Raw genomic sequence first — 571,394 nt, 5'->3', positions numbered from 1 at the left:
AATTAGGTCGCTTGCATGACTAAAGTGAATGAGACTGTACCTATGCTCACAGGCCGGCTCTGTGCCGCGTAGGACTGAAGCGAAGCAATGACAAATAATACCTATCTATCTACTCAGCCTATATCCACCCACTGCTGGGTATAGGCTTCCTCTCTTTCACGCCATCCTTTCCGGTCCTATGCAAGTTTAAATCAAAGCGAAAGACCTTGTCGTTAACTCTCGCCTCGTTCACCGTCAAGCTAGCAAGTGCAATAAAACATGGCTATAAATCCAGAACCGTGATGGTACTAATTTTTTTACAACAGGTACTATTTTTTTCAATAAGAGTACTAATTTTTGGTATGGTCAAATTATTTTTTCGTGCCCATTTTTTTTTGAGGCTGCTAGCTTGACGCACACTCATCCATTGCTTTCCGGCGTACCTCACAATGTCATCCGACCACCGGGCTGGTGGTCTGCTTCGATATCGCATACCATCCCTTCAGCCACCATTCAGTAACAGCCTTAGTCCATCTGTTGTCTTCCCGTCTTGCCAAGTATCCTATCCATCTCCACTTAAGCCTAGCGATTCGTAGATCTACATCTTCGACTTTAGTGCGTTGCCGAATTTCGACGTTTGGTATACCTACCTAATATTACCAAAATAGGTACCTAGGTACTCATTTCTCATTGTCATTTCAATACACTTTTGACTAGTGATACATACCTACTTGTCATAAAAATACTGGGTCCTAATACGTGTAATATGATTATATTGATTATAGATAGACCTACCACTGCATAATTTACGTAACGTCTCGCCCGAGAATGTCACACAGGCAGAATATGTATTTGCATAACTTAATCCTTCCTTGGGCCTCACGGTCCCCTGAGGGAATCGGGGGCCTTAATGTAGGGATGACAGTGACAGTCCATCTGGTGATAGCCTTCACAGGGAGATTGGATCCAGGAAATGTAAAGTAGGGAGCTACCTACCTACCTCATACGTTACTATGTTATGTTTGGATGAAATGTTACAGTGCGATAGTGATAAAATCTCGATAAAATAATATTTTGTAAGTGATAGGTAGGTATCTACATGATAATGAACGAGCATTAGGTACGAGCAAACCAATACACCGGGTAGGTAAATTAATAATAAAAAATATAAAATTAGGTTTTTTTTAGTAGGTAGGTACCTAGCTACCTACTAAGCTCATACAAGCTAGCTATAAGCTTATACTCGTACTAAGCCTAGGTAAGTACCTACCTACATAACAGAAAACTGGTCATTCATTTTTGAACTAGGTACCTAGGTAGCTACCTATTCCAGGCAAAAAAAATGCTTTTGCTTATGTGATTGAGTTCGGATTATTGAAATAAAGTAGTAAAATAGTAGTAAAATTATCCAGAAGTGCACTATCTGTTAAAAAAACTTTAACTCATAGGTACGGTACGCAACGGAGGTCCGTGTTACTCTATGGTACCTAGATAAATCACCCGGGGTGAGAGGACTGTTTTTAAAAAGACAATTTAATTGAATTTAAAACTATTTATTTAGAATAAGACACACGTATTCTCTAAAAGAAGTTCAGCTTAAGACTACTTTAAAAACTAATGGGAAGGGACCAAGCGTCTGATCTCATCACGGCTTATCTTATGCAACGTAGCGCATTCTCTAGGCAGTCTAGACGCTTCATGAGCTTATCTTGGTGAATGTGCAACGTGGCGCATTCTCCAGGCAGTCTGGACGCTTAACTCCTCCCTCCATAACTTCGAAATTCTCAGGGGATGATTTTTGAGACTGAGAATTTCGACGTCTTCTTAAAGTTATGAAGATACCGATAAAAATTGTTAAAACTAAGATTATATATAAAAATAGAGTTCCTATACTAATGCTATTTATATTTACCGCACTTACACTTTTATCACTTTCACTTAGCACAACACTGTCAGCTTTTTTTAGGGCGTACGACAACACTTGGAGATGTCGCAGGTCGACCTCATCCAAGTTGATAGGCTTCCAGGGCGATGCTGCTGCTGAAGTTGGGATTTCCGGAAAATTTATAAGAGGTAACTTGGGATATAGTATTGGAGATGCTTCGGAACTATGATGCCTCAGTGTGACGTCATCGATTTTTAGTTCGCAGTTATCATCGATCACAGCCAGGTAAGTACCTCTGATGTAGATTCTGCTCATCTCACTTCCACAGCGTGTCTCCAAAAGGATGTTGGCTTTAGAGTAGAGAATCCATCGATTAGGTTGTATGGGCTCTACTTTAATTGTCTTCACTTCCACCAGGATAGGATAACAGGTGGTAATATTCATAGTAAACTTCATTAAGTCCGCCACACAGGTATCCTCCATGGATCTTGGGGGAATGTGTTCTTCGTAGCAAATAAAGAAGCCTCTCTCCAACTCTTTGCAGCGTTTGGTGAGTGAGAATGTGTTCGAACCATTCGCAATAAGGTAAGGTTGTTTTGGGATAATTAGGACGGATTGATTTAGGTTGTTCGTAATAGGTAGAGGAAAGACGTGATAATAATCGTATATTCCCTTTTTGACCAAGGGAACTTCGATGATAAAGACTATCTGATTTTCTTTGATATATGCCTTAATCTCTACACACTGCTCTATTTTAATTAAATTTACATAATTTACGGGATATGCAAGGCTCTCTTTACGTTCAATTTTTCCTAAAACAGTTACAAATTCGTCAGTGTCTAATATTGACTGGTGGAGAGTTCCCATTTTGCTAAATGCTATTGCTGTTTCTATTTCATCCAATCTGATATACAACATTTGGAAGTTATGTAAAAATAAATTGTAAATATGAATTAATCTATTGTTTGTAAAATTTGTCATTGACTCATTCAGTATTTTTCTAATGTCCCAAATTTCCCTATCCAATTGGATGAAATTATTTTTTGTTACATTGCTGTTATTCGTAAATGTCCCCAACATTTCAGTGACCAGACTCATTTTCTTTAATTCTGAAATTTGTCGAGTTTTGAGTTCATTTAACATTTTATCATACTTCACAGCATCCTCATTGTCCAAGTTGCCAGTTATTACTTTTATAAGTGACCCTAAAGGGTTTAGTAGTCCACGTTTTATTCTTTTTGATGGATTTAATTGTCTGAGTTTAGTGAAAGTTATGTGTTTTAGGTGATCAGTTTGACTTTTGACATTCGCGAGTTCGAAATTAAAAACATTCTTGCCAAAATGGTTTAGGACGTGTTTGTTGAGGTTCGCATAGCGGTTGAAATTAAACTCTATATCATCGTATACTAAACTTAAATCTAGATTCTTAATTATTATCCACTTATCGTAACTTATAATAGCAGTTCCCTCTTTTACAGGAAGTATCCCGGGATTGTGTTCAATCCGTTGTAGCTTGGCCTCCTCCTGGCTCTGGCTCAACTGGACCACCAGCAGGAGCACGACCCTGTGGAGGACGACGAATGTCCTTAATAGGTACATTGGTATTACGGTTCCTAACATCGACAGGTACTACATTCCTACTTATCTCTCCAACCACTTCTGCTTTTTGAAACCGGGGCTTATCTTTACCGCGTCTTGTGTTTACCCCTTTTATAAATATCGTGTCTCCTTCTGCTAGATTAAACCCTGTCTCTCCTCCCCGTCTTTCTTTAACCTTTTCCTTTTTTTTTAGCATTTCCTCCGTCATATATTTATACAGATATTTGGTTCGTCTCGCGTGTTCGGCTACCAGTTTTTGCGTGTAATATTTGTCAAACTCGACGTTAAAAGCATTAGTACAGTCGGTATGTCCAAATACGACTTCAAAAGGTGTAAGTCCTGTTGTCGAATGTATGGTGTGATTGTACGCCATTATTGCGTATGTCATGATCGAAGTTGCGTCCGTAATTTTCTGCTCATATTTCGCAAGGCGATAAATTTCTAGGATGGTAGAGTGAAATCTTTCGATCATGCCCATAGAATTCGGGTTATGAGGTGTCCCTATGTGTAAGTTTATTTTATAAAATTTTAACGTTTCTTTCATTAATGTATTATTGAACTCTGATCCGGGATCAGCGCTTATCTTCTCAGGGACACCGTAGAATGAAAAGTATTTTATCAGAGCTCTTACTACTTCCGGTGTAGAGCGATTAGGAATTTCGAAAGCCTGTCCTAGTTTACTAAACGCATCAATGATGGTCAGGAAGTATTTCCCTTCTATTGAGAACAAATCCATAAACAATTCTTGGAAAGGTTTTGTCTGCGTCTGTGTCAACTGCAATTCAGGTTTGTATGGTTTGCGGTCGTACTTCATTGCTTTACAAATTTCACACGCGTTTATCACGCTACTGACTGTTATGTTCATATTGTTCCAGTAGTATACGCGTTTCAGCTTCATGAGAGTTTCGTTGATTCCTCGATGACATGTCTTACTCTCGTGGTATTTTAAAACAATTTGTCGTTGCTCTTCTTCGTCCTCTACATGTATAACTCTTTTAGTGCATTCAAATAGTTTGACTGTCCCTTTTCTAAAAAGTTTTATAGCCGCTTGTGTAAACTGTTTACGGTGAATTTCATTTTCAAAATATATGAAATGCTTAGTTTTCGGTTTTACATATTCTTTTAGGAATTGAGTGACCAAATCTGGCCTATTTGTTGGTAAATGTGCTTCTAATATCTTTTGATTGTTACTAGAGATATTCTTTACAGCCGTTTCGTTTCTGTTCCATGTATAAATTAACATCTGATTAGGTTTAGAGTCTATGGCTTCGTTTAGAATAGGTATGCCATTTGTGTCCATGTCTGGTGCCGAATGAACAGTTTGTGATAGAGACATGTTACTCATCGTTTCTTCTGGTATTGTAATGGTGCTTTCAGAAGGCGATAATATAGGGTACTCAGTTTCTAACTCATGCTTTGTTGTTTCTTCTTTCTCTCCACTGCTTATTGATATTACTTCGTCTTCCCGATTTGGTTGCGCGTTACTTAACCTTTCAATTTCAGAAACCACATCATCCAAGTAAGAATGTAATCGTCTTTCAGATTCGTCTACATTCACCTGCATGGATTCAGTATCGTCTTTACCTAAAGCATTTAGCCTTATACGGGATAACGCGTCCGCGTTGCTATTTTGTTTGCCATTTTTGTATATAATGTCAAAATCGAATTCTGAAAGTCGCAACTTCCATCTTGTTAATTTGGAATTTGGGTCCTTCATGGAATTCAACCATGCGAGGGGTCGGTGGTCTGTGTATATTGTAAACTTTCTGCCGTACAGATACGGACGAAAGTGTTTTACGGCCCATACAATGGCCAAAAGCTCTTTTTCGATGGTGCTATATTTAGTTTCTGCGTCATTGAGAGTTCTGCTCGCGTATGCAATGGGTTTGTCGCTTCCTATTGGTCCCTGTGAAAGTACTGCACCGATGGCAAAGTTGGAAGCATCGGTGGTTAACACAAATGGTTTCGAAAAATCCGGAAACTGAAGTAGAGGGGCGCTTACGAGGAGCTCTTTGCATCTTTCAAAAGCTGCTTTGAACTCATCGGTGATTTCAACCTTGTTTTTCTTTTTCAGACAGACTGTTAGGGGTCGTGTAATTTTGGCGAAATCTTTCAGGAATTTCCTGTAATATCCCACGAGGCCAAGGAAACTCTTAATTTCGGTAGGTGTTTTAGGCAATGGGAAATTGAGAACAGCCTCTATCTTATCGTTGTTTGGTTGTAGTCCATCCTTTGTAATGACATGGCCAAGGTAGAGAACTTCCTTCCTGAGGAACTCGGATTTATCCAGGGTTATTTTAAGGTTAGTTGCTCTGAGCCGTTCGAAAACTTTCCTGAGCTTTTCTATGTGTTCCTGAAGACTACATGAGTATACAATGATATCGTCAAGATATACCATACAGTGTATACCCTGCAATCCTCTTAAAATGCTATCCATGGCCCTCTGGAACGTGGCCGGAGCTGTTTTGAGTCCAAACGGCATGCGAGTGAACTCGTAATGTCCCGATTGTGTAGAAAAGGCTGTTTTCGGTCTGTCCTGCTCTGCAACTTCTATTTGATGATATCCACTTGCTAAGTCTATTGTGCTGAAATATGTAGACTTTCCCAGCTTATCGAATAGATCGGTAATGTTGGGCAGTGGATATTTATCATCGGTGGTGACGTCATTCAGGCGACGGTAATCTATTACCATTCGGTATTTGACCTCGCCTGAGGCATCCATTTTTTTTGGGACGAGGTGGACTGGGGCACTCCATGGTGAATGGGATTCTTGTATAACATTGTCCTTGAGGAGTTTTTGCACTTGCTTTTCTATTTCCAGATTTTGAGCTGGTGGTTGTCTAAATGGTTTAATATAGATGGGATCTTCATTTTTTGTACGAATGTTATGCTTTACTTCGTTGGTAAAAGTTAGCGGTAGTTGTTCACAATAAAAGATGTCGCGAAATTCATGGCATAATTTAAATATTTTATCCTTTTCTTCTTTGTTCATGTGATCAAGCCGGAGTCGTTTTAAATTGTCTTTCAGTAATTCGTCAATCTCGATATTAGTCGTGGTAAAGTTGATGTTGCATTCATTTCGTTCGAATTTTTCGACGTGCAACGGTTTAGAAAAAGTTAATGTGACGATATCTCTAGAGGCGTTTTGTATTACAGTTGTCGCGAAATAATTTTTGCATGTCACTATTGCGCTCGGCATACGCACGTCTTTACCGAAATCTACGAAATTAATAATCGCCTCTCCATCTTTCAGGTCCGCAGGAATCGTCACGCGTGTTTCAGTACGTGGTTGAAGCTGCACTTCGTATGGTGGGTTATATATTATTGGTATTTCTACATTTTTCGTTCGGAGAACTTGATTCTGCATATCGATTGTGGCGCCTAGTTGTTTTAGAAGGTCGGAACCGATCAAGCCATCGTAGCGATTATCGACGTCATAAACATAAAACTTATGTTGTAACATGCTCTTAAAAGTTTTCAGAAGGGGTATGACGATGACTTCGTCGTGTCTGCTACGAGCGTGAGTGCTTACAACCTCGAAGGGTTCGAAGAACTTATAGTTGGCGAAGAACTCGTCAACTTTCCTTGGGCTGATAAACGATCGAGTGCTTCCCGTGTCTATCATAAAACGAGCATTTATCTCAGGTAAGTTAATGTGTGGTAATTTTAATAAGCTATCACAATTAAGATTTACTATATCGGGTTGTTGGGTGCGGCCGGCTCGTGAAAATCCGGGGTAGTTTCGGTTGTTTCCGAGCTGGTCGGCTCTTCATACAGATCGTAATATGCTTCATAATCTCCTTCATTTGGATGACAGTAAGTTTCCGCAAGTTCGTAGTTATAGAAAAGGTTATTATTACCTTCAGGTTCATCTAACATGTACTGTCTTGTTGCTGTTCGCATAGAGACATCAGTGTCCAATGGTTTGGAGTTGTTTACAGGGGGTCTGTATCCCTGAGGCTGGGGTGGAATCCCGAACCGATACTGATTGGGAATCCCGAATTTGAAACCCTGTGTGTTTTGATTGAAGTTGGGTCTAAAACCTTGAGGTTGGGGAATACCGAATTTAAATTGAGGGTTTGGTTTAAAATTATTTTGGTTTTGGGTCAGGTTTGGCTTATAGCCCATCTGCTGTGGAATCCCAAATTTAAATTGAGGATTTCCAGGTAATGGCATCCGGAACTGTTGTAAAGCACTTGGTCGAAAGACAGGTGTATTTTGTGGAATATTAAATTTAAAATTCTGGGGTTGAACATTTTGAGAATTTTGTGGTTGTACATTATGTGTTGAAGTTAACTGTTTGTGTTTAGAGTTATATTGGTGCTGGAAATTCACCTCTTCAGTTACGATGCCTAACGCATTTTCGAGAGTGGAGCAACCTTTTAGGCGAACAATACGTATTAGGTTTTCCGGAAGGTTATATAGAAAAACATTGAGCGCGCTGTTATTGTAAATGATCATTTTGGCTGCTTTTACGCCTTCGTCGGTCAACCGGTTTACTTTAGCAAATAAGGCGCTGCGAACATGTTGAATGCGGTTACAGAACTCATTGTAGGACTCCCCCGACTTTATTTTCATGCTCTCGAGTTCAATACTAATGCACTCCTCTGAGCGTGGGTCACCGAAATGCTGAAGTAACACAGATTTCAATGCATCCCAGGACGTTATGTCTTGTCTCTCACTGATAAGGGTAGCTGCTCTATCTACAAGCCTACTACTTATACAATGGAAAAGGTATGTGCTCTGAGCAAGGTTACCCTGTATCGTGTAACTATCTAGTACATATTGAGCTTTAGATAAGAATAAATTAAGCTGTTCAGGTTGACCACTAAACTTCGGTATCAAACACAGCATTTCTTTGGGAACTAACGTTACTTGAGCCATATTTAGTTTTATAACGAAACACACACAAAATAAAATAAATGTAACAAACAAAAGTAATAAAAATACTTAAAAGTTCACTTATCACCTATTTTAGTGCGATATGTGAAAATCAGATATTCTTTATCTCAGTGAAGTTAACCGAAACAAACTATATAGAGCTATAGAGTTCACTTATTAATAATTGAGCCCGCAACTAACAGGAATAGATAAGCATAAGAAGTGGAATGCGAATTAGTCACTCACAATCTGCTCACTGCCATATCCTCCACGATAAAGCTGCACTGAACTTCGTAGAATTATGTGTCTCTCGTATTATGTGAAAACGATTTTCACTCTGTCCGCTCACTCACTTGTGTTTAACTTATTTATTTGGTTCGTGGATATCTGCGACTTTTTGACCCGACGACCGATTTTCTAGTCCTCAGGTGCAGCCTTAATGCAAATATCCTACCGGCTGCGCCAGATAAATCACCCGGGGTGAGAGGACTGTTTTTAAAAAGACAATTTAATTGAATTTAAAACTATTTATTTAGAATAAGACACACGTATTCTCTAAAAGAAGTTCAGCTTAAGACTACTTTAAAAACTAATGGGAAGGGACCAAGCGTCTGATCTCATCACGGCTTATCTTATGCAACGTAGCGCATTCTCTAGGCAGTCTAGACGCTTCATGAGCTTATCTTGGTGAATGTGCAACGTGGCGCATTCTCCAGGCAGTCTGGACGCTTAACTACCTACCTACTAGCGTTTTTCTCATTCGTCATTTGAGTTATTTTTATAAACAAAGCACTAAGTACTTACCTAGTGAAACAAATATAAAGCAGTCCATCACTAAGGTACTATTTCAATAGGTTTCCGTGGATTTGAACTCCGACATTTGCAAGCGAAGACGCCATGGGTACCAAGGGAAGCCTTCCATGAAGTCCTTGAGAAGTGTAGATTTCCGCTACATTTCACAAAACTAATCATTGTATAACCACAACGCACACGTCATATTCAAAACACTTTTAGCACAAGCATAGAATAAGGAATAATACAAGTCACAATAATTTATGCACACCTTTAAAAGCGAAAAATAATACGGATTTCCACAAATTTACCGACTCCCGCGCCACACGCTGACGCGCTTCGAAGCATACTAACTTTTTTTTTGTTAACAATGTTTTCACTACCGAAATGCGAATGAGATGGACTGAAGAATAAGTTAAGAAAGCCATATTATTAGAAAGAGACAGAAATCGGAAGCAGTTTTTTTTTTTTAATTATTAAAAAAATACGAGTCACTCACTTCACTTTCTTTATCCCTTCTGTAGTTACACGGATTATTTTATGGGATTCTGGCTTTTCGGCGGGAAACGGGAACGGGACAGTTGCTTTCTTCATTGAGTAATCTAAATAATTGATACGAAGTGGTGTTTTGTGGTTAATGATCGCATTAAGTTAGTCGGAAGACATTCGCGAGTGTTATTATATTGGAGTATTCAATGAACAAAGTGTATCTGCCTATTTTCGCTTCGTGCCGGGAAGCCGCTTCATAACTCAAAAGTTTATGCGGACTTTTGAGTTAATTCGTTTGGGGTTCGGAGTAGGAGTCTACTCCGAGGGTGGGGGCTTAGGTTTCATCATCATCACCTTTCATCATTTCATTAACACGTTCACAGTCCCCATACAAAGTTTTTTTTCGACCCGGTAAGTCCAACTTAGATAATGTCGAATTCGTATGTTATTATATGTAACTACAACGTATAAGAAGTTTCATTTCCGAAAAATCATTTTTCCTTTCAGTTTTCAGCAGTTTTTCCCGTGACCCACATGTGGGGGCACGGACTTATGAGGAGGAAATAATGTGACCCCACGGACTTGGGAGTAAATTTTTTATTTTACTTTGCGAGTAGTTCAACAATTATTATAATTCCCACACTTATCTGAGACTCGAAACAGTTGTTGTTTTGATTCCGATATAGTACGTTAACTTTTGCGCATAAAATGTCTATTTTACCGGATAGGGATATCCAGAGGATTCTGGAAGATAGTGACGCTGAAAGCATCATATCAGATATTGAAACTGTTGTATAAAAATGAAGATATTGAAGACAAATTATAAAGTCGCGGAATTTTGATATAAATAAATATATTTTTTAAATAAAATAACGTTTTTGTTTTACTCTGTAGAAAATAATTCATATTTCCCGCACGAAAAACAAAATGTGGATTGTTTTTTTTTCATCCTATGACTTCATCCTTTGCTGATAAGTCCAGTAAATTACATAAACGTACTCCTAAGTCCAAGCCCGAAAACGTAGTTCGAAGTTATATGAACCCCGTGACCCACACGTGGGGGCACGGACTTGCCATCATATTTTGTGGTGCCCCCACGTTGGGGGCACTGGACTGGCAACGTGTTAATCATCAAGAAAAAAAATACGTCAGACATGGCTGTATGGGCATAGTTCCCTTTGCCTTACCCTTCGGGGACAACCAAAACAAAAAAAATTATGGGATTCTCAAAGTGGGATTCTGTATTCAAAATGCAAATGGTGAGTTTTCCAGTTAGTTCCATCATTATACACAGAGATGGCGTTGGCACCACTTTAGGAAAATTTTGTAACGTTCCCATATTCAAGGGAAGTAATCTGATAATTATTCGCAAGACCGAATGCAGTTTTAGTTAGGTACCTGTATTCTTGTTGTCTTTGTGACTTCACGTCTCTAGTGATGTGACGAATATAAATTTTTATGTATGAATTTGCGAATACGAAGGCTAATAAAAATACCCCTGCCGCGGATTTTCACGATTGCAAATATGCAGTTTATACATCTGCGGGCTCCATAGGTACCTATATTATGCTAACAACAAACTAAACATCAGCACGTTGCATTTTTTGCTAAAATACTATATACTCCAATACAAAAGCAGTTATTTCCATTTAGGTAAATGGCGCCCGATGATTTTCACACAATTTCATATTCGCATATTTTTTTACAAATGTCAAGAATTATGCGTTCGTTACATCAATAATCTCTACCTCATAGATTATTATACCCATCTAAATCTAGTCATAGATTTTTTTGCGCTTATTCGCTTGCGCTGCAGCCCAGACACAAACTGTATGACATTTTTATTACAACTGACCGAGTGTCTGGTCAGCCAACAGCGCAAACAACAAATATGTTAAGAGTACAATCAGCGTTTTTTGACATGTTCCTATTGGGAGTCGAACCCAGGACCTCCGCTACGGAGTGGACCCACGATGGCAGCTCCACTTGATGCAAACAAATGAATCTAATTCTACTACAGCTTTCACTGCAATAAACGACGCCAATGACATTTTAGAACCTTTATTGTTGCATAAAACATGACAGCAGTAAGCTTAAAATAAAATCAATTCTCAACTAAAACTATTTGTTCACTATTTTATCGTGTAATCTATTTTATTTCATGATTATATTTATTATATAGTGCAGGAGAAATACAATAGTTTTTCTAGTGACGCGAACTCATTCATTCGTGGATACTTCTAGACCGGTTACGCCACAGCACTGTCACTAAAAAAACCACTGCATTTTTAGTAATACAAAGAAAGAAAAATACAATTCCATTTATGACTAAATATGATCTAACATTAAGAACACCTAACTATGTAAAGAAAAATATAATTGTAATTTTATATTAATTCCCTGAAATAAGAGATTTACTTGTCAAGTTGTTGATCAATTTTAAACCATTATTTTGTAAAACATTTAAAACTGTTCAACCACTTTACGGTGACGATATAAGTTAGAGAAACTAATAGATCATCAAGTCCGATTATTTATTTAAATACCTAAATGTTGAGAATTTAAACGACTATTATATAATATTAAGAGTTATAGTAACCTTACAGTCATCCTATTATAATAATAATTCGACAATACGATTAGAACTAACATTATGTGTATATGAAATGCATGAAACTTTGGTACCATTTGCAAAAATACTGTACTTAAAAATATAATATATTACGAAGCCAAAAATATCACAAAAAGAATCTCGCACTAACTTCCTGATATATGAGCATCAGGTGAAAAACCTAGTAAAAGCCAAGTCTGACCAAAAATGACGTTAGCAAGGTCGACTTGACTTTACTCTTATCACCTGCTAACCAAACATCACAAGTTTAGAGCGACTGGTGTAATATGCCAGGACAATTATCCTGCGTGTAGATCGTTTATAACACGCGCTTTTGTGTCACAAGAGGACGCTGTGTCGAATAAATATGACTTTGATTTTCCTGTATATCATTGCGACTTGTTGGGAGTGTCAAATCAAGATTGAAGGCTGCAGACCTCAATAATCATCAATCATAACACCCACAAAGTCTCCAGAATCCGACGTCCGAGAACGACAGGCGAATCATGTGGCAAAATCAAGGCATGTCAGGACAATGGAGAAAGTTAGACATGACTTTAGTTTGTGCATTCGCCTTAAGTTCTGATAGGTCGAGAAGTTACGTGCGACTGGTAGGATATTCCCAAGCGAGGCACAAAACGTTGCAATAGAAAAGTCAAACGTGGTATTAGGCTGGACTTTGCTTTGCACTCGCAGGCGCTTCACAGTGGAAACATTCTACATTAGCGTGGTAGGCACATTGCTATTAATATCTCTTGCAGTCGAAGCGAATGCCTTCGCTATAGAAAAACTAAGCAGTCGCGGTCGCTTCGATAACAAAAAATACAGAAATTCAACGCGATGGGCACATTATACTGTTCAAGGTCTCTGAAGTCGAAAAACGTTGTAAAGAAAAGTCAAGTCAGGTTACAGTTACGGTGGTACACAAGGCTTTACTTATCACTTACCAGCGCCTCGATTTCAGAAATCTATAACGGGATGCGAACAATATCTCCCTAACTTTCTGAAAACAAAGACAGTGACGTCGCGATGGCGTATATCAGGTCTGAGCGGCGATGGTAGTATATACAGACAAGACATTACCATACGCTTGCTTTCACCTTGTAATCAGACACGTCAGTTTAGAGTTATGCCCATAGCGGGATTTCATACTCTTGGAATGCGAGGTCAGTGCGCGTGGCGCTAGAAAGAACAAGCCTAACTAGCTAGTGGCATAGGCCCTATCTTACTACGGGCTCACTTTCCCCGTATTCAGCAGCTTCCGTCACGTCCCTGCACTGGAGGCAAGTCACTTGGCAATGGAAAAGGAAAGCATAAGGAGAGGTGTCTATACTTTACTTCACATGCGGTCACTTTGGCCTCGAGTGCAGACATTTCTAGAAGTCTTCAATGTGTACAACGTAATATCTTAAAAATGGAGCGATACACAATAGCAGACTTGTCTGTATCGGGGGGTCTTGATGGTGAATTTAACCGATACTTGTCTCGATTATGCTCGCCTCATAAAGAGAGTATGATGTACACATCACTTGCTTGTGAACAAAGTGCCCGTTAAACAGCTGTGTGTGTAGTTCACGTGCATCTTGTAAACACAAGAGGGCGCCGTCATACGAGGTAACATAATTCTGAAATGAAATGCTAAACTGTCGTTGACGACAAAATGAAATGCTTCATTACGGCACTAAATTTAAATGATAAACACCATTGCATTGATATAAATACATTACGTGCAAAATACAGCAAAATTACTTTGCATACACAATTATATTACTAGTCGATTAAAATATTTTTATATATTGTGACATATGCTAAGTCAAAATCTATGGACACTTAACATTTATGATCAAAGACGAATGCAATATATGTCATATCCTAGTTTAACTAATATAGATGGCTAATAATAATGTTTTATATCACACTTGACATGTGGACACAAGAATGTACCAACTTTACGTCACTTTTCCACAATTTGCTTAATTAAAAAAATAAGAAACCAAATTGATATTTATAAAAAAATGATAAACGATTTGATTCATAATTCAAAAAATATGAGATCTAAAATTTAAAAAATATTTATTTTTGTTTAGGAATGTATGTGTACTTAGTAGTTAGAAATACTTTTACGTACTTTTATATATTCTTTTTTTTTGGCAAATTTGCTTTTTCGGGTAATAATAGGTAGCCCTTTGAGCTATAGCCAATTAAGTGATTTTTGTAAATCGCTTATTGTCTAGAAATATATTAAAAACAAGAAACAAAGAGATTCTTCTTAGGCAAAATATCACCTTAAACAGCCTCAACTCGCTGTCTGCCATTCCGAAGTCTGCTTGCCCGAATCCTGTGTATATAACATTGAACTTTGACTTATAAAGAAAAATATTACAGTTTAGTATCCTGAGGCGATGACCATACCAGACCAGAACTTACGTGGAAAAAATAAAGAGAAGGTGAACGTCGTGTCTTATACTGAAGTGAAAGAATTGACAGATTGCTACTTAGCAATAAGGCCGCCTATTTTACTCATTCCATTTCTCTTTTATTTTGTATTTTGTTTTTTCCTGTTTGTGCAATAAAGTATTTGTTATGTTATGTTAAGAATTGGTCCTTGATAGACTGGAATGGAAAATGCTAAACCGACAAGAGTGTGGCTCTTAAATTAATTAGTGATGTGATCCTGCTACAAAGATGGTTGTGGTGCATGCTGCCAATGTCATAGGCACCATTCCATCGGGCTTTTGATTAGGTTTGTTTTTTTTTGTATATTCTATGAAAGTATCCTGATTTGGATTATTGTGCCACTTTTGTATCCCTTAGATTACAGTTATGGACCAATTTAATTCCAAACTCAGTAAATCGTTCCCTTGTCTTGGAACGAGATGGGATCAAAAAATGCGACGTAATGTTATCATCATCAATTTAAAAGCCACGCTCTTGTCGGTGTAGCATTTTCCATTCCAGTCTATCAAAGGCCAATTCCTTGACTTCCCTATAAGAAACGACGTTAACCTTTTCTTTTTTTACGTATTGTTGTACGTGTTAAACAGCCTCCGTGGTCTAGTGGTTAGAGCGTTAGGCTCACGATCTGGAGGTCCGGGTTCGATTCCCGATGGGGACATTGTCGAAATCACTTTGTGAGACTGTCCTTTTTTTGGTAAAGACTTTTCAGGCTTGAATCACCTGATTGTCCGAAAAAGTAAGATGATTCCGTGCTTCGGAGGGCACGTTAAGCCGTTGGTCCCGGCTATTAGCCGTAGAAATCACCTCCACCAACCCGCAGTGGAGCAGCGTGGTGGAGTATGCTCCATACCCCCTCCGGTTGATTGAGGGGAGACCTGTGCCCAGCAGTGGGACGTTATATAGGCTGTTTAGGTTATACGTGTATGAAAATAATGGGTACTCTTGTCTTGCCTGTATCCACAGTTCAAGTAGTGGGCATATAGCGGGCAGCAGATCTACTGCGCAGCCGCCTTCTCCTGCTCGTACTCCAGCAGGTCAGCCAGGTTGGAGATCTCTATCTCTTGGATGTGCTTCCCGGCGAAGTGGATGTAGTCGTGAGGCAGCCCGTCGATTGAGCGCTTGCGGACTGGAACGTACAATAAAAACGGTTTGAAACAATGTTCTGCTACAATCTTATCTGCTTTTCCAAACATTTTCACATAACATATAAGCTCACGTCTAACCAACCACGACCAATTGGGGTAGGCAAAGATACACCCATCGTTAGAAGAACTTATATCTCACATAATTCACCAAATTTTCTGTTAGAGTAAGTGTCTAGATGTTTAGAAGCTAATTTGAATCCCTTTAATTTTATACGGACCACTTCCTAAAACGTATATTTCCCAAAAGGACAGCATTTTAAACTGTTTAGTCTAAAACCGTCCACTTCTCAATTTGACGACTTTTAACTGTTACAAGGACCACAAAACCACAACTTCCCAAATTGACTACTTTACCAACTGCACTGGGCGATGGTTGGATTGGAGTGGATCTCGGCGGAAGGTTGGTGTATGTGTCCTGTATCTTATAACCTGGGGTCCTTTAAATCACGGGTGAATAGGCATTTTCTGGGTAAGCTCGTTCCAACGTCGATGTCTTCTTCTCCTCGTGGAAGAATGATGTCAAAAGCAAACCCATCTTAATTAAAAAAAAATGTAGACAGGAGGCACTTACTGACGCTGGCGGGCTCCTTCTGCAGGCGGTACGTGGGTTTGCCGTAGCAGCGCTCCACCAGCATGCGCGCCTGGCGGGCCAGCTCCTCCAGCGCGGGCAGCACGGCTCGCACCGTGGAGTGCACGCGCGACACGTCGAACTCGTCGCCGTGCTCGATGCCGAACACCAGCATGTCCGGTGTCAACACCAGCATCGGGTCCAGGTCCATTACGAAGCAACGGTCGTTGTCTATAATACCTGCAGGAAAACACGTTTTGATATGTGATCGGAGTGGAGCTCATTCACTACCAGTCATTCAAAATTCGCCTTATGGGAACCCTATCACACGATTGGATCTATATGTAATGTGAAAGTGAAAGGTCACTGCACCGACTCCCTCCTCACGAAATCTCAGGAACTTAAATTTTGCACGAAGGTCCCATTTAAGACGTAGTAGGTGCCTAAGGGGGTAAAAAGAAGATGGCAAAGTTTGTATGAAATAGTTTTAATAGTAGGGTTTCAAATTCACTAGAAAATACTCATTAATTAAAGACATTAAACATTAAAACGTGTTTATTTTTTAACAGGGGTTCTAAGGTTTTATGGCTATCGACTCCAAACTCACATAATAGGTACACTACCCGTGCAGGGGCGGGACGCCAGTAATAAAATATTAATTCAGTTCAATAAAGTGAATGAGTACACTAAGACATTTTTTACAACAGTGTTGTTTATGCAACTTCCTGGTGGCTTGTCTTGGCGTTTCTAATCTTTCGATTGAAGTTCACCGAAGTTGGCTTGAGAAATCTTTCAGACGAGCATCATTTCAACTGGCTGGTGCCCTACGAGGGTGGGGCGTACAGTTGAAATGCTGCTCGTCTGGAAGAGCCCTTAGCTGTAGTCTTCTTGTATCTTGACCACCCTTGTCTTGAAGGAGACACTAAATGACATCAAAATGTTGATGATAATGTGATCCAGCCGGTTTCGGCTATGACAACTGCGTCATCTCCGACGTTCATGTGGCTTACATATCCAACCATTAAAATGTGGATTCAGTTCTGCCGACAGCAAAAAAGTGGTCACATCGCTGGCCCGGAACCGACATCTGCTGAATGTGAATGTTCCTTCTTATTCTTCTATCAACTATACAACCCAGACGGGTTGTAATGTGGATTACCAACCTCAGCAACCCTGGTGTCAGGGTTATTATTGACCCGCCTAAGGCCCCTGATATGGCTCATGTAACGATTACTCACATCAGTAAGTAGTAACCGGAACCAACCGTTTAACGTGCCTTCCGAAGTACGAATCATCTTACTTCGGACAATCAGATGATCAGCCTGTAATGTCCTAACCAAAGTAGGGATCACAAAGTGATTTTTGTGATATGTCCCCACCGGGATTCGAACTTGGGACCTCCGGATCGTGAGCCCAACGCTCAACCACTGGACGACAGAGGCCGTTAATGTTCCTTCAATCGCCGTTAAATCAACGACTTACCAGTAACGTTGTCATCAAAGTCATGCATGAAGCTGATGGTGCGTCCGTTGTCGTAAACGCGGATGGTCTCAACGCGCGCGTTCACGTCGAACTCCTCGCGTAGCGCGCCGGCCACGTCAGCCGCGTTGGCGCCGTTGTCCACGCTGAAGATCTGCACGTCCGGCTCCGATGACCACTGCAGCGGCATCACAGCGTGCTCGCGGTATCGTGGCTCGATCAGTTGCCCGCTTTGTATCTAAAACAAGAAAATTGTTTTTCATCATTCCCCTCGCCATGTCGACGCCCGAACGACATAATGTACGATCCTGACGACCCGATCACTCTAGCCGTAGAGGCATTTGCGCATATAAAAGTAAGTGCGCAATGCAATCAAAAATTTCAAATAGCAATATTGCTTTCTTAGATGAATTGCTTCGATGTGGCCATTTTAACCCCCCTTGATGTCCATTGATATCTTGCAGGTGTATCCACGCTACGGGAAGTAATGTGTTAAACGTTACAATAGTCATTATTATCATCTACATTTATCATTATATGTATCGGTGGTGCGTGGCTGTCATGTTTTGTATAGCTGGCAACAATCCGCCAGCGTGTATACAATAGCGAGTAGTACCGTGCAACCACGTATCAATACAAACAGTAACGTAACTGGAAATAGAACTGCCAAGAGAGAAATTAGAGATAATTCAAGTCCTTTCCGAAAATCTTCCCCGCAACCTATATGAAAGATTTATCCAAGTGTTAGGAGGTTTATGCCCTATGCACTTTACTTAGGCACCAAGAAGACGAGGATTATGATAATTATAAGCTAATGACCAGATGACTTTGTCCGTGAGTAATATCGAAATATTCGAAATACAAACTTTCAAGTATAAATGGTTCAGAACCCAACAAAATAATGTCTTTAGTATATTTGATAGTGAATGATTCTGTTTCCCCGCACTTAATACATTGCTAGAAGGCCGCGATAATGTGATACAAAATAAACAGAGCAGCAACTAATTGGTACGCTGTTTGCACACCGAACACAGTTTTCTGATGAATGATACAGTCCCTTGAGAGCTCTAGAGCTCTAGATTTCCCTCATACAGCGCTTATCGCTATCGACCCACTAGGGTTGATTAATTCTTTCAAATATTTTTCCTCTCAGACGACGCCCTGAGCCGAGGTTCTCGCCCAACTGGGCACCCTCAGGCTGTTGTCTTAAACGTTGTACCGGGTGAGAGCCTTCAGCGCTCCCCCTTTGTCCGGCCAAGTAGTTAATGCCATCTGCGGCAAATCTACAATAAGTCACGTCAAAAAAAAATTATAATTGAGAGCTCTAGTTATCGACTGTACAGACCCGTAGCTATGTCGCTACGATAAGATACAGAAGTCCATGTCTTTATCAATGTAATAGGTATCGTCGCGTTATCGTGAAAACCACGTAAACACTTTAATGAAAAATTATATTTGGATTTGATTTTTGGTAAAAAAAACCTCGCAAGAGACAAGCTATTCAATCCAGATCAAAATTTGTGGTCCCAATTTGTGGGTACAAATTAGAATGAAATTAATTGAAACAAATCGAGTATTTGTTGGAGAAAATCATATCCTAAAGGCACTTACGAGGTTTTGAGTAACTTTAATTATAACTTCTGTTTCTACAGGGATAAGTACTTGCTGTTTTTATTTTATTGACTTATCACACTGCTAATGTGTATATACGGTAACCATACGCAGTAAATTAAACGCAGAGGGGATTGGTTGGATGTCACTAGAGCAGAGTCAATTGTAAGGTCAAACTCAGCTGGTAGATAGTATCTACCAACCTACTCATAATCTGCGATTATTTCCGTGGCAACATTACTCCACATTTCCGTCACATACCGGAAAGATCCTTGTACGTAACAAACACCATTTTAGGTGCATGTAAGTAACCTGAAAGTTTCGCAACAACTGATGAAATAAAAAGTACCATATCGCACAGACTGACGGAATACATAGGTGAATCACTGTTATAATAGGTATAATTTATTAATAGTAAACAGGAAAATGTGGTAGGTCCTTCTTTGCCTTCTATGACTCTCAAAGGCTCATAATATTTTCAACTACAATATGTACCTACATCCCCATGTGGTGGGACCCCCAAGACTATAGGGCGCTGGATAGTTTATGAAAGCTCCTCTAACCTAAATATTTCTAAATGAAGCGGGTCAGACCAGATCATTCGCATTACTCTACTCGTACGCAACGGTGCGATTCACAAATGTTGAATAAGGAAAACCGCGTATTTATGTTATCTGAATTTTTGTTTTAATTACAGAACATAATGTAATGTATGTATATAATGTTTTAAAGAATGGCCTGTTCAAAAGTACTCTAAACCGGCGAGCATGCATAAAGACGTTCAGTCAGGAACAATATAATTTACCCACTTTAGGACTCTGTGGCACTATCATATTTGACATTTAGTGAGACTTACAGTTCAATTTGTCAAAAAAGTTAATGTGTGACATGGTACCAAAGTGTATACATATTAATGCTCGTGACCGTTCATGAGAGCGGAGGAAGCGAAAGCGGTGTGTCAGGATGCAGTAAGTGGAATTGCGTGGTTTCTGCCTACCCATCTTATACGTATATGTATGTGTACACAAATGTAACAAAACACAAGGACGATGACCGCAACTGTATGAAACCCGTCCCCCTCTTCCAACAGGTAATTTATTGTATTTCAATAGTATATTTAAAAAGATTACCAATTAGTTCTAATTTCAAATTCCACGGGGTGTATAAATAAAATAAAAAGGTACCTATGTCGAAAATAGAAATCGGTTGAAACGATGTTGTACGAGGCGGTACCCAAAATCGTAATTAAAAACCAGAATTCTGGCTAAACCCCGCGTATTTCGAGAAGGTCGCGATAGAACAAAAATATCAACTCAGTAAGACGCTTCAAATGAGATATGTCTGGAATCTGTAGTGATATTATTGATATCAGATTATTGATGTTGATATTAAAGTGTCCAATGAAATAAATTTACCTACCAAGTCAGGTTGAATGGGTATGGAGCAGAACCCCTGGTAGCGGCGCATGGTGGCGGTGCGCAGGTACTGGCGGTAGAGCATGAGGCCGCAGGTGACGCCGGCCACCGCCACCGACACCGCCAGCAGCGACATGCAGAGCAGCGCGCTGGCGGACCGGTGGCGGTGGTACTCCGGCGCCGACGCCTCCGGGTAGATATCTACTTTCTCCTGCAAAGAAGCATTCATTCAATTTTCACAACTTATAACACATAATATATGGTTGTCTGGAAGAACAATAAGGGCGCCATTTGCCATATAAGCTGCAAAATCCAATCAGTTCCTTTCAAAGTAATAAGTTAACTGGTTGCACTTAAGACCTCCTGGTTACATGTCGTTTCTGTAATAGACCAACAAGACCTACAAAAACGAATTTTATAATTATGACAACTAATTGTCGATAATTTCACCACTGTTTACAATTCGCTGGGCTCAGTGATTGCACTTTTGCTCTCTGATTGTATCTCTCTGTCTGCCGTGTAAGTCTCATTTGTAACAATTTTATTTTGGTGCAATAAACTACATTTGAATTTGAACACTATCATCATCATTGGCTACAACATCTTGACAGATGATGGTAACAGTGGCTGTGCAGCTCACGTTTCGTTGCAGGATCTCCTGTGCCAATAGCAGCACGGCATCTTTGGTCGCATTTGTCACAAGTAAATCGTGAGTTGAGGGGAAGAACAGTGGTGTCAAAGCGAAGTATTTTCTGCTTCAATTAACATTAGACGCTTTAATCTCGCTACAGGCTTGTTGCTGTTTAAACATCATAGAAGTCAAGCTACAAGGAAAGACAGGAAGGGGAAGACCAAGAAGAACTTACATGGAATGAATTAAAGAGAAGGTGAACGTCGTGTCTTATAAGGAAGTGAACGAATTGGCCTTTGATTTACATGAATGCAGAATGATACACCCACAAGAGTAGGGCTCTTAAATGTAACGAGTCTCACTGCAGTACGACAGCCGTGCATCAAAAGCGACCGTGTAGAACTAGTGTTTCACGCTCTTTCCGATCCAAAACTTGCAGTAGTTTAGCAGATGATGTTTGGGATATTCCTAACATAGGTACCTATCTTATATACCTCATCATCATCATCACCAGCCCATTAACGGCCCCACTGCTGGGGCACGGGCCTTCCCTATGGATGGATAGGGAGATGGGGCCTTAAACCACCACGCGGGCCCAGTGCGGATTGGTGGTTATTAACGACTGCTAATGCAGCCGGGACCAACGGCTTAACGTGCCTTCCGAAGCACGGAGGAGCTCGAGATGAAAACTTTTTTTTGTGGTCACCCATCCTATGACCGGCCTTTGCGAAAGTTGCTTAACCGAAAAGCTTCAACAATCGCAGACCGAGCGCGTTTACCGCTGCGCCACCGAGCTCCTCTTACCGCACCGAGATCTTATATACCTACTTATTTGTAATCGATACAATATTTCTAACGTAATATATTTCTGTCAGCTTGCAAACGGCTTGCAATTCATCTGCACTTTCGATGGGTATTCCAAAATCGGCTGCTGCTTTCGTAATTTTCGTTTACTCATTGGCGCGTGCAGCTTCTGCGTCGCGATGCGCGTTCGCCATTATACAATGAGATACCTACTACATATTTAATGTTAGGTTTTGAACTGATTAATTGTTACAAATATAGGTGTGTATCCTACCTTACTACTAAGAACTGAACTTTAAAACTGCAATTAACGATGCGCGACGTCGCTCATGCAACTGCTGAAATAAAATGGGATGGGGCGCTCGCTCACGACTGTCACGTTACAAACTATCTACGGACCAAAATTATCACGAATGGTCTGCAAATACAGAAAGTAGACCTGACCTGATAAAATCGATACTTTTAGCACAGCTCGAAGGATGCACAGCCCTTGCAGCATGGCAACCGCGGCGCGATTATATATCAAGGGCTTCGACTAATAGACACAGCGAATACAATCTACATAGATAGACGTGGTACGGTTATTGGTGGAAACCCTCGATATACCTACCTAATACGCTCCGGCGCGGTAGCCATGCGTCGGGCCGGACAAAGGAAGGAATAACGTATGATAAAAGATGAACGGGCGGCCCTCACCCGCCAATGACACAGCAGGCCAAATAAGATTAGTAAGGCAAGCCCAAAATAATTCGAGGATACTGTACTGCTGGATGTTACGACGACAACGGTGGAGCAGTGATGTTACCAAAAAAGGCAAAGAATAAACTGTATTGTCGACTACGTTATCTTAAATAGGTACCTAGGTACCTACTTCTGCCTTCATTAATTATCTGTTAGTCAAACTACCTACCTATTATCCATAACATAGTTTTCAGGGGTAGTTATTTAACTAGAAAGGGTAGAATGCATTGCCTAGGTACCTAGGTAGTCTGCATCCAAAGCACTCTCATAGGTACCTATCATAAAATGTCGGCAGACGCTTAGGGTACCTACCCCGCGTCCTACCCTTTGTCTACCTACACAAAGTTGTAGATACATTAAATTTTAGTAAAAAGCTATTAGATATATTGTAATAGGTACCTGTGCCATGCTATATAAAACATTTAGTGCTGTAGGTTCCAAATAGGGTCTATTCGCCGGTTGATAAACGCACAGAGATAGTGAAAATTTTGGAAAATGTAAGTTGCTACGCACCTGTGACAAATGAACTTTGAATAGTCTTATTAGATAGGTACACAGAGTATTTTGGAAAAGTATAAGGAGACTGTATTGCAACCAAAGCTTATAATAGAGCTTTTAAACTCTTTATTACTACGAACGTACATACCTGTGCTCACTCCTGTGCTGAATTCGTCGAACTGATAAAATCAATGTTTTACTTTTTTTTTTTTACTGAGGTGCGCAGTAAAGCTTCAGGACATTTCAGATTCCCTTTTACTTTATTTAGGCATCAAAGAATGCCATTAAAAGACTTTAACGTAAGTTTTGTTAAAATTTATAACTACTGAGGATAAATTCAAATACATTTTAAGTTTAATAAAAAAACCATTAATATACACTCACCTCATCGCAAGTCGAGTCTTCGACCACTAGTGGAGATTTTGTGCCGTCTGGCTTTTTGATGATAATACTTGGTTTTGTTAGAACGGTCATAATAGTAGATCGCGACCTAAATAAATAAAAAATCGGTACTCAAATTCACTGCGCGAAATGAGAGGCCGCTATCGACCGATAACATGACATAAATAAATAAATAAAAATACCTATCAGCCAGCCCGCGCTCATATACGTTCCATTTACATTATGTGACAACAGGACAGCATGATTCTACTTGTTATATGTGCAAGCAGGATGTCAGATTTCTAGCTGTGTTCCTTTGCTGTGTTCTGTTCTGAACAAGTTCTGAAACTGAAGTGGAACACATCCAGTACGGTACGATAATCCAAAGTAAACTCACTCTGTTCTCACCAAGTTCTCACAGATATATTTTAAAACTTATGTCTCTTTTTATCTTAGCACATATTTTAGAGATAGATATACAATTACTTCGAGAAACGAGTGAAGACAAAATGAGAATACATCATAGACATTTTTTTTGTGCGTCTGTCTTTTACTGTAGGCTTATTCTGTAACTCGATAGACAACTGGGTTCTGGTAAAAATCAAAAATAAACTCGTCCAAGATAAAGTTTACAATAAAATCAAAGTAAAATTCACTTTCTACACATCCTGGTTTCAATTTAATTATGATCTCTCTTCGATCTCAGTTGTCCACTGAGTTCAGAATAGGCTACTGAACCTGATCATCATAGACAATAGTAAGTTGTCTATGCGCGGCTGTTCAGAAAAAAAAGAAAGAAAAGAAAAAGATTTTTTCAAAGGGAAATGGTCGACAGTTTCGTGTTGTAGAATATTCTGTGATTGTGAGGTTAATGAATCAGCAACGTATATTGTGCCGTTAAAACATGTTTGATTAGTTTTCAATCAATTTATTTTAAGTTGATTCTTTGTTTCATTGTGTATACAAGTTTTGTGAAACGAGCGCAAGACAAGTTCATCTAAAATGGCGACGGATCAAATGAAAAACCGCATGCAAGTTTTCAAGAACACAGGCAAAGATGTCGATGTAAGCATAAATTCTTCCATAAATTGTATCATAACAACGTTATATTCCTAAGTTTGAAATATGATGGACGTGCTAATGTATTTACGTTAAATTTTTAGGAAATGCGCAGACGGAGAAATGAAGTGACAGTTGAACTTAGGAAGAATAAACGGGAAGAGACACTACAAAAGCGTCGTAATGTGCCTATCAGCGACTCCACAGATGAGGATGAGATCGAGAGGACGCTCGCATCTACCGATCTGAAGGAACTGGTGATGAATGCGGCGAATGCAGAAAACCCCGAAATACAATTAGCTGCTGTGCAACAATGCAGAAAGCTGTTATCCTCGGACAAGAATCCTCCGATCGATGACTTGATAGGCACCGGCATTCTTCCCGTACTAGTTCAATGTCTATCAAGAGCTGATCACCCGACATTACAGTTCGAAGCAGCATGGGCCTTGACAAATATAGCCTCAGGAACATCGGCGCAGACAAACAAAGTAGTCCACGCTGGTGCAGTCCCCCTGTTCCTTCAGCTCCTCATGTCGCCACATGAGAATGTGTGTGAGCAGTCTGTTTGGGCCCTGGGTAACATCATTGGTGATGGACCGGTGCTGAGGGATTTTGTCATAGAACTAGGTGTGGTGGAGCCACTGCTGAGCTTTATTAAGCCAGACATCCCTATTACCTTCCTGCGCAATGTTACATGGGTCATTGTAAACCTGTGCAGGAGTAAGGATCCCCCTCCACCTGTCAAGACCATTAAGGAAATCCTCCCAGCTCTCAATGTACTCATCATGCACACAGATATCAATGTAAGTATTCTATATTGACTCATGTGTCATCTAAATGACTCATTCAATTACAAGATCACAATGAAGAGTTACCAAAACAAAATAGTTCTTATGTCTTTCTTTCTTACAATGTGTTTGAAGATTTAGGATTTTCAACATTCCTATTTAGAAACTAAAATGGCTAGTGCCTAATCAACTGATAATTGGTTAATGGATGTTTTATACCAAATAAAAAATATGTAGTATCCTTCCAATTTTAAAATAGAAACTTGGAAATATCAAGAATTGTAAACATTTCAAATGTTTTTGAACAACAAACCACACACGTCTTTATGTTTACTTTGATGATTGCCAAATGCATGCCTAAAAGTAAACAAAATCATTTACATATTAATAAAACAAAAGACAAAATAAATAAACAAAAAAAAATATATTTTTAATAACTATGGAGAAGCAGATCATAGATATCCTTTCTTCTGTTGAAGGTGTATGCCAGTCAATGGAATAAGTCTCTATGAATAACAAGAATATGTCTGCAAATATTGTTAATAACATGTACTAATTTTTTTTTTCAGATCTTAGTAGACACAGTATGGGCAATCAGTTACCTAACAGACGGAGGCAATGAACAGATTCAGATGGTGATTGAATCTGGTATCGTACCGAAGTTGATCCCACTGCTCTCACACAAAGAGGTAAAGGTGCAGACGGCTGCTCTCCGGGCAGTTGGAAACATCGTCACTGGCACCGACGAGCAGACACAAGTTGTACTCAATTGTGACGCCCTCTCACACTTCCCTGCCTTATTGTCACATTCGGTATGTTGATGTGGATTTTACTTACTTTTGTCCACAGGGATTGCAAATGATTTTATTTTTCTTGAGGATTTTCTTGTAATGTAAGATACAGATGAGATATAATAATAATACATCTACAGAATATGATATAGTAATATTTATTTGTTATATGTACGAGTGTGCTATATGTGTAGTGAGCTTAAACTACAAATATAGCAAGTAATTATAGCAGTCAGTAATTTAAAAGAAATTCAATATTTTATTTCTAAGGTGCTATCATCAGATAGTATAGTCTAATATTTCACATTGCCAACCATGTTTATATGGTTAAAAATAAAACATACCAAGCTACTTCATTGTCGCCTTGTTTAATAACAGAAAATAATTTGTCCTACAGAAAGAAAAGATCTGCAAAGAAGCCGTGTGGTTCTTGTCAAACATCACAGCTGGTAACAAGCATCAGGTTCAAGCTGTGATTGATGCGGGCCTATTGCCCAAGATTGTGGAGAACCTTAGCCGCGGCGAGTTCCAGACGCAGAAGGAGGCGGCGTGGGCAGTGTCCAACCTGAGCATCAGTGGGACTAAGGAGCAGGTGGCCGCACTCATCAACTGCGGCGTCATCCCGCCATTCTGCAACCTGCTTAGCTGCAAGGACACCCAGGTTATCAATGTGAGTATCATGTTTACATTGGAATTTAGACTGATGTTTTTTTTGACGCTAAACAAGTTTCAAAACATCATAAAAGGAAAGAGAGAAAGGGGAAGACCAAGAACAGCTTACATGGAACAGATTAAATAGAAGACGAATGTGGTGTCTTATAAGGAAGTGAAAGAATTTGCCTTTGATAGACAAGAATGAAAAATACTACACTGACAAGAGCATGGCTCTTAAATTAGTAATGATGATAATATATAAACAACCAGTTTTCCGCTTGCAACTTCAACTTACGGTGTAGGCTTAAACAGGTATCAGAGAGACAAAAACGGATACAAGTCGGCCGCGTTCGAGTCGCACTTTCGTCTATGTATGGGCGAATGTTTTCTCCAGCTTGCCCACATAAATAATAATGGTACCTTGTGCCTTGTGTCCTCTAGGTTGTGTTGGACGGTCTAAGCAACATGTTGAAGATGGCGGGCGAGAACGCAGAGCAGGTGGCCAGCATGATCGAGGAGTGCGGCGGCATCGACAAGATAGAGGCGCTGCAGAGCCACGAGAAGATAGAAATATACAAGATGGCTTACGACATCATCGAACAATACTTTGCTGGAGAGGTAATATGATATCCCTTTGTATTTAGTTTAGTGGTTTCGATCCTATTTATCGAATTAGTTTAATAACTTAACATAAGCTTACGACTCATTTACGATACGACACGATTCATTTATAACAAACATCATAGAAGGAAAAATTGAAGGGAAGAGAGGAAGGGGTAGACCTAGGATGATAACATTTATGAAACAAATAAAAGAGAAGATGCAGGTCGTGTTGTATCAGGAGGTGAAGGTTTAGGCGGGAAGAAGAGAGGAATGGCGATTACTCCACTGACAAGAACGCAGCTCTTAAATAAAGAGAGAGAAGCTCACGACTATATCCCGATTGTGGTAGTCAAAGCTACATCCATCTTAAGATGAACTAAGTACCCACACCTCATCAAGCTGTCTGTTAGACCGACGTGATAGGTGATAAGCCGTATCGCCGTCTATAATGGTCGACCCAACTGAGTTAGTGAAAAATGCATTTAAGATAAATGTATAACTCAATGGTGCAAATCCGGTACCATGATGGTTTAATAGACTGTTTAATATTGAACATAGTTATTAGGATTAGTTAGAAAATGTGTTTTGTGTATCAGGAGGAGGACGAGACGCTGGCGCCGGCGGCGCAAGACGCGGTGTTCCAGTTCGAGTCCGCGGGCGGCGCGCCGCACGACGGCTTCCGCTTCTAAGCCTCCCGGCCGCCGCCGCCCCCCAGCCGCCCGCTAGCCCCCAACGTTTCGTCGAGGAACTTCCGCCGTATCTTACTCCGCCACTTACACTAAGTAACTATTTAGTTTAAGTTAACTCTAAGTGTAGTTTTGGTGAAACCGAACGCGTGTAGTGTCGGTTTCACCGAAATCTTAGTGACCGTTTAAGTTAAACGCTTTAATATATTTCTGTCAACCTTGATGAAACGTGTGGGCTCAGTCGGGATCGTACGTTCCGATCGCCGTTCGAGGCCTTGGCAGCTTGAGGAATCGAAGCTTAGGGAGGCTCGTGTATAGCTCTGCAGGCGAGAAATGTTCGAGTAGGTTATCTATCATGTCAATAAGTGTAGGTAATTAACGTTAGATATCATTGGATAATATTGTTGATACGGCGTGCGCATTCTCGCGTGCGGAGCGGCGCCGCATAATGCTCATAGCGGACCTGATGAATTCACGAACGAACATGAAGTTTAAATGTATATTTAGGCGTGTGATTTTGACGCAGACTTTTTTAATTATTCGACTAATTGTTATGATTAACTCGTTCGTCGATTCAGCAGGCGGACTCGTTACAAAAAGGCCTTAGCACCGTACTACCTCGTTGTAAAATTCGCGTTTGTAAAGAAATCGGTTGAAGTTTATATCGGTGCTGCGGCTTCGTTGTGATACAACTCTATTGTGATGTTTCAAATATTTTCATCTTGTTTTGGATTTCTTATTAAATAATGGACGACGGACACCACAGTTAGCTTTAACGATATCTGCGTACATCAGTACGCGCCTAGTGTATTCTGCTTACCGATTGAATGCTTTTATAACATAGTATTTATGTTTCAATTTTAACTCAGAGATTGTAATTGTCAATCGGAACGAACGCCATTTTTATTATCGTTATGAATTTATGTTCTGACATTCAGTCCATTTGTATCTATACCAATAAATAAATTCTGTCCAATATAAGTTGAGTATTTATTTCATAAAAATCAGTTCACACAATAAGAACACACACACACACACGATAAAACTTTTCAGTTCAGTTTGAATATATCGAGGGCAGTGAGTCCTGAAATGCTCCCGTCTTGTATATGTGACGTATTTCTCCTGATTTCTGAAAATTAAAATTAATTTCAAATTATCCACTGGTTGGGAATGGGAACAAATATTCCGTCATCGTTACTGGTGCGTCACGACAAATAAACGGTGACGTCACTGAGGGACATGATGACGTCACTGAGGGACATGATGACGTCACTGAGGGACATGATGACGTCACTGAGGGACATGATGACGTCACTGAGGGACATGATGACGTCACTGAGGGACATGATGACGTCACTGAGGGACATGATGACGTCACTGAGGGACATGATGACGTCACATGTGACTAAAAATAAATTGGCTACTGAGTGTTACCTTGCGTATTTCACAAGCGTAGCACTTGGCGTTGGCATAGGAGTAGTCGGTGGTGTCGTCCGCCAGCGAGCGCGCCGTCAGCCGCGACTGCAGCGACTCCGCGTCGTAGAACACACCCACCTTCTGCTGGAAGCTGGAACACAGACGCACAACAGGACAACACTTACTAACACGTATACAGACAAAGGGACAAGAACGAAAGTACGAGACGCTAGTGTTTTTCGACCGTCGTCATCGCAACGTCAACGTCGGCGGTGCGTAAACCCGCGTTCGGTAGACGGTCAGCGCCGACGTCGCGTCGCCGCGACGGCAACGACCCTCGTTAAACGTTTTTCGCTAGTGTGGGGGGACTCTAAAAAACAATTTACGGTTTGATGCGTGTTAGTTGTTTTTTCGCCCGTTTAAAATACGTTTTAGTCTATAGAATTCTCATATATGACGCACCCAGTCTTTTCAACATCAACAACACTCCAGTCGTCAGCAGGCATACACAATACTTACTTCGGCAGCGGTCGCGGCCAGTAGTTGTCAAGGCGGTTCACCTTCATAATTGCATTCAGCCGCTGCAGCAAACTGAAGTTATCCTGCTGGATCTTGGTCTTGCGATCGAGTTCTCGTTGACACTTCTTGAGCTTCACCGCTACGTGCGGCCGCGCCGGCGGCGGCCTGTCGTCGATAGCGGGCAACGCTGACCTCACCTGCGTAACAAAAACATATCAATAACCTAACCTGTGAAGTACCTACAACAGCAATTTGGCAGAAGAAAAACAAAGGCTAATGAACTAAAATGTAATGAATGGAATGTTGACCGTTAGTGGTTCCAAATTCAATTCAAATTGGTAATCAGTGAAAATACCCACACCAGTAACCCTGACACCAGGGTTGATGAGGTTGGTAATTCACCTCACAACCCACACGTTAGAAGAAGAAGTGAAAATACCTACTTGGTCCTTGTATTTTGCACTGCCCACATATCGAGACATAACAGTACTTACTTTAGATCTATGGTCCCTGAATCGTCTGTCTTCCCATGGCTGGATCAGTAGCTTATCTCGTCTAGATAACATATTTAAAGAAGGGATTATCTCTTAAAAATAATACAAATAAATGTTCTAGAAAGGAACACGGTAAGTGTACTGTATAATCAATGCAACAGCTGTTGCTATGAAACTTGTTTGCTTTAGAAATGGGTCCTGTCGGTATAGAAATGGAAATTAAGTTGGTTCAAGAGCGTGTTAGGGTCGAATATCGTAGGGTGCCGACGCTATTGCCTCGTTCTGCTGCATGCAGTCGCTCTCTCGCTCGAGCAAATGACAGTTCTGAGTAACAGAAAAGGATAGATAGAAGTTTAGAAAAGTGTGATGCGATATTTACAATTTTTTAGAAAGAAAGATACGTTTATTATAAAGGGACACCACAGTAACAAATATAAAATAAATAACAAATATATAATATAAAACACGGAGTAACACATAACTTACAATCAAACACATAATAAAAAAAAATAATTAAAAGACAACATACACGAGAAATACAAATAATTGTGTGTATGGACTGGTCAACGATGGTGGTGGTGTCCTTTATAAATTTTTTATGGTTATAAGTAACTTCTCTATTATAAAATATTATACATCAATGAAATAACTTCCACGTTTAGGCATCGTATAGTGTTGTTTATCACGTCGGATTTTCTTGTGTCTGAAAAGGGTAAAATAATTAAAACAGCTTTGCAAATTAATAAATAAATTATAATGTTAAATATTATACACTGCACTTACAATGGTATCATATCATGCTCGTTACATCAGATAATATACACGAAAACGTACAAACACATGGTTACAATAATTAAAAAAAAATATACTTTGAGCAATATAAAAATAAAAAACCGAATCACTCTATGACCTAAAACTAAGTATTAACTGATACATGTTTCCAACTGTGGATAGGGTACTTTGGTACCGCACATTTCTATGGCCATGGTATAAAAAGCATAGGAATGTATGTACCTCTGCGTTATTTCCATTATAATTTTGGCAATGTTTCGTTATAAAGCTTTTCGTTAATTTTTAACGATTAGAAATTAGTCAAATGCCGATATAGGCAAACACAATTATACACTCCAACACAATGCTGCTAATTCCAGCATACACCACCAATTTTAAGGTACGCTTGTCATTTTCCTACCTGACGAAAAGGAAAGGGACGGATGATTTACAGTCGTTAATTTTAAAACGAATGAGTGAATGAAACAACAACCCATTATAACCCATACGAATCAAATAACCATCTCACAGGTATGCAACCGGCTTGACGTGTGCAGTCAACTTAATTCTGTCGGGTTATACGCTGGTTTCTGCCGAAAATCATTTTATTTTCTTCGGGTAATTTACAGCATTAATAATATATTAATAGAAACTAATTGCCGTTACTCATTATTAATTTTTAGCCTATCGATTACCCGTCCCTTTCCTTTTCGGCGTGTAAGAAGATGACAGATATAACTTATTAGGTGTCTGCTGTAACCAGCGCCAATAGACATTTAAATCTTGTTAATATTGTTTTACATTCCGAATATCTTGCCATTTTGTGCTTGCTTACGTTTTTATTGAACATAATACGCAATACGATAACTAGCGTGGATGGAGCCTCCATTCGTATTAAATATCCAAATACTCACAGGCAAACTGACCTCATACAAACCGGAAGACAGGAAACATTAGTCTCCATAATTTAATTTCATAAGTGAGCTACGATGACTGATACATTTTGCCATGACAGAACATAACAATTATAAACAATATTGTGTTCTAATTTAAATTATTTTTTCCTAATAAAATTCTACAATACCGTTGAGTTTGCCTCGCATTAAATCCTAATTACATTTACTGAGTATAAAACGTATTAAATACATCAAAAAGATCTAGTAACTTACATCCCAGCTTGAGATACCACTTAGCTTTAATCTGCGTCCTCATAGAACAATGTTCATTTTGCTTCCATTCCGTTTCTAGAACTTTCCCTCCTTCACTTCCCACTCCCACTGTCATCTCTACTAATGCTGAATGTTCTAGAACAAAACGAAGCTTATACAATTGTTCACCTACACACATCCCACTCTACTGGTACAAAATTGGTGTAAGGAATTACTATTGCGGCAAAACCTAAGTCATATCTCAACGTATCACATGTAATTAACATTAGTGTGCCGTTCGCAGACTTACTGATTTGACTGTTGACTGGTTTTCGAGGATGTTTTCCATAAATAAATACATCAAAATCCAATCTCTACTTTAGTATATTAAATTAAATGCAATACCATTTCATTTGTTGAAGGAAATGCTGGGAAAACACCCGTACCAAGTCATGCAGTGTGGAGCTGTCCATGTGTCGCGATACAAACAAACAGCTCCTGGTAATATCTACGCGACGCTCCGCCCGGCGCCCTCCTGACCGCTCACACTGTCAGTTACATCATCACGAATCATCTAACTGACAGTTGAAGCGCGCTAATTCCGTCACGTAAACATATGGTCTGCTATCTTAAACTCTATTGCGCATACAAAATTCTACACTTGGTGCGTAAAATGACTCAAATGCGTATAAAACAAAAAGTTCTTAGAAAAATAAACGATTAGCTATATATTTTAATACTTTCCTTATGGAGTGTCTTTATTTTACGAATGTGGACGAAATAAATGTGCAGGAACATTATAATACATATAGGCTTTGGGATGTATAAAACGTTACAAAGATGGGAAAAACTAACTGTGATTCAAGGTTAAGAGACTAGAAGTAATAATCTAGTGAATTGTATGTAGTTGTATGACCCACCCTTATTTATATCAAATTAATTTATTACGTGCAAATTCTAGTATAAAGATTGGCAGCTAACTGGAAGATTTCCGTCTAACATACAAGTTGCTGCACACACATACAAACACACACACACAACCGGTAAGGGAGGGAGAAACAATCGAAATTATACCTAACACTTGCACGAGAGTCGATGTGATTCGCATTTCATTTGTTATATTGGTAGTAACATCTAAAATAAACTAACATATAAATACAATAGAACAACAAGGATAGCTGCCCTGTTTATAATTTCACAACTATTATTTATTTGTCTAATCGGATACATTGATATATTGCAAGAGATTGGCAAGTTAACACAGAGTAGTCACTATCATATATTTTTGACATGTTATAACCAGCGATCGCATATACGGGCGCTTATTTGTTTAATCTTCATAAAGGATATGAAGCGGCTTCTTAAAACGATTCATTTTTATAATGAAAAAAGTGGCTGTGAGATACGGACGGACAGACAGACATGACGAATCCATAAGGGTTCCGTTTTTGCCATTTGTCTACAGAACCCTAAAAAGTCCTGGGATTGAATAAAACGTTATGATGGGTTAAAAAATTGTGGATATCCTTAAAACAGATCCTTTGTCAATGCAATTTTATTTAATACAAAAGTGCTATCCGTATTAGTCAATCAGCGCAACTTTAGACAAAAAAGCGCCCAAATCTCCAATGGCTGGACACTGCTAATAAGGGCTGTAATAAACATATAAAACCGACCAAGTGAGTAGCGTATTATCCTGTATCCCAAACACACATTTTATTATATTTATACGGTGAGTTTTCGGCTGATAAAGTTTGAAGTAAACAGTTTCTGTGTTAACTTTCCAATAGTAAAAATAATGTTATTTCGCGTATGAATAGTACAAGCGAAAGCGAGTGATGTCGGCGTATTGACTAGCGACAGTCACATCAGCGGAAACCACAGACTGAGATTCCAACCCGCGACGCAAGTCTACAGCACATCCTTCACCTGACGATATAATATTTATCTATATCAGAGACGTGTTTTTTTTTAAATATCGCTGTAGACTCCCGCCGATCACAACATACACACAATGGGATATTTCAAAATTCGTTGTCGAAATGACTAAAATTTTGTAGATACAGTTATCAGACTATTCGGTCTCAAACTAGTCAGACTTTATTTACTTGGTAGCTACAATTACCTAAAATGTGCACGACACTCATTTGTATATTTTTACGTAGTATCGTAAATTTATCTTTTTTGTTGACATCAAAAAGGTGGAGGTTCTCAATTCGACGCGTGTGTCCCGAACCTCCCGGGTTCTCAAGTATCGTTCAAATTACAGTTCTGTAAAATAAAACTTCACTATACTACGTACAAACATCATAAAACAGTGCGACACACATCAATATCACGTCGTGATATAGCGAGTAAACCTCGCGTTGTCTTTAATTTTGAGCTACATATAATACTCAAAAATATAGGCCTGCACGCGTGTTCATATTCCTATTGATCAAATACATGATATTTTTAAACATATTCATCTGTTATTTATTTAATTGCGCATAGGCCTGACAGAACATTTACTATGGGAATATATGAAAGAAAAATAAGGTATTTTATCACACATGCAGAACTATACTTTGAGCGTATTCAATACAAAATCCCTCCTCGCCATCCGCCCCTCAGTTCCCCTGATCATGACCACATATAACTTACGTAGCCAAACATCACAACGTCGTGTATAAACACCTACATAATAATCATCACATCCTCACATTGCTTGCAGGAAAACCCACCAAAAATATCATTAGTAAAGTAATAAGTACCTAAAAAGTTAAATAAACAAAAATAATGATTGAGGGGAAGCCTGTGCCCAGTAGGACGACTATTATTATAAGAATAATATATTAATAAAATATATTAAAATAAGAATGTCTAAGAAATTATTATAAGAATTAAATCAAGGCAATGCTTTGCCTGTTCCAACAATGGAATAAAATAAATTGCCCGTATATAACAATCTTGTAAACGATATTCTCAAGAAATTTAAAATACATATACCTGGCCACCTCCATTACTTATACTGGTCAGGTTTCCCGCAAGCATGTATATATCCGAAGACGACCATAAAAAACCTTAAAAGTTGGATTACCTATCGAGAAATTAATTTGTGACATTCCTCGATACACACCTTTATACAAAACGCTGTAACTATAAACTCATTTAGAAATTATCCTACATTACTAACGGGACTTACCTAAATAATATGATATAGAAAACGCTCTTATATTACTAATAGAGATGCGGTAAAAAGCCGATTTTTGGTTTATTATCGTTACATTTATTATTTTTGCGTTGTTTCAACGCCGCGTTATTATACTACACATAAAAGAGTATATTATTATGGGTCATTTTACCTAAACAGATTCCCTTGTTCAATAGATTAGTTTTAGGGATGTATTTTAAACAGGTTTAGCTCGTTATCTCTCAAGCCGCCAGAGCAATTTGCAGCCTCAGGCGTAACCCCGGTATAACTAGTGCTGTAACTGTGAACTCCGAGCCTATTCAGGCCTACACACCTACCAAAATACATCCATAATGATAAAGGGACCCGTCCCTCTCTCCTCCTATGGCCTATAAAATTCTACCGACACCGCTATACTTCGTCTATGTCTCCGACTAGACCACAGGAGTCCTTCGAGACTCGTGCAATCCTTCAATACAGGGTGTTAGTGACATCGTAACGAAAACTGAGGGATAATTGAGACCATGATTCTGAGTTGACATCAAGTGGAATTTTCCGTCGCAAAAGTATGGAATACAAAATCTGTAAAAAAAATCCGACAGGAAATTCTACTTGATATAAAATATAAACTCAGAATCATGGTCTGAATCAACCCCCTCAGTATTTGTTACGATGTCACTAACACCCTGTATGAAGAATAATTATGAATTTACATTGAACTGGATTGGATGATAATTTTAAATTGACAATGTGATTTGAAAATGAGTGATTTGGCAAGGAATTTGAAACATACAAGGAACGGCAACATGTTTGGTGTTATACTAAAGTCTAATAGAATTTTGCGAACAATTAAAAAATGACAAGGGATATGGCCTTAGAATACAAGAGGGACAATTTGTGAACTAATATTTTCAGTCTACGGTCAAGTTAATGATGTAGATTTGTTTAAACATTTGGGAAATTCAATTAGATCAAGCGGTACATCGGAGTAAGTAGAACTCAGTAACTAAACGTCACGGGTCATAGGCCGAAATATAAATACTTTTCCCTCGACAACCTTCACGGGTATTCCGAAGTCCGACCTTTATAAATGCACACATTCACATCACGTCAAGGAGAGTGGCCGTGGAGGGTCATCGAAGGAGTACTCAGCAGCCGGCCCTGGCGCCGCCGCTAGCACCACGCGGGTGTCCGCCGCGGGCTCAGCACGGGGCGCCCGCGCGCGGCAGCGGCCTCACCAGGTACAGCTTCTCGCCCTGGACACAATACACATCTTTACCCTTTAACCAGCAAGCTCCTGCGGCGAGTCAAGTTATTCTGCGATCGCAATAACCTAATACACACCTAATGATTGGTCACTTTAGGAAACACATACATAACTTCACGCCTATTTCCCACCGAGGTGAGCAGAGACTATGGAATTCCATTTGCTTTTATTTTGACACACTTCTCTTACTTCTTCTTGGAATTCTATAGTCTCTGCTTACCCCGGTGGGAAATAGGCGTGAGTTTATGTATGTATGTATGTTCTCTTACTTCTTCCACATTCATCAATCATATCCTTAGGGGTATTTTTGTGTTATTTTCTTTTGTTAAGTGCATACATAGGTGCTGAATCGGGCAACAGAGTTGTCCCCGGCGTGTGCGCCGCGTACCTGCTTGTTGGTGTAGATGGGCGCGCGCTGGTAGTGCTGCACGAGCTGGTCGAGGGCGGGGAACTTGCGCTGCCCGATGCAGTACATGTTGCCCTCCACGTGCACGCGGAAGTGCTTGTTGCGCCCCGGCGCCTTCAGGGACACGCTGAAGTCGCCCACCTAAACATACCAAGATCATTGGAGACTTTATCACGCAGCCGATAGTGAGAGTCGTTTAATGTTTTAAATAAAAATAATAAAACAGAAGGAACTTCTTCTATCGTGTGGGTTGTGAGGTGGATTACCAACCCCATCAACCCTGGTTTCAGGGTTATTATTGAGCCGTCATAAGACTACTACTACTAGTACTTACTGATGTAAGTACGTAGTTGTTAAGTACGTAGTTGGTAAGTAAGTAGTAACCGGGACCAAAGGCTTAACGTGCCTTCCGAAGTATGGATCATCTTACTTTTGGACGATCAGGTGATCAGCCTGCAATGTCCTAACCAAACTAGGGATCACAAAGTGATTTGTCCCCACCGGAAATCGAACCCGGGACCTCTGGATCGTGACCACATCGCTCAACCACTGGACCACAGAGGCCGTCAGAAGGAACATAAAGTTGATACAACTCAAACAACATAAGAAAATAAATGATAATTTTACTTTGTTAAAGAAGGAATAACTATTCCTTCAAAGCATGGTGAAGTATGCTCCATACCCCTCCGCTTGGTTGAGGGGAGGACTGAGCCCAGCAGGGCGCCGTATATAGGCTGTTTATGTTATAGCATGTGTATAGTGTCTACTGACGTTGGTCTCGGAGTCGCGGATGAGGAAGTCCCCGTCGTGGCCGTGCTGGTTGAGCAGCGCGTCGCAGTGGCCGCGCGTGATGGCGCCGTAGTACCAGGCGCGCCCCGCGCAGCCCCCGCCGCCCCCCGCGCCGCCCGCCTCGCCCGGCTCGCTGCGGGACACCGGCGTACCATTCAAATGACTACGAAACACTCGCATAGGCTTGTTATGTGGGGCAGTGGGACAAATTTACAACGTGCATTCATATCACAAAAAAAATGTATCAGAGCTCTTACTGGTACACCACCACTTGAGAGTTGCAAGCCGCTCTTCCTGAAACTTGGTTTGCTGCCACTACCGGCCTTATATATTTATGACTCATGTGTGTTTGTAAAACAACATCCTGATCTTTTTACAAAAGCCTTTGAAGTACATTCAAACTCTCGGAGTGTTAGAAACCCCTTCAGACTAGTTTTCGAAGAAACGCCGCGGACACGAAAATATAATCTTGGTAGTACGTGTATGTGCGTGCGATTATTCAACAAATTACCTTTTGACATTCAGAAACTGTCGACGAATGATTTTCAGAAGGAATTGTATAAATGGATTTTGGCAAAAAACATTTACAAAATTAAAGATTTTATTGAATTTTGATAACTTTTGACATGAATGTACTTAATATAACCATCATTTTTGACATGTACCTAACTATTAGAGTATTTTTTTTTTATTTATTTTTTTATTGTTTGTTTTCATTGTATTTTGACTATTTTAATATTATTCTTTGACTTGTTAGTACACTAACAAATTTGCATGCCTATGTTATGGCCAAATATGTTGTTCTTAAATATTATTTATTGTTACCACCTTAAATACCATATTTGTGCAATAAATGATTTGATTGATTGATTGATTGATTGATTGACATATACATAAACGTCAGATTAGCTCCATCAAAAAACCCGACTATGACAGTTCTAACCATATTCTATATTGTTTCCTGTGGCATGGCAATTGCTTCAATTTGGCCTTTTTAACTCTGCTGCTACAAGAAACAACATGGTATATGGCTCGAAGTGGTCTAATAAGCAGGGGGGGGTCTACAATTGCTACATTGAAGCAATTCATCTTAAAAATCAATAATGCTATTTGACATCTGTTGACATTGCTCACCTACTTGCATATGCGCAAATGTCAATATTGCTTTTTTAGATGAATTAAAGGAATTGCATTGTAGCGGCATATCTTACGTTATCTGACTGCGCAACAGAAAAGGATGATAATGTTTTTTTTGTTGCGTACTAATTTATATAAAGGATTTATAAATAGTTTATGACAGCTAAACTTTTGTGCATGTGATGTGATGAGGACAAGCCATTTAGTTCTATCGAACACTTATTTGTTTTTATTTAGGCGCAAATTATGTTTGTAACATAATGGAAATCTGTAAGTTACAAACGAAGAGTCTAGAGAGAGACGGAAGAGACGTACTGTTGAGATTATTGATTGCGATTTAATAAATAATAGTAAAGTATAGAGCCGTCCCAGAATGGTGGCCACGGGAAGGAAAAGGTCAGTGGGTAGTCAACGGCCTGTCAGACGACACCGTTGCAACGGCGGGAAGGTCTACTTCTTATCGTGTGGATTGTGAGGTGGAATACCAGCCTCATCAACCCTGGTGTCAGGTTTATTATTGATCTGCCAAAGGCCCCTGACATAAGTAATAACCGGGACCAACGGCTTAACGTGCCTTCCGAAGCACGGATCATCTTACTTTCGGTTGCGGGAAGGTTGTGGATGAGGTTGGCGCGGGACCGGAAAGGGTGGTGTAAAATGGAGGAGGCCGATACCTAGCAGTGGGATGCGGGCTGATGATGATGAATAAAGTATAAGATTACCTGTAGGGCTGCGTGAGGTAGTCGGCGAGCTCCTGCAGGTAGTTCCGGGGCACCAGCCCCAGCTGGCCGCGGGAGTCGCGCGCGCGGTACCACTCGGGGTCCGAGGGTGGCCGCTCGATGATCTCCAGCCGGTCGCCCTTCTCGAACGACAGCTCCTGCTCGTTGTTGGACGTGAACGAGTACAGCGCCACCTGCCGGAACAACAAGCCACGTTAATCGCATGTACTACTCACCCAAGTACATTATTGTCACATGAGCCATGTCGGGGACCTTAGCCTTTGGCTCAAAGTAACCCTAATACCAGGATTTATATAGTTTTAGGCCTTACCCATTGTGTCCATTGTGCTCAATCAGCGGGTTTAGCACCGTAAGCGCGCGACTCTTTCTCGCCTCGACATACGTCACTCTCTCACAGTACTGCACAGAACGAGACAGATGATCTCTGTCGCGGCGAGAAAGAGTCGCGTGCTTACGGTGCTAAGCCCGCAGCTCAATAAAAAATTGTATCTATCTATATCTTACCCAGCTCTTTACTACCGTTATTTGCTCTTTAAATAATGTTAATTACTTTGTTAAGCTACGTACAATATAATTTGCAAAAATTAAGGTCATCTAAAACTGTTCTCAAAGTATAATTGGAGTAAGGTCGCAAGAAGAGACCCATACAACTTTAGCTGTTATGAAGTAGTTTTAGTGATAAGTAAACATTTTTTTATTTATTTTTATTATGTGCAATAAAATCCACATAAGATCCCTTGCAATAAGGCAGCCCATTTGTACTGTTACTAAATATTTGTTTGTTCTGTTTGTGTGCAATAAATTATAATAATATTTGATTTGTTTTGTAGACACCATCTAATTTAATTTTAAGTAATACCTGTCACTTTCTTACCCATCGAAAAGAAAGGGACGGGTAATCGTTAGGCTTAAAATTTATGGATCACGTCAATTTTAGGCAGAAATAAAACAACCCTCCCAAATTCTTATATTGGCCAATAACCCGACAGAATTAAGTTGACAGCAGACGTCAAACGGGTTGCATATCAGCGAGATTCCTATTTTATTCGCCCGTGTTATTCATTTTAAAATTAACAGTTGTCAATCATCCGTCCCTTTCCTTTTCAACGGATAAGAAAATAACAGGTATAACTTGAAATAAAATTAGGATGTGTCTGCAGGGATCGGGGCCAATATAATATATTGTTTTGTATAGAGCATTTCCTTCCTCTCGCTAGACGGGTCAGAAGTATTTTTTTATTGTACCATCATCATCATCATCATTATCATCAGCCCATTAACGTCCCCACTGCTGGGGCACGGGCCTTCCCTATGGATGGATAGGGAGATCGGGCTTTAAACCATCACGCGGGCCCAGTGCGGATTGATGGTTATTAACGACTGCTAATGCAGCCGGGACCAACGGCTTAACGTGCCTTCCGAAGCACGGAGGAGCTCGAGATGAAAACTATTTTTTTTTGTGGTCTCCCATCCTATGACCTGCCTTTGCGAAAGTTGCTTTACTTCAACAATCGCAGACCGAGCGTGTTAACCGCTGCGCCACCGAGCTCCTCAATTGTACCATACAGTAAATTCATTCAATAAATTTAATATAATATAATGTGACAATATTTGTTGCAATAAATCATGCTATTATTTGTCTTTATCAATTGGATGACTAATAAAATAAATGTCACAAGGAATTCCCTTTGAAACAACTACACAATAACTTTACAGGTCAAAAGATGATGAATGACTAACATATAGGTACAACATAACCCATTATACTCTCTGTCTACCCCACAATCTTGAATAGTATGATGATATTCATCGACATTATGTTACATACATACATACATACATACATAAACTCACGCCCGTAATCCCTAATGGGGTGGGCAGAGCCACAAGTAATCAAAAGACAACTTGCAGCCACTGTTGATACGAATTCCAAAGATGGATATGATGAACCTTATGGTGATAAGGGATCAGCCTATCGCCCATAACATTAGTCCATCATGTTAGAGGACACAATCCCTCTGTCGGTTTTTACGACATGCCCGGGAAGAGAAGCAAAAATGTTCTTCGTTTGTAATGTTACAAAAAGCACATAATTACAAAGAGTGCTGAGTGAGTGAAGCAGGCGGCAACTGGACAGACATTCAAATCAATTAACTGTTAATTGGCCAGATGTCACCAACCCACTTGTACTACATTACACATAATAACCTATCTGACTATTCTTTTACCTTATGTGTAACATTTTAATTTATAAATGTACCCATTAAGTTACGAATTCCTTTCCTCATTTTTTTGCAAAAATTACGTGTGATCAAGCATCTAACTATAGCGTTAAATGTATGTAAAATACCACCTGATTTTCGGGAAGTAATATGGATCCATGCTTCGGAGGGCACGTTAAGCAGTCGATCCTAGCTACTATTTACCGTAGTAAGTATGTAGTCGTTACATGAGCCATGTTAGGAAATCTTTGGTGTATCAATAGTAACCCTGACTCTAGGGTTGATGACTGGGGTCATTGACCTTACAATCAATAGAGGATAAAAAGACCACCTATATATACAAGTATTATATGTTTAGTGCCTAAATCAGTTTAAAATAAGCTAAGAGTGAATAGGCATTTGCTAAGTAAGAGTGATCCACCCTAGACCATGTCATCACATACCATTATTTAAAAAAATAAAAATAAAATAAGGCATGGAGCTTATCACTACATAGCATAAAACAAAGTCGCTTTTTCTGTTCCTATATCCCTATGTACGCTTAAATCTTTAAAACTACGCAACGGATTTTGATGCGGTTTTTTTAATAGATAGAGTGATTCAAGAGGTAGGTTTATGTGTATAATAACTTCCAATAAATAGTAGAGAAATACTGTTATTTTTGAGGTTTTTTAATGTGATGTCGTAAATTATTTCATTTTTTCCTCAGCATTGCACCCGAGCGAAGCTGGGGCGGGTCGCTAGTATTCTATACAGTAGATCTAAGTAATACAAAAGCTGATTAATAATACGCATTTTTTTCCTAGTATTTAAGGATATCATCATCATTGGCCACAGCATCTATCGTAGATGATTGTTGCAGTACTTGTGAGTCTACGGGTTCCCGCAGCGCCGCCGATGGCTATAGAGCCCTATAGCAGCGCGGCATTTCTTGCCACATCGTAGTATTTAAGGATAAGCTTACCACAATATCAAGGACGTTTTCGGCCATGGCATACGTGTGCACGGGGTCCTCAGCATCGCCCTCCTCACTCGTGTAGTTCGACGGGAACCTACGGGGAAACATGTTCGATGATTACTCAATGTTATTGTGACCATTGAGTAATGCCATTGTGGTTTTATGTTATTGTGACTATATCACCTATGAGGCGAGTAAATAATGCTCAAATTCTAAGGACTCCAATTGCATTACTAACAGTGTACAAATAACACACAGTCACTGAAATATCCTCTGAATATTCAGGAAAAAACTAACGAAAAATATAGAATGGAATTTGAATTAAACTTAGCTGACGAGAAGCGGGCGTGGTGATGTTAGGTTAATTTGAATTTTAAAATGGAATAGGATTTCTTGATGAAACAGAATCTATATTGTTAGCATGTGTTTGAAAATATAAATGCTCCTCTTTCGTCATTTTCTTTTTTTTTACAAATGAGCATTGACAATTTAGACTACAGCTTTTTGGAATTAAGGCGAAATTTACTATCATTTAGTGGTTGAATAATATAAGGGTGTAAATAAAGGTGTCAACTGTGAACTGACCATCCAGTGTGCGCCTGGTACTGCCCTCTCCACCAGCCATCATTGCTTTTCTCCAATATGAGTATGCGCGTGCCCTTGGTGAGCGAGAGCTCGTCGGGCTGCTGCGCCTGGTAGTTGTACTTGACGACGGCGGTGCCCAGCGCCTCCGTGGGTTCGACGCGGCGCGCGCCCGGCGAGTCCGGCCCGCCGCCACCGCCGCCGCGCACCGGAGAGCTGTTCGACGGCAACGTCTTCGAGCCCGACCCTTTCTTCACTTTCTTTTTAATACTGAAATGACATGTTGGCATGAAAATTCTTCAGTTAAATAACCTCTTGTCAAAATGATTGAATAGTTTTCAACAGTCTCATGCATTTTAGGTATGTATCTCATACAAGATTTTGAAGAAAATGTTCAACTGTCGCGCCACGGCATGCACCTTCCACAAAATTCGGTGCGCGCGACGCGGTTTCTGAGCAGAGCCTGCATAAGTTGTTAATGTTTGGTCAAATCCCACATAAAAAAATATACACACAATATCACCATGTAAAATGCTAATAATATTAATTTATAAAATTGAATAAATTGTTATGTGACTGAAGTAATGATAATTCAAAACTATGCTACTAGACTAATATTACTTGCGGCTCTGCCCACCCCATTAAGAATTAAGGTCATGATTTTACGTATGTACATATTTATAAAAAATAATATAAGATTGTTCACTAAATGTGTTCTATTATACCTGTCAAATAATGAGGGTTTCTCCTTTTTAACATAGTTACTGGGTACATATCCTGACTGGCTGCGGGCATTCTGCACCCGCCACCAGTGTTTAGAGTCGTCCAGCAATAGATATCTCTCATTCTTACGCAGATCCAGTTCCTGAGCCCCTTGCGCTGCATAGTCATACTTTGCTACCACATAGCAAACATCATCCTGAAATTTTTATAAATAATATTTTAACATATTCTATACTTATAGGAAGTTCATATTTACATTCGACTGGAATGAGGTTACTTAATCAATTAAAATGTTATTTAATGTATTTTATCTAAATTATGGATCTAAACATTGAAGGTCTTTAACACAAGTAAATTAGGTACTTAGACATTCTTTCTAAAATAATATACTGTACAGAGTGCAGTAGTAGTATCTTTTGTATAAAAGAATTAACTTGTTGTTGAATAGTATAATGACAATGAGCACCCTAATTTGGTATAACTTTTGCCTCAGGCAAGCAGTATTTTTGGCCTTGACATAGCTGTGATTGTAAGTTATAGAAAAAGTAGGAGTAGGTACACCTGGCCACTTTTTCAAGTAGGGATCTTATTAATGAAACAATGTTGTTATAGATGGGAAAGAAGTGTTAACATGAAGGTGGCATCTTTCTGTCTATACCACGATGGTTTCTTCAGCGGGTATATTGCATATTTTAAAGTAGTATAGTAGCTTAGAAGTGGGGGTATACCTGAGCGTTCTTCCCATGCCTGGTGTTAGCCATGGCGGGTGCCGGCAGCGGTTTGCTGGCCCACACCGAGTCTGCGGCGCGTACCGACCGCGTTTCCAACATGACACCCTCGCCGGACACCAGGGACTGCGCCCTCACTGACACATCGCCGCCGCACTGCACCACTCCGACAACCACCACAACACTTACTATCGATTACCCAATAACACACCAAAAAACTTCCTTTTGTTTATCGAGTCTTGCGGAAACCAATGGAAAGCCACCGATCAACTAAAGAAGTCCTTCTATATGATGAATTTTAACGTCAAATACAAAAAGAATTTTCGTTATAAAACTTGTCCCTAACTATTTCCTTATCCTAAGTATATATTTTTGGTGGAATTTTATCACTGTATATTTTAAAACTGGATTTTTTACAAGAAATTCACATAATCTCGGTGGGGCTGCTACGAATCAATAGACAAGCGACATTTTTTTTTGCAGAAATTCATCAATTTCACCTGTCATAGACAACTTATGAACAACTACTCCGTTTAGTTTAGAGCAAAGAAATACCTACTTCATTTTCATTTGTGAAAATATTTATTACACTACAGTTGATTAAATTATAATAATTAACTGAAAAATCTAAACTCTGTTTTGCAGATTTTCTGAAAACAAAATGGATAATTTGCATAATTATGATAAAAAAATATTACCTTTTCTTTTTTATCTGTGACGTGACGTTTGCTGTGCTGTGCTGTGTGCTTCGTGTTGGATTATTGATGAATTTTACCGAATTGTCGTTTTAAATGGCTTAGAACCACGAATTTGAATAAAGAAGTGAAAATGTCCGATTCAGAAGGCAGTAATTATTCGGGAAGTGGATCGGATGCAGGGAGCGTTGGATCTCGGAGGTCAAGACGGAGCGCCGCGTCTAACCGCTCGGCGCGGTCGCGGTCGGTGTCGCGGTCGCGCTCGAGGTCTCGCTCCGGGAGCCGCAGCCCGTCTCGGAGCCCCTCCAGATCGCGGTCCAGGTCTAAATCAAAGTCCCGTTCCCATTCTCGCTCAAGGTAAGACCTACATTATTATCAGCGAAAACAAATATTTTACCAGATAGCAGTTACATTGCTAGGGTTGTATTACTGCCATTAGAAAAAAGGAAAATCTAGCTATTAGGTTTGTAACTATTGCAACATTTGATTGTGTTACACAAGTGACAAAATTGCACTTATTTAGGCCTAGTTCTTGCCCTTTTCCATATTTGCTACATAGTGTTAAAACCTTAATTGAACTATAAAGTTTACTGTGTGGTTTGGGTTGCAGTATTCCTAGTTCTGTAGTCAGTTTTGGTGTATTCTTCCAGGAGTCGTTCAGCAGGGTCAGATGCCAGCCGAAACAGAGATGATGAGGCAAGGGAGGCTTCCGGCGATGAAGATGTAGAGGTAATGTACAAATTACTTGTGGAACTGTTTAATTGGAACAATTAAACTTACAAGGCTACAGCAACATTGCTTGCTTAACCTCTCATCTGCCGAGATACCAGACACAATAAATTTGTGTTTGGTCGAGATCTGTGTTCCGGCATTCGAAAGGTTAAGCAGCAGAGTATTATACTAAACATACTGATACCTTTTAATTGTACTTTTAGGATGAACAGGAGCCAGAAGGAGAGGACCTGGTAGACTCGGAGGAGTATGATGAGGATGAAGATGAAGCACGCCACAGGAAGAAGCGCAAAAAGGACAGCCGCTATGGAGGCTTTATTATTGACGAAGCTGAGGTAAAATCCACATAACATCGTATATTTTTTATAATCAGTGTTTGTTTTCTTTCTAATATGCTCTGACTTTGAATGTGATGAGATACCACTGTTTTGAAATTATAGTTTAGGCAAATACAGTGTCTGCTATTGTCAGTACCATTTATATGAAGTTATTATTATAGTAGTAATTGTTATGTTGTGATTATGACTGATATGAAATAAATAATATCAGATGTGATTGTATTGACATATTTTAAACTTACCCTGTTATTATAGGTCGACGATGAAGTGGATGAAGATGATGAATGGGAAGAAGGTGCACAGGAAATGGGCATCGTTGGTAATGAGGTTGATGAAATCGGACCTACAGCACGAGAAATTGAAGGTAGAAGACGAGGCACTAACCTTTGGGACTCACAAAAGGAAGAAGAAATTGAAGAATACCTTAGAAACAAGTATGCTGATGAGTCTGCTGCCCTCAGACACTTTGGAGAAGGTGGTGAGGAGATGTCTGATGAAATCACTCAACAGACTCTCCTTCCTGGAATCAAAGATCCCAACTTATGGATGGTGAAGTGCCGCATAGGTGAGGAGAAGGCTACAGTCCTTCTTCTCATGAGAAAGTTTATTGCTTACCAGTTTTCTGAAGAGCCCTTCCAGATAAAGTCTGTAGTGGCCCCTGAGGGTGTCAAGGGATATATTTACATTGAAGCATACAAACAGACTCACGTTAAGGCCATCATCAACAATGTTGGTACACTCAGGATGGGTATCTGGAAACAAGACATGGTGCCCATTAAGGAAATGACAGATGTCTTGAGAGTTGTCAAGGAACAGTCAGGTTTGAAGCCAAAGCAGTGGGTGAGGTTGAAGAGAGGCTTGTACAAAGATGACATAGCTCAGGTGGACTATGTAGATTTAGCCCAAAACCAAGTCCATTTGAAATTACTTCCTAGAATAGATTATACAAGACTGAGAGGAGCGTTGAGAACAGTACAGAGCGAGAGTGAAGCAGCGAAGCGGAAGAAGAAACGACGACCCGCCGCTAAGCCATTTGACCCTGAGGCTATCAGAGCTATTGGTGGTGAAGTCACTTCTGATGGTGATTTCCTTATATTTGAGGGCAACAGATATTCAAGGAAAGGTTTCTTGTATAAAAACTTTACAATGTCAGCTATTCTGGCAGAAGGTGTGAAACCAACTTTGACAGAATTGGAAAGATTTGAGGAGCAACCAGAAGGGATCGACATTGAATTAGCTGCCCCAGCTAAAGATGACCCTACTAGCCTTCACTCATTCTCAATGGGTGATAATGTGGAAGTATGCTCTGGAGATTTGGCGAATCTCCAAGCTAGAATCATTGCCATAGATGGGTCTATGATAACTGTCATGCCCAAACATGATGCTTTAAAAGATCCTTTAGTCTTCAAACCTAATGAATTGAGGAAGTACTTCAAACAAGGTGATCATGTAAAGGTTTTGGCTGGTCGATACGAAGGCGACACTGGATTAATAGTCAGAGTTGAACCACACAGAGTTGTTCTGGTATCTGACTTGACTATGCACGAGTTGGAAGTACTGCCTAGAGACCTTCAGCTCTGTTCAGATATGGCCACGGGTGTAGACTCCTTGGGTCAATTCCAATGGGGTGACATGGTTCAATTAGATCCACAAACCGTCGGTGTCATCGTAAGGTTAGAGAAAGAGAATTTCCACGTCCTCGGTATGCAAGGCAAAGTGATAGAATGTAAACCTCAGGCCCTGCAAAAAAGACGTGAGAATCGCTTCACAATGGCTCTCGATTCTGAACAGAATACGATTCAGAAGAAAGATATAGTAAAAGTCATAGACGGCCCACACGCCGGACGCAACGGTGAAATCAAACACTTGTACAGAAACTTCGCATTTTTACAGTCGAGAATGTATCTAGATAACGGTGGCATATTTGTCTGCAAGACGCGTCATTTGCAACTAGCCGGTGGAAATAAAAATCCTTCGACAAATAACAACCTGTCGCTCGGTTTTATGTCCCCGCGCATCCAATCTCCGATGCACCCGTCGGGGCGCGGCGGCGCCACCCCGCGCGGTGGAGGACGCGGCGCCGGTCGCGGCGGCGCCACGCGCGACCGCGAGCTCATCGGGAACACCATCAAGATCACTGGTGGACCCTACAAGGGCAACGTCGGCATCGTCAAGGACGCCACCGGAAGCACCGCTCGCGTCGAACTGCACTCGACGTGTCAGACTATCTCCGTGGATCGCAGCCATATCGCCGGAGTCGGAGCCCCGACGAAGGACGGATCGACCTCCTTCTACAGCCGTACTCCCGGTCGAACGCCGACTCTCGGGGCCCAGACGCCCACGTACAGGGACACGGGTATCAAGACTCCGATGCACGGATCTCAGACTCCGATCTACGACATCGGCAACCGCACCCCCCACTACGGCTCGGCCACGCCGTCCCACGACGGCAGCCGCACGCCGGCGCACGGGGCCTGGGACCCCACCGCCGCCAACACGCCGGCGCGACCGAACGACTTCGAATACAACCTCGACGAAGGCTCTCCCAGCCCCGGATACAATCCTACCACTCCATATGGCCAAAGTGGACCGTTCACTCCGCAAACTCCCGGTACTATGTACGGTTCGGATCACACTTACAGTCCGTATCAACCCAGCCCGAGTCCTTCCGGATATCCCTCTGGATACTTGGGTACGCCCAGTCCGGTCGGTTACTCTCCTCGGTCGCCTTATAATCCTTCTACTCCAGGCAGCGCGGCCGACACGATGCCCGCTGCCGATTGGCACACGACCGAAGTCGAGGTCAGGATACGATCCTCGCACGAAGACGACTCCTTGACCGGGCAGATTGGGGTTATCAGGAGTATATCTGGGGGTATGTGCGCCGTGTACCTACCGTCGGAAGATAGAGTCGTAAACGTGATGGGCGAGGTGCTGGAGCCTGTGGTGCCGCAAAGTAGCGACAAGGTGAAGGTGATCGCCGGCGAAGACAGGGAAGCCGTGGGCCAGTTGATATCCATTGAGAACCAAGAAGGGGTCGTTAAGTTCGGCACCGACGACATTAAGATCATGCAGCTCCGACATCTCTGCAAGATGAGTACTGCTTAGACTAAGGTAGACATAATTGACTAGGCTAAGGCAACATTTAGGACATTATCTAAGATTGACTATTGATGAGTTTAAAATCTTTCTTCTCTTGATTTGTATCACTTGGAAATATTTTCTTTATTTGCTTCTCTTCACTTCTTTTTTCATTCCGACTTTCATTTCATACATCAAACCAAAATATACAGTGAGTATGCGAATCTAACCATTAGATATAAAACTTATTATATTTTTGAATGTTATTCTGAGAAATAAACACATGAATATTACTTGCTTAATTATTTCTTCTGCCTTATCATTAAAAAAAATCAAAATTATTTACATACATACATAAACTCACGCCCGTAATCCCTAATGGGGTGGGCAGAACCACAAGTAATCAAAGACAACTTGCAGCCACTGCAACAACTTGCAATCAAAATTATTTGTTTGCTCATAATACATAAACTAAACTAATTAAACTTTAAATTTGATTAGAGATGGATTGTCTAGTTTGTATAATTTTCGCCAAAAGAAAAAATATTCTATATATAGATTATATAGATTGAGATAGCTCAATGAACGAAAATAAACATCGCCTATTTAGATGTATTTTGTATCAAAGTAAAAGTTCAAAGTGTCAAAACTCTGAATCATGCCCCTCAGTATTCGTTACGATGTCACTAACTAACATCCTGTAGATTAGTAAACGGCCGAATTGTACGACGTTATAACTTTTTCAGCTTCTACCACGGATATACGATTTTTCGCGCCAACGGCCAAAACCACGGCTTGCAATGAGAAAATCAGTTTTGATTTTCGTCGCTGTCGATGACCATGCATGGATGGCAGGCATAGAGCGACACGGACCTCCGGTTTTATTATGTTAAAGGACGCAATACACGAATAAAACATTATTATAATGATTTTATTAACATTTATTGAATAAATAATACAAAATTTCTTCAGTTTTAAGAATCTGAAACAAAATACAGTCACAAACTGAGCAAAACTCCTACTGACTGACATCATAGGATGTTCTTACAATTTGTAATAATTTCAATATCATTATGATTACACATCGAAAAATATGTTGCTACCTTATACAGTAACATACACAAGTATTTCACATTAATACATCAATGGAATTAATTTTAATCAGGAATTTACCTAAGGTAAATAGGTATCGATATCAAATGCTGATAAAATGTATGATTCAAGTGTTGCGGACAATACAGGTAATGCAAAGAGTGTAAATGCTCAGCGAAATGCGTTCCAATCAGAACAAATGCTGCAAGGTTCTTGTGGAAATCAATCTGGAGTACCAAGTGGTCATGATTTACGTAAAACTAATCAACAAATTTATAACCGCGCTAAAACGTATATTGACTTCAACTCCTCGAGCTGTATCAACATATTTTTAAGCTTTGTATTAAAAACAATACAAAATTAACCATTTGGCAAATCGATTATGCACTGACTACACGCAACACAACTCGCATCCCGGAAATATTCACAAACTAAAAACGAATTATTGCAAAATTATTATTAATAAAACAGCGGCAAACGTTATCCCCACCCCTAAGTACTATTATAATTAGCTTAACTAACGAGTTTAAATTTCAGTGCGCCCGCGCCGCCGAGCGAGCGGTTCCTGTTGCATGGCTTGCGGAGCGGGAGACGACCTATCACGGCTATACATTTCAAATGCTAGGCCCATATCTACACTCGAATCTACAATATCGACATGAATTGCACCACCCAAACATACATGTTTAAAATTACATCTGCCTCAATTCAGATCTATAAATTAATAATTTCGTTTCTACAAGAATCTCATAGACTGTACTCGGTTGTTTACATTGTGACCCAGGTTGCACTTGTATACACAGCTTCCATCCATCCCCACACATACAATTTGCACGAACACTACAATATTTAGAAAGAAATATTTACAAACTTACAAATATAGAAACTTAGAACCGATTGAAGTTTCATATGTGTTCCAATTTATTATGATTAATATTTAAGTATTACAGTGTAATTTGATTGAAATATTCTTCTGGTATTTATTATGTTTAAACATTTTTGGCATACGAAACAATTTTATTTTACAGTCGCTATATAAATAGTTTACCATGTGATGTGCTCGATATACAAATATTTCTATAAAAAAATTGAGGCCTAATCTCTTCCATAAATAATTTACAAGATCAAAGTCTACATACTACGCGTATCTGTACACCGTTTGAAATAATGCAGCCAAGTAAGCGTAAAGTAAACGAAGACGTGTAGTATGGCGCCGCGGCTCTGTACAACTCGGTGGACACCGAACTATCCACGCACAATTTACCTAACATGATCCCTAGAAAAGGTGTAATTCATACGCAACGAAACCATTACCAGAATTTGTGGACACGACCGGCGTGCTGCTCACGAGCTGTCGTTACGTATCAATAGACCTCTCGTGGCCGCGGCTGGTGGGCGGGGGCGGCGGGGCCGGCGGGGGGGTCTCACGAGGCGTACATGCGCTTGATGTCCTCCTTGTAGCGCTCCTGGATGTCTTTCCGCTTGATCTTGAACGCGGCCGTCACCAGCCCCATGTCCGGCGACCACACCTCCGTGCACAGCTTCACCGCCGCCGGCACCTCGAACTTCTCCAGTCCACCTGCAATGATACATTACATTACTTTAAATGTTAATGAATATTAAATTTCCATATGCTATAGATAACCATTATAACCTGTAATTGATCCGAATGAGCCTTTGAAATTAGTTATTATACCTGCAGCCGTAACTTGGCAACCGTACAACACGTGAAGCGATAAATGGCCAATAGAATTGATTTAGTTATCGCGTAGCTAATAGGGTTGGTACTTATATCGCGTCACGCGCGATATGCGACATGTAACGGGGGCTGGTATTTATAGAAATCTTAAGGTACTCCGAAACACAACCAGTGTACTTACATTTCTTAGCATGATCGGCGATCTCCTTGACAACGGCCTTCTCGACAGCGCCGTTCTGGCAAAGCTGGTCGAAGTCCATCTCGGGCAGGCCCAGCTTGGCCGCCAGCTCGGCCAAGTGGTGTGGGTTGGGCACCAACAGCGCCACCGTGTACGTCTTGCTGCTGTCGCCGTAAACGCAGATGTTCTCCACGATGGGGCACGTCTTTAGTTCAGCTTCAACCTTGCCGAGGGACACGTACTCGCCCGCTTGCAGTTTCACCAGGTCCTTCTTGCGGTCTGGAATTTAATTTTACTTTTCTTAGAGGAGCTTACGGCATTACACGATATACATCACAATAACAAGGGCAATTAATTAAGCTACCACAAATAAAAATACTTATGTTGTTAGAAAAGTTTGTTGAAATGATAATGTGATAAATAACTGGTTACTGGGAAAGGTGCATTTGTCCTTCATGTACACGACGAAGATTAGTTTTTAACCTATTTATAAGAGATGATGATTGTTCTTGGATTACACCATATGTCTTGATGACAATAAAAGTTCGCGACTATATCCTAATTGGGTTAGTCAGAGGTGCATAAACACCTCATCGAGCCGAATTGTGTCGCCGTCTATAATAGTCGAGCCAACTGCGTTAGTGAAAACTAACACCGTTAGGTAGTCTTGATGAGACTGATGAAATACTAACCGTAGAACCTGGCTTTAACAGTTTCAAATTTGTCGACACAGTCACGTTGTAATATATACATAATGTATTGTTTACCAATGATCTTGATGCAGCCGTCGTGGTGCAGCTCGGCGATGTCCCCGGAGCGGAACCAGCGGCGGCCGTTCAACTCCACGAACTCCTCGCGCGTCTTCTCCGGGTTCTTGTAGTAGCCCTCCGCCACGCTCTCGCCACCGATCACTATCTCACCCTGCACACACACACAGACACGCGTTTATAAATATCATCCGTCATAATATGCTCTGATACGTCTGCTAAACACTGTTCAAGCATACTACATGTATAATTATTATTTTTATTGCAATGATGTTAATTCGATTACCCACCCCTTTTCTTTTCTGCGGATAAGACAATGACAGGTATAACTTAAAATAGAATTAGATGGTGTCTACCATCAGCACCATTATATTACTAAACACATCCTATTATGTTGTTTATCTTGGTTTCCTTTTTAATATTACTCTATGTGACTACTTTGTCTATGGTGTCAACACACCCTGTGAGGCCAATGACCGATGTTAACCTGATACACATAATATACCACTCATATAATAATAATATTGACTAGACATAAAAATATGTTAGTGTGATTCTATTATGAAGTACCTGTGGGAATGGTTTGTTGTTGACGCGGTAGTTGCCTTCCTCCCAGTTGACCAGCTTGATGTCCGTGCCGGTGCAGGGCGCGCCCACGCGGCCTGTCGATCTGTGAACATATATTTTAGTTCATAAGTACACGTAGGTGGGGTCATTCTTCACCAGTATCTTTTTATAGGTCAGATTTTATTTAACTAACACAGAGATTCAATTTGGGATAAAAAAGAGCCGTTGGTGCGACACTATAAAACTTTAAATAATGTAAATAACAGTGCCGATTCTTGCAGACACAAACTTATAGCACTCGTCGTAGGTAACAGTCTCGGTCAGTAACGTTTAGGTTGCTTTTACACCTAAGATGTGCGAGACTGCGTCGCGTGGGAAGTGTTTGCTAAGAACCAAGAGAATCGCTTCCCTGTCCTAACCGTCCATCCTCGCTCATCTTTGGTTAAAACGCGGCTTTAGAGCTGTCAGATTATAGTAAAAATGGAGCTTGCTCCGGCAGTGGTGAATGAATAGAGCACGCCAGTACGTTACCTGTCGTGCGGGTCCATGACGGTGGCGGTGGAGGTGGTCTCGGTGAGCCCGTAGCCGGCCACCACGTCGCAGCACAGGCACACGCGCACCTGCGTGTGCGTGTCGGGCGACAGCGGCGCGCCGCCCGAGATCATGAGCCGCACGCGCCCGCCCAGCAGCGCGCGCACCCGCGTGAACATCTGCCGGCACCCACACTCAATTACACTGCGTACACAACGGTCACCCGACCAATACCTATCGGCCCCAGCTAGGTTTAAGTAGGGAACGCACGCGGACTGTCTGACTCGCTCGCACTTACGTGGATGGGCGCAGTACATGGTAAAAACCCCCTTACGGTATTGAAGTTTGCGACCTTTCCAAAGCCTTCCATTACGTTTCTCATGATAACTTGCTCGTGAAACTTCGTCACTGTGGCATATTTGCTGATGCCATCACTCGTTTAAATTCGTATTTAGTGGCCGCATTCAGAAGGTTGATGTGCACGGTTCCAGATCCTCAAGATCTGAACGTTAGTATAGGCGTTCCGCAGGGCTCAATTCTAGGTCCTTTTCCTAGTTTTCATAAATCAGCTACCTAGTCTTGTAAAACATGAAGTGGTGCTATTTGCAATTGAAAGTAAAGAGATCCTTCAAAGTTTGGTTAATAACCCACGTAGACACCGCGCGATTAATTTATTTTGCCTACTTCTACAGCCAAAAGTCATACGGTATCTAGCTGTGGGATTATACTATAGATTTCAACAGCATTTTTGTTCTGCCAAAGCGAGTCATTCTGGCGATTTACGAATTGAGACCCTTACCCTTAGAAATTTTATAGAAATTATTATTTTAACTTTGGCATCACAATATAAAAACTTGATATATCGGCACATTATTAATACCCGGAATAAAAATAAACTTCTTTTACGTGTCAGTGGACTGCATAAGATCACTAAAACTTTTAAGGGGCAATGTATACGTTTTTACAATAAGTTAATACTCACAATCTTGTTGAGTATGGGCGTGTCATAGCCGCGTCGCATCCAGGTTTCCTTGTAGGAGTACGCCCAGCGGAAGAAGGCGCTGGCAAACTCGCCGCTGCGCGACACCTTGTCTGTGATGCCCTTGCTTATGCGGTCCATTATCAACTGCAACACCACGAACACATTAATGAGACCTGAATAAGAATCCTGGAGGCGCAGTGTTAGTTTTTTTTTAAATCCGCCTATTTATTGGGGAAGGTTTTTATTTTTCTCATTAGCGGGGTCTGCACGGGTTACGCGACGCGTAGGACGCGACGAATATTGCGAGCTTCACTCAATAGGCAGTTTCTGTCTTTTGGTCGAAACCTGCGTTATTTTATTAATCGCGTCCGCGCGACAGAGTAATCCGTGTAGACCCTGCAGGCATCGTGAAGTTATTTTTAACATGCATACCACCAAAGTGGTGAGTTAATTCCAATTTATAGCTTTAACAGTAAAAAATAAGACATATTACATACCGGTACGGCGGTGATGCAAGTAGGTCTGAGCACGGTGGCGTCACCCTTGCTGCCCTTCATGATCTTGGAGGAGGAGTCGAGCATGGTAAGCGGCGTGGAGTAGCCGATGGGCACGCCGCCGATGATGCACAGCGACTCTGCCAGCAGCTCGAACACGTGCGCCAGCGGCAGGAATCCCATCAGCACGTCACCCGAGAAGATCGGCATAGCGTCCGCAAACGCCTGCGGAATTATAATAGTAATGTAAATATCGGATGTTCGCAAACGCCTGACGTTATTACCATTGCAATTGCATGTCACTGCGTTTTAAGATTCAAGTTATGTAAGGCGATAGACGGTGAACTGTGTTTTTCTAGTTACCGTCTTCACGTCCCACTGCTGGACTAAAGGCCGCCGAAATCGATAGGACATAAAATACGTATACTACTACTACTACTCCGTTGCGGAGATTCCAAACTAATAAAATGTAATAAATAAGTAACTAAAAAGTTCAAAATAAAGCTAAGTTCACACCGTCCCAGAAGCCTTATCGATCGGCATCGCGTCAGCGAACGCCTGCAAAACGAACGACGGTTATTGTCAAATATCTGTTCCAAAATCTAGAATTACTATTAAACTATATGAGACTACACACTGCTACATCTTATAGATAAGACATTATGTTGTGGGTACATTGGAAAGTGAAACTCAACATATCAAAAACACATTAACTGTGAAGTCTGATAAAAGTAGTACACTTTTACGGTGCTAATATGTGTGTGTCTCTTACCCATTACTCCATTTTAGTACTTAGTACAGTCATGAGCTATATAATGTACCCACTTTAGGACTCTGTCGCACTAACATATTTGACATTTAGTGACACTTACAGTTCAATTTGTCAAAAAAGTTAATGTGACATGGTACCAAAGTGTATACATATTAATGCTCGTGACCGTACAGGGTACAGGGGCTACAAGTATACCGTGACATATTAGATTGCCATTATGACAAATATTACCTAAACACACAGGCTACGGGTAATTGACCTTCCATTCATAATAATATGACACTTGGAATCGGGACATCGCCTGTAGCTTTGTCCGTGTACGTGTTAACATTCTCTCATACGTGGCACTCACTAGTGAGGATGTTCAACGATGGTGCGCGTGTTACCTTGAGCGTGGCGACCATGTTGCGGTGTGAGAGGATGACGCCCTTGGGCACGCCAGTGGAGCCGCTGGTGTACATGATGATGGCCGTGTCCGACGGCGACGGCGGCACTGGCTCTGTAACACATACGTCACATGTTGTAGTGTAGTAGTATGTGTATTTATAACTTATGTATGATGACTAAGATATGTTCCATTAATAAATGAGTCTTGAGATGATACTCGGCTGTTTCACTCGACCCTGCCATGTCTGGCATCAGCCGCTCGCGACGCGTTTAATATTATAAAAAATAATACAAAAATAAATTACGACAACTCTACGACAACCACGGAGTTATAACAAAGATGAGGTATGTGGTGGAAGTGGGGGAAACACAGGATTGTTGGAACGGGGCTAAATTCAACTGTAGCTCCACGTTTACAAACAGGGGTAAAAATTCCCACATCAAAGCAACACATCTAAAAATATTACTTTTTAGATGATTGCTTCTATGATCTTTTAACATTTAAATCGATTAATAGTGAAATCCACGTATGTTAATTTCAATCCGGGCAAAAATTGAAACCACCAATTTCTACCTGGACTTAAACCAGTTTGTTTAGGTGTTGTTAACAATGTAATTTGAAAAATGTAATTTTTCAAAAGGCGCTTACGTGGTTTTATATATAATGCTACGTTATGTATTCGTCCTGCTACAGAAGTTGGCTTCTCCTGCTTTAACTGAAGGCGATATCGCGATATGTAAAATACTCTATCTCGCTGCTTCATATTTCCCTAAGCACCGGTTCATAAATGCAAAATGCCGTCCTCACCAATCTTCGAGGTGGAGCCCCTCTTGAGCACGTCCTTGAAGCCGACGATCCTGATGCCCTCCTTGTAGCCGGTCACGTCGGTAGTCTTCAGCTGGTCCTCCATGAAGATGATCGTGTCGACCTGACCACGGAAACATAATTAAACCACCATCCCGTGCTCCATTGCATAAACTTCTTTCACCCTAAGGTTGCCTGGCAGAAGTTGCTGTTTAGCAATAAGGCCGCCTATTGTGCTTATTTTTATTCGTATGTTCATGTCCTTTGTATATGTCGTTGTGCAATAAAGAATTATTGATTGATTGATTGAACTTACACGAAAAACAATGATGCCTATTTGAGCGCATACAAGCCTAAACTAGTGCCGTCTTTCACTTACAATAAGTGCTAGAAAGAGATAAAGCTAGTTCTGGTCTTGACAAACTAAGTTAAAATCGGCACCGTGTTGTAACTAGTGTGAACTACACACACCGCTTGTGGTTTGTTTTTTTTCTGGCATTTGCAACCCCACTGGCGCGAGGTGTGTGGTTAATTCGCACGGGTTACATTGCGTCTGGAATCGTAGATTAAGGGTTCTTCGAAATATATACGAAGAGAAGAAAATTCTGGGGATATTTACTTATAAAGAGAGAGAAGCGGTTGATTTAATGGCTAGTATTCTAGTTGCTCAGGAAGCGGTAGGTACTATTTGGACGCATTTGAGACGTAATGGTGACAGATCACTCAAGACAGATAAAAGTGGAAGCTAAAAGAGTATTCTTTTGCCCAGTAGTGGGACAATCCAGACATGGACAGCCTATATGCGTCTCACTGCTTGGCACAGGCCACCCCTCAGTCAACCGGAGGGGGTATGGAGCATACTTCACCAAGCTGCTCTACTACGAGTTGGTGGAGACAAGAAGTGTACCTTGGGCGTCTTGGCGAGTATCTTGCGGAACTTGGGCAGCAGGTCGTGTGTGGTGATGACGGTGGACACCTCTGTCTCGTTGATGCCGTGTGCGATGGCGTCGTCACCCAGGGTCGCATAGATTGTTACCACTGGAATAGTACGTTGCGGGTTAGTTCTACTGTTAAGACATCATACAACATAAACAGATTATATACGTCCCACTGCTGGGCACAGGCCTCCCCGCAAACAACCGGAGGGGTATGGACGGCTAATAGCCGGGACCAACGGCTTAACGTGCCCTCCGAAGCACGGAATCATCTTACTTTTTCGAACAATCAGGTGATTTAAGCCTGAAAAGTCCTTACCAAACAAAGGACAGTCTCACAAAGTGATTTCGACAATGTCCCCATCGGGAATCGAACTGTAAAGACAACGAAACGAATATGAACGCAGATATACGCGGTGTTAGTGAAAGTATTGAATACTGAGGGGGTGATATAGCTCTGTAAGTGGAATTTTCCGTCGCATAACCAGAACATGTGGACGACTTTTTTCCATTATACGCAGAAATACTGCGTCTATTCTATCGCGACTAAGGTCAAGTTCCAATAGTATCTTGGGTAATATGTTTGCTGAAAGGTTGGATTCTCCCATGGTGACTATTTTTTTAAACGTGTTAAAGTATGATTGGCAGGATATCAACTAAAATTTGTTCAGTGTTAGTTTCGTATGGAGCATACTCCACCGCGCTGCTCCACTGCGGGTTGCCTTATTTGTTACGTATGCCATGAGCAATATAATGTACCCACTTTAGGACTCTGTCGCACTAACATATTTGACATTTAGTGAGTGACTTGCAGGGCAATTTGTCAATGTGACATAGTACCAAAGTGTATGCATATTGATGCTCGTGACCATGCGTGAACGTACCGGGTATGGTCTGCTTGAAGCAGCCGTGCGCGGCGACCATCCACTCTGCGCGCGTCTCGGCGAACATGGCGACGCTGCGGCCGGCGCGGCAGCCCAGCTCGCGCAGCCCGGCCGCGAACGTGCGCGCCTGCTGCTCCACCTCCACGTACGACACCCACTGGTACTCGCCCATCTTGAACTGCGCACGGGACACGTTCGTTATACACACGTTATACTATACACTCACCGTTTTAGCTACAGGCCATAGTTAAACTTGAACAGTTAGCAGCCGTCGCCGCACAGCAAGCGCAAAATATACCGAGGGCTTCGACCAAAAGCCATACAATGTCTATGTACGAGTACACTCTTCACATATATAACCGTATAAATGCTTGCAAACGTCTGCATATCGACATTATTACATGAAATATACAATTTATTTTACTGTGTGAATAAACGCCACTCGGCAGCTACGTTGAATTTTCTTTCTATCAGCTGATCACATTTAAGTAACATTTAATCTACTACAATAATAACAATATACATACTTAATAAAAACCTTTACATTAATTACATTACAATATAAATGTTGGGACACACCTTAAGGAAATAATAGCATTCGCCGGGTCTATTGTTCGAAACCCTCGATATGATCATTAACCATGATAAGTACGTAAGCGCGGTCAGCAATGGCGTGCGCGAGTACGTATGTATGAGGTTACCTTCTTAAAGACGCGCCCGTTGGGCTGCGGCTCGTCCTCCTCGGACAGCACCTGGCGGGTGCCGAGGCACTGGCGCTGCCCCCAGCGCGCGGCGGCGGCGCGCAGCATGGCCTCCATGGTGGCCACGCCGTCGCGCACCAGCCGCACGTGCAGCTCGCACGGCGCCGACACCGACCGCACTGTGATGCTGTCCGCTGTTGACTCGATTATGCGCGCCTGCGTACAACCAACACACACATATACATGTGTTTGAACACAATAGAACAATCCCTATATCATATCCCTATTTCAAACGCGGTAAGAACCTGTTATTATGTGTTTTAGTTATTATGTGTTTCAATTACAATAGAACAATGTAACGTAACATAGTATCACGCCTGTATCCCCAAGGGAGTAGGCAGAGGTGTAATGTAAACACACCCACACCTCGCCAGCTATATCTTCTACGTCCAACAATGAAATAAGGGGCGTGCCATGAATACAAAAAATACGATGGAACAGGTATTCTAATTTCTAACACGGAGGTTTATTCCAGCTGCCCCAAGTGATAGAAAATACAGAGAAAATAAGATAGATTAGGAAAAAAAAACGTAGAAAAGTTCTCTTTTATTCAAAACTATACGTAGATTTATTTATTCTACCAATTAAATACTAAGTACTACTTTGAACATTTTAACATAACGCCTGTGTCCCTTGAAGGGGTACCTACATGGCAGCGGAGGTGTATAGTATATACTTCCACTTCTCGCCATCTATGTTGAAGTACCATGTGGGGCCATTAACCAGGCACAAATCCACGTGATATCAATAATCTATGTTCCAAATATGAATTTAAATTCATAAAGCCGATTTAAGAGGTTTAGAGCTCGAGCAGAGATCGATCACGGGTTCATGACATTATTTTTCCAAATTGTAAATGAAAAATATAGTACTAGTATATGGTCTTCTTCTATCGTGTAAATTGTGAGGTGAATTACCAACCCCATCAACCCTGGTGTCAGGGTTATTATATGTATTACTGAGCCACCATAGGCCCCTGACATGACTCATGTAACGACTACGTACTTACATCAGTAAGTAATAACCGGGACCAACGGCTTAACGTGCCTTCCCAAGCACGGATCTTTTTACTTTTTGGACAATCAGGTGATCAGCCTGTAATATCCTAACCAAACTGGGATCACAAAGTGATTATTGTGATTTGTCCCCATCGGGATTCGAACCCGGGACCTCCGGATCGTGAGCACAACGCTCAACCACCGGACCACGGAGGCCGTATGTAATGTATGGTATGGTAATGTTGTGTAAGAGAAGGAGAACGCTGTGTTTCATAAGGAAGTCAAAGGATTGGCCTTTGATAGACATGAATGAAGTATGCTTCACCGACAGATGTTGAGATGGTAGCGTTACCTTGATTCTCCTGGAGAGCGCGCGCTTCCGCCAGGGCCGCTGGATGACGAGGTGCACGGGGAAGGAGATGATGTCGAACACCAGCGTCACCGCGCGGATCGCCTTCAGCGCCAACGACACCCACCATGACGCCGGCCTGCAACACACGCACCACCACGTGAAAACCAGTTACATTGACAACGGAAATATAGGAAAAAATATCGCCAAGGCCGCCGCGGTAGATTGTAAACACAAACAAACAAATGTACCTATCTATCGAATAGTAAAAATAATACAACATCATCTTCTTCTATCGTGTGGGTTGTGAGGTGAATTACCAACCTCATCAACCCTGGTGTCAGGGTTATTATTGAGCCGCCAAAGGCTCCTGACATAACTCATATATTATAACGACTACGTACTTACATCAGTAAGTAGTAAGTAAGTAGTAACCGGGACCAACGGCTTAACGTGCCTTCCGAAGCACGGATCGTCTTACTTTCGGACAATCAGGTGATCACCAAATTAGGGACCACAAAGTAATTTTTGTGATATGTCCCCACCGGGAATCGAACCCAAGACCTCCGGATCGTGAGCCCAACGCTCAACCACTGGACCACGGAGGCCGCTACTGCAACAACATAATAATGCATAACATATAGCGTAAGCTCACGACTATACCCCAATATACATCACAAGATGAACTAAGTACCCACGCCTCACCGAGCTTTCTGTTAGACCAACGTGATAGGTGGTGACGTGGTCGTCTATAATGGTCGAGACAACTATGTTAGTGAAACTGCACTTAAGATAAATTAGTAACTCATTGGTACGGTCACGAGCATTAATATGTATACACTTTGGTACCATGTCACATTAACTTTTTTGACAAATTGAACTGTAAGTCTCACTAAATGTCAAATATGTTAGTGCGACAGAGTCCTAAAGTGGGTACATTATATTGCTCATGACTGTACAAGTCCGATACGGGGGTTAGAACCGCCGCTCTCCATTTGAGAAGCAAACCGGTGTACCACAGGACAACAGAGACTTTTGAGGATATGACACCATACACTATTACTTATAAATAACATATTAAAAAAAAAATGTTTAGTATTTAAGTTATTTTTGTTATAGGTATCTTATTTGGCTTATTTGTGTACAACTTGCTTTTATGGAAGAGCGGAGGCTCTTGACACAGGCACTACGCTTAAAAGGAGATTCCAATCACCTTTATTACTGTAAATAGTTTCTAACTAATAAAGTATTTCGTATTTTTTTTTGTATTTGAAATCTTGAACTTCTACATTAATGCATAATCACCTGAACCACTGTATGGTTGATGATGAAAAGTAAGATGATCCGTGCTTCGGAAGGCACGATAAGCTGTTGGTCCCAGTTACTATTTACTAAAGTGAGTAATCGTTACATGAGCCATGTCATGGGCCTTTGGCGGCTCAATCATAACCCTGACACCAGGGTTGATGAGGCTGGTATTCCACCTCACAACCCACACGATAAGAAGAAGAAGAAGAACGCATAATGACTTAAAAGAGAAGAAGGGCGCACTACATTGTTCAAAAAATATTCAACAACATTCAGAAAACACGTTCAACATCCATCTGCTAATAAAACAAATTATTTTCTTCTTCTAAACCTATTTCCCGCTGCTTCACCTAAAGGGATCCCTCAAGGTCAACCTCTATCTATCTTAGTCACGCTTCCTGGCTAACGAAATGCGTGTGGAATACCATACGAGGCGCGGTCAATGACTTTGTTTTCATGTTATTTGCACAAGAATACTCCCACATGTTGTCTTGGAGGTGATTCAACTTGTTCTTTAAATAGTGCTTAAGATTAAGTTATACTTAGCGTGATATAAGATTTGGTTTGAATGGCATGAGAAAGTTGACGTACTTGAGAGATGACTCTCTCCAAATATTGATTGATGTTTGAAATAGAGTAAGGTTTAAATCGATATTCTATATTTATATATTCCTCGTCTGCTCACAAAGAGGATAACGGACTTTTGAAAGGTGATATTTTTATTTAAGTGATATTTTTACTATAATCAGTAAAACAAGAATACTTCACGCTTCAAAAACTGCGATTTTGTCTGACTCCATTGGCAGCCGTTATTGAATCGTGTCCATGTAGGTCAATGTTATCAGCAGGCTTGCTGTTGCTAACTGTTCCTTTGTTTTACCCATCGTCCATACGACTATTGTAAAATAAAATATAATAAACGATCTACTATTAATTGTCAGTAGCTCAACTTTATAGATCACACATAATTTATCGTTCAACTCTTACTAAACTATACACGCTTTTGTAGGGCCACATACTTAGGACCCAGTCATATTGAAATATTTGAAAAAGTGATATATTGCATTCAGTTTGTCAAATAAGTTAAAACTACATAGTTCTACAATGGATAACTTCACCTTATACTGAAAATAACGCAAGCGCCTTTTGAAAAAACATTTTTGTTAATAAAATCTCGCAATTAATTCGCTAGTTTCAATCCAGGTAAAAAATTGTGATCTCAACTTTTATGTTTTACCCGGATTGAAATTAATTGAAAGTAACCAAGGTTTTGTTGAATGTGATTTCACATTTTTGTCAAATTAGAATGTGATTTTTCTAAAAGGCGCTTAAACGTGGTTTACATAAGACTACGATAACAGGGGTAACACTCGGGAACTAGTATTTTGTCTGTCGCGCATGCGTAAGTTTGTACAGTTTCGGGAAACATCAATGGTCTAATCAAAGAGCAGGTTTAATGATGGCAACTATACCCTAGCTCATGACTAGCGATGACGGGAATGGAAACTTGGCGAATTGGGAAAGTGGTCCAATTGAACCGGAAGGGTTCGTCCCTTCCTCGTATCTATCTATCCATAACTTCGAACGACACTACGTTACGTCTACTTTCGACACAGTCACACAAGAAGATTGCAAATCCTCAGTAGGTACGACGCAGGAGCCAGGACTAACGGAACGACTAGCATGACTGTGTCTATGTATAGTTAATCAGGCGTTTACTCCACGCTCTGACAACGATGCCGCACGAATAGTAATAGCGCCGTGCATTCAACATTCTGTTTGACATTCGTTATTAGGTAATGATGTGGCTATATTCGTCGTCTGATAGCAAAGTAAGCAAATGTAATAACTAGGTATAGGTACATCGTATTCGCGTAAGAGATTTATTGATTGCAGTTAAAATTCTGCTTTGACAAGCTTTTATTAAGCGCTGATACCGGTATAATTATAGGTGGCCTACGATAAACATTCCATAGGTTTTCGTTCCTTGGAAAGTAGGTCCTCTGAAATGTACCGGTCAGTATGGTTACAGTCAGGTAGCAGGCAATTACACGCTTTAAGAAAAGTGGCTAAGGAAAACGTAGCTCCTCGTTAGAGGGCCCAAGGCTGACGTGTTTGATAATCCAACGGATTAATTGCACCGCACTGTCGCCCACCTTGTACTGAATACTGCATCGAGACTACTCTTATAAGGGGCTGAGGAAGGAAGTCGGAATTACCACTATGTATCGATTGAAAGGTCTGCGTAGAAGGCAGACATGTACGAAGGTTAAGAAAATACTTCTTAGTTTCAGAACTAAAATACCTACAACACGGTTTTAACTTTGGATATAAAATAACTTTCTACAATTACTAACAAGATTAAACTTTATTATAAGACTAGTAAATGAATAGTTTCTCAACCATATTGTTTTCATAAACAATACTAGACTTTTGGAGTGAAAACAATACCTTTCAGGTGTTAGTGAAACTATGCCAATCATTATTTTCAAATGATGCTAATGTAGCTATTACATAATCTGTGTAAGAATCTCTTCATATAGTGCAATCTGTCCGAATGTCCCGGATATGAACTGTGGAGAGACAGATAGGTCAGTGTCGCAGCGATGGACCGCGGGGCGACAGGAGGCGGGGGGGGTTGCATGTGTTGATAGTCGGGCGATCGTGGCCATGACCCGCCGCCCTCCGCCGCCCCCGCCGCGCACGCGTGCTGCACCATTGACACAAGGAGGCAGTCGACACACACCAGTGTTTATGTTATTCTTGGATATGCACTGGGAAAGGTAATGAAGATTGCGGGTATACAACAGCTGCTCCAGAGTTGCATGTCATTGTACTATTTCCGAAGATAATTTATGTCCTGGGTTGCGGTTGTATGTATGAAGGCAGACTATTTTATTTTATTTTATGATTTAGAACTTTAAATAGCATAGGATTAGATAAGATTGAAGTATCAGCTATATACTAGGTTTTAGGGTAAGTCAAGGGTGAATCACAAATTGAAACGCAGTTTTATTGGAAGTTATCAAGTCGTATGAGCTCTTGGTAATTACACGATGGAAGCTAATAAAGTAATCCATTCTACAGCAGCTCAGCGTGAAAGTATTGTTACAGTGTTAAGCAGTGTTATAAGATTCAAAAGTAGGTATTTGACGAAAACAATGAGGGGCCTCGACGACTGAAGATAATCATGTATTCTTGAATGTAACTTAGAAATCCTGAATTCAATTCCTTAAGGATTTTCTCCACACTTTTCGACTCTGCGCAATATCCGACATAACTCTCCTATAAGCGTTAAGATCATCACACCATCTTTCTTTTTGAGTTTAGGAATGAACGGGAGGCCTTTGCCCAGCAGTGGGGTCAAGTAGGCTAGATAAGATAAGATAAAGGTCTTAGAAGAACAAGTACTGACAGTATCAGGCAATAGACATAGATCTATCTCGCAACCCCCAAAGCTGATGCTCTTAATACATCATTCTCGATAACAATTGACAGAGCTGATAGGTCACGGGAGAGTACGATAAGTGTCAATCATAATCAGAGCTTCCTCCAAGGACTTGCAGTCAGTTTCCTTCTAAAATTTAGTTCTTAGTATCTCAGGTGAATTCTAAATAATGAACGCCGATAAGACTAAATTTGATGAAATATTTTAGTACCTCAGTCGGGTATATAGAAATGATCGAATACCTACCGATGATAAGAGAAAATGTTAACTTATTCCTTTATTCATATTATCCATTTTGCACCTACATTATAATACATTTCTGAATATTATTAACAGAATTAGTCAATTTGAAAACAGTTCTTTATTAGAGTAGATGAAGGTAATAAATCGTAAAAGCAGTGACTATTGTTTCCTTTCAAACATTAGTCACCTTTCAATAATATTCACTATGAGATCGTTATCTTGCAAGCCGCAAAATATTGTATTACGTGGTTTCGGTCAACCTGTGAGTGAATCACCTTCTGGTTAGCGGTTTGTAATTCTACAAAAATAAGTACATGTATTGTGTTCCCAGAAAAATGCAACAGACATGAAATGCTAAGATTTGAAATGTTGTTGGAGAGACGCTTTCCCACGAGACTACCTAAACATAAAGTCTAACATTAAAAGCTCAGTCATGATTAAACTGATTAGCGGGATTAGAATGAAATAAAAATAATTTCAATAATAAACATTAGTGATAACACTACCTACTTTATTGTACAACACCTTTACTTCAGAAGTAGGTTACTTTACTACGCGAGTGGCAAGTAACAAAATAATGGCACAATGTAGAGAAGGTGGTTGCATGCGAAATAATCAAATACCCCTACTTAAGGTACGTCTGCAGATCGTGATCCTAATGCTCTAATCACTAGACGACTGACGCTGTCAATTAACAACAGCCATTCATATAAAACACTAGCTTTTCCCTTGCGACTCTTGAATCTTATGTATGTATGTTGGTGTGATGTTCGAGTGTAGTATGCAATATTTAAACACGGTATACTTTCGAAATGGTATCAATTAAAAGTTTCTCATATTATAACTACACACGACGTACATTGACCAAATTGGAGATGTGCTTAGAAAAGTTTCAGTACGATCTGCTCTAAATCGGCATGCGTGTATGAAAATATTGATGAATGTGGAGGAAGCAAGAGAAGTGTGTCAGGATCGAAGCAAGTTTACCCCGTTTAATGCGTGTCATACTATAATGATATGATGGACGTAGTTATGAGGTTCTTAACTAAACTGAAGTTGTTATACAGGGTGTTAGTGACGTCGTAACGAAAACTTTGAGGGATGATTGAGACCATGATTCTGAGATGATATGAAGTGGAATGTTCCGTCGCAAAAGTATGGAACAGAAAATAATAAAAAGAAAAACAAAAATTTTCATGAATTTTCCGACTGAAAATTCCACTTGATATTAACTCAGAATCATGGTCTGAATCATCCCCCTTAGTATTCGTAACGGTGTCACTAACACCCATACCTACTTGTATGGGTACAGTATGTACTTGTGCGGGGTGTAAGTGACATCGTAACGAATACTGAGGGGGATGAAACAGCTGATTATTCTGAGTTAATATCAAGTGGAATTTTTCATCGCAAAAGTATAGAATTGAAAATAATTTTAAAACACTAAAAAAAAAATCATGAATTTTGCGACGGGAAATTCCACTTGATATCAACTCAGAATCATGGTCTGAATCATCCCCCTCAGTATTCGTTACGATGTCACTAACACCCTGTATATTACAGTAAGTAGATACGTAACATACGATTAGACAATGATAAGCAGACTTAATATATCATTAGACGACTGCCTGGTGGATCGTACGTGTTTTGTATTTACACGAATACTCGTATTAGATTACGAGGAAAATAATAGCTGCATCAATATTGGACATGTAAATGTATGTTTCTTTATAAAAACAGACATTACATTGCACTCTATGGAAATGAAACGTGGACTATGACACAGAGAGACAGAGAGAGGTTGGAAGCGTTTGAGATGTGGTGTTGGCGAACGATGGAGGGTAAAAGCTAGAACTCTTCGACGCTACAGGCGTGATGCTGTTTGTTTATGTATGTTTAGATGTAGGGTAAAGTCGTTACGAACTCGCGACTGTTATGATGTCCTCCAAAGAAATGTATAACGTGTTCGGGTTCGTTGTTTATTTAATTATTTCATTATTATTAGATTAAATAACTCAGACGGAATAAAGTCGTGAAATTGCGTCACGACACTCACAACTTTATTATTTTTAATTTGATCCTGACCGTTAATTTCTTTAGTTTCTACTTTTGATTTCTTCTTTTTCGAACTTCGAACGGGAACGTTATCCCGCCTTTTTTAAAGTGATAATTTTATTCGGTTGCAGTAATCTGTTATGAAGATTTGGAGAGTTTGACAACTTATGAAAATATAACATTATTCAAGAGAAATATATCAATGTTGAATTGTTTTATAGCGACGAGCACCTCCCCAACAGAGAGCAGTAATCTTATCACAAACGTTACATTGAACTGTGTTTACTTGTACTATTTCAAACACATCCACACTTTTCTATACTCAGTAAACATAAATTATACTTAAGTTTATCTTTTTACTCGTATTGCGTTTTAAAGTTATAGGGAATATAAAGGTGAACGCGCAACTAGACGCGCCGCAAGTGACAGACGCGCCGAAATCGCATTTTGTGGCAATATGCGGGTCGTGCGGATAGGTACAGTCATGAGCAATATAATGTACCCACTTTAGAACTCTGTCGCACTAACATATTTGACATTTAGTGAGACTTACAATTCAATTTGTCGAAAAAGTTAATGTGACATGTTACCAAAATGTGTACATATTAATGTTCGTGACCGATACTTCGATTTCATACAAAGATTTATAAATTGACTTCGACCCTTGCGGCTCCTGAGGCGCATCTATTTGCGCGTTCACCTTAAGTAGCCCTTGTTGTCTTACATTATACTTCATGTCAAGTGGAAGGCCTTTAGTTAGGAAAATATAGTGCGCTGGATATAATTGATAAGGCTGCCTTGAAGCGCGGACTTTGACCGACTATTTCTGAAGACAACGAACACGTGCAGTTTTTCTACGTCTTTTTATACTGCCGCAAGCTGACATGATAAATATACAACAAATATTATGTGCGCTGTTTAGTTTTTTATTATATAGTCAAACATTGGCATAGATTATACCAGTTACTGCTAAACTAAAATATACTTAGAAAGCATTCGGATTGGCCTTTACCTGTCTATGGATTTTTGTAGCCAACAACAACAAAATAACATTTATCCAATAGAACTATCTATTATGGTATGGTATATATGGTATGGTTTTGCAGGGCATTGATAATTGTATTTTTAGTATTAAGATTTAATAAAAAAAAATAAAAAAAATAAAAAAAATAAAAAAAAAAATATCTATTATACTACCCACTCCGCTCCCAAAGGGATTACGAGTTTCTTCATTTTTGATGTCGGTTAAAAATATGTAAATAGTCAAAACCATTACCAGGACAACGTAGGTAACGAGTGCTGTACCTACGAATGAACGACGCCGGCCGGCGACAGGTGAAAGTGTGCAATACTACGAGCAGTTTCGCTTTGTTGCGCGTGCGCATCGCGATCGTTGCAACAGCAACGTCTGCACTTCTATGCATATTATAATTCCAAGCTCATATTTTGTAAGAATATTGTTAAAAACATGTGGATTAGTTTGAATTTGTTTAAGTAAATGAAGCCTAAGATCTAGTACTTTAATTATATCTAGTCTAGCCTGTTAGACCACCCGCCTACAAGTGCTACTAATGTGTGAAGGCCGCCAACTTCCAGCTACGTTAGGTCGGGTTTAAAAAAATAAGGCTATCCGAATTAAATGTTTTTTTTTTTACTACTAATCTATTATTCATAAATGCAATACATGAGCCGCATAATTTGATTTTTTTAATATGTGCATAATGTTTAAACGGCGTATAATCGAAATTATATCATTTACTGTAGCTATTTTTTATTAACGCTAAGCACAATCAGCTAACATAAGCACACGACTATAACCCAACCCAATGATATAGTCAGAGGTACAGCCATCGCAAGATGATCCAAGTACCCACACCTCCACCGAGCTTTCTGTTAAACCAACGTGATAGGTGGAGAGCTGTATTGCCGTCTATAATGGTCGAACTGTGTTGGTTAGAATTAATAACTCATTGGTGCCAGTCCGGTATAGGACTTCGAACCGGCGAACCCATTTGAGAAGCAAGTCGGTGTACCACAGGACCATAATGGCCCCAATTCCTGCAGACACCTCCTAATTTTATTTTAAGTTACACCCGTCATTTTCTTATCCACCGAAAAGGAAAGGGACGGATGATTGTCAACAACTTAATTTTAAAACGAATGAATGACCCGGGCGAATAAAATAGGCATCTCGCTGGTATGCAATCTGTTTGACGTGCTGTCTATTTAACTCTGTCGGGTTATTGGAAGATGTTAAATTTTTAGACGGTTGTTTTGGATTTCTGCTTAAAATTGACGTGTGTTCCATAAATTTTATGCCTATCGATTACCCGTCCCTTTCTTTTTCAGCGGATAAGAAAATGACAGGTATAACTTAAAATAAAATTAGATGGGGTCTGCAGGAATTAGCACCAATGACTATCTAAACTATACTAGAAAGATGAAAAAGCTTTCATTGTTAAATTAAAACTCACAAAGCTAATATCTAGTAGCCACGTCGTCCTCACTCAGTCTGTAATCACCAATTACCATTAATAAGATGGTGGCATAAGAAGCTGATTCCAATAACAAGTTGGTTATCTATCGAAGGTCACCGATAAGGTAGGTACCTACTGCTAATAAGGTGTTGGAAAATTACTTTAAAAAAAAAATAAAAAAATAAAAATCATTTATTTCGGGTGTTTTCCCATAGCAATTGCATTACGCCTTGGAAAATGCTTTCGGATTACTTTGTATGGGCAAGGTCTTTACTTATAAGCTGCCAAACTCCAATCAGTTTCTTGCAAAGTATTAAATTAACTGGTTGCACTTAAAACCTCCTGGTTACATGTCGTTTCTGTGATAGACCAAAAACACCTACAAAAACAGAAATTTTATAATTATGTCAATTTATGGTTCATAATTTCACCACTGTTTACAAATAATTCGCTGGGCTCAGTGACTGAACTTTTGCTCTTTGATTGTACATATCCGTTATACAGGTAGGTACTTCTGCAAGGTTGCTTGATAACCCAGTTCATAGAAAACACCTGTAGTCATGTGTCTGTGATGACAAGGGCACGTGACGATGCCCCACAATAATATTGACATTACATAACAGTATACCTTCCACAGTTAGTCCCTACATCGTATATTAATAACAGAACTAGGTAATAATGGACAATCTTTTTAATTGCACCTACTTCAAATCGTCGCTAACTGACGAATCTGAAATTTTGGCGAAACAGATTTGCACCTTTTGCTATTGTCAATAAGACACAAACTATTTTAGCAAAAATTTCAGATACGTCAGTTTGCAGTCATCCACGAAATTATAGCTTGTTATCTTCAAATTGGGATATTAGCATTAAATTAAATAGAAGGGTTTGCATTTGTGAGTGTCATGATTTTAGTATGTTTCTATTATTTCCCTAGCAGTATCGATGAGTTTGAGTTGATTGATGAGTGATGAGTTACGAGTTTGATGCCAAAAAGATCAGTAACCAACATAGGCTCTCTATCATAGGGTAAGATGATCCCTGCTTCGGAAGGCACGTTAAGCCGTTGGTCCCAGTTACTACTTACTGATTTAAGTGTGTAGTCGTTACATGAGCCATGTTAGGGGTCTTTGGCGGCTTAGTAGTAATAAACCCTGGTAGGTATTTCACCTCACAACGCACACGATAAGAAGAAATAGGCTTTCTATAAAATGTATTTAATAAGCTATGCTAAAATTAGTGAAAATACGTACTACGTATACTAATAACAAATACCTACATCTGATTATGAAATTGTAAAATATTTTTCCTTGAAAGATAGTATTTTCACAACGATCAGATTAATTCATTTTATAATAATTTTTTTTTCAACCGCACAGAATCAACATTTTCACAATATCTATCAAATCTCAAATATCAATGCACATTTCAATGCAACGCTATTAATTAACTTGTTACATAACTCACCTATCAAATCCCATGTTGACTCTTCGCAACACAAATCACGAAGTAATAATCCTCTAGGCGCTGCGAGCCAGACTAAGTCACATATTTACAAGATTAACTATATAAATCGCGGTTATCGCATATCAGTGTCCTGAACGATACCGGCTATCAGTCATGATAGGTTATCACGGCGATTAGTGCCGCGCCGGACACCAATACGGAATAACTTGCCTAATGATATAAACAAGTCGCTATATCCGGTGACTTTACTTGTTGTATTGGGCCTTTGGCGGCTCAACTCCCTCATTCAGCGCTTATCGCTATCGACCCACTAGGGTCGATTAATTCTTTCAAATATTTTTCCTCTCAGACGACGTCCTGAGCCGAGGTTCGCGCCCAACTGGGCACCCTCAGGCCTGTTGTCTTAAACGTTGTACCGGGTGAGAGCCTTCAGCGCTCCCCATTTGTCCGGCCAAGTAGTTAATGCCATCTGCGGCAAATCTACAATAAGTCACGTCAAAAAAAAATATTCCACCTCACGATAAGAAGACTTGTTGCATTCATTTGTTATACATACATTAAATAACGCCAGTTTCCCTTTGGGGTAGGCAGAGACCACGGAATTCCACTTACTACGATCCTGATACAACACTTTCACTTCGTCCACCTTCATCAGTCTTCATGCATGCTCGCCGGTTTAGAGTACTCTTAACCTGGCGCTTCTTTAAAACATCCTAGATATGATCGCGGTAGTACACCTAGGCCTTCTTGATCCAACTCTACGACTTCCACCCGCATCATGAATCTTTTTCGCAAGTCTACTTTCACCCAATCTCTATACAAGTTCGAACCACCTAAACATCCCTTTCTCAGTTCTCGTCACATATCACACATTTTTTATTAATTTCTTATATGTGTAATTGTACGTAAATAGAGAATAGTTATTTGTATGTAGCTTAGGAAGGATAGTTCGGAACGGAAAAGCGCAAAGCCGTGCTTCAACTTCTGAAGTGAGCTTCTGTTTATGAACACAAGGAGGAAAATATCAGGTAAGTCAATTTTACAGTAAACAATTTAATTTAATTCAACTATGTACTCCAACTGTGTGCGGTACAGGACGGGAGGCGCAAGTCACAGGGACTATGACCTGGAACCTGATAGAGGACAGCAGTAACTGTCAGTATTATTCAGAGGCGGATGAGACCTAATACGACTTTAAAATAGACTACTCTGGGCGCTATCCCACTCGCGTCAGACAGAGTACTGCGGGGCGGAAGGCAAGAGGGTAACCACTGCCCTATTTTTTTTCGTAAAAAGTAGCATGTAGAGGAATGCTACACCGACAAGAGCGTGGCTCTTAAATTAGCGATGATATACTACAAAACACTAAGACTTGAATAACAAGGGTTCACTTCATACCTCACACAATGAGATGATAACATCTGTACGTGGTGACAAATAACGATTTAAATACACACACGGAAATCATACGATGCTCCACTGAGATTACCATTATCATTTTATCATAAGAATAAAGTTTCATACACAACTATGCGAATACACTGTCATTGTCCGATAAATTTGAAGGCAAATGCATTCGATTGCAAATAAAAATTCTGCGCGATTTACGTGAAGCAGAAGCCTATTATTTAAATGTATAATTTAATTTTCATTAAGGAATGGAGTTCCATAGTCTCCGATTACCCCGGTGGGAAATAGGCGTGAGTTTATATATCTATGTATGTGTCAGTTTTCAGTATTAGATGAGCCTGGATATTTCATTAGATACTGAGAATAGCGCTTGACCTGGATAACATAATCTACACAATAATACGGGAAAATAGGAATCACAATACCAAGAAATCCAATAAGGAGCAAGATGTATCGTAAGTACACAATATTATATGTGCTTCTGGGGATAGTACCTAATATTGTCTTATCAACAGACAAAATATAAAATAATTATTTTGTTGAAACCATTGATAAGTTATGTAGATTAAATATAAAATCGTCTTTATCTTGTTGCTAGCAAAACAAAAAGTCATTTATCAAACTGGTTTCAACGGTGTTTCCAAAATCAAACCACACCTTGATCTTTGGACACCCTCACACTGTACAAGTAGGTTCCTCGTCATGGTATTTCATAAACAACACTAAAATGATGACAGTAAGCTTGATTGTTTTATAATAATACATCGCGTGAGGAAACTTCGTAATACTGTAAATTACGTTTTGAAATACATAATAGTTACAAATTTGACATCGTTTTGCAACGTATAAGATAGAGTTACTGCTCACTCGCATTGTGCTAATGCTAAAATTGCAAACGACTTGATTCATAATTCGGAATACCGGACTTACCAATAAAAATAATGTTTAAATATGATAGATAACGCATGGTATCAGCATTAGTAATAAATAGTATATTCTGATAAGTCCATGTATATTTGTCCCTCCTTGATCTTTACTCGATACCTACACGTGACACGGTCATGCATCACGCCATGTTATCGCTATTTGTAATCCATTATGTTTCGTAAATAAATCAAAACATGCATGAAATAAAAATGATTATAATTATTTTATGAATAGGTACAATAATAATCGATCGATCCGGTTTGATTTCACTGTTATCGTTCAAAGGTTAATTTTATTTTTGAATTAATTAATTTATCCATTAAAAGTAACGTCAATTTATTTCAATAAATCTTCGTAACTTTAATCATTTGACATTAATTATTTTAGAAGACGACACGGCAATACGGCCACGTTTGTCCTCTAGGTACAGGATCTTAATAAAACACATCCGTAATGGAAATCCATTAGCAAACTTGCTTAGCAAAGTAATACAACCTTCGTTAGAAGTATATACGTTTTCCTGTAAACAATCTTGTTTGTTTGTGGAAAATTAAAAACGAAATCGTGTCAAAATGTGAATGGGTACTTTATAAGTACCTATAACGTCATAAGGACAGTCATTGCAAGTTTTAGATTAATATTACATAATATAAACAGCCTATACATAATATATTATTATGCTCCATTGCTGGCAACATAAAAAGATCGAAATATTTTGCACTTCAGACCCTTGCATTAGTCTTCCATTTTTAAAACGATATTTCTAACATTTAATGTCGCCTTTTAAAATTTTAATTTAGTACAAATCACAAAGGCCATTGACCTGTTGATTTATTTTGAATAACATCGACATCTAGAGACGTGACTATTTATTTATCACGGTTGGCTGGTAGACCGTGCACACCATGGCCCTCGGAATTTAAGCTTACTTATCATCTACTGTAGTAAATAAGTGTTACGACTAGGTTTAGAACTGACACAGTGTTGTAAGTAAAGACTACACATTGTGTGATCATGATATTCATGATGAGCGAGAATCTTGCAATTATTCTTCCTTTTCCAAGTCTTTTCTTAAGTGACATTATTTATTACTAAGATGTCTAAAACTAGAAACTTCTATAGTCTCAAGACTGCCTTCTGGCCGAGCAAAAGCGCACTATCTTGAGCCTTGAAAATAGCACATAATTACATACATAGGTAAAATCACGCCTATTTCTCACTATTGGGGTAAGCAAAGACTATGGAACTCCATCTACTTCGATCCTGACACACTTGCTTCCTGCATATTCATCAATCGTTTCATACACACGCGCCGGTTCAGAGTAGATCGTACTAAACCTTCTTAAGGACATCTCCAATTTGGTCAATGTACGTTCTTCTAGATCAAGATAGTATGATTAATTTTAAGTCTACTATACATCTTACTAAAATGTAGACACATTTAGCGTAATCTATGTTAGCGTCGATAGTAATTAATTATGGTCACTAATGGCAACACTGTCCTATCTCGGCGGCAGACATTGTCCTTGACCGATAGTAAGCAAACTCAGACAGATTGCCCAGATCCCCGGAGAAAGCTCAGATACATCTTACTGTGTAAATAATTACTGGGGGGTTAAAATGGCCACATTGAAGCACTGGCAAACGACCTCCGTGGTCCAGTGGTTGAGCGTTGGGCTCACGATCCGGAGGTTCTGGGTTCGATTCCCGGTGGGGACATATCACAAAAAAAAAATACTTTGTGGTCCATAGTTTGGTTAGGACATTACAGGCTGATCACCTGCTTGTCCGAAAGTAAGATGATCCGTGCTTCGGAAGGCACGTTAAGCCGTTGGTCCCGGTTACTACTTACTGATGTAAGAAAGTAGTCGTTACATGAGCCATGTCAGGGGCCTTTGGCGGCTCAATAGTAACCCTGACACCAGGGTTGACGAGGTTGATACTCCACCTCCCAAACCCACACGATAGAAGAAGATTGAAGCATTTGTTTGCATTGCGCACTTACTTTTACATGCGCAAATGTCAATATACAATATTGCTTTCTTAGATGAATTGCTTCGATGTGGGCATTTTAACCTCACTGGTCTAATTAGGTCACTGTGGTGCTGTGGTACACCGGCTTGCTTCTCAATCGGGTATCGTCGGTTCGAACCCCGGTACCGGACTTGCAACAATCATCATCATTGGCCTTATACGTCTGTTTCAGACGATTTATGACGTCATTGCCACAAAGAAATGCACTTTCTTTCATGGCTGTGCAAGCCAATCCTAGAGCGGCAAACTCTACCGCACACTCTGCAGGAGAAGTCTCCAACGACAACAACAATGAGTTATTAGTATTACTTTATTTTAAATGCCGTTTTCGCTAACACGTCGGTTAGACCATTATAGACGGCGATACGGCTCACCACCTGTCACGTTGGTGTAACAGAAACCTCGGTGAGGCGTGGGTACTTAGTTCGTCTTCTTATGGATGTACCTCTAACTGTTTCAATAGCTATGTAAATAATAATTATAAGCAGTCAACAGTAACTGTTTTCTTATGATCTAATGGTAACTCTTTCACTGGTTATAGCCATCGCGAGTTGATTTATCAGAAACGAACATTACACTTGATTAAAGAGTTTAAGATGTGTTTAGGAGCAATCATTGCGATGAGTGATGTGTTTAGGAACTTAATAGGGTCTTAAGAGATTATTAACTCTTTTAAGATATGTCATTCATTATTACATCTACACAGGTATTGGAGTTAGAAAACTAACGACTATGATAGCCATACTAACGGTCATCAATAACATAACATCATTTCACGTCTATTTCCCAATTGGGGTAGTCAGAGGCACATCCATCACAAGACGAAGTAAGTACCCACGCCTCACCGAGCTTTCTGTAAGGCCATCGTGATAGGTGGTGAACCGTATAGCCGTCTATAATGCTCCAGCCAACTGTGTTAGTGAAAACTGCACTTAAGATAAATTGATAACTCATTAGTGCAAGTCCGGGGATTCGAACCGGCGATGCCCGATTGAGAAACAAGCACAGCACTTTACTATTCATATAATAATATAATAATAATAAAAATATTTCTTTCCTTCACAACATAACATGATACAAAGTGTACATAAACATCTTAGACAATAGGGTTAAACATAACGGGTGATCATGTGTAAAGGCTGGAACCTAGACTAGGATACCCTGTATTATAGGATTCCAGGCCTCCACCTCCAGATCAGCAGTCTTAATGGGTAGCCATAATTACAACTTAGAAAGAAACAAACGACTACAAAAATAAAAGGTTCAAATTCATCATCAATAACTATAGAAAACATGTGTTTACATCATCGCGGCGGCCGTGGATACACCCGTGACATTGATTTGAAGGTACTAGTACTTTTATTGGTGAGAACAAACGGTTGTAAATAACAAGTAGGAATACTCACGTCTCATTCTCGTCTATAAACATTTCTGTACTCTTTAACCTGCAACAAAACACATGCACTTTAATATAAATAAACATGGCATCACCATCGTTTAAGAGTACACTTTTGAATACAGAACTACAAAGTAATAATGACTATGATGAAAATGCTCAGATGGGCGGGAGGAGTGACTCGACTGGATAGAGTGCGAAACGAATATGTCAGGGGTTTGTTTAGGGTTGCATCGATTGTGGAAAAGGTGAAAGAAAGCCGGTTGCGATGGTACGGCCATATCCTGACACGCGAAGACGACCACTCCGTCAAGAACACCTTAAACATACCTGATCGACCGCGTGGAAGACGCCGACCGCCTTCTACCTGGTGGTCAAATATGCAGAAAGAGATTCTATTGGAAAATCTGAGTACAGAGACAAGCCAGAACAGAGCTCTCTGGCGCAGACGTGTAAGGAGACCCGACCCAGCTAAACTGGGAACAGAGGTGGACAAAGTAATACTGACTATGGAATAAAAGAAGAAAGTTTTGTTTTTCTTCTTTCTTTGAAGAAAGAGGTTTCTTTCTTCTATTCCATGATAACGATTTTGTTGAAATTCACTAGTTTTTTTAGTTACTAGTCGATGTTATATTCGTCCACAATATATTTTTTTTAAAACAAATGATTTTATTAAGCTACGATATGTGTTGCGTATGTATGTATGTGTTACATTCGTCCATAATATAATCATTTTTCTTAAAAAAATTCGATTAATATAACAGATCGACTAGTACCTAAAAAAACTAGTGAATTTCAACAAAATCAGCAAAACTTCCAAGAAAACATTTACATGCATAAATAATACGAGAATTGGTTGAATCATTGAATGTGGTGGAATAATACAAGGTACATATTTGCAAAAGGCAAGGGACGGCACGTGTATTCACCGGACACGTGTCATGTAAGCGTGAAGTTGTAACATTACGGTTACAAGAGTAAACCTGTGGGGCATACAAATACAAACACGTCTCTAAGGTGAAAAGGTGCTTATTTCCAAACATTTATAAATTGAAAAAAAAAAAAAAAAAACTAAATTGTATGAATAAGGTAAAGCTGCCACTTGGAAACAGCAACTTTATGTAGAGAACAAAAAGTACGTGGATAAATTAGATTGATTGCTCAGAGTTCACGGACAACTTACAGAAAAGAGGCGACATAAAAACCTATCAGCGTTACATTCAAGTGGAAAACTGTTGATACCGTTCTAAATAGTAAATTATGTAGTGACAGACGATCTAAATGTAGACAATAATAAAACGATTGACATATAAAGTCGACATAAAGTTACTGATAATAATGTTAATATATTTTTTAAATATTAACACATATGAGCTCACGATCGTAATTCGCGCAACTGAAATAACTACCACAACGCTCATATAGATATAGCTGATAGTGCATGTCAGGTTAGATGCCTATTGACAAAAATAAAACAACAGAGTGGAAGACGACGTGCAGAACACGATACACGTTACGTCATGAGATAAATGAGCGTGGTGCTCGAGTAATTTAAAGTCAAGTGTAGTGTTTCCCGTGCGTGTGTACTGGATCAGTTAAGAATAAACACAACATTAGCAAGAGATGATAAAAACGATGAGGAGCTCGGTGGCGCAGCGGTAAACGCGCTCGGTCTGCGATTGTTGAAGTTAAGCAACTTTCGCAAAGGTCGGTCATAGAATGGGTGACCACAAAAAAAAGTTTTCATTTCGAGCTCCTCCGTGCTTCGGAAGGCACGTTAAGCCGTTGGTCCCGGCTGCATTAGCAGTCGTTAATAACCATCAATCCGCACTGGGCCCGCGTGATGGTTTAAGGCCCGATCTCCCTATCCATCCATAGGGAAGGCCCGTGCCCCAGCAGTGGGGACGTTAATAGGCTGATGATGACGATGCTAAAAACGAATGTGGTAAAATAAAAGTAGAGCAAACCACAAAAAACACCTGGCACATATTAAAGTGTGCAGAACTGATCTCGCATATTTTAGACGCGGACATAACACAAAACAGCTTTGTTTCTGTTCGCCGCGAGACACGCCAACGACGCGGCGGCGAGCCCCCGCGCTAAATATAGAAGACTGCGAAACGTGTTGCGTATGTATGTATGTGCATCGGCTGACCTAAGCTAGGAATCTAGGTCTTTCACTCGCTGACTGGCGCGGTACTGCCTTGTAAGACAAGATTGCTGATAAAAATATTGTCCACATCGTATTGTTCATATTCAAAAAGTCTGACGAAAACAATATCTGGACGGCAGTTGGTAGCATAATAGCATTATAAGAATTTTATAATGATTGAGTGTGCCGAGTACTTTGTGGTCAAGCGATCAATTTTAAATGGTTTAATAGGTAATCAAAATCTCATTGCGCCAAAAACATAAAAAAGTAGCACAAGTTAAATCACCAGTCATTTTAAAATCGTTTTAGATTTGTATGGACACAGCATGAAATACAAGCAGGGAGGTGATCTCAATCGGCTTATTGAACAAATTGAATTATTAACGCGTGCGCGCCAGCGACGCACTACGCATCTACGTATAGAAATGTTTCATACACACTTACATTCCCATCAATGGTTATAATAAGTTTACTGGCGTATGAAGTTAAAGATGATAATTATGAACATATTGATAATAACAGTAAATTTGACGCGTGATGCATGATGACCTGTTTTACAGAAAACGTTTATTGGGGTGATCAATCAAAAGTCTGGCCGTTTATGTAACCATTTACTACCCTTAGTCTTCAGAAGGTCAAGTGCGAATTCCCAATTATTCTCTCGAGTCTTATAACTTTGCACAAGTACACCAGACATACAATTATTAAGCCAATTATTCACATCAGGCGGGAATATGAAGTCTGGTACGGGTGTTAATGAGTCGGTAGTAGGCACTGTCAACGTAATAGACGTGACACGGGCAAACGTGTTAAATATTTCGCATACTATCCAAATGCCGCAGTCCGCAATTTCAGTGAAAATTTGCTTTTATGTGCGTTATTAATTTTGGTCCGGTTTGTAATTGCGGTTTCTGTGTCATATAAATGAACAAGATTACCTAAAAATGAATGTTGTTGCTACCTCGATGGATATCATGACCCTACATAACAATTAAAAAATCATTTTACAAACAACTAAATTGAAATCCAATTAGTATTTCAGTATCAATTTTGAACAGTTAGTCATCCATACGGAATGCGGCACAAAGTAATTGGGTCTAGCCTAGTTTGGAGAGTGCAATTTTAATACAAAAAGATTCACGAGGAAAAAGATAACTAAACTTACCCCATTTATGATTCTAGTACACAGAATCATAAAGTTTGAAATAAAATAATACTCGAGGACAAAATGACAAATATAGTGAGTGATCCTATTTGCGCGGGTCTACGCAGGGGACTGAATTACTGGCACGTGATTGCCGAGGTCTCTGTTGTAAGACCAGGAGCACATTGTCAGAATGTAGTAGGAATATATAATTTTATCAATTTAATACTATGTCTGTTGACTACAAAAGTTTGTCACGATTCCACTGTTTCCTTCGGGCAATTCTGGGGCCAAGAGCAAACCCATCAAAGGTAAAAAAACGATTCTAAGTTTAGACACGACCTGTTCAACAAATGGTAGCAATAGTTATGTTAAAACAATTTAGGGACGTCCATCTTTTGCGAAAAGAGAACTTCCATTGTGTGTTATCGTTTATGCAAAGAAATTCTCAAACAAAATGGGATGACAATAACATACACTCAATTTATATACTAAGTTGTGTCAATGAAGGTCAGTGGTAGAGTTCGAAGGAAAATATTTTTTTAAACAACATCAGGATGTTTAACAGCCAGTCGCAACAAAGAGTTACGCAGCGGACGTAGGTAGCATAAGTCGCAAGAAGATCGTTTCTACTGAAATGTCAGTTTCAACAAATACTAAGAAAGACCGTGAGTGTGTCTCACACCGGGAAACAACGGCACAATGCGGGGCGAAGTTCATTGAAGCGATTGTTGTTGGTGACGCCGCCGACGGGAATTGGACTCGCGACCACAACATGGACTTTAACTTGCGCATGCGTGAAGTGTGTGCCAAACGAACATACGCAGAAAGTTTAAAGAACGTCTAGGGCCCCATGTCGAGGTTTTTCTTGCAGCTTCTTTTCCCCTGCTATACAGGTTGTGACAAGCTGTAGGTAGTAGTTTTAGGCGGATAAGATGTTATGAAAAAATTACGGTTCAAAGTGTAACTATGTTACCTACTGAATAAAGATATTTATGAATTTGAATTTGTAGGATTTTAAGAAGAAAATCAAGTATAATTGACGAGTGACAATCTGGGAATATAAATGGGCTACATACATACCTACTTGGTCAACAATTGAATACTAAACAGATAAGTTTTATAAAAAAAGCTCTGCTGAACTAGCTGTAAAGTGTAGTTTATGCTGCAGGATAATGCCATTGTAATCTGTCAGCCTGTTTTAAACGTTTTTAAGCACTCTAACACAAAGTCTGTCATGTCTCCTGCCGACTGGCTCTGTTAGATAGCGGGCGTGCGATAATTTAGTAAAAATGATACAATAATCTACACATTTCAAACTAGACGAACGTTCGCGATTTTATGAATAGCAGACACAATAGATTGTTGAATGGTCTCAATGACACATATGTTAAATTGGTAATTCAATTAATTGCTGATATAGAAACATGGACTATGATACATTAATGATTTGTGGAATTCGGACATTAAACACGAAGAGAAATAGTGATACCTGTAATAAAACAAAGCTTAAGTCAAACAAATGACTGGTGAATTTGTTGCAGTTAAATACTGTTTCATGTGTTGTTGATAAAGTTGTATTTTTTTATTTTTAACTCACTGACCAAAATGGTTAAAAAGTGTATAGATTATCAACAAAAGAATATTTTAAAATCTTTGATAGAAAATGTTTTTCTTATTTTCGGTGATCGACGATTTCAACGCTTATTCACATCACCTACAACACGGTAACAATCATAACTGTAATTAATGAATATCACTATCAACCTAAATTAAGGCAATTAATGAAGCAATCTTGGTAGGTGACGGAGCAGAACCGATCTTGACATGGCAATGTTGGACTTTACCCCTCAGAGCACCGAGCACGCTGTAGTCACGAGCGTATTGATAAAATATTCCAAACAATGGCCTTTCGTGTATTGTTGTGTAGTGACATAGTAGCCGGTAACGCAGGTGAATGAGACCTGGAGCTGTTTATACATTTCACACACAATGCATGCAAAATACGGTTACGTTTACATTAAAGAAAAGACAAGAATGCATCAAATATTATAAGAAGAATGCGCAGTGAAATGATGGCTCAAGCCAAAGCAGAACAATCAAAAATAGATTACTGTTAATATAACGAAAATGTCTGAAGATGAGACACTAAACCGGAATATCCACAGAGATTTCTTTCTTTATGTTTCATTGTAGACAGAATATAAATTATTGCCGTTTTAGATGATTTCAACTTGCAAATATGCTTTCTTGTGTTATTAATTTATTATATTACAAAAGCACAAAAAAATATCTACGTTTGTACGAACACAACTATCCGTGATTATCATTGCAAATAAGATTTAATTTGTATTCTACGGAAACTACTATTCGCTTCATTCATTGTTTTGTTTTTGTAGACTTCGATCAGATAATTGATGAATGAAAATCAACTAATACCTAATTAAATTCTAACACTTAGAATAAATGTTAATTACGAAATAAATTAAGTTTAATCAATACGTAGGACAAAGACTGGGAATAGACGTACCATCGTACGTACCCGTACGAACCAGCAAAGATAAAAAGGCTTATAAAGAAACCACGCAGTACAAAGCATCGTGATGAATGACGTCACGCACGACAAAGGCGCCTTACACCAATCTGCTCAGTTTAGTTTTTTGCACCTGAGACGGACTCAATAACCTTGTTATCGATAAACTCAAGGCTTTTGCGTTTGCGGATGGAATCGAACAAAATATTACTAAATAATAGAAATCACGACGTGTAGTGTCGAGTGTTTACACGAATTATATTTGACAACACGATATCAGTTAATCATCTTATGTAGTTATCTGTAATTATTATACAAAAAGAAAATTATAAATTACATTCTGTTTAAAAAGCTGTTAGGAAATAGGCCAGAACATACATGTACAAGGAAAGGAAGAGAGATCGTGGCCTATAGGGTATAGTTGGGTAAGGTAAGATATTTATTGCATTCCTGATGTTTTACAGAGGTTTTAAAAGTAGAGGAAAGTACAATAAAGTAAAGAAAGTAAAATGTTAATTTACTAGCAGATGTAAACTGCAGATGAGGACGGTCATCGATCTCACAACCTACACAAGAGAAGAACAGAAGGCCATCACTACCTATCCTGTCAGTGGCATGTAGAATTTTATTATAACAAAGGGCACAAAGGAAACAGGTGTCATATTATTTTGTTGCACCACGAAATGTCAAACAGAGCAGATGGTGAAATTGTGTCAACAGTGCAAAATATAAAAGACGTTGCATTTTTGTAGCAATAAGAATTTTTGGAATTATTTTATTGTTATACAAGTAATAAGTAGTATTTTTGTGCATTTTTGCCCGCATAAGGTCAAGGTATAGCCAAGGTAAGGTTACAGGATTTTGCATAAAAAATAGCTTGTGGATGCGTATTTAACAAGGTTGAGTTAATAATTAAGCATTTGCACCATGCGGAAATTGAATTATTCACACGGGTTTATAGGAAGCAGCGGAAACTAGGTGCGCATAAATTATTACAGAAGAAGATAATAGTTTAATTTTGCTTTGGACTGTATGCTGAAAACGATTACATTATAAAGTTAAGTTGAAATTTTCAACAAAGAATTTCTGAAAACGAACTTTTAGAGTGGTTTAAAATTCTCATTAGTAGTTGTAAATAATGCATTCACGCCTCCCACCAGAATATTACGAACACGTTAGTTTTAATTAAATAGGGTAAATGTTTATTTAATTGGATATATCGGTGCATTACACGGACAGAACGATTATTGCAGGTGTATTACACAAAGATGTAATTAAGGCCTTGACTCCTGAGACCCACCGCACACGGAAGACAACGCGCGTTCGATTGCAGCCAATTGTCGAAGCACATGTCAGCGTTTCCCACGTGACAAGCCCACGGAGGTTCCACCGAGTCATTGCCAAGGCTAGTGGCTAAACACCGGCCGATTCAGACACACTACATACATCACTCAGACATGAAGCCTCGTATTTGTCGGAATTAGTTATAACTATGTATTCTCCTATGGTTACAAATCAAAACGTTGACAGCAAACGCACAAATTAGGATTATTAATTTTTTTTTGTAGCATTTTCATTAAATGTATAAAATGCATATAACAAACAATTGTGCAATGAAAATTTTAATTGGACGGATGCCGGATGTTAAAAAGATAATGCTGATGAATTAATACTATACTTTACATTTGTTTCTTTATCGATCGATAGGTTGCACTGTACAATTTATTGCCAAGACATATTTAGATAAGCTATTATTAATATTTAGTAGTGAATGACCTGAATTTTTGCGACCTTCGTGCTGCATTGAATTAGGTATGTAAGGTATTTTTGAACGTATTTTTTTAATATTTTTAAATGAAACGTTCGTTATGCTATTATAATAAACTAATTTGAATATTTTCGCTTTTATGTTATTTTTTAAAAGTTTTTAAAATGTATCTCCTAAGGTAGGTTGAATGACGTTCATACCTTTGCCTTTGGTTAGTTTGTATAAAAATTTTAATATTGACATTTTGTTAGGGTAATGTGCCCAAACTGTGAGCGGTCCCGAAGAGTACTCAGGCCTAATAAGATAGATGCAAATAACATTTTGTTAATGTTTCATTTCTTTAAATAAGTTTGTATATTTTATGCATCTAATAAACATGATAGGGGTTAGTGATTCTAATTAATATTGAAGTTATTTCATTTACTTTGTTAAACGCACACTCGTAGGACACCTTACCCTAATGATGACAACAGGTCATATTAAATTTTATATATTATATTGTAAACGGCATTTGCCAATGACAACCAAAAACAAATTTAGACAAATTTTGTTTAATTTGGGTAAAGATAGTCCTTTAGAGGTCACATGAAGGCAATTTGAGAACTAAAGATAGAGAAATAAATCTAATTATGACGAAGCCTCGAAATGGTTTTAGAATTAGCGTTACTTTTTTCCCTTACAAACCAAATTGGGGCTTAATTCGTGACGGATATGCGGATCCGGGATGCTTACATATATTTAGTTCACTCAAAACTACATGAAGAGGATCACCAGATCCTTTTACCACCCTATAGATTTTTTTAACAAATCAAGACAATATATCTTTCAAGAATTCTACTATAATTTTCATCTTCTCTACTATATCAGTCTTGTCATTATCTCCAAACATAAAAACAAGATCATTCAATATTATGAATCTGAATAGCATCCGTCAAGCCATAACAAATTATATTTATGACAGTGATGTAGTTATCGAGTTTATCACGAATGACAAATTGACCTTTTACCACAGTCACAACAACGTGTGAATGAAGACCAAAGTCCTGTCCTATCGCCGTTAGAACAACATGTTTGTCTGTACCATCTCCGTATCCTGCCAAGGTTATCGCTGGGTTAACGATGTGCTGCTAAACTCAACCGACTAAGGTTACAGATACCCAAAGGTTATCGATTGAACTTTCAGGGTTTATCTGCAGCATCCGATGCTATCGTTGCGTATGGAGGAATTGTTTTTTAGTTATTATTAGATATAGCAGTAATGTCTGGTCATTTTCACTTGCCGATCACGTGGATTTGTCAGTTACCATGGTGATGAAATGACAGGATTCATAAAGATGCGTCAAATACTCTGTCGTCTTGGAAAATCTGATGATTGAACTACACGAGAGATATAGTATTGCAGGAGCAAACTCCTGCGATGCACTTACGACTTAACTTACTTGTTCTAGTTAATGAGCTTAGCAAAGTTATCCTTCGAGACAAAATTTTTGGTACATATAATGTTCCAAGACTACGGCTGTGGTAGCTCTGTCGGTAGGACGCTTGACTCTCAATTTGAGGTCGCAGGTTCGAATCCCAGCATAGGCCTAACCCAATGATTTTAGAATTTGTTTTCGAAATCATATTTAGATTATACTTAAATGATTATCACGTGCTCAGCGGTGAAGGAAAACATCGTGAGAAAATCCACATTCCCGAGAAATGCATTTCGGAGGTATGTGATCTAACCTATATTGGGTTGGTTTTCCCTTCGCGGGTTGGAAGGTCAGACGGGCAGTCGCTTTTGTAAAAAACCGTACCTGTCAAATCTTCAGGTTAGGTATGCGGACCCTGTGAAAAACGGGATGACGCTAGGGAGATGATGATAATATTCCAAGACTCCAAAAGTTCTAACACAATTTGAGTTACTGCTAACAAAGTTATCTACGATTGACAATGACACATGCCCTTCAACATCACAAAATATTTTCAGTTAAATTCATAATATCTCTTCAGAGGTTATCAAGGGAGCGAACTTGATAAAACTTATTTTTATCCTTGGGAAAGCGTGTAATGTACTGAACATTTTTTATTTGTCATTTTGGCAATAAACTTTTTCATTTGAAATTTATTATCAATTTACGAATACGTTTAAATATGTAATCCATATTTTTTAATGCTAAAGGATATAAACATTGATAAAGTAAACATAGCGAAGGCAGGTTATAACACATTTAAGCACCTAATTGCAGTAGCTGTGGGAAATTGCGTCAAAATCCCGGTACTCACAGCTCCTATATAAGTAACTTGTCCTTTTCCATAAAAACACTCGGGATTTCATCTTGTAGTTCTCTGGGATCATGTCTTGTAGTTCTTAAAGTAGTTCGGATATTAACGAGTTAAAACACATTACAAAATCTCATTACATTTGTCATTTAGTAAATTGAAGAAATAATATAAAAATCTCAACAACATTGCACTACGTTAGGACTCCTCGATTCAGAATCGCAGACAGTTCGTCGCCCATATCGCAATTAAGGCGACATCAACTTATCCAGAACTAAATTCAAAACTTTTTTATTTTGATGAGCGATAGACAATGTCATTGCTAGTTAATAAAATTATTGTTCACTTTTAGAAACAAAAAGACTTAACAAATTTTGTACGATGTCGAGCCGAATACAATAGACTTCTAATCGTTGGTGAATTTACCATCATTAAATATGTCCCCGTAACAGACTTATAACAAGAACATTACGAGCAAACACAACATTGGGTTAGTCAGAGGTGCATCCATCGCAAGATGAAGTAAGTACCTACTTTGGGTAGATTATTTATTTGATGTGCAATTTTCACTAACACGGACAGCGATACGTCTAACAGAAAGCTCGGTGAGGTGTGGGTACTTATTACAAGCAAGTTCAAAGTTAACTCAATTTATTTAAATGAAAATTCTTTGCGAACTATTTTGTATTTAAAGCATTATCTGTGAAACGTTGCGAAACGTGTTCATAATTGAAGGTATTTAATGAAAGACGAGCGAAGCGTGGAAAGGAATGCTGACGTTAACTGAGTAGATGACAATAAATGACATCTGGGCAACAGTCTTGAAGTGTATTATTAATTTTTAAACTAATTATAACTCAATAAATAAAACAAATAATAACTAAAGTCAATCTTGACAAAACGTTTAGTGAACACACAGAACCTACAAAGTTTTTAGAATTAAAAAAAGAAATATAGTCATAAGAGATCAAGTAATTATTAAACAAATAAGCCGAGTGTATTAAGGATACTATTAACCTCCGTTATCGGTAAAACAAGCCAATGATTCACTATTGGAGGTACGTTTGTTTTTAATTAACTTTCATCACTTTTAGATACCGCCCGTACAGAACAACGCGCCAACAAGTGAAAGTGTTCTATATATTCCACTTGAGTAACACAGATTTGCTCAAATATAGGCTATCACTCTCAGTAAAAAACTAAGTAAAAGTAAAAACTGTTCTTAAATAATAAACGCGCCAACACGTAACTATATTAAACTTTGTACCAGCACGTGGTTACGTTAACATACACCGGTGTATAAGGAAACAAACTCACCAGATAAATCTTCCGATAACTATTTAACTAATATCACTAATAGTGTATCACAGCCACTTTTATGTAGGGAAATAAAATAAAAAAGTTAAAAAAATAGAACGCACGTGCGAGCCCGCGCGCGTTTGGAAGCTGACTGAATTAAAATCGCGCAGTGACGCGAACCGAGAGTTTATAATACGATTGAAACTAGTAAATCGTGCGTTAGTTCAAAATTTATACTTTCCGGGTTCTTAAAAAAATCTTCAAAAATAATATGTATTAGGTTTTGGTTTTGGCTACTTCCATTGTAAACGACTAAGCGGTATAGCCTTTTATGGAAGCAACTTGTATAGTTTCGAAAGTGCCATATCATGTGTGATAGTTTGTGGATTATGATTACGTTGGTGCTATCGATTCGCCCCTGATCTTTGTCTTACCTCTGATGCAGGGCTACCACATGGTCCGTCTTTTGGGACAACTTGTTTAAGAATGAGGCGGTGTAAAGTACAAAGTTAAAATAAACAGGAGTTTTGAACTTTGTACCGTTACAAATAATTATGTATACTGTTGCCATCTTAAGTAATTAATTAAGGAAAATAACTGAGTATTGAAATAGATCTGTGAGCTATGCCTTGGAGTTTAGACTTAACATCGTACAATATTAACGACAGTGTACTAGTTGGTTAAAGAATTAATCATAGCAAGCCGTGATACTAAGTTTTAACGCAGATCAAAGACAGATATTACCGTTCCGAACTCAGAAGAAACCATCGTTTTTAGCGTCTCGGTATTCCAGCATTTCTTTCTCCTTGATCTCATTTGGTAGCCCTGTGGGATGCGCCGGCGCAAAAATAGCGCTGACGGTCACACACACAAGCATGTCGTACATAAATAATCACACTGGCAATTGGAACAAGTTGAATTCTGAACGTATTATGCTTATGCAGGATAGCTGGATGAATTGACGTGTTGAGGAAGGTCGCGAGTACAAGGTAAGAGGGCGTGGCTTACCATGGCGCTTTTATCATTCGTTTTATCAGACTACATGTTATAGTACCAGTTATGTTACTTCCTTCTCTAGCTTAAGGATACTCAACAAATAAAATGATAAATTGTTTGCAGAGTTTGAAGTCCACAAAACATTTTAGTAACCTCAAGGTTGGCGATAGCCTTTTTGCCTTTGTGAGGTGATGTGTGAGTAAATAAAGTCAAGTAAATATTTGCCTTGCATGTGGCATGATTGTGTCTTTAGGCTGCGTGTACCTGGCGCGGGTCACCCCGCCCGTTGGGTGTTATTGTGTCCAGTTTTATGTTTCAGATATGAAGGACTGATAGTGGAAATAATGCTGACAAAAGTTTGTTCTACAAACTTTCTATAACGTACAAAACTAACCCAATATTGAAGTTTAAATCATATTGTGTTGAAGTTTAAATTGCAATGGATTTAAGTGCTGTTGATTTAAAACATGATGTTGTGATGTTTATGTTACCAGTTTGATCTACTGTATGTTGTCGTGTTTATCGAGACCGAGTGAGTGCTGGTGTTATTTTACAAACTTCATTCATTAAAGTCACTGCTGCTTTAATACTTCTCAGTTTAACATTAGCAGAGTAGTTGGTTAGACTTGTTGCATACCTTTTAAATTTTGCGAGGTATTACTTATGCCTGGTCTCTATTGTGCACAGGGGGCTCAATGGAACCACACCGAGTAAGTTGTCGCACTAACAAGCTTAGAACTTGGGACTCTGCTAAAACTCTTTCCGCACAATACACAATGCAGAACCCCTGTGTCGCGGACAAACTACACACACATAATTACAATGGAAATGTTAGCCAATTTAGACCAATTTAGCTAGTTCGTAATCATTATATTTTCCATAACACACATACTATAGGAGAATGCGTTTTTGGCAAAAATCGCCTTTGTATGCTTTATGAATTTTGCTCTAAAGTTAATAAATGATCGATTCACATAATACTAGGTACTTATTTTCGATACTTATTTTTTCAGTAAGTATATGTCTTCGTTTGTTAGTCGTATAGTTTTTCGGTTGTGATCACTACTAGAATGGACGGAGCCGAGGCGTCAAAGGGCAACACCCTCTTGGCATTGTGGCGTCCTGTCCTGACGTGATAAAGACGTATTTTTTTTAATGGGCTTTTTTTGGTAATTTAGAAGAGAGCTCGGTGAAGCGTAGGTACTCAGCGTAGGTTCTCGCGACTATCTTAATTGGGAATTTAGTCGTAACATTATAATATGTGATAAAATACATTCACAGTTGCAGATTTAGGTTATGTGAAATATTCCAGGGTAATTCCAGGCTACACTGCGTAGCAGTCGCAAGATAGACGAACTGCACAAATTGATATTGGACGCGCTTGACCTGTCGCATTTCGCAACCAATCGTATATAAGATATAGTTAGCTTCCGCTTTTGCTATAGAATAAAAGATTGAAAATAAGTTAAAACGACTATACATATGTGAAATCAGAATCAAACACGTTGGATTTTATTTGAATATCTTTTTATTTGATGTAACTTTATCACTGAAAACACAAGTTATTCGTACAACAGCTAAACACCGACTGCCCGCTCTTCGTCGAATGTGCCGAGTCTCGTTTTGCTAACTTGACATTTTAAAAGATATGATATTTCAGTGTTGCCAATAAAACAATATTATACTTAGTAGTTATTTTAGTAACTATTATCGAATACTAGTTACCACTATTTAGCAATAACGTTACAGTCGGCCATCCGACGGAGAACGAGTCCCCTCGTTCATTACTGGTACAAAATAAGAGAAACAAAAAAAAAAAATTAAAAAAAAAAAAATCACTACTTAACAGTTTTTGATTATGAGCGAAATATTTTGTATTAACGTTGCCTACGGTTATAGTTTCTATTTTGTCTTTACTTTACACACTTATAATTAACGTACTAGATCTCGTACATAGAAACGTTTATCCTACCCTTTAGGTAGTTAACGACCATTTCCTTATTTGTCATTTTCTAGATTTGACTATTTCCGGATTTGACAACATTTTGCTGTGACCAGGTGGTAAGAGGCCCATTTCCTGTTATGACCACTTTTTTATCCGTCCACTCTTAGTACAGTATACAAACTAGGTAATTCTAAAAAAATATTAATTGTTAATTATTGAATAGCATATGCTACTAGTGGTTAAAAAAAGCATAGTAGGTAGCACTAGTAGCATAGTAGGTAAGCCACTTGCGAAGTAAATTTAACTTTAAACTTATTTAAATAATTAACAATTAATATTTTTTTAGAATTACCTAGTTTGTATACTGTACTAAGAGTGGACGGATAAAAAAGTGGTCATAACAGGAAATGGGCCTCTTACCAACTGGTCACAGCAAAATGTTGTCAAATCCGGAAATAGTCAAATCTAGAAAATGACAAATAAGGAAATGGTCGTTAACTACCTAAAGGTATCCTACATATCACATAATCAACGAAACTTTACACAACATTACTCAAATTTAACAAATTAACTAAGTTAATATTTATTTATTTAGCAAATTCGAATCAATCAATGTTATATAATATTATAATACTTATTTTTATGTATTTTAACAGCCTTTTTACAGACTAATCGAGACTTTAAGGCAATTACTTAACTATGAATAACAAAACTTTCATTTTCAAAGTATTATCTGTTCAAATTAATGTAAACTGAAGCACATTACAACAAATATCTTTAGTATTCTTTTATTATCTAAATCGAATATTATACAATAAATCTAGTAATCTAATACATCAAGTATCGAAAATCGTCAGGGCGGCACTCTATGTGCGTCCTACCCTTAAGGAAATAATTTATGTCAGGGATAGCACTCCATGTGCTTCTGTCCCTGCTTAACTTTCATTCGAACGGCACTCAATGTGCTCCTGTTCGTATGCACTCAAGTAATACTTCTATGATATAGACCAATATCAGTTCACCTTTACAGCGTAAGTAGGTACTTTTAATATTAACTAGACTAGAGAATGGGTCGGAAAAATGGGTTCCAAGAGATCGACGACTATCAACTATTCATTTGCCTCATCACTTGAACTACAACTGGGAGCATCGTAACTAAGCCAAGGAAATATTTTGTCGATGGCAATTATTCCTTCGTAACGCCTGCCTTTACGAGTAAGTGGGGTATCTTCAACCAAGAACCGATCATTAGGTAATATCTTTTTGATCTTAAATGGCCCTTGGCATTTTGGTTCCAACTTCTTAGATTGACCAGTACCCGATCCAATTGCTTTAATTATCCTCACTAAATCACCTTCTTTATACTTAGTACATTGTTTACGTTTTTTATCAAATCTTTCTTTGTTCAACTCTTGATTTTTCTGTATTAACCTACTAGCTTCACTCCTAATTTCATCAAGGGGTTTATTTACCATACCGTTTCCTACATCTTCTATAACGTCGCTAAGCGTACCTTGGGTCGGGTTAGTAACTTTTCGACCAAACAGCATTTCTGTCGGAGTCTTTTGGGTGACTTCGTGAATGGAGGTGTTAATGCCAAGTTGCACATCATTTACGTATTCGTCCCATGTATTAGGATCTTTCCCGTGGGACATTGTACCAAGAGCTGATAAAATCGTGCGATTATATCGCTCAACTTGGCCGTTGGCACGAGGTGTGGCGACTGAATTCAGGATGTGCTTAATGCCCCGTGAATTTACAAATGTTTTAAATTTCTTACTAGTGAAACTCGTGCCTCTGTCAGTAATGAGGCGCGAGGGGGTACCAAACAGACTAAATAAAGTATTAAAAGCCTTTATACTGGCCTTGGTTTTCGTGCTACGTACAGGAGTCAGGTGTATATATTTTGTGAATGAGTCCACTATCACTAATAAGTAAGCGTTCTTGTGTTTACTGCGGATGAAAGGACCAAGGTGATCAGCATGTATTGTGTGGAAGGGGATCTCTACCTTCGGTATCGGGTGCAAGGAACCTTCTTTAGCACCGGACGGTACTTTATGATGAGCACATTTAAGGCATGCTGACACATATTTCTTTACAAATTTCCTCATTTTCGGGAACCAAAAATATGTGCGTATTCGTTGCAACGTTTTTTCGAATCCGAAATGTCCAACATCGTCATGGTTGAACTTTAGAACCTGCCACCGAACTCCTTTTGGAACAACCCACCGCATAGTGTTTTCATCTATGAAACGATAAACACGACCATTTTGTACTTTGTATTCTTTTCGTATTTCCGCGATTTTTGCCATTTCAGGGTCTTCTAACACTTCTTTTATGCGTTTGACTTCAGAGTCTGCCATTTGAACGGTGGATATCCAGTCGTCTAATTTAATAGACAACACATCTAATGTGAGTATGTCCGGTTCATTATTGTTTGTCACAGGGCTCCTACTTAGTGCATCGACATGGGCCATTCTTTCACCAGGCCGATACTCTACTTCGCAATCGAATTCTAAAAACTGGATCCACCATCTTGATATTCGTGGAATTAAGTCACGCTTGGTGAAAGTACTGCGCAAAGCGTTGCAATCTGTCACAATAGTGAATTTAATTCCCAAAAGGTAAGTTCGGAATTTATTGAGTGCACTGACGACAGCCAGTGTCTCTAACTCAAACGAGTGTAGCTTTTGTTCATCTGCTGTTGTTTGGCGGCTGAAATATGCCACCGGCCGCCATTTCTCCGTGCCAGTTTTTTGTAGTAAAATTCCTCCCAAACCCAGTTTACAAGCATCCGTGTGTAACTGTGTTTCCGCTGTATGATCATACAAAGCTAACACAGGCCGCTCCACTAGACAACGTTTCAAGGAATTAAACGATTCTGTTTCAGTCTTACTCCATTTCCAAGGAACGTCCTTTTTCAGGAGTGTGGTTAAGGGTCTAGCTATCAAGGCAAAATCCTTAACAAAACGTCGAAAGAAGCTCGCTAGACCGATAAATCTCCGAACGTCATGTTGGTTTAAAGGAGTAGGAAACTTTGTGACCGCATTTGTTTTCAGTTCCCCTGGTTTAACACCTTTCCCATCTATTTCAAACCCGAGAAAATCGATCTTTTCCTGGAAAAAATGACATTTTTCCATTTTTAGAGTGAGTCCGCTTTCTTTTAGAACAGAAAAGACTTCCTCTAATCGCATCAATCCTTCATCGATCGATTTAGCCGGAATTAAAATATCGTCCATGTAGACCACGACATATTTTAATTTGGCCTTATTTAAAATCTTGTGGATGGTCCTTTGAAAGACGGCAGGCGCGTTTGCTAACCCAAAGGGCATACGAGTGTACTCGTATTGCCCATCGGGCGTTACGAACGACGTCTTTTCAATGGAATCCTCGGCGATAGGAATTTGATAGTAGCCCGAGGCTAGATCGAGAGTAGTGAATATGCTATGTCCCGTCAATTGGTCTAAGAGATCATCAATCCGAGGAAGTGGATAATGATCTCTTTTAGTCTTTCTGTTGATAGCCCGGTAATCTACGCACAGTCGTTTTTCGCCCGATTTCTTTTGCACCAATACAATAGGGCTTGCATAAGGGGAGTGCGATTCACGAATTATCCCGTTCTCGACCATGTCGTTGATCATGCCCTGTACCAGTTTCCTCTCCGGAAATGACAACCTGTAAGGTCTGTAGACAACTGGCTCAGTGTCTTTAAGTTGTATAACCATTTCAGATACTGTCGTGAAGCCTAAATCGTGCAATCCACTTGAAAAACAACACTCGTACTTCTTAACCAGCTTCTTTAATTTTTCTTTGTCGGAGTCAGCAAGCCCTTCAGCGCAGTTTAATGTAAGGAGCTGATCTTGTGAACTCGAAACTGTGACATTCATTATACTTTTGCTTAAAGAAGCAAACCTCGCTCGCGTAATCAGGAAGTCTTTAACCAGGCTGACTGGTTCCGTACAAACGTTTTGTATGAGAACTGAAGTTTCACCCGATTTAATTACGTATTCCCCTGGGAATAGGTAGTATTCGCTACCGGTATCTCCTCGCACAGACCCCCTAACATATATATTACCGTTATGTAATGAGTCTGCTTTAACCGGAACAGCTTTTATTTGTCCGGGTTCAATCGAAACATCATTACGATTTCGCAATAATAGTTTAATATCGTTATCGGGTTCAACACTTTCGAACTGTAAATCTGCGGCGGTTTTTGTGATTCGAATGCAAGGCCTTTCTGTGAAACTATGCCCCAATAACACTGGATAATTAATCAAGTGATCATCAACAATATACGCTTCGACTTTTTCTTCGGTCACGTCGTGAATTCGTATTGTAACGAAAGTTTTTCCCTTTGGCAAATACGGCACATTTCCAAGCCCACGTAATAGTGGACTATTTACTGGCTGCCACCCGAGTCCCATTCTTTTCGCGGCACACTCCCTGATCAAGGTTGCCTCGCTACCTAAATCTACTTGACATAGCACTGACTGGCCCTCTACAGTTATCAGGATCTTGTACTTGCTATTCAGATCATCACTGTAAGGAATATCTGTCACTTTGTTCGGGTTTGGACCAGATTCAATCGCCAGATCATTTTCATCAATAGAGACTTTTAGAACATGTTTCTCTTTTGGATCAGATTTTTGACCAGCCTTTATAGGACATTGTGTAATGTTATGACCAATAAGTTTACAAAAGTTACATCTGGTAATTGGTTTTGGACATCTAAAACTAACGTGACCGACTTCCCTGCAGTTATAACAAGTAACGCTATCAGATCCTTGACGAGGTTTTGAAGAGTCTTTAGTGCTGGTTTCGGTGCCCCTATTTGTTGCTCGAGAATAGCCCGGTCTAGAGTACTGTTTATCTTTCCTAATTTCAGAACTATCTTTTGTGTGAGGTCGAACGGTTTTAAGGAATTCTAATACTTCCTCTGGCCTGTAAAATTTTGCGGCCTGCGCACCCAACCTCACACTCCTGTCATCTATCCCGTGTACAACACAATCTACCGCTTGTTTACCGTATATTTTACAGCGATTTAATAGATTTATTTTTGCATAATAGTACAGTTCCAGTGGTTCTCCAAAGCGCGCCCTTTTGTTAAGCATTTCGGTTAATAGTTCCGCGTAATTTTCTATTGATGGGAATGATTCAGTTAATAGCACTTTCCATTCGGACCATGTTCGCTTAAGAGAAGGGAGGCCTTGGTACCACAACCTTGCTTGGCCTACCAGCTTAGGTAACGCATAGTGTATTGTTTGCTTGTCATTCCACCCATATATATCTGCACATTCATCGACCTTGCTTATCCAGATGCTAACAGTCTGCTCCTTACAAAGCGGGTCAAATTCAGGAAGTACGTTATTCAGAGCTGGTAAACTATCACGTTCTCCAGACCGATTCTTAAAAAGATTCAGTAATTCTTCAAAAAAAACTGATGCTGGTTCATACCTAGATCCTCTGTCACGCGAAGTGCTCCTCCGCTCTCGCTGAAGAGACTCTCTTTTCTGTCGGCGCTCCGATGACTGGCCTTGGCCCCGCTCTCGCTCTAACTGGCTCTGTAGAACTTCTACTCTTTGTTTTTCTATCTCTAGCTGTTCTTCCATATCTCTTACATATGTAGCTCTGTCATTCCGGCAGTCGCGTAAACGACTGCGACTACGATCACGTGAATGATAGCTTGAACTGGGACTGCGCAATATGCGAGTCCCACTGCGTTGAAATCTATCATTAGGCCTTCCTAGTTCTCGTCTCCGACTTTGGTAGTGGTCTTCTTGTATGTCTGGACTTTCATTTCTATCCAAACCACCAATACGACAACGGTTTTGGGTGGCAGTTTGCAGTAACGGGCTCTTGGATGGTGTTGCTCGATTTCCTCTCAACTCCTCATCAATATCCATTGTCTGAAACTTGAAATATCACTGCGTCAAACCAATTTGAAGTAGTAATATTGTACGTTTGTGGTTAACTCGTTTCAACACGATTATATTGATAAAAGTTAGTAGATATCAGCTATTTTCCGTCTACACAAATATACAAAAATACTATGTACTCGTACTTGTATTCTGAAACTGTGACTCTGTATAACACGTGTCCCCCATACACAATCAAAGGGGAGCCCTGGTAGGGGTTGCATTAGGTTCATTTAACACAATGGTAACATGTTACAATGTAGCCCCCGCACGACCAGAGAGTAGCCCCGGCCACGTGCATCAGGTTACACAATGATTGCACTGCTTTCGAACTAACTTAACGCGGTGTAACATGTATGTAGCCCTTGCACGACCAGAGGGTAGCCCTGGCCACGTGCACTAGGTTACACAATGATTACACTGCTTTCGAACTAACTTAACGCGGTGTAACATGTATGTAGCCCTTGCACGACCAGAGGGTAGCCCTGGCCACGTGCACTAGGTCACACAATGATTACACTGCTTTCGAACTAACTTAACGCGGTGTAACATGTATGTAGCCCTTGCACGACCAGAGGGTAGCCCTGGCCACGTGCACTAGGTTACACAATGATTACACTGCTTTCGACCTAAATTAACAATGTCATAACATCCTATACTCTACTGTTCATAAGGAAACGAGAAAATAAAGAAAAAGAAAAAAATAAATAATTACGTACCTTTTAATTTCATGTAGGCGTGTACACAAACTGAATTTGTGTCGATCCCAATTCTGATATGTGAAATCAGAATCAAACACGTTGGATTTTATTTGAATATCTTTTTATTTGATGTAACTTTATCACTGAAAACACAAGTTATTCGTACAACAGCTAAACACCGACTGCCCGCTCTTCGTCGAATGTGCCGAGTCTCGTTTTGCTAACTTGACATTTTAAAAGATATGATATTTCAGTGTTGCCAATAAAACAATATTATACTTAGTAGTTATTTTAGTAACTATTATCGAATACTAGTTACCACTATTTAGCAATAACGTTACACATATATTTGTGACTTGACATTTCCGTTCCTTAATATCAATGCGGTATTTCCAGAGAGATGTTCAAAGTAGAGTATGTATAAAAGTAAGCTTATTGAAATATACCTAAAAGTATATACCTAAGCTTTGTGGGAGGTTTATTATTAATTTATTAGGTTTGCCAACAGACAAAAACACTTTTACACGTAACTTAACCAAAAATACTGGACTAGTACTGGTCCAATTATAGGCAAACACATGCTAATTTATTTACGCTACAAAGGACGAAAATTTACATAAAATAAAGAGTTTGCGGAGGGTGTCTCGTTTACTGGTTTAAAAAATCTAGAATTCTTGTGACGGTCTTTCGACCAGCGGATAGAACACGAGACTGAAACTAATAAGGCTAATCCTGCTGATTGTGATCGCAAATAGAATAATACGTAAATGGTAAGCGTCCTGCGCAGACAACGTCTTATTCTGGCGTAATAAGGTGCAATGTGAGGTGACGGCAGACAACTTGGACTCCCACGTGAGACAATCAGGAGCGGGCTGCTAAATGATATGAATGCGCATCTTATAGGGTGACCACGCGGGGCTTGTGTGGAACCAATATGTCCATAAACTTGCCTTTGTTCAGTTTTCACGGGGTCCGCTTACCTAAAGCAAGGTTACCGGATCTGTTGACAGGTCTGGTTTCCTACAGAAGTGACTCTCAGCTGACTTTTCAACTTGAAGGGGAAATGAGCCCAATGTAAAAATAAAAACATAATAATCAAAGTTCACGACAACTCGAAATCCGATTTTACAGAATAATGAATCACGTGAGTTATATCAAGTATAAATGGAAACATTTATTGATAACAATAATTCAAATTCAAAAATATCTTTATTCAGTAGGTAACATAGTTACACTTTGAATCGTCAATTTTTACATAACGAACGTCTCATCCGCCTAAAACTACTGCAGCTTCTCACAACCTGTATAGCCGGGGAAAAGAAGCTGCAAGAAAAACCTCGGCACAGGGCACTAGACGTTCTTTAAAAAAATAAAAATAAACATAAAATATTGTTATACAATTGAGTAATTTAGCTGCCTAATATCAATTAAAACTTTTCAGTTTGAGAAATTCTTGTTTTGTTCATATTAAAAGTATTTACTAAGTGAAGATAAGTTATGAACTAGTAATACTTAGGACATATTTCCTGTATTTTGCAAAGAAAGGAATTGGCTAGTGTTTTCATCATTATAAATTGTATGAGTTACGACAAATGGCAGGATGTGAAGTAATTTCAGGTTTTTGCAATGGTAAGGGCCTAACTTTTAAGGTATCATTCAGGTCCGAGGAAAAGGCTGACAGGCTGACATAATAATTAATAAGTGCTGAGAAGATAAATAAAATATAAACCATTAATGGACTTGCACCAAAGAGTTATAAATTTATCTCAAGTGCAGTTTTCACTAACATATCCTCGGATTTGCCTCAGATCGGCAGAATTACACGCTTGAAACGAGAATCTGTGTAATTAATTATTTAATTATTAACTGCGTTCAGGTTGGGTGCAGTTGTTGAAGATGTTTTTGGAATCTGATCTGTTTCTGAAAATTGTTAGAAAGTGGAAGCGTGGAAAGGTGGATTTGAACCTTTGTTTCCTGTTTTTAAGCTTTGTAATTAAGTAGACCTATAAGTATATTGTTGTTTAGAATCATATTGAACTTTAGGCTCAACCGTTATACATAGACGGCGATACGGCTCACCACCTACCACGGTGGACTAACAAAAAAGTTTGGTGAGGTTTAGGTTCTTAGATCATCTGGCGATGGTTGTACGGTCACGAGCATTAATATGTATACACTTTGGTACCATGTCACATTAACTTTTTTGACAAATTGAATTTTAAGTCTCACTAATTGTCAAATATTTTAGTGCGACAGAGTCCTAAAGTGGGTACGTTATATTGCTCATGACTGTACCTCTGACTACCATTGGGATATAGTTGTGAGCTTATGTTATGTGTAAGATGAACCATTTTAGCAATTTCCGTGGACTTATCCCCATTTCCTACATAACGATGGTGTCAGTATCAAAAAAACGGATGGTACTATCCGAACGAACAGGAAAGCGACAGTCGGCAGACGCGATGGGATAATGGCGGGCGATACGCGGGGCGAAGTCCACGAGCCCAGAATAGCGCGCCATGCGGCCGGCTGCTGCGGCAATAAGCGCTGGTGGTGCTTTGATGATGATTGACGACTCCGGTAATGCGGGCATCGGGATGCAATTTTTGGCAGAAATTGGTGCTTGGACAAACCTTAAATTTGCCAGCTCAAACTACTGCCACCCTCCAGTTACTTACACGTATAAGAGAGAGATGGAGCTAGTTTTAGTCCTGTCAAATTAGGTAGGTGTCCGAATCAGTATCACTCTCTACCTGTACCGAAGTTTTGCAGCTTCTTTTCCCCGGCTATACAGGTTGTGAGAAGCTGCAGTAGTTTTAGGCGAATGAGACGTTCAAAGTGTAACTACGTTATCACTGAACAAAGATATTTTTGAATTTGAATTTACAACATCTAAGTAATTTATAGTTGACGAGACATCATTTTTGTTGGATTGCGCAATGCGTGGCTATTAAGTATGACAATTGACAAAGCTGCTAGCGTTTTAGGCACCTTTGAGCCAGAGATCTAAGGTGGTCTGTTCGATTAGACAGCATTTTTTCTTAAATATAATATATTTTTTTATTATCTTTTTAACTTTTTTATGTTTGTATTTCTGTCTGTCTTTTGTGAAATAAATACCTACTCGTAATAATAATACATGTATAATGGAGCTACTTATTAAAACGAGAAACATTGTCTGTCATTAATAATTCTACACACACATACATAAACTCCCGCCTATTTCCCACCGGGGTAAGCAGAGACTACGGAATACTACTACTTGCTTCGATCCTGACAGTGTGTCAATGAGAGAAGTGTCTCTTGCTGCCTCCACATTCATCAATCGTTTCGTACACTGTATGTATGTGTAATAATTCAATGTCCCTTCAAAATAAACATCACAAAGAGAATGTGAGTCAAAGCTGTATGAGCTGTATGACTTTCCAGACAAAATATGTACAGCGCCGATTATGTTGTTTTTTGGAATAATTATGGACCCGAGTAAGGAGAAAATAGGCAATTACCACATTCAAGCTGTACAGTCATGAGCAATATCATGTACCCACTTTAGAACCCTGTCGCACTATCATATTTGACATTTAATGAGGCTTAAGGTTTAATTTGTCAGAAAAGTTAATGTGATATGGTTGCAAAGTGTATACACATTAGTACTCGTGACCGTACAGCGCCATCTATATTGTTTTTGGTGAACGTAACCTGGAAAATGCCTCATTGGAATCACTCCAAGGCTAAGGCTCTTCAGCCCGAGGACTGTCTCGTCCTAGAGGCTGAGACACTATTTCAGGACGATATTTAAACACGTCTATTTTATTACTATTTGATATTGAGATATCGAGACATCTCGCACAAAATATTATATTGATATTGACATGGCAATCGATCGATAGATTCAGACAGACAGCCATATTGAATACCTATCTTCATCGTCAATCATTACAGACGGCGATTCGGCTCACCACCTCACATTGCTCTAACAGAAATCTCGGTGAGGTGTGGGTACTTAGTTCATCTTGTAATGGATATACCTCCTACCCCAATTGGGATATGGTCGTGGGCTTAACATAAACATCCTATATACGTCCTACTGCTGGACACAGGTCTCCCCTCAATTAACCGGAGGGGGTATGGAGCATACTCCACCACGCTGCTCCAATGCGGGTAGGTGGAGGTGTTTTTACGGCTAATAGCCGGGACCAACGGATTAACGTGCCCTCCGAAGCACGGAATCATCTTACTTTTTCGAACAATCAGGTGATTCAAGCCTGAAAAGTCCTTACCAAACAAAGGACAGTCTCACGTGGGTTTATGTTATGTTAATATTAATCACTGAAGCTTTGATTCGGTAACGAACAGGGTGGTTAATAAGGCCACATCGAAGTAATTCATATTAAAAAGAAATATTTGCTCACATAAAAGTAAGTGCCTAATGCAAACAAATGTCAAATAGCAGTATTGCTGTCTTAGATAAATTGCAACAATGTGACCTATTTAGACCCCCAGGTTTCTGTAATAATATTTTTCCTGCTGTAATCAATGACGTCAATATGTACATGTATGGTGTATAGGGTGACAATAGAGAAACCGCAATTACGTAATTTGTCGTGATTTAATGATAATTACGTACACGTGTCCAGTAGAAAACGCAAAAACGGTCAATGATAATCTTTTGAAACATATACGACAAAAATAGATCCCCTACCATCATCTAGATGGAACGACGAACGATAGGACAGCCTTCGTGGTACAGTGGTTGAGGGTTGTGCTCACGATCCGGAGGTCCCGGGTTCGAATCCCGGTGTCACAAATCACAAAAATCACTTTGTGATCCCAAGTTTGGTTAGGACATTACAGACTGATCACCTGATTGTCCGTGCTTCGGAAGGCACGTTAAGCCGTTGCTCCCGGTTACTACTTACTGATGTAAGTATGTAGTCGTTACATGAGACGTGTCAGGGGCCTTTGGCGGCTCAATAATAACCCTGACACCAGGGTTGATGAGGTTGATAATCCACCTCACAACCCACACGATAAGATCTAGATTATCAGGTGAGATAGAACACATCGTAAATATATTCAGTTCATCAGACAGCTGTGAAGACACTAACGGCTAGACAGTTCCGGCTATACAATGGAGGCAATCACAATTGAGTCAAATTGCTAATTGGTCGGTGTAATCTGAGCTCGAATGCACTTTACCCCGACGATAGCAGCTTTAGTCTTCAATTGTGACCTTGTTTAGGCGAATGTAGGGTCCCTATTAATACACAAAATTGAAGATTTTGATGAAGAACAATTGAGGTAGTCAGAAGTACATCCATCGCAAATACTATGTACCCACACCTCAGCGAGCTTTCTGTTACCAACGTGATAGGTGGTGAGCCGTATCACCGTCTGTAATGGTCGGGCCAACTGTGTAGTACACTGTGTGCACTACAATAAAAAGAAGACCTCCAGATTATGTGGCTAATGTTACAGCCAATCTAAACATACCAGGGCTTAGACCAAGAGGACGACCAAAAACAAGATGGACGGATGTGGTCAAAAAGGACCTGTGTATGTGCAATGTCTCCGAGAACAACACGTCTGATAGAGTGAAGTGGAAGAGAAGTACGTAGAAGGCAGACCCCACCATCAGATGGGAATAATAAATGCCAAGGAGAGAGAGAGAGAGACTGTGTCCACTACAAAAAGATTACGACGACTGGTTGGTAATGGAAGAGGTTTGTGTCAAGACTAGTGATTTATCCATTTCAGTAACGCTTAGAGGGATGTCAAATATTTTTTAATATTTTCTAATTATGATAGCAAAGCTAGTCTTAGGGTGGTATTAATAAACGAATCTCAGCTGAGACTGCCCTCAAGATCATGCTCATGTCTCTGTTTTTATATGAGAACTGTCACATTGACATGATCTTGAGGGCAGTCTCGAAGCTGAGATTAGTTTAATAAATACCACCCTTATACTTGAATTTCCAAACCGACTATCATTACTCTGTGTACGTATTTCTCATGAGAAATAAATTTGAAAGTCTTTACGTTTCATCTTTAAAATAAATAATCATAACACAGCATCACGCGTGTGCCCCCCAAGTGGTAGGCAGAGGTGTAAATACACCCACTCCGCGCCAGCTGTGTTTAAAACTCATGTAATAGGAGGCAAGCATATAGCCGTTAACCGGGCAGAAATCCTGGAAATCAAGTGATATCCGCATATTTCCCAATAGCGCATCATTTTCCTGATGGGATAACAAGGCCTTAATATGAAAGACGAAAAATTATTAGAATAGAATAGAAATTGTTTATTATAAAAGGACGCCACACACAAAGACAAGACAATAACATCACTTATAATTTTTCACAAAACAATTACAAAAAGCATAGGAGGATGTTCATTACAATGATCATAAGGTGGTGGTGGACGTCCTGAGATAAAAGAGCCTCACTCAGCACAAGTCGCGGCGTGAACCACGACGCTGTTATTATGTGGACCCTGTTGGGTGAGGCACGAACTTTATTACTTTGAATCACTAACTTTACCCAAATCACAGACACATTCCCAGAAAGGACTATGCGCCAGACGTCATTATGAGTCATGTGAGAGTTGTTCTAGAGTTGTTCTACTTAACAACTCTCTTGAGCTTGTATTTTTGAATCGCTCGCTTTCAAGTCACGTGCGAAAATATACATATGTCTGTCTCATCTATATGTGCGAACGTGATTTGGAGGCGTGCGATTCACATATACTAATCCTGGGAAGGATATTTAGTTTCAAATGGTCACCCTACAAGGATCGCGTGGTGTGTGACGGGCGGTTGGACTTCGCACGGAGTCATTACAGATACATTATTTACTAACATAGTGTGACACTTTACTCATTATAAATAGCTTTATTATATCTGAGGTTAATGGGAAGGCCAGAGATCAGTCGTACATTGATGGATGTGTGACGTGTGGCGATGCTAAAGTACGTACATTGTAACTTATATTTGTGGACGTAACAACAAGGATATAAGAGTTATTTCTATGTGCTGACAAATTTTGCTCGTCCTTAGGAATTCGAAGTAGCACTTTCGCCACTAATAGCCTTTATACTTTTACGACAGATAATAAAGCTGCTATGGGACCTAAATCCTAAAGTACCGTACTCAACACAAGTTGGTACTCGTTACTCTATTACTTTTTAAAATCTTCTGACGTATCAGCAGAGAAACTTAAGACTTCTTGTTTCTACGTGCCAGTTATATCTGATTCTACTTTATTAAGAACTGTAGAGACATTCTACATTGTGTCAATGGAAGGCAGCTGCTATTTATAGCACAGGTTTTACCTATTGTAATTACCAGCAGTGCTTTATAAGTGTTGATTATGTTAGTGTCATAACTGAACCCATAATTGTTAAGTTGATTGGTCCTATAAACACATTTAATTATTAATTATCCTTTAGCCACGCGCAACACGTCGATGACGTTTTTTTTTATTAACTTTTCTATTTTCTCGTTGTTATGTAACTTCTACCGAACAAGTGCCAAGTCTGCAAGTAAACTGGCGCACTAACACAAGTCCAAAGTGAACTAAACATTACATCTGAATGTAGTTTCAGAACTTATTACCTCGCGTCCGCTTCGAAGGCGTCACCTGTACTGTGGAACCGAGGTAGGCTCTGTTTCTGAGACTAATGTATTCAGAAATATGGTATTAATTAAGAATTTTCATACGCGTACCTACACAAAACATGCCCGAGATTCCTAAAGATCTTTTTGTGTTTCGCCCAAAAAGAGTCACTTTTATGATATGAAATTCTAAGATGGATAATATACGAAGAACCGTGTGGTTGTAGGACTAGCAAGCAGGTGATTAGCCTATCGCCCATATGACTACGGTCTATCATGTTGCAGTAGACTTTATACCGTCACTGAAACGACAAAATCACGTAATTTGTCGAATTGCACGACGTGTCGGGAATGTCGGGATGACAAGCAGCCAAACGCATTTTTTGTTTTTACTTTGCCCAAAAAGAAGTATACAAGCATTTGTAAGATCTACTCGAACACATTAGTGGATTTTAAACAAGTAGAAAAGGAGATTTAAACAGATACAAGACGAGAAGTCGAGAAGATATTTCAGGATTCCCTTTCGGGAAAAGGCTTCCGGGCATCAAGAATTAATTCTAGTAAAAATAACTACATTTCATGAACTTAATAGAGAAATGAACGGGGAACAGATAAAAAATCCTTGGAAGTTTGTTTAATTAATACACAGAAGTGAGAGGAGGATCAAAGCGCTTGGAATCGTTGACAATAATAGTCAAAGGAATACCTATTTGATCTTTTAAAGATCGAATTACAATTCTGTCACTCTGTTTTCTTTACTACACTACAGTAACAGCTTGTCTAAAGTACTTACAGGTATTTCTGTGAGGTATTTAGTACTAATCACATTATCCAGAAGAAAATGTATATAAAGACAAAAATGTTGCTTAGTTCAGATATGGGCTTGATCAGATCTGGGGGTTAAAATGGCCACATCGAAGCAATTCATCTAAGAAAGCAATATTGTATTTGACATTTGTTTGCATTGCGCAATTACTTTTATATGCGCAAATGTCAAATAGCAATATTGCTTTCTTAGATGAATTGCTTTGATGCGGCCGTTTTAATTCCCGCTGATCTTATTTATATTTATCTTCTTTTGAAAAGTGGGTTTTTTTCCGAAAGTTATTGAACAATTTCTAAGTAAAATATAATATCGCCTACGTGAATATTCGATATGGGGGAATATAACACGGGACCTCTGTCTATTGAAAGACGGGTAATGTCAGAGTTCACGGTGCCACAGAACTAGGGCTGCAGCTGGTGCTCGTGCATGTCACGAATTTTAAACTCCGCGATAGGGGTGCGTCGATAAGAACTATCTTCTTGGGTATTGAGTTTTAAATGAAGGTGAGTTGGACAGAGAACTTAATTGGTGGAGATATCATTATTAATTTAAGAACCACGCTCCTGACGGTGTAGCATTCTCCATTCTTGTCTATTAAGGGTCAACGCTTTGACTTCCTACACGACGTTCGCCTTCTCTTTAATTGGTTCCATGTTAGATCTTCTTGGACTTCTCCTTCCTCTCTTTCCTTCTACTTTCCCTTCTATAATAAATTTGTCGTAGAGATATGTATAAAGCTGAAAAATGTTGAACACTATTACGTGAAGCGACGAGCTACGAAGGTGGGATAACTATCGTATCGGCTAAAACTGGTTGAGTAGAGCCGATATTCAATTTGTATAACCGGACAATCGAATTACAAACACTAAACATATTGACTTTTAACAATATAGGTACTTCAGGAAGTAACAACTATTCCTGGTCCTTATGTCCTGAGTTCGTTTATTTGCAAATGGGAACCCTAAGCGGGCCGGGCAAACGGGCAAGGCCGTGTACTTTGCTCTTCCTCTCAATTATGCCCCCCCGACTGTAAGACGAAGCACGCACGTGAACACTCCGATATAAAGCAGCGTTCAAATTGCAATAACATGGAGTGCATTAACCTACTTCGATACAATCCAACTTTCCAATCAAAAAAGTTGCAAACGTTTGTGTTTTTGTGATGTGTATCCATAGGTCTTAAAATAATGTCAGGACATAACCAAGCAGTCCATACAGCTAACTATTCAAAACATACACGAAAGCTTATCACAAAGGCGTTATTAACTCAGTAAAGGTCCCTAGATACACAAGAATTACAGAAAGTAAACTTTGTTCCTTGTTCATCAAATCAAAATCATAAGATTGCTTAAGAGTGCTTCGTTTAAAAACGTCAATAACAAGTGTGGGTGCAAATAGTCTTCAGTAACTTCTGCTCGCCTACTGTTCATTAAAGATCAAGAGACTTATTTCTTTTTGCTAATTATTCTTGTCTGTGAAACTACATTATACTACACTATAGTCTTGAGTACTGCTTTTTTTTACTTCGGTTCAGCCTTTCAGCATAGGCCTCCCCCAACCTCCTCTACACTTCTTGTTGGACCAAGACGGCGTAGTCACGTTGTTGGAACTACATAATACAACATATTTTCTTCAACAAAACATCACGCAGTCACACCAAGCCTAACCCTACTAGCAAGTTCCGATAATTTGGACCAGCTCCGTCATCCATCGAACGTCCACTCACGTGTTGCCGACATCACGCGAGGTTCACAGGACCCAGTGGTTTGGACAAATTTTATAATGATGTCTTACGGATTACGCCTGTATCCCGGAAGGGGTAGGCAGACATGTATAGATATACCTAAAATACACCCACACCCCGCCAGCTATGTTTTAGTCCAATAGCTGTTGCCATTAGAAGTTTAGTCAAAATTAGTGGTAACACAACACAAAACAAAACTGTGAAAACTGTGATTCAGGCCGGCAAGCTACAGCATGGTAATTTATTATCGTAAAATTATAAAATTGGATTCAAGGCTAATAACTCTGAAGGGGCCAGGTGTGACCGTGTGACTATGACTGAGTCACAAAAGCACTTTAGCCAGCAATTTTTAATTGAATCGATCATTTATTATTCAAGACTTGTTCTAGGTAAGTTAGCTCTATTGAAGAGACAGAAGTCTCCGGATTTAGGGAATTCAATAATAAGAAATTCACCAATTATAACAATTTGGAATACTCTAATGAATAAGAATATGAGCTAAATATAAAGAGCTATTAAGAACAGACGTTCTGTTGAATAAGGAAGACTGAGTTAAGATTTGGTTCTTCATGTTAGTGTAACAGAGAGCTTGGTGGCGTGTGGTTACTTAGTTCATCTTGTGATGGATGTAGTCTGATTGGGGATATACACATAAGCTTATGCTATGTTAAAGATTCCTTACAGAATAAAATCAACTAAACATTCAAACTTAATAAATACTTGTACTGTAGTAACAATTAATTGACAATGTCAGTAACAAGTACCACCAAATACCTACTAAAATCATTGTAAATAGAAAGAAAGAAAATATTTAATATTAGAGGACGCTCCGGCTAAAATAAAATAACTCAAAAATAATACACCACTTTTGTTACTAGATATTGTATATTGTGTAAGTTACACAATATCTAGGTACAAAAGAGGTGTTGGTCAAGATAATCAAATAAATATAACTTCCATAACAATAAAATAAGTCATTTGCTTTTACAACAAAATACACACACTGAAGCATTTAAGCAAATAAGAGTATTGATAATGTACCTATGTGACTTATCAGTTATCACCCTCTTACTTATGTAAAAGATTAATATTATTGTTAACAGACTTAAGTAATTAAGACCATTCAATGAACTAGCCCTAGGTCAGCTGTTTGCATAGTTAAGAAAATAATTTTAAAGTTATTTGATAGTTGGGCATACTTTTGTTCATCTTCATGTGTTCTCACAACTTCAAGTTTAAAAAAATATAGTAAGTATGGGATATTATGTGGGCTGCTTGTATCTAGTATTAAAAGTCGCCGCAGGGTGTCTGATTAGTTGTGGCACCTCATTAGGGATTGCAGGCGTGAGTTATATATTTCTAGTTTTGAGCAGTAAAAATATAAAGACATCACAGTTCACATTGCATCAAAAAATTATAGCTAAGCACAGATCCCTAATTAATCAAAAAGTAACTGAATTTCAGTCTACCTACATATCAAATAAGTACTTATTTTCAAAAGAATTCGACTAAAAGTACATTATGAACATACTGCCAACTGTGTTAGGTATGTACATAATTTATAAGTTGAGTAGTTAAGATAATTGTTAGCAAGGTGACAGACGAATCGTCTCATTCATCGAAGGTTATCAAAGAGGTGGCAACTTGGGTATGCTAATTAAATAAATGATAGCTTTAACACCACAGTTCATTATACTTCACAGCTTCACACAGTATCTCATTAATTAATGTTTAAAGTTTTTATAAGACAATGAAATACAAGTTTATTTTTGTGAAACCAATAAAGTTCTCATTGGATTCTACTCAAAATTTGAATTAAATTATATTAATTAAATAGTTCACCATAGCAAAGTATATTGAATATTATGGAATAATTATTGAAAGGAAAGTTAGAATCAATGTGATGACGTTATAAATGAAAATCGATGTACCTACCGTAGAGTTTATTTAATAGATTAGGTTGCAACCCACTTCCATGCATGCATTTGTTATGAACATCATGTGTACAGTTAAATAAAGTTTATTTTCATAAACCTTTACAATTTGAGATCCGGATTACTGTTAAATGAAACCTCACCACTTTAACCATATTTTATACAATGCAGGTTTGAATATACATACATTTCTTTTTTTTCTACATTTTTTTTTTGTTCAATAAAAAGATCACCCTTGGTCAGCCGAAAAAGATGTACAGATGTTTCTCATAGGAATCGCGCGCCGATCAGCCGCATACACAAGTTATTAAACAAAAAAACCTGAGTTCCACCGAAACGATCCGCAATTATATTCTTTAGGAAATGTTACATTTTTTACGCTAGATGTTTACTACATGCGGAAGAAATAGACCAGAAAATTCAATCTGTTTCTTTTAGGTTATAGAAACGTATGAGTACAAGATCAAATGTAATGTCCTAAATCACGATTTTTTTATAAATACACTTACCTTGGATTTATCTGGGTCCGCTGCGAATATTACACTTGTAAATTATCACTGAATTTTCAAATAAACTCTATATAAACACTTTTAAGAAACAGCCCCGCACTAACGTCCAGCGAAACCAAATTAGTAGTGTTGCAAAAATGTTTATTTGATGATTTGACATTAGTAGCGAGTCCGATTAAATCGATACTATTTTCTTCCAAATACAAAATTTCTATTTGATCATAATAAATATTAAATAAATCACAAATAGCTATTTCAGATAAAATAATCCTACAAATTCGTTGATAGTATTGATAAAAGTTCTCTGCTTTCATTACAAGTGACTTTTTTTAATTTAATCGAGAAGAAAAACGAGACCTCGAATCGATATAAATACAACACTAGACGTGTTGAATGTGTCGCTTTTTCTGTGGGGTGGGGAAACCTCGACCAATCAGAACCCTCAGATCAGTCTCGGAAGGTGGCGTGATCGCTACGTCACGTTGTACATAGGCATATATAACTGCGCTATACATATTTTGATCAATAGCAAAATTGTTTTTTTTTTCAATAGTGGTAGAATCATACACCCATGATTTCCATATGGAATACGTATTGTCGGCTACATATAGCAACTGCTGGATTTTATTCTTTGAATGCGATTTATGGATCATCTAAGAAGTTCATTCATACAAAGAATTTATTCTTGCAGCGTCATCTATGTACCGTAGCATGAACTAGTATGACTCGTTCTCATATTGTCTTCACGCTGTAACTCATGTCGGAGGTCGATAGAAAGAATGGTGTGTCACTTTTTGGATATCTGCGAGAAGTTATAGTTAGAGAGTTTATGAGTTGAGTATGTTTGCTGCTAAACGCAATATGCTTTCGGGCTTAGATTACAGACAGTACGTACTACTTTCATGATTCACGTAAAAATACGAACGATGCCACCATATTATATAACTACGAAAAAGAGGATCGGTGGTACATGAAATTTCAGATATTCAACCTCTCAAATATCAAACAGCCAAAGAAAATGTCAATGTTTGGTTACATTTGTCAAAAACAGTCATAATTCATAATTGGTCATCTCATCATCATATCGAATTCATATTTTAATTTATTAGTTTATAATTTTAGGTAAAAACTGTTCTTAATGTTCAAACATTATAAGGACCTAAGTGATGTGGTGTCGTTGCTCGTGTACTGCCCGACCGAGCACTCGTTCCTCCTCTCGAAGGAGACCAGCGGGGAGTACTGGATACCGTCCAGCAGAGTCGATGGTGACTGCTGGAAGTTAACTGCTAGTAAAATATATTACGATGTAAGTCATCATCCAAACCTAACAGCCTCCGTTTTCTAGTGTCTGGAGTATTGGGTTCGATGCCCGATGGGACACTGTCGAAAGTCACATGTCATCAGGCCATGTCACCAACCACAGACCAGCGAAATGTCACTTTCTGCAGATCTTGCTTTCGGCAATTTTGAAACTAACAACCTTACGTAAACAAACAACTACAACATATACATACTAAATACAAAAACTCACGCCTATTTCCTTCCGGGGTAAGCAGAGGCTATTAAATTCCATCTGCTTCGATCATGAACTTTTTCTCGCGTCCTCCACATTCATCAACACAACTACAAAATTTCATTCGTCATCAAAATTGAATCGTCAATTTTTAAATAATGAACATCCTCCGAAAACTCCTGCACCTTCTCAATATTGGAAGAATAATTCATGGTCATTCAGTAATATCTATAATTTATATCATTTTTAGTTATTCGGCGTTGAAACAGTCAATCCGTGCGTTCCCCTTAGAATATACAAAGTGTGGTTGCCGAACCACCCGCTGTCGGCCGTGTACCATGCAATTTACAAGACTTGTATCAAGCCTGATCTGAAGAAAAAATTAAAAATAAAGGTGATTTATTTAATTATTTGTAACTTGCTTCTCAAACGGGGAGCGCCGCCGGTTCGAACTTCAAACTTCATAAGTTTGGCGGGGATGATTTGTAAATCTACCGTTTAAGTTTTTCATTTAAATAAATTAAAAAAAAAAGAAAAAATAAACCCTGGCGCTGGACTTGAGCCAGTGAGTTGTTCGTGCAGTTTTCACTGACACTGTTGGCTCGACCATTACGTAAGTATATAAACGGTAATACTTACGGATATTGCGGCGTTGGTTTAATAGAAAGCTCGGTGAGGAATGGGTACTTAGTTCATCTTGCGATGGATGTACGTCTGTCAATTGGGATATAGTCGTGAGCTTACGAGTATGTTATGTTAGAACACACAAAACGTTTCAAAAAAGGATCACTGTGTTGCGATGCTGCTTGCCGAGAGTTTTATTAATTCACATATACGTAAATATGAGGATAAGAGGAAGATAGCTTTTAACGTACCCTCATTAGTAACACACAACATCTAGCTCACGGCTTACCTCAATTGGGGTAGTCACACGTACATCCATCGCAAGATAAACTAAATACGCACCTCACCGACCATTGTGTTAGACCAACGTGATAGGTGGTGAGCCGTATCACTGTCTTTTATAGTCAAGCCAACTGTAATAAGAGTAATAACTAATTAATAATTACCGTATCTTAATGAGTAGTATATCCAGTTTGTCGATGTAATTTGGTTGGGTTGTTTAGTGTCCCACAATAACATAAGGTATTATGTTATGTCGGTTTGTGACTATTGTGGGTCCAAAGGGCGGCAAATAATAGATGCGTGTGTAGATACGTATATTTGTATAAGATAGGTACGCTACACCACTTTGTTTCCCTGTCAGCAAAACCTGCGCTCGCGGCTGTCATGGTTCAACCACGTGGAGCTGGACCGGCAGCGCGCGCACGCCATGCTGCGCAGCCCCGAGCTCGCCATCTTCACGCAAATGGCCATGGGGGAACAAATCAAGGAGTTCGATGTGGTAACATCATCAACTAATTAATTGCCTGAGTAAATGCTGGCAAACCTTCCCTCTGGCACACCCCGGACGCTTCATATAAGAAACCTCGTTTTACACAGACACCACACATTGATGATATCGTACATGCGCGTCTGTGTGTGTGACGTCTGACGCCATACGACTCAAGTCCAAACTGTATTCGAGGGGGAGTGAGGTAAACATACCTCAGCCGCTGGTGGGGAGCGGAGAGTTGCCGTTTTATACGTAGTATCATTCCTTATTCTATGCCTCTGGGAAGGGGTGGAGTATTGGAAATCCACAATACTGGAGAAATACCCACAGCCCAGGGTCTACTGGAGGTGTGCTGGAAAGCAGTGGATGAGACTTGCAGAGGACCGAAAGGGTGGTGTGCAAGAGAGGAGGCATACCCAGCAGTGCGTGGATACAGACTGAGTAGATAGATATACGTAGTTTATGAGCATGTACCTACTTAGGTACTATATGACGTTGCAGGAGTACGACACGGGGATCCTGATAGAGATATGTGAGAGCAACCTCATCCTGTCTCCGGACGTGGGCGCCGGAGCCGCCGCTCTGTCCTCGCCCAATTATCATCTCCTTATAGCTGCCAAGTATACTAAAGAAGGTTATTTGTTAAATCTATTCATGTTCTTATGTAGCAATAGGCTAGCGCCTTATTACATGGTACTAAAACATAGCTGGCTTAGTATATACTGTTTTTATGCCTATATAGCTATCATGCCTATATCCCCGAAGGAATAAGCAGAGATATCTACTGTACCTCTACCTAAACACCCACTCATCACCAGCTATGTTTAAGTCCCTTAATCAGGCACAAATCTTGGAAATAATATGATGTCAACTATCTATCATACAAACATGAATTCAAACTTATAAAGTTCTCCGATGGGCTATCGCGGATATACTGTAGGTACTCGTAGTCGTTACATGAGTCATGTCAGTCAGAGGCCTTTGGCGGCTCAATAGATGAGGTTGGTAATCCACCTCAAAACCCACACGATAGAAGAAGACTGTACTTGCTATATTTCAGATCAAATACGCCTGTACCGGGAGTTCGTGGTGCTGTCGTTCCCAGCAGTGTACATGAGTCCGCACATGTTCACCACCTTCATGGTGGATCTGGGCTGGCAACGACCACAGTGCCATAATCTTTTCAGGTGAGCCGAATTACTAAGCGTAAGGTTAAATAAGTATCTATACCTATCATAAGAGCTATTATATTTCTTTATACCCCGACAGACGTAACGATGGTTTAGCCTATGGATCGGAACGGCCTCTGTGGTCCAGTGGTTGAGCTTTGATTTCACGATCCGGAGGTCCCGGGTTGAAATCCCGGTGGGGACACATCACAAATGTCGCTTTGTGATCCCTAGTTTGATTAGAACATTACAGGCTGAACACTTGATTGTCCGAAGGTAAGGTGATCCGTACTTTGGAAGGCACTTTAGGCCGTTGGTCCCGGTTACTACTTAGGTACTGACGTAAGTGAGTAATCGTTACATATGAGCCATGTCAGGGGTCTTTGGCGGCTCAATAATAACCCTGACACCAGGGTTGATGAGGTTGGTAATTCACCTCACAACCCACACAACAGAAGAAGAAGTCTGTGGATGCATGTGATTTAGATGACAAATATACAGCCTAAACGTGTTCGGCACAAATCTTTCTTCATTGTTTGGTAGGAGTCCTCTGACATCAGCCTCAGCACACTTCACCAGATTGCTTCATTGCATCTTAGAAAAACACTCCCGGTCGCCCAACTGGGATACCCATACTACTAGGGATTTCATGGTGGTCAGCGGGTCTAGCATAGAAGTCGTGTAACCTGGTCTAATGAAGAAGTATGTGAACAGGGCAGCAGACATAACGGGGCGCGGAGGCCTGTCGTTCCTGGAGCTGATGCTGTGGTGCGCCGCCATGGAGCCTGCCACACAGCACAGCGGCGTGCCGGCAGAGATACGCTGCCGGTACATTTTCAGGTAGTTCTCAAAGAGAAAAGTACGAAAAATTCTGATTCGGACGGCTGGATAGACCTGAGGGTCAATTCCCATCCGAGTCCGGATTTTTCAATCTTTCTTTTTTGTAATTTTTCCCTCAACACGTATAAGTGATATTGCTTTACTAATAAATCTCTTAAAATCTTGCGTCACGTTCGAATCGAAGCAAATGGAATTCCATAGTCTCTGCTAAACCCCGGTGGGAAATAGGCGTGAGTTTATGTATGTATGTATGCATCACGTTTGGAGGATCTCTTTGGAGGATATATCTATCTATCCTTGTAATGTAGGTAGAAACAGATTCGTTAGGCCTCTCACAGTAACAGTCAGTGTTACATTGAGATTAAATTTTAGAAAAAATATTAACTAAAGTTGCTGAAGGAGCCAGTTTACGCATGAGTGATGCTGATTCTTGTCCATTAAGTACTGATAATTTAGGGGAACACTTGCGGGTATCATATCTAACGATTTCAATCATAAGTGTGTGTGAGCTTCTGATAACTTCAGGTTCAACTTTCAGATTCTTCGACAGCAATCGGGACATGAAGTTGGAGTACGTAGAGTTTAAAGAGCTGGTGGCGGCGGCGCGGGTGGCGCGCCAGCTGCCCGTGGACGCGCTCAGTGTAGCCAAGGACGCTGACGTCTGCCTCAGGTGTGACATAATCATGTTTCAGGGATGTCATTTCGGTTATCGCGATAAGTACGCAAGCCGTCCCTAGGTTACGTTCTATTTATGTCTCTATTTTCATCCAAATCTGTACAATTGTATAGAAATGTGTATTTGTATAGAAATTTCAATATTTTAGGGATTTCACTCATACATGATCCAGATTGTTAGGCATATGGGCTTTAAAATATGTTCATGTTTAGCACCTGATGTCACCATGAATTTGTAGGTATGCATAGATAGTGTTGTAGGTAGTCAGACCACGATACTGTGTAAAACGTATTAAGATTTTCTAGGCAACTGGGTATCCAACCAAACTCGCAGATCCCCCTGACGGAGTTCCTGCGCGGCGTGGGTGAGCTGCGACTGCGTGGGACCAGCTCCATGCTGCGCGCGCCACGAAGTGTCTCCGGGTATCTCGTCGACTTGCAGTGAGCATTATATAACATATAAACAGCGTACATATCTCGTAGCTGGACACTTGCTTTCTCTCAATCTACCGAAGGGGATATGACATACTTCACTACACTGCTCCACTGTGTTTAGAGCCAACCTATCGCCACAGTTTTCTAGCCGCCTAAAAGTGCCCATGTCTCAAGTCAGAGCCAACGACTTTACGTGCCCTCAGAAGCACGGTCTCTTCAGTTCCAATGTATTGATCTGATCGCTTCTTTCAGAGAACGCGAACGCGAGATAAGCCCCAATACTTCGCCGGAAACTTCTAAATTACACTTAGGTATGTATTTTGTTTTTGATACTTATTTGGGAATTTCGTATCAATAACATTACGATGAAGTGCACTGAGTTTATACTTAGATACTTATAAATAATAAATCTAGGTAGCTCCAGGATTGTTTTTGTGAGTTATTGTAGATTTGCCGCAGATGGAATTAACTACTTGGCCGGACAAATGGGGAGCGCTGAAGGCTCTCACCCGGTACAACGTTTAAGACAACAGGCCTGAGGGTGCCCAGTTGGGCGCGAACCTCGGCTCAGGGCGTCGTCTGAGAGGAAAAATATTTGAAAGAATTAATCGATCCTAGTGGGTCGATAGCGATAAGCGCTGATTGAGGGAAATCGTCGACCATGCCGGCGCGGCGGGGTCGGTATCGGGGTCCTGAAATGTTTGGTGTCGCGAGCTGATTGGCTGCCTCTAAGGCTAGAGTAATCGGGTCGTCGGGAAGTAGCTCCAGGAATTGTTCATAGATTGTATTAGATCCAAAATCTGATTCGGACATACTTTATACTCAGGGCAAACGTGCACGATGGGCAATATGTCCCACGTGGGCGACACGTCGCAGATGTCGCCGGGCGGCACGCCGCTGCGGCGCCCGGGCCAGCGGCCCGACTACAACGTCGCCGTCTACACGGTGCGCCTGCGCAGAGATGTCCCCAATGAGATGCTCGAGCTCACTACCTTTAACGGTAAGCTTTCCTTCTTTCAGCCGGTATTAGTGGCACGGACAAGGTCTACCTGGTGCCAATAATTGCAATGGATGGGTTTTATCTTCCTCTTGTAACCAAGTATCGTGGTGTATTTTGAGCTCTCTTTCTATGACAAAATGACAACTAATACTTTAGTTGTCATTTCATAAATGCCGACGCTCCCTCCGCTCAAGAAGATGCATAGTTAGATGGATGATGGTGACATTATTTGGGGGCCTACAGAAGATGCGGTGACAGCATCAACGGCGCGGCTGGTGACGCTGAATGTGACTTGTGTCAACTCTACCCACGTGCTCGGGCCGCGCACCTGCCCCGTGGAGGCGATGGCCGCCGTTCACTACTTCGCCACTCAAGTCGACAAGGGATCCGGAGTAAATAACTTTATCTTTACCTACTGCTGTATATACAGACTGTTAGTGACACCGTAACGAATACTGATGAGGATGATTCAGACCATGATTCTGAGTTGATATTATAAAGTATAATTTCCTGTCGGAAAATTCATGTTTTTTGTGTTTTTTTTTAAATTATATTCCGTTCCATATTTTTGCGACGGACAATTCTACTTGATATCAACTCAGAATCATCTCTCAAAGTTTTCGTTACGATGTCACTAACACCCTGTATTTTGGTATAACACCAAGGTGTTTTTCCATCCGCGCCATCTAGCGAGAACGCAAACCTCGGCAGCTCGTGTTCAATACATATTCGAACACACGTAAAAATATAAATGTATAAATAAATAATAATGTATGTATCCGAATGTCTCGGAGACTAGCTCCACGAAGGCGGCAAGCTAGATCCACTACCAACTGAGTTTTTCTTCTGTAACGCACGCAGTACTTTGCCATTTTATTGCAAATCTATAGCTATCTATGGCTATAGAGGTGGTGTCGCTAACGATACCTATTCCGAATAATTCGTCGCTGATGTCGCTAAGTGACGTATCTGAAAGCTTTGGCAAATCTGATTTGCACTTTTTGCCATTGTCAATAAGGCATAAATTATTTTAGCAAGAAAATGCAGATACGTCAGTTTGCAAAGTCAGCCACGAATTATTGTAACCGTCTGAATTTACATACTCGTAATTATACCAATTCCAGGTGGGTTAATAATGCCACATCCAAGCAATTCACCTAAAAAAACAATAATTGCTATTGCATTTACTTTTATATGCGCAAATGTCAAACTGCAATATTGCTTTTTAAATGAATTGCTTCTCAATCCTCCTAATCAAACAAATGACAGTCTCGCAGTGGTTTGTGACATGTTCCCTTGACGGAAATCGAACTCAGAATCTTGGGATCGACAGCTGAACGCACTAACCGCAAGAACACGGATGCTGTTATCAACGTCTTCTTTAATCATTGATTGATTTAAAATGACGTGAAACAATGTGCAGAGACGCATGTCAGTGGCGACGAACAACTCGACGGTGGTGACCAAGTGCGCGTGGGCATGGGCCACGCCGTCGGAGGAGGCAGCCATGGGCGCGCTGCTGCTGCGCCTGGCCGACGCCGTGCGACCTATCTGCGCAGAGGAACCACGGCTGCTGCGGATTAATTCTCCGGTGTATGTTATAGGTGACTATTTCTTTTGATACTAAATGTAAAGTTGCTCCGATGGTTCGGAAATGTACAGATTTATGATGCGGATGAAGGTAAGTGTTAGAGTTGAAACAGAAAGACCTACTTAGTCCCAAAGGGAAATATGCGTGATCATAGGTAAGTATATACATAATGTACTAAATGTAGCACAACAACATCACGCTTGTATCCCCAAAGGGGTAGGTAGAGATGTATAGGTGTGTGGGGTGTGGGTGTAGGGAGGGAAGTAACGTTTATTTAATAACTGCAGGTGACCTCCACGGCAATTTGAACGCGCTTCTAACCCTGGAGACAGCACTGTGGCCCTCCGGAGCTGCGCTGGCGCCCGCGAAGATGCTCTTCCTCGGGGACTTCGTGGACCGAGGGCCGCACGGTACCGAGCTCATGGCATACCTGCTAGCGGCCAAGCTGCAACGACCGCACGGCGTCTTGCTCATCCGAGGGAATCATGAGACAAGAGACATACAGAAAATGTTCACCTTTTACACGTAAGTTTAGGCATTGAGGGCAGAGAAGTTCAAACGTCGAGGAAGCGTAGTCAAAAGGGATTTCATCATCATCAATTTAAGAGCCACGCTTTTGTCGGTGCAGCATTTTCCATGCTACTTTTTTAGGGAAAAATAGGGCAGTGATTTCCCTCTTGCCTTCCGCCCCAAAAGGGACAAACGACTCGTAATTTTTCGGTCATATACCTATACAAAGAAAAGCCCTGGGCTATGACTAGCAGTATAGTGGTCGTTGATAACAAGCTAGTGTGTGTCCTTGCAGAGAATGTATGAACAAATACGGAGAAGTAGAAGGTGCAAAGATATGGAATGCGATAAATCAAGTGTTCGATGTGCTGCCTCTTGCTGCCGTTGTAGATGAGAAGGTACCTACCGTAATTTTATAAATATATTTTGGGTCGGTAGAGCTGTACATAGTTTATACATCCACTCCTCGCCAGCTATGTTTAAGTCCCATGTATTAAGAGGCGAGCCTATAGCCATTAAACCCTGTTTTAAGTAAATAAAGTTTATTAACCGGGCACAAATCCTGGAAACCTCGTGATATCAATTATCTATTTTTTTAGTTTTATAAATTAACTTAGAATTGTTAACATATATGTATAGAATACGAAGGGAACTCTCTATAAAAGGCACATCGGAACGCGACGTCATTCAGCAAAGGCCCGGAGGAGTTGTTCTGCTACTACTACAAATAAAATCTAAAGAAAGATAAAAAAAATGAGTCTTTCTAAGACTTAAATTGCAGACAATGTTGAGCCAAGTTGAAGTGGGATTGGGCGGATCATGTCTTTCGGATGCCTAACGACCTGTGGACTAAGGTCAGAGATGTAGAGACAGACGCAGGCATGGCAGACCTAGGCGGATATGACGCGACATATTTAGACTCTTTCCTGCAAGCCTGGCACTGGAGAGAGAATCCTGCAAGAAATGGACAGAGGCCTTTACCCAGCAGTAGATCACGTTAGGTTAGAGAAGACAAAACCCCTATTTTAACTGTTGTAGTAAGGCCTCTTCCCTTCCTTTCGCAAAAGCATCCAGATCATCTCTGCAACGCGTCTTAGTTCATTTAAGAAAGTTTGTGGAACTCCCAGGTGTTCTGTTGCCACGGCGGTATCCCCCCGCCCTGGGTGTGCCCGCTGGTGTCGGCTATCGACAAGGTTCCTCTACCATTGCCGCGCCCGGCCGAGCAGAGTACCATCGCCTGGGAACTGCTGTGGAACGATCCAATCAAGTTAGACTCTTTAATTAGTTTTTTTTATGGTTTTGTGTCGTTATCAAAAGATATGGTAATCAGGGATACATGTTGTGCCGACCCCACTAAGGGCAGGAGGATCTGGTAATCTATGGTGTGGCGGACCAAACTAGTTGGCCAGCTAGTTCCGCCCACATGCAACAGATGGCGTCACATTCTATAATGCAGTCTTCAAGCAGTCGTGAAACGCGATATCGAAGTTTACACAGCAAGACGCATATATACAACATCCAACATAACACCGTTCGATCGTCGATCCCTAGTCACACTACCAACTTGTAGTTGTCGTATAAACGTACCAATTGAGCTACAACTTGTTTTTTGTATCGAAAGGCTATAGGTATGTTGGCTTCTAATCCCTGGTTCTTAGTCCTGAGTACGGGCGTCACTGGCGTCTGTATATCTTAGGGTGGTATTAATAAACGAATCTCAGCTGAGACTGCCCTCAAGATTCTGCTCAAGTCTCTGTTTTTATATGAGAACTGTCATATTGACATGATCTTGAGGGCAGTCTCGAAGCTGAGAATAGTTTATTAATACCACCCTTATAAGTTTTGTAAGTTCCTCACCAAGTAGATATGACATGATCCGTTGGTCCCGGCTATTAGTCCAAAAATACCTCCACAACCCACAGTGTGATGTATGTGTTATCCCTGTTAGACCGAATAAGATGACGACATCTCTGGCGCTGGAGCTGACTGCGAACGAAGGGTTCGCGGCCAACTCGAAACGCGGCACGGGCCACGTGTTCGACCAGACCGCCATCGACCGGTTCTTGCTCTCTAACCAGCTCTCGCACGTCGTACGAGCACATGAGCTGCACCAGAACGGATTTATGGTAAGAGCACACCCTGGACACTTCATACAAAATACCTCGTTTTACAGACACTACATTGACGTAATCGACGGTGTCACAAGTAGACGTCAGTTACGCAATCTAGTTGTAAAGATAAAGATTTTTATTGTGCATAAATTTAGGTACAGTTATAGATAATAGTTGCAGTTATAGTTGCAAATTACGTCTCACTAAATTTTGCCTTTGCAGGCATATACACATTTTACACAGGCAATGATATTTCATTTCACACCATATTTCATTATAACATAAGAGAAAGAAAACAATAATAATAATAACAATAAAAAATCAAAAAAATATTAAAGAATATATACAATGAATAAGTAGGTCTAATTTGTTACAATTTTACTGTTTCCTCACGTTATTGTTGAGAAGGAAATTAAAGCCGCCAATTGCAATAAGCCTTTTTACTTCTGTAACTGTTTCTTTTTTGGTGCAACAAACGATTTGTATGTATGTTTCAAATAATTATCTTCAATGGTGTGTGGAGCTGCTCTATTAACTTGTAGCGCGGTGGAGTGTACAACTATTTAAGTTAATTGCGGGCGAACTTGCGTCTTGCAGCGGATGCAAGTAGTTTGTGTTGTATCGTGGACGCATGAGTTGTTGGTAATGGTAGACCGATTTCCGAAATGGCACATCCACGTGCCTATTTTGTGTCATTCTTAGTTATCACCCCAACGAATCCAACTCCCCAAGAAAGTCTAGCAAGCTTCTATGATGCTGATGCAACGTGTTATGTAAATATCTACGTACTATAATAGCTGATTGAATTGCAGTATTATTAGTGTAGAATTGTGGATATATGTCCCTTAGTGCCAGCTGCGCGGGCGCCTGGTGTCGATATTCTCGTCGTCGCACTACTGCGGTGGCACCAACGACTCCGGCGCCGTGCTGCTTGAAGGCGGGAAACTAAGGCTCATACGCGTTGGCATCGGAACGACTTACTAAGTTTACACTCGACTTGTGACGTTGACAATATTATCGTTAATGTCCTAAGCTTGTGGCGGCAACAAAATTCAGAACGCCTAAATTCAGTGGTAGCGAAGACTCGAGATCAACTGAAATACCTCAGAATCGGTTCTACGGCGTTCAACGAAATATGAGTTGATTCTCGAAATTGTCAAATTAAAGAAATTGGACATTCATATTCTTTCATTTATTATTCCATCGCTTATAAAACTGATCATAGTGGAAACAAAACAATATCGTGTGATTCATATAAATTAGTGAAGCTTATCATTAGTGGAACTTACTATTATTTTTACAATATAGTTAATGCTAATCTGGCCTTGACAACAAGATGAAGACAAGTAATTTATGCTTTGTCATTATTTTTTACTAATATAGATTAAAGATCTTTCTTTTCTTCCGTAGTGTAGCTTTTTTACAATTTATTACTTCCTAGGGGGTCCTGAACCAATGATAGGCCTGCATCTTTCTTTATATTTTGGATTTATTAGGCTGATGGCAGGCCAACCTATGCTACATAAGCTTCGTCCCCACTAGGGGACATTTATTTATCGAGACATGCCTCCGGAGATATCGCCCGGCTTAAGGCCGGTCCTAAGGCCCAAAGTTCTTCAAATAATCCAAACCCCATTGTTTAACAATCCGGTATGTAAGGTATTTCTTTTTATTTTTAAATGAAAGATTATGCTATTAAAAAACGAACTTGAATATTTTTGCTTTTCTGCATGAAATTATTAGTAAATAGTATACTTTGCACTTTTTTTTAAAGTCTCCTAAAGTAAGCTGAATGACGTATATTAGACTTTAGTCTTTGCTTAGTTTGTATCGATATTTTAATATCCTTTATTCTGAGTAGTCCTTCTGATTAGTCCCACTGTAGGTTATGTTAGGGTGTGCCCAAACTGTGGGTGGTTCGTAAGTGTACTCAGACCCAGTAAGTTAGATCATTACGTTTGTTAACAGCACACTCTAAAAACACTTTACCCTAGTGATGAACACAGATAATATTAAATTTTATTTAAATATATTTACGACTTTTGCTAAAGTAAACACCATCCGACGGATTTAAGAGGTAAAACTAGAGAAATAAGGCTAATAAGGACGAAATTTCGAAATGGTTTTAGAATTAGCGTAATTTTCCTTACAATACCGAATTGTGTCCGGAAATGTGTTCTACAGGAGGTTAAGGGAAAGTCGTGAGATAAGATGTCGTGCGATGCGGGGCGATATCGCTCGGAGCCTCTGGGGACACATGTCGCTCGACAAATGCATTTATATAATTACATACTCTAGTCACACTCTTCTGTACCAAGAACACAAACTTTAGCACTTCGATTCCGCCTAAAAAAGACTCAAACATTCAATTTATTAAATTATCACAAACAAACACCTATAAATAACTTATTTTGTTCACAAGAATGTCACTTTACGTTATGTCAAGGCCAGTGAAATACCTAACGAACAGAAAATTTTGATAGCATTATGTAAGAATGATGCTAAACTCTGAATATCTTCAAATGTGTTTTCACAACTAGGATTTTTTGAATCTTTTGTAATAAATACATTTATGTTTTTTGGTTTAACATTTATAAGAAATATTTTAATTCCTTATTGTATCTTCTTATTTAAACTTGGCATAGTTTGGGCAATGAAGGTCGTAGTACCAGCTAAGTGTTCATTGCATTAGTGAACAACGACATCTTTTGTTGGAATGAAATTGCGACGAAGATAATGACCACTTAGAATTCAGATTATTCCTATAATGTATTAGATTCATTTCAAATAACGGGGCCAAGTCTATCTGAAAATCAGTTAATGAGAAACAGCAATCTATGTTTTGTTTGGAAGAACATTTTCTGTTCTAATGATATCAATATATTTATTACTATTTACACATTTTACTAAACATAAGTTGACAAGTCAAATACATCTAATATCATAGTTACCGCTATAGAACAGGAATTGAGAGTTAACCAACAATATTTGAATGCGTAAAGGAGTTCCAAACTTATCGAAGCAATATTGGTTCGGTTGTTTATAAATGTTTCATAATGTTGCACAACATGACGCAAATTGCGATAACATTTCCCGCAATGTTGTGTCGTCGATTAGTTTGACGTCTCCCCAATATTGTGCCCGACATCCAGTGTTAAACACTCTAGTATATTACAGAAAGATCTGGATCACATTGACAATTCAAATACTGTGTATAAATATTTCAATTTGTTTAACTTAAGCACAACATGTAGAAAGATCCTTACACAAAACATATCAGACTTTCACAGACTTGTTTCAGTCCACTCCACGTGTACTCTGGTCATCTGTCCATGTCTCCTCTTACATCCTCGGTTCTGTACTACAGTTGTATACAGCTCACTTTGTGCTGATAACATTCATATAATTTTATGGAATTATTCGCGTACAGATTGTAAATATTGATACATATCAATAGCAAGATAGAAAAAATTCAAACACAGTTAGCTACTGACTATTACAGATGTTGATATAGATATCATTGGTCTAATAAAACCCGGTGAAACGCGGATATTTAGTTACCGCATTTGGGAATATAGTAGTGAACTTATCATTTTATGGTAAGAAATACGCTGAACAATTGACGTTATACAAAAGGAACTGTCAAGTCAGGTCTCCTTTACCATGAGATGTAATCAGCTGTAGCACTGAGCGTCGGTTGTACCTGCATCCCTGTAGCGTCCTATAGCAGCAGCCGGCCCTGCAGGATCTCGAGCGCGGCCTTCCTCCGCAGGTAGGGCATGTGCGTCTGCGAGAAGGTGTAGGGCGCGTTGCGGGCAGAGAACTCCGCGAACGTGCACGCGAACATGCCGCAGTCGCTGCCGTTCATCTGCTGCGGGATGTCCTGAAATATACACGTTACATTTGTTAGGTATGGAGTAATGGACTGCTACTCGTATTTCTTAGACTCCCCATAGAGACCTCGTATTACAAATAGACAACTGATTTTCGATTGTCTGTCGGGTTGACTTAATTTCATTAATTTATATATTTATAAGAGCAAGAGGGTAACCAAACCACTGCCCTATTTTTCCGTAAAAAGTAGCATGGAGAGGATTGCTACACCGACAAGATTGTGGCTCTTAAATTAGTGATGAGTGAAATAAAGCAGATTGAAAAAACATGTCATGGAAAAATTAAATACCTTTAGACACTCAGCCTTCCACCCGCTCTCATCGAAGGGCTGCCCCTTCTTGTCCTTGTGTTCGTCTCGGAGGTATTGCATCAGTAGGTCTAAGCACTCCTGGTTGCGCGCGCCCATGCTGTCCATGTAGTTGATCTTCTTGGCGCGGAAGTCCACGATGCTCACGCACCAGTGCACGCCCAGGTGCACAGGGACCACCATTAGGTCGTGCGCGAATATGTCTACCTGTATAGATATGGAAAAATGATCTTAGAAGCTATAACTATCTGAAAAGCTTAACCCATGCAACGAATCCCGCCGTGGACAGTTTAAAGTCGTAAAACCGAATGTCCTTTTAAAATACAATCCCAATTGTTTATCTATTGTGTCTGTCTGGAAATCTAGACCTTACGAGGTTAAGTGATATTTCTTATCTTGGCTGATCACTGGCGATTAGTGTTAATATCAAGTCAATCATGATTAGCAAAGATAACAACATATTCAAGCCTCCATTGGTCAAAGGGTTAAAATAAATAACTTGTACACTTATAGTTCCTCTTTGTAAATTCCATTCTTTCTTTCATCATCAAGCAAGAGATATGTGTTGGGATTGAAGCAAATGGAATTCCATTGTCTGTGCTTACCCCAGTGGGAAATAGGCGTAGGTTTATGTATGTTCATCATCAGAAAGTAAGATGTTACTCACCTTCCTGGTCCAGCGGCGCAGGCCTGCCTGACCACTCTGTTTGAGTTTAGGGTAGAAGAATGTGTTGGTGGCGTACACCTTGGGCAGGTCGGAGCGCTCCTCACTGCGCTGCATTAGCAGGTTCATGTAGAAGTTGATTACCTCATCATTCAGCCAGTTGAGCCCAGCTAACGTTTGGAGGTCACGTCTGAAAAGTTCTCATTTTTAGTGTAACACAATAACAACCAATTTTACAATGACAGAAAAACCTGTTCAATTTGTGAGATGTGTATCTCCTAGATAGGAATTGATTGGATCAATCGAAGATTTTTGTACAGAGATAAATGATTGACTTATGTTGCAAGGTTCTAAGTGTCAGCGTAAAGTCATACACCATGTCCACCTGCCCAACAGTTATTACTGCAAAGAAAACTATGCTTACCTATGTATTCTTAAATTAAATTTCTCTACTAGCAGCTGATTAGGTGGTCCTGGACCCAGTGCTCTGCTAATCAACTTCTCCTGCTCGGGTGTAAGTTTGGGCAGCTCTACGGTCGGCTGTGGCTCCTCAATGAGGCTCTCTGGTATGCTGAGCTCATACTTCAATTTGTGCTCTAAATGTGCTAGTTTCTGTTCATAATTAACTTTAGATATGATGTCGGACTCTCGCCGTGCATCTTTCAATTTCTCTTGAACTTCATTCTTCTTCTTTCTATACCTAGAATTCAAATCTGACAGCCAATCTTCTGATGTAACTGGCTTATCTTTTAATGATTCTTTAAATGAGTTCACTGGATCAATCCTGACTGAAGAAGTAGATGATTCAGAAGGAACTATCTCAACCTCAGAGTCAGAGGAGTTTATAGAAGCTACTGTTATAGGGTCATACTCCTTTGTTGTTTCATTTTCTTTGTCAGCAATTATGCCTTTTTCTAATAATTTTATTTCATTTAAAGCACTCCTCTGTGACCTTTGTGTCATGCGGAATGATGCAGCGTCATCAGCTATGTTGATAATTTCCATAGGCTTTGATATTGTTATGGGTTTCACAGTTCCTGCCACTCTCCTAATTAGTTCTTGGTAATTTCTTTTCTCATCTAGATTAAATACTTCAGATAGGGTTGTTCTGCCATTTCCATTAAGATTTAGATATCTATTCCTGATGTTTTGTGAGAGGTTTGTAGGCTTCTGTGATTGCATCCACCTTGGGACTGGTGTGGGAGCTTTCTTGTAAGTCTTGGTTATTCCTGGAGGTGCTTTAAATTTACTGTAGAGTTTTGGAGACAGGTTCGAGCTTCTTTCATTTGTTTTACGACTTAACTTGTAGTATTGTACTGAGTCATCATTTGAATCAGTCACATTGTTGGTATTAGCAATGAAGAATTTATATGGTTTCACAGGAGGTGGAGTTGTGACTTTCTTCACAAAAATGACATCATCACCTTGATCAACTTCATTGTCCTCATCATCAAGATTGATGTATACTTTGGATGGTTTCTTTTTCTCTGGTTTACTTTCTATCCAAGTCACCTAGAAATAAAAATAAAATGTTATATCTCTTTTTTATAATAAACAACATCAAAAAACAAATATTAAAATATGAAAGACTGTCTGTCACCAATAATCACTGTGTCAAAAATCTATGCACTAATTTCTTAAATCATAGATAACTTTACACATTTTTAAATAAATATACAAATTACCTCTGGTTCGTCATCATCGTCATCAAGGACTGCATGGACCACTGGTCTCACGGGGGTATGCATCCTTGGTTTCCTTGCTGGTGTGCCCGAACCATTCTCCGATACTCCAACAAGTTGGATAGGCACTGTTCGTACTCTACTGCCATACCTGGCTGATTCATTTGGGGTTGATGTACTAGGTCCACCTTCAAGTTGAATCGGCACATATCTTACTGTTTTGCCCTGTTTTTCATCTTTATCCCAAATATCTACAAGAAAGTAATGTTGACAATTTGAAAATTCCAAATAACTGCTGTAGGGTTATGTTTATTATCAGATAGTTACCGTTCGAGGCCATAACTTCAGGGAAACTTGTCCTTTTTAAGTGTTTGAGCCTTTTGAGCGCTGGCGAGTCATCGTCAGACGAACATTCGTCGTCAGCCCTGGAAAACAAGAATATCATGTACACGTTGGCGACATACAAACTTTACAATTACATTCAATCATTGCTCACTTCCAGAACCTCGAGGCGACTTTTAGTGGTACTTTGATCATGTTCCAGTGCTTATTGAAAGCCTAATACGTGATTTTTAGCGGTATTTGCCGCCATAACTAACCGAAATATTGTAAACAAGTAATGTCATACCTGTCGCGTTTGAAGCTTGTTCTGATCGCTGGATTATCGTCAGCCCAACCGAGTAGACTTCGCACGTAAGCCACTACGGACTTCATCTTCAACAAATTATGAGTCCATAACCTTCTTATTTAGTATTATTGCTGGAAAAAGGAAAAAATTAAGCAAGCACAAACGTGCGATGCCATTTACTAGTGAAGTGACATCGAAAACTAAAAAACCGTAAATAACCGTAAACCGTAAATCTGTAATTCACTGTTGTCGTTGACAGCTTATGTAGATTAGAAAGCATCAATGTTTGAAGCTTTTTAATTGAAAATAATGGTAAACGTTTGTTCAAATAAGTAATTATTTCGGAATAATGAATCACGGAGAGGAAAGTCCGAGTCCCGATTCCGATTTTAATATTAAAAGCTTCTAAATCCAAGGACCAAAAATCGTTCTAGCTCAACTCTAGCTAATCATTTCATTTCTTTGTTTCATTCCATTTCATTCGCTTTTTGTATTCATTCATTCAAGTTCAAGATTAATTTTCATTTTGTACTTATTTATACCTATGATTTATACTTACACTTTAAAAGACGGTAAAAAATAAGTAAGAAAAAAATAATGAGATGATAGGACGAGAGATGGAAAAGATAAAAAAGCACGTGCCATCTAAAATAAATTGTGCACGTTTATAATGTCAGCTCTTTACTCAATGACTCTTTACTCTCTACCTTAGAAAAATTATAAAAATAAAAAATGAGCCGAAACCAAGACCGAAACAGTGACATAAGAAAAAAGGGCGGGAACCTTCGAACAAGTTAGGCGGGATTTTTTAAGCTCTCGATTTTAATTTCAATTTTATTTCCAAATTTTGTAGATATTTGTATAATTTGTACATAATTATTTAGTTTAAGTTATTGTATAAATAGTTGTTTCATATCTGAATGTAAATATTTATCGTTTGGTAAGTTTTTATAAAAAACCGTAGCAGATGCGGTCCGCTAAGGACCCGCGCGGCGGGCAAGATGCCTGGCCAGCCGGCAAAGCGGAAGTATTCGGCAACAAAAGGAGGCAAGCAGCAGCCCCAGTCTCGGGATGAACCAGGTGAGGTTGTTGAGCCCGAGTCTTCTGACTCGGACGTTACCGACCCGCCAAGGATCATGGACACGGAGATTGAAGAAGACAAATATGCTCCATACCGAGTGACTGATTACAGTCGCCGGTATCCAGAAGATAGCGCAGCAGGTTATGAATTTGTTGTATTTATCGAAAGTAGCACTGAACAACCGATTGGGACACGAGATATGATGAATTTAAGCACTTGTTTCACCAGAGTAGTCAAAGGCATTAAATATCTCAAAAAAATAAATAAATTTAAAATTGGCGTAGTCTTTGATCGCCCAAATTTAGCAAATGCTTTTTTGGATAACTCTACATTCTTGAGAGACCAAAATTTAAAAGCGACGATACCTGCTGGTACCACTGAAATGACTGGCGTTATCAACTCAGTGCCTACCAGTATGACAAACAAAAAAATATTTAACGAACTGGGTCTAGGTACAAATTGTAAAAAAGTAATCTGTGTACGACGAATTATGAGAAGGGAGAAAGTTGGTGAGTCGTTTCAACTACAACCCACCCAATCGGTCGCAATTACATTTTCAGCGTCGACTTCTTTGCCAGACTATATTTTTATTAAAATGTGGAGGTTCCCTGTTTTACCCTACATCCCCCCGGTAAAACAGTGTTTCAGATGTTTAAGATATGGTCATTTGGGAAAATTCTGTAAAAACTCTGAAAGATGTTCAATTTGTGGTGACTAGCACAATTTTAAATCGTGCACCTCTTCATCAGACAAAGCTATCTGTGTCCACTGTCAGGGAAATCACTTGTCTATTTCGGGGCAATGTCCTATAAAGAAACAAAAAATAATTGAAAATAAAAATAAAGTTATGCCGACACCTTTTTCAGATTTATTCAGCAATAAAAATAAACACTTTCCATCACTCAGCAAAACAGAAAATAGTCAGGAATTAATAAATTTAATTCTATCTAATAAAAACGCATTAACTTTGCTCACAGAATCTATAATAAAAGTTATTACATTAAACAAAGTAAACAACACAAGTATTAGCTCTCAAATGATAACAGACACAATAAAAGAAACTATTCAGCATAAAAATAAAAATTCTTCAAATTCTCAGCCCAAACAATAAATATAATGCAGTGGAACGTACAGAGTTTGTTAAGTAATAGACATGAATTTGAAAAATTTCTCTTTGATAATAAAATACATATATCTATTATTAGTGAAACTTGGTTTAAATCTTGTACAATTTTTAATATTAAAGGGTACTCCACTGTCCGTAATGATTGCGGCAATGACCACAATGGAGTAGCCATTCTAATTCATAAATGTCTAGTATTTCGTAAATTAGACACTTTCTTTGATGACTCACTACAAAACGTTGTAGTTCAGGTTCAAATTGATCAAAAATACATATCTATCGCTAGTTTTTACAGTCCAGGTAATTGTAACCCTACCTTTAATAAAGGTAGATTTGACAATTTGATTCGTAGTATTCCAAAACCGTTGATTATAGCAGGCGATTTCAATGCACATCACACCATTTGGGGGTGTGGTAGTATTGATACACGAGGCAGAAGCGTCTTGGACTCCATGGATGAGAATGACTTGGTTCTCTTGAATGACGGACGTGCAACGACAACAGGTACCCTTAGTTAGCGGCCAAATGGCCTTGATTTAACATTGGTTTCCTCATCACTGGCCTTGTCATGTGAATGGCAGGTCATGTCAGATCCCTTAGGTGGTAGCTATCATCTACCCACTTTGACGAAGTATTGTTTTACATCTTCTCCTTCAGTTGCTACAGACTCTTCGGCGAACATCCCGCCTCACGCCAACCTGAAAATGGTAGATTGGGAGCTATATGAGAAACGTGTAAATGAGTTGTTATCCGAATTTAAAATTGATGTTTGTAATTTAATTGAGAGCTATAACAATTTCTGCAATATCATCATTTCTACTATAAATGAATGTGTAGTATGTTCAAGGTCTGGCAGTACTACCAAAGTTATTTCACCCTCAACTTCTCATAATAATAAACATAGAATTAAAAATCGAATCCCTCTAATCTGGTGGAACGAAAAATGTACTAAAACTGTAAATAATTGTAAACAAGCATATTTAGAATTTAAATTAAATCCTTGTGTCGATACTTTTATCAACTTCAAGCGAGCGCAAGCCCTTAAAAAACGCACATTAAAGCAGGAACGTAAATCGTCATGGGAAAATTTTTGTATATCTATTTCCAGACTAACACCAATGAAACTAATTTGGTCTAAAACTAGGAAATTTAATAAAACCTTTTCAACACACAGTGAGTTTTCTAGTCAAGCCTGGGTATTTCAGTTTTTGCGCAAGTATACTCCTGACACAGCTGAAAAATTGTCTGACAACAATCACTTTAATATATTATTAAGTTCCACGAATTCTTTTCTGGCAACAGTCTTTTCTATTGAAGAATTAAAATCAGCCTTAAGATCTCGTAAGGATACAGCATGTGGCCTGGATTGGGTGTCATACAAAATGCTTAAATTACTAAATCCATCCAGTATGTTATTATTCTTAAATTTACTAAATTATCTGTGGCAAAACGGCTTAATCCCTGAACAATGGAAGACAGATTGTATAGTGCCTATTTTAAAACCAGGCAAGGATAGTAGCCATACTGATTCATATCGTCCTATAACACTAAGTTCTTGTGTTGGTAAAATAGCTGAACAACTGATTAAACAGCGTTTGGAATTCTTCATTGAAAGCAATAGTATCTTACCAGCTAATCAATTTGGCTTTCGTCGAGGGCGGTCGGCGCGGGAAAGCCTGAGTCACTTTTGTCTGGATGTCCGTGATGCTCTGTCTCGTGATCAGATTTTGGGTTGTATTTTCTTCGATGTTGTTGGCGCTTTTAATAATGTTAATTTGGATATTTTAACAATTGTTCTGTCTTCATTGCAGCTGCCTGGAAAAATAATTTATTGGATATTTAATTTCTTGCATGGTCGAAAAATCTTTATTAAACATGATAATCAGTTAATTGGTCCTAGAAATTCCTTCAAAGGAGTTTCTCAAGGTGGGATTTTAAGCCCATTGTTGTTCATACTGTATATTCATAAATTAAATTTAGTTTTAGGCAGTGAAACTCAAAATGTACAATTTGCTGATGACTTGGCTGTGTATTGTTCTGGTACTGAGTTGCCTGATATTCTAGGGAAACTTAATGCTGCTCTCTTAAACTTGCAGACTTATTTTGAAAGTCTTGGTTTAGAGATCAGCACTGACAAAAGTAAAGTAGTTATCTTTTCTAAAAAAATGGTTAAAACGTCAAGTGTTAAACTTTATTATAATAATAGATTGCTGCCTGTTGATAATACAGTTAAGTTTTTGGGTGTTTTATTTCAGCATAATTTTAAGTTTGAAAAATATGTCGATTGCTTAACAACTCGTGCATCCAAATCCTGTAATATATTAAAATCTTTAACTGGTACCTATTGGGGTGCAGATCCCAAAATTTTATTGATTCTTTATAAATCTATTGTAAGGAGTCATTTTGAATATGCTTTTTTTTGCTTTTCTAGTGTAAATAAATGTGTTGAAAAATTGGAAAAGATTCAGAATCGTTGTTTACGAATTATTCTTGGTGCAATGTGCTCCACCCCCATCATATCGATGCAGGTGGAATGTAATGTACCTCCTTTGTTAAGCAGGTTCAAATATCTCATCTTTAAATTTCTATTGAAAATTTCTTCTATTAAAAATCATCCTTTGCTTCTGAAGTTGCAGTCTTCTTCCTCAAGAATTAGTAGCTCATATTTTGGTTCCCTTGGGCAGCTTCTGCCTGAAATTATAAATTTACAAAAAGATTTTAATTTGTATTCAAGTTCTTTATGGCCTTGCTATGAGAACTCTTTTGATTCTAAATTCTTTCCAATGAAAATTGATATAAATTCATCTTTGAAATGTAAGGAAGAGGTATATTCTTTTTTGAATGGTTGGTCTGATCATCATCAGGTTTATACTGACGGTGCCAAAAATAGCAAATCTGTTTCTGCTACAATTTATGATGCCCATGCTAAGGGGGGACATGGGTATAAACTGCCTTCATTTGTCAGTAGCTCTACAGCTGAATGTTTGGCTATTCTAATAGCTTTAGATTATATTGAGTCTCAGGATGGCAACAAGTGGCTAATAGTTTCAGATTGTATGAGTGTTCTTCAAGCTCTTAATAATCCCAACCTTACTAGTAATACCAACTACATAATCTATGACATAAGGGAAAAATATAAAAATCTGTCAATAAACAATAAAAATATAATATTGACTTGGACACCGTCACACATTGGTGTGGTTGGTAATGAGCAAGCAGACTTTCTTGCCAGATCCATAACAAATAGTTCCCAGTCTCACCCCATTAAAAATGTTTTAGTTCCTGATTCTGACATCGTAGCTATTGTCAGGACAAAGTTGAAAAATGAATTTAATGAAACATGGCAGGAAATTATTCAAACTAAAGGCAAATGGTGTCGTGACGATGAGTCACGATTTTAAATATGGAATGTCACAAGTAGCAACACCGAAACGGAAGCCCGCTAATTTTTCTATCAGTAAGTGAATCTTGTCTATGTCTTAAATCTTGTCTTGACAAGCTAGTTTTCTAAGAAAGTAGTTAAAGTGAGTTTAACTTTTATATGAGTGAAAAAGTGCAGAAAGTCCCGCTGATGCTGTTACTAAAGCTACGTAGTGGTGATATAACTCCCTTTTATTATTCTGACTATAATTTTACTAACGATGATGCCAAATTCTGTTTAATAACTTGTGTTTAAAATGGCCGGCCGGCAATGCGACTTGTAAAGATAGATGAGTACTCTTTAGGGGGCATCAATAAGTAATGCCCACAATTGAAGACGTTGTCTGTATGCATAGCTTGCAATTGTAGAAGCCTTCCTTGGCTACCGTTGTCCAAATGAGTAGCCCGCAATCGTAGAAGTATTTCCTGGCCAGGTTGCATCTAAGAGTATGGTGCACCAAATGTAGAGGCTTTCTTGGCCATGTAAGTGCTGGCGTGCACACTGTTATGAGAGGCTTTCTTGGCCATGTAAGTGCTGGCGTGCACACTGTTATGAGAGGCTTTCTTGGCCATGTAAGTGCTGGCGTGCACACTGTTATGAGAGGCTTTCTTGGCCATGTAAGTGCTGGCGTGCACACTGTTATGAGAGGCTTTCTTGGCCATGTAAGTGCTGGCGTGCACACTGTTATAAGAGGCTTTCTTGGCCACCTAAGTGCTGGCGTGCACAACGTTGAAGAGGTCTTCCTTGACCACCTAAGTGCTGGCGTGCACACTGTTATAAGAGGCTTTCTTGGCCACCTAAGTGCTGGCGTGCACACCGTTGAAGAGGTCTTCCTTGACCACCTAAGTGCTGGCGTGCACACTGTTATAAGAGGCTTTCTTGGCCACCCAAGTGCTGGCGGGCACACTGATGAATAGGGCCTTCTTGGCCACCCAAGTGCTGGCATGCACACTAATGAATAAGTCTTACTCGGCTAACTAAGTGCTGATAGGCACACCATTGAAAGGGTCATGTATAAGAGGGCAATTAACTGACATAAAGTAATACCTAAGAGTAACTAATAAGATCACATACGCTGGTGTTCAGCCAGAGTCATTAAGAGAGATAAACTTACATTCTGCAGGGTGATGTGTCACCAAGTAGGTGGTAGTTGTATCACCAATCAGTAGTTCATTTATGTTTCTTAAACTTACAGATGGAGAAGTAATCCGTATCCATGAGGTGAAAGGAAAGGTGTAAGGAAAGCCATATTGAGGATCTGATCACTGACATAGGAACCTATGAGTGAGTAAGAGTTACATCCTATCTACACATACTGACTGGTATTCGCGACGTCAGTCTAGTATGTGTGCATTCACATCCCTACAATAGATTCATAATTCTTTGATTATATACATAATTATAGATAGATATTTATAAGTGTAAAAGAGTCGTCGCGACATGGAGATGCTGGGATATTAATGTCAGTCAGATCTAAGAGTGGTAAATGTGGCTTTCCTTCTCCTTTATTTATTCTGATATGATGATGTTTTACAATTCATATGTGATAGCATTATAATTGGCATTTGCTTGGTTATAAATAAGAATATCCATGTGTAAATGAGGCTGTAAGCTACCTAAATAAAATGAGTAGAAAATAATATACATGACAAGAGTTGTAAAGGCATATAAGACAAGTTTTATGATGAAAATGAATAAATGTTCAAAATTGGTCATCTGATAGTAATACTGTAAAAGGGCACTAGATGGCGGCACTGGTCTATATTCGTGGTTATTACGAACGAAAATTAAAAGAAATCTGAGGTGAATCCATAATTCTAGACACGATGACATTCTAGAATGATTACGAAGATTCATATTTTGGTTAAATATGTGCTGTCTGACAGAAAAGGTACGTAAAAGAGTTCTGTTGTAGAAAAATGATACGAAAATTTGATGAATGAAACGACGCCATTGTGGTAGAAAGCAGCGAAACGAGTTATGATCAAATGATGTTTTATTTACGAGATATTGTGTTTGTTTGTGTTGAAATACATTATAGAAAATGATTTTATGATTTATAATGTTGTTTACATTTATTTGTGTTCCCAAATGACGTGAATTTATGAATATTGGTGTGTAAAGATAATACACCGGAAATACTATTTCTGTTTCGCGAGAACGAGAGAGAAAGAACCTTAGTGTTGCTGTTTAATAAAATGATCCCGATTGTGGGTAAAATATTTACGAGTGGGTAAATAATATTAAGTTGAAGTTCATAATTTTGTATGAAATTCTTGGTTGTTGTAAATTGAATTACGTATAAATAAGAAGAAAAAATTGTGTGTATTATTTAATGGTATACGCTATTAATGGAGAGTTGAGAAATCATCATAATATTTTTTAAGGTATATTCACGAGAGAGGAATATTTTAACGTGATGTTGGCAACATTACTTTGCTCGTTTTCTTCAGAAAAGTTTGACATACAGAGATTGAAAAGTTCTTATTTTAAATAAAATACCTTGTGATAAGAGTTAAATAGTGAATAGTTTCATAGTTTGTGATTGGATTTACTTGGTGAGTAAAAGAATTTGTTGAGATATCGTTATATTTCGAGATTTTCGTAAGATAAACTGTGAGATTGTAATCATGGCTGATGCAGTAAGTTTGTGTATCTAAATATCGTATAATCAGTTTTCATGAGTGATACTGAAGTTGTTTTACATTGTAAACGCAAGTAATGAGCTTGTTTTATGATGGAATATGGTCGGTACATACATACGTACTTACGATAATTATTTTTGTCAAGTTTTCTCTGTTGTGGACAGACGCCATTATATTTTGAATTTTCTAGCTAAAAAGAATTATAAGTTTATGAATGTACTTGTCGTAAAGAGCAATAATAGAATACTTACCTGATTACGATTAGAGAAAATCTAAATGTTTGACGTTTGAATACTTACTGTGTGTAAATATTTTCAGCTAAGAATCTTGTTGGCATATACCGGTCTACTTACGAATGATGGAGTCATTGATAATTTCTAGACTCCAAGATATAATAAATCATATCGAGATTGTGACGAAACAGTGCGAAACATTCTTACAAAAGGAAATAAGTGATATTGACAAACAGCAAGCAGAAATTGCTACCAAGAAATTGGAAAATCTTCATTCTCGTTTTTCAACTGAATTAAACAATTATTTTCGATTGAGTATCGAACCATCTGCTGATGACATCTCAATGTTTAGTGCTATTCAATTAAATTCCGAGGAAATTCTCATAGAGTTGACCATAAAGTTAAAAGGTTTACGTGAAGACCGAAGTGAACGGTCAAATAAAGCTACTTATAGTGAATTACCAAAATTGAACTTACCTGAATTTAGTGGTGATGTGTTGCAATGGCAACAGTTCTGGGACCATTTCACATCAAATATTGATAGTAGACACTTACCGGACGTGGACAAATTATTGTACTTGAAGGCTTCATTATCTGGAGATGCGAAGAGAGCTGTTGAAGGATTAGAAACAACAAATAAAAACTATCAGATTGCTGTATCGATTCTTAAGGAACGATATGGTAAGGAACATTACATAATTGATGCTCACTATGCTGCCTTATATAAAATTAAGGCTGCGGACAAGACTGCTGAAGATTGTCGGAGAACTCTTAATGAAGTAGAGCGGCATCTACGAGTTTTAAGTTCACTTGGTGAGAATACTAACCATAACCATCTGCGGTTTATTATTATTGAAAAGTTTCCTGAAGAGATAGTGTATGAGTTAAAGATGTTGTTAAAGACAGATTCTATTGAAGATATGAGAAAACAATTAGAGATTATTATTTCAGCAAGAGAGGATGCTAATAGAATTGCTCAAGAGAAGAGTCAAAAGGAAATTAGACATTACACGGTTGAGACATTCCACGGTAAAGATAGTGTGAACCAACATAAACTGTCAAGCGGTTCAAGAAGGTTTAAGATCCAAGAACGTTTTAAGAATTTGAAGGATAAACATCAGGATTGGAAAATGAAAATGAGGTTTGCTCCTAACTACAAGAATAATAATTACAATAATAATAGAATGCTTCCTAATAAAAGAAAATTTGAAAATTCATATGAGAAAGATATAAACATGAAAAAACCAAGATTAAATTGTATTTTCTGCTCAGGAGCACATTACAATGATCAATGTAAGACTGTAAGAACTGTTAAGGACAGACAAATTAAATTAAAGGGCCGATGCTTTTATTGCTTTGTTCAAGGTCACTGGAGTAAGTCATGTAAAATAAATAAAAAATGTATACATTGTGGAGGGAGGCATAACAGAGCTTTATGTCCAAAAGTTTGTGATTCTGTGAAAGTGAAAACATTGCATACAAATACTTCAGTCAAATCTGGAAATTCTACAACGGTGTTACAGACAGCAGTAGTTACTGTATTAAATGAAAATAAATGTGACAAAGTGAATTGTCGGATCCTTATGGACTCTGGCAGTCAGCGTTCATATGTAACAAGGAGGATTGCTACTGAATTGAATTTAGCTGTAATAGAAGAACACCATCTTTCCGTCTTCACCTTCGGAACTGATAAACCATTGGAATATGATAGTCCATTAGTGAAATTAAATATACTTACCAGAACTAACGAAGAAGTCGTACTGTACGCCAATGTTGTACCAACCATTGCACAGCATGTTAGTTATCCTGGAGAAGAACTTTATCATTGGAAGAATGAATGTATCTTGGCAGACGATGGTTCACTTGGTGACCAAGTGGACATCCTCATCGGCAATGACTATTATTTCACGGTTATAGACACAACAAAGAAACTGATAAGTGAGAACTTATTTTTAGTGGATTCTAAATTTGGATGGATGTTGACAGGGAAAACAGAAAAGAAAAATATAGATAATTTATCAGTTATTACTTACTTTCAGTCGAATAAAGAAACAAAATTGAATAAACCGGACTTACCTTTAGACAACATGCACCTGAAGAACTTATGGGACCTTGAATGTATTGGAATTACTGACTCTCCCAACACTACTAAAGAGGAAGAAGCTATGAAGAACTTTAATGATAACACAAAATACAAGGACAAGAGATATTTTGTATGCTGGCCATGGAATAATAATGTTTCTACTCTACCTACTAATCTTGGACTAGTGACAGGAAGATTAATCAATTTATTAAGACGAATGGATAAAGACACATTGAAGTTATATGATGAGACAATTAGAAACCAACTTAAAGATGGAATCATTGAAGCTGTTCCCTCTGATGAAATAGATCACAGTATACAGGGTGTAACGGAACGGGGGTATCAACCCGAAGTGTGCCTACTCTGTCACTATCTACAAATCACATGCGAGAGTATTGGCCGCCTAAATTCATATTTGCATTAGTTATGAGCAATTGAATTCCAGGTCTTCATGTAATAAATTCAAATTTGCACAACACTACGTAGCAATCAGCTGTTCAAGGTATTTAACTTTTGAGTGAACAGCTACCACCTCTTTTATTTATGCCTGCCCTAGTAAAGGGTAAACGTGCCAGTGATGGCCATATTAATCAATATTTTTTAAATTGTTTTGTTTCATCCTTGTGAGGCCAAGATTTCCAGACACAATAGTTAAAAAAACAATGGGCATTGGTCCCGGTTACTGCTTACTGATGTAATAAGTAGTCGTTACATGAGCCATGTCAGGGGCATTTGGCGGCTCAATAATAACCCTCGCACCAGGATTGACGAGGTTGGTTATCCACCTCACAACCAATAGGATAGAACAAGATGTGAACATACATAAATCACGGCTTTATCCCTAATGGACCAGACAGAGCTACAAGTAATTACACATATCTAATATCACACTTACTGCGCTACTGAGATGGGCAGAGTCACTTTGTTGTACAAGTTTTGTCCAAAAATGTAGTCGATTACCTACATTAATAGTTGATAAAGAAATGTACTTTACAATGCATCTCGTCTCCTTGTGTAGTATGCTTTATTTTATGATTACGTAATATCAGGCTCCCTTAACACCGTCATCCAGGTCAAATGGGCATCACACTAGCGGCGAATGCGTTCATGGCTAGCTAGGTACGGGACAGTTTCATTAGAATACTTTCAGAGTTTTGCAGGCCCTAAACAACTACTACTACTCATACACAGTTACCACCAATCACTGACTAAGGTGTGCAAATACTAACACCTCACCTTACAATGGATCAAAGGACACAGTGATTCAAGAGGTAACGACGCGGCGGACGAGTTGGCCAGAAGGGGAACGGGAGGTAACAGCCATCGGTCCGGAACCGATATTGCCGATCTCATTCGGACAGGTCCGCTCGCTGCTACGAACGAGAGCAGCCAACAAACACACCTTTTTTTGACGTGACTTATCGAAGTTTTGCCGCAAATGACATTAACTACTTGGCCGGACAAATGGGGAGCGCTGAAGGCTCTCACCCGGTACAACGTTTAAGACAACAGGCCTGAGGGTGCCCAGTTGGGCGCGAACCTCGGCTCAGGGCGTCGTCTGAGAGGAAAAATATTTGAAAGAATTAAACGACCCTAGTAAGTCGATAGCGATAAGCGCTGATTGAGGGAAGTCGTCGACCACGCCGGCGGTGTCGGTATCGGGGTCCTGAAATGTTTGTTGTCGCGAGCTGATTGGCTGATTCTATGGCTAGAGTAATCGGGTCGTCGGGATCGTATTACATACTTTGGACGCCGATGCTATTCAGTACCGTTCCTAAGCGGGATGTATTCGGAAGCCGCAACTACCAGGGGATTTGGTTGGTGCGGAGCAGAATCAAAAAAACTAATTTGAGCCATTGGGCAATGGTTGGCAGACTTAGGTCAATGTGCAGATTTTCATTGCGATGGAACCACGAACGATTTTGTATTTCCTGTAGACGGTGGATTTGAGAGAGACTCGCGTGAGCGAAAACTACCCCTGCATAGGTCATGATCGGACGGATGCAAGTCGTGTAGATTCCAAAGGGATAATTTACTACGCTTGTTAAGGAGACAATGAACACGGCCCATTACAAACGTGGCGCGATCGCGCACACGTTTGATATGGGCCTTGAAAGTAAGACGTCTATCTAAGACTACGCCGAGATATTTGACTTGCTCCTCCCAAGGGATCGGCTTGCCAGACATCTTGATGACTTAAGTTGACAGCGTGACCGTGACGTATTATAATAGCCCTTTGAAAAGTACACCGCTGCACTTTTCTCCGGGTTTACCTTGATTCTCCATTTGCGAAACTACTTGCCCAAGGCATTGGCGCGTTGGAGAATTCCGGTCATCATAACTCGACCACGGCACGAAGAATAGATGGCTGTATCATCCGCAAATAAAGCTAGTTCGGTATTAGGGTATTTGGGAATGAACAAACACACCAGACTATGAACCACCGTAAATAAATGCAGGCAGGCTAAGTTGGCACTACCCAACATCAATAGTTGTCTCTCCAAAAGAATTCTAAATGTGAAGAGGTCTCCACTAATACAGGTAACAGCTGCAGGTAGCAGGTGTAGCTGTGTGGTCACGGTGATATCAACAAACATCTGTTTACACTAGGTGTCACCGACAAGCCCCTGTGCAGAACCTGCATGGACGAGACAGCGGCCCATGTGCTACTGGAGTGTGAAGGAGCCGCCAACTACCGGGTCCGGCACCTTGGCCAGACGGGGTGCCTCCCTGAGGCGACCGGCAACGTCAGAGGCTTCTTAGAATTCCTTGGGGATTTACAACATAGTAAAAGCAAAATAAATTTCTCAAGTACCGTTGTGACTGCCTACCCCTTAGTGATACGGGCGTGATATTATGTTAGTATGTTCTGATTACTTATGGCTCTGCCCACCCCATTAGGGATACGAGCAGCTGCAAGTGATTGTGTATCTTATTAACGAGACATTAATGTTACGTTTACAACATAGTAAAGACAAAATCAATTTCTCAAGTAAAGTACCTACCTAACATAACTTTACTTTTACTATGACATGGTAAAAGTAATCTTAAAATAAGTACTTTCGTACAATACAATAATACTTTATTGCGTACAAGGAATTAAAAACACATAACAGTATTTTTTTAAATCTTTCTATCGTGTGGGTTGTGAGGTGGATTACCAACCTCATCAACCCTGGTGTCAGGGTAACTATTGAGCCGCCAGAGGCCCCTGACATGACTCATGTAATAACTACTTTCTTACATGAGTAAGTAGTCACCGGGACCAACCGTGCCTTCCGAAGCACGGAATTGCAAATTGCATTGGGACAGTTAATGGGATTTATACCCTGTACCAGGATGCCAGGGCTCGCGAATAGAAAAAGGCACGCTAGTGTTTCAAACTATCGATAGTTCAGTATCGATTATCGATCATAATCATTTTCAACTACGATTTTGATTGGTAGAAATAAAAAAATAGCTTTTCAAAAAATCTAAATCCATGGACTTTTGAGTTATTGAAATTCAGTTTAGACAATCAGCCCACTCAAAATAACCATACTATCGGAGTGTAGCAATACTACTGACTGAGGGCAAAATTATCGATAGTTTGTTATTAATCCGCAACGATACTATCGATTGTATTGCACTTAGGTAATAAAATCGAAAATGTTCCCACTTTCCGAGTTATCAATAGTCTTGCTATCGATCGACTCTCGGTCGGGATAGATTATCGATAGACATTTTTTGATCGGCAAGCCCTAGTGCACCCGAAATTCAAAATGGCGGTGCTGTTAAGGGGAAGTTATCATTAACCATGATAAAAAATATTTTTTTTTTTTTGTATTTTTTTTCCTTCCTAAATTGTAGTCGTGTATTATCCAACAGTGAACAATAACATCACGCCTTTTTCCCATTGGAGTAGGCAGAGACTGCGGAATTTCACTTACCACTACACGCTCGTATCGCTACATGCCCGTACCAAACATACATACATAATATCACGCCTTTATCTCTTATGGGGCAGACAGAGCCACAAGTAATCATAACATAGGTACATAAATAATTATCATGCTCGTACCGCTAATGGGATGTTCTTGTGACTCTGCCCACCCCATTAGGGATACGGGCAGAGTGATAGTATGTCTTATTATTGACAGATTAATTTCGCCTTCTGCTATTGCGCGGGATATTTGCGAAGAAACGTGGCAATTCTGTGTTAGTGCCAGAGTGTGAGCGCGGGTGATCCTTATTAGATAAACGACTTTTTTACTTTTCTAGGTTCAAAGTAAAATACGTACCTACTTTCATAAAATACAATACATTCATTCATTCATTCAAACAATACCATAAAAATATTTTATTGCGCACAAAGAAATAACACACCCTTAAGTACCAGGATACTAGCATTCCAAAAGAGATAGAAACATGCACACGAAAGTAAACTGTCAAATTATTTGTCAGTGCTTGTTTACTATCTGTGGAGTGAAGTTCGAAATTTGGATTTGTTGTGATAACTGTGATCAGTGATAGTTCGAGGTGTCTTTGAGTAATGTAGGTTATTATGAAATGATGATGTGTGTGGGTGCCGGCGATGGCAACTTAAGTGAAGCACGGAACTTGTATCAGCGATTCATAGAAGGTAGACCAGCTGATGAAGCCAGGCAACTGCCTTCACTGCATTGCTTCAGGAAAATGGTCAATCGCCTACTGCATTTAACGGGCTCTTTCCACGCGTCATCCGAGACTGGCCGCTCGGCGACCCGTGATCCGGAGTTTGAAGAAGCCGTACTAGCCGTGCAGCCAACCCAAGGACTACCACGCGAACCTTACCACATGCAACGTACGCCCGAGCTAATTCCTGCTGATTATTTACCTCGTGTGGCATTCTGAGAATGGTACCGAGTTCAAGTGGAAAGCTCACCAGACTTTGCTTCGAAAGTGTTGTGGACAGATGAAGCGGCAGGTCTGTGCATCGAACGGGGATGACGACATTTCGAACCTTTCTTGTAAAACGTAAGTCTAATTATTAATTACCTACCTACTTACCCACACTTTCACACTTTTTTTCCTATTTACTATTAAATTAAATACCTTACCTAAACAAGTAGGTAATTTTAACTTATTTTACACGTCATAAAATAATGTGAGAATAGTTGTCAAAGCAAAATGACTCCAATTATTAGATGCTTTAGTGTCATTCTTGTTTGTTACAGTCGCCGACGTGCCGCCGACTCGGATTGTTCCAATCGGCCGCCGACTCCTTTTGACGTTGCCGCCAAAGCCGCCGCCCGCTCGAATTTCGTACCTATCGCGGCCGTGCGAGCGCTACGAGTACCAGGCGACCAGGACGCGCTAGGAGATTTGTGTAGTGCCAATATTTGAGTGGATTAAGAACAGTGACCTCAATAGTGCTGTGCCGTGTTTTTTACATGCTGGAAATATTAAAATATTTTTTTAACTGAAATTGAAAAAAATATCAAAAGTGTTTTTTTTTAATTGAAATTTTGCAGATAAGATCTACATAAGGTATAGTTTTGTCCCCTTTCGGCTTGATACCCCCCTTCCGTTACACCCTGTATATACCATACATTACCTGCCACATCATGGAGTAAAGACACCTGGAAAAGCTGTTCGTATTGTATATGATGCGTCAGCAAAACTGAAACAAGGAGTTAGTCTCAATGAATGTCTTCGAGCTGGACCAGTATTACTAGAAGATTTAACAGGATTATTGATAAGATTCAGATCTCATAAAACAGCAATAACAGCAGACGTTGAAAAGGCATTTTTACAAATTGGACTTCAAGATGACAGTAAAGATGTTACTAGATTTCTATGGCTCAAAGATATAACGAAAGCAGCTACTGATGACAATATTATACACCTTCGCTTTTGTCGAGTACCGTTTGGGGTCATATCTAGTCCATTCTTGTTAAACGCAACTATCAAATACCATTTAATGCAGTCGGCTAATAAGGCTGTACAACAAGTTTCTGGTGACATATATGTAGACAATTTGGTTACTGGGACGAAGACGACATTACAAGCGATTACATTATACAACAATTTAAAAAGAGAATTTGAGAAGATATCTATGAATCTAAGAGAGTGGAGTTCCAACTCGAAAGAATTTAAAGAGAAGATACCAGATGTACTTGACAAAGAAGTTGTCAAGGTTCTCGGCTTAGACTGGAATACAAACAAAGATACAATTCAATTGAGACCAAACAATGTTGACTTACAAACAACTAAACGAGGAGTCTTAAGGACAATTGCTTCTACTTACGATCCATGTGGATTTGTTGCACCATCGTTGTTATCACCAAAATTGTTCATGCAAGATCTGTGGAAAAGCAAAATTAAATGGGATTCAAAGTTACCCAAAGAATTATTTGAAGAATGGAGAAACATATATAATAATTTAGAAACTGAACAGGAAGAAATACCAAGATATTATACAAAGGACTTTGAAAGTAAAGAAAGTCAGTTACATTGTTTCACGGATGCATCAACGAAGGCTTATGCAGCTGTAGTATATATAGTAAATGAAAATGGCAAAGGATTTGTAATAGGTAAATCACGGTTAACACCTATCAAGGACCAAGATAATTTGAAAATACCTCGTCTAGAATTATTAGGCGTGCTGATTGGCAGTAGACTATTGAAGTATGTTGAGAAATCTTTGCAAATTAAAATAAGAAAACAATTCTTATGGACAGACAGTCAGATTGTCATCGATTGGTATAATTCAAACAAGTTATTAACACCTTTTGTCTCTAGAAGAATTGGAGAGATTAAACAGAACAAGAATGTTATCGTACGATATGTTCCAACAGAGTTGAATCCTGCAGATGTTGCAACACGCCCTAATAAAACTAAACAAGAGAAGACATACTGGCTTAAGGGTCCAGATTTCCTTCTACAGAATGCAAATACATGGCCTACTAACTTATTAAAAGAACTTTCACTTCTGACATCAGAAGAGCCTTTGAAGATGGGTGAACATTTGGAGAATGTTCATGAAGCTACAAAGCCATTAAATAATAAAGAAGAAAGTAAAAGTAGTAAACACGATAGTAAGTCAAAAGAAATAGAAGAAATGAAAAGAATACAAGAAACTTATTTTCCTGATGAGGTTAATATGAAAGAAACTGCTTTAAGTCGAAATCTACGATTATTTAAAGATGATGATGGTTTGTTAAGAAGCAAAGGAAGATTTGAAAATACTGAATGGTCGTTTGACATGAAATACCCAATTTTATTGCCCAAGAACTGTGACTTCACAAATAGTTTAATAAAGAGAATACATGAAGACAACTACCATGTTGGAGCCAATCATACATTGAGTTTAATTCGGAAGTTGTACTGGATACCACAGGGTAAAGCTCAAGTTCAAAAGATTATAAGACAGTGTTCGAGCTGTATCAAGCATGGAGGCGGTCCATTCAAACTTCCGCCTACTCCTGCACTTCCTGCTGAGAGAGTGAACTATAGTTCACCTTTTACATTTACTGGACTTGATTATTTAGGACCAATATTAGTAAAGACTGAAAATGGAGTTTCCAAGAGGTGGATTTGTTTATTCACTTGTTTAGCTGTAAGAGCTATACATCTAGAAATGGTACAAGACTTATCTGCTAAAGAAGGGCTACTTGCTCTAAGACGAATGATTTCTACAAGAGGGACTCCTGGTTTGATAGTTTCAGACAATGCTTCACAATTCAAACTTATATCAGAGCTTCTAACCAATCCATACTGTAAAGAGAATAAAATTACATGGAAATTTATACCACAGTTATCACCATGGTTTGGTGGTTTTTATGAGAGACTAGTGAGTCTAGTAAAGCATTGTATGAAGAGAACATTGCATAAACATTTGTTAAATGACAGTGAAATCAATACAGTTATTAAAGAAATTGAAGCTATTTTAAATACAAGACCACTTACCTGTGTCGATTCAGAAATGGTGCATATACTGAAACCAGCTGATTTTTTGATGATGGGTAAATGTATCAGGACAGAGACAACAAATAATAAAGACATTCTTATTGAAGGCACAACAACGAAACAAGATTTGATTCAAGGCTGGAAAAGAGCTTTAGTAATTCTAGATGAGTTTAAAGACATGTTTATGAACCGATATCTTTCTAGTCTTCGGGAAAGATTTCAAAATTCATTAAAAGAGCCAAGAATTAAGTCTCAGTTAATACCTAAAGAAGGACAGGTAGTACAGATAAAAGGAGATACAAAAAATAGAGAAGATTGGAAAGTGGGTAGAATAGTCTCACTTACTACAAACAAAGATGGATTTTGTAGAGTAGCTAATGTTAAAGTTGGAAACAAGATATATACGAGATCAATCACTCAGTTGTATCCGCTTGAAGTTGAGGATTTTGATAATGAAAATATTGAGAATAGTTCTGAAAATATTGGTCAAACTCTAAAGAGAACAAGAATAGTTGGTTCTGTGAATGATTCAAGGCCTATAGATATTCCTGAAGAGGTAATTACTAATATACAAAATAAAGATAATGATATAGAAATGGAAACTGTAAGAGACAGCACTAAACGAATGATTGATGGGGTTACTGAAGTTGTCAGTGAACCAGATAATGATATTACTGAAGTTGTTAATGAATCAGAAAATGATGTTAATGAACAAGAGAATGATAATGAGTCTAGACCGGTGCGTGCCGCTGCCACGAGAGCCCTGGAAAAGATAAGGGAATGGACGGCCAACTTGGTCGCCCTACTATGACAAGTTCTTCGTTCGTCGGGAGTGTCGTGACGAAGGCTGGTTGACGCCGTCACGATGTCCCTAAAATTCTTCGTTCGTCGGGAGTGTCGTGACGAAGGCTGGTTGACGCCGTCACGATGTCCCTAAAATTCTTCGTTCGTCGGGAGTGTCGTGACGAAGGCTGGTTGACGCCGTCACGATGTCCCTAAAATTCTTCGTTCGTCGGGAGTGTCGTGACGATGAGTCACGATTTTAAATATGGAATGTCACAAGTAGCAACACCGAAACGGAAGCCCGCTAATTTTTCTATCAGTAAGTGAATCTTGTCTATGTCTTAAATCTTGTCTTGACAAGCTAGTTTTCTAAGAAAGTAGTTAAAGTGAGTTTAACTTTTATATGAGTGAAAAAGTGCAGAAAGTCCCGCTGATGCTGTTACTAAAGCTACGTAGTGGTGATATAACTCCCTTTTATTATTCTGACTATAATTTTACTAACGATGATGCCAAATTCTGTTTAATAACTTGTGTTTAAAATGGCCGGCCGGCAATGCGACTTGTAAAGATAGATGAGTACTCTTTAGGGGGCATCAATAAGTAATGCCCACAATTGAAGACGTTGTCTGTATGCATAGCTTGCAATTGTAGAAGCCTTCCTTGGCTACCGTTGTCCAAATGAGTAGCCCGCAATCGTAGAAGTATTTCCTGGCCAGGTTGCATCTAAGAGTATGGTGCACCAAATGTAGAGGCTTTCTTGGCCATGTAAGTGCTGGCGTGCACACTGTTATGAGAGGCTTTCTTGGCCATGTAAGTGCTGGCGTGCACACTGTTATGAGAGGCTTTCTTGGCCATGTAAGTGCTGGCGTGCACACTGTTATGAGAGGCTTTCTTGGCCATGTAAGTGCTGGCGTGCACACTGTTATGAGAGGCTTTCTTGGCCATGTAAGTGCTGGCGTGCACACTGTTATAAGAGGCTTTCTTGGCCACCTAAGTGCTGGCGTGCACAACGTTGAAGAGGTCTTCCTTGACCACCTAAGTGCTGGCGTGCACACTGTTATAAGAGGCTTTCTTGGCCACCTAAGTGCTGGCGTGCACACCGTTGAAGAGGTCTTCCTTGACCACCTAAGTGCTGGCGTGCACACTGTTATAAGAGGCTTTCTTGGCCACCCAAGTGCTGGCGGGCACACTGATGAATAGGGCCTTCTTGGCCACCCAAGTGCTGGCATGCACACTAATGAATAAGTCTTACTCGGCTAACTAAGTGCTGATAGGCACACCATTGAAAGGGTCATGTATAAGAGGGCAATTAACTGACATAAAGTAATACCTAAGAGTAACTAATAAGATCACATACGCTGGTGTTCAGCCAGAGTCATTAAGAGAGATAAACTTACATTCTGCAGGGTGATGTGTCACCAAGTAGGTGGTAGTTGTATCACCAATCAGTAGTTCATTTATGTTTCTTAAACTTACAGATGGAGAAGTAATCCGTATCCATGAGGTGAAAGGAAAGGTGTAAGGAAAGCCATATTGAGGATCTGATCACTGACATAGGAACCTATGAGTGAGTAAGAGTTACATCCTATCTACACATACTGACTGGTATTCGCGACGTCAGTCTAGTATGTGTGCATTCACATCCCTACAATAGATTCATAATTCTTTGATTATATACATAATTATAGATAGATATTTATAAGTGTAAAAGAGTCGTCGCGACAAATGGTATGCCGAAATTAATAATAGTTTATCAACACCATGGTTTACAAAAGGTACTCTGTACCCCGGTAGAAAATTTTATTCAATTATATGTCGTCTTAGACTAGGACATTGCCGTTTTAATGCCCACTTAAATAGAATCAAAATTCTCACATCACCTACTTGTGATTTCTGTAACTCTGCTGATCAGACTTTGCAACATCTTTTCTTTGATTGCAGTAGTTTCACTCTTCCCAGATTGCTTCTCATAGACCGCCTCCTGAACATATATCGTACAGCTGAAGAAATCCCGCTCTCCCTTCAGCAACTTCTCAAAAACAGGGACTGTTATAAGCCCCTCTATGAATTTGTTTTAGCAACTTTTGGAGATATTTGATTGTCTAAACATTCTTTCTTCCTTTTTGATTATTGCTTTGAAATACCTTGAATTTGAATATATTAGTGTTCTTTTTTACGTTTTGACTTTCTTTTCTTTTGTGTATCTTTTGTTTTTGTTTCAATGTTGTGTTGACAGATGTCAACCGACATACGTTTTGTTTTGTTTTAGTGTTTTAGTCTTGGATTTTACCCTTCGCCTTTCTCGATTACTTGTAGTTGTTATTGACTTGTGACTTTGTGACTTGGCTTCGGCCTTAATTTTGAAAACAAACTAAGACTTGGCTTCGGCCTTAATTTGGAAAACAATATAAGACATGGTTTCGGCCTTAATTTTGAAAACAAACTAAGACTTGGCTTCGGCCTTAACTTTGAAAACAATAAGACTTGGCTTCGGCCTTAATTTTAAAACAATATAAGACTTGGCTTCGGCCTTAATTTTGAAAACAATAAAAGACTTGGCTTCGGCCTTAATTTGAAAACAATATAAGACTTGGCTTCGGCCTTTATTTGAAAATAATATAAGACTTGGCTTCGGCCTTAATTTTTAAAACAAACTAAGACATGGCTTCGGCCTTAATTCTGAAATCAAACTAAGAATTGGCTTCGGCCTTAATTTTGTAAAAATACGCCAGACTTGGTTTATTTCTATTGAATTTTATAACTAAAAATATATAAATAAATATAACACATGACTTGGCTGTATGGACTATGATCCCTTTGCCTGTCCTACGGACAAAATAACCAAAAAAAAAAAAAACAGTGACATTAGGGATGGCGATGCATTCCAAAAAAGATCGATTTTTGAATCGATTCGAATCGTGACCTGATGAATCGATCCCCAAAAAAATCGAAATCTAAAATATCGATTTCCAAAAAATCGATCTTTTTTCCAATTTTCTATTACAATATAAGTATTAATCAATTTTATTCAAAATAAGACGAATGTTATAATTAACGATCTTTAATTAGTAAAGTCAGGGACTTCGATAATAACAATTATTTTTATTACCATATCAAAGTATCAGATCCGATAGAACGAGACGTTTATTTTCAAAATTGACAAGTTTTAGGTTACAAAGCAAATAGATAATTTAGCTTATAGTTCCCAATGCTTAATACTTAAACTTTTTAAAAACAACAGTCTGTCAAGTCTACTGGGACCCAAGCGGTTCCGCTCATCACTTGCGATGTTTCCGGCAATTGAAAAAAGGCGCTCACAAGGAACAGATGATCCCACAATACTCATATACATCATTGCTTTGAGTGAACGTGGTGATAAATAGAGTTTTTTTGTTCTTGCCAGTAAAGTATAGGGTCATACTTCAAGTGCACAACTGCTTGCGATAAATATTGTTTGAATTCTTCATTTAAGCCTTGACTTTCCTGTGCAAGTGCATTGTACATAGAAAGTTGCTTTTTTACAAGCAACTTATGAAAATCCCAAATTCCTTTTTTCATATCATTATCTGTCCCTTCTATTGCGTCGACTTCCTCAATATTATTTTGTGGAAGTTGTTGCCGAGTAATATCTAAAATTGAAGTGTTGATTCTATTTATTGCTCGTGAACAAGCTACAATTTGTTGTCAACAAACAAATTAATCGAATGATGTGATGACGCAATCACAGAACAGATAAAAAAGTCACAGATTATAAACGTAACTTTTTTCTATTGAAGAGAAGTGAGGCGAAGGAAACTAAACACACAGCCATCTCGTAAGTGTTTGAGTAATTAACCGGCAGCACTCTTGTAATACGGGCACCTACAACTAATTGTATGGTTAATACAAAAACAAAAAAAATCGAATGTCGATTTTAAAGGGTGATGTATCGATCCAATGAATCGATCCAGTACTACATATCGATTTAAAAAATCGATTTTCTTGGCTCGAAAAATCGATTAATCGATCTCAGATCGCCATCTCTAAGTGACATAAAAAAAACATTCATTCAGTTACCTGAAAGCGCGGCGGATTTTTAAAGCGATTATTACAATTATTTTTAAATTACGTAGTTACGTATTAGTATGTGAATTAGAAGATCAGAATACATAGCTTGATTTGTATATTCTGGTTAAGTTAAATCATTTTTTACAACTGTAATTAATTTTAACTACTTACTTAGTTCAACGTCTCAAACAAATACAATACACAATTGCAAAATGCTGCAACCAGTGATGCATGTTTTGAAACATAAAAACATTGTTTTAGCTAGTAGCTCTCCGAGAAGGAAAGAACTTATTGAGAACATTGTAAGTAATTTAAAGGGGTCCGCTTCTAACGACGATAACTTTGTTCATCGGTATAATTATCATACTTATGCTCTTGAAAAGATAGGTTATCATCATGTTATCATTTATTTAAATTTCAGGGCCTTAAGGTTAGTCAGTGCGCTTCATTGTTTGAAGAAGATTTGGACCCTAAGAATTTTAATGATTTCTCGTCCTTTGTGGAGGAGACTGCTCTGCAAAAGGTCCTTGAGGTAGAGAGCAGATTGAAGACACAGGGAGAAGCCCCTGATATTGTCATAGGTGCTGACACTATGGTCACTCTTGGGAAACTGACTTTTGGGAAGCCTAGCTCAGAAGCTGAAGCTTATGAAATGCTTTCTAGGTAAAGCTTAATAGTGATCACATTTTAAGTTGTAATTTTAAACAATAACAATATAATATAGAGACTACATAAATTCTCAATTTGACTAAATAAGTGCACAAACACAACACTTTGTAGCAATAACCAGTGCCACTTTTCATAAAACATTAATGAAATATTTTAATTACTAATAAATGTATTTTTAGTCTTTCAGGGAGAGGGCACGTAGTATACACCAGTGTGGTGGTGAAGGCAGCAGAGAAAATTGTCAAGTTCACAGAGCAAACAAATGTTATATTTGGTAACATTGATGAGGAGCAGATTAAGGGATATATTGCTACAGGAGAACCTATGTGAGTTCTTGAACTGGTTATATGAAGATTCTACAGTGATTTTAGAGTCAGGCATTACAAAAATGCTGTTAATATATGATGTTGAATATTTGTATAACACACAAGGTTGTCTAACTCCGCACATCCATCATGCTGCACCACTGCAGGTTGGTGGAGGTGATTTTATGGCTAATGGCCGGAACCAATTGCTTAACGTGCCCTCCAAGACACGGAACCATCTTGCTTTTTCAGACAAACAGGTGATTCACGTTTGCAATGTTCTTGCAAAGGATCAAATTGTACCTGAAGCATGATCATATTCAGAAAACGTCTGAGGTGAAATAGTTATTATGTTTTAGCTATTTGACCTCAGATGTTTTCTGATATATGGTAGACGTTTTCTAAGACAGCTAACTAGCTGTCTGTCCCTTTGACGTGTTTCTATGTGGTGGTATCACTAGTATATATGTATGTGATATTTAATATATTGCATAGGAATTTGTTACATTCTCCAGTATCTAGGCAATAATATTGAAATCATTTTTTCTGTCTAGAGTGGTAAATACAGATGTAATTAAATGATATATTGCATTGCACAATAAAAGTCCTTCACTAAACCATGTAGAGTATGAATATTAAATAATTGAATAACTAATAAAATGTAACCTGAAATCAACAATATAAATCTTATAAATACACAATAACCAATAAGTACAAACATTCTATTGAAATGTTGTGTACATTCTACAGTATTTATCCAGAGAGTAAAATCGATGGTGAATATAATGTTCTTTTGTATTTTAGGGATAAAGCGGGAGGATACGGTATTCAAGGCGTTGGAGGTACGTTCGTAGAACGTATTGAAGGAGACTACTTTACTGTGGTGGGGCTACCACTGTTTAGACTTAGTCAAGTGCTGTATAACATGTTCAAAGACAAGAACAAAGAAGTTGCATAGTTTAATTTAGAATTCAGTTAAAAACATATTTCTGTTAAGTTATACTTTCTATTTTATAATTTTATTATTTGTTAAACACAGAAGTAGCTGAATAAATAGTACAAAAAAATATATTTTATTCCGACTAACGCCATCTCCTGACAACTATAGGAACTCTCAAACGGTAAGCTTGTGAAGTGAAGCGTGACCAATGGCAATGAAGTGAGACCTACATAGATATGCCTTGGATCATCGACAGATGGCGTTACGGCGTTAAATGCAACCATGTTTGGTAAGCAAGCAATTTGTTGCGTTTCATACTGTTTATACTTTATGCCTTTGTTTCAAAAAGGTAATAATTTTCTTAGAAATTACTCATTCCATGATTCATGTATCTATTGTCAATACTAACTGACTTGTAATGTAAACTAGAACAGTGTCATATGAGTATGAGTTGGGTATACCTAGAGGGAGATGGACTTGTATCACTTACGCTGTTGCGTTGGGCTGTTAGTTTTCGCCCCTATCACTTTCCACAAATGAATAACAATGCAGCAGATCTGATTAAAGTTTTGCGACTGATTACAGATAAATAGAACAGAAAAAAAAAGTGTTTGAATGAGTTAATTCGCGTAGGTACCTATTACTCTTACACTAATTATTGCGCAGTTTCAAAGAAAGCAGGCAGGATTCTAAGCTGTCTTGTCCTGAGTAACTCGAGCGCGTGGTATCGTATTGCTTCAATGAACAATCGACAATGATCGCTGTTACTGATTCATTCAACCCAAGTAGCAACCGATTGTCTTAAATGAGAATTGTAGATATCTTGAAGGCAAGTAGACTAAATCAAGCCCTTGTCTTGGATAAGTCTTATATGTCTCCAAGATATCCCTCAAGATGTCTTGAAGATACAGTTTAGTAAAAGTGGGCACATACTTTAACTCTTATACAAGACAGACTTAAGACAACGTTAAGTCAGACTTAAACCCTACTTTAGACAATGTTCTTGCGTATTCTAAACTTAGAATTCTTGTAGTATCACTTAATACCAAAAATGTATACTTGAAGATATCTACAATACTTAGTTAAGACTATAGGATTGAATTGCACTGAGTCAATTGTAACTTAACGAAGTAAAACTTCAGGTCATACTAAAACGATTTTTACTTCACGCGTCTTTATTTTAGAATATAATGGCGAACATTTACATTAACACAAGAAATGAAGTCTGTAAGAAAATGGCGTCTAAAATATTTGTTAAGTTGTTTTAACAAAAGGTTATTCTGCCGTTTCACATACAGGAAATTATAAACGCATGATTGTTTCTCGTGTAAAATCGATAGAAAGTGTTAAAAAACAGAAGGGCCTTTAATATACCAGAAAAATAATAATAAAATTTGGATTGATTATTCAGCAAATAAAAAAAATGGTGACATATAGTATAGAGAAATTCATTTTGTATTAATATGTGACAGCTGAACGCAGTAATTGTTACTACAACAGAGATATATATTAATTTACTTCAGTTTTTGACGATAATATTGTCAAAAAAATATTACATGTTTTCTTCCTGTAAGTGCAAAATGGCGTTAAGTAATATTTTTCTAAATGAAGTAAGACTTTAGAAACAATTGATTTCGTAAGAATCAGTTTAGAAAAGTAAAGTCAAGTTGCACTTCATCAAGTACTAGTTAAGATAAATTTTACTTCAATTGTCTAGGAGTATACCAACTTAAGACAAAAAGTATTTAGTGAATTCCTACTTAAAACTCTTATGTCTAAAGTGATCCTCTATTTTGATTTAGTAAAGTAATGTCGTAAAATCATGTTTGTTTATTTTGTGCCAGAATCATCTATGTAACAAGTAACAATTAAAATCGAACAAGCTTTTAAAACCTATGGAAAGTATGTTTGTTTGAGAGGTAAGTTTTTCGACTCGTGGAAGATAAAAAATATTGTTATGCTGAGTTCTTACTTGGATAGGAATGTGATTTACTTAATTATTTAATATTTATCGCAATTGGAACTAACAAACATAAACTCAATTTGCTAATGAGTCTCCGCGCATACATTCTCATAGGTACCTACATGGTTCGCTGACGCAAAGTAGGTACGATCACCGCGCTTCTAATTGCCAACGGAAACAATGTGATTATTGTAAAAATTTACGAGTATCCGTTGAATATTGTATATACGAAGAACCCTTGCAATTTGATTAACGTCGTGTGTGTGCGCGGTAGTTTCTAAGCCCACCAAAAACATTATTGTTAAAAAAGGCCAGAATCATCTATGTAACTCCCGATGACTTTATCAAGCTAAAAAAATAAAGGAATCGAATCTAATGCCCACTTTAAATGCATTTAACCATACACAAAACTTAAAATAGATATGTTTTGTTTATGATTGTGAATAAAGCTTAGTTAAAAATAGGTACATTTTTAAAATTATTAAAAGAAAGAATGAAAGAAGAAAGAAAAGTATCTAGACACGCGGTAGCGTATCAAGCCAAGTTCAAGAAATAGAACTGGCGAGCCGCACCGTGTGTAATATTACACGAACCATTTGCAGCCACTTTTGACCCCCTCATAAATCAAAAACTATTTTACATAAACGTATCAAATCGTATCGTATCGTATCGTAAATTTGGCTCATATATTGAGAATTGTGAGATACATATAAGTGTTCTAAATTTCATAAGCTTATCTCAAACGGTTATTTAGATATTTATGTACAAAAATCCTCATTTTTATCATTGACTGACTGACTGACCTATAAATCAAAAGTCTAACCCAGTTCCAGATGATCCTAGAGAGTTAAAATTTGGTATTTGGTAAGATAGGTAATTAGATGAATATAAAGGAAAAAATAATAAACTGGCAAATTTTTAATTATTAGATTCTATTATGAACGCTTAACATAATTACCTAATTAGTGCCTGTACCTAACTATAGATGTAAGAATCAGTAAGTAATCAAAACTCATGACAGCCGGTCTTTTTGTGGTAGGTATGTGGATTAACTTAACATAACATACAATTACGCCTATATCGGGGTAGGCAGAGCACTAAGTGATCATAAAACCACTTGATGCCATATTCGACAAGTACTTTAAGGGTAGGTAAGCAAGTTGGAACATGTGTTTAGCGGTGATAGGTTGTCAGCTTTTCGCCCACGATACAACACAACTCACATCCATTTTACTGGCTTTTTATTTTTTTTAACTTAACGTGAATCTTAAACGAGTTTAATAGGTATTCAAATGTATTATATCTATAAAGTCGACTTTTAGTTTTGAATTTGTCCTTTTAAAAGGACCCACGCGTTACGAGGATATGTACTTACCTACAATAAGACAGACCTTAGGCTACAATATATTTATGTTATAAGAAGATATGATATGTTATACTGTTACTTATAAATAAATTTCAGGACTGACCATTGAACTTGGCACCCATTTAGATCTCACTTCTTTTGTCGTTGAAGTCAACAACCAAAGCATTGCATAATATTGAACTTGGCTCTCTTGTATTTCACATTTATGTTTTTGATTGGATTTATTTATTATTAGACTAATAGGTACCTAATTTTATATTTGAACTTAGCAGGTTTTACTATAAAACTCGATTTTTCATGGTGTAGTGTTGCCGTGCGCTTAGATTAGGTTAGACTAGCTTAGTCATTTTTGAGAAGATTTGTGCGAGACGTAGGTACCTGGGCCGCCACACGCTGGATCGGATTTGAAAAACAGGAACTTACGATTTTTTTGCCAAAATTAAATGATTGTGTTATACCAATCGATATAAAAAAATTATGGCAATGAAGAAGATATCGCATCGCTAACAAAAACAGTGGGATGTGCATTATCACAGGTTAATTTTCTGTAAGTATTTAATATTCTGCCTTCGAAAATCACCAGATCATTTTATTATTTGGACTTCATCCATCTTTCTGCTTGCTTCTATTTCGATTTTATCGTCCATTGAATAGACTTTTCTTATGTTTTACTTATTGTAGTCAAAAACGAATAAAACAGTCTTGTTTAAGAGCAACAAATAATAAAAATTGCCTTAAGTATATCTAGGCAATCAATTTTTACTTTACAAGACTAAACTGATACTTCACTAAATCAATTTAGTGTTAAGTGAGCCTTCAAATAATCTGAGTAAAGTAAAAGAATACTTGTAGACTTAACAGTAGGCTGAGATAAGACTAAATAGTTTTGTGAATACTTAACTTGGTTTTGTGTATTCTAAATTATCTAAAGTAGGATTTGTTGAAAACTATATAGAATTAAAGAAGGAAATGAATTTATGAAGTCCTAATAAGTCCTATTTGATTTGGATAAATCTCACTTTAGCTAAAGTTTAGACATATATGACTTAATCACAATTCTTGATTGCTACTTGGGAAGTGAACTCCGAACTCCACATACAAAGCAACAGTGACTACAATGTTTGGTATTCTGCATATTTTGTGCAGTAAGTATTATAGGTAAGTCAATTTTCTTTGTCTGCGTCGATTTTTATCGCGCGCAGCATCCGTTCCCTTCGATTTCGAAAAAACTATCATAAGTATGCCCTTCCCTAGGTCTCGAAACTATCTTCATACCAAATTTAATCGAAATCGGTTCAGCGGTTAAGCATGAAAGTGGAATAAACAGACAAAGTAACTTACGCATATGTGAACTCCAGGGACCAAACCTTGCTAAATGACTTAATCAGATGTTATACGAGTAAATTACAGTATGTATACATGATCTGATCATACCTATTTCCCATTGGGATATCTAGATGCCATGGAATTCACGGATCTTGACACAGCAGTCCAAATTCAAGGGCCCAAGAAGGGTAGGGTCGTGACCCCCCACCCTTCTTGGGCTATAGGTTGGGTCATGGGTGGCCACTGCTCATGCAATTTTATCTAATTCTCTACGGGGATAGGTTGTCTGCGACCTGGTGACCCCCCCTAACATAAAAGCTGGATCCGCTCCTGCACCAGTCACTACTTTAGCTTCTTCACTGTCATCCATCAGTTTTTTATGCTCGCCGGTTTGGAGTACTCTTGACCTGACCTTTTGTGAAAACATCGTAGATTTTTAGTTATAAATCTCTACCAAACTGGAGCAGCGTAATGGTGTACGTTCCATAGCCCCTCCGGTTGATTAAGGGGAGGACTGTGCCCTGCAGCGGACGTATATACAACGAATGGATACAGTGCATTACGTGCTTTTGTTACATTGTAACCTAACTACCTATATGGTTCCTGTCTGAACTATCCCAAAGGAAGTACAGAATGTCTCCATTCGTGCTGAGAACGCGGACACATTGATAGATAACCCATAACTAAACAGTACTAATTAGATGATCTCTTACATAATACCTTGTCAACGTATCTCATGTTCCTAGGTACATGGTTCCTATACTATTAGCCGTGTACTCTAGTACTGTGGAGTTATAACACGGCACTTTTCCGCGCATTGTATGGTCCTCCATACAGTTATCGCAGTAATGCATGGGAGTGCGGAAGACTGATTTACGTGTCGTAGTTCTACTAGTGATGGGATGGGGACTTTCGAGACCTCATCGTTGTCTTAGTGAAAACCACGCCGCAGCCGTTTTGAAAAATTACAATTTGATGTGATTTTTGAAACAAAACCTCTATAACAGCCAAGCTAGTTTCAGTCCAGGTAAAATTGTGGTTTCAATTATTATCCAGATTGAAATTAATTGAAAGGAATCGATGTTTTGTTGAAGAAAGTCACATCAAAAAGACGCTTACTAGTTTTTACTATCAGACGGCGATATAGGCGTGTACTTAATTTGGTTGACATACACCTCGTTGTCGCATAACATCATATCAATACCGAGTAGGTATGCGATTTCATTAGGCGCTAGTAGAATCCATAGCTGTTGCTGCTAGCTAAATTATTGATCTAAGCACTCGGAAACAAAGAAGAGACATTTTTTTGTAGGTAGAGAAGATTAATTTTTATCTCCTCTTCTCAAAGGTACCTATAAAAAGGAAAGGAGAGATCAAAAATAACGCTAATCAATGTTTATAAACCAGTGCCAACATAACGTCGATAAAATCAGAACACATCCCATCGCTTACCTTATTATTTTTTTTCGACATGCCTGTGAGAGATGCCACTTGTGCATGTTCTAAAGGGAAAAAAAATGTATTGTGTGTGTGGGAACTAGAGGTTCGCCACCTGTCGTGCGGTTGCGCCTATTTCTCCGAACAGAGCATCACGCCTACCGAGATTCTGTGGTTTTGCCAAGGCGAAAAATAATTCGCTTATAATGTGTTGCAGTTTGATTTCATTTGGTTTGTGCAATAGGTCACACTGTTTTTGTTATTTTAAGAGTTGTAGTAGCGTTTTGATTTTGCACAAGTTAAGCGTTCTGATTTTGCAATTTTAGATGTCTGCTGTTGCTCCTAAATCATACCTAGTAGTAAGTTAATAATAAAAGTAACGGTCTCTGCGGTACAATGGGTGAGCTTTGAGCTCACGATCCGAAATCCCGGTGGGGACATATACCTATCATAAAAATGACTTTGTGATCCTTAGTTTGGTTAGGACATTTCAGGGTGATCACCTGATTGTCCGAAAGTAAGATGATCCGTGCATCGGAAGGCACGTTAAGCTGTTGGTCCCGGTTACTACTTACTGTTGTAAGTCAGTAGTCGTTACATAAGCCTTGTAAGGAGCCTATGGCGGCTCAATAATAACCCTGACACCTGGAAGAAGTAAAACGAAATCCATGTAACTCTGTCTTGTTTACCTATACTGAACATCGTTGGTTTGTAAGTACATCAGTATAGTATCTGTACCTAACTGTTATCGACAATTCTTCCCTCGCATCACAAACGAAAAGCCAAACCCCACACGGAAGTAATCACGGCGCAACACTCCAAAAAAAACCCTACTCCTCTACTCTTAATAAAACAATAAATCTGAAAAAATCTTATATCCGATTTATAAAAAATCGCAGCGCGGGGGTGTGGGAATCGCGGACAGATGCGTGCGCGCAACACTCGATGCGCCGGATCTCCGGCATGTGTTCCCGACCGTGGAAATATCCTGGAGGATAATAGAAAGCTATTACTTATGATGTAGGATAATGACGATCATCTGGTGTTTCGAGGAGATGGTATAGAAGTTATTACACTTTTCGGAAGAGTAAATGCGTTGTTTCGACTGAAATATTTTATAATAGGTACTTATCTACTTAACTCGGTTAGGAGCTCGGTGGCGCAGCGGTTAACGCGCTCAATCTGCGATTGTTGAAGTAAAGCAACTTTCGCAAAGGCCGGTCATAGGATGGGTGACCACAAAAAAAAAGTTTTCATCTCGAGTTCCTCCGTGCTTCGGAAGGCACGTTAAGCCGTTGGTCCCGGCTGCATAGCAGTCGTTAATAACCATCAATCCGCACTGGGCCCGCGTGATGGTTTAAGGCCCGATCTCCCTATCCATCCATAGGGAAGGCCCGTGCCCCAGCAGTGGGGATGTTAATGGGCTGATGACGATGACGATCTACTTAACAGTTTTAGGATTTCAATACTTAAGTGTGGTTGGTGCCGGACTGTGTTAGGGTGCAACACAGTTGGCTCGACTAGTATAGACGGCGGTACGGCTCACCACCTATCACGATGGTCTAACAGAAAGCTCGGTGAGGTGTAGGTACTTAGTTCATTTTGCGATAGATGTACCTCTGACTACCCCAATGGGAAATAGGCTCTGGATCTGATCTGGAGGATCTGATGTAAGTAAGTAGACAACGGAATTCCACTTGTCTACTACGATCCTTATACACTTTAGCTTAATCTACTGTCATCAACTTTGTTTATGCTCGCCGGTTTTTACAGTACTCTTGACCTGACCTTTCTTTAACCTCGTAAGGCACAGATTTCCAGACACAATATAAACAATCGGATTTTAAACGGTACGTTGTTCTTCTTCTTATCGTGTAGGTTGTGAGGTGAATACGAACCTCATCAACCCTGGTGTCAGGGTTATTACTGAGCCGCCAATGGGCAGACATGGCTCATGTAACGACTACATACTTACATCAGTAAGTAGTAACCGGGACCAACGGCTTAACATGTCTTCCGAAACACGGATCATATTGCTTTCGGATAATAGGGTGATCAGTCTGTAATGTCCTAACCAAACTAGGGATCACAAAGTGATTTTTGTGATGTGTCCCCACCGGGATTCGAACCCTGAGCCTCCGGATCGTGAGCCCTACGCTGAACCACTGGACCACGGAGGCCATTGTACGTTGTTGATGTACGATCACGAGTACTAATATGTATACACTCTGCAACCATGTCACATTAACTTTTTTGTCAATTTAAACCGTAAGCGTCATTAAATGCCAAATATGATAGTGCGACAGGGTTCTAAAGTGGGTACATGATATTGCTCATGTCTGTACCTATATGTTAGTAGGTACATTTAGTTTATTGTTGAACCTTTTACACGTTTGTCGCAGTACAAAGGAAGCCGCGTCAAAACAATCCCAAGCTCAGCAACAAACAGTCTTAAATTAGTTATCGTTTACAGTGTTTGTCGCGTCGCGCGCGTCCTTCCCCGAAACATTGTACCCCTTCAGTCGTATCCGGCGCAGCTTCCGGCGCGAGCGCAACAATGTCAAGTTCGCGTGCGCACATGTACGCACTAAATGTAAAGGAGTAAATAAATAAACAGGGATACACTGTCGGTCACTGCTAGAGCAGCATTATGGTCTTCAGGAACTGATTTCAAACCAAAAGTCAATTTGTGAAACAGTCTTGCAATGATCGATGTGATTATCTTACTAGTATAACTTTAGAGCTCTTAGAATTTCTCGATTGTTCACCTCAATCGTATGAAACAATATTGGAGTAAGTATTCCAATCTTGTTTAACTGCCAACCTAATCTGTGTACCAATGTATCTACTGGTTCGTTTGAATCTGTGGTTTGAATCAACCGTAAGAGGATTAGCGGCTAGTGTGATAAGGTAAAGTTCATAAAATTTAGCGTACTTACCCATCTATATTCCAAATAAATTGGAACGCAAACTTTTAGTGCACTGATTTGCACGTGCCCTGATTTCCCTTGCCGACATCCGAATGCAATAACCATCAAACTGCAGGACGTTTTAGAATTCAGTGTAAAATATTCACTTCACAGGAATACCTACAGATGCTCTACCGTGGAAACCGCGACCGCTTTATTCAGGTGGAATCCATTAAGGTCATTATGGAGTGCTGTGGATGCTAGACACTGTGACGTGATCGTTAAAATAGACGATTGGTTTCACAGACTGAATGCTTCTGTTCAGAACGTGGGTGGTCGTGGCAGTAGTAAAATACTGTTCCAACTTAGACTAATAGGGAAATTTTATTGCTTGGTGTTGGCGTTAGAAGTGTTTGTTATAACTTCGTTTCGTTCTTGTCGGGGGAAACGTGGGTTTTGGACGAGGACGTGTTAGTCCAGCACTTAAGAAAGGTTTATAATATATTATTTCATAATTATTTTCAGTTCCGTTCAATTTTTATTACGTCATTGTATTTGACCTTTCACCACGATTTCATGTTGGCAATATCTAATCAAATCAAAACAATAAAGTAAATGTTGGTCGGTACCACCCCGCCCACGGTCCGTAGGCGGGCGGAAGGCTTTCGTTTCGTAAGGCCATATGTGGCCCTGTGTCGACCTAAGGGCCGGCTCAATCAATGTCGATTTGGCATCATGCAATGTCGATATTGATAGCTCCCACGCTGAAAAAGTACACAACGACTATTAACAGCCATGAAGTCGATTTCGAAATGTTAACATCTGTTTAAATTGGTATCTGGTTGCATATATTTTATTGTTTTTATACTTATTACAAACCAAAATGGTTTCTATACTTGACACAAGTGGCGTTCTATTAAAGTGATGTCTAGTCCATTAAATGACAAAGAGAAAATAATATGGAGCGCACTCCACCATGGTGGCGCATTGTGGTTTGTTTATAAGTGTTCAGGTAAGTACGTTTTCAGTTTTGATGCCAAAGATAGGACACCCATATCGACCGATTGCAAAAGGTACATTTTATCTCTACGCCCTGTTTAGATAATACGTACATTGGTATAGTTGGGTCCACCATTATAGGCGGCGATTCGGCTCACCACCTATTTACGCTACGTTGGTCTAACAGAAAGCTCGATGAGGTGTTGGTGCGCAGTTCATCTTGCGATGGATGTACCTCTGACTACGCTGATTGGAATATACCTAGTCTTGAGCTTATGTTATGTTGTTACACTGGTCTCAGGCAGACGTGAAGATTTGCAATTTTACCTTTGGTATTAGATAAAATGTACTACTTAGAGACCGTATATAAAACCATAGCTATATACTAGTAGTATTAAGAGTATTGCATCATTAATCTAACGATGATTTATCTAGGGTGTTGTCTAAAGGTACTAATATCAATGCGCATGATTAAGCAAGACAGATTATCACCTTTCCCTCTGACCGTGGGGTGTGGGCGCGCCCACTTGCGTCCCAGAAAGGAAAAATTACCTCAAACGTTATAACCAACCCATCTGGCGTTTTGCTGCCTAATCAATGTTGGTACGTGGGAGCTAGGGACATTATAGAATGCAAATTATGTTAAAATGAAGCAGTTTATTAGGTTCTGATGGTGTATTCGGACATTGACCTAAATTGAGCTGCCGTTACATTATTAATTTTATTTTACTTGAGAATTTGTTACTCGGCTTGCTATGTCACATTGTCATTTTGACTTCAGGTGAGTAGGACTATTCTCATTGTACAGGTGGTACAGAATAATCATCACCATTATGACCCATCATCTATTCAGGCTTGCGCCCTCTGCATCAAATCGTGGCCTGCATATCTTCGGTTGTCATTGACCCATCGTCTTGGAGGTCTGCCTCTTCCACGCGTGTGCGCTCGGGGTCACTAGTCTACAGTTTTCCTGGCCGAGGGACCTAATCACAGTTACAGTAACACTAAAAACAATTGCACAGAATTTTTTGGTCGTTTTGCATCACGTCAGTCATCAATGGCAACAGACACTGGTCAAAGACCTCCATCGTAAGACACTGCGGTAAGGGCTTATTACACCTACCTCTGGCTAGATGCGTCAAGGTCACGGGTGGTTACCATGGTTACTACCCACCAACTCGCTCGAGATCGTGGTTTCCATGGTTACGACCCGCCGATTTGCTTTTAGACTACACGATCTGATCGGGAAACGGGAGTTGGTGGGGAGTAACCATGGCAACCACGCTGACCTTGACGTATCTAGCCTGCCGGACAGGTAGTGTTTAATAAGCCCTGTATTTGGCACAAGAAGATGTGCCTAAGCTTTCCGAACGCTGCTCAGCCGAGTTGGATTCGTGGATTGAACTCTTTATCGAAGTTGGACTTACATAACCGGACTATGACTAAGGTACCCATACCATACTCCTCGACAACTTCGAGTGCAGTGCGAGAGTCGTTTTGCGCCTCGGTTAATAAGATAAGTGTAAGAGGATGGTTCGTATTGCCGTTAAGAAGTTACTGGTACTGACCTACTCATACCGGCGAATCTGTGTCCAATCAGCAGTGTGAAACACTTTCATTATCCATAAAAAAACATGACAACATAACTGTAATATATATGTTAAGCCAATATGATAAAGGGCACGCGCTGTGAAGGCCGACGTATCAACGGGGGCGGGCAGCTCGACATGGGTACAACATGTACTACCATATATGGGCTTGTTTATCTACCAATACGAGTGATTAATGCACGAAGGGACACCTTAATGTTGTGATTAATCAGCTGTTGCTGAACACGTAAGCTTTCGAGTGTCTTGTTACTTTTGATTTAAACACTGGGTTCGTGTATAATTATTCAATGAGTAATTACATTACCTACCTACTCCTTGCTGACTGTAATACGCAGGCTCAAATCCCCATTCTTGCAATGCGTTTTGGAGGCAAGTATGTGCCTAACTTGTATTGGGCTGGATTTCCTTCGCGGGTAGGAAGGTCAGACAGGCAATCGCTTTTGTAAACAAACTGGACCTGTCAAATTATCAGGTTAGGTAAGCGGATCCCGTGAAAAACGGGTTAACCCTAGGGAGATGATAATGACGAATTACTTACATGTTCTTTGTACACCAGCTCTATTTATTAATGAGTGATTTTGTTTATACCGATGTATCTAAGTACCACGACTCCTAAATATCCATCCTGGGTCGTTGTTGTGGTGGGCTCTGATGTGGCCGACGAAACCGTCCAAACAGTCCAAGTTGGACTTGAAGATCCGATCACACGGCACACAATAAAGGGTCGAGTCTTCCGTATTTGGCGCTTTGTGTAGTTATATAGTATCAGTAGCCCAGTCTACTCACTGTTCTATCAACCGCCAGGATAGCTATTCTGACCATACATTAACTTGTCACAATTGCAATCACATCAAACCAATATAACTTAACAGAGGTTGGCGAATAGGTCACAATTGTGTAGAAATAAAACTTAAAACATGGACAAAGCAGACGCTTTCATTATGTAAACGTATCTTCTTAAATAATTAACTCATCAAGACGTCCTTGCATCACACTTAGCGGCTCTTTGCAGTATCGGTCAGCGTCAGATAGCTGTCAGGTGTGAGATATCCAGGTATTGTGGAGGCCGTCACTCTCGGCTGGCTCGCGTGAGAATGCTTCCGACATGAGGATGTCTCCGCTTTGCCCGATTGTTCTGATGTAACGCGCAATTCGTTTTGCCAGCTTTATGTTGTTTTAATGTCTCAATTTATTTGGAATGTAGCTTATGTCATTTATGTCAAATTACATTCTGAAAAAATAGTAGTTTGGGCTTGATTATTAACAAAAAACGTGTATAATATAATGTGGAAATTATTAAAATAAATTCAGAGTACTTACTTACCTAGGTGTAATTTGGACAGCATTAAATTTTCTCATAATAATTTTTGGATCATATGTAATTGACGTCACGTAGTTCCAGGATTTATGGTTGGTCCTCTGTTACATGGGACTTAAACATATCTGATGAGAACTCTGTGTCCTGTACATGCTATTTTATATATTGTGTTGTTATATTTTATTTTTTATTTCTGTAAATTAAAATCAGAAGCCATAACATTCAATACATATTTTCACTACAGGCTTTAGAAGAGTCGCAGCCAAATTATAGTTTTTGTTAGTTAACCAACTTGGGCGCTAAGTAGGGTAATGTTATCGGTGATGACTTTGTCCCAATTCTTGTTAGATTTAAAATTACGGCGGAAATAACACCATCAGCGTAATGGACAAAAAATTGGGTGTCAACAAGATTTGCGCGATTTGAGCACTAATTTGCTACTTCGAGTAAAAAAACTTTGGTGCAAAATAGAGTCGTTACAGTACGTGACTGTATGTAATATAGGGGAATTACAGATGATGCTTGGTGAGTACCTAATTGGTCACCAGTTTAGGACACTTTTAAAGTTTTTCATTCAGATTTGGTTTAAATGGTAGGTAGAAACCCGTGAAAAACATTGATTTCCAAAGATATAACAGGTACGTTGATATGACAACATAGCCCGCATCGAAGCTCAACATTAAAACCTTATTAGCTAGGGTATCTCTGTCAACGTTGATAAAGTAAACAAGTGTCCATTCTCCGATGGCTCTGGGCGAGTAGCTGGAAGCGCGTGGGAGAGTCTCGGGTTCCACTCCCGCGCAGTTAGCGTCAATGGGTGTAACGCTACACTTGCGGTTATAAACCTTACGGGTGGCTAATTACGTTGGGGCGATAAGGTGGAGGGAGTTATGTTGCTAGTGCTTAAATTGCTGCGTAGTTGTTGGGTTATTGTTGACGACTAGGTACCTACTTTTGTTATCCTGTGTCATAAAGGCAGTTTTCAGTGTCTTAAAAGTTCCGTCACGTAACGTGGGCTGTAGCGAACCGGAGAGGAAATATGATTGGCCACCTAATACGACACGATTCATTTATGACAAACATCATAGAAGGAAAAATTGTAGGGAAGAGAGGAAGGGGTAGACCTAGGAGAACATTTATGAAACAAATAAAAGAGAAGGTGCAGGTCGTGTCGTATCAGGAAGTGAAGGATTTGGAAGGAAGAAGAGAGGAATGGTGATTACTCCACCGACAAGAGCGCAGCTCTTAAATATATACTTAGAGAGAGAAACGTTCCGTAATTCTCTTTAAAAAAAGAGTCATTTGCTGATTCTTCTTTCTCGACAAATTATCTTGTGCACTATTATGTAGAGAGAGAGCCGAGGTTCGCGCCCAACTGGCACCCTCAGGCCTGTTGTCTTTCATTTTGTACCGGGTAAGAGCCCTCGGCGCTCCCCATTTGTCCGGCCAAGTAGTTAATGCCATCTGTAGTTAACAAAAAAGATAATAATATGTAGAGTTTAGTAAGCGTTCTTATTAAGTAACTGTTATATAAATGTCATAATTAAACCTCTCAAGTCTGTGATAAGGTGTAGAAATATACAATTTCCCTTTACTAACCAGACACTAGGTCGTCGGTAGCGCAATACAAGACTAAATTTGACATCTAGAGCGGATATTACCGCCGCAGTTACACATCTTGTTGTTAAAATACGTACTTTGATAGGTTGAGATAAGATCCATTTGATACTGGGTTACAGATTACCAAACTTAGTATAATTGGAAGACAAGATTTAATGTCTAGGATTTTGACAGTGTTATTATGCGCTGCGCTTGCGATGATAAACTAGATAGCAATTTTGTTTCAATTAATAAGTAGTTGGGCAAGCTTCCTCTGTTTTTTGGCCGACATACATACTATAACCACTGGGTAAGTGGCATTAGTTAGAGGCTATAATTAAAATATTATTATTTATTATGTCACTAAAGTCGAAGATGTAGGTATACGAATCGCTAGGCTTATATGGAGATGGGCAGGACACTTGGCAAGACGAAAAGACAACAGATGGACTAAGGCTGTTACTGAATGGTGGCCAAGGGATGGTATGCGATATCGAGGCAGACTACCAGCCCGGTGGTCGGGTGTCATTGTGAGATATGCCGGAAAGCAATGGACGAGACTTACACAGGACCGGGAAGGATGCCTATACCCAGCAGTGGGTGGATATAGGCTGAGTAGATAGATTTTATTATGTCTACCTTCCTTCTTTTCTTCTTTTTTTTGTGTTTGTTTTGTTGATCTGGTGAAGGTCGCGGGAAGCCGCTGGATGTGGGCAGTGCAGGACCGATCGTCGTGGAGATCCTCGGGTGACGTATGGTACGGGTGGCCTATGCCCAGCAGTGGGCGTCGTACGGCTGATGATGATGATGTCTACCTTTCCGAATCGTACCCCCCTAAAACTTCTTTACAATCTTACATAAGTATACATAACATAACCCGCCCGTATATGTCCCACTGCTGGACATCGGCATCCCCTCATTCAACCGAAGGAAGAAGGTGTATGGAACATACTCCATCACGTTGCTCCACTGCGGGTTGGTGGAGGTATTTAACTATACTGTGCCTGAAGCAGACTGTGCAATACTACACGAGTAGAAGGACCCCAGTGTATGCATGCTACCTTGATTTGTCGAAAGCATTCGACCTCGTGTCATACGTTATTCTATGGAGTAAATTAAGGGATGAAACTGAATTACCTGGGGAGATTGTACAATTGTTTATGTATTGGTACAAAAATCAGAGAAACTTTGTAAGATGGGCAGGTTCTCTCTCGGAGGGGTACGTTTTGGAGTGTGGGGTGAGGCAGGGGGGGCTAACCTCTCCCACACTTTTCAGCCTGTATGTCAACCGACTGATCGATGAACTCAGTAGTACCGGCATAGGGTGTCATATAGACGGAGTATGCGTGAATAATATCAGCTACGCTGACGATATGGTGCTGCTGAGCCCATCGATTGGTGCCCTCCGTAGACTCCTGAAAATTTGCGAGTCCTACGCGGTGGCTCATGGGCTCAAATACAATGCAAAAAAGAGCGAGGTAATGATTTTCAGACCGGATAACAATCGTTACACTTTGAGTCCGAATTTCGTTTTATGTGGTACAGCTCTAAATCATGTTGAGCAATTTAAGTATTTGGGCCACTGGGTCACCCAGGATCTTAAGGATAGGGTGGATATAGAGAGAGAGCGCAGGGCGCTGTCTGTCCGATGCAACATGTTGGCCCGCAGGTTTGCGCGGTGTACGGGGACTGTCAAAACTGCGCTATTTAAAGCGTACTGTCAGTCCTTTTACACCTGTAGCCTGTGGGTTAACTATACGCAGCGGACATACAGCGACCTGCGCGTGCAGTATAATAACGCGTTCCGGGTGCTGATGGGACTGCCGCGCTACTGCAGTGCCTCCGCGATGTTCGCTGCGGCTAACACGGACGGATTTGCAGCCATCATGCGAAAGCGGTGCGCTTCCATCCTGCGCCGCACGCGCGACAGTCCCAACACCATCCTGCGCGCGCTAGTTGACCGGTGGGACTCTCCGATGCTGGCTCGCTGGATTCGGCTGCACGCAGTCGTATGATTGGCCGCCAGCGTCGGGGAGTCCATCCGGACTTGCCATTTTAATATATTTGTATGTTACTAACACTAGTTTTGTAAGCTTGCAATTTTACTAACAAATATGGATGTAATCAATGTGGATGAGTCCGAAATAAATGATTATTATTATTATTATTATTATTATTATTAACGGCTAATATCTAGATCGACAATATCCACCAAATCAAACAAGCCAATCACCAAATCTTTACCAAACAAAGGACAGTCTCACAAGGCGATTTCGACAATGTCCCCATCGGGAATCAAACCCGGACCTCCAGATTGTGTGCCCAAGGCTCTAACCACTAGACTACGGAAGCAATTAAATAAGTATATAATAGTAATTTTGGAGACTACTGAAGGAAGCTGTAAAAATCTATTATGAAAGCTGAAGAGAAGAAGATTACACAATTTTTCCAACACTATTTTTTTTACCGCGGCGTTACCAAAAAGTGCACTCAAAAAATACAACAATTCAAATTTTTATCGATCGTTCTACCCATCTTTGTTTCCTGTTTTTAATACTCGTAATATCCAGAAAATGATACATTCCTATGGTAATAGGAGCGTGTCGATCGTCGTCGACCGCGAGTTACGATGGGACATCACTATTCTATCGCCATCTGAAGCTCATTATGAATATTAATTTATTTTCTCTTTCGAATATAGATCGCTTTAATCGCCAATTTGAATTAGTTTGAACGCTTAATAGCATTAAAAATCACGGTAAAATTAAAATAGTTTTTTGGTTGTAATAAATTCATCTTACCACTTGAAATAAATATACCAAAGGGTCTCTGTGGTGGAGAATACATTGAACATCAAACCTGAGGCTCCGACTTCTATCCCGGTAAGATCAATTTAGGAGATGAATTTCTGGTTTTTAACCGCATAAAAGGAGCTCTTTCCGGAAGTGACCGTGTGAAAAGACCCCACTCCAAATAAATGTTACCGTTTAGAACACAAAGAGAAGTTCAAAGAACTGTCACTTACTCAATTTCTTATAATCATTGTTTGTATACAAAACCAGTTTGCAATTTGAGCGGTAATAACGATCTACGGAATGCAGTACCATAATTTTATGGCGGTATCGACACGGTATCGTTACGGTGTTTGCACTCGATCCGATGAACGGTAAACGCCATGGCTTAGATTGAACCTACGTACCTGCTATGGCTGGGCTGGTAGTGGCTATTATGCACGGTATTGCGCAAGAGTCTGCGTGATGTTAACAGTTGCAGTAAAGCGACCGGTCTGAATGCGTGCGCGCAGGTAGCGCTCACACCGATATGAATGTGCTGTGTGGTTTTTTTATGATGTTGATAACATAGGATCACACACAACTAACATAGATAACATAGGAAAACATCGTGAGGAAAGCCACATTCCCGAGAAATGTATTTTCGGAGGTATGTGACCTAACTTGTATTGGGCTGGTTTTCCCTTCGCGGGTTGGAAGGGCAGACAGGCAGTCGCTTCTGTAAAAAACCGGTGGAAACCGGGATAATACTAAGGAGATATATGTGATAATACAGGATCACACCAATATCCTCAAAGGGGTAGGCAGAGGTGTATAGTATAGGTTTATAATGTTATTTTTTGTAAATATTTTTTTGTTTAATTTCCCATAGTGACCTTTGGAAAGTTTAATAAGTGTATTAAAAGTGGACTAAGGTAGTTTATTACAAGATAAACTGTTGTTACTAAGTAAACACTTGATCATGAATAATCGATTCACGGACTTCGTACTAAGAGTCTGAAAGATAAGTTCTGATCACTTGATTACCCATCCGTGTGAATCATTATATACTTAGCTTTTACAACAACATAAACAGTTTATCCGCGTCCCACTGCTGGGCACAGGCCTCCCCTCAATCAACTGGAGAGGGTATGGAGCATACTCCTCCACGCTGCTCCATTGCAGGCTTGAATCACCTGATTGTCCGAAAAAGAAAGATGATTCTTTGCTTCGGAAGGCACGCTAAGCCGTTGGTCCCGGGCTACTAGCCCAATCACCTCCACTTAGCTATTATAATAAAATAATTAAAACACTTGTATTTAACAAACAAAAACAATTGTAAACAATTGTATTTGTTTGTACTCTGTCGAGATTCACGGTTGTCACTTTAGAGTACTTAAGTAGGTAAATGGAATTTAAGATCTAGGAACTAGGTATTCATTGACTAATTTAAAATATCAATTGATTGTAAATTTGACTAATTGTTAATTTTTGACATAATAATTTAATAATCTTCTAATTTCTTGACGTTTATTGTTTTTATTTATGGGAATTAGTGATGATGTATTTGATTATTATTTTTGTTATCTATTGATTTATGTTTTAAAAGATTTATTGGTATTTAATTGATGCATGTTGTGTGTTTATATGAATTTCTATGATTGTAATTGGATTGTATTAAGCATTATCGAATTGGGCCTGGCTTGTTATGATAATGTGTTTGAATATGTAAATAAATAAATAAACTTGAATAAATAAACATAATACCGGGTTCGTACCGCGTTTAAAGTAGGGATATGAGACTCCCGATATTTCGACACTGTTGTAAGTGCCATGATCAATCATCCCGTTATTATGTGTTTTAATTATGATGATAACCGCGTAAACTTAAAACAATGTACTTATAATAAAATAATGTAATCTATTTTCTAGTATTTACATTAGCCATTCGCTACCGAGTGTCGGTGTGACAGCGGCGCGAGCGACCTCGGCAAGGCCGCGTCCGTCCTTCCAATAAGGCTGGTTGCTCACCGCTCACTGCCACCGCTCTGCCTGTGATAACTCGCCTCTTTCCACTTTTTGTTCCACTTTTTGCTGTCACATTCCTCAACGTAGCGGTAGCCTTTTTTGTCGCGTTAATTTATATTCGCTTCATTACGATTCGATCTCGGAATCGGATTGTTGTTTTGTTATTGAATTGATGAATGAAGGAGATGAATACGTTGGAGCAATAGTAGGTACTTACGTGTTGGAGTAATAAGTACCTAAGTACACAGCTTGCATATTATGACGTAATGTTTTTGATGAATGAATTAATTTTATTTTATTCACGGGTTTGATTGGGCAAGTTTCATCAGCGTTCTTTCTTACGTGACATATCCAGTTTTTTTACAGAAGCGACTGCCTGTCTGATGTTCCAACCCGAAAGGAAAACTAGCCCACTACAGGTTAGGTCATACACCTCCGAAACGCATTTCTCGGGAATGCATTCAAATTGTTCGTGCATTCGAATATTCCACAATATTCAATGTACTTAATTAAGTAAGTAATTAGTTTTCAAACAAAAGTTGAGGTGTAATAACATTGCCATTCAATAATAAATGCATTCATTGGTTGACTTGGTTGACAACGTCTTTCCATTGTGCTCAGAGTGTGCCTATTTGCATTCTGTTACTTTATTAACCTACCTACAAACAAAACGTAACTTTTTCAATAGTTTTAAACGTCAATTGAGCAATGTGGTTTCGTCATGATATTCTCCCATGGCGTTGTGTTTCAGAGGAAATCGCGGGCGTTCGGTGCAGGGTGTTTGCAATACAACTAATTTTAGTCCGGGTTCGATTCCGGCCGCATCCGGACTGCGAGGTAGAGTTCCCGGAAACCAAAACGTTGTGGCTATATGGTACATCCAGCTTTCAGTCATTGTATGGTAATATTTTTGTGACGTAGGTACAAATACTATCTATACTCCGATTTCTATCACAGTTATTGGAATGAGTAGATTGTGCGGGAAGTCGGTATCGCGAATATTTAATATGAGTACTTACTTGAAGCAATAAATCATCTCTAAACACCAGTACTTATACAATAGTGCTATGCAATTTGCCCTAATCTGCTGCGAGGGAGCATTTGCAACATATAACAACAATGTAGGTAATTTAAATTTTAATCATCGTTAATTAGTCTTTTATCTGCAACGTAAATCATGTTCTATCCAAACAATAAGACTACAATTTGTTCACCGAGGACAGAGGTCGTGGTCGGGTGTGCTGGTGTAGGAGCATTGTCGATTCTCCACTCCATTCTACATTAGCTGTGGCCTTGCGGCTTCGCCACCATTGTCTTACTTCCATCACCCTGAGAACTCACATACTTACCAGATTAGAAGATTAAACATTTTAGACGCGAATTAAACGTAATTAAAAGCGACAAAGCTACTTTCCAATTTCTTTTCTTGGTGAAATTTCGCAGCATTCAATGTCATGCCACTAGTCATGGTCGCTGAAAGTTAGTTATAAATTGCAAGTAAGTTAGAGAAGTCTATCGTCAGACTATTGTTGCTGGGAATTCAAATGTAACATTCCGTATGTACGTACTTACTACTTACATAATAAAAGATCGCAAGACATGTTTCCTTTTATCAATCCAGCTTTGAAGCTGAACGTAGGGCGTCTGTAGTTAGAATAACAATAAAATAAATTAATTGCCAGTAACAATTTACATTTTGCTATAAGAACTAGGTCATCATCATCAGCCCATTAACGTCCCCACTGCTGGGGCACGGGCCTTCCCTATGGATGGATAGGGAGATCGGGCCTTAAACCATCACGCGGGCCCAGTGCGGATTGATGGTTATTAACGACTGCTAATGCAGCCGGGACCAACGGCTTAACGTGCCTTCCGAAGCACGGAGGAGCTCGAAATGAAAACTTTTTTTGTGGTCACCCATCCTATGACCGGCCTTTGCGAAAGTTGTTTTAAGAACTAGGTAATTATGCATATTACAAATACGGGCAAAAGCAAATGGCTCAGCTTGTGCTGTGATGGAGCCATGCTATGGCGCCATCCAGCGCTGGTTTTCAGTCATTTCCGACCCCATGACTCTCACCCAGATTAGTACAAAGCATCATCGGATACGCGTCACAATTTTATTAATATGATTAGTAGTTGGTATTGATGGTGTTAGGTGTCAGATGGCGGTCACAGCCTCATTGCCCTGTGTAAGGCTGCAGGGCGGAGGCTCCCACCGGTGTGAGGTGAGGCTGCCCAGTCGACCGCGACTGAACTCATGGGGACTGGCGGGTTGACCCCGTTGGCTTGAATTTCTTACGTTTGATAGTTTGTTATGCGTTTGTTAGCCATGGTAGTTCAGTTGGAAGAACGTTTGACTCTCACTGTGAAGTATCAGGTTCGTATCTCAGCACGGGCCTAAACAATGATTTTCGAATTAATATTTGGATCATAAATGATAATCACGTTCTCAGCGGTCAAGGAAAACATCATGAGGAAACCCACATACTTATCTAAGAATGTATTACAGAGGTATGTGACCTATAGGGCTGGTTTTCCCCTTCACGGGTTTGAAGGACAGACAGTAGTCGTTTCTGTAAAAAAACCGGACCTACCAAATGTTCAGGGTAGGTAAGCGGTCTCTGTGAAAACGGGATAACGCTAGGGAGATGACGTGAGTTCGTAAATGTATTTATCACGTACCTATGTAGTGTTACATTTACTTATGATATGTATATCAATGAGTTGAAATCAAGGTAATGCTTCTTTCTAGAGAAAATTAATTAGTGTCAATGCAGTGTGCAGAAACGGTGACTCCATCACCTTAAATACTAACAGATAAAATGTCCGGTCGACAGAATATTCAAACAGGAGAAATTATTAGAAATAGCTCGTATTTTTCTCAATTTTGATAATTGAAAGTTCTCATAAGAGTGTATTTTCTCATGTGTCGGGATGAATGTTGGGGATACAAGTGGCCTGCACCACTCGCGTCACGGGAACAGCTTGCTTGCGGTCGGCGCGGGCGCCGGTGGTACTTGTCGCTCCCACGACAATCCCTACCCAAGGATTTGTAGTGGCTAATCACATTTTGATTGTTGGATACAAAACATAACATAGCATCACGCCTGTATCCTCGAAGGAATAGGCAGAGGTGTATAATACACCCACGCCTCGCCGTACACATCATCGTAACTGTAACGAAAATCAAATTCAAAAATATATTTATTCAGTACACAACGTAGTTACACTTTCAACCGTAATTTTTTACATAACGAACGTCACATCCGCCTAAAACTACTGCAGCTTCTCACAACCTGTATAGCCGGGGAAAAGAAGCTGCAAGAAAAACCTCGGCACAGGGCCCTAAACGTTCTTTTTTTTATAAAAAAAACATAAAATATTGTTATAGAATTGAGTAATTTAGCTGCCTAATATCAGTACTTAATCAATATATTGACTAAGAGAAGGTATAATCAACCGGCGAGCATGCACTTATGATGAATTTGTGTACAGTCGAGGAATCGAACCGGGCAGTATCAGGGTGTAAATTTATTGCAATAAGTTGGTAGAATTCCGTAGTGTGTAGACACCTAAAGTAAAAGAAAATAGGGTGATATAGATATAGTATAAGTATATTTACTGCTTGATTTGGCATTATACATAGACGGAGGTTGTTTATTATTAGTTAATTATATATAGTTTCTACCTATAGATACAAAATAGTAGTAGTAAATAAATAAATAGTAGTTTTTTTACTAGAAAATATCCAAAGATACTTTATAGCATACCTATCGCATGTTCACGTTTATTTCACTTTTGCACAAGACATCTGAGTTTGTCAATAATTCACGTGTTAACAACCACATTATGTATTTTATAAAATATTCTTCTTTTTATGGAAACTCATTGTTCTTTTCCTTGGAATATAATTAACGAGAAAGCTGAAATACTCGTGAGAAGCAACGAAGCTGTACCGTTGTGTTCTAGATAGTGTTTTCAAATAACAATATCTGGTCTAATACAATCTATGGAGGTGCACATATTAAGAAAGAAAGAAAGAAACATTTATTACTCCCGGACACCACAGACACAGACAGACAGGTACATTACATTCAACACAGGACAGAAACCACACGAAAAGCAATACACAGAAAAAAAAAACAAAACCAAGATCAAAAATTATTAACAAAAATGTCGTCGTATGCCAATCTGTCCTAAGAGTTTGCTTACCATTGCATGGTAAAGCCACACCACACCACGGCTATCTCCTAAACATCATTATTGGGAAGAATTACAGTAAAATAGCCGTAAAATATCTTCTTGTTTCATACGTTTTAGAGCGAGATTTTTACGTTCCCGGGTTTTATTTTTTTCGGACAATCAGGTGGGGTTATAAAAATAGTATTGCTGGGTTAAACTAGGCTGAATGTAGCTTCGGAAAATATATTTTTGGAATGAATTTGTTCCATTACTATAACAGTAAGTGCCTATCTTAAAATACCTACCTACTTATACCCACTTACTTATGTGTATTCGTCATGGATTTCTTGTTAATTTACTATGAAGAATTTTATCAGATTAGGTATAGTTTCGATTTCGAGTCTACTACTTGGCTATTTAATTTACACAATTCTTTATTGCACAAAAGAATATAGTTTTATATAGATGTATTATAGTTTTAAGTAGATGAGACGATCGTTACTCGTAATGTAAAAAAATACAATTCAAAGACAAGTGTATGTAACTATGTCATCTACTGAATAAAGATATTTTTGAATTTGAATTTGGAATACAAATTAAACAAAGTACACAAGCGGAGGCCGTATTGGCTAAGGTAGGTAATTTTCCAGACTATTTTGATTATTAACTATTTAGTGAAAAATACTTGGATATCGCAAGAAAGCGAAATCATTACATTTCAGAACAAAATTTAAGCTATTGACCCAGTAACAGGCTTTTCGGTCATAAAATAGGTACCAAAATTAACTCACAAGTAACTAACCCTAACCGCAACTATGAAGCCATATCCAGTGCAAGCGGTTCCCACACTTGTCCATTGTCAAGCAGCGCCCGCGCACGTGGTGTGTGGAATCGATTGAACGGTTCTCGAAAATGCGCATTCGATATACTTGCGTGAAACCTGGTATTCATCATTTATTTGAGTACCTATGTATTAAATTACTTAGGTAAAAATAATTATTGTATGGGCCAGTAGCCAGAGTAGTTTATTATCATTATCATCAAAAGACTTATATAAGACGTAATGTTTATTGTTTAGTATTATTTTTAATTTTCTTAAACAAAAACTAGCTTGTCAATTGCGAGGATTTTTTATAATAAATTTAACATCCGAATGTGATTTTTTAAAAAAAAAAAGGAGCTTACGGTGTTTTTTTTTATAACGCGACAGCTCAGAGTAAGTTGAGTATACTTACCTCTAAGTTCCACACACTTTTACAAAAGTTCCCGCTTAGGGACGGTACTGAAAAGTATCGGTGTCCGAAGGACGTATACGATCTCGACGACCCGATTACCCTAGCCATAGAGGCAGCCAATCAGCTCGCGACACCAAACACTTCAGGACCCCGATACCGAACCCGCCGGCGTGGTCGACGATTGTCCTCAATCAGCGCTTATCGCTATCGACTCACTAGAGTCGATTAATTCTCTCAAATATTTATCCTCTCAGACGACGCCCTGAGCCGAGGTTCGCGCCCAACTGGGCACCTTCAGGCCTGTTGTCTTAAACGCTGTACCGGCCGAGAGCCTTCAGCGCTCCCCATTGTCCGACCAAGTAGTTTATGCCATCTGCGGCAAATCTACAATAAGTCACGTCAAAAAAAAAAACACTTTTACAAATACAGTTACACCGAAAGGGTACGTGCTATCCGTTGTTTTATTAAGTTATTTCGTATTTGGATTTTTAATCCCTTAAACGACTGTGACTGACATAATCTGTCTTTTAAAACCAAATCGAATTGATAGTCTAAAGTGGTATTCAAGGGCAATAAAACAATACATAAAGCTATGATATAGTGTGCGCCTGTGACCATATCCGACGTGGGTTTACGGCTGGGAACTATGTTGCTTTCACCCTTACTAATTGACTTATTATATTTGTGTAGTGTATAATATAATTGTCGTATTTAATCATTAATGTTTCCTTTTAATAGACTTACGAGTAGAATAGGTATGTCTTTTGATAATGGTAAGGAGTGTCACGGGTTCGAAGGCTCAGGATCTAAACTACTGAATTCGACTTTGTGAGTTTGAATCATGTTTAATATTCCATAATCAGCCTATATACGTCCTAGTGATGGACACAAGTCTTCCCTCAATCAACCGGAGGGGGTATGGAGCACACTCCACCACGCTGCTCCACTGCGGATAGCTGGATGTGTTTTTACGGCCAATAGCCGGGACCAACGGGCTTAACGTGCCCTCTGAAGCACGGAATCATCTTACTTTTTCGAACGATCTGGTGATTCAAGCCTGCAAAGTCCTTACCCAACAAAGGACAGTCTCACAAAGTGATTTCGACAATGTCGGGGTGAGTTTAACGTTCCTACCGCATGATCATAGATAATATAATAATATTAAATAACATTTTTATGTGGCATGAGTTTTTTCTGCAGAGCTTCTAATTTCAGATACTTTATGACGTTAGTTAGGGTTGCAACCCTACCTGGGGTAACACGAGAGGGCTGTCAAAATCAAATAAAATATCGGCATACATGTCAATTACCGTTAAATATGTCTCGTCAGTTGGTTTACTGCCATAAATAGAGCTAATGTAACGAGAGTATTAAGCGGTACAGTTCAGCGAGAAGCTCTAGTACGTGACTGCAATGTAGGGGTGCGTGTGCGCATGTGAAGCGACGGTTTATTGTTTCCTCAACTTCCGGTGACGGTGACAATGACTTCAGTATATTGTTTGCTGAATATGTGTAAATGATTATAGGAATGGATGAAAATTTAGTAGACATTTTTTAGTTTTGAATAGTTCAGTCTCCTTGGTTACCAGTTCGATTTTATATTTCGTAGTAAGTAAGTAGTCCGACGTTGAGAATGAGACAAGAGTGCTATTTAACAATATTTAAACCCAAGCGTTAGCGTTTAAAGATAACATGCGGTACTTTTGATTGTTTACTTACAAATTCTCCTAAAACGTCTGGTAAAGTTGGTCACCGCAGCCAGGTGACGCGTTCCGCGCATGCTCGTCTATTTTCAGAGCAATTAGGAAAACGCGCGGATTCCGATTTCAAACAACCCGCGACGCCCGCGCTGCATTTAAGAATCGAACACGTTTATTGGCATCGACATTTATTTACGCTTTGTTCTAGTTTCTTTTTCTAATGTTGGTTTGTTTTTTCAGCTGTCATGTATCTTGTTCTAAGTATATTTTATTGAGTAAACCAGTTCTTTTTCTTCGAAACGAAAGGAGAAGAACTAAACCAGTGAAGATGGATCTTTTGGCTGTTGCCATTCAGGGGTAGTCTGCCTAAGTAGATTTTTTGTCGCTTAACACATAACGTAAGTTCACGACTGTATCAAAATTGGGGTAGTCAGAGGTACGCCCATCGCAAGATGAGCAAAGTACCCACGCCTCACAGAACTTTCTGTTAGAGCAACGCAATAGTAACCGTAGTGCTTACATTATTATTTCGTGCAAGTCCAGTACCGGGGTTTGACCCGGTGCTTCCCGATTGAGAAGGAAACCGGTGTACCCCAGAACCACAGTTAGTGATTCTTCGTCAGTTGAGGATTATCAGCCTTAACATCAATACATTGTTTGAAATTCCTGTCATAATAAAGTCGCAGACGGATCATAATAAAACATTTTACAAGCATAACTTTGCCAAACAAGACGTGTCGCTTATTAAAAGTCCGTCAACTAATTTATGGCGCAGTAAAATGCGCACACGCATGTTTACGGGAACCAAGCGGACGGGAGAAAATGTGCGGCGCAGTATTCCGGAGGAGTAAGAACTCAGTAAAGCAGGTAGATATTTTCGAAAATGCTTCTACGCTGTTCTGAGAGCAAATGAAAACATACAACACGTTCAGCTGCTTGTCTTCCCGGGCATGTCGTAAAAACCGACAGAGGGATTGTGTCCTCTAACATGATGGACTAATGTTATGGGCGATAGGCTGATCCCTTATCACCACTTTATCATATGCAGCTTATGACATCGTATCAACAGTGGCTGCAAGTTGTCTTTGATTACTTGTGGCTCTGCCCACCCCATTAGGGATTACGGGCGTGCTCTTATGTATGTATGTATGTATTTTCGAAAAGGATTTTCATAAAATTTGACAATTTAATTCAGGACAATCAGAGTTCTGATGATTGTCCCGAGTATGAAAGTTATGTATTATCTACTTTTGTAATTATTTTCGGATGTAGGTAAGTATTAGATAATGTGTTAGGCACCCTGTCTATTAAATGGGAATTAAACATAGCTGGCGAGGAATAGGTGTATATACAGTCATGAGCAATATAATGTACCCACTTTAGGACTCTGTCGCACTAACATATTTGACATTTAGTGAGACTTACAGTTCAATTTGTCAAATAAGTTAATGTGACATGGTACCAAAGTGTATACATTAATATGTATACACTTTGGTACCATTTCACATTAACTTTTTTAACGGTTATGAGCATTAATATGCTCATAACCGTACATACAACCTACCCCTTCGGAGATACAGGCATAAAGCTGTTGTTATGTGATATTACGTAACCTACGAATGAAGCAGCGTAGTTTTAGCGATGTCGATGTAATGGAGGCCGGCGCGGAGCCTACTAATGAGTATAAGTATATCCAGGGGCCTGTTTTAAAACTTACAATTGTAAATTACAATGACAATTTGATGTACATTGCGGAGTGTGTGATCACGCATATTTTGCAGTTTCATATTAGCTACGTAATGAACATCAAATTGTCGTTGTAATTTACAATTGTAAGTTTTATTAAACAGGCCCCTGGTTGTTTTTCTTTGCTTACAAAGCTATGTTACTTGATGTATATTTGTGTACTAAAAGAGTAACAGTTTTGTTGTCCCCGGTTCCCCTAGCCTTGACATGGGCAACGCAAATAGCTTTCAGCGAAATATTGTTAATAGACTCGAAAACACGACGTCTGGTGCAGGGAGATAATTTGAGAACACTCCACGAATGTGATGGATTGGATGAGACACGTCACGTTAAGTCGTTGATTTTGAATGCTAGTTTTAGATAGAACGTAATCGATCGTTATAACCTCGTCTGATACATCACTATTCCAACGTCACAACACTGACTGAAGACGTTATTTACCGGATTCTGCAAAGAAGAAATAGACAAGACCAAAGACCATGCTGTATGAGCTAAGTGCCCTTTGCCTGGCCGAATCGGCAAATCTTAAAAAAAAAAAACGCCACAAACTGGCTTCTGCACTTTGACAAATCTAACTCATACTGTGTATTAAAGCTATTGTAAAACATTAAATTGCTGCTTAGCAATAAGGCCGCCAGATTGTACTGTATCTTTCGTCCATGTGTGTAAAACTTCTTTTGTATGTTGTGTGCAATAAAGTATATTTGTATTGTATTGTAAAACATTGTCTCTCTCTCTCTTTAAGAGCTGCGCCTACATTTTCATTACTCCATAGATAGGGCGTGTAGAACGGTGGTTGCCCCAATCGCCTTCCGTTTTGCAGTACACCGACCAATTTCTCAATCGGTGATGTCTTCGGCCTCCAACCAGTACTGATACCGCTGCTGCCCAGCATCAGGGCCTACATTGTCTATACCTATTGAAATATAATCACATTAATCACTAATAATTGTACTGAACTTGACGTATTTAATAGTAAGTAACTATAACGTTATCTGTGGTGGGACTAAGACATCAAGATAAACCTCTCACGCATCAGAGAAAACCCACTTACCCGTAGTGGAGCAGCGTGGTGGAGTTTCCTTCGTACTACTTTCGATCGCATCCTGTCTACCCCGCCGTTGTTATATTCGGATGGATTTTTTTAATCACCTGTTTGAGCAAATTTCGTACGCAATACAAAATAATGGTGTTCATAAGTTTGTACAGTAAAAAACGTAACCGTATTTAGTTTACATTTGCCAGGTTTATAATAACTTAGAGCCAGTATCTGTAGACTATAAATCAAGAGGTTGCTTCTGGTAAATCTCGTCGACCACCAGACGTAAACTTTGCGAATTTGGGCTCGTGTAAATATTATTATGCTCCATATCTATACTGTGGTACATTGCTCACTATCTTGCGCATCTATAATACCTTGCGATGTCGTTTTTTCGGCTATACTTATTTGCATTCAGTTTTCTTCTTCGTGTGGGTTGGGATGCGGATTACGGCCCCTATCATGGCTCATGTAACGACTACTAACTTGCATCAGTAAGTTGTACCGGGACCAACGGCTTAACGTGCCTTCCGAAGCACGGATCATCTTACTTTCGGTCAATCTGGTGATCAGCCTGTAATATCCTAACCAAACTTGGGATCACAAAGTGATTTTTGTGATGTCCCGACCGGGCTTTGAACCCTGGACCACCGGATCGTGAGCCGAACACTCAAACCACTGGACCACGGAGACCGTTGCATTCAGTGATTAAGTAGCTTGTCTTTAACAGTGTTTATTTTAATTTGCATTAATCCATTTGGTTCAAAGTAAACCAGATTGATTTAAATATCAGGTGCTATTACTTCAAAGTTAAAATCTACAGTCGGGAAGTGCTATATATGCGATTTATAGTCTGTTTCCATTATGAAGATTTCCACCATCGACTAGAAATAGCAAGTATAAACACGGGCTTACCAGGAAACTTGGGTACATCCTAGAAATAGCCTTTCATACCTGGAAAAGAGGAAGTTTTGTCCCACTAACAATTGCGAGTAAAGCTAAAGTTTTGATTTGCTCACATTTCCCGTCGATTTGTTTATTTTGGTGGGCGCTTTGATCGGCCGGCGGTTCTGTTTACGTAATATCATATTGTTTATTTTAATTATTATTCTATTCAGAGCTTAGGGTTTCATACTGCGATTTTGTTATTGTCTGTTTAAATACGAGATCATGTTTATGATTTCGTTTGTCATTTAGTTGGCAGGCGTATTCTATGACCATAGGCTGTAGTTCGTATCATGTTACAGACTGAACGAAACGAATATGAACAATTGACCACAGAAGAAGAATGATAAGCTCGCCTATAGATGCTTTATATAAGGTTAAATTTTATGTGTAAATCTCCTTTGTATTTTAAAACAATAAAGAGTATACAAACAAGAAGGAAGTATTTTGAAAAGCCGTCCGTTTTCAAAAGGGTTATCAAAATCTACTTTTTCAGTATGACCATTTAAAAAGTGATGCAGAGTTATTGTGGGACGATTCTACTTGCTTTTACATGAGCTAAAGTGTGTGCCATTTGTTGCTGGAGAGATTCTTCTATTGTAATCATGGAACTACATCAGAAATATATCTATCCTTACACCAACTTAAAGGTGTCACAAGTGTAGGCACTGAAACGACAGCGCAAACAATGACTAATTTCATAGCTCATTGTATGCGGATTCCCGTTGCTAACTGTACACACAGTTTATGAGTATGAGCAATTAAGTAAGTACGTGAATTTGGATAATTATATTCTAATGCTAATATAATGCTAACATATTCTAATGCTTCAAGATTGTGACGTCCTAGGTTAAGGGCGCCTTCAATTTAGTGGCGTTGCTGCAAATTTCGTACGCGTATGGGAAGACTAAAATAATAATTAATGTCGTATTATATTAATAGAAAAGATTCTTGAAAGTTCGTTCGTGTCCTATTATTGAAACCCTTCATAACAAATAATGCGAGTAAAACAAAATGTATTCTGTTATCAGACACTAATCCAGCAGATAAGCTACCAGGCAGTTTTTAAGCAAGTGATGAAACGGGCGTTTACTTTGTTTAGAGATAGAGGTAATTAGGACAAAATGTACACAATCTGAATAGTATCTATTAATTTAGATATGAGCCGGTATTCTGCTTGTTTTTAACACGTAGAACGTAGGCGATAGTGGCGCCGTATACACAATTAAACTGAGCGTGGGTGTGACCCTAACCGCAGTCTTTCTTCCATTGAGGTTTCACATTTGTAGACCTCATTATGCCTTAGAATTAAAGCAGTAATGTAAGCTATATTCTGCTAGAGTTTCGAAATCCTGTAGGCGGTAGAAAGCCCTTAAGATACGACTGATTGATAAATGCTAAATTTAAATTATTTTTTTGACTCAGAGTTATCGCTGCAAAACAAAACAGTAGGCTTAACTCGAACTTTGTTTAGGTAATAATAGTGAAATTGATTGACGTCGAGAACGTAAAATATTAATTGAATCAAGTAACGAGTGCGTCATGAGTCATGAATACACGTGAAATGTTGAAATACGGAATGGAAAGAAAGAAAAGATTTTTCTTAGTAAGTTTTATTAGTAGGTAGTTTATTGGACACAAGTGTATTTAGCTATTCACATTTGTCTACGTTCTACAGTCACTCAAGTCAGTAAATACCTATGTACAATCAAAGAGCAAAAGTTCAGTCACTGAGCCCAGCGAATTATTTGTAAATTGGTGAAATTTGGGTGAAATTATGAACCATTAGTTGTCATAATTATGAAATTTATGTTTTTGTAAGTGTTTTTCGTCTATTACAGAAACGACATGTAACCAGGAAGTCTTAATTGCAACCAGTTAATTTATTACTTTGCAAGAAACTGATTCAACTTTTGCAGCGTATCGTTCGTGTATTTTTAATGTGATTCAAGTGCAATAAAGAGTTTTTGTATTGTATTGTATTGTACATGGCATGACCTTCGAATTAACAGTGATAATAGACGATAATAAATCCTATATCTCATACAACGTAAATTCATAAATCATCTTGGGAAAATTTGAATAAAAAACCAATTAACTGGGCATTAAATTCATAATCCGAAATGCCGGCAATTTTCCGAGCAACCATTGTCCGCCATCTTGGATAATGACACTGATAGCGATCTAGAGACGTGCGCCAGCGCGAGTAATGGTGACGATTCGTTTGTTTAAATTATGAGTATTCTTTTTACTAGACCTAGCGAGAAATTGCATTCTTGTCTTGTCTCTAATTGGACTTCCTAAGCGACATGGTTCTTTTCTAGTTCATGGATCGTAAAGGTATATTTTTTTAAATGGGAGTGAAGGTTGTTTTGTTAATTTTCTTGTTTTTCAGTCGCAATTGTGCCAGTTAGTGAACCCATGAGACAGGATGTCTCAAATTGACCAATTTTCCAATTTACTTGCCAAAAATGTCTCTGATTACATGACATAGGTCTCATTTGTAAACATCATGTGATGTTTGTTGCTGTCGCCTTTGATAGCTTTGTTGCAGGTCTCTGAACTGTCTGAATTGGATAATACGGTTATTAAGGAATGCACATAACTGGCTCCAATAAATGTGCGATAGTAGTACAGCGGTGGTGGTGGTCAAAGACGTGGGCCTTTGAGGTGACTTATTGTAGACTTCCCGCGTATGGCATTCACTACGTCGCTAGAGAGCCGTGGCAAAGTTTTTAAAAACTCATTTATGCTGTATGGATGGATATCATAAATGGTAATATGCTTCGTGTCGTCACAGCAGAGCGGGTGTGGAGCCACTCCTTCGTTCCAGGGTGTGCACACGGTAACACGGCTGCACTATTGTTTCGACTTTTATTCAACCATTGTTCTTAAATCCTGAAGATTCTGTACAAGTAATATTAAAACCTTATGAATATTCGAGTATATTTATGGTTTGGTACATAATAGGGGTGTTGGTGCTGGAGGCGTTATGAGGGTGGGATTCTTTGTGATACATTGTTTTAAGTTTACGCGGTTATTATCATAATTAAAACACATAATAACGGGTTCTTACCGCGTTTAAATCGGGAGTCTCATATCCCCATTTAAACGCGGTAAGAACCCGTTATTATGTGTTTTAATTATTCTTTGTGATGTTTAAGTTTGTTTAATAGTGTGTGGTACATGTGGAAATAAGGACGCGACGCGACACGACAAACTCCCTCTTCAAACCCAAGAACACTCTTGGTAAGTACTGTGATGAATGTGGTAATCCACCTTACAACCCACACGATAAAAGAATATAATGTAGTGTGTTAGAATTTTACGTGTAAGTACCTAAGAATTTACTATAATTGGGCTTCTCAGATGGAAGGAAGCTCAGGTGCGAATTACGTTGCAATCTCTGTTTCATGAAGAACATAATATGTTAAAATATAAAGCTTCTTCTGGAGGTCTGACGGCCTCCGAAGACGAGACGACCCACTAGGATCGATTAATTCTATCAAATATTTTTCCTCTCAGACAACGCCCTGAGACAAGGTTCGCGCCCACCTGGGCACCCTCAGGCCTGTTGTCTTAAACGTTTTACCGGGTGAGAGCCTTCAGCGCTCCCCTTTTGTCCGACCAAGTAGATAATGCCATCTGCGGCAAATCTACAATAAGTCACGTAAAAAAAAACACTATGTCATAATGTGCTTCCAGTTATAAAGGAACATTTTCTATACTTCCTAGCACAAGTACAGACCAACACGTTCCGTGTCGTGATGAAGTGGATAATCACCATCATCTTCAAATTGCTGATGGTATCGCTCGCGGCTACTGCGCAGTTGTAGCTTCGTGAGGTACATACGTGGCGGATAATTCAATGGCACACGTTTTTGCTCATAATTCCTATTCAAATTATCTGCAACTTGTGTGAAGTGTAGAAGAGGTTCCAAAGTCAAAGTATTTATTGCACACCATATGGTAAACAGTTGTTATACATATTATAGTACCACATATGGACCCGGGAGGGTATAGCAAAAACAAGAAAAGATAATAAGAAACTAAATTAAACCAGAAATACAAAAAAATAATAATAATAAGTACTTAACATTACATACATACATAAACAGCCTATATACGTCCCACTGCTGGACACAGGCCCTCCCCTCAATCAACCGGAGGGGGTACACTTAATATTAATCAAAATTAATCAAAAAATAACTATGAAAATCTTAAAAACTATATATAACAAAATCTACAACACTTACAGTCTATTTATCTTATAAGAAAAACTCTTGCAGTGTGTAAAAACTTTTCTCAATTACGAATTTTCTTAAGTTAATTTTAATTGTTGGTTTTTTTTTGATTATGTTTCTTTATTTAATAAATAATTTTAGTTAATTTTAAACTTTTTATATAAACCAACGACAGTTATTTTGTCTTCATCTAATTTATGGAATCTCTAATATGCCAGTCTACGTTTATTCGTCTATCTATATTTAAGATTATAAGCAAAAAAAGTACCGTAACTAACAACCCGTAGCGCTGTTTGTTTAGATTATTATGCAAAGCTAAGAAAATAAATAGTTTATGATTGCATCTGTCGTATTTTAGTCTCAACCGTAAAAGTCCACATCGAAGCAGCAATATTGCAATTTGACATTTGCGCATAAAAAAGAAAGTGCGCAATGCAAACAAACATCAAATAAATTGCTTTGATGTGGCCTGCTCTGTTTTTCGCTTCAAGCACATAATATAATAACTACGTCCTCAGTGGTTCAGTGGTCTGAGCGTTGGGCTCTCGATCCGGAGGTCCCGGGTTCAAATCCCGGTGGCGACATATCATCAAAATCACTTTGTAATCCCTAGTTTGGTTAGGACATTACAGGCCGATCACCTGATTGTCCGAAAGTAAGATACTCCGTGCTTCGGAAGGCACGTTAAGCTGTTGGTCCCGGTTACTACTTACTGATGTAAGTAAGTAGTCGTTACATGAGCCATGTCAGGGGCCTTTGGCGGCTTTGGGTTTGACACCAGGGTTGATGGGGTTGGTAATCCACCTCACAACCACACGATAGAAGAAGAAGAATAACTACTTACGTACCTACTACTTAATAGTTGTTTTCGAAGCGTACTTACGTTTTCATGTAACTGGTTAATTTTGTTTATTACAGTAACGTGACATCATGGATTGATGGGCACACGTCTATTATTGTGTAGCTTATACATAATATATTTATTAACAATAATGTGTATTTTCTGCTTAATGTTCATAAAAATATGACATTTGTATTTTGCGGAAGTCTTTTTCGCAAGTTTAATTGCTGCTCGTATTATAAACGGAGAGTTTACCGCTTTCACAGTAGGGGTGACATTAATAAACTAATCTCAGCTGAGACTGTCCCCAAGACAATCTTCAAGTCTTCACATGGACATGATCTTGAGAGCAGTCTCGCAGCTGAGATTAGTTTATTAATACCACCCTAAGTAGCACACAAGGGAAGCACGTGGAGGTCGTTCTTAACTCTACAAGAATTTACAAAATGTTTTGTTAAATTATTGCGATATGTCATTGAGGGAATGACCTCGCTATCTTATATTTTGTTCGTTGGCTTCTTCTTCTGTCATCACATTTTTTATTCATCACTATTTTTTAAGGCTGAAAAATTATAAGTAAAATGTATACAATGTTCGCGTAGAGGTTACTAGGAGTGTTCACAGAAACACCGCTTCCGGATATAAAGTTATTCGTTCAATCAGAACGTACTGGTTGCTAATCGACAGTTATAAAGTGAGCTTTGACACATTTAAAGTAAGTATGAATTTGTTATAAGTATACATAATAATTATACATGACACAACGAGTCTAAATATAGAGAAGTTTTTTGCGTCAGGGGTAATCCCATCGTGACGACGGCGATCATAATAATTCGTATTTATAAGTTTGTTTCGAATATGTCAATGTTGCTAAAGCAACTGCAAGAAACAGATCAAAATATTTCCACATCTTAGATACACGTTGTCAGAATGTTCAGTAATATGTGTAAATAAAATATATTTCCGAACAGATAAAATCGATTTAAAAAGATGTGGTGACGTCATTAGAAGATTTAGGCGCGTGATTATAATTTCATATAAAAACTGAACAATTTGACAGCGCGTACGATGCGGAATAATTATTGATCTACTTTCAGCATCAGTTACAGACGAGAGCAAAAAATACAAGATGCTGCTTCATATTTTTGTTACTTACTTTATAATTCATGTTTTTGTGTCACGGGTCCGCTGCAGCTGGTGGTTCCAGCATTCCCTCAAACGCGGCGATTCGGCTCGCTGTCCACGTTCGTACGGGCATTTCCCCTTCCGAGCCGCGGCCGGAGCCCCGGGGCTCCAACACGGGATGTCGGCATAGACACTATACTACGCCGAAGGCTTATTAATAAGGTGTTTACGTTTTTGATATATGAGTGTACGAGTGCCGGGCAAGTGTGAAATAAAATGCGTTTCAAATCTGTGATAGCTCTGTTCGGAGAACGCGGGACTTACATCGTAATGTCTTTAGTTCGAATCCTGGTTCGGGCTATAAAAACCGCTTAATAAATGGATTACAACTCAATGCGACCTACAAACCGCAGTACCGCCAACCGCGCCGGTGCGCGGTGTCTCCATAAGTACCTAGTATCATTTCAATGTCGTACCCACCACGTGCACAGGTACGCTGGGTTACACACAAACACATATGCAAACGTATCTATAGGTATTAGAAGTGTATTATAATGTATACAACATTTCAATCGTATTTCAGTTTCAGCTTAATGAACCGTGCGCCGGCGGAACTGCGCAGGAAGTTACCGCTCACCAGCGCCCGCGCAGCGTAACGTGAACTTGTATATTTCGGCTATCATGGTACTGAACTGGTGGATAATTTTGAAAGTTATTAGCAGCATCATTTTAACATCTTCAGAAAATGCGGGTTTTCAGGAAAAGAAAACACCAGTGAGGTGGCCCGCCTGCCGTCCATGTTTCATAAAAAAAGTAAGCAGCTCGCGTGTTCATGTTTTGACATTTTATGCTGAAACATTTATAAACAATCAAATAAAAGTCTCTACCGAATAGATCCGGTTATACTCAATTTATTGATAAGGATATGAACAGACAATTTAAATCATTCATTTTTTTTATACACAGACTTGCTAACAATAGCACGCGTTAAGAAAATGAACGAATACGAATTAGAAGACCTTGCACAAGGCAGCGTGTGCGCTTTGTCCGGCGACTGAAGTGCGCGGGAGTGAGTCAGCGGTCACGCTCCGTGCTCGCGGTGACACAGTCCATTGTGCACTCGTGGGCATGGCCATGTGTGACGGTGATAGGTACTGCAGCACGAGACTAAAGTCTCTAGCGACGTCATGTACTGGTCGGGTAAAAAGCTGAAATATCAAATCTTAAGCTGGACCTACGCGGCTCCACAAGGGGTAGAGTTCACCAAATTATTTAGTCTTTGTAAATTTTCGGATGCCTTTTAGCTAAGTTACTGTACCTATAAGCACAGGTCCTGGTCCTGTCTGATAAATGTACAATATGGACATCCATCTAAAAAGATGGTTCATTTTGGACTTTTTTGGTACCGAAACCCCATAACATAAAAGTAGTCACAAATTTTATTATTTTCGAAAGAAGTTAGCATGTCGAGTTTACCGTTTTATAGGAAGTGATAAAAGTGCGTTTAGTTTTTACTCAAACTGTCAAGATGGTTGCAGGTAGGTAATAAAAATTACGACAAAAAATTACTTACGTTTAATAGCGATAGGAATTTTATCATAAGATTTGCAAAAAAATATATTTATGAATCTGGGTTATTCTGGAACGGTTCTTCGAAGTAAGTTTTTCTTTCTGGTAAAAATTGTAATTTGTTGTCGAACATAATAGGTACAAAATTTTTCTATTATGATTGTTATCGTTTATTCGCCTCGTCGTGGTTCGTGAGTAAGTACAAGATTGAGATATTTTTTGTCACGTGAACGGTGGATCTATTATAGATGTTACTGTATTCTTTGTACAGCTGTCAAGAGCTCTGAGATTACTTGAATCATCTTTTATTTTACTTGTGTTTATGGTCGCGTTTTATAACATAAACAGTCTATATACGTCCCACTACAAGCCTCCCCTCAATCAACCTGCTCCACTGCGGGTTGGTGGAGGTATATTTTTACGGCTAGTAACCGGGACCAAAGGCTTTTCGTGTTTGATAATCTCACTATCTTACGCTACGCGTTACGCGTTGTTTTTGCGCTTGATGCCAAACGAGATGAATTGAAAGCCCGACCAGGTGGTGATCATCATCATCATCACCAGCCCATTAACGTCCCCACTGCTGGGGCACGGGCCTTCCCTATGGATGGATAGGGAGAGCGGGCCTTAAACCATCACGCGGGCCCAGTGCGGATTGATGGTTATTAACGACTGCTAATGCAGCCGGGACCAACGGCTTAACGTGCCTTCCGAAGCACGGAGGAGCTGGAGATGAAAACTTTTTTTTAGTGGTCACCCATCCTATGACCGGCCTTTGCGAAAGTTGCTTAACTTCAACAATCGCAGACCGAGCGCGTTTACCGCTGCGCCACCGAGCTCCTTAAGTCCTCAGGTGGGGATCAATTACTCGTATTTAAATGGTCTGTTCAAATGCCCGCTATGTGCGAGGATCTTATCCAACAAGATTGGCTATGTAGCGAGCACATAAACGTCGGAGTTGAAGCAGTCGCCGTAGCCGAAAGCGGCTGGATCACATCATCAATCTCACTATATTATTTAGCGGACTCTACCTTCCACGGATCAACGTGAAACCGAAAAAAAAATTGCAAGTTATTTTTAATGTAATTTGATTTGATAAAGTTATTTTATCCTATTTTGTGTATCCCAATTAGGATAGTCAGAGGTGCATCCAACGGGATGAACTGAGTACCCACACCCACACCTCATCGAGCTTTCTGTTAGTCCCACGTGGTGAGCCGTATAATGTCTGTTAGATTACGAGTTTCAATTGACATGGCAAATGTGTCTCAATACACTATGAAGAATCATCAGTAGTCACTATCCTACCACAATAATTACCATGGCGATTGTAAAACAATGAATAACAAATCAGTGCAACTTCCGGGATACCAGCTTCCTTGCGCGGGCGCATTCTACGCTGCAAATAAATCAGACGCCATTGCTCGATGTCCATCCTTGAATGTTTGGTCACGGTTGTGGCCACTCACATTTATTATTAACATGCTATTTACAGCAACGTGCTAGTCATTATTTAATAAAGTAATTTCGGTAGATTTCGTACACTTTTTTTTTTGTATTTCCGTCATAGTTAAAATTGTTCTGAATTTTATTTCCACTGGCAAAACACATTAATTTGTAGAATATTCTGGTAGGTAGCTAAAGAAACATCGAACCGTCACCGTATCTGGTCCAGATGTTGTTGACTTACAAAGCCCCAAGGATGCCCCTAAGAACGGAATACCTCCTACAATTTTAGCCTAGCTATGATAAGAGAAGCCTCATGTACGCAGTCTAAAGCCAAATTCACGTTTCTCCAAGACACACAGTGTACCTAAGACAAAAACAGAGGTGCGTCTATAAGGAACAGCTTTTATTGATACTTACTTATATAAATTGAGGCAGTTCCGCTCGTGCCCGCGCGCCGGGCCGCGTCGCAGGCGCATTGTTTTATGTACGCGTGCAGTCGACCGCGTCGCGGAACCTCTGAACATAGGAAACGCTGATTACAGCCATATTTCACGACCACTACTTAGTGGTGCTTAGGTTCCTATCTTCACAGTATTTCACGTTATTGTTTCAATTTTTAGTATTTCCTTGTTTCTTGTCATCCCTAGCGTTATCGCGCTTTCACAGGGTCCTCTTACCTAACTTGAAGATTTGACAGGTCTGGATTTTTACAGAAGCGACTTTCTGTCTGACCTTCCAACCTGAAGGGAAACCTAATTTCAAGCCCAATACATGTTAGGTCATATACCTCCGAAACCCATTTCTCGGGTATGTGGGTTCCTTCATGATGTTTTCCTTCACCACTGATCACGTAATAATCATTTATGATCCAAACATGAATTCGAAAACAAGTTCGTAAATCATGGGTTTAGGCCTGTGGTGGGTTTCGAACCTTGGACCTCAAAGTGAGAGTCAAACGTTCTCCAACTGGGCTACCACGGTTCTTCTTCCTTGTTTTTTATATCATCAGCTAAAAGTTTGAAGCTGAGTGGTCTTCTGCTGGTAGCCAAACCATCATCATAATATGATAAAAATATTATTTTTATAGTAATTTTGTGCCTGTATAATGAATATCTACCGACTTGAAGGTCGGAATATTTCAAGCTCCATTGGGTGGGCTATGATGAAATGAGATCGTGTTTATTGTGATTGATGATGGGTGAAGTCAATTGTGTTGTCAACGTCTCCCGTCTTTAACTTATAGAACGGTTAATATAGCGATCGTGTAAGGAAGGAAGATATTTTCAATACGACTGTCATATCTTCTCAGATTTAAGACCGAGGTTCGCGCCCAACTGGGCACCCTCAGGCCTGTTGTCTTAAACGTTGTACCGGGTGAGAGCCTTCAGCGCTCCCCATTTGTCCGGCCAAGTAGTTAATGCCATCTGCGGCAAATCTACAATAAGTCACGTCAAAAAAAAAAAAAAAAAATCAGATTTAAGTAAAACTCTTGTCATGTGAGTAGTTAAAGACATTGATCAGATAAACGGGCTCGAATTCCGTGTAAGGGTCAAACCTACTGAATCCTAATTTCTTTTGGAATTCATATTTGGATCATACATAATTGTAACACGCAAAAATCACGAGGTAACTCAAAATATTATCGGAGACACGTGATGTGACCTAAGTTGTAATTGGGCTGGTCTTCACTTTGGGTTTTCACAAATTCCAAACTTGGAATTAGCAGTCGATTCTGTAAAAACAGCCTGATCAATAACTTCAGGTATGGCAAGCGCTATGTAAATATGGAATAAACCGTCACCATGCGTCATGCTGCATGTGTGAACTGCCATAAAGTTGCATTCGTCTACTTTACACGTGTCAGTCAAAGTCAAAGTGAAGCAATTCCCCGCACGAGCCTGTTTTAGTTGTAGGTGTTTCAGATAAGCGTGCTCCTTCCGATACCACGAGACCCGAATAGTCATAACAAACTGCACGTGAGGTTTTTTACATGTGCCATGATTACAGTATTATAAAATATTGGTACATCATAAGTTTATCAGTAAGAACACTATAACAAACAAGAAGTTGGTTTTGCTTGATCTGAAAAATATACGATCTCTTCTTATGTGTGAGTTGTGAGATCAATAACCCTCCTCATCAACCCTGAGGGTTACGTTTGAGACAACTGCTTAATATCAATATGTCCAGATCATCTTACTTTCGGACAATCGGGTGATCAGCCTGCAATGCCTTAACAAACGGGACCTCCGAATAGTGAGTCCAATGCTCAACCACTCGATTGAAAATAGGAACAGGTACTTATATAGTGTACTATAAAAGCGTAAAATAATCGCTCCAGACAATCTATGAAGGAATTAAAACCCGATTTACTCCGGCGTTTAAACATTACAAAACGACCACGTGATGAACACATTCAGGATCAAGAGACAGGTGGAGTACGATGCGTAATCGATGTGACATTATGGTTACCAAGTAAAACCTACCGAGATCTACCTATGTAGATCATGATCGAAAACCTGTCAAACTAGAGAAACTAATGATACAGCGGCATGTTAATAAACTTGTCAAAGTAATGCTTGTAGTAGATTACGAACACGTTTGAATAGAGAGGTAGGTACCTACCATAGAGAAATAGGCCGAGGAAATAGAGATGGATGACCTCTATGTACTGCTGAAGACTCCCGATAAGAAAGTGCTGGATCAAGCAATGTCGTATCACTAGAGACCGATTGAAAGCATTAAGATTATCAGACAAGAATGATAAAATTCTCCATTCAAATTAGCTTACATTTTTAATGTGAGTCATATCATAGATGATAATCGAGATGAATAAATGACTTAGCCAAGTGAAGATAGCGTGCTAAACGAGAGTTAAATAAAAACCAGTTTGAGCATGTGTAAAAACGACTTTTGTAGAAGTTTGTAAATATCAATATGCAATACAAAACAAATACCGGCAAGTTGCGCGGGCGGCGCAGCATCTGTATGCAGCGCGAGCCTTCCCGCGTCTCGCTGCGTGTGCGCCACTCCGCGCCGAACCTCCGCGCGCGACTCACGTGTCGCGACGCTTGCAGTACCGAGCGCGAACGACCCGCGCCTGTGCGATCTCACTTACGGATTACTGTGTGATGTGCTATGGAAATTGTTTTGTGATTGCCCTCAAGGGCTTGAATTGAATTTTCAGTGTCAAGTAAATTCATTTCGTCGCTTGGATCTGTCTCTACAGGTAAGCTTTAATTTTAAGCTCTATCAACCCACGGACAATATAAAATTGCGCCAAGTTTATAGTCTATTGTGAACGATTTCATAGTACTTATAACTTGTGAGGCCACACGCATTTTTATATCGCTACCGTTGCTTACTGTTTCTTTTATACCAATCTCGTAAAAGTATTTGTTTTAGAACACTTCAATATTTAGGCTAGAGGCAATAAAATTTTAATTACAACTTAAGTGTCTAAAGCTTTGGGCTAAGATGTGGTGGTGTCTTGGCCTTCTGAGGCCTCTATAAATAGGTCAGTAAAGTGTTTCTGGTCGACGTCATTGTAATTACAAAAAACTGAACGCATGCCTGAAGGGTGCCCTCGTTTTGCTGTCATGACCTCACAATTGTGTCTGTTAAATACAATTCACATCTTATTATAACTATTTAATAGAACATGATGTAACGGTGTCAAAAGTTTACAAACAGTAGTAAGTTGTACAACAGCCAAATCATAGCTCCGTAACTTTTGCGGGGGTGGGCACACGCAGCTTTGATCTTCCACTAATTTGTTGTTTTTAATTTAATTGCTTCAGGTTTTCTTAGAAGTAAATCAGTAACATCTTTATTATTGTCGTCTGTAAATACATCTTTATTTAATAAATTATCTGCATTGAGTCTACTTTTGAAGTCAAATACCTGGCAAAAATCACTATGTTTATTATTTTAATGGCCCAGATTATGTAATGTAGATAATCTAAGAAAAATTCTGAAGTTCTCGCCTCATGAATCAGAGTTAGGTACTTTCTTCAAGATTGATAAAGTTGTAAACACCAATTTGTATACAAAACACTTTACCCAGGAACACGGTTAAAGGTGTTGAAATATTATTTTTAATTCTTTTTCGGTTGGTGTTAAATACCATAGCGGTACAAAATTACAAAACGTTTACAGTCCCTTTGTCGGGCCCAATAGAACGTTTATGAGAAACTCAAATAAATATACAATTATCTGTCGAGGCAATAATAACAGTGGAGCTGTCGTGAATGTACCGAGTGAGCAGGCTGTGGGATACATAATTTATCCCTTAGCACGTCGGCCTTTTGTGTTTTTTTTTATCCAGCAGCTTATCTTTAAAGGCGTTTTATAAATTGTTGATTATTAAATAAAATTAACTTTTAGAGTTAATCTCTCGACACCTGTTTTCTAACTTTTAGTAGGTACTTCAATCGGTATTGACTGCTTCAGCAACATGTAAAAATAAATTATCTCATCTAAATACGAATTGCATACGTCATTAATACTTTTTATGTATGTTGCAATAGGATTCGTGCTTACCGACAAAGGAAGCAATTTCTCAAGAATAATCTAGATGTCGTAAAATGGATCACATCACCTTACAGGTGCTCTAGTACCTAATTGATTGCACGTATTTATGTGCTTTTGGAGGAAAGTGCTTAATTGTTGAGTTCTATACTTCGACGAAAGCGTGTAATTGAATGTTTACTACAGGATTCAAGTACCGGGTGTTGAAACGTTTAATTTAAATTCTTGCTACTCTACAAAGTTCTAAGCATTTCCATCTTTGGTGGTATTTAGATTAAACCACATTTACTCATGGAACCTGTAAAGCCCACCGTTTTAACTTCGTCTCTTTTAAAATTTCGTAGCTCTCTTAGAAGTCACCTTAGGATCCCTAGAAAAAATATATGTTGTGATATGCCTATCATAGAAATAAATAATCCAATATGATTTTTAGGCTAATCAGATGATTGATGATGATGATCGCTGTAGTATGTATAAATAAGATCTTGTACTCGCTAAAAATATAATAATTGTTGTCCTCATTAAAATAAAAATGTAAATTACTGTTTAATTAACTGTACTAGAATGGAGTTGATCAGACGGTGAGCAAAAACTATCTGCGAGACAATGATAAGATCGTCGATCCATTTTCTATACAATAATTGCCTGCAAAAACTCTTGTTTCACTAGAGTCGTGAGACTTTCAATACACTACGTGAAAATAGATTAATTATAATAATCAACGCTATTGCTTTAACAAACAAGCACAAGTTAAATTCCATCACGATGTCGTATTTGTTTAGGATCACTACCTAAAAAAACTTTGGCTATTTTTTAAAATTCAGTTTGTATATAGTGTTAGGATCCCCTAACCCCATGTTTGCTTAGGTAAATCCAAATACGTCTTAAATTCTTTGGAATTCTTGGAATTCTGGTGAACTGTCTCGTTTTAAAAGAAGTAATCTTGAAATCGACTATATTGCAATTAACAGATATTTTGTATTTATCATTATCTAATTATTTGCAGCGCCTTACATTACTCCTGCTATTGTATCTTTCTCAAGGATTTACCTTTCAACTTCAATATTATCTGAATCTAGTTAGTCTTCTATAAGTATGGTATCATTGTACAAAGGCGAACACTTCTCGCGGTTTCTGCTGGCCCACTATTACAGATGGCTCTTGCATACATTTTTATGTGAGAACGGGTTGGGACACAATACTCCCTGGCTCACACGCTCTCAGTGGGTGGTTCTTGCAACATTCGGTTCGCGACTAGCGAATGCATTGTCCTCAACTGGATTGAAATCGAGCTCTAGACTGGAGGTTGATGTATCAATCATGAGATAATTTAAATGGTATCTGCTGGTGGCAATACTCCAGTTGTGACCAAATTGAGTAATTTGTTCTGTTGAACGTGTCTAATCGTCTAATGCTGGCCTACTACTACGAATACATTTGATAATAAAAGTTGACCAACAATCGTGCGTAAGGCCCGCTTAGGTTAAGATTAGTCATTCATCGGTTTTGCCATCAGACACATCACGTCCATCGCTAAGATTTGGGACCAAATTAAACGCCATGGGGTCATTATAACTCTGCGGTGGCGGCGTGCTTTTGTCACCTACTTATCAATCACTTTTATACCTTAACGACCACTTTGTGACCACAGACATCGATTTTACACACTACTTAAAATTTTCGGCGAAATTCACCACCATCAATCTCCACCAATATTTCTGAATCAAATATGACTCATCATCGTGTAACGCATTATATTCATCGTGTAAATCGCTAATTGTATAAAATAATCGTTAATGGAAATTTTCTTAAGAAATTTGTTGTTAAGCACGAATGAACCTACTTTCAGCTAACACAATACACCACTTACAGTTGGCAAAAACTGTATGTTTGACAAGCGAAAGTATAGTTGGTAATCCTGAGCTGTGTTTAGCCGCTAATGGCATTCTTCACGCCTCACGCAAAGTGGCGTGTTGGTTGCTTCTGCATATATTCTGGAATGCAAAAAATTGCAATATATGCGTTAGTTCGACGCTCTTAAGTTGTCAATGATATATTGCCTTTTCATGCAAAAACTCGGTCAAATTCCGTTCTAGTTAGAATTCCTTACATTTTAACATTCGACAATGCGACATACGATTACTTACCTTTACTTATTAAACGTACGTTTCGTGTGCTGGTTATTCTTCTACATATGTAAAAATGCTATAAGATCCTACTATTGTATCAATAATACATTTACCGTTGTTCTTAAAGACGATTTATCTTTTAGGTGTTAGTAGTTTAACCTTTATGTATATTATTTGCATTAGCTTTCATGTTTTTATCGTAGTCCGTATCCTGCACAATAACTTTAAAAACTCCATTCAATTCCAAGGCAGATGAGAAAATATCATCACATAATATAACGTTAAAGAAAAATAAATGTTGCTTAATATTTTAGTCAATATCAAAGTGCACATTCCTGGGCGTAACGCCTATTGGATTAATCTTTCGTATATTAAATAGTACAATGACGGGGAGCATTTTTTATACAATTTTCATTGAGAGCGGCGCCAACTGCATTCCGATCTTTTGTCAAGAATACTCTGGCTGGACGTTGCCCTTACGGGAACTCTTAAAAAAAGAAATGGTCGTTCGTTTGTCGTTCGACTTTTGAAATATCAGGATTGATTATCCATGAGAACGTGTTTATCCTAATTACGCAGGCTACAGTTAGCATCTGACAAAGGTTAAAGATACAGTACCTTGAGATATTCTTGCGCTTTACGGCCAATTGTTTGATTCGTGGAATTTAGTCGATTTGAAATCTATTCCATTGTCTTCATCAGTTTTAAAGTTTTTATTTTTATGAGTGCAGTTTTTAAGTCATATTGTTCAATATATTCTAAGAGAATTAGTTTCATTTTGCTTATTGTCACGTATGGATAATTGATATGTTTATATAGACACCTAGTTCACACAACCGCCTGGTTCAAATGCAATAACTTAAGTTACTGCAATATTATAATTCACATTATTTCCATTTCAACAAATTCCTTTCAATCCATATATCTTTGAACATGGGTTTAAAAAGGTTGTATCTAAAATCTTTAAACTTGTTATCGGAGGTGGCAACAAAAAGTTCGTCCTTGATAAGCTTGGTGTTGGATAAGGCGACAAATCGGTTGTTTGCCGAGCTATCGTCCACCAGCATCCGCTGCCAGTCAAGGTTGAGCAAACTGACGATAGCATGGGGGACGAGAGTAGCAACTTTACTTGAACTTCGGCTAAATGTGTTGTAGATTTAATTTAAGATGCTTTTAAAACGTTACTTGACGCTTTAGTCTTTAAAACTAGAAATCCATTTCTGCTTAACGAAGGGTTTTCTTAGATTTTCAAATGTGACTGCGTTTTATCACCTTTTAGAAATGGAAATCAAAAAGTCATAAATATTCAATTTGAAGTAACCCTAGTTGTGCTCACGTGTTGTTATTAGTTAAGCTCGATAACCGCGCCGGCCAAAGAGCTAACTAGGTTAAATCCTTCGTTAGTTTAACAGTTGATATCGCCGTACACTCTGATAACAGTCCTATTTATTTTAACAGTTTTTGTTGAGGAATTCAGTTTGTACAGCAGCTTTTTCATGGGCGTTTCTGATTACTGTTAGCTCTGTGTCAATGAGGCTATGTTTGAGTAGAGTTTTGTTTACTTACATGTTACCTTTATTTTTTTGCCAATCCTTCGTTGGCGTTTGAATAACTTTTATTTGTTTTTTTATAAATCCTTTAATTACTGTTTGTTTTCTTAACAGAATTACTTAGGAGTTTAATTACGATTGACTTATTTGGTAAGTTACTTTTTTTCAACCGTCACTAAGTTCAGTGGTTAAAGTAGTTAGTTGATAGCATAGTGGCGCCTCGCTCGTTTATCTCAATTGACGGCAGCTGCGCGCGCGCCGCTCCTCCCGCAGGAGGGTCTTAGCGGTCGGCACTCAAGAGGAAGGATATATTGTCCCCTCCGTTATTGACCGCTCGACGCTCAGTTCCTTCGTCCTGACGTCATAGAACGGTAGTCATTGAGATGGAGTGACTGTTGTTTTATAAGCTCTAGTTGTTATTATTTTATTTATTTTATTTATGACGTGACTTTATTGTAGATTTTCCACAATGGCATGAACTACTTGGCCGGATAGTTCTACTAGCCTAACTCTACTCACTACTCCTATTATAGAATTCATCAGCTGTGAAATCTTAGTTAGTTTCTGTTTGGTATTGTAATGTCAATTTCTTTCACCTCACCAAGATACGCAGTTGTGTATTAACAAAGTTTACCTACGTTTATATAATTTACAAAGTTATTATTAACAGACAAGCGTATCCAAATATAAGTAACATGTGTGTCTAATGTTACACACACGAGCTCCAAATACTTTTTAATAGTTTTCTAATCGAGTAGGTACTTTTTAGTTACGCATTCTCTGTGTTTATCGTAATATTATCGCCAGTTGTCTGTCATAACGCAAACAAAGTTATCGGTGCACCCTTGCGGTGTTGCATCAGTTTTTATAATGATTTATTATATTTTTGTAAACTACTGTCCAATGCACTTTACTATTAGGATTTTTTGAAGTTAGTAGATAAAATAACATTAATGAATCAAAAATCGCCATTAGGCACTCGCTATATGATAGCTAACCTTGAAAACTATAATTTACGAATAGAAGAACAGTAAATTAGCAAAGATTAGAAACGCAATTATAAAATATACCGATGGACACATGACGGAAACCATGACACTCATTAAGTTGTAAAATACATGTTTATTTTTATTGGCTGCGAAATTGATGATGAAATGGGATGTGATAATGATCGTCTTAAGAGTAATTTATTTACCAATGAGGTACATACGATGATACTGATGAACGTTGATTTTGGAATTACTTAAGAAGATTTGCAAGGAAGAAGTCCTTCACACAGTTGACTTAGTTTCTCTACATTCACGTCCAATGCGTTCTCACTCACAACTGTAATTATTTCGACAATGTTATTGTATCTATTCCACGCTAAGCCCTTATTTGCTTCTTTTGAATATTAGGCCAGATTCCCAGCTATGTTTGTATATGGGCAGTGACCTCAAGGCTCGGCACGAGGCGTTATCAGCCCGTATACTATCGCTAGCACAATGCATTTCGATTCCACATAATTAGATTGATTGTTGGTAACTTTTGAAATCGTTTCGTTATCATCCAAATCTCTGACTACGACTTGATTGCTTAAAATTATTTCCGATACTTAAGTACTCACATATTATTTTTCGTAAAATAAGAGCTTTTTAAAAATATTTATGAATTCATTACTGGGTCGGCAATGTCGACATTAAAGCTAATTTAAGCTGTTCGCAGGTTTCGAAAAGAAGTATTCTTGCCACAGATTTCTGTCCTCAAACTTGTTTTTAAACTTACTTCCCTCTTTTAGCATCGTAATGCCCGTAATAAGTTGTTCGATAAGAACCGATCAGAAGCAGAACTGAGCTGTGCAAGGACAAACGCTAATTGGCGATTATTGGTTGGAATTGCCAGTAATCTCGCTAACAACTGATTTGCGTCAGTGATAATGGTCTACTGGGCTTTATTGCAGTTTTATGAGATCGCAAATATCTTAGTACCAGTTTGTAGTATGAAAAGCGCTTCCAAGATTCAAGAATTTATCAAACAACTTATTATAATTACTTTTAAATCTGTCATGATTCCGATTGACAGATAAATTTCACTAATACAAATACAAAAATGTGTTTCGCAGGAAATCCTTTCATCAAGTTAGGGCGGGCTGAAACCATTAAGGGATCCGTTTCCTTCACAAAGGAAGAAAAAGAAACAACCTACCTTAACTACGTCGATGACAATCTTCTGGAATCTTATTTTGTTTTGATCTGAATTATTGTAGTACTTACCTAGATGGTTTTGTCTTTGAACGGTATATAATGAATTATTTTTTAATACGCACGTTCAAATGTCGCGTGATGAGCATGACTGCGCTGTGGTCATGCGCCTGCGCATAGAAAGTTAATCGTTCAAATTACTACGATTTGGGTGACCATTCTAGTGTGGTCGTAGCATCGTGTTCCTATGAGTTATTATATGCCGCCGTGGAAAAAAAACACGTGCATTTGGATAAAAGTGGTTCCGTACAGCAGTTTTCCGGTAGAACTACGTATTACGCTGTTTTAACAACAACAACGTAGTCTCACGATTATATTCCCAATTAGGGTAATCAGAGGTACATCCATGAACTAAGTACCTAAACACGCTTCAACGAGCTTTCTGTTAGACGAACGTGAAAGCGTGGCGTTTATATTTTATCCTAGCTATTCATTACTGAATTTAAATTTACTAACACTCCTTAAATTTTAAACAAGAATCGAATACTGTTATCTTGAATTAAAATCACACTAGAGTTTCGAATTTTTGATAGTCAAGCTTCAATACTTTGCAAGTAAATCACAATAACAGTAACGTTGATGTTTTTCAATGAAATGCGTTTAGGTACAAACGAAACCCTAGGAATATAATTTGACTGAAGTGGATACTTTGTTTGAAATTGCAACGAATTATAGTAGTGAGTGTACTCAAGCAAAAGATTATGACGCAACGGACTCTAGAAAATAACGCGAACATAATAAGGATTGGACGTCAACGTTCTGTAATTACTAAATAATTTAGCTGTTACAATCACAATTAGATTACCTAAAGCACACAAACATATTAAAGTCAAGGATACAGCGACGTAGCTGTATTTTGTCCGAAATGAGCACCATTGTTTACAAATTCAATCTGACGAAACTTTGCAATTTTCTACAGTTAGCCACATGAAATAAATATAAAATAACTGGATAAAGTAACTGGACTCGTCCAAACGTAGAAATTATGGTACTTGATGATACACTTGAAAACTCCAGTAAAATACGATAGAGGCTTAAAAAGTTCTTGATAGATAGAAAATCAAAAATAAAAATTACTGGCATTGCAAAGTTCTTTTACATTGAAGGCGTATTATAAATTTCATGAATATCATAAAAGCTTAGACGGGCGTTATATTAAATCGTATCATAACTTATTGCAGAAGTAAGTAATAATATTTTTGGTGCGAAAGTCATTCCGATGTCTTGTCTATGTTTGTTAAAGTTGTTTTTGTTCAGTTTCCTTTACTGACTGCGTAGAGTCCTTTCGATTTCACATGGCTTTCCATTTTATATGGCTATGATTTTTTTGGTGGTGTTTTATAGTTGGTCACTTTCTACTACGCGCCTATCCTTGGTGTGTCATATTTGTTTCATATTATCATGTTACAGGTATGTTATTGTTCCTTATCAGGATTTCATGAACGTTCGTTTGTATTCTGATTTGTTTTCGCCGGAGTTCTAAGAATCTTGTTTTCGTGCAGAAAATTGATGTTACTTTGATACCGATCATTGTTCCACTTGCAGGTGCATTCCCATTGTAAACAATAGCTTCTTAAAATTGCTTCAAAGCTACCTAAAATGCAATCTATTTTCTACCTGAAATGGTTGAGATTTCTTTAAAATACCATTCAGAGAGATCGAAGATAGTTGCACGCGAGTTGAATAAAGTCAGCGAATATCTCCGATATGTCACGCGTGTTGCGTCTTTTATGAGCGTTATGACACATTGTTGTGTAGAAAAGATACGATGGACGGGAAATTAGTGATAGAATCGGTATTAGGTAGCATTGATCGAGCCTATCACGTCGTAAGGCCGGCGTGGAGTAATTGTCCGACTGTTCTATGTGCGGCGAATGTGTAATGTTTCTCGGGGATTCCGATCGTTTTATATGATATCATGTATTGGTGTAACTTCGTCACAGACTTATATTTTATCGCCAGTTTATTTTGATTATCTTTAAGGAGCTTCGTCATTGCATTCTACAATTTCGATTTAGTCTTATCCAGTTTTAAAACGTTTTCCTTATGTTTCTTGTTTATTAAGGTTATCGAGATAATCGTACTTTACATTAGTTAGTTTGCCTTTCTCTAAATGTGTTTTCATTTTAACTACAGTTACTTCTCCAACACCATTGTTTAATTATCTGATGTTTTAGTTCTATCAAGTACTCAGTATCTATTATTCACGCGCAGTGGTCTAATTTGTTCGCCTGTCAATTCCGCCACGGTTATTTGACATTCACCTTTTATTGAGCGCTTCCGTTTTTGTAAACTAGCATCAACATAAAGCCTTTTGTACATTAGAAAATATGATAACTTTTTATCAATAAGGCGGTACTACGATTATGTTTTGTTTTGCAATGGATCTGAATTTGTCGAGTAGAATAATATGATAATCGTAACGTCTTTTCTAACAATGTTGTGTAAGTAATGCTGACATCACAGGATATAGTCAACTTGAAGCAAAACTGAGGTAACTTAATATTCTAGATACCAGACAGTGCCTTGCTAGGTTCTCCCTTAGAACACTATCAAGTGATATTGCATTACAAGTAATTCGTTGCCGTGGGCGGACGTGTCGCATGTTGTCATATCGGTTCTTTAATTTTGAATTTTAAATTACTAGACCCTCTTGTTTGTAAACTCGGTCCCTCTCTTATCATCTTGTGGGATTATCCATTTGCGGCCGCGGACATATTGGATTTTTTCTATCTGTTTCCGTCGCACCTGTGTTGTCTTGGTGACTAAAGTGTTGTGGTACTGAAAGAAATTCTGCTCGAAAAAGTGCTAACTTGCCGGTGGGATTCGATCCGGGGTGCGCTGTGTGGTGATCTGATGCAGGTTCCGCTGCGCTACAACTGAGCGGACGTTACGCGCGAATTATACGAGTCGGTATCTGTCGACCGCTACCACGATACCCAAACGATACTAAGCGATACTATCGTCTGAGCCTTTGACTGGTACCACGGTATTGGCGTTTGCATATCATGATGTTTACAACCCAGTGTGCAACTTGCTCAGAATCGGTTGGTCAGGGGCCCGAGTGCTCTTGTTGTAATAAGAAGTACCATTTTCACTGTGGTGGTATCACGGAACGTGGCTTTAACCGTCTCGGAACAGGAAGAAGCAGTTGGAGATGTGCAGCATGTCGTGATGAAAATTCACTTTTAAACATGACAGCGGACTCGCCCCGAACTATGCCTGCTCCTGCTCGCATCTCGGCGGCTTCCCTTGAAGACCCCAATCTGTCGTCAGTAGGCAAGGTCTCCGGTTCGGGAACTAACACTGTTGCTGTGCCCGAGGAAAGTGCTATATTGCAGACTCCAAGCTGCGCTCCCAAAGCAAGCCCTCCTAAGGACGAAGTTTTAAACACCATTCTGAATAAGCTTTCAGACATGCAGAATCAGCTTTCGGCGATCCAATCGATACAGTCCGATTTGGTCCAGGTTAGAAACGACTTGACAGCATTGAAAACTTCGCTTGATTCCAGATTAGAAAATCTTGATGGACGAGTTAGTGATGTTGAGAAACGTGTGGACGTTCTGGAGGCTTGTGTATCTGAGATCACGGTTCTGAAAGAACAGCTGCGGAATGTAAAGGATGAGCAAAGAAAAGGCGAACAATGGGTGCGTCGCTCTAACGTCCAAATCAATGGAGTGCCCGAAGTCAATGGTGAAAACCTACTCAAGGTTGTTTCTTCGCTGGGTAAGGTCTGTGGGTACGCACTGGACCCCAGCAGAGACATTGATTTTGTTACTCGTGTGGCTGTCAAAAATGACACAGACAGTAATATAGTAAAACCTATCATATTGAAGTTTCAATCTGGATACAAAAAAGATGACTTTATATCGGCTTTGCGAAAAATTAAAAACCTAACTGCATCGCAAATAGGTTTCAGCGGCAACCTGAACAGAATCCACATCAACGATCACCTCTCCGCTTATAATAAGATGCTATTTAAGAAAGCGAGATCTTTGTCAAGGGAGAAAGGATACCAGTACTGCTGGGTGCGTAACTGTACTGTCATGGTTCGTCGTAGTGACAAATCAAAAATATTGTATATCACGTCAGAAGATTGTTTAAACAAAATCTTATAAGTATTTTTTTTGTCTTTAGTTTTTAGTTTATTGATGGCTGCATTCACGGTATTGTAATAATAATGAGAAGGATAAATAATCTTTACTATATATTAAGGCAAATAGGTATTATTGTAAACTACTATTTACGTGTATTCATAAAATCTGTTAAAATAACACTATGTTGTAATTTGATTAGGCGTTTAGCAAACAATAAAAATTTGATTAAACAAAATTGCTTAACTGGCATACCGATTGTTATAATTATAATGTTATATAAAAATGGTTATGGCATCATTATAATTCGTCTTCAATATTTGAAACGTTTAATTCCACCATGACCTTAAACATTTATTATCAGAATGCTCGTGGTCTGCGTGGTAAAACTAATTTATTTTTGAGAAATGTATTAAATGAAAATTACGACGTGATTTGTATCTCGGAAACATGGCTACTGCCCGGTATCTTTGACTCGGAGTTGTTCGATAGTAGGTACAGCGTATATAGGACAGACCGCGATTACGAGCGAATGGGGGTTTCAAGGGGGGGTGGAACTATGATAGCGGTCCGCCGTGGGCTTGCAGTAGATGTGAGACCTAAACGTGTTTTCCCGGACACTGTGGATGTTGATGTATCTTATGTTTGTATCAATCTGAACTCGCAAATGGGTCGTACGGCCACCAATTTATTTATATTTTGCTGTTATTTCCTACAAAGCAAGAACCAGGCAGTATATCAATCTTATTGGTTAGACTATGTCTCGGATCTTTTCCTAGAATATCCAAATAATATGTTTTTATTTGTGGGTGACTTTAATATTACTCATGGATTATGGGATGTTGACCGTAATAACTCTAATATATTTATTCTACAGAACCCTACTTTCGATATTTTGACATCTCAATTGCACTCATTTTTAATGCTGACAAGTTGGTCTCAATTTAATGGTATTCCTAATGGGAACGATAGACTGCTCGACTTGGTCCTATCAAACTGCAGTAATTGTATTGTTAAGCGTACGAAACCTTTAGCCTTGCCAGAGGATGCTCATCACCCGTCCCTGGATATAAGTATAAATCTAGTATTTTTAGTGGATAATCTACGTCCTGCCCCTCGGATCACTCGTAGATTTCATGCTGCTGACTATGATGTGATCAGGTCTGAACTAAACAAAGTAGATTGGAACACGCATCTAGTTATGAATGACATTAACTTAGCAGTTAAAAAATTCTATAAATTATTAAATGATATTATTGATAAGCACGTACCCACTAGAATTGTGACGACGGATCAGAGATATCCCGTTTGGTACTCTGGATCTTTAATCAAACTTATAAATAAGAAGCTTAGGGTTCACAGAAAATGGAAGATTTATGGACGACAGTCTGACTACAATCATTTTTCTAAACTTCGCAAACTAACTAAATTATTAGAATCAGAGTGTTATGATACTTATAACTGTAGAGCAGAAGACAATATATGCATTAGTCCAAAATATTTTTGGTCATTTGTGAACTCGAGGAAGCAGAGTGGCGGTATACCTGATGTACTGTATCTTGATGATGTTCAGGCATCGGATGGTAGCACAATAGCCACAATGTTTAACACTTATTTTCAGTCTGTGTTCGAGCCGGATTCTTCCATCCTCTCAAATATGCAAGATGTGGTTTCTAGTGACTTATTGTTGAGCTCAATTTCATTAACAGTTCCAATTGTGAAAAAATATTTATCACGTCTCGATGTGACTAAAGGTAGTGGGCCTGACGGGATACATCCTATGTTCCTTAAGCAGTGCAGTAAGGAACTGTCCGTGCCGGTTAGTAATCTCTTTAATTTATCTTTACATCTAGGAGTGATGCCAACTGAATGGAAACGGTCACTAGTTGTACCTATATTTAAAAGTGGTAACAAACATGATGTTAGAAACTACCGTGGAATTTCAAAATTATCAGTTATCCCTAAACTTTTTGAGCGTATAGTATATGATACTATGTTTCCTTCGGTAAGACAGTATCTTTTGAATCAACAGCACGGCTTTGTTAACATGCGTTCTGCAGAGTCCAATCTAATAGAGTTTACTGATATGGTACTCGAGGCTATGGATAAAGGTTGCCAGGTGGATGCTGTGTATACCGATTACTCAAAGGCATTTGATAAAATATCCCACACGTTACTAATACAAAAACTTAGTTATATCGGTATTCATGGCGATCTGCTGCGGTGGCTGGAGTCCTATCTTAGAGATCGTACTCAGGCTGTAGCTGTTAAAGGATTTATATCTAGCTTTATCCCGATTACTTCTGGTGTGCCACAGGGCTCTCACCTTGGACCCCTACTATTTAATATTTTCATAAACGATATTGCTGAGTGTTTTAATCACGCCAATATACTTTTATATGCAGATGATACAAAAATATTTTCTATTATAAAATCGGAGAAAGACTGTTACAATTTGCAAGCAGATCTCGATAGATTATACATATACTGCTCAAATAATAAACTACATCTAAATCAAGATAAATGTCACATAATAACATATACAAGAAAGAAAAAACCAGTTTCCTTTACCTACAATTTTGATGGTAAAGCTCTGAGTAGAGTATCCGAGATGAGAGATTTGGGTGTAAATTTGGATAGCCAGCTGTTGTTTGATTCACACGTTAACAAAATTACTTCTAAAGCCTACAGAATGTTGGGTTTTATGTTTCGTCAAGGCAAAAATTTCAAAAAGGCCAAGACGCTGATTTTATTGTATAATTCACTTGTTCGATCGCAGCTAGAATATGCATCAACCGTTTGGAGTCCACAATACGCCAAGTATATTGACGCTGTAGAGAGAATTCAAAATAAATTTATTAGATGGTTAAAATTTAAATTTAAGAACCATAAATTTGAAAATATTGTATCTCTGGCAAAGCGAAGGGAACATAGAGATCAAATTTATTTATACAAAATTATTAATAATTTAATAGATTCCCCATACCTGGTTAGTCAGATTGCGTTTAGGTGCCCAGTTGCAAGATTGCGTTCAAATAGAATTTTTTCTATTCCCAATGCAGCCACCAATTACGCCAGAAATAGATTTATTGTACGAGCATGTTTAAACTATGATGGATTTTATGGTGATATAGATATATTTTCTAGTAAGGTAAATGCCTTTATCAATGCTGTAAAACAATGTAGCTGAAATGATTAAAACATGTAATAGATAGATATATAATGAATGCTTAGATATAGAGGGATTGTTTACAGACGTTTCTTTTTGTACCTATTAATTTAATTCTTGGGCCTAACAGTATAACTTAATATAATTTATAGACTAGTTCACCGCAATTTGCAACGAAATATAATATATGTTAGATACATCGGTGGAAACTGCTTTGGCTTAATGTGTTTAATTATAAGTTTATATCTTTAAGTATCTATTGTGTAAGCTGTTTGTTTCCTTAATAAAGAAAAATAAAAAAAAAATAAAAAAAAAATTACACGCGGTTTAGCCTGTCTGTTTATTCACCCTGGAATACTATCAATAGATATTACGTTTCGTTTGTCCGTCTGTCTGTGTAAGGCTTTAGGCTCGTGTTTCGGGACGATGACCCAAACCCTCGGGCTATTTATATCCGTTGTCTTGTGGTTTTGATGTCGCGAATTTTGATTTTGTGGTTACCATATTTGGGTTTACATTTGACATGATGAAATATTATCATTTTACATGTTTAAGATGTCGGATTTTTTTTGTGGTTGTGTGAATTTAGATTGATTGTATTTTTTTTATTTAAGCTGTGGTGTTTGATTAAGTTGTTAGGTTTTGAGTTAGTATGGTTGAAAATTGTGTTATACTATATGCAAAGAAATCTGGAAATGCCATATCTATTGATTGTTATACTTTTAGTTAACACAGAGTGTTTGGTTAATCCAGCGATCAAAATTAATACTTTTACGACTCATTAGACTGGCCTTCATGGAACCCACAAGTTAACATTTTGTTGATAGAAATAAATTACTATTTGACAATAAATCAGTATTAGGACAGCCGTGCGACTGGGGGTCCAACGTTTTAATTCAAATTGCCTTCGTGGATTTAAATGATTGTTTTCTTAATCCGGAACATGTTAAGCAAGTCGCGGGCAATATGTCATAGTTTATGGGTCATTATAATCAGCGTAGAGATGATGGAAACACGATATTGATATTTAGCTGCAGGCGTAAATTATTTGTCATACTTAATATCAATACAGTTCTTGATTTAATTTTTTAAAATTATTGCGTGATCTCTGATTTTTGGCACATCGGAATTTTCCAATGCAACCAAAAAAATAAAATCCAAGAAATACTTAGGTTCTGTGTTACTATTATTACTATATGTCATTAAATGAGAAATTAATCGATAAATAATGCTTACGTCAGATTGCGAGATACGTATCGCGTGAGATCGGCGGTAATGAAGACTTAATATAAGCATCGCATCTTTACTCCTATTACTGTAAGAATTGGACATATTCGAAGGATTGTTCCATTTTTCTTGTTTGCATATCGGTGTCAGTAGTGCTCATATCTTCGATATTTAAGCCTCTAATTACTAACATGTATAGATTTTATTTTACAATAGGTACTTCATATTACCTTAATAGCGAATATTTATGTTGTTGTGAATAAATGATTTCACTCAACCGACGGTGTTACTAGAACACTAAACAGTGTTGCTAATGGATTTACTTACATTAGAAACTATTATCAAATCTATTACAGATTATAGCGTACAAAGTAATTAAGTTAGCTAACAAATTGAAATCATGTTTTAACCGTTATCAAGATTAATATGTCTCACAAGTCAATGTCACCTAAGTGAAAATTGTATGTTACTACTTACTTAGTTGTTACAGATTCAAAAACTAATGAAAATTAACTTTTGTCCAAAAAACATTAATTTTCCAGATAAGTAAAAAACATGCGACATGACATTCATGATTTCAGTTGGCTTTATGTACATTTACTAAAAGCAGGTACAGATTCTTTGGAATCTACGTGCTGTCAGCTTTTTCAGTGTTGTGTGGAATTATAATCACTGTTACAGAAAGGATAAGGTCAACAAAACTGCAAATCCTGACAGCGCGTATGATTCGGAAGAATCCTGGTGTGCTTAACCTCGATGTCTTCAATGAGATTCAAAAAGCAACTGAAGAAAATAAACACGTAGTAGCTTGTATCCCGGAAATGGATTTGTTGGTTTCACGTCAACAGACAGCCATCAGGAACGAGGTGAATACTAACGAGCACCAAATCTAATGCTATCGACCTAACATTGCCAAGGTTGGAACACTTTTGTATTCTATGCAAATTGTTAGGCGTTTTTTGGAAAAATATATGTCGCTGCGAAAAAAATATTGAAGGCTTAGACGACGTTCATTGTATGAAACTTGATAAATGCGACAGCGTTAAATCTTCAACATAGTTTCTAGACTTGATGATACGGGGGGTTCTGAAGCGTACCAAGTGTGATGTCATTCGGGTAAACTGGAGTAAGCCAGTTATCGACCAAGTATTTCATCAACTACAGACAATTATTAGTAATTTTATCTCTTCTATCCGTGATTGGAACATACCGTCGTCCACATCCCGTGCATTAACAGCTTCCTACAGATTAAGGTTTTTAATTAATCCCATATTTAGCGCAGCTTCGGACGTCCATAAAATTTTTAGTTGTCGGATGCGGTACCGTTTCCTAATCATCGTGCTTTCAACTGTATGTCGTATGTGAAGATAGTGAACGAGTAAAATGTTGGGCTATAAAATATTTAAACATGAAGTCTTTCGTAAGATATGATTTATTGCAGTTTGCTACTTAGTGACTATCAACGGTTATGCAAATTGTGCCCGCGGTGCGTGGTAACCTAAGACCTATTGAAATCATATTTCGGACTGTCAACTAGTGCATTTGAACTCAGTTTTTCCCCCAGCGGCTGCGTTAGCCAATCCTCCGATATGACAGGCCGTCAGTTCCACTCTGATTTATGCTTGCATCAACATGTGAGTCAATCCGCAGGCGATGGAGCGTACTCGATACTTTGTTGGTACTAATAGGTTCTTAGAATTACGCGATCAGAACCAGAACATATCAAATGAAACACCTGTTATCCACCCGCAACGAGGGAAACGCGTGTGCATAAGCTATGATTACGTCCATTAAAATAGTTGAATTTAATTGCTAATACTATTTGCGTAAGTTTGTACTGACAAACTTCCCCTCCCTTGCAACAATAACATCCGATCTTGCGTTGACATTGATTCCCGATTTAACAGGAGCTTGTAAACTAACATAACGTCTGTGAAGGAAGTCGTTGTCATTAGCTGATTTATTTTGAGCCACGGCCTGTTTGTATTTACTTACGTAGGTGTTTAAATACATGATTAGATCATTAAATAGATTACTTATCTATTCGGGGTAGTAACATTGTTTATTACCTTGACACTAATATTGCACATCTTAGTGCATTTCATTTAATTGCATTTTTTTCCAGAAATAATTTTATTAGTTTATACCGTTTATAGGAAGGTGATCCACAGGCTACAGTGGTGTGTTTATTTCCTTACATTAGCTCACATTCCATGGCTTATTCGGATCGCCCTTTGTTCTGTGTTTGGAAACACGTCAGATGTGAATTTATCCGACATGTTTACTGTATACGGCTGCTGATTTGCGGTCTTGCATTTCAGTCCATTACCTGCTTCAATTATAGTTGGTACAACCATTGCAAGATGCAACTGCGATTTATGTCATTGTTATCATGTATGTCATTAGTAGTTTCTTTGTTTTGCACAACTTGGCATTTAAAACTTATGTCATGATGTCACACTTGTGCGTATTTGAAATATTTAATAGTTAATTCTAATTTGGATTCCAATATTTCATTATATAATATCAAGGTGTCTCGCCATATAAGTTTAACTACATTGTTTATAAATATTGTTGTAATATCGGTTCACGTTTGGCGTTCAGCTGTGAAGCCATATTTGGTGGAGACCTAAACGAGTGTAATAACTTCCCACATAGTTTGATATAAACGGCCTATACGAGATTTCAAAACTAAAATTTTGTTTTGGATAATGGTAATTTTGAAGTCTCGTCTCTGGATAGCAAATCATTAGTTTTATCAATTTCTAGAGTATTTTAACTGCTACAAATAATATTTTTTTACATTGACACGTTTAATTTTAATTAACTGAACCGGAGTGAGTAAAAACATAATAGCAGGTTGTTGTAATTGAAACACGAACAATAATCGAATTAATCATTACTACCGTTAACCGCACTTCCTTCTAGCTTTCCATCTATAGTAACGTGGAATTCACCAAGTCGAACGATTCAGCTATCTTTGTTGTGTTTCTATAACAGCTGTTGATGACGTAATGTACTTAATCTATTCATGTGATACGAAGTGTCCTACATATTTAAGTAATTACTCCTATTTTATTAGTAATTGTCTCTAGATTTATGCGATATCAACATATGGCTTTAAACGACGTTTAATGAGCATGTTCTTTGGAGGGTTATATTCGCGGAAGTCCGTGATGCTCTATGGGTTATAATATTACATTTTAAGGCCAAGAATCTTTTTTATATGGATAAGTGCTCCATCTTCATGTATGTCAAATAGTGTATTAACATTGATTCGAGTAGGTGTTTCCATTGTATGCTGGTCAGACGCCTCGCCAAAGCACTCGTAAATGTTAACAAGCCGTTTGAATTGTAATAACTGTCACTCAATTGATTTACTACGCATAGAGGTACAATGTTGTTTCAATATAATGTACGTATTTTGTTAAGATGTGTGCAGTTCTATTTTGTTATCTAATTTATCAAATATGACTCTGATTGATTTATGTTCATCATACTACTTAATATTTGCTTTAATATTTTACATGCATCGGTAAGATTTCCGAATAAAAACTATCGTAGATTTGTATATAGGTACTCTATTGTAACTTAGGACCGTAATATTTTCACATGTTGTTCAGTTAGTAGTAGACATTAGACTAATAATTCACTGGTTCAAAAGTATAAGCCTACTCATTATTGTTGGAGATGAGATTGAGAGTGACCATGATTTTAAGAGCCAGTTGAAATTGTATAATTGATCCACATTCCGTGTATGTGAATGCTCGTCCACGCTGGTTTCCACGTCCGGTAGTATTATTACCATCGATTTTGGTTTTAGTACCAAATCGCTATACATGTAATGTGATATTGTATTTGTGTTTATGGCATCACCGGTAATGTCCGTGGGATTCTTCTCCTCCGACAAAGTAATTTAAATATAAACTTAGTTTCAACGTGCGATATGCGAAAGTAATGACGCGTTTTTATTGCAATGTCTGAATATTTATTGATTTGCGTTTAGTTGGATTTGCATTTGTAATTAGTTTGCGTTTTATGTCATCAGAAGAACGTGGGAATTTGGTATCAGCTACTCTTGCTTTACCTTTGATAGTGTAAATTAGAAAACAGAGATAATAGGTAACGGTATAGGTAGGTAATAGGTAAACGTTGAGGTTTATAACTATGCATTTGTAATTACAAAAGTGTTATGAAATTGATGAGTCAAATTCCAAGGAAATAAATGTTCAGCGTATCAGTATCTAGCAGATACTCGCCACGGCGTATCAGTATTTGAAGCGTAGTGCTCGTAATTTTGATAGATTACAGAAGTAATTTGTAATTATAATTTGTACTGCAACCGTCGGTCGAAAGCTACAATTAAATCATTTACCTACGCATGCGTATGTAGTTATTTATCATCTATTTTGAATAATTTATTTGTAATTTATGTTGATGATGTTCTAATATCGTTTTGGTTCCGGAACAAATTATACGTAATTAGTAATTATTTGGATTATTATTGGAAAGTTAAATAACTCGCGCTTATCAAGTATTCGAAAAGGAAGTGTTAATATTATTAGTATATTAATGACGCGAAAGTTTCTTTTAAAAGTAATAATATACGACGTACTTAAGAGTCATTAGGTTACAATTACTGAGAAAAGAATCACGACAGGAACTTCCAGCAGTGTTTGTGATCGTCACAAAAACGAGCAGACAATAAAATTTAAGCAAAAACGTCTTAAATTGTTCAGCAGATGCGATCCCGGATGCGCGTGCAGCCCCGCCCTTTGCGCCCGCGCATCAACGTCGCTTTATATCGACCTTTACTTCTTCATTAATTACTTAAAACATTTAAAGTCATTATGACACTCATAATTCTAGTTTACTCTTGTAGGTAGCTATAACTATTATGCAAATTGGTCTTATTAAAACGCTATCAATCATTATCAACATCAGTCACAGGCTGTTGAATGTGTTCAAGTTTAGTATTTACTATAATTCATTCCACCATTAATCTTAATTTGTTTACTTTTACAGAACTATTTTTGTTTAAGTTCATTCAAATACACCCTGTAATTTGATCAAATGCCAACCTATGAAATTACAATAATCTGGATTCAAACTTAAGGATGTTTCCTACTAACAATAGGAATAAAAGCAGGTACTTATAGACTCTGAACATCCGGCGCTCTAACAAAACAAGGGTGGTGCATGTGGGCTCCGAGCTGTCAATTTCGACAGATTCGACCACAAATGAACATGTGTTGAGCTTGCAATTTTGTTGTATTCATTTGTTAGATGATTTCAAATTAACAAAACAAAAATCGACTTAGTAATGTTCTGTAATAGTGATTTTAATTTCATATTAAACTGAAAATTACGATATCTGTTGCGTTGATGGGGCTGCCGCGCTACTGTAGCGCCTCCGCAATGTTCGCGGAGGCTCGCACGGATGGGTTTGCCGCTGTCATGCGTAAGCGCTGCGCCTCCATGTTGCGCCGCACGCGCGACAGCCCCAACACCATACTGCGCGCGCTGGCGGACCGGTGGGACTCACGGTTGCTGGCCCGATGGATACGACTGCACGCAGTCAAACAAGTATAGTCTGCCGCCATCGGGGGTCCAACCGGCCTCGATTACTTATTTGTTACTAATACTAGATTTAAGTTTGTAATGTTACTAACAAATATGGATGTTTTTTTTATAAGTCCGAAATAAACTTTTATTATTATTATTATTATTATTATTAGAACACTAAGAAGTCGAAATATTTTTATTTATACGCCTTAAGAAGAAGAGGCAAATAATGATTACGCGCAAGTTGCATGTGACGATGCTATGGGAATTCCACTTGTTAAGCTCCTTGCGTTCGATTACATTACGTCGGTATTCCACAACGGATAGTTCAAGGTTCCAGTGAATCCGGATTCAGTGATGCGCCATGCCTTTTATGATTACATTTACGATTACTTGTGTGTAATAATAATATTGGCAACTAGCGACTTTGTGTTGATGTACCATTAAATACTCGTAGTATGTGGTATAGTATATATTACGTACGCCCTTATGTTTACTAAATAAAAGTTATTAAGGGTTGTTGTTTCTTCGTATTACGCCATTTGTATTTTGGGTACAAGCTTGAGTATTTTTTGAATCTTTATTATTGTTGTATTAAAATATACGTTGGTCTGATAGAAAGCTCCGTCAGGTGCGAATACTTAGTTCATCTAGTTAGTTCAACGATGGATGTACCTTTGACTATCCCAATTGGGATATAGTTGTGAGCTTATGTTAAATATATCTTCTGTTGTTCCAGCATGTTGAAGCACGTGGCGGTGTCCCCGCACCGACAGCGCGCGGACTCCGTCAGCCTGGCGTCGTCGGCCTCCTGCTGCAGCCTCGGCAGCCTCGAGCACCGCCACGACTCCGTCACCGACCTCTCGCACCGCACGGTCAGTACCATCAACATATTACATCTAAGGATTAACACGAGGACTTCGTGATGTATCATTAAATTTTGTTCTGAATTTGCTAATAAATTAATTAGGTGGAACCATCAACTTTCGATTCCAATACGACTGTGATAGGTTATTTAAGTACGGCGGCATAAAACCTTACTGATTTTTATCAAGAAGAAAGAAAAGACAAGCATATATTGTTTCCAAGAAATTCAGTTTTTTTAGTCATTACTTAACATTGTTCTTGCATCACTATTAAGTAATTTCAGTTGGCTTGTAAAATGTTTGTGGTGTGTGGTATGATTGATTTGCTGATGAATTCAACGTGGTAACTGTTTTGACACCTAAGTATGTAGGTAATTTTCGTTTGTTATGTACGTTTCGAGTCTTACCAAATTCTTTGGTTTCAATTTTGTTCCAAGTGAATGTTATGCAACAGAGAATGTTACGTACTGAGTCATGCATGAGACCAACATATGTATTATTTATCAGTGATTACTCTAAATCATGACCTTTTGCCTTTGCTGTTACCGATCACACGACCTTCATTTTCCTTGTTTGTTTTGCTCATCTACAGTACATCATTACATGTAAGTATGTAACACAATTGATTTGGCAAGCAACGCGTAATGTTGTTAGAGATGATCGCTTCAGATAATAAGTCCGCTTGCATCACGGAGATGTGCCATTTGATTGCCTACATGGTTATTCAATCAGCTTGTCGTGAGACCACTGGACCCTTTCTTAAATTGTATTTTTCATTTAGATTTATAATGGTACTTAGTTATGTTACCTCAGCCACTACTATGTTTAGCTAATCAAGTGAAATGGGTTAATTCTGTTCAAAGTCGTTTAGATTGTCCGTATTTACAATAATATATCTCATATTTACAATAATATACCACGTTGCGAGTAACGCGTTAACGAGATGGAGCATCGTTATTTACCATTTCACTTTCACACGTTTAATAGTCAAGTTTCCTCAATATCACGTCGACCATAATGTTGATGAGAAAAGAACGATTGATCAGTACAGCTCGACAGGAAGCAACTGTTGACTTACTGTTGATAACTTATCTAAGCATGTATTTTTAAACAACATTTTTACATTACTCGTGTTAATATATTTCCTACTGTATCCGCTCGGGGATTCCGTGACTTATCAGGAATTTGGAACTTTTTTACAAATTTGAATATCTCTGTGCATTAAGGAAATGCCAGCATTTGATTTGGTATCATTATTTTCTTCAACTAATTGATTCTCTTCATTTAACTTGATGATTATCTCTAGCATCCTGTCACAGTTCATTAAGCACGCAACTATAGGTATTATCTCTGAAATATATCTCATAGTATAATGCTTCCCATATAGTTCTAATGAGACAGTTTTTGTGTTATTTCTCAGTACTTTACTTGTAGTGGTATATTGTCTTCCTCGATATTAATTCATATTAATTCGTCTAATCTTGTGAGAAGTGGTGACAATGAGGCGATTTCGACATTGTTCGGCAGTGTGCTTACCAGTGGCTTACTAATTAAGGTGACACTGACATTTGATGGCCGAGTCAGATAGGGTATCATTGTTGGCCACAAAGATGAGAACGACGCTATGGTTTAACAGATAGTGAACATTGTGCGCGCAATGGAAAGTGCCAGGTCGTGGGAGAGTTTCAAAATTTTCGGTTTTCGAGATCGTTAGACAGACAAATTATGCTGATGTTAAAGTGAACAGGTGCACTGGCGATATGAGAATTATCTTTTGTTGCTGATCTTAGTAGGTTTCTACATACTTAAACAATTGCAATTTTTAAATAGAAAACTATGATAAATATATAAATGATGAAATCATGACGTAGGCTACTGAATATACCTTCTTAGATGAATCGTAAGAAAGTTTCCTAAAAGAGAAGTGAGTACTTTTTACAATTTTAGCAAAATGAACAAAGTGATTAGTGTTTACACACGGAAGCAAGGGCGACAATTGACGAGCGCGGATTAGTGCGTATGCTTGTTGTAGCTATGAATAATGACTGGTTGCGTACGCGCAGAGTAGGCGTCAACATTGAGATATGTAGTGTGAATACGTTCAAATACGACACATGTGTTTGGGTGAAATTAGAAGATAAAATAAAACGAGGAGCACAAATATAGAAATTCGGAATGATTAACAAGTATAATGAAACTCATAATTTTGGTAATGATGAATATGAAATAACTTGCTAATTACTTACTTAATTCTATTTTACAGTGTTAATAAAATCAGTAGTAATCTTGATATGTATGTGCATTGAGGAGCCATGTCAGAACTTTGAGGTTCTGAGCGTATCAGGAGCTGGTAAAAGTTCTCAAATTTAAAATCTTATAATTCATAAAAGTAGACAACAAAAGTTAGACTCAATATAAGGGTGGTCCCTCAAACGAGCATGGCATAGACATCTCATAATCCAATGAACGATGACAAGAACTTTTTTATTAGGAGTAAACGGGATCTAGGTGTTATCACGGATCTAAATTACTTATTAAAATTGTTATGTGAAGATTCAAAGAAGCGTTTTCTCATGTAGCAGTGCCTGAAGGCTGGGGACTTTTTCACTAGCTGCAGCTCGATCGGGTGTGAGAGCACGGTTGCATGCGCGCCTCCGAGTCGTTTTTTCCTTGACACCGGAGTCTGTTTCTCCATCAGACAATGGGGATCCGCCCCCGATTCCAAGCTCTCTCATATCGGCTAATTGTTAAACCTTGCGATCTTATAACGGTACCAGCAAATTATGCGTTAAATTGGTCAGGGTTGCTACGGATTGGTATTTAAGTTTTATAGGACAATAAAGATGTTAATTTATGAGACGAGCTGATAACCCTGAGCTTGGGTAGGTATACTTACATATTTCAGAATTGTACTGACAAGTTACAAATGTGTAGTGGTGACATTGATGCTGCCAGCCGAGGTTCGCGCCCAAATGGGCACCCTCAGGACTGCTGTCTTAATTTTTTTACCGGGTCAGAGTCCTCAGCGCTCCCCACTTGTCTGGCTAAGTAGTTGCCACGTGGCAAATGTACAATAAAGAACTTAGGATAAAGCCCGACTATTATATTGCTTATACCTATATGCCAGACAGCATAGTATACTATAGTTGTAAGAATTGTTTGTATTCACGAAAGTGTTGCAAACGAAAAACAATATTGTAATAAAATAAACAAATTGCAAGACCACAATGTGATAAAACTGCTCCGCTAACAATGGACAGATTAATTAAAACAAACTAACAAACATTTCGATCCACTTGTTTGATACGTGCTCCTCTTAAAGCTTTATCTGTTGGTGATAGAGTGCAAATTGATTCATGCGTGGTAAGAGAGGTTAAAGCCACAATATGTGATGTGTTCCCACGCTGCGGCCGCGCCGACATGTGCGCAGGCGCAAGTAGCGTGCATTGTCGCTGGGAGCCGCTGCAAGCAATTTTTTTGACGCGGAAAAAGGTGCTTAGTTCGTAGGTAGGTACTTAGAAAAGCGGTACAATACAATTACATATTTCTGTACGTTTGTACGTGTTATGACAAGGTACGCAATGGTGTCAATGAATGCTGTCAGTTACGCAAACCGCTGCTGTACCGTAGTTTTAATCAATAGATACACCAATAAAGCGACATGCTTTTTATTATACTTGTGTATATTAGATTTCTGATGGTAATAATTTTCAAGATATCATTTAATGTTTATAACCTTTGAGGAAACAACATCGTGAGGAAACCCACATTTCTGAGAAATGCGTTTCGGAGGTGTGTGACCTAACCTGTATTGGGCTGGCTTTTCATTCGCTAGTTGGAAGGTCAGACAGACCGTCGCTTCTGTAAAAAAAATACCTGTCAAATCTTCAGGTTAGGTAAGCAGACCATGTGAAACTGGGATAAGGCTATGGAGATGATGAATCTTTGAGAATACTTTGAAAGCTTATCGTTAAAACAAGAAACCGTTTTGATAAAAGCACTTGACTTTTGTTTTCTTTTCACTTTTAGGTTATTTCTCCAAAGTGAAATGAAATAGTAAAGAATGTTGCTAGGCACCTAATAGCAAGATTTCTGCAGATAATTGCATGTCATTTACTGCGGCAGTCACACGGCGGGTGAGTGAACTGTACCGGGCGATGGAGGAAGCTTCTCACCGCATGATCGCTCTAATATTGTCATTTGCTGGGCATGTAAATTGTGCCTTAATTGGAAGTAATTAGTGGAGGGCGGAGGCTATTTGCGCGGTTTATGAAGTTATTTAATGCGTGTATCCCTTGTGCGTAGCGATGTTTACAATTTCCGTGAAACGTCATGTCGTCGCTATATAGTGAAAACAACCTTTAAGAAAAATCACATTCTCATGTGATTTCTTTCAATTAATTTTAATCCACGTAAAGATTGAGATCATATTTTTTTACCTGGATTGAAACTAGCGAGTCTATTGCGAGGTTTTATTAACAAAAAAAAGACATCCGAATGTGATTTTTCAAAAGGGCTTTTGTACGTAGTTTTCGCTATAAGGCGACTATATGTGGTTGAGATTCCGTGGGTCTGGGTTGAAAAGACATAACATAGCATGACGCCTGTACTCCGAAAGGGTAGGCAGAGGTGTATACAGAGTGTTAGTGACACCAAAAACTTTGGGGGATGATTCTCAGTTGATATTAAGTGAAATTTCCCGTTGGAATTGTGCGATGAAAAACTCCACTTGATATTAACTGAGAATCATGAGCTGAATCTGAATCATGAGTGACGCCTTAACGAGAACTTTGGGGATGGTTCAAACCGTGATTCTGAGTTGATATCAAGCGAAATTTCGGAAAAATTATGAAAATTTAATCTTTTTTAATTATTGTCAGTTCCACACTTTATTTTTCAAGTCAGAATCATGGTCTGAATCAACCCTCAGAATTTTCTATATTGTGTCACTAACACCCTGTATAGTGTATTCACCCACTGCTTGCCAGATATGTTTAAATCCCATGTAATAGAGGCGAGTCTATTGCCATTATCCAGGTACAAATCTTGGGAATCACGTGAATCACGTCGATCTCTTCTTCTCCTCGTGGAAGAACGAAGTCAAGGGCAAACCCATTTTAATTAAAAATATATATATATCAATTATCTATAATTTAAACATTAGTTCAAACTAAAGTCGAATTCATGGTTCATGGTGGTGGGCGCTCAATAAATAAAAACTAATGTTAGTATTTGTGATCGATGGTGGATTACATAAACAATTCTGCCACTCAGGTCACGTGTCCAGCGGAAATGAGATGTCACTTCCGCTCATTATTGCGCTATATGCGGCTTTCTCGTGCGCGGGCGCAGGCGGGAGGAACGTGGACTACGATAGTACTAGACCCTCCGCGTTCAGGCATTTCCTTAGTTATACATCTACCATATTTGGATGTTGCTGGTAATTATAGCTTTGCGTATCTTTGCAACATACTGGAATGCTACGCGGTACAGACAGAGAGAGGATGTGTCAGCATATCAATGACTAATTAGCTCTGGTAGTTCGTATGGTGCTTGTGTGTTAGGTTCGATTCCCGATAAAATAAATATTTTTGTTCTAGACCGGGCTGGTGGTATCAGTTGTGTCGTGTCAAAAATTATGAATAGATGAAATTTGCCGAGATTTTTACACTCATCTATTTCCCACCGCAGTATGCAGATATTATGGAATTCCATCGTTTCATACACGCACGCGGGTTCAGAGTAGATCGTACTAAACGTTTTCTAAAAAGGTGCCCAATTTGGTCAATGTGCGTCCTTCTAGGTCTTCTTCTGCCAGCCCTACCACCAACCTTCTGTACCCACATACCGTTATTATGAGTGCGGCACCGTGTTGCTGAGTGTACCACATTTGGAGGCCTCCAGTTGATAATGATGTTTTCTTAAGAAAATTGCCCCTGTTATACAATGTGTGTCATTATTGAAATAATTAGACGGTGTCTCAGTTAGATATGGACCGGAAGACAGCCTCCAAGTAACCATGATTAACTTTCTATATGAATACCGTACCTACTTGACTTAATATCGGATAAGGCAATATAGCCCCGTGTATGAAGGCTGTTTTTGTTTAGGAGTATTCATACATCGTCGTGGAGATCCTTGGGGGAGGCCTATGCCCAGCAGTGGGCGTCGTACGGCTGATGATGATGATGCGCTTACCTAACCTGACGATTTGACAGGTACAGTTTTTACAGAAGCGACTGCCTGTCTGACTTTCAAACCATGTTCAAACCCGCAAAAGGAAAACCAGCCCAATACAAACTAAGTCACATACCTCCGAAACGCATTTCTCGGGAATATGGATTTCCAATCAATCAATCAATCAATAATACTTTATTGCACAAGAACATATATAAAGGACATAAACATACGAATAAAACATAAGCACAATAGGCGGCCTTATTGCTAAACAGCAATTTCTGCCAGGCAACCTTAGGGTGAAAATTTGTTTTCCTCGCGGTGTTTTCCTTCACCGCTGAGCACGTGATAATCATTTATAATCCAAACATAAATTCTAAAACAAATTCTAAAAATCATTGGTTAAAATCAACCGGGATTCGAACCTGCGAACTCATTATGAGAGTCAAGCGTTCTTCCAACTGGGCTACCACGACTCAAGACACGCCACGGTTTAGGTATTACGTATGAAAACCTATTTTATTGGACCAAAAACAAAAAAAAACAAAACAGAAGTTAGGACGTTATGACATTATTATCTCTAGGCTACAAACTTATAATCACGTCAAAAAACAGGAACAGTAAGATTGGCTTACCTACTACATGAAGTTTACGAAATAAGTGTAGAGTTGTTTAGACTAGCTTATGTTCACTGTTCAGTCAAGTTTACTGTAAGCTAAAGGGATATAATGGGACCCTCATAAAGGAATCGCGAAATACCATTTTCACACGGTAAAGCCCACCTTTTGACATAACGCTACTCTTACAAACTTCGGTGGCTCCAGTCAAAGGTTAATTCGAACAGATTTTTATGTATGTAATCGTTTGTATTTCTATGTAATCATAGACATTATAGAAAAAGCTGTGGTGGTAATAATACTTATTATATAGAAAAAAAAGTAAAATTATGAAAGTCAAATAACAGAGTATCGTGTGATAGAGGCGCATACGCAGGTCGGGTTACGTTGATCATTGTAGTTAGTACCTACCTATGTGTATTTGTGATATGTTTGCTATCCGATAGTGTTTTGCTCCGTTTTGTTTACATAACTGTTATCTTAAGGTACTTTCTACTCGGATGATGATCTGGCAGTGTGAACTTCGAGAATAGTTTGAATATGTTTACAGTATCTTATGTCTTGTTGGGAGTAAATCGTCTGAAACAGGCGTATAAGGCCAATGGTGATGATGATGTCTTGTTATAACAAGTCTTTATACGGTACCTATCGTTTGGACCGAAATTGTATCTTTTTTAATAAAATAATTTTAAAATATCACTATTTAACTATGATAAAAATATACAGGTATTACGTCATATGACTTGCGAGAGATTGAAACATAACAAAGCTAGGAATTTCATTTATTTATTTTTAAATTTGTATTAAAAATGAATACAGTTCACCAGAATAAACAATTAACTGTTTCTTTCTAAATAAATATATACATACATACATACATACATAAACAGCCTATATACGTCCCACTGCTGGGCACAGGCCTCCCCTCAATCAACCGGAGGGGGTATGGAGCATACTACACCACGCTGCTCCAAATGTGGGTTGATGGAGGTGTTTTTACGGCTAATAGCCGGGACCAACGGCTTAACGTGCCCTCCGAAACACGGAATCATCTACTTTTTCGGACAATCAGGTGATTCAAACCTGAAAGTCCTTATCAAACAAAGGACAGTCTCACAAAGTGATATCGACAATGTCCCCATCGGGAATCGAACCCGGACCTCCAGATCGTGAGCCTAACGCTCTAACCACTAGACCACGGAGGCTGTTCTAATAAATATATAAATAACTTTAATTTAATACAGCATGACTTTTAAAACAATTTTAAGGTGCAAATTAGTGATGCGACATTAGAGTGTCTGACTGAATAGGGTCGTGTACTAGGTTCAAGATAAATTATGAAATACTGATTACTAAATAAAGACAGATATAAAACTAAAGAAAATCATTTTCTTTTTCTATTTAACTTATTTATGAATTTTGATCAAGAAAAACGTAATAAATAGTCCGACATTTTATCACGTTTTTCTATGACGTCACAGTGTGCTTCTTCATACAAATTCCACAGTAATTTCGTGTTTTGATGTTTAGTAAAAAGTAACTGATTTGACTATTTGGAAACTAACCTATTAATGATGTCCTACGTCGATTGGTATGATATGTATGGGCAATCGCCGCGCGTGAAGTATATTGATATGTTCATGAAATATAGCTTGGTATAAGTTTTTTTGTATTGTTTAGTACTAACTAGTTATCGCCCGCATGCCTGCGCACGCCCATCCAGCCCATCCGTGTATTAATTCCGCGCATGCGCTGCACAAATCCGTGTCACGTGCAATACACCTTTGGGTGACTAGTTTCATTGAAGGCATGACTCAGCGCGGTGGAAGAAATCGGTGTAACAACTTATACTATATTGAATACATTTCATTTTTAACTTTATTATTTAGCTAGATTTCTAACTTTGAAATGAGTATATTTCAAATTGTGGAATAGAGACGTAATATGTGCATATAACTGTTGCGAAATATTCAGTTTTTAAAATATAAATGTCCTGAGAAATACGCACATAACAACATAACAAAGAGGTTATAATTAGTAACATAACAACCATAAGAGGAGTATAGGTTTAATAGGCCGGCTTACTGCAGTTTATGGTACATGACACTACTCCTATATTACGAGATGAGGTGTGTAATCGCATCATGACATCATACCCTACTGTAGGGCGCATGCGTCACTTATTTGTATGGCTGTTGTAGGTATCACAATTATGTGTATTTCTGCAATTATATGCGTTTATTAAATACTGTTTATTTAGGTACTTACGTAATTTATTATTGTTCTATTTGATACTCCATGTTTACGTAAATAGAATCATACGCACAAATGGGTTACAATGTTAAAATTATGTCGTCGATATATTCGTAGAAGGAAAAATTGAAGGGAAGAGAGGAAGGGGTAGACCTAGGAGAACATTTATGAAACAAATAAAAGAGAAGGTGCAGGTCGTGTCGTATCGGGAGGTGAAGGTTTTGGCGGAAAGAAAAGAGGAATGGCGATTACTCCACCGACAAGAGCGCAGCTCTGAAATAGAGAGAGAGATATATTCGTCGCTGACGTCGCTAAGTGACGTATCTAAAACTTTTGGCGAATCTGATTTGCACCTTTTGTCATTGTCAATAATACACAAATTATTTTGGCAAAAAATTGCAGATACGTCAGTTTGCATAGTTAGCCACGAATTGATGCATTTGAAAAATATTTAATTAGGTATCCTTGTAAAAAAAAAAAATCTATAAGAGTTTAATGGAAACCATGTAGACACTCTTTAACCCTTTAGAGGGTTAAAAAGGCATCGAAGCAATTCATCTAAAAAAGTCATATATTAAAAGTAAGTGCGCAATGCAAACACATTATGTCAAATTGCAATATTGCTTTCTTAGATGAATTGCTTCGAATGGGCCATTTTAACCCCATATTTTGCCTGTATGTAATTTAAGCTTCATATTGTGTATCGATTCGCAATTACTAAGTGTGTACTCCTTATCACACACGATGAGACACAAGGCCACTACGAAGGGTTACAACCTTTATTGCACCGCGGCGGCGCCTGTGATCGCTTCAAACATCAAACTAACGATGTTATTGTACAATATGACTGTTACAATATTAGTTAGCTCATTGATACTGAGAAACAAGCCGAATATGTTCGATAAGAGTTTATCTGAGTTACGAAATGTGTTAGTGCGGGCGCGCGTGCCGGTCGGTGTAGGGGAGTGAGTGGTACGAACCATGAAGTAAAGGTAATCATCATGTTTATTTCTTTTGAATTACTTATTACCTTTGATTTCGTAATCAATCCAGAAGTCGCGAGGTTGTGTAAAATATCGGGGCACAATTAATTAATATTGGGCTAGTTTCCCTTCGCGGGTTGGAAGGTCAGACAGGCAGTCGCTTCGGTAAAAAACCGGACCTGTCAAATCTTCAGGTCAGTTAAGCGTACCCTACCCGTTCTTACCCTGTAAAAAACGCTATAATGCGGCCTTCCGGTTGATTGGGGGAGGTCTGTACCCAGCAGTGTATATAAGAGGTAATTATATAAGCTATTTATGTTATGAGGGTAGCGATGTGTAGCTTTTAATCGTTAATATAATCGAACCCGGGACCTCTAGATCGTGAGCCCAACGCTCAACCACTGGATCATCGCCTCTTCCCCCCGGACCACGAAAGTGTATTGACGTGTCCCCGTATTTGTTGCTAAATTAAATATTTTCTTCAATATTTAATTCACGATAATAGTATTGAAAAAATAGGGCATCATAAAGTGATAGAAGTGCATTGTCGAGTGCGCCGTGGAGTGACGTATAGTGTGTGTACCTACTAACGCAAGATCAACAGTGCGACGCATACCTACTGCGCCGCGCTGGTGCCCTGGTACCGGAAGACTACAGGTCTATGCGTCGCCGAGAGTAAGCAACCAGTTCCCGCTCACACACACTTACCGCCCGTAGCAGTCCGCTCGTCTCTGCGTACCTACTGCGCGCGCGCATGCAGCGCTGTGTTCAAACCGGTCACTGTAGCGTCATCGGTAGTGTGACGTAGGAACAAAACCTGCTCTAGCGTATGCCTACTCCGTCGAGTCCATCGGGCAGCGTCTATCACTTGTATAACTGCTACTAAGTGCTGATACCCTGGTAACTGAGAAGCTGTTTGTTGCGCATTGTCATGTGCGAGCGTGCGTAGTTTCAAAGTACATACTTACATACTCGCCGTCTATAACCTACCATCGCAGTCTTATGAGATCCTGGTGACTGAAGATTGACTTCAATTTTGTGGTTTATTGTTATTATTACCTTATTGTTGCAATACTGTACTCACTATTATCGTAACTGTCTGAGGATTCCTGTCAGCCTGGTACGGGCGAATTAAATTCTAAAAAAAAAAAAAAATACCCCCGAAAGCAAGAATGCCGAAAGTGCACCGCTCCCCTCCTCCTATATCCCCGAAAGTGCAGAGCTCCCCCCCTCCTTTATCCCCGAGGGATTCTGCGAATGTCACCCTCAAACGTGGCAGCCAAGCCACTATACCAGAGAGTCCAGAAAGTAGCGGGAAGAAAGATGAAAAATGGTACAAAGCAGAAGACGCAGATATTAAATACAACGAGATATTAAAACGTATGGAAGAAATTGTTAAACAAAACGCTGAAATCAAGCAACAAAACAATGATATTCGCAGATCCATCGATTTTCTATCTAAGAAGTATGATGACATGACGGGAAAGATAAACCAAATGGAGGAGAATATTAAGAAAAATGTAAAATACATCGGTATTTTAGAGGCTAAAGTTGAAACATTGGAGAGGAACATGAGGGGTAATACAATTGAAGTCAATAATATACCAATGAAACAGAAAGAAACAAAAAACGATCTAATTGATATTATAAAAACAACTGGAAAAATACTCACGCTACCTATTGAAGAAGCTGACATAAATGACATTTATCGAGTGAACACCAAGAAAGAAGATTATAAACCTATTATTGTTGATTTTCTCAGAAAACAACTAAAAGGGGATATACTGTTGAAGCACAGAGAATACAATAATTTACATGCTGACTCTAAACTCAGCACCATAACCCTTAGATTGGATGGACCCAAGAAACCAGTTTACATATCCGAGAGTCTTACTGCAAGAGCTAGAAGGCTCTTAGCGCTTACCAAGGAGTTCGCAAATTCTAACAACTATAAATTCTTCTGGGCTAAAAACGGAAAAATCTTCCTAAGAAAAAAAGAAGGCGATTCTGTCATAAGGATTGATAGTGAAGAAGATCTTCAAAGTATTGCTAGGAAATGACTAGTGCAGGTTCCTGTATTCCTATGTTGTTTCACTCGCACTCGTTCCTTTGTATTATACAACTCATTTAGTTTTTTACTAAATTACACACACACTCATTTCATTGCATCAACAATCACCCACAAATATACCACATATACACGATTTTCACTTTGCCTCACTCAAACGCATTATTTATATCCTCGCAGTCTTAATCTATATACCTTCGAAGGCATGACAGAAGTCGCACACTTAAGGGAGCAGCATGTTTTGATGTATCAGAAAAAGTTGCAGCATATTATTGACATACGGCTTAAAATTCAATCCTATTGAAGATTACATTGAAACTGAAATTGATAATACCTTTCAAGTACCATGTAACCTCGTAACAGATCCCGCATTAAGTTCCAAAGTTTTGGTTACTACTACTAATACAACGAGAGAGTCTTTTTGTATACTTAATCAAAACATTTGTAGTATTAATAGAAATTTTGACAATTTGATCATGTTTGCATCATATATAGACTTGCAAATTGATGTTTTTGTTCTAACAGAATGTTTCACAAATGAAAATTACAATCCACCATCTCTGACACATTATAATATGTTTTATACTCGGAACAGTTTCAATAAAAATGACGGAGTTGTAGTTTATGTGAGCGATAGGTTTAATGTGATTGAACAATCTTGGCACAGACGAAGCTACGCTTGCTGCATCTACGAGGTCTAGCTCTGCCCCCCGCGACTCCATGCTCTTGACACCAACTAACGTGTATGAGGTGGTTAAAGTAATTGATAAATTGAAAACAAAATGTGCTCACGGTTGGGACGATGTTTCAACCGGTTTTATTAAAACTTTGAAACATGTTTTGATGGAACCCATAAGCCATTTATGTAACTTAAGCTTCGAAATGGGAATTTTTCCTACCTCTTTTAAACAAGCAATTGTTTCCCCAATCCATAAAGCTGGAGATAAAGAACAACCGACAAATTATAGGCCAATATCACTTCTGACCACCTTATCTAAAGTGATAGAAAAATTGGCTAATAAGCGGCTTGTCAATTACTTGGAGTCCAATAACATTATCTCAGATAATCAATATGGTTTTCGGGCGAACAAATCGACGGAGGACGCAGTATTACAGTTGACTTCTTCAATAGTTAACCACTTAGACTCTGGAAGAAAGTGTGTTGGTATTTTCCTGGACCTGCAAAAGGCATTCGACACCGTTTCAATTCCAATCCTACTATCTCGCCTTGAAAACGCTGGGATTAGGGGAGTTGTGTTGAATTGGTTTCATGACTACCTATCCGGCAGAACCCAAAAAGTGCGTCTTGAGAAGCATATGAGTGAAAGCAGTTATTGTACTTATGGCGTTCCACAGGGGAGTACTCTCGGCCCCTCGCTTTTCCTCGTTTACATCAATGAACTGTGCAAGTTGGACTTGATGAATGGGGAATCGCTTATGTTTGCGGACGATACTGTACTGGTCTTTTATGGTTTTTCATGGGAGGAAGTGCAGCAGAAAGCTGAAATGGGACTTTGCAAAGTTACCAGTTGGTTGGAAACTAACCTACTATCCCTCAACATTAGCAAAACAAAATACATGTGTTTTAGTAAAACTGCTGCATCAACCCCGTTAGAGAGATTTAAACTCATTACTCATATGTTTCCTTGTAATAGGAGTTTTCAGCATCATGACTGCAACTGTTCAACGTTGGAGAGGGTTTCAGAGTATAGGTATTTGGGAATCATAGTAGATCATAATTTAAATTGGAATAAGCACATGGATATCTTAAGAGGACGAGTTAGAAAATTAATCTACATATTTAAAAACCTTAGAATAGTGGCAGATTTAGGATTACTTATACAAACGTATAAAGCTTTATGTGAGTCGATATTGACATATTGCATAACTGCATGGGGTGGCGCTGCTCAATCTTACTTTATAAAACTTGAGCGTGCGCAACGCGCTGTTCTTAAAGTGATAATGTCGCTACCAATGCGTCACCCTACTGTCTCAGTTTATGAAACAGCAAAAGTGTTAAATGTACGTAAACTTTATGTTTTAAGATGTATTTGTAAGTACCACCGAATATCAGGATCAAATTTACCAATCCAAAATAAACGAATTTTTAGTTGCCCGAGGAATTTTTTTAAATCACGTTTTGCTAGACGTTTCTATGAGTATACAGCCCCTCGCTTGTACACTTTCATAATTAAAAAACTCAATATACATTCCCTCACATATTCCCGGATGAAAAAATCTGTAACTGAAATTTTATTAACTGTGCAAGAAAGTGAAATAAATGGTATTCTCACTCCAATTTGCTAGCTTTAGATGTATTATGTAAATAAATAAATAAATAAATAAATAAATAAATTATATATTGTCATTATGCATTATATAGTATATAGATATTTATGTTATCTTAATATTGTTGAGGCCCATAAATATAGTTTTAAATGCGTGATCACTCACTCACTCACACACACACACACACACACACACACACAGACACACACACACACATACACACACACACTCCACACATGTTACTTTCACACCATTCCACATTATTATTGTTTTACTTACTTATTTTTATTTTTTGTGTAAATTGTCAAAGTAATCTTTAAGTTGTTAAAGTTGTAAATTCCGGGGGAAGGCCTGATGTCCTATAATACAAGTTTACTTAGTTTAGGCATCAGCCATCCACAAAAAAATAGCTTGTACCTATTAGATAAGTTAAGTTTCTTTGTAATTTATTTTTTGTGGTTTGGAAATAAATTTATTTATTATTTATTATTATTATTATCACGGAGGCTATTAAAATACAATCATTTTCCTTTGAAGTCAGTAACAACTATATTGAGATAAAGAGTACAGTAAAAGTAGTACTTTCCCATGTTTACTGCAAATGAGTGCGGCAATGAGTAGAGAATGGGTTGATTCGATAATGACTGGTATAAGCTATTAGTGTCGAGTCAATTAATTGCTGCGATGCGTCCCAGCTCGCTGCGCCCGCGCTGCGTCGCGATAACATCGCGATGCGTCCGTCTGTAGAGTCTGTACTACCCTGAAAATTATATGCTAATTTATTGTAGGTACTATGATATTGTGACCTTGCGGGACATGAGTAGCTTCGGTATTCGGACCGATGTTTGGGAGAAGCGCGCCGAAATGGTACCTGAATGGCGCCATGATATTAAAGTCGGGACTTCAAGACTTGACGATGAGAGGGGAATTTGAAACATTTCGTCGTGGTTTACCACCTCCTGAGCAGTCACGTTTTGTATGCGATCTATGTGGCAAGAAATGCCGCGCTGCTATAGGGCTCTATAGTCATCGGCGGCGCTGCGGGAACCCGTAGACTCACAAGTGCTGCAACAATCATCTACTATAGATGTTGCGGCCAATGATGATGATATTGTGAACTTAATAGTTTCAGTACAGTTACATTACAGTAAGTTAATCAGGTGTCGATGGCACTCAATCATTTCATTGGTACCTATTACATTTACATCTCAAAAGAAGGGTCTTTTGAGATGAGCAGCATTATAGGGATAATGCTTTTTTTAGACCTTTGATGGGTTGCTCTTGGCTCCAGACTTGTCCGAAGGCATTGACGAGGCCTAATATGGAGCGAGCCCGCCCAGAAGGTGCCTGTTAACTCTGGCCTTGAAAGCACCTGGGTTATATTTATTTGAAAATACAGAAGACGGCAAAGAATTCCACTCCTTAGCAGTGCGCATAATGAAGGGCGATGCGAACTGCTTTGTGCGAATAGTTGGGATATCCAACAAATAGGGTTGCTTTGTAGCTCAGCAAGGCATAAAATAAACGTGTCAACTTTCTGTTTATCTATTCGATAAAGATTACTCGGCTATGCAGAATTTTGAATTAATTAAATAAGTACCTACAGGTACTTATAACCATGACGTGTGACAGTGCCATTATCAAGCGCAACGACTGGAAAAAGAATTCCCTATGGTCTCCCCTATTGGATGTTTTTCCCATCTGTATCCCGGACGCCGGACGAAGGGCTGAGCCCTCAATTGCTGCCAATGAGCCCCATCGCCAGCAGGAAGTGACTCCGGAAATGCACTTGCCATGCGCACGCGACGACCGTGACTCTTTGCCCGAGTTCGGACTATTCTCCTTCCGTTTCGGGGATTTTGCTTTTGTTAGCATATCATTTTCGGCTTCTATTCACTGACCATTAAGTCGATATTTTAATTTCATTGTTATGCTCCTACTTTTGACCACTTTCGTCAGCATTTAATGTCTATTACGATTTAAGTAGGTATGTCTGTTTAAATAGTTCCGTTTTGTTGTTCTGATTGAGCGTTTGTGCATTTGTTATTAACAGTGATGGATTGCTTTACAATTGGTTAGTTGTGGAATTTTGTGTTTTCTGCGTCAGTTTGCTTTACAATGTATGCTACGTTAGGTAGATGTTCCCACGGTTTTGTTCGTTGCTATAAATACAGAGAGTCAGATATGAGTTGAAAAAAATGTTTGGCTGCTATGGGCGTATACAGACCAACAACGACAACCTACCGCTCAGTTATGACGTGTGTGGTAGTTGTCAAATAGTCTCGGAGATTAGACGTGTTCTTGGTCTTGTTGAACAGTTACTGGGTACCTCTCTCTTTCTCTATTTAAGAGCTGCGCTCTTGTCGGTGGAGTAAATACCATTCCTCTCTTCTTCCTGCCAAATCTTTCACCTCCTGATACGATACGACCTGCACCTTCTCTTTTATTTGTTTCATTAATGTTCTCCTAGGGGTAGACCCCTTCTTCTCTTTCCTTCAATTTTTTCTTCTATGATGTTTTTTTTTTTATAAACGAATCGTGTCGTATCAGGTGGCCAATCATATTTCCTCTCCGGTTCTCTATAGTCTTTATTATGGTTTTACTAGTGTACCTATTCGTATTTTATTATGAAGAATTGTTGCTTTTGTTGTTGGCAACAGGTTTTCAACTGCAACAAAATATGTGATAATTACATTAATATTTTATAAGCGCATTAAGATCCTCAGTTCATGATGGTTCACTTCATCATCGGCAGTGTCACTCAGCGAGGTAGTTATATATTCTGATCTAGTGACACGTTAAAACGGAGCTGTGGCGCGTGCTCGACCTCGCTGTTCTAGGAACCTAGCGAGAGACATTACAACATTGCACAATACTCACTTTAGCCAAGACTCTACCGTTAGGACACTTGCCTAGGGAATTTGTGAAATTCCCATTTTAACGAATCATTGCATCACGGACTACTACAAAATTTGAATAGAAGCGTAGTACCCGTGTTCGAGGAACGTAGAGTATTGACTAATCATTTTTGTATTATTGTTGGTTGTGAAATGTAAGTTTTACGGTTGGCTTCCCTATGTTTGATAGTCACGGTTTTCTCTCAATAGCGATGCCGGATGCAGTCCAATAGGGGTGATAGTAAGCTGTGATAATGTGATTTAAAATGTTTTACGCACATTGACAATGTAATTATGTAACAGCGGTTTATCAAATAGTAGGTAAACTACATAGACATTTCCAGCTTTGAATGCATTTTAACAATCGTCGCCAACAAACCTTCAGAGGAATGATTATTAATTCACTTAGACTACCTCTGTAATAGAGCCTTCCATTTCTATAGTAAACAAAGGTACCTACCTATTAATAGAACTGGCGTCTGCGCATATACCACGCCGGCGCCCGCGCCGCCGCCGCCACGCCGGCCGTCGTCATGTAAATCCCGCAATTAGACGCAATCAAACCGCAGTTCTTTATGTGCACTTTTACACATGTAAACCCCCTTTAATGGACTTGAAAACAACTAAGTAACTGACCATTTGAAATATTTAACGAGAGTTCTTGTATAATAATAGTAAGAGGGGTTAATTGGAGGTTGTATGGTCATAAAGAACGAGAATATCCTTGATAAAATGATATAAGTATGTAAGAAATTTATGGGAGCAAATAAAAAACAGAACACGTTCAGCTGCTTGTCTTCCCGGGCATGTCATAAACACCGACAGAGGGATTGTGTCCTCTAACATGATGGACTAATGTTATGGGCGATAGGCTGATCCCTTATCACCATAAGGTTCATCATATTCAGCTTACGACATCGTATCAACAGTGGCTGCAAGTTGTCTTTGATTACTTGTGGCTCTGCCCCCCCATTAGGGATTACGGGCGTGAGTTTATGTATGTATGTATGTAAGAAATTAAGTCACTTGAGATGTAATTGAGAGTCAAATAAGTATAAACAGGGAGCAGTGCAATGTCATACACAAAAGACCAGTTTACAGAAATCGTGACTAAGTTGATGGCGATACTTGTCTTAAAGTTATTGAGTATTGAGTATAACGTTTCTCAAGGTAGTACAGACGAGGCATGAAAAGCGTAAAAAGCGAGCAATGACTCGTTTACAGGCTGCGGTATGTGTGTGGGAGCTAATGCTCCACATTGCGACATACAAGTGACAACAGTTTAGCAGCTATCACTTAATCACTTAACAAGATCTTCACTTCCTGGTGTAGCTTTCTCAATAGGAACTATCATCATTACAACCCATTGACAGGCTCACCCGACAAGATTGTAACGCTAATAAACCTTTTCTATATCACCTTGTAGCTTATACGTCAATTAATAAATAACTTAGTCGACCTTGTAGTATTCCGCTTGTATGTCCGCTTAGCACTGCTGCACGAGTGTAAGCGAGGAGCGAGCAACGTGTCTGTACAGTGAAATCGAATGCAAACAATTATAATGACATCTATCAAAAAAATTATAAACAAATATACTTTATTGTACCAAAATAAAAGAGAAATAATGACTAAAGACTCTTAACTAGGTACATGGCAAACGATAATAACGATAATAATAAATAATTTATTTAATAATTAATTTATAATAATCAATTTTATACATTTATTTTTTTATATAAAAAAATAACCACCATCGTGGCTTTTTTTTTTAAATTGTTTTGAATTGAATTGAATAAATATTAAAATTAAACAAAGTATCATTAAAATTAAAATATAAATATGAAACAAAGCAACGTCCACAAAGTAGTAATAACTCAATTTTATTCAATTATTATTTTTTATTTTCGTTATGAGGGTTTCGATATCTGAGAAATGAGAAGTAAGGACGTTCGATTTGGTAGGTTTGAGTGAACGTGATGGGCACATTGTAAGCTTTCGAGCGCATTTATTTTAAAAAGGAGGCCACATTGGCTGTTGCCTGTGTCTTTATATTAAACACGTACCCTACATATATCAGAGTTTATTGTACCTGTCCATAAAACTAAGTAAATACCATTTTTTGTGCAAAAATATTTCACCCCCGTCGCGTTGTCGCCGGCGTTAGGATGCCCCATAATGTAGCTAAACAAGAAAAGTTGGTCGTCTTTTAAATCCTATTGTAAAGTGACAAGGTTTAAAACTGGATTAACTTACGTATTTACGATTGGTTTGAAGTCGTGTACCGGACGCGATGTAAACACGGCGCGCGTACGCAAGCGTGAAGTAAAACCGGTAGTAGTTACCAATCTTTTGTATGACGTGTCTTATAGTTTTTGCAGACTTGCTTAAGTATATTAATTAGACGATTTAGACGCAATAAGTTACTATTTTTTCAGAGGTTTATTTTTAAGTAACTTTTTTCCAATACGCTTGACAGTGCCTTCCTTGAGTTTGCCGGTTATTAAATTGCATTTACGGTGATTTGAGATCAGCAGGTCTAAACAAGCCACATATTGATATTTATATGCTTATGAAATTAAGTGCACAATTTCAAGAAATGTCACATTGCAATATTGTTTTTTAGATGAATTGCATTGATGTGGGTTTTTTTAACCCACCGAGAGATTACATTGTTACGATATGCGTAAGGCGCATTAAATAGCAAATAAAAGTAGTTTAAAACAAGTAGCAGTAAATGAGATGTTGGTTATTGACCGAATGAGCAATAAGTTCACGGTAGCGGATAGTGCCGTGATTGGATTGCGGTGCGTCAGCGTGCTGCACAGACTAGCGCCGGTGAGTCATCGAGTCATCTCCATTTGTTACGTCGACACGTTATCAGAGTTCATCCTCTAAGATGCTAATGATGTGCAAATGACAAACTGGCAGTAGTATTATGACGACCTCCATGGTCCAGTGGTTGAGCGTCGGGCTTACGATCCGGAGGTCCTGGGTTCATATGGGGACATATCACAAAAATTACTTCGTGGTCCCTAGTTTGGTTAGGACATTACAGGCTGATCACTTGATTGTCTGAAAGTAAGATGATCCGTGCTTCGAAAGGCACGTTAAGCGGTTGGTCCTGCTTACTACATACTGATGTATGTAAGTAGTCGTTACAAGAGCCATGTCAGGGGTCTTTGGCGGCTCAATAGTAACCCTGACAGCAGGGTTGATGAGGTTGGTACTCCACCTCACAACCCACACGATAGAAGAAGAAGTATTACGCTGTCAACCCAACAACATTCCACCCGTCATGGAGGTTTCTCCTGCAGAATGTACGGTAGATTTTGCCGCTCCATAATTGACTTGTACGATCTTGAAAAATGTGCTTCAATTTTTCGAATGATAGTCATAAATTGGCTGAAACAGACGTATGATAATGCCAGAAGCATGCGAGTTTAAATATTGTTCCTTATTTGAAAAGGATAGGTGGTGGTTACCCCCTCCGGTTGATAGAGGGCAGGCCTGAGCCCAGCAGTGGGACGTACGTATATGGGCTATTTATGTTATGAGATGGTGGTTACTTCTTTGCGGAATCTTTCCTCATTAAGTTACTTTTGAGTATAGTTTTCCTAGCAGGAAGTGCAATATTTTCGGGTTTTATTTTGCCTCAACTTAATGAAACCAAAACGTCGCGAATTTTGTTCCATATACGGGAAAAAATATTTTTTTCCTTGTAATCAGTAGTTATTAAGTCACCGTTGAATAAACTTGGACCTTGATTATGAGACATCGCGACATTCAATAATTCATTGGAATATTTTGTACATATCGATATTTCTAAGAATTTGCTCCTCGTTAATATTTACTTGCTCACGTCTAAGCAGGTAAGGCTTAGCATGCTTGAAAACTGAATTATACCGTAAATATGTTTTTGAGGTGTCACTGATATTTTTTTCTTGTTATTGTACTCGTAGCTAACTTATAATTTATCATAAACATAGCATAAACTGACGACTAAGTATATCCCAATTGAGGTCGTCAGAGGTACATCCATCGCATGATGAACTAAGTACCCACACCTCACCGAGCTTTCTATTAGACCAACGTGATAGGTGGTGAACAGTATCGCCACCTCTATAATGGTCGAGCTAACTGTGTTAGTGAAAATGTGTGTGTAAAGTCACTTAGGTAATTTGTCAAATATTAATAAATTTGTAATATCCCCCAAAAACTAGGCAGTTTCGGTTGACATTTCTTTAAAGTTCTCTTCAAAAACGCATGTCTCTCTCTCATCGTCTATTTCGCAAGCCCATCTGCGTCTCACATTGTCCTCATGTGGGCTAATCTGTCCAGCACAGCGTGACGTCACGAGTTCTGATTTAGCTAATGGCGGCATAAGGGCCTGCGCGTGCGCTGATTCACCTCGTTACGCTAGTTACGTCGGTTCCCGGCACCGATTGTCTCGAACGGTATACTGGACTTTAGACTTGCAGATTGTTAGTACCTAGCTGAGATGATTTAAGCTGTTGAGTGTTGTAGAGATTTCATTTTTGAGCGCCGCGGTTAGATTTGCTAATAGTAGATTAGTTGACACCTCTTTGCTAAAGTACGTGATCTTAAAATGTGCCATTCCAACATGACCTTCAAATCTAGTGCTCTATTCTTATAGTTCTTTAGATTCCATTTTAAGCTTTTATCTGATATTTATTTATAAACTAATTTACACAGTAAGAAACATCACCCTTACAGGATATTATCCTATCTCGGTGATGTTATTTATTATTATTTATTTATCTAATAATTACAACTACAAGTATACAGGCATATGCCCAAGGCGGTAACTTAGACACATAACTTAATATAAACTTAAATTATTACTTACTTCAATATTTACAGTATTATACTTACATACCTATATACTAAACTTATCAAATATGTTATCTATTATCACATAAAATTTTAATTAAAGCCTCTGCCAATTTTTTGTTATCTTACTTCTCAATGTTTCTTAATCAAATTATCTTTAATTTTTTAGGTTAATTTTATCATTGGTTTATTATATTTATAGTAAGTACATCTAATGTTGCCAGACACTCGCACAATATCCATATTTCACTTGTAAATTCATTCACGCTTTAACAATTAACAAATTAACCGTTTGCATGGTCGGACATCACTGAAATCGTATTTAAATCGTTTGCAATACCCTCCAATTAATTTACGATTATGCTAATGTTACACATGTTGACTAATTAATCATCAGCACGATTGGTAATGACTGTGTAGTGTTAATAAGACCAGAAGCGCGTGCGCACGACTCACGAATCAAACCAGTCTGTACCAAATGGTTGTATATGATAACAGGAATTGAGGCAATGGTGAAAGGTAGAGCTTAATAAGTGTAGAATAAGTGTCATAATAATAGATTTTATTTATTTATCAGATAATAAGATCCATTAGTTGTTAGTAATGCAAATGTATTTCAATGTAGATACGGTAGACGGTAAATACATCAGTTTGCGACTTTCCTCGTGACCTTAAGTGGTGTCAAAATTCCAAGAATGTTGGTGCAATAGCCTTCGACTGCAAAGCAATATGTTCTCGGAATTGACAAGAATTTACTGACGTAAGCAAGTTGACCAAAACCTTATTCCGGAAAATAATGTTACTTTATATCTTACCGACCGATATAAAATTAAATTAAATATAGGCACCGCCCTAATGTTGTTATGGTATAACTTATTGAATAGTCCTTGTGTTGTAATGTTTTTTATATTAATAACTAACTATTGTAACTTTCACTTCGCCCGCAACATTTTAGTGAAAATCGTAAATCGTTATGAAATTGAAACGAAAAAGGTCCATAACTTGCTTACGCAATTGGCACCCCGGGGTTTGAGATTGAAAATGAAATGTTGCTATAATATAAAAGATATGAAATCATCTAGAACGGAAAGTGTTGGACAATTATTGAACCTAAAGTATAGAACGTCGTGTCGAAAAAAGCAATTTTTGTAACCTAGTAATCCGATGTAGATTCATTATGATTTTTCAAGCGGTAAAATGTAATCCTATGTTACAAGTATAATTCAAGCCCTTAACAAGGAAGACATATAATATTAAAACTTATATAAATGTGCAACTGACACCCAGCAGCTAGTTATTATAAACCTTATTACACAATACACTAGTCAGAATTACAAGTCAAGTTACACGCAATAATTCCACCAAACGTTGCTCAATTATTGCTTTATATTAATTAGAAAAATATTGCTTTCACCATAAACTCAACTCTAGAAGAAATTAACCCAGTTAAGGTTTACTGGATAAGCATTACCGAGGAAGTGCGACATTCTACGACCAGAATTTACCCAATATTCTTGTTTTTACAAGAAATATTAACCTTTATATTACCTGTTTTTAGTGTTAATTGATGATAGCTTCAATTTCCTCCTTAGATCTAATAATGTTTGGTTTAAAACTGGATTTTATTTGGCGCCGCGTGGAGCCGACTTGACTCTGCCTGCGGCAATCTCATCGTTAACATTCTTACGTGGAGTTACTATGGGAAAAAGGGAAATTAATTTGGTACATCACACTTTAAGCGATATCGCGATGTTAAACTTTTGAAAGCAACTTTACGATGCAGGAAATGCCTCTTTGAAATCGTGGTTAATTGGTTGTCATGTCATCAGTTAAAGTTGGCTTGTTTGTACAAGATTAACTATTCTTACCCTTCCATGATTATTCTGTAAATTTTGGAGGCAGATAAATTATGCTATTCGTCAATTAGCTTCTAAAAAAGAACACCATTCTTTAAAATACACTTCTGTTATCATTTATATAAATTACGGCCTTACTTATGTATCGACTAAATTAAAAAAATAAGTGGAAGTTGTGAAAGCCTTTGTAACAAACTCAAACTCAGTAATTATAGGTTTTGTCTAAGCTATTTATCAGTGTAACAATCAGTAATAGCAATTACCCAGAAGCACCAGCTCCGGGGGATGTCATTAAGTTGATTAGCGATGGACGTCAACGGATAATTGAACGAATGAAGACGTCAGACGTGTAATACGGACAGACAGACGTAGTGTTGAATGCAGTGCTTACTGCCACTATATTTTATCGGAATGTATTGGTTAGAAAGAAAATCTTTGAGTCCTAGTGGTGAAGACCATTCCATACGTTCCTTAAAGGAACTGTCTTTATAACAGAAATAAATTTTAAACTTTAGAAGACTGAACTTTTTTATCTTAAGTGCAGTTTCACAGTTGGTTCGTATTATTTATTATTTTTCCGACGTGATTTATCGTAGATTTGCCGCAGATGGCATTAACTACTTGGGCGGACAATGGGGAGCGCTGAAGGCTCTCACCCGGTACAACGTTTAAGACAACAGGCCTGACGGTGCCTAGTTGGGCGCGAACCTCGGCTCAGGGCGTCGTCTGAGAGGAAAAATATTTGAAAGAATTAATCGACTCCAGCGGGTTGATAGCGATAAGCGCTAATTGAGGAAGAACAGTCATACAGTAATACGGCTCACAGCCTATCACGTTCGTAACAGAAAGCTCGTGTGGGTACTTAGTTCATTTTGCGATGGATATACTTTTGTTATGTTGAACTTTTTTGTGCGAAATCAACTGTTATTTAAATAATACAAGAGCAATAAGGTAGTTAACCAGTTATTCGTATAAATTAAATGAGTATGTCAACGGGCTTCCTTACACAGCCACCCGTGCAGTCAGCCTTGCCGCGAGCTGTGTTACGTAGGCGGTGGTGTAGGCGCGTGCTGTTGTTATGCGTACGCGCCGCTCTCGCAAGGAGTACTTAATTGAAATATTATCTCTGATGGAACTTTTACAGCTGAGGGAACGAGATGTGATGAACTGGTACCTCTTTGAAACGACGCATTGTTGTTGCTTTTTGATGTGTGAGAGACAGTTTTATTTAGCTGCTTATATAGTAGTTGATGAGATGAGGTCGGTTACTGAACACGACTCACATGGTAGAAGATTGCAATTCGAGTTGCATAAAGTTGTGTTTGTACCGTCTGTGTCATAGCTCTACATTTTCTTGGGCTATTGGATGTGTATTTTTAGATGAAATAAACAATTACGTAACTACTTAATTTATATATTTAACTAATAAATTATAATGGCACTATGTCAGTGTTGGTAGTTGAAAACAAGATGTTCAGAGGTCTAAAAAGGACATATTGTTGCGTTTTTAGAAAAACGCAATATTGCAATTTGTCACTTGCTCATATGAAAGTAAGTGCGCAATGTCAGCAAATGTCAAATAGCAATATTGCTGTTAAGAGAAATTGCTTGAATGTGGCCATTTTAGGTCCCCAGTAATGTTATCATTATTTTAAGCAGTACAGCAGATTTTTGTCCACTGAACTGTATAATTAGATTACTGATGGCAAAAACTGCCAAATCTTCCGTTGAGTGAAACAATGTGGCAATTTTGAGCGGAACGAGGCTGAAGATGCTCGGATCCCATTAGGCAGGGTGCACGGTCCACTGAGCGGGGCGTCGGCGCGGGCGCAGGCCAATGTATAAGGTTGTCTACCGCTGGTAAAAGAAAAAACTATTATTGAGGATGAACTATAATATAAGCTCACTACTATATACCAATTGGGGTAATTAGAGGTAAGTACCTTCATCGCAAGATAAAAGCGGGTATTTTAACAATTTCATTAATCTAAACTCTATTGTGGATACGTGTAATAATATCTTTTGTAAATTTTAACACCACAGTCACGCCACCAGCGAGAAATTATTCCGGATTCGTCTTGACGGCAAGATTGAAAGAATTATTAAATAAGGGTGGAACCTGATCAATTTTTACAACAAAACTGTAATAGGCATCAAATTATTTTAAATTATTATTCTTAAATTACCACCAATTAAAAGGTTCGTTTTCATTACGTATTCTAAGGATGTCTCTTAACTCTGTGTAGGCAGCCCTGTTCGGGTTTACATTCCAACCACGACGCGAACCATGACCGTGAATGTTTGTCGAGGACTGTTTGAACTGAAAGCTTTCCTACTATTCTACGATTACAAGTTGAAGATTTTTAAGCTTAAAGTCACCAGCTAAGTACGTAGTGTAAAGCAACCCTAGTAACTACAGAACATTGAAGCAAAGCCTCTTTACCTTGATTGCCATGGAACTTTGCTCATACAGCTCACCAAATAAGACAGTAATTTACTGACTCCTCGCCATATGTTGCACATTACGGCTGGCCTTTCGCACAGGTTACCGCAGCTTGCGCCCGCGCATACGCGCCGCCGCCGCTACGCAGACAGATCTTAACTTTCCACTAAATTGCTTATGCGCATAAGGGGCTGTTATTAAAGACGTGATTCAGATAAGCTTCTCGTTACAAGTAATTACTGTTGATGTTTTATCGTACTTGATGGAAAACGCAGCGGTAAGGTGGAGAATTTTATGCTTTATAAAAATACCTAATTGAAAAAGTTATATTCAATATTAAATAAAGGCAACTGAAAAGCATATAAACGTGTTTTACGTTTTTCATTTCCCGTTTGTGAAACGTATAACTCAACAATCACGACAAAACATAAAATAATACATTAACAAAGTTAACAGTAAAACTACAATATACCTAACTTGTATTAAAGTTGTCATAAAAGGAATGTGAAATGAAATGGCCTCGATTCTCCTCGATTCAATAACTTTTTAATTTGCAAAACATACAAAGGTTCCAAAATGGTGGCGGCTGTAAATAAACAAAGCGAAAAAGGCGCGAAAGGTCGTCGCCATGTTGATTTGGAGCGTCGCGTCGTGGCGAGTCAACTGTACATGTGTTCAACTTAGCTCGAAGAATAGTGTTACCTATTTTTTCAGTAACTTTTATTAGTTTAGAATCCTCCTTCGTAAAATAGTACTAAATTGTTTGAAAGTCGTGGCTCAAATGTCGTGTCGTCGTCTCGTGTCGTGTTATTCCAGTCTAACAGATTTTATAAACAGTTCAAATTATCAACACGCATCATAATTTTACTAGAATAGGGAATGTAAAGTAACCTTGTCCCGTTTATAATTGATAAACGCCTGCCGTTAACAGTGTGGAACAGCTTAATTTGATACGTATGTCGGCAAAAATAAACGTCAGAAAGCGATGCGGAATGCAACGTTAATTATCACTCTTCAGAGGTCATGTAAAGAGGCCTTCTGTAACTTGAGAGCTGGATTAAGTCATCGCTAAGAGACTCGTTGTTTTGAATGTATTGAGGGTTGCATATCAACTGATTCTCATTTTTCATTTCATGCGATGATGGACAGCATACAAGATCTTTAAACTCGCTCTTATGTTTTCTAATAAAGACGTATGGAACTAATCAGTGTTTATTTATCAGCAGCATTCGCGGTCAAAAAAATTCGTTTAATAACCGATGTAGAAACCGCGCGATTAGTTTATTTTGCCTACTTCCACAGTCTAATGTCGTACGGCATCTTGCTGTGGGGTCATGCTGCAGATATGAACAGCATTTTTGTTCTGCAAAAGCGAGCCATTCGGGCGATTTACAAATTGGGACCCAAGATGTCACTTAGAAATAAATTTAAAGAAATTAATATTTTAACTTTGGCATCACAATATATCTTTGAAAACTTAATATATGTAAAAAAACATATAGGATTATTTGCAAAAAATAGCGATCGGCACATTGTTAATACCAGAAACAAAAATAAACTTGCTTTACAAGTCAGTCGATTACATAAGATTACTAAATCTTTTAAGGGGCAATGTATACGTTTTTACAATAAGATTCCCATTGACATTCAGAATTTGCCTTTCAACTGTTTTAAGACAGTAGTTAAACAAAAACTTTACAAAAAAGGTTATTATAAAGTTAGTGATTATTTAGAAGATATGAATGCATGGGATTAACTGTCTGAGAACTGATATTAGGCAGCTAAATTACTCAATTGTATACCAATATTTTATGTTTTTTTTTTTTTAAAGAACGTCTAGGGCCCTGTGCCGAGGTTTTTCTTGCAGCTTCTTTTCCCCGGCTATACAGGTTGTGAGAAGCTGCAGTAGTTTTAGGCGGATGAGACGTTCGTTATGTAAAATTGACGATTCAAAGTGTAACTATGTTACCTACTGAATAAAGATATTTTTGAATTTGAATTTGAATTTGAATTGAAAATTAATAACTTTCAACCTGACTGAGAGGTTAGAGTGCATAAATGCGCTCTACCTACGCGCACTTAATTTATGCATATTACCTTGTCATAGTAAACGTCACTCCGTGCGTAGCGTGGTCGTATGTTTTGATGGCTAATCATTCCTCCATTTGCATGAAAGTTAAAAGCAGCATCTCGAGGTGGTGAAGGCTCCCGTTTCGCCCAAATCCCCTTTTCTGAGAAACTACAACACTAATTGCTTGTTTGCATTTGATTTATGACAGAGCTTAAAAGGATTTTAAGACTTTGCTTAAGATTGCGAATATGTGTCATAAAATTTGAGGGAAGGATTTCGTTAAATAGATGCGTTAAATTGGTATTCCGAAAATGAGTTTTATGTTCATAACTTATTCTTTATTGATGCAGTTTCATTGATTTAAGTTAGTTCAGAGATCCATCCGGTTACAGTTTATTGATGTAAGTGAGTACTCGCTACGTGAGCCATGTCAGGGGCCTTTGGCTGCTAAATAGTAACCCTGACAATAGGGTTGATGAGGTTGGTAATCCACCTCAAAACCCACACGATAGAAGAAGGGAGATCTATTGCCTTGTCTTTAGATGTCTGATCAACAAGGGGTCTGTAACTCCCGCTACCGCCAAAGTCCTGGTTCTGGGTAGCAGGACAATGGGACTTTATGGCCGGGTCAAATGTCACTACCACACAGTTAAGGTCGCTAGATAGTGGCGGAACATCCGCTCATACATATGGTACAAGTCATAAAACAGTTGATGATCCTTTCAATAGTTACTTAATTGAAAGTTTTCAATGCCAAACTAGTAGTAATTCGGTGGCATATGTAGGTACTTTAACTTGACGGTAATCATTTTATTTTTAATTTTATTCTCAAATGTCTGTAAAGGCTATGATTACATACAAACGAAATCATTATAGGTATACTCGTACGTAGAGTTGATATTACTTCTGTTGAAGTGAGTAAAAAGTAATATTTTTTATACATGTACTAACATTTTTACCCTTGAGAAGAGCGCGCTCCGCGGTGTTGTTTCTAGTTATAGATGGACGAAGGGCGTAGCCGCGGATATATTTAGTTTATAGTTTAAAAAAAAAAGAATTTTAACTAATAAAAATTTGTTAGATAATATTTGTTGTTGTATGTTGCATAACATTGGAATCTAAAAGAGTATAATCTTATATTCAAGTAATAAATTATTTTAAAAAATATTAGCATCGCTAACTCCTATCAAATGAACCACTACTCAAAAGGATGAACTTTATCACGCCAGTTAAAAATAGTTGAAACACATCAAACGCGTTCCTAAAAACCTTCTCAAAGGAAACGGGGCGAGCCCCGTAACACTCACTGACCGTTTAGCAAGCGTTTAGTTTGATGGGCTGATGAATGGCAATGTAGCCAATATTTAGTTGCTTTTAAATAAAGAATAGCAGAAATAAATAACAGTTAAAAAAATAAACTCATAAAATGACATATAAAATGTTACGGCGTAGTGCAGTAAACAATAAGTATGTGATGGTGCCTAAAGTAATAATAATAATATTGGAAATAAACCAAACGATGCGGCTACTTTAAGTTGCCGTGTGGGCAGCACGGGTGGAGGCAAATGCAATCGAGTGTTCACGACAACAGAGACTTCTTTCTACAATCCCTCTTCAAAGAAACATGATATTTTAGTAAGAGAATCAATGGTCTGCGCTAAAAAAGTGATCACTTTTTAGGAAACATTCGATGCTTTATTTTATTTGATTGCTTGTTGTGTAATTTGCTGTCAATACCCAATTGGTTAGATTGGAGTAGAGAGTCATCTGTCTCTGTCTGGGGAAAGCGCGGCGAATGTTACCAGGTATTTTGGGTTAGTTGGGTAATTACGACCTCTACACTAAGTAGTGTCGGTTGATTAATTAATTTGTTTCTAGTTTCGTGCGTAAAACAATTACTCTGTTTGTTTTGATTAGTGTTTGGGAAACTTCGATTGGTGTTTGAGGTCGTTCGTATCCTGGTGTCAATTTGCATTTTAAGTTTTCATTTCATTATTGACGTGACAAATTTAATTTATAAATGGCGTATCTAATTTAGTGTCAATGACAAAAATAAAAAGTAAAACGTCTAAAATCCTCATGCTTGTCACGTTCAAGGCATCAGTTATATCTAGTTTAAGGGCGTCATTCATGTTGAAGGCAGAAACAAACCGGTTGATATTTTACACCCGGGGTCCTGAGCTTTCATTGATGAATGGATGGTCGCAGCTGCGGTGGTGCCCAGCAATTTAACAGCTGAACGCTAATGGATGCTGTAACCGCTAATGTCAACTTCAAATACACGAGCGCAGCTAAAGTACCTACGTGCAAGTGCTGTAATTGAAGGGATGGTGGGACCGGCTTCACCGTGACCACTTGATTATTCCCGATGCAACGTGAAGCAATGCTGAATTTTTTGAAGTTAGTCGCCACGTGCTAATGTGTTGATGGTGATTGTTTAATACTCTCTGGTTTTAAAATTAAACTTACTTAGAGCACTCCATGAACATATTTTCTTCGTCGTGTTAGGTCTCGAAATTGCAACATTCTTTGCCATGTAACTAAAATTTTTAAGTGTATCGTATGAAAGCAATACCATGTCTAAATTGTGTATATGTGTATACAAATAATCAAACATTTAATGATGTGGGTACGAAATTGCTGGTACCCATAACAATAAATTGGGAATTCTTACATTTTAGTAAGTATAATAGCTTAATTAGTTTAAAGTGATTTTATGTTTTGTTTTTAGGTCACCGTGAAGATTTTTTTATTTTAGTAGTTGAAAATATTACTTTTATATATAAGTAGCTTATTCATTAAACCTTGTATTCACTCAGTCACAATACAATTACTGTCCGGCTGTGCGCTCGTATATTTCTCCTAACAATGTTTCATCACGAGCAGTGAGCAGCTGTCAAATAAATTTTATTAAAAGTCAATAAATATACTCAATGGGCCGCCCGCCGACCATTGCATCAATTTGTATTATATTATGATTGATAGCGAAATTTTCAATTTACTGTATTCATTCTCTATCACACAGATGGTCTTCAGTAAGATAATCTTTTGTAGTTGCATTCGATTTTGGGATAACAGTAAAAAAAACAGAAGTAGTAAGTCAGATCGAATTTCTTTCACATTCAAGTCTAAAAATACGATTTCCAAATAATCATCGGCACAGTAGCCCAAATAATGATAAAACCGTCGAATCTAAATCTGGGCTGAACCAAAAAACCAGTGCCGGATACTTCCTGCGCACCTGGCCGCGCAGCACGTGCGCGCGCAGCCTGCGCTGGAGTTTTTACCAACTCTTTACGTCCGCCATCTTTGACGCCGCATATGGTGCGTAATAATGGGTTGCTGGAGTTGCGCAGGTGACGCAGATGGTAAAGGGGTACTTATTTGTTTTAATGTTGAATGGATTTTTCTTTTTGGTTTGACTATGTAAGATCTTAGATGAATGGAATACGTCTGTCGTTGTACCTTGTTGTACATAAGTTGATCTCCAATCTCATTTTTTTTCTCATTTCAAGGTTTGCTTTGTAATTGATCCTGTTTAAACTAAAATAATTTGATAAGTATTTTTACACTCTATTCTCTTAATGTCCATAACTAAGTAAGTTAATCTTAAAATCCTCTTTACCAAGTAGCATAATCTCAATTCTGACGTTCAGCAGAGCACCTTCATCCTCTTCTGTATCTATTACAACATGACCCTACTCGTGATTCCCCGTTGTGCTCCCACTTGAGACTGGTCCAATCTGAACTGACAGACAAACGTCTATTATTAGTGATTTCATTACACAACTGACAGACAACTGGATCAACAGTGAGGTGTTCCAACGATGCCGCGGTGGGCTTTTGAGAAATCGTTAAAATCTTTCTTTTCTTTAGTGTTTTCCTAACACTAATTTCCCTTTTGTCAGCTCTAAGTGCTTTTCTTGGGGCGATTTTTAGTGAAGAATGAAGGTAAATAGAAGCGGTCTGCTTAGGTTTGTTATTACAAGGAGCCGAATGAGTCTTTTCTATTGTATTTAAGGCTAGTTGTTACTATAGTAGTAGCGGCCTCCGTCGTCCAGTGGTTGAGCGTTGTCCTCACGATCTGGAGGTCCCGGGTTCGAATCCCGGTGGGGAAAAATCACAAAACACTTTGTGATCCCTAGTTTAGTTAGGACGTTACAGGCTGATCACCTAGTTCTCGGAGAAGTAAGATGATCCATGCTTCGGAAGGCACGTTAAGCCGTTGGTCCCGGTTACTACTTACTGATGTAAGTACGTAGTCGTTACATGAGTCATGTTAGGGGCCTATGGCGGCTACTGAGCCGCCATAGGCATAGGCAGGGTTATTACTGAATAACCCTGACTCCAGGGTTGATGTGGTTGGTATTCCACCTCACAAGCCACATGATAGAAGAATAAGATTATTGATATTGAAGCAAAAAAGTTTGTGTTCCCGCCAACATCAATATAAATGGCAGCAGCCACAATATTCCCAATACCAACATATCCAAATATTGTTATTTTAAGGGTTATTTTATTCATACCTACCGAAAGTGTTGATACAACGACCGGGCTTGGCCAACATCCGTCGATTATTGGTTCGGTCAACACGCCGCGCTGCCGCGCCGGCGCAGGCAGCTGTGTCTCTATTAGCTGTGGGGGATGCACTCAAATATTTCTGATCTGCACAAATATCGAAATTAACCTGTAAGTATACGTGTGAGAATTTAATTCAACAACCAATTTGCTTTGGAGCTCCAGAGCTAATTGTTGACGGAGGATTGAATAATTTTGTGCTTTCTACTTTATTTGAGGAAAATTTTATAATGTTATTCATTGTTATTATGTTGCTACTATTCGTCAACACGTCGGAAATAAAATAGTAAAATTAATTTTAATGTGCCATTTCAATGTGAAAATGATATCATAATTTTAATTTTGATTATTTACTACTTGGGTTGTATCCAAACCGTGGACAGTGGCAGGACGCCTCTAAATTGGGTGAATGAGGTGTGACGTGGCGCGAGCGCAGCAGGAAATTAGGAAATGGGAAGCACGGACTATCGGGAGTTTTTGTCACTCCAGCTTATTATAGATCTGTGGTCGCGTACAAGAGTTGCTCTTAATTTGTGCATCCGGCGGGGTTCCGATTTGTAGCTAATTATTTCTGATTAGGAAGATTAGTAATGCGTTTATGGGACACACTTGAAGCACTATCCGAACCATTCTGAATTCAAAGAAATGAAACCACATATTAAAATGGCATATGTTTTGAATGCTATAAAGTTCACGGCATCCTGCAACCACTTAATAATACACATTATAATTGATATCATTGAAATAATTACAAAGCTAGCACATGAAAATGAGAACCCTACTCGACAGGTGATGATGCCCAGGTGGTTGTATCTCTGTAATCTTAAACTTGAAACAAACGTAAACAAAACTTGATTCCGACTAACGGTTCTCTAGCGAATATAATTTCTAATTTTACTAATTATATAAATCAATCAAAATTTTTAGTTTTAATGCTGATCATCATAACAATGATACTGGTAATGAAAAGTCAAGTTAAAAACTGTTTGACGTGTAACATGGGGCGGAAATTGACAAGGTTACACCAATTAAGTGCATATTACACCGGAATATGTATTTGACGGTACGGAAACACAAATTACCGTTTTTCCATACCACTACCTCCATACAAAGTGCACATAATAACATGGAATAATAAGGCTCACGAACAATACGTAATCATCACTTGAATCATAGAATGGTTACAGTTTCATAATTGTTCCGTAATTTGTCCAAGGACTTTACAGACCTTTGTGTAAGTGCGTTAGCTATTCTGCTGGACACTTGTAATTGGCAGGATTCGCCACAAATTAACCTTAATCTTTGAGAACCCTTTGTCTAATTGAGCCCGCACTCCCGCAGGCCTTTTCAAACTAAATTCTTGTTACACGGTAGCTAACTGCTAACATCCGACACTTAACCCCATACCATTCTTGACTAACTCTGCATTTCCACCACCGTGAGATGAACTCTGGTGATTTGTAGTCACAGTTTTGGAACGCATCAAGTTTATTTGGTTGGCTTCAGTTTCGTTGCGCGAGCGTGTCGACCGCTGCAGATCGTGATTGTGATTATAATCGATCTAACATGCTGTCTTGACCCCTGGTTAGTCTAATCTATTAAGGTCGAAAACAGGTCAGTTGTTGAAGTATACGTACAATATAGATGATGATGAATTGACATGGTTTGGAAAATTAAGTAATCTATTTATGACATACTCAATTGAATCATTTCACTGAAGAACTATAAATTGGATACGGTCTTTCAAGATATAGATTGAGAATATATTTGAAAGCGTGTTCTTAGTTGTCCAAAATCGAGTAGAAGAGTAATCTTTTTGACAATAATATTTCAATGTTAGCGTGTTAAAATTGAAGTCTCATAATCAAGAAGTCTACAAAAACCCGGAGAAGCTTATTAAAAGTCACCAGACTCAGACTCAATGAACATGATTAGAGTGCATAAGAAAATATTTATTATAACTTTTAGTCTAACTTATAGCGCCCTCTGTGCGTTATGCTGCGAACTCCGACCAAAACAAGCCGGCTGGTTGCGTAAGAGTTGCGTCGGCGTCGTCGTCTGCGCACGTGCGCGTGCAGTCGATACAACTTCAAGCTGTCATACCTTTGTTACCGGCGTCTTTGTGGTCTTGTTATGAACCTTCTGCGGAATGGTTCTGATTGTGTCATTTGATTAGATTTTCAACAGTATTGTAGAGTCGGTTCTTTTGAAGTTTCGTTGTTGTTGTCAATATTTGTTCCATTATTATATACACAACGACTAAATAAATGGTTTTTATATTAAAAACTAATCAATCGCGTTAATTATAACAAAATCTTAATGTATCCAATCACTATTAATATCGATGTGTTTGTTGTTAATCATTGTGCTCAGGAAATAATTCATTACTTGTACAGAAAATTATAGTATAATATCACCATCCAACATGGTGTCCGGGATATTCTTCTCAATCACAACATTACTGCGACACTTTTTGTATTCAGTTTTCTAACCAATGATTGTGGCCTTTACCAATTTATATTTACCAGCGAGGAAGCTATAAGTACTCCTTTTGCTATAAGGTTCACTATTGGAATCAGAAGGGACGTTGTTAGTTGATGGTTCAGTCGTCAGCAAAGCAAAGTTGGTCAGGTGGACGCCGCATTCCAGTGGCGTCCGGTGATGTTTTTGCGTTTCCTCCGCGACGCTTCGCTCAGGTTCAATCCTCAAGATGACCACTTTTACCGGCATTTTCTTTCGATGCGCGAGAGAATTGTCATGAATTTATGTAGCAATGCATGGCTTTTATAAAGTTTCTCACGGATTCGATGCTGCATTTACTATGTTTTCTACAATTCGTTCTACATGTATCGTTTCCATTAATAGCTGGATAGATTTATCGATTTATTCTTCGTTACAAATTTTATCACCAGCAACTTACTACTGACAAAAGACCTTTCAAATCGTGACTTCATAAAATATCATATCCTCTTCCTGTTTACGACAAAAAACCCATTCAAATGGCTCTTGCGAATCGAAACGCGATATGTCACCTACAACAAAAGGTTCGCTTGTGGGCATTTGTGGGCGAATTCCCGACAGTTGCACGTGAGCTTCCTGTGGGGTGGGGCTCTATGCAGACAGGTGGTGTGTACTACCAGTATCGATTTACCCTTTGCAAGGAGCACTTCAGATCATCATACTTGGTGTGAAGAGTAGTTCGGTCGTCGATTAAATTCTGTATTTTTGTTATCTTTTAGGGTGAATGTCCCATTAACGGTTAGATATCGATAGTTTGGAGTACGTCTGATAAGATACAAACGGTTTTATTGGTAGGCAGTAGCGTCTAAATCGACCTTGTCTGTTCTGCGGCAGCTACTAACACTGAGTTTGTGTACCTGACTGAGTAGTTCTTGTTTAAAGATTTCATAAGCTTCGTGTTAACTTCTATACTGACCAATAGGGTTGTTATATATCTGCTTTGCTTGAGGTGCTGAAGTTGTAGTGTCGAACCAAGTTGAATAGTGTATGCAGTAAGTAAGGGCCGCAGCCGCAGGGCTGAGTGGCGGTTTCCGGCCCTTTCCACAGTAGCGCTGAGTGTCGGTAGTGTCAGTAGCGATCGCGTTGCACGCGCACGTGTCATGGCGGCGCCAGTGCCCGCACCGCGCATGCGTCTAGCTCTCCACCCGCATAACATACATGTGAGTTCTCAATTTAAAGTTTTGTGTGTTTTAAAATATTGTGTTTTCGTTTTTTAAGGTTTTATTTGAGGGATACTTTGTTTCATAATTTTATTATTTTACTGGCCGTTATTTATCGCGTCTTATGGTATTGCAATGTACGCGTGAGAACCTGATTATCCGCAATCCTTTTAGTTCCGTTACGTTAGAATGTTGGTTTATTGTGACATTTCAGTGTGTTTAAATAAATCAAATGCTTGACTCGTGAATAACTTCTTAAGTAAATCCGGTTGGATGGAGAATGTGGTTTGCGGTCTCAGTGCTCGTGGGACATTTCTGGATACGAACATACATGGTTGAAACATTGCAGTGCAATGTGCATATTTATGTTAATTTGGCTGCATTTCTATTAATCATTAATTATTTATTTGACATATAACATATAGGGTAGTAGTAGGAAGTTTTTTTTCACCAACATAGTCAAGTATGTATTAAGAAATAAATATTTAAATTTTCTAACTTATCCAGTCTCAGCAGCGTACGCCATCTGCTTGGGTTTACAGTATCGCCATAAAAAAAAGAAAAAGTAGTAAACCACACGTTTCCTTGTCCACAGACCACAATAAAAGTGTTCGCGCGGTGTCTCCGTCCGGACATCGAGTACAAGACGCTATCCGTCACGTGGGGGACGCGAGCCCGTGAAGTTGTGTCTACCCTGCTGGGCAAGTTCCGTATGCGACACCGGGACCCGCGACTGTTCTACCTGAGCATGGAGGTGCGCGTGCGCGCCGCTGGCTTGCGCACGACTCTTGTGCTTGATGATGACGCGCGCCCCGCCGCGCTGCAGGCCTGCCATCCTAAAGGGTACTCTAAGTAAGTTGTCTTTTAGTACTTTCTAAATGTCTGTATATGGTGTAGATAAGGAGTTGAGTAGGAAGATAATTACAACGTTAGAACATAGACAAGTTTGACTAAATACCTACTAAGGATGTACAGCGTTAGGCGGCTTTGCGGGAAGCGATACGATTTTGCAGTTGCTCCCGACGATACACATCCTTATGAGGGCTTCGGTAAGAAACAGTTTTGTTAAAGCAACGAAAGTATTATATAGGTACCTAAGTGTATATTTTATATCACTGGTCTTTCGACTTGTCTCCATGTACAGTTTATATCTCTTAGCAAAAGATGTTGTAACCCGATAGGTAATCATGAGGTATTGTGCGAGACAATCGAAAGTGAATGTTTAGTTAACGCTACATACATATACATAGCTAGGAACTGTTGTTACAGCCTGCATGTGTTATAGACTGGAGGCTAGACAAAGGACACTAAGCCTAGACCAATGCCACATCTAGACACAGTACAATCAATCTTTACATTTACTAAGTGATAATATGGTATTTGAGTGCGTCAAAGATAAATTATAAAATGCTAATCTAGAAATAGAAACCAGTCGAAGATTATCAAAAATCAATCTCATTTTACTTTTCGACTTATTTTCGAATTTCATTTATGAATTAAGCAACTATGAGTACGACGTTTGACAGCTTTTATTAAGGACGTCACAGGACAGTATTTTCATACAAACTCCAAAGAAAACTTTACAGAAGCATTGTTCGAAATACAGGATTACTTTTTATGCATTTTTTAATTTTCTTGATTTATTTGATCAGATTTTTGAACAATGTACTTAAATAGCAGATGCAGTTTAAGTAGCAATAGCATTTATGTTATGTTCGTTGATTACTACGTCTGTTTCAATCAGCTATCATTATGCAGGTGTCTGCAACCACGGTATTTACCTCATCGACTGTGGATGTCAGTGCATCTGTCTTACGAATTACATCGCTATATACCTAGATCATAGTTTTTGTGCAATATTTTATCCTAGTTGGTCAAGTTCACTTGGAGTTTATAATGTACTTAAGTGAATTAGATAGAGTCGTTTATCACTGTTAACCGTGTAATGAGTGTGACATTAGTAAGTACGAGGCAATTTTTCAATTTTTTTAAACCTATCTTAGTGACATCGTAACAAATACTGAGGGGGATGATTATGAAATTGTTGTTTTTGTAAATTGGTAAATTAATGTCAATTCCATACTTTTTGATGATGATGATGAATGTGTATATGCCTGCAAAGGCAAAATTTAGTGAGACGTAATTTGCAACTATAACTGCAACTATTATCTATAAGAGTACCTAAATTTCTGCACAATAAAAATCTTTATCTTTTAAAGTTTCTACTTGATATTAACTGAGAATCATGCCTCAAAGTTTTCGTTACGATGTCACTAACACCCTGTATAGCCGCTGACACTGAAGGCTCGTATCTAAATTATTGTGTAGAACAAAAAGGTAATGGCGTACTATGGTATTTATGCATCTGTAGGTTATAAATCCAATTGTACTTATTTCTTGAAAAAGACATTCGGTTTTACAACTTTAAGGTCAAGATAATTCTAGAAATGGACATCTTTAGAAGACTATCATTTGCTGATCGAATCTTTAACGGTTAAATCTTCAAATTTGGAAAATACCTACACATGATTTACAAGCGTCAGCCTTTTTGTAAAGCCTTTCCACGCGTTCTCACCACCAGCTCCATAAATAATCTTCACAGGCTACTTTAGGAAAATCTCTCAGCTCGTTAGTAAACAAAAATTTTCGTCGCCAAAATGTCTCTGTTGTCCAAAAACGCATCATTACTGTCGCACCTCGCTCGGACCACCGGCGCGCGCGCACCGATCTAAAAAGATCGCGTCTTCGCTCCTTCCGGCGCTATTCCCGTCCCAAAACAAACTAGAAGCAATAAAAACGCTAAAAAGCTCTTAGACATTGCTTTATTGACCATATGGATCATGTTACCCCATGTGTTGACAGTTAGAGTTGTGTTGGAGCAACAAGGGGTGGGATCCGTTTATGAACGCGCTTCTAATAGTTTACGTGGGTACTTCTATGTTAATAGATTTATGAACAGGGTTTATTTCGATATACTTTGTTGTTAGCTGAGATCCCTCTATCGTTACCATAACAGTAAATATTTCTATTTATTGATTATTGAATTTAAACAGCTGGGATTTAGTACCGTCTTCCCCTGTCTATGTTTATTGGAAGTATTATAAACGCCTTATAATACTTTCATAGCAATGACACTTCATCACTTTGCTATAAACAATCTTGCAGGCGTTAAAAACTTTCCCCATACATTTATATTTGACAAAATCTAACGTACATTTCTGTTATTTTCCAGGTTTTCCCTCCAAATGCGTCCAGGGGGTTTGGTGAAGATCTACGACTCGGCGCTGATGTCGTCGTCGCAGTACAAGTGCCTGTTGACCAGCGAGCGCACGACCGCGGACGAGCTACTCGCAATACTGTTGCATTGCTATGACTCCAACGAAGGCGTTGAGAGGTTCTCGCTCTATGAGGTCAGTTGATAAACGCTCTTATAATTCATACTTTATTGGAGATTTGTGTAAATTCGAAAATGTTTTTATGCTTTGGATTACTATCTTGTGAACTTATCGAGGTGAAGCTGTTTAGCGTGTAGACTTTAATTATTTGGTTATTTGAATAATTCAACAGTTATTTATCTCGATTAGGGTAGGTAACGCCAATGCTTGGGCTTGAGCTTCATCCATCGCATGATGAATTATGTACCCACGCATCACCGAGCTTTCTGTCAATTGAATGACTGAGTTTAACAGTATCCTGTGTTATTTTCCAGGTTTGTCCATCTCAAGAGTACGAGCGCAAGTTGCACCCGGACGACCTGCCGCTGCTGGTGCAGCGCTCCTGGCCGCAGGACACCGACTGCCACTTCCGCGTGCGCCGCAACCCCCGCGCGCCCCCGCTGCCCCCTCGCGCCCTCCCCGCCCCCCTGCAGGAGGAAGACGAGCCCTCCCGCGCCCTCTCCGCGCTCTCCCTCGAGTCCGACCCTGACAACCGCCGGTACAGCCCCGTCTACAAGTTCCCCAGCATCAGCTATTGTCGCGAAACGAAAAACGACTACCTCTACATCTGACTAGCACTCCGTCTGGCCAGGTTCGGCACCAAGTGGTGGACTCTCGAGGCACGCAAGCGCAGGCGGACCCGCAGACGACTCATGTGAAGTGACAGTGTATATACTAGTGTATAAAGTGTACATACGGACCTGTTGGGAGTAAACTCTTAAGAAGTGTGAAACCAAAGAGATGTTGCAATACGACGCCTTCTTAGGATGAGAAAACTATTGTAGCGATAAGATATATTCGGCAGTCTACTATGTTGTTAGGTTTCATTATTGTCTAGTCTTACCAGTGTCTCAGATTCAGCCGACTCCGGTCGACACCAAATTGCAACTGTTTGTAACTAAATCTGGATGTGAAAATGTATATATTATAGTTATATTGCTAGCTAGTAGAACCAAAGAGGCAGGCGAGGAAAGTATATGAGAAGAGTTATTTATCTGTTACGCGTTGTAATGTTTAATTTATTTATAAAGGCGAGGATGCCCCGAATGTTACACGTCATCGAATTTACTGAAATATGCCCTCAATAAACTGCAATGTTTTTCATAACAAATTTCATTTTTATTTTTTCCCCCTATCTGCGGAATCTTTTGTTCAGACAAAAAGGAGTAAAGAAAATTCCACAATCGATATAAAGTATTTTATTTACAAATGATTGCAACAATGAAGTACAGACGATGCAATATAATTACAGAGTATGTATGTTCAAAAAATGGGAAACGGATAATATCTAACGGTACTAAAATTATCTTTATGTAAAATTTATACATTCGACGCGAGCTCCAAACCTTCGAGTGCGAAAGTGGTTTACGCTAGCCTAAACTACTTCTCTCTCCGAGTATCATCACGAAGCGCTCTCCGTCCACTCACCCACGTACAAAAGGAAAGGAACACCGACACAACAGTTCGGTCGTCGTGCGTCGCGCTCAAGCGTGTCACTAAAGCTTAGCGAATCGAAACAGCGTCCAGCGCGAGGGAGCATCTCGTGCCCCGAAGGAATGCGCGACAACGAAAACATTAAGAATACGCGAAACCGCAAAACAACCGGTCTCTGAAGCACCAGGCGGCGGCCGGCGCGCGCTCACACCGCGTTGAGCGCGCGGCGCGAGGGCGCGTACTCGTCGGGCGGCTCGCGCTCGCGGCTGCGCGGCGGCCGCTCGTCACGCGCGTAGCCCTCACGCCCGTACTCCCGCCCGTACTCCTCGCGCGTGTACGCGTCGCGCGTGTAGTCGTGGCCGTACGCCTCCCGCTCGTACGGCTCGCCGCGCGAGTACTCGTGCGCGTACTCGTCGTGGTAGTGGTCGCGCGCCGGGTACTCGCGCGCATACCGCGGGTAGCGCTCGCGCCCGTAGAACTCCTCCTCCAGCCGCTCCGGCCGCGGCGCGCGTCCCCGGCCCCCTGGAAAGTACACACATAGTATAGCTACTCGTTACACACTAGACGTTTTAGGGAAGCGGCTGTGATATCCTCATTTTATGAATGTATACAGAGTATTAAAAATTACACGATGGACGAATTAAAATGAAGACATCAGAACCAAAAATCAAGTAGAGGATCGAAAAAGAGCACACGCAAACATCACACTAGGCGAGCGAGTCAATGGGCCGCCTGCGGGGTGGGGGGCACCCACACTTACTGCCCTACGAGACCAAATTGAGCGACATTTGCATGAGCAGCTGGCCGCTGGTGCGCACGCGGCCCGGGCACGGCAGCACCACCTCCTCCGCGGACGGCGTCGGCGACGCCGGCGGCGCTGCCAACAACACCACATCACACACTCCGCTTGCCATCGGGGCGACACTGACGGATCCGACAGGAATGGTGTCCAAATGAATTATTCAGACGAGAGGTAGGCTCAACAAACACATTGAACCCATTCCTGATGATTCTGACTTGCAAGCTCCTTAGGGTCCAAACGCAAACATAGCGTGTGATCACTTGACAGAAGCGTCAAGCAGATATATGGAAGCGGGCACGAGCCAGTTAGCATTCGGTAAATCCACTCGAGTATAGTTGCTGGAAGACTGACAGTTAGTAAAGCGACACCCTCAATGAGCAGACAAGCAGAGGTGCGAGAAAGTTGTTCTTTTCCAAATCGATGGACATAAGACACGGACGTGTCATCGTTGTCCATGCTGCCAACTTTGACGTATCCACGCGTTGTCATAAGTCGAAGTGGAAAAGAGCAAGCATCTTTCGGGCCTCGATTGTAAGTGGCGGTCTTCAGCCGCTAGAAAGTACTCGGAACCTGGGCGGGGCGTCGATGCAGTTCTGCTAAAAGGCTACACTGGAATATATGGTCTTCGCTCGACGGTTAGTGGGCTTGTCCTGAGGCTTGTACTGAAATGAACAGGGAAGTCAGTAGGGCCAACATTCAGGATCGTCTGATGATCGCTTGGGAACTACAACATCAAATTATCCACAACAGTTGACAGAGGTGCTACAACATAGAGTTCTAAACTACATCAGTAAATTATGTCGGTAGTGTGTTACAAGTGGATGAGAAAATGATAATGATAGAATCTAAAACATAGAGGAAGGTATAGATAGACACATGCTAAGGGTATGACGTTCGTTATTATTAATGATAGCATGTTATAGGAAGCGTTAGTTACCTCTGTCCCTCTCGTAGGTGTAGGAGTCTGCGCGCTCGCGTTGTCCTCCGGAGTGAGCAGAGGGGGGATCAATACGAACACACACGGTTACACACCAGTTTAGGTACTCACAAGATGAAATTTTGGGAGATTGGTTATAAAAACATCGACATAATACTAAAACGACGGTAGATTCTGAGCTGCTAGATATAGAACAAAATATCAGCACCCGTGTCGGTTTTTAAAGGTCACGATGACATGTCAATCAGCGCATAATTTTACAAAATTTCACCTCAATTTCATTAGTTTATAGTGTAAGAGGACAGTAAGTAGACTTTGGTTAGATTGGATTATTGAATGGAAGATTATAATGAAATTGCTTAAAATGTTAAAAACTTGTAAATAAAGTAAGACTATAAATAAGTGCTGTGAAAAAGAAGAGCAGAAATTATAAATATGAAATAAATACAGAAAAGTAAACAATAATTAAGTATACATTAAGAAATACTTATAAATAAACATAATAATATTTATCTTGCAATACTTTTAAAAGCTAAATAAAGTTTACTAGACATCGAATACTTTCTACACAAGTAATTTACCTAATATGAAACAAGTATTGTTAAGTCAGTACTAGGATGACTGCAATCATGGACCGTTGATATCGTCCCAATATTCTTCTAAGGTAGATTTTCGGCCTTATAACCTGACATCAAAGTGAAGACGTTGAACATCTTGTTGGTATTAAAGTTTATGACTAATATCTCAACCCTACTGTTCCTCGTCAAAATTAAATAAAGCCATCAGGAGAAGGGGATGTTGATGTTGTCAATGCAACTCACCAGGTTGCGCGTGATGGTGCGCGTGGTGCGGCGCGTGCGGCGCGGCGTGCGGCAGCGGCCGGGACAGCGCCGCCGCCGCCGGCGGGTGCGTCGCGCGCCAGTATGCCTGCAACATCATTGAGCATTCTTCTTGTATCGTGTGGGTTATGAGGAGGATTACCAACTGGTGTCAGGGTTGTTATTGAGCTGCCAAAGGCCCCTGACATCATTCTGTGCATTGATCGTAACGGTTTCCGTGGTCTCGCAGTGAGTCCTTTCGTGGCACGCCACTATCTAGCTCGTAGATGTGATTAATTACTTTGGAAATAACGTTAAGGCCTTGGTATCGGCTACCGTACCTAATAACTTAAGGACATAATTGTTACTTGGGCTGTTTCAGACTGTTTTAGTGTCTCAAAAAAATCTCCAAAACTAGGATTGGTGAAGTCGGTCATCTTACAATCTGCTGATTCTGCATCTCTTGTCTCTTTATTTTTCTCTGGATAAACTATTTTTGCATATTAGAAGGTAGTTTACTTTTATGTTGAATAACCCAGTTGCTTCGCCGCTCACATATATAAAAACTATAATATATTTGGTTCATAACTCGGTATAGACGGCCATACGGCTCCACTACTTATCACGTAGGTCCAACAGCGAGTTTGGTGAAGAATGAGTAATTAAGTAACTGCTTAAGACAAACTCATCTTGCGATGGATGTGTCTCTGAACAGTGTTATTGCGAATATAGTCGTGACCTTTGTTTAGGTAATGGCACAAAATAGCAAGGCAAGGTACTAAATCCTTGGTTTTACCTCGAGATACTCTGCGATGTGCTCGCAGGCATCTTCGAGCTGGTTCTCATCTAGAATGACGTCGAACATCTCCGGCGGGCACTGCGACAGCTTTTCCGCTGCCACCATTTGCACCGATAGGTTCTTGCTCTGCCCCTTGCCGCGCGACTTGATCAGCCGCTGTAGTACCTGCGAATATTACATGTTTTTAGTACCTACTTTTATCTTCATTATAATACCTACATTGTTTTTTTTCTCAAATCTGTCTACATGGATTAGTTTTAATACGTCTTACTAAATATGTTGAATTAAAATGATTGATACAATGAATCCGAAAACGAATTCAAATTAGAATGCAAGTATTCTAACGCTGGTTTAAGGGACGGGATGGGAGTCTTTTTTGAGTTGTTGAAATCTTGAAGGATTATACTTAGATATCAATTACCAGCTTACCTTTGGACTGGAGATTTTGAGGTACACGATGGTGGGCGCGAGCGAGGTCTTGGCGAGTTGTGAGGGATGGTTGATGGTATCGCAGTCTAGTACCACCAGCTGCAGCGTCCGTGCCAGCTCGAATATCCTCTCGATCTCCGCCTATAATCGGCACATGCCATCAGAGTAAAGTCGCTAATAATCATGTAAGAGTCAAATTAGTCTGCATGCGTCTTGTCCAGGGTCATTTAAAACTGGTTGGAGGATTTAGTGATGCTAACAGTGTTGTTACAGTTTATGGGAATCTGGAATTGATAAGTGTAACTTTCGGGTTGTTAGTGAACTTCTAGCACCATCTCAACACGATAATGTGATATTGAAATTTATGTACTTAACGAATAAATTTTACGAGGTGTGTTAGTTGAAATACTAGTAGCTTTCTTTTCAGGAGTCATACATTGTGTCATTAAGATTTGATGGAGGTGAACAGTCAATGTTGGAACATGAACAAGTAATACCACAAAATATGAGCTACCTACTGCACTTGATGATGTAGCAAGCAAATGAGTTATATTACGCGTACAATGCAAGATGCGAGCGTCAACCAACAGTCGAGCATCAACCAAGCTGGTTCCGGTACAGAAACTTATGTTATGGGTTACTGCGGTGAAGCGTTTAGCGAGAAACGTCCGCGCACCTGCACCTCGGCTATGCAATTCGTTTTGGAATTGGATCTGTCCATGATTGGTTTCTTGGGCGCGTTATTGAGGAGGCTGCGCTTCGCCAGTGAGATGTCTGCCGTGACGCGGGTGATGATGATCCTGGAACAGGCGCAGCAGTGTGAGTGTTGTTACCTGCACCTCCGCAAGGCACGTGGAGCGCGAGTTGGATCGCTCCATGATGGCGCGCTTCGACGGGTTGTTCATCAGCGACCGCTTCGCCAACGATATGTCCGCCATCACGCGAGTTATTATAATCCTGGAATTTCAATTTCGCTTTGTCAAACTATCCAGTCAGATCGATTTGTGCTACGAAGTCGTCGATGTTTTCAGTGATGTATTGCTTGCTTGCTGCTAAAAATCTAGCTCTTCTCTTCTTATAGTGTCGATGGCAAACTAAACAGTATCGGCCCAAAACTTGTTAATATTAATTGTTTATCTAGCCAATATTAATTGTGTTAGTGATGTTATATAATATATAACACAACACAACAAAATTAGGTATCTAACTGGTACAAATCGCTTTGCTTACACTTCTGAACCTATTTCAGATTACCTAAAATTAGCAACAATTAAACAGAAACGTACCTTTTATTTCTATTTAGTGATAACTTCAAACGCTGTTAGTTTGTATCAAATTTAAAAGTAGCGATAGAACAGTCTCGTCACTTACCTGCCCTCGAACCGTCTCTTCAAGAAGTCAAAGAGGGCTTTTTGCATCATGTCCGTGACCTCATAACCCTTGAGCGAGGGTCCTACAAGGACCACGGGCCTCATGGAAGGCACTACATCGTATGGTGTGCAGGCTTCTTGCTTCTTGAAGAAGGGCTTGCGTTTCTCCTTGCCGGCGGGGAGCGCGCCGGCGCCGCGCCCACGACCAGCGCCATCCGACTCCTCGCCTGAAAGCCAGGAACGATGTCGTGCCTGTAGTTGACTATGCCAAGTGTAACGTAGCATGTTCAGTTGAAATTGTTGCAGTGAACTTAGAAATTGGCACTTACGAGACACGAGAGTTGAAGAGGAATAAGTACGCTTCAAATAGAAATCTGTCATTGCATCAATTTCATTTATTTCCTTGTTTTGTTTTAAAGAATTATATCACGTTCATCATTGTACTTATATGCGTAAGATTCGAACTTACAGGATTGAGTTATGTAAATATTACATACAAATTGTTACTGGGGTTCGATATTATTAAGTAAAATATAAGTAGGTAACTGACATGCTGGGCTGCTGGACCTACTATTTTTCATGCTGTACTTCTATAACGTTTTAAGGGCAGAATTTATATGATTTTATTTATAGCTCAAAAGACTCCTACGACACCTCTTAAGTACGTCAGAGTAAAACCAAAATCACCATTGATATAAGATTTAATTTGATTCAACGTAAGCGGGTGCTTACTGTGAAAATTAAATGTTAGTTGTACTCTAGTACGTAACAAAAAATAAATGAATAATAATATCAATATATCATTATAATAAATAATTTAGTATTATTGGTGGCACTTGACAACATCCACGTATGCAATGCAAAGCATATTGAGAGTTTGGGGTTCTGCAAACTGTCTGCTGAAAAGTTGCAAAATAAATATAAATATAGGTACGTAAAATAAAATAAATAGAGAAACGAGGAAAAACTAAAATAAGAGTTAATATTGGAATATTAATAAATGTTATAATTATGGTCATTATAAGTAGGTAACAAGTATTAAGATAGACACCTATTTAGTTTTTCCTCATGAGAATAGTTTGTTAAAAATAACTACTAATTAATAAGAAGAAGGGAATTTAATGGGTTGTAATGGGATGGCATGACAACGATAAGGTATAGAAGTAAATTATTTGGAAATAATATAAGTAACTTAAACTTATGATATCCATTATACAAAGAAATATATACCGTTTTACTTATTATAAACCTAAGTAAATAAATAGAGGTGGTGAAAATTGAGGACATTTCCTGGTAATACTGAAATGAGTGAAATGAGCTTACCTCGATCGAAAGAAGTCACATCTGAAAAAATGTCAAGAGTGAGTGCGACTTCAACCAGGAAATCCCAACAAATCCCACCAAAGTAGCAGTAGTGATGTATTGTATGAGGGATGCAATGAGATGTAATGGTAGTACAAAGCAGTTATACATTCCATACATAATTAAATGTAAGTGTATATATAAAACGCAAATTTTAAACGGCTGCTTGTTGCTACATAATCACAAGTGACATATATCAAAGGTCTTGTGCAATAGAAAAGACGAAAATTTGTTTTCTGTTATTTACTTTCACTATTTGGTTTTTGCAGAAAAACAAAACCTTTATGAAGTAAATAAAAAGTAGGGCCCAGATAACTTCCTTGGGGTACAATAAATGTGTAGCAAGCAACATACTACATTTTGTCAATGTAGTAGTGTGTTGGATTTCTTTCTCTACTTCTAGGAATGTAGTACTAATTAAAGTTATAAAAATATTGTCTACTTCGTTAAAAAAAAATTGTGTATACAGTATCAAAAACCGCACTTTCGTCCAAAACAATCAGAATGTTGTCTTTCAAAAAGTCTGGTCATCATTTTCTGTGCATTACTTAAATTATTTTCTTCCTAACAAATAAAATTGGATACAGGTTTTCAAATCCATAGGAAGAGCTCAAAGGGAAGAGGTAGGATGCCACTTGTAATTACAGAATACTTAAATACATATAAGTAAATCTGGATACTTGTATATACAAGACATAACCAATAACATCGACCACGGAGCACTACACGACACAGATCGATCGTCTCGCTATTCCAGCAGTTGCAACGTCCTTGTTACTCGCTCGAGTTAAACATACTTAGTTGAGTTAAATAGAATATTAAGTCGAAAGGCATTAGAAAGAGCAAGACGATCTAATAGTTGACAACTGCGTTGTACTGGGTACGTCAAGTGAAACACTACATTGAAATACATAAACTTAGTGCGACTGTTTGAAGATGTTTAATATCCGTTTCAACATCTCCTCTGAAGTTGAAAGCAGTCTCAAAGTCGATACAACAGTGTGGTGTTTCACCTGTCGTAAGAACGAAGCATATGAACGGCCCACGGCTTCAAAAGTTTGATCAACATTCACGGATTTTCTGTTACAATTATTTTTAGACTTGTTGCCTTCATGTCTCTTATCATTTTTAATTTAATTATTGTCTTTAATTTTAAGGTTCTTTTGAAAATAAGTAAATAACTCCAATCGTTAGGTATTAAATATTCTTACTGTGAGTTTTTTGATCTTTGAGCATTTGAAATTGAACTAGTAGATGCGTGAGAGTTGAGTAAACTTCGTGAAGGTGGCGCTCGCGGGGCGCGTGTGCGCGCGGGTGCAGGTGACGTACCGGGCGTGGGGGGGGTGCTACCTCGGCTGGGTCCGGGCGGCGGCGGCGGGCCGGCCGGCGCCGCCAGGTTGGCCGCCGACGCCGGCCGCGCGTACCGCCCCCGCGCCACCAACCCCGCGCGTACTGTCTCTAGCTTCACGGGCGACGGGATGAACCCGATGTCGCAGCCCTCCTTCACGAGCCGCCCGATCCACCAGTTGTTGTCGTACTTCTCCTGGAATTGTAGTTTCACGTTTTACTGAATGTTCTTCTATTAACAAATTTCTTTATTTTAAAATTTCGAATCATAAGCCATACCAATTTCAATGACTGAAAAATAACTGAAGAAAGAAGATCATTAGAAAACACAATGGAGATAATATTAATCGCATATTTAGGCTGAGTAGATGAATTTGAAATATCAATTGCAAAGCAATTAGACAAAACACTCATTTATCAGGCTGTAGCTTTAAACGATGTTAATAGAAAAAGTAGTTTTCCATCTGCGATAGTCATTACAGTTAAAATAAAAGAAGATAACCGAAAAGAGTGTTACCTTGATGTGCAGGAAGTCCCGCACCTCGAAGGAGATGGCGCTGCCGTGCACGGGCGAGTCGTCGTCGAGCGCGCCATCGTACGACACATTGGTGCGCACTGCGAACGCCACCGGCTTTGACTGCGCAGACACACGGACAATTACTATTTCAAACAATATACTTAGTGACTGTTGTAGGAATTTAAAATTTTACATCGTACAAGAAAATTTAAATATCATAAGTGATATAAAAGTAGATAACTTCGAATCAGTTAGGTATGCGGACTCTGTGGAAACGGGTTAACGCTAGGGAGGTGATAATAATGAATTTCTTCTTGAAACACAAATTGTTTTCATAATCTTAAGATTTTAAAATTATTAGAATTGTCACTACTGAAAGTCACATATGAATTGCGACATCGGTTTGTTATCCTACTTCACGAGTAAGTCGATAAATATTCCGGAAAAACTTTCCAGTCGAATATCTATATCTACCACATCCGGGAAAACCAAACGGTTGAAACTTTTCAGATTTCTAAAAGTTGAGTAGAGAATTGAAATTATACAAACCCCGGAATAAAAACGGTATACTCGCTACGATCATGATGATGATGAGTAAAGAATTGATATTGATCTTCTTACCCGTGCCTTGTCCAGCTGTGTGAGTGCCTGCGCTTCCTTCTCGCGGCGCAGCGCCTCTTTGTCTTCGTCCAGCGACAGTTCCGACGATGGCTGCGAGTAGTTCGAATCTGCTGAGCCCTGCAAAACACACAAACAGACAACATTCACTAAAATGAATCTGTTGACGACACACAAACGGGACACAGTTCTCTAAGTGCTCAAAATTCACCTATATTTCAAACACAAAGTCAATCGGGAAATTCGGGAAGTCTTCGTTGTCTGGTTCTGTTTCACCACATATTGATAAACTGTCTAATCGTTTATATCCCGGATAATTGTCTTATCGGAGTACTCCTTGCTGGAGTCGTTTTGGACAGGCTATTGGACAGTTTCCAGTAAGCGAAGAAACAGTATTAACTTTGAAATCTCTTAACTAGCAAAATACAAAATTAATTCTTTACGGCACTGATACGGTGCACGCGATTCGTGTTTCTGATGTACGGCAATAAATCGAGCGGCAAGTTTTACGGTCTTCAATGTACGTGATTTTTCGAGTCTTACGTTTTCAGGTTTACATTTTTAGAATAATAATTGTTATAAATGATGTTTACCTTAGATAAGAATTAATTTTTAACCTTTGTAGTCTACCATCAATTTGTTTCATAAATCGAAACGCTCTATTCTGTACTATTTTTTTTAATTGCTGTTTTTAAATATTTGGTGTCGTGGATGGTACGAATAAGCAACACATTTTAATCTCAGTTTAGGACTCAAAGTAGTTTTACAAAGAGAAAATACATCGAAAGACACGACTCGCACGGGATTCGAAGGGATTTAAAGAGGATTGCAAAAAGTGTTGATGGTTAGCCTAGTGCAAGAAATACAATGACCAGGAATTCGTGAAAGTGGCGTGGAATATCGTTTGTTTTGGCAGCGGGAGGTGCGCGCGCAGCGCCGCATGCGGAAACTGCACCAGCGATGCAGCCCGAGTGCACGTGCTACTACGTCACTAGATGCAGCCCAATGAGCTATGTTGCATAATGTTATGGCACTTGAATGCGGAATCTGCGACCAGGTTACTTATTACTACTATTACTAGGTTACTTATAATGACGAAGAATATGTTCGTGAAGAAAAATGGGTGAATAATGTAAAATGATGACTCTTCGCAGGAAGTCAGAAAAAGGCAATTTATTGTTGAAGTGTTTTGGAGTTGCAGAAACTTCACTTCGAATTATGGTAAAGTGCAATAGCAATAATTAAAATAAAAAAATGTGAGCAAACTGATCGACTCGAAACTATAAATAACACATTAACAGAAACACTTCAGCGATGATGAGCGAATCACTATTCATACCGAATTATGTTTCACCATAGTTTGGTAACCTCATTACTACTATTGTTGCTAATGAAAAAAATTAGATATGATTGTATAACTGAGATGGAAAAGACGAAATAATGGGTTCACCTTCTATAAAAGTTGCACATTCTCGTATGTTGATGTATTACGAGAAGGCAAGTAATAGACGCTGTGTGTAGGTAAGCACACTGATGGTTTGGTTAAAATATATCTATCACTTTTAAAAAGAGTGATGTAAAGCAACGTAAGTTTGACAAGAACAGTAATATTATTAATGTGACTGGATAATGGGTGCTGCAATGGGTGAATGGGTTTATGTTTAAGGAATAAAGAGAATGGAACAATGATGTAGGAGGTATTCAACATTTCTTCGTAGCCAATGTAGTAGGGTATAATTTAAAATTTAGTAGTGACCTTACCAAGGGCTTGTAGTTGGTCATTGGTCGGTGTGGCGAGGCGAGGCGACTGCATGCAACGCAAACACACACATACACACAGTCAGAACGTGCTAGGAATAACTCATAATAAAATATATCGAGAAATGGGCACTGGCGGCTAAAGTTGTCAGTCTCAAATGTCAGTTTAAGCATCATTTTTCTTCGAAGTATAATTTATCATGAATTTCAACAGAATGAATTAAAATATTGTAAATAAAGTCACTCATTAAGTCATTACCAAAAGGTGAATTTGAAGAAAATCGCTAGTCATACTGTTGAACGATTATGAAATTTAAGGAAAAAACTACTTTTAAAGTTTTCCAAAGTAGTCGTAGCAGACAGAACATACTTTGAATTTAAAATTCACCTGTGAATGTGATACTTTAGACGACAATGCCGAAAAATTATAATAATATCACATACATTTTAAATGACATTATTTAGACACAGAGATAAATAATGACGAAGAATGATAGAATGCATAATTAAAATGTTGAATTAAATTATGAAGTATTATTATTATTCATACTTAAAGTAAATTACAACTATATCTAGTGTGATTATTATGAATAACAAATACGTAGTAATTTTTGGTGCAACTAAACATCTATTACAGGTAAACATATTTTAATTAAAAGGGAATTTATACTAAGGGAGACTAAGTGAGGACGCTATAACGTGACTTAACTATGAACTAACTACTTATTGGTAACTACGCTACTAAAATTTTGCAAAATCCAAGCACTACTTGACTCAAGCTCACCTCAGCCACAGCTTACAAAAGTACAAAAATAGAAAAAACAAAACTTCCAACTGGAATTCATAATTCCGAGAAACTAAATTTAAATTCGCGAAATTCTAAAATTAAACTATGAGGAGTTTTAAGGCCTTAAACTTTATGAATATCTAATATCATGTGCGGTTTCAGCCGGTGAGAGCGTTCCTCGGGCGTTTGAGCTAAAGGCCTGAATCGCACTGAAGCCTAGACTGGAGGCTCCGGCGGCAGACAGGCGGCGGCGGGTCGAAGCGTGACGTCATCGTCCGCCCCCACCCCCACCCCACGCCCCCCTGCATATTTTACGCCCTTGTTTTTGGGACAGCGCAAGTTTTGGATGCGGTTTTTTATATGATTCGGGGTTGACTTTAATACGCTTTCGATGTACGTTCTTGCATAATGAAACTGGGGGATTGAAACAGCAAGGGTTTATAAAAGCTATTTCCAGTTGTCGAATCCGTTTAGGTGTATTTGTATTAGAAGATATAATACATAAGGACAGATTTAAGTCTTCTATACTTAACACATTCATTATATTATGGATGCCATCATAATAGTAGAACAACAAAAAGATAACATCCATAAAAAATGTTAGCAATTGAGTACCGGTAGTAAAAGGGCGATTAAACATAATCTTTTAAACGAGAATCTACTACCCACCTATCGAGCGAGTCGCCAAAATATCAGTGGAAAGTTTGAAGAAGTTAGAAATCAAAAAATAATTACAGTAAGTAATTAGACAACTTTAAAAATGACATTTTTCTGTTCACCTAAAATATGAACAGCAGGGTACACTTCCCCATCGCCGGGATACTTTACCAATATGAAATAATAGGTATCGAATGTCGTATTCTAAGCACAGGATTCATAAGTACGGGAGAGTAGGTGTCACGACTCGTGGCGTCAGAGAGGCGCCTCCCAAGGCTGCGACCTTGCGGGGAGCGCAGAGCTGGGCAGCTTCCAAGTTCCGGGGCCTATGTCGCGCCACCTCCACCTCCGGTTATGGGTTGTTAGTTCCACCAAGCCAAGATTTATTACACCCTTAACCAATTAGAGGGCTAGTAGACTTGTTGTTTGCCTTCTGTAAGTTTATAACCTTCGCCTTATATCCTATGGAAATGTTTCGTACTCAATACTTACATTGTAGAATTAATAGCTTTAAGATGAAATGTGTTTCGTTTCGCAGTAGATAAATTTGGTTTAATTTACATAGAATCACGCCTGTATCCCCGAAGGGGTAGGCAGAGGTGTGTAATAGTAGTTAAGTCCCACAAGGTTTAATTTACTTATTAAATAAGAATCCTTCGTTTGATTTCATTGATTACCTACCTAGTACCTACTAGTAATGGAACGGAGCATAAATTATTATTATTATTATTATTAGCCTATATGATCCCTGTCTACGCCTGAAGCTGCGACAGCGTTAGTTTTAAGTTATTTTTATTTGTTAGGCGCAGCATAATAGTTTTGTGTAATTCTTTAATTTTATATTTTGAACGCCTCTTGTACTGATTGGCCATGCCTAGAGATATCGTCATGTAGCGTCAATTCCATAGTAGCCAATCAGCTGATTATGTTTGAATAGTGTTAGGTGGGGACCTTAGGTATCTATGCTATTGTGTGCTTTATATTGTTAAGCGTAAGGTCCTCTCTAAATTCATATGCGTTTCAAATGGTTCGTTAGACTTTGAAGTCAAAAAACGGTCACTTGGCAAATTCTCTTCTTATACATCGCTGTCGCCTAACTTACTTGTCTCCAAAAATTGTATATTTAAAAGTCCAGGAAATTATAACTGTTTAATCCAGTTCTCCTCTTTTATTCCCTTGTTCCGTAACGAACAAAGTTTTTGGCGACCGTGACAGGACAAGTGCCTAATAATCGAAGCGATAGTCTAGAATTTTGCAGACCCTTTGTTCTCGAGCAAGGACGAGCAGAGGGCATCTCCACGTACTTCCACATCGGGCTTCTGCGAGAGCTTCGGGGGTCTTCCCGGCCTCACCCCGTGCTGTGTGAGCAGACGTGGAGAGCGCGCCGTTACGTTACGTGTGCGTCGCCGCCTGATCCCGAGCATCCCGTCCCGTGGATCTCGTCCCGAGCGACAACGGACGTGCTACCAACCGACGTGCTACCAACTAACGAGAGCTTCACCTACCCGCAGCGAGTCTATCTGGACGTGGGCACCAACCACGTACCCCTTCATCTCCTGCCTAAATCATCAAGTGAGCCCGTTCCTATTATTTGCCTTTGTTCCTCCTCCCCCTAGATTTGTGAATACCGGGAGTGTGCTTCCTCAAGTAAAATAGTGTTACTTCCATAATTAGCTGATTTTAGCGTGCCACTAAGCTTCTATGTGACTATTTCCTATTATTAGCTGTACTAGCTTGATACCTATCATTTCACGTAGGCCTATTTGCTTGCGCGCGCGCCGTCGGCTATCTTAACGGAGCAAATTCCTACCCAAGTAACAAGCTTTATCCTATTTACTTACATGCTTTGCATAGCAATCCAATTTAATCTCACTTCACTAATCTCACTATATTGCCCATTTAAATAAATCCACATCTCACAGCACATCTAATATAATATAATAGCTCACGCAATACTTTCGCATCTTATTCTAACCCGATCGAAAGCGAGACTGGATAGATTGATTGCAGTAAACAAGTTATATAATCATTGTCTCCATCTGTTGCTACGCATCGCCCGTGCTTCATAGGTAATTGTTGCATTCACGCATCGCTCAGCCGCTTTATTTCTCAATTCCAGCGATCGAGCGCCCCGTCCGGGAGTGCCTACCTGCGCCTTTGTTTACTGGAGCTGCGGGCTGCCTTACTGAAGCGCTTACTTGTGCTGCGCACCCGATACCAGCTGATTGACTCCGAGCTACGTCTACAAAACGAGGAGCGTATTGTATGCCATTTTTTACCATTTATTCCTATCTGTGCGAATAAACATTGATTTATAAGTATGTTCGAAGCTGATGCTTTGAGGTCCGAAATGAGTATTAAGGATTTAAATTCTAAGCGCAGTTCTATTAAAGGCCGCATTACAAAGTTTAAAAATTATCTAGAAACGATAGGCACATTCGATACGATTTCTCCTTTGGAGATTATGAAGCTTAGGGAAAAATTAACTAAATTCCAAGCATTATTTAACGAGTTTGATACGGTGCAAGGTCAAATAGAGGTGATTAACATTACTACCCAGGATGTGGAAATAGATTTAAGGGATGTATTAGAGCAGGAGTTCTATAATTGCATAGCTAAGGCCCAGCAGTTGTTACTCGATAATTCTCCTAAGCATGAGGATGATCCTTCTGTTTCCTCGCACAAGTCTGGCTCCCATTGTCATCATGATGATTTTGAGCCTCTCGGTTTCAAGTTGCCAGTTATAAAAATTCCCAACTTCGACGGTTCTTATTTTAAGTGGCTGGAGTTTCGGGACACCTTTGTATCGCTTGTTCACGAGAATGATAGAATAAAAAATATACATAAGTTCTATTATTTAAACTCCTATCTCGAAGGCGAGGCGGCGCGGGTGATTAGTAATTTAGAGGTGACTGATAAAAACTACGGGGAGGCTTGGAATATTTTATGCGATCGATATAATAATAAGCGGCAATTGATCAGTAATCATTTAAAGTCACTGCTTAGCATCGAGTCAGTTAGGGATAGCGAGAAGGCGTTAAGGTTCATTGTTGACCATATTACAAAAAATCTTCGCGCTCTTAGCACGTTAGGGTTGCCTACAAATAAGTGGGACATGCTAATTATTCATATTGTTGCCGAAAAATTAGATTCCAAAACATATTTTAAATGGGAAGAAAGTCGTAACTCATTAAACGATATACCTACTCTCGACGATTTTTTTACGTTTTTGAGGAGTCGCGCTGATGTACTTGAAACCGTTAACCGCAGTAAGCAACCATCTAAGAACGCCTTTTCCTCGGATAATACAAACAGGAACAAGGCACAAAATAAGGTTATGGTGGGAGTTGTAGCTAAGGACGAATCTTCTTCGTCTTCTTCCCTCTCTTGCTCCGTGTGCCGTGGTCCGCATCGTATTTACGAATGTTCTGCCTTTAGGAATAAGCCTGTTGACGATAGGTTGTCCATTGTCACGTCATTGAAATTGTGTCACAACTGTTTAAGGACAGGACACAAACCCCAGCGATGCAGGCTGCCTGGTGGATGCAGAATTTGTAAACAGCGCCACAATTCCTTGCTACACGAGCGACTATTTAAAGTCGACGTACCGGCGACGTCCGAGACTGCCGCCATGTCAGCGCTATCCTCCTCGGAGGTGCTATTATGTACGGCTGAAGTGAATATAACCAACCCTAATAATAATAGAACCATGACAGTGAGAGCGCTGCTCGATAGCGGGAGTCAATCTTCATTTATCACTGAACGAGTGAGACAAGCCCTGCAGTTGACCCCTCAGCCTTCCAACACTAACATAGTTGGTATCGGCACCACTTCACTAACCATAAGGCCTGAACGCTGTTCTATAGACCTACAGTCTAAACAGAGCTCCTTTAGAGCTACCCTGTCTTGTCTCATCCTACCTGTAATCTCTGGCAGGCTCCCGAAAATGTATTTCGGCGCCGAGAATTTTAATTTGACCGGATTCCAATTAGCCGATCCCCATTTCAATAAGCCGGCCAACATCGACATGCTGATTGGGGCGGATGTGTTTTGGACTGTGGTAGGATCACAACAAAAACCTATAGGTGGTTCAGGGCTGATACTACGCAGTTCTGAGCTCGGTTGGCTTGTGGCCGGTCACATGTCGTCAGGCTTGGATGCTGACAAGGATGTTCGTTGCAATTTAGCACAAACTAGCGACTTGTCCGAGTTAAGTAAAGGTTTATCAAGATTTTGGGACCTGGAAGGCGTGCCTAACGAGGTGACTCGGTCCGAAGAAGAGGAGCTATGCGAGCAGCATTTTGTGGCTAATACCACTCGCGATAACAATGGACGTTTCATCGTCAAGCTACCGCTACGTGAGGACAGGGAGTGTTTGGGCAAGTCGTTTGGGTTGGCGGAGAAGAGATATTTTAATTTGGAATCGCGATTTAGAAGACAACCGCTGCTGAGAGAGCCATATGCAGACTTTATACGTGAATACGCCGACTTAGGTCATTTGTCAGATCATTATAAACCACGGCAGCAAGTAACTGAATATTACCTGCCCCATCATCCTGTCTTGAAGACTAATAGCGAGTCGACAAAACTTCGCGTTGTGTTTGACGCTTCGGCTCGCACCTCTTCAGGGTTTTCTATGAATGATGTACAAATGACTGGACCTACTATTCAGGATTCTTTATTCAATATTTTAGCTCGTTTCCGCACGCACAAATACGTCATTTCCGGGGACATTGAGAAAATGTACCGGCAAATTATGGTCCACCCTGATGATCGTAGCCTACAGCTTATTTTGTGGCGCGACAGCGATGCTCAGCCATTGCGCACCCTAATGTTAAACACTGTCACGTACGGATTTTCAAGTGCAAGCTTCCTAAGCACTCGCTGTCTGTGGCAATTGGGCGAAGAAGTTGTCGATCCCACTATAAAGGAAATCATCCAACGGGATTTCTACGTCGATGACCTTCTGACTGGGGCTCAATCGGAGAGGGAGCTGCTTTATATTCAGCAATCTGTGGCTGCATCTTTGGAGAAGGGAGGTTTTCATCTACGAAAATATAGGTCTAACCTACCTACATTGCTTGATCAAAATTTGCAAGATACGACAGGTGATCTAATGATTAGCAACGCTACAAGCACTTTAGGTGTTGGATGGATACCTAAATCCGATGAACTTTATTTCCCAATCGACCCCCCTTCACCGTCAAAGGTTATCTCTAAGAGGTCAATATTGTCTTCCACTTTCAAGATTTTCGATCCACTCGGCTTGTTGTCATCCTGCACCATAAAACCAAAGATGCTACTCCAAGAGCTCTGGGCTGAACATAAGGTTGGCTGGGACGATCCCGTGCCAGAGAAAATTAAGTCTGCCTGGCTCAGTTTTGTTCAGGGAATCAGCAGCCTTGGGGAATTAAGGATGTCCAGGCATGTTTTAGTTGATGAACCAGCGCACGTCGAAATGCACTGTTTTTGCGACGCTTCGCAAAGAGCCTATGGCGCTTGCATTTATCTCAAATCATGCAATGACCAGGGTGATAGTAAAGTGAGCCTACTATGCGCTAAGTCGCGCGTTTCACCTATCGCGCCTACTACGATTCCACGTTTGGAACTATGTGCTGCTGTGCTCGGGGCGCAATTGGCAGCAGCTACTACCCAGGCCTTGCGGATTAAAATCGATCGTCACGTTTATTGGAGCGACTCAAAAATAGTCCTATGCTGGTTACGAACCACAAGGAGAACGAAAACGTTTGTTGCCAATAGGGTGGGAACCATAAAGGAACTTACGGATCCATACTCCTGGCGATATGTGCCCACTTCTCAAAATCCTGCCGATCTTGTATCGCGGGGCGTCGACCCTAGGGAAATTGCTAACTCAGTGATGTGGTGGCAGGGTCCCTCCTTCCTGCAACAGGAAGAGTCCTTGTGGCCCGAGGCAAACCTTGAGGAAGAATCGGAGTTGCCAGAGGTCAAGGTCCTTGCTACTGTGGTGGGGGAAGCCCCTCTCGATCTTACAAGGATCTCAAGGCTATCAGTTGCTCAGCGTGCCTATGCACGCGTTCTTAGATGGTTTCACAATGCTAAACGGTCAAATGCAAATAATCAACTTACCGGGTCATTATCGGCTTTAGAACTTAACAATTCATTAAATGTGCTAATTAAAGCTTCACAAAGGGACTCATTTAATGCAGATATAAGTCTTGTTTTAAAAAATAAACCGCTTAAGTCCAAATCGGATCTGATTTCACTAAATCCTTTCATCGACACAGATGGAATTTTGCGTGTTGGTGGTCGTATTTCTGCGTCTGCATACAGTGTTGATAAGAAGCATCCCATATTGTTGCACGCTCGTCATCAATTCACCAAGCTGCTTTTCCTCCAAGAGCATGCAAGGCTTCTACATGCCGGCCCTCAGCTACTACTTGCGTCTGTAAGAGACCGCTACTGGCCCGTGGGCGGACGCAATTTGGCGCGGCAAGTAGCCAAGAAGTGCCTTGTGTGCCGTCGATTCAAAGGGCAACATATGACGAACATTATGGGCAATCTACCGTCGGAGCGACTTAACCCAGATTTTCCCTTCACCAACGTAGGCACTGATTTTGCAGGTCCATTTCTGATCACTGATCGCAAAGGTAGGGGATGTAAAATAACGAAATGTTATCTCTGCATTTTCATATGCCTCAATTATAAGTGCATACATTTGGAAGCTGTCAGTGAGCTCTCTAAAGACGCCTTTATGTTGTCACTGAAAAGATTTATTGCCCGCAGAGGTCTGCCTAAGAAAATTTTCTGTGACAACGGAACAAACTTTGTTGCCGCGGCTCGCGAAATCAATGATTTTTTTAAGTCCAAGGACAATGTAAACTCCATTTTTGATTTCACAGCTCAGCAGGGCATCGATTTTAAATTTTCCCCGGCATACGCTCCTCATTTTGGAGGCTTGTTTGAGGCCGGGGTCAAGTCAGCAAAATTTCACTTGCATAGAATAATGAGTAATGCACACTTGACATTTGAGGAACTGTGCTCCTTGTTTTCACAAATCGAGGCCATCCTCAATAGCCGGCCCCTTTGTCCTCTCAGTCCCTCGCCCACAGACCTACAGCCCCTCACTCCGGGACACTTTTTGATTGGCAGGCCTCTTACCGCACTGCCAGCCGCTCAACTGTTGGACTGCAACACCAATCGTCTCGACCGCTATCAGCGCCTGGAGCAGATTCGTCAGCATTTCTGGAGACGGTGGTCAAGTGAATACGTCTCGGAGCTTCAGCAGCGCACGAAATGGAAGGTCCGGTCCAAGGCTCTGCGGCTTAATGACCTTGTCTTACTGAAGGATGACAGCGTTCCTCCACTGTGTTGGCGCCTCGGCAGGGTCCACAAGATGTTTCCCGGCTCAGATGGTGTACCTCACGTTGCTGACGTCATGACTTCGCGGGGACTTGTCCGTCGCGCCATCAACCGCATTTGTCTACTACCCACGGAAGACGACCACTTGTCTTGAGGAGCTTTGTCAGCGCCTTCAACGCCCCGGAGGATGTCTACGCCTGAAGCTGCGACAGCGTTAGTTTTAAGTTATTTTTATTTGTTAGGCGCAGCATAATAGTTTTGTGTAATTCTTTAATTTTATATTTTGAACGCCTCTTGTACTGATTGGCCATGCCTAGAGATATCGTCATGTAGCGTCAATTCCATAGTAGCCAATCAGCTGATTATGTTTGAATAGTGTTAGGTGGGGACCTTAGGTATCTATGCTATTGTGTGCTTTATATTGTTAAGCGTAAGGTCCTCTCTAAATTCATATGCGTTTCAAATGGTTCGTTAGACTTTGAAGTCAAAAAACGGTCACTTGGCAAATTCTCTTCTTATACATCGCTGTCGCCTAACTTACTTGTCTCCAAAAATTGTATATTTAAAAGTCCAGGAAATTATAACTGTTTAATCCAGTTCTCCTCTTTTATTCCCTTGTTCCGTAACGAACAATCCCACTGCTGAGCAAAGGCCTCCCCCATATTCTTCCAAGTATCCCGGTTCTGTGCGAGCTCCATCCAGTCTTTTCGATAACCGTCGAGATCATCGCGCCATCGTTTCCGGGGTCTACCACGTCTACAAAGAGCATAAATAAAAGTCTAAAATGGAAAAGCAAATAATAACAAGGTACCTACCTATAAACACACGGAAACAACTAACGAAAACAACTGTGAGTTCTCTTGTCGAGACTGCGATAGAGAACGGTTTCAGATCCATTGGCATTAAGGTTCTTACCATACCAATCGATCGATCGTCTATCGACAGCATCGATTGATGGTAGAATGGATTAGACGTCCAACGATAGTTTCTACCATCAATTAAAGCTACCAGACCTATCGTCACTATCTAAGAAACCTTTTGTTGGATAGGGAGCTATATTCTGTTGACCATTTTATGAAAAATTGACATTGTTTTTAATTGTAATTACTTGATGATGATTAGCCATGACATTGTATTGGTTTATTATCTTTTGACATTTTAATTTATTATCTTCTCTGTTGACATTCTTTTGTTATCATTTTCCACGATCATATTTATGTTGTTACCGTTTTATATTGTGTCTAATTGTATAACTAAATATATGAAATAAATGAATCTAATCTAATCTATCGATCAACGTCGACCGATGGAATCGATCGATTGGTTCGGCCAACGGTATCCGTCGACGAATTTAAGCTATCAGGCCAATCGATCAACTTCGATCGACGTTGATCGATCCCGTCGATCGATCGACTGGTCTGGTAACACCTTTATACACACATGAAGCTCGCCTGGAGGTATTATTGGATCATTTTAACTAGTTCATGCGCGTTTGTTGACGCATGAAATTCCTCAGGTAATAATAATACAATGTGTTTTGTATATTCCAAAACAAATAGCGAGCAGTAAAGTAAGGCTTATTATACATTTTTGAACGATGATATTTGGTTTGGTTTCTAAAGTAATATTAGTACAAACATAAACTGCCTATATACGTCCCACTGCTGGGCACAGGCCTCCCCTCATCAAATGGAATCATCTTACTTTTTCGGACAATCAGGTGATTCAAGCCTAAAAAGTCCTTACCAAACAAAGGACAGTCTCACAAAGTGATTTCGACAATGTCCCCATCGGGAATCGAACCCGGACCTCCAGATCGTGAGCCTAACGCTCTAATCACTAGACCACGGAGTAATATTAGTACTCAATATTAATAATAAAATAATAATAAAAAAAGTTTATTTAGGTATATTCAAGATAAATGGCGTCGGCTTAATGACGATTATAGATCGAAAGAATTTCGCATGGACAGGAGGAGGACCCGGTGGTGTAATGGTTAACACGCTCGTCCCAGCTTGACAAGAGCTGCGGGTTCAAGTCCCGTCCGAGCCAGGTTTTTTCTATTTAAATTTTCTCTTTGATGATATTTGGTCCTGTAGCTTTTTCTAGGACGTATCAAATGGACCCGTAGACTCACAAGTGCTGCAACAATCATCTACGATAGATGCTGTGGCCAATGTATGTATGTATCAAATGGAAAAAGTCGCCACTCTGACGCTTCGCCCTTCAATCCTGTACAGACGGATTAATATCCATCGTTGGCGGATTACCTGTAGAAAGAATATGTACGGTAATTCTCCGCCCCGCACCAATTCGTATCAGGCGCTGACCTCATCTCCTCTGAGTCTTACTTTAGTTTTAATAAAGTTTAAAAACTAATATTTTAATAAACGAATATTTTTATTTATATATCATTTTGGGGTTTTGTTTAATAAGATGACGTGCATTCGATACGTGTAATATGCAAGATTTGGAGAAAAAAACCTATCCGAAACATGTTTGAGCTTGTAAAAATTAAAATCTTTGTAATGTGCAAATTGAGCTCTTTTATCTGATACCCTAGATATTTTACAGTCACATTGTCGTGACGTCACATATCCTATAACCACCGGACAATCAAGACGCTTTGTTGTTAAATTCTGACAGGTGGTTTAGAAGTTATATACATATATGTATACATACATATATACATAGTGTATAGTAAATACACCCATTCCGGCGATTCAACTTCGGGACCTCCGGATTGTGAACTTAACGCTCAAGAAGGTAGTAATGGATATGATGAGATGCCAGCGGGTAGGAGCAGCACTATTGAATGTCTCTTAGATTGGATATTGCAACCTGCCTGACCATGGTGAGCTGATTGTACGAGTGACGCCAACCGCAATAGAAATAATGTTTGTATTGGCTATTTCTGTCGGAACACGCCATGAATCCAGATCAATAATATGATGATGGAAATGTCTGCAAATAGCGACTTATCATCATTAGTATTATATAATGCGTATTTATCCTCCTAGCATTATCCCGGTTTTCACAAGGTCCGCTTACCTAACCTGACGAATTGACAGGTCCGGTTTTTTACAGAAGCGATTGCCTATCTGACCTTCCAACTCGCTAAGGAAAACCAGCCTAATACAGGTTAAGTCACATACCTCCAAAAATGCATTTTTCGGGAATGTGGGTCTCATTACGATGTTTTCTTCCACCGCTGAACACGTGATGATCATTCATGATCCTAACATGAATTCGAAAACGAATTCGATGATCATAGGTTTTGGCGCGTGCTGGGAATCGAACTTGCGACTTTACAGTGAGAGCCAAGTGTTCTTCGTACTGGGCCACCACGGCTAACTATTAATCTATATTATATGCAATAAAGTGTGGAGCTCGGTGGCGCAGCGGTAAACGCGCTCGGTCTGCGATTGTTGAAGTAAAGCAACTTTCGCAAAGGCCGGTAATAGGATGGGTGACCACAAAAAAAGTTTTCATCTCGAGCTCCTCCGTGCTTCGGAAGGCACGTTAAGCCGTTGGTCCCGGCTACATTAGCAGTCGTTAATAACCATCAATCCGCACTGGGCCCGCGTGATGGTTTAAGGCCCGATCTCCCTATCTATCCATAGGGAAGGCCCGTGCTCCAGCAGCGGGAACGTTAATGGGGTGATGATGATGATGGTGATGCAATAAATAAATACTCGAACAAATAGTACCCCTCGCCGTCTAATTGCCGGTCTTTTTGATTTGTTGCGGATTTGAATCAGCTCCATGGAGCTGTCCTGGTTATCACATTTTCGAAACGTGATCTTGATTGCGTGGAATTGAGGACTGTTGTCCTCATCATATGATCTTCTTCTTCTCTCGTGTGGTTGTGAGACCAATGTAATCCATCAGCTATAACACCTTGAGACATGCCGTAAATTCAAAAATGTTACATTGACCTTCAACAAGTTTATTCCATGATAATTACGTTCAATAAATAAATGATTCTGATTTCTGATTACTGAATGATCGAACTTTTGAGTTTGAGTTTGTTCAAAGCACGGGAATGGCTAGAGTGAGATGAAGTAGTAGAAGAGAAGAAATAGAGAATTTTTTAAAATGGAAACACTTCAGTATGACTTCACTATAGGAATTTCGCGGTAAGAAAGGAAGTGAGGAAAAGACTGAAGGACTAGTTTATAGGAGGTATTTATAGGAGGTATAAAACCAGGTAGCAACCTGTCGTTGAGCATTTATGACTGGCCGGGTTCACGCCCCCTGCGTCCTGCAGCCCTCCACGCTGGCAGGGTAATGTGTACGATCGATGTGCAACCAGGGATTTCTGCGAATTCGTCCCACACGCGGTCGACTGCGTGACCTGACCCGGCTGCTGTTAGACGCTGTTTAGACAACCTATAGTACCTACTTTGGTAATGTTGAAAATATTGTTTTATGAAGACAAAAGTGATTTTTAACCGACTCCAAAAAGACGGTTATTGGATTAAGTATCGTCCAACTTAGGGAGTAATGCAAGTTTCATCAAAATTGGCTTATTGATTTTATGGTTAAAGAAAATACATAACATACATAACATAAACAGCCTATATACGAAAAGAAAATAACGGAACAAAAAAAATTAGCTCGTTGAAATCTTTTGTATGAAGGGATCCTTTATCAATGTTATAAATCATTTATTAATTAAGTAACTTTAAAAATTGAGGTTACCAATTGGACACGTATGCATGTAATATTATTAGAATTGCTTAATATTGTTACTCTATAGACGGGCTTCTAAAGACGAGTGCCCATATTGCTCAAAACTAGTAAGTAAATCGTAATGAAATATTTATTTTTTCATTTATTTAGAGACCTACATGCTCGCTACTTTGCACGCTTGACCTGTCCTTTCTATAAACTATCAACCTGCAGGGTGTTCATTTAGGTTTTATTTTTGGATGTTACCATGTTAATATTCGCCTCAAAAATCGAATTTCACTACATATCCGAACCGTCAAAGCACATATTTCTCAATTCTAGTTCTAACAGATCGTCTGACACACCATAACGCTTCAATATTTCATTCTTAGCCTTAGTGAATTTACTAAATGTAGTGATATAGGCTTTGATGGAACCTATACTACATGTATGTATATCCTGCGAGCTGTTCTTACACGAATACGAGCTCAGGTTACTAGGGTTTTGCGACTGGGTATCGATAGCTTATTTTAAAAGTATTAACTGTTTTGTATTACCTTCAGGTCCATCAGTGTTGTGTTTCCTGGCTTAGGTACGTAGACGCGTATGCCTTATGTTAAAATTAGCTATTTGTACGTGTAACGTAAAATAACACGACTTAATTAAAAAAACCCTTGTAGGTATAATATAGGCCTTGCGTGTTAAGTTACCTCTTTTTCATTTCCACGAGGAAGTATAAAGCTAATGAAGCATAATGTTTTGATTCCTTGATGTTATCGTTGTTGGTAAACAAATAACCTTTAGTGAACTCGTCAACAAATTCTGACCCGTCACATCACGACTGAAGACCACATAGACATGAAAACGGCAAACCAAACCCGTGACATGAAGATTATCGAAGCACACAGTATAACACGAACCACGCACTTAACACAAGAACCGATGGGTCCCGACACGTCACGTCACGTGGGTCACTAGTTAGTAGATGCGCGCGCACCTGCGTGAACAACTTGTTGTACCCCATGTTCATGTTACGACATGGCGTGAGGTGGTGGCCGCTGCGGACCACCAGGGGCAGCGCGTCGTGCTCGTCCGTGGTGGCAGCGCGCGGCGCCGGCGGCCCGCGCCCAACAGACACGAGTGCCGCACGCGCCCCGCCCGCGCTCCCTCTGTTTACCCCCCTGCCCCTTAGTTCACTCCCCTCCCCCGCCAGCCAGTGTGAATGGGCTGCGCGCGCACGTTGCACTCGCCGCCTCGCCGGCCGACCGCCGAGATTAGCGATTACCAACAACTGGGTCAGGAGAGGTGATCGCGCCACGTCGCCGGAGTCACTGATAACGCGCAACTTGCGTTTACGACATTTTTTATATATATAACTCTATTTCAAATAACGTCTTCTGTTAAACTGTAGTTCAATTGGAGACCGATGACTAGTTAAAAGTATTTGACTTTTTGACTTGACTACTAAATTCAAGAAACCAGTTATTCCTAAACTTGGGTTTGCAATTCCTGTAAATTATTTGTATTTCTCGTGTATGTTGTTTTTATTATGTGTTTTGTTTGATTGTAAGTTGTGTGTTACTCCGTGTTTTAAATTATATATTTGTTTTATATTTGTAACTGTGGTGTCCCTTTATAATAAACGTTTCTTTCTTTCTTTCTTAAAAACCAAATTGCTTATGAAACAACAATTCCAAGGCATACATCTAAACAGGAAAAGGCACAACTTTTCGCAATCAAATCGAAACAGTCTCCTCCACATAAGGACAAGTAGGCGTCATCAAGACATATGGCGTCCTGAAGTCATACGTTTGTGCACAACCGAACATTGGGGGGGGTACATTATCATTAATGGGCAGTAATATCTGCAATAAACATCCACGGCTGAGCAATATGTGTGGGAATCGCCGGTTGTAGTCGAGGTCGCAGTATATGCGAGTTGTGATGTGCTGTGACTCACATACCACACTCGCGTGACGTGTGCCCGACGGACGAACATCAAGGGAACGGGAGTTTTTAATTGATATTTTGATTTGGTCACTTGCCTCGTCAGTCTATTGAAGACGATTTAAGCAGTGTCTGTGAGGCATTTTCGTTCGTGACTGATAGGAGAGCAATACATACATAAACTCACGCCCGTAATCCATAAAGGGTGGGCAGAGCCGCAGGTAATAAAGACATCTTGCAGCTACTGTTGATATAAAGTAACGTCCCAAGATGGATAAAATGAACTTTATGGAGAGACAGAATTAGATTATCACCTTTAACAATTGTCCATCATAAATATTACTAAATAAAACTAACAGTGATAAAACATTTTCTAGTATTTGTAATGTAAAATACCGACGTAACCAAATAGATAGTTGACGAAGTATATTTTATTCATTCCACGCAATTCGAGACATATTTTTTTGTACTATGCCTTCAGGCTGCTACGCGGTCGTAGCACCCACGTAGCGCCGTAGCGTCGTAGCACCGCAGTGCCGTGCCCACGCAATCTGAAGCCCGCCCACTGGCCCCTACCGAATGTACATAAATGTACAGTTACATGTTACAGTTTCACCGTTATCGCTACATCGCGACCTTTCATGTATTAGACGGTAAAATAAAAAGGTAATTCTGCAGTTGGTACATTTCACAGAAGCAAATTACGAAAAGGTCACTCGGTACAGCGATTATATGATAGCATCTGCATTATTAACTACTAGCTAGTCGCTCGCAACTTCGTCCACATGGCCTTAGGTTAACTCCATCCCTGGAAAGTTTAATATCTACTCTACGTACTTTCCTTTCAGCGGTTCATGCGTGAAAAGGTATGACAGTCAGAGACTGAGTGTATATTTGTTAGATACGTATGAAAAAATGCTTGCTATTTGGTATTTTACGAGTACCTAGATATTGGTACAGTTTCCGAAAACTTACGTAGTTAAATGTTATTATGTAGAATGTGGATGATTTTATGTAGTACTTATGTGAAGAGACTTTACTCGCGATTTTTTCGTGTCCATCGCCGAATAGGAGCATCTACTAAGATGCACGTTTTTATCTCGTAACTTTTTAAAATATTTGCCCAAATTACGTTGTGTTAAATATCTACTAAATTTATCTAATTTTAATATCGGAGGCGATAAAAGTATTTATTTTTATAAGTATTCTATATGTATAGTTTTCGACCGATCGTCGTGGAGATCCTTGGGGGAGGCCTATGCCCAGCAGTGGGCGTCATACGGCTGAAGATGATGATGTATAGTTTTCGAAATATAGTATCAAATTGTATTGTTGGTTCATTATTTTGGAAATAATGGTTTATACACTAAAAGTATAGTGTTATGATATGTTGTCGTAGAGTTTTTTTGTAGAAGTAATTAAGAGAAACGTTTCCACCATACATTACGTTCGTGCAACTTTTTCAGTTTTTACAACGCAAGCCAAAACAGCCTGCAAATGGCAGGGCTTTTCTAAGTTCCTTAACAGTTTCACACAAAATCTTCGAAAATTATAGTCTATGTGTCATTCTGATGTATAAGCTAGGTATATAATTGTAAATACTAAAATCCATTCGGTCTTTTTTGCGTTAATTAGTAACAACATGCAGACAGTCATACAACCATATAAACTTTCGCGTTGGCTACTTTCCATGCAATAATGAAATTTTCAGTAGGACCGTCTGTAATGACATGTATGAAATCTTCATGAGGTGTTCAAAGAAAAGTTGAGGTAACATTGTCAACTCAATAATGTAGTCGTCAAACATACGTGCTGCCATGCTTCATGATCGGCTTTGACGCGACCGAATAAGGTTCAAGTGACTCGAAAGTTCACTTGAACCCGACTCAAAGGAAAATGAACTTTGTCACGTCAAAGTAAGAGCGACAAACGCATTTGTCTTGTAGCTGTCTGCGGTAAGAATATGTTCACGTAGTGCAAAGGAAGAAGTGCTTTATTTAGAAGAATATAAGGTTAATAATAGTTTGTGAGGGATGCGCAGGCGCGAGGTCTCGATCGATGCGATGACCCAGTTGCGAAGGAAGACTCTCATTCACACTTTTTCACTTCCAAGAAACAAATTACTAAACATGACAGAAACTATAATGCGCCAAATAAAAGTTAATTCGCTCGCCAAATATTATAATAATATTATTGACTATTATTATTATATTATAATTACATAATTATTAATATATAATTATATTATTATTTTTATAATTATATTATAATTATTTAATTATATTATATATAATTATATTATTATATTAAATATTATAATTATATTATTGACTCTAAAACCAACGGCGATTAATTCGCTTTCTGATGAGTTGTAAGTCTGTCTTCTCCTATTGGGATAATGCATCAATGCATGTTTCTCTGGATATTATCACTGTTGTAGACTCGTCAATCTTCAAACAATGAAGCATTTTATGTTATATCGTTAATTACGATGTCAACACAAGACCCCTTACCAAAATCAACCAAGACCCCACCATGACACTTGCCAAGACTCTTGCGTGGTCTTCAAATGAAACTGAAGATAATCTTCTACTCTTGTGATCATTTTATTTATGTTACAGGCTCCGTCCCGTATAGTAATAAGCTTTATAGTTACTAGTAGTAATGGAGACAGTTGGTCATAACGCGAGTGTGCCGATGCGGCGTGAGCTGGTCGTTCACCGCTGCTGACAACCATACTACGTGGCTCTCACTACCGACTTCTAGATAAACAACATTACATAATCCCTTTCAGGGTAGGTTGAACAATTAGTCGTCAGGAGACAACTTGTGGCCAAGCCTCAAGTTTTGTCTAGTCTTGACTCGTGTCCATTAGGCGATTTTATCGGGCGACATGTGTCATACGTGTCCCGCGATGTATCCCCGATACCGGACGATATCGGCAGACATTGTCCGACATCTAATTATCATATAGTTGAGAGGTTTGTCATATATGCCGGGAATAACAAGCAGCTAAACTCAGTTTCTATACTTACTTCCAGTCTAGCCGACAAGTAAAAAAAAACCATAACAACACGCTTGTATCCCAGAAGGGCTAGGCAGAAGTGTATAGTATGTCGCCAGCTTTGTCTAAGTTTCATGTAATAGGGGACGAGCCTATTGCCATTAAATGGGCATAAATCTTGGAAACCACGTGGTATCAAATATCTACGATCCAAACATGAATTCAAACTTATAAAGTCGAATTCAGTGGTTTAGAACCCGACCCGGGATTCAAACCCGTAACATTGCGATGTAAGCCACACGTTCTCCGCACAGGGCCATCACGTTATTTCTTTACCATAAACATACTACAATGTATTTCAATCGGCGTATTTCAATTTGCCAAAACCCTTTCCCTTGACATAATAAAAAGGGTCATCATTTATATACAAAAACAAAGATGAAACATGCAGTTTTTTGGAACATGAAACATCCCTCATAGAGTGGCATCTATTATTATTGGATTTGCCAAATTTTCTCCGCGGAACATACTTGCAATTTTGTGGAAGTATTATAAGGTTAGTCTAATTATAAAGCGGCGACCCTCTATTTCGTTATGTGCGAATGTATAGTCATGAGCAATATCATGTACCCACTTTAGAACCCTGTCGCCGGTTTAATTTGACAAAAAAGTTAATGTGACATGGTTGCAAAGTATATTAGTACTCGTGACCGAACAAGTAAGTGCGCATTGCATACAAATCTCAAGTAGCAATATTGATTTTTAGATGCATTGTTTTGATGTGGCCTTTTTAACGCCCCTGTAATCTTTGATACAAAAGGGGTTGACTGAGGGGGGAGGGACTTAGAAAGGAATACTATATTTATCTTTTATCTTCTTATATATATCTCGAAATAGATGTTATTTTTAGTAGTAAATTCGTAGTATTGTTTTAATACACGCAAGAAGAGCTTAGTACATGTATGATATTAAAAAAGAGGGGGATGAGGATTATAAAGAAGTCAAAAGATTAATACATGCATTTAGAAAACAGAAACATCATTAAGTACAGCTTCACCTTACATTTGCCATTCTCGTAAAAGAACAATATAAAGGTGAGGAAGTAAGCGCGAATAGATATGAAAAGTGTACATAAATAAATAAATGAATATCGTTACTCGTGTGTAAAACAAACTATTGTAAAAACTTTCCAAAAACTTGAGAAATCCGGTTCGGAATGTGTTTAAATATTCGAAGTTCAAAGAACATTCATTCATATATCAAAATACATATACATAGCGCATTATACCTCTACATCAACTCCCGCGCAACTTGCTCGATAGCACGCGGTATTCCGCCGTGACTCAGCTCATTCATGAGACGGAACTTTCCTGAAAACGTACTGATGTACTTGTTTGAGTTTTGATTGAGGAAAAATTCTTTTTTCTTAAAATCTATAATTATGTGCGGTTCAGTTGAGTGACAAGACAAGCTCACGCCCGCATTTCCTAATGAGGTGAGCAGAGTCATACATAGGTATACCAGGGGATGACCTGCAGCCACTTTCGGTACAACATGCTGGGTTAGATATGATGGACCACATAGTGACAGGTGATAAGCCAATCGCTCGTGTATTGGGTCATCTTATCTTGACAAGACATTTAGTCAAAGGTTTAGTCCATACACAAAATTACAATTTGCCTTAATCTTTCTTGTCTATTTATTTGTACTCTCTTGTGTATGTTGCTTTTGTTACGTGATTTGACTGTCCATTTATTTATTTATTTACTACAGTAAACGTTTCTTTCATTCTTTCTTTATATCTGTCTATTTTGCTATAAATTAAATGACGATTTATAAAACAACATGGCAAGTAAATCTTTTTCTGTCATGTGGGTAGTGCGTCAATGACTTACCTCATCAACCCTCAAAGAAAGAAAATAATCGAAAAGCCTGGGATTTGACCCCGCAACTCTTGGCAATCCAGGAGGACGGGTAACGTAATGGTAAATACGCTTGTCCTGCCCAACGAGAAATCAAGCCCAGGACCTCCGAATCGGGAGTCTAATGCACAAACTCTGGACCACGAAGGCCAACAAGTAATAAGTAGTTTCCTCAACAGTGTTTGACACTTACTTTATTGTTATTTATTTATCTGCTTATTTCTTATTTCTATTAAGACTCTGTTCGATCTTTTATTCACTTAAATTGCAGCATTTTGTTTACCTATGGTCTGTGTAAAGTTTAAGACGTATAAATTTCTTTGTTATTTGACTTTTATACGTGGAAGCTTGTAATTGGCCTTCTGCTAACTACCTTTGTATTTATTTGTAATTGAAGCTCGCTGAAGAAAATAAAATAATAAATAAATAGTAAAAAAAAAGTAATAAAGTTCATTCAATTATAAATAAATAAAACCAGACATTTAAAGTTGCGGTTATAGGCGAAGATAGCTACTTGTAGGTAAGTTCAACCTTTACGAGCAAGATTGTTTATACCAAATCAACACAGATACAAAATGATATTGAAAAGCCAAAATCTTCCTCTGTGTCTTGGCTAAAAATATTTGAGTTAAAGTATATTTATCTTGGATCTCAATACCGGGATGACCGTAGTAGGTATAATGTATTGAACTAGATCTTTCAATAGGACAAATTGGTGTAGATTATCTTATTGATGTACGAGGTGTGAGACAGGATGCCAAATACAATTGTCAGACTTTAGAAAGTAAATGGACTTATGAATGAGGATTTTAAAGATTGTCTTTTAATTGTAAAACAAGCACTAACTAAGCCTTAGTTGTCACACTAGTCACTCACTCAATCACTTTAGGTTTGTATAACATCTATGGTTTAGTGCTTTGAAAGGAATATCTTTATTAGTAATGTTTTAATTATAATAAGCTCGTAATTATAAAGTTCGCCCAATAGCAACAGCTGTAGATGTATCAGCGCTGCCATCTGCTGGCAACTGTATACCGCACGTCGCGTCGTCCGTCTGCTGTTGTGTTGCAAATTATCCATGATCCTCGCATTTTGATCTCCTTACAAACAATATTGCCACCTGACCCTCACTCTAGAAGGTACTTTTACAACTTAGATTTAGATCTAAAAGAGATATTAGGGCCTATATATGTCAAAATAACCTAACAATCGCGACCCAATTCGAAAGGTTCGGTGTGTACGTACCCGTCGGCGGCCGAGCTTATACCGCTGTCGTCTGAGGCGATCCATGGCGACACAGCCTTCGTCATAAGATGCACATTTCACTGTTTATTGCACTGTTCACTAGTATTGATACAGGCGGTGCATTACGGGCGGAGGGAGCGCGTACGGCGCGCGCGGGCGATCGCTGTGCGCTAAAAATACTGCGCGCACGCCGCGCGCGCAGACGCGGCGCGGGAGTCGCGGGACTCCACTATTGCTGGGTTCATATTCAGAGAAGAATCAAAACTAAATCGTTGACGTTTTGAAAAAAATCTGAGGAAGGAGGGAGGATACAACATATTTATGGAGCACCGCAGCTAAGTTGAAGGAATCATTATTTGTAAAAATAATCAACTCTTGCTTCTATAAAATGTTTTATGGATGCTGAACTTGCCAGCGTTTAAGGAACATAGATAAATTCCAAAGAAGAAACATTGGTGCTAATTCCTGCAGACGCTATCTAATTTTATTTTAAGTTATACCTGTCATTTTCTTATCCACCAAAAAGGAAAGGGACGGATGATTGACAGCTCTTAATTTTAGAAAGAATGAGTAAATGAATGGATAACCCGGGCGAATCAAAAAGGTATCTCGCTGGCATGCAAACCGTTTGACGTGTGCTGTCAACATAATTCTGTCGGGTTATTGGCCAATGTAAAATTTTTAGACGGTTGTTTTAGATTTGTGCTTAAAATTGACGTGTGTTCCATAAATTTCACGCTTGTCGATAACCCGTCCCTTTTCTTTTCGACGAATAAGAAAATGACAGGTATAACTTAAAATTAGATGGCGTCTGCAGGAATTAGCACCATTAGGTACTTAAATCTGTCAAATAAAAAGATTGTGCATGGAAACGAACTGTAGCGAGGTATAAAATAGAGTAAGTAGGCAGACAAAATAGGTACATACGTAATTCTTCCGTTGTTGATGCCGTCATATTGTTATTTACAAAATATTTTATTGCAAAAGAACTCGATGCTCTTAAAATGAAGTACGTAGGTATATAATTTAAAAACCGCAATGTAATATAAAATCAGCGATAGCTACTTATAATATTTACTCAGACCTAGGTACAGGCATAGAGTTCAACCTCATTACATCTGCGTTTATCGTAACTCCTATGTCAAGGTAGGAGGGTATATTTGCCCATGACTAGATGGTAATATGCGGGTAGTTTGGTAGGCAGTGGTTCCGGCTAGCCGACATTGATCTGTCAGCTGCTGGCACGCCGTGTATTGTCTCATTATTTCATTACCGACCTCCTCTGCTGCATGGCGCGATGATGCCTCCCATATGGTGAATACTAAGGATCAAAATAAAGTTGCAAAAGTGGCAAAGGTTCTCAGTTGTTACCTTAATATAAATAATGAGTGTATTATAGATTTTAGATTCGTTATTGTATTTATACTTGCATGTTAAAAAGTATGGCGCATGACCGTAACATAAGGGCAATCTTCTATCGAGTGGGTTGTGAGGTGGAGTACCAACCTCATCACCTTTGGTGTCAGGGTTACTATTGAGCAGCCTTTAAGCCCCTGACATGGCTCTTGTAACGACTACTTACTTACACCAGTAACTAGTAACTGGGATCAATGGGTTAACGTGCCTTCTGAAACACTGTGATCCAGATGATTCTTACTTTTTGGACAATCAGGTGATCAGCCTGTAATGTCCTAACCAAACTAGGGATCACAAAGTGATTTTTGTGATATGTCCCCACCGGGATTCGAACCCGGGACTTCTGGAACGTGAGCCCAACGCTCAACCAGTGGACCACGGAGGCCGTTAAGGGCAATGAATTAATTGGGTACTATAATTAATTGGGTAGTTTCCCAGGTCAAAGATGAAGAGAAGACAGACCTATAGATGACAAAACGTTTTCTTTTTTCTATTTAACTTCTCTATGAATTTGAATAAAAAAGAATGTAATAATAAGTGGGACATTTTGTCACGTTTTTCTATGACGTCCCAGGATCGTTTTTCATACAAATTCCATAGTAGGTAATTTCGTGTTTTGTCGTTAAGTAAAAAGTAACTGATTTGACTAGTAATAATGACTGGTAATTTTATCTTTCCGCGATCAAATCAAAGATGTTTTAAAGAAAGGCCAGCTCAAGAGTACGTACTCTAAACCGGCGAGCAAGCATGAAGACTTTGATGAGAATGAAAGAAGCAAAAGTGGTGTGTCAGGATCGTAGTACCTACCTAGGTAGGTAAGTGTAATTCCGTGGTATCTGTCTAACCCAACGGGAAATAGGCGTGATTATTATGGGCTGTGATATTACTCGTAAAATTCGTAATATCCATGTCCTACCCGAATAAAAACAATATTTTAAACGAAAGCCCATAACGCCATCTACCGAAAACAAAGCAAACTACTGCTTTCGTTAGTTTAGTACAGACTTGTGCTGTGTGCCACGATCAGCAACCACTAACCAAACCGCGGTACAAGTTAATTTGCTCACACGGCTTACAGATGGCGCTGCCTGTATGAATTTACTTCTCAAAGTAGCTTTCGTAGATGACGCTACGGTTGCGAAGTTTGTAGCTGAAAGCTTTTGGTTTTTCACGACACGAACGTAGGTATAAACACAATATTTATCCGGTTATGTTTAATACAGAAAGATAACTTCTGATCTTCATGTGGAAGACAAAAACATAATTAAATACAGATAGTCGATAAGTTCTTAAATCAGCAAATATCTTCTAACATAGCGTAGTAAAGAGATTACTACGATCCATGTATCGCCAAAAATGATAAGGATTTAGAATGTTAATTACGCTTAATGCGACTGCTTATTACGATGCTAACAATTTTCTTTCTTTTAATCTTCCTATCATGCCAAGCAATATTTACTACAATAACAAAAATGTCTAATTATGGAATTGCTACTTTGTGACCAAGCAACTAAATGAGTAAACTCGTAAGCATCTAAAACTGAACACCGATTCGGCTGTTTTGATGACTGAAAACATTGAAAAAAATTAAATCTTATGTGGAAAGTGGAGCAATTTATTAATTTATTTAATAGCTTATCTACAAATATCGCGGCATGCGTCTCAGTCATGAATGAAATCAGGCTGGCGACTACGCCACGTGTAAACCTAACTATATTCTGTAACACAACACACGCCCAGCCACCCGAGTTAGATAACGAATGACATACATTACCAACTCGATAGGAAATTAAAGGCTGAACTTTTTAATAAATAAGGCAATGTACATTCGAACAGGTATAATGTAAATGAGAGGTAGGATTGTATTAATAGTAGAATTAGTAAATAATCCGATTGGCCGTAATCCAAGAAATTCAGAAAAATAGTAATCAGGTAGGTACTTGTAACATTATTATTGTGAGATTGTGCGCGACCGGCGACTCGTTTGCGCAACCAACTACGAATTATGTATTATTTTTATTTTTATTACATCGGCCTCACGTGGGCCGAAGTGATTCTTTTTCTAGTTATTCGGTTGATTTACACAATATTATTAGAACGGTACTGGACGTTAGACTTGTTTACGAGCGAGGTGTCTTGTGGCACAGGTAGGTACACTGCATGACGCATGTAACTGCGTGTATTTGGTTTGGGTACATTTATCGCAAGTATTACTCAAATATCCTTAGTCCATGTAGTAAACATATTAACGCAAATTCTCCTTTTCTAACTTCTCTATCGGTTAGGTTAGGTAAGTGAAGTAATCTGAAAGAAAAAATACACATAACAGTTACTTAACGTCAGTCAACAATACTCAAACACTTAAACATTCCATCATTCATCATTCTGCTTCCATCGGAGTCGCTAACTCTCTTCAGAGTTTCAAAAACCAGTTGCGAGCTCATTTTGAATCCTTATGCGGATATTCTTAGGATGTTACTATTATGTATTTTATTTGTTTCAATACTTGTTTTGTATGTGTGTGCATGTATTATATTATATTGAGTATTTATTTATTAATATATGTACGTTTAGTATAGAGTATTTATTATAGTAACTTTAGTTTCACTTTTAGGTATTTATTTTTTGTTGCACCATCCCGCATCCAAGTTGTTTGTAAATGTTTGTGTCCTTTAGGTGGTTGCCTGGAAGAAATTGCTCTAGAGCAATAAGGCCGCCCAGGTTGTACTGTATTCATGTGTTATGTCTGATTGTTGAAATTTAGTTCTCTGCAATAAGGTATATTTGATTTGATTTGATTAAAGTGTGGAGGGCATCCTAATCTAGCTTACGAGATCCCTGGACAAAAGGAAGGGGAGGCCTTCCGTTTCCACATGGGCGAGGTCTACCACAACGCCTTTATCCGTCATGAACTCATGAGGCACCCAATGCGTGACGATCCGCGCCCACCGCTCAGGGTACATGCGACAAACGCGTCCGACCCAATACCATTTAAGTCTGGCAGTTTTACGGCCCACATCGACGATCGCAGTTCGTTTGACACCTAAAATACCTAATTACCTAAAAACGGTGTAAATTAATAACTCATTAGTGCAAATCCGGAATTGAACCAGCGCTCATCTGAGATGCAAGCCGGGGACACAAAGGACCACACCAAACAGGGTGTGACTTTTTTAAAGTCGGCATAAAAAGTAGCTAAGTAAGTACTGAAGGTTTTACTTGTTCAAGTTTCAATCGTAAAAAGCGGTCGCATTCCCGTCGGGTAGGAAGAAGCCTTTCACTTATCGACTCGTAAGTAATAAGCAGGACAAGTGTACGTTCACATTTTATGTAGTAACTGTTGTGACTTGTGATTCATGGTTTACAGCGGCTGGTGACCGAGTTCCCTCGGATTCCGTGATAATAACGCGATTTTGGGGAAGGGCTGATCGACTTCGATTTGGAGGTAGATTACCCATATCGCTTACTATGACGTGGCCGCTTACTATGGGTCTCATGAGGAGGCTCGGTGTCGCTCAGCGGGCAATGGAGAGAGCTATGCTCGGTATTTCCCTGCTCGATCGAATCAGAAATGAGGAGATCCGCAGGAGAACTAAAGTCACCGACATAGCTCGGAGAATTGCAAAGTTGAAGTGGCAGTGGGCAGGACACATAGCGAGGAGAACCGATGGCCGATTGGGCGGAAAGGTTCTAGAATGGCGACCACGTGTCGGACGACGCTCAGTGGGTAGGCCCGCTACAAGGTGGACCGACGATCTGGTGAAGGTCGCGGGAAGCCGCTGGATGCGGGCAGCGCAGGACCGATCGTCGTGGAGATCCTTGGGGGCCCAGCAGTGGGCGTCGTACGGCTGATGATGATGATGATACCCATATCGGTCACATACCTCCAAACACATTTTGCAGTAAGTAAGTCAAGAGTAGGTACTCTAAACCAGCGAGCATGCACGAAGTCTTTGATGAGAGTAGAAGAAATGAAGGTGGTGTGTCACGGTCGTAGTATAGTGTAATTCCGTGGTCTCTGCTTACCCCAACAAGACATAGGCGTGATTTTATGTATTATACACAGGGTATTAGTGGCATCGTAACGAATACTGAGGGGGATGATTCAGACCACGATTCTGAGTTAATATCAAGTGGAATTTTCCGACCTAAAATTCATAAAAATTTAAGTATTTTTGTTTTAATTATTTTCAGTTCCATACTTTTGAGACGGAAAATTCCACTCAATATTAACTCAGAATCATAGTCTAAATCTAAATCACCTCTTAAAGTTTTCGTTACGATGTCACTAACACCATGTATGTAAGTACAAAGTGTTAATTTGGACACAAGTGTCGCCCTATAACTTAACGCCCGCCCTCCGGTGCAGTAACTGTGGGGCGACAAGTTGCGATCGTATTGGTATCACTCAGAATAGCCGCAGTCGTTCACCCTGCGCACGAGCACGCGACACCCATGCTAACTTTAGATCAAGTACCTACTTCGATTTGTCCTGTTTGTGCCGTCTGTGAAGGAAGTACCTATAAGTGTACTTATAGAGAGCGATACTGTCTTTCAATATTTTTAAATTTGGAAATGCGGTATTTTCAATATTTTTAAATTTGAAAATGCGGTATAAAGGTTGCCTGGAAGAAATTGTTGCAAGAGCAATAAGGCCGTCTGTTGTGTTTTTTTGTATTATGTTGTCCTTATTTCTGTATTTTGTGTCCATTGTGCTCAATAAAGTATTTTATCTATCCATCTATTTTTACCGTTAAGTTTATAAAAAGCCACAAGAGATAAATCCAACATATTATATAACCATATTCTAGCAAATAAATATCTTTATCTGTATAACATAACATGACTATATCCCAATTATCCTCAGAGGTACACCCATCGTAAGATGAACTTAGTAAGTACCATCTCACCAAGCTTTGTGTTAGACCGACGTGATTCTAAGCTTTATCTATACTTATCTTTGATAAAAAAATCCTGTAATTATGTTACTTCTTGACACCTAAATCGCTGGACTGATTAAGATGAAAATTAGCACACATTTAGACACAAGACAAAATACAGATATTAGGGTACTTTTTGGGTGTATTGTTTTTAATATAGTTTATCTAGTTATAATTACTTATATTTTTCAACTTTTATTTTTTCATTTTGCACTGTCTATCCCGCTACACTACTTTTTATTAAATTCATATCCTATACCTAAAGGTTGCCTGGAAGAAATTGCTACCTTAGCACATTTTGCAGGCCGCCTATTGCTACCAATCTAATTATAATACCTAATGTATTTTTAATATGATTTAAGTGCAATGAAGAGTTTTTGAATTGTAGTATAGTTCCCCGTGACACGCTTGGACAGACTGCTTACTTGTAAGTGACTGATATTCACACAGCGAAGTGTCATACACAAAGCCAGTGTATAATCAGTCAATGCAAAGGAAATTGATAGTGTATAAAGAGCCCGTTGGCACGTGTAAGTGTCCCTATTATTGTGTAAGTAATAAAACTATAGTTAGTCCAAACCCATGGTTACTGTGACCACTATTTAGCTGTTATTGTCAACAACGATTTACCTATCGCCGACTGTGATCTTAATGTTTGATTTATATTTTTTTGATTTATATTTTGTAGCTATACTTAAATTTAATAATACCCAGTGGAGGTTTATATTAGAAAATTGTGATCGACGGTAATTACTTATGTTACACGTGCTGCTACTCAACGATTCTTGGTAGAATAGTGGATAATATCATGGCGCCATCACAGGAGCCATGGCTGCCCAGATGGAAGAACGCTTGACTCTCACTGTGAGGTCGCTGGTTTGAATCTAGCAAGGGCCTAAAGCGGTGTTATTGCTCTATATCAATTTCTTCCAGATGAGTATTGTCGATAATGTCAGTCGGATAACAAAAATCTAAAAAGAAAATAAGTAATAGTAATAATAGTAGTGTAGTGGTAATAGTAGTAAGTAGTCTCTTCCCTTCAACGTTGCTGTGTCCTATAACATGGGCCCTGTAGGGCACATGTTACATGCCTATGTAACATCCCATTATACTACATGGAATGCAATAACATACATACATAAACTCACGCCCGTAATCCCTAATGGGGTGGGCAGAGCCACAAGTAATCAAAGACAACTTGCAGCCACTGTTGATACTAAGTCCAAAGATGGATATGATGAACCTTATGGTGATAAGGGATCAGCCTATCGCCTTTCTCTGTCGGTTTTTACGACATGCCCGGGAAGAGAAGCAGCTGAACGTGTTCTATGTTTTTTATTTGCTCCCAGAACAGCATAGAAGAACTGACAAGCAAGAAGACTATAATAAAAATAATAAATAATAATGAATGGCAAGAGGCTCACCCAAGCCAGTAAGTAAAACGCTTGCCTCTCACTTTGAGGTCGCAGATTCGAATCCAGCACAGGCCTAAAACAATGATTTTCGAATTTGTTTTCGAATTCATGTTTGGATCATAAATGATTATCACGTACTCTGCGGTGAAGGAAGACATCGTGAGGAAACCCACATTGCCAATAAATGCGTTTCAGAGGTATTTATTTATTTTATTTTATTAAAAAGTACATAATGTATGAAGAGCCCGTTGGCACATGTATGTGTCCCTATTATTGTGTAAGTAATAAAACTATGTGACCTAACCTGTAATGGAATGGTATTCCCTTCGCGAGTTAAAAATTGATTGATTTGGGAAAAAACCGGACCTGTCAAATCTTCAGGTTTAGTTAGCGGACCCTGTGAAAACGGGATAACGCTAGGGAGATGATGTTAGCGTCATCGAAGGCTTCTGTCATGGCTCACATAAATACGCATCCGAACCGACTTTTTAACGTCTCCTCCGAAGCTCGATCATCTTACCTTCGTACCATCGGGTGGTCAGTGTGCAATGCCCTAAGCTAACAAGGAATTAGAAAGTGATTTTTGTGATATATCCGGGTTTCGACCTCGGGTCCTCCGGATCATGAGCCCAACGTTCAACCACTGCACCACAGAGCCCGTTAAAATCGTACGGTGACTGGTCACTAGTATATCGGCAATACGACTTCTAGGACAAGCTCAGAACGACATGCCAGCCCTGCATTCGCATTAAAGTACATAAATCAATAGTTTTATGTTTTTTTTATGTTTAATACAATGTTTACAGTACTTTAGATATATATACTCGATCTTCAATATTACTAATTGAAGAATAAATACTATAAAACAATGTTATTTCTGGGTTTTAACCGTGCAGTAGGCGGGCGGGACGGCAGGTTGGATTATACGTACTCGGGGGCAGCGGCGCGCGCGCAGGGCGGGCATCACAGTTGATGGGCGTATAATATCACACCAGGTTATGACTAAATATTATGCGTGAATGTTGAACCATTTATAATTTCTGAAATGAATTGTATTTGAGTGCTTTATTCGTTTGTGAACGGTTTAGGTATATTTCTAATTCCCAAATGAGAATGTAATTAATTACAATGATAATTATTAGAAAGTAAAGAATATAAAATCATAAATAATAAAAAAATATTTTAAGTAACCAAAGTTTCGTATATACTTGGCTGCAATTTTAATTTCCTATTAGTTTACCAAGTTGAGCATTTTATAAAGTTGAGATTATTGCTCAGCTATAATACTAAACAAAAGTACTTAGTGAAACATGATTCCCCATTCACATCCTATTAAGTAAGTAAGTAATATTAAATGCCTATTTCATTAGCCGTTGGCTGCCAAACCTTTTGTTAACTCCATTTGTCACAAACATTCGAGACGTCGGCTCTTACAACACACTAAGAGCAATTACATAAACTTTCCATCTTTACAATAGTAAAGATAAGTTACCATCAAGTAGAGTCCAATTTGAGGCATATATTATGTTTATAGCGTGGTATGAATGGCGCAAGAGAGTGTCCATTACCGCGGCGCGCGCGCACGACACCGTCTATTTCCAGACACGCTGCAATAACAGTACCAATGGTATTTTTATTACGACGCCCGTTTTATTTCAGTTACAATTTGACAAAATAAAAATAAGGGCCGCGCGCCTCGTAATGTGACACTCGTCGCGGACTGATGTACTTTGCTCATCCATTGCGGTGTTCGTAGTCAACTAGAAGTTTATGTTCGGAAGAGAAGAGGTAATGGATAGTGTGGGTGTTTAAAATCGGAAGCCCTTTAATGAGAGTGCGTTCACCCCGCGTGTAAATGTATGCGTTTCGGGAAACGGATCGCGTCACGTTTCCGTGTTCTCCGGAGTACCCGCGACGGGCGGCGTAAGTGGCCGACGTCGGCGTACGACACGGGTGTGCTGGGCGAGACACTCGCGCACTGCCAGCGTGTACGGAGCTTTAGAAAGTTTAATTAATGAGGTTGGAGGCTTATCCGCTCACTACGTTACGTAGGGAATACTTGTAGATACTTACAACCGGTACTTTGGAGAGGAGTTGGGAATTTTATTATTTTACGATTTCCAAATCATTATAAGATTCCATCTCGGAGCTAGCGTAGCTTTATTTATATACGTAATGCTTGATTTCAATATTTACTAAGGTAATATGTTGTTCTGGGAGCGAATAAAAACATAGAACACGTTTGCCTGCTTGTCTTCCCGGGCATGTCGTAAAACTTGATAGAGGGATTCTGTCCTTTTTAGCATGATGGACAATTGTTATGGGCGTGCTGATCCCTTGTCACCATAACGTCATCATACCCATCTTAGGGCTTCATATCAACTGTGCAAGTTATCTTCAGATTACTTGTAGTTCTGCCCACTTCTTTAGGTGATACTTATCAAAATTATTTTTGTATCCTGAGTTTTATCATTATTTTGTAACTGCCAATGTTATTGGCCATTAACGTTTACGGGCAACGAATAAAGCTGGCACTAAAGCCCCTAATTCCTAAAGAATGTAACCACACTCCCAAGTTGCGCCACATCGCACAACTTCACGTTACCCGTCCAACTTTCACCAACTTTTCTTTCAGCCGAAACAAAAACTGTAAAGTTAACGTTTCAATATTTCATAAAATTAACATTTACGAGGTCGTAAACGATGGCTGGGGAAGCGCGGGTGATATTCAACAAGATATAATCGCTGAGATACATAAACACGCCACGGTTGCTTCGTCGAATAAATTTAACACCTGTCCTACTGTCAAAACTAACCTTTATTTTGTTGTTGCGATAAGGTCGGTTGTTTTCGAGGGTGTGTTACATTGCTTCTTTTATGAGTGATATTTTTGAACAGTGTGTCTAGAATGCGTAGTGTACTATCAGCTATGGGTTGTGACCGGCGCGGGTGCGTGCGCGCGGGCACGCGACGGTCCCGCTTTCCCTACAAGTTATTTCCGCTAAATAATTGCCAGCCATAAGCGTTACGGCGCCGTTGCTGCGATCCTGTCATACACGTCCGCTGTCTACCTGTAACGGCCTGAAAGTTTTTCAGTTCCAAGTGTCATTGACTTTGTTTCGATTAGTTAGGGAAGAAGACCCTTCATTCTGTATACATTTCGCGATGTAATACACTACAATCAAGTAAGTAATAACACGACGTGAAACTTCTAACAATCTCTCAGACAGCATACAAAACTATACTGCGACGGTATCACTACAACAACCCTCGAAATCTAGTACCTCCAAAGACAAAGCGCTGAAACAAATGGTGGCATCAGCTTTATAAATCACAACGCAGTGTCAATGAGTACTGGAATAGTTCCACCGCGATCTAATCACCGCACTTTCAATTTCCCGCCCCCAGATATGTCAGGCGAGGAGGGGGCCGGCGGGGAGGACGGGGCGCCTCTATTTCTCACAGCCTAGACAATTTTATACCACGACTTAGGTGTGTAAGTACCTAAAGCACGCACTTCCTTCCAGGGCGCGTTTGCATTTGCGGATTGTGGAAGATTTTCATTTGTAAGTTTATTTAATTCACTTTTGTTGCTTCAATTGAATGAAGTTTTAATATTCTCAAGAGCAATATAGTAAGGCAGCCAAGTTTCAATTTCAGTTGTTGGAAAAACGTGTAAATTAAGCTCGCTTTCCCGGACGGTCGTAATTTGTTTCCAACAACTGTTAAACGATTTCTGTGTAATGAGCATTGTAGATGCTTTAGTCGCTTCGGTCTTCAGCCATTATCATTATAACGGCATTGGTGCATTGCACCTAAGCAATCATGGAACGCAGACAAGCGTTAATTACAAGCGAATTATCTTTTCACTTCCTAATTTCATAAAAACGGAATCAAGAAACCCAAGTGCTTAAAGCGAGTAGAGTCGACAGGCGAGTGACTCGCGCGTGTGAAGAGGGCAGCACGCGCAAAACACGGCGGTACCAAGTCGAGCAATTAACCGCCGCACGCGAGGCGCCGACGTCGCCGACGCCCGAACTCGCCCGAAATAAGTGTCAGAAACACAGTCGATCCCAATCACCCGCTAATATTTTATATTACACTCGCAGGGAGGGACCGATGATTAAGGCGCATTTCGTGTCGAGCGAATTTAGTGAAGAGCGGAACGTGGGCTCGACGAGCACTTACTGTCAATAGGGCAGTAAAAAAGTTTTGAGTAATTTTTATGCGTTACCATTGCGTTGATTGGAAACAAAGAATTGAGTTTCATAAAACGTGGTAGCCCCGTCGAAAGTAGGTACGCTTTACTTTCTCACTGTGAGGTCACACTCACAGGTTCGATTCTCAGCGCGGACCTAAACTAAAGATTTTCGAATTTGTTTTCGTATTCATGTTTGATTCATGATTACCAGTATCACGTGCTAGGCGGGAACATCATGAGAAAACCCACATTCCCGAAAAATGCGTTTCGGAGGTAAATGTCGTAAACTGTGTAAGGTTGGTTTTTCTTGGTGACTTGGAAGGTCAGACAGGCAGTCGCTTCTATACAAAACAGGATCTGTCAAATCTTCATGTGAGGCAAGCGAGCGGACATGGCTCATGTAACAACTACTTACTTACACCATTATGTAGTTACCGGGACCAACGGCCTAACGTGTGTGCTGTATTAGCACGGATCATCTTACTTTCAGACAATCAGGCGATCAGTCTAATGTCCTAAACAAACTAGGGATCACAAAGTGAGTTTTGTAATATCCCCACCGGGATTTGAATCCGGGACCTCCGGATCGGGAGCCCAATACGCTCAACCACTCGACCAGAGAGGCCGTTAAAAAACCTTTATAGAGAAGAAACCTTTATAAATATAATTTCATGTCATAATAATCATACATAATTGTGTATATATTATAGGTATATTGCATGTAATGGTATATTATATCTACAGCATTATGTTGTGTATATATCCTATTACTGTATTTTATTACGCAATTAATGGAAGTCTTGATGAACTATAAATATTTCTGAAGTTTATCAATTCAATCTACGTGGAGTTTTACGAGGACATTGCTCTAAGATGAGATCTATAGAAATCGGAACGTAAAATTATATTAAGAACCTGTTATTATAACAGATTGTAAAAAATAATAGAAAGAAATTGTGTTTGCAAAACGTGCATTTGGTTTCTACAAGTCTGCAGACAAGTCACCTGATTATGACACTAGTAATCTGTAATACACAAAACAAAACAAACCAATCAATCAAAACCAAACGCAATCGATCGACCTGCAATCTGGTAAATGTCCGTTAGGGTTGGAAAGATTTTTGACGTGACTTCTAGCAGATTTAACGCAAGTGGCATTAACTACTTGGCCGGACAGATGGGAACGCAGAGGGCTCTTGGTGAATTGAAAAGTAAGATGGCAGCCGCTTTTGGACGCGTTACCTGTTCAGGTTACGTGAGCGGACTTCATGAAGACGGGCTACATCCTAGGGAAAAAAGATTGCTGTATATACCAGACGCCCTTTGAAAATGCATTATTTATATTACGTGGCGCCGTGGTGGGCGGGCGCAGGCGGGTCGGATTCACTCCACACGTGTAATGCGCGAACAATACCTAACAGATGATAATATTGCAAGCACTAACACACGGTGCATTAGCACTAATGTGCGTGAAAGTAGCGTCAGTTCATGTCACGTTTTACAGCTCTGTTTTATTATAAGTACAACTTTTGCAACAAGTTCCGTGCATGCCACGTTGGAGACAGGAAATTCCAAGCTAGGATATATATCGGATATGTCATAGAAGTCGATAGAAGTCCATGTACTAATTTGTGGGTGACGATGACGCATTGATAACCGGTCATTCTACATATACTCAGACGAATACGTAATAATGTTGTTCAGTTCAGTTCTCATTATAAGAGCGACAATGTCTGAGACTTCTGACGACTTATGGACCCGCTGTCTTCCCGATACTACCAAATTACCGGCGTGAGTTTATGTTAGTGTACACACGTACATTTAACAATGCGAAAAGGTATCTACATGTATCCTACTCGGATAAGTAAGTCTTTTTTTTCTCCACGGTGATTAATAAGTAAGTCGTCAGAAGATACGATACGCCATTGCACGGAAAATATAAAAAATATCTCTAACATAAATCGTATTCTTTAAAATTATAGTGTTCACCGTACCTCGACGAGTACATACTTAGTGCTATAAATACGATACTGCGCACATTTCTTGTAATTCTCGTTTGCGACATTTTTGAGCGCCGGACGCGCCGCACGCGCATGTGACTGTAATGTCTTTATGATTAACACTAGCTTATGATCATGCCGTGACGTGTCTTCGTTTTATTCTGGACGTATTTAAGCCCTTTAAGAGGGGAAGCATATGTTTGGAATGACGGGGAATGTCGTAAAGTAACTTCACTATTATGAACAATATCGTAGATTATTTGCAGATGGATACCTACTTGAATAAAGTTCGAGATGTAGGATAGGAACCTTTGCAATAAACTGAAAATTATGGCCCATTGTGAAAGTGATACAAATTCGTTGGTAAAAGCTACGCTGGCTACATGATTTGTAAATATTTTAAAAGAAAACATTTCTGTGACGTAATTGTTGAGCAAAGTGCCAACAAACTAGAGGTCTTGGGCGTTTCGTAGTCGAGTTAATTGAGGATACAAACATGTCTAGAATAAGTTTACTAACACATATGAGACATGTTTCGTGAAATAAATAAATAATAATAATTATTATTAACCCAAGAAGGGTTAGGGTGTGTTTCCAACCCCAACCAACCCCCAGTCCACCATTGAACTAAACTGGACTGGTTGCATGATCATAAATACCATTTCCTACCTAAATGATTAATTAAGCTTACAACGACAATGAATAATTAAAGTTATCTCGAGGAAAGACTATGTAAACAAATGATCAAATATCCAAGCGTCATTGCGTTAAAACCATTTTACATTGTGAATCATATTGAATGAATAACATATTGAATGAAAAACATATAAATATTTCGGCGCGAGTTGATTACTGTCACCGTGGTGTCCCATGTCGTGTACGGTCCCATGGCGCATGGCGTCTGAAAATACCCGCGCGTGATTCACCGCGCCGCCGCCAGCTTACGCGGTTTAATCGCACCTTGTTGTGTAGTGGCGCGCGCGCAAGTCTCGTGTACAAATAACGCCGGATCCGCGGTGCTTGTTGATTAGAAGTGGATGATGGCGGGATGATGTTGATAAGCCTCCGCCTTTTTGGCAAGGCCATGATGCTGTTTGAGGAAACGTATTTGCTTTGTAAAGACAGGTACCTACCTAAATGTTAATAGGATAACAGCTACGTTCCTATTTTAAATTATATTGTATATTTGTATGACTGCAGTCATTCTGTAAATATATTTGGTCATTGATTACATTACGAGAGAATATTTGTAAAATATAAGGAGAAGTTCAGGAGAGTTCCTCGTATCCAACATTCAGAAAGAGAGTTAAAGAGCACTTTTTATCTAAAGAATATTCACAGTCTAAATATATATCTATGTATAATAGGTATGTATGTAGGTATAGTATATATATTTGTGTTTCTACAGTAAATTTATTTATATAGATTTTATTACTTTATTTAGATATAATTATAATTAATAAGTACATACGTATTTTGTATATTGCACCTTTATTGTGCTCCCGCAACTATTGGCTGGAAGAGATCTCTCTTGGAGATAAGTCCTCACTTTTTAACGTCCATTTCATGTTTGTAGTGTAATTAGTTGTTAAGTGCAATGAAGAATAATATAAAGATTTTCAAATGAAGTCTCGGAATATAAAGTAGAAGTAAAATTAAAAGAAACCAAAATACTAAACTCAGATGCGAAATCCAGATCCTATTTGTAAATCGTTACAAATATTCGATATGCGAGATGTGAACCTAAACACGCGATACATATTATTATATTATTTTGATTTAGTCTCTATAACGAGAGATAGCTACTTAGGTACAATACGTAGTAACGAGCATCGCATGCTGCCAACGGCGGCTCAGAATGTTTATGTTACAATATTTGTTGTGATCCAATATAAAAACGTTTATTTATACGTAATGATGTAATTTTCCATCAAAGTGGCCCATAATTTTGGTGGACTTCTTTAATCCAGCAAATAGTGTTGAATAAATCTGTGCGGAGTGTGGAGCGGGTATAAAGTGTAGATATATCTGTCAGCGTGCGCATGAGTATTCCGAGACACAGTTCCAACAGTTCACAGAGAGATATAACCACGAGGAGGTGGGAACGTGAAGGGCGGGAATGGATGCGGTACTTCAACTCATTCATGCTTTTTTTTTAAAGTTAAAATCTAATGAAATTTTAACAATATAAAATGAAAGAACATAAAACGTAAATAATGAAGCAACTTTACCGCTATTTTCACTTTGTGCGTCAGACATTGTGGCTACGCCCTATGGCGATCATGAATATTAAACATTTATTGTATTTTAGACGTAAGTCTTGAACTTTAAGGAAATGAATAAAATAATAAAATATATTTAACAAATAATTTATAGTCATGGGTTGGACTCGCGGTGCCAGAACTTTCTTTATTTCTATGCCTATTTATATTTGCCTACCCATGCATAATGTTCTCGGAAATACCCAACTAAATAAATAAAAGGTATAACTCACCGACTGATTGGCATATTAAAGCACAGCTAGCAAGCCGGTTTACATTTAGAAACTGGGAAGAATAAGATTGATTGAAACTTTTTTCTGTATAAACACACCTTTAGAACTTAACGAAATGAGTTTCCATCGTAAGGTTTACACAACTGTGCAAATACCTTCTCCACCCCTGATACCGACCCCGCCGGCCCCGATACCGACCCCGCCGGCGTGGGCGAAGATTTCCCTCATTCAGCGCTTATCGCTATCGATCCACTAGGGTCGATTAATCCTTTCAAATATACTTCCTCACAGACGACGCCCTGAGCCGAGGTTCGCGCCCAACTGGGCACCCTCAGGCCTGTTGTCTTAAACGTTGTACCGGGTGAGAGCCTTCAGCGCTCCGCATTTTTCCGGCCAAGTAGTTAATGCCATCTGCGGCAAATCTACAATAAGTCACGTCAAAAAAAACCTTCTCCACTAGGTGTATTGACTAGTCGCTCCGCAATGATTAGCGTGTCGTGGAGTGCATCTCCCGCTCGCTGCCCACACCCGCCGTATTATTTCTGTGACGATTGCCTCACTCCGTGAGATATGTCGCCTTACCGGACTAGGCCGCAGTTATGTACGCGCAGAGCGATGAGCGGCGCAGGAAACGTTTTTCATCATGCATTAATCTGCTGCCTACATAGTAAGCCTCCATCCATATACACCGTCATATGCTGGGCTCGCTCATAATTTTAAAGTAAAATCAATATAAGTTATTAACTATCTAAATAGTACATAGTATAATATTATTGAAATCAATAACAAGTGTTCGGAATGGTAGCCATAAACATATAATAAAGAATTATACTACAAGCAGTATGGTTACTTTCCGCCCCGCAACCAATTCGTATCGGGTACTTTACGGATACTTTAGGTCTTTAATGGTCATAAGCTGCTTAGCGCTAAAGCCCATAGCACACAGTGTGTTTTAAGACCTTGTTCAGAAGGCGCGATTTACTCGCGTTTTCATACCACAGAGTAATTTGTATACTTTACAGATTCCTGCATGCTTGGAGATGTGCGTTTGTATCCGTAAAATGTTAAGTACTCTGTGGTATGATAACGCGCGTAAAACGCCCCATCTGGACAGGGTCTTAGATTACAAGGCTGCGATCGAATCGCGTTTGAATCGCGTATGCGCGCGTAATCTGCGCGTTTTAAATAAGCTGTGTGCTATGGGCCTAAGGAGTAAGGGGGAGAGCGCGCGGACAGTCTCGCTCGTACTTACGCGTTAGGCAGCATGCATTAAGAATTAGATTTTTGTATGAAGTGTCCGAGGCCCGAGGTGTACCGTAACGAAAACACTAAGTAGTTAGTGTTTGTACGAGCGAACTTGCACATTGCCGCGTTAGCGTTTAATTATTTGACCCAATTTTGCATTATATTGTATTAGTCAGTTCGCAATTAGAAATCAAGCAAGCTACGCGTTCTCATTCATATCACCTTTCATCGGCCCATCTTAGAAACAGTATTATATCAATATACAGTGTTAATTACCTCTTATAAATTTTTCTTTTCTATCAGAACTATCAGTCTATGGTCAGGACAACCGTGCCCTGAACAGTGTTAGTACTAATAATGCACAGATTGCACGTCTCATGTTCATTGCACGGATCGTCAACAGTAATGCGATTTCAGCCATCAACCTGTACTATCCACGCTCGGTATCGTCCGCCGCGCTTATGTCGTATTGTTGCCTTAAAGCTCAAGTCTCGCTCGAATTTACAAAGATTACGGATACTGATACCGACACCATCGCATTGCCCAACTAGTACCGCTAGTTGTAACGATTTGATCGCCAGTTGGGTAACTCTGTGACATCTTGATTACACCTTTAGTACCTTTATGTACTACAAGTTTCTTATGCATATAAAGTACTTATATGCATTTTATAAGTGCAAACGTATGTGATTTGTTGCCTGTGTCTGCAATAAAGTATTTTTATGTTATGTTGTCTGATGTGATGCGTCTCGTAATATTATTTGCTTCTGTAAAAAATTGGACCTGTTAAAGGTACAGGTTAGGTTAGCGAAACTGTGATACCAATAACGCTAGGGAGGTGATAATGGTGAGACAAGAAATTATGAGATCAGTGTTTTGAAGGACTTAAACCGGCAGACCCATAGTTAAGTATATTTGATTTGATTTTGATTTGATAGTTGGCCTATAAATATGTTTGGATAACCCACGCTAGCAACTTGTCATGTTCCCGATCATGTATGGAATACAATGTATGAACTTTATACCTAAAGTTTTGTCATAATTGAAGAAGGAAAACTGGACACTGTTCCGCGAAACAATCATTGTACTCTGCAATCAATATCGGGATCGACACAGCCCGCCATTAAAATACAGTCCTTATTTTTACTTCTTATTGCAGCAATTCTATCTGACTCAGTCGCTTCGACGAACTCAACCCCGCAGCGGCTTTAAATTGTTAGCGAATTACTTGAAATACGCGAATAAACTTTCTTAGATACGAACACGTCATGTGCGAGGAAGAAATTACTCATAAGTTGAAGGAAATCCTTAGAATAAAAGATACGTTCGCCACGTGCTACGGCGACGGAAGCGAGTACGTGCCTCCCCCCTGCACCCCCTGGAGCCCCCCACTTGTCCACTATGGCTATTTCCAGTAGCGGAGACACTTCACTTGTACTTCAATGTGTGGATGAGACTTTCCTATACGCAGAGTTACAAACGGGCATAGTTGTAGACGTGACACACATTATGCAACATTGGACACAAAAATATTTGACAATTATCTTATTCAGGTGTATAATACGATAAAGATATTTATTGTGTGTAAATTTAGGTACAGTTATAGATAATAGTTGCAGTTACAATTGCAAATTACGTCTCACTAAATTTTGCCTTTGCAGGCACGAAATCATTTTAGCCACGACAAAGTTAATACAAGAGTTCTTTAAGAATTTGTTTTAGGTAAGTAAGTAAATCCGAATTCAATAAATTCGCTCCTTAAAAACTTTTTATACTGCTTATAAAAGTCATAATCGCACAAAAATAATTCATTGTGTATAGCAATTTCGTGTAATTATAGATATACATAATATGTATTTATCTTTTGAAGACATTTTAATTGCAATTCAAATGATTTTGTCCCCTCCTACACTTTCCTAAGCTTCCCCGGCGGCACGCGGCATGCGCGCGAGTCGTCGCATCCGGCGTCGCGACGCGCGTGCGCCCGCCCCCCTCCCCGCCCCCTACCCTGTAAGCTCTGCGACTGCCACGTACCGTAACATAAACACTTGCCAAAATTATTATGTTTCATTATGCATTGTTAAACATAAGTCATGTCTGATGGACGGTCTGCTCTGATAGCAATAAAGTATAGAATATAAGTATCATTATGATCCTAAGTGCATCCCCAGTAGGGGTAGTGGTAGTGTAGATGATTATTTCAGCCAATTCATTAGTCTCTATCATCACTTCTCATCATTATCGTCATTAATGAGAGATGTTGATAAACAAAAATATGTATGCAAGTCTCCTTCTTCTATCTTGTAGGTTAAGAGGTATTACCAACCTCAGCAACCCTGGTGTCAGGGTTATTATTGAGCCGCCAAAGGCCCCTGACATGGCTCATGTAACAACCACGTACTTACATTAGTAAATAGTAACCGGGAACAACGGCTTAACGTACCTTCCGAAGCCCGGATCATTTTACTTTCGGACAATCAGGTGATCAGTCTGTAATGTCCTAACCAAACTAGGGATCACAAGGTGAATTTTGTCATATGTCCCCACCGGGATTCGAACACGGGACCTCCGGATCGTGAGCCTAACGCTCAGCTACTGGACCACAGAGGCCGTTACAAATTGTATACATAATAATGAAAGTAAAGAAAAGGTACATAAGTATTTTATTTTTGCTATAGTTTGTGCTCTTGACCACCTTATAGGGATTAAGAGCGGTGTTTAATGTAAGCATGTGTATCACTTTCATTGCAAACTATGTATTTACAATCTCTTTTAGTGGTATTTCCAGTTGAATTGCATTTTATGCGCGATTTCATACTGCATGTTTAAGAAGAAATGCGACCGACATGCGACAGGGCAAATCGCACTTGATCTTGTTTTAAAATTGGAACGTGAGTGCTTGATACTTGAAAGTTCCATCGATAATGTCGCTACCATATTACGCCCAATGTATAATTAAACAATATTTAAAACTAAGTTTTTAAAGTATTTCAGATATTTTAATTTTGTAATTGACAGTTTCAGTTAAGGCTTTTATCACTCAACAAGCGAGTAATTTAAGAACATAATGACAAAAAAATATTTTAGTATAACTTTTATTCTGCCTACCCTGGTGGGAAACGAGTTGCATAGTAATGCTCCTATTATACGCATTATTTACGCAAAAACAACAAAAAACGTAACATACTCATTGTTTAATACAATGTATATGTATAACAATTTTAACGCCTGTATATTAGGTTGGTGTGTACTTAAAATCACAATGGTATCCTCAAACCGCGTATACATCACATCATCTGAGAGCTGATAAACAATTTTAGTCTTTTTTTTTAGAAATCCGTTTGTTAAATTACCCAATAAATTAAGTAGTCATACCAAAACCCGGCAAGTAGAGGAAAGGTCAAGAGACAACGTAACCACAGCTTATGTTTATGACTCACACGTACCGATGTTACATTCAGATAATTACTTATGGTAATAGATCGTCTACGCACTTATACTTAGCCTTGGGGTCTACACAATATAGCTTGTATGCAACAACTGATAATTGGTATCGGAAAGTGAAATATCTATACGAGAATTAAAATATATCTTCTCATTGTTTTGGAAAGTTACGAATAAAATCATTTTTTTTAGTTTAAGGTGAAGCATTAGCTTAACAGACACAAGGTACCTTAAAAATTCGGTGTTTTTAAGTTTTTGGTACATATTTTTTATAAAAAATTTTAGTGGGGTTAAAATAGCCACATCGAAGCAATTCATCTAAAAGAAAGCAATATTGTAATTTGACATTTGCGCATATAAAAGTAAGTGCGCAATGTAAACAAATGTCAAATAGCAATATCGCTTTCTTAGATGAATTGCTTCGATGTGGCCATTTCACCCCCCTGTTCACCTAAACTAATTGTGACTTTTACCTACTAAATAGTTGTCATTTCATGACATAACTCGTTAGACGAATTCTGATCGTATAGGTATCAAAAAATATTTTATCCTTGTGTCATCAAACCAGGAAAATTGAAAAATTGCACGTAATAAGTAGATACAAAGGTAAAAGTAAGGTTGTAGAATTCGACATACAAAACATAAAATTCTAAATTCTAAAATATTTATTGGCTTACATAGTTAGCGCTTATTGAACGTCATAAATTAAATTACTTACATTAAATTATATTACTTAATGTCGGAATCTGTGTCGCTGAGGGAAACACGTGGCCAAAAAACCTCCCAGCACAGGGCCCTACTCCTACTGTTTCATGTTTTCCTTTCTTTTTTTAAGTCCAGTTTGTATTACGTACTTATTAACATTGTACAATAATAATTTCTCTTACCAATGTATGTCACTATCGCAAGACGACATCCTAGCAGTGATTACTCATTACGAGTGACGCACTCGGAATCTACGATTTCTCCACTCGATTATATGGACATACATTATACATAAACTCACGCCCGTAACCTCTAAAGAGGTGGGCAGAGACATAAGTAATCAAAGACAACAAAGTCCTAAGATCATGATGATTTTTATCGTGATAAGGGATCAGCCATCACCCATAACAATTGTCCATCATGTTGTTATTATGATCGCTGGGAGTATATGAAAAATAGAGAAAATTCTATCATATGCTTATCTTTTACTACTTATCTGTAATTTTGACGGGTTGGTAACCTGTCATCATGTATATCATACAGTTCACCATGTCCATTATAAAACCATGTAAATATTTAAAGTGACTTATCTCTTATGTGTTGATAGATGGATGACCAACCACCCTCAGGGTTATTATTGACCCGCCAATAGTCAGAGACATGGCTCTTTCTTTTTCAGTCCTTAACGTCTTAACTTGTTGTTAACGACTGAGAAGTCGAAACCGGATTGAGAACCTAACACTGAATCACTAGACTACGCAGGCCGTTAAAAGTGGCGTAAAGTTATTTTCAAGTTAGTTATGGATCTGCCAACCACATTTGATTACGGCTGATGGGTGTTACTGTAACTACATGTCTTAAGACTCCTCAACGCGTGTCCCTACCAGTGATGTGATGTGTTTTTTTTGACGTGACTTATTGTAGATTTGCCGCATTAACTACTTGGCCGGACAAATGGGGAGCGCTGAAGGCTCTCACCCGGTACAACGTTTAAGACAACAGGCCTGAGGGTGCTCAGTTGCGCGCGAACCTCGGCTCAGGGCGTCGTCTGAGAGGAAAAATATTTGAAAGAATGAATCGACTCTAATGGGTCAATAGCGATAAGCGCTGATTGAGGGAAGTCGTCGACGCCGGCGGGGTCGGTATCGGGGTCCTGAAGTGTTTGGCGTGGCGAGCTGGTGTGCGTCAAGCTAGCGGCCTCAAAAAAAAATGGGCACGAAAAAATAATTTGACCATACCAAAAAATAGTACTCTTATTGAAAAAAATAGTACCTGTTGTAAAAAAATTAGTACCATCACGGTTCTGGATTTATAGCCATGTTTTATTGCACTTGCTAGCTTGACGGTGAGCGAAATTTGGCGAGAGTTAACGACAAGGTCTTTCGCTTTGATTTAAACGCCAAAAAATAGTACCGAAATAGTACTCACCCCCTGCAAAATACCGAAAGTAGTACTTCACCGGTTCCAAAGTTATAAAGGCAGTTCTTTGATCCCGCTAGCTTGACGTTTTGAAAATACCTATTATCTGGGGAATGCTTGCATACTTCAGTTTGTAACTAATGTCAATAAACTCGTATGAAATAGTACTCCCTACCATCATAATTTGGACCTGATTCTCTTTGTAGAAATATGTCAAAAAGTCATTATAACCTATGTCATACATTTATCAAGACAAGTACAGTCGCGAACAAAATTATTACACATGGTCAAGAATGTTGTCATATGAAAGTAATATCATTGTTGAAACTCTTTGAGTTATTCTACAAATACTGCAAATTGTTTATTAACAAACACTTCGATCCGTAAGAAATTCAACATGAAGGTATAAATTATAAAATAAAACAGCAGATTAAAAATGTATTATGATGTATTAAAATCACAGATTGTTTTCGATAAGAACTAGACCCATGCAGCCATTTTCTATTAAAATTAGTGCATATGGGTGTATGCAATAGGAATTTTTTGTAATAGCAGCACTCTGAAGTGCAAAGAAATGGTAGGGTAGACCTCCAAAATGGCAATACTTACGAATAAATTGTGAGGTTATGTAATTGTCTACGTGACTGTATCAACAACAAATGTATGGCATAGGTTATGATGATTTTTTAACATTTCTACAAAGAGAATCGGATCAAAATTGTGATGGTAGGGAGTACTATTTCATACGAGTTTATTGACATTAGTTACATACTGAAGTATGCAAGCGTTCCCCAGATAATAGGTATTTTCAAAACGTCAAGCTAGCGGGATCAAAGAACTGCCTTTATAACTTTGGAACCGTTGAAGTACTACTTTCGGTATTTTGCAGGGGGTGAGTACTATTTCGGTACTATTTTTTGGCGTTTAAATCAAAGCGAAAGACCTTGTCGTTAACTCTCGCCAAATTTCGCTCACCGTCAAGCTAGCAAGTGCAATAAAACATGGCTATAAATCCAGAACCGTGATGGTACTAATTTTTTTACAACAGGTACTATTTTTTTCAATAAGAGTACTATTTTTTGGTATGGTCAAATTATTTTTTCGTGCCCATTTTTTTTTTGAGGCCGCTAGCTTGACGCACACGCGAGCTGATTGGCTGCCTCTATGGCTAGACTAATCATTCGGCAGTAAAAAGGCACGAACCTTACATTGCTGTGCCCTTGCAAGGCGTCTTATGTACCTAATACCATGTAACACTTTAACTCCTTGTAACTTTGCAGTGAATAAATAAATATGAATACGAAAGAGCTTTATTACCTAACCTTTAGGCAGTTGAGTCCAGAGTACAAGAAAGAACAATTTTAAAAAGAAAAGCAGCCTTTTTCCTTCCTATCCTTAATATTAAAGAGTTTTTACAACGGGAACATTACCGGGGACGTCACATCACTGGTCGCTACCTGTCGTTTTGTGGTAATTGGGTGTCTCTGTCCATCCCGATAGAGGTCGCGGGCGTGAGTGCCAGATAGTTGTCGCAACCGGAGCTCCTGGCAGCCATTACTCATGCCTCAGTGAGGCAGCATCCGCGTACGGCCGCGTACTTAGCCCGTGAGTAATTGTAAACACTGATGATGTCATACATACCGAATTACTTTGATGAGATGTTGAGATCACTTATTGATATTTCATATCGTAATATTTTAAGTGGCGCCGGACTTACAGTCATGAGCAATATAATGAACCCACTTTAGGACTCTGTCGCACTAACATATTTGACATTTAGTGAGGCTTACAGTTCAATTTGTCAAAAAAGTTAATGTGACATGGTACCAAAGTACATACATATTAATAGGTAGGTAGGTAGGTAAGGTAATATTATTAGGTACATATTAATGCTCGTGACAGTACACCAATGAGTTATAAAAGTGAAAACTGCACTTTTTCACTAACACAGTTGGATCGACCATTATAGACGGCGATACGGCACACCACCTATCACGCTGGTCTAACAGAAAGCTCGGTGAGGTGTGGGGACTTAGTTCATTTTGCGATAGATGTACCTCTGACTACCCCATTGGGATATAGTCGTGGACTTATGTTATCGATGGTAATATTATAGCACGATTACTCAAATTTCAGTGGGATTGTTTCATGTGCTTATTAGTGACTTTATGACAGTTCGGAGGTTACTTTTTTGCACCATTGTGAAAAGGATTGTAGACTATCCATTTACTTAATGATTATTGCTGTTGCGTCACTCGAGCTTTACGTTGGATTTATGTAAACAACAAAGCTATTACTTAAAACGATTACATTAATGTGTATTTATAAATAATTGTATAAATGAGGACAATCAGAAACGACATAAAGTGTCTTCATCGTAATTTTAGCCTCGGATTAAGCTCTGTTCCCGTTAGCTAGCATGTCGAATGAATTTAAATCACATGCGAACACAGCCTAATGATGACACTACTCTCACATATGACCAGTATTTTAATTAAAACAATATTGTCCCAATACTCAGCCATAAACACGCACACACACATTCAATCTCCCGCCCCGCGCCCCGCGCCCCGCGCCCCTCACCCAGCACAGATGAAGACACAACAGAATTGCACCGAAATAGACAAGACGCACAGCATTTGAGCATTCTTGTACCAACTGTATTAGAAGACGGAAATATTCCACACTTTATTATTGTTTTTATTTTCGAGCGACACAGGAAAGTCGAGTGAGAAACGTGTTTGGTGCCGCCATGGATTGAGAATGTAGTAGAGGCGGCGCGGGCGCAGTACGCGCATTTAGATTACCGCTGTACGAGGTTTGCTTTAACTAATCAGTCTTGATAGGTTTACGTGGGATGTCCAAGCCCTAGGTAGGTTTATATTCAAATGGAGAAATTAATCTTGCTTTTGAGACGGCGTGTTGGCTGTGTGTATACCTTTTTATCAAACTTCACTTAAAATAAGACCTATGTGCATTTTCAAATCTTAGCATTCATTGGCAAGGGCTTAGGAATTAAATTTCTATTTTTTACTATAGTATAATTTCAGTATTACGTATATTGTGACGACAATACTTGAAGTTTCAATTCAATATAAAATCAGAAACGACATAAAGCAATTACGAAATATAAATAAATCTATTTCTAGAAAAGACATTGAATCGCTTTCAGCGTGTTCGTTTCAATTTAAGTGAGCTAATTGAAGTTTTATTTTAATTTTGTCGCATGCCCCGGTGTCATAAAGTGTAGGATCGAAATAAATTGGTATAATCCCGGAGTGTGATTTGTCACAATTATTGGCATAGAATGAAAATAACGATAGGTACAATCCTTAAAACTTTAAACTTAACAAAGTAGATCCTCTATTCAGCCGCATCGCGAGGATATACAACAGTCTAATATAGTTGTGCTTTCATGTAGCGTACGCGTGTGTTCATGCTCTTCCCAAGTTTATGGAGTGTGCCTACTGTTATCTTTATAGTATGCTATTAGGTTACACGTGCAAACAATGATGACACTGGTTTTAATATATTTTAATGCAATCACTTGACTGTACTAATATGCAAATATGCCACATTCACTAAACGTTCCAACTTTGACGTTGACGATATGGCTCCCCACGCATCACGTTGGTTTTTTTTAGTAAATATGGATTATATTATATTTTAGTATTTATTAATATATGTACGTTTAGTATAGAGTATTTATTATATTAGCTTTAGTTTTACTTTTAGGTATTTATTTTTTGTTGTGGTTGATTGAGGGGAGGCCTGTGCCCAGCAGTGGGACGTATATAGGCTGTTTATGTTATGTAATTTTTGTTGCACCATCCCGCATCCAAGTTGTTTGTAAATGTTTGTTTCCTTTTGGTGGTTGCCTGGAAGAAATTGCTCCAAAGCAATTAGGCCGCCCAAATTGTGCTGTATTCATGTTTTATGTCTGACTGTTGAAATTTAGCTCTGTGCAATAAAGTATATTTGATTTGATTGATATGGTTTAACAGAAAGTTCGGTGAAGCTCGAGTACCTATCTCGCGACCTCTTGTTCTGCGATGTACCTCTGACTACCCCAATAGCGAGTATAGTCGTGAGTTATAATATGTGTTGTTATGTCACATTGACATATTGATTGTAGAAATTCTTCGTCAATGATTAACATTTTATTGAGGTTTTTATATGTCATATAAATAGCGACAACGACTTCAGTCAGCCTACTTTACCTTTAGTGGTTATTTCGAAAGTAACGTCGCTACAATATTGAATATTGAATTGAATTGTTCCTAATGTTACAGACATGCAAAATACGCGATTTTATGATTGAAAGGCAGAGGAATTGTTATTTCTGAAAGTATAATCCTTATTTTACTACATAAAGTTCAATTCATAATCTAAATTTAAAAAGCTTTTACCGTCACATGTCTCTTCATTAGCTCTAATTTGAAGCGACAATCACTTCGGTCAACAGATCCAAATGTAGGTAAGGCATAGGTAATTTATTGGTACGTATGTATATTGTTCTGCTAAATTATTTGATCTCCGTGTATCATGTATATGTGAGAGTACAGCCTGCCTACAGTATCTCCATACGAGCGTGCTAAGTGTAGTGGGCGGGGCGACTGCCGGCGCGCGCGCGCCATGCCGCACGCGCAGGATATTGTCAACCGTTATTATAGCGCCTGCGAGTGGGCGACAGAACACCTCCGTGTAACAGATCGGTTATTAATGTATTATTACAACTTACGACTCTATTTTCACAATATGTTTTTTTTTTCATTGGTAAAATATAGTAGTATTGTGATTATAATTTACTACACGGCATTAGCATAGCATAAAGATAGCTTAAATTGAAAGCTTTGTATGTGTTGGTTTATCATTTAACTTAACAGGTCTATCTGTGACTCACACACATTATAACCATTTTATTTACTGCCCAAATTTCTACTGTACCTTCTAGACCAGTTATTCCCTGAATTACGGAAATACAGTGATACTGCGGATACTTTATTCATCTTGTGATGGAGGTACCCTAATTTTATTTTAGTTTTTAATTTTCATTGAGATATACCTAGCTTATATAAAATTGTTTATATAACTTAATTAGATAATTTATTTATCCAATTTTATATAAGTTCTAAATATAAATATATATTCGCACAATACCATTAGTGTTGAAAATATTTATAAGTATTTTAAAATAACCATAGCATACATAATCTCTAAGCACACCATCAAACATACAGACATAGCGATGATAAGATGAAGGCATCTAACATGCACAAGTCAAATACCTACACAGTCCAACTGTTGCGTACCAAACCAACAAATAAATAACAAAAAAATAATAAATAACTAGCGCAGGGGATGTTCGTTTCACCGCTTTACTGTAAGCATGGCATACCCCCGCAACATGAGTTACATTATCCACTCAACCGCGACAAACAACGCGGACTTCGAACAATAATTACAGCTTCGTACGTCGAAACCCGCGACACTTATCGCGTCGCGTGTGATATGTAACTAATGCGCTGGGGATGAGGTGATCAGCCAGGACTTACCTTAGACGATAATAGCGTCAATGTTGGCGAGGACTCCTGCGAAACAAACAACTCTCCTGCTTTAATAGTCCTTAGGAAGTAAAAAATAACAAAAAGAAAATAAAAATGAAAAAAATAACCAGTTGGATTGCGTATTTAAAATCTTACAACTATGTTTATTATAAAATTATTTCTTATCATTTAAGATTATAATTACGTGGCAATGGACTAATACAACTACTAAACTCTGTTATATATTATGTATTAAAATAGACAGGGCACTTTGAACTTATCTTTCCATAGTTATATTCTACATAATAAATACATATAAACAGTGACTATAGACTTTCGCGAGTTGGCCACTGCAAGAACATGTTATGAATCAGTAACATAATTACATATTTCTACGAAGAAAGTGTGCGAAACGAAGCGAGCAGGAAAATCTTACCGCTCGCGTCACCACAGCACTTCCCGGGAACGAAGCTGTCTTTTTGCACACACGGTAGCGACTCCTCCACCAACAATGAGAAATATTTAAAAAAGAGCACCAGAAATATCTCTAGACTAACAGCTTATCGAATGAGACATCTACTCGGAAGAATTTGCACGAAACGCAATACCGATAAACAAGTAGAGTTTTTTACCAACAAAAAGTTTAGGATAAAACCCGCCGGCGTGCATAATTATACCAGAAACGAGTCTTAAATACTCAGGTTTATTGCTCCTCAATACACGTTCAAGTATCAAAGCAATTACTTCAAAAACAAAGCGGCGCAAAAACCGCCAGGAATAACAATAACAGACACTTTGGATCGCATGCGCAACCGCACAAAAAACTGAACAAAAACCATCCCAACTCTTCCTTTCCTAAATTATCCTGTCACGCTCACCTATAAAATGCAATTGGTTTTTGAAAATTCGAACTTGAAATTGGAACTCGTTAGAATAACGTATTCGGGTACCTGTACCAATATTTTTCATTGTAAATTCAGGGTAAATTGGTGCTTATTGTGTGGTAGATAGTCGCTACGATGTAGGTAAGGGTAGGGTGGTGAGGTTGCGAGGTATCGGGTTGCGCACACAATAGACGCACGCGCGGCGCGGGCGGCGGCGGTACCTGCGCGCGCGCAAGGTGACCCGCGTGAAGGGCACGGGCCCTCCCCGCCGCCCGCCGCCCGCCGCCGGCTATCTCCCGCATTCGCATGCATTGTCCGACACGCCTAGTGATGGGCAGGGAAAGAAAAAATTGGGTGGGAAAGAAAAAATATCGGGAAAATATGGGAAAATAAAATAAACACCCGAAAAATTCCCGAATTATGGGAAAATATTTTTTATTTAATTATTTTTAATCTTATTATTATTTGTATGTCGTTTCCATGTCTCGGGTCGGGTCTGTCATGGAGTCCCGGACTTTTGGAAGGCGTGCGTGGGGCCGAAGCCAACACGTAGAGGCCCCTTAAGACAATTTACTCTAAATGTGTTGTGACACCAACCGGCGATTATCCCTGTACGCACTATGGGAGTGCACCCAAAGACAATCCCTGGTTCGTGTAGGACTATTGCAGATTATGGGAAAAAAAGGAACTGGGCTATTGGGTTGGGGGTTAGTGAACCGGGATACTGGGGCTATGGGGGACTATGGCGCCTGCTCGACCAATGTTAATAACAGAGATACATTGGGCAGGAGGTGACTCGTCATTCACTGGTTGGGCCACCTATCTAGCCGACGCGACTGGACGGCAAGGCAGCAACATGGTTGTGAGCATCTCAGGGTGTCAAGAGGTGTACACCGCTTTCTGCGAGGCGGTTTACCCGCATTACCAACTCGCGACTTATGCATCTTTCACTTCCACCCTGCGAGCGTATAGCTCTAACGCCCCACTCTGGCTGGCCAATGAAGGCAAGCCAGAGGTGAGAGTCCTGCGGCCCCCGCTAAGGTCCACTCCGGCCAGCCAGTACTGTCACCATCTTTGTTGCTCTTCTTTGGACTCTCTCTAGTAGTGCAATGTCCTTCCGATAGTAAAGTCTCCATATTTGAAACCCATGTTCTAACAGCGGTCTGACGTAAGTAAGTTTTGTAAAGCCTAAGAAACAATTCCGTATCTATATATTATGATAAAAAGCTTTTCTAATTATGTATAAGAGGGAGTTATCCTTCTTAGTGATTCCAATAATGTGTTCGTCCCACTTTACGTAAGATTATGTGTTATCGTTATGCCAAGGTCCTTTTGTTTTTTAACACACTCGAGAGGTTTTGAGTCAATGGTGTAACTCAACGTGGGGTGGTTACTGCCAACATGCAACACAGTGCATTTGTCTACGTTTAATGTGATTAGCCAATCTTGGGTCCAAGCAATTACTCTATCAAGATCATCTTGGATTATATTATGGCTAATAAGTGGATTCCCCGTTATTTTCGTGTCATCTGCAAAGAGTGATATATCAGACATGATACCATGTTTAAGATCTGTAAGGTAGATACTGAATAAAATAGGTCCTAACACCGATCCCTGCGGCACACCGCTGAGGACTTTTCTGGGAACAGAGTATGATTCTCCGATGCGCACAGAGAATGTGCGATTTAACAGGAAGTCGTCAATCCACTTCACGACATTGCCTCTGATTCCAAAGGGCTCTAATTAGCAATCAATCGTGTGACAGGAACTCGATCAAAAGCTTTTTCATAGTCTAAGTAAATAATATCTGTAGGTATTCGTGCCTCCCAATTTCTTGCACAAAACCATGTTGCTCCTCGATGATGACATTCTCTCGTGCCAAAAGCATCCTATATATCCTATAATATGTAGATATCTTTGCATGGAATTATTAAAATCGAACATTCCATTCAAAATATATTACAAAGGAGATCATCGGCTTTCCATACTTTGGCCGGCCCAAATTTGAAAGTGCCGGTCAGAGAAAAAAAATGTGTCAAACCTTTCGAGTATATTGTTCTGAACATTTTTTACTATGACACCAGACGTGTATGACCATTAGTTTGGCTTTAATGGGATTTTAAAAATCGAGATTTTTCATACATTTTGTAAAAAATAATATTATGTCCGTTGGGAATAAAAGGGATACAGGCGTATTACAAAGGACCGTTAGAACATTTATTAGTATGGCGCCAAACTTCTATGACCATTATTTTGACTTTTATTGGACTTTCAGTTTTGGTTAATATGTTAAAATGCCGGCCATCGAAAAAAATACGTCGAATCTGTCTAATACTTGCTTCTCAATATTTTTTAATAACACCAAACATCTATGACCATTATTTTGACTTTTATTGGAACTTACATTTTAGTTCAAATGTGAAAAATGCCGACCAGCAAAATATCATGTTGAGAGTATCGAGTAGATGCCTGTTAACATTTTTTTCTATAGCGCCAAACTTGTATGACCATTAGTTTGGCTTTTAGTGTATTTTAAAAATCTTGATTTCTTATTTATTTTGTATGAAAATAAAGTGCTTTGGGTAAAAAATGCGGTACGGCGGATTACAAAGGACCTTCAGAACATTTAATAATCTGGCGTAAAACATTTTTGACCGTTATCTTGACTTTTTATTCGTCTCTCTTTCCGTTTTGGTTCAAAAGGGAAAATGTCAGCCAGTGAAACAAAATAAGTCAAATCTTTTGGTAAACGACTTGAAACGTATTTTTACTATACTACCAAATGTCGACTTTGGCTTTTATTGATCTTTTTAAAAAAACTTTTTTTTATACATTTTAACAATGACAACAAGCAGAGCTTTCTCAATGACTATTTATTAGTCAGATAAATACTTTGTGTTTTTGTTTTGTGTGTTGTTAGGTGAACTTCTATATTAATACTATCTGATTTTAGATATGACGTTGGCTGTAGTTTTTGCATTCCACTCAACGTTACGGCCCAAGTTTAGGTTGAATTATGGTATTGATTCACCTTGACCGTAAATGGTTACCATCCTCCAAAGATAAGCTTGCCATCTAGTGACGAAACTCGTATTTTGGCATGACGTCTGAAGTATCTGTTAGGGAAAACAGGAGTCGGGTAGTTGTACTTTGCAAGTATGCCTATCACAATGTCCTGGTGCTACTCGGCCGATAACATCCTCTATCACCCCACTGTTTATTCCTTGTATACACTTTTCTTTAAAAAAGTAGCTTCTTAAGTGTGTATCACCATCAGGTAAGGTAGTGGTCAAACGCAAACCTATTTTTCAAAAGACGACCACCATATTACGCCTTTAGCAAGATAGTTCCATTATCACTAGATAAAACTTTTTTTTGATTTTTGAATAATCGAATTAAGTTCAAAATATTGGTCATAGTCGTTTAATGCCATAGTAATAAACATTCTGACAATGCTTTAAATAACGCGCCTGTTATATTTTATTTTTATACAAAATGAATCAAAAATCAAGTTTTTTTTAAATCCAACAAAAGCCAAACTAATTAATTAACACACGTTTTTGTCATAGTGAATAATGTTTACAGGTATCTTCTCGATAGCTTTGACATGTGTTTTTTGCTGACCGGCACTTTTCCCACAGAAACTATAACGTAAAGTCCAACAAAAGTCAAAATAATGGTCATAGACGTTTGGTGCCCTAATAATAAATGGTCAAATGGATAAGTTCTAACGGGATATACAAATATTGTTTCATGGCCGGCACTTCACATTTTCACCAAAAATGTATGAAAATTCAGTTTTTTTTTAATTCGAATAAAACCGAAAATATTGACCCTACAGCTTTGGTGCCATAGTAATAAATGCTCAGACGGATAAGTTCTAAGGATAATACCATTATTGTTACTTGGCCGGCACTTTAAATTTTCACCAAAAATGTATGAAAAATACAGTATTTTTAAAATCGAATAAAACCGAAGATATTGACCCTACAGCTTTGGTGCCATAGTAATAAATGCTCATACGGATAAGATGTAACGGAATATAGCAAAATAATTTTTTGGCCGGCACTTTGACTTCTGGGCCGAAATCCGATGATCTATCTCCTTTAAGTTTTTTAAGAGTTCATACGACACTACGACAGAAAATAAATAGGGCATAAGTAGGCATACATTATATTTAAATGGTCTTTGTTGGAAATCCTTACTTTTAATACAAATATATGCGATAAAAAATATTTTCCCTTGAAATGGGAATTTTTCGGGTTTTTTCCCTCAGAATTGGGAAAATTCCCAAAACGCGGGAATTTTCCGGGTAAGAACCCAACACTAGACACGCCATTAGAAATGACCATTACGACCCGCGTCTCAGGGTCGCGCCCGCCGGCGAGTCGGTAAGTGACTAGGTATCTTGATAGTGAAAGTAACAGGAATTAATATCGTCCCTAAACATTTCGGATACCCGTTCCTTGAAATGTTATTGGTTTCCTACTAGTGAAATTTTAATATCAGGTGCTGAAACAGTTTGGAAATATGAAATATTTTTATTTTATTTTTTTTTAGTTTTATATACCTATTTTTTATCACCTCACGTAAAAACTGAAAAACTACGGTATTCGTTAAATAAATACTAACTAAAGAAGTTGAATACGTTAAAATATGTACGCAATTATTTACTTAAATGTGAACCAACTATATTATCAATACCATATCAATCAACTAATTTCTACTAACACCTTGTTTAGACATCAACGCGTCCACTTCAGGCGAACTATAAAAATGTTATCAGAATACGCAACCTTAATTTATTTTCTGCGCAGGACCTTGAAATGTTTTACTGCTTTTATTTGGCGAGTATTTTGGGCTTATGCGCATGTGATAGTGTATCCTAAAACGTAAACATATGCGCCTCTGTTCCACTGGGCACAAGTCTCCACCACTGCGAGAAGATATGAAGTAATTCTATAGAAACGACAATAATATTGTCATACTCCACCACACTGCTCCACTACATCAGTTTCAAAGAAATTTAAGTGGGTATTATTTAGTAAGCGAAAACATTGATAAAAACTTAATACAACCTTTATTAGTTCGTAAAGTAATATTCTCGGAAACATTAGCATTTAATAATAATAATGGTAACGGCCTCCGTGGTCCAGTGGTTTGAGCGTTGGGCTGTAGATCCGGAGGTCCCGGGTTCAAATCCTCGTGGGGACACATCACGAAAATTACTTTGTAATCTCTAGTTTGGTTATAGGTCATTACAGGCTGATCACCTGATTGTCCGAAAGAAAGATGATCCGTGCTTCGGAAGGCACATTAAGCCGTTGATTGCGGTCGTTACATGAGACATGTCAGGGGCCAATGGAGGCTCAATAGTAACCCTGACACCAGGGTTGATGGGGTTGGTAATCCACCTCACAACCCACACGCTAGAAGAAGAATGATAATGGTACCGAGGATTTTCAAGCGAAGTAACAGCTAAAGAGTAACTGGTAACCAGTATTTAATGTGTTACAATTAAGTAGGCTGATATTCGGTCTTTTTGATGATAAATAAAAAAATGGGTAAACCCGAAGTAGAAACGATGTCGATAATGAGTATGTAAATGAGTAATGGCGGCGCAATCACCGGATAATCGAGTGATTCACGCGGAGGCTGCTTCGCGGAACACAACCAGCCCGCCATGCCACACCGCCGCAAGTGATTTTATTGCTTATGTTACTTAGAAATAGCATTTTTTTCGTAACCATTATTCAAACGATTGAAGGTTACAATTTAGGCTTCATTCCTTGGGAATGTTTGGAATTTAAAATCTCGACTTAGCGTCCGGTAAGCGACAAACCAGTAGACCGTTGTTGGATTCTGCATGACCAGTACAGTAACCATGTTGGTAAAGCCTTTACAGGGTTTACAGATGCGGTGGTTGCTACTTGCACCGACTTTAAACCTTTGCTTCTATTTTAAAGTTCTGACATGTCGTGTTGGGCGAATATTATTTATTACTATTTATATACATTGGTGTTGATTTCCGTAGACACCATCTAATTTTATTTTAAGTTATAAGTACCTGTTACTTTCTTATCCGCTGAAAAGGAAAGGGACGGAAAAACGATGTGTATAAAATTTATGGAGTACACGTCAATTTTTGGTAGAAATCTCAAACAATCCTGACAAAATTTTGCATTGGCCATTAAACAGAATTAAGCTTAGCGCACACGTCAAATGAGTTGCACACTGTTAGATGCTGATATGATTCGCCATTCACAAATTCATTTTCTTTTAAAAATGTCATAAGTGCTTGACACGATTGTCTGAAAAAATGGAGATGATTCCGTGCTTCGGCGGGAAGAGCGGCGAGCGTGGTGGAGTATGCTCCATATCCTCTCCGGTTGATTGAGGGGAGGCCTGTGCCCAGCATTGGGACATATATAGGCTGTGTATGTTAAGTGCTTGACAGATTTGTTGTCCTCGCGGTAGTCGGTTACAGATAAAAACATTACAAATATTTCCCTTAGGTATGACGTGGTTAGTACAACAATTCCACCACGTTTGGGTTTCTCCTAGGTAGATTTTCCAGCCATTACACCACTTATTGCTGTACTAACCGACCGCGACGCCGCGGCTGCTGACGTACACGCGTGTACTCGTAAAACCCACTAATAAACTATGTAATTACAACCATTTGCGCCATAATCCTACTTGTTAGTTGTCGAGAACGCAATAATTTCTTCTTGTTGAAACATTTAAGTAGCCTTACTTATGTCACTCGCCAGTGTATATAACATAGCATAGCATCACACTTGTTTCCCAGATGAGGTCGCCAGCTATGTTTAAGTACGATGTAGTAGAAATCGGTCGGAGATCATCATCATCATCAGTAGGAGGCGAGCCATAAACCGGGCACAAATCCTGGAAACTACATGACGTCAATTTATCTATGATCCTATTATGAATTCAAATACAGGACCTCTCAAATTCACCGTCTACAGGTAATACAAAATCGTTTCATGCGGAAAGCCACGGGAGCTCCGTGGTTCCTTCGCAATGAAAATCTGCACATTGACCTAGGTCTGCCAACCATTGCCCAATGGCTCAAATTAGCTTCCAAACGTTTTTTCGATTCTGCTCCGCACCACCCAAATCCCCTGGTAGTTGCGGCTTCCGAGTACATTCCGCTTAGGGACGGTACTGAAAAGTATCGGCGTCCGAAGGACGTAATATACGATCCCGACGACCCGATCACTCTAGCCATAGAGGCAGCCAATCAGCTCGCGACACCAAACACTTCAGGGCCCCGATACCGACCCCGCCGGCGTGGTCGACGCTTTCCCTCATTCAGCGCTTATCGCTATCGACCCACTATGGTCGATTAATTCTTTCAAATATTTTTCCTCTCAGACGACGCCCTGAGCCGAGGTTCGCGCCCAACTGGGCACCCTCAGGCCTGTTGTCTTAAACGTTGTACCGGGTGAGAGCCTTCAGCGCTCCCCATTGTCCGGCCAAGTAGTTAATGCCATCTGCGGCAAATCTACAATAAGTCACGTCAAAAAAAAAAATCTGTACAGGCCTTCTGTTACGAGCGTATTGATGAGAAATAACCAACAAAGTATAGTTTGACTGCCTTCTTTTTGGTCTAGTCTCAGTTTTCTGTAACGCCCAACGTACATTGAGGCAGGTCAGCGAAGAAGTATGTTTAGTTAAAATAATCACCACGGTACAAGGAATGTCTCAAGCCTGTTTGACGATAGCATAATTTACATTTTTTTAATAGACGCCCAGTTAAACAATTTACTAACACTTCTCTCAGATCACAACTTAACCAGAAAGCGTCATCATCATTACATCAGAATAGCACTCAAGAGTTTCTAAAGCAGCTCTGCCTTTACAGCTAGACGATAAGATGCTACTTTTCCACTATTTACAGCGGAGAGCGGAAGGGTGAAGGGGTGTCACCCTCCCCCCCACCAGCTGGGAGCGGGTGACCTAGATGGCGCGCTTCCGTCGCGCGGGACCGACACTGTTTTTCGCACCCGCTGACGTCGCAGCGCCACTGTGAAGCTGCGATTGACAGCGCTACGAATACTATGCCATCTTGATAGACTTTAAAAACGAACAAGTATTCATTTGATAGACAATCGGATTGGGCAACCTTGACTTAGTTTGATATTGATGCTGCTTCGGACGCACACAAAGTTACCTAATTTTAATTTGGCAGCTCTTAAACTAGTGCCGTCAATCGAAAGTGCAGGAAAGAGATAGAGGTAGTTTTATTAAGTTAAAATTATGTTGGTGGTTGCCCGAATCCGCACAATTTTGTCGTGTGGTAGAGAGGTGATGGAAGAGTCACTAAGGGTTGGTTTTTATAATAATTGAGTGAATATAAAAGTGATCTAGTTTGGAATAATATACTTTTAAGTATCATAACTTAGTTTTCAGACAATTCAAACATATTCTATTCTATTCTACATACTCCATGAAACATATTTATTATTTTATTAGTTTGCTGCAACTTACAAGCAAATATTTCTCAAATGACAAAGACAAAAGCATACAGTTGGTAATAAATTGCGAATATTTTGTTCTAAAAAGCTATATTTAAGTTAGCACATGCCACGAGGCAGGTGCGCGTACGCACTGCAGCCGGAATAAATCACTTTTTGCCTCGCGCCTGATTACATGTTACTATCCATACGTATACATCATAACATCCAAACGAAATCGAGTCTGAATATTAAATGTTTATCCAAAAGTAATTATTGTGTGCTCTGCCTACTAGGAATATAAATAGTGACTTTTACTACGTTCGTCTGTCGGCGCCACATCTTAAACAATCAATATTGTCCTCTTTAGTATACTACAATGATTTTACTTAATTTCCAAAAAAATACCCAGTCAAAAATAAAAAAGATTAAAAATATTTATTTTTCAAAATTGGCTTACAAAGTTAGCGCTTTTTGAACGTCAAAAATTAAATTACATATTATGTAACTAGCTGTAAAACTACTACCACATCGGAATCTGTAACGCTGAGGGAAAGACGTGGCCAGAAAACCTCCCAGCACAGGGCCCTAGTTCTACTGTTTCCTGTTTCCCTTTCTTTTTGTAAATCCAGTTTGTACTACATAATTTATTCCATTTACAGTCGGTGGAAGAAAAGTGAAAAATAAAGAGTTTATGTGACTTTATCAGTCAAGATAAAACAAGGTAAAGATGTGAAGTATACCCATATTCGAGAAATGAAATACGTACGTATACGCCTACTTAAAAGGTGCAGGGGCAACCCAATTGCAAACAACATGGCTGTGATAAAAATGTACGGGATTGATATAAAATGACATAAAGTGACATATCAATCCCATAATAGTTTTATCACTGTCGCTGTCGATTGTTCTGGATGAGAGCACTCAGCGCTCCCAATTTGTCCGGCCAAGTAGCGGCGATAAGTTACGTCAAAAGAAGCTGTCGATTGTCGTAATCATTTACAACAGGCCTCCCCTAGTAGGTACATCTTCTTCTATCGTGTGGGTTGTGAGGTGGATTACCAACCCCATCAACCCTCAGGGTTACTATTGAGCAAAGGCCCCTGACATGGCTCATGTAACGACTATTAACTTACTTCAGTAAGTAGTAACCGGGACCAACGGCTTAACGTGCCTTCCGAAGCCCGGAAGTAGGTACTAGTATGAATTCTCGTAACTGTACTCGCTAATACAGTACGCAACTCAACAGTCCGTTACATGAGTAAACCTCTATGATATTCGGACGTGCTCTATAAGGTCAGCTGTAATTATAAGCTGTACGTATTAGCACCAAGTGATTTAGGTCCGAGGGATCACGAGCTATAATTTAGCAATTAAAATCATTCAGGTATTATTGCTGGCGTGGGAATGTCTAGCCACGAGGGGTTATGCTGTTTACGTACATAAATACTGGTTTAGATTTAAATGTATGACGCTATATTAGCGCTATAAGTCAAGGTGATTGCGGATGATTATAAAAGGATGTATGACAATGAAATGTGCCCATGACCAGATTGAACTGAAGATTTAAAAATGTCACTACGATACGTAAAATAGTTTTATATAATTCTACTGTTTTTTGTCAATATATTGAGTGTGCTTTTGTCTGATTAAGATTGAAGAACTATTAATTAGGTTATAAGCAAATGTTAAAAGTATGTGCTTGTTTATTATATCAAAACTTATTCTTCTTTTCATCTCCCCCCTCACTCCCTTTCACGCATTTTACTCCCACACAACTGAACCTTTATGCATAAGAGGACAGAGGGAATAGGTGATGATGATGGCACAAAATCAGGTGAAGATTTACTAGCTATAAAGGATGCAACATAAAGCACATTACATACTAGTTTTCAAATTCAAAAATATCTTTATTCAGTAGGTAACATAGTTACACTTTGAATCGTCAATTTTTACATAACGAACGTCTCATCCGCCTAAAACTACTGCAGCGTCTTACAACCTGTATAGCCGGGGAAAAGAAGCTGCGAGAAAAACCTCGGCACAGGGCCCTAGATGTTTTTTTTTTTTTAAAAATAAACAAAATATTTTTATACAATTGAGTAATTTAGCTGCCTAATATCAGTTCTCAGACAGTTTATTTCTAAGTGACATCTTGGGTCCCAATTTGTAAATCGCCCGAATGGCTCGCTTTTGCAGAACAAAAATTCTGTTGACATCTGCAGCGTGACCCCACAGCAAGATGCTGTTTCTCACTAGTATCCAAACAATACCGAACCTAGATTAGAATCATCCTTCCAATTAGAATTTACGACCAACTCCATCCAAAGCTAATGCAGTTCGAAACTTAGACGTGAGCCAGACTAATCTCGCACTATATACATACATACATATGCAGGTATCACAGCATATATAGTCCATTCAAAAATGATCTTCATAAAAGGTAAACAAACCTGTTACCACAAAGAATGTTCGAATTTCACCTAAACTACGCAACGTATTCTTCTAATAACATCCGTAGCACTCAATAGATGTATGATTTCTTAGCTCAATGTGAAATTAACGTAAAATAATTATTAAAAACACATTTTTTCATGTAAAAACAAAAATCAAACAAAACTTCACACAAAAAAGTTGATTTGTTAATCTGTGGCTAGCTGTCAATTTGACGATTAGTGATGAGACATTTCATTCAGGTCAGGAAAACGAGTCAGTTCCGTGAATAACTTAAGTGAGTGTACTGTACTTAATAAGCCGAAATGCGCAGAAAAAATGACTTACAAAGTGAGTTAGTGTAACCACAAAGAAACGTACAATATATATTTTAATATTATCATACAAAATATTCAAACAACCCAAGAGAGTCAGTTCATTTTGATAAAATAACTTGAGCTAAAATCAATTCAGCACTTCACTAGTATGCAGTTTGACACAGATAAAAAATATCGGCAGCCATATTTGTTTACCTTTTATGAAGATCATTCTTGAACGGACTATAGTCCACCACATACCGCCCCGCACCGCCCCGCCGCCCCGCCGCTGCCGCCCGTCGTAAAACTTACCCTATTAACCGTTTACTGCCGGCAAGACTTTACAATATAGAGTAATGAAGGAGCAAGGAAAACAACCCATAAAATTACTTAAAGTTTTTTATGATAACGGAAGTGTTATGGAAAAGTTTGTTTCTGGTTTTACTTTCTAATGTAACTGAATAAATGTTACACGAATTGATGATGCCTGAGTTCGTGATTACCTATTAATAATAAATAAATTACCTATTTAAAAGACAAAATTCGTCGATATATAAATTTTGAGGATCGACTCGCCATCTCAGTCAAAGGATTCGTTAATATACTGACGTGGGATGTTATCGTATTGTATATTTGACACGAACTCTTAGAATTGACGACACATATAACTGAGAACCTCCTTTGTTGAAGCTGGTTACCAACTGGGTCGATTTAATTAAACGAGTGATAAAAAAAATGAAAAAGTTATGATAACAAATGCGTGTATGACGTCAGTAAGCCATAGAATTACTATAAGAAGATAATAAATTCCAATTAGAATCTTTCTCGTATTACGTGTCATTACTCTGTGTTGCCAAAAATACATTAGAGAAATATAATAACTGTCTGCAGTGTGCAGTGGGCAGTCTGCAGGCTGTATAACGGCTGTTACGGGGCGGGTAGGGCTGCCAACGACAAGCACACGACCCACTTGAAGTATTGTCTAAGGAATGGCAACTCTCTGTTCTCTACCATAATTAAAAGCAGTAAAAAGAGTTGATCTAGAAGAAAGCTGAACAAAATAAAGTACTGTCAATATTTATAGATTAATTATGGATCGCATTCCAATAAGAATCAGGTGACAAATCACAATGACATATAAACATAATCTTATTATGATATCCCTCTAACTAGAATTAATCTAAAACTTCTAATCGTCGTCGGTTTAATAAGTATTTTTTAATAATTTCAAATAACTGTTGAAATAATTATTGACAAACGATAAAAGAGATATTTGACAGCATTTTGGAAGCTCTACGAAATAATTCTAATTTCTATTGCAATTCACTAGTTAGACTGGTTGAATCCTTTACACGTTGCTATCCAGTCAAAACAAGAATTACTTACTTAATTTGTTTTTGCATGATTATCATTCCTTATATCCCAGACGCAACCCTAGCGCATACAATGCATTGCAGGGCCGTCAAGGCCGCCCGGTCTCAATGTGACCCATTGCGCTAGTTACCGCCGACCCCCGCCCCGCGGCGCGCGCGCACCCGGGATTATACGCCGCCTGCGCCACTTCGCGCGCAGGAGCGGATTTGAAGGATCAGGGTTGCAGTGTTTACCAATTTCTTGAATTGAAATTTGTAGAAATAAAGATATTTTGATATTGCAATGACAATGCGAAATGTTTTCTGGTACTCTATATAATCCATATCGTATTAATTATGAAGCCATCATTTGTATTTACAGCATCTTCTATACAGCTTCTTAAATTTATTTTTTACTCAAAACACAAGGGTTATCCTTAAATCGGATGAAATATCGATCCCCTTACATAAAAATTTATAACTTTTCAGACACAAAGGCTGAGAGCGTCAAGTGTAATGTAGCGCAAGGAATAACTGACGGCAGCAATCCACAATATAATCCCCATTAGTGCATTCGCGACGACCCTCCCCGCCGCCGCCCCGCACCCGCCCCGCTCGCATCCCGACACAAAAAACGCGTACCTAACGCGAGACGCAATCCGACACATTCCTCACCCCGCAATACACAACCGACCTTACCGATTCAAAATAAGAACCATTTCAAATGCACCAATGATAATTGACTTTATTTTTTTTTCTAAGTGCGAAGGGTCCCGGCAATTCGGCCAGTGTTAATATAAATAACAATGCAGCCGGGTCGAGATCTCCTTACCTCGAAAACATTGAAAGGTTTTGACAGATGAGCCTCGTCCGCTGTCTTCGTGCAATAAAGATTTTAATTTCGTGGAACACGAGTAAAGAGGGTTAAATAATTTGATACTTTACTAGAACATTCTGTTATGAACCTCTAATTTGGAATGTTTTTGGGACGATTGTCGTCTGCACGTCTAAATCAATCTTTTTTATACACGAGTATAAAACTTGTAATTTTGCACGAACAAACACGTGAACTACGACTATGGAAATTAAAAGAATCGCAATGACAATAAATCAATGTATTGAATTGGAAACAATTTAACCTGCGGTCACAGCATAATGTCAGAGGCGCGAGTATAATGTCCCCACTTGTGAATACAGTAACATACTTTCATAGAAACCATTACAAACAAGATATATCACGCACCGTTACCAGATTAAAAAAATTTTGAAATAATAGGTACTAAATTTGCGCCCGCGCATCTACTCGTATAATTTATTTGAACTCTTCTCCTAATGGGCCGAAATGTTGGAATTAACATAAAATGACGATAATATTCTACAATTGCGGGCGACACCGCAATCAAAACGTCTACGAATGGAAATTTACCAATTTGTTGGAAATACGCGTCATATAAAACTCCTTGCTCTCGTGACGTCACGTTGCGCAAGCGACATTTACATAAACGTATTGTTACCGCGGATACTAAACCACGATAAGTGCTCTATAAAATATTGAAGTAATCCGTGGGCGGGAGCTTCTAAAAGATCGTATGTGAGGTAATGATTCCTGTTAAGTATTCAAAGAATTCTTAAGTTAGCTATGTTTATCGATGACAATATCAATCAGTAACACAGGTAGGTACATTACACAGGCAGCGGCACCCGCAAGCGTCTCACGAGACATCTTCAGTTCTGGGTACTGGAGGTGTTAAATTACTTTCCCAATCAATTCTAATCGCATACATACATTGCTTAACCGCTAAATGGAGAATTAATTCAAATAGAATTGGAATTAATTCAATAAAGTCCCCGAATGCTCGCGACCGGTCCGCGAGTACAGTTATCGACATTAAATTCTTTACATATCTAATTAGAAATTTCTAAGAAGGCAATAATTTGGTCGTTAATGCGAAACTTTTATGTTATTTCATAAATCTGTGCTGTCTCGCTTCCGGTACGTTATTAACTTGGTTTCAATTAAATGCTGGATTTGACTGCCACTCTCGGACGCGAGGTTCCGCACAGCTAGATAAAAAAAAATAAGACCCACTTAGTTAAGCGTGCTCCCGAGCAAGACTCACATTTCACATTCACATTTCACGAATAGGCACCTGTAACACAACATGCAGAGGCAGGGCACCTGACAGGCAAAATATTGCAACTTTACTTACAATACAATACAAAAACGCTTTATTACACGTAAAAAAACAACACTAAAAACTAACAACGCTAAAAACAAACAACAACAAACAAACAAATGTGACAAGAGAAGTACAATGGGCGGCCTTATTGCTAAATAGCAATTTCTTCCAGGCAACCTTAGAGTGAATGAACAAAATAAATAAGGTAAACGCATTTAGGCCATCAAGCGCCAATGCACTACCCTCTCGTTATCTTAAAATTTTGTACCGCCTTCAGCGCTCCCCATTTGTCCGGCCAAGTAGTGAATGTCATATGCAGAAAATCTACAATACGTCACACAAAAGCGAATACAAAAATGAAAGTATGAAAATCGCAGTCACTGCAACAAGTTTTGTAACAAGTAGACTTCGTTGAACGCAATGATGGATAACCAGACAAGCGCATTATCTAGCTAAGTCTAAGCGCTGGAGGGTTTTGTGGTGTCTCCGCGGAACCCCGGCAGTGCGCCTCCATTCAGACATGACATTAGCATACCAGTCGGTACAATATGGAGTGCACTTTACGTAAGGAACCAGTCGGCCGCCCGCGCCCGCGCAGCCGTTATTGTCTCATCCTAGATCGACGCCTCATTAAACAGCTGATTTTTTCTTCATTATGATTAGCATAATGAGGCAGTTTTTAGATTAGTCGTTTGAAATTAAAGCCGCTGCGTGTTTGTCGATATGGAGTAGGTAACGTAACTCAGTAATGTTCTTCATGTATTTTCCACGAATAAATTAATTTACAAAAGACTGTATTCATTTTTGTCTGTTGTTTTCGAAGATATATGTGCAGCTGTTATTCTACGTTTTTTGTCGCTTTCAGTCTAATAAAAGTAGAAGTACTTTTTTCATGTGACTTCGTATCGTGATATTACGTTACTTTTTGTTACTGTGCATTTACCTTCTCCGGTTGACTGAGGTCTGTACCCAACACTGGGACGCAAGGAATTCACTACTTGGCCGCACAAATGGGCAGCGCAGAGGGTGGACGCAATCCACGGTTTAAGAGAAGCGATCCAGAAAGATGGAAAGCGACAACCGCTGAAAGAGGGAAGGCTGACCACGCCGGCAGGGTTCGCAGCGGAGACATGAATTGTTTGCTGTCGCGAGTTGACTGACCACTTCTACGGAACGACCAGTTAATACGACACTACGACAGAAAATAATAATGTAGGCATATATGTCTGGCTACTCGTGAGAAGTCGGGCGAGTCGCTAGTATACTCTATTTATGTTAAGCTATTCAAGATTTTAGTATGGATGTGTGTGTATAAAAGCTGTATTACTACTTTGTTAAATCGTAGTCAATTAGAACAACTTATTCTGAAGATGTTGAGGTCAATTGTAGATAGAAAGTCGTAAAAACGAAGTGGTCGATAATTCGATACTTTTTATTCTACGATGACAACTTTACGGTCTTTACTGCGTCAAATCAGTTAGTCCATAAATAGGTAATAATAGGCTTTCTAAAATTATTAATTAACGTAATTTTAGATTTGGAATTTTCCACTAATGAACGCCTAAACGCCTTGTTTTTTTGTATAGAATACAAAGAAAGTAACCAGCCACAGTAGCTGTACGGTGTAAGTACCAGTAGGGCAGCATATTGTTATCTTGAGGACCTGTTCGTAAATCAAATATTTTTTCTTAAAATTCCTTGCCTATTGCATTAGTACGCAAAAAATGTAAAGCGTTCTGCGCACCGCCGCAATCCGCATAGACAATAGCGCCCCATTATCCTACGCTCATTACCGGGTTGGACTTTTTGCGCCCCCGGTTCATTTTTTGCGGCCATTGTCCGGGCGCGTCTACCTGTACTATCGCTTCATATTTAATCTGTTTTTATTTTACACACGTACTCTGTTCTTGCGCCGTCATTCCTGGCGCTATGTGAACCGAAACAATGCGCCGGTTTGAGGCTTCGCTAAATGACAGTTCGCTAGATGGAGTACAGATGTGTCACAGTCACAGGTTTTGACTCTAAGCAACACAGCGGTGAACGAAATGTTATCAGGTTAATGATTTACGTTAACCAATAAAGTAATCAATCAGAGATAACAGGTGGCAAAGTGATGCAATAAAATGTATTTTATTTTTCACATGAATCATGAATATCATGATTGAAGGAGGGAATATTTTCTTAAAAATATAATCTATATTGTGACTGTAAGATAATACTAATGAGGGTATTTATTACTGACTAAAGAGGTATGTACTTATATAAATATAGTATACCAGGGTGTTACTGACATCATTCAGATCATGATTCTGAGTTGATATCAAGTGGAATTTTCCGGCGCAAAAGAATGAAAATTAAAATACTTAATTTAAAAAATACTCTAAAATTTTCACGAATTTTCCGACAGGAAATTCCATTTGATATCAACTCATAATCATGGTCTGAAACATCCCCTCAGTATTATTTACGGTGCCACTAACACCCTGTATACTCTATCGTATCACAAATAATTAAATCATCAAGAAGTACTTAGAAGGAGTCAAGATACGCGATGCAGGTGGGGCTCTCAACATTAACTACTGCTAGGATTTTTCTATTCATTTATAAGTCCAGCCATTGGATAGTTTTAGCTGGAAAGTTCGCCAGATTTTAAAGTGTTCTTTCTGATTTTAAAATTTGCAACCTCGTAGCGTCGCCGCTCGTATCGTCATATTGGAAAAATGCCGCCAAAAAGAGTTATTTGTCAAAATCTCTTTTACTGGCCTTGGAGTGAATAGGAATGTTGCAGAGGACTACATTTTGTACTACGTAATTTAGCCTTGGGCACTATTTTGGTTTTATTATTATTTTGGTATTAATATTATTACATCCTGTAATAACATTAACATACAGACAGAAAAATAAAAAATAATTAAGTACATTATTCCGATCGCGTACTCCGAATCCCTTCGACCCTAAACTAAAAGCGTCTTTGTACCGACAATGTATCACCAATCCCACGCACACAGCGACGCCGAGCAACTAATATGTGTAATAAAATAAATTCCACAATATATAAATTCGGATGGGTCGGGTTTTTTTGTCAATTAAAAATTACCGGCAGCGACGCAGGTACTCGCACTGACCCTGTACCGACGAGGCTGATCCTCTATCTCTTTCTAATAGTAGAGGGTAAGAAGAAGACGACTAAGCTTATATCGGATTTGAAGCTTTTTCCATTAATTCGGGTATGATCGGGGTTGCTCGCGAAGTCAATTTAGATGAGCTTTTTCAATTGTATGTGCCTTCAAGTTTTAAAAGAGTTATTGCAGGCACCAAAAAGTTTTAATTATGACTTATGGGATAAGTTTGGTACCCACTATCCCATTACACGTCATTAGGTATTTCTTTTCTCTTTTGTGTATTCCATATTTTATTTACTTTAAACTCTATAATCATAATAAGAGTCTGTTGATATTCATATAATCAAACCAATTTTATAAGGGCTGTATTTTTATTAGAATTTAAAAGCCTATAAAAAATGCAGTCTCGTATTTCTAATCAGGCTGTTCGCACCCAGGCTATGTTTAAAGGCACAGGTAAGAAATTTTATTGAACATACGTCGGCAATTAGCCGGGTACCTGCGGCCGCGCATGTGTGCGTCGTCTTGCGCAAACAGCGCGGGGCGGAGGGCGATATATACGCCGGCTTTAATGGATTTAGGAATTTATGGCTTAAAGTGCTTTTATTGCGTTATTATTAGTTTTGAACAAAGATTTTCGATTCTTCGCTGCCTTGCCGTGAAGAGCTTTAAAGCTCACTTTCGTAATGCTCGAATGGAAAACTGTAAGTTAAATTGAGCAAGTTTTTGTTAAAAATTGCATTTAGATTTGACAAAAACTCTTTTAATAAATTACTATAATATAAACAGAATGCAGAATCATCGTTTATCTTTGAATGTTCAGCAAAATCGTTTGTGAACACCCAACAATGAATTTAAAGTCCATTTACGCGTCAACCAAATTGACCGGACGAAAGTGCTCTCACTTGCCATAATAGCCGCACGCAAAAAGCGCTCCCGGCGAGCGGCAAAAAATATAAGTAATAAAAGTGGCGCAAAAACAGTAAGACGCACACCGACGCCGCATGTCGCAGCATTGTCACCACATGTGCTACTTAAATGGGCTTTAACAGGAAGTCACTGCGAGTGTCAATATTGCTTGGCTACCAGCGACGCACTCAAAACTGCTGCTGACGCCGACATTGATTAATTTTCTAACAAGAAAGTTTGTTTACTTTCCTTACCTCTAAATAACATCCAATATTTTCCAAAAACCAGTAGCTCAAGGTCGCAAAACAAATTTCGCTTTTATTTTAGGCGCCGGTAAGGTGCGTTTAGACCGCGAACAACATTTTGCTTCCCGTAACTGTATGTTTATTGGCAAAAACTGGACTCTACAATCAATTTACCGTAATCTTAGTTATAGTCCCGAACCACCCGCGGCGCAAGCGCACTGTATTCCGAATCCTGCGCAGATACAATTAGCTGCTCTCCCCGCGCCCCTCTGGCTCCAAATTTATGCGCTACAACACAAATAATAGGGCGCCATTACTGATTTACTGCCGCCCTGTTGTTCTAAGAACACGAATAACGAACGAGTCAGGTAAAAAACCTACTTGTTTAATGTAATCGCGTGCAGCCTTTGGCTATACCGCGTCATGACTCATTTAAAGTGTAATCGACGTGATTCAGTGACTAGACGCGAAAAAAATTAAAATCTTTAAGTGTCGAAGGCCGCGACCAGTGTGTGCGCTTGCGGCAATTAAAAATAATTAGGGAACGAGCGGCGTGTTCTCGGAAGGACCTCGTCCGGACATCTACATATGTGTACCGCGAGCGACGCACACCACCGCCGCGACTAAATCGAGCACGATTAGGGGCAATAGTGATTGAAAAGGGTAAACCGACCGGCCCGTATTAATTTCGGTCTTATTTATCGTTTTAAAGTCACATACCACCGCCGGTAAAGGTAACGCTGGAGTTGAAAACATCGTAAAGAACCTTCTTTTTTGTCTCGTTTGTTGGTTCGTTATGTAATCGATGCAGCTAATTAATAATCGAAATGAAATTATGTTAATCGATTCAAGATTTGGATCGGTGTGCGGTTCTAAAATCGCTTAATCTGGACAAAACTTGGAATATATTTGTTTTATTTTATGATTATTGGTATGCGGCGGTGAGTCACTCGGGCAGTGGGTCGCAGCAGACGGCATTCTTATCTGCACCCGCGGAGCCGGCCGGCGCGCGCAGCCTCCATTCATGACCACCTTTATGCACTGAATTTTCCTCCTCGATACCTTTCACTACTAAAACGAAGCATAATCTTTAAGCCTGTTCAAAATTTCAGCTTTAAACGCTTATAGTGAAGGTTTATAATGAAAGGAAGTGGTTAAGGGCTTGGTACTGTCATGTGCTCAAGTGGTACTGAGATTCCGAGTAAAAGTATGACTGTGCGGCAGCATTTTTGCTCCAATTATTCAGTGAAAGCCTGGACGTGGGAAATCCAGAACTACACGTCACGCGGCTGCATACTACTACACGCCGCATGACGCGCCCGCACTTGGCAATACAACTTTTTATTCCACACCACTTACCGAGTTACAGTACATTCTCCGTTGCATAATGCGAGTACTGAATATCTCAAATGCTTGCAACTATCACCTCGTTGAACGAGTATCGAACGTTTTGATCCTTTCTCTTATGTCTTAAAGAATTATCTGATTGGAAATGTACAAAATTGTTTCAGTTAATTACTTGTTTACAGGCTACTGTGCTTGGTAAAACTCTGTGCATTATTTCGCTGATATTGGTACTTAAGTACAGTAAATTCAAGGACTTTATACGACTACTGAGTATTATATTTATACGACGCTAATGAATAGGCTTCACAAATGTACAAAAGAAGTTTAGTTCAGAGGAAACTCCGCCGTTGAGCACACCAGCCCAGTGCGCACATCTTAGACGCATTAGCATAAAACATACAAATGAACCTGAGAATTGATAGAAACTATCCAGTGAACATGAGGGCCGTGATCAAAGTATTGCACCGTATTATCTGCAATCCAGTGCATTGAGGATGCAGCCTTTGATCGGGAGACGAGTGTGCACCCTGGTGGAAGAATGCCGCGCAGACGCCGGCCAATTCTACAGGATTATCGTTTGAGCTTAAAAATAATCTGTAGGACTTCATATATTATTATTGGTCAGTCAAGTAATTAATGTAAGTAAGCATAGCTTAGTATAATATAAATTCGTAAAATGATTTACAGTCACAGTTGTTTAGAGTGGTATACCGGGCGGAGTTTTCTACACTATTTTGACCTGACATTTGTATATTTACATTTGTACGCGAGAATTTTGAAGAGCCATAAATGATTACATTATTAAATTGTTTTCTTTCATTATATCGTCTGCATTCGTAATATTACTCGTCAATAATTCAGAATCCTTTTCAAAATCTGCGCAATGCAGTATAAAACTAAATGGCCGTAGTTACGAGTACAAAATATTGTGACGTCAACTGAAAGTTACTTATAAACTTATAAAATATTGAACACAATGAATCACAAAAACACATTCCTAGCAGTAGCGGATTGTGCAACACAACGCAACGCACATAATGCAATTACTTGCATTGTATACCAGTCTTGCATCTCTGCTTGCATTCAGGGGACTATAATCGCTTTACTTATAATCCTTAAACGTTCATTGAGAGGATGCTGAGTAATAAAACCAGTGAGATAGCTTCATAGAAAGGATAATAATTAAAATATATACAATGTGCTTAGATCTCAACCTCACACTGAAGCACCATAAAAAGATATTACCAATCGAATCATAGACTTACGACATGCACGGCAACTTCAGCCGTAGTGACGTCACTGCATATATATCACTGTAGCATACGTACATATATAGCGCTGTATGCGATTGGAGGGTAGAGTTCGTAACGCTATTATCAGGTAAGCTCCTTACTCGACTATTGAACGTATAAACGTCTTACCTTTGCCGCCGTTTAGCTGGCTAACCGACTGTGATTGCCCGCTCCGGTTACTCTGTTTTTTAAGGCTTCGATGCAGTCAACTGAAAATCTGCTTTCAAATAAAAAATGTGCCTAGGTTCATGAAATAAGAACACAAAGAGTGGGGCATGCTGCATGCTAGTGAATACTTTTCAATCTTATTTTCAAACTTGATTGATTTTGGTTTTAATTTTACGTAAAGGCGACATTTAAGAAGAATGTTATGTTTCTGATCTTTTATCTCGTCTATGTTACATAATAAACATTTAATAAATTTGACAAAATACGATGACGCTAATTAGGCATTAAAGATGCTTAATGACGATTTGATTTGGATTTTATTTCCCCTTTTGACGTAAGTTTTATAGAAAGTATTTTAAAATTCTTTTATTGATTTACGGGTTTGTTCATAGCTTTTCGAGTCGATCAAATTATTTTAGCTTAACGAATATAAAAAAATAAGTAGGAAGGTATAAATTCCTTTGGTTTGCCTTTGGTTTTGATTTCATACAAGACCATTAACGTGGCCTCGGACAGAGTCATCTTCTCTGCCCTCCACTGGGGCAATTCCTGTTCGGCGATGCCTTGCCACGGGGTTGGGCGCTTCAGGAGTAAGATGGTGGTTGAGTTCGGATAGGGACCCAGACCCACGGGGTATAACGTAGAACCCTTGTAGGGATACGAGCGAGGACCTCAAAGGTTGCAGAGGCGGATATGAGAGCCGGTACGGCAATGCAGGACGGAAGAGGAGAGTCAGTGCTATTCAAAGGCGGAGGACAGGAGTCCTAGTACGGCTTTGAAATAGACTACTCTGGGCGCCATCCCACTCGCGTCGGACAGAGTACTGCGGGGCGGAAGGCAACAGGGAAACCAGTGCCCTACAATTAAATTTGTGATGAGGATGATGTAAAAATTCCAATAAAAACATGTTTTTTTTTGTAGAGCTGGCAGTGTTGCGCAGTGTTGGTACTCATATGATCGGAATGGAAAGTGACATGAAACTTTTACAGCTCATTACAATCACATATGTTATCAAAGTGTGCAGTGACTTTTAGTTTGTCCGTATAGCATCCTATCATGTAAGTACATAGATATATTTATAGGTAAACGTAAGCTTTAGTTTGAGATTTGTGTAAGATATAATGCTCAGCTGTGTAATTTATAGTCGCATTCGACGACATCGTGACTTGCTCAACAATTCAAATTTCAAAATTGTGTTCAATGAATGAAAAAAGTCAGCGACTCTTAATCAAAATACTTACTTAAGTATAATTTGTCGTCACCCCGTTCTAGTCAGCTCGAGCTAAGACTAATTATACCCTTGACACGCGCGGGTCGTTCAGAGATAGTACATTAGCTGAGATGTGCATATCGCGCCCTTTGTATGGATCTGGGTCACGGCGCACTCGGCCCCACTGCACGCCGCAGCGCCTAGGACGCCGGTCACCAGGCCCGGATTCAGGTAACTACGTATAGGACGCTACTCGGTTGCTCGTACTTATTTCTAAGTAATCTAAGGAAGTTTCTAGCCAAACTATAACAGCACAGATGGCAGGGAATTATTTTTATAAGCGTTAAAATATAAACTATATGTAGAATAGGCACTTTGGCTAACTGAAAACTGTGAATGTGGACTAATATGTCAAGTGAACTAATTTATGGATTAAAAAGAAATAGTAACAGTCGCAGAGCTATTCTATATGGCCAGGAACAGGCGTAGGTACATTGAATGATATACAATCTCCTTAAATGGATGAAGAAGAAAAAAATGGTAATACCCTATCTTGCAGATAAAAGTTTTTGTTTACATGTCCGCCATGTTTCTATTTGAACGATGAACGAACGAACGAACGAACAACTGTAGGAGAGATCGACCATCGAATTCACAATCCACACACGCCATCCAACTTATTGTCAGGGGCATTTATCACGTAGTAAGTAGTAGTATTTGTATACGTACAAGCGCACCCGGAGCTCAGTAATTGTCAGGAAACTTCTTTCATAATATATTTTACTGGAATTGCAGGTGATAAAAACAATGTGGTTTCTTCAACTTTATGGTTTATGGCAACCGGTCGTCGTATAGTAGACAACCATTACTGCCAGAGGCAAGTATAGAAAATACACTTGTCCATAGAGAACGTCTGATAAATTTATCTAAAGTCAATCCAGGGATAACTATTGTTTATCGGGTGTTATTTGGAACTAAACGTCATTTGATTTTGACAGCTGACAATTACCTACACATTAAGGTGCGTTCAAAAATCGGATACATTCCATAACAGTAATAGTCGCTACTACTACGCAATAGTAGTATTAAATAGTATAGTCAGCGGGCGGTTGTCCCTGGCTGCGGTCCTGGCTCAGTGCCTCGCTCTACATCAACTACGTGCTCACGGCAAGTGCTCTGTAGCCTGTAGAGCTACTTTATGAAGGTTTTATGTTACAGCTCAACAACTCTCAGATGGACTATGAATACGAGCACGACTTTTCTAGGCCTCGTAGCGTGAAATACAGGCAGCCTACTTGCCTAGTTGCACTCGCTAATTGAAAACGATCGATGAAATCGACATTTATTCTAAAGAACAAGCTTACGGTATCCCATTTAGTTTCTCCTGTTTACAAAATATTTGTTTATATAATGATATAGTAAAATAGCATAATGTTGTAATTAGTTTAGATTAATATTATTAAGTACTTCATAATAATCCGGGGTAATCTGTTATTGGCCTTACGTTTAATCAATGTTCTACAACACACATGCATTTATTGTAACGCTGTTGATTATCCAAATAAAATAAAATAAAATAAAAATAGCGCGGACAGTTTATAGATAGGTAGCTGGTTATGGTTAATAGCTTTCAATGCTGGGACCTAGGTGACCTAATTTTATTACTACTGTGGGCAAGGAAATTTATACCGTGTCAATAGAGCCTTCGGGGGTGGAGAGGAGAAATCTGAAAATGTTTTACGTGTTTTAATGACAGTGATCAGTAATCATTATGATATTAACAATACATTTAAGTATCTCCTTTTTGGAAGTCGGTTAATAATAGCTAACAACGACAGCCAGCAGCTTGGTATAGATAGTTTACTGACGTTTTAAAAAGATACATTTTCAAGATCAATATTCAAAAAGTGTTCGGATTTTTCGACTCTTCTGTCAAAATCTATCAAAGTTGCATCTACCTGCATCCCTTATAACATGTACTCGCGAGGTGCGCAGGAAAAAATGTTTTTTTCAATATCACGTATAATGTCGGCATGCGACATAATTGGGGCAAACACGACATTCGCACCGCGGCCTAAACAAACAACCGCGTGACGCTGGGACGAACTGCGCACACCTTTATTACGAGTAATACTAATAATAATATTTAATAATTACTTTAGCGTATATTGAGACCTCGTCCGTCAAACCAGAAGTACTGGGTTTGATACGTGCCGAGGAGCAAGCTAGACATATTTATGCGGGAGGACTTATGGCCGAAGGGCGCGGTGTATCGCCGTTTCTGCGGACCACCGCCACGGTGCACCACTGGAGCGGCACAAGATGTGTCAACGTAAGGGGGTTTCTTGTCAATAGATACACACATACATAAATTCACGCTTATTCCCACCGGGTTAAGCAGAGACTATGGAATTCCATTTGCTTCGATCCTGACACACTGCTCTCGCTGATTATTTTTTCAATCCTACTGACTGCGCCAATTTAGGCTGCGACCGGAGGATCGAAAAACAAAAACATAAATGATTCTAACCAATTTAATTATAGAAATAATTTACAATAAAACTAATTGCCTAATTGGCCTAGTGTTCTATTCGATGCTAGAATATAGAATGCTAAATCAAAACTATAATTATGAATAAGTAATTGCATCGTGCATCTTTAGCGATTTGGTGCTCAGAATGTCATCAGCGTGGTTGTGAAATATATTTGGTGCATTGGGAATGCAATCGAAGCGTCGGCGCTACTCCTCATGGGTGTAATGTAACAATAACAAACTCTAGGATGTACTATTATTCAAACACGCGTCCATCCAGCTATTAACAAATTCATCAGCTCGTCATTAAGGAGGCGTTTATTTATTCGATTATGCATACACGCATCATGTCTAATTCTGTTTTGATTGATGTTTTAATATGCGGCGAGGAGTGGTAGTTGTAATAAACGATCATCGCCACCTCGCGTACATAATGAACACTCTGTATCGGTACTTAAATGGAGATAAATTCTTTTGTACGGTTGTGTTGCTTTTGTACTACTTATAACGATTTACAATTCATTTTTTCTTTAACACATTCATGAATAAACTCAAGTGGCGTGAGTTTACCCCGTGATCCCTAATACACGGTGGGTGCATTCACAAATCAGAAGATAACTTGCAGCCACTTTTGAAACTAAGCAGCTACTTCACTCGTGTGAGTTGTGAGATAAATGACCAACCTCATCTCAATCCTGGTGTCAGGTTTATTATTGAGCCGCCAACTTAAATAAATAGCAGCCCAGACCGACTATAACATGCATTCCAAAGCTCGTAATGATGTTATTTTTCGAATAATCAAGTGATTTCAGTCTACAATGTCCTGATCAAACCAAGGACAGTCTTATAAAGGATTTTTTGTTAGATGTGTCCCCAACGGAAATCGAACCCAGGTCCTCAAGGTCGGGAGGCTGACACTCAACTACTGGACCACAGAGGACTTTATATAAGCAGCTGAACAGCTGACCATGCTCCATATTTCATCCGCTGCCAGAGCAACACAGAATTAAATTAAGAATTGTTATCACCTAGTCATATTCCTTGCCTTTCCTTATATACATGAGTAAAGGTTAATATCCTTTTCCCAATATAATTAAAAATGTATTTTTGTCTTACAAATTTTCCTTAAAAACATTCACAGCGTTAGAACGTATTTCCTATTTATCCTGCAAAATGTCAAGTTCAACGCTGGTCGTTTATCTTAAGAAAAGGAAAATTCTAATCAAATTAAAATTGTCTTTAACAGGTAAAATATTTAAGACGGATTTTCCGTGCTTAAACCAATAGCTAGAGGTAAACTGCACTTGGGATTTTTGCCTTAATTAATCCAGAAACAATTTTTTGCACTTTATGAGTATTTACTTATACTTAAATAGCATTTGACTATTAAACCACTGATCATGTTGGTCTGACAGAAAGCTCGGTGAGGTGTGGGTATTTAGTTGGTCTTGCGGTGAATATCCCTCTGACTACCCCAATTGGGGTAAAGTCGTTAGCTTATGTTATGTTGTCGGCTAAAAATCTCATATTCTTCTTCTTATCGTGTGGGTTGTGAGGTGGAATACCAACCTCATCAACCATCTTACTTTTCGGACAATCAGGTGATCAGCCTGTAATGTCCTAACCAAAGTAGGGATCACAAAGTGATTTTTGTGATATATCCCTACCGGGATTCGAACCCGGGGTCTCCGGATTGTGAGCCCAACGCTCAACCACTGGACCACAGAGACCGTTAAAATCTCATCTGGAGGCAAGTGAGACGTTGTGGCCTCATATAAAGTACGCTTACTAGTATTTCTCTATTATTATATCTAACGAATAAGCAAGGAGAATGGTCACAACAGTATTGTTTCTTTTCAATAGTACTTACCTAAAAAACCATGCAAAAAGTATGTCATAAGTCGCAACACGTGCAATGCGCCCGCGCATGTTCCCACGTCCGGCAGAGGACGTGATTTATCGCGGGGAGACCTGACCTGCCACCCCTGTCACACTCGGTATGGACGTGGTAGTCGATCCTTTACTTATATGAAATGGTTGGAATTGGAATTTGATGCTGAACGTTTAACTACATTTTTCATAGTTGTGCTAAGATGTTTCGTTTGATTACTAAAGGAAAAGTAGTTAAAGATACAGTTTACTTAAATAAAATAGTCAATTGTTTTTTTTTTATAGTTTGCTTCGTTCCTAACTGAAACTTAATCTACTATTTAAGATTTTGTTACCGACACACATTTTAACACCAAAACAGTTCGAAAGCGACGACGATAACTCGACTGTCAATAATCCACCCTCGCAAACAATTTCCAAACGATAATAAAAAGTCGCGCGCAATTGTAATCTCCAACATCTCCACCGTTAAAATCGCGAGTCACATCTATGATACAGCATTCTCAACTCTATGTACTAGCATTTGCAACTTAAAACTATTTGTCAATATCACGTTGTTTTCCGACAATCGCGAGATTTATGTAGTGTAAGAATTGGAATTAATGTTTTTGTAAAAAAGAACCATTTCATTCGGAGTCACGCGCTTGGAGATATCTTAGAATACGCGTTAGAGGTAATGTATGTATAATGGATGTATATTGTCGCAGTTTTGTTTATGAAGCGGATTTGAGATTCAATTATACGAGAACGAGTTTGCCGACCTCGTGAACTCGGCAAGCGAGCGACACCAACTGTGAATTATTGAATATATCTTTACTTACAATTTGCTCAATTCTGATGCATAAATATACACATACATAAACTCACGCCCGTAGTCCCTAATAGGGTAGGCAGAGCCACAAATAATCAAAGACAACTTGCAGCCACTATTGATACGATGTCGTAAGCTGGATATGATAAAGCTTATGGTGATAAGGGATCAGCCTATTGCCCATAACATTAGTCCATCATGTTAGAGGACATAATCCCTCTGCCGGTATGCATAAATATGAACTATCAAAATACTTCACATTACTATAGGGATGTATAGAGAATGTTCTATGATACAGCTCTTTATATTAAGGACGCAAGGATTTATAAAATGGTGGAACTGTTTTAAAATATTTCTGATCATAAATGCCTACACTGCCTATGCTATGGCTATAAGACACTAAAATATCACTCATTTTTGCCTAGGTTCAAATACATTTTGTGCTTCGATTTTTCTTTTTATTATTTATTTATTTATGTAAAATGGAAGAGTAGAACCAACTTTAACCAGGTTCAGAAGGAAACTGATTTTAAACTTAAGCTGATTTTGTATACGTAATTTTTGGCATTTAGAAGTCTAAGTAAAGTTTTAAATTAGTTTGTATGCAATATTCAACAAATTCAATTTGCCCCGGTTATCAATATGATCGCATTCGCGCAGAATATATTAACCATTTGTCCCAGACATGTGCGTTACGCAAAATACGTTTAGAAAGCGTCCAAGATGAGAGTATAAATCTCAAGAGATCGTCGCATTAATTCAAATTGCGGTATCGTCTTTAGGAGCCTACAGGCAATATATAAGATCGATTTCAAATCCTTAATAGTTAAAACTCTCGCGCATTTAATTTCGCCACACTGTAAACACTGCTAATATATCGTTAAAAATCTTTCACATAAGATAGAAGCTATTTTTATGATAATCATTATTTACGAGAATAAAAGACAATACTTATTGACTTTGTAATAGCTTGACAAAAGCATTCAAAAAGTTGGTTCTCAGGTTTCCGTTTAATAAAACGTCATCATAGTATCAATGTCTGAGTTTGGATATGAGTATGAGCAGACAATGCGCCCGCGCACGATAATGCCGGGCGTCATAACGACCGCACTCTACAAAAAATACTACCTGTGTCGCGACATGTGAAATGGAACTGTGGATGTACCGACCCTACAAACGCGAGGGTGGCGTGCTGTATAAACATGGCAGTAACAACCATCAAGAATTCGTTAAGAATAAATGAAATACCCTTGTCGATGACAGACTAAATCCAATTCCCAAATTCTACTTAACAAGCACACTTCAAACACATGTATACATAAGTAGGTATGTGATTCGCAATAACCAAAAATAATCTCCATTAAGCATTATTTGATATTAATGCATATTAACATTATCAATAAGACAAATTGCGATCACTTAGAGTTTCAATCTGCTAATAGTGCTTTTATCTGACTTCACAGGTACTAATGCTAATAATTACTTCACAGTAGGTTGGTGTAACCTATGTCGGAGTGCGTCGTCGTTGCGTGTAACTCGATATTGTGCACACGATCCGACGCAAAAACTGAGACAATACCATTTTATCCAAACACGTCACACATAGGGTGCTTTATAATGTAATGTCGAGTTTAATTATTGTTACTAAAAGAACAATAAAATAGAGCACTTTATTACATTGTTTAAGTACACCTAAACAGAAAATGCTCAAGTAAAGAAAGTCGTCATTATCTTCTTTATAAAGCACTTACCAGTGATTTTTCAGTGTTTTTTTTTTATTTTTTTTAGTAAGTACTTGCTATAGAATAATACATCCTGTATGTGACTGTACATTTTTTTCAACGCCCCAATGCTCTGGTGGCCTTTATTTTAAGGCTCTATCTCGAACGTTTCCGAACGTTTTTATACATAATCCACCGCGCGATATCTTCTGGCTGTCAGTGAGCCAAAGCATTGCTCTTTATGGCGCTGTCTGCAAAAAATATGATTAATGAAGGTAGAAATTAAATAATTTGAGCAGGTACGCAGTGCGAGTGGCGATTTTTTACCCATTGTCCCTACCCGCCTTTGTACGCTGCACAATTTCTGTCCATTAGAACTCTTTATAATTGTTGCAACATTTTTCCCATACGTTTTTTATATTCCATTATCATGCTATTTTATTTTTCAAAAAAGTAGCTAACGTAGTGATATATATTTTTAATGGGTTTCGAGGCTCCTGATGTTTTAAATTGATTTTTCAGGGTTGCATTAAATCAAAATTTATGTTGCTGTTGTTAAAATATATTAAAGAGCACGCTCTACTGCAAAGATCAATCAGTTCACACGCATTTCTCCGTGCTAAAAAATAATTACTAGACTAAACTTTTAATTAATTGGAAGCCCGCATACGCCATTCGTAATGGTTATTATAAATACGCTGCTTACTGTGATAGATAAGCATCACGTGGCGTGGCTGCGGTAGCAACCACCTTCAGGCCCGTAGGTCGATTGTAAAGTTTACAATCAGCAGACAATCACTGGCCCGCTGTAAATCTTAATGTTGCCAACGAGCAATTAACACGTCTTCACCAGTACTCACTGCACACTCTCATATTGATTGCTTCCAATAACGGATTTAACTTAATATTTTAAAGATACATTGCTTCGTTCTAAGCTTTGCTTTGTGGTGTTTTATTCCTGACAACATCTTCTTCTATCATGTGGGTTGTGAGGTGGATTACCAAACCTCATCAACCCTGGTGTCAGGGTTACTATTGTGCCGCCAAAGGCTCCTGACATGACTCATTTAACGACTACGTACTTACATCAGTAAGTAGTAACCGGGACCAGCGGCTTAATGTACCTTTCAAAGCACGGGTCGTCTTACTTTGGGACAATCAGGTGATCAGGCTGTAATGTCCTGTGACAACATCAGTGAGTAGTGACGATATATTGAAGGAATATTTTGGCTCGCAGATCTTAATACCCCCGGAGAGTAACAAAAGACAGGTGCCTAACTGTACAGAAGGTCAGACTTTGCTAGAGAATAAACAGTAATACATAGGTGCTTATTACTTGGGAGGGACAATCTCCCGTTCCTCACCGATATTTCAACGTAATTACCTCGAGAAGTCCACGCAAGTGAAGTGGCGTAACAGCTAGTTGTAAAATATATGACAAGTACCTGACTCAGCAATGAACACTAACACTCTCTGCGTAGTTCGATTGTTATGTGAATTGAACAGTTGATGATGTATCAACGTATCCATCGATACTAAGTTTGTATAGTTGTGTAAGTATTATTAAACCGTGTACTGAGTCTGAGACCAGTTTTTGCCGCATGTTGTAATTCACGATACATCGCCAATTTACCAATTAGTTGTGTTAATTATTACTAACGATATTTTAGCTAGAGTTTAACAGCGCGTTATTGTTGGTCGCGGCCATTTCTGGCAGTTTGTTATGATGGACATAACACTGCAGTCTTATAGTGTGGTTATAATTGCATGTCATAAGTGCATGATAGTTGTCTGTCTTGAGTTTTAATTAATTTTATTTAATACTAGCTTTCCGCCCGCGACTTTACCCGTGTGGACATTGGTTATCGCGCGTTACAATTTTTCCATCCCCTTATCCCTTAGGTGGTATTTTTAAAATAAAAATTATCTATTTTTCTTCCCTAAGTCTCAAACTATCAAATACACTAAATTTGGAATGGTAACATACAGACAGAGTTACTTTCGCATTTATAATTATTAGTATGAATTGTTTTAGGCTGTTGAAGTTCTTCTCTATCTCACAGCGGTTCATATTCAACAAAGGTTTCTTATAGAACAGCTCTATTTTATTTCGAAAATACTCATAAGGCAATTTAGTGTCTATCATATTGGACATTATTATAATTGTCTTACGGCAGACACCAAATGTATCTGATAGAATATTCTAATCTGACTAGAGTGCAAGTTTGAAGTATGTTTCTACAATTTGGTCATCGCCTTTTGAAGGAGTAATTAAAGGTTAAACTGGTCCACAACTAATTATGAATTAATGTGTACCAACTTAGTGTAATGGAACGTATCAGTATGGTGTTCACTGAGCAATAACCACTGTTTGTATAAACGTGTAAATATCAAACGAATTGCCGCTAAAAATAACACTTCCGTGTTGCGATCATAACAATTACGTTTTTGCAACGACTCTGCTATGAAATTGTTACTTTTTGCGTGCTAAATCCTAATTACAGTATACGTGTATGTAATCGATATGTAAATTCGACCAGTAGATTTATAAATGAACGTAAACACTTCAAGTGAAGACATAAACAATCACCTGCCGACCAGTTGAACACTTGACTTTTAGTATTAGGAAACGTCTGATGGTAGTTAGTTTTTATGGAGAATAATTATTACAATTATAAATAGACGGTGAATGCTATATTTGTTACATTGCTGTCGTTACAAATACGCAACATAATATCAATTGATACTTTAAATTACCCGTCCTCTCAGCTACGACTTGAATATACTTATATCTATTTTTTTTATAAAAAAATAAGAAATGGAAGTTTAACAGTTTGTGTAATAATATCTGTAGCTTTTACATATGGGTTTATTTCAGGAATTATTAATATTAGGGCCCCATTACTACGACACCATAGTGACATGACACAGCGACAGTCGGCCAGCCTACTTTATCTGGTGTCTACTGCATATTTTGTTGGTGGCGCCACCCATGGTGTCCTATAGAGATGTGGACCTTTATGTTTTCTGCCCACCCCGACACGGATACAAGCGTGAGTGACATCTGCCTTTCGAAAATCATTGAGCGACACAGATGCAAAATATCTTCATTGATTGTATTTATCTTCACTGTCCAATATATTCTTCAAAATAATAAGAGTTTGCTTCCTCACTACTAAAGCTACTCTCATCGACGAGTGAATTGTCATGTGTGGCTAAGACTTAAAGTAAAGACAGGAGGATCGGGGGGGGGGGGTTTGAAAGGTGCGGGGTGAGGGGTGTAGGGTCACGGTAACCTGACACCGCAGATGGCACGCTCCTGCACTTCCGATCTCTGTGCAAAAACTGTCGTAAGCACCACAGGGGCATGAGGTAACAGTGGATCCGTATGTTCACAAAACAATTTCATATTCATAAGGCAGCAAAACGACGAATCAATTAGAATCATTAATAGCAGTAAATAAAGAGGTAGAGGGCTGAAGAATGGGTTTCAATTATTTATTTGTTCTAAGAAACCAGCTTTATATTATCAAATTTCGTTGATTAACTTGTATTCTGTAGAAATTTGTTACAAAACGTCATAACAAAATAGTTAAACAATCTTATCGTGTTATTAACATGTTTGAAGGAGACTTTTATATGGCTTTTGCCACTTGGTACAAAGATCTCTAAATTAAAAGCAAGATCAAATACGTACTCGCCGACTTCTGGTAGTTCATGTGTCGCGCACTGGGGCTCATGCACGTTACATCCCCCATCTGTCCTTGCAAAAACAGACCCTCACTTACAAAAAAATACAAATTCCAACTACATATGGTAAGTGCCGCCAATGACTCCAAATGTTGGAACCATCAACGACGATCTTGGCGACCCGACGCATCACCTTTTAAAGCTCTATACCGTTACTTACTAGAATAGAGAAATGGGCTCATTTGAAAGAAATAAATCCATCGGCGTGGTTAATTAAAATCATTTAATCTGCAATCTGAATATATTAGCGCAGTGGCCGCCATAAAACACAGTTGACGTGGAAACACACGGGCGGGGAACACACGCGTTTTAAAATCAAAAACGGACTGGCTACACGTCTGCAATTAATTTTCTTATGTTATACAGGGATACTTTTATTTATTCTTATATCAATTTTTAATCCATTAAAGTGCTTATGTCATTTATAACGGAATATTGAAAGTAATTAGGTACTAAACTTTATTTTTATTTTTTGAAGCCTTTGGCGGCTCAATAGTAACCCTGACCCCGGGTTTGAAGAGGTTGGTAATCCACCTCACAACCTACAAGACAGAAGAAGACTAAACTTTATCGTGTCTACCTTAGGACACTAATACTGAATGCAGCTACAAGGCAACTCCGACGATTTGTGGCTATGCCCGAAACAATATGGACAACGGCATAAATTTATTGTATAATATATTTTATTACGATTGCCATTATTTATTGTTCACACATGCACAATATCGACGTTTCAATCGGTTACGTTATTAAGTATAACCGCAGCGTAACCGCGTGTTATACGTCGCGGTATGTTGACGCGCAGAGACATGTTATGCGCGTAATTTGGCCATAATGGCGCGAGTATCCGCCGAAAGGAATGGTATCGATGGAATCAACATAAATTTAACTAATATAAATCTGCCGGTAATGTTCCGCATTAGAAAGTACACTCTCTACCTGTCAAACCAGACCAGATACAAATTATAACATTTTTTCCACGTTTACACCCGATTACTACTGAGATACGCGGCAACTACCAGGCTTAGAAGAAAAAAGTGTTGAAGTAATTAAGAAATTGATAGAAACAGCCGGAGCAAGGCCGCTACGTTCCCAGGCCGGCCTCATAATAACAGTAAAGACTTTAATGAAGTTTGGTCAATAAACCACAGACATGAATGAGCGACTACACATTAATACTTATACGAAATTGAATCACTTCTACATACTAATCGATTCTTTGGTCAACGGAAAATTAAAATCTCTTCTTCTATCGTGTGGGTTGTGAGGTGAATTACCAACCTCATCAACCCTGGTGTCAGGATTACTATTGAGCCGCCAAAGGCCCCTGAGATGGCTCATGTAACGACTACGTACTTACACTAGTAAGTAGTAACCGGGACTAACGGCTTAACGTGCCTTCCGAAGCACGGATCATCTGCCTTTCGGAAAATCTGGTGATCAGCCAGTAATGTCCTAATCAAACTAAGGACCACAAAGTAATTTTTGTGATATGTCCCCACCGGGAATCGAACCCGGGACGTCCGGAACGTGAGCCCAACGCTCGACCACTGGACCACGAAGTTCGTTAAAAAAATAATTAAAATTCATTATGTATTGGTCATCGAACCGTTACCGCTCTTGCGAAAAGCTTCAAGTAATAAAGACACCTTATATAACGATGTAGCCTCGCAACGCACGTCAATCGCCGTCGCTCATATTAGAAATCTTCAAATCTGTGTAAACTGATTATTCTGGTACAACGCGACAGTTAGGTAACTGTTAGACCCAACAAATTATAATATATGCTCCGAAAATACATTAGAGAAAATTCAGAGATTGAAAAGTTGATAGCAAGTGATAGAGGTTGGTGTTAACATGGTCGTGTGTGACTAATGTCCGGAGAGGACATCGGCCGCTTTTGAAGTGCTAATTCCAATATATCACAAACACATGGTGATTAATTTATAGACCGACCAATGTAGCCATAACCAAAACCCATGGACTCTACCGCTATTAAAACAAGATTTAAAATTGACCAACTCGTGTTTAGTAGCAAGTCAGGTTATAATGGCGTATCAATATTTTAGTGTAACGTTTATGGCGACTGGAGAAGACAATAAAATAAGAGAGTGCAGTGAAAGGTCGCGATGGATCCATCTTGACCGGTAATGGCGCGATTTCACACATTAATTAGCGGATCTTATTTCTCCACGGACTGATTGACCAACGGTGGACACCTTCAGAGCCGACATCTACCAGACAGCGTGGCTGCCTCAAATATTGCCACTGGCGAAATTTAAAACGTTTTGTGACTCCACAATTGGGTCGTGTACTAGGTTCAAGATAAATTATAAAATTCTGATTAAGTACTAAATAAAGACAGATCTAATACTAATGAAAAACATGTTCTTTTTTCTATTTAACTTATTTATGAATTTTAGTCAAGAAAAACGTAATAAAAAGTCTGACATTTGTCACGTTTTTCTATGACGTCACAGTGTGCGTTTTCAAATAAATTCCATAATAATTTCGTGTTTTGACGTTTAGTAAAAAGTAGCTGATTTGACTAGTTGGAAACTAGCCTATTTCCGGATAAACCGTAATCTGGATCCTGATGACGATTCATTCATCATCATTCATCGGAGATACTCTATCAACATCAACGTTATTTATGACCGTTTCAGTTCTGAAGGTAGTTGTCTTACCCATGAAGCTTTTTTATTTTACCTATATTTCTTTTTGTTTTAAATCATACAGGCTCGCGTTAGACCACAATCTCACCTGATGGTAAGTGACGTTGTGGTCTAGAGTGGGTCACGCTTACCTAGCAAGTGCCTATTCACTCTTCCCTTGAAGACTTCCAGATTATAATTAGTTTTACACAAGGTTTACTTTACTTAACTTCTTATAAATTAGGGAGCTCTGCCGCTGAGCTCAGCGGATGTCCCATTAGATTCTCAATGAAAAAACTTTAACAAGCTTAAAATTAACATACTTAATTGCTTACTTAAGAAAATGCATTTAACATCATGTGACGAGTAAAACATTGTCCATAAAATCATAGAGAAATCTCGTCGACATATCCCAATTTCCATTAACAAGCATACGAACATGCATTTGTATTTCTTATAATTTAATAAACACCGTCCGAGTGACTTGGGAAATCCTACGCATTTCTAAGACTTGTAACTAATTGAAACCGAAATCAGATAAACATAAAATTTAAATCACAATATTACAACACTAACAAGCACATACACGCAATAGAGAATACTATTACCAAACATGGGAGAGTTTTTTTGTATTACTTTACGTAGTAAATAACCTGGGTCCGGTTTGCCGCCGGCCGTGAATTATTGCGCGTGAATTACGGCTCTGTGCTAGTGCCATGTTGACGTGCTGCAATGGAAGATGATCTCTTTGTCGTCCTTGCTTCTTATTACATATAAATAATTTAGTACATACATAGCATCACGCCTATATCCCTGAGGAGGTAGGCAAAGGTGTATGGACATACACCCACCACTCGCCAGCTACGTCTAACCCTATCATTTCGAATGGCGTCGTATACGATCCTGACGCATATACTCAAAGCCTTATTGTAAATTGTAATAAATGTTAGAACTCAGGTATGTATTTTATTTTCTTTTATATATCCTCTTAAGACCGAGATTTCCAGACACAATAGTTAAACAATGGGGTTTGGATTTATAAAGAACATTCGGTCTTAGGAGGATATAAACTAAATTCAGGGTGTTTTAAAGAAATGCTAGGTCAAAAGTACCTATTCTAAACCGGCGAGGACGCATGGAGATTGATGACTGCCTTGACTGCCTGTCTTCCTACCCGCGAAGGGAAAACCAGCCCAATACAGGTCACATACCTCCGAAAATACATTTCTCGGGAACTCTACGGTAAACATGGAAATGTCATATACCACTATATGGCCAAGTACCACATTACCATAGAAACTGTCCAATATCTGTGGTTGCCTCGTTGACCCGGTTGTTAATCGGATGGACAGCGGAAGTGAAGGTCGTGGGTTCAAATACCGACCAGGTACCAGTACCGGCGCCACTGCTTCGCATTCCATGTGCTATCACTGTCATTGGTGGATTAAGAGATAGAGCAACGTGTTTAATGTTGCTTTATCTGTTTTAAACCAAATGAGGCAGTAGTTTGTTGACAGAGAATAGTCTTCAATGTGACCAGTCTAAAAGCCTAGTTAAAAAATCTAAAATCAAATCAAATCATTTATTCGCATAGGATATTCATGGTTTTGTAAACAGTTGGTAGGTTTTATGGTCTAAGTATCACATGATCCGCTAGATATAAGCATGCGAAAATTTAGTAATTTAGTAAATAAATGCGAAGGTAGGTACATAATTTGCTAATATAAATCTAATATATATTTTTTAAATAAGTCAAACTTACAACAATTAACAAAAATAAATATATAGCCTCAAAACTCTCTAAACATTATTAATATTAAACTTCTTAGCATCTTCAAAATAATCTTTTATAAGTACAATAAAAACATTTAACGCTAACGCATTTTTAACGCTTGCTGAATTGTATTGTACAGATAAGATAATATATCCAGGGTAACCTGGGTAGCTACCGCAACTTACCACATTTTATCTGTACAACTGAAAATTTTACAAATAGCTGGATCGTTCAGAGGTTCCGCTTACCTAACCTAAAGATTTGACAGATCCGGTTTTTAGAAGCTTAACTTGAATATTATATTTTTATGTAGGGCCTTTTACAATTCTAGCATAAAACTAATCTCTCAGTGACCAAAGCTCTCTTTATTTGAAGATATTTGCCATCACTTCGCAGATGATATATGACAGTCAGTAGGCAGACAGTCGGCGCGTCGTGGGCTGACGTTTACTGCCGAAGCATACTAATGTATGACATAAACTATTACAATAACACCGCTTGTGCACGCTCCATATACAATTTGTTTTACTGTCCTCTCTTATGGCGTAGCGGAGTGGGCAGACGCTCGAGATATGGCCGATATGCCACTTTTTGTGACAAACTTTGAATTTACTGTATTGATGTTGATTTTGCATGTTAAATGGTTTTGATTCCGGTGGATAAAACTTAATTTTAATTTATCTTGACAGCTCTATAAGGTTTTAAAATTAATGCTATCTCGTTTTTACACTCACCGCAAATGAAGGACAGCGATACTACGTTATCTCAATCGTGATCTTCACACGTTTAAATATAAGATTAATATTAATGTATGTCTTTGAAAATCAAATCAAAGTAATGGGCAACAGCCATCAACGTATCATACACACACACAATGTATAGTCCTACGACCATAACATTCTTCGTAATAGTCAGAACTTAAAATAAAATTAAACCGAAAAAGTCTAACTTGGACGAGCGCGTGAACCATTACACTACCAGTAGGGCCAACTTACGCAACGTGATAAAATTATGTCACGTTCATTTAATCGATTCTGACGATGTAATTACGTCGTTTTGTCGATTGGTGCTAATCATGTCTATGCGAATTTTTCATCTATATATCGGCATTATGCCGATGAACTAAACTTGCAGACACTTAGTATAGTCGTTCATTGATAAACATAAATAACTGGAAAAGAATTCGATAGCGTAACAACATGCCTGTATCCCTGAAGGGGTAGGCAGAGGTATAATTGTATTACATCCACTCCTGCGCAAAGTTTAAGTCCAATAAGAGGCAATAAGAGGCGAGCCAATTGCCATCACGATTAAAGTCAAGTTGATAACGTTCGGAGCAACAAAAAAAAAACACATTTGCCAGTGGTATTTTAGGCAATATCATCTGCCTAACCCAGGGTCAAGATGATTGCAAATGAGGCACAGTTAACGATATGCTCTATGGGAAATAAATATTAAATGCATAAACGCTATAGTCATCAAGTTGGTCGTTATTGAGCCGATAATCCGGTGATGGTGACATCTGACCGCAGACACCGGGATGACAGTGACCGCCCGCGGCTTCGCTTGTGCAATATTGTCCCATGACTATATTAAGAGAACTTTAATTGGAAAATGTGTAGAAATTATTTACATAGGAAATCTTCACTACGTAATTTGTTTGAGGCTCTTCCTTTTTTATGTTTATTCGTAATGATTATCACGAGCTCAGCGGTGAAGAAAAACATCATGAGGTAACCCACATACCCGAGAAATGCGTTTTGGAGGTATGTGACTTAACCTGTAGTGGGCTGGTTTTGCTTTCGCGAGTTGGAAGTTCAGACAGGCAGTCGCTTCTGTAAAAAACCGGACCTGTCAAATCTTCAGGTTAGGTAAGCGGACCCTGTAAAACGGTGTAATGCTAGGGGTATGAGTGTAGTATAGTTGTAGTATAATTACAACAACACAACTACTCCACTACAAATACTTTATTGCACACGCAGGAAATACAAGACAAAACAGAAATAGAAAGCAGCTTTATCGCTACTACTTATGTAGTTTCAAGGATTAACAAAAAAGTTTAGCTTTCAAATACCTTATCACTACAAAAGTTCCAAGTACACATTTCTCTATGAACTATTTTATTATTAGTGTTAGCATTAGACGCTTATAGATAAGCCTCGTTATAAAATGTAGCTTTCGACGATTTGTATTTAAAACCATTATAAATGTTTACCATAGAGAAATGTTCGGAATCCGCCGATATAGCCAAACATTTGTAAGAAAGCAGTTCGCCAACCTTTATATTTGTTATTCGATAATGTCCCTGTTTGTTTAAATCGTTTACAGACACATTATGTTAATGAATATTTATGTAAATCGGTAGCCTCCTCTGAACTTACGGGTGTACTATAAAATCAATTTTGATGTTTACGAGCTTTTTTAATTATAAAAAGTCGGTCAAGTTGGAAATGTAATCACGGACGGTCGTAAAGGGAAAGGTTTAATTGCATCCTTGCACTCGAGAAATGTCTAATTCTAATGGAACTGTTAGCTGAACTGAACCACGGGACAATAAACGTAAGCTCAAAGCCTTATCAGAATCTTCCTTTAGAGTTTAGTACATTATATGTGGTACTTAATAGAATGCGCCGCCGTGGCGCGGACTATATTTTAAATCTGGTATTATCTTTAATTGTCGTTTTGAAGCTGTATAGTATCTATTCGATTACTCAACCCCTTTCTCACGAAATCAAAGAACACAAATTAGCTATAAAGTTAAGAACTAGTCAGAAATTATTTAATGCAAATAATAAATATTAGTAAACATATAAACATTTAAGTGGTTACATTAGCAAAAACATCGTGAGAACTCTACGTACTGCCATTTCAATAAATTAGAATCAGCGTGACAACCACTCCGCTGTGAAGACAATTTTAACGGATTCTGATACTTATGTACATTCTACTGGCGGTGTAAGTCGAGTTGTTTGTCCAATTAATGTTAGAAATGAACTCGTCGCCACACGAGCCACTCTGCAATTAACATGACCGGTCTTACCACGAATAATAAAGATACGGGATCCCCATAAACAAGCATACGCCACATACTTACTTATCAAATTCAATTCTAATGGCGGCGAGGAGTATGAAAAGAAATTTACAACAGTACCTTTTTTACTTTTTTACCTAAATCTTGCCGACTCTCCGAGGACTACTGCCCACGCATGCTGACCGTCGGACTATCCCACGAAATGTATTACATCATACGATTACTGTTTCAATTAAGATCTTTGGCTATTATCCTTGACAACAGATATTTGCATGCAAAACTTACGTCCTAAATTACCAAAATTGTTGTATCTATGAATCATTAAAGCATAGTCGTAAATAGATTTTATTAGGCACTAAAACAGATGTTGTTTATCTGATCAGTACTGTAGTCCAGGTAAACTCTCAATCGATACATCGTGATTTCATAGGTAAGTGGTGTCTGATGGCTAATTTAATCTTTGCCAGTTTACCGTAGTAACTATGTCCAGCAATTGGCGGTGTCGCAACGTCGCGCGTCATGTCATTACGTATTCATACAATAAAACTAAAATAATGAGATGAGATGCGCAGCCTCCACACGTGTACATTATGCCGTATACCACAAGTAGGTAAATGCCGACTAAAACAGAATACAACTATACATTATCAGGTATAATACTCTCAGAGTAATAAATAATTTGACGCAAATGGTTTTGCTGTTTGGGATTTTTCCGCGCGAACATAATGTAGTGTAGGTATTGTTTGAGAATTTCTGATTCGTTTGTCGCATTTGGGTTTCGATAATCACGTAACTAGACTGATGAATCACGGCGACCTTCTACTCGGTTACGCAACGATACCTATTTATGACAAACTTATAAGCGATCCGAGTATTGTCCGTACAGGCAACATTAACGTAACAATGTCAATATTTCCCAATAGCCGCCCGCTCGGCCTACACTACACCATAAAACGAACTATTCGATCTAAAGATAAACAGAGATCGCATCAAATCGGAATAAAAGCGTACTTTATTTCGGTTATTATATCCCAATAAACATGGCGGCTGGCAGCGTTTACGAGCAAGACAATCCCGCCGATAATAGACTGTTACACTCGAATAAAAATTGTTTACCGTGAGAGGCCGCTGCCGCCGCCGCTGGCGCAGCGACTGCCGCATATGAGCACTACCGGGGATGCGCTGGCGGCTGCCTCCAACGATTCTATCACCGGCGGCAAATCGCGAAAATTTTGCTTTACAATTTATACCTACCGCAGACAACTCCTAAATCAATATCAGAAATATATTATTTACACAATTTTTAATTATTTCATCAGTCTTCTTAATCGTTCATAATGGTATAAGTGTTCATTATAACGAAATCAATATCCGCAGACCTCCCCCGGTTACAACGACAGGCGGAAGCAATTCATTATTAAAATTTTTCCTTTTATGTTTTGTGTTTGTGTGTAAACATAAAGTACGGAACCTAGTGGCGCGGCCGGCGCGGGCGCAGCGTCGTTGGATGCTCATCTCCGCGGTGGACGTTAATCGTCCAACTAATTAACCTGCGTATAAAACGCTGCAGTGAAACGCCCTCGTTAAAATGTTCCATAAAACTCCGTAGCAGTAAACTGTCCATAAATCCAGTATTAATACAAAGAAGTACTCGGTTCCTAGTTTGATAGCGCTCGTTTTTTATTGTCGCAGAAATAAAAAGTTAACACATTCAAAGTTGTCATGTAAAAGAGGGGAAACACGTTTATGATTTCCCCAGTAGAGAACTACATAAATTGGAGTTTGATGAGCACCAATAAGGCAAATGTGAACGTATAAAAGTTCAATCTTTATCGTTCGCTCAACTTTTGAATAGTAACGAACCAATAAACATGTTACGAGTTACGCCGTTTGTGTTCGTCGGCTGCGCTTGGGAGAAAACTACCAGACTAGTTTACAAACAAATTAACAATAACATGGGCTGAAAGCTTACACACAACAACGCAACATAGCCACTCCTGTACTTTTATAAGTGAAACCAAACATCCATGATGGCGCTGTTCGGAGAGCGTGTGACATACATCGTCGTGATATGGGTTTAGACATCTTCTCGGGCTTCCAGTGAATTCGACTTCATGGCTTTGGATTCATATTTGGATTAAAGATAATTGACATTACGTGATTTTCAGGATTTTTGCCCGGTCAATGGTAATAGGCTCGCCCCTTATTACATGGGAGACAAAGCTGGTGACAAGTAGGTATGTATACTAAATACCTCTGTCTACCCTTTCGGGGATATAGGCGTGATGCTATGTTGTGTTACTTTTACAACTCGCTATATTGGGCAGTGAAGCCAGCAGTAGCGAGCGTACCACCCGGGCTGGGCACACACCTCCGGTTTCCAAATCAGTAACGTTTAGAGCGCCCATTAAACCCTGCTGCAAGTACAGAAGTATCGTCACTCGACGCGTGTGGTCCACCAATTAAACCGCCGGTAATTTATGCTGTCCTGCGTGCGCGCCTCTATCTCCCATCTTTATCCCCAGCTTCCTCTCTAATTCAATAATTAATAGCTAATACAAAACGAATGACCAACTATTACTTAAACACAATGATGTACCGATATCATATTTTGGAAAATGACGGGCGACCCCACCGCCGCCTGCGCACGGCGGCGGCGACGGGGACCGAACTAAATGTGTATCATTTCGAGTAAGTCTAAAGTTTTTTTTTTAATTAAAACTTTAGTTTATTATTGGCAAATCTTTCAACAAGTTGAAAGGTATAGAAATTACAGATTGCGTTTCCAAAACTATACGAGCGGGTCGACCTCCGCGAAACCTCATAGACATAAATCACACGTAACAAAAGCCGTGCGATTGCGAGCGCCGCTAATTGGGCGTCGCCGCGGCCATCTTGGTACAAACAGTCCAAAACCCACCACGTAACACAATCTTGTACCGCGAAAGAACATAAAATTCGGTTGGCTATTAGATTCCGCGGCGCGTACAAACGACATTTTTGTACGTCGGCTGCGCCCGCGCACGCACACGCGCGCACACACACAAATACACACGGATATAAACAAATGTGCTAAGTAAAAAATATTATTATAGCATAATGCGCCATAAAACACGAGAGTCTCGGATTTGTGTTCGCGGTGCTCAAACTGTGCGGGCGCTACGCGTCGTAACGCTGGCGTAGCATTCGGCTACGCCGCCGCACGATGAATGAAAGCACACGTAGCATCAGTAGTAGTGACTCATGAATTCGGTCGTATGATTCAAATGTTATCCAAACAAAACTGACCTTTTGGTGTTATTTAAAACTATATGTTTTTATTTCAAATCACGAAGACGTCGTATATTTATATTTCACAATAAATCTTTATCCGCACTATCTGATTTTTATTCATAAAATTTTTATGCATTGTACCTCACTTAGCATTTTTTACAATATTATTGGAACACAATATTATTATTTTTTTTAAATAAAGTTTGAGAACCTGAGCGCAGACGACGGTACTATAACATAAACAATGCGCGTGATTTCTATTACCGTCATTCGGCACTCGGTATAGGAGTCATATTGGAACAGCGCGGCGCCTGCGCAATGTGCAATAAATAAGAAGACGAGTCGACGTCGACCGCTCGATGCCCACATACACCTGCAGGGGTTTGGTAACTACATACATTATAGATTTAAGTATTTGGTCAGTTTAGTAAGCGGAGCATGGCACGCAACAATACTGGTTTTAGTAAACGACCGTCCGTATGCAAAGCGGTGCCCCCGCGCCGTTCACACATTAAGCGATTACTTGATTTTAATTAATCGGTTGACTCCGAGCAGAAATTGATGAGACGGTTTGTATCACGACGACATCGTTTCTGTTCATTATAACAGATTAGCATTTATTGCATTGACAGTGTTCAAAACATATAAAATGTACAAAAAGCATGAACAACACAGTGCGTACAAGCAACACATGTTTGATGAGACGACGGTGCAAACACAAACGACATTTAGATTGTAAAAATGGAAAGAACTATCAAAAGGTCCCACACTTTGATCCTAATTTAAATAAACTGCGGAACTAGAAACTCATCATAAGAAGAAAGAGACCATTCACTTTATTTCATACGAGAAGAATGGGTCGCTAAACTTGACACGTACTTGTGAAGGAACACTGATTTAGGCTAGTTGGAAGGATCTCAATATTACATGAAAGGACATCAGATCTGTCAAATGAGGGAGTGGAAAGGATAGAGAGTAGAAGAAAGATTACGAACCCAGAAGCCAGTGAGTGAGGGCAGCAGTCGCGCCGGCAGGTCGGGGTCGGAGAGCGTGGCGCGGCCGAGCGGGCCCGCCGCCGCCGCCGCGCCCGCGCCGCTGCCTCGCGCCGCCCCCGCGCCCGCGCCGCCCTGCGGACCGCACACGTCACCCTCACACGCTCCCACCCGGCACCACGTCACACCGATCACGCCGCAACGACGCCGCTGGCCCTCCTAAATCTTCCTGTCGTTAAACCTCCAGGCCCTAAACCCAACGTTACTAGTACGAGGAGTATTTACTAGTACAACCTGATTCAAACCAAAAGTGCTCGGGGAACCCTAACACATCCAGAAAATTATACTTAACAAAACCAAGTGCAACTGGAGGTAGTGTTCGAAACGGACTTCTGCGAAACAACTGGATTCAATTGGAGTTAACCCGTAACATGCATCTATAGGTCATGGAGTCGTCTATTTATCTATACATATGTGGCTCTATCATGGGTGTACACAGTACGTTAACTACAGTAGTGGCGTAACAGCATGTCTGTAGTTCTTCAATTGACCGCTAGAGGCGCTGTGCGTGTGTCAGGAGTCAGGGGGTTGCATACCACCAGGTGTCTACTGAATTCGGAAAAGGAATTTACGTCACTACCGTAGTTACGTAAACCCATGGTAGAGCCACTGAGGTGTAACGTCACTACTGCTAGTTATTTAAATTGCTAAGTGGTGCCGTCAACTATTGAATGTATTGATCACTAAGGCATCTGAGAAATGGCAAAATCTACATCTAGGATTATCTAAATATCTATTATTTCGCAGGCAGTCTACTGAGTATCATTGGGGGTCGTATCGGATGATATAAGTTGAAGAAGACTAAGTTTGATGTAAATGTAAATTATAACTTAGATAGTGAGGAAACAACAAATGATAAAAGACAAAATACAAATAATATAATAATGTACAAACAGTTAGTGAAGTAATTGAAATTGAGAAAAAAATGATAGTCGACAGAGCCCCGGTGGATGGTTTAGCGACAGAAAGAGAAGGAGTCACAGTGAAGTGCTGTACACTTTGACTGCACAATTTGCCAAATGTTATTTCCATGTTATATATCCTTGACAATGAAAATAGAGCACGATGGGTCTATATGAGAAAAATGTTAGTGTAATTATTTTACATATTGATAGTTTGGCAAACTGTGCAGCAGTGCTCATACGCCGCTAATGTGGCACGGTGTGGCGCGTGCCGCGAGGCGACTACAAGCGCTATCTAGACAGATACTCGACTACACGAGATAGAGCCACGAAAAACTTGTAAAATACTTGTATAAAGGCTTTGTCTCGGTTAATCGTGTAGTCTGTAGTCATTTGAATACAAGAAAGGCCTCCTGTATTTAAATGCATATTTATATTTCACTGATAGATGAAAAACATATTTTAAAACAATCACATTTTAAATAATTTAAACACATTTGAACTGTGCACAAAAGTAATATCATATCACTAGGTATATATAACTTATAATATGGAACCTCATTCATCATTTAGAATATTAAAATATTTGCTGAATAACTTTAGAAAAATCTCTTCGTAGAGAATTAAAAATCGTGTTGTTTTTGAGGTAAATAACATAAAATAAATAGCCTATACACATCCCACTGCTGGGCACAGGCCTCCCCTCAATCAACCGGAGGGGGTTTGGAGCGTACTCCACCACACTGCTCCAATGTGGGTTGGTGGAGGTGTTTTTACGGCTAAAAGCCGGGACCAACGGCTTAACGTGCCTTCCGAAGCACGGAATCATCTTACTTTTTCTTTTTCCTTAATTTTCTTTTTTTTATGAGGTATATATATATTGTATAATTAGTTTAGCCACTGGACTTCAATATACATACCTGTGCTGTACAATCGAGATAACGCGTTGTTGTTTTGACAACGAATATCTACTATTTCTAGACTCTTACTTAGTTGATAATTGATGAGTACGGAGCAGTAGGCCTCTTAACCGTTCTCTAACTAGCGCAAGGTGTACGCTGGTTCTCGTAAATCTCTAGTGTTTACTGCCCTCCCGTTTACTGCCAATAAAACACTTAGGCCGCGGGCTCTAGCCTAGCGGGCGACGGGCGACAGACAAGTGGAAGCGATTGCGACTGCGGGAAAAGCGCTTGCCGCTCCCGCTGTTATCATGACCAAGCTGTGTAAAATGTGTGTATATCCTCTTTTCCCTTATTATTGTCGCCCCGCTGCTTGCTCTGCCATTGGCCACGGAATTCCGGCTGCTCTCAGTAACAACACACTTGGTCACCTAGTGTGTAGTACTCGCCAGGAAACACACTCATCACAACACATCCCGTATTACATGGAACTTAGCTGGCGAGGTGTAGGTGTATATACTAAACACCTCTGCCCACCCTTTCGGGGGTACAAGCGTGATGCTAAGTTATGCTATGCATTAATATGTTACCAACACCTGCCTTTAAATGTGCTCATAATATAGTTACATTAAATAATTTAACATAAACATATATTATATTTTCCTGAAGATAATATTCAAATATCTAGGTGTATAGTCTCGGGATTATTGTACGCAAAAACAAATAAATATCACGCTAAATTCTTTAGAATTCTACATACATACATACATACATAAATTCACGCCTATTTCCCACCGGGGTAAGCAGACTATAGAATTCCATTTGGTTCGATCCTGACACACTCCTGTTGCTTCCTCCACATTCATCAATCGCTTCATACACGCACGCCGGTTCAGAGTAGATCGTATTAAACCTTTTCTAAGAACATCTCCATTTAGAATTCTAGTACATATTAAACTTCAAAACATCACCAATTGCCTTAGGAATCGTGTTTTTAGTAGATTAATGTTATAAATGTCACGAATGTGAGGTATTGGTTTGTAAAATTACATTTCCGGAGTATAGGACGGACGCGTGTGGGCGACACTCGCCGAATAGTTGTTCTTTCACATCTTGTTTCCAATATTACGGACATATTGAGTTCTTCGATCCATTCATACCACATTCTCAGAACAACTCATCAATATTACTGGTACTGCAGCTTTAGATTTATCCTTATAACAACTGGATGTACTTAAATGGTTTCTTATTTTTTTTAGCTGTGCCTAGCTGATACCAGACGTGAGTATACGTATGTATGTATTTGTACGTCATTATAAGCAAAGCTCTTTAAACAATAACTTTTAATAAACGCTGACACTACCAGCGCAGACTGCAGAGGCTCTCGTAACGTAATTACCAAAAATAAATCTTTATAATTGCGAGTGTTCATGCGCGGAGAATACCGCACGGCGACACCAAATATAACCGGTATTAAATACATAAATTTATGAAAAAACGGGCCGTGCCCACGTTAGCCGAATTGGTTATTATCTCATTCCATACGTACTGCTAAGATTCATTACACACTTATTGGCTAGAGAACGAATAAAACCATTTTTGTGTGTCGCTAGTGTTGTTTGTTACTCTGTCGATATCATTATCGAGAAAATATTTGAAACTGAAACTTTATAATATCACGGAAAAAATCGTAAATATACAATAAAGAAACGAGTTTACATTCATATGCGTAATAATTCCAAAATTCATTCTTTTATTTTCAACATCATTGTTCTTCGTCTATCGTGTGGATTGTGAGGTGGATGACCAATCTCATCAACCATGGTGGCAGGGTTATTATTGAGCCGCCAAAGGCCCCTGACGTGACTCAAATAACGACTACGAACTTACGTCAGTAAGCAGTAAGCGGGATCAACGGCTAAAAATCATTATTTACAAAACTCAATTATTTATAGAGTACTTACCTATGCGTATTTTATTTACATACTTAAATCAAGATAAGATTGATATCAAAGAAAGACAAGAATAGGCTAAATCGCTAAGTAAGGCTCAGTCACTGTCGTCTGTGCTCGTATAAGACATCATATCGTACAGTTATCGACATAGAGCGCGCGCATGTCTACAAAACCAGTTCGCGTGTTAATTGCGGTACCGAATTGGTATCGGATCATTTGAATATCCGTAATTTATGGCAACACAGTATCATCTCTACTTGATCTCGGCTTGTGTTAGTGTTGCCACACATCCATACTTGTCTTCATTTATATTACACTCTGCTCGATTATAAGTAAATATGGTAAATAGTTATTTCCAAGTCGTTGAAGGTTTTTTCATTCAATTTACATTTTAATTTAAGTCGCAAAAACTGCTTTACTCAATAAATTATACACTGATTACTTAGATAAAGTAAACGAGTGGGTGTAATTAAGTTTGGAAGAATAATTTTATCTTTCATCAAGTTGTTTATGTTTTAAGTTTTAAGAAATGTCACAGTAGAACTTATGTACAGACAGAGTACTTTATTAAGTAGAAAGTTGCAATTAGCCAAGTAAAAAAGCTGTAAATAGATCCATACGATGATGTCTCCAATCTTGTGCACTAGCATAATGATCGCCCCACGTACACTCGCGACGGCGCGGCGCGGGCGCAAGTCGTGCGACACCGACTGCAGTTAATTTTCCTGACATTTATGAACTTTTTCTAACTGTACCGGTCGCCGAGCTGTACAATACACGAGGAATGTCTGCCCGCACACTAAACCTCGACGCAGTAAAATTGCGCTATACTACCTCTTCAATAGATATTTCTAAACTCTATAATGAGATTTCATTTTTATGAGTTGCCTACAAACGTCATAAAATCGTGAACAAAGACCCGTTTGGAAGCCGGCATCAATGTTTTAGTGCCACATTACGCAAACGACGCGAGGGCATCATGCTAAGAAGAAAAAACATGGCGGCCACAAGTAACAATGGCGCGCGACGCCCGCGCCGCAGCAAATATAACGCGATCCTTCTAAAAGTTACCGTTTTTTAACCAGTTTTTTGGCCAGTATCAGCCACCCCCAGTTTTTTTATCATATTTACGCCGAGCACAATGCACGATCATGACTGTAAAGATAAATGGAATATGGGTTTTATAAAAAACGCGGTCGCAGGTTGACGGACGGTCGCTGCATAAAAACGAAAGTGCATCCACGTATTATTGTAGGAACATGCGAGGGAGAAGCCACCGACGGGGTAGTCCGGATGCGGCACACTTGCTAGAATCAGAATTCATTAAAGTTACTGCCTGAAAGTTCCCTGTTAAATTATGTATAAGTAAGTACACGTCGAGTGTAAAGCGAAGTTTTTCTCTCAAATACCTAGACTGATTTAAAAACATAGGTGGCTAGGAATGGTACTAAATACACCCCTGTCTACCTCTCCAGGGATGCAAGGGCGATTCTACGTTTATGTATGTTTTTGTATACTTAAAGTCTGTTAAAATGTGATTAGTAATGATCACATATTTGTAAAGTGAAATTATTAAAAATTTACATTTTGATGGGTGTATCAGCTTAATATAACGATCAATTTCTTCTATACCGCATCCATAATGTTCTATGCTCAGTCACCTTTCTTGCAACAATAGCAATAGCGAGAGATTCGGTACCGAGATATGTTATTATTTTTTGTGCAGCGCGGGGTGCGGTGGGTGCGGGGTGAGGGCGCGGGGTTGTGAGGCGGATGATCAACTATTATTCCTTAACTCACTAACACCTTCGCTAGATGTTGATGTCCTTGTTACTCAGTTTCTAACAACAACAAACATAGGTAAAATAAGCCCACAACTATATTCCATATACATTATAGAGTCGGCGAATCCCTTTGGGGTAATTATAGTGGTACATCCATCGCAAGGTGGACTAAGTACCCACACCTCACCGAGGTGGTGAGCCATATCGACGACTATAATGGCCAATCCAACCTTGTTATTAACAAATTCCCTTAAAATAAGAGGTACTAATGGACGATCTTGAGCCCAGATGACATATCTATCTTCAGACGCTTACTTCATATAACTAGTGGCTTTGGAACGCACGTTAAGCCGTTGCTACAAGCCCAAACATCTCCACCAACCCGCAGTGGAGCAGCGTGGTGGAGTATGTTCCATACCCCCTTCGGTTGATTGAAGGGAGGCATGGAGGCAAGCAGAGGGAAGTATATGGTCTGTTTATGTTATGTTATGTTACAACTAGTGGCTCTAAAATTAATGAATCTTACTTTTTCCCTTAGTATCTCGGAAGTGGGGTTGGACTCCACTTGTCCGGGTCGCAGGTCTGTCAATAGCCCGGCGGTGCGCCGCTGCACCACGCGGATAATTTATGAAGGTAGCGAGGGTACGTGAGAAGTCGCGCCGCTCCGGTGCAATTTCGAAACTTTTTTACAATTTTTCAAAAATCGTTTCTGATTTTTATACCTGGTTTGTGTAAATTGCTTAAAATCATTCTTCATTTTGAATTGTTATTTCCTTTGCACCTCTTCCTATGTTAGAGAATTGCGTCTACATGTTATTTGCATAACAATAGATAGAATTGTAACGTATAATAGAGGAGGCTGTTCTGTATAACAAAATGGACGATATTATCACAATAAAACCGTTAGACGAGATATTACGATCGGTTTAGTCGTATACTGAGTGTAGAAGAGTTACGAGAATATGATTATGAAGGTTTGTTCTATGTCAAGATATGGATTTGAAGGCTCTGTACTTTTTTATAACATATATATATTTCTCTTCTTTTGTCAAAACAATACTTTAAATCTTATAATACTATTTTCGTAACCATCCAAGTTTTTCCACGTCCCTCCATGACAAACCCCAAAACAATTTGGCCTTCGTGGTACAGTGGTGCAGCGTTGGGTTTACAATCCAGAGGTCCTGGATTCAATTCCCAGTGGGGACATATAACAAAAAAATCTAATCTCTAGTTGGTTGGACATTGCTGGCTTATCACCTGATTATTCGTAAGTAATATGTATGATCAATGCTTCAGAGGACACGTTGAGCAGTCGGTCCGAAGCATGAAGTCGTTACTTGAGCCATGCCAGGGGTTGTGGCAACTCCATTTGATGCGGTTGGTAATTCACCTCACAAGCTACACGATAGAAGAAGAAGAGGTACGTATAAATCGTAAGACGAACTAAGTACCTACACTATGTAACGACTACGTACTTACATGAGTAAGTAGTAACCGGTACCAACGGCTTAACGTGCTTTTCGAAATACGGTTAGCCTGCGCGCCTGTAATGTCCTAACCAAACTAGGGAGCACAAAGTGATTTTTTGAGGCCAACGCTCTAACGACTAGACCACGGAGGCGGTTGATGTACCTCTGAATATCGCAATTGGGATGTAGACCTGAGCTTATGTGTTATTGAGTGACCAGAGGTTAACCATATCCGTTAACCGTATAGTATAAAGCAATAAACCGACCGACAACCGACAGCCTCCGTGGTCTAGTGGTTAGAGCGTTAGGCTCACGACCTGAAGGTCCGGGTGCGATTCCCGATGGGGACATTGTCGGATTCACTTTATGATACTGTCCTTTGTTTGGTAAGGACTTTTCAAGCTTGAATTACCTGATTGTCCGAAAAAGTAACATGATTCCGTGCTTCGGAAGGCACGTTAAGCCGTTGGTCCCGGTTGTTACTTACTGATGTAAGTACGTAGTCGTTACATGAGTCATGTCAGGGGCCTATGGCGGCTCAATAATAACCCTGACACCAGGGTTGATGGGGTTGGTAATCCACCTCACAATCCACACGATAGAAGAAGATGAATAAACGATTAGTACTAAAACACAGACGACACATTAAGCAACTATCCGTAAACATTATAATTTTCTAATGGACATTGTCTTCCACAAACCTTATATCGGCGCGCCATGTCGCAGGTACACGCTTATCGCGCCATCTTTCCACTTGCATTATGTATCCCACCCTTTACAGCTCATCCATGCTATAATGCACTCAATACCCCTCAGATAAAGTCTACCACGGTTTCACAATGTGCATGTTATCGCTGTATGAAGCTCCGTCTTTGTCACGTCGCGACGTTTCATTAAAGCTTTGAGATTAACTTATTAAGGCGGGTCGAGTTTCCTTTTTTTGTGAGTAAAAATATGATTTCAGCAGTTTGCAAGGTCGATGGTATAGTACGGTGTGGTGGTGGTAGGTTAGTGTAGCTTGTATAGGTTCTCAAAACAAAATAAATAAGTATACACATTACACAAGAAGAAATATAAAAGTGGTTGCTAAGTAAGTAACAATACGTCAGGATCGAAGCAAATGGATTCCATATCTGCTTACCCTGGTGGAAAATAGGCGTGAGTTTATGAATGTATGTAATAAATACAGACACAATCTTATAACGGCCTCTGTGGTCGAGTGGTTTGAGCATTGGGCTTACGATCTGGATGTCCCGGGTTCAAATCCCGGTGGGGACAAATCACACTTTGTGATTCCTAGTTTGGTTAGGACATTACAGGCTAATCACCTGATTGTCCGAAAGTAAGATGATCCGTGCTTCGGAAGGCACGTTAAGCCGTTGGTCCCAGTTACTACTTACTGATGTAAGTTAGTAGTCGTTACATGAGCCATGTCCGGGGCCTTTGGCGGCTCAATAGTAACTGGGTTCATGGGGTTGGTAATCCACCTCACAACCCACACGATAGCAGTAGAAGAATCTCATTCCCGTTGCCTTCTGGAGCCAATATCCAGGGGACGTGCGTGGCAGTAGTAATATTTATTTTGTTTAATTATTAATAAGCTGCTTCATAAGTAGAGTCCTTATATTCAATACAAAATTATCAGTACGAAGTCCTAAGATGGTAATAATGAACCTTATGGTAACCACGGATCAGCCTATAACCCATAACAATTGTCCATCAGGCACAATCCCTCTGTCGGATTTTACGACATGTCCGGAAAGACGAGCAGCTGAACAACTTCTATGTTTTTATCGGCTCCCACTCTCGAATAAACTGCTATAAATCTTTTATGACATTAACAAATTGATCTGTCATTGTTTAGTGTCATGTCGTGATATCTTTATAACGCATTTTTCAGCAAAATATATATTAACTTTTATTTTTAACTGTGTGTCCGCGATATCCGGTTGATACTGATACGTAGTACATAAATCTCGCGCATGCGCAGTGTCGAGCGTGCAGGCGCACCTGCCGCGGCGCGCGTTTGATCGGGAACAATAACAATTAGGGAGTGTAGGGGTGACCTCAAGGGTGTGGGGTTGCCAGGCTGAGAAATACCTCAAAATAAGGGATAAGATATTTTATTAAGCACTGACTTATGAGTTTGACGATAATGGAAAGTACAATATATTTTTTAAATCAGTTCAAAATCTTGCATTAGTATATTCCATACACACATACACCTATTCCCCGTCGAGGTAGGCAGAGAGCAAAGAACTCTACATACGTATACAACAATCCTGACACCACCTTCGCTTCTAAGCGTTTAGCGTTTGCGGTTTGTGAGCGTCGAGCTTTTTTTGTTTGGCTAAGTATATTCCATCTTGTTCTATATATATTTCCCAAACAATGGGTAATTCAGTCTGCTGCGGGTGGCAACCCCGGGTAAAATTGCAAAGGCACCGCTGCGCCCGCGCGTGGTATGTCCAAGGTCACCGGACAGCGGCTGACCCATTTCACTGCACCCCGCGTCCCGCCGGCGCACGCGCTGCCCAGCTGGACACCAGCCACACACTTTAATATACCACAATACCTATACACCTTTCATTCGAAAATGCAAAAAAACATCTCAAAAACAGACATTAACAATATTAGCATACACATCCGGCGTTTTATTGCACTGCCAGAGTGGGTTTAGGATTGGATATTAATTAGCCATAAACGGCAGAAAAGTGATCGACTTTTGTGACCCAGACAGATTGCGGTGTGATATCGTTATTAGAAAGCAGTGGTGTTGCGCCATTTGTATAAAAGATAAGATATGCGACTGTTATTTACATGCGAGACTTGAGAACTTAAAAAATGCGAAGTAACTTTAACTTTACGTTCATTTTACAAGTTACGGGAGCGATGCGCTGATAAACTAATATAATATGGTAAATACTTGATTACACTCACACGAAATACAATATTACAAAGAAAAGAGAAATAGAAAAGTACAAGGCGGTCTTATTGCTAAGTAGCAATCTCTTCTTGGCAACCTTTGGTAGCTGTCACCATAAGAGTCGTCATATGCCTAATAAAACTTTGAATCAAATGTGGCTGCATTCAAGTTGACAAGTGTAAGCAACTTGTTATACTTATACTAATCTTTTATTTTAGTTTCTCATGATGCACAGAACTTACATTACAACATACACATTAACATTTAAAACCCAAAACGAAGTATCGATTTCGTAACGTGTTGCGGCTGTAAATACGGGAAATGTTAATTCGAAAATTCCACAGCATTATCATCATTATCTATGTAAAAGTGTGGGTATCTAATAAGCTATCATCCGTGCAATTAGCCGGTGGAAGCCGCTATCGCCGCTAAGTGTGAAGCTGTAAAACTTAAACCGGCGTAATGCGCCGTGCGCGGGATAAGCCACGCCACCACGCAATAAACGTGTAAAAGTATATATAGCGGGACTTTATTGCTACTTATCGAGAATTTATATTGTCCACGCATGCTAGTCGAAGTTTATTTGGAGCTACAGGAATTGAAGACCCGAAAAATGTTCCAAGAAAAACCACAAGAAATAAACTAAACGATAAGCTTTAATTAGATAATGAAGTGGATCGTTTTCTAAACTTTAAGCTACTCCTGAAAGCTTAAGGAAGCAAATCAATTTGCAAAACGAATATTTTTTGAATGCTAACCAAAAATGCCTTTATATTAATAACATTGACGTGTAGCTGAACATCATAATTTATTGTTGTTACTAGATATACTAGATTAAAAAAAATCTTCAATAACGTGTCACAGTTCCAATAAAATATACAATTTATAAGCTGGTCAAGTAAAATGGTAATTTTGTCAATAGAATGGTCTGTAACTGTCTGTAGCCTACAATATGAATAGTATATGTATAGCCAACAGACACATAGCGGTACAAGGCGAGTAAAATGATGTGATTTCCTGTTCTATAAAACTTTCTATTGTAATTGAATTAAGAGAAGCCTAAATCTGTCAGGACACCGTGCAGCTAGTAGCGAATCAGCGAGAGAAGGAAGTAACAGTGAATACGCGACAGACGGGGTCGTGTGCAAAATACGTATATTGTAACATTTTTCGTACTTACGATTTTTTTTCTCAGAATGACATAAGTACTGAATTAAAAAAAAACTTTAAATTCTACTTTTCTTTTTGGGACGTTGAAATAATGAAGTAATCCTGACGGCGTGGAGTGTGGTGGCGTTTGCACGCTGCTCAATGGAAAATAACTCACACTTTTCGTACTAACTATTACCGCTAAAAATGTAGTTACATCCTAAGTATGGGGTAGTTTGTCGCGTATCGCCTGCACTGGTACATGTATCTAGGCTTGAAATAAAATATTAGTCGCGAGTGTCCGTCGTTTCAATGGAGCGCATGAATAATGTATGGGCGCGCGAATCGCCGTGTGTCGTCAGGTAACTTGCGCGGTAGAGGATGTTCGTAGCTTTATTTTTAACGAGATTTATGCAGTTTCGTATTCCGCCACACCTGCCCACATGAGTGATGGTACGTTTTGAATGACGGCACTACATTTTAACGCTGAGACGGTCAGGTTTACACTTTGGTAACTTTGTAAATCCAAATAATTATAAATATGTTCTATCAAATTCGTTTTTAGGGTTCATCATATCCATCGTGTTCGACCAACAGTGGCTGCAAATTGTCTTTGGTTACTTGCTTGCTGTGCAAAGATCACGGGCGTGAGATTATCTTGTATTATTGCAGTTGTAACCTTTATTGTATTTTCTCAATTTCGTTATTAATTCAGCAAATAGTGCCTAACATATAATATATTAGTAATATGTACGTAAATTACTACAAACAGACAATTTAATGAGTATCGCAATATATTTTGGAGTCAAACTTGTCTACAACGATATCATCGTACTAAAGACATCAACGCGCGCGTCCAACTTCAACTGGACAATATAATAAATATATTCAACTGATTTTTTTTTACTTCTAATCTGAGCACATAACAAGCTAAAGCTTTCTCAAATTTAGTCTGAAGTCTCAAACAGTATTAAAATTCATCAGTTTTAATCAAAAGCGAATGAAACTGGAGATGTAATCTGAGAGGGACAGCGCGGGAGGCGTCCCAGACGTGTCGGTACATTCCCGTCCAGAGCCCGGTGAGGTGCGCGCACGCACGGTCCCGTTGCACCACGCAATCCCGTCCTCTCCCCTCCCGCCTCGCGCACCTGACGCGTACGCACTGATACGCACAATACGCGACCCGCCACACAGGTCGGGGATGCGGCTGATAGGCATCTTCCTGATTGGTGGTATAATACGCGCTTGCGCACGCGACTTGGGTGGGTCTTGGAGTTGTTTTCTTTGTGTTTCTTTATCAATTTATTGTGCTTTTTAATCAGTTCAGCATAGTAATAAGTAATTCATGAGTAATTAAATATTATCGCACACTCAAAATATGGTACCACAATCATAAAAAACATACGTTTTATGGAGAATGAAATTAGAGTATTATTGATCTCAAACTCATAATAACGACATTAAATTCTCAAATTACAATCCAGTTCCACTCCGGCCGGCAACAAGTCTCCGAACACTACTCGTTTGTTTTTTAATAATTTTAGAACTAAATTAAACTACATAAATTAATGCAGTCGTTATAATTTATTTTCACTTAAGTCTGGGTTTAATTAACTTCAAAGGCGCAAGTTTAATGTGTCGCGGCGTGTCGCGGGCGGACGTATTAAAATAACTTCCAACTCGCCAAAAGGACTACCTCCTCAGTAAATACTGTATTCCACATACTCGGTGTCCTTTTCAGCGCGTAATTGACAGACAGAGACAAGTAATTTGTATTAAACGAAGAACGTAAATGAACTAAACGTTTGAAATTAGTAAAGCGCCCGCGTTTATATCTTTGTCGCTTTTTAATGGTCTCACAAGCAAGAGTAAATGTACAATTCCAAGTATAAAACTCTTACGCCACGAAATAAGTCCACGAAATTTAATGGAACTAATGAGGTACCTTCCAGGCTACATTCCCTAAAGTGAATATAGATGGCGCTGTACAGAGCCTTTGTTTAACCTTCTAATTGATATTGTTCTTGGGTACATACATACATACATAAACTCACGCCCGTAATCCCTAATGGGGTGGGCAGAGCCACAAGTAATCAAAGACAACTTGCAGCCACTGTTGATACGAAGTCCTAAGCTGGATATGATGAACCTTATGGTGATAAGGGATCAGCCTATCGCCCATAACATTAGTCCATCATGTTAGAGGGCACAATCCCTCTGTCGGTTTTTACGACATGCCCGGGAAGACAAGCAGCTGAACGTGTTCTATGTTTTTTATTTGCTCCCAGAACAGCATAGAAGCGTAGATATTGTTCTTGGGTACCCTTGTTAAATACACCCAGCCGCAACACATCTTCCACCCATTATTATTTTGAGCAATGTAGGTAACAACAATTATTTTTATGTACCTATGCTTCTGCCATTACATTTTTGAATAATTATGTATCCGAGCGATCAGAAAATAGGTTATTATCACGTTTAAACAGTACAACGATATCTATATTGTTTTTGGGGACGGAGCCTGGAAAGTCCGTCCTTGACAGGTCATAATAAATAATTCTATGCAGAATAGGCGACACTAGCGCCGCAAACAATCTGGTATTATCTTCGTTTTGTAACACGGCAGTACATTGCTATATGATTTAAAGAAGTAAGATAATCCGTGTTTCGGAAGGCACGTTAAGCCGTTGGTCCCGGTTACTACTTACTGGTGTAAGTAATGTATTCAATTTCAATGTTGCCAGTTTATCCATAAATACCTATGTATTATTAAGTTGTATTTAATTTAATTCTGTAGTCTCTGCTTACCCCGGTGGGAAACAGGCGTGAGTTTATGTATGTATGTATTTAATTTAACTGAATACAGTACAGAGATACAACGTTTTTTTTTATGTAACTTAGATACCAATATTAAAAACATTTAGTAACACAATTCGATTATGTAAACAATAGCTCGGAATAAAATATCTTTGAAGAAGAAGAAAATGGGTATCCAACGATCGAAATTCCCATAATACATGTGTCATAAGCTCACGGCTATATTCGGCATCCATCGCAAAATGAACTAACTACAGTCATGAGCAATATTATTATGTACCCACTTTAGGACTCTGTCGCACTAACATATTTGACATGTAGTGAGACTTACAGTTCAATTTGTCAAAAAAGTTAATGTCACATGGTACCCAAGTGTATACATATTAATGCTCGTGACCGTACACACGCTTTACCCGAGCTTCCTGTAAGACCAACGTGATAGATGGGGAGCGGTATCGCCGTCTATACTGACAACTAACTATGCAACTATTCTTCTAAAAAACTCTTAGAAAATGACTATTTATTGTCAAAAATGGTAGGTATTATGACTTGAGTCACAGTAATAGATTCACAGTTTCGCATAGATTTTGGATCGGCTATAAAGTGATTAGGACGGTCGATGACCGCGCGTGGGCCAGTACATAATGTGACCGCTCCATACTATCGTCGTTAATTACTCGACACGGTTATAATCCACACTGCGAAAGTCATTCTGTCTGTCTGTCTGTCTGTTATCTTTTCACGCTAAAACGGTATAGATCTACATCAAAAGAGCTTTCAAGTGACATATACGGAAACGTCACTATTGGTGGTCTAGACCAGAATATTCATCCTCCTAGGAAAGAACATAGGATAGCTTTTATCCCGAAAATCCATAAGAGGATGAAAAGGGAATAAAAAGTACTTATCGCGCGCGATAGCCGGAGTCGACGCGGACAAACTCGCGGGCGGAAAACTAGTCCTTATAAGTAGAAATTGATGGAAACATGTTTTGCTAAGATAAGGTAAATGCCCTTTAAAATTGTAAGCGGATGTTGTTTTAAAGACATTTTGTACACATGAATAATATTACAATTAGTTTTAGGTATGTAGATTGATAATATGGTCACCATTTAGGATAGACAATCTTGCTATGATATGATGGAAGTAAATATTGATGGAAACCTTAATCATAGAAAAAACAATAATACTACGTATAAAACGGACACTCCGCGCCCCCCGCACCAATTCGTGTGGGTGCCGGTCTATGTTTGCGGGGAGGTGGGGTAAAAATAGTAAGTTAGCTGTTAAGGAGTAAGGGAGCGCGCGCGAAATATCTGTCTTGCTTCCACTAACGCGTTAGGCGGTATAGCGTTACTTTTTGTATGGAATGTCCGAGGCATGCCCTAACTTTAAAATAATAAAATAATAAAAAGTGAGTTTCATATTTCATACTTTTCACGGATGGCAAAGAGTGTAAGTAGATGTAACCAAAGTCGCGGGTAATAGCTACACATAAATAGATAAATAGATTACTTCAAAATTTCACTGGAGTTAAATTAATGCGTATTGCAGGAAATCAAAATAGGTACAATAACGTAGTAAAACCTGTCAGGTTTGTCGCACGGAATCTTATCTGCTGCCTATTAGTTTGTAGTTATCGTGTTGCTAATTAGCCAACACGCTAAAACTAGCGAGCAACTCCATAAATTACCTACGTCTCTTTATTACTGCAAAGAAAAATGACCTTTTGAACGTTTAAGCTCCTTGAATACCTAAACGACGTTCGAAAAAAGCTCCAAGTGACAAGAATAACTTCCTAAGCCGCCCGAGTATGCGCATGCGTCGTGTAATGCGCGCGACGCGGCGCAGCGTGGTCATTACACGCAAGTTACATTATTTACGAGTCGTAAATCTCGCGGACTCATTACCCGTGTGTGGGCACCTTTACGACCCCGGCCGGGCTCGCTTCTTACCCGTACCGACCATTTTACACCGAATTTGAAGGCTGATGACTCTCAAAACATTCTAAATTTTATTATCGACCGGCAATTAGTAGTATCATTATGGCTATCTACGTCGCCTGTTGCCACCACCTAAGACATATTAAATAACACATCGGTAGGTAGGTATCTACGCTATTAAAACCTCGCAACTATAAAATACTGAATGCTAACTTGGTGGACATTACAATGATGCAATAAAAACAAATGGCGAAGGAATCACGTCAGAGACTTTAGAAGAAACGGGATTAAAGCAATAGATTACCATCATTAAGATAATAGATAGAAGAAAAATTCACCTTTATCCGAGGCCGAATTCGGGCGAATCCCGCGCAGCGAAGGATAAACAATTTCTTTGTCGCGGTGCGCAGTGCCCGCGCGCCGCGGACCGCTACATAACAACCGGGAGATATTTATATGGTCGCGACTCGCAACAATCGCCTCTATGTCACGCGTGTGATGACGACAGTCACTTTAATTGACTTGGAAAAATGCGGCCTGTTAAGTTTAGGATACTTACACTTTTTATGTCTTTCCAGTAAAACTGTCCCCAGTGAAACATTTTTAGAACTATGTAAGTAATAAACATGACTAGTAAAGCTAGGTTACCTAGAACACGAAAAAAAAACATCTAGCAACCTTTCATAGAGCGAGTCCAGTTTGATGTAGTATGAGCCTAGCTGGCGACGAGCCAGGATATAATTCTCTTCTTCACCTACTGGTGTTAACTGCTCGCTTTGAAATACTACCGTCAGATTGCTGATTACTGTTCGTCTGCATATTTTTGTAAAGGCTTTAGGCCCAGCTTTCCAGAGTCAACAGTTATATAATGAGGTTCGGTTTTAAAAGGACATTAGGTGTTTGGATTTAGTACAATCTAATCTAAGCCGGCGTGTGATTGATGAATGTGGAGGAAGCAAGAGAAGTGTGTCAGGATCGAAGCAGGAACGAATTCCATAGTCTCTGCTTACCCCAGTGGAGAATAGGCGTGAGTTGGTGTAGGTGTGTGTGTCGGGCTATAAGGGCTTAGAAAAGGCTTGTCTGATTAGAGAATCTATACTATTATTAAATACGACCTAACCTATATCGGGCTGGTTTTCCCTTCGCAGATGGGATGATTCGACAGTCACTCTGCCCTGTCACTCTGCTCTGTGTTCTGTAAAAACCCGACCTGTCAAATTTTCAGGTTAGGTAAGGGGGCCCTGAGAAAACGGAATATTTTACAGAGGAAAGGTTTTCTAAAGTCTACAAAATTAGAAGCCGCAAATAAAATGCGCTTATAAGCCATTCGCTAGTGAGGTCGCGGCACTAAGGGCCGAATTATTTTTATTTTGTCTGTGTTGCGTGGGCGTGTCGTGTTGGGTTGCGCGCTTTGTTTCCGCCTCGCCTCGCGGTGCTGCGCGCGCGCACAATAGCAGTGGAGACATCCTAGTTCATCTAATACTTAGGTATGTCCTTATAACTGTTTGACTGTCTCCCTCTAAAACGCTTAAATTCGTTATAGAGGCACGTAAGTTACGAAGGTTTTCTTTTGAGACATGTATTTCAGGAATACAAGAGAATACAATTCGCTATCAATGACATGTAAACTCAAGTTCCTGAAACTTCTCTTCTATTATCTAACAAGATAATATTGAATACAAGATTTGTGACATTGTGCTCAACATACATTCAATTTATAGAGCGACAAGAAATTATTGAAGTCTCCATTATCCGATGTCCAGTGAAACAATAACGGAGGGCGGAGTTTTTGCGACTGCGCACGGAATGTAGGCTGTGCGCATAATGAGAGGTCAGATTTATTGCGCAGCGCCCGTTCCGAGAACCGCCGCGTCGTCCCGCCGGTATGCGCCCGCGCGTCTCCCGACCCTCCCGCTATCCCCACCCGCAAGCCTGCACAGTTATGTTGGCTATTCTTACGTAACTATACACAAGAACTCGGTTGACAAAGAATCCACTGTATGCGAGAGGCGGGTTCACGGGCCCGGCGCTCCAGCCGCCTGACAGATCTGTCCTTGAATTATGTAATTACGTCTCATCTGAAATATTCCCACGATACTGCCCGAACTATAGATCTAGTAACATAAAACAGTAAGCTTGACCATATGAGCGTCGATTTCAGAAACAACTACTATTTAGACCAACTTGTTTTAGAGAGTGGTGACGAAACAGAGGCATAAGGAGCGGCGGACGAGTATGTTAATGTTATTTAAAATCATCTGTTTCATCTCGGCGACATCTGTCTGAGTAGCGGTGCCGCGGTGTTGCGGAAATTTTCCGACACTGCATGCAGACGCTGCAAGTGAGCAAACTGTATCAGTGGGTCAGACGGGCTACGGTGCGCAAGCGCAGGACACGCCCCCGGCGGCGGCGTCGGCGCGGGCCGCGGCGTGACCCCCGCAGGCATATTATGATCATAACTACTGCGCATCAGGAAGTTATTGAATTTGATGCTTAATTAACATCTGCTCAAAGAACTATATTCTAAGTATAACAAATACCTACTCGAAAATAAAAAACAAAAACGCGCGTATGTATTCTTACCTCGAACGCGGAATATTGCTTTTGGGAGACGATCGTAATTTGTAACGCAAAACCGGTCAAGACGCAACAAAACCAATTCATGTAAGTAATAAAACGTAGAAAACATATCTTAGATGTCACATTACACATCCGCGTTTGAACATAAGTCGTAAACTTTTGTACCGTTAGTTCCAAACCGACATAGCCGTTCGTAATAATCGTGATTGTCAGAATTCCGTCGGTTTTTGGCAATGTTCTCCACGGATGGAGTGGATGACGATAATTAGCGGATTTTTTGTCCAGTATTTGCAATAATTGCAGTTCATGGACTCCACTAATCGCTCGGTATCTCACCGACGGTGACGTATGCGCTTAAGGAGGAGAACATGTCGTGTTTGTAAATATATACTTATCGTAAATAAAGCTAACCACATCATCGGTTTAAAGATTAATATTATTAATAACTCGAACGAAAATAATAATGTCAAAGATATTTCAGATCATGGCGCATACTCCTACTTCTCTTTCTTCTTCTGCTGTGGGGTGGAAAACCAACCAGAGCAACTGTAACTCCTACTGAACTAGGGTTATTAATATAGTCATAATAAACCGGTTTAGATATAAGCTCCCCCTACATTATTTGCTCTACATTTTAAGATGCACAAATCACGTCGACATCCTCCATAGAACCCTCACTCACTTTAAATATAAAATGACCAGCATTATATAATTTTATTCAATTTCCTATAATTTAATTTTCTATAGTTTTATCCAACATTGTCATTACTTTTAGTTATTCTAAATTCTAACTTTTAGTTACCTCCAACATGTGTACGTGTTGATTTATTATTCATCATCACTAATTTAAGAGCCACGCTCTTGTCGATGTAGCATTATCCATGCTACTTTATAGGAAAAATAGGAAATCACTGCGATTTCCCTCTTTCCTTCCGCCCCGCAGTACACTGTCTGACGCGAGTGGGATGGCGCCCAGAGTAGTCTATTTCAAAGCCGTACTAGGACTCCTATCCTCCACCTCTGAATAGTACTGACAGTTGCTGTCGTTTTATTTAATATTTTACTTGAATGTTGTATATGCCTGTAATAAATAAATAAGATTTTCTTTTACCTACGTTTACACATTATTTTTCTCTGATTCTATGATAAAACTCAAATCTTATATGAATGGAACCTTAATGCAATGTGGGAGGAAAGCGAGTAATTATAAATGTAGGTACACGTGTTTGCGAATTTGAGTGCGCAGGCGACGACACACATAGCCGGCGAGACTCAATCAGCGCTGACGGACCCGCGATTAGATTCGCGAATCAACGTGTTTGTGATCGCGTGCGCACGATCATTACTTCTAATCCATCTATCGTATTTATTTCCTGCAGTCTCGTTCATATGAGTTTGTTTTGTACTATTTACGTAAGTTACGGTCAAATGTTTAATTGTTTGTTTGAGAATGGTCTTAAAAACAAATATCAAAGATATTGGTTTATAGTATTCGGCTCATGTATTGTACTGCACAACGCGTAACAATTGTGAGATAAGTACATAAATTATTAGGTAGGTATAGAGACCACCATGAAAAGTAAGTATCATGATTAATTCCAAGTTTATGTGATCGTATGTACCAGTCATAACAGCCGTATTACATGTAGATAGGCACAATACTGATAAATTAAATTCTAAACATACTTAACTATCTAATTTACCTTGCCTGGCGCCCAAGGGTGTAGTACCCAGCATTACTGCGGCCAATGAGGTAGTGTTATTGTAGCTTGAGGAGTTAGAGATAATACTAATACCACCTTCTAGTGCGATGGAGCAGGACGGAAGCGCTCGTGCTAAGGATATGTAACTGGATGCACGCGGCTGCACCAACTACTACTTGTTCCCCGCGCCGCCGTCGAGTACAATTCAATACAAATCTGTACATTTGAACGCTCCGTCGTAAGTTCGTGCGATGGTAATCTCTAGCAGAGAAACTGGTGGCTTGCAGTGGTAGCTGGTCGGTGGTGGTGGTGTTACCTGGTGGTGCGCTGCGTGCGGCGGGTGGTGCGGCTGGTGGGAGTGGCGCGGCGGGTCGCGGGGCTCGGGCGCGCGCGCCGCGCTCATGCCTCAGCGCCGCGCGCCCAGGGCATGACCCCGCCGCCAGCACAGCGCCGCGCTGCAGCAACGGACAACATGTCAACGCCAATAACCAGGGGATTGATTTATCATCTAATTATCTTTCAGACAGACACTTCTCGGATCACTGTGATATTTTTTTCCTTTGTTTAGATACTTTTACGTATTTTTGTTCACAATGAAGACATTACATGCAGCCCAAACTCAACAGGTAAGGTGTCAAAGTAAGCCAAATATATCAACCCGTGTATAATGAAAGCCGAACATAAATATCAATTACACATAACTTTCACACAAAGAAAGTAAACGTTAACAAACGAGCGAGCACTCTTATGATAATTTATAAAGGTAATTCATACTGATGCGGCCGTGCGAGGTTAATGGCGACGCGGCCGAAAGTTGTTTGTCCGCGATACCATCTCGATTTGTCGCCGTGCTCTCCGAGCAGGGGTCACGACCGCGCGACACGCGCACATGTACGCTCAAAATACTCACTTATCAATAATTTATCTTCACATACCGTCTTAGCTAAGAACGTCAATGCGTATAAGATTTTTTCTACACACTTGCTCGTAAAGTAGCTCTTATTGTGCCGCTTTGAAGTACATTTTATTATTATTTTTTTTTATTTTCTTATAAAAACAATGTATTAATAAGTGGTTCATTGACCACTTGGCCATCCCGATGTGATTACATCGGAGGCAAAACCTCCATTAAGTCACATAAATAAAAATAGGTTGGAAAGTGAAGGTAGGTAATTTCCAGCCTCCGTTCCCCAAACAAAAATAGATAGCGTTGTACAGATTTAACTTGATAATTACCTATTTTCTATAAAAATAATTGTTGTTCTATATTTGGATCAGATATGTATGAGAATTATGTTACTACCTATTTCTCTTTATTTTGATAAGAATAATAATGGGAGAAAATATGTTTTGTGCCTGGGTGTCATAATTTAAACAAGGGTCATAATTTAAAGCCAGAAACAAAAATAAAAGATGCATCCATAGAGATAGGAAATTATTACTCTTTTATTTGTCTATGGATGCATCCATGAAATTAGAAGGTTAAACGATGGCAACTCTGTACAGCGCCATCTATTTTTGTTTTTTGGGGACGTAGCCTAGAAAGCCCCTCATTAGCTAAGAGAAAATGTTTCAATCGATATTCGGTTATTTACAAAAGGTCAAACTGTATATTTATAATTGGAATGTAGAGCGCGATCCATTTTAGCGGCTGCCTTCCACCCCCGGGAGGTTATTATAGCTGTCAAGTTGACAGCTTCCGTGAACGACCAGCTACGAAGAGCCTTTGCAGGTGACGTGTGTGGGGCGATGTGTGAAGGGCGGGTGCGGCACAGGGGTCAGCTGACACTGGGCGGGCGCTGCAACCGGCCAAGGTCGCCGCAGCCACCGCGCTCCGCCGAACGAACGATTGCCGCCAACAAATTAAAAATAAATTCGCATATCGATTTTTATGCTTTACCAGCATGACACGCCCGTACATTCGTTTAAAAGGTTCACCGCTGGTAGTTTAGATCTATTATTGTAATTCGAGTTGGTAAAAAATTGTAAATAATATTCATGATCTAGGTTAGTTTTGACTTTGTTATGAAACATCGTCACTACCGATATCCTCCTGAGAGGTAACATACACATAGCTAGCTACTTTATACATCATGAAAGGCTCCGATTTATCAATATTTTATAAATATTTAAGTAAGCGCATAACATATTATTATAATCTAAAGGGTTTATAAAAAATCTGGGATAAAAACACGTATGACGCAAAGCGGCTTGGAATGACGCATGCGCACTGGATACATCCCTGTAATCGTGTTAAATCCCTTTCTCTATTCATTGACCATAAATAAATACCCAGATGCAACCTACTGTCACTCCCATCCAATAAACATACAACCACTTAACAGTTAGTTTCTCATATCTGTCTTATCATTGCTTGTCTTCGTGGCTAGAGACAAACTGTGGCTGCCAGTGACCGGTCAACTGTACTTTCTTTGTCAATACTTTCAGCACTGAAGTAAAAAGCCTCTCCCAACACTTCAGTCGGCTACAGTACAGTCGCCTGCCTGGATATAAAATGTCACACAAAGTCTCCGAACTTGTCAGGAAGCCTGTCAAACTGCTGCATTAATAGACAGAGCACTCTTGGAGCATCAGGTGGTGATACTCACACGGTTCACAGAGCGAGGCGGCCTCCGCGTGTTAAATCCACCGTATTACGAACACACCACAATACTGTTAGTCACACAACCTCGGGAAATGCACTATTTACAAGATTTTCACGGTTTTCAGCGAGGCCTGAAGGCTGCAGGGCCGGACCGCGGTGACATTTGTCATGTGCGGCGCGTGCTCGGTGCGCCCCGGCGGCAGTCGGGCGCGCTCGGGCGGAGTCGGGCGTGGTCGGGCGCGCTCGGGCGGTATTGATCGCGGCGGCGCCGGGCGGCCGGTCGCCGGTGGCGCCCCGCGTGGCGTTAATGAGAGCTGATGGCTGTCCATTATTTAGCAGCCTCCGAGACTACGCGGCACGCGAAATTAATGGCGATTTTATTGATTTATTGCAAGAGAAATTAAACATTGATTAGGAAAGAATGTTTCCTTCATCCCACGAGGGATGTTCTGTTTTACTTTAAGTACAAAAACTACCCTCTTTTTTATATTGAATTCGATTTTAAATATCGGATTAGTCCAAATCAAATTTATCACTTTGATTTCCTCTTTGAATAAACTCCTATTAGCCGCCTCTGTACTAAGTATATTGAAATTGAAGGAATGATCTGTACAACTAAATGACAAGTCTTGAAAATCTTAAGTAAGTAGGTACGTAATTCGATAACGTAATCAGCTACTTAGTATAAAAATGTGAGTAACATCAATTAATAAGATTCTTGTACTTAATGGATCGTACGTCATTCATGATCTGAAGTTATTAATAACAATTTTCATCAAGTAGCAATGGATTGTGATTGACAGATGCGGCACGCGTAGTGGTCGCCCGTCCGGTGACCCGACGGCCGGCACCGGACGGTCAGGCACGCCGCTCGCCGCTCGCCGGCGCAGATCGAGTGCACTTGTTTTTCACTGTCTCGGGGCTAATTGCGCCATTTTTCATTTGCGCCCCCGCGCCACCCCCGCCGCCCAGGGAGCCACCCCGCCCAGCTATCTGAAGGAACGAGCTATTTATTTCGTATTAATTAGTGTATAAGTCTAGAGTAAATCACAGTCACTCCCTTATTTCTTGGACTTTTTTACAGCCCATTAACAAAAATAAATATACCGTTCTACTTTTAACCTACATTGAAAAATTCGCTTTAACATTTAAATGTTAATGATCCTCAAACATAAGAGACAGTTAACTTGAAGACGAGCCTACTATAAATATCTGTCAACATTCTACAATCAATGTTTATAACAGGTACTAAATCTGATTTTCAAGATAAAATAATACGAAATAATAGTACGACTAGAAATAATGGTAAGCATTGACGTAGGCCAAGTGACCGTTATGGATTGGAAAGCTGGTGGTCGGTGGTAGCGCGGTGGTGTGGTGGGGATGGTAACCACCGCGCACCGCCGCCAATTAGACGAGACGTTAAACTGAGATATGTTTCCGGTGCGATATGAGCGTCGTCGTAGAAAAAAATGAAAACTACACGGACGTAAGCCGTGCTGGATGGGACACGTACGGTCACGGGCATTAATATGTATGTATACACTTTGGTACCATGTCACATAAACTTTTTTGACTAATTAAACTAAGTCTCACTAAATATCAAATATGTTAGTGCGACACAGTCCTAAAGTGGGTACATTATATTGTTCATGACTGTACGTATGTACGTTTAATTTGTATTCATAGTAGAGCTATTTAAATAAAATAAAAAACAAATAAACTTGAAAGCAATTAAAGATATTTTTAATTGTTATTAGTACTTACTTATGTAATAATATATTATGGTGTCGTTTATTGACTTATTTCGATACAATTTTAAATTCTTTAGATGACTTTAATGTAGAGTAACAAAAGTTTTAGTGAAAGAAGTAAACAAAAAAATAACTCGCAAATAATTATACATACATACATAAACTCACGCCTATTTCCTATCGGGGTAAGCAGAGACTATACAATTCCATTGGCAGAATCGAATCAAATAATTATAACCTTTTAATTTAACTACCTAAACCTAGGTACTGTACAAAGGCTTACGCTCTTAACATTTACTAGAGTAGACAGAAATCAAAATAACGTGTGATCCAGCAGTCGTTCGAATGTGTCGTGGTTTGACTGGCTATCAACGAGTGGCGGTCATCGAGCAGCCTTGTTAATTAGACGATACTCACATTACTATGCGCGTGCACAGGCTTTCACACTATATTTAGAAGAAAGTGGTTAAATAAATATTTTGTCAATACATTTACGTGGGTATACAAAAAAATCGTGTCCGATTTTGAAAATGTAATCTTAATAGTAAATAAGTGGAAACAATGTTTTTTCTTTCATTTTGTTAACTCAACAAACCTGGAGGTTTCACCCTATTTGCTCCCCTACTATGTCCTCAGCCTGGATCCACCCACTGCTGGGTATAGGCCTCATCTCTATCACGCCATCCTTCCCGTTCCACACAATGTCACCCGACCACCGGGCTGGTGGTCTGCCCCGATATCGCATACCATCCGTTGGCCACCATTCAGTAACAGCCTTAGTCCATCTGTTGTCTTCCCGTCTTGCCAAGTGTCCTGCCCATATCCACATAAGCATAGCGATTCGTATACCTACATCTTCGACTTTAGTGCCTCGCCAAATTTTGACGCTTGGTATACAATATACCAGGTGGATGTCTGACATGGAGCGCTCCATAGCCCATACTTCAATACATCATCAGCCGTATGACGCCCACTGCTGGGCATAGGCCTCCCCCAAGGATCTCCATACATATAATACAAATTAGTTACTTATTATACCTCATATAATTAATCAACTTTTTACATTTTCCCCTAAAAACTCATGTTTTAAATCTTAGATTTTAGCAATCAGATATTATGCTACTGAAATAGATAACGTCAATAGGCCAACCGGCCTCCATGGCCTAGTGGTTCAGCGTTGTGCGCACGTTCCGGAGGTCCCGGATTCGAATCCCGGTGGGGACAAATCACAAAAATCACTTTGTGATCCCTAGTTTCGTTAGGAAAATACAGGCTGATCACCTGATTGTCCTAAAGTAAGATGATCCGTGCTTTGGAAGGCACGTTAAGCCGTTGATCCCGGTTATTACTTACTGATTAGTAAGTACGTAGTCGTTTCATGAGTCATGTCAGAGGCCTTTGGCGGCTCAACAGTAACCCTGACACCAGGGTTGAGGTTGGTAATCCACCTCTCAACACACACACATATCACACGATATTTCTCTCTTCTACCCTCTATTTGAAAGACATATTTAGCTAGCATTCTGATGAGCTTCGGAAATGTGTGAATTTCAAATTGAAGGTAGTTGCAATTCTCCCGCCTAGTAGGGATTACAGGCGTCAAACAAACTTTACACAAATGGGTGAATATCAAAATTTCAAATTTGGTGGCGAAATTTCATATTATTTTTTCCTGAAAAATTGGGTTCCGACATGAAAAAGATCCAAAAGGATCCTCGGTTCAACCCAACCCAACGGAACCCAATTTTTCACGAAAAAATTATATGACAGTTCGCCACCAAACTTGGCACATTTTGATATTTACCCAAATAATGTCTGGTTCAAAATGTACAGTATCTATAAGTACTGTACATTACTCGTTGTCAATGTATTACGGTCCGTAGTGACGGGGTCAATGGGAGCGATGGCGCTCTGTGGCGCGCCCTGCTTTCAGTTTCATTCGATAACATAATGCCGGTACGTATATTTACCACGCGCATTTGCTGGTGAAACCAGTAAAAGCTTTTTTATTTGCAGTAACGTAACACAGCATCACGCCTTTGTCCCCTAAGAAGTTAGATAAAATTCCACTTGATATTAACTCTGAATAATGACCTGAATCATCCCTCTCAGTATTCGTTACGATGTCACTAACACCCCGTGCAAGTACATACAGGAAGCCATACAAGTATGTATGGGTGTTAGTGACACCTTAACGAATACTGAGGGGATGATTCAGACCATGATTCTGAGTTGATATCAAGTGGAAATTCCTGTCGGAACATTCATGTTTTTTTTTATTATTTTCAGTTCTATACTTTTATTTTCAGTATACGACATGACATCAATTATCTGTAATTCAAACATGAAAAGCAAACCCAAGTCTGTTTCAGTGGTTTAGACTCCTAGCCGGGATTCGTACCCGTGACACTACTATGTAAGTTACGATTTCTCCGATCATTATTTGCAGTGACAGTATTTAATATTTTATATTAATATACGTAGTAAACAAAAGAATAGTGTTAAATTGCAGTAATGTTCGTTCAGACCAGACGCAGGAAACCTGATCGAAACGGTACTTTCAATTTAAAGTTGTTCAATGCCAAATGCCATCACAATGCGCTATAAGATGCAATGTGTCAGTGGCGTGGCCGCCGTCCATCCAGCAAACATCGCGGGAGCTCGTGCCGCGCCGCATACAGGCGCCGAGGTGCGGCCGCCCCTATTGACCGCGGTTTACGCGTAAACACCACCCGCTACCGCGACCACCACTCAGCTACTGACGCCATTGTTCCTCCCTCTCGCATCCTATCCATTGCACAGTCTGTAACCTTAATGAAGGCAAGTTCCAAAACAAAAGCAGCAATGGACACGAAACAAATACGACCGATAGCCAATGAACCCGAGGCTAGTCAGCCGCAAGCTAACCTCTAGATGAGTGCGTACAAATCACGTTTCGCGCGAATCAATACTTAAGTTCAGGCGATCGTCCCCCTGCAATAAACAGTGGGGAGTAGTTAGGGGGGCGGGCGTCCCCCCCCGGCCCACCTGACCGGCACTAATCAGGGCTCATCCGGACACCTACAGTAATTGTACGCACTTTACCGCGCGCGTGTACGGGCGGCGGAGGGTCGGGGGGGTGTGAGGGGATGGACACCATCGAATTGATTTACAGAATTTGCATTTGGGGTGCTGGTAATTTGATTTGTGCACGGACGGGTGACATGTACGCATTGGTATGATTCCGTAGCTTGGAAAGTTAGGGAATTTTCCTCGGACACTGTAGGCTTTACAAAAACTTAACATGTGCGATATAATAATAAGAAACGAATTTCACGTAATTACAGAGGCAGCTTTTCCATACAATTACTGACAATAAGAAATAACTAGTGAAGGCTGCGTCACGCACGCCGGCGGTGGAGGCTTGTAGCTGGCAAATTGAATGGGCCGCGTATTGGAGCCTTATTATTTGTGGGGCGAGTAATTGTGGCGGTAATTTGGGCGCGGAAGTAAACAGAAGTCATGTTAGCGGCGCGGAAACGCGTGTAACGCGCCCCACAGCACGCCACCGCGGCACCGCAGGCACGCACCCACGCGGTCGCACGGGGTCTGTACGTAGCACCTACACAGCCCACCTGACAAGGAATTGGTAGATAGTTCGTAGATATTGTATCAAACGTCTGCATTAAATGCATATAAGAAAATTGGGTTAATTGCACAAGCAAGGGCAAGGATGAAAGATGACAAAATAGTAACAGGAATACAAAGATTCTCCATGGTTAAAATTTAAAGACGATTCCTCGCTGCATTTATCGGTCAGCATGTTGCCAGTACGAAATAGAATAGAACGGGTAGCATTAGAACAGAACTTCCTGGATTTGTTTATAATTATAATGATAGAACACTCTAAATAACTTTGAAAATATTTACAACATTAAACCCCTCGCCGCGGACCCCTAAACAAAGTAGTGGCGGGCTAGTTACAGGCAAGTACGGCGCGTCACGAAAGCAGCACACGCTTGCACACGCCTCCCGACGCGACACACGCCTCTTACCATTTGCGGCTCTCGACTAATCACGGTAATCATTGCGTGACTGCCACCACCGCGTACCATTACGCCAACTATGACGACTCTTGTGGATGAAACTGTTCCCAACACATTGCGTAAACCTTCTCCAACCAGGGATGTGGGCCTTGGAATTGTTAAGATTCCGAAACATACACCGAAATAAAGAAGCTGGCGAAACATGACCTACCACTCATCGGTAGACGTTATAATTAAACTCGTCATAAATCTGAAATTATCAAAATTTAATTCCTAATTTGTTATTAATGTTGAAACTGATGACTAAACATACAAAAAATAATCTAGGGATATCTAAAATCTGTACAAGTATCGAAATAGTAATGTTTTGCCGGACATTCGACCCACTAGTAAATTGGAAATGGTAACGATTAACCATTTTTTCTACTCCTCTACTTTAATCTGGCATTTAAATAACCAAAAAGTCTAATATAAGTACATACATAATTAAACTCTTTGAAAAAGTGTACGCTCTATGGCCTATAAAAGCATTGTTTACAAAGTGTAACTGTACTATAATGTCGCCAAAAAAGCATTGTTGTTGTTTTTTTTTTTTGACCTGGAAACTGGCACCTTTACTTTGTTTGGTGCCATAGATATACTATAAAAAAAAAGTATACATTTGCCGCCATTTTCCCGCGCGTTGGAAAATAAATTGGAAAATTTTTGTTTCATTTAAAATTACGTCGTCGTAGAAAAAGTATTGTATGCAACGTTGTATAACTAGGTCAAAAAATGCTCGTGGCGTCTCTTATTGCGATGTTCGCCAAGGCTCACATCGCAACTCACGCCACTCGCATTTTTTGACCCTTCTTATACAACTGTTGCATAAAATACTATTTCATTTCAATTTTATTGCCGTCGGCCGCGCTGTCGCTACTTGCGCAGGATTATAAAACTCCGCGCGATCATTTTATAGCTTGTCTACTGGCACTCTGTTGATCGAATACTTGGTAAAATCAAGAAAAAGAACATGAATTGGTTTTAATGTGAGGCTGCCGCCATCACTCAGGATTACTATCATCCAATCAACTTTATGAATGTCACCGTTATTATATTAGGTAAGTAAGTATATTGTTAATGATATGTATTGTTCTGCTATAAACAGTTTCGAAATATTCCGCCATGTACGTTACAAATTATACAAAAATGTACCCCAATTCAAAGATTATTACCTATTCAATAACTATTTATTAACGTTATTAGTAATTTAACATTCGCGTTGTCGTCAACCTTGTTTGTATGATAATGATGATTGGACGCGTAGGTTTGAGTAGTTCTGTGAAATTTAAAAATTAGAATCCGCTTCCTATTAAAGATGAAACAGTAAATTTTGGCAAGCTCATCGATAATACAAAGTGTCTACGAGGTGTCGACGACAAAGTAAAGGTCGGCGTAAAGGCGGGCGGGAGACAAAAGATCCGTGTACCTCATAAAATATTCCATTTACACGAAAAGAAAACAGAGAAGTGAAACAAATCTCGCATTTCGGCGACTTCAATAAACTGAAGGCTGTACGGCGACTTCCGGTGCGTGAGTGCGGTCACCCGCCGCCCGCCGGGGGTGGGGCGGGGTGGCGCGCGCGCGTAGGGCGCGGGGGGGGGGGGGGCGCTGACGGCCGCTATCTATTGAAAATATAGCGGTGGTCGGTACATTTGTTGTGTAATGCCGTGATTGGTATCGCGTCACAGGCGCAGGCTGCTGTGTGACGAGCTGGCGGCGCTGTTCCGGCTTATTTACGGTTATGGCGACAAATTGCTCTGTTTACGCGCGCCGCGCCGCGCCGCCCGCCGACAACAAACACCACTCCATACTTCTTAAGATTTAACCTTTTGTTGCCAACACCTTAGAAAAACATGAAGAAAATGACCCCACCGATTACGAGACCGTTCCAAAAATTCACTCACAGTCATGATAGACTGAACATAGATAGGCAAATCACATTCAAGACTACTAAAGGCATGCAGCTCAATAATAATTCAGTTGGAAAATTCGAGTAATGTACCGCAGTTAGTAGTCGTTCTATTATCGGTAACGACGCCGCAAAGCAGTAATCGCACTCGTAATTATTGAAATTCGCTGCGACACCGCGTGCGGTAACTAATGTACTGAACACGACACTAGTTCATACTACCATTCAGTATTATAGCCTGTTTATCCAGTGGCACCAATGCACAAAGTCTAAAATATGAATGCTTATCATAGCAGGCGTCATCCTCGTCATAAATCTACAAACCAAAATTGGTTTCCATTTTGTTTGTTCTAGAGTGATGATTTCGTTTTGATGTTGGTAATGAAACTTATGTGCTTTGAACTGAGATAATAAAATTATTAAATCCAAATTCAAAAATATCTTACACCACATAGTTACACTTTCAATCGTCAATTTTTACATTCATTCATGAATTTAAGAGCCACGCTCTTGTCGGTGCAGCATTTCTGTAAAATACTCTCCATGCTAATTTTTACATAACGAACGACTAATCCGCCTGAAACTATACATTAAAATGATTGAAGGTCCTCATAACATACCTACTCTTAATGAAGTATACCTAAGTATAAGCACACAACTTTCAAAATCGATCAAAATCTTTTCAATAAGTACATGAGAAAGTGCTTAAAGAATCTTAAAATTTCCTACTCAAATTCAAATATATCTTTATTCAGTAGGTAACATAGTTACACTTTGAGTCGCCACTTTTTACATAACGAACATCTCAACCGCCTAAAACTACTGCAGCTTCTCACAACCTGTCAGCCGGGGGAAAGAAGCTGCAAGAAAAACCTCGGCACACGGCCCTAGACGTTCTTTAAAAAACATAAAACGTTGTTATAATATGTACAATTTAGTAATTTGGTTGCCTAATATCAGTTCCCAGACAGTTAATCCCATGCATTCATATCTTCTAAACAATCACTAAACACACAAACACGATAACAAACTTATATCACTGATGGAAGTACAAACGAATCACCCTATACCTAGATTCCGTCTTTCGCAGAACCCAGTTGCGTCCAACTGTACGTACACAATCGATCCACGTGCCACTCATTACAATTCAAACGCCGGGATCCCGCGTGTGTTACCGGGATTACCAATCCCGCATCATGACACATCACCGACATTGTACCTGATACAGCGCGTATCAAATGAGTCATCAGACGTGAAGGGGGATGGGGGGTGGTGTGAAAGTGATTCACCACCCCCCTCAGTATATGCAGCCCCGAGGCAATGGCTCATTTGCCTAAACAAAATGCGAAAGTAAATCTGTATGTCTGATTGTTACCTTTAATCACGTCTAAACCGGCTGGATCAATTTGTGTGAATATTCAATATTCAATATTCTTTATTTGCATACTATGATGGTGTACAAGTTTGTAAGTTACATATTGGTACATAGATGGATCAACACCAAGTTGAGATGAAACGGGCATGGCAGAAATAATAATTTAGTAATATTTTTCTGGCACAAACTTGGAGTGTTTTAATGGAATCAATGAAGGGTTTCATTTCTAACTTGCCAGGGACAGGTCCGATTTTGAAGATTTTTTTTGTGGGGTTTTTACAAAAGGAAAAATCATCAAAATCAGATCTGTCCCTAGCAAATTAAAAGTTAGTTAGGTTAGGTTATCTTGACGCGACTATTTAGAGCAATATATATTTTATACGGTTTATCTATGTTGCCTGAAATACCTATGGTTTATTATTTTATAACAGTCGAATTGTATGCGGACAAAGGCGTTGTTACAACGGGTAACAACGGATGCTAATACAACGGATGGTAAATTCATTGAACATTGAAATATAAAATCTAAGGCTACACGTGCTGGTGTACCTACACGCGTCACCCGTGTACATAATTCAGTTTTAATGCCTTTGAGTGTTGATGATCCAGTCGGAAGCGACGTTACAGGTTCCAATATCTCCAAAACTTCTATCGTGTGGGTTGTGAGGTGTAGTACCTACCAACCTCATCATCCTTGGTGTCAGCAGGGTTACTATTGAGCCTTCAAAGGCCCCTGACATGACTCATGTAACGACTACCTATTTACATCAGTAAGTAATAACCGGGACCAAAGGCTGAACGTACCTTCCGAAACACGGATCATCTTACTTTCGGACAATCAAGTGATCAGCCTGTAATGTCTTAACCAAACAGGGATCACAAAGTATTTTTTAATGTCGTAATGTCGCCACCGGGAATCGTTCCTTGGACTTCCGGATTGTGAACCCATTGTGACCTCTGGACCACGGAGGTCGTTAATGGTAATATCTCCATTAATAAATCAATTGGGATTCGTTATGAGAAGAAAAATATAATGAAGAATGTATTCTGTTACCCACGAAATGTGAAAACTTTATTATTACCGCAATAAAATATCAATTGCTTGACACTCTATCCTGCTTATCCATCCCAGAAGGAAAACCTCTTGACATTTATCAAATAACCTTCAGTAGTAGTAATAGTAATGACCTTAAGTAGTTATATCCAGCATCAGAAAATCAAAAAAGCAATCAAAAAAGTATCATATAAGCTAGCTCTAAGTAATTAGGTGAATAGAAAAACTCGGCAGAGCTAAAAGCGAGGTTTGCCCAGTTATAAATAGGGGCGATAATATCTCATCACGGCACGGTACATCAATAACATTTGCAGCGGCCGGCGGCTCCACGTGTCGGACCCCACTCCCACTCCCCCCACTCCCCCCACTAAGTGCGCAATTGTACGTACAAAGGGCCGAGCCCCCCTCAACTTCCGAATGCCGGGTTACGACGCCAATCCCACTACAGAACATCACTTTTTCGACCCCTAAAGGTCGGATGGGAAACACTTGTATTGTGCGCTTACACAGACGATTCTGATTATAGAAACTCACTATGCTATTGGCCATCTATTAATAACATTTCATTTATGGAAGTTTATTTGGAAACTATAAAATAGCCATGTAACAGCTAATCTATAAATATCTTCTTCGTTAATGAAATATCAAAGTGTTTGACTGCCTTTATGTTAAGTTGTCAGAGGGTACGGATCACAGTCTTGAGTTTCTCGGTTCTACTCTCAGCGGGATAATAGGTAAAGTCATTTTTCTCAGATAATCTCAATTTGACAGGCAATCTACACATTGGAGGCACGTTGTGGTCCGAAAGTAAGATGGTTCCATGCTTGATGGTTCACAAGTCACGCTAGGCCCAATAATGTCTCATATATTCGTACTATTACACTTTGGTTGGAGACATGTCGTTCATTGACCTTACACCCGCACAAGAAGATTAACTTAAAAGGTGCACAGTTGCTAAATGTAAAATTACCAAATCGATCTATGTATACATAGTGGTAAAGAGCATTAGAAGTGAACTCCACTATTTCTAAGGACAATAAGAAACTAATGGAAAGTAACATAAATGATGTTATACAGCAAAGAAATGCACATAAATAGCATAGTGAGAAGGCTCATTACCGGCATTGCGTGGGGGGACCCCCGCCCGGGGGGACACCCGCCCGGGGGTCATGTCGGGGGACACCGGCCGCCCGCGGACATCTTGACGAGTTCACAGGATTCTCTCAAACTCAAATCCAATATTATATCTACCTTCTATTACACAATACGTTTGTACTGAACGTTCATCCCTTCATTGATCGATTTTAAGAGCCAAATTATTGTTTTCAGTTGCAAAATCAATTTGCAAATTACAAATTATCAATCATTGAAGTACATCAGTTTTTTTTTTTTTCAAAATGTATGTACCCAATAAATCATTCTAAATAACTTTTTTAGCGTTGAGTCCTTCGTCAGACGTTGGAGACCAGGAAATAATAAAAGGAACGTTGAGAGACTATTGCAGGTTCATCCTCTGTATTATACATTATTTCTAGCCGGATGGCTGAAATCGGGAGTTTTAATAAGTCCCCTAATGAAGTGGCCGAGGCATTTGTCACCTCCAGCAGTCACCGTGACGAATGAGGCGGTGATGACGCGGTCGGGGGGCCCCACCCGCCGGCACTAGCGGGGGCCCGGGGGGCACTTGTCTTGCCCTCGCGGATTATTCCGACGTAATGTGCGGCACGAGCGCAGCGCAGAGGTTAAAGTGCGGATTTATGGTAAAGGTTTTCTCGTAACAACATTATCTGTCACCAGCTATACTGTCGAACTGGCGAAATTGATCTTATATCTATGTTGGTACTATTGGAATTATTATTTCTCTATGAGTAAAGGCATTCTAACGAATATCTTAGAAGTTAGTACAAGTTTGGGTCCATTGGCAAAAAGTTTAATTACCTTCAGAAAAACAAACACATACTAATCAGATGTGGAGCAGGTAGATAGAAGTCCAGTTAGCAAGTATGCGGCGCGGCGTGGCGTGCGGTCCGCGCGCGCAGCAGCGCAGTTACAGCGATTACTCTACAACTATCATTACGGCGCACTATTGATTCCTAATCCGCACTTCCGGATGTTACGTAACCCTCCCCGGCCCCTCCCCGCCTGCAAGATTTACCGCGGGGCCGGGTGCCGGGCGGTTGACGAATGATTGGCCGGCCGGCCGCGCGCTTCCCGGAAGCCTTTAGGGATGTATTGTTTTGGCCTCCTAATGTATAAATATCGTGATAAAAGCGAAACGGGAAAGTGCTGTTTTCGTTTTCAGTCGGTTACATATGATGCCGTCTCATCGGTTACTTGTAGATGTATTTTTCACTGAGGCGATAAGTACGAAATATTGGGTTGTTTGTAACAACAATGTTTGGCCAGTCTGGAAGCAGAGCTGTCGGGGTGCGTTGTTGCTCATCTCTATTGACGTCACCATTATAGGATTGGGCGCTCATTCATCTGAACAAATAACACAAAGCAACTGAATCCTCACATCTCACACTCTACATGTCACACGTCTGACGCTGGCCACGTGTGACATCACATGCATTATTAAGTATTGAACCTTTCGAGTATTTCGGGACCACGTCACCGGACTCATCTCACTCTATAAGTGATACAGTTGTCTGTATAGAGTCTGGTGACGTCCAACCTAGTTATTCACAAAATGCTAGACAGTATGTCGCCTTATTGCAATTTCACTAATCCAAAAAGACAATCAGTGCGCTTAATATTAATGAAGCATAAACATAATCAGCCTATATACGTCCCACAGCTGGGCACAAACGTCTCCCAATTAGCCGGAGGTGGTATGGAGCATACTCCACCACGCTGCTTCTCTCCGGATTGGTGTTTCTACCAATAGCAGCCAGCTTGGCGTGCCTTGTGAAGTAATTACGGAATGTATCTTACTGTTTCGTACAATCAGGTGATTCAGTCTGCAATGATGAAATTTGTCTCGCCAAGTTGTTAAATACCATTTGCGGCAAATGTACAAAAAAATCACGTCAAAAAAACTCTGCAATGAAGCAAAAAGTAATTCGTAAATTCGTTATTTTTAAACTTAAAAATGTTGCAGTATGTTGACCTTTGACAATTTGTGACTTCCACAACCCCTTTTGCGGGTGTGAGTGTATGTATGTATAGGTTAGATGAAGCTCGTAGGGAGCTGACATCGCGCGCGGTGGCGAGTGCGTCGCGGGGGTAGATAGCGCCCCATCGAGCTTTTAGCGGAATTCAAGGTTAATTAGATAACTTCCGCGGTGCCATCGTTTTCCCTATTTTATATTTATCCTGAGAACTGAGAATAGAAGTTAAGGAAAAGATCGGACACTTTTATTTCAAGATTATACAGGCCTATTATAGATCGTCCGGTGGACATGTCCACCATGTTTGCACTACACAGCGCCGATGTGTACACCATGTGCTTTTATGTGTAAGTTTATTTAAACAATAAAATAAATATCTTCAATTAATATGCGATATCACCCAACAATCAATGAGGTACTTTCCAGGCTCCGTTCCTCAAAAACAATATAGATGGCGTTGTACATATTTTTCTTCGTTTAACCTTTTTCATGTACTTATAACAGGCATATGCATCTTTTATCTTTGTTATTGGGTATAAATTATGTCACTTTTTATTACACCCAGGCACAATTACATCTTCCACCTATTATTATTCTATCAAAATGAAAATGAAAAATGAAATGAAAATATTGTTTATTGTATCCGATATAGGACTTAATTAGGTACAATTCATTTAATTATAAATACAGAGATATATTCAAACTTAGACCCAAATAAATCCATCTCTTAAGAACTGAGCAGAGGTCCCCAAACTAGGCACAGCCTGTATCTTGGGGAACCAAATTACAATTAGGTTGCTGAGTTTGTACGAATAAGGTAAAATGAAATGTAGGTATACTAAAATTTAGGTTTACAAAGTTTCCCAAAATTATCACTAAAATTAACATATAACTTATATTAGCCAAATTAACTTAACTTCGTCAAAAACTGCAACTATTACAATGAGGTAAAGCATTGTGAAAATAAGAATCGTGTGGTGTAACGATGTGTGGTGGATCATCAAAAGGGTAGTAGGGCCTCCGTTTGTTCATAATTTAGGTCAGAAAGATATTTTGTAATTAAAACACCAGCTTGTTGGACTGTAGCTGATTTCATATTGCACAGGTTCACAAATCTAATGTAAGTAGCGATTGAGCAAAGGCGGGTATGTAAATAATGTGATAGGTACAAATATCAAGCAACAATATTTTTATATATGCTTCTGCCAGTATTTTGGAATAATTATGTACCCGAGTAATGAGAAAATAGATAATTATCATGTTAAAGCTGAACAATGCCATCTACATTGTTTTTGGCGAACGTATCCTGTTGGCGAAGGTCCCTCATTGAATCGTTCGTTACGGCAAATACAATAACACGTAACGACTCTACCAACGACGGCAAAGCTTACAGAGTGAACATTCAATCACAATGATTTTGTTAAACGGTTTTATTTATCTTGACCCTGTTTATTTGTTTGATTTTAGTATCCGTTTTGAACTTCATCTTGTTATATGAATGTAAGTACAACCTCGTGTCTAGGATCAGCTGATATTTGCATGTCATTCATACGCAAGTGAACCCGTCTCCGGTGGCGTGCCCACATGCGTTGCGGTGCACGTCGGTGGCAGTGTCTCGTGGTGGCCGTTCCAGAGCGGGCTTGGCGCGCTGATGTTGTCCAGCCTCGGCGCGCGGCGTGGAGCGGAGTAGCGGCCGGCGGGCGTGGGCGGAGTGGGCGTGCAGGCTGCACCGCCCCGCCCGCGCCCCACGCTGTTTATTCTCAGCCCGCCTGGCCGCGGCCGCCGCGCGACAGTCGCCCGCGTGACGCGCCACGGAACGCACGCGTGCGCTAGGTACGAAGCCGGACGTAACGGACCGAGCGGTGCATCTCCTACCGGACGTTGCAAAAAAATATTACCGCGCACGATTTTTGAATTATACGCAAATGAGTGTTCGATCGTGACGGGAGAAGGGTGCGAGCGTTGGCGTCGCGGAAAATGCATTTCCCGGCGGGTGCAAGGCGCAGGCGGTGCGGGGGGAGGGTGCATGCGATGATGGACATCGTATTGATTTCTATCTGGCCGCTCCTCCCGTATTGTGGCGGTGCAGGGCGCGCCATCGATCGTTGCACCGGCCTGTAAATTAACACCCCGCGATCGGCCGCACTCGCGATCACCCGCGCCGCCGATGCATTATGCGCTCAGTGTGTGCCCTGTGAATATTGTGATCATTGAGTTTTCATTCGCAATTAGGTACGACCACCGCACGTAAGTACGCGCGCGTATTATTTTTATTACAATTGCGATCACTTGATACGATGGAGGAACCATTAGGAATGTTACATTAATTGACTGTGATTTTAATATGAATATTATGTTGTGCAAATGAGTTACTATTAGTTATGATAATAACTTGACACGTAATTTAATATCATTGGATAGTTAGTTAACTTTTATTTTTGTTGTCATATTTAATTAGTTTCATGAAGTACTTACTCAGGTAAAACTTAATCTAGGTATTTTCCTTGGCAAACAAACAGTGAACATAAAATTTAAACAGTGAATTAAATGACATTACGTGGTTCATTTTATGCAGTTGAAATAAAAATAATTCATCCGTGTTACCTACCTATTTAGGAACTTAAACATTTCAAAAGTTCAACGAATTTAAAAAAACTTTATAATTGGGAAATAAAAACAACACAGGCACTCTTCTCTGCGTCATTAGTAAATTAATAAGAATGTTTAATTAAAAATAAAAACATCGATTCACCGCTCGATCCGTTAACGAAAATAATCAGTATTTTTTTTAAGTTTTACAATTCTTAGTTTATCCTACGTACCTACTTATAAATTTTAATTAAACTTTTTTCAGGAAGCAAAACAACCTAAACGCAATACTCAAAACACAATAACAAGCTTTAAATATAAGTATATTAGCAAGTTCATAAAAGCAATTCACAAACGCACTAGGATATAAAGCGATACGGAAGCAAACGTACAAAACAAGCGGTCGAGGGGCATATTTAACTAAAGAGTTGTGATAGAGTGACAAGGTGGCTGCATCAGGAGCGCGCGTGGAATGCGCGGGAGTGGATTCGCTTAGCGCGCGCGCACGCACCGAGCCAGCCGTGCCGCCCTCCGAACACCCGGCCATGGCGACCGAGACCAGTGAGTACCATTACAAGCAATACACTATAAACATACCCTAGGCAGTGCTAGACACCTAGCGCTCTTAGATCAGCTTGATTTTAGCAACAATTTATGACCATAGATCAACATTAATCCACGTCCTTCATTCTGCTGATAGAAAAGTGAATTTCGTTGCGATAGTTACCCTCCCTCGCAGGACGTTAACCCCGAATCTATATTAAAAGATTTGCATAAAATACTTGCCTTTAAAAGAAGTTTCCCTTTAGAATAAAATGTGCCGGTAAATAAAAGTACATGCTTCCATTAGAATATCTACGCGAGGCAAGTGAATTGTTTACCAACATAATGTATACAGTGCGGGCACGCGTGTCGTCCACCCGTCACCCGTCACCCGTCCCGTCACACGCGGCGCGAGTTCCTTGCCACCACGCCACCCCCACCCCGCTCCCGCAGGATCATCCCCGTCCCCCCAGGACGCGCCCGCCGGATCGCCGGACCGCCACGGCTCTTGTTTAATGATGTTTCTGTCGTTTACTCAAGATTAGGGGTTGCGATATTTTATTTCTCTCGCTGCTGTTTGTATTTGGAAAACCAATTATTTCAATAATATACTTTACGGTCGACAAACAAGGGCTTAGGAAGTTGTAAGAATAAACAAAACTACGAATTTCTGTAAAGTTGTCGAGTATACGACGCTATGAAAATATTAAACACAGATGAAAAGACATCGGGCCGTTCACCGCCCGGGTGCTATGACCGGTGCTCGGGCGAGCATTCTTCTTAATTGCAATTACAGTGTAGAATATTTTCTTGATTCGAAATATTGATTATAACAGTATAATCATTGATATACCTATCGCGGCGCGGTGCATGATGTTGTAACGTAACGTAATACTAATGTTGGCACGGTGGTAATGAGTACCGCGTCACGCCCGAGATCACATGAGATAAAACCATGAAAGTACACTTATACCGCGCCACCATTTTTTCCCCCCAGTCAGTCAAAGGGTTAACTTTCATGGATAGTTGTGCTATATTTTTTTTCTTTTATTTACAAGTACATTACATATTTATATAACAATTATTATTGTAATAATACAAGTTTCGTAACGAACCTATCTAAATGTATTAGACTTATGATTATAAAGTTGTTTCTCATGTTTTTTTCGCATGTATTAGAGCTTGCGATTGTCGGCCTGTTAATATAGCGATTTTATATAGCTTTTAAACTATTATAACCTTTTGACAAAATAATTTAAAATAAACCACTTATTACGTTAATGAAATATAACTCGATGAGACACGGGCACTTGGTTCATGATGCGATATCTATACTTAAATTGAAAAAACATCGCATTGGGAATAGAGGTAACATCTAATTATTTGTAATTCATATCAAATTTCAGTGTAAAAATATATTTTTGCAAAACAATACGCATCGTAAGGCGGGCAGTAGAGGTTTTCTCGGAACAGGAAAATATTCGCTGAACGAAACAAGGAATCGAAAAGGAGACAGGAGGGAACGGGAGGGACTGAAAGCCAGAGGGGAGGAAATCTGTTTAGACTAGTGTTTGTTCCTGTACGTTAACTTTGTTTCACCCTTACGTACCACGACACGAAAGTACCTACTTGCGTATAAATGTAGAGACAAATATGAAAAATAATAATTTAAAGGAAAACAGAAACATTTCGCAGTGTTTTTCCTAATGGCAATTTTCATTAGTAAATGAGAACAACACTAAAACAAATCGATTTTCTTATTTACCGCAGTTAAGAGATAAATAATACTACGAAGCATTACACGTTATAAGTATACATTTTTAGTCAATTATTCATAAAACTATTAATAACGAAACTAATATAATTTTCTTACTTCGACGTGGATATTTCCGTGCCTATATTTTTATTAAGAAGGGCTGTGTTTGACCATATATCTAATGTTTTATTATAGGGCTGGTACATAACCCTGTTTGTTATGGTGCATACAAAGTAAACTAGAGCATTTAACATGTAACGGACGGTGCGGCGCTCAGCATTTTATAATAACCTAGAATTTTGGCGCATGCATAATATAATTCGAATTATTAAAATAAAGTATTATTTCATAAACAGAAATATGAATTTAGCAGGAAAGACTTACCTTACTTCACGTAAGTCAAAGTCAGGAGTCCGTAAGCCAGCGGCGAGTTGCCTGAAATCAGGCAACTGCGTTGCTTACCTACCCCAGACACCTCCAACCTGCGATGAAGGCGGCGTAGTGAAGTTATACTCATAGTGAAGTTAGCTCATACCCTCCGGTTAATGAAGGGAGGTCTATCTTCAATAATGGGTTATAGATTTTAGTAAGTTTAGATCAGTTTATTTTATATTTGAAAGAACGTTACTTTATATTACAAGTAAATACACAAGGATGTATGTGCCAGTAAGCAAATCAGTGCTTGCTTTTTTGTAAACGGGGCACCGGACGTGAACCCGCGAAGTTATCGACTTATGTAAAGCTGGTAAATCCTACGTCTGGCCATGTTTAATGTATCCGGACTGTTAAGTGGGCCGGATTATAATTGTAAAGCGTCCCGCCGCGACACATTCGCGAGATTTCTCCTGTACCACTCGCTATTTATAGGGATCGAAGCGCCGCAAGCACCGCTCCGGAGGGACGATATAAATGTCCGTGTGTTTATAACTGCTACTGAGTTGCCACTCTCTCATCGGATTTATGGAATTCACTTCACTTCACCATCTAATTACCCTCAACTGAAATTTCAATCTGCCGGACGTTACTGCCTCTCTCGCATAGAAGTCTAAACAAGTGCTAAAGTTTTCAAGTTACGGGCTCGGATAGAACACTCAGCCTTTTTGTGTTAAACGTACAGGACAACATTGAAGGAATAGAAGCGACAGAATGCTCTTGTCTCGCCATAGAGGTAATTCCATTGAACAAATCACACCTCGATTTAGAATTGAGCGATCGAAATTGAGGAAAATATTTAAAATCAGCTTGACTGGAACGCGTAATACCCAAACTTCTCATCCTTGACATTCGGCAGGGAAGTTCGCACTAAGGAAGCTATATGAGATGCACTGCTCATCACACTTGTAACCAAACCGGATAGGGGAGTTATTTTTGATTGGTAACAAATAATTATATATACCTACTTATTTTGACAAATCGTGAACTTTACGAGTATCTTAAGTGTTTAGATATCATAAGTTCTAAATAGAGTGCTTTGTAGTGAGTGTAGACGTTCAATGGTTCGGGCATGTGGAGAGAATAAACAAAATAAGTTTAATGAAACAGGTGGGAAATAAGAAGTGAAGTATGTAACATCAACACCAACAGGCTCGCCCCCTATAAACATAGCTGGCGAGGAGTGGCTGTGTATACTGTACACCTCTGCCTATTCTTTCGGGTACACAAAAGTGCTGCTATGTTTATGTTTAACTAAATAATTAATAGTACCTAATATCGCGCTCCTTAAACCCGACTATGACTATAAGTGAATGGCTATAAGTACGTAAACAAAATTATATATATTTATTTTTCGCATTACAACCTGCCTATGCTAACTACCGGAATATGTTATAGCGCATTTCTTCTCCACTGCTTCGTTGCTCCACTGTGGGATTATTGAAGAAACCAGTATATACAATTGTGGATGTTGTGGCAGTAAAATATAACGCACACATAACATAATCTCACGACTATATCCCATTTAGGGTAGTCAGAGGTGGGTGTATCTCAACATGAACTAAGTACCCAGACCTCACCAAGCTTTCTATTAGACTAACGGGATAAGTAGTGAGCCGTATCGCCGTCTATAGTGGTCGAGTCAATTGTGTTAGGGAAAACTGCACTTAAAATTAATTAATAACTCATTGGTGCAAGTCCGGTACCGGGGTTCGAACCGGCGCCCTCCGTTTGAGAAGCAATGCGGTGAACCACAGAACCACAGTAACTTGACTTAAAACATAATTACATCACTTACATTTAAGCGGAGACGGTGTTAACTGTGTCGTGCGTGCCGGCAGGCGGCGCCGCGGCCGGCGGCGAGCAGCAGTACTCGCTGCGGTGGAACGACTTCCACTCGGCGATGGTGTCGTCGTTCCGGCGCCTGCGCGACGAGGAGGACTTCGTCGACGTCACGCTCGCCTGCGCCGGAGCCACCTTCTCCGCGCACAAGGTAAGCTCAACAGTCTCTCAACTTATTTTTTTTTGCATGTAAATAAGCTACATTCGGATAACTGATGAGGGAGGTACTCCTATGTGTATATCCGTGATAGCCCTGTTCGGAGAACGCGTGTCTTAAATCGTAGTGTCACAGATTCGAATGCCGGCTCGGGCTCTAAACCACTGTATTCGACATATGAATTTGAATTCATGTTTGGATAATTGATATCACGTGGTGTCCACGATTTGTACCCGATTAATGGCAACAGGCTCCTCCCCTATTACATGGGACTTAAACATAGCTGACGAGGAATCGGTGTATATAGAGGTGTATACCAGAGGCGTGATATGTTACTATTTATAAAGTACGTAATTAGTGGAGGCTGCTGGATATGGACATATACTGTGAAAATCTACTTGTTTCAAGTAGATTATCTATTAATTCGAGTACAAACGGTATTTACTTACTTACATTGGACCAGGTGGTGCTATCAGCGTGCAGTCCCTACTTCCGAAGACTACTCAAAGCCAATCCCTGCCAACACCCCATCGTCATACTGCGAGATGTCCACGACAAAGATATGGAGAGTTTACTCAGGTACTATTTACAAACTATTTTACTCTATACATATTGCAACAATGAATTTATGATGTAGAAATATATACCCTACCTACCAATGCCTACTTACCGTCGTGATATCGATAAGGAATTAGGAACCTATACCTATATACAATCACCCATTTTTCAGTTAGGTTTTCATGGAAAGAAAAATATTAACATAACTTATAAACTTCTCTAAACAAATTTTAGTACCAATCTACATTCTATACCGCTCAATGACATTAGGAGCAAACTTAGACCACAGTCTTTTAAGGACAGATTTTTAAACATAGTTGTCCTTAAGCAAGTGTTGCGAATCAATAAATTGTGTCTCGGCCTACATTAAATAGGTACGGTAATGAGTAATATATATACAGTTTAGTATATTTATACAGTTTGATACCATGTCACATAAACTTTATTGACAAATTAAACGATAAGTCTCATTAAATGTCAAATATGATAGTGCGACAAGGTTCTAAAGTGGATACATGATATTACTCATGACTGTGCGCAAAAGAAGAAAAGCATGTAGGCGCTGTAAACATATAGGCAGACTCACCAACGTGTGTCCATTGCAGGTTCATGTACCAGGGCGAGGTGCACATCGGGCAGGAACAACTGAAGGAATTCCTCCGCGCGGCGCAGCTGCTGCAGGTGCGGGGACTCACCGACGTGCCGCCGCCCGCGCCCCTGCCCACCCTCGACCAGAAGGCCTCACCGGTACGACATGCATTACCACTCGGTTCACACTAAACTCTTAACATGTGAAGAGTCCCACGTAGGGCGCCATTATTAATTTAGACAAAGTGAAAGTAACATCTTAGTTTTGTGAAGCGATAATATCAAGAGGAAAATCCTTAGTGAGTCCGTGTAAGTGTTAATACATACGATGAGACATTTAGTAAACCAAAATGTAATATCTACTTACTTATCGTAATAGTCCCATTTTGGGCGCCAATAAGCACAGTTTTTAAAGTAATTATTTTGTGTAAGTACGACTTTAAACCAAACTGTTTTCATAAATTTAGGATTAAAGAGTGAGAAATATAACGATTTACAAAATTTGTGAATTACATGACAAACATTACAGAAACAAGAGAACATACAAATACCTCTACAGTAAGCAAGGATATAACTGAGTAATGAGTATACGATGTCCGCAGTCGGCGACATCATGGACGGAGTCAGGCAGCGGCGCGTCGCGCGAAGGCCGCGAGGGCCGGCGCTCGCGGCGCCCCGACGAAATGCACGCACAGACGCCGCCCCCCAAGCGCGCGCGCAGCTCTGACCTCTACCAGGCACAACTTAAAACCAGGTGACTACAGTCAGATATTGACACTTCATAACTTTACAGCCTCGAACAGAAGTAGTCAGACATAGTTTGAATTCGTTTGACTCGTCTCTAGTACTTAGACGTGTTAATTCTAGCATTCGTTCATAGAGTGGTGTTTTTATATACATTTAAACATAAAGTCACGCCCGCATCTCTATCGGAGTGGGCAGAGTCCGCAATGATCCAACCTGCGGCTACAGCACATTGCAAATTTATTTGGGTGATGGACTACACAAATAGTTTGTTCATAGTGTCGTTGAACTAGTAGACTTACAGTCCATTGCCATTTCTGATTTAGGACGGAGCAGCTGCTGGGTGTGCAGGGCGCGAGCCCCGAGCGGCTCGGCACTAACGGGCACGAGCTCGGCATGTTCGCGCACCAGATGGACAGCACCACCACCGCGCACCTGTCGGGAGCTTCTAATAACGTGGTCAGTACAACTAAACTAGTATCCTCAGCCATTGATACACTATTGATATCTACTTCAAGTATCTCGATTTACCCGGCCTGGCAGCTTAAGAAAGCTCCGTGACGAGATTGCAATAAATCTGTTGTATGTGCAGTCTGGCGACGGCGAGGAATCATCGTCAGACGCAGGCGCCAGCGACACGGAGGCCGAGCCGCGCGCCAAGCAGGAGCCGCTGGAGTACGACGAGCCCGCGCAGCCCAACGGCGCAGTGCCGCACTTCCCACCCTCGCTGCTCAACCTGCCCGGTACGTGCGCTCACACCTTACCCCACACTAGTGTGGGCGTCCACACTCGCCCCCCACCACCCCCTCTAACCGCCCGCCTCTCACTTACAGGTTTTCCCGGCCTGCCTGGACCATCCGGCATCACAGACAACTTCGGTAAGTCCACACACTTGCACCTTCACACTACTTACCTACTTACTTACTTCCTAGAATAACCGTCACCTACGTGACTCGATTATGACAACGATAACGCTAAGAGTGGAATTGTACTTGAAACGTTTAATATAATTTCTAATAAACATTAATGACAGACCCGGAACAAAGGAAGCCACTCGCATCGTTAATTGTACATTATAGAGTCATGTAGTGCATGCCGCCAATAACACTAACAATTAAATAATGAGAACGAAACGTAAGCGCCTAATCACTCCTCCGAGCCGCGGTAGTGTCGCGACGCGCCCCGAGCTAGGCCGAGCTAGGGACCGTAGGTGCGATGGAAGTTACACGCGTATACCCAGCCGTAAACAAGCGCGTGCAGTGGCTAGGGGAGGGTGCACTGACGCGCGCTCGTCTGCCCCCGCAGGAGCGGCGTGGGGGGCCGCGGGCGGGCCCGCGGAGGCGGGCGAGGCGGCGCTGGCGGCGGCCGGCTACGCCGCGCCCTTCAACGGTGAGCCCGGCGCCAAGCCCGCGTGTCCGCGCTGCGGCAAGCTGTACAGCAACAATAGCAACCTCAAGCAGCATATCCTCAACGTACACGCGGCGCACGACCTCGCGCACTCGTGCGCCCTCTGCGGCAAGGCTTTCAAGACGCGCCAATACATGCAAATACACATGAACTCTATGCACGGGGTGAAGCAACGGCCGCGCCCGCGCCCCCCGCGTGCCGCCGACCCCAACTAACCGCCGCCTCTGTGTTACAGGGGCGGCCCTCGCGGGGGCGCCGGGCTACCGGCCGCAGTGCCCGCTCTGCGGCCGCGTCTACTCCTCCACCTCCAACCTGCGCCAGCATATGCTCAATGTGCACTCGCAGACGGACCGCGACCAGTGGTTCCCGTGCCAGCACTGCGGCAAGCGCTGCAAGACCAAGCACTACCTGATCAACCACCAGCTGCAAGCGCACGGCATCCGCCAGCGGCAGAACTCTTAGAGACGGCGCGACGCCGAGCGGCCGGCGCCTGCGCACCCGCTCGGCGCCTGGTGGTAGCCGCCCGCGCGGCAGGTAGGGCCTCGCGCGGCAGTAACCGGTGCTGTGGCGTTGCAGAGGCCGCGGCCGCGGGCGGCCCGCTGGTGGTAGCCGCCCGCGCGGCAGGTAGGCGCGGCAGTAACGGGTGCTGTGGCGTTGCAGAGGCCGCGGCCGCGGGCGGCCCGCTGCAGTGCCCGCTGTGCGCCGCGCGGCCGGGCTCGCGCGCGGCGGCCCGCGCGCACCTGGCGGCGCACTACCCGCGCGACAGCCCCGTGTGCCCCGTGCTGGGCTGCGCGCGCCGCTTCGCGCACCCCAACTCCGTGCGCAACCACATGCGCCTCAAGCACCGCCGCCAGTGGGACCGCATGAAGACGCTCAAGTGGAGCTGCGGCTGGGCCGACTGAGGCCGAAGCCTCCCCGCACCCCCCTCCGCCCCGCGTTCGGCTTCCTAGAGTTAAAATTTATTGAAAAGGGCTGTGAAACGGAAAAACGGACGATCGAGGGCGCGCGATCTCCGCGTTGCATTTTAAAGTTCGTGGGTTGTCACATTCGTATGAAGATGTATAAAGCGATAGAATAAGACGACTGAAATTTATTTTTGTAGTAGTATAGACTGATATTGTTTGTAAGGTATACTTTAAGCGCATTATTACATGTGATGATTGGTGCCATTGATAGGTTACGGAGTAATGAGTCGATCGTTCTCGTCCCTTCGCGAACGAACCTGTAACTTCCATCGTTGCTTCCACTGACGTACTTGTTTCAGCTGTACTTCCTTACTCTCCCCGGGCGGAGAGGCGGCTCGCGCTCGCCCTCGCTTATCATTATTTTTGTAACTGTGTTCCGCGCGAGCTGCCCCGCCACCCGCTCTCTTCAGACAGGTCGGTGCCGTGACTGCGCGCTCCTTCAATTCAAATTAAAAATATCTTTATTGACATCTGCAGCATGTCCGTGGGGCCATACGGTATGTTGCACCGTACGACATTAGTAGGCAAAATAAACTAATCGCGAGGTTTCTACATCGGTTACTAAACGATTCTTTTTACCGCGAATGCTGCTGAGCTGAGCCTTTTGGACAAATTATCAATATGAGGACTCCATTGTAGCTTAGCGTCCAAAGTAATTCCCAAATAAAGCAGCAGTACCTACCTATCAGTGAGATCCAGTTCGTTATCTTTTACAATAATAGAATCGAGCGGCCTATTAATATTAGACAGCGCAAAATAAACATAATTTTGTTTTGTTTTCATTCAGTAGCAGGTTGTTTACAGTAAACAAACAAATCCACGACCTCTACCTTCACGCAGCGCTGCAGTCACAGCACCAACTTTGTCCGCTTTACTTGTATATTTTCGACCATAGATAAGACAATACGAAATAGATTAATGAAACTAATGCCTTTTAACGCAATAGTTAAGGATACGTTCACTTCCATTAATAGAGTGATTATTTTGTAAAAGTTTGTTGTAGTGGCCTGTACGCGACGTGCACAATCTAAACATATCTAGTCAACGTAGACCGCGGAGAATACAAGCGATAGGCGACTTGTACATAATATACGTGTTCCATTCGCATATATTTTATCAAACGAAACACCAATAACAGATTATCTATATATATTTCATACAAGTTTGTATATATGTTATGTGATATTCAGCAATATGTAGTGCGAACGATTCGGTGCCAACATAGTATAACCGCAGCGCGACAGGCGCCCGCCGACCTGTCGCGGCGAGTTCACTAGATGCCTTCCGAATGTATGCGAGAGGAACTTTCTAGATCTCCAAAATATATATATTAATATCGGTAACCTTAGCGAGTAGTTGAAATTGTTCCTGACGCCTCAGAGGCAAAGTCGTGTATCTTTATAATTATTATAAAATATTTTTAAGCGTACGATGTAAATTAGTCATCTCAATAACCAAATGTTCAATGTGAGTAAACGATTCTAGTTGCGATTGTATTAGTGATACAATATATACGTAATAATTTAATTTTTACCCGAAGAGAAGTGTCTGCTTATATAAATACATAATAATAATAAAACTACGAAGTAGAAAGTATTAGTTTCAATGTAACGTGCACTCGTCAATTCTAAATAAGGTGAGATTTAACAAACAAACAGTACAATTTAGGGTTCTACAAACATCTCTGCAGATAGGATAGATACCAATTTTGTAACATTGAACTCTATTCCATATGCAGAATGTTTATAGAACCGCACTTGCATGTTAGTAGGGCTGGTGAGCACAATATAACATTGGCTGTACATTTGCAGGCCAGTGCCGGCGCACGCAGGACTTGCTGCGCGTGCGCGCCACGGACCCGCGGCCCTGCCCCAAGTGCGGCAAGATCTACCGCTCGGCGCACACGCTAAGGACCCACCTCGAGGACAAGCACACCGTCTGCCCCGGATACAGGTCAGCACTCTACTCCCGATCGCTTCTTGCTGAAACTTTGCCCGTCGATAATTGCAAATACTTACTTCGTCCACCGAAGTGGTGGTCACCGCCACTTCGAGACCAGTGCAGAAATTTCCAAATCACGTCAGAGAAACTATCAGCCAAATCATCTATAACTTACTCTACCGTCATTTACGAACTTAGAAGTTTCTAACTCACATGTGTTTCCAAGCTTTAGATATGTGTTACTTTCTTGTAGTATGACGAAATAAATGAATGTAATGCGTTGTTGTCCACCCTCAGGTGCGTGCTGTGCGGCACGGTGGCCAAGTCGCGCAACTCGCTTCACTCGCACATGTCGCGGCAGCACCGCGGCATCTCCACCAAGGACCTGCCCGTGCTGCAGATGCCCACGCGCTTCGACCCCGAGCTCGCCAGCCAGTCAGTATCTCAACTATATTCTCTACACAAAGGGTCTTGCCAAGTTGTAAAATGTTCCTATCTTCTTGTGCTGTTAATGCTGTTATACGAGATCGAAACTATCTAAAGAAAGGTTATCTTCATAATAATTGATTGTGGTAGATGAGTACCTATATAAGCCTGTACAGTCATGAGCAATATAATGTACCCACTTTAGGACTCTGTCGCACTAACATATTTGACTTTTAGTGAGACTTACAGTTCAATTAGTCAAAAAAGTTAATGTGACATGGTACCAAAGTGTATACATATTAATGCTCGTGACCGTACGTGAGTGTACGAGCGTGCTCCTACATTACGCTGACACAACAATTTGTAATTTCCTTACCTAGTGACAGTTATGTACTCCATATAAAGGATTTAGGAGGCCCAGTAATAACCCTGACACTAAAAGTTTACAATTGAAGGTACCTATACCTCGTGTGCAGGTTGCTAGCGAAGGCAGGCGTGAAGGTGTCTCCCGAGCAGCTGCGGGCGCGCGCGTCCCCGACGGGCCCGCGGCGCTCCGACATGAAGCTGGACGCCAAGTCGGCCGCCTCCGAGACCAGCTCCGTGGCCGACGACAACGATGACCTCAGCCAGCACCGCTACCCCGACCCACCGCCGCTGTCCCCGCCACGTCAGTATACCTGCTCTCTAAGACTTGTCAAAAACGCCCTGGTAATACTGCTACCATACGAAAAGGTTCGTAAAGACAGTGACGTGGCTAATTGTATCTTTCACTTGCAGATATAAATAACTTGGCGAACACAACAATCACCAAGGTACCGGCGGTGCGCGCGGCCGCGGCCAAGACGCTGGAGGGCGTGCCCCCCGGGCTGGGCGGCCTCAAGCACGACGACTACCCACCCAACTTCGGCGGCGGCTCCGCGCTGCTCGACACCTACCTGCAGTACATGAGCGAGAACATGTTCGGTATGTCCTCCCTCCATCCACGCAGTACACCCCACGCGAGATACGCCGTAGGTACAACCAACTAACCGATTGTCGCCACAGCAGGTATGAACCCGGCGAAGCTGGCGCAGATAAACGCGATGCACATGGACCGCAAGACGTACGACGAGCCGTCGCCGCAGATGGGCTCGCTGCCGCCGCCGCCCACCACCATGGCGCACCAGCGCTTCCTCAAGCAGATGCAGCGGCAGTACACCGACGGCATGGGCAAGCCGGACATCGTGCGCGACTCCGACGAGCCACTCGACCTGGGCAAGGAGCGGCCGCGCAGCGCCTCGCCCGACGACGCGGCCGCCTCCTCTGACGCCGACTACTACGAGGAGCGGCGCGGGCTGACGGTCGGCGCCGACCTGGAGGCGGCGCGCGGCCCCGCCGACGACGCGGACGAGGCCGAGCGCCGCGCGCCCGCCTCATGAGCCGCGCACCGCTCTTAGGACGATGTTTTGTTGAAGGTTTCCAAACGGTGCTTGAGTGTTATGTTTTGTGGTCGCTAGCCGATCGGTTCGTTTTGCGGTTAATGTAATAATGATTTTATTGTTGACCCGTGGAATGTCGTTGGTGCCATTTCCGATATTGTATGTAAATTAAATTTAGGATTAAAGGGTTGCGACCGGCCTCGGCGTATTTGCTGGACACTGTATGTTGGCGAGCCAGCGGCCAGTCGCAGCCCGCTAGCTGCCCGCGGGCGCGGCCCGGTCGGCGCCGACTGCAGCCGCCCCGGGCCGCCGCTCGACTTACACTAGTGCGTAGTGACTTGTATCGTGTACGCGAGGTCCCCCTCACGTAGTGGACCTGTACATAGTAATTCCATCCATCTACCTCAGAGTTCGGGCCAATATGGCTGCGTTATTAAATATCCACACAAATTGTGAAATTCCATCCATCTACCTCACTTCAATAGATTTTATTTAATATTTTATACAATTTATAGATATAATAACTGTTGTTTTATGCATTTTGCAGATTGCATTTATATATACTATAGAGTATATCGTAGGTAAATATATGCAAGTCATTAGGAAACGTTAGTGCTGCCCGTAGATCGTTACCGAACCCGTTAGATAGTCGCACCACTAGCGGCGCCGGCCGCCGACTGCGGACACGGTCGGCGCCGGCGAGCACTGACGCATGTGTGTTACACAAATTATCTTTGTATACGAACAGATATGACAGAGCTTAAAATTCGTACTATTACTATAAAATATAAATTGATTCATATATTGTTTAAAAATGTGCGTATCGCCATCTAACTGTGTGATAGATTTTACACAGCAATTGATAATTATAATAGCGATAATTATTATTGATACGGGACAATTTTTTCAGAACTGTAATCATACTATACCGGTAACTGCCTTGAGACTGAGTATGATAACCAGGCGAGACAAGCCCGGGAGAGTTCAAATTCGATTCGTAACAAATTATTGAGACATTGTATATAAATTGAAGTGATATGTAAAGTACATAATAATAAATAAATAAATAATCAAATAGAAACAAAAGCAATAATAAAGTATACCTTGATGTTGCCTTCGGTCGTGTGCAGAGAGTGGCCGCGCGGCCGCCGGAGGGCGGCGCGGCGGCGGCAATGGACACACGCGAGAACGTTTATTTTGTAGTAATGATGTGGGCTCGTTACTTAAATAACAATTACTGTGATTACAATCTCATATTAGCCTTCAATACTTATACATATTTTTTAGAGTACAATGTTATAGTTATTTAGTATATTGTAAGTGTATTTGTAAGCGAGTCACAAATTATATTTACTTCCTTGGACTTAGAATTCACAATATTTAAGTATCTAGAGCAATAGGAGAAGCATTTAACCTTTTATATGAGAGAAGCCGCGGCGCGGTGCAGCCGTGCAGCCGCGGCCGCCGTGTGCCGTCGCGTCGCGGCCTGTATGCTACGGGTTGAACGTAACTTAGTATGTTAGTGAGATTGACGAGTTGTCAAGTTTGGTTTGCGTTTACTAGAGTAACCTTGTTGACAGTTTACAGTGTTGCCATAGTGAGTAATTATTTTCGACTGTATTAATATAAGTTTGATTGTTTATAGAAACGAGTGCTTCATGTTTGATTAGTATGTTAGACAAGTTTTGTTAAGATCACTCATCGACTCGCGCTCTACTCACTCCGTTCAGTATGCACCGTGTACATAGCAATAACCAATAGACAGTTACCAGATTGTAATTAAAATATAAATGTTATATTTTTTCAAAACACATTCTACGACATTGGCCGGCGTCCGCGCCCAGCTGCAAGCGTGCGTAACTTAGTTTGTATATCACGAGTAGAGCCAGCTTGCGGCTCGCCGCGGCCGCCCGTTGGACCTGCATACGAGAATATACTATCTTACCAGTGACATTGTATTTAATTAGGACTTTGAGTCAATGATTTATGCTCTCATTATAGACATTGTATAAATTTTATGTTTAGTTACCTTATTATGAACTTTGGAAGTTCGAATTTAATGTTTAGTTTATGTTTATATGCACATGAACATGTTGCGTGTGTACTCAGAAGCACGTAGTGTACCGTGCGGCGTGTTGCGGCCGGTCGCGGGCCATATGCGAGCCTGTGTACATGCGTTACATGTGGCTACTTTATACAGAACTCTACACAAACACTCCACGTAATTTCGCGCGAGGTCTCTGTAAACTAGCCACGTGTGTTGGTAGAGCCGCGACCGGACGCTCTCCGAAGTCTGAGTATAATTATTTAAGTTCCAATGACTCAGGTTGTAAAGTAGTGTGTTAGTTGTGTTGCAACACGTCTGCTTACTCGTGTCGCCTGCTCTGTGCAAGTTTCGATTCCACGCGCCTGTTGATCCATTCAATTTAAAGACAAAAATAGTCATGACAAAACAGTAATTATAGCACAAGAAATTATTTTTTGGAGTATGTTGTATGCGCTCATATACGCGACATTTGTATAAACTAGCCGTAGAAGGCAGTAATGTTGATCCCACACCGTTTCGTAACTGTTGTTTTTATTTATATCGAGCGTTTTGAACAATTGTTAAGGTGTCGGCGGAGCCCCGCGCTCGCGGCCGCGCCCTCCGCCGTGCGTTAGTGTACTAGCTGTATGACGCTTCACTTCATTATTATACAACAATAATAAAAATAATTGTTTTGAAACACTGCCGTTGTCATTGTTCCTACTACTATCCTGTACCTTACTTACTCTTGAAAGTGTTTAGTACTTACTAACACAACGTGTGACGAAAATAACTCGCAGTGAGAGCTGCGCCGTCACAGGATGCCGGCACGCGCTCACCTTGCAGCCGACGACACACTAACGCTAAAATAATATTTGTCAAGTCATTTTGCCAAAGCAAGTCGGCTCAAACATTTATAATCACACAACAAATATGTTTGTAATTTGAAACCAACTGACAATGCTCAAGTACAACATGTATTATAAAACTCACTCTCACTAAAAAACATTACAAAAATGGTATTCAAATCAAAAATGTATTTATTTAATGGAATCGCTTTGACAAAATAATTCAATATTAATCATCACATGCTCTTAAAAATAAAGTGGTGCCTAAAGCTAGAGGAATAAATACATTACACATATTATATCACATAAAGTACCGACTACCTAGCGGCTGTACAGCTATCAGCTAACTACAAAATCTACGACAGAAACAAAAAATCGTCGACTGTTGAAACAAGTTTCACTTTACAATTTTAAGGTTTAATTGTCATTCACGGTTTGTACAAAAGTTATCATGTGAAAAAAATTCATAGTTTGTGTGTGTCGACTCGTGTCGGTGTAGAGCGACGGCTAGCGCTCCCTGCTCGGCCTCCTCTTGCGAAGGAGGTAATGAACACCAAATACGGCGTTCATTCTGCAACAACAAATTGCATCCTTCAACATCACTCACACATTTTACCATACCACAATTGGAATTGTCGCCTGGTTGTATGAAAGGTGGACCGATGAGCATCTGAAGGTCGCGGGGAAATGCTGTATGTGGGCAGCAGAGTTTCGGTCATTGTGACGATCCTTGGGGGAGGCTTATGTGCAGCAATGGCTGATGATGAAGACATGTGATCGATTGTAACATTCACAGTTAGACTTTCGAAACATTTGCATAATTGTCTGCGCGCAAGCTCTCGTTACTGCCTGAAGATGTGAGCGGGACGGCGGCGGAGAGCGCAGTTGACGGATAGTGTCAAGCTAGTGTTTGTCTATCTTCCTGCCACGCCGTGAGTATACCCCAGGCGAGGACTAGAACTTGTACACAGACTAGTTATCTAGTTATACTTTTCTTTTTTAACATTCTTTACTGTTCTAATAACTACCCTGTTATAATACAGAAATAAGCTGAAGCATTTATTTAAGTTGAGTGTAAACTATTTGTCTTTATGTTTTGTCCTGTGTACAATAAACAGTTAAATAAATAAATAGGTACTGCATATACATATCAACATTAACTTTAATTCAAATGAATATAGTAAGTGCATGTAACTCACAGGAGGGCCCAATGCTATTTCTTGGAGGCGAGCGCGATGCCGAGCCCGACCAGCCCGCCGAGCGCCAGCACGGCGCCGCCCGCCACCGCCATGCCGATCAGGCCCTCCTTCTCCATGCGCTTGTTGATTTGACGCTGCAAACAACACATTCTACATTACAAGTCTGGTGGTTACTAAGTACAGAACTATACCATAAGCCAAGTCCGAATCTCTGGCAGTTCAATAATAAATAACGCTCAAACCAGGGTTGGTGAGGCTGAATGTTGACATCATCCACATGAGAGAAGAAAATGCGTAGTAGTGTAATGAATGTGCACTATACATTATAGATTTCCTATTTCAGGGAATAAGTCACAAGAGATCCTGCAGCAAAATGTGACAGTGCCACTGTTACCATCATCTGTCAAGATGTTGGTGCCAATGATGATGGATGATTTCAGTGAATGTGACATACCAAATGAAGTTATCAAATAGGAATGTTATCATCTTTGATTTAAATATGAGAAGAAAATCTTATGGAAACACGTAATTGAAAATTAAATCCCACTACCCACTGTGATGACTTCAGTCAAATTACTTACTTAAAGCATCCTTAAAGTAATGATCAAAGTTCTACATTATTATTGTGTTGTGTTATATTAGCTTCTTTTACTGGCATGCAGGGTCAGTTGAAGAGATCTGTCTTAGATGTAAAGCTCACTCTCTATTACATCTTGTCATTGATTTATATTTATGTATCTCACAATGAAAAATCTTGAGTTTTAAGACAACATGACATCAGTTACTGCTGCAATGCTATATGATAATATAATGACTGATAAGTAACTTTATCTCGTCACTTAAGGGTGACGACCTTTGAACATCATTCAACTGAGTTTGAGAATTAAACACAGTGTGAGGATAAACACTATTAAATGAGGAAAGTTCAATAATTAATTTTATTCTAATTGTATTAGGTAATTTTAAAAACTAGTTATACACACCTCTAGAGCCAACACCTGCTGGTTGGCGGGCTCAATCTCGAGGAATGCCTTTACATAGTGCAGTGCCTTGTTGTACTCCTTAATCCTGGCATTGCCGATGGCCAGGTAGAACAGGTAGTCCCGCTTGCCCTCCGCATGCGAGTTGAACAGCTCCTTCAGAAGGAGGATACCCTGCAATCACACAAAGGTAACAAAGGTCTTTGTTCTGTGGCAATTAATGATAATATATAAGTTCAAAGTCCAATAAAAATTTTCAATTTATATTTTATAATGTTTACCTTACCTAATTTATTAAAATTACCAATTTTAATATTTTGCTATGATAGGGAAAGTAAAATAATTTGTTTCTAATTACCGTGTACGGTAAGGGTAAGTAAAGAGAAATGTGGAGTCAGACCTTTCGTATGTCGGTGGGGTACTTGCTGCGGACCAGACACCACGCGTACTCGAACTGCGCCTTGTGCGTCACCTTCCCCTGATGCAGCTGCTCGTGGAATACGCGCTCGAACTTCTGCACAACACAAACATTCATCAATATTACTACACCAGTGATTCACAACAAAACGACATGTTGTGCAAGAATAATACCCACTTGTAAATCTTCCGACGAAACTACTTCATCTAAAACGTCCTCCATGGCAGATATATGTGGCTGCGAAATTTAATGACTTGACAAATTATTTGAATACTAAAATCTGCCGAGAATAAAAAGCATTATTTTGCGTTTTCAATAAAAACCAAATGTTTCTAAAATGACAGCTCTTGATGACATTTTTTTTTTTTGTTTTCCCCGAAGGGTAAGGCAAAGGGAACTATGCCCATACAGCCATGTCTTACGTATTTTTTTTCTTGATGAATGATGAAATGATGAAAGGTGATGATGATGAAACCTAAGCCCCCACCCTCGGATTAGACTCCTACTCCGAACCCCAAACGAATTAACTCGAAAGTCCGCATAAACTTTCGAGTTATGAAGCGGCTTCTTGACACGAAGCGAAAATAGGCAGATACACTTTGTTTATTGAATACTCCAATATAATAACACTCGCGAATGTCTTCCGACTAACTTAATGCGATCATCAACCACAAAACACCACTTCGTATTAACTATTTAGATTTTTTTTTTTTTTTTTTCTTCTTTTTGGCGTAACTATTTAGATTATTCAATAAAGAAAGCAACTGTCCCGTTCCCGTTTCCCGCCAAAAAGCCGCTCTTTTTTTTTTTTTTTTGTTTTGGTTTTCCCCGAAGGGTAAGGCAAAGGGAACTATGCCCATACAGCCATGTCTGACGTATTTTTTTCTTGATGATTAATGAAATGATGAAAGGTGATGATGATGAAACCTAAGCCCCCACCCTCGGAGTAGATTCCATAGAGATAGGAAATTATATGGAGGCGCCCTGTTCTACTATATAAACATCATCTTATACAAATATGAGTAGTTTATGAAACAGGTCGTCAATAATCGTTTTGTTTCTTTTTTACTAGTACAAAATTTCATTTGGTAAAAGAGATAAATATATATTTGTTATTTCTAGTTATGGCAACATTTTGTGATGACGTCACAACAGCTGTAGGTACGTGCCATTTTTCGCCATTTTATGCGCTGTGTTTTGTGGTACTTCTGCTGTCAAGTAGCTGTTTATGAGATCGTATTTTGTGTTTTGCGGATAAACTACGAGGATTTGATTTCCTAAATCGAAGTTGAAGTTGAAAAAAGTGATATTCAACATGTCCGTGTATTGTATTGTACAGTGTGGTGCCAGAAAGGACAGAAATCAACCGTATTTGTCACTTCATAGGTTAGTACCCCGTATTCATTGAATAATACAAACAATCCTATAGATTTTGATGTTACAACGCAACTGAGCCATGAATTTGCATTAAACCTTTATATATTTTGAGTAATTGTCATACTACAAACCGTATTTTTCTTTGTTTTCCAATATCTTTATTCGTCATAGTCAAATTAGTGTTGCGCCAATAATACTGGCTAAGAATACTAGTTATTATTTTTACGTTAACAGGTTTCCAAGAAATAAAAGCTTGAGAAGACGATGGTTAGAGAGAGGCTGTTGGTGTTTAAATTTATATTTAAATTTCAGCCTAGCTTGCATCATCTCACTACTGGCTAGATAGATAACATATTTGTATCATGTTATCACAACATGTTTATACTATCTATCATTCAACTACATATTATTATGTACTTAATATACTTAGTCTGTAACTATTATATGTCGAAACAATTATGAGTTGTACAAATTTTATATAAATAAATGAATGTTATCTTTCATTTCAGGCCATCTTTCAATCCAAAATTGTCGACTGGATTTACTGAAACAGGTGATATTGGAAAACTAATCCACAGCTGCAACGTCGACTGTGCTGCCATTGCCCGTACGTCTGTCTCATAAGTCAGTACATGAAAAGGTATTTATCAAATAATTTTATATTTTTAACATGATATAGTATAATTCAACCAGGTACACAATGCACTTAAATCAGATATATTTTAGTACATACACTGTTTTAACATTATTATTAAACTTTATTTCAGTCTGTTCAAGAAGACGCGATGAAAAAATTAAAAGATAGCCAATTTGAAGAATATTATGGAAGATCTGCAGAATAAAAATCAAATAATAAAGGGCAAAGTGTATTGATGGAAGAATTGGCAGGACCGCAAGACTTTTTGAAAAGGCAGGTAAACAAATTTCAAGGTTTACCTTTGCCAAAGAAGTATTCCCAAGAAATAAGAAAGTTTGCTTTAACTTTACATTTTCTTTCTCCGAAAGCGTATATTAATTATACTGGGTGTTAGTGACATCGTAACGAATACTGAGAGGGATGATTCAGACCATGATTCTGAGTTAATATCTAGTGGAATTTTCCGTCGCAAAATTCATGAAATTTTGAGTTTTGTTTTTAATTATTTTCAATTCCATATTGTGATTTTAGCTGCATAGAACCCAAATTTCAATAAAAAAAACAATAATGACAAATTATCGAAAATTTTCGATGTAATGGAGACATCAGCTGCTCGAACGGGTCAACGGCCACACGCACCGCGCCGCGCGCCCCGCTCCGCACGCCCCGCTCCGCGCGCCCCGCGCCGCACGCCGGCGGCGCGGCGGCGGCGCGGCGGCGGCGCGGCCTACAAAGTAGGCACTACGAACCGATCCTATTTCTTTCTCTGTCTATCGTAAATTATAAATTTATTTTATTCTTATTCTTAAATGGACGGATAATCAACAGGCATAAAATTTATGGAATACACGTCAATTTTAAGCAGAAATCTAAAACAACCGACAGAATTAAGTTACCAGCGAGATACCTTTTTGATTCGACCGGGTTATTCATTCATTTACTCATAGGAATCAGGGCCATTATCTACCTAAAACAGTTGAAACAGTAAATAATTGTATTCTTTGTTGTCATTAGAATAACTAACAACCAACTAACACAACCACCACTGATTAGGTAATTAGTTACCTACTATGTCAACCATCCACCAACTTAGTATGTAAGTACCTACGCAAAACCTCGCTACACAAAAATCGAGCGAGATCGCGTCTAGAATTGGGCGGACACTCCGCCAGAGTGTTGCCTATCGATATTCTATCGATACCTAGTTAAAAAAAAAACAATAGTAGGTACCTATCGATAGATCTTTCAGATCAATACCCATTATTGTTACAAAGCAAGACCTATCGGTACTATCGCTAGTATCGATCTAAATGTACTATCACTACTTTCGATAGTTTAGACAATTTTCAAGTTCAACAATTGATAATCTACCTATCGATAGTTCGGCAACTCCGCCGCGTAGGCAATGTCGGCATGTTCAAAGAAAAAAATTGTCCGAGAGGAGTGATCTTATTTTTCTTGTTACATGTTGGTACCGTACCGAGGTACTAAGTACTAAGTTATTCGTGGTTTTAAATCTCATAGTTAAATCATCAGTAAAGAACTAATTAAACCTATCCTGTTCTGTGTACAATATTCATGTAACGGCTACGTGCTTACATAAGTACCTAGTAGACGGGAGCAACGACTTAACGTACCTTCCGAAGCACGGATCATTTTACTTTCGGACAATCAGGTGATCAGCCTGTAACGTCCCAACCAAAGGCCTTATAAACAGATTTTTGTGATATGTCCCCACCGGAATACGAACCCGGACCCTCCGCATCCCATCGCTCAACCACTGGACCACATAGGCCAAGAAGGTTCTAAGACATAATTAAAGGATCCTGGGACGCAAGACCTCCGAGTTAGGGCTTGTTTGATCTGTCTTGATGGATACTCGGACGTGAATAGCCTCACGGATCAAGGGCAACGCGCGCCAATAAAGTAGGCATTACGAACAGATACTAGGTATTTCTTTGAGTTGTAACGCTGTTTTAATTAATAAAGACATTTTCATTCATTTTCATTCATTTCATTTCATTCATTCATAGGTATCAAGTGAAGTTTCCTGTCGCCAAATTCATAAAAAAATTAGATTTTTTTCAGTCCCATATTGTGTTTTAAGCTGCATAGAACGCACATTTAAAATAAACAAATAAAAATTACTAATTATTAAATTTTATCAATGTCATCAATAATACTAATAACGTATCTACAACTTCAGCTATGCGCAGGTGAATAGCCGGCGCACGGGTCAAGGGCAACGCTCGCCAATAAAGTAGGCATACGAACAGATACTATTTCTTTCTCTGTCACTTGCACCATAAACATACTTCTCTCTCTCTCTCTAGTCGTCGGCTCGACTCGGCCGCGGCCGGTGCGTCGTCGGCGCCCTTAGTCGGCGCCTTTGATGCTTTGCGCTAACGCCGCCGCCGCGCTCTTCCGCTCAGTCGAATACTAAGCTTGACCCGAATCGCGTGATGTTTTTCGAGGATATTTTTTTCGTGTTTGTGAGTGTTTGTTTCATTCTGTAAATGAGTAGTGTCGACTATGATGATAGATCATAGACCATTTACTGCGCAAAAGTATGGAAGATTGTTGATGTTTATTAAAGAGCAAGGTGTTGTGTTTGTGAGTGCGTGTGATACCTACCTACCGCGGAGGAAACGCGATGTTGCATACCTACGTGACGTGACATGTTCTAGGGTACCTACCTAGGTACTTCATACATACATACATACATAAACTCACGCCCGTAATCCCTAATGGGGTGGGCAGAGCCACAAGTAATCAAAGACAACTTGCAGCCACTGTTGATACGAAGTCCAAAGATGGATACGATGAACCTTATGGTGATAAGGGATCAGCCTATCGCCCATAACATTAGTCCATCATGTTAGAGGACACAATCCCTCTGTCGGTTTTTACGACATGCCCGGGAAGAGAAGCAGCTGAACGTGTTCTATGTTTTTTATACGCTCCCAGAACAGCATAGAAGCTGAAGCTGAAGGTACTTCATCCGAAGGAATAACAATTAAGGTAAGGCAAGAGTAGGGTTTTTATTGTTAATAAGTTAGGAACGTTTTAATAACTGGTAGGTAGGTACCGTGCGTGAAAAATCGTGGCAGTAGGTGTTCTACTTCAACAAACAACATTTTTAAACGTTGAACCACTAAGCATCTAAATACAAGAGAATGAAAACTCCTACCTAGATATCAACATCGTATCACGCACGCGCAACGTAGCCGCGCGTAAGTTTAGCGTCTGTGTGGCGCGTTGTTCGACTTACATTGCGGCACAGTAAAAATTTAAAATCTTAATTAAACATTTGCGACAAGAAAAACACCCACCATCGTTTTTAGTACAATAAAATAGGCGTTCCATTTTTTTTTTCGTTACGATGTCACTAACACCCTGTATATGCAATGTGACAGGGTGTCACAAAGACAATTTCTAAACAAATTGACACTGTTTAGATTTGTATTTATTGTAAATATAATGTAGTTACATAATAAATAATGTGTGAAATGAATACTTGCTAATAAACAGATTTACGTTATAATTTATGTTTCATTATACACTCCAGGTGGATTCGAATTGTGCGCAATAAAGAATGTAATCAATGTTATAGAGTTGTTAAGGAAACTACTTAGATAAATCTTGACTAAACCCTTTACAAATACAAATATACTTTATTGCACACAACATACCAAAAAGAACAAGTTTTACACAAAACATACACGAAAAATACAGTACACCACCTAATTACCCTTTACCTTCCCTTTCTGTTCTCTTATGAATACTTATTATTATAATGCTATACCTATTATTGGTCAGCAAAAATTTAGAATCGACTCGCAAAGAAGAAGATGCTATACCTAGTAGGTACGAGTATGGTAATCCTAGTATTGAAACAGCTTGCAGCCCTAGTAAAGGCCGCCATTTTATGCGACGAAGTGGCACGTTTTTTTTGTAGGTATTTCCAGTCCATACTCTTATATGTCTATGGTAGATTCCTACTCCGAACCCCAAACGAATTAACTCAAAAGTCCGCATAAACTTTTGAGTTATGAAGCGGCTTCCTGGCACGAAGCGAAAATAGGCAGATACACTTTGTTTATTGAATACTCCAATATAATAACACTAGCGAATGTCTTCCGACTAACTTAATGCGATCATTAACCACAAAACACCACTTCGTATTAATTATTTAGATTATTCAATAAAGAAAGCAACTGTCCCGTTCCCGTTTCCCGCCAAAAAGCCGCTCTTGATGACAGTTTCACTGTCACACAGTCACACTTATTTTTTCTAGACATAAATAATTCCGCGATATTCAGCCTAGTCTCACGTTAAGGTACGTATACACATGTATACGCTACACGATTTCTTGGCTCAACGCGTCGGGTATGTACCTATAAGACTTATAATTCAAGTATGGGAAAATCGTGTCCCCTTCCTCATACCGCCCTGTTCCGAGAAATCTATGCTTCTGGGTAAATCTCAAAGTACCTTAAATAGTGATTTCAATCCATTTCAATCCCGCGACTCTTTTCTGATTCCGAGATTTCGGGGGACACAATGACCAAGTATTTGGGGGACACTATTCTATAGTGTAGTAAAAAACTGGAAATGGCAAACAATAACCGTTTTTTACTGTGAACTACAGATTAGGCTGCACAGGCTACAGTTTCTTGCCTTTGTAGAGTAAAACAAAACTTATTGTTAAACGAAAATGGTGACGTCAAATTATCAGCTGGCTGACAGTGACAGAGTCACAGACACAGACTGCCTTGTATTATTTGACTTACAAAGTGGGGTGTTCTTTGTTATAAATTATTAAGTTTTATATTGTTTCAAAAATAAATTGCTTACTGTTTTGTCAATAGAAGCAGCGGTTCAAAAATGCAAAGCGTGATCAACACGGTAAAGGGCACGGCCCTTGGCGTAGCGGGCTATTTAACACCGGTCCTCAAGGTACTCCCATCTATAATTGAACTTCACAATAGAGCTTTGTTTACTTCTACGCTGATAACAGTATAATTAATTCCGTCACATCGTTAACAGTATTCTGATGTATTTATTTCCATTTGATTAGTTTTGTCACGGATAAATCTTGCTTATTATTTTATCGACTCGGTTACAATGTATAACGAGAGACGTGTACGTGGTATGTGTACAGGAGTCGAAGTTCCAAGAGACGGGAGTGCTGACGCCGGAGGAGTTTGTGGCGGCAGGCGATCACCTGGTGCATCACTGCCCGACGTGGCAATGGGCGCGCGGCGAGGAGGCGCGCGCGCGGCCCTACTTGCCCTTGGACAAGCAGTTCCTCATTACCAGGAATGTTCCCTGCTACCGACGGTGCAAACAGGTAGATACTTTTTAATGGATAACTAAATGTCATAAATAATTTATGTATTTAACAATTTTGAATCAAACATCTAACCAGTTTATAGTAATTTGTGATTATTATGATATTTGAAGATATAGGGTAGGATTAATATACCTCCGAGTAAGAATTTATCATAAACTGAAATAAAAATACAGACTATTAGGTAAGAATATTTTCTAAGAAACAAAATTCTCCCTTCTTTTATTCAGCTGTTTCCAGTCTAGGAAAGAGATTATTCATATCTATGATTTAATTTCGTGTTCATATTGTGTTTACAGATAGAGTACTGTGATGACAAGGAGAAGGTGATAGAGCAAGACGAGGACGGTGGCTGGGTGGACACACACCACTACGACACAGCTGGCTCATCCACTATTGAAGAGAAGGTTAGTTACATGTGCGCTTCCTGTTAATTTATTTGAGTACAATAAAGTAATTTGTATCTGTACATGGTCTAAACTAAATGGAACATCATACTTACTTAGAGACACCTGTGTAATGTTGTAGGAATGAATTTAATTCCTATGAAGTGTAGCATCTTAATTGTTCCATAATGTTTAGAATAAGTATTCAACACTTTGAGCACTTATAGAAAAACCGTTTGTCCTATGAAAGGTGTGTGAAATGACTCTCGACGCGGCGGAGCAGGGTGACAGCGACGCGGAGGCAGGCACGGGGGCGGCGGGGGACGACGAGGACGACGAAGAGGGAGAGGCTGAGGATATGGAGAACTTCCAGGAGTCCGGCCTGCTTGACGAAGTTGATCCCGTTAGTACTGGTTTTGACAAAAATATCATACTTTATAAGCTCCTCATCATCATCTTTGGCTTGTGTAAATTCATAACCTACAATGGAAAGAGTCTTAAACTATCGTACCATAGTTACTAATCGATATTGTTAGAGACACATTGGTATCAGAGAATTTTCGAAGTTATTGGTAACTGACTTGCAGCAGAGACTTATCTATCAAGCAAGGTGAGAATAGTGTTGTTGAAATTTACTTGTTGAAATGAACAACTCTAACTTGCTCACTAATGGTACTACTATTATAAATCATTCTATAGGCTCATGGGTAGTATTAGGGATGTACTACGGGTGTAGTATATCCCTAATTTACTATTGAGCTGGTGATTAATTATTAGTAGTAATGTGAGGAGTGTGTTCAGTCGACAGCGCTGGCGCCGCAGCGGGCGGCGCGGGGGCCGGGCGGGGCGGGGGCCGCGGGCGGCGCGGGGGGCGCGGGCGCCGACGGGGACGACATCGTGCACACGCGCACCTACGACCTGCACATCACCTACGACAAGTACTACCAGACGCCGCGGCTGTGGCTCATCGGCTACGACGAGGTAAGCACGCCGCCATGTACTAAGATATTTTTTACCTTTGACGGGTTTGCTCCTGGCCCAGAGTTACCCAAAGGCATTGACGAACCTAAGATGGAGCGAGCTCGCCCAGAAGGTGCCTATTCAATCTGGCCTTGAAAGCACGCGGGTTATATACATTCGGAAATACAGAAGACGGCAAAGAATTCCACTCCCTAGTACTCATAATGAAAGACCGGACGATGCGAAGCGCTTTGTGCGAATAGTTGGAATATCCACCAAATACGTCTGGAAGTCCGAAGATAAAAGGGGGATGGTGGAATAAGCTCGTGTAGATCGCGAGCATTCTCCTCGAAGTGCAGTCTGTAGAGTACCGACATACTGACGACTTTTCGCCTATGCGCTAAGGAGTGCAGCTTAGCTGTTAGCCGCACGTCGCTGATCATCCTCTTGGCTCTGCGCTCACTGAGTCCAAAGCGGCAAGTTGGTATTTAGCTGAGCCGTCCCAAAAATGGCTGCAATACTCCATACATGATCCGACTTGAGCTTTATACAGTGTTAGGATCTGTCCAGGTGTGAAGTAATGCTTAACCTTGTCGAGGACGCGCAGCTTTATGGCCGCAGTTAGACCTTAACTCCATGCCAAGGAGTTCTAGGCTGCCGGTAACAGGTACTATGTCATGATTCTTAACAGTTTCGATCTGCATCGTGTTTGAATGTATGAACTACTGTTTATCACTATGTTTCCATAAGAACTAGCGTGGTTTCTGTTTCACACTCACAACTTTGCTAATTAACCTATTATATACATGTACGTTTATCGTTATACCATAATATATATGATTGTATCATAATATCTATTCACAACTATATAAATTCTGTTATTTATATATACATTCTGTATATAACTTCTGTATCATTCCGTATATATTGGTATTATATATATATATAACTATTAACATTAAATAAAACGTTCTCTTGTATAAGCATCAAAACATGTTGTAACTGTAACGCTGCTGCTCTCATTCATGTTTGTTTTTTAAGTGGATAACTTTTTTGGCAAATAACTGTAATCTACTGATTGTACCTAAAATAAATTATGCTGTTGTTATCCCAAATAAAGAAAAATAAATAAATAAATACACATGCACTCATGCTCGTAATTCCTAATGGGATGAGCAGAGCCACAAGCAATCAGAAGCCAACTTGCAGCCTTTCTTGATACAATGTCCTAAAATGGATATGACTAACCGTATGGTTAGAAGTACAAAGCACACTGCACCTCTGGCGGGTTCAGTACGTAGTATAAGGACTACAGTGAACATGACACAATATAGTATATGTGCACCCACAGAACCACAGTCTGCTGAGCGTGGCGCAGATGTACGAGGACGTGTCGCAGGACCATGCCAAGAAGACAGTCACCATGGAGTCGCACCCGCACCTCTCCGGGCCCAGCATGGCCTCCGTGCACCCCTGCCGGTAAACACAATACTTTGATATTATTGAGAGCAGCGATATATTATGTATATAACGGGTGTTAGTGACATCGTAACGAAAACTTTGAGGGATGATTCAGGCCATGATTCTGAGTTGATATCAAGTGGAATTTTCCGTCGCAAAAGTATAGAATTGAAAATAATTTAAAAAAACTAAAAAAATAACATGAATTTTGCGACTGTATGTATGTCGTGTAATCCCGCTGTTACTCTAAGTAGCATGTCGCCTTTTATTTCTCTGTATTAGTGTCTTGTAACATTAGCGCAGATTCGCGCTATATTGGTATTGCAGATTCTTTGAAGCTACCATTAAAATGCCATGTAGTCGGCTGTATGATGATATTGATTTCAAAAACCCAAATAGCAACGTGGACACATTAATACGAACAAATACTTACAATTACTGCAACATTGAATATTTTTCTTAGAATGTCAAAAAATTTGTTTTGGAAAGGTGTTCCATAATGTATGTGTGATGTGGTTGAAGGCACGCCGAAGTGATGAAGAAGATAATCGAGACGGTGACGGAGTCGGGCGGCGAGATGGGCGTGTACTCGTACCTCATCGTGTTCCTCAAGTTCGTGCAGACCGTCATCCCCACCATCGAGTACGACTTCACGCAGAACTTCTCCATCAACTAGGAGCACGCGGTTGATGTAATACAAACACGTCTTGCCATCGAGTGTGTCCGCGTCGTGGAGCTGTGTGCTGCAGGCCCACTGGTGCCGATAATGGCGAACAACAATTTATTTACTTTTGACAGCTCTAAAGATAGTGTTACTTATGATAAGCGCAGGAGATAGTATTAGAAATGTGAGACTAAATAAAATTAGGTTTTATTTTTGCCAAAAACGGCACCATATTGTATCCCTTATATACGTCAACATAATGTAATGAAACTAAGGCCGAACTGTACGCTGGTGGGTCTGGAGTGTCTCGTGGTGGGGCTTTCAAACGTTTCTGGTCGTAGGTACTGGTCCCGTTTCATAGTGTCTACCGCCTCTCCTGCGGCCGGTCACACGTTGAACGCGTTTTCTTTCGAATTTGCATCGTACGTCCCCCACGAATACTTGTCTACGATCAATTCGCGAATTGCCCGCACACTGGACATTCCCATAGTACTTGGACGGTAGAGATTATGCGTTCGTGTTCGTACGTATTCACACAAGCCGAATTCATATGAAAGCGCGTCCAACTTGCGACCAGCCTAAAAGTCGTGTCGTAACGTTCTCATTTATTCGGGTGTAAGTTTTAATAGTTGTCGTCTCTATCAAGCATAGACAAATCAACTTTAGCCCATAGTTGACGTATCTAATGGATACGACCAGAGGCCGGCTGACCGATGACGTCGCTGCGTATTTATATGCTGTGTAGCCGTGATCGTATAGCTTGCCCGCTCACTCGCTGCGCTCTCTGCATTATACCCACCACACCTAGTACAAAAATCAAATAGTCTGTGTAGTCTTCTACTTGTACAAAATTTTGAAGTAATTATTGTTCAAAATGTTGTAATAATTCCCGATTGTAGCACAAACAATACACACTGCGTGAACGCAAGCAAGACTGTCCAGTAAGTTTATGGGGAACATTCCTAAGTAATTTCATTGTTGTATTTAGCAATATCTCTACTGATGTTGTAGGTGACATCTTGGATGTCAGTCAAGAGGATGCCTCAAGGTGAATCAAGGCAACTAACAGCAAGAATATTGAATAGATTCAATGTAATATATTTATAAATTATATGTCTCGATTTTGTGCACGTGTATACATATGTAAGTGTCGTGTATAATTATCATATTTTGCAATGTAATAGTTTATTTACTCCAGCTAGTATTTTATATTACGCGCATTGTTTCTTCAGCTGTAATATAAAACATATTTTGCTAAGAGGATGTTGTTTATTGTAAACTCCAACATACAGATACCAGTTGAGTTTATTTATAATATCACATTGAATATGTACATACATTTTACATTACATTATAATCGGTACAAATCGCCATGTTTCATAGTAAAATATATCAGTTTTGCTACAAGAAGCTGCAACTAATTACATATAATACAATAGGAGCTTCCACTCTCTACTCGCTAGTATTTATTGCACCCATTTCGTGAAGTCTAGTGTCGCCCTCTACCGGAACTAAAGCTAACTGTGCCGCGTCTGGGCTTCGGCGGCGCCACGCGCGACCGCCGCCACAGCGCGTCAGTAAAATTACTACAAAATAAATTATTATGTCAGGTGGATCAATGGCAGCATCGTGTCACTCTTCCGTATTGTTAATTTTAGTTAACACTATGTCGTAACCTGAAGTAGATACAGAGAATCTATGATATATAGTAGAGATACGAAATTTGATCTACAATATTGAAGACTTTGCCATAAATTAGTTAGGCGTTCAATTATAATAATTTATGATTATACCCAATAATTATATTAAATTTTCAATAATTTCATTGGCATGTCATCGGAATGTGTCATTGTCTTCGTCGCTAGTACATTGCCGGTAGCGTAGTTAAAACTACCGCTAAGATAGAGTGCCAAACTAACTATACATATTAACTATCAACACTTTGGTATACATTGTCAGAAAACTGGGAATAAATAATAATTTCTTATTACATCCGTAATGTCGCTGGACCTCTCTACAAGCTTGTAATGATAACAACTTGTATAACTGGAAGATAAAATTATGGAATAACTCGTCGTACATAGGACCACGGCAAGAGTCGTCGCCAATAGGATTCTAAGACTCAGTAGATCAGCAGTGTGTCACGCACGTGGGACGGAAAACAAAGACGCTAAATTGGTCGCTTACAACAAGTTTGTAGAGAAAGTCCGCCATCGATGCCCGCGCCCGTATCCCCGGAGTAGTGGGGATGCGGGAGGCGCCCTGGCGCCATCATAGTCAAACGCTGCCTTACAGCCACTTGGGGGTGGTCAGCGGCCGGGCAGCACTGTGGGCGGCGTGGTCAGCGGCCGGGCAGCACTGTGGGCGGCGTGGTCAGCGGCCGGGCAGCACTGTGGGCGGCGTGGTCAGCGGCCGGGCAGCACTGTGGGCGGCGTGGTCAGCGGCTGGGCAGGATGGCGGCGAGGCGCGCCAGCAGCAGCGCCAGCAGCGAGTCCAGCGGGTCGAGCGCGCCGCGCTGCAGCCACTTGGGGATGGTGGTACGCGCGTGCCGGAACCCCAGCTGCTGCAGGATGTAGTCCACGCCGTACGGCTCGATGGACTTGCCGGCCCACGACAGCAGTCTGGGGTACAACGTTACAACACATTCAACTTCTAGGTTGACAGCACTCGCTTTGCCTCAGAGGGAGCTAGATATTTCGAGACTTTTAATCGCAGGTCGGTAGGGTTAGGGGTTATTTCAAAGTATGACGAATAATTGGTTTAAGTATTTTAGAAGAAAACGAAAAACAATCACAATGTTGACTGAAGGTTCATTTTACTCGGGAGACAGTATCAGATGAATTTGCATGATGCAATTAGTTAGTGTACCGATCGTCGTTGCGACCAGCATGCGAGTGGTGGGTGCACGCACCTTACGGTGGGCTCCAGGTGCCAGGTGACGCAGCGGTAGTCGCGGTAGTCCTGCGGCGCCGGCTCGCCGCGCCCGCGCCCCGCCCCGCCCCCGCCGCCGCCGCCGCCCGGCATCTGCGGGGGAACAAATACAGCATAACGCAATCGCACTGTAAACACAACCAAGATAAATTGCTCTTTAGAAGAAGAAAGCCCGTATTGTAAAAAAGCGCATGTGTGCCCAATAAGAATAATCCTTCATCCTCATTTCTTACATCTCCAATCACCTGTCTTACTACTACTCTCCCTTTAAGTACGTTTGTTGAAGTAAGACGTATGACGATTTATTGTGGGTTTATGTCATCTTCAAATTCCGCTGATATCGCGTAGGAACTCTAAGACGATGTTCCCGGCAATACGTATGATTCCTGTGAACATACACATCGTTTTACTCACAACTCTTTCCTTCTCCTTGATGTATGAGGATATGAGGTCGTGCAGGAAGAGGAACGCCTCCGCGTCCACCGACACGAATATGTGGTCCTCGAACTCCGTGATGAAGCTGCACTCCACCACTGGCTTCGGATCTAATGTTACACCAAAATGTCACATTATTACAATGAAAAACTAAACGCAGTATTATCTTCTAATACCAATCGATGATTAATTTTTAGTGAGTCGATCGAGCCTCGAATGGTTCGAGCTGTTTTAGAGTGTACGAGGGATGGAGTTGTTGGAAGTGTCGCCTAGCACAGGCCACGCACCGAGGTCTGTGGGCGGGCGCGGCGCCTGGCGGTGCTGCGTGCGCAGGTGCAGCTGCAGCGAGGGCAGCGCGAAGATCACCTCGCGCGAGTGCGCCGCCTCGCCCTTGGCGCGCCGCTCCTCGGCGCCCGCGCCCGCGCCCGCGCCGGCCGCGCCCGCGCTGCCGGCCTCGCGCTCCAGGGACGGAAATAGCTCGATGGCTGCAATCAAATTAATTATTGTGGGTTTGTAGGTTTCTGAAATGATTTGTTTCGTAAAAGAAAAAGACAGTTATAGTGTTAGCGCGGCACTTTCATTTTCAAAATTCCTACAAATGGAAAGTTCCCAAATTACCGTCAATCTCGCTGCTAGCGAAGGCGTAGTGGAACCACTCGCGGAGCGTCTTGAACTGCGGCGGGAAGAGCAGCGCGCGCGTCATGCGGCACACGGTGGCCATGGACTGGTGCCCGCCCCCGCCGCCGCCCCCGCCGCCGCCGCCGCCCGGCCCCGCGCCCGCCGCTGCGCCCGCCGACAGGCCCAGCCCCGCGGTCAAGGACTGTACTACGTGGACCTCCAGCAACCCTGCATCCGGACAAATATCACGTCACAAACTTGATAAATGGGGATCCGCCAGAATTCAAATTTATCGCGTTGTCGAAAAGTTACTTTAGAATTTATCTGATAAAATAATAATAATCGTCCTTATCAAGAACTTCTGGTGGCAGATAATTTCAGGCATTATCAACAAGTACTTAAACAAACTTTTAGGTCGCAAAATTGTCCAAGACGGTCATCACCAGGTATGGTGATGACCCTTCTCCAAATTTCTACGAAACCATCACAGAATGTTCACATTTCCTGGAAAAACTGAAAATTGAAATGAAATGACAAAATCACTGGTTATACACGTGAATGCCTCAAAATCAAACCTTGTTCGTCGGCGAGTTGTTGTGCCTCTGTGGCGAAGGTGATGCAGGGCATCTTGAGGCTGAACAGCGCCCACGACTTGGCCTTGAAGCTGTTGCCATGGAAACACGCCAGCGACACGTTCGCGCCCTGCAGCTCCATCGTGCCGCCTACCACCATACCTGCATATACAAATTGTTAATATTATGGCCCACCCACACGAAAAGTTAAAATATACCGGTGAACTTTCTCTACCTAACAGTTACAACACAAGCAAAATTTTGCGTTTGCAGGATGATTAGAATTATGCCCAGTTAATTTACCAGAAAGAGAACATTTCATTTAATGAAATAAAGGGTATGTTCATCATCAAACTCGGTTCCGGTGTAGGAGGAATTAAAGTATATTTGGATATCGCTCGCTTATAAAGTAAACGCAATTACACACACATCGCAACACGCAATTTGCAATAATTTGCAATGACACGCACCGTGCGCGGGCAGCGGCGCGCTGAGCGTGGCCAGCTGCAGGCCGGCCAGCTGGCGCAGCACGCGCTGCCAGTGCCGGTGGTGGCGCAGCTCGGCGCCGCCCTCGCCGCCCACAGCCGCCGTCGCCGCCGCCGCCGCGCTCGCTGCTGCTGCGTTCGCCACTGCACAATGCCAAACATTCTATCGGACCAGAATCGTTTAATAGTATTTTATGCAACAGTTGTATAAGAAGGGTCAAAAAATGCGAGTGGCGTGAGTTGCGATGTGAGCCTTGGCGAACATCGCAATAAGAGACGCCACGAGCATTTTTTGACCTAGTTATACAACGTTGCATACAATACTTTTTCTACGACGACGTTATTTTAAATGAAACAAAAATTATACAAAGAAAAATTTTATTTATAAAAATTATTTTCCAACGCGCGGGAAAATGGCGGCAAATGTATACTTTTTTTTATAGTATATCTATGGCACCAAACAAAGTAAAGGTGCCAGTTTCCGGTCAAAAAAAAAAAAACAACAACAATGCTTTTTTGGCGACATTATAGTACAGTTACACTTTGTAAACAATGCTTTTATAGGCCATAGAGCGTACACTTTTTCAAAGAGTTTAATTATGTATGTACTTATATTAGACTTTTTGGTTATTTAAATGCCAGATTAAAGTAGAGGAGTAGAAAAAGGTATTAACCACTTTTGTGTGATAATGCGTGGTAGGTACATACTCTCGCGGCGCTCCCAGGCGCGGCGGCCGCGGTAGTCGGGGTGCAGGCTGGAGAACACGCGCTTGCTGGACTTGAACTGCTGCGTGAAGAACTCCTCCAGCTTGAGCTGCATCTTGAGCAGGTCGGGCGTCGTGCTGCGCGACATCAGCACCTGCAGCTGCTGCCACGCCAGCGTGCCGTGCGCCAGGATTATCGCCGGCCTGGAATCGGTGAAATTTCGATTGAATCGCATTTTAAACGATTTGAGGAATTTAATTGCAAGATAGTTCGTATTATTAGATTACACGTGACCGCAAGATGGCGGATGAAAACCGGCTTACGAATTTTGGCACTTCCCGCTCATGCGAAGCGGAATGAGTGGGCACGTACCTTGCGCTGGTCCGCTGCGGGCGGGCGCGGGCCAGCCACTCGTCCCGCGCCGCGGCCTGCAGCCGGGACACCCGCGCCAGCAGCGCCGCGGCGCCCATGTACTCCAGCCGCAGCTCCAGCGCCGCCAGCCGCACGCCGCACACGTGCATCGGCATGCCGCCCGCCTCCTCCGAGATGTGCGCTGCAACCGACCATTACTCTGACTGGCGGGGGTGTGCGACACACACGGCGGATATACTCTCGACAGGCAGACATGGGATAACGATGGTCGGAGCATATGGAACCGTGATCTTTGCCTGCTCGAAGGATAAACAGGCGTAACCTTGTCTCGTAGATATATGTCAATGTCTCACCGTAAGTATGTATGGCGGAGAGCGAGATGGCCCCGCCGACGATGCCGCCGCGCGCGTCCAGCGCCGAGCCCGCCAGCGCCACGCCCACCAGCATGTTGCGGTGGCCCGTGCTGCCGATGCTCAGGCGCCCCGAGCAGTTGAAGTCGCGGCTCTGCCAACTACACGTCACTTTAGTCAGTCCAGATAACAACTCCGTGGTACAGCAAGATGCACTACGGATATAAAAATGAAACCGGCCCTAAACCGTTTCAATGTTGCGTTCCCGAAATTCATACGATCGTCTCATGTAATCGTCTTTCATGTGTCTCAGGAACAAATTTCCGATGCATGAAATTTTACCATCTTCTTCTTATCGTGTGGGTTGTGAGGTGGAATACCAACCTCATCAACCCATCATCATTGATTTTACCATCAATTACTGCAGATACTTTTTGCGGATACTTCGTACGAATGATCTAAACACCTAACGCCAAATTTGCCATCGCGCCCTCACCTGACGTTCCCCATGACGTTACCCATGTTCATGTGCACGTTCAGCTTGGTGAAGTTCACCGCGAACAGCACCAGAGTCTCCCACGCCGCGTTCGCTTTATCTGAGGACACACGACACCAACCAGTCAAACACACCATCAACAAAAACTGACTCATGCAGTATGTTTCCTACAGCACGCAATACTAAATAGTTACTAACTACGCACTTATTTTACTACATTCTTACCTTTATTAGACTTAATAGTATCAGTTTTAGTTTTCTCTCTCTGTGGCAACACTGGTGACACCGGCACATTACTTGTTGATCTGGAATACATATCACGTCATTATTTACCAAGGATTTGGAACCAAACATTGAACTATGGATGTGTGATTTCAAGGTAGGTTCAAACAGAACGAAGGCACTTTGTTTCTTATTAAAATTCTTCAGTTTACGAGTACTGTTTCATTGCTAAAAGAAGATAACAGTAACTAAATACGTGAAGAAAGCGGGAAGCATTGCATTCATTTTACAGCTGTTTTTAAGATGTTGGTAAACAACGTCTGTTAAAGAAGCCGATTAAAAACAAGTATTTGATAACTCACGGTACTCCATGTGCGCTGCTAGCGGCGGCGTGTGTGGGGTGAGCAGACAGGTCGCCGAGGAACATGCGGCGCACGATGGTGCGGCGGTACCACGCCTTCGGGAACGCCAGGATCTCGCCCAGCCGCCGCATGTCGTACTTGAACCACGCCGACCCCACGTCCACGATTGCTGGGGATTACGTGACACACGATAAATAATCAGTTATAATCGGTTACCCCAATTAACTAGCATAGAGTAGTAGACTGTTTGAATCGCTCAAAGATAAAATGCTATTCTAGTGATCAAAAATTACTGGATTTTTTTTTGATATAAGTAATTATGAATTAGAGCACCTACAAGTAGAGATCATGACTTACTAGAGAACCGCACGGTGGCTTTCGAGCGGTCGTTGTCAGCGTGATAGTCCAGTTTGCGCGACCGTGATAGATGGAACTTGACAAATTCCACGTTGATGCTTAGCGAGTCTTTGCGCTCGGAGTCTGCGAGCGGCGACCACTGCGCCTCCTTGAGGCTGGACTTCTTGCCGCCGTACGGGTGGAACATGTACACGGAGAAGTCCGCCAGGCAGCCCGTCACGCTCAGACCGCCCATCGCCACGCCCGCTTGTGCCAGCTCCCTGGGGTAACATATGCTCAGAAGAAGTTCGGCATACAATGACAAGTAGTGAAGTTGAAAAAGGTGGTGGTAAAATTAATTACGAGAATCATTCAATATTGCTGACAAAATTGACATGAGGAAGTGTACTCACTCATCAGTGGCTCGCTTCGAGCTGAACACGATCTGGAGACTAGGCAGTTGCAGCAGGCACTCGACGCGCGAGGCGGGCAGGCACGAGAAGCGGAACGTGGAGGGCTGCATGTGGAAGTGGACGATGACGTCGACGGGGAACGAGGCGTACACGTACTGGCCGTACGACCCCGCCGCCTCGCCGCCGCCCGCCGCGGCCGCGCTGGCCGGGCCGGCGCTGCCGGGGTCTGCGGGGCCAAATATAAGGAAGCTGTTTAAATACAGTTTACATTTTAAACACTTTCACTGACACTGATCACGGACACTTGGGATGGGGACCACGGCTATAAACGGGCCGCGAAGGTGTTAAAATTGACAAAACCAAAAGTTTTATCGGGTATAGGCTCACTCACCGAGCGTGGGCGGCGGCTGTGGCGCGGCGAAGCTCTTCTCAGGTATAGGTTCGAGCGTGCGCTCGAGGAACTCCAGTATATGTGGCGAGATGATGGTCTCCTCGGGGATGCTCTGCAGCGTGATCCAGGCGAACAGCGACGCCTTCTTGCTGGCGGCCTTGCGCAGCGCCGCGCCGCCCGCAGGGGACGCGCCCTCCTCGGGGGTCGTCTTGGACTCGTAGTGCACCTGAGACACGCAGGTTACAATTATGAAAAAGAATGGCGTGTATAAAGTCTGCAATACCTATAATATTCATTATTTAACTTAATTCATACATAAGGGTTGACACGAAAAAGGTACCGGTAGTCGAAAGCGGTAACTAACAAATATAACAAGAACCAATAACCAATTCCAACATTTTTCATAATGAGATCCTCTAGATAGGAATCGGACTACACATGGCACATTTGTGAATTAGAAAGAGTTCACCAGTAAAATTAGTTAACTCAAAGTTAATTGAAATTCATCCTCCTTGGAACTGTGGGTACGAAGAGGTATGAGGTGTAAGGTCATACCTTGAGGTCTAACCCGGGCACGCGGAACACGGTGATGTCGATGGCGGGCGTGAGGCGCGGCGCCGCCAGCGGCGGCTTGCGGCGGGCGCCCGGGGAGCCGGGGGCGGCCCCCGGCCCCGCCCCCGCCCCCACCCCCGCGCCCTCCAGCCCGCCCGACGCCGAGCGCCCGACCCGCATGCGGCCGGCCCTGGACACACATCGCCCTGTTATGTAGCGCCTTTCAAACTAAACAGCAGTTCGATACAACCGATAAAACAAATGAATATTGCAGATCTGCAAAAATATTATTTATGTATAATGAAAACCAAATCTGTGATCTTTCGATATATTTCTGAATTCTTCAAAATTAGAATCCCCCTGTTGTTTCATATCGGACTCAAAACTGGTTTGTTTTGTTACGAGAAGTATTTTTATCTCTCTTCGATTTTCTTCGCTATCCACGTATCACAGAGCAGCTTACATCCTGATCTCCTCCTCCCTGCTGGGCTCCTTGGTGTGCAGCACGCACTTGCCGCTGTTGACGTGCACCTTGACGTCCAGCTCGAAGTCGATGTTGGGCTCCGCCGCCTTGGGCTTGCCGCGCGCCTCCGCCCCGCCGCCGCCCTCGCCCGCCGCGCCGCTGCGTGCACACACAACACGTTACGGCTGGACCATCGTCGTGCCACCATTATATTAACAATTTTAAATGGCTAATTCAAAAACGTCTTCTCAAAATATCCAACCTTATATAGAAATTTATATCAATCGAAGTAGACAATCTAATCGTGGGATCTAGCAAAGTTATTCGTTTTCTAAAATCAATAGGTAAAGATCATCGAAAGCGGCATGAGGAGCAATTCAAGTGACCTGCGGTCGGCGTCCCGCGGCTCCCGCCGCAGCTGCACGCCGGGCTCCACGTCGGGCCACGGCTCGCGCGGCGCCGGCAGCGAGCTCTGGCGCTGCACGCCCCGCCCCGCGCCCCCCGCGGCCCCCGCCCGCAGCGGCTCGCACGGCGGCAGCTCGCCTGCCACACGCAACAACACTCAGCTTGCCCGTCAGGGGGTACTACGTCCTACAACACACACTTTTAATATTTATGTCAGTAGGTAAGCCGAAACTGTGCTCTCGACGATCGTCATCAGGATTCCGTTAAAGCTCGGCAGGATTCTGAAGGCTTTCAGAGCGCACAGTGTCGGTGAAGCGTGCACACACCTATGTCGGGCAGGCGCGGCGGGCCGAGCGCGCAGTAGTCGTCGTCGTCGTCGTGGTCGGCGCGGTCGGCGCGGTCGGCGCGGCGGGCGCCGGCGTCCCCGGCCAGCATGGACCGCGAGCGGGACGCGCCCAGCCCCAGCTTGCCGCGCGTGATCGTGCTCGCCTTCACGCTCTGCCGGCGCAGCTTCTGGATCATGTCCCTGCACAGATACGTCACTCGTACTATACCAATAAAGAGCCGACGAGGCGCAATCTGTGCTAAATAGCTGATTTGCTCGCTTACGATTCGCTGAGGTAACGAGCTTCAAGAATATGATGAGTAAACTAATATACCTGCGGAAGTCCTTGAAGACGAGCGCCTCGAGGTCGTGCAGGCGCTTCATCTCGTGCTCGATGGTGGAGTGCGAGGCGCCGAGCGCTCGCAGGTCGTTGATGATCTTGGCCTGCTCGTTCATCTCGTGCTCGATCAGCTTGGAGCGCTTGCGCGCGTCCAGGCTGGCGTCGAACACGAACGCCGGCAGGTGGTCCGCCTTGCGCCGCAGCACTATGCTCTCCTACACCACACACATCCATCGTGTAACTTATGTAACTTAGTTATGGGAGCAGATGTACAGAAGTCACACAAACATTCACAAATAAAACTAATTAAAGTGAGCAGAGCCGGAACTTAAAAAACGTTAAATGTTTTTTACCTGAGATCCTTTACTGTTATCTGCTTCATCATCAAAGTCGCTGTCGAAATCCATTTTCAAAGGATCCTCTTCCTCAAAACCTAGAAAAATATGTTTCGATTTAAAACAATACCGAATGTTCAAAGTATAACGCTTTAAGGCCGTGTATTGCAGTAAAATAGATAAATAAACGTATGTGGCAGTGACCCGTGAGCATGGTGAGTGTGTGTCCGAGCGCGGAGAGCTGCTTGCCGACGCTCACGTCGAGGTGGATGTCCACGCCCTCCATCTGCCACGACACGTTCAGGAACCACTTGGCGTTCTCTGCACCGACACAACATAAATATTTATACCAATTAAGAACTTATTACCACACCTGGACCTGACACCAGAGAAGAACTAATTTGACTTGTCGTTATATTCACAAACAGAAAATGTTACTCATTAAGTTCCAACGATGCTTTAGTTTCCCACGAATCATGTCTTCTATTTATTTTAAACTAGTCACTTTAAATTAAACCTGACTGAAGTATTGAAACCAAGAAAGCTATTGCAACAACTCTCATTTCCTATATTGAGGAGTCTCTCTCTCTCCTTAACATTGATCATTCCCATCTGATGAAAGGGTCTAATTCGGCCTTTCGCTGAATAGTGCGTACCATTATGTTTAGCAGCGGTGGTGCGGCTGCAGACCTGGTAGGTGCCTTCGGAAACACAGCACACATTGCTAGCAGGCTCGTCGGCGCGCGGCTGCCAGTCATCTAGTGAAGCCTCGAACTCGTCGGCGAACCGCAGGCACAGCCCCACGAAGCGGCCCGCGGACACCAGGGCGCCCGATGAGCACGCCGACACCGACGTGCTCTCCAGGGTCACCACCACCGCGCCGCGACCCTCCTCGCCGCCGCCCACTGACCCGCCACCCTGCGTAACAGATGGTGAGGTTAATACGAAGGAAAACGATCAGGTTAACTTAGAGAGTTGAGCGATATGGGTACATGGGATGTGGATGTGTGGGGATGTGGCTATGGGCATTGGCGCTTCTGCACTGTAAAGTCGTGAAATGTAAGTAAATAAATAACTACTACACAGTAATTGACCGATTGCGCAGTTGTTAGAGTTTCCTTTGTTCGCTCGTTGATTTATTACGACTTTTATATTCATATTCAAAATTATCTTTATTCAGTAGGTAACGTAGTTGTACTTTGAATCGTCATTTTTTACATAACGAACGTCTCATTTGCCTAAAACTGCAGCTTCTGACAACCTGTAAAACGGGAAACGGGAGTAGGGGAAAAGAAGCTGCAAGAAAATCCTCGGCATTATAAAATATGTACAAGCGAGAACGTGTTGACAGAATAACTGTTTTATAGTCAGGAAAGGTTATTGGCAACTGACCATCAGAGGCGGCGGCGGTGGCGGCGCGAGCGGCAGGCAGATGCCGATGTCGTCCACGTCCAGCTGCACGAACACAGTGCTCAGGTGCGGCGCCGCCATGGCCGACGTCAGCTGCACCTGTGGGGCACATACAGCGCTATACTACTGTATTCTAGGGACGCAACAAACACTCATCTTTATTTTATGTGAGAGGTGGATAATACCGAGGAAACATGTCCTAAGACAGAGCGAGAGTGATCGATAAGAAACTCCTAATAAACTATGACGGCGTAATCAAAATAACAGTGGTAACTTTCACATTTTGGGCTTTGGAAACACTCTCTAAACTATCAATGGTACAAAAATTAAAGCACATAATAACGGGTTCTTACCGCGTTTAAATGGGGATATGAGACTCCCGATATTTAATTATGATAATAACCGCGTAAACTTAAAACAATGTATCAATGGTACAGTTTCAGCCCAGCATTTACAACTCATCACAAAGATCCAGAAATCCCAGTTACCTTTTCAATGAGCTGCTGCGTAGCATGCAAGACCTCCGTGTTCAGCGAGCGTCGCTTCTCGTTCCAGTACTCGTAGGCGTTTTTGTAGTTGAGCCAGACGAGTATAGCGCGGTCGACTGCGACCGGCTGCACGTACACCAGCGGCCGCTTGAGGCGGATGAGCACCACGTCGCCCTCGCCGCCGCGCGCGTCCGCTGCGTCGGCCGTGCCCGCGCCCGACCCGCCCGACATCTCGTCCTGGAACGCGTTGCGCATCGCTAACGATGCCACGGGTGGTGTTAATAATGCAAGTACACGCATGAAGATCGACTAAGGCTGAGGTGCGTATTCATTGATGATCAATGGCCGATTAGGTTCTCTCTTGCAATAAGCGTCTGATATTAAAAACCAATAAATGACATTGACAAATGAATGACATGAAATGTACGATTTAATTTGATTGCGGGTTTTTGCTTTACTGGTTCTGTGTCATCTCACTCTCCTCTCTCATTCTTCTCGCTATCGCCTTTTCCCAAATCTTTATCTTACTATGTGACATAAGCTTTATTCCTCGATAGTTGCCACAGTCCTGTACATCATCTTTGTTGAACTGTTGCACCATTCCTCAGAGATCACCTCCTCTTGCAACAACTTATTGAAGAATAAAGTCAGTCACATCCATCCATCCACTTTTAAAAACTTCCATACTTCTACAGGTATATCATCCGCCCCGACGGCTTTTCCATTCTTCATATCTTGCACAGCTTTTTTTACCTCACCTATACTCACCTCTTGCACCACACCCAGATTAAGTAAGTAAAATCTTTATTTCCTCTACAAAAAAAAAACACATGGATACATAAATACATACAAAAATACAATATTTGTAGAGGCTGGAGCCTAAACTAGGATACCCTGTGTTTTAGGACTCCCGGCCTCCATCCCCAGAAAGTCATTGTTAAAAAAAATATAACAAAATATATAAAAAAAAATTCGCTGATTTCCCTTCCATGTCTTTCATTTCTATCATTTGATCTACCATTTACTTTTTAAACTCTTCCGCATATTCTTCTTTTTCTAACATATACCGCGTGTTTGGGGGGAGGCCTTGGCTTGTTTTTGCTTTAGTTGTTGACACAAAAAAAAAACAAAGTAGTTTCTTTTTTATTGCTTAAAATTTTAGCTTAGGTAACCCTATCTGAAATGTGACCTAAAACTTTATACAACCCCAAGAAGTGTAAGATAATACTCACATATCCTAGTATTAAAGAAGGCGTACTGCTGGAACTCAGGCTCGGCCTCCTCGAACATGGCGTTGCGTATGAGCTGCCCGAGGCTGAGGTTGAGGTGCACGGTGGCGCGGGCGAACAGGCGCGTGTCCTGCGGCGCCGGCACGTTGGCCACGCGGTTGGACAGCTCCAGTTCTACTGCGCCTGTTTCTAGGCGGACAGCGCTGCGAGACAGAACGCAAGATAGAAATTTACATCCTTTGTAGTCTTGGCTATTCATCGTTAAAAAATTCGCCAAATTTATGTTAAAAAAAATCAAAAATATTTATTTTTCAAAATTGGCTTACAAAGTTAGCGCTTTTTGAACATCAAAAAATTAAATTACATATTATGTAACTAGCTGTAAAACTACTACCACATCGGAATCTGTAACGCTGAGGGAAAGACGTGGCCAGAAAACCTCCCAGCACAGGGCCCTAGTCCTACTGTTTCATGTTTTCCTTTCCTTTCTTTTTTTTTAAATCCAGTTTGTATTACATAATGGTATTCCAAGAAGTGTAAGTTGCAAGTTTTAAGTTGATCTCGTGCGCTGGATCTGGCATAATGGAGGTAAATATGACATGTTTGCATAAAGCCTCATCAGATTACGAACGGCGAACGTTTACTGAAATTGAGTATAGAAATGCAGTAAGTAATAAAGCAGTACTTATAGAAGTAAATAACTACAGCCCCATCGGTCTGTAAGCTATTACCATTTGTTACTTATGAAATAGCAACAAATTGCGGAATCAAAGAATGCGATTTTGCGGTAAGAAATTACTGGTTCACGGATATGAATCCGTAGTTCGAAGGACCATCTTATGTGTTTGATACACATTCATGCAAAAAAAGAAATGCAAATGTAGAGCCACAACCACAAAACATTTGATTCTACTGTACTGTAGCACTCTGCGTCAGCGTCCGCGCGGTCTAGGAAGACTATCACATCAATGTTAATGAAAGTGAGCGATAAAGTTGTATTGATAGTTGGTTCTGGATCAGCAGAATGCAGTGAAACAAAATTGAAGTGGCAGTGTGGCGGTATACCTGTTGCTGGGCGTAGTGGCGGTGAGCTGTATGCGCTGTATGCGTATGACGAGCGAGAACAGCGCGCGGCCCAGCCCACCCGCTGGCTCCTCGCCCCACAGCGGCACCGGCTTCTCCCCGCCTGATACTTTCTGTACTACTTCGTTCACCTCCTGCGGAGGCAAGTTGACAAGGCAGATGAGAGTTTTGTTCAGTAGTACTTAGCACGTTTTTTATTTCGAAAAGAAAATCAAAACGGGCAGGGGCACACGTTACCAGACAACAATTAGCAACGATGTGGTACTCGGTATAGGAATTTTAAGATGATAAGTGTCTATTCCATACAGAAAATCTACCATTTTGAAGTTTACTCCTGTCGCAGTAAAGAAGCATAGTGTAACAGAGGAGACCCACCTTCATAAAGACCTTCTGCACGAACACAAGATGGTTGAGTAGGTCCGTGGAGAGCGTGTGCTCGAACACGCCGATGTCCGCCGTGGCGGCGAGGTAGCGGCCCGCCCGCAGCACGGCGCCGTCCTCGCCGCCCGCGCCCGCGCCCGCCTCCGCGCCCGCCTCCGCCACCCGCGCCGACACGTGCACGCCCGGCAGCGCCACCATGGCCGCTGCCGGAATGTTGGCCTCGGTTGCCTGCTTTACCAACGATAATAATAAACTGCTTTGCAGTTCTTCAGACTGTTTCTTCTCTGGAGACCGCTAACCGAAACAAATATATCTATGTAGCACATATTTGAAGTTACAGTAAACATATCGTTGTCACCAAAAACTAATCTCGTTAATGGAAGCTTAAGTAAAACAACAGAGGGATTGTGTCATCTAACATGATGGACTAATGTTATGGGCGATAGGCTGATCCCTTATCACCATAAGGTTCATCATATCCATCTTTGGACTTCGTATCAACAGTGGCTGCAAGTTGTCTGTGATTACTTGTGGCTCTGCCCACCCCATTAGGGATTACGGGCGTGAGTTTATGTATGTATGTGTATGTAAGTAAAACAAGTGTTTTCATAATAGCTATACCTGGATTGAAAATGAAAGTTGGGTGTAAGTTTTATACAAACGATACATCGAACATTTCCAAATTTACCAGCCAGATCATAATTTTGCCAGTTGGTCAGCTGAATTTAATAAATTTAAAAAAATTCAAATATTGCGAATTCTTGTTACAAGTCCTATAGCTGATAGTGTATGTACGTATTGCGAGGTTAGTTTACCTGTAGCTTGGTGACGAAGCTGAGCGAGTGCTGCGGCAGCTCGATGGTGAAGTGCGCCTTGTCGCCCGTGACGCCCGACCCGCTCACCTGCTCCATCTTGTACTGCGCCTGCAGCGACGGCAGCAGCGCCGCCGTCACGCTCAGACTCTGGGGACCAGGTACGATTTGCTGACGGACGTCTTGTACATGTAGGAATACTCACACGTCAACAATGCAGGTAATATACAAATTATAAGAGTGATCAAAATAAGCAAACGAGTCAGCACGCGGTACAGTATCGGTACCAAGAGACGCATGATATGTTTTCAAAGTGCTACGTAACCGCCTGTCTTGACTGGGCAAAGAGAACACGGAGGCAATATGCAAACAAGAAAAATACTATAAGATAAAGAATAACAGTCGTTTGGAATGTGGTACCTGCACGGCGATGGAGAACTGCAGGTGCGGCGGGTGCAGCAGCGGGTGGTGCGCGGCGGGCGCGGGGCGCGGAGGGGGGCGCGGCGGCTGCGGCCGCGCGGGGGGCGGGGACTCGGGCTCGGGCGCCGCGCGCCGCGTCGCCAGGCGGCCCACGCCTGTAGTGCAAAGTGTGTCTTGCTTTGAAACCGAGCGGGGTGACGTTGTCAGCATGAATTTCGGCAAGGAATTTGCGGTATTTATTTATTATATATTTGGGAGACCAACAGCTCTTAACAACTATAGCAAAATATTATATAAAATCGATAAATGGGTGCCGAAAGTTTCTTTTTTTCAATTTTATTATAATAATAAGGCCGTCGGCAACTCTATGAGAAATAAGCCGCTAGGAATCTGGCTCAGTGTGCGGCAGCTCTACCCGCACGCCGCCCACGCTCATGTATATGAAGTGACAGGGCCTGACCTAGTTCCTGCAGCGTGGAGGACAGCTGCCGCGAGGAGCGCGTCATGACGCCGTGCAGCGCCACCGGGTGCTGCGGCAGCTCCACCCTCACGCCGCCCACGCTCAGCAGCGCCGCCGCCGCCGCCCGCCCGCCCCGCCCGCCGCGCCCCGCCTCCCACGAGTGCAGCGCCTGGGACTTGCCCACGCTCACGCGGACTACCGTCCTGCCAACACAACGAGAACCGTGTCACACAATAATCATTTCATCACCTAGTACTTCCTCTCTTTTTCACTAACTAGTACAAAATTTTAGAGTTGCATGAAATGAAATCGAATTCTCCTTTCTACGATCTTTCAATAACACTGTATAGATTTGGGACGAGTTTACATACTGATGATGCGGCGCGGCGCCCTCGAGCAGCACGATGGTGGAGCGGCCCAGCGTGCCGGTGAGCGACCACTGCTTGGCGCGCGACGCGGACAGCGAGGCCTGCAGCGAGGTGAGCTCGGCTTCCAGCTTGAGCCCCGACAGCGAGGCCAGCACCCGCGTGCGGTGGATGCGCGCCACGCCCACCACCACCACGCCGCCGCCGGCGCCGCCGCCAGCGCCACCACCAGCGCCACCACCAGCGCCAGAGCCCGTCGCCGACATGGCGCCGCAATCGCGCACGGAGCTGCGGGACACTCTTGTCGATCCGCGCATGCGTTCAGGTATTTCCGACGACACTGAAAATCTACACATACAAACAAATTCTTTGTAGATTAATCATTATCACCATTATACTCAAAGTAATTGTAAAGTACTGGAAGTAGAAGTACTGGAGGTATCCTCATTCTGTTAAAACAAGAAAGAAAATATTTATTCGGCAAAAAATACATAATTACATATAGTTAGACGGTACTTAGTAATTAACAATAGAATTATAAATAATGCCGAAACGGCAAGAATAGCAGTTGCAATTTGCCAAAATTGCGAAGTAACCACGGGGCACCCGTGGGTTTTCGTGATATGATTTTCTATCACCTGTAAGCGATGGATGGGCGAGTCCCTGCGCGAAAACGACCTCTGCATAGGTTATGATCGGACGGACACAGTCTTGCAGATTTTCACCTTATTCCTAGGGGATAAATTACTACGTTGTAAGGAGAGAATACAAACGCAGCGCGATCACGCACACTGTGTCATCCGCGAATAAAGCTAGCTCGGTCGGTGTTTGGGGATTTGGGAATGTCACTAGTATACAATGGAAATAGTAAAGGGAATAGCACGGAGCCTTGTGAGGGTCCCTTCCACGCGGTAGCGAAATATTTGAGAGGAAGTCTCGTATGATGTGTACGAGATTTTATCGAAAGTTTTCGTCACATCGAAGAAGGTTTTTTATAGTGCAATCTTCTAGATATTTATAAAAAAAATTGCTTCTTTCCACAGCTGCGGAAAGAAGTGGGGGGTTAGTCAGGCCCATTGAGAGCAGGAGTAGGGACAAACAAAATAACAATGTGTGTGCGTGTACCTGTGCGTGATGGTGTCGGCGTCGGGCATGTTGGCGTACAGCTCCAGCAGCAGGTACAGCGTGCGCCAGCAGCGCGGCGCCAGCGCCTCGGGCGCCGCGCCGGCCGCGGGCGGCGCCGCCTGGCGCGCCGGGCACATGGGCGTGTGGGCGCCCTCGCCCAGCGAGCTGTAGCCTGAGGGGGGCAAACGGTCACGACTCCAGTCTGGTGCTCCCGACTCGACAAAACATACTGGATTTCAATTTTGTTCCAATCTTTCAAATTTTGGTATTGCTTTTAAAACAGGTAAAAAAGTAAAACATGCGTGTCATGGATCCTAGCCTTGATTCTTTCTTAAGTTTGAGCTTACCAAGTTTGCCTTTGACGCTTTTCCCGGTGGAGCGCAACTTCTGCGCGAAGGACTGCGGCCGAGGTCGCGCGGGCTTGCCGGCCGCCGCCGTGGAGTCCGTGGAGGGGGTGGGCGTCAGAGGCGCGGGAGGAGGGGGGTCCACCGGCTCAGGCGCCGTCAGCAGCTCCCACTTCGAGTCTAGCGTCAAGTACTGCGTGTCGCGGTCCAGGGACGAGACCGACACCAGGTTCTCGCGGAAGTCTGAAACTGACGCGCGACATAACCACACTGTACAGCGTGTGCACTGTACGAGGAGGCACGGACGCAGAGTCTCACCAGAGGAGGAGGCGGGCCCGTCGGCGCGGTGCGCGAGCTCCGTCTGCCCGCGCAGCTCCACCTGCGCGTCCTTCACGTTCTGGTACATGGTGCCGATCTGGTGCAGCAGCCGCAGGAGCGGCATGTTGACCTGCTGCGAGATGAAGCGCACGCTCACGTTGAAGTTGAGCACGGTGCTGATGTGCCGCTTGAGGTGCGCGCGAGACACGTACAGCACGCGGCGCCGCGCCACGGCCTCGCCCACGGCCGCCGCCGCCACGCGGCGCAGGTCCACGTCCAGGCACACCTGCAACGCACGGCATGTAGGCTCGACGCGTGTCGTAGTCGTGACGAGTTTAATGCCAATTACTATAAATATTAGGAATAATTCATTAATTATTATAGAAGCAGTCTTCAGCACATGATCATTTTCTGTCCATAAAATTATCAAGACGTTGATGAAGTCGACGATGTCCGGCAGTTTTATAATCGAAACATCATCATAGGCCTCATACGACGATTCACGACTATCATTGTAGCGAAGTCATGCACTTTTTTCATGGCAGTGCAAGTCAATTCTGGAGCGGCAAATTCTAGCGCACACTCACTAAGAGAAACCCTCGACAGTCGGAATATTGTCGACTTGATGTCCTTTCATTCTCCTTCTCGCCAGAACCAGGTACCACCTGATGTTGTTGTGAACCGAAGCAAAAATGTAAAAAATCAGTATCATTCGAAGTAGCTCCACCCGTCCACACTAGTCCACTCGTGTCTCGTGTCAACAGTGCGGACCTTCTCGCAGAGCAGGGCGGCGCCGTCGGGCGGGGCGGGCTCGGGCGCCGCGCGGCGCCGCTCGCGGCCGCCCAGCGAGCCCACCACGATGTCCACGCGCACGGCGTCCAGCCACGCCAGCAGCGACAGCCGCGAGCCCAGCGACTCCAGCGCCGGTGCCGCGCCCACGTCGGACGCCGACCCACCCTCCTCGCCCACGTTCTTCGACTCGCCTGCGAGTGTAACACACAGGTAAACTGAATAACGCTAACCATCCATGGTAATTTTGTCCAAAAACGGAACGTCGGCATCATATCGGTGGTATAGCATCTTTGACAACTTTCATCTTCTTTGTAATCAAAGATCCATTAACTGGTACTTTTTTCCACATAAACCGATTTAAGCAAATTTGTTTGTGATGAAAGTTATGACGTGAGGCGTGTTTCGCTATTTTGATTGAAAATGTATTTATTATAGTGCCAACAAGATGTACGTGTTGTATCCTGACCGTGTGCGACCTGGTGCGGCGACACGCCGAGCGCCTGCAGCAGCGGCTGGAAGACGAGGTGCGCGTCGAGCAGCATGAGCGAGCCCTGCAGCGGGTACAGGCTGCAGGCGGGCAGCGCCGGCGCCGGCCGCGTCGCCGGGATCATCGGCCGCCGCCGCGACACCTCCTGCACACACATATTCACATATACCTACACTAATAATAATAATAAAAAAGTTTATTTCAGATTCTGCATCCATATAATGTTAGTAAAACAATAGAGACTTACGAACTATGTTAGTATATTAAATTAAATTAAATGACATTACTTGACCACACGGCGTATAGGTAACACGTGAGTCATAACCCAGTGTTTCCAGAATGGGCCATCCATCCTCTCTGCTACGTTTCTTAGAAGACTGTAGGCGCTGCCACGTACTCTCGTTATAAGGGAACTGACTCGCTTGCGAACGATAGCATGGAAGCCATCAGTATGCGCATCAGCAAACATTGCAGACGCACTACAGTAACGTGGAAGCCCCAACAATGATCTAAACACATTGTTATATAGGACCCGCAGAGCGCTGTAAGCTTTTTGAGTAAAGCTGATCCACATGCTGCAGGTGTAAAAAGATTGGCAGTATGCCTTAAACAATGTAATTTTTACTTCTTTAGTACACCGAGCAAACCTACGAATCAACATATTACTCCTCACTGACAACGCCCTACGTTCCCTCTCTATGTCCATGTCATCATTTTGCGATGCAGTGACCCAATGCCCCAGATATTTAAATTCTGACACTATTTTCAGCGTACGACTAGATCAAATGACGGAAATTAAATTTCCTCCGTAATGATAATCGAATCAACGCAAACTTCAGAAACTTTTCCAACTTTCTGATACTCCTAAGGAGAGTCAAACGCTCACGGTTTTGATGGGTTCCTGCTTGGCCATCCACTGGTAGAGGTCCTCCCTTGCGCGCTGCGACCGCGGCCGCTCGCCGCTGGCCGCCGAGCACAGGGACATGTCCGAGCCCGCGCGTTCCAGGTCCCCCGGGTCGCCATCTATACACGCACAGAAACGTTACATTTCTATTCTACTATTACTGGAAAATTGGTTTTGCTGTAAAGAAGGAAGAGAATTGTTTACCGAGAGTGTGGCTGGCAGTGTGCAGCAGGAGGCAGTTCTCGTCGACGGCATCCTGCTCGCCCAGGCCGACGCCAGCCGCGCCCCACTCCGTAGACTCCTGCACACAAAGCGTGCCCCACTATGACGCCTCACCCCACCCACACACTGGCACACCGGCCGTAAGGAGCGCGCTACGTTACCTCCAGCAGGTCCGGCAGCGCGAAAGTCACGTTGAGCGGCTTGAGGAGGCGCGTGCGGTAGCCGTGCTCGAGCAGCAGCGGCGTGTACAGGATGTTCTTCCACTGGCGCGTGAGCACGATGACGCCCTGCCGCAGCGTGGACAGCGACGGCAGGTGGCGCTCCGCCAGGTCCGCGTGCACGGCGGCCGCGTCCGCCTGCAGCGCGTGCCGCAGCAGCACCGCGCTCAGCTGCAGCGACGGCTCGTCCCGCAGCTGCCGCGCCATCGCCGTGTGCCGCCCGTAGCGCGACTGCAACGTCACACGGCGTCAGCCCCGCAGCCGCAGCCGCGGGCGTGCTGGGCCGGGGGCGGGCACTCACCTTGGGCGGCGCGTGATGCGGCGCCAGGTCCAGGGCGCCCGCCATGAGGCAGGCGGCGGCCGCGGCCAGGCGGCGGGCGTGCGCGCGGTACAGCGCCACCACGCGGATGCCGAGCCGGTTGCAGGGGTTCATCCAAGCGTTGATGGCCGGCGCCGCCGTGCTCAGCAGGTTCCAGTCGAGCCGCGTGTAGTCGATGCGGCCCGTGATGGGCGTGCGCGGCGGCGCGGCGAAGTTGAACCACGTCATCTTGAGGTCGATCGCGCAGGAGGAGGCGTTGCCGGGCGGGGGCGAGCGCTGCAGGGCGCTGGCCTCGGGCTCCGGCTCGGGCTCGGGCGGCGGGGGCGCGGGCGTGGGTGGAGGCGCGCCCAGGTTGGGCGTGCTGGGCTTGGAGCCGGGCTCGCGCTTGCGGAACAGCTCCTCGAAGCCGGAGGTGCGCGTGGAGCGCGCGGACGAGCGCTCGGGCCGCGCCTCGTCGGACTTGACGGAGCCGCGGCACGAGTCCGAGTCCCGCGGCGTGGCGGGCGCCGGCGCCGGCTCGCCCGCCTTCTGCGCCGAGTGGCGCGACACCTTGATGCCCACGCCCTCCACGCCGCACTCGAACATTATGTAACCTATCGCGCTCTCTTTCTGCCCTTCAGTACCTCCGTTTTGGTTGCACTACAAAAAGTTAGAATAATAAAAAAATGCGGGAAGTTGTAGTTTTGATGTGGTAGGAGGGCAAAAAATGAGAATTTAGTAATATTATTTGAACTCACCGTGCCGTCGCATCCTTCGTCACAAGGTTCGATCCGTGCGAATTTAAACGACACTTTGGAATGTTGACACGGAATACCGGTGATCGTGGCGTCCTTTAACTGAGATGATTCGTTTCGTACGCGTCGTAGTTGCCCGTGAACTTTACCTGTGCAAAAGAAAGAGCTAATGACAGCAGTTGAAAGCTTACATGAAACGGGAATCGAACAGTATGCTCGAATATAACACTGACCGACGTTGAGCGAGAAGGAGATGTCCTCTGTGTGGTGCTGCGCGGACTCGATGTAGACGGGCTCGCCTCGCTCGGGCAGGCGCCGCGCGGCCCCGCCCAGCGCACGGGCGCCCTTCATGATGCCGAAGGACTTCTTGCTAGCCAGCGCCCGCAGCGCCGGCCGGTAGTACAGCTGCACCGTCTCCACGCTGCGCCGCGAGCTCGCCAGCTTGCACACCACGTTCTCCACCGCCACGCCGAACAGCGACACGCACGTCAAGTCCTGGATGTTGTCCAGCGCCGAAAACGAGATCATATCCTCGACGACGGACGACTGCAGGAACACGACGCTGACGCGCGGCACGGCCACCGTGGCCTGCAGCCGCTCGCTGACCGTCTCCTCGTACACGTTGGAGGGCGGGATGGTGGCCAGCTCGCAGCGCTCGTCGCGGCCCGGCGGCGCCGCGGCCCGCTCGCGGGCCTGCATCGCCGGCAGCCAGTTGGGCACGTGTCTCTTCTGCTTCAGCACGTTGGCTCCCTGCACGGCCGAGATACACAGCAGCCGCAAGTGCGTCACCACCGTCACCGGGTGCACGGCCGCCAGCACAGGTGTGAGCGACTCCACGAACCGCTGCGCACTCTCGAGTACGAGCGGCGTGAGTAGCGCCTCCACGTCGCCCCGCAGCTTCACGACGAGCCCGGCGCGCTGGTCCACGCTGGTGCTGGGCGGCGCCTCCGCCGCCTCCTGGCTCTCCTGCGCCGCCTGCTGCACGTCCCACCAGCCCGCGGGGAACGGGTGCGCGCGGATCTGAGAGTTGAAGTGCGAAGTCGACGACGAATGCGCGCCGTGCTGGTTCGGACAACCGTGCCCGTCCTTCTTCGGTATCAGTTTCAGCATGTTGATTTTACCGAGAGGTTCAAAATGTGGTACATATCTCTGGCCTACGTAGACGAGGGTTCCGTCGTCGGCGCGCCTAAACAACGGCAGCGTGAAGGCGTCGGTACCGCTCGGCAGCGAGCACGCCGCCCAGTTGCTGCATCGATACTGCGGTAAGTTGTGCATGTAGCTGGCCATGAGAAGAGGAGAATCTACTATCGGCTTGTTTGTCTGCATGTGTAAGTTCACGAGAGTCATGTCCTCCTGGGACGATATCGCCGATATGAACGACGTCGATGACACCGACCCGCTCTCGGAGTCCGGCTGCGCCCCGGCGCTCAAGTTACTTATCGTGTCGGGAACCTCGATCGGCTCCGACCGCGGCATCGAGTTGCTCCACTTTTCGGTCGCTACGTCGTTGATGCCTAGGGAGCTTTTGTCCCTCGGGTTGCTGTGTCGGCTGCCGTAAGAGTGCTTGAGACTCGACGAGCGACTCGGGAACATATCCTCGTCGGCCGAGAAGAAGGCTTCGGAGTGGTTCTCGCTGGTGATTGACATGGTTCGGCGCACCTCCGGCGGCAGGCCGTCCTCGGGTGGCACCTGCGAGTCCAGCGAGTAGTGCGACTCCGACACGCCCACGCTGCGAGCCGCCGCACGAGGCACCACGAACACGTCACCGTCCGCGCCGGCTTTGCGAGAGGCGTTGTCCTTGGCCGCGCAGCTCAGTGCTAGTTTGGAGTCGGATACGCTGCTTTCGAGCTGCGGTACGTTGAGCACCGCCTTGTTCAACTTCGAGTCGCTGTCGATCTTGCCGCTGGAGCGCGGGGCGGAGTCGACGAGGCGCGCGTACGGCACGTCGCAGCGCGCGGAGGAGGCGGACGCAGGCGGCGCCGCCGGCTTGCCCAGGCTGGTGTAGGAGGCGCGGCGCGCCGGCTGCCCGACGGGGGCGGAGGCCCGGCCACGCGTCTCGGGGCGCTCGGGCCGCTCGGGGCGCTCAGGCCGCGGAGCCTGCAGCCGCACGTGGCGTCCGTATGGCGGCGTATGGAACACGAGCTGGCCCGGCAGCAACAGGCTCTGCCCGTAGCCGTACTCGCCGCCTGTCTCGATCACGTTGAAGGCGGCGACGTTCACGCCCTCAGCGAGGTCGCTCGCGCTCGGCTTCAGAAAGCTGGGACCGTTTCTGTTCGAACCGAAGAACGCGCAACCGCCGAGGCAGCCGCACTGCGTGCCCTTCCCTTCGGTGGGCCACATGAACCACAGCCTTTTCGTCTTCTCGTCGTGCAGTTTCAGGAACTTTTGTTGCACGAGGTGGAGATTCTTCGGGCTTTGCGGCAGCACGTCCGCAGCTTCGATGAGGACGGGACCGAGCGACACGGAGCCGACGCCGACCCAGTTGTCATTGTCGACGACCTTGCTCTGACTGCTGTTGCTGCTGTTTGAGTGGTGATGAACTCCGGTCTGCATATTGGTCTGCGTGTAGAGTACCAGTTTGATGCTGGGCAGCAAGCCAGTGATGCCGGTGGCGACGCCGGGCCCGTGCAGGTTGCAGAAGCTGAGCCGCACTGGCGTCACGCAAGTCTGAAGCGTTGTGTTGCTGTCCGCCACGTACAGGTCGATCAGGTCAATTGCCACGCGGACCATCCGATACTTGATTTCATTAGGGGTCGGACATCGATATTTTAGAGCAAGGTCGGTCTCGGGACACTGAACATCGTTTAGACCGTGGTGACACTGTTTGGTAGGATTCGGAGGAGTTAATTCGTTTTCACTGTCACAGATTAAAAGCAGGAGAGTCTCAAGCGAAGACACCACCTGGTACAGCTGTGGCAGCGTCAGGCGCCCCGTCAACTGTCCCAGCTGCAGCTCCATCATCCACGCATACTCTATGGTGTCCTCGTCGGCGGCGCGGTTCGCGTCACTGAAGAAACCGTGCCCTCGCAGTTGAAAGGACGACAACATTAGGTGACCTTGATAGAGAACGCCTGAATTGTTCGGATTCGTCCGCGACAAATTGTTGGAGGAGACCAGAATCGAAGGACTTAGGAGGAGCTGAAGTTTGGTCTCGCGGAAGCTTTTGTCCATCTCGAAGCCGAACCGCTCGATGAGCACGACGGGGCAGGGCGGTTCGTTCTCGCTGCAGTTCTTGACCAGGTGCGCCTGGATGTCGTGGATGGTGATGGACACGTGCACGTCAAGCGGGCGACAGCGGCGCGGGTCCAGCGCGCCGGCCGCCGCCTCGTCCAGCGCCGCTTCGCCCGCGCCGGGCCCCGCTCCGCCCGCCTCGCCGACCTTGCTGCCGACTGCAGGTCCGACCCAGAAGTATGCGTCTAGGTTAGGTGTTTTCGCCATGTCCGTAAACGTCTGGTCCTCTCCGAATATGTTCTCGAGCAGGTTCATGAAACTCGTTATGATTGTTCCGTACGCGAGGAGCATCGAAGGTCCAACTTCGAGTTCGACGCTCACCTTGTCGGGCGCGAGAGCGGTTCTATCAAATTTGTTTCCGTCTCCCGCCCAGTTCATCTGGGGTTGTTTTCTCATTCTAGGTATTCTCATCGGGGACAGCAGGATCTCCTCCTTCTCCGGGGTCGTGATGTCCGCCTGTGGCTCGGGTCCCAGGGGTGGTATGGGGTGGTAATTGTACCGAACGCTCAGTGCCACTATGGGAACGGACCAGCAGTCCACCCAGCCTTGTGATTTGACACATTTTCTGCGCCATTTAGAGGCTTTCGTTCGATTGGAGACGAGTTTCATATTTTTGTCGATCGATAATAGAAGTAACCTCGATGTGTTCACTTCGGGTAAGTAGAGACTCATATCGACGGCTTCGCCTTGAATCCAGATTTTCAAAGGAATTATATCAGGCAAGAAATCTATGAACGGCAAATCAAATGAAACGTCGAGTAAATCACCACAGAATGCGACGTGGTTGTTTTCTTGGTTAGTTGAACTGCAGTCTATCCAATTATATTGATTGCTGACTGTGACCACTTCACACTCTTTCAGAAGCAATGATATTTTCCACGTGTATGGGACAAAATGTAGAATATCTGGTCGTGATTTACTCGCCCAATCGTTAACTAGATCTTGGAAAAAATCGACGTGAGTGTAGACGAGATGCGTGGTCGCTTTGCACCCCGTCAGGGACAGTTGCCAGCACTGGTGGTGGTTCCAGACTAGTGGGTAATGGCACTTTACTGTGTATTCCAAAGTTTCACTTTCTGCCAAACTTCTATATTGCAAGCTTGTAGTGGCCTCTAGATGTAACAACTGCCCTGTAATTTTTGTCGTATACCCGTCTTGCAATACTATCCAAGGCAGTGTGACTTCTAAGTAGGATCCCGCTCCGATGTTTATATGAACGGCGTTCGTTTCTTTGTTTTTCGTAAACAAAATATCAATTGTTGCTTCATTTAGTGTAGACAATCTGATATCGAAAGACTGCATCTGCCGGCGATCACCAGGCTTCGGTTGGGGAGTCACTTCTAAGTTTTTGTAATTAGGCGGAAAAAAGAATCTGAAGAGATGATCCCTCTGGCGGTCGGCCCAAGGCCCGTAACTGAAGTCGGTGCCTTTGCCACATTTGATGTCGACGCCCCAGATGGGCGGCGCGGACTCTACCACGTCACCGTTGGCCAGCTGTAGCAGCACGGGTCGCTCGGGCACCAGCCCCGGCTCGTCCATGTAGAAGTACACCTCCATGTAGTTGGAGCTCATGACCACGAAGCCCTCGCCCATGTAACGCGGCGGCTCGTCCACCATCGCCGTGTAGTTGGGGCTCGGCGCGAGCATCACCTTGCAGTTGTCCGCTTTTACCTTGACGAAATGCATGAGGTGGTCGAGGCTGGATGCGGGCGGCTTAGTACTGTACAGCAGGTGCGCCTCCTCTACGGCGACGGACAGCGTGGTAGGCACGAGCCGGTTGCCGAACACGACGCGTGCTGAGCACACGTCGCATTTGATGACGGGGATAAGGTCGCGCCACGTGCGCGCCATGGCGGCCTCGGAGCGCACAGCCTCGGCGGCGCGGCGCCGCTTCTCGTTGGCGTCATTCATGGCCTTGTCGCGGTCCGCTCCCTCCTCGTCGGTCGCCTGCTTCATCACTGGCTCCAGCCCAAATGTCTTCTCTAGTTCGCTGTACAGCTCGCACCGGTTGTAAAAGTGCAGCTCGAACCCATTCAACACGATTGACAGCCGTGTGTCGGAATGGGATAGATCTGCAATTATTAATTATACATTGAGTATACAAGTCGAATTTTAAACAAAACAATACGGAAATTACAATTTAAACTTACCTTCAGATACATCTTTAGGGACATAGGAACGCCACCATCTAAATATTAGATAACCATCCTGAATGCGTAGTGTGTAGTCATAATTGATGTAGACAATATCACGGAACATAATCTTTCCAGACAGGGCATGAAGCGTTATGGAACCTGGAATATGACAATAATACACATCAAAGCAATTCATCTAAAAAAGCAATATTACAATTTGACATTTATGTGTGGTTTTTAAAAGATGTGTTGCTGTTGCAGTTTCTTGTCATTTCTTCTCCTCAGCCATAACACCTTGTGAAATGACGAAAATTCAGAAATGTTCTATTGAACTTCAACAAGTTTATTCATGATAATTACGTTGAATAAATGATTCTGATTTCTGCATATAAAAGTAAGTGCTCAAATAAATGTCAAATACCATTATTAATTTTTAGATGAATTGCTTCGATGTGGCCTTTTTAACCCCCCTGGATTATTATTTGTTTCCTAATCTCTATTCTTACAAACAAAATTTTCAGTCTTAAAAATATGGTAGAATATTATGTTTATTGTTTCAAGTTTCTATAAAACCACAGGGATGACTTTAGATGCCTGTTTACAATAAATGTTATTATCCAGATTTGTTATATTCCCATAATCAACCAATGTTTGGTAATCAATAGACTTTATAATAAAACAAATGAGCCTAGTCAAAAAAATCTTAGTTTAATCGACATTGTGATTTATGTACATGAGATTTTTTATAAAATTATGATTATACTAATATAACTATTATACACAAGACATTCCACTGAACTGTATATTTTTTGAAAAAAAAAAAAAATCATAATTAATGAATATTCAATGCATGCTGTGATAATTACTCATTTACTTATAGTATGGTAATGAATGTTTGAAGGTCAAGCGTACACAGATTCATTTCCATTAGTTTATACTCACTGTAAGAACTATTCTTATTGATAACAAATAATTATAAATGAATACACTAATAAATATTCCTACATTTATTTCAGTTTCATTGAACTACATAACAAAAAATAACTATAAACTTTATCAAACTTTAGTAGGAATATATCAAATGTTTATCTTACCTATCTTGAAATTATCATCCTGGAAGTAGAACTTGTTGACGAGGCGTGTGAGGAGGAAACCGAGCAGGCGGCTGTTGTAGTACGTGATGTAGAGCACCCAGAGCACGGCGGCGGACAGCGCCGTCACCATCAGCACAAAGTTGCGGTCGATGGTGATGTCGGCCAGGTCGCCGCCGAGCGCCGTGCCATTCCAGCCCGCCGCCATCGGCCGCTCCGACCCCTCCATCCCCGTCCAGTTGCTCCTGTCACCACACCAGACACATTACCACACAATACTCCCACTGAATCACCCTCAACACAATACATTATTATCAAACTCCGTAGCTACGCAAATAATACAAACTTACATGATTCAAGGAGGGTGGTTACACTGGGATATTTCACATTGTGTTGATATTCTGTTGAACTCTGAATGGGTGAATTAACTGCATTATATTCACATAAATGATTTTGTTAACAATAAAACTATTTTCATTAGAAATCATAGGTCCCAATCCCCAAGTGTAGTATCTACAGATATGTTCAAAAACCATAATCAAATTAAACCTTGTAAAAGAAGAGCTATCAAAAATGTATTAAATAAAGTTTATTGAAAATATTACTGAAATTCTCAAATTGAATTCGATTAGTTTTGTTTTTATTGTTATACTATGAGCTCAATATCAAAATACATAGAGTAGGAAAATAAACTTTCAAATAAAAACTGATAGTGTAAATTTTCGAACGCGCCTTATTTTGATTTTTTTTTTTTTTATAAGGGTTATGGCCTGGAATCAAGTCCTTTGGGCCAAGTCTTCGTTTCATGTCTTTTAAATTATTTTAGTTTGTACGTAGCACAAGCACAGCACAAAATATGTTTATAAATTCACAACAGTGTTTTTTATGTATTTATATAGTGGAGCGAGACATTTTTCACTATGTAGTAGGTCAATAAGGCGGCGGGAGGAAGTTACTTGATTGTCAATTTGAATAATGTCACTGATTTCACTCGCAAGCACTAATCTTTGAATAGAAAATTGACGACACACAAAAATCATATGTTCTATGTCGGGCGAGTCTTCACTATTGCAATACGGACAAGTTTGCTGCTCAATTATTCGCAGTCTTGTAAGATGTGCTGGTGTCTTATGGTGACCAAATCTCAGTCTATTGATGGTACATATGAATTCTCGGCTAGCACGTTTGTATTCGGGCTTCGAATACCATGGCTTAGTTGGTAAGTCTTCTTGTACTTCTCCATACCATTTGCCCTTTTGTTCTTGATCCTTTTTCCACGCGTCCTTCCAGAGCTGTTGTACGTCGCTTCTTATCAAACCATAGTAATCAGTTAATGGAACCTTTACAATACATTTAACATCTAATGCGTTAATCCCTTCAAATGCAGTCTTATCCGCTATTTCATTGCCAGAAATTCCTCTATGTGAAGGAATCCACATAAAAGCTATGTCTATTCCTTTTAAATATAGTTCATATATATAGTGCTTAATTATATACAACAAATAATTAGTTTTAAAGGAGATATTTATCTTTTTTAAACTTTCAATAAGACTCAAAGAGTCAGTTAAAATTAAAAATCTTTTACTAATAGTTACAAGTCGAATCAGTTTTATAGCTTCTAAAACTGCATAAGCCTCTGCTGTAAATATAGAACATTGGTTATCAAGAACAAAGCTTTGAGCAAACTTAGTTTGGGGATTATAAACAGCTGATCTTACATAATTATCACCCTTACTGCCATCAGTGTATAAAGTATAAAATGGTTGGTTATCATCTAAAAATGCTAACAGGTCATTATTACAACATACTGTGGATTTGATAACTGTGATAGGATGTATTATACTGTTAAAAGAGTGATTGTAACAAGGCCATTTAGACTGCTTAATGATATTAGAACATTTTCTATGCATTTCCAGATAAATACGACACAAATGTGGAGAGACACTTTGTAAGATGTCAACTGCATCAGCCAATGGACCCGAGACTGGTATCAGGTGAGGAACCACTCTTTCAATTACATAATTGTTTTGAGATGACAACAATTTTACACAGTATCTTTCAGCTAACACAATCCTTCTCAAAACCAAAGGCATGATTTTGGTTTCAACCTCCATGGCTCTTATAGGTGTTGAACATATAGCTCCAGATATAATTCTCAAAGCTTTGTTCTGTATAATATCTAGTCTATGTACATAAGAACTATTCAAATATGCTAAAGTACTATAATCAAAGTGACTTCGTACAATGGATTTATACAACATTGACAATATATTAGGGTCTGCACCCCAAGATACTCCTGCAAGGCATCTCAGAACATTGAGACCTTTTAAAGCATTCTTACTAATATATTTAATATGGTCCTCAAATTTAAGGTTTTGGTCAATAACTACACCCAAAAACTTGTGCTGATTTACTCTTTGTATGACATCCCCACTGTACCTAATATCTACAGTAGGACTGTCATCACCAAATATCATCAAACTGCTTTTAGAAGCATTTATCTTTAAATGTAATCTGTTACTATAGTAATTGTCCAATTGGCACAAGGCCGTATTAATATTACGCATTGCAATTAATAAATTTGAATGAGAGCTATACACCACTAAATCATCAGCAAACTGTAAAATATTTACATTACTAGTTTCTACATATTTACATATCTCCGATGTGTACATGTTGTACAACAAGGGCGAGAGTGTAGCGCCCTGCATTGTCCCTTTGGATGCCATTTTAGGACCATGAAGGACATTATTGTATTTAACATATAATGTTCTGTTACTGAGAAAGTCATAAATCCATTTAGAGACTTGTCCAGGTATTTCAATACTTTCAGTCAAAATCTTGACTAGTATGCCAGGATCAACAGAGTCAAATGCTCCTTGCACATCTAAAAAGACACAAATTGTATTTAAATTAGCATTTTTGGCTTTTTTCAGGTCCGTGATAAGTGAGATAAAACTATCAGCACAACTACGCCCTCTGCGAAATCCATACTGAAAATATGGAAAGACACAATTCGACTCTGCATACCAGTCAAGGCGATTTTTAATCATGTTCTCAAATATCTTTCCCAGACATGAAGACAATGAAATAGGTCGATATGAAGTTGCAAGATCAGGAGGTTTACCAGCCTTTAATACTGGAACAACACATTGCGTTTTCCATGAGTTTGGAATAGATTTTTGAAGCCATAAACTATTTAGAATTTTAAGAAATAATTTCTGTACAGTAATATGTAAATTTTTTATAAGTAAATATGGAAAATTATCTAGACCTGGAGTAGTATTTTTCCTAGATTGTAGACTAAATATGAATTCTTCCCAAGAAAAACGATCTAACAGAAATCTAGATTTTGGATTATCATTATTAAGATTAAAGTAGGTGCCAACTGCATTAAAGTTTATCAAATTAGTATTATCAGACAGTTTTAAAAGAAAAGGTTGAATAAACTCATCCTGACATGAATTGTTAGACTTCCTAACACCCCTAAATCTTTTAATAAGATTCCATATTCTGCTTAATGGAGTGGTTCTGTTAAAGCTTTCACAAAGATTATTCCATGCATTTCTTTTTTGTTCCTTTAAAGTTCGTTTCTTCAAGGCATCTAATCGTTTATAATTAATGTAATTTTCTATAGTGGGTTCCTGCCTGTAAACTTTTAAAGCATCATATGAAGCAATAACGCTTTTACGACATGTGTCGTTCCACCAAGGGGCGGGGATCCTACTTCTAAAGTTGTCTGTTCTTACAAAACGGGGTATCAATATTAGTTTCAGTGAATCAAGACGTGCGCAAAAATCAAAATACGAATCTAAAGGATTGCTTTCATCTATCGTCATGTCCCGAAAATGTGACTCTGAGAGCTCTTGGAATCTCTTCCAATCCGTTCTATTATATAAAAATTTTTCCTCAGGGGGATTTATTTGATATCTGTCTATAGATAGCGCAATAGTAGTTATAGTAGGGTAATGATAGCTTCCCATAGCATCGTCATGTACCAACCAATCACAGAGGGGTGCAAGATTTGAACTTACAAAAGTAACGTCAATTGCTGATGGATTACGTGTAGGATAGTTAATAGTGGTATAATTTCCATCATTTAAAATACATAAATCACAATCATCTATTACATCATATAAATCTTTACCTCGGCCCTGGGTGGATATACAACCAAATGCAATATGATGTGCGTTAAAATCGCCACTAACTAATATAGGTTTCGGGAGATCCCTTATAATATTGCGCAATCTATTTAACCTGATATGGCTACTTGTAGGTGGACAATAGACACAAAGAATAGTAATGTTACCCATTACTGAAGAGACAGACAATGCAACAGTTTGAATGTCCTCATAAAATCTAGTATTTAGGATATTATATTTTAAATATGGCTTTATTAATATAGCGACACCGTTATGACTATTAATAGAATTTTTATTATAAAAGTTATACCCTGGTATATTAAAGTGCTGATGATCTTTAAGCCAAGTTTCGCTAAGCAAACATATATCAATATTATTATTATGTAGAAAATTTATTAGTAGTTCTTTTTTGCTAAAAACACTTTGAATATTATACTGCGCAATACGTAATTGTGACTGTGATACTAAGCTATTATCCATTATTAGTAGGTAAGTTTTTTAGTAGCATTTCTTGTATTAACACTGCCGTAATCGGCGTGTTATCAGTCTTGTTACCTAACTGAACTATTGTAGCTACGAGAGCTTGTAGCACGTCTTTATTCTCAACGATTTGAGTTCGAATATTCGTGGAGGGTGCTGACGACACCATATATTCCTCGGGGAAAGCCTTATTTACAATATTCACAGGGTTGGTTTTATTTACAGGGGACTTTTTTGTAGGTTTATTTACATTGTTATTATTTATAGTATTATTAGTGTTAGACTTGTCTGGTAAAGGAGGGAAGTCTGTTTCATATGTTTTCGTGTTTGCTACACTTGCATAAGTAATTTTGTTTTTCTTTTCAAGCATCTTCTTAACCTTTACCGGACACGTCCTAGACACGGCCAGGTGAGGTCCGCCGCAGTTCGAGCAACAAAGCTCATCAGGCCTGTCACATTCCTTGTAAATATGTTCCCCGGAACAGATACTACATTTTTGCTTGCCATTGCAAACTTTGGCTGAATGATTAAATTTAAAGCAGCGGAAACACTGCTGCAGAGGTGGGATGTAATCGAACACACGGTACGAAAATAAATCATATTGTACACAATCAGGAAGCGAATTCGCCAGAAACGTTATGCTTACGGTCTGCAGTGGGACACGGTTCTGCCCCACCTTCTTCGTGAAGCGCCGTACTGCGACAATGTCGTACACAGAGGACAGTTTAGTGTATAATTCCTTGGTAGAGATATTTGTTGGGACAAAGCGAATCACCCCAACGCGCTCAATTTGTGCTGCCGGAATATATGCCTTCAGCTTGTACTTTTCCAAAAAAGCACTATTGTTCAATAAATTATTTGCAGTATTGTGCTGCTTAAATACCACCGCAATTTTATTGGCATTAATCCTGCGAATTGCCATTACACCTTTCACTTCCGTTGCAAAAATATGGTTCAAGTATATTGGACTTTTATTGCCTAAGCGTTCTTTGTCCAAACTTTCAATAAACACATTATATTCAGTCATGAAACTATTTTCTGGATATTGTCTTTTATAGTTCGGTTTCAAGTAAGGTTTATATAAGTCACTATCCTCACCGCCGACGCCGCTACAGGACAGGGACAAGTCCTTCCTCTTTTTAGCAGGATTAGGGGGACCATCCCCCTGATCCTCATTTCCCTCCATGATAGGAGGACAGAAACACTATTTACACTATAATACACTGAAGTTCTATACAATTTTTAACAAAGAAATTAATAAAATTTTTCAAAAAAATTTCAAAAGTTGCGCCTTTGTTGAAGTTCCCGCCAAGAATCTCCCTTATTTTGACAGATAAAAATAATGTTGCTAGCTTAGAAAAAGGGTTGCTAGAGTGAATAATAAATCTTTTTTTGTCAGAACTAGATTTGAATAGATTTAGAAAATAAGACCCTAGTCATAATTACATAATAGTCGGTCATTTTTAATTAATTTGTCAATGAATAACATGCCAGACCCAACCTATAGAAGAGGGAATATGCTGTTTTAGGAATTTAACAAAGTATAGTGGAATCGAAGATGATATTTTATAACTACTACGTTCAACTGAAATAATCTACGTTAGAGAGTGGAAAGTTATGTTTGTTATTCAAAGCTGGTGTTAGGAAGACTCACAGAACAAATAAGTCGATTGGCATCACATTAGTACTTACTTATGCGACTGCTTATTGTTCTGTCGAGTACATAGAGCAACACGCACCCCCGCTTGGTCGAGCAGGTTGCTATGAAACATAAACAAAAGTAAAATATTTTACGATCAGTCGGGATAAAACGTGGTGAATTATATTCTGATTCCAACTCGTTTCTTTGGTCAGGATTTGGTCAATTGATATAAAAACTGACTACATTGCATTATGTGTATACTTACTATGGTTAATTAGGTAATGAATTATTAAGTATAATAATAGAAGAGATTTACAGTCATGGCTGCAAAAGCAAATGAGTCACCAAATGCTGAAGAGCCTCCCGAAGAGTTTGCACCGAAAGTAAGGTAAATGTGTCTGCATATAGGTACATTTTTAAATTTAAGTTTTTCTTGGTCTAAGTGTTGAGTTAGCTTGTGACTGTCCACCCCGGTGGAGAGTGGCTACGAGCGCGCGTTACCTACCTAAGTCTGGTGTTCTGTTAAAAATTGACCATCCATACATACCTACATACATAATTCACGCCATTCGCCTTTAATCTCTAAAAGACAATAATTTCTTCATATTAAGGTACGAATTTTTAACATGGAAATGATGTGGATACAATGAACCGTAGGTATTCCGTCCAATCAGGCGAGTCCCTCTCTAATCCATCGCCTATAGATGATACAAAATCGTTTCATGCGAAAAGCAGACGTAAGTAGGTCTGCCAACCATTGCCCAATGGCTCAAATCAGCTTCAAAACGTTTTTGCGATTATGCTTCGTACTACACAAAACCCCTGTTAGTTGCGGCTTCCGAATACATCCCACTTAGGGACGGTACTTACTGAAAAGTACATACCGACGCCCGAAGGATGTACCTAATATACGATTCTGTCGACCCGATTACTCTCTAGCCATAGAGGCGGCCAATCAGCTCGCGACAACAAACACTTCAGGACCCTGATACCGTCCCCGCTGGCGTGGTTAACGTTTACCCATCATTCAGCGCTTATCGCTATCGGCCAGTCGAGGGTCGCTTAATTGTTTCAAATATAATGCTCTCCATGAGCCGAGGCCGCAGGCAATCCTGTTGTCTTAAATTTTGTACCGGGTGAGAGTCTTGACCGCTCTCAACTTGTCCGGCCAAGTAGTTAATGCTATCTGCGGCAAATCTACAATAAGTCACGTCAAAATAAAAAGATGAACCGTATGATGACACGAAATTAATCCATCATCACCCGATAAAGCAGCGGATAAAGGAGAGGATTCCCCTGTCGGTTTTTACGACATGTCCGGGAAGATTATAAGCCAGCGTTCTAATATGTATTTTTCCCTCCCAGTCCAACACAAACCCCTACCAAAGGCAAAGTCAACTAAGTTTACTTAAGTACCTACGAATTAAAAGCGTAAAAACGTGTCGCAGATGGGCCATCCCACAGCGGCTGGACTTCATGACGTTCGTGGGGCGCGACGTGGTGGCGGTGGCGCAGGACCTGTACATCGTGCTGCTCAACCTGCGCACCGGGCTCGAGTTGGTGTACGTGGCCAACAGCGCCGCCGCGGGCGACGGCGTCGACGTCGTCGCTGGCCAGTCATTCAACATGATATAACTTGCCTTTGTTTATCAGCACCCGTAGTACTTACTAAGTATAAAGTACTAACTGCGCCTACGCTCCCTACTTTACTGGCTAATTGTTAAATATACCGAGCATGTTGGCTCTTTGTATCGCACCGCGCGTAATATACGACTAGCATATTACCTGTTCGACATCATAAGATCACGTCTATGTATCGTTAGTGAACGCCGCCCTAGATCCGCGTAAACCATTTTGGCTTTTTCCTTTCTGATTAAAATCTTTATACTTGCTCACCAGTTCATAAGGTGGACCAGATGTCGGTTTACAGCTCTAGGGTAAAGAGTAGTAAATAGGTATTTAAATAGGTATCAACCAACGAACGTAGCTATTGTGCTTATGTTTTATTCGTATGTTTATGTCCTTTGTATATGTTGTTGTGCAATAAAGTATTATTGATTGATTGATTGATTGAACGTAGGTATGTTCCTTGGTATAGAGTTGAGAAGTCAGATTAGGTAGTAAAAACTCATTGTAAACCTATGTATCGTTTTCCACTTGTGGTCGTGTGGCAATTTAGTCATACTCAGCAAACTGATAAGCCTAGGTGCAGCTGCAGATATTATATTAGATAGTGTTATCAGACATTTATTTAATAAATTAACGTTTAATGACTAATTTGATTCTGTTCATTTTACAGGCCACCGAACCAACATGTTTGCTTTCGCGGAAAAGGTGAAACACGCACGAATATTTATTGTGACTTACCCATCACTTACAATCGTGACTCAACTAAAAGGTATTATTACAATCCACTAATTAAATCATTTATATAAAAAACTTTTAGAAACATGTCATGGTGGCCAGTAGGGCGCGAACTTTGGCTCAGGGCATCGTCTGTGAGGAAATAATTAATGGACTCTAGGGGTCCTGAAAAGATTCGAGATTATTGGCCGCCTCTTTGACTATAGTAATAGGATCGTATATTTAGGTTGTTCGATTGAAACAGATTTGATACGTAATATTGGTTGTGGGCAGATACGGACATAAACCGGTACAAGGGTCTGTGCATGATGGAGGGCGAGCTGGTGGCGGGGTTCTCCGGGTACCCCAACTACATGGTGACTGTGTGGAGCTGGCGCACCTGCCAGCGCCTGCTCGCGCTGCCCACCGGCGTCATCCGCCGCCAGCAGATCTACATGTACGTGTCGTCAGCATTGGCCTTTATACGACTGTTTCTCAGGATTGATGACGTCATTGTCTCGCTGTATGCACATGTCAGTACGGGAGGATGGGGGTATAATGTCACTTGCAACCACACTTGAAACTGTGGGATGAATAATTATTATGAACCGTCCATTGCGATATGTTACCCGTCTATCTAGTTGGAAGAGAAGATTGTTTTACCTTACTTACTTATCCTTGACGATACCTATGTCCGCATAGTATAGTGATTCCGCCACGATACCGTGCACCGACGGTGAAGTGGTCGGTAAGGTCGCATTGATTCGTTTGTAATCCACTGATGCCTACAGAATCCGCGTCGTGAGTTCTCAAAGGCGATTCTTCGCCTAAGCTCTTTCTTTGCTCTTAGCATCCAGCAGCAGTCAAGTTACTCCAAACAAAATGGTGACATGTTATCAGGGCAAGCCGGTCGCACATGTTGGTGTGCCAGTGCTACGGCGAAGGTCTGATCGTGTGGGAGGTGGCGCCGTGCTTCCGGCGCTGCTTCATGATGCGGCGTGCCAAAGAGGAGGTGACAGGCTGGGGCCTCGCCGAGCCCAAGCTCATCGGCGTCTGCTGGACCAACGAGGGGCTGCTCTACGCCATCGACGCCACCGCTAGACTCTACGGCGTCAGTACTCCGCATATTATATGTATAACTCGTGCGAATTGAGTAGGTCTTAAACCCGAAGACGTGAAGGAGAGTGACTGTCTAATTATCACAAGAATTAGTACCTTATAAGTACTTTGTCAGGGTGTTAGTGACATCGTATTTATAATAACCATCGCAACAGACCCTGCTATTGGATTGCCAAAGTCGCTACTTGATTGGTAGAATCGTACCGATTATTGCTCCCGTAATTGTTCTCGTTCGTTATTCGTTTAGGTGACAACAGATGGTATCATCATGATACCCACGGTGGAATGGAACGAGGATCTAAAAGGCGAGAACACGCCCTGCGTGTGCGCCTTCGGGACCGGTATTCTTATTTACGGGCCAGATCAACATTTTCGGGTGAGCATTATCTACTCATGTTATACATATACCTAGTAGGTATGATAGAGAAACGTTGTATATATGACGCGTGGTACCTAGACCTAGTATTTATAGGATGACTAGCTGTCCTCCCCCAACTTCATCCACGCGTGGACTTCGGTTATATTCGCATCTTCTAAGCACTCTATCCGTCCGTCTAAATTTTATAATACCAATATTAGCATATTTATAGCAGTATAGGCGTCTTCTATCGAAATCGTCTTCTGCTATTACTATTGTTTTATTGAAGAAGAGTATAAGCGTGAAAAGATAACAGACCATATATACGTACAGAGTCACTTTCGTATTTATAATACCCCATATAATAAGTAGATTAACGCCGTCGTTGGGTATTGTAGTGGGTGAAGAAGAACGAGCAGCAGAAGTGGCGTGTAGTGTGGAAGCAGGAGGTGGAGCGCGACGACCAGGTGGTGCGGCTGGTGGGCAACGCGACGGCGGAGGTGGCAGTGGGCTGGACTCGCGGCGGCCGCGTGCTGCGGCTCGCGCCGCCCGCGCCGGACTCGGACCGCGCTGACGTGCGCCTCGTCGCCTACAAGCAGAGGTCACTAACTCCCGTATTCTTAGACGATTACCCACTCGAGTCTCTATTGAAATCCTCAAAGCAACATCGAAATTGGTAAATATTTAATGTGATTCTGTTAATGATAATATAAAAAATGTCACGCCCGTAATTTCTCTTCCTCTCTGTAAGTCGATGGCAACTTACAACTGCTTAGATTCTTCTGCTGTGGTAGGTTGACGCTTGATTATTCCATCACTAATAATCACTATAACTATCACAGCGACCAATCACGTTAGGTATGTCGATGTAACAGGGCAGTCCGTCAATCGTTTCATACACGCGCGGCGATTCATAGCAGATCTTATGTTAATTATTCTTAATAATTACTATTGAACCTTTTTTAAGACATCTCCAATTTGATCAATGTAGGTATGTTTTTGTAGGTCTTCCTCTGCCAGCCCTACCGACAATCTTCATCTTATATATCGCTTTCGTATTATCCTTCTTAATATCCTCTTCTCAATGTTATCACTACATCATCTGTTACACCACATCTCTCACAGTACCTGATCTTATTCTATCACTCAACTTACCTCCGCGCTGTTTGTTGTACAGGAACATAATAAAGATGAAACTGATCGCGCCGGACTTCAAGCACGTGGCCACGATGAGCGATCAAAATGACATGTGCATTTACGAAGTGATCTCCGCTAAAATGGTACGTTACACTGCGACACTGGCAAAGTAAGGGACCTATCAGGCAGCAAGCGGTCCCGTGTTCTAGTGGTTCGCGTTCTAGGTAGGTATATTCGCTGAGTTGTATTACGCTACATCTAGACATATAAGTACCTATTTATCTACACAGACACACTCTTCTTCTTTTCGTGTGGGTTGTAACGTCGATTAACCTCACCAAACCAACCCTAGCGATACAGTACAGCAAACGCGTCACCGCTTTCTGCCTGGAGAGAACCCCTATGTAGGTAAATAAATGAGATTTTCACATTTTAGGTGTTGAGAAGGATTCTGGACGGTAAAGACATGTCGTTCCAAGCGAGCCCGGTGGAGCCGGTGCTGGCGGTGGTGGGCAGCGTGGACGTGAACTACGGCCTGGCCATGCTGCGCTGGGACGCGCACGAGCCGCAGCTGACGCGCGCCTTCAGCACCAGCCTCACGCACCAGCAGGTGTCGCGCGTCGCGTTCTCGCCCTCCGGCCGCGAGCTCGCCGCCGTCGCTATGGCTGCCGGGCACATCTTCATTTACAAGGTCTTCTACGTTCATACAAACATCCATCCGTAAACCCCATGGTATACCTAAACAAAGCCATCAGTAGATAAACAAAAGATTATTGTTTGAAACCTTTTATCATACGAAGTCCTTCTTGATAATAAGTATGGATGTTGTTATAATGAACCGTATACTATTAATATCAGGTAGCCAAGGACTACAAATTAACGCTAGTGCGTTATTCGGAAGTAGGCCGCGGACTCGCCGACTGCTTCCTCATGAAAGTAGGAGAGGCCATGCGTTGCTTCGGTCTCGTACACTTCTCTGACAAGCACTTGATTGGTAAGTACTTTGTATTTTCAGAGCAACAGAAAGATCCATAACTATCGAGGCGGTACTTACTCATTCATACTTACTTATTTATTCGTATCTTTTTTGTTATTTTACATGACAATTATTACTAATACATATATTAACCTAAATAATTATTTTACCTATTCCATGGTTTTAAGTACATGTCGATTGTTGTACTTAGTTACTATAAGTACTTAATACTTAAGTACATAAGTAGTAGGGTAAGTGTAGATAGGAACCGGAAGTGTTTTGAGGGCGGCATTACTTACTTATTTAAAATAGTTTGTTTGTAAGCATCTGTTCACATGGAAAATCGACGCGACGCGATTTCATACTACTACTTACAAACTCCCACTTCTGACACTGCCTCAGTGTGCTGGTCACTCTTTAGAAACTAATTTTCATCATAAGTCAAGGTACGAATACTGATCGACGACGACTAACTCGATACTGAATGGCAGCGGCGCGGAGATCGGGTAGTATTGGTGCCAATAGCCGCCGCTGCCACTGCTGCGGCCACCAACTAGCTGCCTGACCGGTGGTTGTTGTGCGGGTTACAGGCGAGCGCATCATCTGCATCAACGCGGTGTCGGGCAAGGACAACAAGTTCGCGGGCAAGATGGCGGGCCCGTACGCTCGCCTGCTGCCGCTCAGCATCAAGGACTCCATGCTTGCCATACCCTACCTCTCCAGGAACTATCACATCCTCAAACTCACTGGAGACGTGAGTTATTTGTTACCAATCATTGACACTGTTTGGTGTCTACTTACATAGGAACTACTCATGCTCGCTATCCCTAAGTGGGGTACGCCGAGTTAAAAACATAAAGCAACTTGCAAACATTTTTGATACGAAGTTCTGAGATGTATGGTGACAGGTGACCAACCCATATTAGCGGTCTATCATGTTTGTCAGAGAAGACACATAAATCCTCTGTCAGGTTTTATGACATGTCTGGGAAGATAAGTTTTATTCCTTTCCAGTTCAGCGCGTTAGTGAGTAGAGAGTTGTGACTCACGATCTGGAGATCGGATTCGATTTCCGATTGGGATATGTCGAAATTTCTACTTGGTGACTGCCCTTTGTTTGAAAGGACACGGAATCACCTTATTGTCCGAAAACGTAAGATGGTTCCGTGCTTCGGAAAACACGTTAAGCCGTTGGACCTAAGCTGCTACTACCCCAAATACCTCCAGCAACCCGCAGTGGAGCAGCGTGTTGGAGTATACTCCATACCCCCTCCAGTTGATTGAGGGGAGGCCTGTCCCCAGCAGCGGAATGTATAAAGACTTGTTATTTGGTGTATTGTGGAATCGTGTTGTACAGAAAGGCGTGACGGTGTCAGTCCGTATGGGCCCGATCATCGACTCGGGTCACGACCTGAAGCAGTTCAGCGGCGTGCGCGGCGAGCTCGGGCTCATGACGTACGGCGCTGACGGGGCCGTGGTGCTGCGCCAGCCAGACGCTCCCCCCACGTACGGTGCGCAACTACAACGTCCTTTGAAGCTTACATTCTTCTACTAATCTACAGACATGCATACACAAACCCCTCAACGCATTTGTCTCTCAATGCTCCCCATTTGTCCGATCAATTAGTTAATGCCATATGCGACAAAACAATAAGTTTTCCTTTGGAGCGAGCAGATAATTTGCTGCCACTTTGAATATGAAGTTTATCAAGGTCCACATGGGGACAGATGATCAGCTCATCGCCCATAAGTATAAGTGTCCATTATTGTAGAATGTGCACGTTAGTATACATTCTACAGCAGTCCCACGACTATAGTGCCCGGGACAATACGCTACTGAACGTGACCTTTGCTTTTCATTCATCTAAGTACTCAACAATCACTGTACTTAAGTACTTAATTAATAATCCTGCCATCGCCTTTCGAGATTTACTAGTAGTAGTTCCGTCATACTGCCATCCACGCGCTCTCTCCGGCTAAGACAGGATAATTACGATCGAACTTCACTTCAGGTAAGTTCGTTTGATTATTAAATAATATATTATCTAGTGACATAGCTAATCTATATGTATATTGTGTATCTATATTGCGTAGACTTCAAGTACGTGGCGTCACACCGCTACGAGCCGGGCATCAAGTACGTGGTGTTGGAGAACACGAACAAGTACTTCGTGCACCTGGGCAAGAACCGCACATTGGCCGTGACGTACTGCTACACGAAGAGCGACGCCGTGCGCGAGGAGCTGCACGACGAGGTGCGACACGAGGCGACGCCGCCCGCCGCGCTCGACGACGCCACCGTCGTGATCGAGGTGTTCAATGCCAACGAAAGTAAGCAGTATGATGGAGCCATCATAGTTCAGCACAATGATATCCGCGCTAATTCTAAGTGTAGCCTATAACTATCTACGTACGATACTTCATCCAAATCCATTCAGCCTTTTAATCGTGAAAATAAGACAAGTAACAAGCAGACATGCTTTCGTACATAATTTTACTTAGTTTGCGCGTAAGTTGTTGTCACCGCCTTAGGTAGGTGCTTATCTACCTATTGATTTGTTATTAGTTTAAGTTTTTTGTATTATTTCTTAGGGGTCTGGCTGAAAATCGGCGTCGTATTGTCCCTCATGTGGGTCGATACGACATCAGCCGAGCTAGTACCCTTTTTAGTTTTAAGTGCTTAGCTTACATTTCATATATGTTCAAATTTTAATATTAAGTTTATGTAACGTCTTAAACCTAAATAAAGATTCTATCTATCTATCTACTGACTGGTAGACTGAATGTCAAGCTTACACAGTCAGTGTTTGTCTATCTCTCCCGCCCTGCCGTAAGTATACCTCAGGCGCGTAAGTTCTTGACGCGCAAACTATAATACAATCATTACTTATAAAGACCACTGCTCCACAGATAACTACTTAGATTTGCAAGAAGAGAAGAAGGTGCGCGAAGAGGCGTTGGATTACAGGAAGCAGCGCGAGGAGGTGGTGCACCTGTTCGAGCAGCTGAAGGCACAGTTGGTGGGGCTGCTGGAGGAGAACATAGCCGAGCGCCCGCTGCACCAGCTGTCGCTGTCAGAGTTCAACCTGCATCTGGAGAACAAGAAAGAGCGGCTCAAACAGGTCGTATACTCTAAGTGTTTATAAGGATCCAGAAGTGTCGTGGGCGAGTACGCACATTTACCTACATGGTTACTTACTTACGTCATTATCTAAAAACGTATCCATAAACAGACCTGTAAAACGGATCGCTTTGTAAAAGAGATCTAACCTTAGTGGCGGCCAAACAGCTCCCGACTACACACAAATATAAATTCTTAGAGGACGTTCTGAACCGAAGATCGCTGACCAATTGTTGTCTTAATTTTTTGACAAGATCAGAACCCTCAACGAGCGGAGCGCGTCCAGTTAAGTAGTGCCTCCTCAACTAAATCTACAATATGCCATGTCATATAGACTGTGCCACGTCCCTGTGTTTATTATATTAAATGAGGCTGACCTGATTTTGACCACTATTGTTACTCAGTCATGTTGTCTGCAGGCGGAGAAGGAGCGGGAGGAGATCCGTCTAAAAACAGAGGCAAAGATCAAAGCACAGGACAAGGTCACTGCCTGGATTAAGAAGAAATGTTGGGACACCATGCAAAATCCACGCGTCAAGATATTTGCAATTTTCAGCCATTATCAAGTGAGGAAATGATTTAGAGTTGAAGAAGTTGCAGAAAATCATATTTTTAAAAAGGCGTTTACTTGTCTCACTATAAGGCAACGATATAACGAGTAGCGGCACCGGTATCAGACAGTTATATTAGTATTAGGCCCTAGACAGAACGTCTAGGGCCCTGTGCCGAGGTTTTTCTTGCAGCTTCTTTTCCCCGGCTATACAGGTTGTGAGAAGCTGCAATAGTTTTAGGCGGATGAGACGTTCGTTATGTAAAAATTGACGATTCAAAGTGTAACTATGTTACCTACTGAATAAAGATATTTTTGAATTTGAATTTATAATGTAAAACAGGCCCCGGAAGCTTGGGTCATTAAAATCTTCATGTAATAGGTACCTACTTAATTTATAGAAATTCAAGATTCAAGAGATTATATTATTATATTTGTATTCAACAATATTCTCGTCCTCATTCCTCGTCATTTCGCTCGTCTCGTCGTGATACTACAGTGCTCGTCCGCATAGGTGGAGAACTACCCGGTGTTGCCGACGCAGCGTGACCTGTGGCCGGAGCTGCAGCAGAAGGCGGCGCTGCGCGGGTTGGAGATGGAGAACGACGACGACGTGTTCCGCCCCTGGGACGAGACCTTCGGCAAGGCGCGCAGCGGACCTGCCAAGTGAGTGCATCATTACCAGGGTTTGTTATGGACCGCACAACCTGCGACTGGGGCTGTCAGATGCTTAGAAATCTAGGAAGTATATTTGACGTATATTTTATAGTCTGGTAGCGTTTCATATCCAGTAATTATTCTTCACAGTCTCTTAATTTCTGAACGTCACCATGACAACTTACATGTGTATGTACAGAAACATGCCGCGGGACTCGCTGGGTTCAATAGACGTGGTACCGACGGAACGGCGGGCGTCGGAGTCGGTCATGCAGCAGCACGACGCGGGCGAGGAGGCGCCGGAGGGCGAGCCCTATGTGCTGTCGGGCTCCAGCGCGCACAAGTACATCACCGTGCCGCCCTACATGATCCCGCAGACGCTCGCCTTCAGCTTCTTGCAGATGAACTTCCTCTACGATATCATCAAGGTAAACGTTTCCTAACGATACATAGGAAGGAAGTTGGAAAGAACGAAGACTCATCATACCATAGAGGGATCTATTTTGCGGCATTCATAATATGTGTTCACTATTGTTGTATTTCGTTTAAATGGAGTACGTACTCGCGCACTTCATTCTTTACTGCAAGAAAATATTAGGAGATTGCATTTTATTACCTTATTGAATTTTATTATTTCGTCCGTCTTTGCAAGATCTCCACATACACCAATGTGAACGAACTGTTTGTTTGGAATTGCAGCTGATCGTGCAGCAGATGCGTCTGTGGTTCAACAAGCAGTTCGACGAGCTGATGGCGATGAAGAAGCGCGAGGTGGGGCTGGTGGCCGAACGCAATTCCCGGCTCCGGTTCATCATTGAAGGTGCGCACATTGAAACGTTGTTATACATAGCTTATCATCATCCCACTGCTGGTCACTGGTCTCCCCTCGTCAATGGGTTTTTGTTGGGATTTCCAATCCAAATACGCTAATAAATAATAAGCAAGAACAATGTGTAACACGTCACACGATTAAACCTAAAGCTTCATACAAAAGACACCAACACTTAAACTAAAACATGCTGTTTGTCAGAATTGAACAAGCTGTCAGACTTGCGCGGCAGCTTTCACCACCTGTTGATACAGATCAAGGACCCGGAGTGGAGACAGGAGGAGCAGCCCATCAAACTCATCAAAGTGGACCCTGAAGAGGTGCGTGTGCTGATGTTGTTGTAGATAGTTAATCATGGAAAATTTTCACATGTTGAAGTGACTCTATATTATATAGTAATAAACCCCTACGGTTGGGAACTTTATTTCATCACCGGCAGTCCTCTTCAACTCTTCAGCAATACGTTCGGAGCCGATTTCAAGACAAATCTAAAACGTCTTTTGAAATGTACTGTTTTTTATACATATACTTAAGTAGGTAACTGACTGTAACATGTCTAGAACTGATCCAACTGATAAGTATCAAACACTGCCATTAATAGTGAAACTATCTTCTGAATTATTAATGTTGGTAATGACCGGTGGGTAACCCACAGTGCACGATCCCGCCGTACATCAGCCCGTCGCAGATCGTCATCGTGCCGCCGGACCCGGGCCCCAAGGACGACTTCCGCGAGCGCGCGCTCAACGAGATGATGGACGGCGTGCTCGAGAAGCTGTGGCACGAGGAGATCAAGAAGCCCATACCCAAGCCGCAATGCATGGTCGCCGCACTTTCATTTATACTCCATCCATTCGTCAGATTTTCAGAAGGAAAATATCCTTTTATTGGGAGCGCAAACCCCCGGAGGGTTATCCAGGTTGCAAACATTTCGATCGGATTATCCGATTCGGATAAATCGATATAAGTAGTATTTAAATCTTACGTCAAGGACGATGTGCGCAGTGGCGGCGTTTTAATTTGCGCGAATACAAAATGTTACCGATTAATTTGATCGAAACGTTTACAAGTTTTGCAACTTGTCTAACCCTTGGTACTTGAGTCATTAAAACCTCCAAAAGGATTATAAGAACATGTCCTTTGTAATATGATAGACGTTATGGGCGTTTGGGATGGTTAATTATAATCACCAGTCATACATCCATAAACTCATGTCTATTTACCACCAGGGTAAGCAGAGACTATGGAACCACCACCCAGTATTACCAGTCATACGGTTCATTATATCCTTGTTTGGAATACCACCGTGTCAAAAGTTGATTGTTGACTGATTGTTTCTGACTCTGCCCACCCTATTTAAGATTACGGGCGTGAGCTTATGTACGTTTAAACCTGTAAAATAAAATGTGTGTAATATATTTGTTAGCTGGACAAGGAGCCGGAGAACTGGAACGAGGACGACCTGCGGCTGGTGTTCGACTACGAGGCGAAGGTCAAGTTCCGTAACGAGGAGCGCGACAAGTACCGCAAGATGCTGCACGCCGAGTACGCCAAGCTGTCGCAGGTGCTCAACGAGGGCATCGTCAAGTTCAACATGAAGGTATGTCATTCATATTTATAATTATCTGAAAATACCTTTCCGCCCGTGAGTTTGTCCGCGTGGCCTTCGCGTTTCTATTCCCTTTTCATGCGTTTAGGCAGTCATTTCCGAGCTAAAAACTATCCCATGTTCATCACTAGGTCTCAAACCATCTCCATACTTACCGCATCTAAATCAGTTTCGCGGTGTAAGCGTGAAAAGGTAACAGACAGACAGAATTACTTTCGCATTTATAATATTAGTACGCACTATCTCACCCCCAGCTGCGTCCTAAATCATCAAAGAAAGATTGGCCAGGCCACGTCTGACGTATTAACTTTGATTTTATGAACTACCTACTCACTTAGCAATCGTATTTGTGTTGTCAGGTAAAAGATACGTGGTTGAAGAAACTGAAGGTGGACTCTGTAATCGGGCAGGAGAACTTGAACCTGATGCGCCTGCGCCGCGCCAATCTCGACCGTCTAGAGTCCGCCGAGAAGCTGGAAGATTTGAGGTGCGATCAACAACGAAATAAACAACATTATAGTACTTACAATCTGCTATTGAGCAAGTAGGTATTGGCACCGGGGTACTTGTACGGCGCCTATTGTTCTACTTACCACGCTACTCGATTATATTATTTGTGCATATATATGCTTTAATCTGTAACTATTTGAGATACCTATCAGGTCAACAGAAAGTAACCTGCAGCTAAATATTGAAGACACTTGCTATTGAAGTAAGCAATAAATGGTGGTGTGATGAACCGTCCGTAGATAATCCATTAAAAGGACTAAGCTAGGGCCTCTAGTGGTAAAAGGGTGGTTGCAGGGCGCTGATAGTGCGGTACGAGGGCGAGGTGGAGGTGCTGCAGAAGGAGCTGGCGCAGATCCTAGAGCAGTCGGGCGAGTGCCAGTCAGCGTACGACGCGCTCGCGCACAAGGACCGCCACTTGGACCGTGCCTTCAAGAACAACTTCGCTGACTTCTCGCCTATTATCGTCGATCAGTGCTACAAGTTTTTCAAGTAACTTCACCACTCTCCCTTCTCCCTAATAATATGGTTACTACTATAACATTTAGTCAAGTATAATTGCTTACTTAAGGCACGCAGGAGTAGGAGAAAGAGCATCACCATTCTTTGTTACTTGCTCTCGTGCGGAACTCCCGTTTATAGTGAGCTTATATATTATACTTACTTGCGGGTATTAATTAGAAAACCGATCACGAAAACAAAAGTTGTTTTTCGGCCTTCTAAGGGTTTCAAGTAAGTAAAAATATTTTCTAGGTACCGTGTTAAAAGTATTATCTTACGGTAAATAACCCGCCTTTTATTGCATGAAAGTAGCTTCAGGTATAAGGTAGGTATATCTTCTGTATGACGCGCACAGACGTCGTCCGAAGTGGCACCAGCGCGCCAGCATGATCCCGCTGGTGCTGTACGAGCTGGCATCCGCCATCCTCACCAACGTGCGCCCGCCGCTGCTGCACGTGGACTGCATCGACTACTTCAAGGCGTAAGTGCGATCATAACTGTTTGCAGCACCTACCTAGCTACATTAGACGTAGGTATCACAGTTCGTCGCGTTAGACACGGGTCAACGATCATTGTTGAGCTTGAGCCCAAGATTCTTGTTGTTACTAACTAGTCTGATTAGGTAATTAACACGAAACATCTTCGTGTGATACATATATATGTGTGGTGTATATAACAGTGTGGAGCAGTTGGACCAGCTGAGCAACATGCCGGCGGTGCTGGACGAGGGGCTCTGGACCACCATGTGTCGCTTGCGCCGCGTCAAGATGGAGAACGAGATACGCGTGAGTTGTTAATGAATATATTTGACGAATAAACATTCTCGATTCGCTCTTAGATTAAATCATATGTTTCATTTGTGTGAGTTTAGGGGGTGGGTACTTAAATGAATGAGCCGCGAAACTGTCACCACGCAGTTCAGCTAAGACGATATCAAGAGAGGTTGTATCCAGGTTGTCTTAATTTATGACTGTGTCCATTGCGTGTACCTAAAAAGTTAGTTCGGTGTAGATGCGCGCCGTGATCCTGGAGACGGCGTACGTGGACAGCGCGACCAACACGTGGAACCGCGCCGTGAGCGCGCGCCGCACCTTCCTCAGCCAGAGCAGCGCGCGCATGATGCTGCACCGCGACAAGGAACACGCCGCCGCCGTCAACCGACAGCTGCAGGTAGTGTCGCCACCAGTCACGATAATTATAACGAATAATTATGAGATATGACCAAGCATAGTAGAACCTTTGCAATTCAGAGAACCGTAATCCAACCATCACGATAAAGAATCCAGCATAAATAACCGTACATACTCATTACTTATACATATATGTGCCGGAATCGACCACAACAGGTATGAAGCACGTCTCGTTCGGGGCTGACTTATGTTATTTTACCGATAACTTTTCTATAACGTACTACTTAGTACCGACTTATACTTTAAACTATACTGTCACATTTGCAGTTGGTGCTTCCTGCGGGGCAAGTAGAGATTATAACGAGCGGGCACATGGAGGACTTCGAGGACGCCGCCCTCATTCCACGTGAAGATGTCGAAGTCATCAATAGACTTATATTGGTAACTTTGTACTATTCGTTTTTATTACTTAAGTAAATATTATTTGTTTAGTAAATGTTATGTGGCGTGGGTTGTAAGGTCAGCAACCGACTTGTATCAGTTATTGTTGAGCCAGCGAAGCCTCGGATGTCTCATGTTGATGTTACGTATATCCTCAGAAAGTGGGTGCGCTGAAGCTGCGCATGATGCGTCGTCAGATGGAGTTTCGCAAGGGCATCCTGGCCAAGGAGTGGGAGCACGCACAGATGAAGATGAAGCTGCGGCACATGCAGCAGGAGCTCTACACGTACACGAGACTGAGGGTGCGCTGCTAGCTTGCTAAATGTACCTAAACATATTAACTGAGAGGAAAAGTCGTCAGTTGGATGTAAGACAAAGGTGTAATTTCCTACTAAACATACTTACAGGTCACTAAGCCTATAATTAGGACATTCTTTTTTTTATTTTACTGTACACCTGCACATTTTAGCCTTGCTATTATGCTGTTTAATAATATACTTAGTTAAGCAATCGTTTGTTGATGTGTTGGTTAGATCCCGAAAGAACTGCAGTGGTTCCTGAAGAAGAAGGAGTTGGGCTACACAGACGAGCACGATTACACGCGGCTGGAGAAGGAGATGGCTGCCAACAAGATGAGCATCGAGCGCGTGCTGCAGGACAGCGCCGCGCGCTGCGAGGAGACGCAGGTGATAGCACTGCTCCAACATCAACACATTGGAGTGCTCTACATGGAAGACCGTACCACGATCCATCATCCACCTTAGTTCGGCAAGCGAGGTAGGAAAAAGGGGGCTTCCGGCTAATAGACGATCTACCTCCTACGATGTGCGTAGCTTGCTCATATTTAGTCAGCTGCTAATTGTTAGGACTCACAGAATGCAATAAGGTTTGAGGATGGTACATTTTTAGACAGTTCTGTGACGGATTTTTGTTTTTATAGCACTCGCCCGCACGCTTAGGGACACTCACAATGAGAGTTCTTTTAAATACTTACTTATTTATTATTTCGCTGCAAGTAAGCAGGAATAGAGGCATCTAATCAAAAACCACGCGGCGCCAAATAGTTGAAAATTTCCTCAAGGTATAAGAGTGAGTTTTGTATTAAGTAGACTTTCTTAGTTTGATGGTAACCTTTCAATCGTTAATACTTTGACAGATGAGGATCAACAAGATCGAGGCGTTGTCGGCGCGGCTGGAGAAGCTCATCGACGTGCTGCACCTCAAGGTGTCGGAGAAGAGACTACACGAGGACGCACTCGAGCCCATCCGCATTAGGCGCATCTTCAAGAGAAGGTAAACACCTCAATAGGTAATTTCTTAGATCGAGTAGTTATACACACTGAAGTAGCGATACGCACGCGCTGACGCACGCGCCGCTGTCGTTGCGTTGCGTCGGGGGTTAAAACTGAGCACCCTCGGGCCTGTTGGCTTAAATATTTGTACCTACCCCTAGTTCCCTTAGTTAATTCTGATCCCTAGTTTGGTCATATTGTTCGAAATTAGATAATAAACGTTTCTCAAGCTGTCGGCCCCAGTTACTATTTGATGTAGTATTCGTTACATGTAGGCCATGTCAGAGACCTTTGGCGGCTAATAGTGACCCGACACCAGAGCTGGTGAGTTAGGCCATTGATCTCACAACTCACATGAGAGAAACTAGAAAAATGTTTGTAGCGGGTGAGAGCCCTCAGCGCCCCATTTGTCCGGCTAAGTAGTTAATGTTATCTGTGGCAAAGGAAAAGTTAATAACCTATACAAAAGTATGTTAGGTGTGTGTGTAAAAAAGGGGGCTGCGCTCGTGATACCTAATGGAGTGGGCAGAGCTGCAAGTTAGTTGTTTAACACACACAGATGAGATTAGATCAGACGTTACGTGGGGGGTGTAACACGCGACTTATAGTACACATTCATCTCCATGGTACACAGGATGGAGACGCTGGTGGCCCGCAGCCACCTGATCCGCGACGTGCAGGCCAACCACACGCGCATCGTGCTGCTGCAGACGGAGCTCGAGCTGCTGCGGCTCAAGACCTTCCCCACGCTCGCGCCCTTCCGCACCTTCTGCTGAACCCACCCACCCACAACACCATACGTGATATACCTATATACTCGCTGACCCCTTTACACATTATTTTCTTATTTATGTTAAGTTGGAAGTATTAAATATTTTGATGTTCCACATGGATCATATCATCGCAACATACCTAAGTGCGAACAAATGTTTCAATACTTTTCTCTAGTATTAATTTACCATTCATATTTAATGAGATTATTGTGACATAGGCCGCTCCCATGGCGCGTCCCAAAGCCCTATCATCAGCCTTACTTAATCAGGCGCTGACTGCAATGGGCTGATGACGATGAGATTATGGTACCGCTTCAGGGAGACAAACCTTTATTTCATTTTAGCCTGACAGCTGTAAAACAGTACCTCCCTTCACTTACGACGTGTATGTACTAGAGTCTAGTATCTGTCTAGTAACTAGACAGATACAGATAGTTATAGAACTGTCAAACTAAAATTAAGTTGGTGTTTGCAGGAATCATCATTTTTTGATTCCATAACATCATATTCCTGGTATTTACCTATACTTATTAAAACTTAGATTTACCGTAGCGATTTTCGTTATTGTGACGAAGTACATGTATTATTTACCTTTTATGTAAGTACTTACATAATTATGTTACTACCGTAAAAAATAAAACAACTCTTTTTGCAAATAGTTACGTACTTAATTCATATCACATTATCAATCACAACTTTGCCAATCGTGTATAATGTTAATTCGTAGACAAACATTGGTACGATACAGTGTACCACATTAGGCCTTCAGATAATAGTTAATACTTAGTCTAACGTTACCTACTAAACAACCTGGTCTCAACATTACAAACTTTCGGATGGAACAACATTCTAAGATAATCAAAGTGTAAAAATACTCGAAACAAAGAGTACTGTACGAGATATGTAAACAATGGTTTGTATTATCGATTATGTAATTTAAACTGTGTCGAGAAGAAAAGTGGTTTGGGGATGATTGTGACTAAGAGTGTAAAAGAGCCGGTTGAAAGAATGAGAGCCCCGCCATATGCTTTCGCAATCGTTAACGTTACGCTAAGGCGATGTAAGTACATACGTTGTGTCTCGTGCCTCGTGGGAAGTATATCAATCTCCACAATCTCACCTGGGGCCTGTTTCATAAAACTTACAATTGTAAATTACAACGACAATTTGGTGTTCATTACGTAGCTAATATGAAACTGCAAAACATTCGTGATCACACACTTCGCAATGTACATCAAATTGTCATAGTAATTTACAATTGTAAGTTTTATTAAACAGGCCCCAGGTGGTATGTCGGGGACATGTGGTCAGGTGGTAAAACTCCCCTAAATGATTCTCCAGACATCGCGTAGGAACACGTCTAGAAGGGTGGTGACAACCAGCTATATCAGCCCTTTAATTAATTTCAGTACCTTAGCGTAGCGTTTATAAAAGTGAAAACGGTTTGGCCTTGGTGGGAGTACAGTGGTGGTGCCTAGAGCTGCGTGCGCTGGTCGTAGACGATGACGGCGCCGGCGTCGATGTCGAGGGCCTGGCTGCGCGACTTGCTCAGCGCGATGATGGCTGCGTGCTCGCTGCGCATGCGACTCTTGTGCTTCTTGCTCTGGCTCACCTGCAACAGTAGGTACAAAACGCGCTAAACATGGGCTTCCATTTGATGTAATCATGTTTATTTTTGGAAAATTAGCATGTTAATATTAAAATATTTCCTACGTTCACACTACGCTACCTACCTGCGAGAGTGGAGGAATGTTCATACCTTGGCGTAGAGCTGGTACAGGTCAGCTTCGGAGGAGAGCGGGCGTGGGCGCGGGCGCAGGAAGGCCGGCAACGACCGCGTCTTCAGCGCCTCCGCGCCCTCGCCGCTCTCCGCGCACTCCAGCTCGTCCAACACTGCGGACCAATAAGTACCTATACCTCGCTTACATTATACACTTCGATGCTGTACACCCTGAATCCCGATACATACACGGTGTTCATAAGAATTTGAAAGGCCCTGTAATGTCAGGCCCAAATAATCTCAGGCTATGCCCTGAGCAACCCTCAGGCATTTGTTCTAAGTTAATTAGGTTCGGATACTTAGTATTCAGCGTTTATACAAGTTTTACAGTTCCTGAGGTCTAGTGGATAATATTACGTAAGGACTAGGTACCTACTGCAATAATAATACTATGTAAGTACGTACTGCCACTGGAGGCGTACTGCGCAGGCGCGGTCGCGGGCGCGGGCGCGGGGGGCGGCGGGGGCGCGCGCGGCGCCTGCCGGTCGCGGTCGCCCGCGTAGCTGGCGGGCCGCGGGGGCCGCGCCACCTGCACGCCACAACACTTTCATCATATTATGTACCTTTGCCACTACTACCACTACTCTTTACGACCCTACGCCGGACTGGGAGCGAATAGAACATGTTCAGCTGCTTACCTAACAGGTGTTAGGACTTGGTATCGAAAGTGGCTGCAGGTTTTCTTATTAAGTACCTACTTGTGGCTCTGCTCTCCCCATCAGAGATTATGGGCGTGTGTTTATGTATGTATGTTGCATGAAAGCATAAAAGGTATACTACTTATGTGCTATTGTAACCTTCACTGTTTATTACTAAGTATTCTGGTGAATCTAGACTGCTCAGTTGAATACCAAGTCTGACGCGTGCAGCAGCGGTCTGCGGTTAGTGGTTGCCTTGTTAGGTGCTGGTTAGGCGTGGATGCTTCGTTAGATTATGTATCAAAACAATTTAAAATAAAAGCTACCTATGTAAAGTTAAACTTAACATTTTTGTCAGGAAAAATAATACTAAATCATCTCTAATTCATCAAAATTAGTTGTAAGCACATTAGTTCTCGCTATTCGACAAGAGATAGCGCCGGCCGGCGTATGTACGTTTCCCCTTCTTCCCCACCGCACTACCAAGCCGCACTACCAGTTGTGCCGTGGGCGGGTTTCTGTGTTCATGTGAAACAAGTGAAACGAATATCCAGTACTGACATCCCCACAAAATTGCGCGTCTATAATATTGGTAGGGGAAGTACAGTCATGACCCTTTGTTCTCACTAGTTCGATTCATTCTTCATATCCTCTGAACATCATTTCCCACGTTATATTAACATTCAGTCATTCAGAATTCCTTATTCTACGATTCAGTGAGACTTGTTTAGAGCTTGTGTGAAAAGGTAAATCCATGGTATAGTACCAAAAGAGTATCAAAGTATGATATCAATTCTCGTGACCATGCGAAATTAAAATAATAATTAAGTAGTCGATCAATTACCTCTGTACTTCTAACTCTACTGTAATTGCCTTGGCTGGAGTAGACATGATTTTCCTTGATCGTGTAGTTCTCTTTGAGATACTGTTCATCTGGAAATACGAATTTAATACAATAACTTGTACAAATGCAACAGTAGATAATATTTCTGTATAAGTGAGACCCACCGAATGATTTCTGGTGACGAGGCATTAGACGGCAATAACAAATAATAATCAAAAGTATAATAACTCCACAGACGCCACCAACGAGCCAGGATAACCAGACTACTATGACGCGACTCTGCAACAAACACTTCGAAAATAAACCTGACTCAAACAAATACTATTGATTTATCAAAAAATTACCTGTAAAAACATTTCAATTCCTATCACCACCGTGATAAAAGCCCCCTTTAATTTCGCCTAGACAGCGTGTTACAATCATTTTACCTACGTATATCACAATTGCCATAAATTCTAAGAGTCTTTGTGTTAGAATGTAGTATCCATTTTATGTATCTCTTACAAATACATGGCAGAGAGGTGATAGTTAGTGCGCAAGTCCTACTCAGACATTTCTTCGCGACTGCGCCTTCTCTGCGAAGTCACGGTTCCGTATTGATGGACAGAGCCTAACGAGCTGTTTATCTTCATTTATTATTATATTTCAACATCTCGATCTCATTGTTTCTTAATGAAATTTAATGAACTCAATATCAATACAATATATAGGTATTATTATTATTATTATCTTTACTTATACCCTATTTACCTAATTACGTATGATTTCTCATGATGGTTTAGTTTACCGTATTGACGTCATTAATACAAGAGAGATACGTTGAAAATTACTATAGTATTGTTTTGAAGAATAATAAGTAGTTTTCATGATATTGATTGTGATTTACAAACGCATATTGTCAAACTACGTCAATCCTTATCAATTAATAACTACGCGTCAATGTCAATGGTCAAGTCGTATGACGTGTAACAAACAGCTATTATTCTGTTTGACTACTGCAGCAGTGCAGTGCAGCAGCAGCTGTCATTGTTATGTCAACAATCTTTGTCAACAATCTAATAATGTAAAATGGATAGAAATGGGAAGTACGAATTTTAAAATATTGGACAGATATTTGTTGTAATATGCGTTAAATAAGAAAAAGGTAAATCGAAGTCGACATATATAAATCGTAATTTACTTTATAACCATATTAAATGTGTACACTACATTAAAGCCAGTTAAACTGTTGTTCACGTGTTAATTAAAGTGAAATGTATTACGTTGTGTTACGATTCTAACATAATAAGTACATCAAAGAGTCATCTATTAATTCGAGAGAGTTCGGCTCGAATTGATCGCATTGCTGTCTTCCAGTGTATTGCGCAAAAACAGGAAAACGTATTCGCGAACATACTACTACTTAGTCGGTAGTGAGCTAATTAAATCAAACAATCATTCGGCGTCGCGTTGTGTGACCGAGTGCTCGCGTGTGGTGACTGTGAACGGTGAGCGCGACATGTGCGGCGTGCGGCTGTTCTTGTTGCTGGCCCTTTCCTTCGGTATATTGGCACACAACTCCCATGGCCTGTCGCCGGTTATCTTGAGTAAGTCATACTTTGTCATGAATATCATAAAAGGTATAAGTATGGTGAAACATGTCAGTGGCCTCAAAGTGTATTGTTACAAAATATAACACATGTTTTCATTAATAGCAATGTATGTGTGGAGTCATGGCATATTTGGCAGTGCAAAAATGACCATGTCAGACCCAGGTTGATGAGGTTGGTCATCCACCTCACAACCCCCATGATAAAAAATATAAAAAATTTTATCATATCAAGCTTTGCTGAATGTTGTGAAGTTGACCTTTATGTCTAGTCTGGTGTTGCAATATCTGTACAAATCGTTGCTATTTGTTACTTTGTTTAACTTGCAAATTTAAAAGTAAAGTAGAACTTGCATGGATAGAAGTAAAGAAATTGTCTTTTCATTATGTTAGCATAATACTGGTTCATCAAAATATTGAAATGCAAAACTTGCAGTTTGTTAAAAACAATGTATAATTACTATGTTTATTACCTTCATCATATTTATCTGAAACTGTCTGTCATAATTATCTGAAATTGGGGTTATTGATTATACTTGAAAAATCAATGTATTCCATTCCATATATCAAGGTTAGTCAAGTCACTTGTACTTCAGTAATATTAGCAAAATTTTAGCCCTAAACTCACCTAAGGGTCCTAAATCAGCTGGCACATATTTTAAGTCGACTGGAAGATGTGTTGTTAGATGAAACTTGCCTGTGCAGTATGCAATGCAGTTGGTAGGTACAAAGAGAAAATCTTCTAATATAATAATGTAATAGTATTGTATCAGATCATTAAGTTGAAAATCTATCTAAGTTTTAGCTAATACAGAAATTGCTTTTCACATCTTCAGTTCCTGGAGATGGTGGTAGTCAGTTGGAAGCAAAATTGAACAAGACATCGGTCATCCACTACATCTGCGCCAAGACATCAGCAGACTACTTCAACATATGGCTGAACCTGGAGTTGCTGGTGCCATTTGTGATAGACTGCTGGGTGGACAACCTGCGGCTGGAGTACGACAACACGACGAGAACCACCCGTAGCCCCTCGGGCGTGGACATCCGCGTGCCCGGCTGGGGCACCACCGAGCCCGTCGAGTGGCTCGACCCTTCGCACGACTCCAGCGGCGCGTACTTCAACACCATCACCGACGCGCTCGTGCAGATGGGCTATGTCAGAAACCATTCGATCCGAGGAGCGCCTTATGACTTCAGAAGAGCACCTAGTGAGTATTCAGTCATTATTTCTTTTAGATTTTTGTGAAGCTCTATCTTATGGTTTCCGTGTTTGTGTCGTCGACAGATGAGAATGGGGAGTTCTTCGTGAAACTGAAGTCACTTGTAGAGGAGGCTTACACTCAGAACAACCAGTCTGCAGTGACGCTGCTGGTGCACAGCATGGGCGGGTCGATGGCGCTGCACTTCCTGCGCGCGCAGCCGCAGGCGTGGAAGGATCGCTACGTGCGCCGCCTCGTGTCGCTCTCCACGCCCTGGGGCGGTGCCGTCAAGGCGCTCAAGGCGTTTGCTATAGGTAACTAGTAATGATTCTGGTCCGCTACTCAGTATGTTATCTATGTTATCGCTGACCCATTCTGTGGCTCCAGACGACAACCGGCGGCGTCTATCTATGCAAAATTCTCCAGGGTAACCTTGTATAATCACTAGTTTCTTTAGATGGGCAATCCATCTGGATTTAAGCACAGTAGACTTCCGTAAGAACTCGCCCATTGATCGTGTTATTAGCCAAGCCAGTGGTGGATTGAGACACTAGTGAGACATAGAAGAGTATGCTAAGCAAGTGGCGCTACACGTTGCAGGCGACGACCTGGGGTCGCGCGTGCTGCGGGAGAGTGTGATGCGCGCGGAGCAGGTGACGTGTCCGTCGCTGGCCTGGCTGCTGCCGGCGCGGGCGCTCTGGAAGCCCTCGGAGGTGCTCGTGCAGACCGACAAGTACAACTACACCATCAACGACTTCCAGAAGCTCTTCATGTGAGTAGCACTATACTCTTCTGCTTAGATTTTGACACGTTCTTCTATTGGTTTTCTATTATAACACCACTCTTGCGTTGCGTCTGTGGTTACAAAAGAACCAGTTATAGACTGTAAGTTGGTAGTCATTAAACCAAGGAGATCTTAGCTTCGCTACTAAGCGAGGCACTTTCTCGGTAGTCAGGGGCCTGGTAACAAACACGAGAGCCTTGTGCCCTGTAATGAAGCATTTTATTTTGTTTAATAGATAAGATAGGTACGAACTTGACTTACAAAGATTGTAGTGTTTTTAATGGAAGTGGATAAATACGAGTCAAGTTTGTTTGTCTATCGACGGTTGTGATGTGATATGCTTCACAGGCGGACTCGCGCGACGCGTCAGGCGATGGGCGGGGCGACCCTCCTTCACAGATAAGATAGCGGACTATGACCCGCGAGTGTTTACTTAATGTGTTATTTTATCTTTCTTAAACATTTTTTTTAATTCAATTCGTAATAAATATCGATATTATTCCTTATGGTGGGCAACAACGTTTGGATTTTGCAGTAGTTGTGTTCACGATATATAACACGCTTACTAGTACTCTTACGAACCTCAGAAGACCTATACTGTGAAGTTACACTGTACAAATGAATCGCGCATCTATGGCAACATCTCACGTAGGTTGGCGAAACTTTTATCATCATAGGTTCAAGCTTTTAAGCCTTCATACTACATTCTACATTGACTATGTTATACCGGGTTGCTACAAGGCCGCGTCATATCACATCAAATCAAATCAAAATCTTTATTTATGAATACAGGTATGCAAAAGGATGTTACATAAAGTTATTACAATCTCTGTATTCAGCCTGTTAGTAGGCATACAAATAGTGGCTTGTTATTTAAGTACTTAATATTAAATTCAAATTTTTATACAATAGGATTTTAAGCAGACATATTTACATCTTTGATAGCCTAGACAACAAGCGTTAGGTACTTTCTTAAGTACTACCAACCTATACACCATAACAGCACTGACTTACAATAAAGAAATAGACTCACAATCGCTAAGTTTTTTTTCTAAGAAAGCGTCCGAACCGTGTTGTAATACATATACATTAAAATAATTATGTTGGTGGGTAATTAGTAGTATAAGTCCGTTCTCTCAAATTAGGATGTTATGGTTGTTAAAATTAGCTTAGTGACAAGATGCGCTGCGGACACTTATGGTAGTCTATTTGTTTATTATACGAGGTCTATGCGGGCAACAGGTATCGCTAGTCCCTTGACTCGAGGTGTGAGTTATTTGGCACGTGTTATCTACAAGAAGGCGTGTCGTATGTCGCAGTGACATGGAGCTGCCGAACGCGTGGGAGATGCGCAAGGACACGGAGCGGTTCAGCAGCGACTTCAGCGCGCCCGGCGTCGAGCTGCACTGCCTCTACGGGTACAACATCTCCACGGTCGAGCGGTGCGTACCTGCATTTGTAATAACATACGCAATACATCATGCACGGAATGATCGTTTCCACTGTGGGAATTAACTATCGTCGTTGACGGTTGTCGTCATTTTACTTTTAGTGAATTAATTAACTTTTCCGATGAGGGATTTTCCAGGCAACGTTTCCAAAAAAAGGTAGTGATATGTGTAACGTTTGCCTATCAGAGTGCCCTATTTAGAATATGTAACGTCGCATATAAGCGGGTATCGCGATGAAGTTCGTGCAACGTATCGTATCGCAGGTTAGTGTACAAGCCGGGCACGTGGCTGGACGGGTACCCGGCGCTGCAGGCGGGCGACGGCGACGGCACCGTCAACCTGCGCTCGCTGCGCGCCTGCGAGCTGTGGCGCATGCGCACGCGCGGGGGGCGCGGGGGGCGCGGGGGGCGCGGGCGGCGCCGCCCGCCCAACGGCGGCAAGCCCGTCAAGGCGCTGGCGCTGCGCGGCGCCGAGCACCTGCGGATCCTGCACGACGCCCGCGCCGTCGCCTACCTGCGGACGCTGCTGGCGGCGGACACACGGTCGGAACTGGTATACACGCCGCCGGATACCTCGAGGTATGACAGTAAACTTATACCAACTGATGAGAAGACTCCATACCGAACGTAGACAGATGTCTCTTCTGATTCATAAGCCGGGTAGCTAGAGATTCCTTGACTTCATTTTGCAGGTGCATTTAGTGCAAAGACAAATTATACATTAAACGGTAAATCGATAATGGCGGATCTACTATATCGGCGGCGCATTGCGAGTATACTGCACGTGCGGCTCCAGATTGAATGATGTCCTAGCTCTCTACACTAAACTATCTCATTACTATACTATCTCAATTATATGGTTATCCTAGATCGATAGCTCTCCAGTTTATTTATTTAGTTGTACATAGAAAAGCATAATTTTAATTTACGTAAATAGATTTAGTCCATGTGGAACGCAATAAATGATATGATTATGATTAGTCGATTAGTTAATATATGCCGAATGAAGATTGTACCTTCACGGCCAAACAAGATCGGGAGGTGCTCCACGCCTGCCCTCCTTGTATTTACAAATGTTACCAAATTAATTATACTGTTTGCCAACCTCAATACTTATTAGGTAGTCGTAATTTTAAGACCGCTAGGCGCTATTTTATTTTTTACGTAAGCTGTATAATTATAATAGCTTCAACTATTTGAAGGGTGGTTAACATGAGAAGTGAGGGGTAATGGGATTCTCATAATGTTAAAAAGTACTGAAACGCCATTAAACATATAAGATGTAGTAATACTCTTTATAAATTGCTTTCTAATTCTTGAATACTTTTGCTTGAGTAATTAGATATATGCCTGTGATAGGAGTAAGAACAAGCCAGTGATTTAGTGTTGCCAAACACTGAACATGAATAAATCAAGTACCTATATATACCTATCGTATTTGATTAACGGGAATTGTGCGTGAAGCTATGTCACCTTGTTGTGATGTTTGCAATGCATAGCTTAGTTGCGTTTGCGTACCTACAAATGTAACGAATGAGTCAGACGGGCACAAGTTCAGTCTGCGAATTATATCGATGGCTTCGACCAATAGCCATACACCGCCTATCTACGTATGTAGGAGACACTGCGTTTGTTGCACACAGGTCTTGGTATAATTCGAACTTCGATATAATTCGCCACCCGTGCTGTAATGTTGTTGACATAAAACTGGCCGGGCATCTGTTGTTGTGATAAAACCTTATCACTCCAATGAGGGACTTTCCAATCGGTGTTCCCCAAAAACACGATAGATGGCGTTGTTTTTTCTTCGTTTAAACTTCTAATTTCATGGATAACAGACATAATGCATCTTATATTATATCTTTGTTGTTGCGGTATAAATGATGACCCTTTTTGTCATATTTTACGTCATGCAACACTGACAGCTAATGTCATTGTCAAATGTCTTTCCTCTCTCTCTATTGTCAACTGCACTAGGCATGGCACATTAATTTCCTATTGTTTTTACAATCAAAATAAATCCGTGTAATCATGTGAAATTACGTTTCCATTATAACGCTCCCTCTCTGCGGCTTCACCGCCCTACACAACTACAACACTTTTTATTACACCAGTGTACAATTACAACTTCCACCCATCATTATTTGGAAAGTCCCTCATTAAAGTGATATGTAGACTTAGATAACTAAAGCGTTGTGTATATTTTTTATGAAAAGATGCTTCCAGTGTCAACAATTTGTGTACTTACTTATTAAATGTTGTAATTTTGTTCCGTGCGGGCCAAGGTCGACGACCGACCTACCGTCACCAACTCTGGTGTACATTGTTTTAAGTTTACGCGGTTATTATCATAATTAAAACACATAATAACGGGTTCTTACTGCGTTTAAATCAGGAATATGAGACTCCCGATATTTCGACACTATATATATTTATATTACACACACACACATTCACTATGTTTATTTTTTTATATTTTGACACAGTGAGAGCGGTTTGTCGTAGTGAGTTTGGTGCAAGTTCAGATGATTCCGAACATTCCGATATCAAATACATAAACAAGCGGCAAAGAAAGAGGGTAGACAAATATGTCTGCCCGTAGATAATTATGGGTCTACCTACACCACTCCAATCTCATCAGTCATCCCGTGATCATGGCACTTGCAACAGTGTCGAAATATCGTTGTTTGTTAGGTATTGGTTACCTACGCTAGTTCAATTTACTGATCACCCCTCGGGGTGACTGCTACTCGTCATTAATAAATTCTATGAACTTATTTACTGTGTTTAATTTATCTGAACGTTTATCATGGAAACAACATAGTTACCTGTATAGTAAGTAGTAAAGCGGTGGTACTAGACTCGTGAGCTGATGTTATTTTAAATTTATAAGAAATGAACAATACGGCTTGCAGCTAGGTGTTCGTGTCACGCACAAAGAGGAAATAAAATCGAAAAAAATCTTGTCAAACTCCTTCTCCTCTCCATGCGATTTTTTTTTCTATCTAAGTATCGAAATTCAAGCCCTGCCCGGGCCATAACTTTTTCGATTAATTTTCTCATATCATAAATGTTGACTGAGCTAGTAAGCGCTGATTAATGTATGTTTGTACCTAAGACGGGAGGTGAAAGCCACTGACGTGTTGAAATGAAACCAACCAGTAGCTTCTCATACTTTGTTCATATAAATTATTCCTTACGTTACAATATATAACAACTGGCGGCGCGCTCGAGCCGCACTGCCACACACCACTTCTTATAAAAGTATACAATAAATACGTAACTTAATTATTAATTATAATATTATCCACCGAGACCAGAGGTACTTACACAATATAATATATAAATATAGATCTTGCCACATCACAATACAAAATCGATGGTTCATTCTACAAATTGGAATTTGCTATATATTATTTGGTCTAAACGCCTCTGTATGTACATGAGTGTAGGACGAGCAGCCGTGAATTTAGTACATTTGGCGTCGGTAAGCACAGCAGTTGAGTTTATTTGATCGTCCCAAACATGGACCACTCCCACTTTACACAGACTTGTAGAACATTCAATATACAAAGACGTAGAAAATACACTGTACTCACTTCACACAATCCATTTTGGTAATTTTAAACGTTACTTTCTAGTTCATTGGAACAAGGGAAGCAATTGCAATTAACTTTGTATAATAAATGAGGTTTTATTAACAACGGTGCAACAAGCATATAGCGCTGCGGTGCAAGTCGATATTACACCGTGATATTGTACCGTTTGTTTCCTAATATGTCTATGCGTCACGGTTATAAATCCTGACGGTGTCCACGCGTGTTCAGAGGGGAGGGACAAGTTATTTCGTTAAGTGCAAAAATACATTCGAGTCATGTTAATCGATCGTTAGACTTGCCACAAGTTTAAACGCATGAGACACCAGGTATCAGGTTTTTTATAACTTATATCTAACAATAAAATACTAAATTTGATTATTATATTAATTTTCTATAAGTTCAATGGATCGCGTCGAATTTTCGAAAAATGCGACGGAACACTCGCCTCAGGAACCGGGCGAACACACATCGAGCGCACAAGCGCTGCAGCGCCGCGGGCTGCGGGCGAGACCTCGCCCGGGAGCACCGCTCGCTCCACAGCGGGAATGACGAACCGAACAACTTAAAAGCTAGAGTAACAACGATAATATCACATTTCAAAGAAACAAGACCTAACTTTCGCGTTCGTAGACGAGGGAATCGTAGGGGGGGCCCGCTACAGCGCGAACAGCACGAGCGGGTAGGCGTGGCGCTACCGGCCCCACGCCAGCTCGGGCCGGTAGTAGGCGTAGGCGGCCAGCAGCGCCGCGGCCGCCGCCAGCGCCGCGCGCCGCACGCCCAGAGAGCGCAGCGCCGGGCCCGCCCAGCGCCGCAGCCGCAGCGCCAGCCCCGCCCGCCCCGCGCCCCCCGCCCGCGCCGCCGCGCGCTGCCGCATGCGCTCCTCGTCCTCGCGCCGCTGCCGCTCCCTGCAACACACGGCCCGGGTCACGTCTACGCCGGCCGCCCCGGCCACCCGCGGGACGGCAGTGTATACTCACTCGTCGGCCTCCAGCGCCAGCACGTCGGCCTCCAGCGTGGGCGGCGGGTGCGCGTCGTGCAGCCGCTGCGCGGCCGCCAGGATGTCCTCGAACGGCAGCCACTCCGGCAGCTGTCGACGATGTATCGAATTCAGATTTGGTACTTTCCTAGGTCAAAGATAAAGGATGAAATTCTAAATAGACACAGATCTAAACGTGACAAAAAAACGTTTTCTTTTTTCTATTTAACTTAGATATTGTAATAATGAGTGTCACATTTTGTCACCTTTTTCTATGACGTAACAGGATACCTTTTCGTACAAATTCCATAGAACTAATAGACGAAAGTTATAAAATAATTTGATTAATTGGAAACTGCCCTACTGCGACCGACACCCTAGAAGACGCCGGCCACTTCGAGCGGCAGCGACGAACACTGGCCGTTCGAAACAACATGCCAGCGAGGAAGTTTTATTCGATATTTATTATATCGAAATGTAATTTATAATTTGTAATGCTATATAGTATTAACACCTGAAATAAACGATATATTATTATTATAATAAAGTAAAAATCATTACCCGAGAGAGCGTGCAGTGCAATGTCGCCATATCATCTTCACACTCCATCACTTCATCCGCTCTATAAAAAAAAGGCTTTTTACTCTTACATAGTGATATTCTGACCGGACAGACTTCCTTTAGCGACATAATTATTATGTATGAAACGGACACTCTCCCCACGAAAGATTCCTGAATCCTGTTTATTACTTACCATAAACACAAAACATTAGACATGATTCCCTATGAATATGAAGTTTTATTATAAAGTTTTAGATTTGTTGAGTCGTATTCGTTAAATTGATATGGACTGGTACATTGAAATGAAGGGACCCTCGTGTGGCTGACCTGTGCACGACGAGCGCAGCGGTGACGTAGACGGGGAAGAGCGGCGGCGCGGCGAGGAAGTAGTCGTAGAGGCGCACCACGTCCGTGTAGCGCGGCAGCGAGTGCCCGAACCACGTCAGGAACCACGGCAGCGCGAACATCGTGCCCACGCCCGCCCTGCCTCGCCAACACACGGCACGTGTTCAATGCGTCCTTATAACCACGACATACACGGCTCTACAATGGGCCTGCCGCAAATTTAACCAGAACGACTAACTAAAACACAGCAATATAACATAAGCTCACCACTACATTACCAACTGGGCTAGCAGAGTCAGAGGTACATCCGCGAGATGAACTGGGTAGCCATGCTTCATCAAGCGTTCTAATAGAAATATTAGATCGTTGTGACAGGACATATTATGTAGGCATGAGCCACCTTCAAATATTTGAATCAGAGAATAAAAGTAATTATTGGTCACTATTATTATAGTCCAAAATTAAATTAAACATTTGAAACAGATTGTATAAGTTAATCGGCCTCATGACCAACTTTTGTTCATCCGTATTACCTGTATACTACTGATGGCAACGCAAAACAAAATTAGTCTATTAAAGTGTATGAATCAGTGTATGTCGACGCGATGTAATTTGGTATTGGGAATATTGATAGAACATAAGTGAGCATTCAGAATTCTTTAAATATCTCGGTTCCGCCAGTAATATTATGCAGTATTTCTTACCAGTTTACGAGTAAATCAATCGACTGTCGTGTATCTAAATAGTAAGACACATGGATCGGTAATAATATTTGACAAGCGATAGCATTCATACGGAACGACATTCATGCAGGCGAGCGCTCACCGGTGCAGCTTGTCGGCCAGCGGGCGGTGTGCCCGCGCCAGCGCCGGCCGCAGGTAGTTGAGGCGGTGCTGCGCCGCGCGCATGGAGCGCCGCATGAAGGCGCGCAGCGGCGCCGCCGGCCCGCACGACAGCCGCGCCAGCAGCGGGAAGGCCGCGTGCGCGCCGCACACCAGCAGCAGCGTCACGGCCACGTCGTGGTAGCCCTGCCGTGCCCCACCATGTGGTTATTTACGATGCTTTCCCTGTATTCTGCCCCTGATATGCTTTTATTTCATTTGGTGTCTGAACCGACCAAGTTTTCTCCGTGTAACTAGAAAGTTGCCCATTTACATTTAGATTTAGTTAAAAGAATGTACGGACGAGATACATCGTTTTCCCAGTGCTTGCCCTGCTCTCCTGCAGTCATTGATTTGTCATTACAGCGGGAATAACAATATAATTTAAATAAATAAATAAAGTAACTTTTCCTCATAAATTCAATTGTTTTGAGCCATACGTAGGTATAAAAGTATGAGCGAGTACCTGATAGTAGTTGAGTGTGGGGTAGGCGAGGATAACGCGCAGGATGAGCACTGTGAGCTGATCCTGCAGTGCAAGCCGCTGCTCCAGTGGGATACCCGGTGGGAACCGCTTGAGGGACCGGTTCACATCTAATACTACCTGCAAATGAACATACAAGATGAAATTTGAATTTCAATCAATATTGATTACAAAATCAGGATTGATGAGGTTGGTCATCAAAAGAAGTAGTTTCACTCTGCTAATTGCAGGGCTTCTTATCTCTTTCTCAAGCATAATTAGATACTATTTGTTTAAATAACACTTTTGCTTTTTCATAATGGTACTGTTCAAACAATGGCACACCATTCAAGTGTGTCATATGCTGATACAAGGGGATCTCACTTGCACTACTGATAATATGGAACACATGGTCAATTTCTAGGCCACACAAATATATACCTAACATACATTTATGTTGATACAGTAAGAATAAATTCAATTTGAATTCAAAACACAGCAACATTTAATTTAATCCAAATGTAATAGCCTACTTTATTTTTATCATAAAATAATAGTGTTTTTGTAAGTATATAGTGTCTCCTACCTGATTGTACTCTGGGTGTGTGGACAGCTCTTCAAGTGAAGGAGGCTCCGTCATCTCATCACGTGTCACACCTACTAGCAGGGGCCAGATTTTCCTTCGATATTCATCTATGGCAAAAACCACAAGCTACTTAATGCTTTTAGATATTGTGATATAATGATATTAAATTATAGATGACCAAATAAAAAAACAAACATACCTCAAAGCGAGTTGTCCCAACATAAACAGTATAACAACTCAAGAGAGATAAAGTGTTAGGTACTTAAAATGCAATCCAATTATGGAAAGTAGCACAACAAATTGTAATGTTGGAATATTACCAGATATCAAGCCACCTTTGCTTCTAGCAAAGTTTTGCCATTGCTCCAGTTTCACTTCGTCGGGATTTTCCAGACATTTTTCAATTTCCTTCTTTTTTTCAAGTATATCAGGGTCGGTGAAATCAAAATCTGTAATTTTAACAACAACTTTCACTTGTATATTTATATCTTCCGAGTAAAAAAAAAACAATAAGGTGATGCAAATAGGTAAACAAAACTTGTGTTTATAGTTTATTATTCATAAAATGATAATACCTTCATCAAATTTTAGATCGGAAGGCGTAGATATGTCATCTATATTTTTGGTGTGATTAAAATCGATAGAACGTTTTTTTCCTCCTGGGGAACAGTTGCCGTTCACGTTGCAGGTGTCACCAGTCCCAGTGGCGGGGTTATTCGATTCCATTGTGGCGTAAATATTAAAATTATTTGCAAACTAAGCGATAACATTACACCATTATACGAAATTTATTACTTTACGCGTCTGTCTGACAAATTGACAATCACAGCCACTCCACTCACCACTGCACAGCTAATGTGACAGACATGAGACGTCAAATTTGACAGATGTGCAGAAGTTTTATGGCTTTGATACTTGGTCCTTGAGTTTTATGTAGAGATCTATATTTATTTTTTTTAGCTTTGAAAACTCGTATATTAATAAGGGCCGAATAATAAAATATAGAATAAGACGCAGTATTGGGGGAGTGCGCGTCGACTGTTGTCTCGCTCGCACTTCCGCGGTAACGCTGGGTACCTAACGTGACGTGATGCGTGATACACGGTGACACGGTAATTATAAGATTTCTATGGATTGTCCGGGGTGTGCCTGTTTGGTACCTATTGTTGGTGTATCATTGGTGGAGTAGTTTGCAATAAATGATAAAATAAATAAAATAAAATAATCATCTTTGGGTCTTGAAGTCGAAGACAGTTGAGACTTGAGACGAGCCTAGAATCTTCGATCTGCCCGGAGCTCTGCGTAAGCCCGACAAAATTGTAAGATGGACGCCTCTATGGCTAGAACAGATTATTGGTGTTGATTTGGAGCTTGGAGAAATCTTTATCAGGGTGGGCCCATATGTGATGTACTTATTATAACTAGGATGATAACCAGCTTGGACGGCCTCTGTGGTCCAGTGGTTCAGCGCTAGGCTCACGATCCGGAGGTCCCGGGTTCGATTCCCGGTGGGGACATATCACAAAAAATACTTTGTGGTCCCTAGTTTGGTTAGGACGTTACTGGCTGATCACCAGATTGTCCGAAAATAAGATGATCCGTGCTTCGGAAGGCACGTTAAGCCGTTGGTCCCGGTTACTACTTACTGGTGTAAGTAAGTAGTCGTTACGTGAGCCATGCCATTTGGCGGGGCATTTGGCGGCTCAATAGTAACCCTGACTTCAGGGTTGATGAGGTTGGTACTCCACCTCACAACCTACACGATAGAAGAAGACCAGCATGGAATATTTTGTTTTTCTTTTTGTTCTTTCTTGCTATGTATTTGGGTCCTGGGGGCACGGTAGTGCTCCCGCCAAGACGAGCAAAGCGAAACGCAAGGGCAGGGCACTACCTACCTTTTCTCGAACCTACCTTTTTTGACCCTCATAACCCTCATAACAAATCCAAAGATTATACCAGATAAACAAAATTCTTAGGATATGTTGTCAGCAGTGGTCTTATTAAACATATATAAACTTTCAAGTTTCAAGTGCATAATAATATATAGCTACTATACTTTAGGTTTTATTGATAAGTAAAAAAACCCGATTTTGACAATTACCTACTGACTGATTGATTTACTCACCTCATAACAAAGACCCTTGTTGTATATAGTACCTAATACTTTTTAGTGTGTCAGACAGACTCTTTACTTCTCATGGCAGTTGACGTCAAATATTGGCCAACCTGATTGGGTCACTTATGTAGGTAATTAAATTAACAAAAATTTGTAAAATATTCAAATTACTTAAATGATATAAAAATATGAAAAGAATGGATCCAACAATACAATCGGCAAACGAAAACATTAGAGAAATAGAGGACATAATAGACATACAGAAAGCAAACGGAAACTTGAACGTGAGGCAAGTGGCGTTCAGCCTGCCGGCGGCGGCGCGCAGCCTCGAGTCGGGGCTGGCGCCGCGCGGCCGCCGGAGGCGCCGGGCCGCACGCCGCGGGGAGCCGCTGCCCGACGTGGCGTGGCCCAGCGACTCGGACGTGACCGTGCTGCGCATGCGGGCGTGCGCGGCGCCGCGCGAGCGCGACAGCGGCGGCGACGGCCTGCACCGGCCCCACGACGCCTCCTCCATGGTGAACCTGGCCACGCTGGTGCTGCAGTCGCCGCCCGCCTCCAAGCACAGCCTGGCGCGCGAGCTGCTGCTGCCGCTGTCGTCGTGGGAGCGGCCCGCCGCGCCCGCGTCCGACGCCGGCGACCTGCTCGCCTCCAGGAAGTCCAAGCTAGCCAAGTTCCTGCGGCTGTACTTCTGCCCCTGCTGCACGTGCCTCTACGAGATGGAGAAGAACATGCGCGACGAGCCCTCCGTGTACCTGACGACGCGCAGGAGCATGGACGTCGGTGAGAGCCAGCAATGTCGCAACTAGACGTCTTCGACAGGGGGTGGGGTCTTATGTCAATGTATCTTTTTGGATGCTGTTTCGTAAGTCGTTTATTTATTCCAAATTTTGAACGTTAAAATTTAAATTGAATTTAACTTACTTTCTTACGATTTTTATTGAAAAATAAATTGTAATTTTCGATCATGTGCTAGGTTCAATATTCTTAAATCTATACGAAGTAAAAGTGACCATTTCGCTACGCAGTGATTTTCCTTAGTAGTAATTGCATAAAAATAAATGAGTGTGATTGAGAGCGCGCGGTGCCGGGCGACGGGCGGCGATGTGCGCGCGGGCATCCGTGCCACTCGCTATATACAAAAGCATAATTAAATACATTTAACATATTATGTTACTGATTTTATTATTCGGTGCCGTAGCTTAATGAAAGTACTTATACTCAGTACCAAGGATCTAGGACCAGTCGTCGCCGAGTTCACACGACGCGACGTGTGCTGGTTAATGGACAACGGAGACATCCGAGATGATACACTATGTATTGTATGTAGCATACATATTTACATAAGTATGTAAAAGTACTTTAATATTTGGAACAAGATTTACTCGTATTTCAGAAGACAACTTGCTACGTGCATATATCACTGAAGTCCTAGAGGGATATAATGTATGTGGATACCCACAGCGTGGTGGCATGCTGCCACCCCGTCGCTCACAGTAAAGTAGTCCAACATATCACATTTGAGGATACTTTTGATTACCATCAACTTCACGACATACCTACTCGAAATAATGCGCAGCTGAACTGCTGACCACAATCCAAATATTTTCGATAGGTACTCATAAAACTAACTTTGCACGAACAAAGCTGAACATTTTTCTGTTTGTTACAACTCTAAACTGGCAGAGGATTAAATATAATAATACAATTAAGTCGCCATACCATGATTTGTAAAATTTTCGATTTTTGTTTGTAACAAGTTCAATGAGTCAATTGATTCGCAACGTGTCGCGCGTCGAATCTCCGTTCTTTCCTAGATAATTACGTTTTTTATTTACCGAATTGGTTCGCTTCGTATCAATTGCTAAAGCGTTTCATTTCTTCGGCCCCCACGTCTGCGCCCGCGCAAGTTATAAAGCACGGAGAAAGCACTCCTCGCGCAGTCGCACTCCGCTCCGCACCGCGCCGCGATACTACCGCACCACCCAAGCTCCCGCGCCGCCCGCCACCCGCTCGCGGCCACGTTGTTTATATTTGTTTGGTTGGCTTCCTGACTAGTGCACCCAATACTGAGCGTCCACCGGTCATCAATCATGGATTTAAGGTAAATACCATTTCTATAAACATTACCTGTCAAGCAACAGAGAACCGGAATGTGGTGCAAAGTGCGGTAGCGACTCCTGCGGTCGATAGTTACGTTTATCCAAGTATTACTTCATCATTAATAATAACATAAAACGTATTTACTTAATAAGTACTTTCCCTTCTACAACAAAACGTATTAAAAATTATGAATACTATCATCTCATCAACAAGTACAACACTATTTTGGGTTTTAGTGTTCTTGATCATTTACAATTAAATCTGAAATGAACTTTATCTTGATGTCGGAGTGGACTAGTGATAGTACATTACCTAACACTGAAGACTTTCGGGGAACGAACACTTTCTACATTCTTTCCCTATAAGTACTGCTTGCTTAGTGCGAAGCTTCGTGCCCCATAATATAGTAGTAGTCACTTTTCTGGATTTAAAACAATCAGTGTAGTACTTAATATTACCTACCAACTTTTTTCTTAGTTTTTCTTCTTTTCTGATGATGTGAGGTCATTGACCGCCCTCATCAACCCTGGTGTCAGGGTTACTATTGTACCGCCAAACACCCTATGCCTCATGTAATGACTACAAGTTACTTAAGGAAATAGCAGCCGGGGTTTTTCTTGCTTTCGGACAATCGGGTGATCAACCTACAATGTCCTAACCAAACTAGGGATTACAAAGTCATTTTTGTGATAGGTCCCCGGGAATCTAAATCAGGACCGCCAGATCTAGAGACCGACGCTCTGTCCACTAGACCACGAAGGCCGTTAAATTATTTATCTACTTAATACAATAATGCTGAAACAGTAATTTTTTGAAGCTGATCAGTAGGAGACTCTGGAAGTATACGATAGATTTATACGAAGGTACGACCACTTTAGATCCATTTGAAATTCTAAATTCCCTACGACACTACTGGCTGGTAGTGCAGAAGGGAATAAATATTCCCCACGGCACAACTGGTAGTGCGGCTTGGTAGTGCGGTGGGGAAGAAGGGTATTTGCTATTAAATACTTATAAAACTTTAAATAACTTAATTCAACTTAACTTGGTTCTTAATTGAACTTAAAGTTTTACTAAAGTTCAAAAATGTTAGTACGACAGGGTTGGGATAGAGTAGTTCACGATGTGGCCAATGTCATGTATGGCTGCACTTAGTTTGTTTGCTGTCAGGAGCAAATGACAGTTCTAAAGCTTGCCGTCTCAGATAACGCTCCATAGTTTTAGATGGTGGATTCGCAAGCTCAAAAGTTTACGTAATATTAGCGTTTTTCAATAAGTATAATGTTTAGAATTCATAAATGTATAGGCACAGTCCATGCATAACTGAGTTAAAAAACTTACCTAGCCACTTCAGAATAACGAACAATGTTCTTTGCTCCCTGACATCTGGACATGTTTCACTATTTATAACTGAAGTAGCTGAACACTCGCCCTGTACAACGACTACGTACCTCGAGTTAAGTAGACAACTCGCGCCCACAATCCCTACTGAGGTGGGCTTGGACATGGTGCATCGTATGGCGACCTGTGATCAGCCCATGCCCCAGACACCCATTATCACTATAGGAATTCTGTGCTTTCTAACATGATGGCCAGTGGGCCATCATGTTTAATTCCTCCCACATTACCCTATAATGAAGATATATGCAGCTGATATGTATAGTACGATGGAAATCTATGAAATCACGCCCGTGTACCTAGCGGACTAAGCAGAACTTCAGTCAATCTAAAGATAGGCAGCTACCTTAGAACACTAATATGTGTGGTACGTACCTTAAGCCTCTTCTGGTATAAATGGGGTGCTGGTGTAGGGACTTCCTTGGGATGACATGATCCCAATAGCATGAACGCAAGTCCATTAGGATAAACCATAACGTTGCCAGAAAGCAACCTATAGAGTGACACTTGGTTTTATCTTTATAGTTACCACAGGGAATTGTCTACAAGACGTCCGTAAGCTCACGGCTAAATCACATTGAACTAAAAATAAATTAATAACTTATTGGAGCAAGTCCGGTCCCGGGGTTCGAGCTGGCGCGCCCCGTCTGGGTCGCAAGCCGGCGCCACAGAGACTATGTTCGAGACCGCGATCCTTCAATCGACTTCTGCATAATGCCCGGTCGTTCTAGTTCTAGTTATACGTCTCCCTGGTCATACGTGGGCAATCATAACAAATACTCAATAAGTCAACGAACTTTGAGCGATATCTAAATTCGCGGCGTTGCGTACCGTACTAGGTGCCGGTCGGGTTTTTATAATAAACACGAAGCCGGAGCGTGTCAGAACTGAATGTACAAGTATTTGTAATTGCTGTAGGCTGACGCAATGGGCACACATGCAACGTGTTTGATCTCTAAGGTGGTGGTTGGTGATACCGCAGCCGGCGCGAACTAGGCCGACGCCGTGCGGGGCCGCTGCACTAACAGTATACTACTACTATGAGAGTATACTATCAGCGGGTGCGGACTTATGTGCATGGGAAAGCGAAAGTATATCGAATTATCGAGTGTTGTGAGACGCCGGCGGCTGTCGTGGTGCGGCGGCGCTAACTGCTCGCTGCTCCTCAGCCACACACCACGGCGCGGGCGTCGCTACACTCCGACAGTAGCGGATATTACATAATGACGGCATCTCATCACTCATGTTTAAACATTGTTACATGTCGTGACTACGTAAAAAGTTAACCCGGTAAGTATAATTTTGCTTGCTGGTAATGCAAATGACAATAGGTAATTTTAAACAACAAGTACGAGTGAGTACTTATTTACCTACTTGTACAAGACGTAGACAAAAGACAGGTTACACATTTTGTAAATAAATAAGTAGGTGCCTATTGTAACATATTAATCAACCCGTTGTACGCAAGTTGTACGGTTGTACAAACAATAGTTGGACAGATATTTGTTAGGTATTTTATTTCAACACAGTAAATAGTTAGGTTCAAAGATTCTTTATTCTCATTAAGACATGAAATAAGTCACTTACATGAGAACAGATTACAATAAAATAAATACTAATGTTCGCTCGTACAGAAAATTCGCAGTTAACTTCACAACTCACCACACTTAATTTATTTCACATTAATAATTAAATTACGTTCCCATCACGATCCCTCCAAAAACAAGTTATGGTTGATATTTAATTATAATATATTGAGCTAATTTACGTTTAAAATCATTTAATGATTCGATATTTTTTATATGTGAAGGTAAGTTGTTAAAAAGTTGTGCGCCCTCGTAAGTTATCATCCGTTTGCCATAGTTTGTCCGGATTTTAGGTAGAATGACGTAGCTAGCCCGTCTTGTGGAGCGTTTAGACACTTGTTTGTTTTGGGTAAGTGAAAGTGATGTGTGGATTGTTTTACATAGTATTTTTCTTATGAGGATACATGTGCAGTGGGTGTATAACTGTTTTAAATTCATTAGGTTAGTTTGTGTGTATATAGTAGTTGTTGGTGTTAAGTAGTGATAGTGAAATAACATTTTTATTAATTTGTTTTGGATGACCTGCAAGTCAGAGAGACTGGTTTTGCTTGCAGTACCCCATATTTCAATGAGATATAACAGGTGTGATTTAACTAATGAGTTATAAATGGTCATCCGCACTTTTCGGGGTAGGCAGCGTACTATGCCACGCAAAGAACCCATTAGTGACGACAGCTTTTTTTTGAGGTAGTCAATGTGTAGCTTCCATGTTAGCTGACTATCAATATGAAGTCCTAAGTACTTTTCACCGCGTTTCTCTTGTATTGGATCGTTATTAATAGTTAAGGGTGGATATGTAGGTACGGGCTTGTTTTTCGCTTTAAATATAACATATGACGTTTTAGAGATGTTGATAGTTAACAAGTTTGATTGCAACCAATAGTAGAGAGTGTCCAAATCCTTTTGTGCTGAATTAATAATATCACGTATAGACGAACCAAAGTAGAATAGGCACGTATCATCAGCATATAGAGTGATGTGTCCCTGTAATCCTAAATCAGTGACATCATTGATATAGACCGAAAATAACAGAGGGCCTAAGATCGAACCTTGTGGGACCCCAAAAGATATAGGACGAGGTTCACTTACATGTTCGTTGATTTTTACTATTTGCTGCCTATTCTTGAAGTAAGACTCAAACATTTTTAGCGCAGTACCTTTTATCCCAGTTAGGCTAAGTTTTTGTATAAGTTTGTTATGACTCACAGTGTCGAACGCTTTTTTTAGGTCGATAAAGATTCCCAAAACTATTTTCTTACCGTCGATGTTTTGTCTAATCTTGGTGATTAAATCTACGGTCGCGGCTAGGGTATTGCTTTTAGACCTGAAGCCAAATTGTCGTTCTGTTATGTAATTGATCTTAGTTAAGAAGGTTTCCAAGCGTTCGTGAAGAATATATTCAAGAATTTTTGAGAGTATTGGGAGAATTGAGATCGGCCTATAATTGCCTGGGTCGGTTTTTATGCCAGATTTGTAGATAGGAGAGACTTTTGCGATTTTAAGTGAATCGGGAAATTCTCCCCGTATAAGAGCTGCATTAATGCATTTAGTTAACTCTGGGACTATCAATGTTTTCAAACATTTGATGGCTTTAGTACTTATGCCATCTAAGCCATTACTTGAATTAGGGTCTAAGTTATCTATTATTTTTGATACTTCACTATCAGTAGTAGGTATAAAGTCTGTTAGTAGATTTGTGCAGTTTTTGAAACTATGTTGTGATGCTGTAGTATCGATGTTGTGAAAATGGGACGGGATTTTTTTAGCTAATAATGACCCTATAGATGAAAAGTAGTCATTGAAAGTATTGCAAATCAAAAGGGGGTCTATAATATCTTTTGAGTCATGTATGAGCCTAGGGAGAGCACAGCTAGTTTTGACTTTGTTGTTAGAGAGATCGTTAATAAGATTCCACATCTTCTTGGGTTTGGTGCTGCATTTCTTGAACTGGTTGTAATAATAGGAGTCTTTTGCCTCTTTGATCAGATGGGCTACTGCGTGTTTCTCTGTCTTGAATTGGTTTTCTAGAGCATCATTATCAGGGTGTTCTTGAAGTTTAGCCCATAGCTCGTTCCTCCGATTGATTCCATTGATAATATCTCGCTGCACCCAGTCTTTTTGTGGTAAGTTTAAAATTTTCGTTTTTGTTATTAAACTATGATCGATTTGTTTTTTAAGTTTTCGTTCAAATATTTCAAAGTTATCGTTTTCCTCTGCTTTAGCATTTTCAGCCTCTTGATAGAGTTGTTCGTAATTTAGCGCTTTATAACTAACGCGTTGTTTGCGAGGCGGTTTGTATTTCTTAAGCGCGAGGTGGATTTGTCTGTGGTCGGAAAATGAGGTTTCAATCAGTGCCATGTGGTAGTTGTCGTTCTTCAAACTGGTACTGACATGATCTAATATTGATTTCCTTGTGGTATCACTCCTTGTGTAGTATTTTTTATTGTTTTTATTCAATATTTTGCAACCTGCTGCATTTAGGCAATTTATATAGCTTTGTTTCTGCTTGGTTCTTGTTAAAAGATCAATATTAAAATCTCCGAAAAGAAGAATTCGTTTCCTTTGGTGCAGTTGTGCCTCAAGAGTGTAAATGAATTTTTCAAAATTTGTGTCACCAGGATTATAAATAAGACCAATGTTGAGTGAATACTTCTCAATTTTCAGCCATAAGTAATTATTTTCTCCATCGTAAGTAGACTCTAACAAACTATGTTTCAAGTCATTGTGGACGAATGCCGACACTCCACCACCTGTCCTATCGTCGCGACAATTGCAGTAATGGGTATAATTTGGCAGGCGGAATCTTTGCGCATGTTCTTCGGATTTTATCCAGGACTCGGTCAGTAATATTATATGCGTTGTGGTTGAGATGGATCTTAGTATACATTTAAGCTCATCAAACTTGTTACAGATGCTCCGTGCATTTAAATATAAAAAGTTAAGACAAGATTTTGTAGGATGTAGGTCTGCGTAGTTACTAATTATCTGGTATGTTGTACTATTATTGGTAGGGTCATTATTACTTATTAGTTTTTTTGAGTAGTATTTACGATTCTCGGTATGCCCTTTATGTATTTTATAGTAAGGTCCTTTTCGCCATCGTTTTGTCTCCGAGTTAGCTCAGATTTTAGATCTTGTAATTGTTTGCGCTGATTGGGTGTTTCATCGGAGTACATTTTCATGCTATCGGGTAACTTATCCTTGTTTCGTAAGAGCTGTTTGGCGGATTCAGGTTTTTCGAAACAAATCTTTACCCTGCGGTTCTTAGTTGGGCTATATTTCCCGATGCGGAAGATATCAGTCGGCTCCGGTACGTCTTTAAAGTTGTTGTTGATAATGCGAAGTACATCTGTTTTGTCCTTTGATAACCGCTCTTCATGGTTGTATGAAGTCTGCTCAGGGATTCCCGCCAAAATTATATTTTTCTGTCGGCTGGTACGATCCTGTATTTCTTGCAGTATTTCCTCCATGGGCTGTGGTTCAGATCCAACTTGATATTTTGCAGCTGACACAGATTTCTGGAGATGATTAAGGTCTGAAGAGACTAGGTTTAGCTTTTCTTCACCCGAGCGAACCTTGCTTTCAAGTTGAGATACATTTCTTTCAATTAGCTTTTGATTGACCGATAGGCTGGAGACTGATGACTTAATATCACTTATTTGTGATTTGACATCCATCATACTTTGATTCATCGTGTTCATAGCTTGTTCATGGGACAATTTCATGCTAGCAACTTCGTTTTTTAAATCTTGAATATTTTCGTGTATTTCCTTTGAAGTAATTTCATTTGATTCAATTAGCTTCAATTAGCTAAAATAGTTGGTTTAATGGACAGAACATTTGGCAATACAAGTGTAAATCTAATTCACGGCTATTCAAGCAATTGTTAAGAGCAAGTTACAAAATTAGCAGTGAGCCCGATATCGGAGGTCGCTGCGTCTCGCGCCGCCACGCGCGACACTGCCGAACGCGCGACACCGCTACTCGCGACACGCGGCCGCCGCGCCGGCTGCGCGCTCTAAGAGCTTTACGCACACGCAATCTTATGCAGCTCATACACCGAGTGACGCAACTCTGATAAAGAAGTACAGTGGAGTAGGCCGCGCACTCCCCGCGGCTACTCTCCGACCTCGCAGGCCCTGCTCTACAACAACACAAACGGAACAAGCCGGCCACGTCCGTCAGGTGGCTGGTGACACACCGCCCCCCACTCCATACGCCAGGATCAAGATTGAGATAATTATTTACGTCGCAAAAGCTCGGCTCAAGACGCGAGCGCGTTACACAACCAAAGTGAAACTGACGCGCTACCGCCCGCGCCGGCGCGCGCCGCAGCACTTGTGTTACATTACGTATGTTACGTGTCGCTACCAGCCTCTGACGGTCAACGGTCCCTCGAACATCAACGGTACGCCGCACACCATAACTGCTCGGCAATTATTGACGCACTGCTTACTGATTACTTAATCGTAATCAGCGACATTGCAGAAATGACAATTGTGCTGCGGCGAAAATACCTGAGAGTGTATTCAAGATGAAAGTGTCAGGGAAAGTGTTGTAATTTCCATGATGATTTGAAATTGGGCCGCGACTCGTGACGCGCGGCGCGGCGGCGCGAGCGCTTGCGCCAGCTTTAATTATCGCTGACGAAAGTGTCGTTGGGTTGCGCTACACTTGACAATGAAACACAACTCGCAACTATTTGATATCGTGGCTGAGTTCACTCGGCGCTGCACGCGGCACAGTGACAATGTTAATGTGTTGTGCTTCAATTCGTGATGGCAGGTGAACGATATCCTAATCGACACAACAACTTGTAATTGTTATATCTAACTTTGTTTTGTAAGAACCTGTCTAGATCTATGTCTGGTCCATTGCTGGACTTCTCATTCAATAAAGGAACACTTTGTTATCCGTCAGTCTTTTTATATGTCAAGACCCTTTTCCTCGGGAGCGCGAGAAATAGGTAAAGGAAGCGCAAGAATGTTAGAAAAACTATAAGTAGGTGTACAAGCCAAGTTGCTTACAAACAGAGGTTCTATCATAATTATAAGCATATACCAGAGAGTTGTGAGCCTCCGGTCCGCGGAGGCCCGTGTTGCTCAATGTTTTGAGCAGACCACAGTGCACTACATGAAGCTGTCCCGGGCTCCGCGCGCGCTGCCGTATCGCCGGTCATGCATATCATTATACAACAGTTATAATACTTTTCATAATCATTTTCCTTTTACAAATGTGTTTCATTGTTTCGTAAACAGTACGTAATAACAAAATCAAAAAACTTTACATTATGATATTTATTTTACAGCAATAATTGCGTAGAAATCGTTGAGTCACATCGAGTATCGGCAGTGTTTCCATTTCACGACTGAATGATTTCGGCGGAGAAAGCACCAGCATTGTGACATGACATCCGCGCCGCCGCCTCGTGCTGCACTGTGTTCACGACAAATCCTTGCGCTTTTTTGTTTTTTCATTTTTCTGATCTTAACTTAAAAATACTACCGACGCCCCACTACTGGGCACATGCTTATCCCCTTAATCAACCGGAGGGGAGTATCAAACATATAACGTAGCACCACGCTGCTTCACTGCGGATTGGTCATCTTATCCTAGAACCGTTTCCCTGCTAGGCTAAAGTCTTCCCTTCATCGCTCCAACCTTCACGGTCTTTACAGAATTGCCAACGTATATGTAACATGGTATGCTACGCCAAACTCTTTCAGAGCTTTTGATGTCCTAGAAGGATAAGTTATGTTAAAGCAGGCGCCGTGACGTACGTTCCCGAGTACTAATATGTATACTTACACTTTGATACCATGTCACATTAACATTTTTGACAAATTAAACCGTAAGTCTCGTTAAATGTCAAATACACAGGGTTCTAAAGTGGGTACAAGATATTACTCAAGACTGTACCTACCTGACAGACCTGTGCCGACGTCCAGCAGGCCCTCCACAGGTGCATCACCCAGCACACACATTGTTTTAATATCTCACTCCGAGTGTTCAATGATCACTTAAATCGGACTGGAATAGGTACTATAATGTATACAAACGTAAGGGGCTCAATGAAATAGTTATGTAACATGTTGAGTGTATTTGCGAAGTCACGTGAGTGACGGTGTGTGTGGCTACACGCTTGCTTGTGCGAGACGGACGGCATGTCGGTCTCGTCGAGATTTTGCATTTCCAAAAGGTTAATTATACCCATGTATGGGGTTGCTTACGGACTGGGGCTGCATCAACATTGTTTTACAAAAGAGTACTAAAAACATATTTTCAATAAAACAAAAAGTCGTTGATGTCTTTTGTGTGCAGCTTTTAGATTAAAATTAAAATAAACGTTATTTTCATTAAAATAAAATATACTTTGGAATCTTATTTTCTTCTTGTTACTTTTGTGGTTATCAAATGTATTATACTGTAACTGTATAACATATTAATATCCACCGTCAGTATGTACATCGTAGATGAAGTACATATACTAGACTAGATGTAATAGCCTCAATAATTAAAGTACTTACGGAAGAAAAGATTATAGAAGTAAGGAAATAACTAAATTACTACTAAACTATCAAATAAACATTAAACATTACGTGCACTGCTTTAATGTGTGGCATTAAAACGACATAATTAATCTTAATAACTTTCACATAAATCATACAGCAAGTGTAACCTAGTTGCATGGTGTGACGGCGGTACTGTGTATGGCCGCATGCGCAAGTCTCCGGCGCATGAGCGTAAATAAATAACTATACAATTATCATGCAAAAAGTTGAACAGTACTAACTTGTTCAACTTTTGAAAGAAAGAAATTTAAAAAAAGTGATAATGTGGCCGGAGTATCTTGCCTGTCGGTTTTCCACTGTGTAGGGTACACAGTATCTCCCTCCTAGAGGTGGCCACCACGTTACACGGTATAATAGTAAGTAATCATGTTACTTTATGTAACGTTTTGTGTTCCAGATGGTTGTGTATGGTGGCGCTGGTGGCGGCGTGCGCGCGCGCGGCGGAGGAGGACGTGCCCGACGCGCTCGACGGTGATGATGACGACAGCGAGCTCGCGCTCGACCAGGAGGTAACAGGCACACATGAGGACAGATTGAAACAAGAGTTAAAGCACAGTGTGGTAGCGTCCTGAATAAAAGGTCCTCACTAGACATGAGCCCGGTGAGCCGCTCGGTGGTACCTACCCGTTGTTGCTCCTCTGCCCTCGTCACTCACGACACGATGATACTCTTATTCACTACTTGCGTCAACGCACTACTATTTCGTGTACTGTGGTTATTAGTGTCTTTCGTAGGTCGACATTCATTCAAGAGGTTCAGTTTTATAGGGAAATAATTTTCTGTTGTAGTACTTGGTCAGTAGGTACCTATTACTCTGTATATTGCACTGTTCAGTACAACATAGTGGTGTTACAAGCCAGCTCTAGATTCCATAAACGTTTTACAAATCAACTGCTGGTACAGCCCCCTCCCCTGTAACTGTGGCCGTCGGACCACCTGGCTGCTGGATAATCCACTGCCTTATCTGCTTATTACATCTTCGTCCTCTGTAAAATACTTGAAATGACGGAATTATAATTTTTTTAGTATAATCAAATACAAAAACACGTGGAAGGTGGCGCGTGCGCCGGTGCAATAATGTGTAATGCTAATGATGTCCGAGTGTTCCGCACATTTCGATGTCAGTGACCACCCGGCGACGCCCGCGCCGCGGCCGCCGCGTGCGGTGAAAGTCGAAAGCGATTTAGTACTATATTAGCTTTTTGTAATATTTCTTTTTTTGGCATCCGGACGATCCAATCTTTTATTTTTCCATCAATCTGCGATCACTTTATTTCACGCAACCACTACAGCCGGGACGTGCTGGACTTCACCGCCGACGTACGTACTCCGCGCGCAATGTTATCATCTCGTATTCCATATTATAGACCATAGTAGATGAACACATCTACATCTATAGTTATAACGTGTTTAACATCTCGCGTGCACGTAAAAACTGTATCGTTAGCATTGTAAAATCTTCACACATCTTCCTTCCGTAGAGGATGGATAAATTAGTAATTTTCTGTAAATAGTTATTTTATGATAAGAGATAAGATTTATTGTAACTCGTATCAACCTTTTGCAGGAGCCATATACATAGGTTAGGTAGTTATACGGCGAAATGTTGATGGTTGTAAAGGTTGTCTTGCGAAAAACTCATTTTGTGCGACCAGGTGTCGAACCTACGACCTTTACAAACGAGGCCGAGTTCCGGTTAGCCAGTGATGAAACCCTCCTGACCGGTGTTTTAGTATAAACATTTATACCGGCTCATGTTCATTTCATACTGCAGATAATATGTATTGTCTGTAATTATGATTATATCATTGCACATAATGTGAATATGCGGTCATCTAAGTATATTTATTTAATTCTCTAAATGTCGTCTTTTCTACACCCCCTACCAAGATGCCACCCTACGTAATGTCTCATGATGATCACCCTCTCATGTCTCACGATAAACGCGTACGCAATTCTAGTGTTCAAATGGTCCCATGTGGGCACTCGACTAAGAATCATTAGATACAATTTGCATAGTTTATGATTTGTTATTACGCACACGAGACCTATTTACATAGAGACTTAAATAGAAAGTTCACAGATAAATACACAACACAGAAACACAGAAAGTTGCCTGTAATGGTGCAGTCGTCCTACTCTTTTGGCAACATGTGATTATCTTCCATAAAATGAAATATAAAAATAAATAATAGATATATGTCAACCAACACTGTGTGTGGTGTATATGCGCAGGAGTCCCGTAACGTGCACCCGCGCGCGTACCAGTCGGCTGCGTACAACGCGCTGCCGAGCGGGTTCCGCGCTACTGCCGCGCCCTCGCTGGCCGAGCTGGCCGGGTACACGCGCGTGCCGCACCAGCCCACCACGCACCACCAGCAGCCGCTGCAGCAACACCACCAGCAACAACAACAACACCGACAGGTATACCGGTACATACTAACTACAGTGTAAGACCACGGAACGACTTAAACACGCGAAAATGAATGACTATCAAGAGACTCACCGTAGCGGGAATCAACACCAAAATTATTTTCGACTATGTGCGCAGGCGGCTCAAGCGGCCCGGCTGCAGGCGGCGCGCGAGCCCGAGGCAGAACGCGAAGAAGAAGCAGAAGAGGAGCGCGAGGAGCCGGACAGACTCGCGCAGCTGCTGCAGCAGTCGCGCTTCCAGTGCTCCGACAGACAGACCGGATACTACGCGGACGAGGAGCTGCAGTGCGAGGTCTTCCACTACTGCCAGGACGGCGTCAAGCACTCCTGGATCTGCCCCGACGGGTTCACTTTCCACCAGGTAACTACACGTTTACACGCTAGAATTACCTGACCTAGTTACTGTATTAGAAACAAATCAAAGAATTAGCTTTGGATAGAACTATTTCTATCCGAATGGAAAATGCTAACTAAAAGAACAGATCACCTTAAGGTAGTGAATCTCCACAGAACTGGTTTGAAGTATCAAAATATTTGAAAAAAAATATATTTTTTTCGAATTGTAATAAGAAGTAGATACCTAGAAATAAGAAAATATTATATTTCCGATCATAACATTCTAAGTGACAATTGTCACTATTAATAGTCAGCAGCCGTTTACTGTTATTTTTTTAAATATATTACTTAAAACCTGGTTTTAGTTAAAAATCGTAATGTATGATTCCAGGTGCACCTGATCTGCATGCCACCGACCCAGGAGAACATCTGCCAGCAGTCGGCCAAGTACCACATCGTCAACAAGTACCTGTACCGGCCCATCAACCAGGAGGAGGTGCAGCGCAAGCCCAACCTGCCGCTCAAGTACAGCGACCGCTACTACCCCGCCGAGGTGTACAACGACGACCGCTACGCCAACGACGACGACGGAGAGGTGCGTCGGCGCACCTCACTTGGACAACAACACTACTCACCAAATCCATAATCTCTATGCCCCCGTATTAGTTGTCGTATCAATAATAACTGTTGTTGATGGAGCCTCAAATCTCTAAGTCGACTAGGGACCTCTTGAGCTTGGCCTATTAATTATTTGACACGTTTGAGGTGGGTAGAACTACAAGTGGCCAAGCGACAACTTGCAGCCACATGAATATGTCATGACAACTGTACCACAATGTATACACTTGTGTCCATCAGCCATCTTCAAGTGATATCAGAACCGATACAGTCCCACTGTCAATTTTACGACATGCCCGGGAAGATAAGCAGCTGAACGCGTTCTATGTTTCTTTCTTTATTCCCATACAATAAATAAATCAACTTCAGAACAACCTGTACAAACTTAAATTTTAATCTGACAGATACCTAAATGTCGTGTTGTGTACTAGGAGGAGGAGGAGCCAGTGCGGCCAACGGGGCGGCCAGCGGCGGCGCCGGCGCAGGTGTTCCGCTCCGCCGAGGAGGTCAACATCCCGCTGGTGCAGCGCCGCCCGCACAACCGCCCCTACGAGTTCCGCTTCTAGCGGCCCGCCGCGCCGCGCTCGCCGGCTGTCAGGGACCCGCGGCCCCAGCGATGGGTTACCATAAGCAATCTTTTAGAACCTTAACTGAATTAAGCCACAAATTAGGTGTAAGCTAGTCTGTTTTAGTATAAGGATAATGAAAGGAAAATAAATTATTAACATATTTAAGTGTGTATTTATTTTATGAAAATTAGTAAGTACTAAGCAAAAAATCTTCTAATTAATTAATTATGTTACATCTTGCAAGGATCTCAGCACAGAAACATGTTGATAGTAGTAGAAATGGGACCCATAATTAATTATCGCAACGTAACTAGGTACCTAATTATAAACAGTTACATTGTAATTTGTAATAGGTCCGTGTTGCTCTATGATTGTAATAGATTATCGGCTTATTAAGCCAAAATATATGAATATTTAGGTAAGTACGTACAATAATGTTAATACAGTCAATGAAAAGAGTTTTGAAGATGTCAGACTAGTTGTGTATGTATGGGAGGGAGTCTTGGAAGATGGCAGTGTTTATAACGGCCCACAATATCAAGGACTAGAACCGTTGCGCCCGGGTGAGGAAGGTGCGGTACGCGGGCCGCACCTCCGTGCTGGAGCTGCCCGCGGTGTCGCTGCCGCTGCCGCTGCTCTCCGTCGTGCCCGAGGACTCCTCCGAGCTGCTGTTTTTCTCTGGAGTTACACTTATTTCTGATTTTCGTACAAGCTCGGCGCGTGTTGACGTATGGGCTCTCTGTGGATGTGTCTTGCCTTGTGCAATTCTTGGTTCTTCCTTCTTCGCCTGTTCGTTATTGATTTCCGGCGAATTGATAACACGGTGAGTCGTTTTTAATTGACTTGAAGGTTTAATGAATGAGTTGAGTTTGCCTTTATTAATTGTCAAATTTCTTGTAACTTCTGAATGATTTGTGTTTTCTTTCGTTACGGTTCTTGGGACACGTATTATTCGAACACTGTCTATTGCCGACGTGATTTTGACACTTTCTGTGTCTGCATGAGCATTCAAAACGGTTTTTGTGACATGTGTTCCATGAGTACTTTCTCCCGTTGAAACTGTTGTTACAGTTTCTGTGTCTGTGTCAACATTAAAAGTTTTGCCACTTCCTTGGTTTTCGTGGGTACTTACAGCGGCATCACTAGAGTCGTACTGAATGAGACCTTTATTTGTACTAGGAATATAATTGTTATATCCCAGAGTAGTTTGTCCTACTGTCATTTTTTTACTCTGTTTTTCTTCATTTACAATTTGTTGTTGCTTGATAATGTCGTACGATTTAGGTCGACAGATTGCTTTTATTGATCCCTCTTCTTCGTTGGCCTTCTTCTCGTCTTCTGTCACTTGCACGGGAGTTATCGGAGGAGCACACGGCTTACACTTGCTCTCCCCGGGGTCCTGCTTGCGCCACGCACACGCTGGCGCCACGTTCGGCGGTTTTGGCGCCGCTGGTATCGATGGTTCCTGAGGCAGAGGTGGCTTTTTTCGTTTCTTTTTGCAGATTACTTCTTTCTTAACTTCTTCAAATTCAGTTTCATCTGGGGTAACTGGAGCTTCAGTGCCTTTAATCGCTTCTTCTTCAGCTAGTAATGATGGCGGGACAATGATAGTTTTACTCATTTTTGCAAGGAAATCTGTCCTCTTTCTCTTACATAACGGCCCTTTCTTCTTCGAACATCCACATTCGCACGGAACAAGTTGTCCACAAGCCGAACACTTCTTGCCGCCTTCATATTTCATGCGATGGAAGCAAGTCGGAGGAGGAGGAGTTTCAAAATCGTTTCGGAGGAAGTATTTGACGCGACGAGTAGTTTTGGGGACAAATCCTAGGTACTGTTGCTCGAGTCGCTGTCTCTGTTCTTTCGAAACTTTCGATTGCTTGGAACTGCTACTTGCCGCTAACTGCGCTGCAGATTCAGATTCCGATGCCGATTTTGCCGCATTACGGTCCATATTTCTCTTACGTGTTGTCTTGCATATCGGGTGACATACGCACTTTGGTCTTCCCGTCAGTAATTCAATTTCATAATCATCGTCATCTACAGCGGGTACATTACAAGTTAAACATTTGATATTACTTACACCCTCTTTATTTCCACATTTACAGGGGCCTATAGGTGGAGGGGGCGGTTTCTCCGGGAGAGGGCGTGGCTCCCAGCGCGTGGCGGCGGCCGGCGGCGCCGGCGGGGTCGGCAGCGGCGGCGGGGGCGGCGGCGGCGGCGGGGGGGCCTCCGGCTTCTTGGCTGCTGCGGCTTTCTTCTTACAGGCCCAACCAATGATGTCACCATCTATGGTTGTTCTACATAGACAAGGGGGTGGGTAACCACAAGCCCGACATTTTTTCCCACCCTCAGCTTTCGTTTTAACGTAACATTGAGGCGGGGGTGGTGTTTCAAACTCGTGAGTTACGAGACGACGCAAGAAATCGACTACACCGAGAAAGGTACTCATACGTCTCGGTTGCCATTTCTTGATGGGTATGTTATGAATGGACGCCGCGTTGGCGTACCGTCCACCCTCGGCGTGAACTTTAAGACGTCTCTGCCTTTCATCCAAAACGTCGTCCTCTGTCGGTTCTTCGAAACCAGTGACGGACCTTTCGCTTACATTCCAATCTTTAACTTCGCATGTAGGTTCGCACACGCAGGGCGGTCGGCCTATATCTCTATCATTTAAGCTTGCGGGTTTTGGAGGGATTCGGCAAGTAGCACAGTCTGATCCTTCTAAAGTGCCCCTTTGCCACAAGCACGGGGCCTTGCCGGCAACCTTGGAACACCCAAAATACGGCGGCGGCCGCTCCACCGCCTCGGGCACTTGCTCACCATATTGAACATTTTTTAGTACTGGCTTCGGACCGCCAGGAACTGCTTGACGAGGTTCGGCTGGTGTCGGGGTGGGGGTGGCACCCGCACCAGGCTTGGCACTGGAAATTGGCTTGGCAGCCCCATTAGGCTTTGCACCCGAATCGTCCGCAGAAGTCCCAGCAGTCGGTGCTGCCGCACCTTTCGGAGCTGCCCCGTTTGACTTCCCATTCCCACTGGATGGTCGGTCGTAGGTATTTTTAGTTTCGTCAATGACTACTCTCATGTGAGTAGAAGTGGTCGAGTACGTGCCCCTTTCTAGCAAGTCTTTCGGGTCATATTGCGCACCTCTGAAAACATAGAATATACAGAATATTTTTAGAATTATTTTAGTCATCTAGGCATCTCAATAGTTTGCCCAATGTTTTTGGATTGGTTATTAGCAATATGAATTGGTAAGCTGTCAGTCCGACGTGATCACGGCTCTGATTATATGAGGTCCATTTTCGAATCTCATAAATATTATGACAATATGTATAAGGTACTTACTCAGACGTGTATTTTTCTGTAAATAATAAAAAATGGAAATAGAGTTGTAGAGCTATTATGACAAATTAAATATTCTACAAAGGGGTAGTGTAATACGACCAGCGTTGCCAGACGTCCCGATTTTTAAATCAAAATTTAATGTCCCGCACGGGACAGGCTCAGTCCCGCTTTTCGGGAATAACTCGACCGTGCGTGCAACGTACTGAGAAAGCGCGGGCGGATGGCACAGACAAGTGTGTAATAAATAAAACTTTTAAAAATTTTGATTTTGATTTCAGTTTTTTTATTCAGAAGACGAATAAGACTCAACTATTTAACGATAGGGTAAATCTGATTAAAAATATCATATTTTTATTAAAATACATTTTCTGTGGATATTTTTGCTATCTATTATGTCACGTAAACGTAATTTGAACTCAAATTAAAAGATAAATATTCAAAAACTTTTTATTATAAGTAAGTATACGTTTTTTTTACTATGTCCCGCTTTCGACGAAAGAATCCCGCTTTTTTCACTCAAAAAGTTCTAAAATCCCGACTTGGCAAAAAACAAATCTGGCAACGCTGAATGCGACGAATGTGACTGCCTCTGTGATCCAGTGGCTGAGCGTTGAGTTCACGATCTGGAGGTCCAGAGTTCGAATCCTGGTGGGGACGTATCGTAAATTTGTGATCCCTAGTTTGGTTAGGACATTACAGGCTGATCATCTGGTTGTCCGAAAGTAAGATGAAGCGTTCGGAAGGCACGTTAAGCCGTTGGTCCCGGTTACTACTTACTGATGTAAGCGTTACATAAACCACGTCAGGGGTCTTTGGCGGCTCAATAACGACCCTGACACCAGGGTTGATGAGGTTGATAATTCACCTAATAACCCACACGATAAAAGAAGAAGAGAAGAGTCGAATAAGTAAGGAACATCCTAGACTACATCCCATCTTCCTGGCGATATCCTATTTTACGGGGTCCGTTTACCTAACCTGAAGATTTGACAGGCGCAGTTTTTTTCAAGAAGCGACTGCCTGACCTCCCAACCCGCGAATGGAAAACCAGCCCAATACAGGTTAGGTTACGTACCTCCGACACATTTCTAGGTTTCCTCGTGATGTTTTCTTTCACCGCTGAGCACGTGATAAACATTTAATTTAAACATAATAGCTAGACCCCCGTTCGGATTCGAATCTGCGACCTCACAGTGAGAGCATAGAATAAGGAATAATAGCGTTCTTCTAACTGGGCTACCACGGCTTCCTACAACACAGTCCAGAGGGACATAATTATCTCGCGAGAGAGACAGAGCCATCAGCCGGACGTTGACTCAAGAGACAAACTTCGCAATTACCTTTCACATCAAAGATTCGTTTCAGGATATCCTGTTTCAGTTCTGAGTAACGATTTTCTGTTTCAGCAATCAATCTGTAATATTACAAGAATATAGCACAGGTTTCTGAACATTTGAGCGAAGTATAACCGTTGTACTTATACCATGATAGATACAACATTACCTTACCTATCAGTCAGTTGAATTCATTACTCTAACGAAACCCGCAAGATGACGGAATACATACAACCGATTGACATGTAGTTGTAGAAATTCTCAAAGTTTGTCGTTCAGTGCAGTCAGAGTACTTAACCGCGTAGTTAGTGTTATAATTATAATTTATTTAGTGTATATAGGTACTTACTTTTGAACCAGAGACGTCGGCACCGCTCTGAAAAGTAATATGAATAGTTAGAATATATTTAGAAACCAACGTAGCTCATACTTGTAATACCCATTAGCAATGAGGGCGAAGCATAGAACAACGCAGGCAAAGACAGCCGCAAGGTGCCAGGAGACAGCTCGCTGCTGCGTTCAGTATGGGCAGCTCCTATTCTTCTTATCGTTTCGATGGCATAATTATCAGAGTTACAGATTGACAGACAATTCTCAGAGAGAAATACATCTTCTTTAATAAAGTAGTTGCTATGATAATAATTACTAGTAGAGAGACCAAGGAAGTTGACCAAAGAATAATAATATAATAATAAATAATAAAAACAATGAATATAAAGTGACTGACCCGCGCGGCGCGGCCCGGCCCCAGGGGCGCGGGCGCAGCTGGCGCACGCAGCGCGCGTCCGCGCCCGTCTGTGTGCTCACTGACACACACAACACACGACATTAGTACGCGGGCGCACTGCGAACATCATGCTAACTACTTGGAGATAATCTTGTAAATATTAATTAAATAAATTATTATTCTCCTTCTACTATCGTGTGGATTGTGAGGTGGATTACCAACCCCATCAACCTTGGTGTCAGGGTTGAATATATTATAGGCACCTACTTAATTATACCTACTTACGAACATTCGTCGTTCGAGGAAGCCCTACATATTGACAACCCGAAACACATACTATAAACATTGACAACTCTGTTTACCTTTAATTCATGTTTAATTATTTATATCCATTATGGATGTAAGTATGTACTTATGTGGGTATGTCTAAAATAGTCATTTTTAACACATAGCATCACGCTTGTATCCGCGAAGGGGTAGGCAGAGATGTACGGTGCTCCCACTCCTCGGCAGCTGTAAATATTGTCATTTCATTTTATATGTATAGTACAACATGGCGATCTCAAATATATAGATACCTGTCTGGCGGTCCCTGAAGAACCAGTACATGCGCTCCCGCAGCGCGGCGCTGGCGGGCGAGCCCTCCTGCCGGCACAACGTAACGTGCGTGAGCTGTCGCAGTCAAAGTGGACAAGTTTTTCGTAATAAAGGGAATCGTCAGAAAACGCAATTGATCTACATTGTCTCAAAATGTGACCCAATAAATAAGCTATAAGTACTTAGCTAAGGTTATCTTCAGATTTTAAATGAAGCGACATTGGGCACTGCACACATGGTAGGGTGGCCGGTAGGAACCTGAGAGGCAAAGGCCGATGCAGTGGAGTTGAGGGGAGCATGTGCTACCTCGGCGGGCCGCCGCGTGGTGACCGGCTGCACGGGCATGGCCCAGAGCGGCGCGCGCGGCATGGTGACCACGTTGACGAGCGTGACGCGCCGCCGCCGCTGTGCCGCGCGGGCCGCCGCCCGCCGCGCGCCGCCCGGCGCCGCCGCGTCCGCCGCCAGCTCCAGCATCGGGTCCGCCGCCCGCTGCGGCACCGCCTCCGCGAAACGCACGCTACCAACATCATCGGGGACTAACCAGAACGAACATCACCGTGAAGGGATTACTGAAGGCGTGTACGTACGCGGAATAGAAGCGTCATACAGTATGAACACCCATGTAACCACAAAATAAAACAGAATTGGGTTTGCATGGAGATAGATAGAAAATACTACAGGGACAAAACGTGGCTCTTGGGAAGATAGCAGAAAGTAGTCAGCTCCATTTTCAGATTAATTAAAACTTAAAAGGATAGGTATATTTTCGAATATAAAGTTAAACAATAATATTTACGTGGTCGGTGTATGTGCCTGTACTCGGTTGGCAGTTCCGCAGCAGTTGCAGGGGCCGGCGGGGGGCGCGGGCCTCGGCGGGGGAGGGGTGCGCTCGAACATCGCCTGCAGCCGCTGCATGCGGTCCACGTACCTGCAACACGAGACGCGCGATATAGTCTAGTGTTGTACTGGTAACGAGAATTTAATTGTGAACGCGTACTCCAGTCGTCGGTCATCTATCTTCCTTCTATCGTCTTCCTCATCGCTTTCCGTTCCTGCAACAAACACAGCAATCGAGTTACTATAATGGCTTTCTAATTTATAAGTAGGGTAAATATGAAATTGAAGTTACTCACCATAAACATCATCAGACGAATAGTAGTCCTGTTGATTATGACGAAACTCTTCTATTGACACGCTAAAAGTCTGCTCAGCCTCTTTTTCATTCTCAGCATCTTTCTTCGGTTTGCAGCATATTTTCGCCTGTGGATGAAATGACATTGTAAATAGAGCTATGATATGGAACTGTATCGATAGCAGATGTGTTCATATACTAAATATTTATTAAAATCCACAAACTCAGAATAATTATATACAATTATAATAAAATAAAGTAGAAAAACTCCTCCAAAGCATCACACCGAGGCAAAGTACCCAAAAGACTGGCAGCATTTTGCACAACTAAACTAACCCTTTGACAAAAATAGCTGCCAGCCCTCGGGTCGTGGCTCGCCTCCACGAGACGCTTCGAAAGGTCCTTAACATTTTTTTTGCCTTCGGGCCAAGTGGACCCAAATAAATAAGGTTGTCCCAGACCCAGATACTTCTTTTCTATCTATTATTTGTAACTCAAAATCCATTATCTGGCTTTCAAGTATATTAAGTTCAAAATCAAATGTACAAGTCACGTAGCACGTGCGCACCTCGTCCGACTCTTCCTCCTCGACCTCCTCCTCCTCGCACTCGGCGAGCGCCTGCTTTCGCGCCTCCACGGCTTTCTGCTCGATGCGGTCGTGCTCCTTGCAGGCGAGCGCGCGCGCCAGCGCCGCCGCCTGCGCCTCCTGCGCCGCCTCCTCGATGGCCTCCTGCCGCATGGCGCCCGTCAGCTCCGCTGCCGTCGTGTCGCGCTGCACCACGCGCCGCGCCTTCACCTCGGCCGCTGCTCGCTCGCGACGCAGCTGTCGCTGAGCGTGGTAACTGAAATACACGCACCGCCATCAATTCATTACTTACGTAGTTTTTGCCCCATAGCAGAACGTTAGCACGCGGGGACGACATGTTGCAGTATCTCGATTCAGTGCGAGGTGGATGTCCTTTCTGTACGCAGTACCTACCTACTCTATAAATTCCATGGTAATAGGTAATATTTTTCCTCAATAAAGATGAGCCATGTGCATGTTTGTATATGCGTTATGTTCACTTACTCTTCGCACTTTGCCCTGCACGTGCGTTGGCAAAGGGAGGTGGCGGGCGGGCCCTCCTCCACCACCTTGTCCTCGAACATCTTCATGAACCGGGTCATGGGGGACTCCTTCGGCTTCTCCTCTGGCAACGACACGTCCCTGAACTTGTGCAGGCAGAGGTTGAGACCCGCGCACACGCCGACCGGTTGCATATCTACAAGTATTAAGTACTTAGTAGGTCTGTCAACGCATATTCATAAACGGTATGCTGAAGCTCAGGCTTATTGTCTTTAAATTATTGGTGGGCGGGGACCTACAGCGGTCCCTGTTTGGCCGACAAAACAAATGAATGTCAAAACAGCTCCTGGATACTTCTATCCATGTTTCTTCTTCACCAAAATAGACCGTGCGCTTGTGGTTGTGAAATGAATGGACATTATGTGCAGGTAGTGCAGTACCTACGGTATGCCAGTAATAGCTACTCACTGAGCCGGAGTGGGTCCTTCTCGATTTCGCTGGAGACCTGGTACTCCACGTCCAGCTTGGCCTGCAGCCGCCGCCACAGCTTGGCGTTCGACGACGGGCTCGCGAACTTGTTCTCGCCGCCTGCCACCAGACACAACCATTTTTCACTTCAAATCACTCTCGAAGTTCTTTTTACCAAATAAGCTTTTTCATAATCATAATCATTTATTTGCTTAAAACATGGTAAAAGATGTAAATAAGTACATCATGTTCATACTGATGCAAGTGATTTCGGAGTTCCTAAAAATGGAATAATGTGCTGGAAGTTAACTACGAGTAGTAAGCGTGAGAGCGGGCCGCGGCGCGCGGGGGCGTGGGGTGCGCGCGCGGCCACCTACCGTATGGCACGTCTTTGGGCGGCTGCAGCATGCGCAGCTGGCAGGTGCAGCCGGCGCCAGGGCAGCCGCACGAGATGTCCCGCGCCGGCGCACCGGTCCACGCGAAGCTCGCCAGCGTCTCGCCCGGTACCTCCTGCCACCACCACACCCCACATGTCAAACCAATACCATATTTCACAGGTAGATTACGTGGTTAGTTAAGTAGTAAATGTCGACTTAAAGCCATAATGCAATTTAAATTAAAATTAAATCCACTATTCGTAATTCATTTCTCTCTCTCCATTTAAGAGCTGCGCTCTTGTCGGTGGAGTAATTGCCATTCCTCTCTTCTTCAAAACCTTCACCTCCCGATACGACACGACCTGCACCTTCTCTTTTATTTGTTTCATAAATGTTATCATCCTAGGTCTACCCCTTCCTCTCTTCCCTTCAATTTTTCCTTCTATAATGTTTGTTATAAATGAATCGTGTCGTATCAGGTGGCCAATCATATTTCCTCTCCGGTTCTCTATAGTCTTCAATATGGTTCTCTTTTCTTCAACTCTTTCCAGCACTTTTTCATTTGACACCATTTCAGTCCAGCTTATACCCTCCATCCTTCGCCAACACCACATCTCAAACGCTTCCAACCTCTCTCTGTCTCTCTGTGTCATAGTCCACGTTTCACTTCCATAGAGTGCAATACTCCAAATATATGATTTAATAAACCGTTTCCTTATTTTTAATTATATTTTTTTGGTTTTCAAAATGTATTTTTTCCTGTTAAATGCTTGTTTGGCTATCGCAATTCTGGCTATTATGTCTTGTGTGCATCTAGAGTCACTATTTACTATACTTCCAAGATATTTGAAACTATCAACTCTTTCTAATATGTTGTCATTCAGTTTAACAGGTCAATAAGTACAGTTTGCTGGATGTTTGGAAGTTGTCATTATATTAGTTTTGCTTGCGTTTATCTTTAACTGAAATTTTTTGATTACAATGTCCATGGTTGTTATCAGATTTTCTAATGCTATTTCATTTTCTGCGAATGCAGCAATGTTATCTGCGAATTTTAGAAATTTAATGTTTTCCCCATTGATTTTAACCCCCCCTTCCGAACTTTCCTTGATTTCTTTAATGGCGCACTCTATGAATATGTTGAATATCAACGGTGAAAGGGGACAACCCTGTCTAACTCCTTGTCGTATTCTTGCTATTCCCTTTTCTTCTCCAATCTCAATCACTGCTTCTTGTTCTCTAAGTATATAATTCCATTATTATTTTTCGGTCTCTGTAATCCACTCCAATGTCCATAAGTGCTTTCATCATCAATTTCCAGTTCACCTTGTCGAACGCTTTCTCTAAATCTATGAATGCTATATGTGTGTCTAACCCTAAATCCATTCTTCTATCAATTATCATCCGCAACGCTAGTATACCCATTCATTTATTCGCAATAAAATTAGTACAGTTTGCAGTTGGGCAGCACAAACTGGTACAATTATTATTAGTACTCAATATTCTAGATAGATGGCGCGGGCGTCGGCTTAATGACGATACATACAGGAGGAGATGTGATGCTTCGTCGCCACGCCACGCGCGCAATTTTAGAATAAATAATACACAAAATATGTTCGTAAATTGTTCGTTATTTGTTCTATATTGAAAAAAAAATGTACTATAGTAGATTAAGAAATAATAAATAAAATATGTGGCGTTGCGACGAAGCCTACTTTCTGCCCACGCCACACTTAATGAGATTTAATAAGGTCTTCTATGGTTCCAAATACATCATTAAATAAATGTACTGTTATTGTTCGTTGCATTAAACTTATAATTCTAGGAAATAAATAGACAGAACAAGAAATAATTAAAAAATAAAAATAAGGAGTGGTAACTTTCGATGTATAAGTTCACTAGCAATACGCACAATGAACGTTTGCATTGAGAGAAACATCAGGCGTTTATTCAGTTAGTTTCCGTCACAAACTATTTTCAAATTACCCTCCCTATGGATATCAATATTTTGCACTAGTTAACGTAGCTTAATGCATTCAACGCGGTTGTTTGTTATCAAGTTTAATAAAACTAACAATAACAGTACATTAATTTATTTAATTTATATGGAATCTGACCAATAACGCCTGATGTTTCTCTCAATGCAAACGTTCATTGTGCGTATTGCTAGTTTCTTTTTTTTTGCTAGTTACTGGCCCCGATTCCTGCAGACACCGCCTAATTTTATTTTAGGTTATATCCGTCATTTTCGTATCCGTCGAAAAGGAAAGGGACGGATGATTCACAGCTCTTAATTTTAGGAAGAATGAGTAAATTAATGTGTCGGGTTATTGACTGACGTAAAATTTTTAGACGGTTGGTTTAGATTTGTGCTTAAAATTGACGTGTGTTCCATAAATTTTATGCTTGTCGATTACCCGTCCCTTTCCTTTTCGGCGGATAAGAAAAGGACAGATATAACTTAAAATAAAATTAGATGGTATTTACAGGAATTAGCACCACTATACATCGAAAGTTACCACTCCTACATACATACATACATACATAAACTCACGCCCGTAATCCCTAATGGGGTGGGCAGAGCCACAAGAAATCAAAGACAACTTGCAGCCACTGTTGATACGATGTCGTAAGCTGGATATGATAAACCTTAACCTTACCTTATTTACCTTAACCTTACCACTCCTAATTTTTAATTTTTTAATTTTTTCTTGTTCTGTCTATTTATTTCCTAGAATTATAAGTTTAATACAACGAACAATAACAGTACATTTATTTAATGATGTATTTGGAACCATAGAAGACCTTACTAAATCTCAATAAGTGTGGCGTGGGCAGAAAGTAGGCTTCGTCGCAACGCCACATATTTTATTTATTATTTCTTAATCTACTATAGTACATTTTTTTTCAATATAGAACAAATAACGAACAATTTACGAACATATTTTGTGTATTATTTATTCTAAAATTGCGCGCGTGGCGTGGCGACGAAGCATCACACAGGAGGAGGACCCGGTGCGGTGGTGTAATGGTTAAAACGCTCGTCCCGGCTTGACAACTATTATTATTATTTAATTTTTAATTTATTTATATCAATTATTGATGGGGCATTATGCATAAGTTTACAATGTATAAGTTCAAAATATATTCAAATTTAAACTTAAAAAAAAAGACATTATATGACAAATATTACTAACTTCAGTCGATTAAAACATTATATGTATAGTTATGTAAACCACTGATACCGTACAAGAGCTGCGGGTTCAAGTACCGACCGAGCCAAAAAAAATTTTTTTCGATTCGAATTTTCTCTTTGTAAGTCCCTACATAGAAAAGCTTCAAAGAGGAAACAAATCTTACTTTAACATAGACTTGCGCGTGCCTCCAGCAGTTCCTCTTGACCCAAGCTTGCCTGCGGAAGTTGCGATTGATGTACTTGGGCGGCGAGTCGACGCTGGTGATGGGCGGCGCGATGAACCGCTCGCTCTCGAGCCGCAGCCAGACGTCCTCGGGCGACTCGTGCGGCAGGCAGGCGCAGATGTCGCGCCGCCGCCGCCAGCGCGGCTTGCGCGGGTCGTGCGGCTTCTGCTTGCCGGCCGGCTTCTCCTCGCCCGCCTCCTCCTCACTCGTCTCCTCCTCCTCCCTCTTCTCCTGCTCGCCCGCCCCCGCCAGCTTCTCCTTCTCCGCTCTCTCTTGCTCTTCCCTCAGCTCTCTCTCCCGCTTCTCCTCTATGGTCTCTTTTTCTATTACACACTCATCGTCGGCGTAATCCACCGCATCCTGGCGCTTTTGTACTTCCGTATCTTGATCCTGTTCTTCCGCTTTTCGATCCTCAAGGTAACTACAACAAGAGTTTCATCGAACTTACATTTACACGTAGATACTGTACAATGTATAATATTTACCTTTATCATGCAACAAAAAAAAAACTATTACTTAGTGAGTTGTTAACACTACTTCGTAAGTTTTGTGGATATACCTAATCTAAGCAGGTATTGTAACACTACAAATATGCGAGATGTGTACGTACTCCAACTGGCAGGTTCTCTCGCAAATTCTGCCGCAGGTGCCGGGCAAGTCGTTGATGCCGCGCGGGCGCAAGTTGTCGGTCCGCAGTAGGCTCGGGTCCATGAACTTGCGCATGCACACGTCCAGCCCGTAGCACGCGCCCTCCACGTTGGGCACTGCGAACGCCGCCGGCAACAGAATACCTCGTTATACACCTGCGCGGCTGCGCCTGAGTGCGCGGTGGGCGGTGGGCGGGTGGCGCGGCTTACCTGGCGACAGCTTATTGTGGATGTCGTACATGCGGTAGCGCTCCTCCAACTGCGCGCGCAGCCGCCGCCACAGCCCCGTCGTCGTGTCTCCTGTTCGCGAATAACTACATTTAGATCCGGCTTTGCAGCGCCGCATTTAAGCCTGAGCCTATAGCCTGATTAGAATGGCAACTTATTAATAGCAGTTATAGTACCTATTATTATGGCGGTAGGACCCTACCTTTGCGATTTCCTTTATTTTATACGTAAAATGAGGTGCAGATACAACACCACAGGTGCAGCCTAAGAGTCCAAGGATCCTAAATGCGGCGCTGTTTTGTTGTTAATGATTAATTGTATATTGAATGATTTATTTGTCACTTTAAAAAGTAAACTAGACTACGAGTATCATTTACTGATTCACTTTCTGTAAAAAAAAAAAACAACAAACTTTTCGATTTTGTGTAGGTATTTTGTTCAAGGAGAAAAGGATACAAATCGTGGTCACCGATTTTTAATTCGCGGTCATGAGCCCCTTACGCCGGCACTGCCACCAGCACGGGATTCTGACTACACACAAAAAATGACGATAATTTGTCGACAAATACCAGAATTTGTCGGTCTCCCGATTTCAGTGTTACAATACTCGAATTTAAACAACAAAATAAAAAGTAATTAAAAAAGAAACCACTTCAAAATCTGTTAAAATAGGTTAAAACAATATTATGATTATATGTTAAATAAACAAAAGCTAAACCTAAAAATAATCTCATAAAAAATAATGTACCTAGAATTTAATCAATGTTAACATTTACTGAGAATTACTCCTGGAGTACTGCATATAAAAATAAAAGTCGAATAATATTTTTTTATTTATTGATCTTCATACTCTTTTTGGCGACAAATTTCGACAATTTATCGACATTTTTTTTTCGTTTTTTCAGAATTCCGATCTGTGATGGTGGTAGTGCCAGGGTAAGGGACACCGCGGTCAACGGTATTTATCAACAAAGGACAAAGAAACCGCAGGCGCGCGGGCGCTCACCGCGTACAGCGTCAGTCGCTCGCGCATCTTTGTGGCGGGTACATGCGCATCGTATAGATTAGGTAAATAATTTTGAACCTTACAATTAATTGACTATCGGGCAACATCATTCGCGGACACCGCCTACATTAATGATATGGCCAAACGTGAATGGAAATATCATTAAACGTCGATGTTAAACGATATGGTCAACTTACGTGTATACATCATGAAATGATCAATTCTAAAATATGTCGACGATCAATTCGAAGAATAAAAGCAATACCCTTGAGCACGGCAGTGGGCGCGTGCACGGGCCCGGTGTGGCAGATGCAGGGCCGCGCCGTGCAGCCGCAGCCCCAGCCGCGGTTCTCCAGCGGCGCCTCGCGCCACGACACGTTCGCCAGCACGTGGCCCGGCACCTCCTGTACACACACGCACGCACCTGTACAACACTCGCCCGCGTAACCACTACGGCTGCCCTTATCCCATTCTAGTTTATTTACTTACTTTCGTGTATGGTCTAGCAGCTTCAGTGTACTTTTGCATGCGTTTGGCTTGACTTTGTAACGACTTCGCTACTTTTTCAGCGGGCACGACCGGCCCGCGGGGAGGAGGCATATACTGTTCGAATTGCATATTGAACCACTCCCTGTCGACCACGGCACGCTTCACCGCCCGCTTGTTGACACCGTCCTCGGGTTGGTCGCCGTACGGACTCGTCTTCCATGACTTCTTCTTTTTTTCCGGTTTGCTCGGGGTGTCGTCTTGCTTATCGGGTTTCGTCTGGCGGCGCAGAGGTCTCTGGTTGCGGCCGTGCGGGGCGCGCTGCTCCCCGGCGTCGGCCGGCACGGCGGGCGGCGCCGCTCCGGGCGGCGGCGCGGGCTGGCCGGGCACGGCGGCGGCCCCGGGGTCGCGCAGGTCGCGAGGGTCGCGCGGGCCGCCGCCGCCGCCGCCGCCGTCGCCGGGCTTGGGCGCGGTGGGTTCAGCGGCGGGCGGATAGTTAACGATGCGGAACACATCGCCCGCGCAGCCGGTGCACTCGCGCGCCGACGGCATGGCGCTGTGTTGCTGCTACACGCTCGTTCAGTACCGCATCGCGAGCCTGGTGGCAGTTACGTCACATCCTAAAGTTATATGTAAGTAGATAGATACCTATGCCCTAGAACCCACAGTTAGCAAACCAGATCCTGTACGTATGTCGGTCTCTTAACCGTCTGGACTTAACGTCTCACGAAGAAAGTACCTATCTATTCCATGATATTGTATCCTGAATAAACTTTTGAAAATAATGGCATTTGCATTAAGTACCTACTCGAAATTCACTGTTGTATCATAAAATGAATACTTACTTACATATTTTTATTTTACGATTTTTTGCTTAGGATTTACTTTTGCTTTGTATAAATTTTGACTTGTTATGACGCTGTCAAGGAATGAGTTCAGAGTGAGGACAGATCAAAAAATGTATGTGTACTTTTTTACTATTTAATTAAATAAAGTATTAAAAGAAAATGTATTCATATGAAATAGAATGCAATAAAATTTTTCTTTCTTTTTTATAAAAATTAATAAAAAATATTTCTTTATCACCCTACAGAATTATTTTATTATTTAATTGTTAATATTAGATCATTTTTGTGACGTATGTTGCTTAGTTACACATTAAGAACTGCTATTTTTTGAGTGTGATACATAAAATTTCTCTCTTCGAAATAAATATTGTTTTCCGTTGCACAAACGCCTTTTCATCTGCCATATCAAGCAAGCAAGCGAGCGAGCGAGCGAGCGAGCAAGCAAGCAAGCAGTATATCTTCGAGAAACAGACACGTTAGGAAAAAACTGTAAACATCCATATTCATTGTTTAGGTACTTAAGTATATCTGATCTATTACCGATGTCTCGAGATATCAACTCTTTTTTAGAAAGTATTTTTAAGTCTAATATAATATTTCGTTACATAATAATTGGGTTAAGTCGGAGATTTTCAGTTATTTGATTCTTTTTCGATGAGATTTATACCGTCGTGGGTTTTTTTCAAAATTTTTAATTTTGCTTAATTTTGAACAATTATGTACCCCAGCAATGAGAAAATAGGTAATAATCACGTGTTAAAAGTGAACAACGCCATCTATGGTGTGTTTGGGAAACAACGATTGGAAAGTCTCTCATTAGCTGGACCGCTGTGCAAACATTCAGAAATAATGAGCCCCATCTATTGAATACGGAACGAACTAGCTGGTCAAATAGTTGAGTCCGCTACAAGATTTTGTCCTGAGCAAGCAACATTGCCCATGTAGTGTAGGCACCATCGCTGAATCGCTGACATACTCGCTGTCTACGTAAGCAAATAAATAAATAAGTATGCATGGAAATAAGCAAAATGTATAAAAATAAATCTATATCTAAACATATAAATTAAAAATAATTAACCGCATAAGTAATTAAAAACGTAAATAAGAACATAATATAAAAAGGAGGTATATAAAAAATAATACAAGCACGAAAGTAAATAAGAATACTAGGTATTTATAACAATGCGAGTGGATTTCCCTGCGGGTATGTGACCTCGTCTACCTAATAAATCGCCACAGGGTGGGTGGGAGGGCAAAATTTTTGCGTTCCCGGCGTCCTAGAGACGCGGGAGTGGTCTTAAAATTTTCGGGGAGACCAGGACTACCCTATGAAGCAATAAAAAGGAAAGGCGTCTATGATATTTTGATGCAGTAGAGTGATATAACGAATTTACATTAATAACAATATGAAATAACGAACTGAATACAAACCAAACAGTACCCAAACCTAACACCACCCAAACATAACACCACCCAAACCTAACACAACCCAAACCTAACACCACCCGAACCTAACACGAACTAAACCTAACACTAACCAAACCTAACACTACCCAAACCTTACACAACCCAAACCTAACACAACCCAAACCTAACACAACCCAAACCTAACACCACCCAAACCTAACACCACCCAAACCTAACACCACCCAAACCTAATACCACCCGAACCTAACACGAACTAAACCTAACACTAACCAAACCTAACACTACCCAAACCTTACACAACCCAAACCTAACACAACCCAAACCTAACACCACCCAAACATAACACCACCCAAACCTAACACAACCCAAACCTAACACCACCCGAACCTAACACGAACTAAACCTAACACTAACCAAACCTAACACTACCCAAACCTTACACAACCCAAACCTAACACAACCCAAACCTAACACCACCCAAACCTAACACCACCCAAACCTAACACAACCCAAACCTAACACCACCCGAACCTAACACGAACTAAACCTAACACTAACCAAACCTAACACTACCCAAACCTTACACAACCCAAACCTAACACAACCCAAACCTAACACCACCCAAACCTAACACCACCCAAACCTAACACAACCCAAACCTAACACCACCCGAACCTAACACGAACTAAACCTAACACTAACCAAACCTAACACTACCCAAACCTTACACAACCCAAACCTAACACAACCCAAACCTAACACAACCCAAACCTAACACCACCCAAACCTAACACCACCCAAACCTAACACCACCCAAACCTAATACCACCCGAACCTAACACGAACTAAACCTAACACTAACCAAACCTAACACTACCCAAACCTTACACAACCCAAACCTAACACAACCCAAACCTAACACCACCCAAACATAACACCACCCAAACCTAACACAACCCAAACCTAACACCACCCGAACCTAACACGAACTAAACCTAACACTAACCAAACCTAACACTACCCAAACCTTACACAACCCAAACCTAACACAACCCAAACCTAACACCACCCAAACCTAACACCACCCAAACCTAACACAACCCAAACCTAACACCACCCGAACCTAACACGAACTAAACCTAACACTAACCAAACCTAACACTACCCAAACCTTACACAACCCAAACCTAACACAACCCAAACCTAACACCACCCAAACCTAACACCACCCAAACCTAACACAACCCAAACCTAACACCACCCGAACCTAACACGAACTAAACCTAACACTAACCAAACCTAACACTACCCAAACCTTACACAACCCAAACCTAACACAACCCAAACCTAACACCACCCAAACCTAACACCACCCAAACCTAACACCACCCAAACCTAAAACAACCCAAACATAACACCACCCAAACCTAACACAACCCAAACCTAACACCACCCAAACCTAACACGAATTAAAATTAACACTACCCAAACCTAACACTACACAAACCTAACAAAACCCAAACCAACACAAACCCAAATCTAACCAAACCTAACCAAAACAAATCTTACTCAAACCTAACCCCAACCTTACCCCAAACTAACCTAAATAAAACCCAAACCTAACACAAACTTAACTCGAACCAAACCCAAACCAAACTCCAACCTAACCCAAACCTAACCCAAACCTACCCCAAACCTACCCCAAACCTAACCCAAACCTAACGCAAACCTAACCCAAACCTAACCCAAACCTAACCCAAACCTAACCCAAACCTAACCCAAACCTAACCCAAACCTAACCCAAACCTAACCCAAACCTAACCCAAACCTAACCCAAACCTAACCCAAACCTAACCCAAACCTAACCCAAACCTAACCCAAACCTAACCCAAACCTAACCCAAACCTAACCCAAACCTAACCCAAACCTAACCCAAACCTAACCCAAACCTAACCCAAACCTAACCCAAACCTAACCCAAACCTAACCCAAACCTAACCCAAACCTAACCCAAACCTAACCCAAACCTAACCCAAACCTAACCCAAACCTAAACGAAACCTAACACAAACCTAAACCAACCCAAACCTAACAAAATTCAAACCTAACCCAAACCTAAACCAAACCCCAACTTACAAACCCCAAACCTAAACCAAACCTAACCCAAACTTAACCCAAAACTAACCCAAACCTAGCCCAAACCTGACCCAAACCTAACCCAAACCTAACCCAAACTTAACCAAAACCTAACCCAAACCTAACCCAAACCTAACCCAAACCTAAACCAAACCTAAACCAAACCCAAACTTAACAAACCCCAAACCTAACCCAAACCTAACCCAAACCAAACTCAAACCTAACCCAAACCTAACCCAAACCTAACCCAAACTTAACCAAAACCTAACCAAAACCTAACCCAAACCTAACCCAAACCTAACCCAAACCTAACCCAAACCTAACCCAAACCTAACCCAAACCTAACCCAAACCTAACCCAAACCTAACCCAAACCTAACACAAACCTAACCCAAACCTAACCCAAACCTAACCCAAACCTAACCCAAACCTAACCCAAACCTAACCCAAACCTAACCCAAACCTAACCCAAACCTAACCCAAACCTAACCCAAACCTAACCCAAACCTAACCCAAACCTAACCCAAACCTAACCCAAACCTAACCCAAACCTAACCCAAACCTAACCCAAACCTAACCCAAACCTAACCCAAACCTAACCCAAACCTAACCCAAACCTAACCCAAACCTAACCCAAACCTAACCCAAACCTAACCCAAACCTAACACCACCCAAACCTAACACAACCCAAACCTAACACCACCCGAACCTAACACGAACTAAACCTAACACTAACCAAACCTAACACTACCCAAACCTTACACAACCCAAACCTAACACAACCCAAACCTAACACCACCCAAACCTAACACCACCCAAACCTAAAACAACCCAAACATAACACCACCCAAACCTAACACAACCCAAACCTAACACCACCCAAACCTAACACGAATTAAAATTAACACTACCCAAACCTAACACTACACAAACCTAACAAAACCCAAACCAACACAAACCCAAATCTAACCAAACCTAATAAAAACAAATCTTACTCAAACCTAACCCCAACCTTACCCCAAACTAACCTAAATAAAACCCAAACCTAACACAAACTTAACTCGAACCAAACCCAAACCAAACTCCAACCTAACCCAAACCTAACCCAAACCTACCCCAAACCTACCCCAAACCTAACCCAAACCTAACGCAAACCTAACGCAAACCTAACCCAAACCTAACCCAAACCTAACCCAAACCTAACCCAAACCTAACCCAAACCTAACCCAAACCTAACCCAAACCTAACCCAAACCTAACCCAAACCTAACCCAAACCTAACCCAAACCTAACCCAAACCTAACCCAAACCTAACCCAAACCTAACCCAAACCTAACCCAAACCTAACCCAAACCTAACCCAAACCTAACCCAAACCTAACCCAAACCTAACCCAAACCTAACCCAAACCTAACCCAAACCTAAACGAAACCTAACACAAACCTAAACCAACCCAAACCTAACAAAATTCAAACCTAACCCAAACCTAAACCAAACCTAAACCAAACCCCAACTTACAAACCCCAAACCTAAACCAAACCTAACCCAAACTTAACCCAAAACTAACCCAAACCTAGGCCAAACCTGACCCAAACCTAACCCAAACCTAACCCAAACTTAACCAAAACCTAACCCAAACCTAACCCAAACCTAACCCAAACCTAAACCAAACCTAAACCAAACCCAAACTTAACAAACCCCAAACCTAACCCAAACCTAACCCAAACCAAACTCAAACCTAACCCAAACCTAACCCAAACTTAACCAAAACCTAACCAAAACCTAACCCAAACCTAACCCAAACCTAACCCAAACCTAACCCAAACCTAACCCAAACCTAACCCAAACCTAACACAAACCTAACCCAAACCTAACCCAAACCTAACCCAAACCTTACCCAAACCTAACCCAAACCTAACCCAAACCTAACCCAAACCTAACCCAAACCTAACCCAAACCTAACCCAAACCTAACCCAAACCTAACCAAAACCTAACCCAAACCTAACCCAAACCTAACCCAAACCTAACCCAAACCTAACCCAAACCTAACCCAAACCTAACACAAACCTAACCCAAACCTAACCCAAACCTAACCCAAACCTAACCCAAACCTAACCCAAACCTAACCCAAACCTAACCCAAACCTAACCCAAACCTAACCCAAACCTAACCCAAACCTAACCCAAACCTAACCCAAACCTAACCCAAACCTAACCCAAACCTAACCCAAACCTAACCCAAACCTAACCCAAACCTAACCCAAACCTAACACCACCCAAACCTAACACAACCCAAACCTAACACCACCCGAACCTAACACGAACTAAACCTAACACTAACCAAACCTAACACTACCCAAACCTTACACAACCCAAACCTAACACAACCCAAACCTAACACCACCCAAACCTAACACCACCCAAACCTAACACCACCCAAACCTAAAACAACCCAAACATAACACCACCCAAACCTAACACAACCCAAACCTAACACCACCCAAACCTAACACGAATTAAAATTAACACTACCCAAACCTAACACTACACAAACCTAACAAAACCCAAACCAACACAAACCCAAATCTAACCAAACCTAACCAAAACAAATCTTACTCAAACCTAACCCCAACCTTACCCCAAACTAACCTAAATAAAACCCAAACCTAACACAAACTTAACTCGAACCAAACCCAAACCAAACTCCAACCTAACCCAAACCTAACCCAAACCTACCCCAAACCTACCCCAAACCTAACCCAAACCTAACGCAAACCTAACCCAAACCTAACCCAAACCTAACCCAAACCTAACCCAAACCTAACCCAAACCTAACCCAAACCTAACCCAAACCTAACCCAAACCTAACCCAAACCTAACCCAAACCTAACCCAAACCTAACCCAAACCTAACCCAAACCTAACCCAAACCTAACCCAAACCTAACCCAAACCTAACCCAAACCTAACCCAAACCTAACCCAAACCTAACCCAAACCTAACCCAAACCTAACCCAAACCTAACCCAAACCTAACCCAAACCTAACCCAAACCTAAACGAAACCTAAACGAAACCTAACACAAACCTAAACCAACCCAAACCTAACAAAATTCAAACCTAACCCAAACCTAAACCAAACCTAAACCAAACCCCAACTTACAAACCCCAAACCTAAACCAAACCTAACCCAAACTTAACCCAAAACTAACCCAAACCTAGCCCAAACCTGACCCAAACCTAACCCAAACCTAACCCAAACTTAACCAAAACCTAACCCAAACCTAACCCAAACCTAACCCAAACCTAAACCAAACCTAAACCAAACCCAAACTTAACAAACCCCAAACCTAACCCAAACCTAACCCAAACCAAACTCAAACCTAACCCAAACCTAACCCAAACCTAACCCAAACTTAACCAAAACCTAACCAAAACCTAACCCAAACCTAACCCAAACCTAACCCAAACCTAACCCAAACCTAACCCAAACCTAACCCAAACCTAACCCAAACCTAACACAAACCTAACCCAAACCTAACCCAAACCTAACACAAACCTAACCCAAACCTAACCCAAACCTAACCCAAACCTAACCCAAACCTAACCCAAACCTAACCCAAACCTAACCCAAACCTAACCCAAACCTAACCCAAACCTAACCCAAACCTAACCCAAACCTAACCCAAACCTAACCCAAACCTAACCCAAACCTAACCCAAACCTAACCCAAACCTAACCCAAACCTAACCCAAACCTAACCCAAACCTAACCCAAACCTAACCCAAACCTAACCCAAACCTAACCCAAACCTAACCCAAACATAACCCAAACCTAAACGAAACCTAACACAAACCTAAACCAACCCAAACCTAACAAAATTCAAACCAAACCCAAACCTAAACCAAACCCAAATTTAACAAACCCCAAACCTAAACCAAACTTAACCCAAACTTAACCCAAAACTAACCCAAACCTAACCCAAACCTGACTCAAACCTAACCCAAACCAAACTCAAACCTAACCCAAACCAAACACAAACTTAACCCAAACCAAACACAAACTTAACCCAAACCTAACCCAAACCAAACCCAAACCAAACCCAAACCAAACCCAAACCAAACCCAAACCAAACCCAAACCAAACCCAAACGTAACACAAACCTAACCCAAACCTGACCCAAACGTAACCCAAACCAAACTCAAACCTAACCCAAACCAAACACAAACCTAAACCAACCCAAACCAAGCAAGCAAGCAAGCAAGCAAGCAAGCAAGCAAGCAAGCAAGCAAGCAAGCAAGCAAGCAAGCAAGCAAGCAAGCAAGCAAGCAAGCAAGCAAGCAAGCAAGCAAGCAAGCAAGCAAGCAAGCAAGCAAGCAAGCAAGCAAGCAAGCAAGCAAGCAAGCAAGCAAGCAAGCAAGCAAGCAAGCAAGCAAGCAAGCAAGCAAGCAAGCAAGCAAGCAAGCAAGCAAGCAAGCAAGCAAGCAAGCAAGCAAGCAAGCAAGCAAGCAAGCAAGCAAGCAAGCAAGCAAGCAAGCAAGCAAGCAAGCAAGCAAGCAAGCAAGCAAGCAAGCAAGCAAGCAAGCAAGCAAGCAAGCAAGCAAGCAAGCAAGCAAGCAAGCAAGCAAGCAAGCAAGCAAGCAAGCAAGCAAGCAAGCAAGCAAGCAAGCAAGCAAGCAAGCAAGCAAGCAAGCAAGCAAGCAAGCAAGCAAGCAAGCAAGCAAGCAAGCAAGCAAGCAAGCAAGCAAGCAAGCAAGCAAGCAAGCAAGCAAGCAAGCAAGCAAGCAAGCAAGCAAGCAAGCAAGCAAGCAAGCAAGCAAGCAAGCAAGCAAGCAAGCAAGCAAGCAAGCAAGCAAGCAAGCAAGCAAGCAAGCAAGCAAGCAAGCAAGCAAGCAAGCAAGCAAGCAAGCAAGCAAGCAAGCAAGCAAGCAAGCAAGCAAGCAAGCAAGCAAGCAAGCAAGCAAGCAAGCAAGCAAGCAAGCAAGCAAGCAAGCAAGCAAGCAAGCAAGCAAGCAAGCAAGCAAGCAAGCAAGCAAGCAAGCAAGCAAGCAAGCAAGCAAGCAAGCAAGCAAGCAAGCAAGCAAGCAAGCAAGCAAGCAAGCAAGCAAGCAAGCAAGCAAGCAAGCAAGCAAGCAAGCAAGCAAGCAAGCAAGCAAGCAAGCAAGCAAGCAAGCAAGCAAGCAAGCAAGCAAGCAAGCAAGCAAGCAAGCAAGCAAGCAAGCAAGCAAGCAAGCAAGCAAGCAAGCAAGCAAGCAAGCAAGCAAGCAAGCAAGCAAGCAAGCAAGCAAGCAAGCAAGCAAGCAAGCAAGCAAGCAAGCAAGCAAGCAAGCAAGCAAGCAAGCAAGCAAGCAAGCAAGCAAGCAAGCAAGCAAGCAAGCAAGCAAGCAAGCAAGCAAGCAAGCAAGCAAGCAAGCAAGCAAGCAAGCAAGCAAGCAAGCAAGCAAGCAAGCAAGCAAGCAAGCAAGCAAGCAAGCAAGCAAGCAAGCAAGCAAGCAAGCAAGCAAGCAAGCAAGCAAGCAAGCAAGCAAGCAAGCAAGCAAGCAAGCAAGCAAGCAAGCAAGCAAGCAAGCAAGCAAGCAAGCAAGCAAGCAAGCAAGCAAGCAAGCAAGCAAGCAAGCAAGCAAGCAAGCAAGCAAGCAAGCAAGCAAGCAAGCAAGCAAGCAAGCAAGCAAGCAAGCAAGCAAGCAAGCAAGCAAGCAAGCAAGCAAGCAAGCAAGCAAGCAAGCAAGCAAGCAAGCAAGCAAGCAAGCAAGCAAGCAAGCAAGCAAGCAAGCAAGCAAGCAAGCAAGCAAGCAAGCAAGCAAGCAAGCAAGCAAGCAAGCAAGCAAGCAAGCAAGCAAGCAAGCAAGCAAGCAAGCAAGCAAGCAAGCAAGCAAGCAAGCAAGCAAGCAAGCAAGCAAGCAAGCAAGCAAGCAAGCAAGCAAGCAAGCAAGCAAGCAAGCAAGCAAGCAAGCAAGCAAGCAAGCAAGCAAGCAAGCAAGCAAGCAAGCAAGCAAGCAAGCAAGCAAGCAAGCAAGCAAGCAAGCAAGCAAGCAAGCAAGCAAGCAAGCAAGCAAGCAAGCAAGCAAGCAAGCAAGCAAGCAAGCAAGCAAGCAAGCAAGCAAGCAAGCAAGCAAGCAAGCAAGCAAGCAAGCAAGCAAGCAAGCAAGCAAGCAAGCAAGCAAGCAAGCAAGCAAGCAAGCAAGCAAGCAAGCAAGCAAGCAAGCAAGCAAGCAAGCAAGCAAGCAAGCAAGCAAGCAAGCAAGCAAGCAAGCAAGCAAGCAAGCAAGCAAGCAAGCAAGCAAGCAAGCAAGCAAGCAAGCAAGCAAGCAAGCAAGCAAGCAAGCAAGCAAGCAAGCAAGCAAGCAAGCAAGCAAGCAAGCAAGCAAGCAAGCAAGCAAGCAAGCAAGCAAGCAAGCAAGCAAGCAAGCAAGCAAGCAAGCAAGCAAGCAAGCAAGCAAGCAAGCAAGCAAGCAAGCAAGCAAGCAAGCAAGCAAGCAAGCAAGCAAGGATTAGGTTTAGGTTTAGGTTTAGGTTTAGGTTTAGGTTTAGGTTTAGGTTTAGGTTTAGGTTTAGGTTTAGGTTTAGGTTTAGGTTTAGGTTTAGGTTTAGGTTTAGGTTTAGGTTTAGGTTTAGGTTTAGGTTTAGGTTTAGGTTTAGGTTTAGGTTTAGGTTTAGGTTTAGGTTTAGGTTTAGGTTTAGGTTTAGGTTTAGGTTTAGGTTTAGGTTTAGGTTTAGGTTTAGGTTTAGGTTTAGGTTTAGGTTTAGGTTTAGGTTTAGGTTTAGGTTTAGGTTTAGGTTTAGGTTTAGGTTTAGGTTTAGGTTTAGGTTTAGGTTTAGGTTTAGGTTTAGGTTTAGGTTTAGGTTTAGGTTTAGGTTTAGGTTTAGGTTTAGGTTTAGGTTTAGGTTTAGGTTTAGGTTTAGGTTTAGGTTTAGGTTTAGGTTTAGGTTTAGGTTTAGGTTTAGGTTTAGGTTTAGGTTTAGGTTTAGGTTTAGGTTTAGGTTTAGGTTTAGGTTTAGGTTTAGGTTTAGGTTTAGGTTTAGGTTTAGGTTTAGGTTTAGGTTTAGGTTTAGGTTTAGGTTTAGGTTTAGGTTTAGGTTTAGGTTTAGGTTTAGGTTTAGGTTTAGGTTTAGGTTTAGGTTTAGGTTTAGGTTTAGGTTTAGGTTTAGGTTTAGGTTTAGGTTTAGGTTTAGGTTTAGGTTTAGGTTTAGGTTTAGGTTTAGGTTTAGGTTTAGGTTTAGGTTTAGGTTTAGGTTTAGGTTTAGGTTTAGGTTTAGGTTTAGGTTTAGGTTTAGGTTTAGGTTTAGGTTTAGGTTTAGGTTTAGGTTTAGGTTTAGGTTTAGGTTTAGGTTTAGGTTTAGGTTTAGGTTTAGGTTTAGGTTTAGGTTTAGGTTTAGGTTTAGGTTTAGGTTTAGGTTTAGGTTTAGGTTTAGGTTTAGGTTTAGGTTTAGGTTTAGGTTTAGGTTTAGGTTTAGGTTTAGGTTTAGGTTTAGGTTTAGGTTTAGGTTTAGGTTTAGGTTTAGGTTTAGGTTTAGGTTTAGGTTTAGGTTTAGGTTTAGGTTTAGGTTTAGGTTTAGGTTTAGGTTTAGGTTTAGGTTTAGGTTTAGGTTTAGGTTTAGGTTTAGGTTTAGGTTTAGGTTTAGGTTTAGGTTTAGGTTTAGGTTTAGGTTTAGGTTTAGGTTTAGGTTTAGGTTTAGGTTTAGGTTTAGGTTTAGGTTTAGGTTTAGGTTAGGTTAGGTTAGGTTAGGTTAGGTTAGGTTAGGTTAGGTTAGGTTAGGTTAGGTTAGGTTAGGTTAGGTTTTTTTTTTTTTTTTTTTTTTTTTTTTTTTTTTTTTTTTTTTTTTTTTCCTAGTACCCCTGCCACACAGGATAGGCAGGGACTTTATATAACTACATACATAGTTTACTTATGCTCGTTACTTATAAATCTATTTGCCCAATAGGGCCCTACACTGGCACGCTTTCTTTCTTGTCCTCTATTACCATACAAGTTCTCGCTTTTATGCCTCTCGTACTTTCATTCATCATCTTTCATTCTTGTCATTCCTATCCTATTCTATTTCTTATTCTAGGGTGGGGAGAAAACAGGGGTAGAACACATTATTTTATTTCTGTTTTTGTAACAATTTACATTTTGTAATAACTAAAAATATTAAACTACAACGGTTGTTTCTTATGTCCTATTTTACATTATTTACTTATTTCTATTTAGAGTCATTATGACTATCTTAGCATATGTACTATGCAATATGCTAAACAATCATTTTTCTTAATCTAACTATTTATTTTATTTACACATTTTACAATTTTGGTGACATAGTCTACGAATAGTTGTGAGTTTTTACTATCTGTTATAAAATCTTGCAGGCTTTGCACAGTCAATTTGTAGCCTGCCATCATTTCGAGGTCGTACCTTTCCCTGTTATAAATTGGACAGTCCACGAGAAGGTGGGGAACCGTTTCTGCAGTGTCCGGGTCGCAGGCACACGCTGGGTTGTCTTTGCATTTGAAGCGGGTCAAATACTCAGAGAACCCACCGTGCCCCGTTAGAGCCTGGGTCAGCTCCTTGGTGATGCCCAGCTTGCGTATCGTCCTGTACGCCCCAACCGCACTCGGGAAGAACAGCTTGGTGGTGGACGCTGTGTGCCCCGTGCTGTATCTCCGGTTCCACTCGTCGAGCGTATCTATTCGGATAGAACGCTTGACGAATGATACCGGACACACATCGTAGTCCGGCTTGCGTTTGGACTTTAGGGCAGCCTCCTTTGCGAGCGAGTCGGCTCTCTCGTTACCCTCCAACCCCGCGTGAGCTTTTATCCAGAACAAGGAGACGCTCTTGTTCTGGATGCTACAGCAGTGAATGGCGTCTCTTGTTTCCACGGCAAGTGGGTGGAGGGCTCCGGGGTTCACGACTGTGAGGAGGGCTGCCATAGAGTCACAATAAATGGCATAGCTGGTCTCTCTACGCTTCAGGGTCTCCCGAGTGGCTTCACAGAGAGCGAGAAGCTCGGCCTGGTAGACGGTGCAATAGGATGGCAGAGCAAGCTTTCGGGTTTTCGTCTCCGCCGCACCAGTCCATATGGATAGTGCGGCTCCGACCTTTCCCTCAATCTTGCTGCCATCCGTGAAGATGCGAACTTGGAAGTCGCAGTTGTCGCGGTATTGTTCCTCGTCCACCAGGTGACGCAGCTCTATCGCTCTCTGCTCCGCCGGATGCGGCATCTGGAGTGCCGATGCAACACGCTCGATCTCCCTACCCGCCAGCGCTGGATGGCCTACTCCCCTTCGGGCCTCATACAACGATGCAGCCTCCTGTATACGCAGGTCCAAGGGGAGTATCCCAGCCAGCACCAGTGCCGAGTTCAGGGACACCGTGCGATATGCACGGCACATCTTCTGGGCGAAGCCTCGCTGAACACTGTTCAGCTTAGCTTGCACTCCCAGTTTGTTGGACGCCGGCACCCACGCGCTTGCCGCGTACAAGACGATAGGCTCTACCACCGCAGTGTATATGCTGCGTATCACTTCCGGATGCAGACCCCAACTCACCCTTGCGGCCCTAGACAACTGCTTGTAGATTCCTACAGCTTTAGAACAGACGTTGGCGACGTGTGTGTTAAATGTTAATTTTTCATCAATGGTCAGGCCTAAAAGTTTTATCTGTTTGGACATGCCAATGTCGATCCCACCCATGGTCAGGTGTGGGGTGTCATGCTTAAGCTTCCGCGTCACCAGCATTGCGCTGGTCTTATGCGGTGCGAATCTGAGCTTATTCATGACCCCCCACACCCGAACATATTCGAGAGCGGCATTGGCATGCCTTTGTATCTCTTGTGCAGTGTGTGCGTCAAATACGAGTACCACGTCATCCGCAAATGCTTGGCACGTATGCCCACGTTCCTCTAATCCCTTCAATAGAGGGTCCAGCAGAAGGTTCCATAGTATGGGACCACCGATTGACCCCTGGACACATCCCTTCTCGGTTGTGGTCTCGTACTCCGCACCCCCGTACCTTACTCTCACCATTCTTTCGCTCAAGTAACTTTCAACGACCTTCCTCAAGTTTACCGGGCACCTTTCCTCAGCCAGTCGTACTTTGATTTTCGGCCACCATGCGCTGTCGAAGGCTCCCTCTATATCCAGAGACACGAGGGTTATGATTTTCTTCTCCTCGAGCTTGGATCTTATGTGCTTCATCAGCGTATAGAGGGAGTCCTCAGTGCTTTTCTGGGGCATAAAGCCGTACTGGCGGGTACTCATCCTCGGCAGTAAGTGGAACTTGAGTCGGGCCACGATCATCTTTTCATAGATTTTCCCCAACACAGGCAAAAGCCCAATCGGCCTGTAGGATTTGGGGGAATCGTACCTTTCTTTCCCGGGTTTACGGAGCACGATGACCGTCGCCTCCTTCCACTGTTTTGGGAAGTATCGATGTTCCAGGCACTTGTTCATTAAGTGCAAGATGACTGTAGGGTTATGGTCAATCAGGTGGTCCCATATATCCGCCGTTAACCCATCGGAGCCCGGAGCCTTTTTCGGGTTAAACGATTTAGTGGCTCTGACCAGTTCGTCCATGGTAAATGGGGGATCGCAAGGCTCATCTTGCTCTCCCTCATTTGACGTCCCTGCCCTAGTCCTTATTTCCCTATGCTCCATACTGTCCTCTTCCGTACTATCCCGGGGATAGAAGATCTCTGCCAGATACTTCGCCGAGCTTTCGGCATCCAGCACTATTCCGTCCCTGACCATTGGCACGTCTTCTTCTCTTTTCGTCGTTCTACCTATTACCCTGTAGATGCCCTCCCACATCCCTTCCCTGTCCTGCTTTCCGCAGAAACCCTTCCAGCTCTCGACCTGTGCTTTGACCACTTCCAACTCATACTTCTCTTTGTGTTTCAGGTACTCTTCGACAACCTTCGGTTTCCTGATTGGCGCTGCACAACGGATCCTTCTCTTGGTTAGGTTAGGTTAGGTTAGGTTAGGTTAGGTTAGGTTAGGTTAGGTTAGGTTAGGTTAGGTTAGGTTAGGTTAGGTTAGGTTAGGTTAGGTTAGGTTAGGTTAGGTTAGGTTAGGTTAGGTTAGGTTAGGTTAGGTTAGGTTAGGTTTTTTTTTTTTTTTTTTTTTTTTTTTTTTTTTTTTTTTTTTTTTTTTTTTTTTTTTTTTTTTTTTTTTTTTTCTAGTACCCCTGCCGCACAAGATAGGCAGGGACTTTATTATGACTACGTCTATTACTTATTTGCTCTTGCTACTTAATACTCTATCTGCCACATAGGGCCCTACACTGGCACACATTCATTCTTGTCCTCTATTACCATACAAGTTCTCGCTTTTATGCCTCTCGTACTTTCATTCTTCATCTTTCATTCTTGTCATTCCTATTCTATTCTATTTCTTAATCTAGGATGGGGAGAAAGCAAGGGTGGGACACTTATTTTATTTCCTTATCTTATATTCTATATTATTACATTTTATTATGGCTACGAACTACTACAACTGTTACTTATGTCTATCTTATATCTACTTTTCTATATCTATTTTAATCATTATAACTGTTTTAACATATAACTAATATATTAAACAATCATTTTTCTTAGACTAGGTATTTCTTTTGTTTACAATTTTAACAATCTTGCATACATAATTTAAAAACAGTTGGCGGTTCTTTCGATCTGTTATAAATTCTTGCAGGCTCTGCACAGTAACTTTGTAGCCTGCTTCCATTTCAAGGTTATATCTATCCCTGCCGTATATGGGGCAATCCACGAGAAGGTGGGGAACCGTTTCTGCAGTGTCCGGGTCGCAGGCGCACGCTGGGTTGTCCTTGCATTTGAAGCGAGTCAAATACTCGGAGAACCCACCGTGCCCCGTTAGAGCCTGGGTCAGCTCCTTGGTGATGCCCAGCTTGCGTATCGTCTTGTACGCCTCAACCGCACTCGGGAAGAACAGCTTGGTGGTGGACGCTGTGTGCCCCGTGCTGTATCTCCGGTTCCACTCGTCGAGCGTATCTATTCGGATAGAACGCTTGACGAATGATACCGGACACACATCGTAGTCCGGCTTGCGTTTGGACTTTAGGGCAGCCTCCTTTGCGAGCGAGTCGGCTCTCTCGTTACCCTCCAACCCCGCGTGAGCTTTTATCCAGAACAAGGAGACGCTCTTGTTCTGGATGCTACAGCAGTGAATGGCGTCTCTTGTTTCCACGGCAAGTGGGTGGAGGGCTCCGGGGTTCACGACTGTGAGGAGGGCTGCCATAGAGTCACAATAAATGGCATAGCTGGTCTCTCTACGCTTCAGGGTCTCCCGAGTGGCTTCACAGAGAGCGAGAAGCTCGGCCTGGTAGACGGTGCAATAGGATGGCAGAGCAAGCTTTCGGGTTTTCGTCTCCGCCGCACCAGTCCATATGGATAGTGCGGCTCCGACCTTTCCCTCAATCTTGCTGCCATCCGTGAAGATGCGAACTTGGAAGTCGCAGTTGTCGCGGTATTGTTCCTCGTCCACCAGGTGACGCAGCTCTATCGCTCTCTGCTCCGCCGGATGCGGCATCTGGAGTGCCGATGCAACACGCTCGATCTCCCTACCCGCCAGCGCTGGATGGCCTACTCCCCTTCGGGCCTCATACAACGATGCAGCCTCCTGTATACGCAGGTCCAAGGGGAGTATCCCAGCCAGCACCAGTGCCGAGTTCAGGGACACCGTGCGATATGCACGGCACATCTTCTGGGCGAAGCCTCGCTGAACACTGTTCAGCTTAGCTTGCACTCCCAGTTTGTTGGACGCCGGCACCCACGCGCTTGCCGCGTACAAGACGATAGGCTCTACCACCGCAGTGTATATGCTGCGTATCACTTCCGGATGCAGACCCCAACTCACCCTTGCGGCCCTAGACAACTGCTTGTAGATTCCTACAGCTTTAGAACAGACGTTGGCGACGTGTGTGTTAAATGTTAATTTTTCATCAATGGTCAGGCCTAAAAGTTTTATCTGTTTGGACATGCCAATGTCGATCCCACCCATGGTCAGGTGTGGGGTGTCATGCTTAAGCTTCCGCGTCACCAGCATTGCGCTGGTCTTATGCGGTGCGAATCTGAGCTTATTCATGACCCCCCACACCCGAACATATTCGAGAGCGGCATTGGCATGCCTTTGTATCTCTTGTGCAGTGTGTGCGTCAAATACGAGTACCACGTCATCCGCAAATGCTTGGCACGTATGCCCACGTTCCTCTAATCCCTTCAATAGAGGGTCCAGCAGAAGGTTCCATAGTATGGGACCACCGATTGACCCCTGGACACATCCCTTCTCGGTTGTGGTCTCGTACTCCGCACCCCCGTACCTTACTCTCACCATTCTTTCGCTCAAGTAACTTTCAACGACCTTCCTCAAGTTTACCGGGCACCTTTCCTCAGCCAGTCGTACTTTGATTTTCGGCCACCATGCGCTGTCGAAGGCTCCCTCTATATCCAGAGACACGAGGGTTATGATTTTCTTCTCCTCGAGCTTGGATCTTATGTGCTTCATCAGCGTATAGAGGGAGTCCTCAGTGCTTTTCTGGGGCATAAAGCCGTACTGGCGGGTACTCATCCTCGGCAGTAAGTGGAACTTGAGTCGGGCCACGATCATCTTTTCATAGATTTTCCCCAACACAGGCAAAAGCCCAATCGGCCTGTAGGATTTGGGGGAATCGTACCTTTCTTTCCCGGGTTTACGGAGCACGATGACCGTCGCCTCCTTCCACTGTTTTGGGAAGTATCGATGTTCCAGGCACTTGTTCATTAAGTGCAAGATGACTGTAGGGTTATGGTCAATCAGGTGGTCCCATATATCCGCCGTTAACCCATCGGAGCCCGGAGCCTTTTTCGGGTTAAACGATTTAGTGGCTCTGACCAGTTCGTCCATGGTAAATGGGGGATCGCAAGGCTCATCTTGCTCTCCCTCATTTGACGTCCCTGCCCTAGTCCTTATTTCCCTATGCTCCATACTGTCCTCTTCCGTACTATCCCGGGGATAGAAGATCTCTGCCAGATACTTCGCCGAGCTTTCGGCATCCAGCACTATTCCGTCCCTGACCATTGGCACGTCTTCTTCTCTTTTCGTCGTTCTACCTATTACCCTGTAGATGCCCTCCCACATCCCTTCCCTGTCCTGCTTTCCGCAGAAACCCTTCCAGCTCTCGACCTGTGCTTTGACCACTTCCAACTCATACTTCTCTTTGTGTTTCAGGTACTCTTCGACAACCTTCGGTTTCCTGATTGGCGCTGCACAACGGATCCTTCTCTTGGTTAGGTTAGGTTAGGTTAGGTTAGGTTAGGTTAGGTTAGGTTAGGTTAGGTTAGGTTAGGTTAGGTTAGGTTAGGTTAGGTTAGGTTAGGTTAGGTTAGGTTAGGTTAGGTTAGGTTAGGTTAGGTTAGGTTAGGTTAGGTTAGGTTAGGTTAGGTTAGGTTAGGTTAGGTTAGGTTAGGTTAGGTTAGGTTAGGTTAGGTTAGGTTAGGTTAGGTTAGGTTAGGTTAGGTTAGGTTAGGTTAGGTTAGGTTAGGTTAGGTTAGGTTAGGTTAGGTTAGGTTAGGTTAGGTTAGGTTAGGTTAGGTTAGGTTAGGTTAGGTTAGGTTAGGTTAGGTTAGGTTAGGTTAGGTTAGGTTAGGTTAGGTTAGGTTAGGTTAGGTTAGGTTAGGTTAGGTTAGGTTAGGTTAGGTTAGGTTAGGTTAGGTTAGGTTAGGTTAGGTTAGGTTAGGTTAGGTTAGGTTAGGTTAGGTTAGGTTAGGTTAGGTTAGGTTAGGTTAGGTTAGGTTAGGTTAGGTTAGGTTAGGTTAGGTTAGGTTAGGTTAGGTTAGGTTAGGTTAGGTTAGGTTAGGTTAGGTTAGGTTAGGTTAGGTTAGGTTAGGTTAGGTTAGGTTAGGTTAGGTTAGGTTAGGTTAGGTTAGGTTAGGTTAGGTTAGGTTAGGTTAGGTTAGGTTAGGTTAGGTTAGGTTAGGTTAGGTTAGGTTAGGTTAGGTTAGGTTAGGTTAGGTTAGGTTAGGTTAGGTTAGGTTAGGTTAGGTTAGGTTAGGTTAGGTTAGGTTAGGTTAGGTTAGGTTAGGTTAGGTTAGGTTAGGTTAGGTTAGGTTAGGTTAGGTTAGGTTAGGTTAGGTTAGGTTAGGTTAGGTTAGGTTAGGTTAGGTTAGGTTAGGTTAGGTTAGGTTAGGTTAGGTTAGGTTAGGTTAGGTTAGGTTAGGTTAGGTTAGGTTAGGTTAGGTTAGGTTAGGTTAGGTTAGGTTAGGTTAGGTTAGGTTAGGTTAGGTTAGGTTAGGTTAGGTTAGGTTAGGTTAGGTTAGGTTAGGTTAGGTTAGGTTAGGTTAGGTTAGGTTAGGTTAGGTTAGGTTAGGTTAGGTTAGGTTAGGTTAGGTTAGGTTAGGTTAGGTTAGGTTAGGTTAGGTTAGGTTAGGTTAGGTTAGGTTAGGTTAGGTTAGGTTAGGTTAGGTTAGGTTAGGTTAGGTTAGGTTAGGTTAGGTTAGGTTAGGTTAGGTTAGGTTAGGTTAGGTTAGGTTAGGTTAGGTTAGGTTAGGTTAGGTTAGGTTAGGTTAGGTTAGGTTAGGTTAGGTTAGGTTAGGTTAGGTTAGGTTAGGTTAGGTTAGGTTAGGTTAGGTTAGGTTAGGTTAGGTTAGGTTAGGTTAGGTTAGGTTAGGTTAGGTTAGGTTAGGTTAGGTTAGGTTAGGTTAGGTTAGGTTAGGTTAGGTTAGGTTAGGTTAGGTTAGGTTAGGTTAGGTTAGGTTAGGTTAGGTTAGGTTAGGTTAGGTTAGGTTAGGTTAGGTTAGGTTAGGTTAGGTTAGGTTAGGTTAGGTTAGGTTAGGTTAGGTTAGGTTAGGTTAGGTTAGGTTAGGTTAGGTTAGGTTAGGTTAGGTTAGGTTAGGTTAGGTTAGGTTAGGTTAGGTTAGGTTAGGTTAGGTTAGGTTAGGTTAGGTTAGGTTAGGTTAGGTTAGGTTAGGTTAGGTTAGGTTAGGTTAGGTTAGGTTAGGTTAGGTTAGGTTAGGTTAGGTTAGGTTAGGTTAGGTTAGGTTAGGTTAGGTTAGGTTAGGTTAGGTTAGGTTAGGTTAGGTTAGGTTAGGTTAGGTTAGGTTAGGTTAGGTTAGGTTAGGTTAGGTTAGGTTAGGTTAGGTTAGGTTAGGTTAGGTTAGGTTAGGTTAGGTTAGGTTAGGTTAGGTTAGGTTAGGTTAGGTTAGGTTAGGTTAGGTTAGGTTAGGTTAGGTTAGGTTAGGTTAGGTTAGGTTAGGTTAGGTTAGGTTAGGTTAGGTTAGGTTAGGTTAGGTTTTTTTTTTTTTTTTTTTTTTTTTTTTTTTTTTTTTTTTTTTTACTCATGCCCCTGCCGCACAAGATAGGCAGGGTCCTTATATATACTACATACATTTCTTACTTTCGTTACTAATTCTAGTCTGCCCGCAATAGGGCCCTACGCTTTGCACACATTCATTCCGAGCCTCTATTAACATTCCAGTTCTATCACTTATCCCTCTCGTACTTTTATTCATCGTCTTTCATTCTTTGCATACCTACGGCCCTATTCTTCTTCTTATTTTCTAGGAGTCGTACACATGGGGTTTTCTTTATTTAAGAAAAGTTACACAGCGCCGTTTTATTATTAATTTTACAAACACAATTTACATTCTAACAAAATCTTAACTCTAACAATTTGTATTTTATGCTAATCTTAGGTCTAATTGCTTATATCTAATGTATTTTACGACTATCATTGGTATATATATCTATACATATACAATGTAATCATTTTTACTTTAGCTATTTCGAGTATTAACATGTCTGACAATTTTTACAACATAATCCACAAATATGTCACGGTATTTTTTACAGCTTAGTAATATTTCCAGGTTTCCGGCTTCCATTTTGAGGCCGGTACGCTGCTCTACATCAAATCGGTCTTGGCCGTGAACAGGACAGTCTAACAGTAAGTGGGAAACATTTTCAGCTACGCTAGGGTCGCAGGCGCACGCTGGGTTGTCCTTGCATTTGAAGCGAGTCAAATACTCGGAGAACCCACCGTGCCCCGTTAGAGCCTGGGTCAACTCCTTGGTGATACTCAGCTTGCGTACCGTCCTGTACGCCTCAACCGCACTCGGGAAAAACAGCTTGGTGGTGGACGCTGTGTGCCCCGTGCTGTATCTCCGGTTCCACTCGTCAAGCGTATCCATGCGGATAAAGCGTTTGACGAATGATACCGGGTACATATCGTAGTCCGGCTTGCGTTTCGACTTTAGGGCAGCCTCCTTTGCGAGCGAGTCGGCTCTCTCGTTACCCTCCAACCCCGCGTGAGCTTTAATCCAGAACAAGGAGACGCTCTTGTTCTGGATGCTACTGCGGTAAATGGCGTCTCTAGATTCCACGGCAAGAGGATGGAGGGCTTCGGGGTTCACGACTGTGAGGAGGGCTGCCATAGAGTCGCTATATATGGCACAGCTGGTCTCTCTACGTTTCAGGGCCTCCCGAGTGGCTTCGCAGAGAGCGAGAAGCTCGGCCTGGTAGACGGTGCAATAGGATGGCAGAGCAAGCTTTCGGGTTTTCGTCTCCGCCGCACCAGTCCAGATGGATAGTGCGGCTCCGACCTTTCCCTCAATCTTGCTGCCATCCGTGAAGATGCGGACTTCGAAGTCGCAATTTTCGCGATAGTGTTCCTCGTCCACCAGGTGACGCAGCTCTATCGCTCTCCGTTCTGCCGGGTGCGGCATCTGGAGTGCCGATGCAACACGCTCGATCTCCCCGCCCGCCAGCGCTGGATGGCATACTCCCCTTCGGGCCTCATACAACGATGCAGCCTCCTGTATACGCAGGTCCAAGGGGAGTATCCCAGCCAGCACCAGTGCCGAGTTTAGGGATACCGTGCGATATGCACGACACATCTTCTGGGCGAAGCTTCGCTGAACACTGTTCAGCTTAGACCTCACTCCCAGTTTGTTGGACGCCGGCACCCAAGCGCTTGCCGCGTACAAGACGATAGGCTCTACCACCGCGGTGTATATGCTGCGTATCACTTCCGGATGGAGACCCCAACTCACCCTTGCGGCCCTAGATAACTGTTTGTATATTGCCACAGCTTTGGAACAGACGTTGGCGACGTGTGTGTTGAATGTGAGTTTATTGTCAATGGTGAGACCTAACAACTTAATTTGTTTTGACATGCCGATGTCGACCCCGCCCATGGTCAGACGTGGGGTGTCATGCTTCAGCTTCCGCGTCACCAGCATTGCGTTGGTCTTCTGCGGTGCGAATCTGAGCTTGTTCATGACCCCCCACGCCCGAACATACTCGAGGGCGGCATTGGCCTGTCCTTCGATCTCCCGTGCTGTGCAGCCGTCAAACGTCAGTACCACGTCATCGGCGAAGGCCTGGCAGTAGTGTCCTCTATCCTCTAACCCTTTTAATAGTGGGTCTAACAGCAGGTTCCACAGTATGGGACCACCGATTGACCCCTGGACACATCCTTTTTCGGTTTCAGCTTTGTGCTCCGCGCCCCCATACCTCACACTCACAGTTCTCTCACTCAAATAACTTTCAAGGACCTTTCTCAAGTTTGCCGGACACCTTTCCTCAGCCAGTCGTACTTTTATTTTAGGCCACCAGGCACTATCGAAGGCTCCCTCTATATCCAGAGACACGAGGGTTATAAGTTTCTTCTCCTCGAGCTTGGATCTAATGTGCTTTAATAGCGTATAGAGGGAGTCTTCTGTACTTTTCTGGGGCATAAAGCCGTACTGGCGAGTACTCATTCTCGGCAGTAAGTGAAACTTGAGTCGAGCCACGATCATCTTCTCATAGATTTTCCCCATCACAGGCAAAAGCCCAATCGGCCTATAAGATTTGGGGGAATCGTACCTTTCTTTCCCAGGTTTGCGGAGCACAATAACTGTCGCCTCCTTCCATGATCTCGGGAAGTAATGATGTGCCAGGCATTTATTCAATAAATGCAGAATAGTGTCTGGATCGTGATCTATCAGGTGGCCCCATATGTCTGCCGTTAACCCGTCGGACCCCGGCGCTTTTTTGGGGTTGAAGGAACCTACGGCTCTGTTCATCTCAGCTATAGTGAATGGAGGGTCACAAAGTTCATTTTGGTCCCCTTCATTCAGCCTTTCCGCCTTGTCCCTCGTTACCCTATGTTCCTCCGTATCGTCCTCCTTGTTGTCTTTGGGGTAGAAGGTATCAGCCAGGTACCTGGCGGAGTCTTCCGCATCCAAGGCCCTGCCTTCTTTGACCATTGGCACATCTTCCTCTCTCTTTGTGGTCCTTCCTATCACCCTGTAGATTCCCTCCCACATCCCTTCCTTGTCCTGTTTTCCGCAGAACTCCTTCCAGCTGTCGACCTGTGCTTTGACTGCTTCAATCTCATACTTTTCTTTATGTTTCAGGTACTCCTCAACAACCTTCGGTCTCCTGATTGGCGCTGCACACCGGATTCTCCTCTTCTTCGTGGCGACTTCCCTTTTCAGGTTGGCTAGTTCCTCGGACCACCACGGCACGGTAAGTTTTTCTGCGTTCTTCTTTTTGGGTATTGTGTGCGTTGCGGCTTCTATTGTTGCAGCTGTTAATTTATCTATTGTTTTATCGATTTCTTCAATGGTATAAATTTTTTCTATTTCCGGTATGGTGATTTTTTGTTGGAGCATAATTTGGCCCAATTTCACACGAAATTGGTTCCAATTAGCCTTTTTAGTATTGAAAATTCTGGTAGTCCTTTCAACACGCACACCCTTGGACCTTTGCAGATTAATGTGGAACTCCATGCCGTTGTGGTCCGACCCCGTCAGACCTTCAACCACTCTCCAACCGTCTGTGACCGCCAACATGTCCGCTGTGCAGGCCGTGATATCAACGCTGCTCGTGTAGCGCCTCTCTCCTCTGATTACGTCGAAGGTTGGAGTTTCCCCTGTGTTGAGTATCTGCAGTCCAAGCTGGTCGAGAGCTCCCAACATCTCGTCCCCTCTGTCATTTGTTTCTCTACTCCCCCACCAGACACTCCAGGCGTTAGCGTCTCCTCCCAGAATGAGCCTGTTAGGTCCCATCTTGCTTTCTACCTTTCTGAGGACATCCAGGTATGGCCCTAGTGGCTGGTCTGGCTCGAAGTAGAACGAGACTAGCGTGAGTTCCCAGGCACTGGTTTGGATCCCCACCACGACGATGTTTTCCGTGGTGAGTTTTGGGTACTGTGTTACGTTAAGGTCTGGATCGAAAATGGCTATTGCCGCCTTAACAGTCCCGCTTCCTGGCCTAGTACTCTGGTAGACTCTAACGCCTCTAAACCCGTTCATCTTCGTTGCTCCGCCCACATAGGGTTCCTGGATTAGCGCTGCGGTTGCCTTGCGCTTTCCGGCCTCAATCATAAGCTCCTGGGTCGCCAGCTTCTTCCTTTGGAGGTTCGCCTGGAGTATCTTGTACGGAGTGTTCTTTGGAACCACCTTAGCAGTACGCTATTGACGCTCGTGCTAGCCTGTCCCACTTCACTCTGACAGGGCATTCATTGCTGAATGCGTTGTGGGCCGTATTCTCAAACTCTGCTTTGCAGCAGTTCCTACACTCTGGCGTTGCGCCCAATATGCGCTGAGGACAGTCTGCCCTGAGGTGTGGTCCCGCACAGTGGCTGCATAAGTCTGCGGGTTCTTTACAGAACCGTCGGCCGTGCCCATACCCCAGGCAGCGCGTGCACTGCACCAGCGGAGATTGGTCCTCAACGTATATTGTTTGCAGGTCAATTTTCACTCTACCTTTCGCCAGCGCTCGGTTCCAAATCGTGGGGGAGGTGGTGACGATCACATTATTTGTATTTGGGTTCCTTGCGTTCCTGCGGAACTTAACGGTGATGCGGTCTTCCTCCTCGTCGAGGCCCTGAAAGATACCCCGGTTCTGTCTCCTTAGCGCCCCCAGCAGCTCCTCGTCTGAGTGACTGCGGAGGACGCCTCGGAGCACCAGTAACGGGTCTTTATTTTTCACCTCCTCGACGCTGAGGTGCTGTCCTGCTCTCTCAATCCGGTCTTTCACCCTCCTTCTCTCCTCTTTTGTCCGACATCCTAGTATAATCTTCCGGTCTTTCGCTTTCCTTACCCTCTCTATCTCTATGTCTCCTTCCTTGGCATTTACCGCCTTTCTTACCCTATCCAGAACTTCTTCTCCTGTTTCTTCCTTGTTTTCGGAAGTGATTACGATCGAGTGTACCGCGGTCCTCTCCGAGGTCGCTCTTCCCGGTGGCCTCGCCGCCACACTCGCGTAAGAACTTCTTTCTACTTCGTTCCTTTTTGTCTCCTCAATTATTATTTTCAGTTCTTCTATCTTTTTTCCATTTTCTTCAAGGAGCCTTGTCTGGTTGGAAATCTTTTCCATTATTCTGTCCTCTGCCTCCTTGTCAAATCTTGCTGTTCCCATCTGGTCGGGTTTCTCATTTCCTGTTCCTTCCCTCGGTTTTTCCCTCTCCGCTTCTATCCTTCCCCACGTGGCCGTTTTATCTGCCTCTGCCTCCTTGTAACACCTGTAAAGGTTGTCTAGGGCAGCAATGAGACCGGTCTTCAGCTCCGTTTTCATATTGCGTGATTCGTTTAAATATGATTTACCTTTGGTCACCCATGTCCTGGCTTTCGCCGCCCTGGTCACCGGTGTAGACGGTAGTACCGGTGAGGCGCTTGATGTCCCTGCCAACGTACTCTGCGAGGAGGCCTTTCTACATGTGGCAGACTTGGGGGGAATCGTATCGATTTGCTTGGGTTGCGGGGGGGGTGTGACCTGTGTCAAGTTAACAATTTCCCCGGCTTCCCAGGCGTCTATGCTCAGTCTCACGTTGGGCTGCGGGTTAGGCTTACCGGGAGCCTTGGGGGATTCAGGCTTAGGCATGTTCCTTTTTGCGGGAGTTCGATAGCCGAAACTCATCTTTATCAGGGGCACGCGTCAAGGTCAAGTATAATAATAATTTATCTCTAAAAAGTAGAGATCGTTACGTAAATGTAAAAATTGTATAAAAGGTAAGAATATGATATTGCCTCTAAAAAGTAGAGATTGTTATGTAAAATAAATTGTATAAAATAAGAGTAAGATATAGAGTGTAAATAGTTAATTAATAAATTAGTTTTATTTAGTAATATGGTTCCAGTCTATGTTTAACCTTTGTCTTTTTTGTTTCAGGTACGTCGCTGCACAGCAACGAGTCAGTCCTACAGTTCCAGATATGCTGTCAGATGGGTGAGTGGGCGTCAACGCCGGGTCAAGTCAACTGCAGGTAAGTGTTTACTGTGTGTGTGTGTGTGTGTGCGTGTATGTGTGTGTGTATGTGTGTGTGTATGTGTATATGTGTGTATGTGTATATGTGTGTATGTGCGCGTGTGTACGTAAGAGGGGTTGTGTGTGTGTATGTGTGTGTGTGTGTGTGTGTGTGTGTATGTGTGTATGTATGTATGTGTGCGTATATGTGTATGTGTATGTGGAGTCGCCAACGAGTTCCAGCGGTGGTCAGGTACCGTAGGTTACTATTTTGTACACATAAGCATAACAAATATAAATAATACAGATGGAACGATCAATAGTAAAAGTTTAGGCTTAAAGTAAAAACAAATCAGGAAATAAAAGTAAAATTTTTGGACTCTATGTAGAGCCCGTCGGTGCACAGTAGAGCACAATTTTTCACAGTCGAAAACAAGTATAGACTTAAATTAAAACTAATAAATAAAATTAAGAGACGGAGTAAATTTTTGGACTCTGTGTAGAGTTCCGAATTGTACCACAGACACGTTTAAAAACACAGATTAGGAAAGTGAAGGTACAGACAAATAGAATTAAAATAAAATAAAGACAAGTTTTATACACTGTTGAGACTCTATGTAGAGCGGTGTCGCTTGTCCCGCTTTCGGGAAGTCGATTTAGTCAGTACAGCAAAAAGAAAGAGAATTTGTCACAATTTTAAGACTATAAAATTAAAAGGTGCTCTGCACCCTCTCTACGTAGAGTCGGCACCTTGTGTCTGAAAAATAGCTCCACCAGTGCCCTGGCCGAAACAGGAAGCCGCACTAAAATAGCTCTAATAATGGCCGAGTTATGATTTATTAACTATATTATATAATAGGGGTTGATGGGGGTTGTTTCTATGCCAAATATATTTTAGTTAATTATAAAGAGTACAGATGTTGAATTTTGAAAAGAAAAAGACAGATTTTACTATTATTTAAATTTAACAGGGGGGGGGGGGGGGCAGGGGGGGGGGGGCAGTGGGGAGGGTGTAGGGGAGGGTTGTGAGGTTAGGTGGTGTAAATATGGGATCAATGTGAGGGGTAATTACTGTACAAACTCCAACTTTGTAGGGCTGCCCAACCCGTTTGGGTTTGGAGTACAACTCACGCTGGCAGTCCTACAGAGCTAGGGGTAGGGGGTGGCGATATGGTTAATTATGAAAGGTGCAGGTGTTAATTTTAAAAGAAACAGATTTACTATTATCACAAATTTTGAGAGGGGGGGGGGGGGTAGAGGGGTGGGGGGGAGGGTATAGGGGAAGGTGCAGGGAGGGGTTGTGGGTTAGGTGATGTAAGTTTGGGATCAAGGTGAGGGATGGTTACTGTGGAAACTCCAACTTTGTAGGGCTGCCCAACCCGTTTGGGATGAGAGTACAGCTCACACTGGCCGTCCTACAAAGTTAGGGGTAGGGGGTTGGGGTTTTGTTTTTGGTTATAAAGGGTAGGTATTAATTTTGAGAAGAGGCAAATTTACTGATAACACAAATATGGGGGGGGGGGGGGGGGGGGTAGGGGGTAGGGGGAGGGTTTTTAGGGGGAGGGTATAGGGGAGGGTTATAGGGTTGAGTGGTGTAAGTATGGGATCAGGGTGCTGGATGTTTTCCGTAAAAACTCCAACTTTGTGAGACTGCCCAACCCGTATGGTTTGGCCTCTGGTGTCAGGGTTCGACCTACGCTGGCCGTCTCACAAAGTTAGGGGTAGGGGGCTGGGATTTTGGGGATTTGTTCGGAAGGGTTGGTTTCAGATTGGACTCTGTCCAATCGAGGGGGGGGTTAGGGGGGGGAGTCAAAATTTTGTTATTTTTGACCTGGGACGCACCGTTCCCGAGCTACAAGGGTTGGAAGTTTATTTCCTTATCTAAACTATCTTATTTTTTGCCGTTGGGGTTGTAAGACGGAGTTTTTTGTAACCGCTATAGCTCGCAAACGGCGCGTGCCAGGGGGATGATAAAAACTGTTTCGGACAGGTCACGAGCAGGGCTACATGTACAAAAATAAATGCTGGGGGTTGCTTGCCCAGGGCGGTTCCGGGGGGGCCCGAAGTCTAGGGGGTGGTTCTTTGCCAGCTTCAGTAGGTTGGCTTTGTGCTCCCTTTTGCAATTTCAGTTTCGAAAACAATTTTCGGTGCTTCACTGGGGTCCAAATTTACAAACAAGCCCAAAAAATCCCGTCCCGGAAATTCGGAAGTCCCGAATTTTTGAAGATTTTTCGAAAAATCTCACAGGGGGTGGTTTTTGGGGGTGTCCACTGGTTGGTTGCCCAAAAGATCGCTTCAGGATGACTGAACGAGAATTTCGTTATTTTTTCGAAAAACCCACCCCTTTCCGAGTTACAAGCAAAACCAACTTACTCGGTAATGCCGGTTTTGGCAGACCTTTCGGAATAAATTCGGGAAAAATCGAAGCTGTGGTTGCGGGCGGTTTCGGTTGGTGTCGTCTGGTTCCCAAGGATGTGCTTCAAGCTTCCCGGGGGTAAAAGCAATAGGTCACCGATCGCTTTCACGCTCCAGAATTTTTCGAAGTTTGGGGTGGTCGACAAAAAACCGCAAAAAGCGTTTAGTAGGGGAACTGTCCTACCTAAAATTCCCTGGTAAACGGCGATCGTCTGTGCTGGGTCCCGGCTGTCGATTTCCAGTGTTGAGGTCCCGGTACTCCTGGTTTTCAGATTTTCAGCCGCCACGTGAGGAATAGTTTATATGGAATATCTCCCTATTCCTTGGCGCTAAAAATCCGGTTTTTGGCTGGAACGTGGAGCACCGAAATCCTGACAGGTTGAGCACTGAAAATCACTGGGTCACCGATCACTTTCAGGCGCCGCACGCTGAAACGTGTTTCGACACGTTGTTTCCACGTGTCGGTGGGTGTTTTTTGTTCACTGTTTCACTATTTATGATCCGATTTTCAAAATTTTTTCACCACTGTGTAGATATTCACTTCCCGCATCCGATGATATATCGCTTGTTGGTATTCGCGCACTTTTAACTATTTTTAACGAATTTCTTAGCGCGGAGCGGTTATAAATTGATGTTGCCGTGACGGTGGGAGGCAAGCAACTGGGTTAGGTTAGGTTAGGTTAGGTTAGGTTAGGTTAGGTTAGGTTAGGTTAGGTTAGGTTAGGTTAGGTTAGGTTAGGTTAGGTTAGGTTAGGTTAGGTTAGGTTAGGTTAGGTTAGGTTAGGTTAGGTTAGGTTAGGTTAGGTTAGGTTAGGTTAGGTTAGGTTAGGTTAGGTTAGGTTAGGTTAGGTTAGGTTAGGTTAGGTTAGGTTAGGTTAGGTTAGGTTAGGTTAGGTTAGGTTAGGTTAGGTTAGGTTAGGTTAGGTTAGGTTAGGTTAGGTTAGGTTAGGTTAGGTTAGGTTAGGTTAGGTTAGGTTAGGTTAGGTTAGGTTAGGTTAGGTTAGGTTAGGTTAGGTTAGGTTAGGTTAGGTTAGGTTAGGTTAGGTTAGGTTAGGTTAGGTTAGGTTAGGTTAGGTTAGGTTAGGTTAGGTTAGGTTAGGTTAGGTTAGGTTAGGTTAGGTTAGGTTAGGTTAGGTTAGGTTAGGTTAGGTTAGGTTAGGTTAGGTTAGGTTAGGTTAGGTTAGGTTAGGTTAGGTTAGGTTAGGTTAGGTTAGGTTAGGTTAGGTTAGGTTAGGTTAGGTTAGGTTAGGTTAGGTTAGGTTAGGTTAGGTTAGGTTAGGTTAGGTTAGGTTAGGTTAGGTTAGGTTAGGTTAGGTTAGGTTAGGTTAGGTTAGGTTAGGTTAGGTTAGGTTAGGTTAGGTTAGGTTAGGTTAGGTTAGGTTAGGTTAGGTTAGGTTAGGTTAGGTTAGGTTAGGTTAGGTTAGGTTAGGTTAGGTTAGGTTAGGTTAGGTTAGGTTAGGTTAGGTTAGGTTAGGTTAGGTTAGGTTAGGTTAGGTTAGGTTAGGTTAGGTTAGGTTAGGTTAGGTTAGGTTAGGTTAGGTTAGGTTAGGTTAGGTTAGGTTAGGTTAGGTTAGGTTAGGTTAGGTTAGGTTAGGTTAGGTTAGGTTAGGTTAGGTTAGGTTAGGTTAGGTTAGGTTAGGTTAGGTTAGGTTAGGTTAGGTTAGGTTAGGTTAGGTTAGGTTAGGTTAGGTTAGGTTAGGTTAGGTTAGGTTAGGTTAGGTTAGGTTAGGTTAGGTTAGGTTAGGTTAGGTTAGGTTAGGTTAGGTTAGGTTAGGTTAGGTTAGGTTAGGTTAGGTTAGGTTAGGTTAGGTTAGGTTAGGTTAGGTTAGGTTAGGTTAGGTTAGGTTAGGTTAGGTTAGGTTAGGTTAGGTTAGGTTAGGTTAGGTTAGGTTAGGTTAGGTTAGGTTAGGTTAGGTTAGGTTAGGTTAGGTTAGGTTAGGTTAGGTTAGGTTAGGTTAGGTTAGGTTAGGTTAGGTTAGGTTAGGTTAGGTTAGGTTAGGTTAGGTTAGGTTAGGTTAGGTTAGGTTAGGTTAGGTTAGGTTAGGTTAGGTTAGGTTAGGTTAGGTTAGGTTAGGTTAGGTTAGGTTAGGTTAGGTTAGGTTAGGTTAGGTTAGGTTAGGTTAGGTTAGGTTAGGTTAGGTTAGGTTAGGTTAGGTTAGGTTAGGTTAGGTTAGGTTAGGTTAGGTTAGGTTAGGTTAGGTTAGGTTAGGTTAGGTTAGGTTAGGTTAGGTTAGGTTAGGTTAGGTTAGGTTAGGTTAGGTTAGGTTAGGTTAGGTTAGGTTAGGTTAGGTTAGGTTAGGTTAGGTTAGGTTAGGTTAGGTTAGGTTAGGTTAGGTTAGGTTAGGTTAGGTTAGGTTAGGTTAGGTTAGGTTAGGTTAGGTTAGGTTAGGTTAGGTTAGGTTAGGTTAGGTTAGGTTAGGTTAGGTTAGGTTAGGTTAGGTTAGGTTAGGTTAGGTTAGGTTAGGTTAGGTTAGGTTAGGTTAGGTTAGGTTAGGTTAGGTTAGGTTAGGTTAGGTTAGGTTAGGTTAGGTTAGGTTAGGTTAGGTTAGGTTAGGTTAGGTTAGGTTAGGTTAGGTTAGGTTAGGTTAGGTTAGGTTAGGTTAGGTTAGGTTAGGTTAGGTTAGGTTAGGTTAGGTTAGGTTAGGTTAGGTTAGGTTAGGTTAGGTTAGGTTAGGTTAGGTTAGGTTAGGTTAGGTTAGGTTAGG

At 40.8% G+C, this 571,394-nt stretch overlaps 22 protein-coding genes and 1 long non-coding RNA gene across 56 annotated transcripts; 14 read left to right on the top strand and 9 right to left on the bottom strand.

Moving 5' to 3' along the window:
• Window positions 1-11,670: 11,670 nt before the first annotated feature.
• Window positions 11,671-24,164, bottom strand: LOC126370210 (uncharacterized). Of its 2 annotated transcripts, none has more exons than XM_050015035.1 (6): window positions 23,970-24,164; window positions 20,916-21,122; window positions 17,889-18,123; window positions 16,410-16,646; window positions 15,645-15,819; window positions 11,671-14,574 (listed from the first exon to the last, which is right to left on the bottom strand). In XM_050015035.1, exons 1-5 carry the CDS (start codon window positions 24,057-24,059, stop codon window positions 15,689-15,691), a joined length of 900 nt encoding a protein of 299 aa, XP_049870992.1. In that variant the 5' UTR covers window positions 24,060-24,164; the 3' UTR covers window positions 11,671-14,574; window positions 15,645-15,688. The 2 variants fall into 2 exon arrangements, with proteins under 2 accessions (XP_049870992.1, XP_049871072.1); XM_050015115.1 differs by lacking the exon at window positions 23,970-24,164 and adding an exon at window positions 23,734-23,778.
• A 582-nt stretch (window positions 24,165-24,746) lies between these two features.
• LOC126369537 (importin subunit alpha-4) lies at window positions 24,747-29,528 on the top strand. The gene is made up of 6 exons (XM_050014051.1): window positions 24,747-25,031; window positions 25,130-25,828; window positions 26,383-26,625; window positions 27,002-27,274; window positions 27,700-27,876; window positions 28,458-29,528. The coding sequence occupies exons 1-6, from the start codon at window positions 24,969-24,971 to the stop codon at window positions 28,548-28,550; spliced, it is 1,548 nt and encodes a 515-aa protein (XP_049870008.1). The 5' UTR covers window positions 24,747-24,968; the 3' UTR covers window positions 28,551-29,528.
• A 13-nt stretch (window positions 29,529-29,541) lies between these two features.
• LOC126370650 (uncharacterized) lies at window positions 29,542-31,048 on the bottom strand. Its single transcript, XM_050015656.1, has 4 exons — window positions 30,977-31,048; window positions 30,483-30,679; window positions 29,982-30,114; window positions 29,542-29,676 (listed from the first exon to the last, which is right to left on the bottom strand). The coding sequence occupies exons 1-4, from the start codon at window positions 31,046-31,048 to the stop codon at window positions 29,602-29,604; spliced, it is 477 nt and encodes a 158-aa protein (XP_049871613.1). The 3' UTR covers window positions 29,542-29,601.
• A 659-nt stretch (window positions 31,049-31,707) lies between these two features.
• LOC126369692 (cytoplasmic protein NCK1) lies at window positions 31,708-46,080 on the bottom strand. Its single transcript, XM_050014299.1, has 8 exons — window positions 45,620-46,080; window positions 44,894-45,087; window positions 44,172-44,438; window positions 43,593-43,680; window positions 40,389-40,579; window positions 38,512-38,662; window positions 37,723-37,881; window positions 31,708-37,323 (listed from the first exon to the last, which is right to left on the bottom strand). The coding sequence occupies exons 1-8, from the start codon at window positions 45,719-45,721 to the stop codon at window positions 37,270-37,272; spliced, it is 1,206 nt and encodes a 401-aa protein (XP_049870256.1). The 5' UTR covers window positions 45,722-46,080; the 3' UTR covers window positions 31,708-37,269.
• Window positions 46,081-46,325: 245 nt separating this feature from the next.
• LOC126368103 (transcription elongation factor SPT5) lies at window positions 46,326-50,758 on the top strand. Its single transcript, XM_050012012.1, has 4 exons — window positions 46,326-46,671; window positions 46,965-47,043; window positions 47,250-47,381; window positions 47,640-50,758. Exons 1-4 carry the CDS (start codon window positions 46,448-46,450, stop codon window positions 50,490-50,492), a joined length of 3,288 nt encoding a protein of 1,095 aa, XP_049867969.1. The 5' UTR covers window positions 46,326-46,447; the 3' UTR covers window positions 50,493-50,758.
• A 633-nt stretch (window positions 50,759-51,391) lies between these two features.
• LOC126368762 (long-chain-fatty-acid--CoA ligase 4) lies at window positions 51,392-112,907 on the bottom strand. 5 transcript variants are annotated; one of them, XM_050012948.1, is made up of 16 exons: window positions 89,297-89,384; window positions 79,762-79,798; window positions 79,442-79,480; window positions 62,670-62,805; window positions 61,260-61,475; window positions 60,559-60,736; window positions 59,647-59,777; window positions 58,743-58,863; window positions 57,934-58,046; window positions 56,779-57,000; window positions 56,282-56,425; window positions 55,300-55,478; window positions 54,772-54,871; window positions 54,202-54,355; window positions 53,438-53,713; window positions 51,392-53,136 (listed from the first exon to the last, which is right to left on the bottom strand). In XM_050012948.1, exons 1-16 carry the CDS (start codon window positions 89,367-89,369, stop codon window positions 52,982-52,984), a joined length of 2,274 nt encoding a protein of 757 aa, XP_049868905.1. In that variant the 5' UTR covers window positions 89,370-89,384; the 3' UTR covers window positions 51,392-52,981. The 5 variants fall into 5 exon arrangements, with proteins under 5 accessions (XP_049868905.1, XP_049869152.1, XP_049869067.1 ...); XM_050013195.1 differs by lacking the exons at window positions 79,762-79,798; window positions 89,297-89,384 and adding an exon at window positions 112,776-112,907; XM_050013110.1 differs by lacking the exons at window positions 79,762-79,798; window positions 89,297-89,384 and adding an exon at window positions 90,611-90,758.
• LOC126368356 (uncharacterized) lies at window positions 107,685-125,179 on the top strand. Of its 6 annotated transcripts, none has more exons than XM_050012320.1 (18): window positions 107,685-107,805; window positions 113,898-114,081; window positions 114,539-114,682; window positions 115,556-115,693; window positions 116,186-116,318; window positions 116,745-116,871; window positions 117,568-117,693; window positions 118,232-118,363; window positions 118,675-118,809; window positions 119,056-119,114; window positions 119,630-119,803; window positions 120,047-120,195; window positions 121,227-121,407; window positions 121,682-121,919; window positions 122,200-122,302; window positions 123,032-123,171; window positions 123,853-124,030; window positions 124,865-125,176. In XM_050012320.1, the coding sequence occupies exons 2-18, from the start codon at window positions 113,914-113,916 to the stop codon at window positions 124,997-124,999; spliced, it is 2,460 nt and encodes an 819-aa protein (XP_049868277.1). In that variant the 5' UTR covers window positions 107,685-107,805; window positions 113,898-113,913; the 3' UTR covers window positions 125,000-125,176. The 6 variants fall into 6 exon arrangements, with proteins under 6 accessions (XP_049868277.1, XP_049868507.1, XP_049868589.1 ...); XM_050012487.1 differs by lacking the exon at window positions 107,685-107,805 and adding an exon at window positions 110,640-110,721; XM_050012404.1 differs by lacking the exon at window positions 107,685-107,805 and adding an exon at window positions 113,352-113,662.
• Window positions 125,180-125,192: 13 nt separating this feature from the next.
• Window positions 125,193-131,377, bottom strand: LOC126369059 (sentrin-specific protease 1-like). The gene is made up of 7 exons (XM_050013382.1): window positions 131,191-131,377; window positions 130,890-130,987; window positions 130,566-130,813; window positions 129,305-130,392; window positions 128,884-129,070; window positions 128,199-128,423; window positions 125,193-127,898 (listed from the first exon to the last, which is right to left on the bottom strand). Exons 1-7 carry the CDS (start codon window positions 131,274-131,276, stop codon window positions 127,737-127,739), a joined length of 2,094 nt encoding a protein of 697 aa, XP_049869339.1. The 5' UTR covers window positions 131,277-131,377; the 3' UTR covers window positions 125,193-127,736.
• Window positions 131,378-147,345: 15,968 nt separating this feature from the next.
• On the top strand, window positions 147,346-152,206 carry LOC126368278 (uncharacterized). Its single transcript, XM_050012210.1, has 2 exons — window positions 147,346-150,807; window positions 151,967-152,206. The coding sequence occupies exon 1, from the start codon at window positions 147,718-147,720 to the stop codon at window positions 150,514-150,516; it is 2,799 nt and encodes a 932-aa protein (XP_049868167.1). The 5' UTR covers window positions 147,346-147,717; the 3' UTR covers window positions 150,517-150,807; window positions 151,967-152,206.
• A 2,322-nt stretch (window positions 152,207-154,528) lies between these two features.
• LOC126370566 (dTTP/UTP pyrophosphatase) lies at window positions 154,529-156,578 on the top strand. Its single transcript, XM_050015539.1, has 4 exons — window positions 154,529-154,837; window positions 154,957-155,198; window positions 155,384-155,530; window positions 156,314-156,578. The coding sequence occupies exons 1-4, from the start codon at window positions 154,748-154,750 to the stop codon at window positions 156,465-156,467; spliced, it is 633 nt and encodes a 210-aa protein (XP_049871496.1). The 5' UTR covers window positions 154,529-154,747; the 3' UTR covers window positions 156,468-156,578.
• Window positions 156,579-172,125: 15,547 nt separating this feature from the next.
• LOC126370430 (uncharacterized) lies at window positions 172,126-173,104 on the top strand. Its single transcript, XM_050015299.1, has one exon. It carries the CDS (start codon window positions 172,137-172,139, stop codon window positions 172,989-172,991), a length of 855 nt encoding a protein of 284 aa, XP_049871256.1. The 5' UTR covers window positions 172,126-172,136; the 3' UTR covers window positions 172,992-173,104.
• A 25,762-nt stretch (window positions 173,105-198,866) lies between these two features.
• Window positions 198,867-262,531, top strand: LOC126370336 (uncharacterized). The gene is made up of 5 exons (XM_050015200.1): window positions 198,867-199,082; window positions 221,097-221,232; window positions 258,582-258,838; window positions 261,219-261,396; window positions 261,696-262,531. The coding sequence occupies exons 2-5, from the start codon at window positions 221,098-221,100 to the stop codon at window positions 261,990-261,992; spliced, it is 867 nt and encodes a 288-aa protein (XP_049871157.1). The 5' UTR covers window positions 198,867-199,082; window position 221,097; the 3' UTR covers window positions 261,993-262,531.
• Window positions 262,532-262,604: 73 nt separating this feature from the next.
• On the bottom strand, window positions 262,605-390,989 carry LOC126369152 (voltage-dependent L-type calcium channel subunit beta-4). 8 transcript variants are annotated; one of them, XM_050013475.1, is made up of 11 exons: window positions 390,888-390,989; window positions 271,857-271,973; window positions 271,236-271,355; window positions 270,701-270,914; window positions 268,011-268,236; window positions 267,473-267,596; window positions 266,640-266,780; window positions 266,208-266,375; window positions 265,417-265,520; window positions 264,594-264,664; window positions 262,605-263,376 (listed from the first exon to the last, which is right to left on the bottom strand). In XM_050013475.1, the coding sequence occupies exons 1-11, from the start codon at window positions 390,972-390,974 to the stop codon at window positions 263,060-263,062; spliced, it is 1,689 nt and encodes a 562-aa protein (XP_049869432.1). In that variant the 5' UTR covers window positions 390,975-390,989; the 3' UTR covers window positions 262,605-263,059. The 8 variants fall into 8 exon arrangements, 6 of the variants coding, with proteins under 6 accessions (XP_049869432.1, XP_049869514.1, XP_049869596.1 ...); XM_050013557.1 differs by having other exon boundaries at window positions 270,722-270,914; XM_050013639.1 differs by lacking the exon at window positions 390,888-390,989 and adding an exon at window positions 295,189-295,375.
• On the top strand, window positions 281,318-282,622 carry LOC126370074 (uncharacterized). Its single transcript, XM_050014812.1, has one exon. The coding sequence runs from the start codon at window positions 281,576-281,578 to the stop codon at window positions 282,548-282,550; it is 975 nt and encodes a 324-aa protein (XP_049870769.1). The 5' UTR covers window positions 281,318-281,575; the 3' UTR covers window positions 282,551-282,622.
• Window positions 390,990-408,247: 17,258 nt separating the features above from the next.
• On the top strand, window positions 408,248-424,585 carry LOC126369142 (protein abrupt-like). Of its 5 annotated transcripts, none has more exons than XM_050013457.1 (14): window positions 408,248-408,281; window positions 409,303-409,598; window positions 413,610-413,761; window positions 414,231-414,346; window positions 414,931-415,072; window positions 415,516-415,667; window positions 415,984-416,113; window positions 416,250-416,400; window positions 416,491-416,535; window positions 419,841-419,982; window positions 420,268-420,405; window positions 420,873-421,063; window positions 421,174-421,359; window positions 421,441-424,585. In XM_050013457.1, exons 2-14 carry the CDS (start codon window positions 409,583-409,585, stop codon window positions 421,812-421,814), a joined length of 1,935 nt encoding a protein of 644 aa, XP_049869414.1. In that variant the 5' UTR covers window positions 408,248-408,281; window positions 409,303-409,582; the 3' UTR covers window positions 421,815-424,585. The 5 variants fall into 5 exon arrangements, with proteins under 5 accessions (XP_049869414.1, XP_049869409.1, XP_049869395.1 ...); XM_050013452.1 differs by having other exon boundaries at window positions 415,984-416,116; window positions 421,444-424,585; XM_050013438.1 differs by having other exon boundaries at window positions 415,984-416,116.
• A 277-nt stretch (window positions 424,586-424,862) lies between these two features.
• Window positions 424,863-427,646, bottom strand: LOC126369174 (mitochondrial fission 1 protein). The gene is made up of 5 exons (XM_050013471.1): window positions 427,463-427,646; window positions 427,268-427,381; window positions 426,871-427,041; window positions 425,888-426,021; window positions 424,863-425,259 (listed from the first exon to the last, which is right to left on the bottom strand). The coding sequence occupies exons 1-4, from the start codon at window positions 427,505-427,507 to the stop codon at window positions 425,902-425,904; spliced, it is 450 nt and encodes a 149-aa protein (XP_049869428.1). The 5' UTR covers window positions 427,508-427,646; the 3' UTR covers window positions 424,863-425,259; window positions 425,888-425,901.
• A 6,391-nt stretch (window positions 427,647-434,037) lies between these two features.
• LOC126368516 (ubiquitin-like-conjugating enzyme ATG3) lies at window positions 434,038-439,381 on the top strand. Its single transcript, XM_050012547.1, has 8 exons — window positions 434,038-434,095; window positions 434,171-434,258; window positions 434,464-434,652; window positions 434,952-435,059; window positions 435,289-435,441; window positions 435,840-436,019; window positions 437,350-437,477; window positions 437,982-439,381. The coding sequence occupies exons 2-8, from the start codon at window positions 434,187-434,189 to the stop codon at window positions 438,133-438,135; spliced, it is 984 nt and encodes a 327-aa protein (XP_049868504.1). The 5' UTR covers window positions 434,038-434,095; window positions 434,171-434,186; the 3' UTR covers window positions 438,136-439,381.
• A 29-nt stretch (window positions 439,382-439,410) lies between these two features.
• On the bottom strand, window positions 439,411-468,312 carry LOC126366583 (transmembrane protein KIAA1109 homolog). Its single transcript, XM_050009737.1, has 47 exons — window positions 468,150-468,312; window positions 467,803-468,044; window positions 466,724-466,867; window positions 461,576-466,645; window positions 461,346-461,491; window positions 460,591-461,247; window positions 460,233-460,520; window positions 460,054-460,150; window positions 459,832-459,968; window positions 458,925-459,090; window positions 458,377-458,649; window positions 457,667-458,185; window positions 457,352-457,591; window positions 457,005-457,176; window positions 455,886-456,227; window positions 455,515-455,717; window positions 455,055-455,209; window positions 454,638-454,784; window positions 453,817-454,050; window positions 453,424-453,575; window positions 452,362-452,561; window positions 451,130-451,386; window positions 450,624-450,740; window positions 449,888-450,149; window positions 449,436-449,552; window positions 449,250-449,329; window positions 448,891-449,111; window positions 448,558-448,757; window positions 448,213-448,369; window positions 447,827-447,985; window positions 447,367-447,553; window positions 446,812-447,037; window positions 446,421-446,646; window positions 446,029-446,288; window positions 445,672-445,840; window positions 445,313-445,392; window positions 445,088-445,187; window positions 444,595-444,752; window positions 444,242-444,422; window positions 443,873-444,072; window positions 443,150-443,308; window positions 442,683-442,841; window positions 442,108-442,335; window positions 441,777-441,974; window positions 441,469-441,599; window positions 441,035-441,147; window positions 439,411-440,744 (listed from the first exon to the last, which is right to left on the bottom strand). Coding segments are annotated over exons 1-47 (14,115 nt in total). The 5' UTR covers window positions 468,152-468,312; the 3' UTR covers window positions 439,411-440,560.
• Window positions 468,313-468,625: 313 nt separating this feature from the next.
• On the top strand, window positions 468,626-471,072 carry LOC126368440 (uncharacterized). Its single transcript, XR_007566584.1, has 3 exons — window positions 468,626-469,018; window positions 469,716-469,793; window positions 470,736-471,072. It is a non-coding gene; the product is annotated as an uncharacterized LOC126368440 (long non-coding RNA).
• Window positions 471,073-473,857: 2,785 nt separating this feature from the next.
• Window positions 473,858-491,549, top strand: LOC126368391 (cilia- and flagella-associated protein 43). Of its 5 annotated transcripts, XM_050012390.1 has the most exons (31): window positions 473,858-474,451; window positions 475,512-475,675; window positions 476,363-476,461; window positions 476,701-476,863; window positions 477,307-477,517; window positions 477,773-477,901; window positions 478,282-478,484; window positions 479,061-479,163; window positions 479,457-479,711; window positions 479,879-480,014; window positions 480,587-480,750; window positions 481,354-481,507; window positions 482,091-482,327; window positions 482,907-483,118; window positions 483,537-483,683; window positions 484,182-484,333; window positions 484,524-484,752; window positions 485,024-485,144; window positions 485,355-485,473; window positions 485,809-485,976; window positions 486,580-486,753; window positions 487,122-487,249; window positions 487,567-487,761; window positions 488,126-488,251; window positions 488,450-488,555; window positions 488,782-488,940; window positions 489,228-489,341; window positions 489,500-489,643; window positions 489,875-490,027; window positions 490,498-490,634; window positions 491,268-491,549. In XM_050012390.1, the coding sequence occupies exons 1-31, from the start codon at window positions 474,384-474,386 to the stop codon at window positions 491,407-491,409; spliced, it is 4,812 nt and encodes a 1,603-aa protein (XP_049868347.1). In that variant the 5' UTR covers window positions 473,858-474,383; the 3' UTR covers window positions 491,410-491,549. The 5 variants fall into 5 exon arrangements, 4 of the variants coding, with proteins under 4 accessions (XP_049868347.1, XP_049868319.1, XP_049868327.1 ...); XM_050012362.1 differs by lacking the exons at window positions 473,858-474,451; window positions 475,512-475,675; window positions 488,126-488,251 and having other exon boundaries at window positions 476,343-476,461; XM_050012370.1 differs by lacking the exons at window positions 473,858-474,451; window positions 475,512-475,675; window positions 491,268-491,549 and having other exon boundaries at window positions 476,343-476,461; window positions 489,875-490,118; window positions 490,498-490,624.
• A 503-nt stretch (window positions 491,550-492,052) lies between these two features.
• On the bottom strand, window positions 492,053-495,597 carry LOC126368421 (uncharacterized). 3 transcript variants are annotated; one of them, XM_050012426.1, is made up of 6 exons: window positions 495,419-495,597; window positions 494,833-494,947; window positions 494,669-494,757; window positions 493,592-493,715; window positions 493,166-493,299; window positions 492,053-493,018 (listed from the first exon to the last, which is right to left on the bottom strand). In XM_050012426.1, the coding sequence occupies exons 2-6, from the start codon at window positions 494,855-494,857 to the stop codon at window positions 492,881-492,883; spliced, it is 510 nt and encodes a 169-aa protein (XP_049868383.1). In that variant the 5' UTR covers window positions 494,858-494,947; window positions 495,419-495,597; the 3' UTR covers window positions 492,053-492,880. The 3 variants fall into 3 exon arrangements, with proteins under 3 accessions (XP_049868383.1, XP_049868392.1, XP_049868375.1); XM_050012435.1 differs by having other exon boundaries at window positions 495,456-495,597; XM_050012418.1 differs by lacking the exon at window positions 495,419-495,597 and adding an exon at window positions 495,013-495,412.
• A 120-nt stretch (window positions 495,598-495,717) lies between these two features.
• Window positions 495,718-506,473, top strand: LOC126368414 (phospholipase A2 group XV-like). Its single transcript, XM_050012405.1, has 7 exons — window positions 495,718-496,254; window positions 497,093-497,467; window positions 497,545-497,772; window positions 498,059-498,230; window positions 499,562-499,684; window positions 499,957-500,271; window positions 505,987-506,473. The coding sequence occupies exons 1-7, from the start codon at window positions 496,167-496,169 to the stop codon at window positions 506,057-506,059; spliced, it is 1,374 nt and encodes a 457-aa protein (XP_049868362.1). The 5' UTR covers window positions 495,718-496,166; the 3' UTR covers window positions 506,060-506,473.
• Window positions 506,474-509,416: 2,943 nt separating this feature from the next.
• Window positions 509,417-524,996, top strand: LOC126371261 (uncharacterized). 7 transcript variants are annotated; one of them, XM_050016589.1, is made up of 6 exons: window positions 509,866-509,999; window positions 521,273-521,384; window positions 523,111-523,299; window positions 523,427-523,669; window positions 524,036-524,239; window positions 524,694-524,996. In XM_050016589.1, exons 2-6 carry the CDS (start codon window positions 521,283-521,285, stop codon window positions 524,826-524,828), a joined length of 873 nt encoding a protein of 290 aa, XP_049872546.1. In that variant the 5' UTR covers window positions 509,866-509,999; window positions 521,273-521,282; the 3' UTR covers window positions 524,829-524,996. The 7 variants fall into 7 exon arrangements, with proteins under 7 accessions (XP_049872503.1, XP_049872546.1, XP_049872529.1 ...); XM_050016572.1 differs by lacking the exon at window positions 509,866-509,999 and adding an exon at window positions 511,169-511,320; XM_050016598.1 differs by lacking the exon at window positions 509,866-509,999 and adding an exon at window positions 513,989-514,007.
• The last annotated feature ends 46,398 nt before the right edge of the window (window positions 524,997-571,394 follow it).

Source organism: Pectinophora gossypiella, chromosome 1 (assembly GCF_024362695.1).
Source record: "Pectinophora gossypiella chromosome 1, ilPecGoss1.1, whole genome shotgun sequence".
NCBI classification, from domain to species: Eukaryota; Metazoa; Arthropoda; class Insecta; order Lepidoptera; family Gelechiidae; genus Pectinophora; species Pectinophora gossypiella.
Note: the sequence above shows the minus strand (reverse complement) of the source record. Positions and strands in the feature narration are given on the sequence as shown.

Excerpts from the sequence above, each read along its gene's own strand:
- LOC126370430 (XM_050015299.1), top strand. The coding sequence starts at position 172,137 with ATGTATTGGTACAAAAATCAGAGAAACTTTGTAAGATGGGCAGGTTCT.
- LOC126370074 (XM_050014812.1), top strand. The coding sequence starts at position 281,576 with ATGACGAACATTATGGGCAATCTACCGTCGGAGCGACTTAACCCAGAT.
- LOC126368356 (XM_050012320.1), top strand. The coding sequence starts at position 113,914 with ATGTTCAAACATTATAAGGACCTAAGTGATGTGGTGTCGTTGCTCGTG. Across the intron at positions 114,082-114,538 it reads CTAGTAAAATATATTACGAT|TTATTCGGCGTTGAAACAGT; the intron begins GTAAGTCATCAT and ends TATCATTTTTAG. Across the intron at positions 123,172-123,852 it reads CTGTGGAACGATCCAATCAA|ACCGAATAAGATGACGACAT; the intron begins GTTAGACTCTTT and ends TATCCCTGTTAG.
- LOC126369174 (XM_050013471.1), bottom strand. The coding sequence starts at position 427,507 with ATGGAGGACGTTTTAGATGAAGTAGTTTCGTCGGAAGATTTACAA. Across the intron at positions 427,382-427,462 it reads TTTCGTCGGAAGATTTACAA|AAGTTCGAGCGCGTATTCCA; the intron begins GTGGGTATTATT and ends TGTGTTGTGCAG. Across the intron at positions 426,022-426,870 it reads AGCAGGTGTTGGCTCTAGAG|CGTCAAATCAACAAGCGCAT; the intron begins GTGTGTATAACT and ends TGTTGTTTGCAG.
- LOC126370650 (XM_050015656.1), bottom strand. The coding sequence starts at position 31,048 with ATGTTATCTAGACGAGATAAGCTACTGATCCAGCCATGGGAAGACAGA. Across the intron at positions 30,115-30,482 it reads TGGCCGCGACCGCTGCCGAA|CTTCCAGCAGAAGGTGGGTG; the intron begins GTAAGTATTGTG and ends TCTGTGTTCCAG. Across the intron at positions 29,677-29,981 it reads ACGCTTGTGAAATACGCAAG|AAATCAGGAGAAATACGTCA; the intron begins GTAACACTCAGT and ends TTTAATTTTCAG.
- LOC126369059 (XM_050013382.1), bottom strand. The coding sequence starts at position 131,276 with ATGAAGTCCGTAGTGGCTTACGTGCGAAGTCTACTCGGTTGGGCTGAC. Across the intron at positions 130,988-131,190 it reads ACAAGCTTCAAACGCGACAG|GGCTGACGACGAATGTTCGT; the intron begins GTATGACATTAC and ends CTTGTTTTCCAG. Across the intron at positions 130,814-130,889 it reads TGAAGTTATGGCCTCGAACG|ATATTTGGGATAAAGATGAA; the intron begins GTAACTATCTGA and ends ACTTTCTTGTAG.
- LOC126369537 (XM_050014051.1), top strand. The coding sequence starts at position 24,969 with ATGGCGACGGATCAAATGAAAAACCGCATGCAAGTTTTCAAGAACACA. Across the intron at positions 25,032-25,129 it reads ACACAGGCAAAGATGTCGAT|GAAATGCGCAGACGGAGAAA; the intron begins GTAAGCATAAAT and ends TTAAATTTTTAG. Across the intron at positions 25,829-26,382 it reads TCATGCACACAGATATCAAT|ATCTTAGTAGACACAGTATG; the intron begins GTAAGTATTCTA and ends TTTTTTTTTCAG.
- LOC126368762 (XM_050012948.1), bottom strand. The coding sequence starts at position 89,369 with ATGATCCCAGAGAACTACAAGATGAAATCCCGAGTGTTTTTATGGAAA. Across the intron at positions 58,047-58,742 it reads GGGCTCCACCTCGAAGATTG|AGCCAGTGCCGCCGTCGCCG; the intron begins GTGAGGACGGCA and ends TATGTGTTACAG. Across the intron at positions 57,001-57,933 it reads ACATGGTCGCCACGCTCAAG|GCGTTTGCGGACGCTATGCC; the intron begins GTAACACGCGCA and ends ATAATTCCGCAG.
- LOC126371261 (XM_050016546.1), top strand. The coding sequence starts at position 509,417 with ATGGATCCAACAATACAATCGGCAAACGAAAACATTAGAGAAATAGAG. Across the intron at positions 510,000-521,272 it reads GCGCAGGAGCATGGACGTCG|ATGGTTGTGTATGGTGGCGC; the intron begins GTGAGAGCCAGC and ends TTTGTGTTCCAG. Across the intron at positions 523,300-523,426 it reads AACAACAACAACACCGACAG|GCGGCTCAAGCGGCCCGGCT; the intron begins GTATACCGGTAC and ends CTATGTGCGCAG.
- LOC126370210 (XM_050015035.1), bottom strand. The coding sequence starts at position 24,059 with ATGACCGTTCTAACAAAACCAAGTATTATCATCAAAAAGCCAGACGGC. Across the intron at positions 18,124-20,915 it reads TACCCATTCAACCTGACTTG|ATACAAAGCGGGCAACTGAT; the intron begins GTAGGTAAATTT and ends TTCTTGTTTTAG. Across the intron at positions 16,647-17,888 it reads CTTTGATGACAACGTTACTG|GTATTATAGACAACGACCGT; the intron begins GTAAGTCGTTGA and ends GTTTTCCTGCAG.
- LOC126366583 (XM_050009737.1), bottom strand. Across the intron at positions 461,248-461,345 it reads ACGAAGGATGCGACGGCACG|TGCAACCAAAACGGAGGTAC; the intron begins GTGAGTTCAAAT and ends AACTTTTTGTAG. Across the intron at positions 447,038-447,366 it reads TGCCCGGGTTAGACCTCAAG|GTGCACTACGAGTCCAAGAC; the intron begins GTATGACCTTAC and ends TGCGTGTCTCAG.
- LOC126369692 (XM_050014299.1), bottom strand. The coding sequence starts at position 45,721 with ATGTTGGAAACGCGGTCGGTACGCGCCGCAGACTCGGTGTGGGCCAGC. Across the intron at positions 45,088-45,619 it reads GGCATGGGAAGAACGCTCAG|GATGATGTTTGCTATGTGGT; the intron begins GTATACCCCCAC and ends TAAAAATTTCAG. Across the intron at positions 38,663-40,388 it reads TACCTCACGCAGCCCTACAG|CGAGCCGGGCGAGGCGGGCG; the intron begins GTAATCTTATAC and ends GGTGTCCCGCAG.
- LOC126368103 (XM_050012012.1), top strand. The coding sequence starts at position 46,448 with ATGTCCGATTCAGAAGGCAGTAATTATTCGGGAAGTGGATCGGATGCA. Across the intron at positions 46,672-46,964 it reads CGTTCCCATTCTCGCTCAAG|GAGTCGTTCAGCAGGGTCAG; the intron begins GTAAGACCTACA and ends GTATTCTTCCAG. Across the intron at positions 47,382-47,639 it reads TTATTATTGACGAAGCTGAG|GTCGACGATGAAGTGGATGA; the intron begins GTAAAATCCACA and ends CTGTTATTATAG.
- LOC126368391 (XM_050012390.1), top strand. The coding sequence starts at position 474,384 with ATGGCTGCAAAAGCAAATGAGTCACCAAATGCTGAAGAGCCTCCCGAA. Across the intron at positions 475,676-476,362 it reads CGGCGTCGACGTCGTCGCTG|GCCACCGAACCAACATGTTT; the intron begins GCCAGTCATTCA and ends TTCATTTTACAG. Across the intron at positions 488,941-489,227 it reads CCGTCAACCGACAGCTGCAG|TTGGTGCTTCCTGCGGGGCA; the intron begins GTAGTGTCGCCA and ends TCACATTTGCAG.
- LOC126368414 (XM_050012405.1), top strand. The coding sequence starts at position 496,167 with ATGTGCGGCGTGCGGCTGTTCTTGTTGCTGGCCCTTTCCTTCGGTATA. Across the intron at positions 497,468-497,544 it reads TGACTTCAGAAGAGCACCTA|ATGAGAATGGGGAGTTCTTC; the intron begins GTGAGTATTCAG and ends TGTCGTCGACAG. Across the intron at positions 499,685-499,956 it reads AACATCTCCACGGTCGAGCG|GTTAGTGTACAAGCCGGGCA; the intron begins GTGCGTACCTGC and ends ATCGTATCGCAG.
- LOC126370566 (XM_050015539.1), top strand. The coding sequence starts at position 154,748 with ATGCTGCAACCAGTGATGCATGTTTTGAAACATAAAAACATTGTTTTA. Across the intron at positions 154,838-154,956 it reads AAGAACTTATTGAGAACATT|GGCCTTAAGGTTAGTCAGTG; the intron begins GTAAGTAATTTA and ends TTTAAATTTCAG. Across the intron at positions 155,199-155,383 it reads GCTTATGAAATGCTTTCTAG|TCTTTCAGGGAGAGGGCACG; the intron begins GTAAAGCTTAAT and ends ATGTATTTTTAG.
- LOC126368421 (XM_050012418.1), bottom strand. Across the intron at positions 494,758-494,832 it reads TCGTCACCAGAAATCATTCG|ATGAACAGTATCTCAAAGAG; the intron begins GTGGGTCTCACT and ends TCGTATTTCCAG. Across the intron at positions 493,716-494,668 it reads GTAGAGTTAGAAGTACAGAG|GTGGCGCGGCCCCCGCGGCC; the intron begins GTAATTGATCGA and ends TGTGGCGTGCAG.
- LOC126369152 (XM_050013475.1), bottom strand. The coding sequence starts at position 390,974 with ATGAGCGCGGCGCGCGCGCCCGAGCCCCGCGACCCGCCGCGCCACTCC. Across the intron at positions 266,781-267,472 it reads CGTGCCTTGCGGAGGTGCAG|GCGGAGATCGAGAGGATATT; the intron begins GTAACAACACTC and ends TGCCGATTATAG. Across the intron at positions 266,376-266,639 it reads TCAAAATCTCCAGTCCAAAG|GTACTACAGCGGCTGATCAA; the intron begins GTAAGCTGGTAA and ends TAATATTCGCAG.
- LOC126368278 (XM_050012210.1), top strand. The coding sequence starts at position 147,718 with ATGCAGTCGGCTAATAAGGCTGTACAACAAGTTTCTGGTGACATATAT.
- LOC126369142 (XM_050013438.1), top strand. Across the intron at positions 416,117-416,249 it reads CGGGAGCTTCTAATAACGTG|TCTGGCGACGGCGAGGAATC; the intron begins GTCAGTACAACT and ends TTGTATGTGCAG. Across the intron at positions 421,360-421,440 it reads CATGAGCGAGAACATGTTCG|CAGGTATGAACCCGGCGAAG; the intron begins GTATGTCCTCCC and ends TTGTCGCCACAG.
- LOC126368516 (XM_050012547.1), top strand. The coding sequence starts at position 434,187 with ATGCAAAGCGTGATCAACACGGTAAAGGGCACGGCCCTTGGCGTAGCG. Across the intron at positions 435,060-435,288 it reads CATCCACTATTGAAGAGAAG|GTGTGTGAAATGACTCTCGA; the intron begins GTTAGTTACATG and ends GTCCTATGAAAG. Across the intron at positions 435,442-435,839 it reads TGCTTGACGAAGTTGATCCC|TCGACAGCGCTGGCGCCGCA; the intron begins GTTAGTACTGGT and ends GAGTGTGTTCAG.
- LOC126370336 (XM_050015200.1), top strand. The coding sequence starts at position 221,098 with ATGTTGAAGCACGTGGCGGTGTCCCCGCACCGACAGCGCGCGGACTCC. Across the intron at positions 258,839-261,218 it reads CATCCTAAAGGGTACTCTAA|GTTTTCCCTCCAAATGCGTC; the intron begins GTAAGTTGTCTT and ends GTTATTTTCCAG. Across the intron at positions 261,397-261,695 it reads AGAGGTTCTCGCTCTATGAG|GTTTGTCCATCTCAAGAGTA; the intron begins GTCAGTTGATAA and ends GTTATTTTCCAG.